At 45.2% G+C, this 487,587-nt stretch overlaps 1 protein-coding gene and 1 long non-coding RNA gene across 4 annotated transcripts; one reads left to right on the forward strand and one right to left on the reverse strand.

Moving 5' to 3' along the window:
- Nucleotides 1–158,790: 158,790 nt before the first annotated feature.
- LOC105488274 (collagen type XXII alpha 1 chain) lies at nt 158,791–486,137 on the forward strand. 3 transcript variants are annotated; one of them, XM_011752157.2, is made up of 64 exons: nt 158,791–159,234; nt 187,023–187,185; nt 191,442–192,008; nt 225,502–225,576; nt 235,786–235,897; nt 242,088–242,211; nt 246,436–246,711; nt 255,356–255,436; nt 256,444–256,566; nt 260,529–260,573; nt 265,412–265,474; nt 271,415–271,453; nt 291,495–291,548; nt 292,891–292,944; nt 294,032–294,085; nt 296,426–296,470; nt 310,636–310,689; nt 312,674–312,718; nt 317,137–317,181; nt 317,454–317,483; nt 317,755–317,808; nt 321,725–321,778; nt 336,375–336,428; nt 348,492–348,545; nt 349,262–349,315; nt 351,783–351,836; nt 353,071–353,124; nt 356,649–356,693; nt 357,239–357,301; nt 357,794–357,847; nt 371,194–371,235; nt 374,091–374,123; nt 379,103–379,156; nt 379,421–379,474; nt 380,281–380,334; nt 383,750–383,803; nt 385,607–385,660; nt 389,279–389,383; nt 390,148–390,192; nt 398,018–398,095; nt 411,463–411,498; nt 413,109–413,162; nt 414,425–414,469; nt 419,286–419,333; nt 425,455–425,568; nt 428,382–428,435; nt 438,683–438,736; nt 440,594–440,647; nt 444,930–444,983; nt 449,036–449,089; nt 451,499–451,552; nt 455,803–455,856; nt 458,383–458,427; nt 459,264–459,317; nt 460,765–460,818; nt 466,862–466,915; nt 468,387–468,458; nt 470,065–470,100; nt 472,670–472,714; nt 475,527–475,706; nt 477,448–477,514; nt 480,149–480,331; nt 482,839–482,916; nt 484,936–486,137. In XM_011752157.2, the coding sequence occupies exons 2-64, from the start codon at nt 187,095–187,097 to the stop codon at nt 485,121–485,123; spliced, it is 4,821 nt and encodes a 1,606-aa protein (XP_011750459.2). In that variant the 5' UTR covers nt 158,791–159,234; nt 187,023–187,094; the 3' UTR covers nt 485,124–486,137. The 3 variants fall into 3 exon arrangements, with proteins under 3 accessions (XP_011750459.2, XP_011750460.2, XP_070923875.1); XM_011752158.2 differs by lacking the exon at nt 158,791–159,234 and adding an exon at nt 172,602–172,716; XM_071067774.1 differs by lacking the exon at nt 158,791–159,234 and adding an exon at nt 184,852–184,977.
- Nucleotides 181,939–187,011, reverse strand: LOC139355738 (uncharacterized). The gene is made up of 3 exons (XR_011606683.1): nt 186,734–187,011; nt 185,826–185,979; nt 181,939–182,037 (listed from the first exon to the last, which is right to left on the reverse strand). It is a non-coding gene; the product is annotated as an uncharacterized lncRNA (long non-coding RNA).
- Nucleotides 486,138–487,587: the final 1,450 nt, after the last annotated feature.

Below are 487,587 nucleotides of genomic sequence, written 5' to 3' on the forward strand. Positions count from 1 at the left end.
TGCTGCTAGCAGAAGCAGTACAGGCAGAGAAGGAAAATCTACATCTAAAATTGTACCTATTTTGGTGAAGGGAAATCTCACATGCTTCTATTAAGGAAGAGGACCAATGTAATCAACCTGTTACCAGGTGTCTGGATGGTCCCCCCCACCCCTTAGAAATAGTGTCATATTAGGATCTCATTTATGGTCTTTTCTTTTGGTAGATCAGGGACTCAGCATTGCATTAGCCAAGTCACCCTAGATTTGGAAAGTCCAGGGTTGCACTAACTGAACTCACTGGGAAACTGTCTTTTGAGATGCCAGAGAAAGCCACCCATGGGGAGATACCAGGCCATGGAGGACCCCAGGAAGCTACTTTCTGGGGTGCCATGGTAATTTGCCCACTGGTGGAATTCACTGGAAGTCTCCCTCCTAGGGTTCCAGAGGAAGCCATGCAAAGGGAAGTGCTTCACCATGGAACCCATATAGAAGCTTCTTCCAGGGGGTGGTGTGCTGTGGGGAGTCACCTCTGGGAAAGTGTGGCATGCTGTGCTGACTGTTGCATTCTGCAGGTGTCTGAGGCCTACTGTACTGTCATTCCTCCTGTCCTGTCCCTTCAGCACCCTGTGGTGACAAAGCTTAACACTGTGTCAGTTGTAAAGGAGAATGCTTACAGAGTCTACCTCCATTATCACAGAGCAGGCAATACAGGGTGAAGTTGGAGATGAGACACAGTAAACCATGATGGTCACATCATTCTACAGCATGCTCTTCCCCATAAGCACATGCGCGTGTCAAAGACAAAGGAGTGAAAAAGGGAGTAGTCTATCTCTATTATTCCTGAGAGTTTTGTTTCCCATACATGCAACCTTATGCGTGGTTGGTTTAGATGCCCAAGGGATGACTACTGTAATCGGAATTTGCAGTAAAACTTTCATTAAATAAGAATCTGAAACTCCTTCCTAAGCATTTATTCCCCCTATGATATTACATCACCATGAGGAAAGGAGGGGCGCTGTGCTTGCTGGGGTGATTGGCTGTGATTGTCAAAGGGAAATTCTGTTAATAAAACACCATTGTCAAGAGACAAACATGTCAAGAAAGACAATGTGTGAAATCCAAGGATTGCACTTTGCTATCTCTTAGAAATCTCATTCCCCAAAATATCAGTCAACAGAAAATTGTGGCAATCCAATAAAGAAAGATCCACTAAGGATATGAATCTCATGTCAATCAAGCCCTCAGCCACAGCACCAAGAAGAAATTCCAACGAACTGAGTGGCTATCTGAGGGGCTGGGGAAGATGAAATGAGTGGTCATAGAAGGCGGCTATGGTTTGTTAAATCATTCCTTCCTAATAGCTACATAAGCAGTAATCAGAATACATGTTTTGTTAATTCATTTAACCCCCTTTCTTCTCCCCATTACTTCATATAAAAATCACTGGTGATGCCAATATTTTCAGCTCCAGGTAGGAATTGAACTGTATTGATATTCTCTAAATCTCTCACTGTATTAGTCCATTCTCATGCTGCTATAAAGAAATACCCAAGAATGGGTAATTTATAAAGGAAATAGGTTTAATTGACTCACAGTTCCGCATTGCTGGGGTGGCCTCAGGAAACTTACAATGATGGTCAAAGGGGAAGCAGGCACATCTTACGTGGTGGCAGGCAAGAGAGAGAGAGACAAGAGGAGAGAGAGAAGGGGAGAGAGAGAGAGGGAGAGAGTGTCAGACACTTACAAAACCATCAGATCGCATGAGAACTCACTATCATGAGAATACATGGGGGAACCTATCCCCGTGATCCAATCACCTCTCACCAGGTCCCTCCTCCTGATATGTGGGGATTATGGAGATTACAATTTGAGATGAGATTTGGATGGGAACACAGAGCCAAACCATATCACTCACCTTCAAAAACATTGTAGTTACCTGTGAAATACGTGGAGTTTGAAATTACCTGGATATAATATGTTAGCGTGAAGATCATATGTGAACCTGAAGCAACTGTAAGAGGTTCTATGGACAGTGCCTGGTTTATGGGCCATACCTGTTGCCCACAGGACACAGAGTCACCCTGCTACTTACTACTCCACAGCCTAGAACAAGTCAGCTTCTCTGAACCTTAGTTTTCCCATCTGTGAAACAAGTAAAGATGATAACTCAATTCTTGGAATTATTATAAAGCACACATGATATAAAGTCTATAAAAATTGGAAAATATTCAAATAGTATAAAATTGTAAGTAGTTATTAATTTTTTATTGTCTTAAAAAATTATTATGCTCTAGATGGCTAACAGAAAGGTCTTATAAAATTCTCACCTTGGTGTGTGTGTAAAACAGTTCTAATAAGAAAAAAACAAAGAAAACAAAACAGAAAACTAGACAAAACTGATGAACAGTAGTCGTCGACAGAAGAGATCATGCCCTTAGTGTAAACATCTAGAAATATGCTGTAATATCCCCCATCATAGTAGTGTAAATATCCAGAAATATGCCCCGATCTCCCCCATCAGAGCTTATCAGAGGCTTCTTAAAGCATTTTGGCCTGCCAGAGACCCTTCTTTTAGGTTGAGCTGTTTCAAAAGATCCAGGTGGCAGTTTAAAGTATATTCTAGAGCTAAAGCACAGCTTCCTTTTGTGCATGACCTCCTGAAAACTTGTAGCCTGAGTTACCCAGGAAACTGACCTAACAGCATTTTCAACTGTGGTATGTGGTTATCTCCAAAGTCAAAAAAGACCCAAGGAACATTGTGTCCTCTTTTGCACAGTGGTACAAGGTGAAGGTGAAACAAGTTCTCTCTGTATTTAGGAGGCTTATTCCAGTTTGTATTATACTCTGGATTCCCAGACACGTCATTAATGTAGTAAAGCACTTGTCCCGCTGAGAGGTGGTGGTAAGCCAAAATCTGACTGTTCTAATTCCAACTGACCAAAGATATCCAGTGATATTTTGGTGCCCAGCATTAGTGATAGTTCAGAGCCTGTGCCTATGATAGTATTGGAATTTCCCTTTTACTGGTGCAATTACCCTGGTCAATAGCCACAGGGTTTTTGGCAATTAGATGTTTTAAATAATATATAATTATTGGTTTTAGCAATCTTTAATTTTATTAACAAGTTTGAAAATATATTTCTCCATAATTTTATAATCTTGTCCATCCATCTAAATCTCCGAATCTACTACTGTACACACACTTTAAATTACTAACTTAAAAAATTGTGGGGTTTTTTTGTTTACAGACATGGTCTCACACTGTTACCTATGCTGGAGTGCAGTGGCATGATCATTGCTCACTGCAGCCTCGACCTCTGGATTCAAGCAATCCTTCTGACTCGCCCTTCCAAGCAGCTGAGATTGCAGGCATGAAACACCATGCCCAGCTAATTTTTAAAAATTTATTTTTTTAGGTACAGGATCTCACTATGCTGCTTAGTCTGGTTTAGAATTCCTGGGCTCAAGTGATCCTCCTGCCTCAGACTCCCAAAGGTCTGGGATTATAGGTGTGAGCTAGTGCACCTGACCCTAAATTACCAATTTGATTTAATGTTTTTAATTTCAATCTTTTCCTCTGAAACCTGGAAGTATTTTGCATATTTGTTGTCCATATTATTCATTTTAGTATTTGAGTCTACACAATTTTACTATTCTCTCAGTTTTTTGTTGTTGTTGTTGTTCCCAGGGTGATTCTTCTCTTTCATGTAGCTTACCTTTCTACATCACTCTGTTGACTTTTTGTCCTAGGTTTTTCTTATTTCATGGTTTTCTGCTCCAGTTTACAGAGGTTCTGCCTCCTTGTATATTTTGAAAAGTCAAACTGTTTAATTCTCATTGAAATGCAATTATATTTCATAGATGAAATAATGTTCTTTTTAGTCATCATTGAATCATGTGATTTCTTTTCCAGATTGTATTTTTGCCAGTAGACAGTACAAGTGCTTCTCCTGGCATAATAAATTGGTACTCGGAAACTCTTCTCACAGCTGCGTGGGGATGTCACCTTGATGTGTTTCTAGCTGGTATGACCACGGGGAGCTGTCCAGGGTACTGAATGTGTTTTCTTTTTTTAAATCTCTGACCTCCTTGTATAGAGCATTGCATCTTCATGGAATTTATAAACTAATATCTAAATGATGCTATATGAGCTTATTGCTACTGTAGATGCATTGTCCCCCAGCCTCTCTCAGTGGAAATATATGTATATGTATGCATGTGAGCGTGAACACACACATGCCCTTTTAAATCTAATTGCTTTTATTATCTCTGTCTCTCTATCTAGCTATCATCTATCTGTCTGTCTATCTAATAAAACAGGATATGAACACCATATAGTCTCTTTACATAGTTCTACCTTCTTTCTTGTCAGAAAAAGCTAGCTCCCCTTTCCAATATATTGACTTATATGTTCAAACTCCTGTATGACCATCTACACCCATTTTATCCTGCTCCAATCCTGGATCTTGCAGACTGCTATTTCTGGTCACCACTGGGCAAGACTTAAACCCCGGTTTGGATTCCATCCTATTGGCTATTTACTTTGGTCCAACTAATTGCTTTTCATCTAAATGAACTGAGCAAGGAAGGGAGGAATGGAGGGAGGGAGGAAGGGAAGGAGAGATGGAGCAAGGGAATGAAAGTTGGTCTATTAAGATGTTAACTAACCTTCAAAACCCAGCTCAGGGAAACCTTCCCTAGTCATTGTTGCTTTTGCTAATATCAGCAAGATCTTCCTCTACTGAGATCCCCAAATACTCACTGTCTACTGTATGAGATTTAGTACTTCTTGATGCATCTTAAATCACTGCTGTAGAAAATTAACTTGTATAGAATACCTACCTGTGTCAGGCTCTGTATTGGTGTTTTGAAATGTAATTTTTTTCATTCTACATCTCCAATCTTCAAAAATACCCATAAATTGTAAACATTCATAATTTTTAAAGCAGAACCTGAATCCTCATTTCACAGATGAAGAAACTTGAATGACTTGCCCAAATATACATGGTTTTAACAGGTAGGATAGAACAGATTATGCAACAACAACTTGAAAACTTGCTTATATCTACAAAGGTATTAATACAATTCTCGCTCATACCACTTACTCTTTGCAAATCAACTGAAACTATTCCTTGTGTCATTTTCATCGGGACCTGGGTAGACGGAGCAACATCTGGAACATTGTGACAGAGGAGGAGGACAATGCAGACAAATGGTTGCTGGCTCCTAAAGCGTTTGCCCAGGATTTACACAGTTTCCTAACATTTAGTCAAAGAAAGGGGTGTGGCCAAGTCTGATGTCCACAGGGTTGGGAAGTATAATTATTCTTCCAAGGGAAACAATACATATTTTTGAACAATATCACAATGAATCAAAATGGTAAATAAAATCTGGCATTTGAAATCAAGTATTTTTTTCTTTCTCTGCTTCTAATCAATGTGTATTTTACTATTTGATATTTATTTTTGTTATTCTTTAAATGTATACATGCCAACTATGAATGCTAACTAGACTGAAACAGTTTAAGTAAAGGTTCTATGTTATTCTACTCTACAAATCTTTCCTAAACACTATTGTCAATATCAGTTATTTCCTTCTCTGGCTTCTTATTCTTTAAGATCTATGATCCTTGCCTCTGTTGCCCTGAGCTCTGCAGTGAAACTCGAACATTATTCAATAGAACAAATACCCATCAGCCCGAATCCATTGTCATTCTCCATATGCTATTTTTTTGTAGTCCAGCTCTATGTACATACAAATATACACACAAGGTATAAACAGTTAAATTACTTTCCCATTTTTCTTTGAATGAAGACTAAAATCCTTGCCATAGCCTACCAGGCCCTGAGTGATCTGGTGCTCTCCGTTTCTCCAGCCTCATACAATGCCTCCCCTGCTCAGCACCAGGGTCCCTGGACCTCAGTTCTGTACACTTGCTAGGCTCTCCTCATCACAGGGCCTCTGCATGGGATCCCCAATGCCTATTATGGCTTCTTCCCATATTCACCACCATCCATTCTCATAGCCTCCTATATTCTGCTTCCTAACACTTAGAATAGGTGAGGTTTTATGCTGATTTTGTGACTTTCTGTTTACTGCCACCCCAACTACATTGTCAGTTCAGTGTGGGCGACATCATGCCTATTTTTTCTCACCTTCTCATCACCAAAGTCCAGCACAGTGTCTGTCATGGTGTAGGCCGAAGTTAAGACTTACTGGATGAGTTAATAAAGCCTTTGCTGATTGCTGCTGTGAAGATACATTCTACCATTTCTGAGACCCTACTGATATCAGAACTGTTTATTTTAGACTACTGTGTTAGGCAGAGAAGTGGCCTCCCAAAGATGCCCAAGTCATAATGCACAGAACGTGTGGCCATGTCACCTTACATGCAAAAGAGTCTTGGGAGATGAGATTAAATTAAGGAACTTGAGATGAGGAGATTATCCTGACATCACCATGAGTTTAATGTAATCAAAAGTCTCCTTCTAAGACAAAGAGAGGGGCAAGGGAGTGGGAGAGATTTGAATATGGTACATTGTCGGTTTTGAAAATGGAGGAAGGGACCATGAACCAAGGGACTCAGGGGGACTTTAGACACAAAAAAAAGGTGAGGAAACAAATTATTTCTTAAAGCTTTCAGAAGGAACACAGTGCTGAGAACGCCTTGATTTTAACCCAGTGAAACCCACTTCTGATTTCTGACCTTCAAAAACAGTAAGAAAATACATTTGTGTTATAAGTCCCTGACTCTGCAGTAATTTCCCACAGCAGCAAGAGATATTTAATACCTCTATTTTGGATTTTTCTTTCTTCTGATGACCCGCACTAGGGTTCAAACTCTACAAAGATAGGGTCTGTATTTTTGGTGCCCATCTTTATAGCCAGCACGTGGTTGCAACCCAGTCAAACGGACCTCTCCAATGGTTAGTTCACACTTGGAGGTTTTACTCATTTATCTTACAGGAGGCCTTCAGGTTTTGTGGTAGAAAGAGAAGTGATCTTGAGAGATCCTCTTTGTTTTACTTTATTTCGTATTAATCTGTGAAAACAATCAAGGAAAAACCAATTCAGCTTACATGTGATCTTCTAGACGTGCCATTGTTTCTTTCTTTCTTTTCTTTTCTTTTTTCTTTTTTTTTTTTTCTTTTTTGACAGAGTCTCACTCTTCTGCCCAGGCTGGAGTGTGGTGGCATGATCTTGGCTCAGTGCAACCTCTGCCTTCTGGGCTGAAGCGATTCTCCTGCCTCAGCCTCCCAAGTAGCTTGGATTACAGGCATGCACCACCATGCCTGGCTAATTTTTGTATTTTTTGTAGAGGTGGGGTGCCATGTTGACCAGGCTGGTCTCAAACTCCTGACCTCAGGTGATCCATCCGCCTCCACCTCCCACAGTGCTGGGATTATGGGTGTGAGTCACCGCACCTACTCAACACTTCACTGTTTCTGTGATAGTTAATGCCTATAATGCCTGCCACCTTCCACACTTCCACGCCTTCCACACTTACCATTGCCACCAGATTTAGAAGTGCTTTTCTCTGCTCATGCATTGTAACTCATCCAAGCAAGTTTCCAGGAAATCTCAAGGCCACAATCAAGGTTGCATTTAAAGTATTTACTGAAGACAGCAGGGAGTGAGCTCACCAAGGAAGCTGGAGGACTATGAGATATTGGTGTACCTGAAGAGACTCCATAATAGTTACTCAAATTCCCTGTCATGAATAACTGTCTCCTAATAGGGTAGTAAAAATTATAATGGAAACATAAAATGCTTATAAGTGTGAGCTGAGGAAAAAAATCTCGGCTCATTTTGGGTAAAGAGGGACCCATTTTTCATCTCTGCTTTCCTACTCATTATATTATATCTCACAAATTCAATAATCTCAAAGTCGGATTTTCCCATCATATTAAGGACCCATCAATGAATTATAGCCTTGCGTTACTCAAGGATTATGTGTAATCAAGATTTGCTTATTAAAGAAAAAGAAATGATGAAGCAGATTTGACCTTTAAGCTCTTTGTGTCTTGTTTCAAATTTGGTTTGTATTCATCTAAAAGGGAGATTTTGGCATTGAAATAAACTGAAATTTAAGCAAGCTTCTTCTTCTGATTAACAGTTCACACATGTTCCTCCGCTGAATGCCTTCATGTCCTCCTTCTGCCCTAACACGGTAGACTCCATGAAGCCCTGGCTAAAGAGTCATGTCCTCAGAGAGAAGCCCAGTGGGGATGTGGAAGAAGCAAAAATGTTCATTAAGCTGGCTTCTGCTGTAATCCTGGAACTCTGTTCATTAAACTTTCACTTGGGGACAATATTGCTCTTTATGCTTTCATAACGAATATTATTCTGTATTATTTTGTGTTATCCTCACAGTAATCTTGCAAATAAATCATTTTTTCCATCAATTTTAAACATGAGAACTTTAAGCTTATAAAGATGAGGGAACTTACCCAAAGTAACTGCTGATTAAGGTAGCTTAAAGCCAAGCAAAACACTGCTGATCTAATTCAAGTCTTTCATTTTCCCAATAGGAAGACTAAAGACAAAAGAAAAAAAGTGAAATTTCTTCCAATTTGCTCCATAAATCAGGATCAAAAGAATTATTAGAATGCAAACCTTTGGGCTTGATCATCAGTATATTTTTCAATACCTACATCAAAGAATATAGGTGTCATCTCATTCCTCTGTCACTGTGTAATTGAGAATACTGAGGTCCACAAAGTGTAAGTAGAAACACTCATACAAATAGATTTGGTTTCCCATAACTGAATTATAATACCAATCATCAATTCTAACATTTGGTTAAACTGAATAATTCTGGATTCTGTCTAATGTTATTGACTTACTGAGAAACAAAAAACACCCCATTATACATCCATCCCCTTCATATTTATTTTAATGCATTTTCAGATTTTAGAAAAATAACACACATAACAAAAAGTAAATTCATCTCTTTATTACATACCCTCGCCTCAATTTTCTAGCCAAATAAAATTTCTATTAATAACTTATTGTGCATTCTTCTAGATACTATATTTTTGAATTTATAAATACCCACACACACACACACACACACACACACACACACACACACACACACAGAGAGAGAGAGAGAAGCTATTGGTGTTTTAAAATATAAGTGATACCATAATACACATACATTCTATGAGCTGTTTCTTACTATATTAAGTCATGCCACAAAGAGAATGCATTAAAGACTTACCTACCATAAGGTTTATTACTGAAATAATTTAAAGCCCCTCATTAAAAGATAGGTCTAGTGAGTTTGCTATTCTTTCCATTGATAATAATATCTTGGACTTATCTACTCAGGCTTTGTGACCAAAATAAAGATTTGTGAAATCAGGAGACTAAGGTTTGAATCTTTCTGTGTCTGCCAACACTAGGCAAGTTCCTGAGATTCAAATTCCTTTTCTGTAACCCGGAAATGGTAATAGTTAGACCACTGGCGCTTTTGCAAGATGTAAATGAAATACTGCATAGAAAGTTCCCGGCACAAAGTAGGACACATTAAGTACTAATAACTCCTTTATTTCTCTCACATATTAGGTTTGCTCCTTCCTATCAGACCATGAAACACAGGGAACAGTGTCATTCCCCCTTTCACATCTCTTTAGATGACCTAGAATGAGCCTTGACGTATCCAATTCCAGCTCCTGTCTTTCCGAATGACTCCCAATCCCAATGATCATGCAACACATCAGAACCTACAATCCATCGGCATTACCAGCTTCGCACCATCCCTCACCCTCATGGAGTCCTCTGCCCAGTGTACCCAGTTTAGTTTCCATGCACAGTTGTTATAATCACTCCCTTGCATCAACCTCCCAATTTCTTCATCCTTTCTTTCTTCTTATTTGTTTTGAGGAAAAGCATCGAATTTAGTTAAGTCCAAATTTCTGTTACTCTGCTTTTGCATACATGCAGCTGAAAGTGACTGAGGGGGAAACATTGCTACACATAACTATGATGATTAGCTACAACTTAAATTCCTGACCATGGGCTTCAAGTGGGCCACAGGACACCCCAAATGGCATCATTTTCCTTTCTACTCACTCTGTCATTTGCATAGACGTTACATCAAATCATCTTATCTTTTCTCAAACTATATACATCCACTTCATTCATCTTTACGCTTACATCCTTTTGCACCAAGAAAACAGAAGAAACCAGAGGAGCAGTTCAACATGTTCACACTGCCTGCTACCAGAATCTGTAGCCATAGGCTATGGTATTTCTTCTGTTGCCATGTTTGTCTCAGTTCAACCTTCCATTTGTAGTCATGATCCCTTCCATTCTTTTCCACCCATGGATATTGCTCTGGCATTTCTACTCCTTTAACCTTATATGATTATTTTTTCTTATTCCACTAGATTACTGCTATCAGTATATGCAAACATGCCCTTATTTTTAGCCCTTAAAATACACATTCTTGATCTTAACTCCTTCTCAGTGACCACCCCATTTTCTGTTCCCATACATTGAAAATATCCTCTTTAAAAGTGTCTATACACTCATTGTCACCATTTCCTCTATGCCCATTCTTTAAACTCAATTCAATAAGGTTTTCATTGTCACTTTCCACCAAACTTCTTCTTTCAAGATCATCAAGGACTGGCATGTTGTGAAACCTAATAATCATGTCCTAATGCATACTTTATTTTATCTTTCAAGAGTACTTGACCTGTTAATCCTCTCTACTCCTTGAACATATTCTATACTTAGCTTTGAGGTGCTACACATCCACTGTCTTCCTGCAGCACATGTCATTGCCTTTCTCTTAACTATTTCTCAGCCCCCTTTTCTATATTATTCTCATTCTGCAACTTCCAAACACCAGAGTGCACCAGTTATCAGTCTTATGGTCTCTTCCTTTCTCTATACCCACTCCCTGTGTTATCTTGTCACCAGGCTTCGCATACTACATAACACTGGCAAATCCCAAATTTTATTTCCAAACCGTTTTATTTCCAGACCAGACCTCTCTCCTTAATGCTGGCCTTCTGTATATAATGACCCACTCAAAATTTCCAGTTGCACATCTGGTTTACTCAAGTGTCACAAGTCTAAATCTGAACTCCTCATCTCTACCCTAAATATTAGCTTTCCAGGTTTACCCTATCTCAGTTAACACCAACTCCAATTTTCTAGTTACTCAGACCAATAACATTGGGATCATTCTAAATTATGTTATTTTCATCACACACCATGTCCCATAAAGCAGCAAATTCTGTTAGTGCTACCTTGAGAATACATCCAGAATCTGACCACGTTTTACTCTACTGCTGCTCACCTGGTACAGGCCCCACCATCTCCTCCATATGTCATTACAATGGGATCCTGTCTACTATTTTTTCTTTTGTCCTTGCATCTTATTTTCTACTCTCATGAGTTACCAGAGTGATCCTGATAAAAAAATAAAAAAACAATATTATTAACATGTTCAAATTCTCCAATGTTCTATGTAAAAATCAAAGTACTTTCAATGGTTTAAGATCATCATAAGAAAGAATGGGTTTTTAAAATTCCAATAGAAGACTTTTTCTAACTGAGAGAGAGAAAGCTTTATGTAAAAAATGAGCATTTGGGTTTCTCTCTTTGGACAGTATATTTTGGAGAGTCATGGATATTGAAAAGTATGAGCATTCAGATTAGAAGATACAGTGCATTTTTATATGCAGAGTAACTGTGTGGGAGGATGCCTAGATAATCCCCCTCATCACCTACTAATCTACACACCCACTGCAACATTTGCAGTTTAGAAGCCTAGTGTCTATTGCCAGGAATACTATAATAGCTTCTCAACCACTCAGGCCATAACCGAGGCTCAAAATCCTGGTGTCATGCAGTGTTTACACACTATGAAATTCAGCTAGCATCTTTAGTAGCAGAATTCACTGGATTTGAGGGCCAAAGGGTAAGGTGAGCCAAAGTGAAGGAGGAGCTGAAGATGACTTCTGGTTTCTGACATTCCAATATTTCAGTCCATCATTTTAGAGAACAACTTTCAAACACAAAATTTTATCTAAGAAAAAGCATGACTAGGTATGTACCTAGCACTTGTAATTTACAATATATTTTTAATATGAAACTCATGTGTCATGCAGTAGAGAATCCAGAACTTTGCTCCAGTCAAGATATATTACACCTGTCACTATCTTCCCATCTTTAAACAGTATCACCCTGTCATGGAAGATTAGACTCATCAGGCAGAACATGTTCCCTTGGAAAATAATTCAGGCTACTACTTCATTCTCCATTCTTTTCTGTAGTACCACAATTTTTTCTTTTCAGTAAGCATTTTGAGGAGATGCAAGAAGAGAGAAAACTGTCTCAAAAAATAGTACCATTCCTAAAAATAGTGAAAATTAATTTAGAAAATGTCTACATCAAAATATTCACCTAAATTTCAACATAATACTTGAAAAATAGGTCTTTTTTAAATACCTTAAAATCCAGTTGTTATTTCTCTTTTGTGAATTAATCATATTTTATTTTATTTGAATCATCTTGTCTTTATTTTTGCATCTTTATTGGGGTGTAATTGATATACAAGAAAACTGTACATATTTAATGTATACAATTTGATGAGTTTGGACATATGCATATGACCAAGATACCATCACTACAATCAAGGTAATAAATATATCCATTATCTCCAAAATTTTCCCTGGTGTCTCTTTGCTTTCTTTATAGTAAGAACAATTAACATGAGATCTACCCTCTTAACAAAGTTTGAAGGGCACAGCACCATGATGTTAACTATAGGCACTAGGTTGTACAACTGATGCCCAGAATATATTCGTCTTATATAACTGTAACTTTATACACTCCCCGTTTATCCTTCCTCCCAAACCCTGTCAGCCACCAGTCTATTTTCTGCTTCTATAAGTTTGACAATTTTAGATACCTTATATAATAGAAATTACACAGTATTTGTTTTTCTGTGACTGACTTATTTCACTTAGCATAATGTCTTTCAGGTCTATCCACCCTGTCACAAATGGTAAGATCTTCCTTTATCCTTAAGTGGTAAGATTTCCTTCTATTTAAAGGCTAAATAATATTGCTACACACACACACACACACACACACACACATTAACATACACACATACACATATAACACAACACTTTATTTATCCATTAGTGTTTGTCAATAGAGATTTGAGTTATTTTCATATCTTGGCTTTTGTGAATAATGCAATGTGCATGGGAGTGCAGGTCTCTCCTTAAGACCCTGATGTCAATTCTTTTGGTTATGTACCCAGAAATGGGATTCTAGGTAATATCATAATTGTATTTTTACTTTTTTGAGGAACCTCCATACTGTTTTCCACAGTGGTACTACCCTACTACTGTAGGGTTTAATGCATTTTGCAACACTAATGTAATAAAGAAGAAAAATGTGTAAAAATTCCATTAGGGTGGAGAATAAATTGATAAAATAAAATACCTACTTATAATTTTTAAAAATAGAAAATTAGTAATAGAATGAAATGATATTCAAAATCATGCACAACATCATACCTAATAGCATATAACATTTTAAAAGCTTTATGACTGAGATGGGAAAGGAGATAGGAATGCTTAATATCCCCTCCTACATTCAATTTTTCATACCCAAAAGTCATGAAAAATACATAATTAAGATTAAAATAGCAATAAATAAAATAGCCATTATTTATAAACAATATGGTTGTATAAATAGAAAATTCAAAATTACCTACCAAACAATGATTAAGATTATAAGTATGAATATAAAAATCTGCTGAATTTTATATGTAAGCATACTATACTAGAAAACTGAAATTAAAAATGAGCTTCCTAAAAGGGCACCAAAATATCAAGTATATGGTCATGAATGAATCAATATATAGAACCCTCTACATAAAATCTACAAAAGATTATCAAAATAAAAAATGAACTACTAAATAGAAGGAAAATAAGTTTCCCTCCTCTTAGGATATAGAAAGCCACAACATAGCCTCGCTCCCAGCCTAATAATGAGAAAAGAAACAGATAATCTACAAAGTTATTAATTTTTAAATTTGTCAAAAAGCAGAAGTCACAAAGCTACCAGGTAAACAATTCCAAAGGATGCCTGACTCTTCTAGAGAGAGAGACAGGCCACACTAAGTGTTTTTTCCTTAAACAGATGTGGTAGCTAATATAAAGCTATTGTCAGAAAGAAAATAACTAAGTTTTAATGAATTCTTGATGGCCGAGTGTGTATTGGCATGACAGTAAAAAGTGCTGGGAGCTCCGGACATAAAGGGATTATACACCCTCTCACCAGCTCTTTTCCTTGAAACTCTAATGGGTGTGCAGGGAAATTCTGAGGGTCAGGGCAAGACTTGGTTTCCTTTGTTGACACAGCCTATACAGTTCTAATCAGCTGCCACCGATTACACAAAACCCTCCCACATCCTGAAGCCCCTATTACAAAGCTCAGCAGCTGCCAGGGCAGGGGTAGAGACAAGGCTGTTTGCTACAAAAAGAGGGGCAGGATGCCCTTCTGTACCAAAATTCAAGGCCGTATTCAGGAGAACAGAAGGGAGGAATAGAAACCTGTCCCCCACTCATCATTGATACGAGGCAAACCCCCCCTGGCACTAAGGAAGGGAAAGGAAACATGCGGTAATTCGCTGAGTAACATGCCCCAAATACATCAAGTCTTAATCCCTAGAATTTTCACATGTTACCTTATTTGGAAAGAAGGTCTTTGAAGATGTGATTAAGTTAAGAACCTTAAAATAATTGGGAACTTATCCAGGATTATCCACGCAGGTCCTAAATGCAACCACATAAGATGGAGAGAGAGGGAAATTTGAATACGCATACATAAGTTCGATAGGCAGGCAATGTGACTGTGAAAGCAGAGATTGGGGTGATGTGGCCAAAAACCAAGGATTGCAGGCAGACCCCAGACTTTGGAAGAGGCATGGAATAGATTTTCTCCTGGAGCCTCTGGAGGAAGCATGGCCCCACCAACACCTTGATCTCAAAATTATTGCCTCCAGAACTGTAAGAGAATAACTTTCTGTTGTTTTGAGTCACAACGTTTGTGCAATTTGTTATAGCAGCCATCATAAACAAATACACCTGATCATGTTCAGGATCCTACAAGGATACAAAGCAGAGGCCTACTGGTTCTGAGAGGGAGAAAGAACACTTGCTCATCCCATACAGTACGGAAAGTCAAGCCCTGAGGCTGAGATACAGAGGCCCTGCCTAAGACTGATACTGGATCAGGAGAATCAAGAAACAACTACACCCCAGCAGGACCCTTACACTGGTAAGAAGCAATATGAGCTGAACACATGAGGAGGGGCAAGGTCAAGGAAACACCTCCCACCACATGGTGTGGCATGAAGGGCCTTCTGCCAACTGAGGGTGAGTCAGGCATACTGAAAAAAGTCTTCTGGGACACTTGGCCTCACCCCTAAAACAATAGAACTTACATCATTTAACCTTGAAAGGAATTTGGAGTCTGTGACACCCTGGATATAACTATAACAACATTAGAACTCAAACCTAGCTTAACTAGTAACAGAATTAATTCAAACTACTAATGTAAATGCCTAACTGAAGGAGAGATGTACCCATTTCTGAACACAAATATTATTTATTTCAGTCTTATACTGTTCTTTTACACATAACAAATGATAGACAATCTAAAATGACAAGAAATACATACATGTTGAGTAAGGTTGCTGAGAAACTTCTGTTAAGAGATAAAGTAATCGACAAAAGCAGACCCAGAGATGGCCCAGCTGTTGAAACTCTCAAACGGCGACCTTAAAATAATTACAATTATAATGTTTTAGGGTCTAGTGGTAAAGATAAACAATATGCATGAACATAATGGGAAAACAAAGACATGAGAATTTAATAGTCAAATGAAAGTGCCAGAAATGAAAAACATTGTATCAGACATGAATGATTTTTCTGAAAAGGTTTATAATCAAACTAGACAGAGCAGATACAATCAGTGAACTTGAAGATATAGCAACAGACATTTCCAAACAAACACAAATAGAAAAAGAGTAAGAAAATAATAATAACAACAAAAATGTAGCTGTGAAACCATGTCAAACAATCTACCATATGTGTAATTTGTGTGCCAGAGAGAGAAGGAAAGAAAAGAAAAAAGAAAACAGGGCAGAATAAATGTTTTAAGTGGTAATGAACCTGAATCTTCTAAAATTATTGAAAGATAACAAACAGATCCAAATTCTCAGAGAAGCACAGCAGGACACACATAAACACACCACAATCAAGCTGCTAAACAACAAAGATTAAGAGAAAGTACTGGAGGCAAAGCAAAAAGAAATATTAAGGCTGGGGGTAGTGGCTCACGCCTGTAATCCCAGCACTTTGGGAGGCTAAGGTAGGCAGATCACGAGGTCAGGAGATCGAGACCATCCTGGCTAACACGATGAAACCCTGTCTCTACTAAAAATACAAAAAATTAGCCAGGCATGGTGGTGGCGCCTGTAATCCCAGCTACTGGGAAGGCTGAGGCAGGAGAATGGCATGAACCTGGGTGGCGGAGCTTGCAGTGAGCCCAGATCGCGCCACTGCACTCCAGCCTGGGGGACAGTGCGAGACTCCATCTCAAAAAAAAAAAAAAAAAAAAAAAAAAGAACTATTAAACACAGAAGAATAAAGAATGACATCAAACTTCTCAATCAAAATTCTGCAAGTCAGAAGACATGGGGTAACGTACTTAGAGTGTTGAAAGGGGGAAAGCAAATGTCAACCCAGGAAGCTTTATCAAGTTTAAAATCTTGAAAATCAAGATTTTAAAATCAAAATAAAATAAAGGCTGTTTTAGCCAAGAATATTTATTACCCACAGACCTTCACTATAATACATTATAAACAAAATTCTAAAAGCAGAAGAAAATACCAGATGAATATGAGATCCAACCAAATAAATAGTGGCACACAAATTTAACAAGGAGCACAAATATAGAAACAATGTTTTTTCTAATTTTAAAAATATTTTAAACATAATTGCCTAAAACAAAAATAGTTAATTTTGAGGTTTATTACAAATGTGGATACAAAATAATATATGACAGTAGCACAAAGGGTGAGAGGGAAGAGATAGACGTGTACTTAAGATTCTTACGCTCTGCACAGAGTGATATTATTTGAAGTTGACTTCATAAAAAATATATGTATTGTAAGCCTAGATGAACCACTAAAAAAAGAAGTACTGCTGGGCTGGGCATGGTGGCTCAAGCCTGTAATCCCAGCACTTTGGAAGGCCGAGGCAGGCTGATCATGAGGTCAGGAGGTCGAGACCATCATGACTAACATGGTGAAACCCCGTCTCTACTAAAAATACAAAAAATTAGCCTGACGTGGTGGCGGCGCCTGTAGTCCCAGCTACTCGGGAGGCTGAGGCAGGAGAATGGCATAAACCCGGGAGGCAGAGCTTGCAGTGAGCCCAGATCGCACCACTGCACTCCAACCTGGGTGACAGAGCGAGACTCTGTATCAAAAAAAAAAAAAAAAAAAAAAAGAGGTACTGCTAATAATTCTTTTTTTTTCTTTACTGCTAATAATTCTTTTTTTTTTTTCTTTAGAGACAGGGTCTCACTCTGCTGCCCAGGCTGGAGTGCACTGGTATGATTACAGCTCGCTGTAGCCCTGACCTTTTCCTACCTCAGCTTCCCAAGGAGCTGGTAATACAGGTGTACACCATCAAGCCTGGCTATTTGTTATTTATTTTTTGTAGAGATAGGATCTCACTATATAGCCCAGGCTGGTCTTGAACTGGATAAAGCAATTCTCCTGCCCTGGCTTCCTAAAGCACTGGGGTTACAGGTATGAGCCCCCATGCCCGTCCTACGGCTAATAATTCTATTAAAACTCGTATTTCGTGTAAGCAGTCTAAATACCTCTATAAAAAGTAGAGATTGTCCCATTTTGTGAAAAGTAAGACCCACCTATGTGCTGGATATATAAAGACACAAATGACTCAAAGTAAAAGAATGGAAAATTTCATGCCAAGAAAACACAAGTCATAAGAAAGCTGGGGGGAGGGTGCTATATTAATATTTTTAAAGTAGGCTTCAGAACAAGAAATATTCCCAGAGTTAAAAAATAATAATTACATCAAAAAGACATAACAATACTAAATGTGTTTTATTAATTAATATAGCTTCAAAATACATAAAGTAAAAACTAATAAAGCCAAAAGGATAAATAGACAGATCTACAATTGTAGTTAGACACATCAACACTATCTGTGAATGATCAAACAAGTAGGCAAAAAAATCAGTAAGGGTCTAGAAGACTCGAACTACACTAAGAACCACCTTGATCAAAGAACATCATGACAGCAGCAGAATACACACTCTTTCCAGGTACACATGGGATAGTCACCAAGATCAACCATAACTGGCCCATAAAGCACATTTCATAAGTTTAACCTAATTTATCTTTCTGTCTTTTTTTTTTTATTTAGTTTAACCAAATTTAAAACAGATTGAAATCATACAAAATGTTATCTGACCATGCAGTTGTTATCTATTATGGTATAACAAATTACTACAAAACTTAGAAGCCTAAAACTACAAATATTTAAATGACCCCCATAGTTTCTGGGGGCCAGGAACCCGAGCATGGCTTAGCTGGGTGGTTCTGACTCAGGATCTCTCATGATGTCTCAGCCAAAATATAGGCCAGGCCTGCAGTCACCTAAGGCTCACACAGGTAGTGATTGGATACCTTCAGTCTGTCGGCAAGTGGGCCTCTCTGTAGCTCGCCTGAGCATCCTCACATGTGACGGATGGTTCTGCTCAGAGCAAAGAACGAGAACTACTCTGGTAAAATGAGCTGGGGGGTGGGCGATTACACCAGGATGCGTATAACAGAAAATAGGGATCACAGGGGATCTTCCTGGAGGCTGTTCACCAAAGACCATACCTATAAATAAATACCAGAAGGCTATTTACATAAATGAAACAATACATCCTATTTACAGAATTGAAAAATCTATAAAGATTCCAAGAGCACTCAAATATGAATTTGCAGCTTCATATAATTCCAATCAAAATACATAGCAAATATATTTTGATTCTGCTGTAATAATTCAAATGAAAGCATTGATTTGGGAGGTGATCCCAAGAAACACAGATTGAAAGATTATTTTAAAGATGCCAACCAAGAGCACCCAAATTAATCTTTACTTTCACAATAATTCCACCCAAAATGTGTGGTGAATATATCTTGACTTAAGAATTGGGATAAGAATTCAATGAAAAATTCTCACTTATAATTGGGAGCAAAGCTGAGTACTCAAAAGCGTACAGAGTGATATAATGGACTTGAGAGGCTCAGAAGAGAGAGGGTAGAAGGGGAGTGTGGGATAAAAAACCTACAGTTTAGATACAATGTATACTGCTTGGGTGATTGGTGCACTAAAATCTCAGAATTCACCACTATATAATTCATCCATGTAACCAAAAACCACTTGTACCCCAAAAGCTATTGAAATAAAAAAATTTAATTAAAAAAAGAATTCAAATAAAAATAATGTATTTGGAAGATGATTTCATGCAACCCAAGTAGAGGGATGGGGAAATGAGAAAGAAAAGAGAAAGCAGTCGATCAAGTGTGAGTTATCAGCCAAGGCACTGCTGTGGACAACACTGAGCTTCAGCCCAGTGTGCAACTTTGAGTTCCAACGTAGACCACAAGCCTCATTCTTACCCTCCAAAATGGAAAACAAAAAGCAACAACAACAAACAAACCTGGTGCTTTTATAGGTCAACTTCCATCAGTCATTGGTGGAGAGGGGCACTCCTGGGGATTTGGTGGCATTAATTTCTAGGCGTTCCTAGCTTGTTTTTCGCATCAGCAGAGTGGTGTGAAAGCCCCTTAGACCTACGATGAAAACACCACAAACAAACCAACAAACAAACAAACAGAATGTAGCTGGCCCCAATCAAACAAACAAACAAACAGAATGCAGCTGGGCCCTAGCCCGAATGCAGCTGGACCCAAACAGACAAACAGACAAACAGAATGCAGCTGGTGGGCTTGCACGCACAGAAATAGGAAGGTCTAAGAATTGGGCGGAGCATCACCTGCTACTACATAACACCTCTAGAGAACATCCCACCCCTTTGTGGACGTTTGCTTTAGGTACAGCTGCACGCAGATCTGTGTGAAGACTCATCCTGAGCTTCTCACCTGCAAAAGTGACCTGAACATCTTCCTCAGTTCTGCCTCTGGACCATTGCTAAAGTTGTAGGAGTTCTCTTGGTCCACCTGAAAGCACAGCTCAGTCCTCTGCACCAATTCATTCATGAGGAAACCCTCAAATGATAGCTGCCGAGCCTGTGAGTACATACTCCGGTCATCATTTCAGGTGAACAATTCTAGGAGGTGTTCCGCACATTTTCCAAGACGTCCGGCAGGAATCAAGGCCTGACAGCTCATAGGGCCACAGCAATGTGCAACTCTTGGTCTTCTTGCTCTTTCACTCTTCCTTCTATGATTCCCTCTCTATTTTGGTTGATTATCCCTAACCAGAAAAAAAAAAAGGCAGCATCAAACTAAAAAGGCTCAACCAAGTAACCATCATACACATAAATGATTAAAGAAGCTCTTATTCTTGTTATCATCCTGAGTGCAACTGTGATTACTGAGAAATAGTATCACTACTGGTCATCAGCATTATCCCCAGACTTATCCTGTTGAAAATAGTGACCAGGTGTGGGGGCTCACGCCTGTAATTTCAGCACTTTGGGAGGCTGAGGTAGGAGGATTGCTTGAGCCCAGGAGTTTGAGACAAGCCTGGGCAACATGGCGAGACTCACATCTCTACAAAATATTTAAAAATAGCCAGGTACGGTGGTGCACACCTATAGCTCCAGCTACTCAAGAGGCTGAAGCAGGAAGATTGCTCGAGCCCAGGGATTTGAGGCTGCAGCGAGCTGTGATAATGCCACTGTGCTCTAGCCTGGATGACCCAGCGAGACCCTGTCTCAAAAAAAAAAAAAAAAAAAAGAGTAAAGATATTTTGTTTCAAAGAGTCAAACATGTTGTGGATCTTCAGATAATTTGTCCTCACCTTTTGGGCTTCAGTGGAGTAAAAATTAAGTTATTGTAAACTCTCAAGCACTATAGAATATGAAGTAAGATAAAGACTTTCTGAGTGGCCGTTGCTCCTCTAAACAAGAATAAATTTTTGTTATGAAAAAAGTCAGGATCCCTCTACTCCCCAAGTAAATCATACATATGGTAAGTCATTGAGTAGAAAGATGCTCATCTACTGTAATGCTTATCTCCAGAGATGTCCAGCATTAACATATCCCCCTTTTCTTTTTGACAAAACCGCCATCAATCCATAGTTGATTCCAATGGGATGTATTTAAAGGGTGAAGAAAAGTTGAAAGCTCTAAGCTGTATTATCATTTGTAAAGAAAATTAAGCATAAATTATTGAGTCGATTATAAAATCGAATAAAATCTATAATAGAAATAGACCATAAAGCCAATAAAATTTAAACATTAATGAGATGCATAAAATTGTTTTGCTGAAACATGTTTTCCTATGTAGGGAAAAGAGAGATCAGACTGTTACTGTGTCTATGTAAGAAAGGAAGACATAAGAAACTCCATTTTGATCTGTACCCTGAACAACTGTTTTGCCTTGAGATGCTGTTTATCTGTAACTTTAGCCCCATAAAAACATGTGTTGTATGGAATCAAGGTTTAAGGGGTGTGCAGGATGTGCCTTGTTAACAAAATGTTTACAGGCAGTGTGCTTGGTAAAAGTCATCGCTGTTCTCCAGTCTCGATTAACCAGAGGCACAATGCACTGTGGAAAGCCGCAGGGACCTCTGCCCAAGAAAGCCTGGGTATTGTCCAAGGTTTCTCCCCACTGAGACAGCCTGAGATACGGCCTCGTGGGAAGGGAAAGACCTGACCATCCCCCAGCCTGACACCCGTAAAAGGTCTGTGCTGAGGAGGATTAGTAAAAGAGAAAGGCCTCTTGCAGTTGAGATAGAGGAAGGCCTCCTCTCCTACATGCCCCTGGGAACAGAATGTCTCGGTGTAAAACCCGATCGTACATTCGTTCTATTCTGAGATAGGAGAATACTACCCTGTGGCTGGAGGTGAGATACGCTGGCGGCAATGCTGCTCTGTTACTCTTTACTACACTGAGATGTTTGGGTGAAGAGAAGCATAAATCTGGCCTGCGTGCACATCCAGACATAGTACCTTCCCTTAAACTTATTTGTGACACAGATTCCTTTGCTCACATGTTTTCTTGCTGAGCTTCTCCCCACCCTGCTCTCCTGCCACATTCCCCTTGCTGAGATAGTGAAAACAGTAATTAATAAATACTGAGGGAACTCAGAGACAGGTGCCAGTGCAGGTCCTCCGTATGCTGAGCACCAGTCCCCTGGGCTCACTGTCCTTTCTCTATACTTTGTGTCTTATTTCTCTTCTCAGTCTCTCGTCCCATCTGATCAGAAATACTCACAGGTGTGGAGGGGCTGACCCCCTTCACTTCCTACTGCATAGGAAGAAACTTTTCTGTTCCTTAGAAAGCAAATAGGGCTTTACATGTACCCTGTTGCCTGCTGTTAGGTAGTTTCCTGTTGCTGTTGTAAGAAATTACCACAGTTAGTGGTTTAAAACCACACAATGTTTTACATCTTGCAATTCTGGAGATTAGAAGTTTGGCATAAGCCCTGCTGGACTCAAGGTATCCACAGGGCTGCTTTCCTTCTGGAGGCTCTAGAGAAGAATTGGTGGGCTTGAATTTTTTTCAAGCAGAAAAAATTGCCGTATTTATGTGATATATAAATATTACAACATCTCTTGATCCACAGTATAGTCTGTCTCTCTTTTTCTGTCTCTCTCTTTTTCTCTGTCTCTCTATCTATCTCATCTGCCTCCCTCTTTTACTTGTAAGAATCTTTGTAGTTACTTTGGGTCCAGCCATATGGTCCTTAATGTAATCATGTTTACAAAATCCCTTTTGCCATATATAGCAACATAATTACAGGTTCTGGAGATGAGGATGTGAGGATGTGGACATCTATTTTGGGGAAGGAGGCATTAACCTGCCTGCCACACCTGCCTGCGTCTTGAGCTTCATCTCTTCCTTCTCCTCTTACATCCCATGCTCCAGCCATCCTGAACAACATGGGGCTTCCGGAAGACACTATGCTCTCACATCCACCCCATGTCTCCACGCTGGCTGTTCCATCTGCCTAGGACATCTCTTTCCTGAAATGAATACTTCCTATTTCTCCTTCAAGACCAAACACGAGTACTATTCTCTCCCTGAATTCTTCCTGGTCATCCTGACATCCCACCAACGCAATCCCCTCCTTTGGTTCACACAACGGTCTCTTCTACCCTCTTATTGCAATTACTACACTATGTTACAGCCATTTGTTCACTTGTCTTAGAGCACTTTGAGGTGACAAACTCTGTCTCACTGATCTATATATCCCCCATATCTAGTGTAGTCCTGGTGCATAACAGACATTCAATAAATTATTAACATATATAAATGAATAAACAAATCTGATAACCAAGGTACAGTCTAGTCTGGTCGAATGAAGGTTTATTTGTTCATTCGTTGACTTATATCAGGCATTTGGATTCAAATTGTGTTTATTGGACACCTAGAATTTCAATTCTTATGTCTTCCACTGAATTCTGCCTCACTTGTCAGCTTGAGAAGTGTGATGCCTTCATGACCTCATGGACTCTTAGCACAGCCTGTATTGTTCACATCAGCATCCTCACATCCTCATTTTTACACATAAAGAAATTGGAACACAAAATAGTTAAGAAACTAACCCTTGTTCACAAAGGGCTATCTTGAAATATCTTGTGGTATAACCCATAATTGATTCCAATGGGGTGTATTCAAAGGGTGAAGAGAAGTTGAAAGCTCTAAACTGTATTATCATTTGTAAAGAAAATTAAGCATAAATTATGGAGTCAATTATAAAATCAAATAAAACTTATAATAGAAATAGACCATAAAGCCAATAAAATTTAAACATTAATGAGATTCATAAAATTGTTTTGCTGAAATAAAAAACAAATGCCTGCTTGAAGCATTACATGGGCTGGGCATGGTGGCTCATGCCTATAATCCCAGCACTTCAGGAGACCAAGGTAGGCAGATTGTTCGAACCCAGGAGTTCAAGACCAACCTGAGTGACATGGCGAACCTCGTCTCTACAAAAAAGAAAATAACAAAAAATCAGCTGAGTGTGGTGGCGTGTACCTGTACCTGTAGTTCCAGCTACCCTGGAGGCTGAGGTGGGATGATCACCTGAGCCCAGGAGGTCAAGGTTGCAGTGAGCAGCAATCACACCACAGGGCACTCCAACCTGAGTGACAGAGGGAGACCCTATCTCCAAAAAGAGGAAGGAAGACAGGAAGGCAGGCAGGAAGGAAGGCAGGAAGGAAGGCAGGCAGGCAGGCAGGCAGGCAGGCAGGAAGGAAGGAAGGAAGGAAGGAAGGAAGGAAGGAAGGAAGGAAGGAAGGAAGGAAGGAAAAGGAAGGAAGGAAAAGGAAGAAAGGAAGGAAAAAAAGAAAGGAAAGAAAAAAGGAGATTACATAAACATGGCAAAGACTTCTAATTGGGAGGTTGTTTATATTTTAACATTTTACTTCTTTTTGTCACATGGTTTTATTTCCTCACTACTTTTCTAACTTCTAATATTTAAAAAAGAATCACATACACTTTGATGTCACAACTCACCATGATATCGGTTTTGTTTTACTTGATCAGACATAAACACACCACTTACATATTGTCTTTCTTTTTTATTTTCTCATTAACCTGAAAGAATTAAATTAATATGCTGGGTATTTTATGCCAGTAGATTCATAAACACAAACCTCTATCTTTGGTTAATAATACATGACTGTTCATGAATATAAAGTGATCCAGAATGCTTACATATTTTTTCATAATCATTCTAATAAATTTGTACATACACACATTTTCATATAGAATGTCAGAATGCTTACATATTTTTTCATAATCATTCTAATAAATTTGCACATACACACACACACATTTTCTTTTTCTTTTTTTTTTTTTTTTGAGACGGAGTCTCACGCTGTCGCCCAGGCTGGAGTGCAGTGGCATGATCTCGGCTCACTGCAAGTTCCACCTCCCGGGTTCATGCCATTCTCCTGCCTCAGCCTCCGAGTAGCTGGGACTACAGGCGCCTGCCACCACGCCCGGCTAGGTTTTTTTTTGTATTTTTAGTAGAGACGGGGTTTCACCATGTTAGCCAGGATGGTCTCGATCTCCTGACCTCGTGATCCACCCACCTCGGCCTCCCAAAGTGCTGGGATTACAGGTGTGAGCCACCGCGCCCGGCCAACATATTTTCATATAGAATGTCACGACTGTTGACAAACTAGTCAAACCATAGTTACAAAAATGCAAAATTTGATTATATAAAATAAACATATTTTATGACTTAGATTTTCCAGGTGATAAGAACAATTAAAAAATTAATTGTGCTTTTTTTAAACTTTTAGACTTAGGGGAAGGTATTTCATTGTATAACTATGTGATTCTCTTTTGGTCTCTGGTTTGACTAAATGAAGATTTTTTTTTTAAGATCAGCTTCTCATAATGAAACACAATGGAGAATCAAAACATGCAATTGCAGTGCACATTTTATCTACCATGTGTCTATTTCCTGACCTATCAATTAAGACACCAGAAGGATGATTTTTCTATCAGTCCTGCACTATCATTCAATATCTTAATATATCATCATCCATTATTATGCATAAAAACAGACATTTTCTTGTTTATAACTTTTCTGATGCATGTTCTACCTCTGTGATTATTTATTACCACTTAGGGCACACAGATATTTATGAATAATAATTTTATTTAGTAAATCTATCTTTTTATTTGTAATTTTTAGACATCCATTTTATTCTTATAAATTTTACTCAATCCTCTTTTATATAGGTCTGTATTTTTTAATACTACTATACCCTTCATAGTCAAAACTTTATTTTCTCTGCAATTTTCATGCCACATTAGATGAGTGCTTATCTCATTTTTCACTGAACTAAATTTCAAAATATGATTTAACAAATAATTATTTTTATTTCAAATGTGAACCACTCCCCTTCCATATATTAAAGTTTAAATAATTGATTGTCATTTTTCTACAACATTTTCTACCTCCTATATTGGCACTGTAGGGCCTAAATTGTTTGAGGTTTACAGTAAATGTACCATAGGACAGAATAAGCCTTTTATCAGTGGTCTGTTTAAAGGAAAATGCCTTGGATATTTTCCTATGTTAATTTTTTTGGATATCCTTAAGAGCCACTTTGCCAAATAATACAACATCACATTAAGATTGAGTTAGAGCTGTGTTTAAGTTATAAATTAATTTGGGAAAAATATAACTTTCACAAAAGCGACTGAGCCTCTCCAGGGAGACAGAATATTTATTTTTATAAATAAAAATAAATTTATATTTAATTTATATTTTTGTTTCCATTCATTTTTACATTTTTATTTGTTTTCAAATAGTGCATTTTCTTTTTCTTTTTTTTTTTTTTTTGAGACAGAGTCTCGCTCTGTCGCCCAGGCTGGAGTGCAGTGGTGCGATCTCGGCTCACTGCAAGCTCCGCCTCCCGGGTTCACGCCATTCTCCTGCCTCAGCCTCCCCAGTAGCTGGGACTACAGGCGCCGCCACCTCGCCCGGCTAATTTTTTGTATTTTTAGTAGAGACAGGGTTTCACCGTGGTCTCGATCTCCTGACCTTGTGATCCGCCTGCCTCGGCCTCCCAAAGTGCTGGGATTACAGGCGTGAGCCACCGCGCCCGGCCAAATAGTGCATTTTCAAAGGCAATACTGGTTTTTTATTTCTGTCATTGCTTATATCACAGAAAAAAATTTTAATCATATCAAAGAAGAGTTGAGACACATTGGAAATGGACATTAATCAACATGGCCAAGTTCATTCAAATCACTGCCTGAGGTTTTATCTACAATGTGCCCACCTTCATTAGTGTAGTTTGTTTTCTATATTCACAGTAGAAATTAATAAACATGCGCATTTCTAAAAATATTTTAAAATCTAGAACTTTCACTCCATTCTGTAATTAAATCACCACCATCAACCCCACTGTCCTTAACGGCTAACATTTCAATTACCCCAAGCTGCTTCTTCCCTGTGTAGAGCATTGACCCATTTGCAGTCAGTCCCAGAGCCCCAGGTTGCACCTGCTGGCTCTTCTACTGAATCCCATACAAATTTGTCACTGGATTTTCCACAGCCACTGCTGTCACTGCTTTCTCTTCTGTCTGCCACTTAGTTGTTGACCATAGACTTTCCTTATGTTCCTTGGCAGGGGACCTGACAAGGCTTTGACAGTGATTCAGGATGACTTGGACCTTGGCAGTGGAGGAACCACAGCCAGGAAATGAGAAAGGTGGTGATGATGCCTGTTGTCATTCTCCCCCAGCCTGACATGCCAACCAACGTCTACAATGTCCCCAGGACATCCCAACCCTGTGCTGGGTGCTGCCATTTTTCCACAGGGTACCTGGTATCCTTACTAGAGACAGACTTCCCTACCTAATTTGTCTTCCCTCTTGACTGGGAACCAAACCTTTTGCTCCTCTGTGCAGAAAGAGTGCTTTCTCCAGTCTCCCCTCAGATGCAGTCTCCTCTACTTACCAGATGGTGGTTTTCACTCCATTGCTCTATAAGCTGCCATCTCAAATTCTTTCTCAGGCCTCTCCCAACATGTCCTTGGCTCAGTAGAAGGCAAATTTTTGCTGATTAATATCCTGTGCATATAAGTTAGTTTTAAAAAAGTTCTGCTCATTTCAAATATGCTTACCCATTTTTAAAGCTGGTCTTTAACTGGACTAGGCAACCTTTGGAGAAGGAAGCTAGAATCATGGGTTGTCATATAAATATTCATTCACAACATTGTGGGTGCTTAGCCTTGAGGAGAAAAGGGTCATTACAGCTGTGACTTCTCCCTCTCAGAATTGAAAAGACATTTAGATAATGTGGAGGAAATACTTCTTGGATGCTATCTCAAAACTTTGAATTTAGATGAAGAGATTCTAGCATTAAAAGTGATATTTCTTTTTATTTCATAGAATAATTTCTACTGCAAGGGATATCAAAATTTTAACTGGTCCCTTGGGAGGCAGCGAGCTTTCTGTCATCTTTGGTGTTCAAGTAGAAAAGGGACAGCTACCATATAAGTCTTTGAGAAAGGCATTTGTTTGTAATGTACCTATTTTACCCTCTAGGGCAATGATCACAATGTCAATCACTTTAGAAACATTATAGAAGTGTGAATAATTCCGTCATTGAAGTCAGACAAACACGAATTCAAGTTTAAGCTCTATCATTCACAAGTAATATAGTCTTAGACAACATACAGTTATTCTTTCATAACATATTTTGCTCTCTTTTTGATGTGTAATAAACTAGTTTTTATTCCCTGCTAACTTGGAAGCAGAATGCATTCTCTTAGGGTTCCCTGAAATAACCCATCTGCACTGAAGCCGTGTGCTTGGTGGAGGAGGGGTCACATTTCACTCCCATAGATAGCAAACAATTACAAAAAAAAAAAAAAAAAAAAGACAAACTTCCCCAGGCTTCCTTCTCACCCAGGTGTCTGATAGGCTGATTTGTTGTCTTTATTGTTCCGTTGTTTCCCATTCCACCTGCTACCCACCGACACTAATCTTATGAGCTCCCCCTTTCTTTCCAGGATCTCACCCCACTCCCATCTTCAAATCCACCATGATGTAGAAGGTTGCAACTCTGTTTCAGCATCGCTCAACTTAGAGTCTCAGGCCCATCAGGCGCTCTTCAATCAAGGGGCTCTGGGATTTACAGAAGGCTCCTTCTTTGGAAGGCTTAAATTAGGAATCTTTTTTTGTGGTCTGAATTCTCCCTCAGAAAGCTCATAAATATTTCTCTTGAATAAGTAAAATATACTTTTACAAGAATGGCACTGGCCCATGATATTTTCCCAATCTTTTATTTATTTATTTATTTATTTATTTATTTATTTATTTATTTTTGAGACAGAGACTCGCCACTGCACTGTTGCTTGGGTTATATGCAGTGGTGCAATCTCAGCTCACTGCAGCCTCCACCTACCAGCTTCAAGCAATTCTCCTGCCTCAGCTCCTGAGTAGCTGGGGCTACAGGCGCACACCACTACACCTGGCTAATTTTTGTATTTTTAGTAGAGATGGGGTCTTACCATGTTGGCCAGGCTGATCTCGAACTCCTAACCTCAGGTGATCCACCTGCCTCGGCCTCACAAAGTGCTGGGACTACAGGCGTGAGCCACCACGTCTGGCCCCAAACTTTAACCAATGAGTGTTATATGCCTCAGTTGTGTCATTTATAAAATGATTTATGATTGAATGATGTTAAATATGTGGCACCCATTGTAAGTGTAGTAGCAAGAGATAAAAAAGGAGGATTAAAGCAATTGCAAATGCCCCAAAATTGTTTCCAAATAAATGACTGAATTGGTGACTGCCATAGGAAATTTCAAGTTCAATCAAGGTGCTATGAACTGAATTGTGTACCAACCAAATTTATATAATGAGGTCCTAACAACTTTTAATGTGATGGTATTTGGAAGTCGGGCCTTTAGAAGGTAATTAGGTTTAGATGAGGTCATGCAGTTGGGACCTTCATGATGAGATTAGTGTCTTTATAAGAAGGGAAAGAGAGAGACCAGAGTTATGTCTCCCTCTGCTATGTGAGGACAGAGTAAGAAGGCAGTTGCCTGATAGTCAGAAAGATGGCCCTCAACAGAACCTGCTGGCATCTTGATCTTGGATTTGCAGCCTCCAGAAATGTGAGAGAAGAAATGTCTGTTATTTAAGCCACCCAGTATATGGTATTCTGTTATGGCAGTCTGAGCTGACATACATGAGGCATCCTAGGGACAGAGCTCCCAAATCCAACCAATATTCAATACCCTCTCACAACTCAGGAGCAACCCCTGGCCTCACTTGACCTGGTTATTCTCCATCTACTGTGCCCACAGATCCACAGTCCGCATTTTGCTATCATGCTCTATGCTCGGTGAGGCTAAACTCTAATGAACGAAATCTTCTAGGTGCTTTACCCTCTCACTTTTGTTTGGCATTGGGTAGCACTGGTGGGAGATCAGAAGACAGGATCAAAGACAGATGGGGTTTTTGGGGCTGTTTATTCTCTACTTTGGTGGCACAGCTGGGCAGAGGCTGTCCCTGTCCCCCTATAGCTCCTTCTTGGGGGCCTCTCCTGTGCAGCTTCAGCTCTTTCTGGGATACAATTATTCTATGTTCTCCCCCTGCCCCTTCATAGCTGGAGCGGTACCTACATCCTAGGATTGCAAGTTCCTGTGTCTCTTCACACTTCCCTTACCTCTGTATCTATTTCCTATCTTGTAGACTTTTCAGATGAACCATCTAAATGTAATTCTGCTTCCTTGATACAATGTTGACCCTGACAGATACCTCACTCAAAACATATTTTAAAAACGGAAAGATTACATGTTCCTGGATTCTAAATAGAGCGATAAGTTTGTTTAATAAAATATGAAGCATGACTGCAATAGAAAAATATATTATAAATAGGGGCTGCTTTAGCTTGAGATCCATAGGTCTCAGCCTTATAAAGAACATTTAGGGGTCACTTTGTTCAAGCTTTCCTTCATCTTTTAAGGTCAGTTTTAGCATGCATATTCTGGTAGAAACAGAATGGTCTATGGTATCAGAAAGTTTTGGTTCAAATCCCAGCCCACATATTTAACTACTGATCTTGGGAAAATACTTAAACCATTCTTAGTCTCAGGTTTATCATCTTTAAAAGGAGTATAATATATGCAGGCCAAAGTCCCTTATCCAAAACGATATGCCCAGAAATATTTCAGAATTTGGAATATTTTCAAATTCTAGAAGTTTAATAAAATACAACGCATGTTTCTAATATTGTGAAACGCTCTAAAAGGGTCATGGGCAGTACTCTGTAATTAAAATCATTACTGTTTTTACAGGGAGGCATGGATATTCATAAGAACAAAGTAAATGAGAACTGTAAATAGTGTCATACTGTTTCTAGTTAGGTTTCCCAACAAAACGAGTTTTTACTTACCTTCTAGAGTTATTTTGCAATGACATCAATGCATTTCCAGCCAGTAGCACAATGTTGGGGATATAGTATGTACTCAACAAATTGTCAGCTACTGTTATCCCACCAGCATCATTACGGCAGCTGCTATATGTTGCACTGGGACACAGAGCTTTCCCATACACTAAGCTTACTTTTAAGGGAAAGCACTCTCTGGTATATTGTCAAATTCCCCCAGGTTATCCGTGAGGGTATGTAATCTCAGCGAGTAATATTTCCAGTTTCCAAGTCACCATAGTAAGTAGAGCTAGAATATGAGCTCAGATCTTCCATCTCAAACTCTGGGCTCTGTTTCTGTATTAATCCATTTGTTCAAATGAGGAACAACATGCATGATATCATCTCATATATCTAGAGAGAAAAGCACACTATAGGAATAGATCTGGAAGGAAATACAGTAAGCTATGCATAGTGAGTGACAGGGTGTGGCCTAGCTCATGTGCCCCAGAAGAGGCACCGTGGGCCTGGGATGCACCAACACACTTGAAGCAGCCTGTGAGCTCTGGAGACTGTGGTAAATTCTTTTGCAAATGTGCACTTATGTTCCTGTGGAAAGATGAGCTTACATCCACCACATTTTCAAAAATACAGAGAGAAGTACAGACACACAAAATGTTTGGAAATGGGGCTTTTGTAGGAAGTGGGCATCCTGTTCCGGGAGGCGGAACCCCATGATATGCTCTCCCCAGGTGGATGGGACTGTGACAGTCCACAGCTGCCTCAGGACCCGATAATCAGATTCTTCTGGCAGAAGGACATTTCATTGCTAATTAGCATAAGGAGTTCTTCCAGGCTTCTAGGGCTGGGGCCTGGCACATGATAAAAGGCTTGGGTCCTAAATGGTGCCCTTGGAGATGTTTAAATGGGTTTGAGAGGGAGCCTGTCACATCTGGTTGCTGTGATAACTGGATTATGAAACAGAGACAGGGAGAAAAGGCACCCAGTGCTGGAGGCCTGGAGTGGATAAATTGGCAGCAGAGGTGACCTCCAGAGGGTCACACACAAAGCAACCTATAGAGCCAGAGTTAGGAGCATTGACTCACGGAATGTTTGGTGTCTAAGGGGCCTTTTGAGGGTGTCTGGTACAGTAACTTCCAAACATCAGTCATTTCAGTGTGCTTTTTTGAAAATGCAAGCTCCCAGGCTCTGCCCCTGTGAATTCCAGGTCAGTGGACTTAGCTTTCACCTGGGGGTGGGAGATGGGGGTCTGTATTTATATCATGCCCTGGATAATTTTGATACATGCACAGTTCCATAGTCACTGACTCAGGTCAACATCAACATTTTGTTGATGGGAAAACTGAAGTATGGACATTTGCCTCATATCAAATCACGATAGTGGCACCAAGCAAGTTACGTGTGATGCACCTCATTTACTCTTCCTGGGCAGTCCTGCAATGGTGACTATCTTTGGTCAATTTGACAGATAAGGATACTGAGGCTCTGAGAGGACCAGAGACTTGCCCATGGTCACACAGCCAGTAAGCGATGGACATGAGAAGGCATCAGTTCCTCCCAGGACACCCACACCCAGGAGATAAATGGAAGGGCTTCTTCTCATGGCCCTTGATGTCAGCATGGTCTGGCCCATGCCTAATCCTAACCTCATTTCACAACTCTTTGCCTCAATCATGATGTTCCAACACATTGGTCTTCTTTCAGATGCTCAAAGAAAAGTGCAAAGCTCTGCTGATCTCAGAGCCTTTGCACATGATGTTCTGACCATCTACTAAGCTTTTTCCTAACTCCTTACATGATTTTCTTCTTTTCACCGATGCTGTAAGCAGAGGGATCTTTGTGTCTGGCCACACACACACACACACACACACACATAAATACATACACAAATAAACACACACATATATACATACATATATGTAAATGCACACATAAAGATATACACATATATACAAACACATAAAATACACACATATATACAAATACACCCATATACACACACTCACACACACAAGTACACAATATACACAAATGCACACATATACAAATGCATGCAAATATACACGCATGTCTAAAAATGTATGTGAATACATGCACATATACACAAAAATACACACAGGCTCTTCGGTGGCCTCCCAGTGCTCATAGATAACAGTGATCTGGTTTGACTGTGTCCCCACCCAAATCTCATCTTGAATTGTAGTTCCCATAATCCCCGCGTGTCATGGGAGGAAGCCGGTGGGAGGTAATTTAATCATGGGAGCAGTTCCCCCATGCTGTTCTCATGATAGTGAGTGAGTTCTTACGAGATCTGATGGTTTTATAAGAGGGTTTTTCCCACTTTGATTGGCACTTCTCCTTCCTGCCGCCTTGTGAAGAAGGTGTCTTGCTTCCCCTTCTCCTTCCGCCATGATTGTAAGTTTCCTGAGGCTCCCTAGCTATGTGGAACTGTAAGTCAATTTCCTTTATAAACCACACATTCTTGGGTATGTCTTTATTAGCAGCCTGAGAATGGAATCCTTCTTTTTCTCTTGAGACAGGATCTCTCACTGTTGTGCAGGCTGGAGTGCAGTAGTGCAATCTTGGCTTACTGCGGCCTCCACCTTCTGGGCTCAAGGGATCCTCCCACCTCAGCCTCCCGAGTAGCTGGGATTCCAGGTGTGTACCACCATGCCTGGCTAATTTTAGAACTTTTTGTAGAGACAGGGTTTCATCATGTTACTCGGGCTAGTCTCAAACTCCTGAGCTCAAGTGACCTGCCCACCTAAGTCTCCCAAAGTGCTGGGATTATAGGAGTGAGCCACTGTGCCTGGTCTAACGGCTAGAATCCTTACCAAGACCTGGAGAGCCCTGTGGTCTGGCTCCCTAGCCCTCTCCAGGCTCCCCTCACACCAGGCATTTCCTCACACCTTGGCCTTTAGATCCTGGATCCTCCAAGTGCTCTCTGCTGCCCCCTGCGGGGCCTCGGCGCACCTATGCACTTTCGACCTTGTTTACTTTGGGGATGGGAAATGAATGCTATTTCTACCCCTTTCAATTGAAACACTATGATTTCACTTAAATCAATGATATGAATTCAATCAATGTTATTTCTACCCCTTTCAATTTCAATGGAAATGTCTTTCTATTGATTGATACCCAACTGTGAGTATCACTTTTTGGGGGAAATCTTCCCTGATCTAATTGCACTAAACACCTTTTATAGATTTCCAATGAACCTTGACCATCACCATTGTAACCCTTATCATTTAATGTCTTCAGTTTTTAAAACTGATTGTCTCTTTCTTCTACTAAAATACAACGCCCGGTTTTACTCATCATTAAATCCCAGAAAAGTACTTGGTATGCAGTAAGTACTTGATGAGTACCTTTGGGGGATTAAATTAATGAGTGACTTAAGTACATACTTAAGTATCACCTCCGTAGAAAGGGCTTCCCTGGATGCTTCCTAAGGTAGATTTCCCTATTATTTGTCTCAGTCATAGTAATAATGAAAAATTATAATTATTTGCCTGGCTTTTAACTTTCTGTCTCTCCACAAGAATGGAAGTTGCATGAGGGCAGGGGTGATGTTTGTCATGTTCACTTCTAGAATAGGTCGTGGCATATATTTGGTGTTTGGGGTTCATCTGTTGTGGTAAGAACCAAAACTCCAGATTATCAGTTCACAATTGTCTCCACTCGGCACGTAGCCTCCCACTGGTAGCACCCGGACCCACTCCTCACGCTATAATATTACGACATGATTTCCACTTTCTGGATCTTTGTTTTTCCGCATAAATAGAAAAGGGGTGAAATCAGATGAACTCAAAGTCTCCTTCCAGTGTAGACACTCAGGAATTCTAGGATTCACTCTCTCTCATCATGGATTAATGGCATTATTATAAGTTCTTATTACTTCTGCAGGGCTTATAGGACTTAATTCAGAGGTTGAACTTTATTCAGAGGTTGAACTACTTATTTATTTTCGTTTTATTTATGTATTTATTTTTTTGAGACAGAGTCTCACTCTGTTGCCCAGGCTGGAGTACAGTGGCGTGATCTCGGCTCACTGCAACCTCTGCCTCCTGGGTTCAAGCAATTCTCCTGCCTCAGCCTCCTGAGTAGCTAGGATTTCAGGCGCACACCACCATGCCCAGCTAATTTTTGTATTTTTAGTAGAGATGGGGTTTCACCATTTTTTAGACCACTGTTTGGCAATATTTTTCTGTTGGGAGCAAGACCCTCAAAATCTGGCCATAAACTGGCCCCAAGACTGGCCATAAACAAAATATCTGCAGCACTGTAACATGTTCATACTGGCCCTAATGCCCACACTGGAAGGTTATGGATTTACAGAAATGAGGGCAAGGAACACCTGGCTCGCCCAGGGTGGAAAACTGCTTAAAGGCATTCTTAAGCCACAAACAATAGCATGAGTGATTTATGCCTTATGGGCATGTTCCTGCTGCAGTTAACTAGCCCAACCTGTTCCTTTAGTTTGGCCCATCCCTTTGTTTCCCATAACAGATACTTTTAGTTAATTTATTATCGATAGAAACAATGCTAATGACTGGTTTGCTGTTAATAAATATGTGGGTAAATCTCTGTTGGGGGCTCTCAGCTCTGAAAGCTGTGAGACCCCTGATTTCCCACTTCACACCTCTGTATTTCTGTGTGTGTGTCTTTAATTCCTCTAGTGCCACTGGGTTAGGGTCTCCCTGACCAAGCTGGTCTCGGCATTTTTCCCTCTTACAAAGCATATGACAAATGAAGTCAAGTTTAGACTTCAATCCCATGAGTTAACTCAGATTTTTAAATAAAATATGCTGGAAGAGAAATAATCCTATCTTTTGTGAATTAATGTCCTGGTAGGAAAGAGATGACATACATATATTTACAAAGATTTTACATCAGAACACTTTATAAAAGAAGCTATTTCACCCTGTGGGCAGGATGTCAAGAGTCCACGAGGGAAAGTCCACATCCTGGAGCTACTGGCAATGGTTTGTCATGGCACCGCAAGCCGCAAGCCGCACAGGGCTGGTGGAGGTGCAGTTCCTGCAACACAGAGAAGGCGAGTTGTGATTGTTAGTCAAGGAACACAGTCAACCTGCAGAGGTCCTGCAGGGAGAGAGTGAAGAGCGAGCACCCTGATTTGACCACCTACCCTCCCTCTCATCTCTTGTTAGGGCTCCCTAATAGCTCAATCTATCCTGGAAGCAGAGGGCATGCACTCTATTGAAACGACCTATTCTGGTCAGCACCCATGAGTTTAGGGCCTCGTGGAAAAGGCAGAGAGTGCATGAGGTTGGAGCAGAGATAGAAAGTTTATAGCACACAATCTTAAGAAGATATCAAAATGCAATCAAGAAGAATTTGATAGAGATAACCATGAATTATTCTATTTATAAAGTATCTCATTTGCAAACATCAGCATTTTAGCAGGTATTAGTCTTAAATGATTTGTGGCACATTTCTGAATAATTTGAGGTACATCAAAGAATCCTCACTATGTCGTACTGGGAACATTACAGAGGGTGCAGTAAAGATCATTTAACTGGAACATATATGACCTGCTTTGTTCCTGACAATACTTCTAGAAAGTAAACATGTCAATCTGAAAAGAGTACAATGATCTAAAAACTACAATTTATGTGCAATATCATCTGCATTTGTTCTCTTAGGTACACCTTCCACTATAGGAAATAAGAAACAAGGTATGTAACATACATTTACACAATTTTTAATCTAATGAATTCAAGGATTTTTATCCATCAACCCCATAAGCACCTGAGAACAATTGCAATCCTTGTTTTGTCAGCAAAAGCATCACCACAGTAATGCAGTGCTGTATGATCTAGCCAAACCTGCCTACGCTCAATGGACTAGATTAGTGGGGCACGGTGTCAAATTACTCACAATGCCTCAACCACATTGTTCATCTATGCCTTTCACGACGGGAAATTGCTCTTCAATTATATTTTCACCTTTTATTACAACAGAACCAAAAAACTATTAGGCAAATACTTCTTCTAGGAATCACTATAAGAGCTAGATAAATTATCTACCAATTATATATGATCTATGAAATATATACATGTATGTGACATTTCATTATGCATTACAATTCTATGGACAGGTCATAAACTACCCCAATATATGCATTTTATACACACACATGCCTACAGACACATATCTAGACACATTCTATGAGTGTATAATGAACCACCCCAAAATTTAGAGGTTTAATCTAACCAAAATAACTTATTTTCTTGAGATTCTGAAATTGGGGCAGAGCTGAAGGGGGGAAATTCACCTGTGGTAGGCAGAATAATACCACCAAAATGCCCCCTTCTGATCCCAGAACCTGAGCATTTGGTGCAATATAAGTTCAGTGATTCTGTTATGAAATATGACATCAGGCTAGGGAGATTACCCTGGATTTGAGTGGGCCCAGTGTAGGTACATGAGCTCTTAACAGCAGAAGGGGTGGTGTGAAAGGTTCAAAGCCCATCTTGTTGCTAGTTTAAAGATGGAGCAGGCCATGGGAGAGGGAACTGAACTCTGCCAACAACATGTCTATATGTCTGGGCAAGTGGATCTTTCTTAGAGCCCTCAGCAAGAAACACAATCAATTCTTGATTTTTAACCTTTTGAGATTCTAGGCAGAATTCTAGCTGAGCCATACTGTACCTCAACTTCTGACCCAGGCAAACTGTGAGATAATAAATGGGTTTTAAGTTGCTCGATGTGTGGCAATTCATTATGGCAGCAAGAGGAGAGTCATACATGGTCCCTGCTCCATGGCATCTGCTGGGGTGAATCAACTAGGGCTGGAAGACGCACTTCAAGATGGCTTTGTCTTATGGATAGCAAATTGCTATTGGCTTCCAGCTGGGAGCTTAGCTGGGGTTGTCTGTCAGGACATTGTTTGTGTTTGATAATACCTTTCCATGTGGCTGTTGGGCTTTCCACAATATCATGCCTGGGTTCTGAAAGGAAGTGTTCCAAAAACAATCATTTCAACAGAACATATCCCAAAGCACATGTCCTTATGAAACCTCCACTTGCAAGACAAATGTCACATTGGCCATATCTAGTCAAACGGTCACATTTGCCCTCAATGTTGGAGGAGACCACACAAGGGTATGAATACCAGAAGGTGTGGCACATGGCAGCCAAAGTAACAGTTGGCCACAGTCCCTCTTCTGGTTCCCAATGATTCAGCTCTTTCCCACCTACAAAGATAACAATCACTTTTAGGCCAGAAGCCCTCAAAAATCTCATCTCATAATGGCATCATGTTCAGGCTTGAAATCCAGGATATCATCATCTCAATCAGGTTCAGATGCTTGTAAGCTTCCTGAGGTACACCTGCTCTCATTCAGAAGTACTGCAAACTAAAGACAAAAGTTATCTGCAGCTCCTCCAACACATCCACTATCATAGTGAAGCAAAGAGAGGAAAACAACCAAATGAGAAAATGAAAGGCACATGGTGGTCTGTCATCCACAGCAGCTCTCTAGAGACACTAGATCCTTGCTTAGAGCCAAGTTCTGTGCTTGAAAGCGGTTCTCCAAGGCTCTGGGTTATTGACTCCATCCTCTGAGTTCTTGCATATTTTGCATAAGTAATGGTTCAGGTTTATAGCTGAGTAGCTTTCTCAACCTGCTTCTTGCATATAAAACATTGAAGGCTCCGACGTGTCTTTTCATGTTTTAAATTTCCCTGTTTCTTTTCCCTTTTCCATCAATACAAATTTCTTAAAATCTTTGTGGGTTTTCTATGACTCTAATTGGGGTTCACTTCATTAGACAAAAGCCCCCTCCTAAAAAATGCCTTCATTTCTCTCCCTGCCTTGCACTCAGCCTACATACTACGGGAAAACGTCATAAAGAGTCTTAGATGCACTTTGATCTAGTTGAGAAGTTTTACGAGCTGTATTCTTAAGATTCTTAGGGTCTGTTTGCCTAGCTAAGTTTAAAAGGCTCCCCACTAAGTTTTTGTGGTCATAACAAAAGGTCTAATGGTTGTACACTGGAACTGATCTTAACCTTGAAGCTATGCTTTATCGACAGCTCCTTGGAGTGGATGCTCACCTACCGGCCGTTTCTTATATTGCAAATCTTTTACTAGGAGAGAGTAGGAGAAATAATTTTAATTTTAAACCCAATAATTTCTGGCTCCTGTACGTTCTACAAATTCTGTTTGAAAATTGATCATTTCCTTCTTTCTATCACCTCACTCTTCCTGTACTCTATCATAGGCAGATTTTACAAAGTCATTTGGTGTTTTCCATATTCCGCCTGGAAATCTCCAGATGAGAGCTACAAGATTATGCGAAAATGTTCTTTCTTCCATATTACATATATGACAGTTTCATTATGTTCTATGCTAATACATAAATTAATACCCTTTTGTCCAACCTCCAATTGCAATTTCTTTATTTTCTTTTGAGCCTCCCACCACCTAGTCCTAAAGTTGCCAAGATGTTGATTTTTGTAATGTCAGCCACTCATTTCTGATACCCACTTCTATTTTAACTATACCTGACTGCATAACCAACTACCCCAAATATTGATGCCCCAGAAAAAAAGATAATCATTTTCTTATGATTCTGCAATTTGGGTAGGGCTAGAAAGGGGTGGGTCATCTCCCTCCACAAGGCTAGAGCTGAGGAATCTCCAAGATGGCTGAAGGGTCTGTTTTCAGGATGGCTTCCTCATGCACCTGGCAAGTCAGTGCTGGCTGTTGGGTGGGACCTCAGTCAGAGCTGGCAGTCAGGTCTGCCACAGAGCCTCTCCAGGGGCTACGGTAACCATCTCACAGACTAGCATCTAGGTTCTGGGAGGAAGCATCCCAAAGGTGAGTATTCCTGGAGACCAAGCCTCAGAGTGGACATTGCTGGCTGATGCTGCCTGAGCCTGTGTTAGTTACATGGTCAAGAGTCAATGTGTAAGGAGATTACAAAAGTTACATGGGCCAGGAAGCACGTTCCTTGGCTGTGTATGAATGGATACAGGGTGTGTGTGTGTGTGTGTGTGTGTGTGTGTGTGTGTATACATAGACAATCTACCAAGAAAATTTAAATTTGGGGACAAAAATCTTAGAGAAAAGAAAAAAAATGAGGTGAACTCCAAATTGGATTGGGTGCTGCTTCTTTCGTTTTCATTTTGTAAGTCAGTGCAAATGACCAATAATAGCCAAGATGGTCTTGAAGTAGAACAAACATGGAGGGTTTCTATGATCAAATATAAATGATATGGATAGAAGGCAGGGAAATACTGGGTAGAAAATGGAGGCTCCCAGGCAAAGGTCTCACCCTCAAGCCTGGAAACCACAGCCCTAAATGAGAACATTTATCCCCACTTTCCCAACAAGTGCTGCTTTCACAAAACCACCCTGGCCCACCACATCCCCCATCCTGTACCTATAAAAAACCCCAAACTCCACTGGCAGAGGAGCAGAGTGGCACAGCAGAGAAGGAGAGAAGAGAAGAAGCATCTGAACATCAAAGAGGCACCTGGACAAAGAGGAGTTCAGCCACAAACAGCCAAACTCCAGGAGAAGATTATCTTCCCATTCCATCCCCTTTCCAGCTCCCCATCCCACTGAGAGCCACTTCCATCAGTCAATAAAACCTCCACATTCACCATCTTTCAAGTCCGTGTGACCTGATTCTTCCTGGATGCCGGACAAGAATCTGGGTACCAAGAGGGCAGGGTATGTTACTCTGACTCTCCACTGAGCTGGTTAACACTTAGCCATTCATGGAAGGCAACTACTAAAGAGCATTGTTTGTAACACACACCCTCTGGGACTCCAGAGGCTGTAGGCAACTGCTAGATGGTGCCATGGCTGGTATAAGATTAGTTCCTGCCTGTGCCTAAAGGCACTCACCCTGGCTCCTACACCCACTCACCTGCATGCTCCGGCTCTTGCAAGGGGTTTGAGCAAAATGAGCCACCACCTCCCCAGCCCACCCCCACTCACAAGTGCCATGAGGGGGTCAGGAAACTCTCCCATCTCATCAAGTTTCATATAAAGTTTCACAATTAAGACAGTGTGACAATTGGTGCAAAAATAGGCAAATAGAGGAATGGAATAGAATAAAATTTCCACTAACACACATAAGCTAATGATCAATGCAATACATAAATGAATGATTCTATATCAATTGTATATTCATCTTTTGAGAATATTAATATTGATTCCTTCTTCATTGCATACATAAAATTTATTCCAGATAGTTTTTATATCTAAGTGAAAAAGGAATATTGCTATAAATTCTAAAAAGTAACATTGAACAATGGCTTAATGCCATGTTGTAGGCAAAGGTATTTAAAAAGAAAATGTATGTACTAACCGTAAAATATTTTTAAAAGACCAATGCATGTAGGATATAATTAAGAATTTCTATTCATCAAAACACACCATTAATAGAGAAATTGTGCAAGCCACAGGTGGGAGAAGATGATTTTCTGACAAAGGACTCATATCCAGAATAAGTTATTCTTTTAAATTGATAAGAAAAGAAAGATAATTCAATAGAAAAATGAGTAAGAGATTGAACAAGCACTTTGCAAAAGATTATATCTAAAAGGTTTGTATGTATTTGAAAAAGTGTTCAACCTCTTCATTCAAATGCAAATTTAAACCACAGTGAGATCCCAATGAATTCCCCCACAATCCCAAAGGCTAAAATGCAAATTACTGACAATACAAAGGGCTGTGAGGATTTGTCACCTTAATGCTCATACTATACTGGTAGAAGTGTAAATTGTTACAACCATTTTGTAAAACTGGTTGGCAATATCTATAAAAACTGAACAAATGGATACTTTATTGCCCAGAAATTCCACTCCTAGGTAATAACTGAGAACTATAAAAGCATTTGCTTACCAAAGCTATGTATAAGAATTTTCACAGTAGCAGCCTTTGTAACAAAGCTGGAAACAAGCCAACATTCATCCTTGGTAAAATGGATAAACAAATGTAGTCTATTCACATAATGTAATACAAAACAGTGAAAAAGAGCTCAATATTGTCATATCGAATGGCAAAGATAAATCTTTGAAAGATAATGCAGAGTGAAGAAAACCAGACACAATGAGATATGGTATTGTTCCATCTCTGAGTGTGTGTGTGCACACGTGTTTCACGTGCAGGAAAAAAATCACCTTAGGTGATAGAAATCCGGGTCTAAGTGTGAGTGCACAACCCCCGAAAAGGACTCTGAAGAAGCCCTGGGGATGCTGTTACGCTTTCTGGTTTTCCCTTGACCTGGGTGATGGTTACACAAGCAATATTTCCTTTGTGAAAATTCACCCAGCTGTACATTTCTTATTTGGGAACTTTGGGATTTGATATTATGCTCAACTAAAAGAAAGTTTACTTTTAAAATGTTCTTTAGTTATGAAATGTGTGATCATAAACTATTTCATGGCAATTCCAATTCTGGGAGGCCTCTGCTGTTTAAGCTCCTTCATAAACCATGTTTTGCCACCATTTCTTTATTCAGTCATCAACTATCTACTGACCTCCTGCTCTGTGCACAGGCCTGGTTTACACTTTAGGGGGACATCGGTAAAAGAAACCAACAGAAATGTCTTTACTCAAGGACCTTACATTTAATTGTAATATGAGAGTATCTTAAGTATGGGGTTATTTCTAGTTGAAAAAATTTTGAAAATAGTCCCTTTCTAACATCCTTCATGCTCCTCACGGGTATATAAACTCTTTTCTGCCAATACTTTGAGCAATATAGTTATTGCTCCTAGAAGTGACCCTAGGAAACAGACTCTGGAACTGGATTCTGAAATTTAATTGATTACACATTTAACACATGAACCTTCACCAAGTCTCTTCACCAAGGAAAAATGGGAGAGGGATGACTTGCTGTGTGCTGCTAAATCACGGACACTTGGACTGCCTCTGCAGCTCTGTGATATGTGCAGGTGGAAGGCAAGATGCTGATTTAGTAATTGGCCATACCACTTAGTAGCTGAGGTTGCTACATAGTTGGCAGCTCCTGACCTGCCTGGAGAGCATATCTAGATAAAATGACAGACTTAAAAGCCTTGAATTCTCTACACAGGTTACAGGTAGAAAACAAAAAAAAAAATCTCCATGGCAATTCCAAAGGTATCCCCTTCCCCCTGTATTTGCAAGTCCGAAGTGAATGTGATTACATCCAGAGGCTGTTTGTAAGGGTCACGGAATTACAGTGACAATTAGATAGATGAATCTGCAAGTCTCTTCTCTCATGCCAAGTCCAGGGAACGGAGGGGAAGAGAGACCTTAAAGCATGGAACATTTGGGTAAAGACAAGGCTGAGAACTGCGGAACTCTGCAATCCCTCTGAATACCCCTTACCACAAAAGCAGTTCTTTATCATGTATGAAGGAACCAGCTTCTCCCTGCATTTAAAAAATTAAAAAATATTTAAATTAAAATGTAGATTATAGTGGCCGGGTACAGTGTTTCACGCCTGTAATCCCAGCACTTTGGGAGGCCGAGGCAGGCGGATCACCTGAGGTCGGGAACTTGAGATCAGCCTGACCAATATGGAGAAACCCTGTTTCTACTAAAAATACAAAATTAGCCAGGCATAGTGGTGCATGCCTGTAATCCCAGATACTCAGGGAGCTGAGGCAGGAGAATCACTTGAACCCGGGAGGTGGAGGTTGTGGTGAGCTGAGATCACACCACTGTACTCCAGCCCAGGCAACAAGAGTGAAACTCTGTCTCAAAAAATAAAATAAAATAAAATAAAATAAAATAAAATAAAATAAAATAAAATAAAGACTATAGTAACTAACATCATATTGTATTCTCAAAAATAGCCGAGAGTACATTTTAAGTGTTCTCACTACAAAAAAGATCAGTCTGTACCACTCCACAATGGGTACATATCAAAAGACCACAGTGTGCATGATAAATATGTACATTTGTTGTCAATTAAAAAATAAAATAACTTAGAAATATCTATTTGTTAAAACTTTTGAATGACCCCACAAAGGGTGGCTCATGCCTAGAGGGATGGCCCCTAATGCCCCTTGCCTCTGAGCTGAGAACAAGAGCTTTATTCCAGCAATGGCAGGAAAGGAATGGAGGCCTTGCTGTAGGAAATGTGCCTCTATACACCGAGTTATAGTCTTTTAATTCCTTATTGACACAAGCCCGAGAAACATGAGTGGGAAAGTGGGTTCTAAGATTGTTAGACAGGGGGGATAAAATTTAATATTGGATTGTGCCTACACTATTGATGTGGGAGATGTACCAGTACTCGCTATTCAGTAAGTCGGATGAGGTACTAACCCTCTGCTTGGTTAGCAAACCAAATGCTTCACACAACGATGGTGAACACTCAACCCAGAGAAGCCAACATGCAGGACTAGCCCAGATACAATGTAAAAGGAGGCACTTAGTAGGCTTAGTTGGATGGGATTTTAATGAATCTACAACGTGTAACTTGCTTAGATATCTTCTAGCTACATGCCCCAGGACTGTGGAGACATTTAGACACACCCATGGGTGACAGGCACCAGTGTTCTTGAACAGCTCTGTGGTGCCAAAGATGATGGTGAGAGATGCTGCCTTGAAATCGAGCTCCCTGGTTTGAAAGGGATGATGGAAACAGAAATATTAGAGGCCATGTGGTGGGCCGTAATTACCAAAGATAAGGTTGTGAAACCAGAGAGTTCCCTTATTCCCCTCGCAGGACATGCAACAAGGGTGTGGCTGGCTCCTTCGCTCACCCTGCTGCTGAAACCCCATGGAGGAGCTTGCAGATGGGCAGGTGCAGAGGCTGTGGGGAGCGCTTTTGGGCTCTGGCCCCAGGGCAGTGTCCAGAGGTGGGTGTCTGTGACTCCCGAAGCCCGAGTGGGTGTGTGTTACAGTGTGCTCTTTCAGCTTCGTGGTCTGCAGACAGCTTGTCCAATCAACTCCATAGAACCTCTGCCTTATTGCAAGGGGAGCGGGCCAGTGTGACAGCTTTTCTGTATCTCAAACTCGTGCCCAGTGCACCAGAAAAATCGATCACATGTGGGCTCAAAGGATGAGTGGAAGGTTTTTTTGAGTGGTAGAGGTGGCTCTCAGCAAGATGGATGGGGAGCCGGAAGCAGGGGATGGAGGGGGAAGGTGGTCTTCCTCTGGAGTCCAGCTGTTCTTGGCCAATGTTCAGATGCCTCTTCCCTCCTTCTCTACTGTGCCACTCTGCTGGTCTCCGCCACACTCCGCCACTGTGTTCCTCTGCTCCTCTCGGTGTTCAGCCACTTGTGTCTATGCCCACTAAGGTCTTGGGTTTATATGGGCACAGGATGGGTGTGTGGAGGGCCAAAAGGCAACTTTGGGGCATGAAAACAAATTCCTGTCCTCGCTTAGGGCCACAGGTCTTCAGGCTTGAGGGTGGTGCCTTTGCTGGAGAACCGCCCTCTTCTACCCAGTATTTTTCTGTCTCCTGTTAGTAGGTACAATTACCACAACAAGCCATAAGGATGAAGATAACTGTTTTGAGAGGCAGGACAATGTGATAATAGTGACTTAATCATAGAGTTACTGGGACTTAATTGTGCAGCCTCTTATGGTGCTCCTGAAATAGATACCCGGAAACATTCCAGATCTGGCAGACACCCAGTTGTTTTTGAGTCACTGTAGTAGGGATGTGTGGCCCTTTACCCAATTCCCAGAAATGAGCCAGTTTAGACACCCCTTCACAGAGTGGGAAGCCAGTTCCTTTGAGAAGGAACTTCAAAATGCAGCCACAAGTGTATACTGCAAATTGTCACAGACCATCTTCTTAGGAGAAAGAGTCCAGCATTCAGAAACATGGTCATGGATGTGCTGTATTTACGGGTTTGGTCTTTGTCTTGTGGGGTAGGGGATCCAGTTTGGCATTTTGAATGACAATGTGAAATAGCCCATCAATATCTTATAACAGGTATTCTTGAGCTCATTTAGAGTGGTGCTGAGATAAAACATACGGAGACTTGAACCAAAGCAAGGCTCCCAAATACGGAAAATAGGGGTTGCATTAAAGAGACATTTGAAGATGACAATTGTCAAGTTTTTGTGTTTGGTTGGATATGAGGCTTACAGAAGAAGCCAGAGACAAGCAATGAATTCAAAGATGAGATCCTAAAGTGTAAAGAGCTCTGCATACACTCAGTTGCTTGAAATTCAGAGAGCAAAAGAGAGCCACTGAAGGATTATAAATAGGACAATTCAATAATTAGAAGTGATATTTTACCCTAAAGATACATGTCAGCTCCTACAAAATACTTCTGTTGGCAGACTGTACCATGAGTCTCCATTACAGTATGTTAAGGTCCTTGGCTTTTCAAAATGACGGGAAATGCTAACATATTTCTGCAAAAATGCAAAGATGGCTCAATATCAGGAAATCTGGTAATGAAATTCAACACATTTATATACTAAAGGAGTAAAAAAGAGTGAGCATTTTAGTGGAAAAGGAAACAATTGAACAAATTTAAGCATCAGTAACAAATTTATTCATGAGCAACAACTCTCTCCAAAATAGGAATAAAAATAAATTTCTTAACTAGTTTGAGTAAAAATCATATGAGTTACGCAGCAATAATTTACTAGGCCACATTTATAGACTTTAAAACATTTAAATATCTAAAACTGGAATAAGGATGTCTTTGTGAATGCAAAGCAATTCAGGATAGTGGTTCCTTTAAGGTAGGGAGGGATGAGAATGACGTTGAAGCAGGGCATGGAGAGAGGTCGCCATCTATCTGCAGGACCACTCTGTGTGTGTATATTTTTTGAAAAAAGAAATTTGAAGCAAAAATGTATTAGCCCATTCTCACACTTCTATAAAGAACTGCCCAAGACTGGGTAATTTATTTAAAAAAGAGGTTTAATTGACTCACAGTTCCCCAGGGCTTGGGAGGCCTCAGGAAACTTAACAATCACAGTGGAAGGCAAAGGACAAGCAAGTACCTTCTTTACAAGGCAGCAGCAAAGAGAAGAAAAGTGAAGGCAAAAGAGCCCCTCATAAAACCATCAGCTCTCGTGAGAACTCAATCACCATCACGAGAACAGCATGGGGGACGCCGGCCCCCATGATCCAATCACCTCCCACCAGGTCCGTCCCTCAACACCTGGGGATTATGGGAATTACAATTCAAGATGAGATTTGGGTGGGGACACAGAGCCAAACTCTGTCAATGTCCAAAGGATAAAAGTTGTTACTGAATCCATTATATTATTTTTAGTAATATTCTATACATTTGAAATTCTGAAAAAGCAGTAACACACATCCAGGTTAAAGAAAATGTCTAAACAGCACATAAGAGCATACAGTACAAAGTGAGTTTTCTTCCCACCTCTAACCTCCAGTGTCCCCATCCCCATCCCCATCTTCCTCCCTAGCTGTTTGTAGAACTTTGTAGAGATGGTCTCTCTGTAGGTAAGCATTTTACTGAATGGAGTCATACAATGTGAACAGTTCTTCACCCCAACTTTTTTCCTCATTAGTCATTGAACCTCATGCATTTCAATATTCAAGCAATGCTTAGCAAGGAAGGATGGGCTCCTCTCTTTAGCAATCGAGGGACTCCCCTCCCTGGTAGCAGGCTTCTGCCTGGTCTCTCCTCTCTTCTTGTCTGCCCTCCACAACCCTGCCACGCTCCCTGCCCAAGTATTTCAGAAGGCAGGGATTGGAGTCGGGAGACCTGGGTTTGACCCCTTTCCAGCTGTGAAACCTTAAAGGGTCACATAAGATGGCTCACTCCATTTCTTACTTGATAGGTTTGCTGCAAGGATGAAAGAAAATCAGGCAGGAAAGTGCTAAGAACAGTGACTGATGGTTTAGCATGCAATGTGAGTTTGCTGCTATTATTGTGATTATTTGTTAGTTCCTGATGTCTACTTATAGACAAACCATAGATTGGCATCCAGGGCCTTTCAAAACATGGCCTCACTGACTGCCCCCATACAATTGTGTGTCCCCTTTGACTGTCCACTGCCTTTCCCTGCATGAGTTCCTGGTCTCACTGCAGGGGCCTCTGCCTGCACCAGGGTGGTTCATGGGAAAGTCGCCTATCACTTCCCCTCTCGAGCCCATCCAGCCTGACATCTGGGCTGCAGTGGACTTTGCCAGCCTATTTTTGTTTCTGGACAACCTGCTACTCCTGACTTCCGGTGGCTCTCCTCACCTGTCCTGTTCAGATTTGCCTGGCTGCTCTCCCTGGCCTCAACACCCTTAAATGCCAGAGCTCTCTGAGTCCTTTCTCACTTCTAACCTCTTCTCTAAGTTTATTCCAACCCACTGTGGAATGGTTTGTTTGCCTCTCTCTGGGAGAACTCTTACAGCCCTCTGGCCACAGTTCCCTGCTGTTCACTGATGACTCTCAGAGCCCCCACATGTCCCGCCTCACCAGGGCGGGGGCACAGGCTTGTCTGCTTCCTGGGCTGCCCCCTTCTTTCCCTGCAAACCTGTTGCCTGCCTCTGTGCCTGATTGCTGTGAACAGCCCCACCATGCTCCTCAGCTTTTATCCAGCCTATCACCTGTGAATTATACCACATCCTGTTAATGATGCCACAAAGATCTCTGTAATTACAATAAAGATATTACTAAGAGTTAACATTTAATCAATAGTTAAGTATTTGGTAGACATCATATTATGCACTTGATGTGCGTTGATTCATTTAGTAACCATCTTACGAAGTGGATGCTATTATTCCTACCATTTTACACATTGAGCTGCAGAGGAGAATGTGCAGAGGTTAAGCTGCTTGCCTAGTGCAATAAGTGAAGGCTCTTACTAATAAGTGTCTCCTCTCCATGTCCCTTACCAGCATCTGCATTGCAGTTGCCAAAATGAGCTTCCTAAGACAAATGAGAGCTCTGCTTCCCTAGTTAAGCTGCGTCTGTAGTCAACAGGCATTCTCCAGCAAGGTATATGGATTATCCTTCATCACCTACATCCTGCCTACCTGACCCAGCCTCAGATCTTGCCACTGATGCCCCATTTTCATGCCCAGAAATTCTTCCCCAGGTGATGCCTTCATGGGCTCGCTGCAGGGATGAGTACAGCACGTGGAAAGCTCTTTGCTGCCACCTACTGGTCATCTAAAACATTAATGAGGCCAGTGACAAAACCCACAAACACAGCTGTGTGGATCCTTGGGATGTTGGCCAGTGGTTTCCATGGATTTTTATTTTGCACAGGACTCTCCTGATGCAGTTTAGTTTAGTGTAACATTTTCAAAATCAGTATTCCCAGAGATGGGACCCTAAAATCTGTGACTGCAGTGAGTGCCTCGGTTCACTTCTGTTATCAGCCAACTTTAGAGAAATCCTGCATAATGGAAAAAGAGCCTGTAAAATAGAAAAAGAGTCCTTTGGGGCTCAGGAAGCTGGATTCCAATCTCAGCTCTGCCTCTGCCCACTGGTCAGTCCATCATTTCTCTAAGCATTCTCTTTATTTGCAAGATGTGATTAATTAATACTTAATTTGGGAAGTTTTTGTGGCATTTAAGATCGTGTTGGGCAATTAACTCTGGTTCCTTTCCGTTTTTATGTGTGGAAAGAAAAGAGAACAAATACTAAGCATAATCCAGAAACCATAGCAAAATAAAAAAAGAAAAATCATAAATTGCTTGGCCATTCTTAGTAATAGCTCAGACTGCTAGAATTCCTATCTTGGACCTGAGACTTTTTCTTCCTCCGTTGTTAGGCACACAGCTTCAGAAATGCCTCAACTGTTACCCAAGAAACACTCTCCTCTTCTAAAGAGTCCTCTACAGCAAAGCTGTGCTGCTTCATTCAGAGCCTTCCTGGGCTGCTTGACGGGAGGGTTGACATCCAGGGAAGCAGGATCCCTGCAAGGGAAAAAGAGGACACAATCTCGAATGACGAAAAGCCTGAGAAAGAGCTGAGGGCACCGAGGTGAGGACCCTGAACAGGGCTCTCCCACCTGCTATCACATCATCCTTCTGACCCCCAAGCACCTGGCTGTGGTCTCCTGAGCTCCTTCTATGACCCCTTCTTCCCTTCCCTCCATGCTGACAAGGTCTGTCCCAATGGCCTGGATTAAATTCTGAGAAAATGACTTCACCTCCAGTGATGCCATCAGCACCTTGAAATGAGAATAAAATTGGCAAGGAGATGATACCAGTGGCCCTGCTGCTCGGTGCCGCAGAATGCCAGGCTCTCATTTTCAGCATTGAGATTGCTTCTCTGCACCTTGCTGACGCCCACACCATGGGTTCTCTCCCAGGGCAGAGGGGGACCAGCCCCCGGCTCCTTCCCTCTGCTCTCTGCCCTGGCTTTTCCACTTCCTTTTGCAGCAGGACAAGGATGCGTGGTGCGACTCCTTTCTTCCCCAGAAAGGCAGGTTCTATGCCTTATCAGGCCCAGGTCACTGCAGTCACTTCCCAGGGGATGTGGGGACATTTCTGAGCTGTGTTCTAGCCCCCCTCTCTCTCCTGGCCCTGGGGCTCTGGGCTGGACACTGGCATAGGATCATCATTCCCTTCCTTCACCACTTACTCATGGGTCTAAACCTTCACCCGGCAGTGCCCCACTTCTCACAGACCCCACCACCTGGTGTCATGGAATGCAGAGTCCAGAGCGCCTTCTGCACTGTGACCCCTTCTGCAGTCAACCCGCCTAGCCTCACCCTGGCCCAGCCTTCATCTCCTACCTTTAGAGCCACCTGAATTGCAAAGAACGGCCAGTGGCTGTGAGATGTTTAGTTCTGGTTTTATTACCATTTATTGCCAAGTGAGCCTGAGTCTTACCCAAGGACAGCAGTTAATGTGTTCGTAATTTTGGTTATTGTTATCTCTATAGTTGTTATTTCCTCGAAGAACTATATAGCTACCTCATCTGCATAATGGATACTGTTATAACTTCCCAAAATTTTTTCGATCAGAATTTAATAAATAATTTGTTTCCATCTCTATTATATACATGCATCTCTATTTCTGTCTCTATTATATATGCACATCTGGCTTATAAGTGCTTATTATTATAGTGTTTATTATTGAAACAACCCTGATGACAGAAATCATTAACCCTATTTTACATATGACAAAGAAAAAAATTAGCTATGAAACACACACAGGCACGAACAGCAGAGAACTCCTCTAGCCTGTGACTTGTGATGATCTCAGGTGCATCCTGCCATCTTCCTACACCAAAGGGCAGTGATAGCCAGTGGAGGCTAGAGATCTGAGGAACCGGGAGACTTTCCCAGCTAAATGCCTACTAGGGCTAAGTCAGTGGCCCCCTGAGAATCAGGCACCACCCAGAGATGGAAGAAGAGATCAATGACAATTGTTGAACAGATTTGTAATGAGTGTTCTGAAGAAACATGTGTGAGACTTGTTGGCTTCCACCACAAGTTCCTACTTCTGGACTTGGCTCTGACGGTGGCCACTTCCCCTCTTTCCTCGTCGCTAGAATGGGAAGGTGGACAAGGGCTCTCTCACACTACCTTTAGGGAGTCACGGTACTGTTAGTGGGTTGCCACTGATTTTTTTTTAATGTCTGGTCCCTTGGGGCCAAGTTGTCTGGCAGTCCTTGCTTAGCACACTTTTATTCTGCACACATTGATCAGCACAGCCTACTTGAATAAGACCAGTCCCCTCCCAACATGGTTCAAATTCCAGTAGCCCTGGTGCATGGATGGTGGGGAACTCCATAACACACAAGAATACTTGACTTTGGCAGGCTGCTGGGAAGGCGATGGAATATGGGGGTCCTTCTGCAGTCACCCCACAGGTGCAGTCTCGGGATTTCTAATGAGAGGAATTTGCTGTGAAGGTCCCAGGTCTGACCTTACAAGCTCAGTGACTCTAAGCAAATCTCTCTGATCATCAGGTTGCTTCCCTAAAAATTCAAAAAGATAGCAGTAATATTTGTACCTGAAGGTTGTTATGAATATTTTTATTTGGCAAGAACTTTGGTGGGAAGTTAAGCTAGCCCGTGATTCAATGGGAAAAACATGCTTTGAAAAGTGGAGACTTGGCACACGCATTGGTTCACACCCACTGGTTGGTTCACGTACATTGGATCGTTCATTCTTCTCTGACACTCTTGGATCCACGGGACACTGATGCTTAAAAGATGGTGGGAGATTTGACTCTTAAATTATAGAAAGGAATAAGCATTGTGAAAGGGACTGGCAACCTGTGAAATGGGACGTTGGGAGGTTCCCAAGACAACCTCCGGGGGCCCAGCAAATGCCTCCTCCACTCACCGCCTTCTCTTCCTTCTTGTACTTATTTCCATTCTTTCTTTTTTCTCCTTTTGCTTTTCTCCATGTCATCTTTTGTCTCCTTTCTGCTCTTTCTTTTCTGTCTCCTTTTACAGAATACCGACCATGCTGCCAGATACAGGACAAGGCCACGTGAGTAAACGAGACCTCGTCCCTCCTTCAAGAACTGTCTCATCTCCTGAAGTTGAAGAAGCATGAAGGAAAATAACCCAGAGAGAAAGAAGGGGGTGGTCAGTCCCAGCAGGGGCCCAGCTTTCACCCCTGCCCTAGGGGCATGAGTGCTGAGGATCTGCATAATATACGAAAATGCTTGACCCAGGCAGGCTGCTGTGACGGTGGTGGGCTGTGGGCTTGAACTAGATTCTAACATTTTCAAGACAGGAAATTGTCCTGAAAAATATGTAAATTATTTCTATACCCTAAGAGTAGACCAAATTTACCATTTTTAGGGGAAGACTAAATTTTGTGCCAGGAGAGTCTCTACATGATAATGCACACATAAAGCAGTTCTTATCCCCATGTCTTAGGAAAAAAAAAATTTATTTCAGCAAAGTAACCTGAACAAGTTCTCTGAGACAGAATGAGAAAGTATGTGTTCTGCTTAGTTATGGGAATTAATTGGCTGTGGAATAAGAATTTCTACAGATGTTGTCGCTTCTATTGGAGATATGTCACTTTTCTCTGCGTGGAGTTGGACGTAGCACTTCACTTACTTCTTGTTCTTACGGAGTTGTGTGACTTCTCCTAAAAGCAAAGGTGAGATGAGATCCTGAGGGCTCCAGGAAAAGCCAGCACACTTGAGATTCCCCTCATGCTGAAGGTGAAAGTAGGAGAGAAAAACACAGTGCTGAGTACTGTTACTTCAGGCTGAGCACCAGATCAGCAGGTCAGCAGATGTCTAAGGTCATCAAAGGCATTTTTAATTTTTAATTATCCACAAGCTCTACCTTCAACCCTAACCCGACAGATTGCAGGCACAGTTGACTCTACATTCCTTAGCATAGAATCCAGTGCTCATAACTACTTGGATGCAATCTTGTAGCTTAATTCCCCACCTCTGCCATAATATGTTCTATATTGTTCCAATCAGGACCACGACCCCCCATTGTAGCAAATGTCCTACTGGCTCTGCTGAGAATAACCGACCCGTCTCTGTTGCTCCTGGTTTTTCAAATGATAATGACATTCACATCTGTGAGTAGTTTTTCAGGCTCAGCCCGCGCTGCGGAGCTGCATGCTTCCTTTTGTTCCTGCATTTTTGCACACACTTCTGTAACAGCACATCCTATTTTAGAAAACAGCACAGAATGGAGGAGGCAGGTGAGGAAAGTGGTTCATAGAACCCACCCTGGAACAAAAGTACTAACATTAAAATCCAGATTTCACAACTTGCTAGCAGTGGGACATTGAACCATTTACTTACTCTCTCTAAACCTCAGTTTCCTCTAAGTTGGTTATGCAGGTAATCAACAGGCGCTTCTTAAAGAGTTGTGAAGAGTATTTCAAAGTGTTTAAATATCTAAGCACAGTGCCTGGCAAAGAGGCTCTGCTCGATTCCTATCCACTCTCATCCACATCACTAGCATCTCCGTGATCAAGATACCATCATTCGCATCAGAAGCAGCAGCCCCAGCATCCTCATCAACATCACTGTCATCATCCTCACCATCGCATCATCCAGCTCCCATCACCCTCATCATTGCCATCAATGCCATCGTCATCCTCCTCTGTGTCACTATCCACACCCCCATCATCACCGTCAACATCACTATGTCATCATCTACAGGCCCAGGGCTAGTTGACTTCTTAGATTTGTAATGTTTTGAAAGCAGGTCGATGTTTTATTTACCTTTATGTCTGCTGTAATAACAGAAAATATCCAGCCCTATACACAAGAAGGTTACCTCATTTGGGAGAATACAAGGTTTTGTAATTGATTGATCTCATTTTACAGATGGAGAAATTGAGGCCGTGAAGGGACTGACTTCCCTGAAGTCCACAAATCATGTATAGTGAGCTGGGGCTAGTATGCAGGGCCCTCTTATTACATCATTACACTGCAGGCGTTGGCTTAAGAAAACAAAAGGAAGTAGAAACCCTTGGAACCACAATGCTTCTAGAAAGAACTCTTGGCAATTGGATTTTAACATTTTAGCCACAATAAGCTGCAACAGACTTGAGCTGTGGTTTTCCAGGAGAGAGACAGAATACACACATAGACCATGTCCACAGACGACAACAGGACTCCGACTCACAACTCCCGTAGCAACCAGCTGGGAAGCCAGACCACAGCCTCAGAGAACATTTGCCCAGAATGATCAGGACTTGGTCAACAACTGCCAGTTTCCCTTATTCTGCTCCACTTTCGACTCAGGACCACTCAGATAAAGCTAAATATGCTCCTTAAGCCAATGACATCTGATGCTCCTTCTCTTCAGCCAGCACCTTCCCCAATCAGCGCATACCCCTGCCTCTCTGTGTTCCTGTTTAAAGCTCTTCCTGCCTTTGAGTCTCTGCCAGATGCAAGGGCTGAACTTTTTGCTACTGCAAACTCTGAAGAAGTCACCTCTGTGTGTTCTCATTTGGGTGATTTTTGTTTATTTCTACACATTTGAGATAAGGAATGCTTTCATCAGGGCCAAACTAAGTCAGGGGCTAACATGAGGGCTATGATAACAGAAATGGCAGTTCACCTAATGAAGCCAGCTGACTCCTGCACACCAAGGACTTAAGCCTCTCTGACCAAACCCACCGCAGATGTTCTTACTGTCCTTTCCTTATCTACTGCCTAGGGTTAGAATGATAGGAACATCCAGCCAGGCAGCTGAGGAAAACTCTAAATGCATTGCTTAATGCAGTAGCTACTGGCTACGTGTGACCACCGAACGCTTGAAATGGGGCTGCCAGGAATTGAGTTGTCCTGGGAAATCCTTGCCAGATTTTAAAGACAATTTAAAAAAAACATGAACTATCTCATCTCATTAAAAATTTTATATTCATGATATGTTTAAATAGGTTCAACAAAATATATTATTAAAATTCGTTTCAGCTGTTTCTTTTTACTTTTTAATATAAATAAAAGAAAATTGAAAATCACCCTGTGGCCCACGTTATATTTCTATTATTAGATGAGGTGATCTAGACCACAGCAAGCGTCAACGCTCAACGTCCCAGCTGGGACCACACAAGCATCGATGCTAAACTTCCCAGCTGAGACCACACGAGCATCGATGCTAAACGTCCCAGCTGGCCACCTAGATGTACCATCATGTGGGGTGAGTCCACCTGTTTACCCTCTGATTACTGCAGAGTCTCCAAACTTCAAACATTTTCATGCCCCGAACCTTGGCCTATACCTACAATCCTCAAGGTTGTGTTGCTGGGTCAGTGACGTCAACATCTCCTGGGAACACTGCAGAAGTGAAGGCTGAGATTCCAGGCCAGGGCCACCATCCTTCAGTGCATGGTGGCCTGCAGTCCTCTAACGAGCCGTCTGGATGAACCTGAGCTGCACAGAGGTGCTCTGTCCGAAGCACCCTGGCACAGACATTGATTTTTACCCAGCCATTAGTCACCCATGCCTCACCCCTTCATCCCTGCTAACAAAACCCTGGTATCTCTCAGGCGGTGGTGACCTTGATTTGAGCCCCCCGCTGCCCCAAGCTGAGGCCAGTTCCAGCCTCCCATTCTCCCTTCCCCAGTGCCGCTCTTCCACTTGCCTTGAGACTCAAACTAAGGGTAACCAGTTGCCAGGGCTCTGGGTGGGGGTGGCTGGGAAGCCTGCCACTCTTCTGTGACAGCTTTTCCTCCTCAGCAAAAGCAAAGCCTCCTTTTCTGCCTGACCCGCTTCTTTCCTTCCCGAGGAGCTTCTGCATGAAGGCAGGGTGCTGGACCAGCAGTGGCTTCCTGCAACATGGAGGGAAAAGCCCGGAGCCCTGGGATGGCCAAGCTGCTGGAACAAGCCTGGCATTGCCAGACCCAGCACCTCTCATTAGGAGGGATAATCAGGCTTTCTCCTTAAGCCTCTCTGTTAATTGGATATTCTGTGACTAGCAGCTGAGCACATCCCAAGTCATATAAACCTCACACTTTCTACAGCTGCTGAAATTCTAACTATCTGTGAAGGCCCACGCCACAGCGCTGTCCACTGGCAATGCTGGCTTTTACCCCAGCCGTGATGCTGGAAGATGGACGCGGCTAAGGAACCTCCCCGTCCCAGACTGTCTGAGCCAGGAAACCACTTATGGCAGGAAGCCCCCCTTCCCAAACAAGGCGGATGGATGCCTCCTGTTTACCTATGGCAAGGCCAGGCACAGACCTCCACATTCCCATTATTTGCCCCCTAAACAATTAGCAGAACTGCTTGTCCTCACTGATTAATTAAAAAAAAAAAAAAGAAACCTAACATTTTAACCAAACTCTGCTTGTTGCTCTTTCCCCGCAGACCCCAGACCCCAGCCTGAGCCCTCCCAAGAGCCTCCAGGGAACAGGCTGCCTGAGTACAAAACTCCCACACACACCCGTTTCTTTCTAGACTCTTTCACTCTGTCCTTCAAAAGACAAACTCTTCTGAGAGACTGACGGATATCATGGTCCTTCTCTCCCCTGTCAATTATCCCTGGGAGTCATGTCTCCTTTCCTAAGTGTTGATTTGCTTTATATTTGACACCACCATCACACACACACACACACACACACACACACACACACACACACACTGTGATAGTTAACCTGGAGGTGGCCCCCAACAATTCCCTCCTCCTGCTTCTCACCTCCTTGCGTCAGCCTCATCTTGAGTGTAGGGTGAACCTCGGGACTCAGCTCTAATGAATACAATGCAGTAGGAAGGAGGGCACGTCTGAGTTTCGGTTATAAAAAGACTGCAGTTTCCACATGGGAGACTCGTACCCCCTCTCTCTGAGGACTCATGCTGGGGAGAGCCAGGTGCTGTGTCCTGCAGACCCTGAGGACATCCAGGGAGAAGTCCCCATGCCACAGCCAGGGAGGAGCTGCCCACAGCCTTGGGAGTGGACGATATATGGAAAGGCACCCATCGAGCCTCTAGGTGACTGAGCCATGGGTTTGAGGAGTGCCTCACAAGAGACTCTGAGCCAGGACCCCACTGGTAAGCCACTCCCAGATTCCTGACCCTCAGAAACTCTGAGCAAATGTTTATTTTTCTCTTTTCCTGAGAGACAAAATAGCCTGTGATTTCCTTATTCTCTGCCAGTTGGAACCTATGGTGTGTCTATTCTTTTATTAATATCTTCATTTAAAAATAAATCTCTATATTTAATTTAGTTTCAGTTATTATTAACTATTTCTATCAGTTTCTACTCTGCTAAGAACATTTGTACGTGTTAACGTCACTGAACGTCCTTCCCCATCATTTTGTTTTTAATTTAGCTTTACTTTTAAACCTAACATAAAATATACAGTAACCTGAATATTCTAACTCAAAATTAATTTTTGTACTGTTCCATACAGATAATTTAACTGAAATGGGCAGTATTTGGCTTATATTATTGATTTTGTTGGCACTCTCCGTTAGCTTTGGTGATCATTAGATTTTCTTTTTTTTTTTTTTTTTAAACTTCTTTTAATGAGAAGTTTCCTTCAATAAAAAGTAGGTCATTCTGATTTGGTGTAGCTTGATATGGTTTAGCTGTGTCCCCACACAAATCTCAACTTGAATTGTATCTCCCAGAATTCCCATGTGTTGTGGGAGGGACCCAGAGGGAGGTAATTGAATCATGGGGGCCAGTCTTTCCCATGCTATTCTCGTGATAGTGACTAAGTCTCCTGAGATCTAATGGGTTTATCAGGGGTTTCCACTTTTGCTTATTTGTAATTTTCTCTTGCCACCGCTATGTAAGAAGTGCCTTTCACCTCCTGCCATGATTCTGAGGCCTCCCCAGCCATATGGAACTGTAAGTCCAATTAAACCTCTTTTTCTTCCCAGTCACTGTATGTCTTTAACAGCAGTGTGAAAACAGACTAATACATAGCTCATTCTACATAAGTTTACAGTACTTGTGTTTTGCTTTTCTGAAAAGTCAACAAAAACGTATTCATCCTCCTGTTGGTTATTTTCTGCCTGTTAAGACATATGTAAGGCATTGTACACTGTGTCCATTTTCAATGTTGTTTGTCTTAATAATAGTACTTTTCAGATTACAGTTACATTTTCTCTCATTTGATCCATATAATCCTGGGAGAAAACTTTATGATCTTTGTCATAAATAAACTGTTCTTATTTCCAGTTTACAAAGAAGGGTATGAAGTTCTAAGAAAGGAAGTAAAATGTGTAAGGTCACATGACCAGTAAGTAGTAGCATCCAGTTATTTCTGCAAATCCTTCCCACCCTGCAGTCCCCAAGGATTTCCACCCCAATATACCCGAGAAACAGGGTCCTGGCTCCCTCTCCAGGCTCCTGATGTCCAGCCCCTGGCCAGGTTCCCTTCACAGCCCCAGAATCCCTGCCCTGAGGTGCTGTGGATGGCACAGGTGCAGCTATGGAGCTAAGGCCAGCTCCCATCTCTCCCGCTGGGCCTTTCCACACCCATTCTTTATGATGTCCCAGAATTCCTAAGGAAGATTTAGACTCAGACAACATGTTGGCGGTCTCTTTATTCGGCTTAATTCCTGAGCATCAAGGAAGTGCATATGGGAGTGAACCTATCAGTAAAAGATGCTGTGGGTGCCCCAGGAGGCATCTCCTCCCCCACTGTGGTTTCAGCCACACCTACAGATGAAAGAGACTTGTGGATAGCAACACACTTCATGCATTTGCTGTGAGTTTTTTGTTATCTGCCTTAGGACCTTCTCTGAAGCCATGGGAATTCACTCGGCATCTGCACAAAAGTGCAGTCAGGAGGTGTCTGTTGTCTTTTTGCTATTGATTTCTTAGTATTTTTTATATCATAATGCAAATTCTTTGTTAGATACACATTGCAAATATTTTCTCCCAATCTTCTGCTTATCTATGAATTCACTTAAAGGTATCATTTGATGATCACATTTAAAAAAATTTGCTGACACCCATTATTTCTTTTTACTTTCTTTTAGGGTTAGTACTTTTGTGCCCTAAGAAACTTTTGTCTACACGAAGACTGTGTATTTGAGACAATACGTGTTCTTCTGTAAGTTTTATTGTTCTAGTTTTTAAAACTAAGTCTATGATTCATTTCAAATTTACATTAAATGAATTACTGTCTAAGGCCGGGTGTGGTGGCCGTAATCCCAGCACTTTGGGAGGCTGAGGAGGGCGGATCACTTGAGGTCAGGAGTTTGTGACCAGACTGCCCAACATGGTGAAACCCCATATCTACTAAAAATACAAAAATTAGCCGGGCATGGTGGCACAAACCTGTGGTCCCAGCTACTTGGGAGGCTGAGGCAGAAGAATCTCTTGAACCCAGGAGGCAGAGGTTGCAGTGAGCCAAAATTGTGCCACTGCACTCCAGCCTGGGTGACAGAGTGAGACTTGGTCTCAAAAAAAAAAAAAAAAAAAGAATTGTATTGTCAGATAATATCATTAAAATTAAAATTGCTCGAACCCAGGAGGTGGAGGCCACAGTAAGCTAACATCGTGCCACTGCATTCCAGCCTGGGCGACAGAGCAAGACTCCACCTCAAAAAAAAAAAAAAAAAAAAAAAACAATTACCATCTAGATGATTGAAATAAGGATGGAGATTTTAAAAATAGGGTTATCCAGTTGCTTGGCAAGTTAACCTTGCTAAATTTATTGATCAGTTCTAGCGTTCTAGCTTTCTTTTGTAGCTTCCTTAGATATTTCTACATATGCAATCATGTGACCTGAGAATGCAGAAAGCTTGAGTTCTTCCTGTGTAATACTGATGCCTTCCCTGCTTCTGCATGCCTGTCGGTCTGCGGTCTAAGACTTTCAGTGCAATCGCATGTAAGTCGTACAAGTGGTCACGCATGCCCAGTACCCAGCGATGGCAGGAAAACATTCAGTATTTAACAATTAAGTATGAGGTGGGCTGTAGTTTTCCAAGGACCCTTCCCATCAAATTCAGCGCATTGCCTTCTATTTCTGTTTGGTGTAGATTTTTATCCTTAATAGTTATTAGATTGTAACAAATAATTTTTATTCTTCTACTAAAGTGGTCCTATGGTTTGTCATTTTCATTTGGTGAATGCAATGATTCTAACACACAAAGCGACCCTTACCTTACTGAGACATGCCTCACTGCGTACACTCTATATATTTCTAGATTCGTTTTAGTAATATCTTGTTATGAATGTTGGCATCTCTATTTATTGGAAATGTTGGTCGCTAGTAGTTTTCTTTACTTTTAATATCCTCCTATGTTGTCGTTTTCAGGCTTAAGCCAACTTCATAGAGTAAGTTAATTGAAACATTCCCTCCTCCGTTTTGAAAGTTATGTTTGAAAGATTGGTATTATTTCTTGTATGATATAATTCTCCAGGGAAGCTATCTGAGTCTTAGGTTTTCTTTTTGAGGAAGTTTTTAAATTATAAATTTCATTTTTTAATATGAGATATGCAGATATCCCATTTTGCTTGTTTTATTTGTTTTAGAAAGTTGTGTTTTTGAGAAAAAAATTGTCAAATTTGGCCAGGTGCAGTGGCTCCTGCCTGTAATCCTAGCACTGGGAGGCCAAGGCGGGCAGATTGCCTAAGGTCAGGAGTTCAAGACAGGTCTGGCCAACATGGTGAAGCCCCATCTCTACTAAAAATACAAAAAATCAGCTGGGCATAGTGGCACACACGTGTAATCTCAGCTACTCTGGAGGCTGAGACACAAGAATCTCTTGAACCCGGGAGGTGGAGGTTGCAGTGAGCTGACATCATGCCACTGCACTTCAGCCTGGGCAATAGAGCGAGACTCCATCTCAAAAAAAAAAAAAAGTCAAAATTTTGGCTTAAAGTTTTTAAAAAATGCCTCATTATCATTTTTGTGTTTGTTGAATATGTAGTAATGTACCTTTTTTCCTGCTATTAGAATTCATGTTTTCTCCTTACTAAACCATTTGAAAACATTCTTTCATAGATCTATTTTGCTTTATTTAAGATAAAATGCATTCATTCAACATGTACAATGCAGTGGTTTAAGCATATACACAAAACTGTGCAAGTACCACCACAGTTTAATTTTAGAACATTTTCATCATCCCCAAAAGAAACCCTGCACCCTTTAGCAGCCACTCCTCATTTCTGCTCCCTCTCCCCCTGCTCCTGGTAACTACCCAGATATAATGTCTGGATATTTTCTCACTATATGGATTTGCCCATTCTCTAATTTTTTAAACTGAATATTTAATGTTGAATGTTTAGGTTGTCTCTACATTTTTACTATGATTAAGGCTTCATTAATACCAAATACATACAATACACGTTTAAATGTTTTGCCCTATTATATTTTTGAGGGAGAAACTAATGCATATTAAATGTCTGTTATGTATTGAGTGTCTTCATGGGCATATCTTAGCTATTAGTCGTTGTGTTTTTAAGAAGACAGTATAAAAATCCTGCACTATTCTCTCTGTCCTATTTCTTCTTATTTTTATTGCGGTAAAATATGCATAATATAAAATGTATCATTTTAACCGTCTTTAAGTGGACCCTTGGGTGGCATTAAACACGCTCACATTGTTGTGCAGCTGTCACCAGCTTCCATCTCCAGAACTTTTTCATCTTCCCAAACTGAAACTTTTTCCCTATTCAACAACAATTTCCCAGCCAGGCATAGTGGCTCACGCCTGTAATTCCAGAACTTTGGGAGGTCAAGGCGGGCAGATCACGAGGTCAGAAGTTTGAGACCAACCTGGCCAAGATGGTGAAACCTGTCTCTACTAAAAATACAACAGTTAGCCGGGCGTGGGGGCGAGCGCCTGTAGTCCCAGCTACTCGGGAAACTGAGGCAGGAGAACTGCTTGAACCCCAGAGGCAGAGGTTGCAGTGAGCTGAGATCGCACCACTGCACTCCAGCCTGGGTGATAGAGCAAGACTCCATCTCAAAACAAACAAACAAACAAATAAATTTTTAAAAAAAATAATTTCCCATTCCCTTCTTTCTTTTGTGTCTTGCTCGTTTCACTTAGCGTAATTCCTTTCAGATTCATCCCTGTTGTACCATGTGGCAGAATGTAATTCCTTTTTATGACTGAATAGTATTCCACTGTCTGTATGTACCACATTTGGCTTATCCATTCATATGTTGATGGGCATTTGGGTTGTTTTCAAATTTGGACTATTGTGAATGATGTCACTGTTAACAAGGGTGAACAAATTTCTGTTGGAGTCTCTGATTTTAATTCTTTCATTTATATAACCAAACATGGAATTTCTGAAGCACATGGTAATTCTATGTTTAACTTTTTTTGAGAAATTGCCAAACTGTTTTCCACAGCAGCCACATCATTTCATGTTCTCACCAGCAATACACAAGGGTTTCAACTGTGGCACAATTTTTGCATAATACTTGTTATTTTCTGTTTTTGTTTGTTTGTTTGTTTTTAATAGTAGCTATCCTAATGAGTTTGAAGTGATACCTCATTTGATTTGCATTTCCCCAGATTAGTGACACTGAGTATCTTTCCATGTGTTTGTTGGCCATTTATATAGCTTATTTGGAGAAATGTCTATTCAATATTTTTGTTCATATTTAACTTGTTTGTTGCTTGTTGTCGAGTTGTAGAAATTTTAATATATTCTAGATAGCAATCCTTTACCAGATATATGATTTGCAAATATTTCCTCCCATTCTGTGGATTACCTTTATACTCTGTTGATAACGTGCTTTGATGCACAAAACTTAGTTTTACTGAAGTTCAATTTATCTATTTTTTCTTCATTGTCTGTGCTGTTGGTGCCATATCTGAGAAATCATTGCCAAATCCAATGCCATGAAACTTTTCTCCTCCGTTTTCTTTTAAGAGTTTTGTAGTTTTAGCTCTTATGTTTAGATCTTTGATCCAATTTGAGTTCATTTTTGTATGTAATGTAAGCTAAGGGTCTAAATTTGTTCTTTTGCATATGGATATCCAGTTTTTCCAGTGCCATTGTTGAAAAAAACTGTCCTTTCTCCATTGATCTAGGTGTCCTAGTTGGAAATAAATGAACCACATATGTGATAATTTATTTCTGGGTCCTCTATTCTATTCCATTTGTCTGCATGTCTGTCTTTATGACAGTACCACACTCTAAATCATTGCAGCTTTGTAATAAGTTTTGAAATCAGAAACTGTGAGTACTCCAACTTTTTTCTTTTTCTTGCCTGTTCTTTTTTGTTCTCAGTAAATCTTGCAATGGAGTTACTAATTTTATTTTGTTAACTTTTTCAAATAACTAAATCTTGATTAAGATTTTGTTTTTATTATTCTCCTTCTACTCACATTGAATTTAGTTTTTTGTTTGTTTTTTGTTTTGTTTTTTTCTGTGAGAGGCAGTCTCGCTCTGTCACCCAGGCTGGAGTGCAGTGGTGCAATCTCAGTTCACTGCAAGTTCTGCCTCCTATGTTCACACCATTCTCCTGACTCAGCCTCCTGAGTAGCTGGGACTACAGGTGCCCGCCACCATGCCCAGCTAATTTTTTGTAGTTTTAGTAGAGATGGGGTTTCACCATGTTAGCCAGGATAGTCTCGATCTCCTGACCTTGTGATCCACCCGCCTTGGCCTCCCAAAGTCCTGGGATTACAGGCGTGAGCCACTGCGCCTGGCCACATTGAATTTAGTTTTTTATACATTTTTCATATTCCAAACGTGAAAGCTTAGCTAATTTGTTTTAAACCTTATTTCTTTTGTAATATTGGCATTTGGTGCTAGGTATTTCCTTCTAAGCATTGCTCTAGCTGCATCCCAACATTTTGAAATATTGATCTTTTGTTATGATCTATATGAAAGTATTTTCTAAGTTTTTAAGATTTATTCTTTGACCCATGGGTTATTTCAAAGTTTATAGAATAATTTCCAAATAGTTGGAGCTTTTTGGATATATTATTGCATTGATTTTAAGTTGTATTTCATGTAGTCAGTAAATATACTCTGTATGATTCTCAGTTGTGTGACTTTCATTGAATCTTTTGTGGTCTGACATTTGTTCTGTTTTGGGAAATGTTCCAGGTGAACTTGAAAGAAAGGCTTTTTCTGCATTTGTTGGGTACTTTTTTTATAATATTAATTAAGCCAAATTATTGGTAGTGTTGCTCAGTCTATATTTGTTGCAAGCTGAAAAAGTGAGGGTCCTGATCAACTCAGTATACCACTGGAGGCTATACGAGTAAACAGCAAACTGTTCTCATAAAGGCAGAATGTTGGCAAACTGACAAACTGCGTCTGCCGTCCAGAAGGAATGCTGAGGGCCGTCACACCCTAAGTGCAGTGGTGCTTGTGATTAGACACATCTGAAGCCTGTTAGCAATAATGTGAACCTGTGATCAATGAAGCAGTTGACCAATCGTTACCTCCTGCTCCCTGCTGTTTCTACCCAATAAATACGAAGGGCTGTAGGCGATCAGGGGTGCTGCCTTTGCTCACTAGAAGCAAGGAGCTCTCTTTTTCTTCCCCTGACCCCTTCCTTAAAACAGTTTCTTTTGTTTTAAGTTTTCATTCCTGTGTTCCTCCCCCTTCCTTCAGTCCTGTAATGATGGTCTCAAGCAGTAACAGTAGTAACCGCAGACAGTGACAGTCTTAAGTAGTAATTGTGGCAGTCGGCCACATATATTCTAACTCATTTCTTCTGATTGCTAAATCAATTACTCGGCTCCTGAGAAAAGCATGTTAATTCTCCAACCACAATGATGGATTTATCTATTTGTCCCTTTAGTTCTGTTGTCTTCACAGCAGTTGAAGCTGTTGCTAGGTGGATATAATTTAAGATGGCTATGGCATTATGATGAATTGAGTTTTTCTCATTATTAAATGTTCTTTATCTCTGGTAATAGTCCTTATCTTGATGTCTCCTTTTTCATATTAATAAAACTCCTTCTGCTTTCTTATGTTTAGTGATTGCAAGGATATCCCTTCATATCCTTTCATTTTTAAACAGTTTAAGTCTTTTTTTTTTTTTTTTTTTTGAGTTGGAGCCTCTCTTTGTCACCCAGGCCAGAGTGCAGTGGTGTGATCTTCACTTACTGCAGCCTCCGCCTCTCAGGTTCAAGTTATTCTCCTGCTTCTGCCTCCTGTGTAGCTAGAATTACAGGCACCCACCACAACGCCTGGCTAATTTTTATATATATATTTTTAGTAGATATGGGGTTTCACCACATTGGCCAGGCTGGTCTCGAACTCCTGGCCTCACTCAGGTGATCTGCCCACCTCAGCCTCTCAAAGTGCTGGGATTATAGGTGTGAGCCACCGTGCCCGGCCTGTTTATGTCTTTAGATTTAAGTTACGTTATTTTAATCACGATCTACTTGGATCTTGTTTTTTCTTTACACAATTTTATAATTTGGACATTTCATGTGGTGAACTTATCCATTTGCATATAAGTGTCATAATCACTATTTTTAAGTTTAGGGCTTTCACTGGGGTATTTATTTTCTACTAGTCTCATTTGTTGTTATTCTGTTCCTTCTTTTACATTTTTGACTATTTCTTGATATCACATTATAACTGTGTTATGGGTTGAAAGTATCATTCAAAAAGATTTATTCATTACTTGTGAATGTGACCTTATATGGAAATACAGTTTTTGCAGATATAATCAAGTTAAGACGAAGTGATGTTGGATTTGTGTGGGCTCTGACCCAGTGCGTGATGTCCTTATAAGAAGAGGATATTTGGACAGAGACAGAGACACAGAGAGAGCACCATGTGAAGATGGAGGCCGAGAGTGGAATAGTGCATCTTCTCATCAAGGAGTACCAAGTATTGTCGACATTACTAGAAGTCAGAAAGAGACCAGGAGGGGTCCTCCCTTAGTCTTCAGAGAGAGCAGGGTCCCCTCAACACCTCAATTCCAGACTTCTACCTCCAGAACTGTCGGAGAAATACATTTCAGTTGCTTAACTCACCCTATGTGTGATAATTTGTTATGGCAGTTGTAGAAAACTGATACGATATCCTTTATTGTACTGCTTTTTTGGTTTTTTGGTTTTTGGTTGTTTTTTTTTTTTGAGATGGAATCTTGCTCTGTCACCCAGGCTGGAGTGCAGTGGCATGATCATGGCCCGCTGCAACCTCCACTCCCCAGGTTCAATCAATTCTCATACCTCAGCCTCCCAAGTAGCTGGGATTACAGGCTTGTGTCACCAAGTCCGGCTAATTTTTGTATGTTTTTTGGAGACAGGGTTTCACCAGGTTGGCCAGGCTGGTCTTGAACTCCTGGCCTCAAGTGATTTGCCCACCTGGGATTATAGGCATGAGCCACCACGCCCGGCCCCTTTATGTACTTTTAAATTCAATGTATTTATGATATATTTGAGATGTGCTCTAAAGATTATTCCAGATATAATTAATATCACAGTCTACCTTCAAACAATCATACACATTAGAAAAAATGTGAGAATCTCACAAAAATATAATTCCATTTACTTCCTTTCTGCCCTTTGTGCTCTGTACTTATAGATTTTACAAACCCCAAAATATCTTGTTATTTTTGCTTTATACAGTCAACATCTTAAAGAAAATTGTACATGATCATAAATAAGATTTTTAAATATACTTATGTACATATTTATAAATCTAATGATCTTTTGTTTTTCTCATAGTTCCAACTCCCATCAGGTATCTAATCTCCCTATCATTTCTAGTAGATTTACTCACGTATTTTTCATAGTTATGTTAAAGTCTCATCTCCTCATTTCAAACTCTGGGCTATCTCTGCATCTGTTTCTAGTTAATGTTGTGTCACTTAATTTTGGCTGCATTTTGTTTGGTTTGCCCTACACATATCTTTACACTTTTTACAAATTATACGTATGCATTATATGCAAGGATACAGGAGATCCAAAGAACATAACAATTATGCTTAGAAAGTTCTTAGGATCTGACTACTTGTTAAACTCTAAAAACTTCTTTATGCTTTACTACCCATCTGACAATTTTCTGAATCAAAAACTGTCTCTGTCTGATTGAAAGCCTAGTCACCAGGTTTTTGTTTTCGTTTTTTTTTTTTTTTTTAGACGAAGTCTCGCTCTTGTCCCCCAGGCTGGAGTGCGATGGCACGATCTTGGCTCACTGCAACTTCCGCCTCCTGGGTTCAAGCGATTCTCTTGCCTCAGTCTCCCAAGTAGCTGAGATTACAGGGGTGTGCCACCACACCCAGCTAATGTTTGTATTTTTAGTAGAGACAGGGTTTCACCATCTTGGCCAGGCTGGTCTCGAACTCCTGACCTCAGCTGATCCACCCGCCTCGGCCTCCTAAAGTGCTGGGATTACAGGCATAGTCACCAGGCTTTTGAGTCTCTTTTGTCCCGCTTCTAGCCTTTTTCTTTTGTGGAAATCCATTTCCTTCCTTCTTCCTTGTCCCAGCCTTCAGCCAGCTGCCACCTTATACTTAGTGAAGGCAATCTCTGTCACCTCTCGTGTCCGCCTCCAGACTTGGAAGATTGCTACCTTCCGTTCCTGGCAGGCCACTCTAGGAGCTTTCCTATGTTTTCTGCCCTGCCTCCATCCAAAAACAAGCATTCACATGCAGCGGGAAAGGCTCCATCCAACTTGGAAGTTCTCGTTTAGCTCTCCTGCCTTCCTCCAACCTCTAACATATCATACACACTTGCAAGGGCCCCAGGGAAAATGCTGGTAGGTGATTGCAACCAGCTTTGTGATGCAGGCACCTAGCATTCCACTCCATCCTATCCCTTCACACATGGCCATGAAACATTGTAAAAATGTACACTGGTTTATTCTTGGTTCTCCTATATCAGATTCACTTCTTCTGTCCCAACCCTGGGGATGAAAACATATGTGGATCCTTCTCTCCTAGGAAGACTTCATTCCTTTTGGGATTTTAATTCTGGCTTTTTTTTTTCTGTGTGTGCAGATTTCTGATTTTGTAAAATTATGATAATTGTTTTTATTCAGCTTGTCCTTGGTTTTTAGGGTGCTGAGGACAGTTGCTTGAGACTTTCAACATCATAGCTGGAAGAAGATGTGCTCAGACTGGTCGTATCTTTATCTTACTCTTTATACTTCCCTTAAACTCTGAAGTAGTGTGGCTCTTTCTCTAATCAATAACTCAAAAAACTTAACCATGGTTACACTTTTGAGATAGTCAGGATTTCTCATGTAGGACTTGTTGAGTCACAAATAGTAATGTGGGTTGGCAGAACTGAACAGACCCTCAGAAGCTGGCAAGACAACCCCCCTCATATTTTAGAGTATAAAAAACTAGTGCATAGAGGGTGCAGAGGACTAGCCAGGGTCACCCAGCAACAGGTGGTCAGAACTCCCACTCCCCACTCTTGGATCTTTCCACTTTTGTAGCACCTGACTCTTGGAGCTTCAGTTCCATCATTAATAAAACAAGCAAGTTGGATTAGATAAATGGATGGCTCCATTCAGCCTCATGAGTCAATTTTTTTTCCTTGCCTTGTGCCTGCTTAATCTTTCAAGGATGTCAAGGACATGATCCATGTGACATCATCAGAGGAGCTTTTCTATTTATGCTTAAAGGTTTGCCAGAGCATGTATAGATCACAATTCCTGGGGGAAAAACAATGAGAGCTTTTTGTTAAAAATAATTCAAAGCCAAATGACACAAATTTTTAAGAAATGTATTTTGAAAAAAATCCAAACATGTTCGTGTAAGATATTCTTAAGGTATTGCCAAGTGTAGTAGGAGTACTATACTTTCATAGTTATTTCACTGCCAGAGATGACCACCATAAAGAGTTTACTATTTATTTCTTACAATTTGTATGGGCTTATATTTGTTTTATGTTTGTGTCCCTTCAATATATATTTCTTCCCTGTGCTAGAATACCCTGCTGGATATCAGAGTATGACAAGAACAAGACAGACAAGGCCTCTCACAGACTTCACCTTCTAGTGATGGAGGCAGACAAGAGGCAAACAAATGAGTCAACAACGACATCCCACAAGAAGAGGCGACAGGGTGACCGGGAAAAGAACTACTCCAGAAAACGCATCTCTCTCAGTAACAAAGGTCCAAATCATACATAAGAATCATACATTTTAAAATATGAAGTAAGAGGGAGATGGTGAGAAAAATGCAAAGGCCCTGAAAAGGATCAAGTCAGCGCATGAAGCCCCCAGCGAGAGTGGCTCGAGTGTGGAGAGCAGGAGGGTGGCAGGACATGCCAGGGAAGGGAAGGCAGGTGCCACAGCCTGCAGCCTCTGAAAGTGGGCTTCAATATTTTCCAAGTGCAGTGCAAAGTGATTGGAAGGCTTTAAGCAAAGGTTTCACAGATGAATTCCTAATTTAAAATATAGTTAAATATAGACACACATTTATAATGCATACCTAACTAAAATAGACAGCATACATTCATTCACACATACACATTTTTTACTGAAAATATCCCTTATTGTTTCAGAAGATTTTTTTCATACACTCCTCTGACACATCTTTCAGTTAAAATATGAAACATTTTCACTTGCTGGCTTATTGAGAGTGCACACAGTTCTTTTCAACAGCATTGCACAATTTCTTATTATCTCCTCTTTGAACAAGAGTGTTAATTGAAATGGTGATCCCATTTGTGTAATTTCAATTTGCTCATTTAAGGTTTTAATTATTCACTTCCTCATTCAATTATTCAGCCATTGAGCATTGTTTGAGTCTCTATAATGCCTACCATGCTAGGCATTCAGAGAAATATGAACGAGTTAAGGGTTCTGTCCTTAAGAGGCATAGTCTGGAGAAAGGAGATCAACTGTACACGACCAAGGACCATTCAGTTCTTTGAGAGTGGGAGGGAAGTTTGCACAGAGAACAAGAGAAACTCTTCCATGACGAATGCTTCCCTGATCCCCAGTCTCCTGAAACTTGATCTCAAATTCGATCAGAGGAGAGACCAAGTTTCAGAAGACTGGGGATCAAGGAAGCATTCAGCATCTCTGATGCTCAGGAAGAATTCTGAAAGATGAGGGGGAGTAGTCAGCAGGCAGAGGACAGGACATGTCCAGAGAGGCCAACAGGTGAGTGCACAGGGCAGGATGCAGCCCAGCCTGTGACAGGTGAGTGCACAGGGCAGGATGTAGCCCAGACTGTGATAGGTGAGTGCACAGGGCAGGATGCAGCCCAGACTGTGACAGGTGAGTGCACAGGGCAGGATGCAGCCCAGCCTGTGACAAGTAAATGCACAGGGCAGGATGCAGCCCAGCCTGTGACAAGTAAATGCACAGGGCAGGATGCAGCCCAGACTGTGACAGGTGAGTGCACAGGGCAGGATGCAGCCCAGCATGTGACAGGTGAATGCACAGGGCAGGATGCAGCCCAACCTGTGACAGGTGAGTGCACAGGGCAGGATGTAGCCCAGACTGTGACAGGTGAGTGCACAGGGCAGGATGCAGCCCAGCATGTGACAGGTGAGTGCACAGGGCAGGATGTAGCCCAGCCTGAGACAGGTGAATGCACAGGGCAGGATGCAGTGCAGACTGCGATAGGTGAATGCACCGGGCAGGATGTAGCCCAGCCTGTGACAGATGAATGCAGAGGGCAGGACACAGTGCAGACTGCGACAGGTGAATGCACAGGGCAGGATACAGCCCAGCCTGAGACAGATGGATGGATGCACAGGGCAGGATGCACCCCAGTCTGTGACAGATGGATGGATGCACAGGATAGGATGCAACCCAGACTGCAACAGGTGAATGCACAGGGTAGGATGCAGCCCAGCATGCGACAGGTGAATGCACAGGGCAGGATGCAGCCCAGCCTGTGTCAGCCCCCCTCACTTAGCCACAAGAAGACATCATGGTGAGGAGTAAGAACCATGACCCACGGGGTCGTGACACCAGGGCTTCCCACTTGCTTTTTCCACCAGCTCCCTTTGTCTTCATAGTTAAGACCCTGTACCTCTCTGTGTCTCAGCAGCCACACCTCAGAGAAGTCCTTGGGCTTTTGCATTCTGTGACTGTTAGTAAAACGCCCGACATAACGTGGGGAAATTATTTGCTTTGACTGCTCCTGACCGCTCCTGAGCTCTGAAACCCAGCCAAGTCCTTTTCCCAGCAGACAATATTGAGACAATTAATGTAATGAGAAATGCTGATCTCAGTGAGGGCATCTTCAGCAAAATAAGGGGAATAATTAAGTAACACTGTAGTGATAGGTTCAAAGTAACAAGGAGGCAATTGGGTCCAACTGCCTTCTGATAATTTGCTAGACCCCAACAGCTCTGCCTGGTGGTCATTTGGCCTTGGCTTGATCATTTCCAGTGAAGGATCACTGACCATGATCAGAAAATGAACCTTCTCTCCTGGGTGGTCAAGACCAGATGCCACTATTCTAGAGAAGATCTGTGTGTTCTAGGAGATTCGGGGCTTGTTTGCAATCCCAGCCTAAGCTACAGAGGTGTTTAAGACTGGAAGGTTAATTCCATCCTTTACTGTGGTTCACCTAGGCCTCTAGATGCTTGAAATTTCCCTTACCACAGTGGGTGGTTTATGAACTCGGGATTTTGCAGAGAATCCTGAGAAACAGACCCTTCTTCCTCTCAATTTGTGGCTGCAGATACAAGGCTTGGAACTTGAAATACTGCTGTGGTTTCCCCACTGTGAGGGAAAAAAAGGCGGCAAACGTGGGGGAGGAGCAGAGCAAAGGGAGTTGCAGAGACAGGTCTATTAAACCAGCTCCAAACCCCGCCTCCTTTATTGTCTAAACCAGTTTGATTTGGAATTTCTGTTACCTATAAGAAGATGTAGCCTAAAAGCTCTCAAAGAAACCAAGTTGAGTGTATGCACCACATCCCTGTGGGAGCCCAGTGTCCCTGAGTTCTTGCTGCTTGGGGGACCTGCTGGTCTGGATGAGGTCCTTGGGCTAACTGGAGTCCTGAGCATTCTGGACCTACGAAGTCTGCACATCTTCTATCCTCCAAGTTGCGTTTGCCCCACAACCCTCTCTGGGGAGCCTCATTTCACAACATGCATCCAATCATAGCCTCTACCCTACACCTGCTGTAAGGCTCTGCTTGGTCTTGCCCAGAAGTTTAGTCTCTAGTCATCTTGATTTATGTTACCTCCTTCTAGACCCTGACTGCGCTAATCCACTCCCACCATGCACCTTGCTTCAGGACCACCCCTTGTCTGTCACCAACTCCTGGTGGATCGTGCAATTCTGCCAGTGGGCATGTTTCCCAGCCCCACAAGTGCGCATGTCAGATCTACTTTTGCTCACCATTGTCTTCAGTTCCTAACACAGAGGAGGTGGACTGGAAAATTATGGATAAATTAATGGATAAATAAATGGTTTTACATCATTAACTGAAAGGCCAGTCCTTGCTAGGCCAAGTCTCTGCAGTTAACTCTATCCATCCATCCATCCATCCATCCATCCATCCTATAATATAGAACCCCCAGAACCAATAAATCAAATCCAGAGGTTTGTCCAAATGTTGGATGCCTTCAGAGAGGGTGAGAGAGGCACATCTCTTCAGTGGACAGGATCAGGGCCCACTGCTCTGTGATGCCTTGGGAATTGGCAGGCCGTGGAGTTATTATCTGTCACACTGGATTTAGGGAGATGCTGCAGCTGACACACTCCTCTGCGGTTTAAGAAACGTATCTAATTGATTTCAGGGGCAGGAAGTGGTTTTTACAAAATGCATTGCCAAGCCCTTGAAATAGATATATGTATTAATTGCACATCTCTATAATGAAATGATGAAGTCTGCTGAGATTCTCAGGACAACTCTCATTGCCTGCCTGGAAGGACAGGGGTTGTGCTGAGGTGGCAGCAGTGGCTTGTCACTGAGCTGTGCATCCCAAATCCTGTGTCTAAACATCAGCTTTACTGCTTGGGAACACAGGTGCAGACTGGGAAACTGAATGAATGACTGACCAGCTGTGCATTGGATTAGCATCCTTCCTGAGTCACAGTGGAAGGTGTCTCTCAGCGTGGCAGATTAGAGCTCAGGCTTTGCATTCAACTTGTGTGGAACACTGACTCCACTAAATGTGTAGGTTGAGGCCCTGTGTCTAAACTCCAGTCCTATTTCCTGATCTTTAAATAGGGAATAGAGAGTTGCGGGCATTAAATAAAATGACCTAAAAGCAGTTAGCAGAGTTAACTCAGCAGATAACAAGTATTCGATTCATCTCAATTACTCATCTCCTTAGGGAAATCAAACTCCACCTTACTGTCTTGTTACCCAGCCCAAGAATTCTGAGCCCCACACCATGGAGCAGTGACCTGCCTGGAAGCCCCACAGGAGGCAATAACCGCAGGCAGAAGGAGCTCTGTTTGTTCTCATTAGAAAGTGGAAGGGGAGGTCACGCCAGTCACAGGAGAAGGTTCTGTGTGCTTTGCTGCCTCTGCTTGCCTGTAGACTGAAGAGGGACTTAGGAGGCAGAACCAGACCCAATTCCTTGTGTTGTCTGCAAGGTAAGCAGTTCAAGACCCAATGTCTATCCTCTAAGCTCTGATGGGCTGCCCCACTGGCTTTTCAAAGGAAGCAAGAATGGGGGATGGTATAGCTTAGTTTAGTTTCTAATAATTAAAGTCAGGTAGATAAGGGCAGAATGCTCTGTGATCTGGGGGAAACAGGCTCTTTGTGCCACCTAAATTGCAAAATATTAAATGTGAAAGGGACCTTAAGGAGATTTTCATATTTTATTAAGGCCAGAGAAGGAAAGTAACTTCCTCACTCAGTAAGCTGGAGGAATGACCAGGTGTGGAATATGCTCATTTTGGCTCCAAGCTGAGTTACGTTCCGTCATTCCACATAGTTTTCACTTTCCACCCCAGATAATTTATATGGCGTTTCTTTCTGAGAACTGAATGTTAGAAAAATTGCAAAAGATTTGCAATAAGGAGACCTGAGTTCTAGTCCTGGCGCTGTCCTGAGCTGTGTGATGTGAGTGGAGTCACCTGGCACGCTGAGAAAAATACTAAACAAGGGCCAGGAAGTCTGGCCTCCAGTCCTGTCTCTGGGGAACTTTGGGGAAAATCACTTTGGCTCTCTTGTCCTTCATTTCAACATTCGTAAATTGAGAGAGATAGACTGGACATAGATTAATTGATCAAGACTTCATCAATTTTGAAATACATGTGGTCCAACTTCCTTAGTGGTCAAAGACCAAGCATATTATATCTCTCTATCTGGAACAGTCCACTCTGGACATAGTAAGCACTTGAGAGATATTTGGGGATAAATTTATAGAGGAAAGAAAGGAGCTTTAAAAAATTACTAAATTACTTACACTAAATGAAAGAAACCAGTCACACGTGCAAAACAAACAAACAAACAAACAAAACACATATTGTAAGATTCCATTGACATAAAATGTCTAGGGTAGGTGAATCTATACAGAAAAAAAGTGGAACAGTGGATGCCAGGAAGAGGGGGCTAGGGAGTGACAGCCAGTAGGTAAAGGTTTTCTTTTGAGATGATATAAATATTCCAAAATTAGATTGCGATGATGGTTGTACAACTCAGTGAATACATTACACAACCATTGAATTGTACCCCTGAAATGGGTGAATTGTGTTGTGTGTAGATTATATCCCAACAAACAATCGATTTCTCCAAAATAAGTGGTTCTCTCTTGGATCCATCCAGTCTCCTGGAGCCATAGCCTGTGGGCGACTAAATTCTTCTTCCTTCCAAGGACTTGAGATTCAGAGGCTGCTGCTCATGTCACGATCATAAAGTTTTGTCTCCCAAGGTGCCTGATGGAGATCTAGAGATCTAAGGACGTTGCAAGTGCAAAGCTGTGGCTGAAGGCCCCAGCAGGAGGGCACTCTGGGGGGCAGGGTGGGCTTAGGGCTGAGGCCCTGAGCAGAAGAGGCTCACTTCGGGCAGCTCAGAAGTTCTGATCCAGAGCGACTTAGCTGTGTCCCTAAAAAGTAAATGGCCAGCCTGCTGGGCCAGACTGAGTGCAGCTTGGTAGCCTAGGTGTGGTGGATGGGAGGCTGCTCTTCACCTACAGGCTCCCAGGGCTTAGATGAGGCCATTCCATTGGTGGCATTTTGGCTTCCTCTGAGAGGTCACTCAGTGCAATGGATTCCTAGAAGGCTGGTGTAATGGGCTGAGTAATGACACCCAAAGATACCCAGACTCTAATCCCTAGAACCTGTGAGTATTACCGTGTAAGGAAAAAGAGACTGCACATGTGTTTAAGCTAGGAATCTTGAGACGGGAGCATATCCCAGATCATCTGCCCTAAATGCAGTCACAAGTGTCTTTTCAGAAGGGAAGCAGAGGATGATTTCACACAGAAGATGGCAAGGTGTCACTGAAGTGACATGCTGCTCACAGGCTTTGAGGATGGCAAAAAGAGGCCAGGAGTCAAGGAATGGGAGGCATGCAGCTCTAGAAGCTGGAAAAGGCAAGGAAATGGATTATTTTCTAGGGAGGGTGTGTGGCCTCAAGGACACAGTGATTTGGGGCCAAGAAAGCTGATTTTGGACTCCTGACCTACAGAACTGTTTAAGAATGAATTCATGTTGTTTAAAACACTAAGTTCGTGATGACTTTTTGCAGCAGCAATAGTAAACAAATACAGCTGCTGATGCCATCTTCCCATACTCTACAGTATTTTGGAGCAGGTCCCATGTTCTTAGGGGGTTGGGGGAGATGGAGAAAAAGAGGAATCATGAGCAGAACCCACTAAGGAAGAATCAGCTGCTTGGGTCTGCATCCCGGCTCTGCCATATAACCAGCCGCGTGCACTTAGGCCGGTGATTTGTCTTCCTTCTTCCTTTGTTTCCTCATCTGTAATGTGGTAGAAATGACGGTCTCTGCCTCAAAGGCTTGTGGTGAGGAGTAAATGAGCTAATAGAGGTAAAGATCTTAGAACAGTGCTGCATCAAGTAAGTGCTGGATAAGCATAGTGAGTGTACTGTTAAGCTGAGAGACCAAGCTCATATGGGCAAAACAACTATGGGAGAACTAGGATAGAGCAACAGTGTGGACATCAGGAGTGCGTGAAATGCCTGGATTAGGATCAAGCATAAGTGGTTTTGAGTTCTCCTGAGAGAAACACCTCCCCTTTGCTGGAGGCTCACAGCCCACCCTTGTGTACTTGCACACTGTGAGTTCCAGACACCTGCTATCAGAACCCAGGCATTTGCCAAACATGAGACAAGGAAGCAAGCCTTCACTTATTTGCTAAATCACCAGGCACCAAGGAGCGCCTACACTGCACCTGCTGCTCTATGGGATACTGAGATTAAGAACATAACAACCAGTTCCTATTGTTGAGGGCCTTATAATCCACCAGGAAACAGAAGAAATATGTAGAATCATTGTAAACCAGGTGGTATCTTAGCACGGGATTCTCTGAAAGCCTAAATGGTGGGGCTGGTTGATGGAAGGTCTTTTATACCATGTAGAAAATTGTAAACTTTGTTGCACAGGGAATGGGGAGAGACATCCAGGTTTGAGAAGAGGTGTGGTGTGCTTCCGTTTGTATTTGTTTGCATGACTCTGTTGGAAGTGAGCTAGAAGCTTCAGAGAAGAAATACAAATGTCACTAATTTGTTTATTTAACACACGCCACTTCACATTAACTAAGCTCACTGGGTGCGGGTGCCATATGAGGTATGATGGCAAATTTTTTATGTCAACTTTACTGAGCCACAGGATGCCCAGATATTTGGGCAAACATCCTAGGTGTTTCAGTGAAGGTGTTTTTGGAAAAGATTAACATTTAAATCAGCAGAATGAGTAAGGCAGATTGCCCTCTCTAATGTGGTGGGCTTCGTCCAGTCAGTTCAGAAAGAAAAATCTTCCCAGTTAGAGAGAATTCTTCCTGCCTGATGGCCTTTGAACTGGGACATCAGCTTTTTGCTGCCTTTGGATTAGAACTGAAACATCAGCTCTTTCTGGGTCTCCAGCTTGCTGGCCTTTGTGCTGGAGCTACACCGCTGGCTGCCATGGTGCCCAGGTCTTCAGACTCAGACTGGAACTATGACATCCGCTGTCTCCTCCAGCTGCGAGCACACCCTGCAGATCTTGGGACTTGACAGCCTCCATAATTATGTGAGTTGTTTCTTCATAATAAATCCCTTCATATAAATATGTAAATCTGTAGAGAACAATAGCAGACTTTGCCACTTCAAAATAGAGAAATGGCTTTTTGAAGACTCAGTTACAGCACCATGTGGGTGGTGATACCTTGCAAGGCTGGGGCACAGTTCTCTAGGAAGCTGTCTATGCTCTGAATCAAAATCCAACAGATGGTACCACATCTCCCATAGCCAGAATTCATGGGTCTAGAAATCAAGGGGTGGAAATGGGAGTGGCACCACTCACTATTACACCTGGCGACACACTAGCAAAAGTTTTGCTTCCTGTTTCTGTGACCTTATGCTCTGCTCGCCTAGCGGTCTAGAGGGAGGAATGCTTCCACCAGGAGACACAACAATGATTCCCCTAAACCGGAAGTTAAGTTGCCACATGGCCACTGTGGCCTCCTTTATTGCTCTGAATAAACAGGCAAGAGGCAGAGTTACTGAGCTGGCTGGGGTGATTCATCCTGACTACTCAGCAGATATTGGACCATGACTCCTCAGTGGAGGTAAGGAAGGGCATGTCTGTAATAAGAGATCTCTTGGGTATCTCTTACTATTCATCTGCCCTATGTTTAAGGCTAATAGCAAACTACAATTCAATCCAGGAAAAACTACTGAAAACCCAGACCTTTTAGGAATGAAAATTTGGGTTGCCCCATCAGGTAAAGAGCTATGGCCAGCTGAGGTGCTTGCTAAAGGCAAAGGGAATATAGAATGGGTAGTGGATGAAGGTGATTATAAATATCTGCTATGGCCACATGACCTGTTATGGAACTGAGGACTGTAGTGGCCATGAATATTTCACCTCTCTCTCTCTCTCTCTGTGTATGTGTGTATATATATACACACATACACACATATATGTATATATATACACATATACACACATATACATATATATGTATATACACATATACATATATGTATATACACATATGCATATGCATGTATATGTATATAGGTGTGTATATAATACATATGCATGTATATGTATATATGTGTATATATGCATATATGTATATATGCATATATATGCATGTACTCTATATACATACATATATGCCTGTACATGTATATATGTACATGTATATAAGTACTTATACATATATACATGTACAGGCATATATATGTATACATATATACATATACATGCATATATACACATATACATATATGTATACAGGCATATATGTATACATATACATGCATTTATACGTATACATATACATATACATGCATATATATACATATACATGCATATGCATGTATATGTGTGTATATATGTGTGTGTGTATATATATACACACCTTTGTTTTGTTCCCTCTCTCACCTCCCTATTGCGTAACATAAGATGTATTAACTTCCTATCATTGTATTTAAGTTACAAGATAGCAAGAAGAGTAAACACCACTGGAGAACTTTACCTCCTCTTCTGGGAAAGTTTGAATGCATTGTTGGTTGTACATAGGACAGTTGTATTATGTTAGTTGGAATGACCTTGTTATTGCATTTATTTTTAGATTAAGCATGGTTTAAGGAGATGCATATGGGTGCCAAGCTGTCAAGGGGTGGACCCGTGGTGGTTAATTTTGTGTGTCAACTTTACTGGGCCATGAGTTTCCCAGATCATCCGACTGTTTCCTCAAGATAGCTTTACATGGTTGAGCTCTCTACTGCTCATTTGAACAAAAAGAAACAGAACTCACTTGGCTCTGAATGTCCTTCTGGAAGTTGGTCTGCTTACTCAGATCTCTCGTGTTAGCAGGAGTTACCATGCTCAAAGCAATAGAAATTATAAAAGGGTTTTCACATATGTCACCTAATTGAAACCAGGAAAGGACAATGCATGAAATGACAATTGTCTCAGTTTCATCCCATAGGACTGAGGTCTAGAGAGGAGAAATGATGGGAAAGATGATTTACACACCTCCTAATGTGGCAGCAAGGGGAGAGGGATTCCTAGCTGCTCCTCAGTCACAGCCTTAATGCCATCCACCCAAACCAAGGTACTACTTAATGATATGAGCAATAAAATCATGACCAAACCCAAAAGCTGGTTTCAGCCCTGATCTTACAGGGCCTCTGAGCTGCCTTTGAAATGCTGTTCACTCAACCCTCCTGGAAACTCTCTTTCCCTTGGCACCCCTGAGCCACACTTTTCCCTTTTCCTCATCCCTGCAGCCTCCCCTCTGCTTCCAACCCATGATGATGAGTGTTCCCAGCTTCTGGACTTGCCAAACTTACCCCCGACCCTTCCTTGCACTGTCTCATTCTGCCTGGTGGTTTTATTTTCCCACTGTGATGGGCTCTGTTTTCAGATTATCCCCCTTCACAATCTCCAGGGCACCATCCCATGGGCCTCCTGAATTTCAAAGGGTGGATATCCCACAATCATGTCAAACTCAAATGTATCAGCATCTTTTCTCATCTCTGATCTTCATTTGAAGGTGTAAAGAGATCAGAGGAAGAAAGCTGAGTTAATTGTTTTTCTCAGTTCATGATGTATAAACACTCTGAAACCCCCACCCCATTCTCTCTTATTTTGTTTGAATTCTTTTTCCCCCTCTTCTTTGAATATATTCCTCACTTCCCCAACAGGTCACTGCTACAATGTGTTTGAGAAGATTCCCTGTATGTGTGGATATCCTTGTAAAATGTGTGCTATTGTTTCCAGTGTCTGTATTTTAAATTTATATTCATGATATTGTGCTGATATTCCACTTAGCATCTCCTCGTGTTGATCTCCTTGTGTTGCTTAAGATCTCCTCATGTTGCAGCATGTTCTTCTACTTTCTTTTCTTTTCTTTTTTTTTTTTTTTTTTTTTGAGATGGAATCTCACTCTTGTCACTCAGGCTGGAGTGCAGTGGTGTGATCTTGGCTCACTGCAACCTCTGCCTCCCAGGTTCCAGCGATTCTCCTGCCTCAGCCTCCTGAGTAGCTGGAATTATAGGCATCCACCATGACGCCTGGCTAATTGTTGTACTTTTAGTAGAGATGGGGTTTCACCATGTTGGCCTCAAGTGATTTGCCTGCCTCAGCCTCCCAAAGTGCTGGGATTACAGGCATGAGCCGCTGCGCCTGGCCCATGTTCTCCTAGTTTGCCACTTCTGCCTACTTCATAGCCCAGAGTGTGTGTGTGTGTTCACACATTTTATCCATCTATTGCACCACTGATGGGCACCCGGGTTTCTTCTCACACCTGCTACTGCAAACAAAGATGAATTGAACTTCCTTATATTTGCTCCTTGTAGAGCAGTTTCTCTCCTGGGTCATCAGCTATGCACCTTCTTATTTTCAAAAATTATACCTGTCTTCCCTCTGGCAGCTGTACTGGGCTAGCCTGGCTGAACCATCAGCAGTTCATCCACGGTCCCCTATTCCACATCCCCTCCAACATTCTAAAGTATACTTCCTTGTCATTTTTGTCATGGTAAATAGAGTTGCACCTTTAATTGTTTGAATTAGCATTTTAAAATTACTGAGTTTGAACACTTTCAATAGACATGTTAGCAATTTAGACTTCTTTATCTGTCAGTAGGCTATGTATAGCCTCAGCTCCTATTTCTACTCCATTTATTTTTTTTTTCGGGAATCCTATTTTTTATTACAGTTATAAATTATGTGTCAGTTTCAGAAAGTGTGGAAAACATTTTCCTGGCTCATGATTAATTTAATTGCTATTATTTTTAATAAATAGTGATACGGTTAGGCTTTGTGTCCCCACCCATATCTCATCTTGAATTGTAATCCCCATAATCTCCACATGTCAAGGGAAAGACTAGGTGGAGGTAATTGAATCGTGGGGGTGGTTTCCCATTGCTGTCCTTGAGATAGTGAGTGAGTTCTCACGAGATCTGGTGGTTTACTGGAAGGGCCTCTTCCCCCTTCCCTCAGCACTTCTTCTTCCTGCTATCTTGTGAAGAAGATGCCTTGCTTCCTGATATAGTTTTGCTATGTCCCCACCCAAATCTCATATTGAATTCGCATGTGTTGTGGGAGGAACCCGGTGGGAGGTAATTGAATCATGGAAGCAGGTCTTTCCCATGCTACTCTTGTGATAGTGAATAAGTATCACAAGGTCTGATACTTTTAAACAGAAGAGTTGGCCGGGCACGGTGGCTCAAGCCTGTAATCCCAGCACTTTGGGAGGCCGAGACGGGCGGATCACGAGGTCAGGAGATCGAGACCATCCTGGCTAACCCGGTGAAACCCCATCTCTACTAAAAAATACAAAAAACTAGCCGGGCGAGGTGGTGGGTGCCTGTAGTCCCAGCTACTCGGGAGGCTGAGGCAGGAGAATGGTGTGAACCCAGGAGGCGGAGCTTGCAGTGAGCTGAGATCCGGCCACTGCACTCCAGCCTGGGTGACAGAGTGAGACTCCGTCTCAAAAACAAAAACAAAAACAAACAAAGAAGAGTTTCCCTGCACAAGCTCTCTTTGCTGTCTGCTGCCATATGAGATGCACCTTTTACCTTCCGCCATGATTGTGAGGCCTCCCCAGTCACGTGGAACTGTAAGTCCAATAAACCTCTTTCTTTTGTAAATTGCCCAGTCTCAGGTATGTTTTTATCAGCAGCATGAAAATAAACTAAAACAGTCATTGGTACCAGAAGTGGGGTGCTGCTGAAAACATGCCCAAAAATGTGGAAGCAACTTTGGAACTGAGTAACAGGCAGAGGTTGGAACAGTTTGGAGGGGTCAGAAGAAGACAGAAAAATGTGGGAAAGTTTGGGACTCCCTAGAGACTTGTTGAATGGCTTTGACCAAAATGCTGATAATGACATGGACAATGAAATCCGGGCTAAGGTGGTCTCAGATGGAGATGAGGAACTTGTCAGGAACTGGAGTAAAGGTGACTCTTGTTATGTTTTAGCAAAGACACTGGTGACATTTTGCCCCACTGCCCTAGAGATTTGTAGAAATTTGAAGTTGAGGGAGATGATTTAGGGTATCTGGTGGAAGAAATTCTAAGCAGCAAAGCATTCAAGATGTGATTTTTGTGTTGTTAAAAGCATTCAGTTGTAAAAGGGAAGCAGAGCATAAAAGTTTGAAAAATTTGCAGCCTGACAATGCAATAGAAAAGAAAATCCCATTTTCTGAGGAGAAATTCAAGCTGGCTGCATAAATTTGCATAAGTAACGAGGAGCCAAATGTTAATCACCAAGACAATGGGGAAAATGTCTCCAGGGCATGTCAGAGGTCTTCACTGCAGCCCCTTTCATCACAGGCCTGAGGCCTATGGGGAAAAAGTGATTTCATGGGCCTGGCCCAGGGTCCCCAAGCTGTGTGCAGCCTAGGGACTTGGTACCCTGTGTCCCAGCTGCTCCAGCTGTGGCTAAAAGGGGCCAACACAGAGTTCGGGCCATGGCTTCACAGGGGGCAAGCACCAAGCTTCCACGTGGTGTTGAGCTTGTGAGTGCACAGAAGTCAGCAATTGAGGTTTGGGAACCTCCACCCCGATTTCAGAGGATGTATGGAAACACTTAGATGTCCAGGCAGAAGTTTGCTGCAGGAGCAGGGTCCTCATGGAGAATGTCTACTAGTACAGTGTGGAGGGAAAATGTGGGGTTGGAGCCCCCAAGCAGAGTCCCTACTGGAGCACTGCCTAATGGAGCTGTGAGAAGAGGGCCACCATCCTCCAGACTTCAGAATGGTAGATCCACTGACAGCTTGCACTGCATACCTGGAAAAACCACAGACACTCAATGCCAGCCCGCGAAGGCAGCCAAGAGGGAGGCTATACCCTGCAAAGCCACAGAGGCAGAGCTGCCCAAGATGATTCGAACCCACCTCTTGCATCAGCATGGCCTGGGTGTGAGACATGGAGTCAAAGGAGATCATTTTGGATCTTTAAGATTTGACTGCACTGCTGGATTTTGAACTTGCATGGGGCCTGTAGCCCCTTTGTTTTGGCCAGTTTCTCCCATTTGGAACAAATGTATTTACCCAATGCCTGTACCCCCATTGTATCTAGGAAGTAACTAACTTGTTTTTTATTTTACAGGCTCATAGGCAGAAGGGACTTGCCTTGTCTCAGATGAGACTTTTGACTGTGGACTTTGGGGTTAATGCTGAAACAAGTTAAGATTTTAGGGGACTTTTGGAAAGGCATGATTTGCTTTGAAATGTAAGAACATGAGATTTGGGAGGGGCCATGGGCAGAATGATATGGTTTGGCTGTGTCCCCACCCAAATCTCAACTTCAATTCCCACATGTTGTGGAAAGGACCTGGTGGGAGGTAATTGAATCATGGGGACAGGTCTTTCTCATGCTGGTCTTGTGATAGTGAATAAGTCTCATGACATTGGATGATTTTAAAAAGGGGAGTTTTCCTGCACAACCTCTCTTCACATGTCTTCTGCCATGTGAGACATGCCTTTCACCTTCCACCGTGATTGTGAGGCCTCCCCAGCCATGTGGAATGTCCAATAAACCTCTTATTTTGTAAATTGCCCAGGTATATCTTTATCAGCACCATGAAAATGGACTAATACACTTCTGCTTTGCCTTCTGCCATGACTGTAAGTTTCCTGAGACCTCTCCAGCCATGCGGACTGTGAATCAATTACAACTCTTTCCTTTATAAATTACTCAGTCTTGGGCAGTTCTTTACAGCAGTGTGAAAACAGACTAATACAAATGGGAATTATTACTTTTCATGTACTGAAAACAATACCTGTTTCCCCTGAGACTGGGGCTGTCTGCTGACCCGTGCTGTCCCTCTCTACCTTACTTGGAAGCCCCAATATGAACCATCTCACTTGAGTCAAAAGCCACTCGTCATCCTGGACTGCTCTCTCCCGTCTCTACCAAATTCCAGACACCAGCCCTGCCAATTGCATGGCCTGACTGCAATTGAGTCCATCTCCTCTCACCGTCACCGTGGCTGCCCTGGTGTTCCCCTTGTCAGTCCTTACCCAGATGGTCTGTGGCATAGCCTCTAACCAGTCTTCATGTTTCCAGCCTCCTCCTACACCATGCCCAAAATTACTGACTGAATGATCAATTCAGATGCCCAATCCAACTGTAACTTTCTCCTGCCAGGAATCCACCAGTGGATCCTGTTGGCTCACACTGTTTCCCCTAATATGGGTGATTATCAGAATCATTGAGTGAGGCTTTTTTTTCTTTTAAATCAGAATTCCTAGATTTAACCCAGAATTACAGAATGAAAATATTTGGGGATATGCTTTGGGGAGCTATATTTTCAGTAGCAGATGCAGAACAAACTGTCTTTCTGCTACACTCCATACCCTCTATCCTCCAAATCCTGGAGATGGCATGCCCTGCCCCCTAAAAAGCAGTATCCTGCCAACATCTTCTACCAGGCCCAGTCTCAAGGCCATGGAGGTAATGCTGGGATATTTGTTCTTCCATGCACTAACTTTTCTTGCTTTTCTGCATTTGCAAGCTTTGTGCTATCCTCTTGGGAATTCTTTCCCTTGTATTAAACTTAATTTACTTCTTCAAGGGTTTTCTGAGTCCACTCCTTCTTCAGGAAGTTTTTTCTTGACCACCCAGGTTCACACAGACATTGCCCCTCCTTGGTGTCCCTATAGAACTTCTTGCCTTCATCTGCTTCACATATTTTTGCTGGTTTTCTAACTATTTGTCTCTGCCTGTCCCTTCATCAAACTCTGAGCTCCTTGAGACAGAGTTGTTTGAATTATTGCTGCACCTGGAACAATAGGTCTAGGATTTCAGACCTGAAAAGGAGGATGAAATCAGATTAACACAAGTCTTCAGAATATCTACAGAATTGTAAGCAAGAACATGGCCATTTCCTAGAGATCCTAACAACATATTTTATATGAGTATAAACTTCCCAGCCAAGGGCTTAATGCCTACAATTATCCATTACTACTTAACAAACCACCCCAATTTAGTCGCATAAGAAACTCAATAATTTATTATTATTTTTATTATTATCAATTATCACCTCTTGGAGTTCTAGGGTCACCTGGACTCAGTTAAATGGCTCTCTCTGGAGGTCTTTCCATCATTTGCAATCAGATGGTGGCTGAGATGGGGTCATTCTAGAAGCTCTCTCCTTCTAGTCTATATTAGTGCTGGTTGTTGGTTAGGACCTTAGCTGGAACTGTCAGCAGGAACACCTACACGTGGCCTCTTCATGTGGCCTGGGCCTTGGAACCCATGGCGGCTGGGTTCCAAGAACAAGTGTCTCAAGAAAGAGGAGTCAGTGTCATGGACTCAATGTTTGTGTTCCCCACAAACTTTGAATGTTGAAATTTAATCCCCAATATGATGGGACTTGGAGGTGGAGCCTTTGGCAGATGATTGGATCATGAGAGTGGGAGTCCTCATAATAGGACTAGTGCATTTAGAAGAAGGCACCAAGGAGTTGACTCCCTCCTTTCGCCGTGTGAGGATTAAAGATGTCAGCTGTCTGTGAGCTGGGAGAGAGCCCTCACCATCACCCAGCCACGTGGCACCATGACATTGAACTTCCAGTCTCCAGAACAGTGAAAAATAAATTTTTATTATTTATGCAACCCAGTCCATGGTATTTTGTTATAGCTGCCTGGACTAAGAAAGTCAGGAAGAAACTCTATTTCCTCTCATATCCAAAAGCCACAGGGTGTCACTTCCACTATACTTCATTGGTCAAGGCAATCACAAAGGCACAGAATTTCATGGTGAGGGATTGTAGACTCCTCCTCTTGATGAAGGATTGGCAGGCCACATAATCAGAAGAGCACGTGGAGTATTGTGATGGAATTTGGGAACTACAACTTGCAATCGGTAAGCTACTTAACATCACTGAGACTCAGTTTACCCATCTATAACATATGGACATCAGTACTAACCTCATAGGAATGTCAGTGGTGAGGTTTAAATTTGATCTCTGGCTTCTGTTCAGTAAATATTAAGCATCTACTAAGTAAAAGCAGAAACCGATTGAAATTCCTGAGGTACCTGGCTATAATGAGCCCACAATAAATTTGGCATCAAACTTCCTGTGAAAAATGGCATTATATAGTGTTCAAAGTTGGAACCTCCATCTGGGAATGGGCCGATGTTCAAGGGCAGGAAGCATCCAGCACAGGAGAAAGATGAAGGCCGGAAGACCCAGCAAATCTGCTTCTTCCACCTTCTCCTGCCTGCTTTTTCTAGCTCCTCTGGCAGCCGACTGGATGGTGCCTACCCACATTGTAAGTGGGCCCTCCTGAGGGTGGGTCCTTCTCTCCCCGTCCCCTGACTCAAATGTTAATCTCCTCCAGGCAACACCCAGTAATACCCAGATACATCCAGAAAAAACACCCTATATCCTTTGATCCAATCAAGTTGACACTCAGTATCAACCATCACAAATACCATAGAAAAAAATATGACCTAATGCTACTGTGACATTTTCCATTATTGGACACACAAAAATATATTCCATCCCACACATTTTTTCTTACAATGAGAGGTTGGCACTTCTCCATTGAGACGTGATTTTTTTTTCACTTCTCATTAAACTGGGCAAAGCTTTGTAGTTGCTTTGACCGGTATAATGTAGTAGAAATGATACTGTGTGACTTTCAATCAGGAGGCTAAGTTGAAAAGGAGATATGACTCTTGCTTTTCTTTCTCACTCTCTCAATAAGCTCAATTTTGCAACCCAGGCACCATATCAGAAGGAAGCCCAACTCACATAGAGATCCCACATGTTGCAGCTAAGGTTTCAGTGTTCAGCCGGAATCAACTAGCAGACAGGTGAATGTAGAAGACTTTGAACATTTTAGCTGAGGCCTCAGATTGTGGTTTGTAGACAAATCCTCCACACTGTGACCTGTCCAAAGTCCTCAGTCCATAAGTATAATAAATGATTGTTTTATACTATTACATTTGGGGATGACTTGTTATATGGCTATTATAACTGGAACAATTACACACAAACAAGAATGAACCCCACAAACATAATGTTGAGTGAAAGAAGCCAACATAAATGAATACGTACTGGATTAGTCCATTGGTAGGAAGTTCAAAATCATGAAAACCCGTCTACAGTGGTAGAAGTCAAAAGGCTGGTTACATCCGGGGGTGTATTGACCAGGAGGAGACATGAAAGGGGATTCTAAAGGCATAAGTGATTGCCTCTATCTCAACCCAGGTGTTCATTTCATGAGTATGTTCACTTGAAAAAAATCATCAAGCCTTATACAGCAGATCCAGAACTATTTCTTAAAAATAGTTTTGTAAAAACAAACTTTACAAAAGCAAAAGCAGAGCTGTTCTGATTGAGGTGGGCATGGAGCTCCTGGTGTTCACTGGCTCTCCAACCTCTTATTCCACAAAGAACTACCAAAGAACGCCAAGAGCTTTGTATGGAATGTGTTTTGAAAGCCTTGTGACTAAAGTCCTTCTCATTTTCCACATTCCATTATTTTCGTATCTTTAGTGCCTAGCATAGTGTCTGGTATGCAACAGGTAGTTAGTAAGTGCTGAATTCATGATTAAATGAGTGAGTGAAAGATAGCTTTCATTTGTCTATGGCCCCTACAAGGGTACTTTCTGGTAGACTGAGAAGAAAATCTGTTGGAAAACTTCTGGAACTGCATTAATTATTTTAGAAATTTTGGGAACACTTTCAAAAGTGACAAATTACTTTTTGACAAATTACTGTCCATTTTGTAAATTACTGTCTATTTCGTAATTTTTGTTCTTCCAAATAGCCTCCCTCATTGTCTAATGGAAGCTTAGATTGTGGTTGTTTTGTCCCATTAGTCCCAATTACTATTTATACGATGATATTTGAGGCAACATCCTCAAAGGAGTGCTTAAAAGACACATCAGTCACATTTAGGGTGTTAATAAACACTTACGTTTGTACACACTTTTTCATTTGTTAAAAACCTACTTGTTTCTCAAGACTTGCATCAAATATTGTATTCTTTTTAATTTTTAAAAAACTATTTGAACAGGATTGGTGATCTTTATTAAAGATTTTTATTAGAGATCTTTATTAAAGATATTCTGTTAGATGTGGGGTAAGAGACATTAAGGGGACCATCTACTGAATACCTCTTATGTCCCAAGTGTTGCATTAGAGAGGTTGAAAACATTATTTATTTTATTACTACTGGAAAAAAAATTTTAATTTTGAGACAGAGTTTCACTCTTGTTGCCTAGGCTGGAGTACAATGGCACGATCTTGGCTCACTGCAACCTCTGCCTCCCGGGTTCAAGTGTTCTCCTGCCTCAGCCTCCCAAGTAGCTGAGATTATAGGTATATGCCACCACGTCTGGCTAATTTTTTGTATTTTTTAGTAGAGACTGGGTTTCACCATGTTGGCCAAGCTGGTCTCGAACTCCTGATCTCAGGTGATCCGTCTTGGCCTCCCAAGGTGGTGGGATTACAGGCGTGAGCCACCGTGCCCAGCCACTACTGGAAAACTTTCAGGGTAGGCAAGGTTAGAACTGTTACACAGAAAAGAAAACAAGGCTATCAGATCAGGCCAAAACTCTAAAATCTGGGTAAAATATATAAAACAAACATTTACAAACATTTGGCACAAACAACACAGAGCCCTCATTTACCCACACTTTCTCCCTGGGAATGATTTCCAGATCATGGCACAGGTAGGTGAAGGCCAAGTTGGAAGGGGCAACCTCGCTGGACAGAGGGGGTTGAATCCAGAGGTAGGAGATAATAAGGCAGCTGAGATTGGAAAGGAGGGTGCCAGAGGAGCAACTAGGAAGAGGAAGCCCTGGGAGTCTGCATGGAAGCTACCCCCAGGTCCTTGAATAAGTGACACATTGCTAAATACGGGGAGTGACTCTGAGTTACCTGGAAATAGCAGCTGCTGAAAGACTGAGAGGTGAATGGAATTTCTGAAGATCAAACACTGTTGAAAACAATGCTTTGGACCCAGCCAGAGTGCTAGGCATTTACCCAAGATAAATGAAAATGTATATCTGCACAAAGATTTGTGCACGAATGTTCATAGCAACTGTATTTATAACAGGCAAAAACTGGAAACAACCCAGATGAATGGATAAACAGAATATGGTATAGCCACACAATATAATACTTTTTCAGCAATAAAACAGAACCAACTACTAATGGAAAAAAAATAACATGGAAGACTCTCACAATTACTATGCTGAATGACTAAAGCAAGACACAAAAGAATGCATACTGTGTGGTTTCATTTACATGTGAGTCTAGAAAATGTAAACTAAGCTATTGAGTCAAACAGTGTATGTCAGTGGTTGCCTGAGAAGGATGGAAAGTGGGGAGTGGATGGAAGGATAGTTAGCAAAGGGGTTTTGATAAATCTTTTGAAAATGGTTGAAATGTTCTGTGTTTTGGTTGTGTTGCATGTGAGTGTAAAAACTGTCAAAACTTATTAAATTGTACATTGTAAATGGTTATTTGTTCTGTGTAAATTTTATGTTAAGTTATTTAAAATAAAAAAATAAGGAATAAAGGACAAAAGAACATATGAGACACATAGAAAATAATAATGGTAGATTTAAAACTAACTATATCAGTGACATGAAATACAAATAGACTAAACACTCCAAATAAAAATGAAATCTGGGCCGGGCGCGGTGGCTCAAGCCTGTAATCCCAGCACTTTGGGAGGCCGAGACGGGCGGATCACGAGGTCAGGAGATCGAGACCATCCTGGCTAACCCGGTGAAACCCCGTCTCTAGTAAAAAATACAAAAAAATAGCCGGGCGAGGTGGCGGGTGCCTGTAGTCCCAGCTACTCGGGAGGCTGAGGCAGGAGAATGGTGTAAACCCGGGAGGCGGAGCTTGCAGTGAGCCCAGATCCGGCCACTGCACTCCAGTCTCGGCGACAGAGCAAGACTCCGTCTCAAAAAAAAAAAAAAAAAAAAAAAGAAATCTGTTTGCTGCAACATGGAAAACAAAGCCTGACTATAGGCTCTTTGCAAGAAACACACTTTAATACAAAGAGAAATATACATTGAAAGTAAAAGAACTCACAAAATTAAGCATACGGTCCCCACCGCAAAAACTGTTGGAATAGGTATATTAATATTAGACAAAGCAGGTTTTGAAAAACAATGTATTATAAAAGACCAGAAAAATATTTCATAATATAAAAGGGTAAATTCAGCAGGCTAGACATATGTCTGTAATAATAAATTTGTATGACTCTGATTGCATAACTTCAAATGTGTTTTTTAAAAGTGATAGAATTAAAAGGAGCGAGGACAAGTCTGCCATCATAGCCACACTGTAACGCACTGTCTCAGGAACCCATAGAACAAGAATCAGTAGAACAAAACGATCAGTAAATTCAGAGATTTCAGTAACACAATTAACTTAACTGACCTAAAGGATATTTATGAAATATGACACCTGCTGCGGTTTGGATATTTGATCCTTCCAATCCTCACACTGAAATTTTATTCCCAACATTGAAAGTGGGGCCTACTGGGAGATGTCTTGGTCATGGGGATGAATCTCTTATGAATGAGTTGGTGCTGTCCTGGTAGTGAGTGAATTCTCACTACATTAGTTCTCATGAGCTGTGGCTGTTAAAAAGAGCCTGGCACCACCCTCCCCTCTCTTGGGCTTCCTCTCTCTCACCTCGTGATTTCTGCACAGTCCAGCTCAACTCTTTCTCATGTGAGTGGATGCAGCATGAGGCCCTCACCAGAAGCAGGTGTTGGTGCCATGCCTCCTGTACAGACTGCAGAACTGTGAGCCAAATAAACTTCTTTTCCTTATAAGTCACCCAGCCTCAGGTATTCCTTCATAGCAACACAATAAATGGATTAAGACAACATCTAATAACTGCGTTCCTTTCAGGGCCTCTTTACCAAAACATAATAATAGATATAGAACAAATTGCCCCAAGTTTTGAAAGATGAAATAATACAGTGTATGTTTTCTGATCACAGGTGAATATAATTATAATTTAAAAAAAGAGAGATGAGAAATTTCAAATAACTGAAACTTAAGCAACACAATTCCAAATAATTCACTAATCAAAACTGCAGCAATATGCTAGAAAATATTTTATATGATGATAAAAAATCAAATTTTAAAAAACTATCAAATCAAAAAATCGTGCTATTCACTTAAAGAAGGGCAAAGTGGGAAATCTATGGCTTCCAGTGTATAAATTAGAAAAGAAAACAGTATTGAAAACTAATAATCTAATATTGCAATGCAGAGTTCTAAAAAATGAACAGGAAATTAAACACAAAGGAAGAAGAAATAAGGAAACAATAGCAAATGAAAAGGTAAATAAGTTAAATAGCTATAAAAGAAATAAATGGCCAGGTACAGTGGCTCACACCTGCAATCTCAGCACTTTGAGAGGCTGAGCTGAGCAGATCACCTGAGATCAGGAGTTCAAGACCAGCCTGACCAACATTGTGAAACCTCATCTCTACTAAAACACAAAATTAGCCAGGTGTGGTGGCATGCACCTGTAATCCCAGCTACTTGGGAGGCCGAGGCAGGAGAATTGCTTGAGCCTAGGAGGTGGAGGTTGCAGTTAGCTGAGATCACGCCACTGCACTGTAGCCTGGGTGACAGAGTTAGACTGTCTCCAAAAAAAAAAAAAAAAAAAGGAAAAAAAGAAAGAAAGGAAAAAAGAAATGAATGATGGAGAAGATTAACAAAGTCAAAAGTTGGTTTTTGAAAAGATATATAAAATTGTTGTCTCCAGCAACACTGACCAAGAAAGACAAAGAGGAAAACAATACCAATATCAGCAATTAAAATGAGGAAAGAACAACAGATCCTTTAGGCATTGAAATGATAACAAAACAGATAATTGTGAAAAAATGTATTCTAATTATTTTGAAAATTTGGATAAAATAGACAAATTCCTTGGCAAACACAATTTACTCAAAATAGATGAAAAAGTAATAAAAACATAAAAGCTCTAAATTGGTTAAATATGTTAAATCTGAAATAAAAAAGTTTCCTCCAAAGAGCTAGAGGACCAGATTGCTTCACAGGTGAATATTCAAAACATTTATGGTAGAAATTGTTTTAATCTTATACAAAGTCTTTTAGAAAATAGAAAAAAGAAACATTTCCCAATTAATTTTATGCAATGAGCATAACCTTGATGTGAAAAACTAACAAGACTCTTACAAGAAAGGAAAATTACAGGTCAACATCTCTCATAAACTTCGATATTAGAATCCTACAAAAGATTTTGTCAAATAAAATCCAGTGATATATGAAGAGGGTAACACAATTTGACACAGTGGGACTTATTCCAGGAATGCAAGTTTGGCTTAATACTAAAATTCTAATCATTTTAATTTACACATGAACAGAATACAATTGGAACTTTTTATGACCTTTCCTGTAAATATATAAAAAGCACTTGACAAAATTCAATACCTGTCAATGATCAAAACTTACCAGTAAATGAGTTAAATGGAACTTTTAAAATCTGTTGTAACATATGAGCTAAAAACTTTCTGCTGACCTCATACTCAATGATTAAGTATATATGCTTTCCCTCTGAAAAAAGGAACAGAAAAAATGATGTCTACTATCCTCACCTTTAATTGGCTGTGTACAGGAGATACTAGCCAGGGCAGTCATGCACAAAAATTAAATTAAAATTATGAGAATTTATAAAGGGATAGATAAAGCCATTTTTCTCTATAAATGCAACAATTATGGATGTAGAAATCACCTACTCTACAGTTGGAATTAATAAATCAATTTAGCAAAGATGTAAGAAACAAGGTCTGTATCAAAACAATTATGTCGGCTGGCGCAGTGCCTCAAGCCTATAATCCTAGCACTGTGGGAGGCCCAGGTGGGCGGACCACCTGAGGTCAGGAGTTCGAGACCAGCCTGGCCAATTGGCAAAACCCTGTCTCTACTGAAAAATACAAAAATTAGCCAGGCATGGTTGCATGTGCCTGTAATCCCAGCTACTCAGGAGGCTGAGGCAGGAGAGTCGCTTGAACCCAGGAGGTGGAGGTTGCAGTGAGCTGAGATTGTGCCACTGCACTCTAGCCTGGGAGACAGAGGAAGACTCTGTCTCAAAAAATAAATAAATAAAAAACAAAAAAAAAAGATAGTTTATATATATATATAGTTTATATATATTGGCAAGAAATAATAGAAAAATAAATTTGAAAATACTGTTTACAGTTACATAAGAACATATTAAATATATAGGAATAAGTCCATGGAAATGTATATAATATTTAAGTAGCCAAATATCTAAGAATAAATCTAAGGAAAGATGTGTAAGAATTCCATATGGAACAACACAAAATACTGCTGACAAAAATTAAAGAATATCTAAACAAATTGACAGATATTCTATGTTCATGGATTGAGACATTTAATATTATTGAGATCTTAACTCTCCCCAATTCATCTAAGGACTCAATATAATTCTAATTAAAATTGCAGCAGGTCATTCTTTTCATGTTAGTGTTGTGGGTATTGATAAACAAATTCAAAAGTTTTGTGGAAATGCTGTGATTATAGAATAGCCAAGTCAATATTTAAAAAGAAGTTAGAGAATCCGTAAGTTTCAAGATGTAGTATGAAGCTGCAGTAATTAAGTCTGTGTGACTATTGACACAAAGATAAATAGAGCAATAGGTCAAAATAGATAGTCAGGAAATATGTACGGGAAAAAATGAACTTTCCACACTATCCCACAGTATGCAAAAAACAATAATAACTGGAGGAAAACCATAAACATAAGTCTTAAAGTGAAAAATGATCTTCAGAATAAAACAGTAGAATATCTTTATAATCTGGTTTTAGGCAAAGATTTCTTAAACAAGCTACAAAGAACTACTCATAAAGGAAAAACAAGATAACCTAAACCTGGTGAAAATTAAGAACTTGTGTTCATTCAAAGCCAAAATTCTAAAAGGTCATTAGTTAAGCCATACCTTGGTGGAAGTCTTTGTGACACATTCTTGTCTTGTGTTTCCCAGTATCCCATGTGCAGCCCAGTGCCTGACACTCAGAGGTGCAAACAAAAGGTGTGCTTTCTCCCCGCCGCTCTTCCTTCCCCCATCTGGTGGCCTTATGCTTGTCTTGCTGGCATGAATTTCTGTATCAGCAAAGGGATCAACGTTCCACTATGCCTGATGTAAAGACTTGAATAAAGGTTCACTGTCTAGTCATGGGTCCTTTCTTTTGCAAATGTTCTAAAGAACACCTAACAGAGAATAAGGATAGAAGATTTAACTTGAACGGCCAAATACATGCACAAACCAAAACCCACGTGGATAACAAAGTACTTTCATCAGGAGCATCAGCTAGAGCCAGACAGTGCAGGTTTCAGTTCCAGAGATGGAATGTACTTGTTGACTTTGGACAAAACACCATGCCTCCTGAGTCTCATTTTTCTTATCTGTAATAAAATAACATAACTGTATAGTAGATTGTTTTTAATAATTAAAATACCAAAATTTATTCCATGAACTACCAATTCCCATGATATAAATAAGTTATTCCACATATAAACTATTTCATTATCAAATATGTTTTGACAGTTCTGAATATAATTTTTTTAAACTTCAAGACTCCTAAAAATAGAAAACTACAAAAAAGGGAATTTTTTTTTCCTAGTGAACATTGTAATTCTCCAAGGGAGGCTAAAGTATTGAGTTTTCCAATGCATCTCTGACCTATGGGAGTATTTTTCATGATAAAGGACTAGTGCTATATGGACATATTTGGGGAAATGATGATGTAGAATATAGTAGACATTCCAAAATGCTACCTGCTATTATGATGATGATGATGATTACTACTACTATTATTGCAAATATAACTGATTATTAGTTTTCAGCAATAATAATAATGCAAGAGTCCTAAATCTAAGTCACATATTAAAATTTATGAAACATCATTTTCCAAACAAAATTTTACCTGTTGGATTTTCCTTGACTCATCTCTGAATTCTACTAGTTTTAGAATAGACAAATTGGAAATAGAAAAATCCCTTCTCCCCTTCCTAATTAGTATGATGGACTATTGAAATGAGACTGTTCCATCACAGTAGAGATGATGCCATTGCTTTTAATTAACCATACAGGGATTTGAGCTGGTGGGGAAAAAAAAAAAGATAGCGAGAGAGAGAGAAATCCCTAACATATTCATTTGCCTGGCTTGATGACTAAAGAAGTCCAAGAAATAGCATAGCTTTGGGCTTATCTTTACTCTTGAGTTCCTAATACGACAACAGATTTATACATACCCCTTTGCATATTTATAATTGTGTTTTCATGACATGGGGCTGATGAAAACGTGGACAGAAAATGTTAGAATAGAAAAATTCTGCAGCACCAACCTTGCTTCCACTGTCTTCTTGGATTATACCATTCATTCTTCAGAAAGTTTAAATCATAATGTTGGTAGGTGATGAGTAATTTTCCATTATTCATGAGTGCATTCTTGTAAGCAAACACCCTCAGTGTGCCAGCATTTATTTTACTTACTGTGATAGAGACCCAAGAGCACCACACTTCTGGCTCTAGGCCCTTCCAAAGCATTCCAAAATCTCCAGGATGCATGGAATACTAGCAATAACTTGGGTCTGGGGGCCTGCCTTTGGGTTGCTGTTTGGACTCTTTCCCAGGGAAAATTAGGGCAAGGCTCTTGCCATTCCTTTTCTCTTTCCTAACAGTAGGCCAAGATGGGCATGACACCTTTCAATTCCAACATCAGAAGACCCCATGGGTTCAGTTCACATTAAAATGACACCGCTGGGTTGGATAAAAAATATGAGAATATTCAGTTTGTCACCAGCCCTGGCTATTTTACCTCTATCCAATAGGCATGTACTGAGTGCCTAGCTACCCAGCCCTGGGCTAGATACTGGAGAAACAGAGACGCTCACAATTATGTTGGGGAGAAAAAGATATACAAACTGACATAGTGTGACACACTCAGTGTTGATGTACACATAGCATACTAAGAGCTGAGTGACTGCAGCAACTTTACTGAAGAAGTTAACTTAAGCAGAGTTTGGAAGGTTGAATACAAGTTTGGCAGCTAGATCAGGTGTTAGGAAGAGCCCTCTGGGCAGAAAAGACAGCACTTGTGAAAGTGCTAAGAGGCTGAATATACAGAAGGACAATGGCCGAACCATATACAAAAATAAAGCTCTGACTTGCAATTGGCAGCAACCAGTCCAGAACGCCAACCAATTATCTGCAGCAACCAATCCAGAAAGCCAAATAACAACCCCTGTAACTGTCAGTCTAAGCTGGCCAGGTTTTGATAAATAACTGATGGTTTCCCCAACTTCCAACAACTAGAGAAAGCCTAAATTCACTCCTAAGCAATCACATGGGTTGCCCTACTTGTAATTAGCCCAACTCCAGCTTCCCTGTGCCTTTAATCAGGAAATACCTAATGCCTTACCTTTTCTTCCATTATACAGCTTTCCACTCCTCTGTATGACAAATATAAGTGATGGTAGCTGACTCTTTGTTATAGCAAACTCAGAATAAATAGCCTTTGTTTTTTCTCATTTGGTGATATTCATTCTCACAGTACAGAGGCCTAAAACCTAGTACTTTCTGTAAGGAATTAGAAGTAGATACTTATTGTAGGTGGTGTGTTTGTGTGTGTGTTTCTGTGAATGTATGCATGCATGAATTGAAGGGAGGGCAATGCAGATGAATTTGGAGAAATAGGCAAGAACAAAGCCAAATAGACTTCTGTACAATGTAGTAGTTAACAATTTCTGTATGATAACATTACCACAATCTTAGCTGCTCAAGACAATACACATTTACTATCTCAATTTCTGTATGTCAGGGGTCCAGGCATACCTTGGCTTCAATCCAGGTGTGAGCCAGGGCTGCAGTCTCCTTTGAGGACTGACTGGGGAAGGAACTATTTCTTAGCTCACGTGCCTGGTGTCAGCATCTGTTTCTTGTGGGTGGTTAGTCTGAGGGCCTCAATTTCTTCCTGGCTTTTGGTTGGAAGTCACTATAGTAGGCAAACTAATGCCTCCCCAAAAATACCCATGCCCTAATCCCCAGAATCTGTTAGCTTACATGGCAAAACAGACTTTGTGGATGTGATTAAGGTTGAGAAATGGGAAGAGAACTCTGTATTATCCAGCTGAGTACAATCTGAACATGTGAATCCTGAAAGTATAGAACCTCTCTTGGCTATTGTCAGTTAGAGAGAAATGTGATAACAACAAGGAAAAAAAGCAGTCAGGCTGTTGCTGGCTTTGAAGATGAAGGAAAGAGAAATGAGCAGAGAAATGCGTGCAGCCTCTAAAAATGAAAAGGCAAGGATCAGATTCTCCTCTTGGGCATCCTGAAAGCCCACAGCCTAACCAACACTGATTTTAGTCCTATGAGACCTGTGTGGGACTTCTGACTTCCAGAACTGTGGAAGAATTAATTTGTGCTAAATCACTAAGTTTGTAGTAATTTGTTTTGGTGACCCTAGGAACTGGCACAGTCACCTTCCATTCCTTGCCATGCGGTTCTCTGTATAGGGAGCTCACAAGATGGTGGTTTATTTCCTCAAAGCCAGTAAGGGAGAGAGTCTCCTTGCAAGACAGGAGTTACAATCGTATGCAACATAATCCTGTGCATCCCAACACCTATGCCAAATTCTATGGGTTAGAAGAAAGTCACAAATCCTGCCCGCACTCAGAGAAGTGGCTACACAAAGGCATCAACATCATGAGGTGAAGGGAAATGATTTCTGGGATACGACACCAAAAGCACAGGCGACAAAAACAAAAATAGACAAATAGGACTCTATGAAGCTAAAAAGATTCTGCACGGCAAAGGAAATAATCAACAAAGTGAAAAGTCAGCTTACACAATGGGAGAAAATATTTGCAAATCATATATCTCATAACGAGTTAAAATCCAAAATATGTAAAGAACTCATACAACTCAATAGCAAAAAAAAGATAATTTAATTTTAAAAATGGGTAAAAAATCTGAATAGACCCTTCTCCAAAGAAGATACACAATAGGTACACAAAAATATGCTCAACATTACTAATCATCAGGGAAATGCAAATTAAAACCACAATGAGATATCCCCTCACATGTGTTAGGATGGCTGTTATCAAAAAAACAATAATAATAAGTGTTGGAAAGGATGTGAAGAAAAAGAAACTCTTGTATACTCTTGGTGGGAATGTAAATATATACAGCCATTATTGAAAACAGTGTACACGCTGTTTGAAAAACAAAATGTACCATACTATCTAGTCATTCCACTACTGGGCATATATTGAAAAGAATTGAAATCAGAATCTCAAAGAGATATTCTACACGCCCACGTTCATTGCAGCGTTATTCACAATACACAAGATATGGAATCAACCTAAGTGTCTGTCATCAGATGAATGGATAAAAAACTGTGGTATATACATACAATGAAATATTACTTAGCCTTTAAAAATATCCTGCAATTTGATACAACATGGATGAACTTGGATGACATCATGCAAAGTAAAATAAGCCAGACACGGAGAACAGATATTACATGATCTCACTTACATCAGGGATCTAAAGTAATCAAACTCATGGAGACGGACAGTAGAATGGTGGTTACTGGGGCTGAAGAGAGAGTGAATCAGGGAGATGTTGTTCAAAGGAAAAAAAAGCTTCAATTTTGCAAGATGAATAAGTCCTAGGGATGTACAGTATATCAAAGTGCCTAAAGTTAACAATACTGTATCATATACTTGAAAATGTTTTATGAGGGTAGAATTTATGTTAAATGCTCTTGTCGTCAAAAAAGAGGGAGGGAGGAAACTTTTAGAGATGATAGTCATGTTTATGACATTGCTTGGAGTGGAAGTTTTGTGGCTGTATACTTACAAACTCATCAAGATGTATACATTAAAAATGTATAATTTTTATGTCAATTATACCTTAATTTTTAAAATCTGCAAGATTTCGAATTTGAACACTGCCAATGTAAGCTCACAACTTCAAATCCCTGTAGTGTTATGTGTCAGTCATCCTCGCACCAAAAATAAATTCAGGGTGACACATTCCTTAGTTAGCTACCCCTTCAAAACAAAATCCACTGGATAAGGGCTGGGGGAACCATCACATCTGGAGTCTGTGTGAGAGGACAGAGAGTGAGAAATTCACTTGCTGGCTCATTCCATTCTCATCTTCCTTGTTGGTCAAAGTACACCGTTCAGTGGGTTAACTCCCTTATGTTTCTGGGATTGTTGCCTAGACCCTTGAGTAAGCGGCTTGGAAGCCAGAGCATCTGGTGGTCCAGCCTAACCCATGCTCAGGTGCAGCAATTTCTCCCTTATCAGGTGATGCTGCACACAAACCAGGGCTCCTAGGCCTGTGGGAACTTGTACTACAGCAGCTGTGAGTAGAGTTTTCAGCAGCACAAAGTACATAAGCCACAAGCAGGGCACCTCCTTCAAAGACACAAGGCATGAAGCTGAGCCAGGAGAAAGGGGAGCAGAAGGGGAGGAGCTGATCTAGGGTAAAGTATAATCCAGATTCAGTTCAATCTGAACACCTAAATTGAAGAAATACATAGAGATACAAGATGTTGTGAGTAATGTATTGAAACAATACAATAAAATGATACCCATTAATACCACATAAACAATACATCAGAATCAGTTAGGTATGATAATTAGCAGCATTAGGCCTCTAAGAACTTCAGATAATTAGTAGAGTTTATGGATGAGCACATTTAAAATAAACAAAGAAATAAAGGGAGGATTCAAAATCACAGGAAACTAGTAATATGCTAGTGAAAACACTCCTATAAACTACATAAAATTCATCAGAAATTAAGGGAAAGGGAGCGCTGAAAATACACTCAGCTTGCAACACATTCAGCATTGATCATCAAGTCAGCTTGCTGTCTGACCGGCTTCCTCATAGCTGTTTGGTGCCTATTGTCCTAGAATCAGATAGACCCTGCTACGAGATCCTAGTTCTACTTAACTGCTCTATCAACAGCCACTTGAACATTATGAAATGTTAACTTTTCCTTTTGAGATATTCTTTTAGGTCTTGCATACTGGTGAAACTACTGACGTCAGCTGGTCTAAAGGATGCCACTTACTCCAGCTGTCTGAAGGACCCGATGAAAAGCTGATTCACCAAAGAACACAGTTTCCACATCTTGATTATTTCATACCCCCTACCTTGACCAATCAATGACCCCAACTGTCCAGCCCCTTGCCCTCCATGGTCCCCTTAAAAACTCCAGCCCAGAATTCTTGGGGGAGATGGATTTGAGGGTCTCCTCCCATCTCTCACTGGGTGCCCTGAAATCATTGAACTCTCTCTCTGTTGAAAACCCTGCTGCTTCAGCATAATGGATTTGTTACTGCACAAGGGGCATACAAACCTGCTGGCCCTCTAACACCAGGACTAGAACATCAAGTGAGTAGAACATCTAGAAATAAAAATATAGTCATTAAAATTTTAAATAAAATTAGTGAATGGATCAGAAATACACATATGAAGAAAGTGGCAATTTAACATGTAAACCTGATATTAGATCTAATGATATTGCCATATTACTCTAAACATAATCCAGAGAGAAAGAGACTGAAAATTACGAAAGATGCGACTTTACAGGGATCTCAGCAAAGGAGACATTATACCCACTATAATAATAGAAACAAGACTATGACTGGGTCAATAGGTAATGAGGTAATGGCCAGAAAAATTGAGAAATTCCCAGACCTGTTGAAGGACATGAGTCCTCAGACTCAGGAAGCACAGGAGCCCCAAGACAGGTGAATAAATAGAAAATCACACCTAGACATATTGTAGTTAGGTAAACTAACACCAAAGGCAGAGAAAAGATACAAAAACAAAAGGAACAAAAGTACACACAACCTTTCAAGAGAAGAGAGTGATGACCTACACTGGGATGACATTTAGATTAAATTACTAGATTTTAGGAAAAATATTTTATTCATTAAGATATTTGAAAATGCAGGAGGAAGTGGGGTTTTTCCATCCTCCCAGCCTAGAGAAAGAGGACAGATAAGGATAGAAGAGATGCTTAACTAAAGAGTGGAGAGGCCACGTAGTACCAAACTGTCCAAGAACTCTCCTGTTCTTTGTCCCTGTAAAGTTTCACCCTCCTTCTGACAATGATGTTGCAATAAAGAAAACCAAGCAAATTAGCAACCAGGGGTGGAATGACACATAGTTAATGAGGTCTATTTGACAGGATTGGCTTGGGTAGAGTGAGCAGAGTTTGCAAAGATAAGGAAGAGTTAGGCTGGGCGCGGTGGCTCAAGCCTGTAATCCCAGCACTTTGGGAGGTTGAGACATGTGGATCACGAGGTCAGGAGATCGAGACCATCCTGGCTAACATGGTGAAACCCCGTCTCTACTAAAAAATACAAAAAACTAGCCGGTCGTGGTGGTGGGCGCCTGTAGCCCCAGCTACTCGGGAGGCTGAGGCAGGAGAATGGCGTAAACCCGGGAGGCGGAGCTTGCAGTGAGCCGAGATCGTGCCACTGCACTCCAGCCTGGGCGACAGAGCAAGACTCTGTCTCAAAAAAAAAAAAAAGAAAAGATAAGGAAGAGTCAGCTAACTGGGAATACACAAGGCATATGGAAGACTCTGCTGTCCTGGACCCGGGCCCCACCACATAAACAAGCTATGAGATTCTAAAAATTTATGTTGGCTGCTTCACATTGTCTCTCACTGACAGTTCCTACCTGATGAGGGTAGGAGACCTGTCTCTTCTCTGCATGGGGCGCTGGGTTAGGGACTGTGGCTCCCTCAGGGCAAGTGCTAAGGTCTTGGTGGCATTAGTTTTCCCACACATCCCAGGCTTTTCTTTATCCCCAGACAATTTGTCTAGGTTCTAGTCTGCTCCAAACATCCAGTTCTCCCTTGTTCGCGTAGGCATATCCCACTTCTGTTACTAGTCCAAGGATTGTGACACTGGGTGAAAACAGTATAGCTATCTACACAGTGGAGTCCACAGAAAGGAAATGAGACTCTGAGACTAAGGCAAGAGCATATTTTCATGACTTTTTAAGATGTATTGAGAATGGTCAATCTCTAAGTACTTGGCGGAACATAAAAAAAAATCAATCAACTAATAAAAAGACATACAGGCTGAGGCTGGGTGCGGTGGCTTACGCCTGTAATCCCAGCACTTTGGGAGGCCGAGACGGGCAGATCACGAGGTTAGGAGATCGAGACCATCCTGGCTAACACAGTGAAACCCCCCCTCTACTAAAAATACAAAACATTAGCCAGGCGTGGTGGTGGGCACCTGTAGTCCCAGCTACTCAGGAGGCTGCGGCAGGAAAATGGTGTGAACCCAGGAGTTGGAGCTTGCAGTGAGCCGAGATCGTGCCACTGTGCTCCAACCTGGGTGACAGAGCGAGACTCTCTGTCTCAAAAAAAAAAAGAAAAAAAGAAAAAAAAAAGAAATACAGGCTGACTCATATCCACAGGCTAATTGCTTTCTTTCATAGTCATCTCTACCTGAGAAGAGGTCCTGTCTGGAAGCATTTTTGACAAAGACCTTTATAGAAACTGAAGGAGGTCAGGCCATACCCACCCTAGGTTTCCAGCTTAAATTCTTCCTCCTTAAGAGTCTTTCTGGCTGCTCATTTTAAAGAAACAGAAATAAATTTTTCAATATTCTTATTTGAAAAAGCAATCAGCAGGGACAAAATCTACCTAACCAGGTGGGGACTCAGTGTACTTTCAAGTGTGGGAAGGTCAAGTGTGAGATGGAGTCGGAACCTCTCTTTAGGGGCTTGAAGGGCCCCCAAAGCATGGAAATAAAGGAAAATCTTGAGTTCCTTCAAGGGACATTGCAGGCACCTAGCTAGTCTTGGGAAGTAAATAAGCAAGCTGGTAAGCCAGAAGGTAATAGTAGCCTTAAACAATAGCCAACAAAGAGCCATAAGTTGTTTGGTTCCTCCATAGAGACTAAAAATAACATTTTAACATATGTCTCTGGGTTGTTTTTCAGAAACCTGGGTCCCCACCAAATGGATACTCTGGTACACAGACCTCAGATGAGGGGGAGCTGAGGACTGAACTCTGCCCACCCTTCTTTATTCAAAAATGTCTCCCTGGGGGCCTGGAGAAAGTCATGCCCATGGGCCAGACCTAGCATTTCTTTCTGTTGTCCCAAAAAATTTAAACAAAGCTACCCTTCCTTAACCAATTGTAAATCAAACTTTAAATCTAGGCTACCCTTCCTTAACCAATTGCAAATGAAACTTTAAATTTAGGCTGGGTGCTGTAGCTCATGTCTGTAATCCTAGGATTTTGGGAGGCCAAGGTGGGCGGATCATTTGAGGTCAGGAGTTTGAGACCAGCCTGGCCAACATGGTGAAACCTGGTCTCTACTGAAAATACAAAAATTAGCTGGGCGTGGTGGCACGCTCCTGTAATTCCAGCTGCTGGGGAGGCTGAGGCAGGAGAATCACTTGAAGCCAAGAGACAAAAGGTTGTAGTGAGCCGAGATCAGGCCACTGTACTCTAGCCTGGGTGACAGAGTGAGAATCTGTCTCAAAAAAAACCCCAAAAAACAAAATCAAAAACAAAACAAAACAAACAAGAAAAAACTTTAAATCTACCTGTGACCTACCCCACTGCAGGAAATCCCACCTTTTTATGCCAAACCAATATTTAGCCTCCACATGTTGATTTATGATTTTTGCCTGTAACTTGTTCTTTCCTGAAATTGACCCCTGACTTTAAAACCGTTGCTCAGAAGCCATCAGGAAGCCTGGGCCTTAAGCATGGGCTGCCGGATTCTCAATGCTCAGTGCTCCACAAATAAACACTGCGAATGTGCATGTGGATGTTTGGCTTTACTGTGCCGAGTGAGTGGAACCCAGTTCAGTTCAGTAATAAGTAGAGAAGATCAAGGTATCTGACCTTGTTTTCCTCTTTAGGTTTGTTTCATTTTTTTAATTGGAAAACAGCAATTTTTTTTTTATATTTATAGAGTACAAAGTGATGTTTCTATTCACACAGATATTGTGGAATGATCAAATCTGGTTAATCAATAAATCCATCTCCCCAAATATTTATCACTTCTATGTAACACCCCCCTGCTGTCCAAGTGTGAACTCAAGAGGACAGGAAGCAGCCTCTGACCTTGGTGAGCTGACCTGGTGCCCTCAACCAGGCCTTGGTGCTGTCCTGCTGAATGCAAACATCCCATAGAGCACCAACATCAGACAAGGCCACTCTGTGCGCATGATGGAGCCAGATAAAACAACACCCCTCAGTAGCCATGAACACAAACTTTGTCCACACCACAAAAATGACCAAGCAACTCCCTCTCCTGGCTCATGTGAGTGACACTGCTGCTTGGCCAAGCATAACATTAGCCTCACTCTGATTGGCCCTCTCTATAGACAAGACACTCTGGCATGGTGATGCCCCTGTTTCTTGATCACATCCAATCCAGAGCAAAGGCCGCTTCCTGAAACTCTCCCCGGTGTCACCTAACACAGGCCTAAACCCTGCATCCACCTTCTGTAATACATCCTTACTGACATGACCCACGGTGCCCCATTCTGTGTGTTCTCCCTGCTACATCATGAACCCAATTTGTTCAATGACAGGTGTGTCCCCGGCAGAGTTGTGCTGCAGGATATTGACATTACAGCCTCATCAGAGACCTTTTCTCTGCCCTCATCCCAGGTGAGGCATGAGTGGTGGGTCAGGGAAGCATGTGCGGTCTTTCTCTCTGCTTTCCTGGCACTCAGAGCAAAGGCGTCCCCCGCCTCTTACCACCCAGGTCCCTTTCTCCATGCACCCACCCTTCTCTCCCTTTAAAAACTGTAAAGTTATTGGGGCATAAGCATTTGCTGGAGGACAGCTTCCCCCACACAACCAGCCAACAAAGGGAGTTTTTAAACTCCGTATTTGAGTTTAAAAAGTGATGTGGGAATGGGACAGGCCATGATGAAAGGGTGCAAAGGAAGCACATGTGAATGCAAGACCTCCAGACAATGGGGAAAGGGATTCCTCCTCTTTTTAAAACTCTGATTGCTCTCTTACAAACCAACATAGTTGTCATGCCCGTCATGTGCCCCTCTCCCCAGGCTCCCTCCCTCTGAAGGCAGACCCCACTTCTGATCCTTGTTCGTTGATGACATTATGCTCCCTATGCCTTGTGCAGTGCCTGGCACACATCAGGCACCCAGAAATATGATCCATGAAGGAAGTGGCCTATGGGGCTCTCCTTGCTTAACTAGAAAGCATTCATTGCCTCTCTTTCATTGCCTTTCTTGTCTCTAACTCAATGCACAGGACTTCTATTCACCTCTAGGACTCAATTCAAATGATACCTCTCATATGAAGCCTTTTCTAGAATTCACCATGAGAAGGATTCATTCCTTCCTCTGTACACCCTGGTGAAGAGAGTAAATCTCTATGGAAAAATAAAAACATGGGAATGAATGAAGACCAAACACACAGTATGGAAACAGCTCTAAAAAGTCACCTTGATTTTACCCATTCATTGCATCAAAGCTCAGAGTCCCAGAGGGTGAAGTCCAGTGGTAGGCTCTTCCCTTGCTGTTTGTCCATGTCACTGCTCCTCCTGCGGTACCTCCTCCCATCACCATCTGTAAGAACTGTCCCCATCCTTCCAATCCAGTCCGCCCTGCCATGGAGCTTTGTCTGACCTCTGCAGCCCCACGCAGCTCTCCCGACTCTGGACTCAGGGAGCCTATTAGCTGTTAGCTGTAACAAGGTGCTGACAACAGATGATCTTCTGCCCTCTGGGGTTGGCAAAGGCAGAAATGTAAACAAACGATTATAGTGAATTGTAGAAATTTGCTCAATGGCGATATGAAAATGAGTCATTCTGTATCTAAGCAAGATCAATTAACCCTCAGATAGGTGTGTGTGGAGGGGTGCTTTATTCAAAACAAAAATCAAATCAAAGACTCTTGAATGTTAGATGCTGCTAAGAGAGAGAAGAAAGACCACCGGCAAGGCACAGAAAGAAACAAAAGCTCAACTGGTCAACTGGTTTCAAATCCACAGAAAGGAATGTCACTCACGCTGCTGAGTGCATGGGGCAGCCGCTGCCCAGGGCACTGGAGGCAGGCCCTGGTACCTGGGAAGCTTTATGCTGGGGAGGATGACAACACAGCTTGGAGATGTTGGTCTGCATCCTGCCTCATATACATGCAGGCAGCAGTGGGGCTAATGAGTCACTGCTGCTGTGCTCTCCACCCCGGACCATGGCTCATGCTCAGTGGCCTGAGCAACCCAGGAGGCTGAGGACAGCCAGGTGGACCAGCAGCCAAAGAGGCTGCAGGGAGCGAGCAGATGTGAATGGCTCTGTGTTCCCACTGGGCTGGACCTTGGCCACTCTCGGAATTCACTTTAAAACTTTGCTGGAAAAGTATCAACTTTGTCAATCACTACGGACTTAAACAAGGGCCTGCAAGTGGCTCCAAAATGGAGGGATGGGGGCTGGCTAGAGCTTTGGAGAAAAGGAAATTATAACTAGGAACATCATAAGAGCAGCCAAACACTTGGCCAGCTCTACATCAGCCTTTCAGGGGCTCTATTACCTCTGAGGCTCTCTGCAGCCCCAAGCGCAAGCCAAGCCTTGCTCACCCCGCTTTACAGCTGAAGCATTACAAATATGTATGGTCTACTGGCCCCGAGCGGTTATTGTACTAAGCCTGTGACATGCCAGCCTCATTTGATACTAGGCAGAGCCCCCCAAGGGAAGTCCTGTTGCAATCCCCATTTAGCGGATGAACGACCAAGCCTATGGACTTTTAGTATTTGTGCACAATCGCACGTCGTGAGATGGTTTTGAACCCGCATCTAAGTGACTACAAATGATGGGTAGAAATTCTAGGGGAAAGAGTGTAGGTTGGGAACCATGGAGAGCAAGGGGGCAGAAGGGGCAATGAAAACATTCCCGTAAGTAATTTCAGTCCAAATTAGAGTTCATGCTGAGAGTCAGAAAAGCAGCTTCACTTTTCATGGTGGCCTTGAGCAAACCAGCTCATCTGTTAGGCCTCCCATTTCCAGAGTGGGAACAGCAGTGCCTCTTGTGTTTATTATAAAAGAGAAAGAAATAAAGTATGGTTAATCCACTTTTGAAAACGAATGTAATGCTGCTGTATGCTACAACATGAATAAACCTTGAAAACATTATGTTAAGTGTGTGAAAGGAAAAAAGCGGGGTGGGGGGGGGGGGTGGCGGGCGGCAATCACTGAGCTAAGGGGAAAATTCTACCTGGAAATTGCTCAAGGCAAATCTGCCTCTCATTCTATTCAAAGCCATCCCTCTGCTCACTGAGATAGATGCATACTCTGGTTGCCTCCTTTGGAAAGGCTTGTTAGAAGCTTAAAAGAATGCAACCATTTGTCTCTCACCTACCTGTGACCTGGAAGCCCCATCCCTGCTTCAAGTTACCCCTGCCTTGCTGGACAGAACCAAGGTACTTCTTACATATATTGATTGATGTCTCATGTCTCCCTAAAATGTATAAAACCAAGATGTGTCCTGACCACCTTGGGCGCATGTCGTCAGGACCTCCTGAGTCTGTGTCACGAGCACGTGTCCTTAACTTTGGCAAATAAACCTCCTAAATGATTGAGACTTTTCTCGTGATCTTTCTCAATTGACAAGTGAAAGAAACCAGACACAAAAGACCACATATCGTGTGATGCCATGCATATGAAATGCCCAGAAAAGGCAAATCTATAGACACAAAGGAGATTAATAATTGCCAGAAGTGGCCAATCGCAGTGGCTCATGCTTTTAGTTCCAGCACATTGGGAGGTCAAGGCAGGCGGATCACGAGGTCAGGAAATCAAGACCATCCAGGCCAACATGGTGAAACCCTATCTCTACTAAAAATATAAAGATTAGCCGGGCATGGTGTTGAGCACCTGTAGCTCCAGCTACTTGGGAGGCTAAGGCAGGAGAATTGCTTGAACCCGAGGGGCGGAGGTTGTAGTGAGCCGAGATCGCGCCGCTGCACTCCAGCCTGGGTGCCAGAGCAAAACTCTGTCTCAAAAAATAATAACAATAATTGCCAGAGGCTGGGGGAAGGGAAAAGGGGGGGGTGACTTCTAATGGGCATGGGGTTTATTTTTGGAGGTGATGATATGTTCTGCAATTAGATAGTGGTGATCCTGCACAACTTTGTTAATACACTAAAAAACCAGGAATTAGATAGTGGTGATCCTGCACAGCTCTGTGAATACACTAAAAAATCACTGAATTGTACACTTTAAAATGATAACTTTTATGGCATGTAAATTATATTTTAGTACAAAAAAGTCAATTTATGTTGACGTCCAGGCTGTGTACCAGGCTCCAGATTTTTTTTATACCCTGGAGAAATCTGTAAGTGAAGGAGGAGAGAGGGGGAGGGCATCACACTGTTTGAATCTGGAGTCGTGTCAGCACTTTCACATTCATAAAATCATGAAACCTTGGCCTCCCATCTTTGAGTGCATATGTTTGTTTTAATTTTACTTACAGGAAATGGAGACTGAGAAAGGAGTGATTTCAGTGGAAAGTAATGGGAATATTAAGCACTTTGCAGCCCCAACAGAACAAGGAATGTCAAGGGAACAGGGTTGCCAATGACTGTTACCAGTAGTAAAATTAATGACAGGCCGGATGAAGATGCTGACTGCCAGGTTTGGAGAGGCTACCACATCCTGGAGGCCCCGGTAAGCACTACATATGTATTACTTGAGTCTGAAACAACTGTAGAGGCAGGTGTTAATATTATCCTTACTGTCTTAGGCTGTTCAAGCTCCTGTAACAATCTACCATAGACTGGGTGTCTTAAGCAACAAACATCTATTCTGACAGTTCTGAAGCCTGGGAAGTCCAAGACCCAGGCACTGGCAGACCCTGTGTCTGATGAGGGCTTCCTTTCTGGTCTGCAGATGGCGGCCTCTGTCTTCCTGCTGTGTCCTCACATGGTGGAGAGCAGAGAGCCTACCAGCCCCCTAAGTCTTCACTCATTCTAGCAACAATCCCAAAGTCTAGAGTTCAAAGTCATGCCTAAATATCATCGAAATCAGATATGGGGAAAGCTAGAGGTGTGATTCATCCTGAGGCAAAAATCCTCTCCAGCTTGAACCTGTGAAACCAAACAAGTTATGTGCTTCCAAAATACAATGGTGGGATAGGCATGTGAACCCAAAACATCCGAGACAGGTCTCAGTCAATTTAGAAAGTTTATTTTGCCAAGGTTAAGGACAGGCCCATGACACAGCCTCAGGAGGTCCTGAAAACATGTGCCCAAGGTCATCAGGGTACAGCTTATACATTTTAGGGAGACATGAGACCTCAATCAAAATGTGTAAGATGTACATTGGTTTGGTTTGGTAAGGTGGAACAACTCGAAGTGGGGGCTTCCGGGTTAGAAGTAGATAAAACACAAAAGGTTGCATTCTTTTGAGTCTTTGATGAGACTTCCACTGAATACACAATTTAGTCTGGCTCAGTGAATCTGCATTTTTACATAAACAATAGGGCAGAGAAAGCAATCCGATATGCATTTGTCTCAGGTGAGTCTCAGAAGGATGACTTTGAGTTCTGCCTGTCCTTTGTCCACAAGGAATTTCCTTGTGAACAAATTGTGAGGGAGGTATGTAGCTCCTTATCTTTGTAGCTATCTTATTTAGGAATAAAATGGGAAGGAGGTTTGCCTGACATAGTTCCCAGCTTGACCTTTCCCTTGGCTTAGTGATTTTGAAGTCCTGAGATTTATTTTTCTTTCACAAGCATAGGATAAATCTTCCCATTCCAAAGGGGAAAAATGGGAGAGAAGGAAGGGATGACTGTTCCCAAGCAACTCCAAAATCTAGCAAAGGCAAATCCCATGAGATCCTAAGGCTCAAGAATAATCCTCTGGCTCAATGCTCTGCCTCTTAGGCCCACTTGGGAGTCGATGTCACCCCTGGGACTCAGTGGGCAGCTTTCCACACCATGGCTGTCTGTAGTGGTCCCGCCCATGATGTGGCTCTCTTACTTTCCAGAAGAGGCTGGGAGAAGTTTAAGGTTGTGTGGCCACTTGAAACCTAGAGGAATCCAGCGTGGTGGGTGGTGCAGTGGGAGGATCCTGGCTTCCAACATCATATCTTCCCACTGTCAGAGTTAAGACTGGGCTAGTCAGCTAAAAGGTAAAGCCAGCTGTTTGCATCATTTCCCTTCAGAAAAGACAGGAACTGGTTGTGCGTGATGGCTTGTGCCTGCAATCCCAGCACTTTTGGAGAGGTGAAGGCAGGAGAATCATTGAGGCCGGGAGTTCAAGACCAGCCTGGCCAACATGGCAAAACCCCGTCTCTACTAAAAACACAAAAATTAGCCAGGCGTGGTGGTGCACACCTGTAGTCCGAGCTACCTGGGAGGCTGAGGGATGTGAATTGCTTGAGCCTGGGAGGCAGAGGTTGCAGTGAGCAGAAATAGCACCACTGCACTCCAGCCTGGGTGACAGAGCAAGACTCTGTCTAAAATAAGTAAATAAATAAATAAATAAATAAATAAATAAATAAATACAGGAATTGCATAGTCCAATGTGATGAGACACATTATTTCTTAAGGAAACCTGTGATTATGTTTCACAATAAAATGATAAACAGAGAACTGGATGGTGAATTTGCCAGTTGTTCTTTGTCGCTGTGGGCATCGGGTCCCTGTGACAGCAAGCTGTGTGTATAAATTCTCTAACTTTTCACCAGTGGCTAGATATAGTATTATATTGTGTCGGTCTTTCTACAGCTGGAAGGAAAATGAGTCCCAGCGGTCCCCTGCTGTCAGCCTAGCCTGGCACACACCCATGCCTGACTACTGCATCTGTTCCTTTGAGGTCTCTCTGGGGAAAGAGGTTTGGATGCAAGCACTCACTGTCTTCCAAAAAGAGAAGGCACAAGGACAGCTACTTATTTGGGAAATAGCTGTCAAATCAGTTACATTGTGATTAAATTAGCAGCATCAGAATTCTCACAGATAGCGTGTTTAGCCTGTATTCCTTGCCAGGATAGCATTTCAAAACCAAAGACATTGTGAGAAGAGGAAACAACAGGAGTTCACCAGTATCACATATCTGCAAATTGCTCTCGTGTTTCTACAGTGTTTATGCTATTCCTTATTTGAGCATCTCATGCCTGCATTATCCATTACAGTAGCCCGTAGCCAACTGTGGATATTTAAATTAAAATTAAATAAAATTACAGATTCAGCTCCAGTCACATGAGCCATATTTTAAGTGCTCAGTAGCCACATGTGGCTAGTGGCTGCCACACTGGACAGTGTAGACGTAGAACATTTCCATCATTGCAGAACGATGCATTGGATAGCAGTGCAGAGCCCTTGGTGTAGTCAGAGCAAGGCCCAGGGGTCCCACTGACAATGTCCGTGGGCTTAAATAGCAACCCATTCCCCAGCCCATTCATCCCCAGTGCTGGGGGATGAATTTAGAAATTCATTTAGAAAATGGTTCACTGCATCATCGTGGCCTGCCTTGTCTGGGGATGAGACCCCCAACTCAGCACACTTCATACCACAACCATTGCAACATGTGCACATGCATGGTCTGTATAGGTGGCTTCAGCTTGCTTGCCACCATCCTCTCCTCCCTCGATGCTCCTCATGTCCTGGGCCCCACCATGCTCTTGGGACCTTTGGTCATTACGTCCTCCGGCTGAGACAGCTTTTGCCCAGGTTCTTTGCAGACCCGGCTCCTCCTCAACCTTCAGACCTCAACTCACTTCCTAGGAAGGCCCCATCCTGTTCTAGTCCAAAGGCGCCTGATCATTATTCTCTTATTTTCCCTTTTCTCCTTCTGAGCACATATCACAATTTGCCATGACATCATTTTCCATGGATATATGTATTCTTTCTCACTCCCATTTGAGTATAAGGCTGTGGGCAGAAACCACGTATCATTTTCACCACTCTGTCCCCAGAACAATGTGGCATTGACTGGCAATGTGACTCTGGGTAGGTTCCCGTGATTCAGTTTCCTCATCTGTAAATTGAGAGTGATGAGACTACCTATGTCAGAGTTGTATTTGGAGGACGCAACCCTTTTTTAGACGAGTCTAGGAATTGCAAAAATTACTTGGGACCAAAGTAGCGAAGTGGGAAGCACAATGACTACAGATGCCCACTCTTCCTTTGAATGTAATGACATCATGTTTTCATTGTCTTTCATTTATCAAGTGTCACAGACATCACTGGCTATCTCTTGGCTTTAGCCTCCATGACCCTTGTGTGATGTCACTGGCCTCATTCTCCTCTGCCCTCCATGAGGCCACATCCTCTCAGCGAAGCTTTGCCACTGTGGGATGTTGCTGTTACCCATTCATGCCTCTTTTCTCTTCTGGACTGTGAGATTCTCAAAGGCAGGGATGATACCCAGTTAGTGTCCACATCCTCAGGGCCTACATGGTGGCCAGGTGCAGAGGGGAAAACGCATCATGGAATTTATGAGTTCCTTCCTGACTGCAGTGAGGGAGAGAGAGTAAGGAGGTAGGGAGAGATGAGAAAAAAAATATCCCCAAGGATCTGTATTAGTTTTCTATTGCTGCTGTGACAAATGGCCACAAACTTAATGGCTTAAAATAGCACACATTTCTTATCGCATGGTTGTGGAAGTCAGAAGTCCCAGCTGGTCAGCTGGGCTGTGCTTCTCCTAGAGGCTCTGGAGGAGAATGTTTTCTTATCCTTTCCAGTCCCTGCGCTCCTTGGCTTGTGGTCCCTTCCTTCAACTTCAAAGCCAGCAGCCTAGCATCTTCCAGTCTCTCTCCCACCTCTGCTTCTCTGGACACATCACCTTTCTGAAGCTGGCTCTTGTCTCTCTCTTATAAGGACAAGCGGGGATAAGCCAGGATAATCTTCCCATCTCAAGATCCCTAATTTACAAGATCCTTAATCACATCTACCAAGTCTCCTTTACCATGCAAGGTAACATATTCACAAGTTCAGGGGATTAAGATGCACACATTTTTAGGGTGTGTTACTTGGCTGAACACAGGCCCCATTCATCTTGGCTGGAAACAATCCCCCCTAAGAGCCCCTGAACGCTGGTGCAATCCTCCACCTGCCCTTCAGTCTGTGGTTTTCCTAACTTTGGAAACTAGGTCCTAGTGGCTACTGTCAGAGGGAAGTCCTTGATTGCAGAACCTCCAGGCATCTGACTTTGAGGACGTCCCCTAGTACCTGGATGACTACAGCAGGTGGAGAAAATGGGGCCCCGGTTCTGTGCTGTTCTCCTTGCCACACCTCTAGAGGGTCCTGACTCCTAATTTACTTAGCTTATTTCTGTCTGGCACTCTTTGCTTGGTGGACCCAAGCCATGTCCAACCAACCCTACGGAAGCTCAGAAACCGGAAAACATCTCCTACTGGCGATCTAGCACTGCAGGAGGAGCTGGGAGCAGGCCATGAAGGTCCAGTGCTGGTTTTCCCACTCATAGTGTGTCCTGCTGGGTAAACCACTTACCTTCTCTGAACCCCAGTTTCTTGTTCTATAAAATGGAGATAATGGTGCTTGTTCTGTGGGTTGTTCTGATGGTTCATTGAGAACACACACACACACGGACACACACCACATACACACAGACACACAGACACACACAGTCCCTTGCACATAACTTGAACCCAGTGAATTCCAAATACATTCTGAATTGCAAACCAAAAAGTATTTGAAACAGGTCTCAATCGAGCTAGAAGTTTATTTTGCCAAAGTTAAAGACATGCTCAGAAGAGAGGTTTGTGTCTTTCTCCAAAGATAATTTTGGGGGCTTCAATATTTAAAGGGGAAAAGTAGGCTGGAGCAGGGAAGAAGGAGGGTATGGTCACATTACTGAGTCCACGTGTTGCAAGAGAAAATGGGCAGGTAAGAGAACAGTCAGTCATGTATTCATTTCATGCTTGGCAAATTGGCACTTTACATAATGTAAGGTGAACATAGAGTAGCTACCTGGGGAGATATTTAATCATTGGTAGCACTCTCTTAGGAACAAAAAGAAAGGCAGTTCCTTGCATGACTCAGCTTTCAGCTTAATTTTTTGTTTGTTTGTTTTTTGTCTTGGCAGAGTGAATTGGGGTTTTGAGTCTTTATTTTCCTTTCACAGGATGAATTTTATTTTGGCTCTGGCTTTCATTCTGCTTGATATTGTTGAGGCTTTTTCACTTCCATAGGTTAGTGAGTGGGAGGGAGTGGCACCCAGTGGCTTCTTTTCTACCATTGTTCAACGAGTGGGAGGGAGTGTTACAGCTCTTTTACTCCGACAGCCCACAGCTCAGTGAGCAGGAGCACTCCAGCTCTTTTGCTCTCATAGTTCGTTGACTTTTGGGTTTTTGTACCTTGACCAAGAGGTATAAGGTCTATGGACACTGGAGAGTGAGTAAGGCAGAGTAGAATTTTACAGAGTGACAGAAAGAAAGCTCTCAGCATCAAGAGGGGACCCAAAAGCAGACAGTTGCCTGTGAGGCTGAGTCCAGGATTTTTATGGGCTTAGAATGGTGCAGTGCATGCTGACTGGTCCATGGGTGGGCTTGGAAAAAGCACCATTCAATTAGTTAAAAGGCATCATTCAGAAGGAACCAATAGAGAGAGAGAGTAGGTAAGATGGGGAAGGAAGTTCTCATTCCAGTTGTGGACTCTATCTGGAACTGGCAGCTCAGTTTTCAGGCTTTAAACCGTATTGGCTTGAAGGTCAGGTTTCACCGGGAACCCATCTCTGTCTGCCTAGGAATCTGTCTGTCTCCTGTTGCTGTCAGCATCAGGGTTGTTTCCCACTTCCCATCAAACTGCAGGCCGTGTGCCAGATGCAGGTTACAACTGAAAGACAGGTTCCATCAGAAAACAGAAACCAGGCAGAAGGGATTTAAAGTAGGTGTATTTTAGGACCGTCATAACAAAGTACCACACATGAATGGCTTAACAAACATAAATTGATTCTCTCACAGTTCTGGAGGCCTGAAGTTCAAGATCGAGGTATCATCAGGGTTAGTTCCTTCTGGGGTTGTGACAGGGAATCTGTCCTAGGCCTCTCCCTAGCTCCTGAAGGTTTTCTGGCCATCTTTGGTGTTCTTTGGGTTACAGAGATATCACTCTGATGTCTGCCCTCATCTTCACACAGTGTTCTTCCTGTCTCCATGTTTCTCCTTTTCATGAGGACACCAGTCCTTATTGGATTAGGGACCCACCCATTTCAGGGTAACCTCATCTTGACTAGTTACATCTGCAACTACCCACTCCCAGATAAGGTCACATTCTGAGGTCCTGGTGGGGTAGGGCTTCAACAAATGGATTTTGCGGGGAACACAATTTAACTCCTGAGAGTAAGGAATGTATTACACAGACGACGGTTAGCTGAGGGGCCAAAGAGGAGAGAGATCAGCCCCCGCCAGAAGGTATTGCTATCTTTGTGGAGTCCTAATTAAAGAAAAAGAGACAGGCTGGCAGAACCAGGGGAAAGCAAAGAGATAAAGCAAATAAGCTATAGGTCTGCCTTTCTTGATGGCCCAGGATGTATAGCCCTCCTGCACAGATAACGTACATAACTCACAAACTTTCTGCTTATCCTCAAACACTTCATTTTATCATCAAACATCTCCTTGGTGAGCAGAAGAATGCAAGTTAGCTCCCTGCTGCCTTGGCATTATCAATCAACCCAAGAACCATCCTATAAAATCTCCAGCAAGTCTTTGTTTCCTGGCAGTCAGCTCCTCTTCTGCTGATTCTGTGCATTGCTCCCTGGCAACGTGCTTTCCTACTTTGTCTAATAAATTTGACTTTCTTTACCTACAGGAAGAATTTACAGGGGAAAATTCTTTTAACTCCTCACCACTGGCACAGATACTTGCTGCTTACCCACGACAACCTTGACCAGGAGGAACCAAAGAGGTGGTATTTGATGAACCTGGAGACTAGGGTTTCCTAGCAGCAGCTAAAACCACGGCAGCTGCCATGAATCTGGCACTGTGGAGGAGATGCAGTTCTGGCCAGAAAGGCTTCTCCCTTCCTGCTGCCTTCCAGTCTTCCTCTTGGCTTCATGTGGGAAGCCAGGGACCAGGGTGTCTGCGAAATGCAGTGCCCTGCAATGCCCTTGAGGATGTGAAGGGGAGGTTGTGGATCTGAGAGCAAGGAGACCACAGTCAGTGCCATGCTTTTGTGTGCGTGCTCTCATCACCCTTCCCAACGTCCACATGGGGAAGGAATCACAGCCTTCATTTTACACATGAGGAAACCAAGACTCAGAACTCTTGAATACTTTACCCAAGGTCCCAAAGCCAGAATTCTGCATCAAGGCAGAATTCAAACTCGTTCCTGGTTGGCTCCAAGGTTGTGCTTTTTCTACTGCACTGGATCAGTCAGTTGAATGGTGGGATTGCATGGAATTCACACATTATCTTTCCCGGGACCTAGCACAATGTCTACCATATATCAGACATCAGTAAATAGTGACCAAAATATAAATGATAGTAGGTGATTCATTACCAAATAAGTAGCAAAGATGACAGGTGGTTTGGAATTTAGGGAAGAGGGAGAATGGTGTTAGCCAGAGTGGTTTCTGGAGGCAGAATATGAAATTGGAGCTGGTCTTGTGATATAAGACACCAGAAGAACAGTGTCAGTACAAAGAGTCAAACTCGTAAAATATTTGAAGAGATTGATTCTGAGCCAAATATGAGTGACCATGGCCTGTGACACAGCCCTCCATGTACCCATGAAGGTCAGGGTGCAGCTTGGTTTTATACATTTCAGGAAGTCATGAGACACCAATTAAGTACATTTAAGAAATATTATGTTGGTGTTGGCCGGGTGCGGTGGCTCACGCCTGTAATCCCAGCACTTTGGGAGGCGGAGGGGGGCGGATCACTAGGTCAGGAGATCGAGACCATCCTGGCTAATATGGTGAAACCCCGCCTCTACTAAAAATACAAAAAATTAGCCGGTCATAGCGGCGTGCACCTGTAGTTCCAGCTGCTGGAGAGGCTGAGGCAGGAGAATGGGGTGAACCGGGGAGGCGGAGCTTGCAGTGAGACGAGATGGCGCCGCGCCACTGCACTCCAGCCTGGATGACAGAGCCAGACTCTGTCTCAAAAAAAAAAAAAAAAAAAAAAAAAAAATTAGCTTGGTGCAAAACTAATTGCAGTTTTCACCATTACTTTTTATTTAATTTAACCTGAGAGACTGTTTTAATGGCAAAAGCTGCAATTACTTTTGCGCTAACCTAATACATTGGGTTTGGTCCAGAAAGGCAGGACAACTCGGGGTGGTGGTGGGGTGGTTACAGGTAAATTTAAACATTTTCTGGTTGACAATTGGTTGAGTTTGTCTAAAGACCTGAGATCAAACAGAAAATAATGTCTGGGTTAGGATAAGAGGTGTAGAGACCAGAGTTTTATCATGCTAATGAAGCTTTTAGCTAGTGGGCTTCAGAGAGAATAGGCTGCAAAATGTTCCTTATCAGACTTAAAGTCTGTGTTGATGTTAATGCTGGAGGGGTATAATGAAGCAAGTGGGACCCCCATTTCCTGTCATGGCCTGAAATAGTCCCTCAGGTTAATTTTTTTTTTTTTTTTTTTTTTGAGACAAAGTCTGGTTCTGTCACCCAGGCTGGAGTGCCATGGCACCATCTCAGCTCACTGCAACCTTCGCCTTCCCAGTTCAAGTAATTCTCCTGCCTCAGCCTGCCAAGTAGTTGGGATTACAGGTGCCCACCACCAGGCCCAGCTGATTTTTTATTTTTAGTAGAGACAGGGTTTCACCATGTTGGCCAGGCTGGTCTCGAACTCCTGACCTTCAGTGATCCACTCACCTTGTCCTCCCAAAGTGCTGGGATTACAGGCATGAGCCTCTCCGCCCAGCCCCCTCAGGTTAGATTTCAAGAGCCCTGGTTTAGGAGGATGTCCATTCAGATGATTGGGGGCCCTATTTTATTTTTGGTTTACAACAGCGTTCTCTAGCTTGTGCAGTTGCACTGTTTTGACTCTGATGATGGCTTCAGTAAGTTCTTTCCTCAGTTTCCCTCCCAGGCCTCATTTGCTTTATCTAATAAATGAGGGCCGTTTTAAAGCAGAGGTTGTAAACTCAAATTTACAAATAGGCCAGCAGGTGTTTAAAGTGAGAAAGAGGCAATGACAGAAATGCCAGCGTGAGGATGGGGAGATGACAGGGGTGGAACTCACTGTGGCAAACTGTGATGCACCCTCCCTCCCAGGAGCGGCTCCTCAGTTCTAGCCGACTGTGGCTTGTGGAACGTGTATGCTCATTGTGGCCTTACACACGGCTTCCTCCAGAGAAGCTGGGCATGTGAGTTTGAATGTGAAATTGCAACATCCTTCAGTGATGGTAATTGATTCAGATTTTTAAAATGCCATGTGAGCAATAATAACTGTAACGATATGAATGATCATCTTAAAGGCCAAGTGTGACCTGCAGGCTACTGGTTCTGCCCTTCTCTCCCCAAAACCTGACAGGGTGTCCTGCCAAGCAGGCCTTTTGGTGGCCCTCATCTCGCCACTGTGCCTTTGGGAGGGGCTGATATTTTGTGATTTAGCTTTCAGAGAGAGAGAGGAAGGGAGAGAAGTTTGCACTCCCTTCTCCTGAAGGTTGAGATGGGGCTGCCTGGAGCTGACGAGCTCTTGGCTGCCCCCAGCTCAGTTAGTCTTCAAAGGACTGCTTAATTGTTCTTGGGCTGGCTCCAGGGAGCATCTGGCTCTTTGCTGGTGTCTGTTTACAGATTTTCCACATATTCTAATTGTGTTGCTCAACCTCAGAAAAGTGGCTTCAGGCTCAGGCTGGACCTGCATCCTGCAGGGAAAGGGTCAGGAGCTGAAAGAGCCTATCAGAGCCCTGGTGAGGTAGGAGAGAAAAGGTTGAGTGGGGCAGGAGGGAAGGCCCTGACCACCTTTTCCTGCTTCAGACATCAGCAGCAATGACCACAGCAGCGTGCATTCCCTTATAGTGTGCCTGCCCCCCGCCAGGCCCCTCACCTACGTCATCCTAATTCATCCTCACAGTAACCCTGTGGTTGAGGCATTGCTATTCCCCCATTTTGCAAAGGATGAAATTACAGCATAGAGAGGTTAATGTCTTGCCTAAGGAAACTGGTTTTTAACTGTCAGGGCTGCCAAAGTGAGTCACCTTCTGGATTGTCCACGTGGCTTCCAGTGACAGGTAACGGATGACTTGGCCCTCACACTGCTCTGTATGGTCCTTCCTTTCAGCATCCCCAGGGTTTTAACTGCACCCATCCCCATGAGGCCTGAGTCCTCCCCACATACCTCTTCGTGTCTCCTTCAGGCTGCTCAGTAATCTGTGGCTGAAGGGAGAGCACTTGTTCCAGCCTGGGGAAGAACTGGGATCCAGCCCTGACTCTGATCACTCACTGTGACATGGAGTTGCCCACTTTTCCTCTCTATTTGTCCTTTTTTCAGCTCACTGACTTTGGCTCCGTCTTAAATTTCATTGTATTTTAATTACTTAATATTCAATTTGCTCTGAGTTTTTGAGCTTCTTAATATGGAAGCTTAGTTGACTGATTTTACAATTTTTCTCTAATGTTTGCATTGAAGCTTAAAATTTTCTAAGCACTGCTTAGTCTGTATCCTGTGATATTTTTCTTGTGCTTTCCTTAATACTCAGTGCACACTATTTTCTAATTTCCTTTGTGCTTTTTCTTTTTGGACCCACAGGCTACTTAGAAAAGCATTGCTAAGTTTATAATTATTTGGGGATTTTCTGGATATCTTATTGTAATTGAATTTTATTTTGTTCAGACAACGTATTGCTTATATATATGTTCAATATTTTTAAAAATTATGTAGACTTTTCTTATGTCCTGGTATATGCGCTATATAAATGGTTCTCAACTAGGGGAGATTTGCCCTGCTCCTCCTCCACCCAATCATTTGGCAATGTCTGAAAATGTTCGGTTATCACAACCGGGGCAAGAGTGCTACTGACATCTAGTGTTAGAGGCTGGGATACATTCTACAATGCCCTGCTCCGCCTTCCCCATGACCCACCATCCCTGCCCCATCACCATCACCCCTATCACCACATTTTCATCCTGTCGAAAATGTGAGTAGTGCTGAGTTGTAAAACCCTGGGAAATATTGTTTCAATATTCTATAACGTGATTGATTTCTGTCTACTTGCTTTATTTTTTATTCAGAGAGCAGCACTAAAATTTCCAACTCTAATTGTGAATTCATCTCTTTTCCCCTTTAGTTCTGTTAGTTTTGTTTCATAGTTTTGTTACACATTATACAAAAGTATAAGATGGTGAGAAGCTCTGTTCTTAAATGCATATGTATGTTGAATTGTTATGTATTCTTGATAAATTGAAACTTTTATCGTTATAAAATGCCTCTTTATCTCTTTGTCTTCAGCTTAGTACTTTTTCTAATACTAATATGACAACAATAGCTTTCTTAGACTTACTGTTTGTATGATATATCTCTTCCTACATTTTTCTTTCTGCTGTATCTCTGTATTTAAAATACGCATATTAGAAACAGAATGTAGTAAGTTATTGCTTTCTAAAAAATCTAGTTGAACAATCCTTGTCTTGTTTTTGAACTATTTAAGCTACTTATGTTTAGTGTAATTATTGGTTTGATTGTCTTAAAGTTTAGTATCTTGAAATTTGTCTTCTCTTTATCCCACAAGTTTTCCTTTAAAAAAAACTTTTCCTGAATTCTTTAATGCAAATCTATTGTGTTTCCTATATTGACTTTTTCAAGTTTGCTTTATTTTATAAATTTATGCTAGGAAGTTCTTATATAACAGAAAAGTTTTACATATACATTGTAAAGCACACTTAATTGTGTCTATATATCAGGGAATATACTTTCTCAAGCATGGATAATGACACATTATATAAAAGTATAAGATATAAAGTCATGAAGTCAACTTTTCCACTACTGCCTCCCATAAATATTTAAAATCAATTTCAGGAAAAGACAAAATCATAGGAACAGAAAGCACATCAGTGACTGCCAGGGACTAAGGATGGAGTGGAGGAGAGGGAATGACAATAAAGGAATAACATGAGGGAATTTTAAAGGGCAATGGTAATGTTCTGTATCTTGCTTGTAGTGGCGGAAACATCACTATGTGCATTTGTCTAAATGAACCTAATACCCAAAAGCATAATTGTATTGCTTGTAAACAAAGTATATCTTTAAAAAGGCAGTATGAAAAAAATAAAAATATTTTTTCTTAAATGGGGGCTGGGGAAGGCTGTTACATCAAGAGATCAAGGCACAGCAAGAACATTTGATAAATGGATAAGAATGTCCCAGAAAAAAAGTTTTGTTTTCCTTTTATTTTAAATAATAAAATTTGTAGAATAAACTTTTGATTTGAAGAAATCAAATTTTTTAAATTTAACAAAAATAAGTTTACTTTGTATTGACTTCTAAACTCCGGTTCTTTGTGTTATTTTTTAGCGGTTGCACTACAGATAAAGTCTACGTCTTTAAAACATGAGTCTGATTTCAAATAACATACTACTTTTAGAATAATGTAAGAACCATATGAGAGGTCTTTTGGATAGACCTATAATTCCATTTAGAATACCTTTTATCCTTTGTGCTCTTCTGATACTGTTTTTAAATTCTGAATATTTAAAATCCATGCTTACTTTTGCTTTTAACAGCCAGTTGCCTCTGCATGTGTGTGTGTACATACTTGTCAAAACAGACACCTATATAAATAAATAAAAAGGTGCCCTATCATTATTCATATATTTTTCTTTTCTCATTTTCCTTATGTCTCCTTATAGATCTGGGCTTCTTCTGGCATCTTTTTCCATCAAGCTTAAGCACGTCTTTTTAGCATTCCTTATAGTGCAAATATGCTGGATGTGAATTCTCTCAGGTTTTACCTATCTGAAAATGTTTTTGTTTTGCCTCAATTTATAAATAATATTTTGATGAATTTAGTGTTCTTAATTTGCAGTTATTTTTGTCTTTGAAATTTTCATTTATTTTGAATTGACACATGGTAATTGTAAATATTTATGGGGTGCAATTTATGTGTGTATACATTGCATAATGATCAAATCAGGGTAATTAGCATATTCATCACCTCATACAGTTCTAAGTTCTTTGTGGTGAGAACACTCAGAATCATCTCTTCTAGCTATTTTGAAATATACAATGCATTATTGTTAACAATAATTGCCCTACTCTTCATTAATAGGACACCAGAACATATTCCTTCTAAGTGTAATTTTGTACCTGCGGATCAACCTCTTACCATCCTCCTTTCCTCCTTTCCTCTGGTTCTGGTAACCGTTGTTCTACTCTATATTTTTATGTGATCAACTTTTTTTTTTTTGAGACAGAGTCTCACTCTATCACCCGGGCTGGAGTGCAGTGGTGAGATCTTGGCTCACCGCAACCTCAGCCTCCCAGGTTCAAGCGATGCTCCTACTTCAGCCTCCCAAGTAGCTGGGATTATAGGTGCCTACCACTACACCCAGCTAATTTTTGTATTTTTAGTAGAGACGGGGTTTCACCATGTTGGCCAGTCTGGTCTCAAACTCCTGACCTGGTGATCCACCCTCTTCGGCCTCCCAAAGTGCTGGGATTACAGGTGTGAGCCACCGCAACTGGCCCGTGATCAATTTTTTAAGATTGTACTTTTAAGTGAAATCATGGGATTTCTTTCTTTCTGTGTCTGGATTATTTTGCTTAACATCATGTTTCACCCATGTTGCTGCAAATGACAGAATTTAACTTTTAATTGCAAATGACAGAAACTTAACCTCCAGTTTCACCCATGTTGTTGCAAATGACAGAATTTCATTTTTTGTGGCTGAGTACTGTTCCATTGTGTGTGTGTACGTGTGTGTGTGTGTGTGTCACATAGTCTTCATCCACTCATTGGTCATTGGGCACTTAGCTTGATTCTATATCTTGGCTATTGTGAAAGAGTATTGCAACAAACACTAGAGTGCAGTATGTCTTCAATGTACTAATTTCATTTCCTTTTGATGTACACCCAGTAGTGAGATTGCTGGATCATATGGCAGTTGTTTTGAATTTTTTAGAAACCTCCATGCTGTTTTTCATAATGGTTGTACTAATTTACAAACCCAACAAAAGTGTGTAAGGGTTCCCTCATCTCCATATTTTCACCAACACTTCTTATCTTTCGTGTTTTTGATGTTAGCCATTCTTACTTGAGTGAGGTGGTATCTCATTATGACGTTGATTTGCATTTTTCTGACATTTAGAGATGCTGAGGAATTTTTCATACACCTGCTAGCCATTTGTATGTCTTCTTTTGAGAGATGTCTATTAAGGTCCTTTGCTCATGTTTTAATTTGGATATTTTTATTTATTTATTCATGCCGTTGAGTTGTCTAAGTTCCTTATAGATTCTGTATATTAACTCCTTGCCAAATGTATAGTTTGCAGATGTCATCTCCTGTTCTGTAAACTGCCTCTTTACGCTGTTGATTATTTTATTTGTTGTGAGGAATCTTTATAGTTTGATGTAATGCCATTTGTCTATATTTTTGCTTTTGTCACCTGTGCTTTAGAGGTAATATCCAAAAGTCCTTGCCCAGTCCAATGTTGTGAAGTATTTTCCTGATGTTTTTCTCTAGTAGTTTCACACTTCTAGCAGGTTTTTCTAATAGTTTCATAGTTTCAGGTTTCACAGTTAGGTCTTTAATCAATTTTGAGTTGATTTTTGTATATGGCGAGAGGCAGAGGTCTAGTTTCATTTCTATGTGGTTATCCAATTTTCTCAGCACCGTTTATTGAAGAGAACGTCTTTTTTCCAATGTGTATTCTTGGCACCTTTGTTGCAAATCGGTTGGCTGTAGATGTGTAGATTTACTTCTGGGCTCTGTATCCTGTTCTGTTGGTGTATGCGTCTGCTTTTATGCCACTAACGTGATGTTTTGGTTATTATAAATATGTAGTCTATTTTGGGTCAGGTAGTGTGGTTCCTCCAGCCTTTTTCTTTTTGCTCAAGATTTCTTTGGCTATTTGGAGTCTTTTGTAGTTTCATATACATTTTAGGATTGTTTTTTCTGTTTTTGTGACCACCATGTCATCGATATTTTGATAGAAATTGCATTTAAAAGAATGAAGTAGAAACACTAGAAATGAAAAATATGAAAGAAACAATTAATAGAAATGGATCAGAGTTTGCCCAGTTGTTGAGTTTTAAGACTGTAAGACAGTGACTGTAAAAATATATATATATAAACTATATCAAAGGTGAAAATTATAACAAATTTTTCAACTGTTCACATATATCATACTGTGTGTTCCTGTAGACAGGAACAGTTTTATTTTAAATATATTATCCTATTGTCTTTTGGTTTTTGTTGTTTCTAACAAGAAATCTGTCTTTTTTTTTAATATATCATTGTTCCCTTATATGTGATATATCTTTCCTAGGGCTTATTTTAAGATTTTGTCTTTCTGTTTTGTTTTCAGTGTTTTGACTGTGATGTGCCTAGATGTGTTTCCGTTTGTAGTAATTTCATTTGAAATTATCTTGCTTTTGTGGGTTGATAACTTTCGGCAATTCTAAAACGCCTCAGTCACTGTTTATTTAAATATTTCTTCACCTTTATTCTCTCTCCTCTCCTTTACTTCCCCTTTGAATACCAACTATACACTTTTGACTACCTGATATTGTTCTCTATCAGGTTCTCTGTTCCTTTCTATATAATCCCCTTTTTCCTCTATGTATTTCAGCTTGATATTTGCAATTCACCTGTATTCAACTGTACTTTTCCTTTCCCCTGCTATGCTGCCGTTAAGCCTTTCAAATAGATTTTTTATTTCTGGTGTTTCTACTTCATTCTTTTCAATGCAATCTCTATCAAAATGTCAATTGCTTTCTCTCTTGACTATGGGTCAAGTTTCTTGCTTCTTTATGTGTTTTATAATTTTTGACACTTAAACATTGTCTGAAAATGAATAGCAGGGATGGATTTAAAGAATATTTACCTTCAGATAATGACATACTCTTTTTTTTTTTTTTTAACAGAGTCTTGCTCTGTCGCCCAGGCTGGAGTGCAGTGGCATGATCTTGGCTCACTGCAGCCTCCGCCTCCCAGATTCAAGCAATTCTCTGCCTCAGCCTCCCGAGTAGCTGGGATTAGAGGCGCTCCCCACCATGCCTGGCTAATTTTTGTATTTTTAGTAGAGACGGGGTTTCACCATGTTGGCCAGGCTGGTCTTGAACCCCTGACCTCGTGATCCACCCGCCTTGGCCTCCCAAGGTGCTGGGATTACAGGTGTGAGCCACCGCACCTGGCCCGATAATGGCATACTCTTCATGACTCACTGCCAGTGTGGGAGGAGGGGGTGCTGAGTCTACCTAATCTGTATGTTAAATGGCATTTTTTTTAACACTTTTATTTAGCTTTAGTGCACAATTGACTTCAATTATTTCAAAAGAAGTAAGGAAAGGTTTCCTTGGGATCTGGACACTGAAAAAAAAAAATCTCTAGAAATTTCTTTATGCTTTACGGCCTAGCTGCCAAATTTTGATTGTGGTGTGTGTATCTGTCTGTCTGTCTGTCTGTTTTCTCTCTCTCTCAGATTTTAGAGTCTGGGAGTTATTTTTTTTTCATAACTCTTGTCCTTGGATTTCTATACCTCTGGAGATGCCTCTCTCTGACTTGCTCCTTGGTCTGAGCCTTCAGAAGCACTGCATTTAGTACACTCAGCAACACCTTGGACCACTTCAGCGGGGTTTCTTTCCGCTCTCTCGCCCTGCCTTCTGTCTTTGCAAGTCCCCATCCTCAACCTTAAGAAGGTCTCTGTAATACATGGTACGAAGACTTGGAGTAACACAAAAGGGTTTCGCCCTGCTCTCCTGTCCTGCTACTATGTATGTAGCAGAGAAAGCACCATATTAGCATGAGTTTTTACTGAAATGATGGATTGCTGCAGCCAGCCCTTGCACTACTGTTTTTTTCTGTCTGGTGCATCCTTCTCTCCACTGATACACCCTAGCCTTGTCACATAAAGGTTTAGTTTGGTTCTCAGTGAAATTTCTCATGTACTCCCAGCCTGGGTAAAGAGGGTCTCCACAGCATTTTCATATCATCAGATACTTCTTTAAACTAGTTTTTCTATATCTTTAATAATCTCTTTACTTTGACGTTTCTTTCAAAGCTGTGCTCTTTAAAGAAAGGGGCCATGTCTCTTTGTCTATGTGCCCCCAATGCCTGGCACACAGTAGGTGTTCAGTACATGCAGAAGCCTCATCACTGGGAGTTTAGTGCCACACGAAGCCATCCAGGATGTCAGCGCTTCAGATTTGTGTATGCCGCTGACTCATCCTACCAAACTGGTTTAACAAAGTAGTTATCTTTGAGATTTCAAGTTAGATTAAATGTCCATTTTTTTATTGAGCAAGAAGGGGAGCAAACCATTATAATAATGACTAAGAAAATCTTGATGAGATGACATTTAAAGGGCATTGTCAGGAATCCAGATCCCAGGTCATTGTCTCTTCATGTGACATTATCAAATATGTATCTGTATGGCCTCATAGAACTAAATAAGGCCTTGAAGCTAGTTTTATTCAATCTCTTCTTCTTCTTCTTCTTTTTTTTTTTTGAGACATAGTCTGGCTCTGTCACCCAGGCTGGAGTGCAGTGGTGCAATCTTGGCTCACTGCAAGCTCTGCCTCCCGGGTTCACACCATTCTCCTGCCTCAGTCTCCCGAGTAGCTGGCACTACAGGTGCCCGCCACCACGCCTGGCTAATTTTTTTGTATTTTTTTAGTAGAGACGGGGTTTCACCGTGTTGGCCAGGATGGTCTCGATCTGCTGACCTCGTGATCCGCCCGCCTTGGCCTCCCAAAGTGCTGGGATTACAGGCATGAGCCACTGCGCCCAGCCTCAATCTCTTCATCTTAAAGAGGAGGAAAACCAGAACCTAGAAAGGTTTCTGATTTTTTTTTTTTTTTCAAAGAAATGCAGAAATTTGGTAGAAAATCTTGGCCTGGAAACTGGAATCCTATTTCTAGCCTATAAGACAATGCCTCAAAATATTTAGTGCAACAAGTATCCCCACCATACCCAAATTCCTGGCCACTCCCTAAACTCATGCCCTCCTAGCACAGGAGCCTCCTAGCATACACACCTACCTGAGTCACACTCCTGCCACTCCACTCTTTGAACCAGTTCCACCCATTCTCCATCATGAATGCCGTTTGCCACCTCTTCTGTGAAGCCTTCCCTGATAGCCCAGTTGTCAGTCCCTCCTCTGGAATCCCACAGCCCCTGCCCCTTACCCAGTCCTAGCGCACATCATATTGTATTGCACAGCCCTTTTTCACATCTGTTTCTGCCATAGAAAAAGAGCTCCTCATAGGCTGGGCACCGTTTTTTTGTTTGTTTTTTTTTAATCTCTGTATCTAGGGCCCAGATCTGGCCTGGCAGGCTCATGGTGGGGATTCAATAAATACTAAATCATAGAAGAATGTAACTGCTGTTCTGTGTTAGGGATTGCTCCAGGACCTCCACTTCCATCCTCTCTAATCCTCACGAAACTCCTACCAGGAAAGGATTACTATACCATGGTTACAGGGGAGGAAGCTGAAGCTAAGAGAGTTTAATGAACTTGCCTGAAGGTCAAGCAGGTAAAAGAAAACCAGGATAGTAACTTGTTTAGTTTGATTCCATATCCATTGTTCTTTTGATTGTATATTAAGGGGCTGGGAGTGGGTACTAAGAGAATGTGAGACACCAATGTGATATATTGTATTTTTGTGTATTGATGCTCTATAGTCCATTTGCATACTGCTATAAAGAGATACCTGAGACTGGCCAGGTGTGGTGGCTCATGCCTGTAATCCCAGCACTTTGGGAGGCCGAGGCGGGCGAATCACGAGGTCAGGAGATCGAGACCATCCTGGTTAACACGGTGAAACCCCGTCTGTACTAAAAATACAAAAAATTAGCCTGGCCTGGTGGTGGGTGCCTGTAGTCCCAGCTACTTGGGAGGCTGAGGCAGGACAGTGTGAGACTCCGTGTCAAGAAAAAAAAAAAAGATACCTGAGACTAGATAATTTATAAAGAAAAGAGGTTTAATTGGCTCATGGTTCTGCAGACTGTGAGGAAGCCTCTCAAAGTGCTGGGATTACAAGTGGGAGCCACCACGCCCAGCTAATCTAGATATATATTAAAATTATTGGCCAGGCGTGGTGGCTCATACCTGTGATGCCAGCACTTTGGGAGGCCGAGGCAGGTGAATCACCTGAGGTCAGGAGTTCGAGACCAGCCTGGCCAACATGGCAAAACGCCTTCTCTACTAAAAATACAAAAAATTAGCCAGGTGGGCTGGGTGCGGTGGCTCACACCTGTAATCCCAGCACTTTGGGAGGCCGAGGCGGGTGGATCACAAGGTCAGGAGATTGAGACCATCTTGGCTAACCGGTGAAACCCCGTCTCTACTAAAAATACAAAAAATTAGCCGGGTGTAGTGGTGGGCACCTGTAGTCCCAGCTACTCGGGGGCTGAGGTAGGAGAATGGTGTGAACCCGGGAGGCGGAGTTTGTAGTGAGCGGAGATGGAGCCGCTGCACTCCAGTCTGGGCCACAGAGTGAGACTCCATCTCAAAAAAAAAAAAAAAAAAAAAAATTAGCCAGGTGTGGTGGCAGCTGCCTGTAATCCCAGTTACTTGGGAGGCTGAGGCAGGAGAATTGCTTGAACCTGGGAGGAGGAGGTTTGCAGTGAGCTGAGATCACATCATTGCACTCCAGCCTGGGCCACAGAGTGAGACTCTGTCTCAAAAAATATTAAATAAATAAATAAACAAATAAATAAATAAATAAAAATAAAACAAATTATACATGACTACACATGAAATATCAGCCCTATTTAGATGCCAAAAAGCCCTGAATCTTTCTGTTCTGTGGAGACTGCCCGAGCAGTACCCCCTGTCTACACGAGGTGGAAGGAGGACAGTAACACACTTCCAGAGTCCACCTGCCTAATCCATTTCGCATTTTCTGTGGAGACCTGAGCTATGTTCACCCCCGCCTTTCTGGTCAGAAGCTGTTCTTGATCAGGGCTGAAGTCCTTTAGTTTGACCTTCTGTCCCAGCTGCCACAGCAGAAAGCCATTAACCTGAAGTGAAATTAAATGACTGGTCCAATTAGAATCGAGGGGAAAGTCAGTAAGCGGGGAAAGGGAGGCCGGGCGGGCGAGGCCATGGCCGTGCGTTTGTCACGCTTTGTGTTGTGCATCACTGCACCCAGCAGAGGAGGCTTGCGGTGATTTCTCCAATGGGAAGTAACGCTCCACCTTTGGAGGATGGGAGTCTGCAGGGCTGGGTTTGCCCACAGACCCTTGGGGATGTATGAGGCCACCACAAAACAGCAAAGGGAGGCTCAGGGAGGCCAGGAGTCTCACTCCATCTGAGCAGCATGAAGAGGACACCAACCTGGAGTTTGAATTCTGGACCGTGGGCCCATCTCCCCATCCCCTCACGTTGCCTCCAGAGATACTGGGATCCACCACAGTCACCCTTTACTTTCTGTTGCAGAGTCTTTCAAGGACACTGGGAAAGCTTCTTTCTCCATCAAAGGGTCCAGATGTTACAAGACATCTGATACGTTCACAGATCTAGCTGCATCTTCTTCGGGTCTTGCGTCAATGAACGTCTCCCTCTGTCTCAATCCTACTCTTTCAAGGTACAGGGATCAAAGATCTAGAGACAAAGATATAGCCCCGTTCTCTTGGCCTGGGAAGGTATGCACAGAAGGCTGCCTGCAACTCTGTGCCAGGGAAGGAAGGGTCCTTGACCCGTGGAGGGCAGGCCAAGAATCAGAAGATGAACCACCACTCATAACCAGCAGAAGTAACCAGTGACTCCCTGATGGTCCCTTGACAGGCTCGAGGCTTGTGTGGCCCTAGGGCCCTTACATCAGCACACCCTTAGCCCATCTCCTTCATCATCATCAGCAGCAGCAGCACTGCCCCACTCCCACCCACCACAGGACACTCTATCTAAGACATCCTGCCCCTTGGGGTCACCTGGCTCACTCCTCCTTTAGGATTCGGCTTTTATGGAGCATGTCACGTGATCTCTCATGTTTCTCACAGTAACCCCTGTGACACAGGAAAAGTTATCCTCCTTGGAAAGACAAGGAGATGGGAGTTTAGTGAGAAGAGTGACCTGTTCAAAGTTACACAGTGTAGGCTGGGCATGGTGGCTCACGCCTGTAATCCCAGCATTTTGGGAGGCCAAGGTGGGGGGATCACAAGGTCAAGAGATTGAGACCATCCTGGCTAACACGGTGAAACCTCGCCTCTACTAAAAAATACAAAAAATTAGCCAGATGTGGTGGCGTGCACCTGTAATCCCAGCTACTAGGGAGGCTGAGACAGGAGAATCACTTGAACCCTGGAGGTGGAGGTTGCAGTGAGCCGAGATTGTGCCACTGCACTACAGGCTGGTGAAACAGAGCGAGACTCCATCTCAAAACAAACACCCACCCATAAAAAACAAAAAACAAACTTAAAGTGAACTCCTCACTTGCTGCAGAGGAAATCCAGTCAGAATAATACTGCAGAAATCTTCATGTTTATTTAGAAGTCTGGAAACTGAGGTTTCACCTAATTGAGGGAGAACATACCCTACTCCCTTTTCCTGCCAATGGCAAGTCAGAACTACATGCAGGCACACACACACACGTCTACACACGCACACAGGGACATGCACTTATGTGCACATGCTCAGATAATCATATAACTCACACAGACACATATATGTGCATACACGCACAGGGACACACACTCACAACATGGTGTTTTCATGCCACAGCCACGCTTACATACACCACGGTCCAACATCAGCTAAACACTACCAGGTTGAGAGATCTCAATTTCCTTGAATACATCAAAGACTATGCAAAAGATCTTATAGTAATATTCAGTGGTAGTAATTCAGTGAAAAATAATTCATACACACCATCTTAGAACACAATTCTTTTTTTATTTTTTTATTATACTTTATGTTCTAGGGTACATGTGCACAATGTGCAGGTTTGTTACATATGTATACATGTGCCATGTTGGTGTGCTGCACCCATTAACTCATCATCTACATTAGTTATATCTCCTAATGCTATCCTCCCCCTTCCCCAAACACAATTCTTAATACGTATAAGATACTCAAAACTGTTTACAGCCTTTAGATCAGTAGTTCCACTACAGAGAATCACTCTTTAGAAAATAATGAATACAGAAAAAGGCTTGTGAACAAAGACGATTTTAGCGAGTAGTAATAATAATGATTGTCTTCCCAGCACCATCTCTAGTCTCTTTCTCCTTGGCTGCCTTCTCCCATATAGTGGATTTAGGTGGATGCAGCCTTTCCTGGCCTCCCCTACAGCCAGATGGTCACAGGACAGAGCAATTTCTAACAAGACCAAAGGAAGTGCCTGCTTAGCGCTGGGCCTGGGGTAGGAAGGGTGAGGGGTAGGGGGTGCGGGGGGTGTGTGGATGGCATTTGGGAAATCGAGGAGAGTCCCGTATGGTGCTCTGGCGTCCTGCCATTTCTTGTTGGTCTTTTGAGGATGTGATCCCTGGACTTACAGAATTCCTCTTGCAATGCTGAGGGGAAAGGAAAGGTAAGAGAATGGCAGAAGAGCCAGCCCAAAGAGCGTCCACTGTGAAGCTGCAGAAACAGTTCTTTAACTACTACCTCTAAATGCCTTAGGAAAATGAGAATTGTCTTTTGGGTTGAGCCTTAGCTGCAGGAGAAAGCAGTAAAATGATGCAATAATTTTGCAGGATGTTCCCAATATAAAAAAAGAAGAAACCAACCAAAATATTCAGTGTAGGGAGAATAATTTACTAATATACTATTTACATAAAGTAGAATTCGCTATAGGGATTTAAAATAATCTTTAGGATATGTTTGTAGTGATTTTGGTCAATATTTATGAAATTCAGTGATCAACCCAGGACATATTTACTTACTGTATATTCTCAATAATATTCAAAATAGCTTTTTCTGAATTAAAAAAAGAGTCTGAGAGAAAAACACACCAAATTGCTTGTCCGCAGTGAATATTCATGAAGGTTAAGATTTGTGAAGATTTTAATTTTGATATTTAAACTTTTTGGTAGACTTCACGTTTCCTATAGAGTTTGTTTTGCATTAAGAGAAAAAACAGAAATGTATAATATGAGAAAACTGAAAGCAAACATACTCCTTTAGTCTCCACAAATTCCTGGATTTCTGCAGGAGACTTTATAACTATAATTATAAATATAAAACTGTATAAATAAATAAAGCAAATACATAAAAAATCCATTCGTATAATTGTAAATATAAATCAAATAATTCTCAAAGTAGACTTTGTTATAAATATGAATATGGAAGAATCAAATTTCATGACTTCAAAATGGTATTAACGGTGCCTCCTGGTAGCTGAGAGAACAGAGATACCTTTTGCGATGGGAATCTTACACCATCCGGGTCACAAGGAAAGCCTCCTATACTTGTCGAGGGCTTGCCTCTCTGGTGTCTCTGTATCCCCTCTAATTTACACCTGGCAAATTATTGTCAGATTTGATACACTATGCAGGAAGCAACTGATTTTCCCAAGGAAAAAAATCACCCTATAAAACCAAGTATCCGTCATCACCAAGGCTCTGTGCCGATGCCTCCTCCCCAAAGACCTCTTCCTGAGCACTCTGTCTCATGCCCGTTTCATGTCCTCTCACACATGCACATGGGAGACAGGATTCTGTGCATTTATTTACCCACCACTGACTACTTCTTTTTTTTTTTTTTTGAGACAGAGTCTCGCTCTGTTGCCCAGGCTGGAGTGCAGTGGCGCGATCTTGGCTCACTGCAAGCTCCACTTCCCAGGTTCACGCCATTCCCCTGCCTCAGCCTCCCGAGTAGCTGGGACTACAGGCGCCCGCGGCCACGCCCAGCTAATTTTTCTTTTTTTCTTTTTCTTTTTTTTTTTTTTAATACTTTTAGTAGGGATGGGGTTTCACTGTGTTAGCCAGGATGGTCTCCTGACCTCGTGATCTGCCTGCCTCAGCCTCCCAAAGTGCTGGGATTACAGGCGTGAGCCACCGCAACCGGCCTACCTACCACTGAATTCTGCCATCCAAATGGGGAGTCCAGTTAGAACTCTGCCTAGCAGATAATAGGTAGGTGCTCAATCAACATTTATTAAATGAATAATTTAATTCATTCATTTAATAATGGAGCCCCCTCTGTACATGGACCAAGTGTTAGGTGCTGGGGATGAAAAGATAAACACACAACCCAAACCTTATTTAGCACGAGGTTGCCTGAGACTTCAAAATGTGAAGCATTTGGGCAGCGAGTAGTCACCAGATTGATGGGTTCACAGGTAATTTTGGAATTTAAGTTTTAATTTTATCCCTGGATAAATGAATACAGCCATGTCATAAATGTACTGGCACATGTACACCTATGTTCACACGTGTGGATACCCACAAATTGTTACCCTGGTGATTTTAAAAGCACAAGGAAATCCCATTGAACACACAACCTTGCGAATATAATGTTGAAAATTCAGACTGTGATGGAGAAGGAGGAAGCACCGGACTTTCTGTGCCACACACAGAGAAAGCTCTGACCATTTCTGGCCTGAGTTCCCAAATACAGCCCTCACATCTTCCTTACATAACGCTTTTAATAAAGAAGTTATGAGCACTCATAACCAGGTGCTAAATAGCACTACCAATTAAGTGTTATCATCTTTGGCTTAATTATCCTGCAAAATCCTGAAACTGATCTTACAACCAGAAAAAAAAAATGTGATCTGCTGAATGAAGTAGAGTGCCAGTAGAAATTGTGGAGGGAGGGAAAGAAAAAGAAGAAATATTTCTTTTTCTTTTTTTTTTTGTTGAGACAGAGTTTCGCTCGTGTTTCCCAGGTGCGATCTTGGCTCACTGCAACTTCTGTCCCCCAGCTTCAAGCGATTCTCTTGCCTCAGCCTCCTGAGTAGCTGAGATTATAGGCATATGCCACCATGCTTGGCTAATTTTGTATTTTTAGTAGAGACGGGGTTTCTCCATGTTGGTCTCTCTGGTCTCAAACTCCCAACCTCCGGTGATCCTCCCACCTTGGCCTCCCAAAGTGCTGGGATTACAGGTGTGAATCACCACACCAGGCCGAAATATTTCTTTTTTAAATGCTGGTGATAAAAGAAGTAGAAGAGACATCATCAGCCAGTTCATTGATCACAGTTTCTCTCCAGAGGAAATAGGATGTAGATATATCTCGAAAGAGATGTATTTTAAGACATTGGCTCAAGCACTTAGAAATGCTGGCAAGTCCAGAATCTGTAGGGTGAGCCAGCAGGCTGGAGACCCAGGAGAGTCAGTGCTACAGTTTAAGTCCAAAGGCATCCATCTGCAGAATCCCCTGCCACTCCCAGAAAGTCAGTCTTTTGTTCTATTCAGGCCTTCACCTGATTGGACAAGGCCCACTCACATTAGGGAGGGCAATATGGTTTACTCAAAGTCCACCGATTTCAATGTTAATCTCATCCAAAAACGTCCTTACAGAAACATCCAGCATAATGTTTGATCAGATATCTGGGCACCATGGCCCAGCCAAATAGACACATAAATTTAACCACCATAACCCAGAAGTATAACCAACTTCATCTCAGTACCCTTTGCCTCTGGTGTACCCCTTCCCTCTCTACACAACCCTTCAATGTTGGTTCCAGCAGCCCCTTGCCATGTCCTTGCTGGGTCCCTGTGTAGTAGATAAGCAAATAGGCTGGTATATCTACTATGCCAGCGGCATTAGGTATAGGTTGCTGGCATCCTGCAGGTGGCTACACCCAGTTCAGGTACCCATCATGGCCAGTCAGTGTGGTTGGGGTGGCAGTCGTGGTGGGTGGTGGAGGACGTGGGGCTCACTCCCTCTTCTGCTCGGACCACAGGCAGAAATGGTCTCTGAAGGGGGCAGGTGCAGGCGGCCATGCAGAGTCATGGGGGTCATGAAAACCAGGTGGCATTGGGGAGTTCTCAGAAAGAAAGTGATGCCCACCCCTGAGGGCATCAGTTCACTCATTGCCTCATCTTTGGAAAACAATGTGCCTGTCATCAGGCATTTTATGCCACACGCTCATGCAAGAGACAGTGAGTCAGTCATGGGCTACCTGCCAGATCTGCTGCCCCAGGACCTGGATGTGCCCTAAGCCCACTCATGACTCACCCGTTAGCATCAGAATCTAGGGCGCAGAGTGGGATGCCGGATGAGCGACAGGAATGAGGTGGCCCACGAGCCATAGTGGTTCTGGGAAGAGTGGATAATGACTCCAAAGGCACGGGGTGGGAGTCCATTTGGGTCTCCAAAATAAAGCTCATTCACCTCCCTGACCACAATTCACTCTAGCTGAATGCACTTTTCCTCACCATTCATACTAATGCCTGTGCTTTGAGGTTTGCAACAAGGATGTCTGCAGACCTTAGACAGCAGTCCTGTGCTTAGGACCCAGGCTGGCTCAGAAAGGGGACAGAGCCCTGGGCAGGGACGTTACCCCCGCCGCCCACCAGAGGGCCCACTTCCGTCAGAAATCAGCCCCTGCAGAGGCGCCCGTTGCTGCCCCGAGGCCTGGAAATGCCCATTTTGTGGCTGCCTCTTGGAAAGCTCTTTGTCTTGCTGTCCTGCTCAGCCCATGTGTCCCCTTGGCACTTTCCTTGGCTTTTTGTGTGGGTCCCGGGAAAGAGCTCCATTCTGGGAGGCTGAGTCCCTGGGCCACAGTCCCAGATCAGCCTCTCCTGGGTGGCCAGGAGAGACCCCAGGGGCCCCGAAACAGGAACAATTCTCTGCCTGATGCCAGAGTCCCCTCCTCCACATCCTTCCTCAGCACTTACCTGGCCTTCCTGGGCAGCTCATTCCCTCTGGAGGCAGCTCCATTCACTGAAAAGTAATAGGAGTCGGCTTTTACTAGGCGCCTGTCATCTGCCACATGGCCTCAGGCACTTTCCTTGCAACAGCTTCACCCCTCGTGGGATGCTGCTGTTGATACCTGGTGCTCCTGTGGGTAGCAGAACAAACACTGCGAATTAATGATGATGGATGAATAAGCAAATTAACTGATTGCAGTCTACATTTTACAGACAAGGACTGGAGGCTCAGAGTTGTTGAGTAAATTGCCCTCAGTTATACAACTAAAAAGGTGAAAATGCTGGAATCCAGATAAAGATTGGTCAGACACTAAATCCAGGATTTGTGCCTAGCAGTCTGTGATCCTTTGCTCAAACCCTTCCCAGGACATCATAATGAGAAAGTGCTTTCTTCTTCTGAGCAGAAATCTGTCTCCCCAGAAGTTCCATTAATAGGTTCAAGGTTCTTTCCCTTGGTGACCAAGCAAAAGGAAGCAGCCCAGTGCTTTTCCATATTAGCTTCTTACTTATGTGAAGGAAGTGCCAACCTCTGGGACTTTGATTTTCAACATACAGAATCTGAGGCTTTGAGAGGGGCAGTGATCTTATGAAATCACCTGCAAGTTCTAGACCTGCATTTGGAGTGTTGAGTGATCATTCATGCAGTTCCCTGGGTTCCCGCGGAAGAGAGAAGGTGGAGTTTTGAAAAGAGGGATTCAGCGAATAGCGTTGCTGCAAAATCACCTAAATCACCTTCCTGGTATGTGAGCCTTGGGTTCTTTTTGTTGATAACAGTACCTTCCAAGAGAAGTTTGGGCGGTTCAGGAGTAGTTACTCCTCCTGCCCAGTGAGCAAGAGGAGATTTGGAGAGAATGGCTATGGCGTGCAATATACTGTTTGTGCATCCAACTTCTGGGGAAGCAGGGCTGCGTCCCAGGAGAGCCGGGAAGGCTGAAACGTGAGATGTGATTGGCCTTGGGGAGTGGGCCTTTCTGGCTTCTGTCAGAGGCATGGGCACTAGAAGTGGCCCCCCTGGAATGCCCTGCTGACTGTTGTGTTTCGTGTCTTTGCATGGCCTGGCTTCCGTGGAAGCTCAATGCCCATCTGCAACACGGCAGCAGGGAGGTGCGGCCTTTGGGCCAGCGTCCTTCCTCAGGAGCAGCTGCAGGCACGTCTCCAACCCATGCCTTTGCCTTCTCATGGTCTCGAAGCTCTGGGTTCCTTCAAGAGGCACTGGAAGGAACTCGCAGCCCCCTCCTGCCCCTCTGCCTGGCAGTCACAAATACCACATCTGCAGACCAGCACAGTCTCATCAGATCTCCATGGTGTCAGAATCGTTAGGCTGTGCTCTGCACCGCGCTTTATGAAAACCCGCTCCCTGCGCAAATAAGTGTGGGAAATACTGCCTGGAGAGTGACATGCCTGGGCCTGTATTAATGATGCTGCATGTTCCATTATGAAGAACCTGTTGAAATGTGTTTAACTTGGTATTTCTCAAATCGTCACGTTGTTGTTATCGATTTTCTTCTCTCCTCCCCCTTCTCCCTCCTCCTCTTCCTCTCCCTCCATTTCTTTTTCTTCCCTTCCTCCTCTTCCTTCTTTTTTCATGAAACATCTATTTATATCTCATAGGAGATAGTACTTTTTTTTTTTTTTTTGAGACGGAGTCTCGCTCTGTCGCCCAGGCTGGAGTGCAGTGGCCGGATCTCAGCTCACTGCAAGCTCCGCCTCCCGGGTTTACGCCATTCTCCTGCCTCAGCCTCCCGAGTAGCTGGGACTACAGGGGCCCGCCACCTCGCCCGGCTAGTTTTTTTGTATTTTTTAGTAGAGACGGGGTTTCACCATATTAGCCAGGATAGTCTCGATCTCCTGACCTCGTGATCCGCCCGTCTCGGCCTCCCAAAGTGCTGGGATTACAGGTTTGAGCCACTGTGCCCGGCCAGGAGATAGTTTTGAAAATATTTCTCTGACTCATTTCTGACAGGGACCAGGGCTGAGGAGATTGAGGAGATGAACACTTTCTTTTCTTTCTTAATTTTTTTTTTTTTTTAAGATGGAGTTTCACTCTTGTTGCCCAGGCTGGAGTGCAATGGCGTGATCTTGGCTCACCGCAACCTCCACCTCTCGGGTTCAAGTGATTCTCCTGCCTCAGCCTCCTGAGTAACTGGGATTACAGGCGTGTGCCACCACCCTGGCTCATTTTTTGTATTTTTAGTAGAGACGGAGTTTCACCATGTTGGCCAGACTGGTCTCGAACTCCTGACCTCAGGCCTCCCAAAGTGCTGGGTTTACAGGCGTGAGACACTACCCCCGGCTGGAGATGAACACTGACACCAGTACAGGAGTCTGGAAACCAACTGCCTCCTGCCTGGAATCTGGGACAGGGATGGAAGAGTGGGGATGGGGAGGAGGGGATGGAGACAGAGGAAGACCAGGGTATCTGCATGCCAAATCCATGTCCTGTCACCTCCGTCTTGTTCAGAATTGGAATTTCTGCCTCAGTTGCCTGTTCAATACTTGAGTTCCTGTCTGGAACTGGAGGCTGTATGACTGCCTGACCCTGTTCTAAACCAAATATTTGGAAGCTCCTCTGCCCTGTGGACTCCGGGCATTTCTCCAGTCCATGACTCCTTGCTGTCTGTCACTCCTACCCATCTGGAGAGGATTTCTTATCATCTTATTAAAGTGAGAGCTGCAGTATGTTCTAGATATTTTAATTGAATTCAATCCTTGTAGAAATAATTACTATTTCCCAGGGCTAGCTTTATTTTCCAGATGAGGAAACGGAAGTTCAGAATGTGCAAGTCACTTGCCCCAAGTTGTCCAGCAGAGGTACATGTGTGAGTGCCTGCTGTATCAGCCTGCGAGGAAGGCTGTAGTTCAGCACTGGGAGTGACAGCAGGGTGGTCTCAAGGCCATCACACAGGGCTGCCCATGCCTGGAGGGTCCTCTTAGTTGGTTGAACATTCTGCCATCATTGTCTGGCGATGCTTACCAGTGTTGTCATTAAACTTGCATCTTGTGAGTGAAGTCAGCTAAGTCAATGGAGCATGCAGGTGAACACAGATCTGCCCACTTTTCAGCCTCTCCCCTTGCTTTTTTTTTTTTTTTTTTTTTTTTTTTTTTGTGAGACGGAGTCTGGCTCTGCCACCAGGCTGGAGTGCAGTGGCGCAATCTCAGCTCACTGCAGCCTCCACTTCCCGGGTTCAAGTGATTCTCCTGCCTCAGCCTCCCGAGTAGCTGGGACTACAGGCGTGCACCACTACGCCTGGCTAATTTTTGTATTTTTAGTAGAGGCAGGGTTTCACCATCTTGGCCAGGATGGTTTCGATCTCTTGACCTCGTGATCTGCCTGCCTTGGCCTCCCAAAGTTCTGGGATTACAGGCGTGAGCCACCGCACCCGGCTCCCCTTGCTTTTCATTTGTATATTACTCAAGGCTCCATGAGCACAGCGCTGCAGTGGGTCCCTGAGCTCCAGGCGTGCGTGAGGCTGAAAGGCTGCACAAGCAAAGCACCCTACTTCTAGGACTGGGTACGGGAGGCACGGATGGCCCTGAGACACCACTTTTCCTTTGGAACCAGAACTGGCTCCAAACATGAAAAGAAGGCAATGGAAACATGAACAACCAAGGGACCCTATCATACCCTTTCTTGCTCTTGTTTCTTCTCTGTTGGGGTCACCTATTTATGCTGAAAATATGATACAGAAGTCAAAGAATAGATGAGGGAACCCGCAGTTCCTTTCCCGTCAGTCTTTCCTTGCTGGTCAGCAGGCCAGAAGTCAGAGGTGGAGAGTGTTATGGAATGCGTGCAGACTACGAAGGGAAATAAAAACAGCTGAGTTACTTTTGGGGAGCACTTCCACTGCTTGGGTCAGATCAAAATACATTCGCACAGAGTAGCACGCTACGAAATACAAACCGTGTGGTTTTGGTAATTCTGTGTATGAGTTAAACGCTCTTATTTGCATTTAAAATTGGCATGACACGATATAATAATGGACAATAAAACTTATGCTAGTAATGTAAAAATCTAATTTTTCTTTACTTAGAATAATATTAAATACCATATAAAAAGTCTGCTAACTTGAGAGAGAGATTGCGGAAGAAAGGAAAAAACTTGATATTTCAGTAACAGCACCTTTGTCCTGCTTTTTGAACAAGACACCCTGAATTTTCATTTTGCAGTAGATGCAGTATTTGCTTTATTTTCCAGATGAGGAAATGGACGTTCAGAATGTGCGAGCCACTTGCCCCGAGTCTGGGACTGGTTTGTAGCCGGTCTCAGGAAGAATATCTTAAAGCTGAAAGGGAACTTGGAGGGTTTTCCTCTAACACTCTCATTTTACAGATGTGGAAGCTGAGCCCAGGGGCGGGGAGCTGTGTGAATGAGCGACAGTTGCTCAGGTATCCACCTTCCTGGCCCTGGCCCTGGCCCCATGTGGCCCTGATTCAGACTCTGCAGGGCTGGCAAGCCCCACACAGGAGGGGCTTTTCTCAGAGGCTGCCTTGGGCCCAGCATTCTCTAAGGGTCTGCTCTGAGGGCAGAGGCTGCCTTTTTCACTGTTTTCTGAGAAAGTCCCAGAAACCCCTGCCCCCTCCCCAACAAAGTGTCTTTAGCCATGTGAAGCCCCATGCTGGGAGGCCCGTGGCCCACCAAAGCCCCTCATTATGGCTGCCACAATGCAAGAACGTCCCACTCAGCCTAGAATCCTGGCCGTATTCACTGTATTGTACCGAGAAAGAAGGGCGCTTTTAAGTATGGGGAAAAGAAGGGGGGCATGTCTTGCCGTGAGCATGGGAGCCGGTGCCCACCCTCTGGTGCCTGGGGCCTCTGCTTTCCCACGGCTCCTACTCTCTGGCCTTGGCCTCCTCCTACTGGCTTTGGATCTGAAGGGTGTTTCCCGGGGTGACCTATTAGAGCATCTTGGGTGCATGAAAAAGAAAGGTGCTTATGGTGGAGAGGAAACCGGGCTGTGGGCACAGAAGGCTGAGCTGGGGTGGGCTGGGCCTTGGGAGGGGTGGGGAGCAGGTGGGGGCTGGGAGGGCAGCTGGCCTGGGAAATTCTCTCAAGGGCCCACTTTGGAGCAGAGCTGTTGACTTTCCTTCACAGAGATCTTTTCCAGCACTGCTTTTTCTCCCAGATTGGAAGCCTTTCATTTGTTCGACCCCTAACCAAATCTGTTTGGTCATCCCTTAAAACTACCCCCTCTCCTTCTTTCTTTCTCCCCCATCTGACCGGCCCTCTGCTCTTGGTTGGGTCAGGACAGCAAGGAAGCATCCTCTGCCATTTTCCCCAGCCTGCCTCTTCTAGCCCCAATCTGTCTCTCCCATAGTCCCTGACCTCTGTGCAGCCCGGAATCAGCGCTGACGTGGAGTCTGCCGCTAACCTAAGACAGAAGGGATTTCAGCTCCAAAGGTGCCCTGATGCTCACTCACACTGAGACTTGGTCTTATCTGCTACTCCAGTGCTGACGCTGAGGCCAACCACTCTCAGGTGTCTTATAGCCACTTTTTTTGTTTGTTTTCTTTCCTTTTTTTTTTTTTGAGATGGAGTCTTGCTCTGTCACCCAGGCTGGAGTGGCATGACCTCGGCTCACTACAACCTCCACCTCCCAGATTCAAGTGATTCTCCTGCCTCAGCCTCCTGAGTAGCTGGGACTATAGGCACCCGCCATCACACCTGGCTCGTTTATTTTTGTTGTTGTTGTTGTTTAGTAGAGGTGGGGTTTTACCATATGGGCCAGGGTGGTCTCAAACTCCTGACTTCAAGTGATCCATCCACCTCTGCCAAAGTATTGGGATTACAGGCATGAGCCACTGCGCCTGGCTGACTTTTTTTTTTTTTCTTTTAGTGAAACTCCCTCCTTATGGTGTGTGTGGCTTCCTGGTATATGAAAAGACTCAGAAGACTCAGATGCAAGCTTGAATTTTGGATTGGCCACTTTCCAGCTGTTGGAACTTGGGTGAGTGTCTTAACTCCTCTGAGCCTCCAAATTAGGGTGGTTGAGAGGATTAAGTAGATCCGATCTTCTAAATTGTAACCTCTGGGGTGGGGACTTGGAATCTCTCTGTAATGTTCCAAGGTGATTCTAAAGACCAGGCAAATTCTGGGACCACCAACAAAAGAGACGCACAAATAAATAGCAAAGAACCTCAAAGTAGTGACAAGGGAGGGGGATAATTCCTTAAGTTTAGATCTTTGGTTATCAAGAAAGTTAATTTTTCATGAACAGTAGTTACACAGGAGGGAAAGACAGTCGATCCTCTGTGAACCATCAATGGTGTCACTAAAGAGGATGCTTGAGAAGGCAAATGGCAGTAGGTTAGATAGGGGATACAGCCTGAAGGACATCCCAGGGTCACAGAGCTTGCAGAAAGGAGGAAGGCCAGGGCCTTCCCTTTACAAACCCAGACAAAGCCCTGGTTCACAGTGTCAGGTGCTGTGGTCCAAGGACAAATGCTTCAGAACCACACAGAGACTTTGTCAAAGAACGGATGACCAGGCTTCACCCCAGACCTCTGCACCAGCACCTTTGGGGTGTCTCTGCCAAGTCCAAGATCTGCTAAAGTTGGATGGTGAATTGCCTGTAGTTGCTAAGTTCTCCTCTAGCTCTGATGTTCCAGAACAGTGTTCTCCAAAAGATGCCTTATTTGTGTAGAAAAATATGGAGCGTATATCCCAAGGAATGTATTTTATTTTATAAAGTACACATGAGTATGTCTCTAAATGCTAACATACTTTTTATAAGGCATACTCACAAATAAAAACTTGAAAGTTGTTATAAAAAATAAAAAGAAAGTCAAATGCAATAAAATAACTGCCATAAGGAGACCAGCTGGCGCTCAAAAATTTTGATCATGTAAAATATGGGGTCTTGTAAAAGTTAAAGAAAAGCAATTTTTAAATTGGTCTGAAATGTCATAAAAAAGCAAAAGGAAAAAAGATAGTAAACTTACATTATATGCAAATGACCAAGCACAAACAGAAAGTCTAGACCTTCATGAGGCTGACAGTCATTTCTTAGCACACATCTAATCCCAGCCCCAAAGAGGGCAGGAATTGTAGGTGCTTTGTCTAAGGGCGGGGGCTGGGCTGAGTGGACACCGATCAGCCATCGAGTCGCCCTAGCACACGTGTTGGCTTGGGGTTGCCCTGCATTTTCTCTCTGCACCTGTGTGTATCTTCACCCCCTCTCCAAGGGTTGCATGCACCCCATATGCAGATCACTCTTGTAAGACTGTCTAGCTCTCTAAGAGAGCTGTAACTAACTGTTTCGAGCACTTACTAAGTGCCAGGACTTGTGGCTAATTTCCCATAGGGGATTCCATTTGTATTTGGAATCTACATTGTAAGAGTTAGCATCCTTGAACCCATGTTCCAGGTACCACGATATGGGGCCAGAGACAGTGGATATATTGTCTAAAGTCATACACCCAAGTAAATGGCAGCCCAGGGATTCAAAAAGAAGTCTCATAACTCTCTATCCTGTATCCTTCAAGGGATGTTGTTCTGACTTAAACATTTCTCTCTGAGACTGTGTGGTGGCCCCTCCCAGATCCTTGGAAGCAGAGTGAGGCCCCTTCCAACCCCTGCCTAAGCCAGGTAGCCTGAGGTCTGGGATTATCCAGGGATTGCAGCCTCCCACCTGAGTTTACTTTCACTCTGCAAATATTTGTCGGGAGCGTTTCCCACCCCTCAGCAAAAGGTAGGTGACTGCAAAGCCAGGCCAGGCATGTGAGTACAGGCAGTTTGTCAAAATAACTGATACTGTGAAGCAGAGGGCTGGGACAATGGATGTTTGCAGAGCAGATAGGGGAGGACGTGTAATTCCTATAATACAGACAGAGGCATGTAATTTAGGAAAGTGGATTTGTTTTTCTTGAATAACAGGGACAGATAATGCCACTCCGTGTAGCCAGGACTGTCTCTGGAAAGTTCAGACATTATTATTTCTCTGTCCTGCTTTTCCAGCTCTCGCTCTACAGGTGTTCATCATAGGATGCAACCATCCAAGCCTGTTCTCACTGGCCTCCTGGCCCCAGTCTCCTCACCCTCCAAGTTGCTGCTATGGACACAGATCAACCTCTGGGCGCGGTGCCCTGGGCAGAGGTGTCAAGCAAGCCTTCAACTTCTCCCCATATCGATTTTCTCACCTTGACATTGGGGATCAGAGGGCCTATCATGTTCATTTCAAGCATGTTCATGGAGCACCCATCACATGTCTTCCAAGCAACGACAGAGGAGATATGAGGACCGACTATAACAAACTAAGAAAGCACTGAGCAAATGAGAGATGCTCCACTCACGGGGCTCTTTCACTTTCTCTCCTTTCCCACAACACCGGTTTATAAATCAGCATCACAGCTCCAAAGCCTCTCTGTGGCTTTTCCCCTGCCAAGGATAAAGTCCATATTTCTTTGCTGACCTTTAACATTTAAGATCTCTAAGACAAATCTATCTATTTATCTATCAACATTTAAGCTGTGCACACCCTTTGACCCCCTGGGGCCACTTCTTGGAAGTCCCCCACCTCCCATTCCACCCCAATATACACAAACATGGATACACAGCAGAGTGATGTGTGTGTGTGTGTGTGTGTGTGTGTGTGTGTGTACATACAGTTGTTTATGGAAGCACATTTAAAGAAACGGGAACAACCATCTATCAGCTAAGCAATCGTGAAGAAAACTGCAGTACTTCCACATATCAAGCTTAGTGAAGCTCTGCCTAGCATGGTATCTGGCATAAGGCGGACACAGAATATCAGCAGAAAGAAAGTACAGACAAAGAGAATACCAGGTGACCATTAGCAGGATAAGGTAGATCTAAATGAACCAACATTGACAGGTGCCCAAGATATATTGTTAGGCATTAAAAAAAATCATGCTGCAGAATAGGATGATATAGACAGTCTGTCTCTATTTTACTCAAAAGGATGTGTCTGTGTCTGTACCACACTAAGCATCTTTGAATGCATAGAAAATGTCAAGAAAGCTACCAAAAAAAAAATTGCTTCAGCAAGGATTCTTGGAAAGATAAATGGAGGATCCTCCTTTATCAGTCTGCTTTGTTTTATTTTTTCCAACTTAACAATATATCATGTACGTCTCTACATAGTCATGAATGTCATCCCTATGTCACAGTTTAAGTGATTTACCATCATTTGTTTAAGCAATCCCCTAGTGTTGGACATTTGATTATTGCCAGTTCTTACTCTTATAAACAGTGCTGAGCTGAATGTTCTTGGGAATGTATCTTTGCTCACAGATAATATACTCCTGAAAGTATCGTAGTGAATTTTAATGAAGTTACTTCTGGTTGTCTTTGGTCACTGCATGCCATTTGATTGATTTTACAATCAGGGATTGATTTCAAAATCTCAGCTTTTTCCTAGCTCTGAGACAGAATAAACTGACCTCTGATTTTCCTTCTCTGTGAAATGGAAGTTTATAAATTGAGGTGTTGCCAGCTAAGATGATGTGGGACAATGACAGGGAAGATCCCTTGGCATGAGCAGTCATGCCACCCCTAGGATGCCCCGGAATCGTAGAAGGAAGGGAATCAACAGGGGGAAGGAGTTGTTGATGTTGATGTAACTGATTCAACTTCAAAAATAGGGAAGCCCAGGGCATGGGAACCCCGTAGAAGGGAAGAACCTGACTTGGGAATTAAGTGGCCTCAGAGGGGTCACGCCATCAGCTAATGGCACTGTCGTTTTGGCTGAATTATTTTAAATGCTACCTGGGGTGAGACCAAGTAGGAAGGAGATTCTGATTAGCCAGGAAACCAGAATTTGATTTCTCAGGCAGTAGTCACAACTAACTTTTCAGAAATCAGAGCATCTTAGTGCTAAAAAGGAAGATTTTTAAGTCATTTTTCAGGCTGAAATAGAGATGACAGTGCACTTCTTTAGAAAACAAGTGACTTAGATTTGAAATCAGATTCTCACCCTTCCAGCTGATCAACTCTGGAAAGTTCTTTAACCACCCCGAGCCTTCATTTCCATATTTGCAAAACAAGGATGTTATCATCATCCTACCAGGTATGGAGCACATTAGAAATAAGACACATGATGTCTGGAAGTGTATCTGAAACTTAACCAGTGACTGGAATTATTCATATTATGATGTTGCTTTCTTTTCTTGAGAAGTTAAAGACTCTTAGGAGGAGACATAGGTTAATGATTAAATCTACGTCATACAACAGTTCTTTCTTAATTTTTCTTTTTCTTTTTCTTTGTTTTAGACGAAGTCTTGCTCTGTCGCCCAGGCTGGAGTGCAGTGGCATGATCTAGGCTCACTGCAACCTCCGCCTTCCAGGTTCAAGAGATTCTCCTGCCTCAGCCTCCTGAGTAGCTGGGATTACAGGCGCCCGCCACCACGTCTGGCTAATTTTGTATTTTTAGTAGAGATGGGGTTTCACCATCTTGGCCAGGCTGGTCTCAAACTCCTGACCTCGTGATCCACCCACCTTGGCCTCCCAAAGTGCTGGGATTACAGGCATAAGCCACCACGCCTGGCAACAGTTCTTTCTTACTCTGGGACAGGTGCTGTCTTGGGCACTGGGGACATGGAAGTGACAGAATTTCCTGCCCTCCTGGACCTTTTTCTGGTGGATGAGACAAATAATAAACACATATATATAAGATCCATAGTCAGACAGCTCTAAGGGCCTTGAAGAACAGAAAACCCTGTAGGGAACCGAGAAAGAGGTGGGGCTAGTGTGCAGTGGGTGGCTGTGAAGTTCTCCCTGAGGAAGGCCTTTGGCCTCAGGGAGAGAACAGAACCCCTGAAGAGGGCTCCAGCCAGAGGGTTGGCAGCGGGAAACTCAGAACCAGAACCTGAAGTGAGTCTACCTGGTTGGAGGCAAGGTGAGGAGACCATGGCAACTGCAGCCCCATTGTGGGGGACCCACTACAGTTTTACCTTTTGAAGGTGTCCAGGTTCTTGGCGTCTTGAACAAAGAATTGGACAAAACACACAAATGGAGGAAAGCAAAAGCATAGGTTTGTTTGAAATGAAAGTACACGCCGCAGTGTGGGAGCGGCCTGAACACAGTGGCTCAAGAGCCCCAGTTACAGAATTTTCTGAAGTTTCCAGACTCTAGAGGTTTCCCATTGGTTCCTTGGTGTATGCTCTATGTAAATGAAGACACAGAAGAGAAGTTACAAAGTCTTTCACTCAGAATGCACGCCCTATTAAATGGAGAGGATGTTACCCGGTGTGTGTGGTCTATGTAAATGGAGAGGATGAAGTGACGTTACAAAGCCATTTGCATTCCCATCATTGCTGAAGTGCTTCCATTTGCTTTAGTTCTAGGAAGTCAGTGTGGGTCGGCCTTCTGCTCCCTGCCTCCAGGCCTTATTCTCCTGCCTCAATAGATAGGCCTTCAGCTGAGGAACACTGAGGCCTGGGCTTCTCCATTTCATTCTAAGCACATGGGGTGGGGGTGGGGGTATGTGTGGTGGGGGAGTAGGGAAGGAGATTGGATTTACTTTTTCCAAGCATTTGTCTGGTGGGGGTGGTTGGGGGAGAATCGCCTGGGGTAGGAGAGGGAGGAGGTTGACCAGACTCCCTTTGAATAGATCTCCATTTCAAACGCACCACCCTCCCTCCCCGTGCTCTAAAGAAAACCAGGGTGACAGGGCTTTTAGGCAACTAAAGCCAAAGGCAGAGCAGACACCTTTATCTGAAAGCTGTGAAGCTGAGGCGTCCATGCTTGCCCGGGCCCTCCTGTGGGACGCAGCTGTGGGAGGTTCCAGCTCAGGATGGCTGATCCAGGCAGGCTGGGCTGACCCAGGCTGGCCGCCCAGGGCCCAGGTGCAGAACCAGGCCCAACTTTCCAAGACCAAATGTTTCAGGAAGCTGTGGTTATTTGCCCCACATGGGAGGAATCAGGTTTCCAAAAACCCAAGAAACATTGCAAACCTTATTTTATATTTTTGCTAGATATCGATGTGGCTACATGAACGTATAGAAATAAATGAAGTATTACTATAAGTAATCTGTTCTGCTCTTTAAAGGAATAATGCAACAAAACTGAAGGCAATTTCATCAAGTAAAATATCGTAGCATGTATATTATTTTAAAAAACAAAATGTCATGTTAGGGAAACCTACTGAAGTTTTCACCTCTGTGAAATGTGGTGAGGGATGGTTTTGACAGATCTCTCAGAAGGTTAAAAACCACTTAATGATTTGATAGAAATAAATTCTTAGCACATATTAAGCTGCTTCTGTACACGTGGCAGTTTTGCTAGAGGTTGTGGGAGATCCACATATCCCCTGCCCTGTGGAGTTGTATAATCAACTTGAGGCAAACAAAATCTAAACTCATAAAGAGCTAGTTGGAATTCCAGTGCTCTGCCACTGTCAAATGGGTAGGTGTAAAATCCGTTTCATGCATTCATACAACATATTTATAGCAAGGGAGGAGGCCACCCCTCATATTGTCTTATGCCCAGTTTTTGCCTCCAAAGAATGAAAAAGTAAAAACTAAAAGGCAGAAATGAAATCCACAAGCAGACAGCCCGGCGCCGTACCCTGGGCCTGGTAGTTAAAGATCGATCACTGACCTAATCAGTTATGTTATCTATAGATTACAGACACTGTATAGAAAAGCACTGTGAAAATCCCTATCCTGTTTTGTTCTGATCTAATTACCGGTGCATGCAGCCCCCAGTCACGTACCCCTGCCTGCTCAATCAATCATGACCCTCTCACGTGCACCCCCTTAGAGGTGTGAGCCCTTAAAAGGGACAGGAGTTGCTCACTCTGGGAACTCGGCTCTTGAGACAGGAGTCTTGCTGATGCCTCCGGCCGAATAAATCCCTTCCTTCTTTAACTCAGTGTCTGAGGAGTTTTGTCTGTGGCTCCTCCTGCTATACTAGGAGTGCGGAACAATTACCCACATTGTTCTAGGCACTTAACAGTGAGTAAAGCAGCAACGGTTCCTTCCTTCAGGGAACTTAACATTTCGGGTCAGGTTGAGGGTTGGGGGTTAGGAGACCACCATGTAATTAATTAAAGAACTGTAATAGAAGGTGTACAGTTTTCTAGAGACCACCTACCATTCACTGAGCACTTGCCTATGTCAGGCCCTGCGTTTTGTGTGGGAAGTCTATGAGTCGAGAGAGGACCCATGACTTCTAGAAGCTCCCAGACTTGTAGACACAAGGGCTGAAGGGATTCAGGGGAAGAGGACAAGGGCCATTGGTATGTTGTTGTGTTAAAATGTCCTGCATGCAAGAAAGGAGAGATCAGAGATGGCAGGGGTGGTCTCGGGGGTGTGAACAGAGAGGAGTCAGGCCTTGAGGTCAAAGGGCCATGACTACATGGGGGAAATCTGACGCAGGGTGAGGTGTGGGTCTGGAGGGGAGGGGCCACTCACTCAGGGCCTTGGCGAAAGCGACTGGAAGCTGAGAGTTAGATCCATGTGGAGGCTCCATCCAACCTCTCTCTCTCCTCCTTAACCAGGTGCAGTTTGGTTGCCTGGAACATCCTCCAGGCTTTTGTAAGGACAACACGATGTGGAGCAGAAGAATTCTGTTCTCAAGACCCAGATCAGCATCCCACCTGAGAAGGGCCAGGCCCTTCTCTTTCCTTCTCCGTGTCCCTGGTTCTTCATGGGTAAAACAAGGGAATAAAACCTGGTGGCTCCTAATCTTCTCTCCAGATCCACAGCCTGTGGTTTCTGTGGGAACTTTACATTTGCTTCACCCCCAACCCAGCCTTCCCACTGGATTCGCTGGTTTGCAGCTGTCATGTGGTCTATCAGTCTTTGCAGTATTCCTCCCTGTCTTTCTTTGTAAACCCTTGTAAAACTTGTGCTTCCTAAGCTCCCTTCCCCTGCACTCTGTCAAGGATCTTCAATTCATCCTGGAGTTCCTTTCTGTCTTAGTCTGTTCTCACACTGCTAGTAAAGACATACCCAAGAATGGGTAATTTATAAAGGAAAGAGGTTTAATGGACTCACAGTTCTACGTGGCTGGGGAGGCCTCACAGTCATGGCAGAAGGCAAAGGAAAAACAAAGGCACTTTTTACATGGCAGCAGGCTAGAGAGCGTGTGCAGGGGAACTGCCCTTTATAAAGCCATCAGATCCGGCCGGGCGCGGTGGCTCAAGCCTGTAATCCCAGCACTTTGGGAGGCCGAGACGGGTGGATCACGAGGTCAGGAGATCGAGACCATCCTGGCTAACACGGTGAAACCCTGTCTCTACTAAAAAAAATACAAAAAACTAACCGGGTGAGTTGGCGGGCGCCTGTAGTCCCAGCTACTCAGGAGGCTGAGCCAGGAGAATGGCCTAAACCCAGGAGGCGGAGCTTGCAGTGAGCTGAGATCCGGCTACTGCACTCCAGCCCGGGCGACAGAGCGAGACTCCGTCTCAAAAAAAAAAAAAAAAAAAGCCATCAGATCTCTTGAGACTTATTCACTGTCACGAGAATAGCATGGGAAAAACCTGCCCCCATGGTTCAGTTACCTCCCACTGGGTCCCTCACACAACACATGGGAATTATGGAGCTACAATTCAAGATAAGATTTGGGTGGGGACCCAGACAAAGCCATATCACTTTCCTAATAAGAGTGTGAATTGCCAGTGCCAGAAGATTATTTAATAATTGCCATCCATCCTTAGGGAAAATAAACATATATGATAAAAAGCTTGAGGGCAACATTGAAGGGAAAAGTGATATATATGGGTCATTTTTCTTAGTTACTTTTTAGTCATAGAAAACAATGTAGAAACATATATAGCAAGCCTAAACAATGATTTGCTTTTGGTAATAGTATTATGAGTATTTGTTTTATTTTTGCTTCTCAATATTTTCATGTATTTTTTTCCAATGAAAATATTTTAATTTTGAGTTAAAATAAAAAGTCTCATGCTTCCAGGGAGCTTCTCCATCACTTGAGCCAACTTTCACCATTTTTTTTCTTACAAATTCTTAGGAGCCCACAAGCAGTCTACCATGTCTGCCAATTGTGTATAATCTTAGCTTTCTCTGTTGTGTTTCATTGTGTTTATATCTTGTTTCTCCAAGTAGATTACAAGAATCTAAAGAACAGAGGGAGCAGTATTTATTTGGCTGCCTCTATTGTACTTGGCAGATCCATACGGAAACCATTTCATGAGCATCTTCTATCTGCCAGGTCTGGGGCACCTGGTACATCATGACTCTTTTAAAACAGATCCTTAAGGGTGGAAGGTTATAGCCTGCACTTTCAGATGTTAAAACTGAAGCTCAGAGAAGTTAAGGAACTTTCCTAAGACCCTTAAGCTAATCCACAGTACATGGTTCCAACAAAGAGCTTGTCCCTGGTTCCACGCCCAGGTGGGCAGCTCATGAGTGTTTGGTATTTTGAAACCTCCTATCGTCCCTGTGGACTGTGTGTCTCCCAACCATGTCATGGTCCCATCACTGTTTTGTGGCTTTCATATAATCTATCAGTCCTGTGAATCTTAAAATGTCAATCTCATATCTGATTGAGAACCTATAGGCCAGCCCTGTGTGAATCATTTAGAGTGGGGCTTTCTCCCTGCCATTCATTCTTTGTTTGTTTGTTTGTTTGTTTTGAGACAGAGTCTCACTCTGTCACCTAGGCTGGAGGGCAGTGGCATGACTTTGGCTCACTGCGACCTTTGCCTCCCGGGTTCAAGCAATTCTCCTGCCTCAGCCTCCTGAGTAGGGATTACAGGCGCCCCCCACCATGCCTGGCTAATTTTTTGTATTTTTAGTAGAGACAGGGTTTCATCATGTTGGCCAGGCTGGTCTCGAACTCTTGACCTCAGGTGATCCACCCGCCTTGGCCTCCCAAAGTGCTGGGATTACCGTTGTGAGCCACTGCACCTGGCCATTCTTTTGCTCATTTATTCATACATTTCACAGATACTGTTAACATCCTTCATGTGCCAAGCACCGAGTTAGGTGTGAAGATACAGCAGTGAACAAGATGATGTATTTACTGTCTTCATAGAGATTAAAGTCGAATTCAAATGCAGAAAATACAGTTTTTTGTTTTTGTTTGTCTGTTTGTTTAAAGGAAGAGACTGGGCATGGTGGCTCACACCTGTAATTCCAGCACTTTGGGAGGCTGAGGTGGGTGGATCACCTGAGGTCAGGAGTTCGAGATCAGCCTGATCAACATGGAGAAACCCCGCCTCTACTAAAAAAATACAAAATTAGCCAGGCATGGTGTCGAATGCCTGTAATCCCACTACTTGGGAGGCTGAGGCAGGAGAATCACTTGAATCAGGGGAGGCGGAGGTTGCAGTGAGCCGAGATCGCGCCATTGCACTCCAGCCTGGGCAATAAGAGCAAAACTCCATCTCAAAAGTAAATAAATCAATAAATAAAGGAAGGAAAAGAAGAATACAAAAGTTCAATAAGTGAGAATTTTTTAAGAGGGTTGGCAGGCCCTCGGGGAATACCGTGTCCCAACCACCAGAATTTTAGAATGTACAGAGATTCCACCCTGCGATTGTGTTATGTTGTATGGCACAAGTGGCCTTAATATAGGGGGATTATCTGTGTAGGCAAAATCTAATCACGTGTCTCCCAAAAAGCTGAAAACGTTCTCTGGCTGGTGGTACAAGGCAGAAAAAGAAAAGAGAAGCCGGGCGCGGTGGCTCACGCCTGTAATCCCAGCACTTTGGGAGTTCGAGGTGGGTGGATCACGAGGTCAGAAACTCGAGACCAGCCTGGCCAATATGGTGAAACCCTGTCTCTACTAAAGTGCAAAATGATCCAGGTGTGATGGCATGTGCCTGTAGTCCCAGCTACTCAGGAGGCTGAGGCAGGAGAATCGCTGGAACCCAGGAGGCAGAGGTTGCAGTGAACCACGATTGCACTATTGCACTCCAGCCTGGGTGAAAGAGCAAGTCTCTGTCTCAAAAAAAAAAAAAAAAAAAAATTAAAATAAATAAATAAATAATAAAAGAAAAGGAAAAGGGAAAGGGAAGACAGCAACCTCCAGTGGCCCGGATGAGGGCACTGTCAGCAGTCAGCTATCCTTGGGGCTGCTGCCACAGCGCGGTGACTTCTGGAAGCTGAGACCAGCTCCTGGCTGACAAGTAGCAGGAACACAGGGATCCTTGGTTCCCCAGAGGCAAGGAACTGGATGAGGTCCTCCAACAACCTAAGAAAGTTTGCCAGCAGATTCTTCCCCAGAGACTTCAGAAGGAGCCTTAGCTGGGCCAACATTTGACTGTGGCCTTGGGAAACCCTGGAGAGGCGACTTATGATAGATACAGACAGGTTTTTATTCCCACAGAGAATATAAATCATGACTGGCAATTACCTGAAAGTTACTCTGCTATTTACCTGTGACATTAATTATCACAGTGATAGAACGAGTAATAGAAATGAAAAAAGAATTAAGTCATGTGGGGACATTTTCTTACTCTCTGTTGAATGCATATCCACATATTTGTGTGTGTAATGATATATATGCAGATTTTCTGTTCCTGTTGAATACATCTTGGAAATATGTCACCCTGGCAAAGAAACAGTCCAGAAGGGGAAGGAAGTGAGGCAGAGTGATTTTAGGAATTGTCTTTCCAGAACCCGTGCCCAACCTCGTGGTTGCTGGTTGCAGAGATGGAAGAACAAAGTGAATGCCTCCTAATGCCTTTCTTTGTGGCAGAGCATGATGTCTCCAGAGCTACGGATCCGTGTTCCTGAAGATTTGGTTTTGGGAAGCAGCAGAGAGAAGGGTTTGGGAGCCAGTGCTGTGTATGCACCCCCAGTCCTACCACCTCCCTAAAGCTTGTGCACTCAGGTGTGAAGGCAGGTGCTGTCGGGTGGGGAGGAGCCCACCTGTCCACCCAGGCTCACCTGTGCTTCTCCAACCAGTAGAGGCATTTATCCCTGTTTCCCAGCAGCAGCAGATGGGAAGGCTAGGTATTGAGGGGTTGCCTGGAGTGGGGTGTGTGGTGGGGATGATCTAGCCCTGCCCACCAAGGTGGGTGGTTCAGATAGAGGCAGTCCCAGCTCAGGCTGGGAGCTGCAAGGAACGGAGTGTGCTGGGCCATGGATAGTGGCAGTGCAGGGGCTCATGGCGGAGAGCAAATTCGGTTCCCAGAGCCAGAACTTGGGCTAGATCACAAGGGCCATCAGAGGGGAGAAGCTGTTTTGGGGACCTTGTTGTGGCTGCCCCTCAAATGTGCCAAGCTCATTTTCTCCGTGAAGACTTTGCTCTGGCTGTTCCACCGTGGCACACTCCCTTTCAGTCCTCCCTGTGTCGTCTGCCCTCATTTATGTCTCTGTTGAAAGGACACCTCCCCCAAGAGGTCTTCCCAGACTCTGCCCCCACCTTGTCCAAAACAGGAGCAACCCAAGGCATCTCTGTTTAACCCTGTTCCTTGTAACTACCTGGATGTCTGTGACACAATGGTTTGTATAATCACTATCAGCTCCATGGGTGGTACACAAGCCCCATGAAGTTCCTGTTAGTTCCTCTTGTTGTCACATCCCTTGTGCCTGGCACATGTTAAATGACCACCACGGAGCCTGCTCCTCTCCAGCCATTGCTATGGCGCCCTGCATCCAGGGATAAAGCAGGCCATGTGGGAACCAAAAGAGCTGGCACTAGGCTGTAATGCTTTGGGGTCTATGGTAAACTGAACTCTAGCCTTCAAATATGCTCAGCTTCAAAATCCTGTGAATATGTGTGTTCCTTTACATGGCGAAAGGAACTTTACAGGTGAGAGGGAGTGATCTGGAGATGGGGTATGCTCCTGGGTTATCTGGTGAGCCCAATCTCATCGCCAGGGTTTTTGTAAGAAGGAGGGAGATGGAGATTTGACTGCAGTGGTGAGAGCTCTGGCAGCAGAAGCAAGAAGTCAGAGTGATGTAGGGAGGGGCCACAAGGAAAGGAAAGTGGGAAAATTCTGGAAGCTGGGCTGGGCGTGGTGGCTCATGCCTGTAATCCCAGCACTTTGGGAGGCTGAGGTGGGCAGATCACCTGAGGTCAGGAGTTCAAGGCCAGCCCGGCCAACATGGTGAAACCCCACCTCTACTAAAAATACAAAAATTAGCCAGGAGTGATGGTAGATGCCTGTAATCCCAGCTACTTAGGAGGCTGAGGCAGGAGAATCACTTGAACCCTGGAGGTGGAGACTGCAGTGAGCCAAGATCGCACCATTACACTCCAGCCTCGGTGACAGAGCGAGACTCTGTCAAAAAAACAAAAACAAAAAAAACAAAAACAAAAAAACAGAAACAAAAAGCAAATTCTAGAAGCTGGAAGAGGGGCAAGGAACAGATTCTCTCTTGTATCCTCCAGGAGGAACTCAGCCCTGCCAGCACCTTGATCTTAACCCTGTAGGACTCATTCAGGGCTCCTGGCCTCCAGAACTGCAAGATAATACATTTATGTTGCTTCAAGCACACAAGTTTGGGGTAATTTTTTACAGTAGCAACAGAAAATGAAAACAAGGCCCGAGACTGCTCACTCTGAGTGCCCACCTGGGAGTCACACAGGGACAACTTTCTTCTTCTCACTGTGAAACCAGAGGTGAAGCTCTCACAGAGATATGTGATTTGAGAGCAGCTCGCAGATTCCCAGGTCTTGTGAGTTTGGCCAATGAAGGTAGCTTGGGTCAAAAAGAGCAGCTTAGTTGTGAAGAGGCCCTGTGGGAATCCACCTGGGTTTCACAGCCAAGTCCCTACCACCACCTTCCAGCCTACCAAGGAGTCCCAGAAAAACTGTAGAGGGGACTTCTGCAGAGGGATTTTATTTTATTTTTTACTGGGCTGGGAGCTCAGAGCCCTTGAGATTCCATTAGCCATGGTAGGATGCCTGCAGTCCCGTTGCTGGAACAGTGGCCGATGTATATTTCCTTGGTTTTAAAAGCTGATTCTATCCCTCCAGACTTTTGTTTCCTTTAGGGTCTGGATTATATTCTATCCAGCTATGGACTCCAGTGTCTGACATTAGTAGGTTCTTAACAAATGTTAAAATAAATGAAGAAAAAAAAAAGCCCTTGGGGTCACGCATGGCTGGAACTTCAATTTCCCTTCTGATCTCCCTCTTCTTTAGAGACCTCATTTTACCCGTGTCCACAAGTATGGGCTGGTGAGGCTCTACCTAATACCTGGAGATCATGCTAGTTCTCTCTCTCTCTCTGATGTTCCAGAACTTATTCAACTGAGTAGTCTCCCAGCTCACCTCCCCTACCACCTCCCAACCATGCCGCTGGCAGCAGGCTCTGCAAGGCCCCGCCCTGGCCATGCTCCTGCCCCTCTAAAGCACTTCTGTGACTCCTGGTCCTCAGGACCAAGTCTGTCCCCTCAGCAGGCCTCGCCAGCCCCCTCATCTGTGCCCTGCTCCCCACCCAGCCTTGTCCCTGGCCATGGCCCTCCACAGGTCCCAGGGCACAGGGGACTCGACTCTCCATGAGCTCAAGTCTTTCCCTAGGCCTAGTGAGCTCCCAGTTCCCCTTCCAGCCCTGACTCCAGGGCCTCCTCTGCATGGTGGCTTCGTTCATTCTTCAGTCCTTCACCTGCTCAGCACACCTCTCCTTAGTCCTGAATATAGGGTTTGCACCCCTCACTTTGTTCTCTGACTCAGCTTTTTTTTTTTTCTTCATAGCACTTATTATAACTTATTGTAATTTAATGTGGGTCTCATCCCTCTTTTCTGTCTGTGTTCCCACTGGTGTTACCGGAAAAGAATCCCAATCCAGATTCCAGGAGAATAATTCAAGGCAAGTTCATAAAATGAAAGCAAATTTATTAGGGAAGTAGAGAAACAAAAGGATGGCTATTCCATAGGCAGGGCAGTGGCATGGGCTGCTTGACCAGATATACTTATAGTTCTTTCCTGATTATATGCTAAACAAGAGGTGGATTATTTGTGAGTTTTCTGGGAAAGGGGAGAGGATTTCCCAGAACTGAGGGAAACTTTTAGACCATATAGGGTAGCCTCTGGATGTTGTCATGACATTTGTAACCTGTCATGGCACTGGTGAGAATATCTTGGTTTTGGTGGGTTTTGGCCAGCCTCTTTATTGCATCCTGTTTTATCAGTGGGGTCTTTGTGGCCTGTGTCTTGTACCTACCTCCTATCTCATTCTGTGACAAGAATGCAGCGCAGTAGGTCTCAGCCTCATTTTACCCAGTCTGTATTCAAGATGGAGTTGCTCTGGTTCAATGCACTAGTATGCTCAAAGGCGCACGCACTGGGCTTTCGCAGGTGCAATCACTCTCTTCTCTGCCTCCCGTCTTCCTGGTAACTGACAAGCAGGGCACTCATCTCAGCTTCTCTCCTTTCTGGTGATAGGGCCAGCCCTCTCCTCTACTTGATGGGCACCAGACACGAAGGAGGGGGGTTCAGTCAACACATGTGAAATGAATTTCCACAAGAGTGGCTAGAAAACAAGACCAGAGAGGGAGGAAGCAGCTGGATTTTTGAGAGCTCCCTGGGTCACAGAGGAGCCCGATTCTGCCTGTTTATGAAATCGTTGCTACCCAGCAGGCAACCAAATAAAGACACCCCAGAGTTTAGGAGACAGAACGGGAGTTGGGGGTGGGGGAGGTCACACGGATTAAGCCATGTTCTCATCTAGTTCAAAATACTCCTGCCTGGCCCATTTTTAGGAACAGTGCTCAGAAAGAAAAAGTAGAAGGGTGCCCCGGGCCTGCACCTGTTCATGGTCTGCCTTTGGGGGCTGGGAAGCCCATTAGCCAGGCGAGCGTCCTCATCAGGCCAACGTGGGCCCACATCCCTGCTCTGCTGGGCGCGCTGGCAGGCGATAAAGGCTCTCTCAGAGGCTTCACTGTCCTCATCCCCAAAACAAGGACGCGACGACTCTGTCCTCAGAGCTGAAGTCACAGCCAGCGAACAGGGCTGCCTATAGGTGGAACCCCTGGCCCAGAGGGTTGCGGGTTACCTGCTCTCACCTGCTCAGACAGGAGGGAGACTCTCAGATCTGGACAAAGAGCCAAGCGCGCCCCCTCCCCAGGCCCCCTGGTGGCGCCAAACTTCCCAAAGTTTCGGGCAGCTGCGGCACTAGTCGGTGGTCTATTTCAGAGCAGCTGGAAAAGGGAGCAGAGTATCAGTGGAGTCTATAATTGGACAGAAAGTTGTCAGCCCCTCTTTTGGGCTTCCCAGGGCAGCCTCGTTACTGCCTGGACCCTAACACCGTACAGTCCCCCACAGCCCTCCCGAGGTCCCTGCCCACCTTTCCCCACAGCCCCCTCGCCACTGTCCGGGCCCTTGTCGGCCTCTCTCGTTTTCTCTGGGGTCCGCCCCTGCACCTCCGGCCCCTCCCCGCTCCCAGCCCCCTGATTTTCCTCCTCCTTCGCGGCTTGGCCCCCGCCCGCTCCCGCCCGGCGCTCCTAGGCCCGCCCCCGCCCCAGCTCCTCCCCAGCCCCGCTCTCTTAGCCGGGGAATCCCAGCGCTGAGGCCAGTTTGCCCCTGGGGAGGCTCCAGACAGCTTTGTTCCAGGGCAGTGGCGGGGCTGGCCGAGGCTGCGGCATTTCTCCCCAAGGAAGTGTCTTCCCCGCTTTCCCTATTCTTCTGTTTCTCACACACTTTCTATCTCATTCTGTAACTTTCAAGCCTTTCTTTCTAACTGTATGTATTTAGTGACTTGTTTTCAAGCTGGTTCTCTCTCTGGCCCCCTGGCCTGGGGAAAGCCTCCACACTTACTGCAAGTCTTGTTTAGAGTCTGAGTTTGTGAGATTATTGGGGGGAGAGTGGTCGAGTGGCTGACAGGTGACCTCCAGGAGGAGGCTTCCTGGAGCTGGTGTCTTCTCCCAGCGGCTGCTTCCAGTGGGCCTGGGCCCAGGACTGGACCTCCGCGGGCATCCCCTGAGTGCCTCCCTGCCAGGTAAGACCCGGGTTCTCTTCGTTGCTGCAGTGCTGAAGGTCACAGACTTCAGTTGACGCCCGTCTTCCCAGATGACAGTGAGGGACGAGAGGCGGTGGGGGGGTGGATGCCGGCTGGGGAGATTGTTCTCTCCAAATACAGACGCGTTTCCTTCTGAAGCCTGAGCACACTTTGCTCTTTAGGGACTGACCATAGTTGGAAGCAGATGTGTCTGTGCCTTGACTTAACTTCAGAGTAAAATAGAGGCAAGTCCGTGAGAACACACCTGCTTGATTCTAGCTGAGCTGTCAGGAGCCCAGCGATGGCCGCCGAGCGTCAAATGCAAGAGCTTGTTTTCGGGTTGCTATAATACTTTAAAGTAGTTGAGATGTACCAGCTCTTAAAATTTTCAAGTAAGAAGTTTGCAGTAAATGGAGAAAAAGATGCGGGGGAAATGGAGCACGGGGTGGGGGAAGAACAGTCTTCCTCTGGTTTTACATTTACTGTCAAGGAACTTAGCTTTCTTGATCTAGATTTAGATCTCGTTCCTATTTGAGCATTTTATCCCCCCTCTCCCAGCCTTCTCTAGATCAGAGAGGCGTTTTTGTCCTTCCCCCAACCCCTGCGTATCATATTCTGTAGCAGACCAGGGTTTCGTGTGCCACTTTATCGAGCACAATTTGAATTAGTTGTGTTATTGGAAAATGAGTCCTCACTTCTCCCCAATCAAGGCAAGACTCAGGGATGACAGGTGGACATGCTTATCAAGCATCTGCAGAAGGAGGCGCCGCCTGCCGGCTTGTCCCAGAGCTGTGTGCTGGGTCCGCCTCCTCAGAACTTCATTCCAGGACTTGTCATCTTCCAGAGCCCCATCCTGACACTTTTTTTTTTTTTTTTTTTGAGACTGAGTTTCACTCTTGTTTCCCAGGCTGGAGTGCAATGGTGCGAGGTGCAATCTTGGCTTACTGCCACCTCTGTCTCCCGGGTTCAAACGATTCTCCTCCTGCCTCAGCCTCCTAAGTACCTGGGATTACAGGCATGAGCCACCATACCCGGCTAATTTTGGATTTTTAGTAGAGGCAGGGTTTCTCCATGTTGGTCAGGCTGGTCTCAAACTCCTGACCTCAGGTGATCCACCCACCTCGGCCTCCCAAAGTGCATTACAGGCATGAGATACCATGTCCGGACCCATGCCAACACTTTTATGTCTACATGGGTCATTCTCACTCCTAATCTGTCTCTGATTATTTCTACCAGGCAAATCATGGAAAGCTGAAGGCCACATCTTCAGACTCCTCCTGGTTGAGTTCAAAGGTTCCAGGAAAATTTGAAATTGCAGGGCTTCATTTTTGTTAGAGGCCTACTGCATGGGGTGTGCTGCCTAGCTGCATGCAAGGTGTAGTTGAAGGGTGTAAGCTTTGCTGCTAATCTTGTCTTCCAGTGCTAACTCTGTTGCTCTCTCTGGTTGCCCTGGGTCATGTGGCTATCCTCAGTGAGCCTCAATTTTCTCTTTTGCCAATGGAGCTGATGGAAGAGATAGGGATAGATAACACAGGAGGTATCTGGTACGTGGTGAGCGTGCAATATATCTTAGCTTGCTTCTGTTTCACAAACCTGGGAAGCTTCAGCAGGAAGCACCCCCACCTCATTCTAGATTTCCTTGTTTGTTGTGCTATTGAGGCACTGCACCACTGCAGGAAATGGTCACTTTGATATTGTTGGGCCTGTCTTATTAGACAAGATGTTGCATCCAATGAGGATATTCTTTCCTGGGATCCAGGAGTGGCTCCCAGGGATCCGTGCATCCTTTCAAATGTTTGGAGCAGAAGTTTGTGTCTGGTTTTTCTGTGGTTTCGTCAAACTTTCATCCAATTCACAAAAGGTTTTGTACCTATAAAATGATTAAATAAATGGCCCCTAGACGGATGCAGTCCACAGACAGTTTTAAGACTTTGTGTGTGGTTTCAGTTGTTGCCAACATAAAATGATCAGGAGATTCCATGTTACAAATCTTAGTCTCTGGCTTCTCTTTTGGCTTGAATCCCTGCAAGGCTGTCAGTGACTGGGATGAGGATTAGCCACCCACTTTAGACAAGGCATGTGCCCACTGGTCATCCACTGTCATCTGTGTGACCTGTAGGGCCTCTGAAGACCTGGGAGCTTGCTTGCTCTGAGCTAGAAGGTCTGGGTTATCTCTCTCTGATTTCATTGTAGGAGAGTCACAGATAAGTGAAAGTGCATTTAGAGGAGACAAATCAGGATTTCCTGGGAATAGAAGTCATAGCCTATGTGGAAGGATACTACCATAGGAAGGTCTTCTAGTGCAGAGAAGACAGTGGCCTCAGCCATTTGGAGGGCTGCCCTGTAGAAGAGGCAGCTGGTCTGCTGTCTCGGTCCGCAGAGGGTCCAGCTAAAAGGATGAGTGGAGGAGCTTCACTGGATGTTGGATTCCAGTTCAGTTGGAAGACCTTTCCAAAGACAAGAGGGAGTGGTTCATTAGGGAGTGAGTCCCCCACTACAGGAGGCATCCAAACAGATCCAAACTGATCCAAACAGGTTTAGATCAGTTGTAAGGAATGCTTGAGCTAGGTAAGCTTTTAAGGTCCTTCCTAGCTTGAGATACTGCAATTACCAAACGCTTCCCTTCCAGCCTTAAGAGTCTGCTAGTTCCCTCCTGCATCCCTCTCTTCCTTCGAAGGTGCTTATGATGTTTTTGATAGAGGTCAACACAGGTGGTGTGGTTACTATGGGCCAGGACCATGGAATAGGTGTGTGTCATTCATATCTCAGTTTTAGAAACAAGAAAATGAAAGATCAGAGTTTGAATGATTTACCTGGGAATAGGCAGAGGGAATAAAGAGGAAGTGGGATTCAAAGCTCATTTTTGTTTCAACAGAGGCCTTTTCGCACATGCTGGGAATGACGCAGGCCTTCCGAAGAAGACCAGAAAATGAGAAAGGCCCACAGGAATGTTTTAGGGTAGGAAAGTTCCCTGAGGATTTTTTTTAGCCAACCCCCTATTCAAGAATTCAAGACGTATTTATCAGGTTACCAGAAAAAGATAACTGCAAAATCGAGGAAGACCAAGCCCTAGTAAGATGGGAAAAGTGTCATTCTCCTATTTCGCAGACCAGGGAACAGAGAGTTCTGGAAAGTGGGAATGACCTGCCAGATCTGCATTTTGAGACAGAACTGAGTCTCAAACATAGGTCTCATGAGGTACCAGGACACAGAGGGATTGACCTGTCACTCTTCCCACCTAGGATCCAGCATTTGTGTGTGCCCCTGTGGTTCTGTGTGTACATGTGTGTGTCTGTGCATATGTGTGTCTGTGTGGGCGTGTGTGTTGAGGGGAAGAGCTGGTGTCCGAGACGTCCAGCCCAAGGCCAGGTGACCAGACTGACATCTCTTTGCACTTTGCCTGAGGCCAGCATGAGGTTCATTGAATCAATGAGTGAGTGAATGAGTGGCTACATGAATGAATAATTGAATGAATAAATCATATGACATGACCATTCCTCAGCTTTCTTATTGAGTAAAGTCAGCCCCTTGCTTTGTGGTGTTACCGAGTTTCATTTTGTGTTGCTTCTTCACATTCCTGCAAGCGGATGGACCATGATAGGTGAACCAGTCCCTTCCTGCCGCTGTGGTGAGCATTTTTGTTTGTGTACAATATTTACCCCTTTGGGCAATGATGTATCTCAGATTATTCTTAAGGAATAGGATTTCTGGGTCAGAGGGCATCGGCATTTTGATGGTTCTCAGGAGTTATTAGTTATTAGGAGCACTCATGAGAGGCCGAAAGCAGGGCTAACATCCTGGCACAAGCAAAGGGAAGTCCTGGCAGATACCCAGAGAGTGTTTGAGGGTGGCCCTGCCAGCCCATTGTGGTTGTGAAGATGCCCTGTTGGAAGCAGCTCAGAGGCCTCCTGGGACAAACTCAGCCATGCCAGCTCCCTCCTGCTATCCACTTGCCTTAACTTGTACACTCCCAGTTACTGGAAGCTCACTACTAGTTAACCCTGGTTGTGTTCTGATAGAGATTAGGGTATCTTAATTTTTTTTTAAAGTTTGGCTTGTAGTAAAATTTTTCTAAAAAATCAGAATTGATACCATCCTTTGGTTGAAACTGTATCCTAAGGAGAAGCTTTTCCTTTAACTGCACACTGGCAGATCCAGGCCAATTGGAGCTGGCCTCACCTGCCCTGTGGCTGAGTTGTCAGGGGCACATTCTGCTCTTGATGCTATAAAGACAGAAAAAAAAAAAAAAGAAAAAGAAAAAAAAAAAAACAAGTCAGCCACAAGTATAAATAAGGAAACAGTAAAATATCATTTTAAAAATTAGGCATAAAACTTCACTTATGCAAGATGAATAAGTTCTGGAGGTCTGCTCTATAACATTGTGCCAATACGTAGCAATGTTTTGTTGTAAACTTTATTAGGAGAGTAGATCTCATGTTAAGTGTTATTACTATAATACAACAAAATAGAACACAAGTACAAATAAAACAGCCACAAGCTTCATTGTGATTTTGCATTAAGGATGATCACATATAATTTTGCCAAATAATTATGACCATGATAGGCCCTTTACATCTGTAGGCTGCAGGACGTCTATCACAGGCAGCCTGTCCAGTTTCCTCATCTGTTGACTGGATCCTATTACCTTTCTCCCAGGTTCTTGCCCACCTTCTGCTTGCCCACCTCCAGGGGCAGAGGGATTGCTACCTCCCAAGGCAACCTCCAGTGCTTTGTTGGATATCTGGTTTAAAATTCTTCCTCTTATTCAAATGAAAGCGCTCTTTCTGCCATTGCCATCTGTCTGACCTTATTCCATCTTTTTTGGGGTACTTAGAATAAATTATATCTTTTTTCCTATGATAGATTTTTGAGCTCTGTAAAAGCAAAAATAATATGCCCCCAACCCCATGTGAGATTGAGTGCCAGTTGGTGCCAGGCGGTATGTGAGATATTATCACATAGATCCTTTCCTCCTGTGAATTAACTATGCTGTTACCCCCTTTAGAGATGGACACATTGAGGCTTAGGAACATTTGGTCCCTTAGCTAGTAAATGGCAGAACTGGGATTTAAACCCAAGTCTTGGTACAGAGCCCATGCTCTTAAACAAAAATTACAAACTGCCATAAGTGAATAAGATAAATGTACATAATTCATATGAGAAAGCAGATGTACTATTTGGACAGTTTTTTCTTTGTTATTTCTTGTTAGAGTGTTTTAAATTTAAAAAGTAACAAAAGCATGTTTTTACAAGTTCAACAGTATCTGCAACTCTCCTGAGTTCTTATCCCCCAGCTTAACCAGTAGTAACATTCTGGCTAATATTCTTTCACAACCGATGTATATCCAAACATCTACATTAATCAAAATCCAGCATTTGAACAGTGTGGGAACAATAGCCAACAAATATTTAAAAACATGGGTACCTAGCACAGTGTCTGGCTTTTAGGAGGTGCTGCATAAATGACTGAAAGGTTGAACTGTCGCATTTTGTTTTGCCTGGTTTCATGCTTGCTGCAGACCCATTGGGAAGTAGGGCTGTGGTCCCCATTGTTTGTGGCATGAATGAGCCTTTGTGTGGGGGAGGGGGAAGGGAGGGAGAGCAGAAAGAAATGTCTGCGTGGACGGACAGGTGTTGCGATTTGAGTGTGTCTCCTGCAAGTTTCTGTGTTGGGAACTTCATCCCCAATGCAGCAGTGTTGGGAGATGCGGCCTAACAAGAGGTGATTAGGTCATGAGGGCAGACCCCTCATGGAAGGTCTACTATTGCTGTTGTAGGAACAGGTTAGTTCTTGTGAGAGTGGGTTCTTAAAAGGTGAATTTGGCCTCTGGGTCCTCTCTCTGTGTTTTACATGCTTGCTTCTGCCTTCTGCTGTGGGGTTACCCTGGCAGTGCACCATTCACTGGAATTTCCCAGCCTGTAGAACTGTGAGGCAAATGCATCTCTTCTTTTAATAAATTACCCAGTCTGTATGATTAAAAGAGAATCATTTTCAGTGCTTCTGTCTTAAGACAGTGGGCTAACACAATGGGCAAGTGAGCAGATTACGGAAAGAATGAATGAGAAAGTAAATACGTGATAGGATAAGTGTATGAATGAGTGAGTTAGTAGATTAATTTGCATCAACAAATTTGATCAGCCATTCCTGGATGGTTTTTCAGATCAAGAGGAAAGAAGGTGGGATTGCAGTAGTCCTTTGCTCAGACAGAACCGTTCAAGAGGCTTTTCTTGTACCCTTCCTGCTGAATTCTCCCACCAATAAATGCTCACACTATTTAAAAGCCTGAATTTGCTAGACACTGCACAGCACAAGGGTAATAAGCAGAGCTCCCTCCCACAAGCTGCCCTTGTAGGGGAGTAATCCTGGAAGCTCCTGTTCAGCTTTGGTCCTGAAGCCCTACCACAGTGGAGCCAAAGCCACAGGCTCCCCTAGGAAAAGAGCTGGAGAGCCGCACACTGTGATGGCTGAGAATTCTCTTTTGGTCCCTCTGTGTTGGGCACATTTGTGAGCCAATTTCCTGGGAAGAGAATATCCCACAAAGCCTCCATTCCTGGCCCCTTCCTGATACACACCTCACCTCTGTGTGCTCTTATCCAGAGTGGCAGGGTCCTGGTAGCATCTAGGCCATTTCTTGGAAGAAAAGAAACGTCGTTGTTGATTAGTCAAAGAAAGTCAGTCTTGCCCGGGAGTGGTGGCTCACGCCTGTAGTCCCAGCACTTTGGGAGGCCGAGGCGGAAGGATCGCTTGAGGTCAGGAGTTTGAGACCAGCCTGGCCAACATGGCAAAACCCTGTCTCTACTAAAAATACAAAAATTAACTGGGTGTGGTGGCGGGTTCCTGTAATCCCAGCTACTTGGGAGGCTGAGGCAAGAGAATTGCTTGAATCCAGGAGGTAGAGGTTACAGTGAGCTGAGATTATACCATTGTACTCCAGCCTGGGTGACAGAGCCAGACTCTGTCTCAAAAGAAAAAAGAAAAAGAAAGTCAGTTTTGTGTCAGTCCACATGTTTTCTATCTTCTCAGGAAGTAAAAGTTTCAATTAAAAAATATAAGAAAGAGCTCCCTCTTACTAAGTTAAATATCCCATTGAATACCCAGTTTAGACACTTAACTCATTTATTTGTTTCTCTGTGTTACACTGATACATGATACTGCTCTGTGCCCATCACTGTTCCAGGCACAGAGGAAGAGAGACTAGATATATAATGTTTAGGTTTAAGCAGCTCAGTTGAGAAGACAGACCAATATGTAGGTAATTTTAATATTACTTGTAGAGTGCTAAAATCCATGAGTCTGTGGGAGCCTCTAAGGAACATAGTGGAACACTCCCTGCCTGGGAAATCAGGGAAGTCTTCACTGAGGAGAAGGCACATAAACTGGGTTTTGAAGGATGAATAGGAGTCTGCCTGGCAAGAAAAATAAATTCTCTCTAAGGTAATGACACAGACAATGTCAGGAGTTAGGAAAATAAAATGCAGGTGTTCGAGGAAGGGAGCGGAGTCTTCGAGGTTGAAGAATAGGGTTCATGAGGTGAAATGTGAGGTGAGGGATCAGGTTAATAAAAGGCCTAGAGGGGCCAAGAGGAGGCTTTAAGCTGGGATAGAACATGAATGAACCTGTCTTGTCCAATAACATGGATGTTTAGGGTGAGTGAGGTCCTTTGCAAGTTCACAGAGTGCAGTAAAGGGGAATTTATAATCTGGCACAGAGGCAGGGGTCTCACTCTCAGAATGGAAACTCCTCAGAGGCTGTGTGGAGTGTGTCCCCCAGGGGCACAAATAGGAGCTTGGCTTAGGGACTGCAGGGTCTCTTAAAGTAGGAGCTCTAAACAGCCTGGTTGCCTGAGGTTTCCTGGTATGAAACAGAGCTCTAAACTGGGACAGGGGACCTAGGGCCCAGTCTGAGCTTAGCCACTGGCCTTTCCTTCAGCTAAGACAGCCAGCATCTCGGAAGTTCCAACACTTTAGAATTCTGAGATGCACTTACCATCTTGCAAAGTAGTGAGTTTCTGGTCCCTGGAGATATCCAAGTTTAAATGGGTGTATAGGAGGTATCTAGAGGGGATTCGAGCATGGGCTAATGGAGGTGATTGGGGTAGATCACTCCCTCTGATAGAGTTTTCTGAGTGGAATTTATATGGTGGTGCAAAAAGTGTCGTCAGTGTGAAGGAAGCACTGAAAAAGATTATTTGGTAATGACAGTTTTTGTTTTTAAAAATTAAGTGCTTACAGTTTGTCATGTATCTAATCTAGTTGTCTGTCTGTCTATCCATCCATCCATCCATCCATCCATCCATCCATCCATCCATCCATTGATATATATGTTTTAATGCTGCTATTGACTGGGGACTCAGCAACTGATGAAGTAGATTAGTATCCCCTTTTTACAGATGAGGCAACCGAGGCTTAGAGATACTAGCTGAGGCCACGTGGCTGGAGAGTGGTGGAGACAGACACCAGGCTCAAGTCTATGGGTCTCATGGCCCATGGCCCTCCCGCTGTGCCATCTCACATTTCAAAGGGGAGGCACTGCATGTGGCTTCTCATTATTGTCTCCCAGAAAAAGGGGAGCCTGCTGGGATGGCACCTCCAAACTCAGTGTGGATGCTGGAGCACTATTTATACATATTGCTTCACCAGACCAGACGCTGCTCAAAATAAATTAAACAGAAATATCTTTCTGTGTCCTCAAGACTCTGTAATCTGAGACAATCTCTTGTGAAATGAATGGAGACAGTGTACTCAGTGGGGGGCTGGCGGGGGGAGAGAAAAAAATTGGGAATAATTCAATACTGAAAACGTGAAAGAAATAAAAATGGGGTTATTACAGCTCTACCACGTTTGAAGAAATGAATCAAACAATAGAGAGTGGTTAAGGTTTGCTTGTACTGATGGGCAGGGCAGGCTGAGGGGAGGCTGAGAAGGGCTGTCCTATCCTCCTGTATGCGTCCTGCCGTCTGTGCCGCCTCTTCAACCCCATAGACCCAGGGAGGCTGCAGGGGTTGGATGGGGACGGTGGTAAGGGTGTGTGTGGGGGGGTCTCTGGATTGCTTTTGGAAGTTGGCCCTCGGAGAGGGAAGTTGAATGGGGTAATTCTGGAAAAGCATATCTAAACTGAGTTGTCAATCAAAGATGAAAGGAGAGGAAGAGAAAACAAGATATAGAGCCCAGAAAGCAGTTTAAGAAGCAGGGACTCCCCGTGTGAGCTCCGCGATGAGGTGGCAGTGTCTGCTGGGTCCTGCTAAGAGCAACAAGTGCCTGTCTGTGGTTTTGGAGTGGAAGAACTCCAGCTCAAATTCGCTTAAACTTAAAAAGCAGGAGTAGGGAAATATGTGTCTCATGCAATACAGTAGCTCTGGGCACGTCTGGACTTTGGACAAAGCTGGGTGCAGGGGCTCTAGGGACGCATCTCGTCTTGTTCTCAGCATCCAGTCTGCATCAAGATCCCCCACACACTGACACGTGGCCGTTGGCCCCCCAAACTCAGCAGCTCTGGCCGACGTACGCCTCTTTACCCAGAAACTCTAGCAGGGGGCCTGGGGATGCTTGGCTCTTGTCAAATTCCAGCGTTCAGGGGGATGTGGGGCCCAAGCCAGCTCATTCTGGTCCCCTGCTACCTCCTAGCTGAAAAAGCAGGGTGCACTTCCATGAACCCCATCAACTGATAGGAGAGAGGTTTTTACTGAAAGCAAAAGACTGGCTGTGCTTTCTGAAGGAGGGAGGCTTGGAAGACAAAAGCAATTGTGGGCCCAGGTAGAAAATAGTCACTGGTGTCAGGAGCCAAGCAGGGGCGCCAGGTGAAAATGGCCTCCAGATGCTGTTTCTGTTCTGCACAACAGGTTGAGGTGCCCGCTCTTCTCTCCAACTCTGCTTAAAGCCCATTAGACCTTTATGGGATGCAACATATGATTTAAAATGTATGAGCATGTTTGCGACATGTTACCCCAAGCATAAAACTCAAACCACAACACTGAAGGCCCCCCAGTCTGCCCTGAACTGTCCCTTTCCATGGTTATCTCTGTTTCCTTCAGGAAGCTGCTGGTGATCCTGGGGTTGAGTGGCCCAGAATGTGAATCCAGCCTCGTTCATTTAATAGCCACGTGACCTAGAGCAATGTCCTGGCCTCAGGGTTTCAGTCTGTGAAAGGGACAGTAACTCGCACATCAGGCTATGGTGGGGATCCCATGTGACTGAGTAGACACATGTCCCTGCTCCACATTTGCTGTGGGGTTGATGCTCAATAATTCATAAGTTAATTCCTGGATAAATCCATTCGTATGAGGATGGCTATAGACCTTGAGACAATTCGCAATAGGAAGGGAGCATTTTTCTTACTCACGTGTTAGGCCTGCCAGTCTGATCTATGGGTGATTAGTGGTATTAGGACTAAAGTAACCACCTTTGAACAACCAGGGGTGGATGACTATAAAAACTTCGTGTTTCTATGATCTCTGAGACCAACCATGTTTGGTCAAAGCCTCCTGTCCTGTGTCTTCACAAGCCTTGACCCCATCCCACAACTTCCTGTCCACTTTCAGGCATAACAGAGACCAGCCCAGTCAGTTCTAGTATAAAAGTGCAGGCCTTCATCACAGTGAAGTTCTCTGCCCTCCCATCATAGCCAATGCTAATGCTAAGCCATTGTCCTGAAGGACCTGGCTGGGGCCTTTTCTCTCTTCCTCTCTCTTTCTCTGGAGGGTTGGGGTAAGGATAAAGGGAAAGGAGAGGGGCAGTGGCCTCTGCTTTGATGGTCATGGTAGTAGCTCCTCTGGCCACATTTGCCACGAAAGCTTCATTGTGTTTCGGGCATCCACGTGGTGCCTCTCTCATGGAGCGCCTCACCTCTCCCAACTTGGGAGGTCTCATCCAGTGGGAACTCCCCCATGCCCCTTCCTCCCCTGCGCCTACAGCAACCTTCACAGTGTCTTACAGCTGGAGTCTCCTATTTGTGCAGTTATCTCTGCTGGGCACCAAACCAGTAACTCAAGCCTCACCTCCTCCTGTGGTGTCCATTTGACTCACGGGGAGCCCGCTCACCATATCTCAGGGAAGCAGGGGAGTGCAGATAGCCCCTCCTTCCCCAGCACAGCCCCTATCCCTATTGTCTTCTCCTTCATTCACATAGGTCCAAGCAAACATGTAGTCAGGCGACACCGGAGAGGTAAGTGCAAGCCAGCCCATGAAGGTCTGCAGTGAGCACTTGGACTTTATCCAAAGGTGACGAGGGATGCAGCAGGGTTTGTCCATGAGTCTAACGATCATATTTATGTGTTAGGCACCTCATTTGGGTCTTGCGAGGATGTGTAGGAAGTCCCAGTAAAGGCCAGGCATGGTGGCTCATGCCTGCAATCCCAGCACTTTGGGAGGCTGAGGCAGGCAGATTGCCTGAACCCAGGAATTCGAGACCAGCCTAGGCAACATGGTGAAACCCTGTCTCTACAAAAAATACAAAAATTAGCTGGGCATGGTGGTATGCACCTGTAGTCTCAGCTACATGGGAGGCTGAAGTGGGAGGATCACCTGAGCCTGGGAGGTAGAGGCTGCAGTGAGCTGTGATCACACCACTGCACTCCAGCCTGGGCAACAGGAGTGGGACACTCGCAAAAAAAAAAAAAAAAAAAAAAAATTCCCTCCCAGGCTAGGTACAGTGGCGCACACCTGTAATCCCAGCGCTTTGGGAGGTCGAGGTGGGTGGATCACCTGAGGTCAGGAGTTTGAGACCAGCCTGGCCAACATAGCGAAACCCTATCTCTAGTAAAAATACATAAATTAGCTGGGCTTGGTGGTAGGCACCAGTAATCCCAGCTATTCGGGAGGCTGAGGTATGAAAATCACCTGAACCCGAAAGGTGGAGATTGCAGTGACCTGAGATTGCGCCGCTGCACTCCTGCCTAGGGGATAGAGCCAGAGACTGTCTCAAAAAAAAAACAAAAACAAAAACAAAAAAACCCTGCCAGTAATGAGTGGATCTGAGGCTGGAGGCCACGTCCGAGGCTGTTGGTGGCAGGGATTCAACAACTGCTGGAGGCTTTTCACTCCTCACCCCATTCCCCTTTCCAAAACGCTCCATCCCATTAATCAGATCTCAGTTCAAGTGTCCCCAACTAAGATGAGTCTTTCCTTTTTTTTTTGGAAAGCAATGGTGCTTTTAATGAAACTTCTTTCAAATCTGTGAGCATGCTAGCTGTGAAGTAAATGCTTTTCCATAGGACGTATTTCCAAACAATGATCATGGTGTTATGGCTAATAAGATGCTGGACAGATGAGTAGCCAAAGAATATTATAAAATATTATAATATAATATTATAAAACAACAAAATCTCATCAATGATATATCGAGGAGTCTTTCCTTTTACAGAGCATAAAAAATGTCCTACGCAAGTCACCTTCTATCACATGACCCTGTTTTTTTGTGTTCAAATCAACTATTACTCTCTAAAACCATCTCCTTTATTTATTTGTTACTTTGTTTACTTTCTCCCTACTCTCTCTAGAAAGTAAGCTGGATGGAGGCAGGAACACTGCCACATCTGGTGATTAAGACAATGCCTGGTACACAGTCTGGGACTCAGCAAATCCTTGTTGAAGTAATTGATCAATGACTCTAAAGACCACAAAGCATAGTGAAGAAGTGGGCAATGGCTTTAGAATGAAAATGACCATTCAAGTCACTTGGAGCCCAGGTTTAAGACATCTTCATTGTCTCAAGAATAGACAGATATGCTTCTGTATCATTTACAGTTTCTAGCAGCTGGGAGAGAAACAGAAGTGGCATGCAGCCTCTTCTTAGGGAAGTGATAAAAATAAAAAATATGACTGATAATATTTTTGAATTCTGTAGCATAAAGAAGGAGGTCTGGAAAACATGTCTCACTTTTTCCATCTCCTCCTCCAATCATCTGAGTCCTTCTGTAAGTTGGCAGTGTAGGGCTGAAGCCAATTCCATTGAAATCATTGGGATGTCTGAGTGGACAGGCGGCAAGGACTGAATAGTTGCTGTTGCTCGTTAGAAGAACCAAACACTCCTGATGGCCAGAGCTCTTTTTTTTTTTTTTTTTTTTTATCTCTGCACATGCCAGTTACCTGATCAAGCACTGCCATTCTATAGAGTGACAGAGACCAAGCCTTCCGGTTAAATGAAAAGACACAGAATCTAGGATCATAATGGCCTGGGACTAAATCCCTATTCTACCCCTTCCAGGTGGTATAGTCTTCAGCACGTTTTTTCACTGCCCAGAACATGAGGTTATTCAGCTGTAATAACTGCTTTGCTAGCCTCTTGTGAACAAATAAAGCAATGCCATAGAAACAGCCAGTACAGTCCTGGCTGCTATTTATATCATCTGTGTCATCATACCTTTGCCATATCTGGTACCCTACAGTCGACTGGATCAGCTGCCATTTTTATTTATTTACTCGTTCAACAAATATTTATTGAGCAACAACTTTGTGCCAACGGTTAAGTGTCAGGGATCGTGATAGGTAAGACCACTTTGCTCATCAAGAAACTTATGACCCAGTGGCTCACGCTTATAATCCTAGCACTTTGGGAGGCTGAGGTAGGTGGATCACCTGAGGTCAGGAGTTCAAGACCAGCCTGGCCAACATGGTGAAACCCCATCTTTACTAAAAATACAACAATTAGCTGGACACAGTGGTGCATGCCTGTAATCCCAGCTACTCAGGAGGCTGAGGCAGGAGAACTGCTTGAACCCAAGAGGCAGAGGCTGCAGTGAACTGAGATTGCCCCACTGCACTCCAGCCTGGCCAATAGAGTGAGACTCCATCTCAAAAAAAATTATATATTATTTTATATAATAAAATATAAAAAGACGTATTAATGCACACAAGTTCAAAATACCAACCAGCATAATAACACGAGAATCTATTAACCAGACAGCACTGACTGAACCCTTGAGTGTATAGTGTCTCCCCATCCCTGGATTTTCTTGGCTAAACCAGATCTTCTTATTTTCTGCCTCATGTCCCCATTTAAAGGTCCTAGGATTTTCTCAACCTTTGTTATCCATAAACTGGCTCTGAGTGAATATACTCTCTGTATTCATGTCTGACATGGTGAAAGGTGGCAGGGCATGGTTTTGGCACTTATAGGACTTACATTGTGATTGGACAATACAATGGACAAAAATAAATGAAGGATAAAAAGAGGGAGGCTAGAAAAAGGAGAAAGGGGAGAATGAAGATGAGGGGGAAGAGGAAGAAGAGGAGAGAAAGCAGCAGGAGTGATGTTAGAATAAGGAGTAACATATGGGATTGATGTGAGCAGGTCACATTTCTTTTTTTTTTTTTTTGAGATGGAGTCTGGCTCTGTCGCCTAGGCTGGAGTGCAATGGCCCGATCTCCACACACTGCAAGCTACGCCTCCCGGGTTCACGCCATTCTCCTGCCTCAGCCTCCCGAGTAGCTGGGACTACCGGTGCCGCCACCACGCCCGGCTAAATTTTTGTATTTTTAGTAGAGACGGGGTTTCACCGTGTTGGCCAGGATGGTCTCGATCTCCTGACCTCGTGATCCGCCCGTCTCGGCCTCCCAAAGTGCTGGGATTACAGGCTTGAGCCACCGCGCCCGGCCCAGCAGTCACATTTCTAATACATCCTTGCATCTGCAGCATGTGACTGAAGCTGTACCTGTAGCTGGGTGAAGAAAGAAATGAGAAAAAATGGAAATAATCTGTGACTAAGTATTAGGTTTTTTTGTATTTTTGTTTTCTTAAAGATGATGCTGCTTCCTTGTAGGGAATCTAGTGTAGAGGGAAATAAGAGAGCAAGGAAGGAGACCAGTTAGGAGGTTGTTGCTGTGCTCCAGGCAAGAGAGAAAGGAGGCTGAGCCGGGCGCGGTGGCTCACGCCTGTAATCCCAGCACTTTGGGAGGCCGAGGCGGGCGGATCACAAGGTCAGGAGATCGAGACCATGGTGAAACCCCGTCTCTACTAAAAATAGAAAAAATTAGCCGGGCGCAGTGGCGGGCGCCTGTAGTCCCAGCTACTCGGGAGGCTGAGGCCGGAGAATGGCGTGAACCCGGGAGTCGGAGCTTGCAGTGAGCTGAGATCGCGCCACTGCACTCCAGCCTGGGCGACAGAGCGAGACTCCGTCTCAAAAAAAAAAAAAAAAGAAAGGAGGCTGGGTCTCCACCAGCATGAGTGGAGAAGGGGAGGTATTGGCAGACCTGAGGTGTACCGGGGTGGGGGAACTGACAGGGCTGTAGAACATATGTTCCATATGGGCAGTTAGCTGAGCAACGGGAACAAAGCTTGTCTTCAGGGGCCTCAGGGTAGCCTTTACTCTTAGGGACCCATTTCACTAAGTTGGTCTTTGCTTTCCCTTTATCCCTGAGGGATAGTTTTCCTGGATAGAAGATTGTGGGTTGACAGTTCTCTTTCAGCACTTGAAGAATGTTGTGCCATTTGCCCCTGGTTTCTTGGTTTCAAGTAAGAAATTGGCTGTCATTTGTGTTTCCACCATAGGCAATGTGTCATTTCTCTCTAGATTCTTTCAATATTTTTTACTTGTCTTTATTTGGTTGTCAGAAGTTTGATTATGATGTATTTGAGCATAAATTTCTTTGGGTTTATTCTGTTTGGGGATAAATAGGATCGACAACTTCTGGGATCTCAGCCAGTTTGAGAATTTATCATCCATTATTTCTTTGATGCTTTTGAGCTCCATACTCTTCTCTCCCTGGCTTGCTGTGATATGAAAGTTATGCACATTGTTATTGTTTATAGATTCCTGGGGCTCTGCTCATTTTTTTTTCCAGTCTGTTTTCTTGCCGTTGCTCAGATTGGGTAAATTCTATTGGTCCGTTGTTTCAGTTTGCTGATTTTTTTAGTCAGTTGTCTCATTTCCAGTCTAGTTTTAGGCCTCTGCTGTATGTTTTCTAAATGTTGTTATTGTAATTTTTTTTAGCTCTTAAATTACTCTTTGTGTCTGTTTTACATCTCCTATTTTTTTTGCTGAGAGTTTCTATTTTTTCATGTTTCAAGAGTGTTTGTTATGGTTTATTCAAGCATTTCTATGACTTATGCTTTAAAAATATTTGTGAGAAAATTTGGGTTATTTCAGCATTGGAATCAGTTGATTGAATTTTCTCATTCAAGCTGTAATTACCCTGGTTCTCAGTGTAATGAGTTACTTTCAGTTGTATCCTCAACACTGGCCATTATTCTGATAAACTCTGGATTCTATTTAATTTTATTGTTTAGTAAACAGTCACCTCATTTAGGTATAGTAAGATGGCCTAAGTGAGGATAGACGTTCAGCTCCTGGCTGGGCCTTGCTGATACCACCCCAGAAAAATACAGGTTTTTTTTAAGAGACAGGTTCTTGCTCTGTCACCCAGGCTAGAGTACAGTGGTGTGTTCATAGCTCACTGCAGCTTCAATTTCCCGGGTTCAAGCAGTCCTTTTGCCTCTACCTCCTGAGTAGCTGGGACTACAGGTGTGTACCACTACACCAAACTAACCAGGTTTTTTGTGTGTTTGTTTTTTAAGGTAAAAATACACCATACAATACTCTTTACCATAAAAGTCACAGGAAAATATTGGATCGGGGAAGAAAATTGAAGATACAGAAGTACTGTAGCATGCTCACTTACATTACAAAGTGTAGTAATTGAAAGTGAAGCTGACACTAAGGTCAGAGATGGGACATATGGGGCTCCTCTCCCTCCTCTGACTCACCTAAACACTGATACCACCGAAAGCTCTGTTTTCTACTCCTTCTGTACTTTTCCAGGAGTATCTCCAGCTCCAGTTTCTCTTCTGAGCCATAGACTCAAGTGTCCATCTGCCTTTGAGCTCTCCTTCTGACTGTTTTACAGGTACCTCCAATTTACCTCAGTATTTCCAGCCTGCACTCTTCACCCAGTCCCCTCACTGACTGGCTCCCTGATGCTCAAACTGGAAATCTGGGCTTGCTTCCAGATGTTCTTCTCCCTCAATCTCCTGCTCCCTGCCAGTCACCAGTGTCATAGAATCTGCAGCTGGACCACTTTGCCCATGGATATGTTATGGAAGGTTGTTGGGATTTCTGTTTGAATCGTTGCACTAGAACTCCTCATTGGTCTCTCTAGTCCATCCTTGTCAACAGAGTTTCCTAAATCACATTGGTATATGCCACTCGCATACATGTAAACATCCACTGGCTCCAGGGGCTATCCAAGCATGTCTGAACCTTTTCTCTGGGTCACTGCACAAGTCTCTAGGCTTTCTTATTAATGTTCTTTCCTTACACTTGAATGCCTTCCTCCCCATGAATTCCTACCTTCTGCTCCAGCCTGAACTTTCATTGTTTTCTGCATCTTTTCCTCCAAACCACTGTGCTCCTTGGCTCATTCTATGAGTAATAATAGATGGGAGGTGGGCTATTCCTGGTGAAGGCAGCCCTTGTCCTTTTGCCTGCTTCCCACTCATCTTTCCAGACTCAGCTCAGCATCACCTCCTCTAGGAAGCCTTCCCTGACCTCCCAGGCCCAGGATAGGTACTTGTCCACTCAGCTCCCATGACACCATGTCCACTGACCATATGGAAATATAAGCACTTACTTCCTTGTCTGTCTCCACCATTAGGCTGCAAGCTCCTTGGACAGTGTGTAATATAAAATGCCTACCATGCATTTAGGGCATGATTGAATTAGAGACTAAAACAATGAAATACACGGTACCCCTATACAGTCAACATCAACCGAGTTCTCTGAAATGCTCAGGTGAACGCATCTCCCCTTGATAGCCAATTACAGTAATGGAAACCTTTTACTTTATAAAAATTATCACATCCATTGTCTCATGTAATCTCTTTCACAGATCGCTGAAGTAGGGGATATTGTTCCCATTTTATAGTTGAGGAATCTAAGGATTGGAAAGTCATAAAAGTAGTGTGGCTTAAGCACCATCTATGTCCAGGTATATTTTAGGCTTTTTATATATAGTAACTCATTTAATTAACCCCCCCCCCAAAAAAAAAAAACCTGTGAGATGAGTATTTGAATCCCCACTTCATACATCAAAGAGTTGATGTCCAGAGTGGTTAAGCGAATTCCCCTAGTTTGCACAGCTAGTAAGCAGCATAATTGGAATTTGAACACAGGGATGCTGATTGAAAAGCTTAGTCATTATGCTAGCTGCCCCAAGAGTCGTCAGACACCTGTGACAGTGCCTGGTCTGGCATGTAGAAAGTACTCAGTCTGTATTTGTTGACTGAAGAGGACTTGCTCCAAGCTCCACAGAGTTGAGTTTCGAATCCAGGATGCACGCAAGCTTGGTTGGGCTCCCAGGAAGCCCTCTTAAGACAGAAGCCGCCTGATTCTATCTTCCCCTCTCTGATCAGCAAGTGCAGTTTGCATCACAGACAGCTCAGCAGGACTGTGCCAGTGGTTCCGAGCTGGGTCTGTGATAGAAGGACACAGTTCAGTGGTCTGGACACAGACGTACTATGCACTTATGTCCCAACCAGATTCCTGCCCAGAACATTGCCCATCACCCCAGCAACACATCAGCAGTGCCTCATTCCCCCAGCCCCCACCTCAATGGGTAGAGGCCAGACCCTCTGACTCAGACAGAGCTCGAACTCTGCCCAGGCTGCCCTAGCAATCTGCCGAATCTCATTCTCTCTCTAAATTGCTTTCTGCTCAGTGCTCTTCCTCCTCCCTCCTCTGGGTCTCTGAATGGGAATGCTGGTTACTATGGCAATAGGCTGGCTTGTGGAAGGAACTCAGCTCAGTAAATTAATTGCTGGACTTTTGGGAGACTAATGGCAGAGCTCTGCCTCCCAGGGACAGGGGTGTGGCCTACATCCTGCCAGCTTGGCAGCTAATCCCTGAAAACAGCTCAGGGCTGGGTGAGAGAGAGAAGATGGAATAATGGTACCCCATGTATGCTGAGGCTGCAACCTGAGATGGGCTGGGGCGTGTGGAGGGGATGAAGTTCCAGGAACCTCATGTTTGGTGAACACCTACTCTGTGCCAGGGCCTGTGCTGCAGGATTTGCAGAAATCATTTCCTGTAATCCTTACCATATCCCCTGATAGAGTAGAGATCATCCCTTTCTAATGGTTGAGGAAACAGTATAAGAAATGTTCATTCGTGCCACCAAGCGGCAAAGCTAGGATTCCATACCAGGGCTTCCTCACTCAGTAAACATTTTGTTATAAACACTCCATTTATTTCTGGGTAGAAAGCCGTTCTCTTTTCCACAATCTCTTCCAGAAGATAGAAGCAAAGGGAATACTTCCTAACTCATTCTATGAGACCGGCATGGCCCTAATACCAAAACCAAATGAGGACATTACAAGAAACTACAGACCAGTAACTCTCATGAACACGGGTGTAAAGATCCTCAACAAAATATTCGCAAATAAATCAAGCAACATAGGAAAATAATTATGCATCACAACCAAGTGGGATATGTCCCAGGTATGCAAGGCTGCTTCAATATCTGAAAAGCGATTAATGTTATTCATCACATCAACAGGATAAAGAAAGCCATGCTCTTCCCTCTCGGGGGTTAAGTGAAAGTTTCTTGTGCAGCACATTTTCCCTTTCTCTTTCAATGCTCTTGTCCTCTCCTTCTTGTGAACTGGGTGGTACATAGTTTGGTGTTTGACTATATCCTTTGCTTTTTTCTCTCATTGTTTCTGTACTTATGAAGTAAGTGTTGCTCCAGCCAGATTGCAAACATCCTGGGAGAAGCAATGCTGCTGAGTGACTTGAGTACGGACCTATGGTTAGATTGTTTGGGATTGAATCCTTCCCATGACTCCTAGATGTGGGAGTCACGGGAGGATTACTTAAGCCCAAGTTCTTCAGTTTCTTACTCTGTACAATGGGCCTAATTGTACCTACTGTTCAGATTAAATGAATTATTATTTATAAAGCCCTTAAAGTAGCTACTGTACTTATGAGCATATAATGTACGTTAATGGTTTAGTGCTGGAAAGAGCATGGGCTTTGGCGCCCTTCTGATCTGATGCCAAAACCAGCTGTCATTACTAGGGCTGTGTGCTTAAGGAAGTTGTCTATCCTTCCTGAACCCAGGTTCCTCACTGGTAAAGGGGGTGATGAGTACTAATTTGCAAGTCTGCTGTGATTACTCTATTTCTAGAACATTTTCGTCACCCGAGACAGGACATCTGTCAACCATTAAGCAATAAGATGAGATATCTTTCTTCTTATTTAGGTCTTTAACTTTTGTCACTAGTGTTTCATAGTTTTCAGTGTACATGTCATTGTTGATTACATTTATTCCTAACATTTTATCCTTTATCATGCTATCATAAATGAAATCATTTTCCTCGTTTTATTTTTGCATTGTTCATTACTGGTATACAGAAACACAACAAACCTTTTTTTTGTTGTTGTTTAGATGGAGTCTCACTCTCTCGCCAGGCTGGAGTACAGTGGCACGATCTCAGCTCACTGCAACCTCCGCCTCCAGGGTTCAAGCAATTATTCTGCCTCAGCCTCCTGAGTAGCTGGGACTACAGGCTCATGCTGCCACACCCGGCTAGTTTGTTTTTGTTTTTGTTTTTGTTTTTTTGTATTTTCTTAGAGACGAGGTTTCACCATTTTGCCCATGCTGGTCTCGAACTCCTGAGCTCAGGCAATCCGCCATCTTGGCCTCCCGAAGTTTTAGGATTACAGGCCTGAGCCACTGCGCCCAGCCTGCACCAAACTTTTGAGTGCTGGTTTTGTATCTCATACTTTGTTGAATTTGTTTATTGGTTCTACCAGTTTTGGGGGGATTATTTGGGTTTTTGCACATATACGATCATGCCACCTGTAGCTGGACATGGTGATATGTGCCTGTAGTCACAGCTACTTGGGAGGCTGAGGCAGAAGGATTGCTTAAGCCCAGGAGTTTGAGGCTGCAGTGGGCTATCATTGTGCCACTGAACTGTAGCCTGTGTAACAGAGTGAAACCCCATCCCTAAAAAAAAGATAATGCCATCTGCAAATAGAGATAATTTTACCTCTTCCTTTCCAAGTTGAATGCCTTTTATTTCCTTTTCTTGCTAGTTGCTCTGGCCAGAACTTCCAGTAGCATGTTGAGTAGATATGGCAAAGAAGCATCCTTGTTTTGTTCTTGGAAAAAATTTCAGTCTTTCACCATTGAGGATGATGTTAGCTGTTTTTCATAGATGGCCTTTATTATGTTAAGGAAGTTTTTTTATGGTCTTAGTTTATTTATTTATTTTTTATCATGAAAGGATGCTGGATTTTGTCAAATGCTTTTTCTGCATCAATTGGGTTCACTGTGTGGTATGTTACATTGATTGATTTTTGTATGTTGAACCACTCCTGCATTCCTGAGATAAATCTCACTTGGTCATGGTGTCTGTTACTTTTCATATGCTGCCCAAATTTGATTTGCATTTCTTTTGGTAAATATTTTTGCATCTATGTTTATAAAGGATATTGGTCTTTAGTTCTCTCTATTCTTGAGTATTTAGAAAGATATATGACAAAGATTTCTCTAAAAACTTGGAGATTACAACATTGATAAAGCCCGGTTTCTGCAATGAGGGAAATTATCAAATTTCTAGAACCCGGGAAAATACTGAACAATGATGGATGATCCATTTTATTCCCCACCGTCACCAGCCACCATCTTTCTTATTTCATAAGACAACAGTGGCTCAGTAGTTGCAGCTAATATTTGGATTTGTTGTATCCATTGAGTTCAGGGAGAGAGTGTGGGTTTAGTGCCCAGAAGAGGCCTAAGTTTCAGCCCCAGTCCCTTCTTCCATCAACTGAGTGACCTGGGGAGAGACACATACCTTCTCTCCACCTCAGTGTCCTCCTTTACCCAGTGGAAATGATGATGCCTGCCCTGAAGGGCCACATGAGCTCATGCATTAACCAGATACTGCCTAGCACATGGTGGATAATAAGTAATAATCAGTTACTTTCATAGTTCCTTGAAGATGTCTATGTTCTTCTAATGAATGACTTCTAGCTACCCCAATGTAATAATGATACTATAACAGCATCAGATGCTGGCCGTTCATCATTCATTCTCAATCTAATGCTTATTTAGGTGACCACTACATGCTAGGAGCTGTTCTAGGTGCTGGGCAATAGAATGGACAAGTCCAACAAGTCCTTGTCTCCATACAGCTGTGAAGCACAACAGGCTGGGTGATCAGCTCTGACTTGCTAAGATTCTGTGCCTCTCCCCGGACCATCTGACTCCTGACCTTGGAACTCTGACTGCCCTTATGTGTTCCATTTTTGGACAGTGCCTTTCTTCCTGTTCCTGTAGCTGCCTCCTGCTGCTCTCTGAGTATTGTCATTCAGACTATTATACCCTGTGCTCTCACAAGTGGCCTGTAGTGCCCTGGTAAGATGAGTGTACTTTGTCCTGAAGGTGGTAGGAACCAGATTATACCTCTCCTGAGAGCAACCCGCATACCTGTTGTGCATGGGGGAGGTTCCCTAAGTATCACGCTCTGGCCCCCTCTGGGGCCTAGCAGATGCCATTCCTTCTGCCTGAAATTATCACCTACTTTTTGTCTGGCTGAGTCCTGCTCAGCCTTCCAAACTCGCTTTGGAAGGAAGTTGGGAAGCCTGAACATCCCCTAAAATAGTCAGGTGATGGACATCCCCGCCTCTCTGCCTTCCCCCACAACCCCTTGGGCTTCCTTCTACCAGCATTAACTTGATCCTCCCTCCCCCAGTGTGTGTCTTACCTGTGTCACAGGGTCATTGAGAACCTGTGCAGGGTAGGCTCAGTGTCATTTATCTGCCTATCCTCAGCACCTGGCACAGGAGGGCAACTCGTGAATATTTCCTAAATGAAGAAATCAATAGTGAAATGTATATTGTTTTCCCTATCCAGGACATTGGCTTTAACAATGAAAAATACCTTTAGAAATGTACAGCCACATGAAAATAAAATATACAGAAGGGAAAATACACTTAGCTAAGAAGGCTCATGGAACAAAGAAATGCATAGGAAACAAGCAACAATGCCCCTTCTGTTGAGTTACCAAAGATGGAAGGAGTGATAATACTCAATGCTCCCAAGTAGGTGGTGAGAGGGGCACCCACACACTCACACATTGCTGGAGGCGGTGGACATTGGTACAACCTTTTTGGAAAGCAATTTGGCGATACGAGTCAGGATTCTTGCAAAACCCTTATGACCCCCTAAGTGTTTTACTACAAATTTACCCTTAGAAAATAATTACACATGGCTAAGACTTAGGTGCACAGATGTCCTCTGTAGCATATTCAATAAGTAAAATGGCCTACTAAATGTCCCAAAGTAGAAATTGCAATTAAAGCAATAGTGCTAGTGCCACAGGTATAGTTCTAGGTAGCCAATAATGGTGACATTTTAAAGGCATTTTTAATAGGCCAGACATTGCTCAAGTTACAATCTTAAGAGAGATTGGCTGGGCGTGGTGGCTTACGCCTGTAATCCCAGCACTTTGGGAAGCCAAGGTGGGTGGATCACGAGGTGAGGACTTCAAGACCAGCCTGGCCAACATGGGTAAGCCCCATCTCGACTGAAAATACAAAAATTAGACAGGCGTGGTGGCGGGCACCTGTAATCCCAGCTACTCGGGAGACTGAGGCAGAGAATTGCTTGAACCTGGGAGGCAGAGGTTGCAGTGAGCTGGTATGGCACCACTGCACTCCAGCCTGGGTGACAGAGTAAGACTCCATCTAAAAAAAAAGAGAGACCAGAGTCTGGGAAGGATAGTGAGGGGGTGGGGAGAGGTGGGGACAGTTAACAGGTAAAAAAATAGAATGAATAAGACCTACTATTTGATAACATAATAGGGTGACTATAGTCAATAATAATTGTACATTTTAAAATAACTTAAAGATTGTAGTTGGATTGCTTGTAACTCGAAGGATAAGTGCTTGAGGGGATGGATACCCCCTTCCCCAAGATGTGGCTATTTCACATTGCAAGCCTCTATCAAAACATCTCATGTACCCCATAAATATATACACCCACTATGTACCCACAACAATTTAAAAAAGTAATATATATATATACACACACACACACACACAAGAGAGAAAACATCCCCAGCATGGAAAGGGGATGGAGAACAGCCTGTGACCTGAGGTCAAATCCCAGCACGACCACTCACAGCTGAGACTTTAATCCCCCCAAGCTGTACTTTTTTCATGAGATATTGGTACCTAGCTCGTAGCATGAATGTGAGGCTCCAATAAGACAATATGTGGACAAAAACTGCTTAGCCCATTTCTTGAAGCAGACTCTTAATACTCTTTTCTATTAGTAATAGTCACCAAAATAATCTTTTACTGTTGACAAAATCAAAAAAAAGAGATCAGGTTTGGGTGCTAGTAAGTCCTAGGCAGAATAGAGACAGGAAATGTGCTTGGATGAGTCTATGCTCAGAAACTGCCAATAGTCCAGATTCTCTGAGTTTAGTATTTCCCTAAGGTAGCTGAGTCATCAGCCTCCCCTTCTTTCTTTCGTTTTTTTCTCTCCCTTCCTCCTTTACCTCTTCTCTTCCCTTCTCTCTTCCTTCCCTTCAGATATGAACATTAACTGAGCACCAATTCTGTGCTGGGCTTTGCGCCGGCCACCAGTACTACAGAAACCAGTAAGACACAGTCACTGCTTTCAAAGACCCTCCTCACTAGGCCACAGGGGAGCCAGGCCCTGGGCAGATGATCACAGCCTGGCATGGCACAGGCTGTGCCTGGGACCCCTGCCAGATCCCATGGGAACAAATACATGTTTAACCCTCAAGTGAGAACTATGACTGGATGCATCCATCCACTCATTCATCAGGGAGGTGGCAAAGGACCAGAGGGGAGAAAGTGATATGGGGAATAATTTCTCCAGATGTAAGCATCCAGATATCAGCCCCAAAGCCTGCAGAGAGTACCAGGAGATGTGGGAAAAAAGATGGAAGTCTGTGGGCAAAATTTGGAGGATAGATATAACCTGAATGGGTTGTTGGAAAACAAAGGTTCCATACAAAATTTTTGAGGCATTTGATATAAGCCCAGCACAGGGCCATAAATCTGTTTGGTGAGATGCATCTAAAAATGCTGTACTAACAGCTGTGTGAGACCGGGCATGGTGGCTTATGCCTGTAATGCCAGTACTTTGGGAGGCCGAGGCAGGCAGATCACCTGAGGTTGGGAGTTCGAAACCAGCCTTACCAACATGGAGCAACGCCATCTCTATTAAAAATACAAAATTAGCCAGGTGTGGTGGCCACACGCCTGTAATCCCAGCTACTCAGGAGGCTGAGGCAGGAGAATTGCTTGAACCCAGGAGGTGGAGGTTGCGGTGAGCCTCCAGCCTGGGCAACAAGAGTAAAACTCCATAAAAAAAAAAAAAAAAAAAAAAAAAAAGCTGTGTGATACATTAGCATTTGGTGAATATAGTGGGTAGGAGGGATTTGAGGCAGGGGAGTATCTCTAGACTTAACCCTCCAGGGGCTAAGGGGTTGCAGGTGCAGCTGAGACACTTAGACTTGATGTAGAATGGGGGTCTGGCTTTCCTTGGAGTAATGCATCTGCTACTTATAGGGTGTCCAGTGCCTGCTCCACCACTTCCAGGAGTGTGACCTTGGGCAAGTTATGTGACCTGGCTGAGATCAGGTGTACCATGCAGAATGGGAATGACCACAGCCACTCCATAGGGAGTTGGAAGAACTGATTGAGCATCTGGAGGTCAAGTGGAGTGGGGGCATTACAGGATGGAGAAGCAGCCTGGATAGAGTGCAGGGTGAGAGCATGTTTGTGTCCTTGGAGCCACAAATAATTCCTAGTGGCGGCATGTGACTCTGAGCTGCAGTGGACATGCCAGTTCATAGGATGTCATTTCATGGTTCTCTGCAGAATTATCTGCACAATTATCTGCACAAATATTTGTGTCCTTGGAGCCACAAATAATTCATCTGCTGCTCCTGCAGCAGATGAAGCCCGGTGGCTCATGATTTCAAATATGCATTCAGCTAGCTTATCCTGTGTGTGCGTGTGTGTGTGTGCGTGTGTGTGTGTGCATGCACATATGCACATGGGTGTATTTCAGGGGGATAATCCCAGAAATTGATTTACCTATGCTTGTCATCAGGCACAGCCCTGTTGATATTTTCTTCACAGTTAATCCAGGTCTTTGGAGGTTCCCTTTTGATTCATTTTAACATTTTAGATTGTCACTGATGAAGAGTGGAAATGTCAACATAATTCAGAGAAAGATCAGCAATAGAAACATACGTACAGACACCCACGAGCTCACTCCCCTGCCACATGTTTTTTATGTTTCGATAAGCCCTCCTAGCCCTGGTCCAGGGTGCTGGTGGTGGCACGTGACTCCGGGCTGCAGCGGACATGCCAGTTCATAAGATGTTATTTCATGATTCTCTGCAGTCTTCCCTCTGGTCATTGTAAATACTGGCATCAGCTTGGTATTTTACGAAGGGTAAATGAGTTTGCTCCTGACGTACTCCCTTGCCACCATCTTAATATTTTTCTGTTTATTAGAATCTTTTAAAAACTATTCACCAATTATTTGAAGCGGAATAACCCTTATGAGGATGGTTTGCCCAACTGCCTTTGAGATAACTTCCTTACCATTGCAAACACTGAGGTTCAGGAATCCTTTGAAGAATTCTTCATTAGTTCTTTCCTTCATAGGTACTTACTGACCATGTGTAAATGCTCTAATCTTCCATGCCCAGTGAAGTTGGCCTGGCCTCAGCCTCTAGGGATCAAGCCGTCGAAAGGGCTGACAATGAAGCAAATGGAGAATTAGAGTCACAGTCACCTGCTGAGGAGCTCAGGGTTCACTTGCAGGCAGCTGAGCAGTGACCCCCTCAATCCATAGGGAAGTGAGGGGTCTGGGAAAAATTTTCCAGAAGGGGAGCATCTGAGCTGAGCATTGCCAGAGGCTCCCAGGGTAGGTGTGAGGATTTTAGTAGAGGGAAGCCCTCCCACGGGGGCAAAGGGAGGTGTGGTGCACCTGGAACCTGCAGGAAATGGCTAGAAAGTTCATGGCTACCAAGTGCGGCATGAGGGAGTGAGGCAAGGTGAGAGGCCAGGCTGGATGGGGTGGGTGGAACATGGCAGGCCCCTGTGCCGTATTCAGATGAGGACAGTGATACTGAACGATTTTAAGTGGCATATTAGTCCATTTTCACGCTGCTAGAAAGAACTGCCCAAGACTGGTTAATTTATAAAGGAAAGAGGTTTCATTGACTCATTGTTCTGCATGGCTGGGGAGGCCCCAGGAAACTTACAGTTATGGAGGAAGGGGCAGCAGGTGCTTCTTATGTGGTGGCAGGCAGGGGAGCGAATATGTGAGAGAGCAGAAAAAACTACCATTTATAAAACCAGCAAATCTCCTGAGAACTCACTCAATATCACAAGAACAGCATGGCGGAAACTGCCCCCATGATCCAGTCACCTCCTATCATGTCCCTCCCTCGACATGTGGGGATTTCAGAGAGGGAGACATGGGTGGCAACACAGCCAAGCCATACCAGGCAAGATGTGGTGTGGAGTCCTCAGGCACAAGGCCCTCTCCTACTCCCTTCTGCAAGCCCATCTGCTAATTGGATGGCTGGGGGGACCCAGGCATACATCCATGAAGGGAGGTCACACTTGGCTCTGCTCTGGAAGGTTACACATTGGCTGCCTGGAGTTGAATCCGGGAGGGAAAATGGGTTGGAAGGCTGGGTGTGGGGGAATCCCCCTGGGCGGGGCCCAGAGTTTGCCTCTCACAGACTTTCAGCTTGAGAGCCTCCTCTAAGGGTGTCTTTCTCCACACAGGCCATGCTGCAGTAGACCCTCACAGCGTCTCTTCCTGGCCAAGAGAAGCCTGTCCCCAAGAACAGGAGAGCCATGGTCGGCCTCCGAGGGAACGCTGTGGCTGGCCTCCTCTGGATGCTGCTGCTGTGGAGTGGGGGCGGCGGCTGCCAGGCTCAGCGGGCAGGTGGGGCCACCATGGGCTGTGCCATGCTGTGCTGGGGACAGAGCAGACAGCATGTGTCTGTGAGCATGGGCTGTGGCGTGTGCATGCAAGTGAGCTCACAACTGACTCTGTGAGAGAGAGGGAGAGTCTGGAATCCAAGTGTGAGTCAGCTGCCCTCCAACCTAGGGACAAAAAGTCACCAGCTGCTCAGCAAGGGCCTGTATGTGTCTGACAGTGTGTGTATGAGTGTGTGAGGAAGTGTGAGTGTGAGGGCGAGTGTGTGAGGGAGTGTGAAGGAATGTGGGGGAGTGTGAGTGTGTGGGACTTTGAAGTGTGTGAGGGAGAGAGAGAATGTGAGTTTGAGGAAGAGTGTGGGGGAGTGTGGGGGAGTGTGTGTGAGTTTGACAAAGTGTGTGGGGGTGTGTGGGAGTGTGAGCTTGAGGGAGTGTGTGGGGGAGTGTGAGAGTGTGTGTGAGTTTGAGGGAGTGTGTGAATATGTGTGGTGATGTCAGTATGCATGTGAGCGTGAATGTGAGGGGATGGGTGTGTGTTCGTGTGAGAGGAGGAGAGAGCGTGACAGAGAGAGGGAATGAGTTGCTTTAACACGTCTTAATCAGTCACATCCTGGGTTGGGAGCCTGTCTCTACCAAGTGTGTGCAGGTTTGGAGCTCGGGGAGGAGGCCCGGGTGAGGACCTGGCTGTGTTGTCCTGTGGAGGTTCTGGGACACACTCTGGGGGACATGTACACACTGGAGCCCACTTAGCAAAGGCATCCAGGACGGTGAGAAAAGTGTGTTTATGTAGTAGACCCGGTAATTGGGGAAGTTGACTGGAGATGAGAAGGCCCGGGGCGGGAGGGGAGAGACATGGCAACATGGTTTTGCTAACCTGTGTGAGGGCCCCTGCCCTGGGGGAAGGCACGGGTCAGTGCTTAGTTGTGAAGGAGGGATCAGGGTCCACAACCTCGGCATGGAGCCTGCACACTAGGGTCCTCAATAAGCAGACAGGTGCGGTGTTTTGTGTACTGCCCACAAGGCGGCCAGGGAGACTGCCTGTCATTAGATCCAGGAAGCAAAACGCTGGGCCCATCTTACAGAAAGTGATATTCTAAGGCTTTTCTCCCTGGACTTAAAAAAGAAAGGTTGACATTATTTCTTTATTGAATTTACAGAGTCGTCTCATGCTTTTTTTTTTTTTTTTTTTCCTGAGCCTCTCAAAGCCTGGCTAGCTGTAAGGGCAGTACTAACTGTAGACGTCCTGTTTTACATGCAGGGAACATGAGATTTCTGCGCCCATCTAGCCAACCCCAAATGCACAGCCAATGCACAGGATTATCATTCATATTTAAAAGCAAAAAGATCCTAGGGTGGTCTCCTCTGTGCCCTCATTTCAGAGTGGAAAATGGTGGGCCCAAGGAAAGCACTCACCTGCCAGCAGTGGCATAGCCCCTGCCTTAGCAGAGTCAAGGCCAGAAGCCAGGGCACCCGCCCCAGTTCAGATCTCTTCTCTCCACATCGCACTCCAGCCTCACCGGCACAAAATCCCGCCTGTTCCCTGGCCTCTGGGAGAAAATATGCCCTGAGCTCAAAAGGGCCCCTTGGGGTGGCCTCCTGAACAAATGAAACTTCTGTAGCCTTCAAACAAATTTGCTCTAGGATTAAAGCCTGCAGGCCAGGGTCTGCCTGGCCCTCAGCAGCAATTATCCTGAACAGCCTGGGACATTATTGTCGCAAGCACAAAAGAATGACCTTTTGTGTCAAGGAGAAAAACTCCCCAGGAATCATCTCCAAGTCTGCACATCTGGTCAAACACACTCCAGAGTTCTAATCCTGTTAGGGATCAGTCCTGCTAAGGCTGGGATATAACTCAGTGCCTGACATGCAGATTGTCACTTGGATTTTTAAAACTGGAGGGAAAGGTAGGTGTGGAACATTCAAGGGTGGCATTGGCTCAGACCACATAGGGAAGCATTTGTGGGAGTATGTGTGTAAATACGTATAGCTTTATCGTTTTTCTGTTTTTTGAACTTTATTGCTTGCAAATATAAAAGCAAAAAATACAAAAAATAAAATTCACTCATAGCTCTGCTTGCCAGAGGTAAGCAAGTATTTCCTTCTCAGGTTCTGTCATGCATACATGCATATACAATCGTGCGTGCACACACACACGCGTAGGTTTTCTTTCCAGAAATTCTATGTTATACATATCATTTTATAAAGAACTTTTCACACCCAGTGCTATATTGGAAAAGTGTATCCATGCTGGTAAATAGGGATTCTTCTGCAGCCGTCACTGTCATGGCTGCCTAGCAATGAATACGTCATAATTTTTCTTTAAGTAATTTCTTTAATTCCACATAAGTGATTGTGTCATTATCTCCAGCATTTTTTTTTTTTTTTGCCATGCTGCTGTGAATTTCTTTATACATCTTTTTTTTTTTCCATTTATCTGATTGTTTTCTTGGGATAGATCACTAACTTTGGAATTGGTGGATAAAAAGATACCCTCCTTTATGAGGTTTCAAAGCCCCTGAGAAAGGGTGTGACAAATCCACGGTCACTTGCTGAGCAGGCAGGTGCATTCTCCTCCAACTCTCATGCACCCAGGCCACTACCAGACCATTTTACCTTTTCCAATCTGGTATTTCAACAAAGTGGTTTTTTGTTTTGTTTTGTTCAGTTTTGTTTTGATAGCCAAATGTTTGTGCCTGGTGTTCCCAGAGGCCTGGTCAGCTGCTTCTGTTGGGATGGCCAAACCCCACCTTCTGGAAGAGTCAGACTAGGGCTTCTTTTTTTTCTTTTTTTTTTTTTTTTTTTGAGACGGAGTCTCACGCTGTTGCCCAGGCTGGAGTGCAGTGGCGCGATCTCGGCTCACTGCAAGCTCCGCCTCCTGGGTTTTCTTTTTTTTTTTGAGACAGGGTCTCACTCTGTCACCCAGGCTGGAGGGCAGTGATATGATATTGGCTCACTGCAACCTCCACCTCCCGGCTCAAAGGATTCTTGTGCCTCAGTCTCCTGAGTAGCTGGGATTACAGTCATTAGCCACCATGCCTGGCTAATTTCTGTATTTTTAGTAGAGATGGGGTTTTGCCATGTTAGCCAGGCTGGTCTCAAACTCCTGGCCTCAAGTGATCTGCCCACCTTGACCTCCCAAATTGCTAGAATTATAGGTGTGAGCCACTGCGCCCGGCCTTAAGACCAGGGCTTCTTGATAGTTTCTTGTATATTTGTGCAGCGTTCTAGAGATTGGAAAACACTTCCCCTTGTATTATCTGATTTTAAAGGGCTGAGTCGTTAAATATCTAGTGGGAGAGTGCTGGCTAAATCAATTATGTTCATCCCTGCAGAGGACTCTGTGCAGCCATGGAAACCGGCATGATCAAACTAGAAATGGATTTCTACCTTATAACTAAATGCAGGGAGAACAGCATAAGTATCAGTGTGTCTGGTACAGTCCCATTCCTATTAATAATTATATGGAAATAAAAAATAATCAAGTATATATACCATGCTTTAATAGTGGTTATCTCCGTGTAAATGGGAATACGGGCATTTAAAACATCTAAACATCTTTTTTTTTTTTTTTTTTTTTGAGACAGAGTCTTGCTCTGTCGCCCAGGCTGGAGTGCAATGGTGCAATCTCGGCTCACTGCAAGCTCCGCCTCCTGGGTTCACGCCATTCTCCTGCCTCAGCCTCCCTAGTAGCTGGGACTACAGGCACCCGCCCCCACGCCCGGCTGATTTTTTGTATTTTTTAGTAGAGACGGGGTTTCACCGTGTTAGCCAGGATGGTCTCGATCTCCTGACCTCGTGATCCGCCCGCCTCGGCCTCCCAAAGTGCTGGGATTACAGGCATGAGCCACCGCACCTGGCCATCTAAACATCTTTTGATTGCATTTTCTGACTTCTCGGAAATGGGCATGCATTATTTGTGGTAGGTTGAAAAATAATGAAAAAATGGAGTTACCTTTTAAACAAAATAAAAGTGAAGAGATTGAGGCATAGTGCTGTGTGGTGGCTATTAATCATTTTAATGTGATGCTACCTATTATCAGTTGAGCCTCACAGTAGTCTTGGGGAAAACTCATCATTATTGCCAACTGAAAGTTTGGGAACTGAGGCTCAGGCCCTTCAGGCAGCCCAGGGCCCCTGGGTCATGAGAAACAGGGCAGGCAGGCATTTGAGCAGGTGTGTGTGACCCCAGTGACCTTTATGCCCCAGGACAGTGCCCTTTCCATGCCCATTTGCCCTATGCCACCCCTTCTCTCATCCCTGCAGGTTGCAAAAGTGTCCACTACGATCTGGTCTTCCTCCTGGACACCTCCTCCAGCGTGGGCAAGGAGGACTTTGAGAAGGTCCGGCAGTGGGTGGCCAACCTGGTGGATACCTTCGAGGTGGGCCCCGACCGCACCCGTGTGGGGGTCGTGCGCTACAGTGACCGGCCCACCACAGCCTTCGAGTTGGGCCTCTTCGGCTCGCGGGAGGAGGTCAAGGCAGCCGCCCGGCGCCTCGCCTACCATGGGGGCAACACTAACACGGGTGACGCGCTGCGCTACATCACGGCCCTCAGCTTCTCCCCACGCGCCGGAGGCCGCCCCGGGGACCGCGCCTACAAGCAAGTGGCCATCCTGCTCACCGACGGCCGCAGCCAGGACCTGGTGCTGGACGCCGCTGCGGCCGCCCACCGCGCTGGCATCCGCATCTTCGCCGTGGGCGTGGGCAAGGCACTCAAGGAGGAGCTGGAGGAGATCGCTTCAGAGCCCAAGTCCGCCCACGTCTTCCACGTGTCCGACTTCAACGCCATCGACAAGATCCGGGGCAAACTGCGGCGCCGTCTGTGTGAAAGTGAGTGCGCCCGGGCCCCACGCGGCCCCTGCCAAGAGTGACGCCACCTGCTGAGCCCACGGGAGGGGTCCTTGGGCAGATAGGGACCCTGCGGCCGGCTCCAGGAAGGCAGGGGAAGTAGCAGGTGCAGAGGCGGAGGGAACCCACGTTCTTGGGTTTGGCCACACAGGGAACTTAGTAGCACGTGCACCCCCTGGACATCCCTGTTGTCAGGAAGATGCGATGTCTTCTTCCATCCAGAGGCAGAGGTCGCCAGGGGAGGCAAGAAGGGGTTTGGAATGAAAGAGAGCTGGGTTCTAACCACCCTGCCACCTGGGAGATACTTGGTGTCTCATCTTTACCTCTGATATGGGAACATCCTCTACTTACTGCTCGGAGCTGTGAAAGCTAGAAAGTGTGCATGCAAAGTCTGGCCTAAAGCACTGGGCATATAGCAGGGTCTCCCAAGGGGCTGTGATAAGGGATCATGCAAGAAAATGGGCACATACAGGCTCCGTCAGCTGTTCCCAGCAGCCCAGAGTCAGTCATTTAGACACAATCAGGAGCTGCTTATCCCAGAGGCCAAGTGCTGTTGACCGGGTGCCCTCTGAGATAACCCAAGGCCTCTAGCTTATTTGTCTGGAATCTGTTGATTGTGGCTGGCGGTAGGGGGAGGGGAGGCAGAGAGCTGATGGTCCCCAGGGCTCTGACCTGGAAGCCTGACCTCCAGGATTTAGTGGGGGTCATTCTGAGGACAGCCCCCTCCCCAGGACAGGAAGGGTGAAGTGGGTCTCTCATGTTCTACACTGTCTCCAGCTTCTGCCTCTTCTTATTGCATTGGGGTGACATTTGTCCTTCTTGGGTCACAGTGGGTGCTGAGTAACCTTCTCCTCCAGACCTAGCAGGAGCTGTGCTTTGAAGCTGGTCAGGTGGAGTGTGGAGCCTCAGCCTCTGTCTTTCTGATTACTGCAGGGGACTGAACAACCCCTGACTGGGAAGCCGTAGGTTATACGTTGGCCAGGGGCAGGGAAAGCCTTGGGGGGCTGGGGCAGCATGGAAGGTGCTGGCAGCTGGGTGTGACTCAGCAGGGGAGGCAGGGGCCTGATCCTGAGGCTGTGCCTGGCTTGCAGCCCCGTGAGAACACAGCTAAACCATTTCTGAAACTGGGGTGGCTCTAGGCTGCTGTACCACAGTATGACCCTTTTCTCTGTGTTGGCTCTTTTAATCTCCACTTATTTCTTCAACAGATACTTATCAGATGCTTATCTACTTTTTTGTGTGACCTTGTGCTGATTTTTGGGGCTACAGAAAAAGATAAGACACAGCACCCATTCTCAGGGTGCTCATAGTCTAGAAAGCAGGAAAGACACATAGAAGGGAATATGGTACTGTGCAGGTAAACTTGAATAAAGGCACAGGCAGCCAGGTCCATGTGTGACTATGGTATGTGTGGGGATACGGAGAATGAGGGAGGGCTCCCTGGACGAAGTGGTGCTTAGGTTATTTAGAGCAGGAGCATGAACTGCATGGGATTGAGAAGGATGAGATGGAGTGGGATTAAGGGATGCCATGACATGGTTGGTGAACCATGATGGGCCCATGCAGCTGGGGAAAAGGAGGGGATTAGGGCTGCTGGGTGTTGCCAGATTGTCAGGGTCCCCGTAAAGGGGGGGCTTGTGTGCTAAGGTGAAGACGTGCTGGAGGGTTTATGCAGGGGTGTGACATGGTCAGATCTCTGTGGGGAATGGAATGCGACTGAACAGCAGGACAAAGGCAGGCCTTTCACAAGACTGCTGGAGAAATTCAGAGAACTGTGTTTCAGGAGAGATCCAGCATTGATGACTTGGCCCATGTTACAGAGGTGGAAATCAATGCCCAGAAGGCTAAGTGAAGGTAATCTACCCTAGAGTATGCAAGGCATTGGCTGTGGACTTTCCATAAGTGACTTCACTGACCCGTATCACAACCTCATAGGATAAGGATTCTGTCTTTTGTATAGATAAGAGCACACAGAATGCTGAGATCATGGAAGGCACAGCTTCAAGGCATGTTGGGCCCTCAGTTGTAGGCCCGAGAGGGGATGGGTCAGGTGGGGAAAGAGGAGTGATAGGAGACAGCTCAGGCAGGGCTGGAGCTATGGGATTGATCCAGGTGCGTACTGGATGAATCAGAAATCTGTACAGATAAGATCTAGGCACAGGGTCACAGCCCCAGCTAAGAAGTAGAAATTCAATGTGGTAGCTCAGGAACAATGAATTCTACCTGTCATTCCAGAATCCAGAACCCCTTGATGCAGAGTGCTGGGAAACCAGGTTACTTCCAGATCCTTCCCACTGTTTTTTGTTTGTTTGTTTGTTTTTGCCATCCTGACAGTTTTGGTTCAGAGTGGTTCTGGATCTCAGCAGAGACAACTCTAGACTTTGAAGCTCCTTCATGCCCAGGGATGGCTCTGAGAATGGCAGAGACAACCCCAGAGAGGTCAAGTCCCTGGGATGTACCGCACAGTTAATAGACACCAGGGGTGGGAACAGAACCCAGGCCTTCAGACTCCAGGCCTCTCCCCCGTGCCTCCAGAACACGGGCTTCACCATCATTGACCTTGGTAAAGCAAATTTGATAATATTATGACTTTCAATTGAAAGAGCAGAGGTCAGGCAGCTTCAAGCGATGAAACCTCGATCCATTCATTCCACTCTCCGTTTCCGGGTTCCTCTGTCTTGGTGTTAACTCTGTTCTTGGCTTGACTTATGTATCAGAATTATACTGGTAAATGGGTTTCAGTGAAGAGACTCTGATGAAGGTTTTATTTAGAGGAGGGTGAGATCAACAAGGGATACTGAGGTACGCACAAACTAGTGATGGGAGAAGCCAGCTGAGAAGGGATGGAGTGTATCACTAGAGTCCATGAGGGCTGAGATTGGGTGGCCCTGTAGGACCCTTAGTCATGAAGGCATACAGTTCTCTTGCCAGACCACAACACACAGGCAGAGAGGGAGCAAGAAAGAAGCCCCTGCCCCTTATCTGCTCTTGCATGGCTGCTCCTTCCACTAGCCTGACCCTGTCTGACTCCAGCCAAGCAAGGCCAAGTGATGCAGTCACAGTGGCTGGCCTCCTGGGCTGGGAACAGGGCAGAGGGAGAGAATGGACATGGGAGGGCAACCTGGGGACACCATGGCAAGACACCTCTCAGTGAATCTCAGAGCCATGTCTGCCTGCAAACCCGGGAGGAGAAGAGACTATTACCCAGCAGGCCTGGCGCTCAGTCTCACTGGACTAGGGTAGGTCATGTGACCGTCCCTACACCAATCACTAGTCTGGGAGTGGAAATAGGTTGAATATTTTGGGCCTGTCACAAGACCTTGTTTAACATTTGGGAGTGGAGTTAGTTCCCAGCCCAGCTCCCTCAAGGAAAGGGATTTGATACATGAAGGAAAACCAGTGAGCTGTTACCAAGAGAAAGGGAAACCTACGCAGGCCAGCCCAGAACACACGTCCGCCCTGATCTCGTCAGGAAAAGCTCATGGATTCTGTGAAGACAGGGCTTCTCCAAAATCCTAAAATAGATGTAAGATTTAAGTGAATGCTCAGTCATCTAAAGGGAATCAGTTTTTGTAAATACAGCTGTGAGATGAAGAGGGCCTGGTCTATTCTGGCTACAAACGAAATGAAATCCCCTTACAATTGCTTCAATTAGAAACAAAGCAAAACAAAATAAAAGAGCTAATAGTAACATATTGGAAAGCAGCTAGTGAGATTGAATCAGGGAGCATGGCAGAATTTGAACACCAGAAATCTCTTGGTACACAGAGGATGCCTGTGGGAGACTTAACAGCCTGAGGAGGAACTAGTCTCAATAGGGGCCACTTATTGATGAGCTGGAAAATGGTAGACTAAAAATATCAGGATTTTTTTTTTTGATGTAGTCATCATTCAGTTAGATCCAACTCATTCATTCATTCAATAATCATGCATTGAAACAGCCATTTGATTCAATCTCATTTATCCATTCCTTCATTAACAGTCATGCATTGTAGTAAACATTCACTTCATTCATTCATTCATTCATTCATTCATTCATTCATTCAAGCACATTGAGTGATTCCTCTGTGCTGGACACAGGCCAGGTGCCCATGATGCAGTAGTGAATCTGGCATCCTCTTTGTCCTTGAAAGGGAAACTCTTGTCTACTTGGGGCAGCAGGAAAATGGCAGACAATTACACAACAGAGTGTATAATTTTATATATGCATTAGTTTACCTGCCTAGTGTATCTTCACACACAAGCATATAAGCTTCACAAGGGCAAAGTCTGTTCCTTGTGGTACCTCAGTGCTTAGAGCAGAGACTAGTATGTAGGATGAGCTCCTAAATATTGTTTAAAGGAAATCAAGGGCAGTGGCCTGACAATTAATTCTGTGCTTGCTGTTGTGATGTGCACATTAGAAGTTCATGGGCAATGATCTATTTCACTCCCCACCCCACCCCCGCCAAAGAAAAGAATAAGAACATGAAGCAAATCTGAAATTATAGCCAACAATAATGGAAATACTGAATGTGTTCACACTTTGGTGAACAGAGACAAATGGTTAGATTTTGAAGGCTGGTGCAGATTTGGAAAAGGCAGGCTGGCTGTTTTATGGTTGATGGCACAGAGGCACATAGGGGCTGAGTGGCCTGTCCAGGATTGCTGGGGACAGGTGTGGAAGCCTTTCTTTGGTCAGAACCTACTGCCTAAGAGTGAGTGCTTTCAACCATCCTTCTGGAATCTTACTGAATATCTAATAATCAAACTACACAGTGTCTAGAACAGATGTGGCTCAGACCTGGTGGCCAGTGGCTGTTTGTTGAATGAATGACTGAAACGAACTTGAAAAAAAATCATTATTCCCATTTTACAAATGAAAACAAGTATCAGCAGACTGAGGAGTGGAATAACAACAGTAACAACAGTAACACATGGCCAGTGTTATTACAGGCACATTTCAGGCATCATCTCTGGCCTCCCTAGTGGCCTGACCTCCCCGGTGGCCTTCCCTAAGGTCTGCCGTGATGCTGGTGGCCATGGAAGTGCCTCTGTGTCATGGCATCAACTCCTGCTTCTCCATCGCCTGACAGAGGCTCCCGGGGGGTGCAATCTCAGCCTCAGCTTCCTGCAGTGTGTGGGGTGGAGGCCGAGGACAAGGCCAGCCCCAGAGCATCGGCTATAATTAAGAGTTTTCTCCACCCCAGGCTTTGTCGTGGCCACAAAACGAGCTTTATATAGCTTATCGGGTCACTGTAAGTGAGCCTGTGGAATGCCAGCTGGCGACGGCCGAGAAAGCCTCCACCTACTTCTATTTTGGGGGCATGCTATGGTGGTCCTCTCTCTCCTGTCCCCATAGCCAGGGAGTCCCTTGCTGCATCCTGTCTTTTGCGCTTGGACTTTTGGGCTGAGATGTTGGTCTGGATTAATGCAAAGAAGGAGCCTCTCCCATGCTTCTGTGGTGTTTTCTCTCTCCGGATGTGTGGTCATCCCCTCCCCTCTCCCACCCTGTTGTGAATATGTTCATAGTTAGCTCTATTCTTGTTTAATGAGAGTTTTGACTCCTGGGTGCTTACACTTGCCAATACGACTGAGGCTGGGAGTAGAGCAAGGCTTCTTTTGTGTGAGGAGATTAATTTTCCCATTTTATTGTTCACCTGTGGTTCTCCCCGGGAAAATGTCAGCATTGAAACTCCAGCTCTGCATTTTGATGAGAGTGTCATTCTGTGCGGTTGACTTAGCCCCCTGCGTCTCAGTTACCTGTGATGTGGAGTCAGTTCCTCCTTGCAGATGGGTTTGTGGCCATGATCAGGGAGATTAGTCTAGCGGGTGGGTGCTGACACTGATGGAGGGGCTCTCCTTTGCTTTCTGTTGTAGTTAGCAGGCAGAGCACTTAACCTTTCAAATAAATTCATTATGAGGTTCACTTAAAAATCTATTGTGCACATTTTTTCTTTCTGTAGTTCAAAACACCTTTAGTAAATAATACAACTTATGTATATAGTTGGGAATGGACTAAATAAACATTTATAGGTAATATCTCACAACACTGGATGCTTTTACCCACTCTTTATACATATTATTGACTTATTTTTTCAATGCCTTTTCATTGAGCTTCGGTTGTCTTTCAGATACTGTTCTGAAGTGTGAGAGTTACAGGGGTATGCAACATATACAATCCCACTTTTAGGGTGACACTTTCCAGAAGGGAAAGGAGAGGGGCAGTCCATCAAGTGATGGGTGAGGTCATTTCATGTGGTGATAAGTGCTTCAAAGCTGAGAAACCCAGGGAACTGGGTCTCTTGGAGGAGAGAAAAGTTGCCTTGATCTTGGAATGGTGTGAAACAACTGTGCAAGCCAAGATTGACAGGCTGAGTTCCAGGCCTGGGGAACAGGGACCGCAAAGGGACTGAGTGGGGGTGGACTCCACATGATGGAGGAGCCCAGTGGCTGGGGTGGAGGTGGGGTGGCAGCCAACAGTGCTTAGCAGGAGAGCGGGACTGTTCCCATCTGTAGGAGGCAGGACTGGAGCCTCAGCCATGTGGCTTACCTTTCCCCGTTCACACAGCTCGGAGGGGCATCCAGGGGGCAGCCCCGAGTCTTCCCTCAGCGGGAAGAGGGCCTACCTCAGAGCCCCTGCAATTATCTTTCCCTTTGAAGACACAGCCACACATGTCCCAGGGGACGGCAGGGAGGCTGGCTGTTGGCAAGTCTGGGTGGCATGTCTGGCCTGGGAAATTCTAGGCACTGACTCCCTCTAAACAGGAGTGTTGTACAGGAATCAAAGTGGGCATGGCCCTGCTAGTGGCATCACCCCCTGTGACCGTGCCTTCCAGGCCACACTCCCACCTCTGTCCCCACATCCCTCTGCCTGGCCTGAGACTCCACGGTAAACTCAGGGTGCACCACACCCCACTCACACACACCCCCACACACAAACACCATGCGTACTAGGCACATCACACACCCTAGATAGAAGCACATACACACACACCCCTCGCAAACCACACCCACTCACACCCACACCCACATATGCACACACCACACACACTCTCCACACACCCTAGATAGAAGCACATACACACACACCCCTCGCAAACCACACCCACTCACACCCACACCCACATATGCACACACCACACACACTCTCCACACTACACATACCACACACACCATGCATGATACATGCATATACACATACACAAACACTATGCACACCACACATACCACACACATGCCACATAGATATGAACCACACACCACATGCAAATACACGTTTTGCACACTGCACATGAACACACTATGTATACCACAGACACTCCGTATACACATCACACACATACATGAACACATACACAAACACCATTTACACCCTGCACACCACATACACACTATATATAGGCACATGTGCACACACACCACACACGCCACACTCCCCACATACACACACTTCACATACACACCCATTCACCTATGCACACCACACACACTGCACACTATATATAGCACACACACCCCACAGAAACACAAACCATGTGTACCACACACACTGCACATAGGCCACACACAGCACACACACACCACATACACACTACACACCACACACCACATGTATACAGCTCACATTCTATATACACATGCTATACACCACATACACACACAATTCACACACACCATATATACAAACAGCACCCATACAGACACCACAGATGTACCCACCCACCTACCTACATACAACGTACACAGCTCCACACACTGTTGGCCATGTACTCAACCCTCCACACGCACACACAGGCACCCCATGCACATAAGACCCTCCACACAAACACAGACCACACACACGCTCCACGCACACCACATGCACACACATCACACACACATGTATATTATATCCATGTGCCCACATACATAATACTCCACATATGGCCCCATGTGCCACCCTCCACATACATACCAGGCACATAACACCCCCCACACATATACACACTACTCATACACACATGCAGCACATATATCACACACACCACACACACATCTGGGAACATGTATGTGACCACAAAGTGACCCACCCAGCTGTTCCCTCTGGGTGGACCCGAAGGCTGGGAGGGATGGGCAGCAGTGTGGGTTGTGGGTTTGGAGCCGCCACGTAGAGGTCTGTGGCCTGGCACTTGGGACCATGTCAGCCTCAAGAAGTCAGTCAGTCCGCGCCCCGCCCTCCAGCTGCAGGTCACCAGGAGTTCCTCTTGGGAGGCTTATTAGGACTGAGGTCACCAAATAGAAATCGTAATTGAATGACTTAATTATGATTATGTGCTGTGAAATTTTATGTGAAAATTACTGAAAATGATGGAAAACTAAAACTCCCTCATCATTTATTCTAAATGTGTGTACTTCAAGGAAGAAGAATAGTCTTCCAACTCTGCCCAGCCAGACCTAAGCCTGGAGATGACCGCTAGAACCACTGGCTTCATGTCACTGACTCCTGCCTCTGCCTAAAACTATACGACCCACGTATTAGAAGCAAGGAGCTTGTGTGACACAAGTGCTTCGCTGTCAGCGCATTTCAAACCAGGGCATGCAGTCCATCTCATTCTCAATGGCACAGGTCTCCTTTGGCTGGGGGAGCTTGCACCATCACCTCTTCAATCATTCCCAAATTGACGGTGATTTATCTTGCTTCCAGGTTATGGTTTCTTGCGACAATGCAATATGAGATGTTCTTGTACTGAGCTCCTTATGCACCTGGGGAGTTATTCCTGCAGGTGGATTCCTAGAAGAGGTTTCCACAGTCAAAATAGCTCCACCAGTGGCTGAAGCTGGTTAAGCCACAGCCTCTGGAGCCAGGTCACCCAGCTGGGTCTCCCAACTCTGTCTGCTTCCTCTCTGTTATTCTTAGGCCAGTTCCATAAGCTTTCTCTGCCTGGTCTCTTCATCTGTAAGAAAAGGATGCTGGGCTGGGCGCCGTGGCTCATGCCTGTAATCCCAGCACTTTTGGAGGCTTAGGCAGGTGGATCACCTGAGGTCAGGAGTTCGATATCAGCCTGACCAATATGGTGAAACCCTAACTCTACTAAAAATACAAAAATTAGCCAGGCGTGGTGGTGGGTGCCTATAATCCCAGCTACTCAGGAAGCTGAAGCAGGAGAACTGCTTGAACCTGGAAGGCGGAGGTTACAGTGAGCCGAGATCGTGCCACTGCACTCCAGCCTGGGCGACAGAGTAAGACTCCGTCTCCAAAAAAAAAGAGGAGGACAATGTTGACACTCTCTACCTTGTAGTGTGTTAGGATCTACTGAGTCAATACCAGAGGAACTGCTCGTGCAGTGATGGCCCTGAGTGTGGACTCTTACTGTATACATTTACACACATGATGTATTTGTGTGTGTGTTTATGTATATATACTTTCAGGAAGATGATCGAGTTAAATATCTTTCACTTGGCACAGTGTTTCTCAACTTTTAAATTATTATTATCTACCCCCAAAGGAGCCTCTGTAAATACTTTTTTCCTAACTATCCCCCTTCTCTGAAACTGCAGTAGTATATATGTATTATATATCCCTGTATGCTGTTGGGTAGGGTAGCACCTTGGAGGGCCTAAGGCTATTGTGATATCTAAGATTCTCTCCCACTCCTTCCCAAACTGAATTTTGCCCCCCTTGGAAGTGATGTTGCCCCCTTTGAGAACCCCTGACTTGGGATGTATGAGAAGATCACAGGATGAGAACTCAGGGAAGGCCTGAGGTTGGAATCTGTTCCTCTCTTCCTCGGAGGCTGTGATTTCATAACCTCATCTTCAGCAGGTGGACTCAGGTCTAAAAGCTTCAGTGAAATCCAGGCTTTCTTGTTTATTTTGACAAATTAGTCTTTTGAACTTTAGTTTTCCACATAAAATAAAGACAATAGGCCGGGTGCGGTGGCTCATGCCTGTAATCCCAGCACTTTGGGATGCTGAGGTGGGCAGATCACGAGGTCAGGAGATCGAGACCATACTGACCAACATGGTGAAACCCCATGTGTACTAAAAATACAAATATTAACTGGGCTTGGTTGCATGCGCCTATAATTCCAGCTACTCAGGAGGCTGAGGCAGAAGACTTGCTTGAACCAGGGAGTCAGAGGCTGCAGTGAGCCAAGATCGTGCCACTGAACTCCAGCCTGGCGACAGAGTGAGACTTCATCTCAAAATAAATAAATAAATAAAGACAATAATAATACTACCTAGTCTCTAGAGCAGAGGGAACACACACATAAAATGCTCCCACTGCAGCCTGGTACATCAGTGCAAATCACAGGTTAACTCTTGTTATCACATGTCATTGCTAAGACTTGTGGTCTAATGTCAGTGGGGCCAGAGTGGAATCCCAGGTCTGCTACCTGCCAGCCAGGGATCTCAGATCTCAGTCAGGGACTTCACCTCTCTGAGCCTCGGTTTCCTTGTCTGTAATCTGAAATGATAGTTACCAATCTGGTAGATAGTTACCAAGTTGTGGTTCTAACTGTGGTTCTTACTGTTATCCTACTTAATATTTTTATGACAAGTCTATATAAAAAAGAACGTGCCACAAATCAAAGTGCTTGGCAATACCGTGACTGTATCTGAGCACCATGTCACAGGGAGGGAGTTGGGCAGAGTCGAGAAGTTCACCTGTCTTGAGTTCTGTATGGGAACTGGTCCATTCAGGAGCGGAAGACCCTCCATGATCGAATTCAGAGGACAGCAAACTACAGCCCAAAGGCCAGATCACTGGCCAGAAACCAATTTTACAAATTGTGTTACTGGACAACAACCATGTCAACTTGTTAACGTACTGTCGATGGCTGCTGTCACACTGGGATGGCAGGTTGAGTTGTAACGACAGAGACCGCATGGTCCAAAGGCTAAAGTGTTTACTATCTGGCCCTTTACAGGAGTTTGCCAACATTTGATAATATACTCTGAGGTGATGACTGAGAATCTGGAGTTGCTGCCTCCAGCTCCTGAGGTGCCCTTGGCTAGGACATTTTGTGGGGGCCTCAGTTTCCTCCCTGGGGTGCTGAGTGGTGTGGCTCCTCTTAGAGGGTCCCTCTTCTCTTCCCTTCCACGTCTTGGTCAAAATGCATGACCAGCTGCCCACTCTGTGTGACATCTAATGACAGATACTTCCCTACCTCCCATTGTTAGGGGTTAGCCATGTATTCTCAAAAAGCATCACACCCTCCTAGGTTTTGGACACAGATTCATGTCCCAGTGGAACTAGAATTGGCTTGAGGTTTGATATGAATCAACGCTGCCTGGCCATGGGGCCTTGTGCCAGCCACATCACTCTGTCCTTGGTGCCATCCCAAGTAAAGTGGAGACTGCACCTTACAGGTGTGACGATCTCATCGACTAGGGTCATGCCATGCCCAAGCCTTCAGCTCATGGAGACTCTGCATTTCACATGGGGATTTTCATTTTGAGTTGAGAAAGAGATGAAATATAGAGTGGCTACAATTAAATAGGTAGTTGTAAAAGGACATATGCATAAACATAGACAATCCCTATATAAATACATGTCTCTATATAAATGTGCATATATGTAATGAAATTCATAGAGGAACTCTGCACTACTGAGTGCCTCTCATGTCCTGCAGCTAACCTTATCCTGGCAGAACTTGTTTTACACTTGTCAGAGAATGAGTAGGGATGTGGGGTTATGCGATGTCTTGGGGATTTCCAAGAAATGTGGTTGATTAATTGTGATGCTTCTGACACAACCTCGCAGTTACTGGAAGACTGAAGGAAAACAAGTGTCAAAGCTATAGGTTTTAGGTGACTTGTTTTGCTATAAGATATGTGTTCTGTCTTTGTCCTTTTGATTATGTTGACCCTGCTTTCTTTGAATTTACCCCCACACAGACACATGCACAAACACACACACAGTCATACAAACATACACACATCGACACACTCACAGGCATACAAACATACACAGATAGACACACAGGCATACAAACACACACACACACACTCACACATAGGCATACAAACATACACATACATTCACACGAGGCATACAAACATACACAAACATACACACACATATACACTCACACACAGGCATACAAATATGCACACACATACACTCATACATAGGCATACAAACATACACACACATACACTCACAGGCATACAAACATACACACACTACACTCACACACAGGCATGCAAACACACACAAACACACACAGACATTCAAACATACACAAACATACACACGCATACACTCACACACGGGCATACAGACACACACACAATACACTCATATACAGGCATACAAACACACACACACATACACTCACAGGCATACATATACACACACACAGGCATGCAAACATACACATACAATCACACACAGGCATACAAACATACACATACACTCACACACAGGCATGCAAACACAAACACATTCACACACAGGCATACATACACACACATACACTTACACAGGCATACAAACATACACACATACACTCACAGACAGACATGCAAACATACACACTCACAGGCATACAAACATACACACACATATACTCACACACAGGCATACAAAACATACATACACATACACATGCATACAAACATAAGACACACACATACACTCACACACAGGCATACAAACACACACATGCATACAAACATACACAAACAAGACACACACATACACTCACACACAGGCATACAAACATACACACAGACACACATGTGCTCACATACATACTACACAGCCCCACTCATATACACATACTCAGATGCACACACCCAGACAGCCAAACCTAGAAAGGGATGTTCAGGACAATAAAGACCACTTCCTTTTGCCCCTTACCCTGGAACAATCTACATGTACTTGCCCAGAAAAAAAAAAAAACTGTTAAAACTCTGTCTGCATTTTGAGTGTCTGTCTACTCTTGTGAAATGTCTACTTCCATTTTCTGGGAATCCAACCAGTCAATTTTGCTTGCTCTGTCATAGACACATGGGATGTCTATTTGTTTATAATAGGTTCTTATTTACATCAATCTAACAACAGATGTAAACATAAATGGCCGAAGGGGTGGAAGGTAATAAGAGGAGCTCATTGGCACTGCCCTGGGGTGCCACGACCCCCTGCAGGTGAATTCTGGCTCCCCTGAGCACCCAATGCCATGTGTGTTTTCTACTGAAGACATTTTCTGTCTTGGACCCTAAATCTGGGGAATAGAAAGACATTTTCCTGCCTGTGCTCAGGTTGGGCTGAGAGTGAAACACCTCCCAGCTGAGAAGGACTGTGCTGGCTGGAGATGAGGTTGGAATGTGGAACTGAGCACCTCCATCCATTGCCTCTGCTCATCTGGGCTGAGAGGTCTGGGCTGGACCTGGCTCTGCCCTCAGATCAGCCCTAACCAGAGTAGCCTAGGGCAAGACAACAAAGGGAAGCTTACATACTATGTGCAGCTCCTATTTATATCTTGTAGATCAAATTTTAAAAGTGTCCTGGAAAAATCACTTCTTTCCTTCTAACTTGACGAATTTGCCTGCACAAAAACCTGGGAGGCGGGTTTGAATTCAGCATCCTGGGACTCTTTAAAGTGACATGCAAAATCATGGTAGCCCAAGGAGAGTCACACCCAGGCTCCCAGCCCCAGTCCATGGCCTGGCCTCCTTCTGTTTGTATCTCCTGCTTGGTCTTGAGCCAACGACGGCTTCATCTGCATGTGTGAGGACCTCCTGATATATAAGATCAATCTCTGTCCACAAACCTGACAGACAGCTGCCCCTTAAAGCCCCCTGGGCCCAGGAGACCCCAGGAATGGTCCAGTCCACCCTCAGGAATACAGATGGACAATGAGGCTGTACTTTAGAAGGAGAATGGGCCAGGTTGAGATCGTTTGGGTGGGGAGGTCCAAGGTCCAGATCCTGAAGTGTGGTCTAGAAGATGAGCATGGGGTCCAAATGGGAATGGTTCCCCTGGTCCCTCCTCTTCCTCTGTGGGATGAAGTAAAACTGGAGGAGGTCCAGAGGAAGGCCCTAAACTCTTCTGTGCCCAAGAACGGCGTTGCTGTTTCTTTTTTTTCTGGGGAGGGGGAACGAATGGAATTGAAAGAATACAGTTTGTGAAATCCAATAGGCATAGGTTGTAAACCTTTTTCTGCTGTTCGCTGTGTGGATTTGGGCAGAAATCTGGAAAACAGCAAGTAAAAATCTCCCCCATAGATATGTTGCAAAGATTCAATGAGAGAGCATTTGTAGATTATCTATCATAAGTGAATCTAGACTCCACCTCACTACCTCCTGCATTGCCCACTTTAGAGAGGGGTTAACCAGAGCCCAGACAAGGCAGGAGAGCAGTCAAGTAAAACTGCAGGAGGCAGAGCACAGCCACGGAGCCCTGCAGGCTCCCTGCACTCACTGCTGTGTTGCGTTCTCACCCCTCCTTCCTGGCAGCCCTTGATGCAGAAGTGTACCCTTAGGGAGTGAGGATGACTTGCTCAGCGCTATTGCTTTGTAGACTGGGATGTAGGTAAAATGAACCACAGAGACTTCGATCTATGTACCCCAGGCCCCCAACACTATCCCTGAGCAGAGATGGGGCTGGGATGGTTTTCCAGGCTGGAAGTCAGCTCCTTACCCTCCTCACTGTGTCACGTATAGTTGACAGCAGAGTCCACAACCAGGGAGGTAAGAGTAGAATTGTCTCATTGGGAACTCTGACTGAGCAACAGATTATTTCGATGTCAAAAAACAAACGGCCTGTGCAGCGTGCTATGCTGTCACTAGATGGGCAGCAGGGACTGGGTTGAGGCATGTCCAAGGCTCCGTGGTCTACAAGGTTTTGTTGCTTGGAAGCCACAAGTGGCTTTAGGCATCTACAAGGAAAGAAACTGGGAGCCAGTAAGCCTTCACTGAGAAACATTAAAAATCTGGGCCAGCAGAGGACTTTATTTTATCTTTTAAACATCTTAACTCCTGAGACCCAGCAGTTTATATCCTGGTTAAACACTTGGAAGTTTAGACTGACAGACCTGGGCTTGAATTCTTGTGTTTGCCCTCTGTCCCCTCTTTACTTATGGCTGGTCCTCTGTGTGTTTAACTTCAGCATCTGTGAAATGGGTAGAACAAGCCCATGTATTACTATGAAGATTCAATGCATTAACACAGGAGAAGTGCACCAGGGGGCGCTGGGCACAAGTCTCCTCCTCTCTGATTGATGCCCGTGCGTCCTTGAGGACATTACAAGCGCTCTCTGACTCAGTTTCCTCACCTGAAAACATGAAAACAAAAACAAACAAAAAAAACCACCTTGTATTTTTGCTGCAAACATTTTGTTCATTGATTCAGGAAATATTGATTAAAGGCTTACTAGAAACAGTATCTGCATGGGTCAAGGTAGTATAATAGTTAATATAAGGGAAAAAACAAGAGGAAAGACAGCACTTAAAATTATAGCTGACTGTTATAGCTGGAAGTTATAATAAGTGCTCTGTAGGACATAAACAACAGTGGGAGGGTAAGAAAAAAGGAAGAAGGGTTCTGCTCAGGTCACGGAATTAAGAGACCCCTCTGAGGACACAGCCAGGCAAAGGGCACTCTGGGTGGAGGAAACTCTATATAAAGGGACAGCAGTGACCTCAGCTCCAGCCTCCAGAAGCCAGTGCCCCACAGCTTCTGGAGTAAACACAAAAGTGGTAGAGGACAGGAGTGGGGCGTGGACAGAGGCCGACTTCCCTAGGGTGTTGTGGCCACAGGAAGAATTTGGAGTTCTATTGTGATTTGAATGGCAACCCATTGAAGACTTTGCTTTGTTTTACTTCAAACTTTATTCATGTATTTATTTTGAGACAGAGTCTCGCTCTGTCTTCCAGGCTGGAGTGCAGTGGTACTATCCTGGCTCACTGCAACCATCGCCTCCTGGGTTCAAGCAATTCTCCTGCTTTAGCCTCCTGAGTGGCTGGGACTACAGGCGTGTGCCACCACACCCGACTAATTTTCTTTCTTTTCTTTCTTTCTTTCTTTTTTTTTTTTTTTAGTAGAGACAGGGTTTCAACATGTTGGCCAGGCTGGTCTTGAACTCCTGACCTCAAGTGATCTGCCCATCTTGGCCTCCCAAAGTGCTGGGATTCCAGGCGTGAGCCACCGCACCCCGCCTACTTTAAGCTTTTTAGTGAAGGATAGAAAACATCCAGATAGCTGAACACATCTTAAGTGTACGGCTTGATGAATTTCTCACAAATTGTACATCCCCTTCCGCCCAGTGGAGCAGTCTGAGCAAGAGAGGAGTACTGCCTTACTGTGCTTTAAGTTCGCTTTGTTTTGTGTGGAAAGCAGGTTGCGGCCAGGAGACACAGAGGCAAGGAGAGAAGCTGGGAAAAGTCTTAGGCCAAGTGAGAGGTGCCTGTGGCAGGGTTTCTGTTCTGTTGTTTATTGTAAGGTCCAACCCCAAAGCAGCAAGAGTGAGGGGAAGAAGGCGAGGCCTGGGAACATGTACAGAGAGAGTGTTACAGAGATGGCAGTAGCTGCCCCAGAAAGCAGCGCTGTGCGTTGAGTCCTGTAGGACGTCAGCATTGCACAGAGGCCACCCTGCAGTGAGTGCTCTTGGAATAGTCTACCTGGATAGGGGACAGGGTGGATAACTGATTTGCCAGCTATCTTGTGTTTCTGGCTGGTTAAATTCCAGCCTGAGGAGTGTTAAGCCCTCTGTAGTTCCAGGCTGTGTACCCACTCCCTCTGTGCGGCTGTGGGGAAAGCCAGATCCCATGTCCCATGAGCTTCATGTGAGGTTGGAAGTGGCAAGTGGAGCTCTAACCTCCTTGGTCCAGTTGGTCTGCTTAGGACCCAAGACCCCTGAGGCCCCTGTCCCCAGCAGGAGTGATGGATGCCCTGTGGAAGTGCAGCCTCCTGGGTCAGGGCTGAGGATGCTGGTAGTGTGAGGAGTTTGCAAACCAGCAGAAGGGGTTGGGATCTCCGCTAAACAGATGAGGACCTGGGGGTGGGGTGGGGGGATGGCAGCAGGAGCTGAGGATATCTGGGGAGGTGCGCGAGAGATGACAGGGCAGAGCCAAAGGGGAGGCAGTGGAGATGGAAGTTCGCAGAAGTAGTATCTGGAGAAAGAACATATGGATGGAAAGCAAACTCCTGGGTGCAGAGCCACCCTCATGGCACTTAAAGTTTGGGGGCAATAGAGGGAGAGAGGTACAGTGGTGTGGGAGAAAGTGAGTGGTCTTTTTGGTTTTTGGAGACAGGGTCTTGCTCCATTGCCCAGGCTGGAGTGCAGTGGTGCCATCATAGCTCACTGCAGCCTTGACCTCCTGGGCTCAGGTAATCCTCCTACCTCAGCCTCCGGAATAGCTGGGACTACAGGCACGCACCACCATGCCATGCTAATGTTTGCATTTTTGGTAGAGATAGGGTTTCACTATATTGCCCAGGCTGGTCTTGAACTTCTGGGATCAAGCAATTTGCTTGCTTTGGCCTCCCAAAGTGCTGGGATTACAAGCGTGAGTCCCCACACCTGGCGAGTTGTTGTCTTGAACTCATTGTATCATTGGTGGCTTTGAGGTCATGCATATAGAAAATTCAAATAAAGCTTGAGATCCAGAGAAGCAGAGCAAGATGAGAGGGTGAGAAGCACAATTTGAGGAGGTGCTGGGTCGCTTAGTCTGGGTGCAACATCAGGGTGGCCACCTGGAGTGAGGTCTCTACGCTGTGCCTCTGGACCCTCCCTGGCTTAGCCCAGTCCCGGCTCTGCCACAGAGGGGATACACGTGTGGGTACCTCTTACACAGAACTGAATGAGAAATCGACTAGATCAAGGTAAAAGAAGTGAAGAGAGCCAGGGTGAGCCCAGAGGTCTTGTGATGTGTGGAGGTCTGATGGAGGAGGGTGAGCTAGCAGGAGGCTGGCAGAAACCTAGAGAGGTGGGGTAGAGAAGAGAGGGGAAGGGAAAGAGAGTTTAAGATCAGGGGTGGGGTGGGTGAAGGGGTTGACTGGTTAGTTGGGAAATGTGAGCAGATAACTGATCAGAGAGCACAGCACATAGTAATGGTCTGATGAGGAAACGGAAGATGGAAAGAATGAGCAGCTTGTTCTCAGTCGTCCAGGGGGAAATGGAAGGGGAGCTGCTTGGAGGAGCTGAAGGTGAAAGCCTACAGCCACCGTTGCTTCACTCTCAGGGTGTGGGGATGGGCATGGCAGGGGTAGCAGAGCCCAGGATACAGTAGTGGCTCAGCCATGCAGGGATGCAAAGCTGGGAGGCCTCGCCCCTTTGCCTGCAGATCCTCAGAGGTGACCTCAGTCTACAATGGGAGGTACAGCGCCCCAGTGGGTGCCCTGGAAGGAGGAGAGTAAGTGTGTGTGTGTGGGGGTGGCGCCACCTCTAGATTGTGTGCTATACCCCCTCACTTGCCTTCTCCAGGCCTCAGCCCTGTGCGCAGGGACAGCTCTGATTCATGGCTGGTTTTGTACTTGGGAAGGCTGCACCAGATGCCAGATGTTCCTCACGGACATCTGGCTGTCATTCCCCACAGCCTCACCAAAGCTGCCTCAGGGATGCACCAGTTCCCATTCCGGGAGCCCACCTCCACCAGCCTTCCAGGGAGGGCCATGGGCAGCCATGTCCAGTTCTGCCTCTGACCTGAGGCCCAGTGAAGGGGTCCTGGTCTTGCCATCTGCCTCTACATGGTGTTCAGGGGACCTGACAAGGTGGAGGGCTGAGCCCAACCCCTTGCTCTTTCCTGGGGGCTCCATGCTCCTGTTCCTGTGGCCTGCCTTTGCCACTGGCACTGATTTTGGGGTCATGACTGTGTGAGTTTGGCACAGACCACATGCCCAGGCTGTGTGCTAACGGAGAGAACGTGGCTGGAGGTAGCACAAATATATCACACCTTATCTTGTTTGCATGTCTTCCCTGAGAACCACAGACTAAAAGAGGCAGGATATGTGGGTGAGGAGGCATTCTGGGCTCATTCGGCTAGTCCCTTGTTTTCTGGGGACTGAGAAGGGAGATGGTTTATCCACAGACATGGAGTGACTTAGGGTCAATGCTGAGAGCAGGCCTAGCCTCCTGGGGCCCGTCATACCATGTTTGTGACCTTCTCTCCTCTGACCTCTGCTAGGGAAGGCCTATCTTCTCTCCAGGGGCTGCGTGAAATATCTCTTCAGCCCTCCTCTGGATTCACGTGATACTCTTGCAATGTGCCACTCCTTTGATTTTATGCAGCTCCTTCTATTCACAATCCATGTAGGGAAGCAGGGAGGTGTTTTGCTTTGTTTTGTTTTGTTTTTCCTCGCCTGCCAGCCTGCTCAGCAACCCTCTCACCTGGGGTCGAGCGCTGCGCAATAAAGACCCTGGGGATCTTCAACTCCTCCTCTCTGAGCCTGTAGAAGCTCAGGGTTTGGAGGGTAATGGACTGACTAGGTTTGGGGAAATGTTTTGCTTGGCACCCTCAGGTTCCATGGTCGGAATCTCCAGGGGAAAGCTGGACGTGGTGGGCACGTGCCTGTAGTTCCAGCTACTCAGGAAGCTGAGAACAGGGGATCACTTGAGCCCAGGAGTTTGAGGCTGCAGTGAGCTGTGATTGCACCACTGCACTCCAGCCTGGATGATAAAGCAAGACCCAGCCTCTAAACAAACAAAAAAAAAAAGAAAAAGAAAAGAGAAAAAAAATTCCAGGAGGACTGTGCTCTGTGTGACTTGGAAGTCCTCCACATTGAACTTGGTGCTCTATGCACCTTCTCTCGTCCAGTTCCCATTAGAACCCTGAAGAGCAGATATTGAGAGTTTCCTTTGGTTCTAAAATTGAGCAGAGTGAGCCTTGGAGGGTCTGAAAAGGCTGGAGGTGCCACACACATAAAGCACAAGGCTTTCTCTCTGTTAAGGAGCAAACAGAACAGAGGCAGCAAGGACGAAGCCTAAAGAGATGTTACTTCACACTGTACTGATGACATCACCACCCAGGGCCATGACCTTGGGTCAAAGGTTTGGTCAAAGACAGAGGGCAAAGCCATGTGCTGTCATTCAGGGCCAGTTTTCCTGTAAAAGCCAATTATAACTGGAGGAGCAGCTCACGAAGCTATACCCCTCAGCAGGCAACCTCTATGGGTTTGGGTTTATGGGAAGGAGGTGCTGGGCCAAGTGCCCGGGGAGGAGGCCCAGTGCTGGCATGGGCTGGTGGGAGCTGCACCATGAGGCATCTCCACTTTATTGACATCTGATGCCTTATCTGTAAAACAAGGGGGCTGGACCGCAGGGTCACTCAGACTTTCTCCTGATCCTGAAGCTGAGTCTGTGTTGTCAGAACATTGATTCCAGAGGGAACCACTGTTCCCAGTTAACCCCTTGCAGCTCAGCTCAGCTTTTGCCCTTTTTGTGGTTGTTCCTCTCCACCCACTCCCAAGATTTTCAGGATGAGGTGGCAGATTCAAGGGGCAGGAGGGGCCTGGACATGGTGGGCAGAGTCAGGAGCAGCTCCAGGCCCCAGGATTGGCTGATTCCCTCTAAGCCTCAGGTGCCTTGCTGTGAAATAGGGAGACCATAGGTGCCTGGGCACGGATCTGCCTCAGGGGCCAGGTCAGCCTTGAACGTCCAGGCGAAGCTGTGTCTGGCCAGGGCATGGAAGGTTGTGGTCATGCCAGGGGCCACACTGAAGTCCTGCTTGGCACTGACCCGTCCTCATGTCCATCTTCTGAAGCTTCTCCCCAGATCTAGGGCCCATGGGGGCAGAGCTGTGGTGAGGGTGGGCTCTGAGTGCGAGCAGTGGCAGTGGACCTGGGCCCAATATCTCTGGGGCAGGAGGTGCGCAGGATGAGAGTGGGTAGGCGGCAAGCTGGAGGTGGGCATGGGGTCAGCAGATAGAGGTAGGGGCAGGCGTGGGCAGAGGCAGGAGTGCAGGCGGATTCAGCCTGGAGGAGAGGGGAGGAAGGGGGGATGCGGACAGCAAGGCCAGGAGGAGACAAGCAGGGAGAACTAGAGGGGCAAAGGTGGCCTTTCACCAAAGAAAGAGGGGCAGGCACAGGGTCGGGGAGAGTGGGATGGGGACATGCAGGACAGGTGAACACCCGGCTGTCCCAGGCACACCAACAGGGCAGGGGAGCAGCCAGAGAGGTCACTGGGAGCCCAGGGCAGGCCTGGCCCTGCCTCCAGCCCTGGGCCTGTTGGCTGGGGTTTTCCATGTCTGCCAGGCTGGGGCCCTCTTCCTTGTCAGGAATGTGTCCCTGGCAGTATGCCCTAGAAGGCACTGGCAAGAAGGGACCCACTGGGCCATCCTGGGAGTGTGTCCCACAGGCCGCCCACACAAAAGCTCCTCTCTCTCTGTGTCTCTCTCACTGCCTCTGTCTCTCTCTCTCTCTCTCTCTCTCTCTCTGTCCCTCTCTCTTGCTGTCTCTACTCTGTCTCTCTTGCTGTCTCTCTGTCTCTCTTTTTTTCTCTTGCTTTCTCTGCTTCTCTCTCTGTCTCTCTTGCTGCCTCTCTCTTTGTCTCTCTCTCTGTCTCTCTCCCTCTCTTTCTCTTGCTGTCGCTGCTTCTCTCCCTCTCTGTTCCTCCAAGGCCAGCACCCCCACTGTAGAAACGCCCAAAAGCATTCACACACAAATGCACACGGGGCACATGCACCTAATGGTTTCACACAGTGAACAGAGCAGCCCTGCACACACATGCAGAGACACGCAGAGTCTGCTGGGAGCGCTCACACACAGGTGCAGTGACATGGCCACACCTTGACTGCTCTAGGGGAGCCTCGGGGTGAGAGGCACGGCTGGCGGGTGCAGAATTGCCATGCCCTCTTCATTCCTTTGCCATTTGTAGTAACTTCTGGAGCTGCTAATGAGCAGGCCCCCCTCTGAAGCTCTAGGCATGGCCCCCTTTTCTGCAAGTCCCCCACCCCAGTCCCCCTGTCCAGCTCTGAGCTGCTTCCATCCTGCCCCTGCTTTGTTTAAAGTCTCCCTCTAAGAAGAATCAAAGTCAGCCTGAGCTGTGATGGCTCCAAGGCCTCTTCTTCCACAGGAGGGAGGGCCGGGGCAGATTGAAGGACCCACTGTCCCGCACTCTTGACAGTGGGTGGCTTGGGAACAGATCAGAAGCTATGTCGGTGGGGACAGGTGAAGTTGCTGAAGCAGCTCTGCCTGGGGGTGGGGCAGAGGCTCCTCCAGAAAAGGAATTAGTGTTGTTCATGGAGCCCTAATCTAATGAGTAAAGCTGGGCTGATTCATAAAATCCTTTCCGGGCACAATCCTGGCTCAGAGAACTCAAGGGCATGGCCTGCTCAGAAGGTGGGAAGCTCCTTGTTCCTGGGGAGATTCAAAAAGGACCACTGCACAGGGGTTGTGAGTAGAAGGAAGGATTGCTTTGGGCAGGGAGTTTCCCAGCTGGCTTTGAAAGCTGTGGTCCTCCTGCTCCGATGCACAAGAGGCCCCACTGCACTTGAATGGGGAGGAGATGTTCAAATGAGGAGCTGAGAACACTCTGCCCCAGCCCAGCAGGCAGCAGCTAGGAGCATGCAGGGTCCCTGGAGCCACACTGCTGCTGCTTGGGATCAAATGCTGGCTCTGTCGCCTACCCGTCCTGTGACTTTGGATAAGGGGCTTTACCTCTTGGTGCCTTATTTCCCTCATTTATTCCAAACAAACAATAGCCATGAGAATTGCCACTTTATGGGGCTGTTAGAAGGATTCAGTTAATTGATATGTATGCAAAGTGAATTGAAAGATGGTTGTCACATAATAAGCACCATGTGGGCATTAGCTTCTGTGTGCCAGGCACTGTATTGGACATTTTTTCTTTTCTTTTATCCTATCCTTATCAAAATTCTGAGAGATAGTTCATTATTTTATAATTGAGGAAGCTGAGACCCAGAAGGATGCTGGAGGCCATGCAAGGTCACACAGCAAGTGGATAGGAGAGCCAGCCTCTTGACTGCTGGCTACCTGAGTAGACCCATCCTCCCCTCCCACTATCACCGTCACCTCCTCCTTCATCACCATCATCACCATTGCTACCACTGTTGCCATCACCACCACCTCCTCCATCATCACCACTGCTATCACTGTCATCGTCACCATCACCACCATCACAATCACCACCACCTCTATCAAGCCATCTCTAGGAGAAGAGAAAGACATTAGAATCTGATGGGGTCTGGGAGGCCAAGGCTGGGGCAGAAGGCCTCTTAATGTAACTGGAATAGAAATAGGTAAGTATGAGAGCCAAAGGGATTGCTGTCCCTCTGGGGGCTCCAAAGGTGACATTTCTTGTTGGTGATCATCAGTCACGGCAGTGAGCAGAGACCCAAACAGTGTGCTGAGCAGGCCAAAGCAGAGTGCCATGGGAAGGGCTCCATCACCTTAGTTAGACCTGGCCTTGAGCCCTGCCTCTGCTACCTCCCAGGAGAGTAACCAGGAGCAGGTCACTCGTCCTCTTTGAGCCTCAGTGTGTTTGTGTCACTGGGAATGTCAAAACCCTTCAGGAAAGCTGTTGAGAGAATGAAATGGAATCCACTGAAATTCTGGGCTTCAGGAGGGCAGAAACTCTTGTTCTCTTGTCCTTTCTGTTCCCTGTGGCCTCCCTCGGATCCAGGTAGTGGTCATGTCCCAGCAGATAGTGGACGCCCAGGATGTGTTCACGCCTTCACTCCTCTGCTCTTTAGTGAGGTCATCAGCCTAATGATCATAACCTCCGAACAGAACACGAGCATCCCACAGTCACAATGATGCATTCCCTCTGTCCCCTGCACACACTGTCCTATGGCCAGACACCCTTGCACCATCATCCCTGCCCCTCACCTGCCATGTGACAGTCACAGGCACCATCTTTATCAAGCTACCGCATCCTGCTCATTTAAGGAGTTCTTAAGGGTCTCCACACACTTGCTCAACAGATGGATCATTCTACCCCACACTGGTCTTGTGGTTCACCCTTTCCCTTGGCCATCTCCGCAGGTCACACTGTTGTGCGAAGATGGGAGATTGGGTGTCAGACAGACTTGGGTTGGAATTCTGGGTATTAATGAGTTCTGTTACTTTGGAGCAGTCTCTTACTCTTGTAAGTGTTCGTCTTCCCCTCTGAGAAAATCAGAAGGGCTGTTGGAGGTCATGGTGCGTGAATGTGCTTGCTGAATCTAGGGATTCGGTAACTGACACATCTTTCCTTTTTCTTTTCCTTCTTACACTACCACTGCCTTAATCCCAAATGTTTGGAGGTATTTTTCAACGCCGTTGAGCTCCTTGGAATAATGAACTTGTTGGTTTCGAGCTGAACCAGGTAACAATCAGTCCACGTGTTCTCTCAGGGTACCCCAACTTTGAAGTAGAGTAATTAGCATCTTGCTAATTTTCTTGGTGAAAATAATTTTTAAATCATTAAAGAGGGAGTCTCTTCTAATACATTTTTAAAAAGAGAGAGACCTGTTGTGGAAGCATTGGGAGTATGTGTGTTTTCCTGAAACTTCCCAAGACAGCTCCCTCAGGAGTCATTATTAGAGGACAGTATTAGAGGTTCAGACCGTCTCTGAAATGAGGAGTCAGGGGAAGAAGAGTATGGGTTTGACATAGTTGCTCTACCTGCTGTCTCCAGTTGCTGCCCAGCCATTCTCCCTGAACCTGCTCCAATGGGGCCCTTGTCCCATCATTCAGGGCACCAATGACCTGTAGGATGCCAAACCTCACCATAAATGCTGCCCCTTCTTTTTTGAGACCAGGTCTTGCTCTGTCACCCAGGCTGGAGTGCAGTGGTGTGATCTCTGCTCACAGTAGCCTCTCCCTTCTGGGTTCAAGTGATTCTCTGCCTCAGGCTCCCTAGTAGTTGGGACTACAGGCCCACATCACCACGCCCTGCTAATTTTTGTGTGTGTGTATACACACACACACACACACACACATATATACACACACACATATATATATATATATATATATTTTTTAGTAGAGATGGGGTTTCACCATATTGGCCAGGCTGATCTCAAACTCCTGGCCTCAAGTGATCCACCCGCCTCGGCCTCCCGAAGTGCTGGGATTACAGGCCTGAGCCACTGGGCACAGCCTGTTTCCCTTCTCACTTGACATTTAAGAACTGGTGCCTTGGACTGCTCCCTGCTGTATGAAACACTCCCTCCACATACCCTGCGGACCTCCCTCTCCCTGGTTCTCCTCCCACCTCACTGGCCACCCCTTCTCAGTCTCCTTTGCCAGCTACTCCTCATCCCCCGCATTTCAATATTGGAGGCTGCAAGGACCTAATTTGCAGACCTCTCTCCTCTGTCTCATGTATCGCTGAATGATCTCACTCACTCCAGATGCTTTAAACACTATCTCTGCTCCAGCAACTTCCAAATGGAAAGCCCCAACCAAGCCTCATGCCTTGAAATCTGAAAGCCAAGCTTATAGATCCAGATGCTTGCTGAGCACCCAAAGGATATCTCACATGGAAAATGTCCACCACTGGACTCAGGTTCTGTGGCTCCAGCATTCCAGCTGCACAGGGCAGAGCATTCACTTTCTCAGACACTCCACATCTCATCTCCCTTCAGAGCCTGCCTAGTCTTTCAGGATAGATCCAGGGACTGACTACCTCTCCTCTCCTCTACCCCCACCACAAGGAACAAGCCACCATCATCCCTTCCCCCTGACCACTGTGGTGGCCTCCTGGCTGGTCTCTGCCTTCACCCCTTCCCTGTCACAGCCAGGCCCTTCTCCTGCTGCAGGGTGACACATCTTACCAGGGTCCATCAGCCCCAACCCCAGCCTCTGGCCCCTTCTACCTCATCTCACCATTGCTCTTCCCTTTGCTGACCATCCCAGCCATGTGTCCCCACTCTTCCTCACCTCCAGGTCCTTTCCCAGACCTCCCATGCGTCACTCCCCCAATTCCTGCCTCCTTGTATTTGCCTCCAATCCCTTCTTCCCCGAGTAGAGACATCCAACACTTCCAACCACCTGCTATGCCACCCTCTCTTCCATCCCTGCCTTCGCACTTCCCCACTACCGCCCCCACCTGCTATCATTACAGACATTTTGGAGACCCCGGTGCCTTGTTTGATCAATTTCCATCTTTTCCACTGGATGGCTGATCCTTGAGGACAGAGAGCTTGCCACTTTGCCATTATTTTATGCCCAAGATCAGTTCAGTGCCAGGTGCATACTGGGTGTTCATTAAACAAGAAATGAAGGAAGGTTTGGTCTCAGAAGGTCTGCTGGCTCTCACACAAAAAGGCTGCAAAGGCTCTGCTGCCCCTGAGCTCCCCTTGCTCCTCCATCTCCTCCCCATCGTCTCCTAGAGAAAGCTCCACACAGTCTCTGGTGACACCTACTGGTGCTTGGTTCTTGGGCCATTCCTGGGAGGGAAAGGAGGTCCGAGGAACCCTTGGGCCATTTGAAGTCATGGATGATGGCTGGCACCCAAAGTCCTTGTTGGACAGGTAGCACTTATATGTAGTAATGACCATGAGCAGCGCCTGCTGCTACCTAGCCTTAATCGTGTCCACCTTGCACTCGTGGGCAGAGTGAGCTCTCCATTTCTCTGAATTCCAGACTCGGGCTTGGGCCACGTGGCTCTCCATGGCATGCATGGCATTTTCCCATTCCTCTCCTGTCCCTCTCCTCCTGCCACTGTAGCTGTGGGGCTTGGCCCCTCCTCACCCCCATGATAAACAAAGCCCCTCCAGGCTCAGGCTTTGTCCTGCTCTTCCCATGACTGGACTGGTTTCCTTCTTAGCTCTCAGCTCAGATGTCACTCACCTTAGAGCTCTTCCCAGACCAGCTTATCCAGCATCTGTCCAGTGTCCCTGCTCCCAAAGCCCCATTATGTCGCAGGCATATTTCCTCCATGGCAAAGGCTGCACGCCATGGCTGGCTTTCCTCTCTGTGTCGGCTTCTGTGCTGTTCTGCGTTGCTCTCTGCTTCCTCCACTAGCACGGGAGCACCAAGAGGGCAGTAGCCGCTCGCCTGTGTGTACATGTGTTTGCACTTGTTCCTTGCACTGAGACATATGTGCCAGGCACTTGGAAAATACGTGTTGAGTAAATGAAGGAATAAAAGAATGAGCACTTATTAGATGCCAGGTTTCATGCTGAGAACTTCCCATCCACTGTCCATCCTATTTAACCTTTAGGACAACCGTGGATGGAAAGGGGAGGGACTTTCACCCCTGTTTTTGAGTTTGGAAACAGACACACAGGGGGCAGCTGACATGAAAGAGGTGAGGCCTGTCTTACCCCAGAGCTTCCTCCCATCAACCTTGGGGCTCAAGCAAGATTCTTTCACATGGTCTTGTCTTTTTTTGGCTTCTCCGTACACTGGTGCACAGCTCACACTTGGCTGGGAAAGGAGAGATGGCCCTGGTAGGCCCTCACCTTGTTACTCTTTCTTGTGCCTCAGCAGTCTCCAAACAAAGATAACTGCATCCCCAACTCCCATCAGTTAGCGCCCAGCTGTGCCAGAGCCCTACCCCTCATTCTTCGTGCTGCATCTTCCTGAGATAGAGAAAAGGAAGGGAAGGAGGGAGGTGGCCCTGATCCCCTGAGTCAGTGCTTGCAGCCGTCAGCAGGTCCAGGGGGATTTCCCTTTCTGGCGATATTTTGTCTACCACATATTTTACAGACTTCCCATGAAACACTTGCATAAACATTTTCACAAAACACGCAGCGCCCTGTCCATGCCCTCTCTCCTGCCTAAAGGATCTGGGAGATGTGGATTGACCACCCAGAGGATCTGGGCCTTCTGGGGAGGCAGCTGGTGCTGATACACTCTGGCCTAGAGGAGAAATGCAAGCCAGTAATCTCCAGAAAGTTTCAGAACAGGTGGTGGAGGTGGAGCTGCGCATGAGAACCAGTGTCTGGACCCTGGATTGTCTTCATCTTCTCACAAACTGCACACCATGGCCCTGAGATGTGGTTAATAACAATCTCCCTCCCCCTTTCAATTACTAGGAAAGTTACTTGCTCACCTATAAAATATGGATAATAGCATCTGCCCTGCAAACCACGAGGAGGATTAAATGAGAGCCTGTGTGTAACGCTGACACAGTATAGCCATTCAGCGGTTGGCTGGTTATCACAACCAATGTGGTTTCCAATGCGGAGATTGTGGATAGTGGTTAAGAGCTCAGATGCTTACATCTGACTCCCTGGGTTCAATTCTGTGCCTCTTGTCAGCTGTGTGATGTTGGGTAAATTACTTCACCTCTCTGAGCCTTGGCTTCTCATTGCATAAGCCAATGAATCCTATAGGTACAGAGTGAGGAAGATTCTTCTACAAGTCAAGACTGTTAAAAGGCAAAATGGGCTGCTGTAGAAAGTAGCAAGCTGACCATCTGCTGGTGCAGGCTTTGGAGACAGACAGACCTGAATCCCTATTGGCTGGGTGACCTGAGGCAGTTGACCTGGCCCTTGGAGAGGCTGCATCATGCAGTGGCCGAGAACTGGATACCAGAGCATCATGCTGACATTGCCACCTGCAAGTTATGTGGGCTTGGGCAGTTGACTAACTTCTTTATGCCTTTCTTTCTACAGAAAGAAGTTAGTCCCCCTTTCTTTCTTTCTGTAAATAATAGCACCTACCTCATAAAGCCATGGTAAGGATTCAATTAAATGTGTTAATGTATTCAACATGCTTGGAACAGCGTCTGGTGCACAGCAAGCCACCTACATGTGTCTGCTGCTTATGGAGATAACTACATCCCTCCCACAGAGCAGTCAAGAGGCTCAGAAACAATCCACATGGCATTCCCAGTGCAGGACCTAGCCATGTGGGCACTCAGTCCCTGGGAGCCATGACAGTGTAATCCTTGTTAACATGATCCCTGGGCCCTTGTGCCTGGCATGTGTCTGTTGCCTATCTGAAATAGAGATGTGTGGAAAATTCCTTGGCTGGTCTTGGAGCAACGGAGGAACTGGACCTTGTGTCTGCTGGGCGTCCACTTCAGCTCTTCCCTCCTCCGCCTCTTCCCCTTCCCACTTGGATGTCATACATCTTGTCTGTGGTTAGCTGCACTCAGCAGCGGCTGCTGCGAGGTGATGGATGAGCCATGATTGCTTCCTGCCTGGTATCCGGCAGGCTGCCCTGGCATCCTTCCCTTGTTTCTACCGCTCCTGCTGATCTCCTAACATGGGGCCACCATATCTCTTCCTAGATGCTAGATTCAGGTAGGCATTTATTCAAATACAGAGACATTCCTCCTATCTGACGAGTTTCTCATCTTGGACTCAGTTTTTATATCTGTGTAATGGGAACAAAATCTACCTTCTAGGATGGTTGTTGTGAGTTAAATCCAAAGCCAGATGATTGACCCATGCTGGGTGCTCAATAATTGCATGTACCCACCTTTCCCAACTGGAAAAACTCTTGCCCGAGAGCCAGGGGATGCCAAGGCTGTGTGTTCTGCAGACAGAACCATGGGCGCACCAATATAGAGCACGAGGACGTCAGACACCATGTTGTGCAAGCCCTTTTCCTCCCCTCAGGGACAAGCAGATGCCTCCCTTTTGCCATTTGGTAAACTGAGGGCGAAAATGGATGTGTTTTTCCAGAAAGACTACAGTACATTCCTGGTGTTTTCCCTTAGAGCGGCAGCTCTGATCAATCAATAGGCTTCTGGTAAGAAGGAACCCACGCTGTGTGAAGAGATACCTTTTTTATCTTCAGAAGTCTAGAATATTCCACTTACCTAGAAAGTGAAGGAAAATGATTGTCAATGGGTAGACAATAAATGGACTTTAAGGAAGCAGTGTCTTTGTCATTAGACTTTTTCGTTTTTGTGTTCTCATGTTTTCAAAAAGGGAAATCAACCAGTGGACCAGCTAAGAACAAATTAAATCCACATTTTTAACTTGTAAGAACTTATCCTTGTCCTTAATTTAGAACTACTTCTTAGGCTGCTCCTGAAGGATTACCTGAGAATTTCATATTTATTGGGATAGAGAAGATAACTCAGTCTGTATTTCCTTTACCAAGGAAATAATGCACCATTTCTCATCACCCTCCTTAACTGTCCTTTAGACATCCAGAAAGAGAATCTGACCTTCCAGCTGGTTACCCTGGCATATCAGTGAGGGCCACAGGAAGGAAATGCTTGCAAATTTGGAATGCACTCAACTGCAAGTAAAGAAAACCCATGTATGGTGGCTTAAACAAATAGAAGTTTTTTGTTTGTTAGTTTAGTTTTGTTTTGTTTTTTAAATCTTATGCTTCCCACCTAGGATTGGAATTGCTGGTTTGATATTTCCTCCATTCTCTTAGACAGTCCCCCAAACATTATGTTTCACATGCAAACGGAGAGGAAGGGAAAGTAAACTCACCACCCCATCCACTTATCTATTCCCTTACATAAAGAAAACCAAAAGCTTTTCATTAAGCAATCCTTTCCTTCATCCACAGCAAACTTTTGTTATTTGTTTCCTTGGCCAGCCCTGAATCACACATCCAGCCCTAGCTGCAAGTGAGTCTGGAAAGGTGGGGAATAGAATAATCGTAATTGACTTAGACCAAGCAGCTACTGTGTTTCTGCTCCATGGGCTGACAACTCTGTCTTTCTGAACTAAGGTGGCATTTATTTAGCAATTAAAAAGTGGGAAATGGATATGGGGGCTGATAAGAAATGATGCCTGCTACACCTCCAGGGCAGGAGCCCGAGGGCCCATGAAATACTCTCAGTGGCTCATCAAAATCATAACGAACCCCATGCCTGGGAGGCTCCACATTCCACCAGTCAGTGTTTACTTCTCAGCTCAGTTGTCAGAAGTCATTTCTGCTCAATAACTGAAGGCCTGTTATGGTTTTGGAGATAGAAAGACAGTGGCCATACAGAGGTGAGCTGAGGTCCAACCAGGTCTGAAGACTCCCAGTCCCTGGGGAGACTGGCATGCCCATTAGTGACTTCAGTATGGTGCCTTCAGCTCTCAGACACTGGGACCCGAGGAAGGGCTCCCTACCCAGGCTGGGACAAATGGAAACAAGCCCCTGGGGTTGTTGAAGGCTGAGCAGTCTCTAAGATCCAGGAGGAGGAGCCTTGGTAAGCATGGAGACACAATGACTCCCAGTAGCACTGATCCTTTCTTTCACTCACATGTTTGGAGTCTGTTCGTATTAGTCAGGCCTGCAATGCCCTGAAGGCAGGGACTAGGATGTCTCTATCATCCACTTCTGTGACCCTAGAGCTAGCTCAATGCTTGGAACATATCTGGAGCTCAGTAAAGAATTGAGTTTGAATAAATGAGTGAATACAGAAATAAACAGATCATTCTCCAAGATATGGGGATATCTTGGCCAAAAGGACATGCAGAATGGCTTCCAATTATAGGCTAAGAGGAGCCATGGATGCTAACCCTACCTCCTTGCCAAGCAGGTAAACCCTGAGGGCCCCACCAACCCTGGGAAGCCTGGCTGCAGGGCTATTTTGGAAGCCATTTGTTCTGACTTAACCAACTCAGCTGTAAACTGCCCCTTGAGCCTGGTGAATGTGTGAGGCTTAGTGATGGCCCCAGAGGGAATTTGCAGGTTGTTTTGAGAAAGATTCCTCAAAGCAATTTGAGCAAGTTCTACTATCTTTGAGTAGAATCTCCATCATTTCTGTGTTCGTGGTCCTCCCCTTGGGAAATTTGCAGAGATGATGTGACTCAATGGAGCAGCCTACTCTGAGTTCCAGCCGCCAGCCTCCAGAGATTTGCTCATCATCAAAGATAGATAGAACCTTCTGAGTCAACCCGTCTTAAATTTTAAACTCATTAAAATGACACGCAATTCCCAGCCTGTCTCTCTGGCAGGCTGCCAAACTTAAAGCAATTGATCGTCACCCCACAGCTGCCGCTGTCCTGGGTAGAGCTGTCTAAATATTGTGCTGTGCCTGCACCCGTTCCTGTATGTAGTGCTAGACAGACAGCTTGGTGCTGTTTCCAAAATAACCCCTTCCATGGTGCTTGTCAGACCTGGTGGTGCCTCTGAGGATAAACATTAAAAATACCTCCTTCCAAATCAGGAAAGATCTCATTTGTTCCCCTGCACTGAGACACTTATATCCTCAAATATGAGAACAGGCCATTGTATATGGAACTAATGGGGTGGTGGAGCTGCCTAATAATGTGTGATTATAATAATAATGTGTGATAACCAAATTGCTTCACGGGCAGGGCTGGGTCTTCAGGGAGGTAAGTGAGGTGCTTTGGGTGCTAAATTTATGAGAATACTGAATCTCCTTACAGCCTCTCAGTGCTATTGTAGGCATAATCTTGCCTAATCCTCAAAGCAGCCCTGTGACAAATGTGTGCATTTTAAGGTCTCCCGTGCCACAGGTGCCCACGCTAAGACACACGCATTAAGAGACTTCTCTAAGCCACAGTGGTAGGCGGGAGTGCAGTCGGCATGGACTCAGCACATTAAAATTCAAAGTTAATGCTCTTTCCGAAATTGTTAGAAGGACTGAAAGAGTTCATTTTTCTTCCAACTTTTTATTATTTATTTATTTATTTATTTATTTTTGAGGTGGAGTCTCATTCTGTCACCCAGGCTGTTGTGCAGTGGCGCGATCTCAGCTCACTGCAACCTCCGCCTCCCAGGTTCAAGCGATTCTCCTGCCTCAGCTTCCTGAGTAGCTGGGGTTACTGGTGTGCACCACCATGCTCGGCTCATTTTTGTGTTATTAGTAGAGCCAGGGTTTCACCGTGTTGGCCAGGCTGGTCTCGAACTCCTGACCTTAGGTGATCCACCCGTCATAGCCTCCCAAAGTACAGGCATGAGCCACGACTCCCGGCCTTCTTCCAACTTTTTAGAAGTGAGGATTCATGAAGACTTTAAGATGCTTATGTAATATTGTATAATAATTTTTTATTGTATGACTTACTGAATTGCTTTTGTATAACTGAGTTTTACTTATTTGGAATTTGCCTTTTTATGGAACTGGACCTGAAGCTCCATTAGATGACTTATGGAACATCTTTCTGGTCTGTCCCTGCACACAATTTCCATTTCATTGACATCCTACTGACTTGGAGGTTTCATGCTTTCCTAAATGTGCATGCTTTCCTAAATGAAGTTCCCTCTGCCTGTATCACCTTTTGGTCTTTTGCCTGTCTGGCTAAATCTTACTGTTCTTTCAAAAGGAATCTTTCCAAGAAAGCTTCTCTGTCCTCCTGCATTAGATTAGGTAGTATATCTGTGTCCTGAACCCCACAGCAGCAGGCACATGTATCTACAACTTATTCCACTTTGTTGGTAATATTGATGTCCGTGTCTGGCTCCCTCGGACAAGGCTGTGAATTCATTGTAGACAGAGACAAAGCCTTGTTCACATTTCACTCCAGTACAGAACACGGTATTTGCAGAGTTGATGCTTAACATATACATGGGAAAATGAAAACATGAGTGAGTGCAGAGATGCCAGCTGCCTCCGCATCTTCTCCAGGCATTGAACACCTCACATGCTGCAAGGCAGGGTGGGGTCTCCTGTGCTGTCATATTTCACAGGGTGACGATGGATCACATTTTCTCATCAGTCTCTGTTTCCTCTTGCTTTCCTCAGATGTGCTCTGTCCTAGCGTTCGTGTAGAAGGAGATCGCTTTAAGCACACCAATGGAGGAACCAAGGAAATCACAGGTAAGGAAAAACAGCAACCACACGTGCTGTCTTTGGTGTATGATTTGCTGAGCCTGAGCATGACCCTAGTCAATTCAGGGCGGCCTCACTGACCCTGTTCTTGTTCCCATATTTCACCAGAGTCCTGATAAAATGGTTTGAATCGTGCAGGTGGCAGCTCTCATCAAAGAACCATCCAACAGGAAAGAACATACATTCACATTTTCCATTTGGCAGGCTGTGGATATTCTATAGGAGTCACTCAATAATGCATGAGAATGAATGAGTTTGTAAAGAAGCTGGTGAATGAGTAAGCAAATGATTGGCAAAGTGAGCAAACGACTGAATAAATCAATGTGTTTTGGAGTGAAAGCGAGAGTGAATCAGAGTTATAAATATATGAGTGAATCAATGGGTGAGAGAACAAAGAGACACGTGACGACAGACCCAGCAGCAGAAAGAAATATCGCAGAGTCTCACCAAAGGCTGTCAGGCATATGACAGAATAGAAGGCTGCGAGAGTGCGGGGGACAGTCGAGGTGGCTCCCCACCATCCCAATAATATGGATCCAGCCCTCCCTGTGGCTGGGCACCCTGCTCAGCACTTCAAATACATATGACAAAGAAGTTTTCTTCTCTCCCGACTCCCAACCAGGAAGCCACTGCAGGACAGCAGCCCTGCTCTTCTTGCCAATGACCCTGCGTTGGGTGTCCCTCCTCTTCCTCCTGCATCATCTTGGGTCCAATTCTAAGCACTTATGTGTCCCCATCCGAGCAGGGAACTATGTGAGGTCAGGATGAGGGTGTTCGGCAGGCCCTGGCATCCCTGCTTGTGTTCCAGGGACCTTGCCATGTCACTGTGCTCTGCTGTCTTAAAGATGCCGGCATCTGCGTCTTGTGCCTGGGGGATTTTTCTGGAATGGTGGAAGGCTGCTCTGCCTACGTGCACAGTGGGGAAAAGTTGCCAGGGAGTGAACAACCCAGGAGCAGCTCTCAACCAGCGACCCTTGGTATAGAAGCACCCCGGCTCTACTGCTCCTTGGGTGGGATTGTTCTGAAGTCCACGTTTGACCCCATGTCCCAGAGTTTCCTAGGGGCAGTCGTCCATCAGGGTAACTGGCTCATGCCATACTCTGTCAGCCGCTTTCTTTCCCTGAATCCTGCCTCTACTCCCTGCTCAAGCACCTCCCCAATAAACCAGCACTTTCAGAGGAAACCAGAGACAGTGATATTCTTCAGGTGGGGCACCTGGTGTGAAGCTGCTGCCCAATGGGGTGCTATCACTGTCAGGGTTTATTTGTCTAATACATGAGATAAAGGTGACTTTCATCTTCACTTTGTTAACTTAATTTCCTTGAAATAAGTATATTTATATCTGAGCTATTAGGCTGGTGCAAAAAAAATTGTGCAAAACGTTAATGGCAGAACCGCAATTACTTTTGCACCAATCCAATACTTTGCCCAAGGTGTAACACTTCTGGGCATTTTCACTTCAAGGCTCCTGCTTTTTGCCTTGGAAATCCCCAGCAAGGCTCTGGCTCTCGGATAATCTATTTTCTGTCCACTGGAGTGTGAATGTGTCTGCCCAACTTTTCCCTGAGACCCCTCCCATTGATATCCATCTTCAAAGCAAATTCTTACCTTATTGCATTATCTACCTGTGGCTTTGGAAGCTATGAGTCCTTCATAGCAGTATCCCTCAAGTAATTCATTATCTAACACACATATCCATAGATGGGAATCCTTATGACAGTAATGTGATTAATAAAAGCAATAGTAATAATGAATGCCTCCTGAGCACTTACTGTGTGCCAGAGGGTTTACATACATATCCTCATTTACCCTCATAGCATATGAGATGCATTCCTCTGTATTTTATATAAGATGCACTGTTGCACATTTTACAGTTGGGAAAACGGAGGCACAGAGAGACTGAGCCACTTGCCTGAGTTTGTGGCAGAATCAGGATTTGCATTCAGACCACCACTCAGCAAAGCCCACATTTGTCATTGTTTTGCCACATGGAGTGGCCAGTCTTGGAGCTTGGACTGTACAATGTGTATTTCTAGGTAACTGATTCAACAGAGTGAAGAAATGAAGTCATGTTTGTCTTAAAAATCAGGCAAACTTACTCTGACCCTCAAAAGTTAATCTCTTTTTCTGTGATAAGAAGAGAAAAATAGGCTGTGTTGCCATGTAGATTCTGAACTCTTCCCCTTGGACTGGCCACCCCCAGACAGGCTGCCCAAGAGAGAGGACATAGCACTTTTGCTGTCATTGCATCTACTTGGTGGCTGGAAGAGTTAAAAGAAAATTGCACTTCCCTTGCTGCCACCAGGCCCATCCAGACCACTATTGTCTTTTCTCTGGAGTGTTATAGCATCTCTATAACCAGCACGTCAACCTCCAGCACTGCCTTCTTCCCTCCCCTTCATCAAGTGCTCTCTTTCTAAAACCTGGATTCCTTGGCTCCTGTAATCTAGTCCATGCTTCCTACTCTGCAGGAGAGGTTCTGACTCTTCTGTCCTAGCTTACTCATGAGTCTATTGGAATGCTTACTAGCCCCCAAAGATGTAGTGCTCCCCTTAGCTGATGATATTACCTCTGTGTGGTGTGCCCATTCTCACCTTATTCTGGCAGTGAACTCCTATTCATTCCCCAAAGCCCAACTCAACAGTCACCTCCAGGAAACTGCTTGAAGCCCCACAGGGTGATTAGTTGCTCTTTTTGCATTTTATGCTATTCTGAGAACTCCAATCTGAAGGCATTATAATTATTTGCTTCCCTGTCTACCTCCCCAGCAATTATATGGGCTGTTTGAGAGCAGGACTTGTTTGTGCTTGGGCTTTATTCTATGTGTCTTAAGAGTAGAGGACAGTACCTGGCACTTAGGAGGAATGTGACAAATGTTTGTTGAATGAATGGATGGATATATGAATGAATTAGTGAAAATAAGAAGCATTAATCAAAGGATGAAAACATGAATAGTTGGATGGGAGGCTGGATGGAGGGATGTACAAAAAGATGGATGGGAGAAGGAAGAAAGGAAAGGAGGGAGAAAGCAAGGGTGGAAGGCAGGCAGGCAGACAGACAAATGATCAAACAAATCTGTCTGCATCATCAGTAACTCAGAATGAATTTAAAGCTTTTTCATCATTCTATAGACTGAAGAATAGCAATTATTTTCTACTTAAGAATAATTCTGGCTGGGCACAGTGGCTCACGCCTATAATCCTAAAGCTTTGGGAAGCCAAGGCAGGTGAATTGCTTAAGCCCAGGAGTTCAAGACCAGCCTGGGCAACATAGTGAAACCTGGTCTCTACAAAAAATACACACGAAAAAATTAGCCAATTATGGTGGTGCATGCCCTATCTCTACAAAAAATATGCATGAAAAGATTAGCCAAAGCTGAGGTAGGCGGATCACTTAAACCCAGGAGGAAGAGGTTGCAGTGAGCTGAGATCACTCCACTGCACTCCAGCCTGGGTGACAGAGCAAGACCCTTTCTTAATAATAATATTGATAATAATAATAATAATAATAACAACTGATTCTTGCTGGGAAGATTTAAGTATGTGTGTGTGTGTGTGTGTGTACTCACACTTGAAAATGCAGGACTTTGAACAGATTTCTTAGTCTATGGCATATGTGGAAGATCCTTCCAAAGTGTCTGTTTGGTGACTGGGACCTCGATTATGGGCCCTCCTGTGTCAGTCCACAGCCAGAAGAGTCTTGAGGCCTCCCCTCCCTCTTTGGAGTCTTCCTGGAAAAGAAATCACAGTGCCACCTGGGCATCCTTCAGTCTGTAGAGCAAATACAGTTTGTGCAGTTCTGAATGCACAGAGAACCTGCTTTATCTACCGTCTCCTCTAATTATAACCAGCCCCGAAAAACTGCTCCAGCCATGTTCAGGCTGAAGAGTGAGTTATGAAGAGATGGAACCTCAGATTTGCCAGTTTAAATGCAGTCGGGTAATAGGGACAGCTTTTGTATTCTGGAAAAAATGCAGTCCCCAAAAGCCTCACCTCCAGGCTTTTCCATAAATGACTCTGGCTATTTTTAGGGCATATCTGGGCTGGGACTATGAGCACAAGGATGGGAATACATGTAGGAGATTGGAGGCATAGGTCTTAGATGGCCCTGCTGCTCACCAGCCGGACAGCCTTGGGTCAATCTTTTGACATCTCTGAGCCTTAGTTTCCTCACCTATGTAGCAGTGGATCCTACAGAATGTCTTCAAGAGTCCCTCTCAGCTCTAATAACCAAATGTTCTACAAATTCTAGCCAATAAAAGTGTTAGGCAACTTTTCTAGAAGTTTAGCTACTTAATGCTTAAAGCATATGTTAGGCATGTGCAGGTCTCAAATTTGGCCACAGACATCCTGGATTTCTTTCTCTTCCCACTTGGGTCCCCCATCCAGATAGTTACCAAGTCCTGCCCATGGCAGCTTCTAAACAGCCCTCTAATTCAGCTGCTTCTTCCATCCCTGCCTCCTCACTTGCCCTCATCTCTCCAGGCCTACTCCTGGTTGGTCTTCTTACCCGTCCGTCCCCTGCTGCCAGAATGACCTTGGAAAATAGAAACCAGATGCTATTTATCCCTCACGTTAAAGCCCTCTGTGGCTCCTCTTTGCCTGAAGGAAGAAACCCAATCTCCCCGATGGGGCCGACAGAGCCCAGCCTGACCTGCCCCAGTCTACCCCATTCCTAGCCAGTGTACTCTCGCCGTGGGTCCTGATATCCCACAGTAGCCCAGATGCCTGTTCATGATTGCAACCTGAGCAGCCCACGCATCATCTAACACATAGGACGCCCATTACAGTGGGTCATGAATTCCTTAATTCTCTTCTTCTCTCCTTCCACAAACGACCCTCAAATTCTCAAACAGGAACAGCAAAAGCAGCAGGCATTTTAATGGAGAAACAGATCAAATCATCCCTTTCCTCAAAGAGCTCTCCATCTACTGGAGGAGGCAGCCCCATAAACATAAGCTCTCTGCATCTTGCCCAGACCCATGGAAATTCCTAGAGGAACTAAGCCAGCTGGGCGGAGGGGCGGGGAGAGGGGGCGGTGTGAGGGCAGCAGCAAAGTTCCATCCAGGTCGACCTTTGCTGGATGAGGTGAGGAGCTCACAGTAGGTGCCTGGCACAGCAGGTGCAGCCAGTGACCTGGGCCATTGCTAAGGTCTCCTGACACCATGTGGTCCAGTGGCTTTCCTGGCTTCAGCGAGGTGCTCCCTCTATTTTTTGCATGAAACAATTGCTTTTTTTATCTCACAGTGCCTTGCATCACAGCCTGCTTTCCTCGGGAACATTTTTTATTCTCCTTCCCAGCCCTTATTTATTTTGGGCAATTTATCTTTTTTTTTTTCTTGGTGCCCTTTGCTGCCACCTAGTTAATTCCTTGTTGTTCCAAGTTTTGTTGTATTCAACTCTTTGTTTTTGTTCACTGAAACCAATAAAAGTGGAACCAGAAAGTAGAGCATAGGCTTGCTTTTTGAAAACAAGTCTATTTCATATATTCTCTCCAGTATGACTGCTGAGGGGGAAAAGCAGATGAGGGTGTCAGTTTTTAGTGGTGTTTGATGGTGCTGTGAAGTAGAGGCCCAGCCCACTTTGCAGTTCCCGGCTCTGACTTTGCACCTCCCACTGCTGGGGCTTCTCAGGCCCCAGGACACTTCCAGACACAGGGGCTCCAATACAGGGGCAGCCCAGTGGGTTGTAAAAGGCCCCTCGTTATATGGGGCCCAGTCAGTTCCAACAGCTGCTCCTCACTGGGCCTGCTTGGGAGCCCAGAGCTGTGGGGACTCTTCATGCTTCTGTCTCTAGGTAATACTGAGACTGCAGCCTCTGGGGCATTGAGGCTCTGTTCAGGTGGGCTGGCGGCTGTGCCAACAGCAGTGCAGTGGGGAGATAAAGGAGAAGGGGTGCTCTCAGCTTGGGTTCGGCAAATGTTTCCCAACACCTAACTTAGGATCTCTGGGACTTCCCAGGACTCCCTCCTTGGTGGGCGTGGCGACTGTCCCCAGTCATGCACCCTGGAGGCCTGGTCCTTATAACCAGAGTGAGAGAGACGGGGCTCTGGGGTCATGGCAGAGCTATTGCCAGGGGATCAAGCTTCACTTGGGTCAACAGGTTCCCATTGTGGTCCCCAGGTGGGGACAGTGGGGTTGACTGAGGAACTCCTGGGTGCTGATCCCCCAGGTATTTAATCCCATCATCACACTTAGGTCTTATGACACCCCTGCAATAAATTATTCTCTCCATTTTTCCAATTACAGAAACAGGCTCAACAAAACCAGATGACTTCCTCAGTCTCCTAGCTGGAACTCTGTGTGGGAGCAGAGTGCCTTGGGCTGCGTTAAACATTGCTAATGCCCAGTGTGCATTGTACCTTTACCTGGGATTAACCCCATGGCTTTGAGTAGGAACTGTGGCTGTTCTGTTAACTCCTATCTCCTGGCATACTGAACAAAGGGATTCTTCACTGCACAAAACTGCACATTCAAATGAACTGTTATGCAAGAAATGCAGTTTGACTGGGACTCCTTCCAGCCATGGCACAAATTGGGGGAAATATGATCAATAGTTTTTGGTGCTAAAAACACAAGAGATGATCTAATTGCACCCGAAATTCTCCCAGTTTACAGATGAGGAGACTGATACTCAGAAAGAAAGTGACTCAGCCAGGGTCACAGGATGTTGGTATCAGGGAGACCCACCCACCTCTCCATGCTGCATGTTTGTCTAGAGCTTGTGAAGGTTTAGAGGAGTGATCATGCTCTCATTCAGGGCTAGGGACCCATTAGAGCATCCAGCATTTAGTGAGCAACTATTGTGTTTCAGGCATGTTCCTACACATTTTCTCATTTAAAACTCAAAGTGATTTTCCAAGACATGAATGTCTAATAGTAGAGTCAGAATGTATTACCACTGGCAGACAGGCAGACACTGTGCAGGGCCATTGTCCTGTCCAGGCCTGGTGACTGGTTTTTCCTTTTCCTTCCTTTCCCTTCCCCTTCCTCCTTCCCCTCCCCTCTCCTCCCCTCCCCTCCCCTCCCCTTTTCCTTTTCCTATTCCTTTTCCTTTTCTTTTTTCTCCTTTCCTTTTTCCTTTCCTTTCCTTTCCTTTCTTTTCCTTCTCTCTCTGTTACCCAGGCTGGAGTGCTGGGGTGCGATCTCAGCTCACTGCAACCTCTGCATCCTGAGTCCAAGCAATTCTCCTGCCTCAGCCTCCTAAGTAGCTGAGATTACAGGAACCCACCACCCCTGGCTAATTTTTATATTTTTAGTAAAGACAGGGTTTCACCATGTTGACCAGGCTGGTCTTGACCTCCTGACCTCAAGTGATTTGCCCACCTTGGCCTCCCAAAGTGCTGGGATTACAGGCATGAGCCACTTGCTTGGCCAAGTGGTTATTCTTAATGTCCCATTTGGTGGATGAAGACATGAGGTGCAGAGAGGTTAGTAAATTGCCTGAGAGCTGGCAGGGAGAGAAAGTGTGGGAACAGGGATTTGCATGTGAATTGTTATCATAGCCCTTACTTGTCTACTACACTGTGTTATTATTATACCAATTTTACAAAACTGCAGAGGAAACAAGCCCAGAGAGGTTGAGGCTTGTGCTCAAGACCACACAGCTCATTAGTAGGACTTCACTCAGGATATCTGGTCCACGTGCTGAGTGTTCTCTCCTCCACACAGTCTCTCCCAGGGACCAAGCCTGTGTTACAGCTCAGAGTGAGACCTGTGTTCAGTTTGACAAATCTGCACTGTGGGCTGGCCCTGCAGGTCCCGAGGATGGGGGATCGGGTGGCGAACTCAGCAAGCCAGGTCCTGTCCTCAAGCAGTTGGCGGGTGAGGAAAGCTGGCCTCGCTCAGCCTGTGCCCAGTGGCGGCCTCTCAGCTGGATCAACCCATGCACCACAGGGGACCTCGGTTGTGGGACTGTGGGTGCCTGCTCCCTCCCACAAACCAACCATCTCCAGAGATGCTGAATCACTCACACTAGTGTGTGTAAACAAGCACGGTTTGGAGCGGTGCTTTTTCTATCTATAGTGAAGCTTCTAAATACTGTTCCCATCTTAAGGACCCAATATCATTTAACATTATATCATGAATTCCATTAGCCAGTGTGTGAAATGCTATTTAAAAATGACATAATGGCAGCTCTTAGTCATTTTCCGAGAACTTGACAACCTTAGGATGGCAAGGGGCGGGGAATGGTCCCATCCAAAAAGTGCAGGGCTTCAATCCCGGAGCAACCTTGCCTGCTCAGAACCCCCTTCCCAGACCATCGCAGGCCAGAGCAGGCCTCTACCTGGTAGCTTCCTCCCCGAGCACCTTCCCTGTCGCCCCAGCCCTGTTCCTCTCCAGTGCTGCCCCTGCTCACTGATTCTTCGTGCCTGGAATCGTACTGTACCTTTGCACTGTGCATTTCCTTATTTCCTGGGGTCCCCACCAGTTCCAGTTCTCCTGGAGCCAGGATTTTGTGTTGGCGCCTGCTGCAACCCTGGAGCTCACAGGGCTTGGCATATTGCAAGCTCTCAAAAAGATCTATTGAATAAATACATGACATCTATGGACAAAATTAGCATTAGAGAATGCTGCAATTGTGATGAGAAAACAGTAAATATGAAAAGTGCTTTGTTGGTGATTTACTGTATGTCAGGTACTTTATGAAGAACTTTGTATCATTTAAGTCTCATAGCGATGAGGTACATTCTAAAATAATCCCCTTTTTACAGATGGAAAAAACCAGTGCTCAGAGATGTCAGGCAACCTGCCTAAGGTCACCCAGCAAAGACATGGTGATTAGGATCACAACCCAGACCTGTCCAATTCTAATACTCAAACTTTGCATCAGGACTACCTGCTTCCCTCCCTGGCATTTCTTACACAACGCTTGGCATGGACCTGGCTCTCAAAAGCGTATACTGAATGAATAAATGATCTCTTTGGGCAGAATTTAGTGGTAAAAGAGGCCAAGAGGCTTCAATCATTATGTTAGTTCTACAAGTTCATTTCCTGTTTTTTTTTTTTTTCTTTTTTCTTTTTTTTCAGTGGTGCCTTAGAATACTGGAAACAGTGAGGAACTCTTCCTAAAGTCTCATAGGTTAGGTGCCAATACCGAGAAGTATATTATCCCTGGGGGTGCACAGATGGGTTCAGCCTGGTGCCTGCCTTCAGCCAGCTTCCCTGTAACCTGCTGAGAGCTTTTGCCAGTGTCTGAGAGAGACAGTTTCAGGCGGATGTTGAGTCACAATGTTAGCCTCCAGAACAAGTGTTGTCCTCAGGCCCCTCTGAGAACCTGGTCTGCAGAAAGCATCCCACTGTGGGGGAATGTGGACAAGCATGTGCTGGTGGTTGTGGGAAATAACTCGTAAAAAGAAACCCACTGTATGAATTTCTCGCCATATGCTGAGTGCGCATATTTAGGGTCTTACGCAATTGTCACAGAGCCCTACCCAGTAGGCATCATTGCTGTCCTTCCACGGTGAAGTATGCGAGACTCCTGTGGGTCATGTGACTTGCCCAGTGTCACATACACATGGCTGCTCAGGATCAAACCCCCATCCCTTACCCTTGACCCTCACCCAAGTCCAAAGCCCCTGATTTTTCTGTTACTTTACATTGACAATGCATATAAGGTCCTCTCTTAGAGGAAAATTAAACTGAATTAAGGAAAAACAAAACAAAATCCTTTCAAGTAATGCAGTCTCATGAAGACAGTTTAATCCTCTCGGATGTTTCTCTCTTTAAAAATCATGAAACTTAAAAGCTGCCAAACTATCACCCAAGTAAAGTCCAAATGCAAGGCAAAAATACGGCTGCAGAAAGGAAAGCCCTCGGTGGCCGTTTGCCTGCAGAGCCAGCCTGCGTGAGCGAAGAGCACACATCTGGGCTTCGTGAACACCAGGGCCCTGTGGCACTCACACAACCAGGACACCCTCCATTTGTCTCACACTTAACCACATGCACACACATTTTCTTGAGAAAGCCAGTGTCTGTGTTCTTCTGCACCTTTTTCCTGGAGTTGAAGCCGAAGCTGTACATCTCATTACTCCGGTGCTTATGTTTTCTCCCTGAATATGTATTTGAACAATCCCCTCCCGATCTGTTCTCCTGGGGCAGGAGGGGCAGGCTGCCTTTGCAGAGAGCAGATGTGATTTTTCTTTGTCCTTTATACTCTTCCATCTCCAAACTCACTCCCAGCTCTTCTCTTTGAACAGGTTTTGACCTGATGGATTTGTTCAGTGTGAAGGAAATCTTGGGGAAGAGAGAGAATGGCGTGCAGAGTTCTTATGTACGGATGGGATCCTTCCCTGTGGTGCAAAGTACTGAGTGAGTGGTCACTTCTCTTTCCAGACCTGCCCAGGGTGTCATGGGAAAGGGCCAGAAAGGGGCCAGCAGCCTCAGTTTCATACTTGGCACTGAGCCAGGCTTTAACCTACTCAGTGCCTGGTAAGGTTGCCCTGTGATGAAGCAGCTGAACCACTGGACCAGGGAATTCAGCCTGTTTTTTAGCCAATCTATTATCATTGACTTCATTGGTTCTCTGCTCCTTCTACACCCATCTCTCCATACACATTTGGCATTAGCCATTCATTCATACATGTGTTTTTCTGTCCATTCATGAAATAACAAACGAGTATGGTTTAGTAGTGCATAGCACCTACTAAGGACCTGACACTGCATTCATGGCAGGTGTGGCTTTGCCAGAATCACGGAGTGGCTTTGGCCAGTTGAGACTGAGTATCAGTGTTGACTGGTTACTTGGCTTTACACATTGCTGAATGCCCTTGTGCCTCAGTTTTCTCATGTTTTCAATCCAAAGTGAATGTTCCTGCCTTGCAACATTATTGAGAAGACATCATGTAAAGATTTGTCCAGTTCCTGACACTTATTGGGCCTCCAGTCAGGAGCTAAAGATAATACCAAAATGAACACTCTATTCTTCTTATCACAGGCAGACAAATCTTTTGAAAACAAAAATGATACTGTTACCCAATCCAGACCCCAACAGAGCGTTCTTGGATCTCGTGCAAGAGAGAATTCAGGGTGACTCTGCAGTGCAAAGTGAAAGCAAGTTTATTAAGAAAGTAAAAAAATAAAAGAATGACAGAGCAGCCCCAGGGGCTGCTGGTTGCCCATTTGTATGGTTATTTTTTGATGATATGCTAAACAAGGGGTGGATTATTCATGCTTCCCCTTTTTAGACCATATAGGGTAACTTCCTGACATCGCCATGACATTTATAAACTGTCATGGCACTGATGGGAGTGTAGCAGTGAGGACAACCAGAAGTCACTCTTGTGATCATTTTGGTTTTGGTGGGTTTTGGCCGGCTCCTTTACTGCAACCTGTTTTATTAGCAAGGTCTTTATGACCTGTATTTTGTGCTGACCTCCTATCTAATCCTGTGACTTAGGATGCCTTAGCCATCTGGGAATGCAGTCCAGTGGGTTTTAGCCTCATTTGACCCAGCTTCTGTTTAAGATGGAGTTGCTCTGCTTCACACGTCTCTGACAGTATCGTCTCATGCGACCTCTCTTCCATCTTTAAACTATTAATATTTAACTGCTTCCAGTGTTCTTAGTAAACTAAAAGGCCAGGAAGAGGAAGGCCCCTGTGTGACCCGGCCCCATCCTGCCTTTGTGGTCTCCTGGCTCATCCTCCAGTCTTCCCTGTGTGTCTCCTGTCTGTGTTCTGGGGCCTCCCAGGCACCCTCCTCCCACTGGGAGGCCTTAGTTCATGTTCTTCCTCTACCTGGGACACCTGACCTGCTCATCCTGCAAAGCATGCTCACCCATTATGCTCTCTAAATGCCTTCCTTGAATCCCCAAAGTCAGGCCTTCCCCTTACCTACCCTCCTTCCAATTTGTACTTCTGTACAAAATGTGTTAAAGTTGAAGTTACCTGATCCATTGTGCAATAGTCTTATCTCCCCTGCTCAATGAGAAGTCCTAGCAAGGAACTGAGTCTTGGTTTCTGCTACAATCTCAGCACCCAACTAAGCCCTGCCCAGAGTAGGGAATGAGGAAATATTTGCTGAATGAATGAGTCAACAGCCCGTAAGGAGTGACAATGTTCTTTCAGATGCTAGTCTGGCGAAGACTGGCTTTGAATGCCAGCTCATAGAGTATGGGTTTCTGCATGTGTGTGATCCTTTTTGTTTTTTTAATTCAATGAGCATTCTCTGAGTGCCAGCCACACACAGGCACTGTTTCAGACCCTAAAGTCATTTCATCCATGGCTCACAGTGTCTGCATTGCAAGAGCGATTTTACAGAAGAAGAAATGAGACAAGTCACTTCCTCTCTGAGTCTCGTTTTCATGAAACAAAGACAATAATCACTGTCAGCCAACTCTTGAGAGAGTCATCTTCCCAGACAATGAGGTTCTCCCTCCACACACAGTCAGGTGCTGGGGGACGTTATTATGAATCACCTGGCCCCATGCTCATGTGGGGGGTGCACAGGGATGAGCAGAGTCTACAGCCTGTTTTCTCCTTCACTTCCCCTCACTTCTTTGCCTAATATGTCCAATTCACCACCCATTCTACTTGTAAGCAGGAAAAAAATCGTGTGGAACTTTTAAAAAAAGTGCAAAAGAGAACAAACAAAATAAAGAAAGCAAAAGTTACACAAATCTCGTGGAAGGGTCTAACCAAAGACCACTCTGTTTGTTAACCTTCTAAGGAGGCACTTGGATCAAAGAGCAAAGCAGCCGCATTCAGGCAGTGCTCTGTGGAACACAGCATGGGACCCCGATCCTGGCTCATGGATTTGGGCTCCTTCCTGTTCTCTGAGAGTTGCTCTGAGGAGGAATTTCTACATTTGTTTTCATGGCAAAGCACCCAAAATAAAATCAAATGGGCAAAGTTCTTTCTTTTCAAGAAAGGATATTACACTTTTAATTTCTAAAGCTTTGAAATTTAAACACACATACATACAATTTTAGTTTGCAAGTTAATTTTGTTCATAAAGAAAAGAGATGTCACTTTCAATATTTATATTTTTTTGCTCACCTGTTTAACATTTAAAGGGCACCTTATCTAATTTACTTCTCACGACAATAACGGAAACGAGCAAGGCAGGTATTATAGTTTTCACTTAGCTGGTACAACATTTGAGACTCAAAATGGGACAGTGATTTGTTCAACACCTCACAGATCAGAGGAAGCAGAGGTTGGCCTCAAACTCAGGTCCTCTAATTACACACCCTTTTCCCTTCCACTATCATCTCATATCTGCTGTATTATTTGTGGAAAAGATTGGATTCAGCTATTTCCTTTCTTTAGATGTTTTCTGTTGATGATCTTTTTTCTCCCTGATTAAAATGACTGATACACATATGTGTGTGTGTATAGATATATATATCTGCACATATATCCACATATGTGTGTGTGTAACCTAAGCAAAAGTTATTATAATCAGGGGAATAAAAAGTCATTAACAGATACATCTGTACTTTTTCTTGTGATATACTTGTCTGTGTGTATTTCAAAGGCATAAGAAGAAAGTGTGTTCAGGGGAAAAAAATAGCATAATTGGATTCATTAAGAAAATAAGGAGAAAATGGCCGGGTGCTGTGGCTCATGCCTGTAATCCCAGCACTTTGGGAGGCCAAGGCAGGCAGATTACTTGAGGTCCAGGGTTTGAGACCAGCCTGGCCAATGTGGTGAAACCATGTCTCTATTAAAAATACAAAAAATTAGCTGAAACCCTGTCCACTAAAAATACAAAAAATTAGCCAGGCTTGATGGTAGGCACCTGTAATCCCAGCTACCTGGGAGGCTGAGGCAGGAGAATTGGTTGAACCTGGGAGGTGGCAGTTGCAGTGAGCCAAGATCGTGCCATCCATTGCACTGCAGCCTGGAAGATAAAGCGAGACTCTGTCTCAAAAAAAAAAAAAAAAAGAAAAGAAAAGAAAGAAGGAGAAAATGAAAAACAAAGCAACATATTGATCTGTGGCTACAAAGCCTGTGTCTGTGGACGCAGGTGGGGAGGTCCCATCTTCCTCCTGCATGGGCAGTGACTAAGGGCGTCTCTGAATACTGAGGGAGGCCAAGGTGCTATGAGTGATGGGCCCTGTTCCTACTACCTGGATGTGATCCTGGGTGACATCCCAATTCAGAGAATGACTTTGAACAACTGGGCCATCATCTCCCAGCCTGGAGCTGTAAACAGAATCAGAATCTTGCTTGCAGGTCCTACAGCCAAACAAAGTCCCTGCGGATCTGCAAGTCTGAGAACCAGGAACTCAGACGCCTCCCCACTTCCCTTCCTGTCTGTCTGGCCAGGCAGGGTCCACCTCCTCCAGCAGGGAAGTCAATGTCATGTACATTCCCGAGGCAGCCCCCAGCCCCCAGGGCAGGATTGGGCTCCCCCACAGCAGGCTCTGCAGTTAAGAGTGCAGTCAGCTGATGATTAAGAGAAGAGTGCAGGAGAGCAGATCCCAGCTGTGTTTTCCTCTGCCACTTGGTAGCCAAATGGCATGGAGTTAACCCCTCAGAGCCTGGGTGCCCTCAGCTATAGCACGAGGATCAAAATACCGATTTTTTTTTTTTTCAGACGGAGTCTCGCTCTGTCGCCCAGGCTGGAGTGCAGTGGCGTGATCTTGGCTCACTACAAGCTCTGCCTCCTGGGTTCACCCCTGTAATACCTTCTTTATACATTCTCGTGAGGAAGAAATTAGGCAATATGTGAAAAGAGTAGTGGTGAGCTTGTGTTAAGCTCTGAAAAGATGTGTATTTTTATTAAATCCTAGAATCTTATGTCAAATGCGATCCTATGTGTAAGTGCTTTATTGAATCTGAGAAATACTATGAAAAAGTAAGCTAAACTTTATTTTGATAGGATGTAAGTCTAGGATAGATCAGTGGTTCTCAACTAAGAGAAATTTCACCCCCACCCCCCAGGGGGCCTTGGGCAGTATCTGGAGGCAATTTTGTTGTCACAACTGGGTGAGGGGTTGCTACTGCCATCGAGTAGGTGGGGGCCAGGGAGGCTGCTCAGACTCCTACAAGGCATGGGGCAGCTTCTATGTCTGTGTTGTCTAGGATGTGTTCTCCAGGAAGATCAAGCAGGCCCTGTACTAGCTCTGGTGAAAGAGAGGTTTCTCCATGGAAATGGCTGTTGACAGTTTTCAAAGTTCTGCATTCCTTCAACTTTTATGAAGTGCCTGCCATGTTGCAGGGACCCGAGTAGGTGCTGAGGGACAGGGATTTGTCAGTGTTTCCTCACCAGGGACCTCACAAGGAAAATGTGGGGAGCCTGGAGAGCTGGAAGACAGGTGGCCGTGAGTCGAGCAGATGGGAGAGATGAAGAAGGAGGGGGTGATGTCAACAACGTTTTCCAGAACTCTGTTGTGAAGGGAAGGAGAGGGAGAAAGAGAGGAAATGGGAGATTCCTCAGGTCCCGACTGAGGATGTGCAGTCAGGGGAGGCTGTGTGTTGGTGGGGGTGGCGGGGTTTTGTACTGATATGCAAGAGGCAGGAGGGAGCTCAGGTGCCCTGTTCATGATACAGAGGAAGATGGAAGAGCAGTGCTCTGAGGACAGAGGGACTGAGGGATGGCATCTTGGTTCTTGGTCGGGGGATTGATCCTCCCCAGAAGGGAATGAACAATTTTCATTTCTGAATTTGGAAGAGGAAAAGCAGCCCCAGAACTTGGCGGGGGTGGAGCAACAGGGAGCTGAGGCCTCCCCAAGGTGAGGGGCTGGCTCCACAGGCCAGGCAGGAACCTGGGCCTTGTGGGAGAGAAGAGGATGTGCTACATCCCAGTCTATTCTGGCTGCTATGACAAAGCACCATAAATTAAGCTGGGTGGCTTATACACAGCATTTACTCCTCACAGTTCTGCAGGCTGGGAAGTCTAATATCAGGGTCCTCATAGACACCATCCTTCCCTGCACTCTCACATGGTGGGAGAGGTAAACAAGCTCTCTGGGGTCTCTCTTTTAAGGGCACAAATCCCATTCATGAGCCTTCTGCCCTCATGACCTAATCACCCCCCACCAAAGCCCCGTCTTCTGTTACCATCACCTTGGTGTGAAGATTTCAACATAATGAATTTAGGAAGACAGAAACATTCAGACCGTGGCATCCTGGCATCTGGGACAGGGCACCCAGCAGGATAAAGTATATCCATTTGTCCTGGCCGAGGAGGGATGCAGCAGGGAGCAGCGAAGCTGGGAGTTTCTCCATATTTGATCCCGGGAGCATGACCATTTAACATTTACTGTGGATGTCATCAGTCATGGTGGTAGTGGAGAGATGGAGGCAGACGTACCATAGGGATGGATTTGAAGATGCTGAGGCTGGAGCCTCAGGGGCCATGACGATGGTCTAGGTCACACTGAGGCCCTGACCTAAGGAGAAAGCAGTTAAGGCAGGCCAAGAAGGTGGATGGTGGAAATATTTAGGAAGTCAACTTGGCAGGGCTTGATCACTGGTGGGTTGTGTGGGCTCACTTTGCTGGCTCCCTGCTCTCATTGCCAAGCCTGGTGTGTTTGTCTCCATTTTTCTCCAGGGAGGTGTTCCCCCAAGGTTTACCTGATGAATACGCCTTTGTCACAACCTTCCGGTTCAGGAGAACCTCTCGGAAGGAAGATTGGTATATCTGGCAGGTCATCGACCAGTACGGCATCCCACAGGTAAGGACAACACCACCTTATCTCAGTGGTCCTGAGCTTTCTGTTTCCCTCTCACAGGGATTGGCATCACCCACCGTGTTTTCTCCAGGGATCTTATCCCTAGGCCTAGGGAGATCGAGAACCTGGTATATGGAGGCTCAGAGGACCTGCAGGGGGGATGTCACAAGACCCAAGAGGTCCAGCTTCTTGTCCTAATGATATAGTACCAGGCCTTCCAATGGGGGTAAAGGAGACTGAGTTCCTGTCCTCTGAGACTCTTGACCTAGCCAAGGAGATGGGCGCCAGCCCTGCTGTCCTGTGACACCTGCTGTATTGGCAGCATGAGTGACCCAGCTTCGTGATGCAGTGGAGGGCACTGGCCCAGGGTAACATAGACCTGGGTTCAGGTCTCGTGTCTACTCCTTTATTGGTGTGGGTCCTGGGATGGGTTACTTTATCTTTCTGAGTCTTGGTTTTCTTAGCTGTAAAATGGAAAACAGAGTACCTAGCATGAACAGTTGGTGGGAGAATCAGATGGAATAATGGTCTATAAAGCATCTAGAACAGTGCCTGAGACATAATACAATCTCATCATGAGAAGTTCCCTTCAGTGTTCCTCTGAGTGAAGCTCTGGGTCCTGTCTTTACTCACCTCTGGTGTGTTTCAACTTTCACTTCCCACAAAGGTAGGACAGCTCTCCATCAGCACACGGTCTGGTGAGGAAAGACAAATCTGAAATTCAAAGCCTTCAACACCATCTGTTGGTCTGAGATAAAAGCAACACTACTATTTGTTCTCCGCCAAATCCAAATCCCCTTGTTCTCAAGTTCGTAGACGAACCGTTTCTTTCTCCTGTCCTAGAAAAATGAACTGGGTGAAGATATTACTCACTTTCAGCTGGGAGATACTGACTAAACTTTCGCTAGGGGCTAAAATAAAATAAAAGCATCCTCAAGCAATTGGACTCCAGCAATCACACTCATGGCCTGCCATCAGAGAGGGCAAGATACTCTTAAACAGTGAGCTCACCTTCCCAGGTTGAGGCTGGGCCCTGACTTCAGATGCATCTGCTTATCAATGTGTACATGCTCTTAGTAGGAGCTGGGGATTGTTTGGAGGACTTTACAAATACTAATTCATTTAGTCTTCATAATAATTCTATGAATATGTTCTACTGTTTGCATCACAGATATGAGGAAACTGAGCCAAATATGAGGAAACAGAGAGGCTAAGAAATTTGCTTACCTTTTGACAGGTAATAAAAGCAGAAGTTGAGATTTGAACCCAGTCATTCAGGTTCCCACATCTGTGTTTTTAACCACATGCTTAGCTGGCTTCTCTTCCAAGCCTGTCCTGATCAATTAGTCCTGTTGAATGATTTTTCCATAACATCCCTGGTCATACTGAGATGCGGAAACATTTTCAAACTTAACTGCTGAGAGGCTTGATTTTGTAAGTGTGGGTGGCTGAATGGAGGAGTCGAGATTCTTCTCCAGAGGCCACTTTTCTGGAGAAGTCCATTGCATTCCCATCCAACGTCATCTCCAATTGCACAGGTCTTGCTTCTCCATTTTCTCAGGGTCTGGTGCAGTGGTACTGGGCCCCTGCCATGACATTCTTGTGGGTGAGCCTGCACCGCCCCCTCAGTCTGGGATCTCTTCCTTCATGGCATTTGCAGAGCTGTCTGTGCCCTGTCTGCCATGTGTGTGTCCTCTCCTCCTCCTGTCAAAATGAGTAATGGGGTGAAATACCCCAGAGCCATGCAGAGATGAAGTCTGTCTTGAGATCTGAGATTCCGGTGTGAAGAGGCACCCGGAAATTTACCCTTGTTAAGCCAGGCTTGGTTGGGTGCCCATCACCAGAAGTGCCAATGATACGCACTTCCATGCCCTGGGGAAATACTGGCTAGACACAGGAAAACTGGATAAAGACCTGTAAAGAAGATGATCTGTGAGCAGAGTGGTGTTCGGTGCATGCCCATACACTCTGTCAGTCATTGTAGATCTACAGATAGAGAAGTTCATCTATAGATACAGATGCTCATGCTTTCATTTGCCATTTACAACCACCCTTAAAAGCTGACATGTTCCCCATTTGTCATTTGGGTAAACTGAGGGACATTCACTCATTCCAGATATGATAAAGGGACAGCAAGGAGGCCGGTACAGTTGGAGCAGAGTAGTGTGTGTGTGTGTGTGTGTGTGTGTTGGGGTTAGTTAGATATGAGGTTCTAGAGGTGAAAGGAGACTGGATTTCAACAAGTCTTATAGGCCAGTATAGGGACTTTTTGTTTGAGAAGAGACTCTGTGGAGTTGCACAGGCCCAGAAATAGGAGGACAACTTAGGAGAACATGGTAGTGATCCAGGCAAATGTGAATGCCAGCAGTAATAGTGAGATTAGGAGAAACCATCAGGTTATAGATTAATTTTGAAAATAGAACCTACTATTGGTCCCATTTTACAAATGAGGAAGCTGTAGAGAGGTTAAATAACTTACCTAAAGTCACACAGCTAAAAAGTGATTAATTGGTTTAGAGGTAGGCTGGCAAGAGACAGCCCCCACTGGGCCCACATTTTTGACGAGTGCTCATTTTTTTTGAGTAGCAAAATGACTGGGGTTAAGGGAGCTGATGCAGTTAAGGGATAAGGGTTAAGGAAACCAACAAGAAATGCCAAGGCATTCCAGGATCAGCCACAGGAGGAAGCTACCACCCGGGCCTGGATGGGCAGGGGAACAGGGAGGAGATGGTGAGTTCTAGAGTCACAGAGGAGGATATACTTCCGAAGAACTGGGGCACGTGGAGAAACAAAGCCACTCAGGAGCCACAGGGAAGCCAGGAGTGGGGGGAAGAATACATGCCCCACCTCTCTCTCTTCCCGCTCTTCGGTCTCCATTCCAATGGACTTCCCATGGGCCAAGCTCAAGTAGAAGCCAAAGGGCCCAGGAGCCAAGATGAAGAAATCCTAAAAGGTCAGATCCTGGGAGCAGGGAGCCACAGGGAAGGGGCAAAACATGAATATTAGGGCAGATGAAGACTAACCTTGCAGAGATGGAACAAGGAAATACTCATTCTTTCATTCGCTCAGTGGATACTCATGTTCTGTGCCTTCTATTCTGTTCATACTTTTGTGCACTGATTGTGTATCTCTTGCCCACTATTGTGTTCCTGACACCCGGCGTGTTGCCTGCTGGGCGCCCAGGATGTTTGATGAATATTCTGGAGGGATGACAAAATAAGTACATGGATGAGAACATACTCACTTATTCATTATTAAAAAGCAATCAGACACAATCAGGTGTGGTGGCTCATGCCAGTAATCCCAGCACTTTAGGAGGCCAAGGCAGGCAAATCATTTGAGGTCAGGAGTTTGAGACCAGCCTGGCCAAAATGGTGAAACCCTGTCTCTACTAAAATCACAAAAATTAGCTGAGCGTGGTGGTGCACACCTGTAATCTCAGCTGCTCGGGAGGCTGAAGCAGGAGAATTGCTTGAATCTGGGAGGCAGAGGTTGCAGTGAGCTGAGATCAGACCACTGCACTCTAGCCTGGGCAACAGAGTAAGACTCCATCTCAAAAAAACAAAACAAAACAAAAACCAACATCAAAAAAAAAAAAAAAAAAAAACCCAATCAGAAGTAAAACAGTAAAACCTTCTCCAGAATTTGTCCATTGCAAAATACCTGTGCATTTTGCAAAGGCTACCCCAATGACCCAGAGAGATCAGACTCCTACCATCAAGAAACATTATTTTACAGGCGCTCCAGCTTTATCTTCAAATGAGAGACAGTGTAGTTTAACCGATCAGGCCAGAAGATGTGTTTGGTTTAACCAGCCCAGGGTTTTAAGACACTGAAACTAGTTAGGATTTCTGGCTGGTCTTACAACTCAAGCCCCTCTGTGCACCAATTGTCTTGGAGTCTCACCAAAGCTCTCTTACCCACATAGCCCTTCCAGACAGTTGAGGCTGTGACCCCTGCATTAAAGTAGGAGTGCAATCATTCCATTTAATACCAGGTTTAGAATAGCCTGCAAGGTAGACATCATTAACACCATTGTGTAAGGAGGAACCCGAGGCTCAGAGGTGTGAAGGAATTAGTCCAAAGTCAGGCAGGTGACCAGCTGGTAAGTCACAGCCAGGAACTGATGCAGGATTGCCAGGTCCCACTCTAAACTCCCTTTTCCCATTCTCTTCTTTTCCCTTGGCCCCAAGAAACTCAAGGAGTCTCTGGTCCTTTCCTCCCCAGGTCTCCATCCGGCTGGATGGTGAAAACAAGGCAGTCGAGTACAACGCTGTGGGCGCCATGAAAGATGCTGTCAGGGTGGTCTTCCGAGGTTCCCGGGTCAATGACCTCTTTGACCGGGACTGGCACAAGATCGCCCTGAGCATCCAGGCCCAGAACGTCTCCCTGTACATCGACTGTGCGCTGGTGCAGACACTACCCATCGAGGAGCGGGAGAACATTGACATCCAGGGCAAGACTGTGATTGGCAAGCGCCTCTACGACAGTGTGCCCATCGACGTGAGTACCAGGGGGCATTCCGCAGCTCAGGTTCCAGGCCACTGGGGAGAAGCCTTGGGAGCTAACTGCCCTCAGTGTTCTCCACACCTACATGAACTGTGTAACGAACCATCACCTTGGACCGTCTTAGAAGGAAAGACTCTGACTCAGAAAGCTGCCATATTGGAACCCCAATTCACCATCACCCATGTATTAATTCATTCAGTTATTCAGCCATTCCATCAATCATTCATCACATATACATTGAGCACCTACGATGTGCCAGGCACTGTGCTCAGCACTGGGGACACCAGTATCCACAAAAGAGAGCAAGACTGACGTGGCTCTGGCTGCATAAATAATTTTAGAGAAAGGTAGCTCCTAGGTCTGCAAAGATCACACACACACACACACATATGTGCATATGTATATGAATATATATATGCAGGTAGGTGGATAGATATATAATAGTTTCTGGATAATTTAAATACAGATTTTTTCTTTCTTCCTTGATTGTAAAAAAGAATTGGAAAATATGTGGAAAATAAACAACAATCATCCCCATTGCACCAACTAGGGATAACAACTGGTAATAACTGAACATTTATCCTTCCATCCTGAATCAATGTTCTTTCCTTCTTTTATTTTTTTTCTTCCCTCCTTACTTCATTTCTCTTCTGTTTTTTCATTCCTTTAAGTTTTCTTTCTTCCCTCAAGAAATACCCACATCTGTAGCCACAGAGATGCATACACCAGAAGTATGTACATAATACAATACACACAGACACCTTGCACAGTGATCCACATGTTCCGTCTTCAAGCTGAAGTCAACCTTAGCTCCCATGCCCAAGAGCATCCCCCACTGCCTGCGAAATAACAGGAAACATGATGTGGGGAAAGCTTTTTCCAAAACCATTTTATGTGTCCACGTATACATAAGCATAAGCAAATATAGTACCATTAGGCATAGGTTAGATTCTTTTTTTTTTTTTTTTTTTTGAGACGGAGTCTCGCTCTGTCGCCCAGGCTGGAGTGCAGTGGCGCGATCTCGGCTCACTGCAAGCTCCGCCTCCCGGGTTCACGCCATTCTCCTGCCTCAGCCTCCCGAGTAGCTGGGACTACAGGCGCCCACAACCGCGCCCGGCTAATTTTTTGTATTTTTAGTAGAGACGGGGTTTCACCGTGGTCTCGATCTCCTGACCTTGTGATCCGCCCGCCTCGGCCTCCCAAAGTGCTGGGATTACAGGCGTGAGCCACCGCGCCCGGCCATAGGTTAGATTCTTGGAAGTTTATGTAAATAATGGACTACATCTGGCTTTTTTTGTTTTCTTTACTCAGAATCATGTGTCTAAGCTTTTATTTTTTTTTTTAGCTAATGCATAATACTTTGTTATATATTCATTCATAAATCATTCATTATCCTGTTAGTGGTATTTAGATAGTTTCTAATGTACCACTATCGTAATTAGCAAGCCTTGGACTTTGAAAAGGGGGGTACATCTCCATGCACTTTACTTATGAGGAAAATGTGAGCAACACCTGCCCTTTAAGCTTGAGATATAGATGAATTGAGAGCATTTCTTGGAGGTATGTACCCTCAAGTTTAATGACTGGGCTCTGGGGTACACAATTTTTAACCTTCCCATGTATTTCAAATTGCTCTAGAAAGTGACATTTATATGTGTGTATGTATGTTGTATGTATACAACATATAAACATTAAACATTATATAAATATATACATACATTATAGATATAAATTATATAAATAATGTTTATTTAATCTATATCTATATAATTATATATAATATACCATTATATATAACTATATGTAATATATAAATATATATAAACATTATATATAGATCTATATATAGAGCTATATATATCTATATAAGGGTACATCATATATAAATGATATGTGTATAATGTTTTGTTGTTGTTTAGTCAGTCTGCTGGGCATACAGGGTTATAGTATGGTTTTCTTTTTTCTTTTTGTTGTTTTTTTTTTTTTTTGAGACGGAGTCTCACTCTGTCCCTCCGGCTGGAATGCAGTGGCGCGATCTCGGCTCACTGCAACCTTTGCCTCCCAGGTTCAAGCGATTCTCCTCCCTCAGCCCCCTGAGTAGCTGGGATTACAAGGTGCACGCCACCATGCCCGGCTAATTTTTGTATTTTTAGTAGAGACGGGGTTTCGCCATGTTGGTCAGGCTGGTCTCGAAACTCCGGACCTTGTGATCCGCCCGCCTCAGCCCCACAAAGTGCTGGGATTACAGGCGTGACCCACCGCACCCGGCCTTGCGTTGTGGTTTTCATCTGCATTTACCTGATTACTGTTGAGACTGGAAATCCTTCCCTATGTTTTCTGATGGTTCCCACGTCCCCCTTTGGTGGTGCTAGGCCATCTCCTTTGCCTGTTTTACTACTATGCTAGTTTTCTTTACTGAATGATTTCTAGATAATCTTTTCATATTTTGTATACTCATTGCTTATTTGTTATACATGTTGCAAAATTGTTTCCTGGTATGTCAAACATAAACCATAAGAAACAATGAGTAAGTTGGGATACATAAAATTTTAGGAAGTGGCAGTCCAGCAAAAGGCATTGTAAACAAGTTTATAGACTTTGTTATAACTTGCTTTGTTAACAGAACGATCAGTCATCAACAACCCTGTGCATACCGATTTTTAAAACTTAAGCTGAGAATGAGCTGGTCAGAGGTAGTGGGGAGAGGAGAGATTGGGGCTTGCAGATGTGGGAAGGACAGACACACGCAAACTGCAGCTCACGTGCCAGCCCTGCCAGCCAGCTGCAACACCATCGCCCATGTCACACACTGTTCATGTTTTCCAGGCTTTATTTATCTGTTAGTTTGTTTAATCTCTGAAATGGGAATCACACCCTGTTTGTTTTTATGTGCAGTTGCTGAGGGATGAAATAATAGATGTGGAACCAAATTAAGCAAAAAATAGTAAAATCAAAGTAAAGCTATAAAAATCATTATTCAGTCTGCTACTAATTCTAGCTACTTGTGCAGAGACTCTGTGCCAGGCATTGCACTCAAGTGCCCCTTTACCCCATTTCTGACCAAAATCTTTACAACTTTAGAAAGTAGATAGAGTGGACATCCTCATTTCACAGATGGAGACTCTCCTGGAGATTTTGAACACTCTTCTGAGATCACAGAGCCAACACATGGCAGTTAGGGTTTCCACTCATACAGCCTGTCTTCCAGGTCCATTTGCAAACCTCTCCCTGCCTAAGATAACAGACATCAAAGGACTGGACAAGATGGAGCTATGGGGTATTCATAACACAATAAGGATCACTATTATCTCCCTCAGAGTGTACATCACGGTCACAAACACAACCCCTCTTAATCCTAAATTCAGGCCAGGGGAGTGGATGCTCCTCACATTTTATAGGTGGGGAGATTCCACCTCAAAAGTATCAGGTGACTTGCTTAAGTTCCCTGCCTTGGGCAGCCAGGCTAGGACTCTGGCTCTGTGAACTCCATGGTTCTGCTGTCAGCCCTGAATAACAGTCCCTGAAACAGATACCCTCTGAGCTGTAAGGAACCCAGAGAGCATCTTATCCAGCCCCTCATTTACTCAACAGACAAGGATACGGAAGCTCAGAGGGAATAACGAACATGTCCAAAGATACAGAGCAAGATTAGATCCTTCTAACTCCAGTTCCAAACATCCAACAATGAGATTTCCACTGTATTTCTATTTGAGGTAGTGGGAGACTATATTTGAGTTAAAAGTCTCCTAAAAACAAGAGCCAACTTAAGCACATAGCCCCACTTCCCTAAAACTGCCTGTCCTAGCCTTTGAGTTAAACAAAATTGTTTTGGAGTCCAAGCTCCCCTATAGCCTCTCTGATGCTGTTTCCTCAGCTGTAACATGAGAAAAATGAGCACTCCCTCCACAGGGTTGTTGTGTGATTAAATGCTGTATCATATATGAAGTGCTTATAAAACTTCCTGGAGTACTGCCAGCTTTCAATAAATACTAGTCATCGTGAACATCATCACCACCATCTTCATCACATTATCATGGTGGTGGTGTCAGGTTTTGAAAACAGGAAGAGGATTAGCTTCCTGGTACTCTCCAAGGTACCCATTTGTATTATATGGTCTACCCCAAGCAGGGGATTGGAAATCAGACCTGAGTTTCCTTCTGGACACATCCCCACCACATACAACAACCTAGTGTAGCAGAAATGGTTGGTTCCCCACCTACATTCCCCTGAGTCCTCATCATTTCAGTGCATAACAGCTGTGCTGCCAACTGCCTGCACCTGTCTTGCCTGAGGGCTTTCCTTCTCTGCCAGAGAGAGTGCTATCCATTATCAAGCAGGCATCAACACCCCTGAGAGCAGCCCTCCGTCAAGGACTGGTGGCAGTTGGAGTATCAATACCCCAGCTCCCTCACCTCTTGGCACCCTAACTCTGAGTCACATATTCTTGATGGGCTCCAGAGTTCCCCAACACATGTAAACTGCAGATGCTCACAGTGGTAACTCCCTTGATAACAGCCCTTTACTGGCTAACTTCCTTTCCCTAACTCACTTTCCAGCTCTGCTACCAGTGCTTTCAAATTAAATAAAGATGCTACTTCTTGAATAGACGTTTCTAGGTCTACTAAACTAGACTAAAACACTCAGGCCAGTGGCCTCAGCTCTCTGCATCTTCACTTTTTCATCTATAGACAGGAGACAGTGGACTCACATCTGTCAGAGCTGCTGTGAGAATTGAGTGAGATCACTAGTATGTAAACACAGCATGTAACAATGCTTGGCACATGGGGAGTTCTCTGCTGGGTTAGAGGCAATAGAGAATAATGAAGAGTGTCCATGGGGGTATTACACCCATTGACTGTTCCATGCTGCATTTTTATGTTAAAACCAAGTATCAGGAAAATATACAAGAGAATCAATACATCTCTATCTCTTAGTAAATCTTCCAGAATCATCATCTGTGATACTTGTAGCCACATGGTTTGGGGCATCCTACGCATCCTGCACTGAAGCTTCATCTGTGACTGACACTGTGCTGTCATGGGCTCTGTTTCCCTTGGTCCCCACCACAGCTCTGTGAGTCCATCTCACAGAAAGGAAAACTGAGGTTCAGTTTTCCTGACTTGACCAGCTGATATGAGAAAAGTAGAGCGAGACTCAGACTGGGTCATGCTGAATGCAGCCTTCCAGCTGTCTCTGCTCCCTAATAGGTTTCCACACTGCAGCCAGCAAAGGGTCTCTAAGCTGCTGATGGGTAGGACATGGAAGGAAGCTGGGATCCAGGGAGCCAAGCAGACCCATGCAGCAGTTCAACCCATAATTGCCGAGGGCAGAAACCTGAGCAGCACTTCCAGACAGGAGTGGGGGAGCACAGTGGTGTCAGGAGGTAAAATCCCAGGGTGTGGAACAGGGAGGAAAGGGAGAGAAGGACTGAGTGGCTGGGGTGATGCTGGGATTTCAGGCAATTGGAAAGGGGCCCCTCTTGGCTCAGAGGACCTCTCACCCCACCTGAGAACGCCTCTGTCCCAGATCCCAAGCCAGCATGCTCTGTCCCTGGCCTGCCACCTGCCTCCTGCCTCCTCCTTCTCCTTCCCTGTCCCTGCAGCCTTGCCAGGCAAGCCCAGCTGCTGCGAGTATGTTTGATAATGAAGAAAGCAGGGCTGTCTTTGAAAGTGGGCTTTGTTCAAAACCACAGTTTTTCATTCTGTCATTTTCTCCTGTTTCTGGGCTGGTGTCTCTACAGGAAATAAAACAGACGGATGAATGGTATTGTTATTGTTTCTGCTGAACAAAGTCAGTGGGGTGAGTGGCTACCCTTCGAGTGGCACTTCAGTGTGCAGACGGACTCCTGAGGCAAACATGGGCCTGAGAAGGGACCAGGGGAGGGGCAAGTCCAGGGCGCTTCACATCAGTGTTCAATGCAATAAGTGTTCCCCCCTCCACTGACTGAGCTCAAGCTCCATTTGATAAATACCTATCCATTCATCCACTCGTCCACCCAGCCATCGATTCTATGGCACTTTTATGAGTCAGGGACTGCTGTAGTGAAGGACAGGAGACAGGAGAGCCTTGCCCTCATGGTCTGTGTTCTATTAGGGATGTTTAAAAAAGTGAGCTAAGAAACAGACACCATCATGCATTGTGGGAAGTGCTGTTAGGACCATGTTCAGAATGTGCTAGAGTGACAGGGAGGACCTGGGTGTGGACAGGTGGCTGAGGAACCAGTGCAGGAGGGGTGGCAGGAGGAAACCAGTATAGCTGAATGAAAGGGAGCAGTGAGCATGGCAGACTAGGGGTGAGCTTGAACCATGTCCTGCAGGGCCTGGGGAGAGCGAGAGATTGTCCACAGCTCTGATACATTAGCAAGAGTTCAGCTTCGTGCTTGAGAAGGCAGCACTGCCTGGGATTTTGTCCTTGCTCTCAGAAGTCCTGGAGCCTGGAAGGAAGAGGGATATACAGATGTCTAATTATCCTGCAGTCTGCTGTGTCTGATGTTAGCTGTCTGTGCAATGTATTAATCTGTTCTTATGCTGCTAATAAAGACATACCCAAGACTGGGTAATTTATAAAGGCAAGAGGTTTAATTGACTCAGTTCCACATGGCTGGGGAGGCTTCACAATCATGGTGGAAGGTGAATGAGGAGCAAAGTCACGTCTTACATGGCAGCAGGCAAGAGAGCATGTGCAAGGGAGCTCCCATTTATAAAACCATCAGCTCTCATGACACTTATTCACTACCGTGAGAACAGTATGGGGGAAACTGCTCCCAAGATTCAAGTATCTCCACCTGGCCCCACCCTTGACACATGGGGATTATTACAATTCAAGGTGAGATTTGGGTGGGGACACAGCCAAACCATATCATGCAAGGTGCACATATGGCAGAGAAGAGGGCCTGATGGATTCTTGGCCATAGAGGGAGGTGTATCAGTTACACCTGTGGCTGTGTAACAAGTTATCCCATTTCCCCAGCAAAAGCAGGTTAAAACAACACACATGTACTGTCTTATAGATTCTGTGGATCAGGAATCTGAGAGTGGCTTAGCTGAGTGGTTCACTCAGGGTCTTTCACTGTGCTGCCCTCAAGCTGCTGTCATCTCAAAGCTCAAATAAGGCTGAAAAGCCACCTCCAAGCTCACTAGGGGGCTGTTGGAAGCTTCCTATGAGCTGTTGAATGGAGGACCTCAGTTCCTTGCTAGTTAATGTTTGCAGCCACCCTAATTCCTTTCCACCTGTGCCTGTCCACTGAGTAGCTCACAACATGCTAGCTTCTGTGCCCCATGGTGAGTGATGAGAGAGAGAGGGACAAACAGGAAGAGAAGAACACACTAAAGACATCAGCCAATCTTCTTATGACCTGATCTCGGAAGTGACATGCCATCACTTCACACCAGGGGAGGGGAATTAAATTCCCAATCTGTGGACGTATTTGAAAAAACAGCCGCAAAAGGGGATGCCTGGGTATGGATCTGGGTGGTGACTGGGAGATTTCTCATTGCTCAAGGGCTTTCCTAGAATGGACACCACGTGCCAAGGTGTGAATGTGCAGGTGTGGTTTGTCGTGCAGTTAGATGCTGCAGAGTTCAAGTGCAGAGTGAAGAGAGGGACACCTGGGGAACCAGGCAGAGTCAGGCCCTGGGAGGTGGGGTGTCCTAGAAAGGACCTGGGCTTTGTCTGTAGACTCTGTGTGTGTGAATGTGTTCAAGCATGTGGATGTTTTAGCACCACAGTCCCTTTAAATTTTAGTTTTTTTATGTGTTATGTCTTTAAGTTTAAGGGGCTGTCATATTAAAGGTAGTGATAGAAGTAAGTTTTTATTTTAAAAATTCACTGAAACAACTGTGGAAATGACTGGAGAGGCTGAAAATAGGGCTACGTGGAACCTGGAGGCCTTTGCAATGGCATCATTAAGGGTCTTGTTCAATGCAGTGCTGGTGACATGGAGAGAGGATGATGGTGTGCCCTGTGTGCAGAGCGGAGGGCAGAGGCCATAGCACCTTCAGCGTAGAAAGAAACACTGGACTTTACCATGTGTCCTGAAGCCCCTTGCAAGGCGGGGGCTCTCCCTTATAGAAGGAAGGGGTTGTATTAGTTTGTTCTCACACTGCTAATAAAGACATACCCATGACTGGGTAATTTATAAAGGAAGGAGATTTAATTGACTCATGGTTCCATATGGCTGGGGAAGCCTCACAATCATGGCAGAAGAGCAAGGGACATCTTACTTGGTGGCAGTCAATAGAGAATGAGAGCCAAGCAAAAGGGAGAACCCCTTATTAAACCATCAGCTCTCATGACACTTATTCACTACCATGAGAACAGTATGGGGGAAACCCTCTCCATGATTCAATTATCTCCCACCGGGTCCCTCCTGAAACACATGGGAATTATGGGAGCTACAATTCAAGATGAGATTTGGGTGGGGACACAGCCAAGCCAGATCAGGGGTGTGAGCAGATGATGCTTAGCTCCTTGTGAAAATCCAGGGTGGAGCCCAGGGTAGGAGTGGCCCAGTGGTGGGTTCAGGAAGACCACGAAAAGGAAGTGGAACCAGATACCAGGGCAGAGCCTGTCTGTAACCATGGAGGTTTCTGGGTTCCAAAGTCCCTAAAACTTATCCTCTCTCCTTTTTCCTTTCCAGTTTGACCTACAGCGGATTGTGATCTATTGTGACTCGAGACATGCAGAACTGGAGACTTGTTGTGATATCCCCTCGGGTCCGGTGAGCAGACTCTCACACAGGGAGGATGGGAGGAAATGGGTGTGTGGCCTCCAGAGGGAAGGGGAGTCCAGAGCTTAGGGATGGGTGGTCGGGGGTCAGGGACACATCCACCATCAGAATATGGCCTGAGGGGGAGCTTATGGTGTGGGTTGTGGGAGCCAAGCCATGCAGGTTCCTCTGGGGCTACTGTCGTTTGTGCCTTAGTCAGTGTAACCCCAGTGCTGCTAGCTGAGTCATGAAGCCTTGCTCTAGGGGATGTGGGAGGCAGGGGCTCGGAGGTGTTTCTAGGGAGGGGATGACAGTCCGGGCCACCAGTGCCCAGAGGCCACAGTGCCCTGGGCTGGTCCGCAAGATGGGGAGGTCAGGACATGGATGGCCCAAGAGACCAGGGTTTGCCCCTTCAACCCCTCTGTGCAGGCTCTGCTCTATTCTGAGACCTCAGTCCCTGCCCTGTTTTAGGCCTCTCCCTTTCCAACCCTCTTTGCCAAGTCCTGGTCACAAGGCTTGCTTGAAAGATGGGAATAATAATGGAGGCTACTTTCCGGGCTGCAGGGTGAGATCCATGCAATGCCTGGTTAACCTCACCCCCAGGACCCAGTTCCAACTCAGCCAGCGCACCCGGCTCAGGGCTCCTGTGGTGTGCAGGTAGACAGCAGGTGCTGGGATTGTGGAGCCAGATGGACCTGGTTGTGGAGTTAGAGGGTGAGGGAAGAAGAGAATGGGATGAAGAAGGAAAAGGAGGAGGTGAGAATAAGGACAGCAAGAAATGTTGAGCACTTGTGAGGTGCGAGACCGTGGGCAGTTCCCCCAGGTTGCTGAGCCAGCCAGTGAAATGGCTGAGCCCGGGCTGGCCAGGCCTTCTGCCCCAAGGTCTCGGGTGAGACATCCTTAGCGTTTTCTCAACCTTTGCCTGCCTGGTTCCGAGGAAGCACCCGACACTGTACTTCTGCCAGGGAGTGCCTGCTGAGTGAAGAGCCAGGTTCTGACCTCCTGGGCTTTCCTTCCAGTGCCAGGTGACTGTGGTGACAGAGCCTCCACCTCCACCCCCACCCCAGCGGCCTCCCACCCCAGGCAGTGAACAGATTGGGTTTTTGAAGACCATCAACTGCTCCTGCCCAGCTGGAGAGAAGGTATTGTCTGCAGTCCACCCTCAGCCCCAGTCCACCCCTGGGTGGTGTAGTGGGAGTTTCCCATCATGCACGTGACCTGCCAGGGCAGGGGGGCACTGGGAGGCCCATGGCTATCAGCTCTCAGCACCCTGTGTTGTGCCTTGGAGCTCTTGCTTCTTGATTTTTGTGCACACTGGAAGGGGAGATCTGCACACCAGGCCCTGATGAACGCTTTCTAGAAGTAGAATGTATATTCCCCAGGCTTCCCAGGTTACTCCTTTATGATCTCCACTTGGGGTGACTGAATCAAATGAGATGCTGTTTGAGAATAAGACTCAGAAGAAGACAGTGAGTGAGAATTTCTGTGTGCTTTGCAAGAGCACACCCTCATTCCTCTCTTCTCAGTGTTTTCTTTGATTAGCCATTCACTATCATTCATACATATATATACACATATATATGTGTGTATATGTGTGTGTATGTATGTGTGTGTATATATGTGTGTGTATGTATATGTGTATATATAAGTGTGTGTGTGTATATATACACACATATATAGTTTTAGTTTTATCTATGTGTTTCTATTTTTAAAAAGTGGTGCATTTCTGTGAACACCACCATGACTGTCCTCGAATGGACTGAGACTAGAATAAATATCTCACGGTATGCCCAGGGCTGTGATTTGTTTTGTTTTTCTGTAGACGGTCACCCTTGATAAGGGGAAAAAAAGTTCTTCTGCATTTGAGGAGAAGGAACAGAAAGATTTACAAAAGGTGGACGCCAAGTAGCACTGTGCTGGGGAAAGCCTCCGCGAAGTTCTGCTGAGCCAGTGGCCCCTGGGCCCTTCATCTCCCGCACTGGGCTGTACTGTCCCCCTCTCTCTGTTCCTCTCAGCTCAGTCCCTGCATGTGGGAGGTGCTTGGTGACTCTGCCAGGGACAACAGACGCGTAGACAAAAAGACGAGATGATGGTGGGAGTTAACTGGAGTGGGCCTGCTCTGGGTATTGCAGCAGCAGTCTTCTCTTCAGAAGCCTATCCTGGTAGACCGACTCGCTTCCTTCCCCTCTCTCCTCGTCTCCGTTCTCCTTCACACTCTGCCTTCCTTCTTTTTGTGCTACCCAGAAAACCAAACCCTGGGGTACAGGGAGCCCTCAGGGAGTTCTCAGTTAAGTCAGGCATCAAACTCTGGCCTCCCTTGCTGGAGGCCCAAGCTGGAAGCCTGCTGTGAGCTGAGGCTCTTTCTGGTTAGAGGGTGACCTTAAGATCCCCTCAGCCTGGGACCCGTGTAAGGGATGAGAGGGGGTGGAGGCAGGAGCCAGGGCTGGTGCACACCGTGCCAGGCAGCAGCTCCTCCACCCACCCCTGGCAGGCTAAAGTCCACCACAGTCAGGCTGTGGATCTGTTTTTTACATGTCAATGAAATAACAGAAGCAGCTGTTGAAATCCAAATCCATTGGAATCCTGTTTAAAGCAATGAGCAGGATGAGTGATGGCATGGTGAGGTTTTGGTCACAAGCCAGTGTGCACACAGATGGACTGCGCCAGGAGCGATGCCAGACCCAATGCCTGCTCTTCTTTCAAGAAGTCCTAAGGAATTCTTTTCTGCACACATTTTTAATCTGTGTCATTTCCCTCTTCCCTCCCTCATGTCCTCTCCTTCCTTCCTTCTTCCCTCCTTCTCTTTCCTCCTCCTTTCCTTATTCTCCATCCATCCATTCAATAGTTATGCATTTAGCACCTGCTATTTCCATGACAGCATCTTCCTTTTCCTCCCTGTACTTCTATTTATTATAACAATTTTCACACTAGATTGAAAATGTCTCCTTATCGTTACTTCCATAAAATCATAAATTCCGGATAGGAGAGATTGGATCTTTCCATGTCTGTATTTTCAGCTACTAATATATAGAAGCCAATAAATAAGAGATGAGTTGATATATAAGTCAATCAGGGTATGAAGACATGGATGGACAGAGAGGTAGATGGATAAATGGGAGGGAGGGATAAAGAAATTTACCCTCTTACTTTGGGAGGCCAAGACGGGCAGATTATGAGGTCAGGAGTTTGAGACCAGCCTGGCCAACATGGTGAAACCCCATCTCTACTAAAATACAAAAAATAGCCAGGCATGGTGGTGTGCGCCTGTAATCCCAGCTACTCAGGAGGCTGAGGCAGGAGAATCTCTTGAACCCGGGAGGCGGAGGTTGCAGTGAGCCAAGATCACACCATTGCACTCCAGCCATGGCAATAGAGTGAGACTGTATCTCAAAAAAAAAAAAAATAGAAATACACCCTCTCTTCCTTTAGGCGGGGCAAGGTCTGGCTGTTGCACTTACATATTTTCAGCCCCATGCCTAGGGTGGCATGACTCACTAATGACTTAATCACTCCTTCATTCCTTCTTCTAATGTCTAACCATAGACATTAAGCACCTGTTATGTGCTGTGTATTGTGCTGTACACTGAGGTTTTAAGACAAATAGAATTTGGTCCTCAAAAATTCTGTAGTCTACACTCTGGTTAGGGAACCAGGAGCTCTGAGGCCTGGCTGGGCCCCAAGGAGCTCATAGCAGGCCTACTAGAGAACCTCCCAAGCACAGGTGGCTGAGAAGGGAGCCTGCTGCTTCCCTCCCCACAAAATAGCCCCGTGGAGTGGAAGAACTTCACAATGACCTCATGAAGCAGGTGTCATTTCTGTCTCTTCCATCTTCATTTCAATTAAAAAAAAAACAACACAGGGGGCCTAGGAAGTCTGAATGTTTTCTCCTAGGAGGCAGAGCTGTGGCCACAGACGGACATTGTTTTCAGTGGTTTAAATCTTCTATTGGAGTTGGAAAAACATTTTCATTATTCAGCTAGGTCAACATGATGCCTGGTGTTGCATCTCTATAAGCAAACATCATGGGGAGCGTGAACTGTGTACCAGGAGCTCTTGTGGGCGCTAGGTGAGGAGAAACACACAAAAAATTATTTATCTTCATTTGCCTGAGCAAACAACATCTGTGAATGCATTTGAAAGTGTATGTTCCTGAGTTGGCCAAGTGTGCAACTTTTGGCAGAGCGTAGATTGCCTTTAGCACGAAGTGCACACATAAATGGATGTACTGCTGCCTTTTATTTAATGTGGTGATATTTATATCTGTAAAATTATATTAATCGTGTTGCATTTGTTTTCAGCATGGCGACATTTCCATGTATCCACCACTTACAGATTACATGTATAAATCCAGTAAGGTGATCTTTACACATTGTTAAATTTAAACAAAGTTCACATTTAGAAATAGCTTACATATATGTCTTCTTTTGTATTTTAGTGAACAATAACTATATGAACCTCTAGCAGTCAACATAATTTTCTTTTTAATTGAAGTGATGATATATTCAGGTAAAAATAGCTAGTGAATACCACTTTGGGTTTTTTAATGTATTTACATATTTAATTTGGATATTGACAAACTATATCATTGCATATATTTATGGGGTACAAAGTGATGTCATAATACATGTATACAATGTGGAATGATTGAAATTAGCTAATTATCATATCCGTCACCTCAAATCCTTACCATTCATTATTCCTGCTGTTTGAGACATGTAGTCTTTGACAACATGTGTGTATTCCTCCCACTCCATAGCCCCTGGTAGCCACCACTCTGCCTTCTGCTTCTCGGTGTTTCATGCTTTTACTTATACAAGTAAGCCGAAACGTGGCATTTGTCTTTCTGTGGCTCAGTTTGCTTGTTTCTATCTTGTGTCCACTGGTAGCTGCATCTGGAGGCTGCGTCAAAGCTTCCCGTATAGGTTTGCAGTTCGAGAGCAGGGACTTTCAGCACAGTCAACCAATTTCCTTGCCCAACTCATTGGTTGGCACTGGGCTTACTAAGCCATTCGCTTCTAAGCGTGTGAGGTGGATAAGCATCCAGTGATGAGAGAAGGGGAAAATTGAAATAGAAACTTACTTTTTTTTGTTTTTCTTCTTTTAGGGTGAAATGGGATTTGCTGGCCCCATAGGGCTCCCTGGTCCAAAGGTCAGTACAGGCGTGGCAGCGGTGTAGTTTAGAACCTCACTAGTCCTCTGTTTTGCTCTCTGTGTAAGACAAAAGATGGTATGTGGGGATGCTGTCTTGCCAACATTTTTCCTCAGAGCTTGTTAAATTAAAAGGATAAGAGCAAGTGGCATTAAGTCTGAAACCTGGGAGCCTCTTAACTGCCCAGGACCTCCAGTTCTCAGTCTGCAAATATTAGCAAGAAAGGGTGAGATTCCCAGAGCCCTGGCTCAGGTCTCATTTGCTCCAATAGGCTCAACTCTCTCCATGGTCAATTCACTTTGCAGCAATTGGTTGAAGCTGCTGTATTCCAGCAACTTTTAGGGGTTGGGCTTTTAAGATTTATTAAATTGCATGACCCTTTAAACACACGATTTCCAAATTCACTAATTGCACCAAGCCAGGTAGGGCCTCTCTGCCCTCAGTCACGGAGTGGTCTCCTTCCTCTCTATCGCTTCCCAGGGTTATACTATTTATCAAGGCAGAGTGGAGAGTTCACCATCATCCCGTGTTTGAAAGAGGAACTGAGTGTGCTGATGAAAATCACTGGAAACTGCTGGGCCTCTCCCCTCCCCTCCCTTTCTTTCCCTTCTCTCCCCAGCCTCTGCCTTTCTTTATGTGTCACTGTATCTCTCTGTCTCTATCTCTCACTGTCTGTATCTCTTTTCATCTTGCTCTTCCTTCCACTCTGTTCTCCCCCCATTTCTCCTCCTGCATTTCTTAGTTTGAATTAATACATTCAGCATATCATTAGTGAAACTTGCTAAGGGCCAGGCACTGAGGTCAGTGCTAGGGTTAGAGGATGGTTTAGACAGGACCTGACCCTCACAAGCCTGAGTCTCATGGTATAGACAGACCAGGGAATATATGGAATTTCTTTCTTTTTGCCCACTTCTTTCCCATCTTCCATCCTCCTCTACTGAATTGCAGTGACAATGACTGTGCACCTGCTCTGTGTCAGGCTTGAGCTGGGAGCCTACCTATGCCTCAGACAGCAGGTGCTGTGGGGTAAGGATTGCCGTTCCAGTGCCCGCTGTTGTGAGCTCAGGGCTGTGCACATTGCAGGTGGTCCCTACTTGTTGAATGAGTGATATCAAACCCTAACCCAACCCTGCGTGAGAGGCAGCATCAGTCCCATTCTCCAAATGAGAAATCAAAAGTCAGAATGGTGAAATGACTCGCCTGAGCAATGCTTTCTTCCTGTCCACCTTTGCTGGGCACTCTTCCCTTCCTATGTGTCCCTCCTCACTTCCTCTCTTGCCTTGTCTGTTTCTCCTCTCCTCTCCCTTTTCTCTTTCTCTTTTCTCTCCCTCCTGACTGTAAGTACTTCCTTGGCCTCCCTCCCTCATCTCACACCCTTCTCCACTATGCCCCCACACTGCTAGGATGTGACACCACGGACACACACACAAACCATCACACACACACACACACGCATCAAGCACACCACACACATATACACACACACCATCACACACACACACCACACGTACAGACATACCATCACACACCGTTACTTACACCATCACACACACACACCATCACACACACACACTATCACAGACACACCACACACCATTACCTACACCATCACACACACACCACCACACACCATTACCTCTACCATCACACACCATTACCTACACCATCACACACACACACCATCACACAGATATCATCACGCATATACCATCACACACTATTACCTACACCACACACACCATCACACACACCATCACACACCATTACCTACACCATCACACACACACCACCACACACCATTACCTACACCATCACACACACCATCACACACTATTACCTACACCACACACCATCACACACACCATCACACACCATTACCTACACCATCACACACACACCACCACACACCATTACCTACACCATCACACACACCATCACACACTATTACCTACACCAGACACACATCACACACACACTATCACACACCATTACCTACACCATCACATACACACCATCACACACCATTACCTACACCATCACACACACACCATCACACACCATTACCTACACCATCACACACACACCATCATACACCATTACCTACACCATCACATACACACCATCACACACAATCACACTATCACACATACACTGCATAATATACCATCACACACACAGTCACACACCACACACACCCATCAAACACACCATCTCACACACACACTATCACACATACAGACACACACCATCACACATACACCATCACACACTGTCACCTACACCATCACACACACCATCACACACACCATAATACACTATCACACACAATCACCATCACACACACCATCAAACACACCATCTCACAAACACACACCATCACACATACACACCATCACACACACCATCAAATACACCATCTCACAAACACACCATCACACACACACCATCAAACACACCATCTCACACACCGTCACACATATACACACACACCATCAAAAACACACACCATCACACACACCATCACACATATACACACACACCATCTCTCACACACACACACACCCTATCACATATACACACACATCATCACCTACACCATCACACACACACCATCACACACCATCACACACCCTTACAAAAACACATACACCATCACACATAGACACACATACCATAACACACCATCACACATACCACCACACACACACCATCATACATATACACACACATCATCACACATACCATCACATGCCATCCCACATCATTACACACACACCATCACACACACCACACACCTTCCCACACCACCACACACACACTGTCACACACCATCACGCACACCATCACATGCCATCCCACATCATTACACACACACCATCACACACACACCACATACCTTCCCACACCACCACACACACACTGTTACACACCATCACACATACCATCACATGCCATCCCACATCATTACACACACCATCACACACACACACCACACACCATCTCACACCACCACACACACTGTCACACACCATCACACATACCATCACACACACGCTCACACACACACCATCACACACACCCACCACACACACCACATATACACACACACCATCACATACACACACAGACATATGCACACACACACCCCACATCACACACACCCCATCACACATACACACACCATCACACACACATACCATCACACACATGCACCTTACCACACACACCCACCACACACACACCTCTCGTCACACACACACACCATCACACACACCCCTGCTGCCCGCTGAGCTCCTCTCCCCTGGCGAGTCCTCTCTTTGTGCTGACGGAGAGCAGCTCAGAGCGGCCCAGGTGCCAGCTGGTCACTGTTAGGAGGATGGCAGGCGTTTCTGCATCATTGAGCTCCTCTGAGAAGTGACCTCAGATTCTCGGCTGTGACAGGAGGGAAGACCAAAGCTACCTGGGGTTTCATAGGCCTCTCAGTAGAAGACATTTGTATGAAACAAGGGCTGTTTGGTAATGGCTGCCTCTGCTGTGCTTGAGCAGAGCAGGCCCCAGGCCCCACAAGGAGAGCAGAAACGATGGGAGCAGAGGAGCACTGAAAAGGGAAACTGATACAGCCACCTGGAGATGTGCCCAGCTCCCGCAGAGCTCACTTGCAATTGTGGTCCTATAGTGTCATCCATCACATTGTCCCAAACCATGGTTAGGACCCTAAGTCAAAGGCTGGGGTTCCTGGTGGTTCCGTGTCCCTACAGAGAGCTCGGGCTCTGTCCACATGCATAAGCTGAGTATGCTGGGTGCAAGGCCCAGTCGTGATGTGGGAATATAAAAGTGACTGACTGAGAGCCTGGTCCCCAGGACTCACAGGCCAGGGGGAAGGGAGGCAGGAAAGAGAGGAGTGGGATAGTATGAAGAGAGTCAGGATAGAGGGGCCCAGGAGCTGAGACTTCAGGACACCTTTCCGCTGATGGCCCTGACCAGCTGGGTCCAGTAGAATAGACAAGAACTGCCCAGGACAAAGGAGGCAGGAAAGGGCATCATAGCCAAAGGGAACAGCATAAGCAAAGTAGCCATGTGTTCTTAGAATATAAAAGATGAGATGGGAACAAGAGAGATAAAGTTCCAGACCAATAAAAAACACAAAAGAGTAGAACTGAAGGCTCTGTTTCCTGTGCCTACACCTATCTTGGATTGGTTCATGAGATGGCAGGAGATTTGGGCTCCGGTTCAACACTTGGCTTGTGATGAGTTTTTCCTCCTTTGCAGACACAATTTTTTCCTCTACCTGCTCTCTTTCTCCTCCTGGACAGGTATGAGGGCCCCAGGTGCACAGGGATGGACTTGTTATACAAATGGAATGCCCAGGGGACGCTGGTTGACACTTGAAAGTTTTCAAAGCACCTTTATGCTCTTAATCTTGTGTGCCTGCGTGAGGATGTGCCTGTTTATAGAAGAGAAGCCTGAGGCCCAAAGACCGTAAAGATGTGCTCATGTGAAGTGGCAGAGCTGCTGTTCACACCTGGAGCTTCCACTTTGCCTTCTGAGGCCCTGGTGGTGGGATCAGTGGTAGGCCATTCCCAAGGATGAATGTGCAATGCTTTGATGCAGTTGCTTTCCTCAAGAAGTCCCTGGTTCCTGCAATTGTGATGTTGGGGGATGACTTAGATGCTTCCTCCTCCCCAGGGGTGGGACACATGGCCTCACTGCAGAAATGGCAAAGATGAAATCAGCTGCTTCTAGGGAACTGAAGCAAGGTTGGCCATGAGGGTCCTGTCTGTGCAAGAGCCCTGTCAGTGAACCTAATCTGATGCTTGTCTCTGGTCTCAACCCCTCAGGGAGACACAGGAGCCACTGGGCCGGTTGGCGCTCCTGGACCTAAGGGAGAGAAAGGTGATGTGGTGAGTAGATGGCTGCCCTTCTGCATGGCTGAACCTCAGGGCTGGTGTGGGGGACCCAGGGCCCTCCGATCATGCAAATCAGCAAGTGTGGGCTGAATACCTGGCAGGGGCCAGGCACTACCCCCACACCACCCTCGGGATGAAGCCCTAGCTTCTCTCCATGGGCATGGAGGCCTGCTGGATATGGCCTTGGCGGACTTTCTAGCCTTGTCTCTTGCCACCCCATAACCAGAATTCTCTGCTTTGAATCATCACAGTTACTAACCCTCTAATTTGTCATTTTGTTGTACCCTTCCTGACTCTGGCCATTACACAGGCTCTTTCCTGTGCCAAGAATAATGCTTCCTTCTCCCCACCCCTGTTTTCCCTTCACCACACCTTCCTGCTTGGCTCATGAGTTCTCATCATTCCTACTCAACTATGTCTAATTCTCCAGGACATTGCTCCAAACCCCAGCTCTGTGTTCCCACAGCACCTCCTCCATCCCAGCGTTAGAGGACTCCCAGGTGTCCTGACTGTAATTTATAGTCACAGCATTTCCAACACCTGGACTAGCATGAATTATATTCATGAATCTTTCAGCTGATGAGGGAACACAATTAATGATGGCCAGGAAAGAATTGCAGAGACGAAGAAGTCATAGTTCAGGGTGGCCCTCAGGAGCTGAATGGCTGAGAAGTGGATTCTGGCTTCACCGAGATACTTAACCTTTCTATCCTTAGTTTTCTCATCTGTACAATGGGGATAATAAAACAACCTATTCAGTAGCATTATGAAGATTAAATAAATTAATGCATGTAAATGGTTTAGAACAGTAGTGAGTGCAGTCAGTCGCTGTCCTGGTGGAAGCACTAACCCCTGCCCTCCTGCATGGAATCATGTAGCATCAATAGCACAAGTTTGGTGTCAAATGAGCCTTGGTCATTGTCCTTTGCTGCAGCCTTTATTAGCTGTGTGACCTTGGGCAGGTTTCTTTCTTTCTTTTTTTTTTTTGGAGACGAAGTCTTGCTCTTGTTGCCCAGGCTAGAGTACAGTGGCATGATCTTTGCTCATTGCAACCTCCGCCTCCCAGGTTCAAACGATTCTCCTGCCTCAGTCTCCCAAGTAGCTGGGATTACAGGTGTGTGCTACCACGCCAGCTAATTTTTATATTTTTAGTAGAGACGAGGTTTCACCATGTTGGCCAGGCTGGTCTCGAACTCCTGACCTCAGGTAATCCCCCTGCCTCGGCCTCTCAAAGTGCTGGGGTAAAGCCTCATTTACACATTAGCAAAATGAGGAGTATAACTAGTTGGTTTACAAAATGCCTGGCCCATAGTGGGTGATCAGTGAATGACCGTTGTCTTTTTTGGTGTATGTGATTATAATTAGTTCCTTCTATGTTCTCAGTGCTCAGGAGGAAACCCAGGAAATAAGACAAGCCTCTTCCCTAGAAGAATTAGCCTGGCAAATGCAATTCCCTCAGCACCCCACACTGTCGCCCTCTCATGCTGTAGTGATGCCATCTACCCTTCTTGGCATGTGTGTCATGTGGAGTCTAACATTTGCTCCATGCAACAGCTTTTGACATAGTCTCATGACGTCTCTAATGGGGATGACACTGGTTTCTCAGGCTTGGATGACTTGCCCTCAGTCACAGAGGCTGGATGTAGCAGAGACAGAATTTGCACCTGCATCTGCTTTAATCTAGGTCTTGTGCTCACTTGGCTGTGCTTCACCTTCACTTACACATGCATATCTACCTCCTTTGTGTAGGTAGGAAGCACCTGTTGTGTGCAAAAAGACATGTAAATAAGGAGAGCTGGTCACATTTACCAGCCCTTACTGCACTGCTGGCTCTGCCTTACATGCTTCACAGGCTTGAGGCTCACCTAACTCTCACATCAGCTTAGTGAGGTGAGGCCTGGTGAAATGCCTACCTCACAGATGAGCAAACAAGCTCAGAGAAGGGTGGTAACTCATACACATGTGGTTTTTTAGGAACTCACTTGTCAGGCAGTAGGTGTAGGAAATGCCCGGCCCATTCTTTTCTCCTCCATGTCTGGGACAAGACTCACTCTAGCACATGTGCTGTCACTTGTAGCTGGGTTCAAAGGAAGGGAGATTGGGAGGACATTCTGAATTCAGAGAAACCACCAGAATCAGCCAGAGAACAAACATGGATGTACTCTGGAGCCCTGAACTCCGGGCAGTGTTCCATGGCATAATTATGATCATGATTGCCTGCCTGATGTCATCAGCAGCTCTATTGAGGCCAAATAGCCTGTGATTGAGGAAGCAGCACCAGCATCAGCAGCCTACATTCAAATTTTGGTTCCACAACCTACTAGCTTCAAGAACTGAAGAATTTGCTAGAACTTTCTGAGCTTCACTTTTCACATTTGTGAAACATATATAAAAATAATATCTGTAGGGGTTCTGCTTCTGAAATGGCAACAAGAGGAACTCTGTGAATCTACTCCCTCCAAAAAGATAATACCTGGTGAAATTCCAACACTTTTCACCTTCTGCATCTGGAGTTCCAGAGTCTAAATTCTTGGCGGATGCAGCCAAGGGATAGGGCTCGCTTCCTCTACCCAACCCCCATTCACAGGGTGGAGGTGCAACCTCAGGCATGACAAGCCAAGAATGTTGGGATTCTGATCAGCCCTTTCCAAGCTTAGTCATAAGGTGGAGGCTCCCCAGTGAAGGATGCAAGCAGACACTACTGCACCTTCCCAGCCAGGGCACCATTCCAAGAGAAGAGGGCCATGGTCCCAGCTCCCAGTTCTAGAGCAGGGATGCAGATATTTAGCCCAAGATACAATCCTTAAGAACAAAGAACTCTGAAGCTCTCCCCAAAGGCATGGACTTTGAAACAGAATGTGGAGAAGTATAAGTGTAAGGGTTCTCTAGAAAGAAAGGAGATGTTGGTGATAAGAAATTAAGAGGAGTGTGATACTCTATAGTAAACCATAACTTCACCATAGCTAGCTTATCAGAAAGAACCAGGGAGAAAACACCACAAAGAAGACTGCTCCTGGCATGAGCCAAAAACCTCAATGACTGCCCACAACAGCTACCCATGCAAAGGGGACCTGATTCAGTTTGATCAGACTATGAAGCAATGAAAGTCTATATAGCATTGTAGAAAATAGTAAAGGAATCAGTTGGAAAGTAATGGAACCTAAGAGCTAGATTGAATGTCAGCAGAGGCAGACAGTTTGACAGAGGAATCAAGAAAAGAAACGTTCAAAATGAGCCTTGTTAAAACCATTGTCATCCTGGGGTGACTGTGTACAGGTCCAAGGCCATGTCCTCTGAAAATTGGCCTCAGAGTTGTAACACTGGGGAAAGGGAATAGACTTAATTAAAATAATCGAGCCAAGTCAGTGAGCAAATAAACAAGAAAACAACAAAAACAATTTTTGTAGGGGAAGTGTCTGTATCCAGGACTGCTATATTTTCTAAAATGTCCAATTTTCAACAAAAATTATGAGACATGCTAAGAAACAGAAAAATGTGACACATACACCCAAAAAGGCAGCAGACAACAGAAACTGCCTGAGAGAGGACACAAATATCGGATTTAACAGACAAAGCCTTCCAAGCAATCATTATAATCATGATCAAAGAACTAAAGGAAATTATTCTGATGTAAGCAAAAGAAGGCATAATGACAATATTTCATCAAATACAGAATATCAATAACGAGTTAGAAATTATAAAGAACTAAATGTAAGTTCTGGAGTTTAAAATTATAATAAATGAAATTTAAAAACTAGAGAGGCTCAAAAGAAAGATCAGAATTCTTAAAGATAGATCAGTAGAGATGATGTAATCTGAAGAACGGAGAGAAAAAATAATGAAGAAAAATGGACAGAGTATTGGAGAAATGTAGGCGTTCATAAAGTGCACAAATCTGCACCTACTGGGAATTAAAGTAGAAGAGGAGAGAAAGGAGCAGAAAAGTATTCAAACAAATAATGACGGAAGGCATCTCAGATTTTATGAAAAGCAGTAGTCTACACATTCAAGATGCTCAGTGAACCCCAATTAAGATAAACACAAAGAGCTACACTTACAAACATCATAGTAAAAATTCCAAAAACCAAAAAAAAATTGAAAGTAGCAAGAGAAACAAATGACTCATCATTTACAAGGAAACTCCAATAAGATTAACAACTGAGTCATCAGAAATGGTTGAGGCTAGAAGGCAGAGGGATGGCAAGCTATGTATAATAATACATTACAACCATGTATGGTTGGTGTTAACAAACACGCATGTAATATGCATAGCAATAGCATGAAAAAGGGGGAAGAAGGCATAGAGCTAAGAAGGAGTATGTTTCTATGTCTAACTGGAAGTAAGTTTTTACAAATCTACAGTAGACCCTATTAAGTTACGCATAAGATAAACTCTAGAGCACCCTCTAAGAAAATAACTCCAAAATATATAGTTAAAATATCATGAAAGTAGTATAAATGTTACCCTAAAAAGTACTCAATTCCAAAAAAGATCAGTAAAGGAGCAATAAAGGAACAAAAGTGGGACAGGAGACCTGTAGAAAACAAAAACTAATATGGCATATATAAATCTAATTATATAATAATATATGTGAATATACTGCATGAACCAACTAAAAAGCAGAAATGTTAAGACAGGTTATAATAACAAGATCAAACTATATCCCATCTATAGAAGACATACTTTAGATTCAAAGATACAAATAGGTTGTATCTTTTGTATTCAAAGATACAAATAGATTTCAATAGGTTAAAAATAAAAGGATGGAAAATATACATCTTGAAAATAAAAAACATAGAAAGCTGGGGTGACTGTGCAGTATTAGACAAAATAGACTTTAAAACAAAAAAATCAATAAACAGAGACATTTCATAATGATAAAAAATTAATTCTCAATATAGCCATTATAAACATATATGCACCTAACAAAGCCCCAGAATACATGAAGCAAAAACTGACAGAATTTAAAGGCGGAATGAAAAACTAATTAAAAATAATTAAAGACTTCAATACCTCCTTTTCAATAATGGGTAGAACAACTAGGAATGTGGAGAAATTGGAATCTTCATGGATTGCTTGCATAACTTGGTGCAGTTGCTTTGGAAAACAGTCTTGCAGCCCTTAGGTTAGAGACAGAGTTATCATATGACCCAGCAATTCAATTCTACTTTTAGGATTACACCCCTCAAAAATGCAAACATATGTTTACACAAAAACTTTCACAAAAATGTTTATAGCAGCATTATTTACAATAGCCAAAAGTAGAAAACCCAAATGTCTATCACCTGAAGAATAGGTAAACAAAATGTATGTCATATCCATACAATGTCATATCATTTTGCAATAAAACGAAGTACTTATACATGGTCCGACATGGATTAACCTTGGAAAGACTTTGCTGAGTGAAAGAAGCCAATCATAAAAGGCCACATATTATATGATTCCATTTATATAAAAAATGTACAGAATAGACAAATCTATAGAAACAGAAAATAGATTAATATTTCCCTAGACCTGGAGTAGAGGAAGTGTGGAGTCATTGCTAATAGATATGGGTTGTTTCTGAAGTGATAAAAATATTCTAAAGTTGCTTGTGGGGATTTTGTTGTACAACTTTATAAATATACTAAAAATCATTGAACTGTACATTTTAAGTAGGTAAATTATATGGTATGCAAATTATATTTCAGTGAAACCGTTATGGAAATGAAGAGTAACTATAACATTGAGTTATTGGAAACATTAAGTGAGATGATACTCATGAGAATGCACACTCAGTTAACAATAGTCATCATTTCTTTTAGTGGCTACTAGGCAGAGCTGATGAGAAAATATCTAATCCTTTCAAATCTCAGGTTGATGCTGCCATTTGCAATGTCATGCCATGGAGATGCTCTGTAGTGAATCTTTGCCTTCTTCTTTCATTTTTCTAGGGCATAGGACCTTTTGGCCGAGGGGAAAAGGGTGAAAAGGTAAGAATCTTCCTTTTATCACACTCCTTCAAGGGAATGGGACAGAGGACTTGGGTTTGGGGGAGCTGTGTGCTGCTATTATGTTGCCTGGAAAGAATTAGAGTGGGGGAAAAGAAGTGTCCTGGGCTGTGTAACTGGCCTCAATGTGTGTCCTCCATGACTTGGGTGGTTGAAGCATGTACTGTACTCAGCAGAAAGAGAGAAGGTGGAGACAGAAAATGGTAAAATAGTGGTTGGAAAATTGAGTAGGACACATATATCTTGGGGAATTCCGGGCATATTCTGTTGAAAATGTTGATGTTTGAACTATACCTGAGAAGTGGAAATCTGGGGGCAGGTTCTGCTAGGTAAAATAAAGGACATCAGAAGAATTCGTGGGAAAAATAAAGATGTTCTCCGCAGCTATGCATGTTGCACCTTCTTTTACCTGCGGTAAAACATGCACAGGCGTGACTGATCCTGGGGAATACGGGATTCCTCCTAAAGAAGAAATTCTTCTTAAGAGATTAGCCTATAAGGATAAATAAAAAGCAGAGAGCCACTAAAAATGCTATTTTCTACTCATACCAGCTATTTAAAAAACAAAAGGAAAAAAGAAACAAAAAAATTTGTCATCTTCCTGGAGAGGCAGCCACAAGACTTTACAGTGCAAATGCATGTTGATACTTTCACTGGAGTCCAGGCACTTGTGGACTCAAAATGTAGTGCTGTTGGATCCGGAGAGGTCATTCATTGCTCAGAGGGGGTCACGTTAGTCCCTTGCATAGGGCTGGTTATGTAACACATGTAACACTCCATTAAGTTACAGTAGAAACAGGAAACAGCTTTCATGTGGCCAGCTCATTCTCTCCCTGTAGGCACTCTTACACATCTAGTTCTGCTCTAAGGAGATAAATCAAGGATATGCACAAGTACATATCCATGTGTACTTTATAAATGAGACTAGAAATGACACAATGCTGTGTAGTGGGCAAAATGCATTATTATACACCTCAATAATGCAAGTTATTTGATGATGCAAAATGACATTTAGGAGAAGAACTAATGACCTAGAAAATGCAGTCAATACTCTGTTCATTTTTAAGCACGTTGCAAAATGTATATACAATATGACACCAGCTGTGTGTGCATGCGTGTGTGTGTGTGTGTGTGTGACTGAAAGAGGGGGGGACAGAGAAATTAACGATGGAGACAAATCCCTATTATTAACCATTGGTTGTCTGTGGGTGAAAAAGTTATGAGGACATTTATTTTCTCCCTCATATTTCTTTATGTCATTCTTTATTTCACAATGAGCTCCTCCGTTAAAAACATAGGCACACGTGTAAAATGACTACCTCACAAGAATGAAAAGCAGTTTGGATGTAGCACAACACATAGCATAACTTAAGTGGTACAACCAGGAAGATGTAGTTCATGTCTCCATTCTGCCACTCTCTGGCTCTGCCATCAGTTTTGAGCCTCCATCTCCCGACCTAAAATTCTCCCACCACTTTTCATGACTTCTCTGTGATTTAAAAGCACAGCACCTGGAACCTAGATGCTCAAATTCAGTAGCTACTTTCTTGGTTTAAGTTTTTTTTTTTTTTTTTTAATTAGTTTCATTTAATTTTGGTAAGGACACAATATGAGATCTACCCTCCTAACAAACTTTTAAGTGTGCAGTACAGTACTATTGACCATAGACTCGGTGTGGTGTAGCAGATCCCTAGAATGCATTCGTTTTGCTTGAGATTTTTTGCCCATTAATTGGCATCTCCCCATTTCCTCTCCCCCAACCCCTGGAAGCTACTATTCTACTCTTTAATTCTAGGAATTCGACTATTTTAGGTACTTCATATGTGGAATTATGTAGTATTTGTCTTCCTGCATCTGGCTTATTTCAGTTAGTATAATGTCCTCCAGATTCATTCATGTTGTTAAAAATGACAGAATTTCCTTCTTTTTAAAGGCTGAATGGCATTCTGTTGGGTATTAAAAATAGAGCTACTGTAAGATCTAGCAATTCAGTATACCATGTTTTCTTTATCCATCCATCCACTGATGGACATCTAAGTTGTTTCCATATCGTGGCTATCATGAATTATGCTGCTGTGGGTATCTCTGTGAGATCCTGATTCCAACTCTTCTGAATAAATAGTCAGAAGCAGAATTGCTAGATCATACAGTAGTTCTATTTTTAATCTTTCTTTTGAGGAGCCACCATACTGTTTTCCACGGTGGTGATACCATCTGCATTCCCATCAACAATGTTCAGCAGCTACTTTCTTTCTCTAATTTTTTTTTTTTTTTTTTTTGAGACGGAGTCTCACTCTGTCACCAGGCTGGAGTGCAGTGGCACTGTCTTGGCTCACTGCAATGTCCACCTCCTGGGTTCAAGCGCTTGTCCTGCCTCAGCCTCCTGAGTAGCTGGGACTACAGACGTGTGCCACCATGCTCAGCTAATTTTTGTATTTTTAGTAGAGACGGGGTTTCACCATGTTGACCAGGATGGTCTCAAGCTCTTGACTTCAGGTGATCCGCCTGTCTCGGCCTCCCAAAGTGTTGGGATTACAAGCGTGAGTCACCGTGCCCAGCCCAGCAGCTACTTTCATTGTTACTTGCATGCTTGGTTCCAGTGGGCAGAGGTTGAGCACAGGGTGCCCAGGTGTGCCTCCAAATCAGGATCCAGGGCTGCCGGGGTCTGGAGGTCAGAACACTCGATCTGGGTGGTACCTGCCAGGCAATACCATGCAGCTCTGTGGCCTCCTTCCCATGTTCCTCTGGGACCAGCCTTTCCTCTCAACGAATGTGTCCTTCACATGTGTTCCTGTCACCAGGCAGGGACTGGCAGCCTCCTTCCTCCCTGTGGACTGTTGGGCATCTCTGCCTCATTGGCTCTGGGGTGAACTCACAGTGGGCAGCCTTGGATGCCTGTTCTCCTCACACCTGAAGGCACCTTCTGGTGACAGGAGTCCTACCTGCAGCATCACATTCAAGGGTCTGATGCTGTGAGGGCATAGTTGTGGCCATGGAGACCTCCTCACATCTTCAATGTTGGCAGGAGAGACAGGCAGCTGAATGGACGCTGGCACTTCTGGCTCTGTCCTCAGTTGACATTTTCCTGCAGTTGATATTTTTAGCGAAGTCTGAGTCTAGATTCCACCACATATTAGCTGTGTGATTTGGAGTGAGTCACTTCCCTCTCTGGGACTCTGCTTCCTCCTCTGTACAATGGAGGAGGTGGGATGAGATGATGCATAAAGTCGCTTTCAGGCAGCAGCTCTGAGATTAGGGAATCAGCCCACCCCCAGCCTTTGCCCCCTAGGGCTCTTTTCTGTAACTTGAAGTCTCTGCTTCTCCTCCAGAAATGAGGAGACCAGAGTGGGCTGAGGGGATTCATAGCGTCTAGAGAGGGTAGAAGGCTACTCGTGACTCATGCATTGAGACTAGGCTTAATCAACTGGCTTCTTAGCTGACTGTTGTCTCCAAAGTAATTGCCACACAGGTTGGATTGAGTTTGGGGGTATTGGGTAGACCAGAGCTCGATGGGTCCAGGGATGGTAATACTCTTATTCTGGCTGTGTGTTTTTATATATATTTGGAATTGTAATTAACCGCTGTGGCAATGTACATTGGCTTCTGCATGTACCAGGCATCCTGCTAAGGATATTTCATACTTACTGTCCCATCATTAAGACAATATTTCAGGGAAGGCAACGCTGTGCCCATTTCAAGGATGAGGAGAACATGGCACTGAGGTCAAGTGACCTGCACAAGGTCACGCAGTTAGTATATGCCCAGGAAACACAATCACTGATTGTTACTAAAATGAAGGGAAGTTGTAGAGCTGATTGAATCACTGTTCTTTGGCAGCTAAGGAAACTGAGGCTTAGAGAAAGTGAGTGACCTTGGCCCACACACGGAATATAACAGTAACAACAACAGCACACTCTCATTAGCTGATGTGAGGAGTTGGCAAGTTTATCCACGGGAAGAGATAGCAAGGGACCTGGTAAATGAAGCAACTTCAGAAAGACTGAGCAAGAATCAGGTCTGAGTCTTCTCCAAGCATGAGGATCAGTTCAGGCACGTTCTCCAGGTTAGTCCCATTAGAACGGACTCAGTACTTTCACTTACAAGGACCAGGACAGATGCTATTTTCTCCCTGGGCCCAAGGATGTAAGCATGAGAGCCTTGAAATTCCCATAGCCATGTTGGTACCATGAAAGCCAGTTTAAAGAAGATGAAGGTGATCCTGAGAAGCTTGGCCCTGAAACGGATCAGTTGCTGCGTAGAGAGCAGGCTCACCTGAGGCAGATCTCCAGTGTCTTAGAGCTGCGAGACAATGCATTTCCTGCCAGTGGTCTTAGCTTTCTTTATGAACAGTAGCTATTATTAATATTGCAGGTCAAGTTGGGTTGGGATGTTGATGGGAGTGGCCTTTCAGGCAGGGATTTGCCTAGACAATGACCTGGAGGTGGGACAGTGTTGGGTCCTGAAGAAACCCATCTTTCCTGGAGTGGACAGGATGGACCTGATGGAACCTGGACCACATCTTACAGATAGTCAGGGGCCCTGACACCCACCAGGAATGAAATGGGGGCAAAGTATCCCACAAAGCCATGCTTGGATCAGCAACTAGGGACTCAGCATTTGGTAGAGGGAGAAACAAGCACCACCAAAAAGTCATTTCTTAAGCTTTTTCACAGAAATCCATATGGCAATAAATAAAACTTCATATGGATTTTCTGCTCAGATTTCACAGTATGGTGCCCCAGAAAAAAAAATCAGCAAGCAAATATAAGAAACTCAGCTAAATTGTATTGGGTTCGTCGACTCAGCAGTAGATAGAACTTTGGGTCACAGAAACATCAGTTCATTGTCTTTTATGGTTTTCTTCCATTTTGCTGGCACCATAAACCTGACAGGGGATGAACGTGGTGAAAGGTGAGTCTCTGAACCAGGCAAGTAGTCCAGGTTCTTCCAGCTTCCTGGGATGCAGCCTTCTCAGAGCCTTGGCTCCACATTCTGAAGAGGATGCCATGTGTGCAGGAAATCCACCTGAGAGTTCCGAAGTCACGTCATGGGAGGGTCTTTGTGGGGTGGTTTGCTAAACAAATAAGATGCTAATTACCAAATGGAAGAAAGGTCAAGGTGCCTGGAATTCCTCTGTTCCAGATGTCTTTATTTGGTTTACATACACTGTCCCGTTTGAAACATGCAAGTGCTCATAAGTTTGCATTTGACCTTAAACTGCCACTGGAGTTATGCTGTTCTGTGTTGCTTGGCAGATGGAGTCCAGTGTGCTTGGTGTGCACATCCTACCGGACATGATGGGGCCTGCGGGATCCTTCCCCAGTGTTTGTCTCCTGCTGATTCTGGGTTTATCTTTCTGTGGTCATGCTCAGGATATCTCTGCCTCCCTGTCATTGATTCCTCCTCTTTGCACGCCCAGCATCCCCCTTTGCCTGCTGAAACCTTAGGGGTGTTTCTAATCCAGTCACCATCAAAGTGCCCAGCATCAAGCCAGGCATTTCTATGAGCATTGTCCTATTTGTCCCTCCCATAGATTGTAGGTGAAAGGCATCGTTATGCCCATTTCACGGAAAAGGGCACTGAGGCTTGGAAAAACATGTGCACACATTCATGGGACTGATTTCATTGTCAAAGGATATAGGACAAAATACTTTATAATGAGCTCTGGCTTGTTTGAAATCATAGCAAGTACTAGCTGAGGACCCAGCATGGTGCTGGGCGGCTAGGCAGGGACAGCAAATGGGGGTGTAAGCTTTGAAGAGTGATTAACTTTTAAGAGTAAATCGGAGAATAGGGATGTAGGGTGTTCTAAAAAAAATCACTCTGGCCACTGTATGGCTGATAGGGCACAGTCATTGGAGAGAAGGTATGTTCCTACTCAGTCCTGCTTCTCATTGGATTGGGGCCCTTTGGGTAACAGTCGGGTCTGCAGTCACAGAGAAGTCAGGTCTTCTCTTATCCCAACACGACAGACACACCTTGTGCTGTCCACACTGTTAAATAATGGGTCCTTCTGATCGGAACCAGGTTCTTTCTTCAGTGTCTTTCAAAGGCAGACTTTACCTGAACTTATAAGAAGATTGCTTGGAGGTAGAATTGGACTGCAGAGTGGGAGGAGAAATGAAAAGGGAGCTCCACGACATGTGGGTTTTCTTCCTGGAGCCCCTCTCCCAGAGTGGTGACCAAGAAAGTTCTCCAGAAACCACAAGGCACTTCTACATATCAGGGGAACCATGGTCTGAAAGTGTGTGCTCCCCAAATCCATATGTTGAAATCCTAACCACCAAGGTGATGGTATTGGGAGGTGGGGTTCTTGGGAGGTGATTGGGTCATGAGGGTGGAACCCTTAGGAATGACTGGATTGGCCCTTATAAAAGAGATCCCGGAGAGCCCATTTGTCCTTGCCACCATGTGAGGTTACAGTGAAAAGACAGCCATCTGTGAACCAAAAAGCAGGCCCTCATCTGACACCAAATCTGATGGCACCTTGATCTTGGACTTTTCCAGCCTCTAGAACAGTGAGAAACAAATTTCTGTAGTTTACAAGCTACCCAGTTTATGGTAGCCCCAAAAGACAAGGGGTTTCTGCCACTGATGAAATATTTGGCATAATGAGGGATGGCACACACACTTTTGATGTTTTTAAGTTCTCCCTAAGGCGTAAGATGAGCATGTTTTAGCAATAGCAGCCATGCAGAATTTATTGGCCAGCACTGGTGATTTTATGTGGAATGGTATAATGACTTTGAAAAAGAAGTGCCATGTACTGGGAAGAATCATGACATCAGTCTTTTACTGACCTCTTAATGTTCCAGGCTATTCAGTTTTATGAGCTTCAGCCTCTGACAGTCCCTTTAAGAAGGCTGGGCTATGGCCAAGGTCACAGAGCTGGTTAGTAAGTAGGGCCAAACCTGTGTCTGTCTGATACAAGACACAAGAGTGGGGATCCCCCACTTTTGACCACAGCATTGGTCAGTGTCAGTTCCCTGCCCCTCCTTCAATGTGATACTGATATCTGGGAATTCTTGACCTTCAAAAATCTTATAGGAATCAGCTTTGTATAAAGACTGCATTATAGAACCCCTGAACCAGAAAATATAAATTAGACTTTTGTCTTTATATTTGTGAAACTTCTAAGATATAGATATATTTACGCCATTTGCCTCTAGCTCTGGGTCCTTTTCTCTTTGTTCATGGCTGGCTTAATCAGCACCCCCATCTCCTATTCTTAGCCTGTGCATTAATGTGCATTATTCATGGTTATCGAGTTGGATAACTGTGGTTGAGTGCCTTCTATTTTTACAATAATTAAAGGGTTTAAGGGGAAATTAGTTTAGCTGCTTATGTGCCCTCAAATAGCCTTGTAGGTTAGGGGCAAAATGCCCAGAGTTAGAATAAATAGAGGTGCTGCAGGTCCTGTCCATGGTGCTGAAGGACACACTGGGGAAGTTCTGAAGTTCACAGCACTGCAGGGCCTCAGGCAGAGCTGGGATAGGAATCTGCATTTCTCCTCTAGCTCCATCTGACACTCAGGTGCTTGCCAAGTCTAATGGACCAGTCACAAAACCAAGGGCTTCGTACAAGAGGGTGAGAGCACTTATGGGAAGGGTAAATGCTGGACTCCTGAACTGGGAGGGCAGGGGAAGCTCAGAGTGCAGACCCCGGTCACAGACTGACTGGATCTAGACCTTGGCTGGGTCACTTAGCAGCTGTGTAACAGTGGGTCAGTTACTTAGCCCTGTAACCCTTGCTTTCCTCATCCATAAATTAACAACTATAATAGTACTTGCCTCAGAGGGTTTCTGCAAGGATTAAATGAGCTAATGAAAATAGATGACTTATGTTTGTAAAAAGTGCTCATAAACGTTAAGCATAATTACCATTACACCAGCATAGTGTTCCACCATTTTTTTATAAACCAAATGACGTCTTCTGCCCTCTCAGCATTAATGAGGTCTTATTTCCAGAGGCGACCAGCAGCTGCAAAATGTCAGAGTTCTTCAGTCTCCCCCCTGAGGAGGACTTCTATAACTCCTAAAACCTCAGGAAACCTAGAGAGTGTTCTTAGAAAGCATGTTCTAGGAGGCCAACATAAAGAACCTTCCCTTTCTTCAAATTCACCTAAAATAATTCATAGATCATCTAAGAATCATGATAGTACCTCGTATTTACAAGGACTTGCTATCTGCTAGGATTCATGCATGTGCTATTTAGTTTAACTTTCATGGTAAATATTGCTGTCCTTGTTTTACAGGCTATTCACTATAAAATGAAAATTCACCTGGGACCAAGCACAGGTGACTTTACCTCTTCATGGGGATGAGCCAGGATTTGAGTTCATGTTTTCAGACTTCACAGCCTGCCTTTGTCTGTGCTGACAAATGGTTCTCAAACTTGAGACAACATCCAAATAACCTGGAGAACTTTTTAAGCCAACAGGCTGAACCCCACTCCCAGAATGTCTGATTTAGTATGTCTGGAGTGGGGCCCGAGAAGTTGCCTTTCTAACACAACCCCAGGTGGGGTTGATACAGCTGGCCCATGACTATGCTTTCAGAACCACTGCCCAGCACATTCCTAAGACCCCACTAAAGGGCATATCAAATGGATGAAGAATGTTAGTAACAGCACCTCTAGCAATGCAACGGTCTTTTTGTTAACATTTATAAATAGGGCCTGATATTTAATTAGCCAAAAGAGCAGCAGAAATATTTGTTCTCTCTTTTCTCTGTTTCTTGATGAGGTAACAGGATGATCCCTGGGGCTCTGGATGCTGACAACTAGGTGTGGGGAGATGGATAATTTCCTGCTAGATGGTTGCCCCCCACCCCCATATGCCTCCAAATGAGATCACGAAGGAAGTGAGTTTGTATGCGGTGGAGGGAGAGGCAGGGGTGGAAGAGAGGTCAGAGTCTGGACTTGGAGCCAAGCCCTGATTTTGAGTCACAACACCATTGTAAACAGAGGGAAGCCCCTCTTCTCTGAGCCTTGGTTGTCTTCCGCAGTGAATCTCATCCATTGTCATTCTCTTATACCCTGAGTGTTGATTTTCTTTTTATAGGTGGAAAATAGAGGCTTGGGTAGTTTACCCAAAATAATAGTATCTGATGCTTGTTTTGAATTTCCCTGTATATGAAGCATTTCCCGAATATTTTCTCAAGGCCTCTTACCAGCCATGTTGAGCCAGAGGTACTCCTCCTCATTGTGTCATCTCTTTTCCAGGTGAAGGAGCTGAGACACAGGAGGGGAATGAGTCTGTTCTGTTCTGCTGATATGAGACAGAGGCCGCATGCAGATCAGACCCTCTCCTCCCAGTCTAGGCTTTTTTCCTTCTCTTTCTCTTCTTTGCTTCCTTCCTGCCCTTTCATTTCTTTTCCTTTTTTTCTTCTGTGCTTTATTGTGGATCCTTAGCTTTACATATTCTTTTAAAGATCATTCTATGCCTGACCTTACCAATTTAGGGGCAACCTCCAGTCTTTTCCCACTCCTCTCCCTGACCCATCCCATGCACTTGGATGAGTGTTCTTAGTTATCAAGAGATACAATGGAAGAGCTCACATTTCAATAATACTTCATAGTCTGCAAATTATCTCCACATTTAATTCTCATCTGAAAGTGTGTAAACCTCTCCTTTGAAATGATGAGAGGCTCATAGAAGTTAAATGACTTTCCTGGTGGAAGATGAATAGGCAGCCCAGAGCTATAGCTTTCTCTTTTCTTTCTTTTATTTTTTTATTTTTTATTTTATTTTATTTTGTTGAGATGGTGTCTAGCTCTGTCACTCAGGCTGGAGTACAGTGGTGTGATCTTGGTTCACTGCAACCCCCTGCCTCCTGGGTTCAAGTGATTCTCCTGCCTCAGCCTCCCAAGTAGCTGGGATTACAGGCACCCACCACCACATCCAGCTAATTTTTGAATTTTTAGTAGAGATGGGGTTTCACTGTGTTGGCCAGGCTGGTCTCGAGCTCCTGACCTCATGATCTGCCCGCCATGGCCTCCCAAAGTGCTGGGATTACAAGCCTGAGCCACTGCACCCGGCCTAACTTTCTCTTTTCAAAGCTGCTATGGGCAGCTGATGGTGAGTCCAGCTGGGGGATTTTGGAAGGTCTATCACAAGGGTATGATGAGGGCGTTTTGTAATGTTAAGAATCAGTGGTTTCAAAGAATATCTTTATTTCTGCCTTTATTTCATTATATACCCAGTAGTCATTCAGGAGCAGGTTGTTCAGTTTCCATGTAGTTGAGTGGTTTTGATCGAGTTTCTTAGTCCTGAGTTCTAGTTTGATTGCACTGTGGTCTGAGAGACAGTTTGTTATAATTTCTGTTCTTTTACATTTGCTGAGGAGTGCTTTACTTCCAACTATGTGGTCAATTTTGGAATAAGTGCGATGTGGTGCTGAGAAGAATGTATAATCTGTTGATTTGGGGTGGAGAGTTCTGTAGATGTCTATTAGGTCCGCTTGGTGCAGAGTTGAGTTCAATTCCTGGATATCCTTGTTAACTTTCTGTCTCGTTGATCTGTCCAATGTTGACAGTGGGGTGTTAAAGTCTCCCATTATTATTGTGTGGGAGTCTAAGTCTCTTTGTAAGACTCTAAGGACTTGCTTTATGAATCTGGGTACTCCTGTATTGGGTGCATATATATTTAGGATAGTTAGCTCTTCCTGTTGAATTGATCCCTTTACCATTATGTGATGGCCTTCTTTGTCTCTGTTGATCTTTGACGGTTTAAAGTCTGTTTTATCAGAGAAGAGGATTGCAACCCCTGCTTTTTTTTTTGTTTTTCATTTGCTTGGTAGATCTTCCTCCATCCCTTTATTTTGAGCCTATGTATGTCTCTGCATGTGAGATGGGTCTCCTGAATACAGCAAACTGATGGGTCTTGACTCTTTATCCAATTTGCCAGTCTGTGTCTTTTAATTGGACCATTTAGTCCACTTACATTTAAGGTTAATATTGTTATGTGTGAACTTGATCCTGTCATTATGATATTAGCTGGTTATTTTGCTCGTTAGTTGATGCAGTTTCTTCCTAGCATCGATGGACTTTATATTTTGGCATGTTTTTGCAATGGCTGGTACTGGTTGTTCCTTTCCATGTTTAGAGCTTCCTTCAGGATCTCTTGTAGGGGCAGACATGGTGGTGACAAAATCTCTAAGCATTTGCTTATCTGTAAAGGATTTTATTTCTCCTTCACGTATGAAACTTATTTTGGCTGGATATGAAATTCTGGGTTTAAAATTCTTTTCTTTAAGAATGTTGAATATTGGCCCCCACTCTCTTCTGGCTTGTAGAGTTTCTACTGAGAGATCTGCTGTCAGTCTGATGGGCTTCCCTTTGTGGGTAACGTGACCTTTCTCTCTGGCTGCCCTTAACATTTTTTCCTTCATTCCTAACATCACAATTAAAAGAGCTAGAGAAGCAAGAGCAAACACATTCAAAAGCTAGCAGAAGACAAGAAATAACTAAGATCAGAACTGAAGGAGATAGAGACACAAAAACCCTCCAAAAAATCAATGAATCCAGGAGCTGGTTTTTTGAAAAGATCAACAAAATTGATAGACTGCTAGCAAGACTAATAAAGAAGAAAAGAAAGAAGAATCAAATAGATGCAATAAAAATGATAAAGGGGATATCACCACTGTCCCCACAGAAATACAAACTACCATCAGAGAATACTATAAACACCTCTACGCAAATAAACTAGAAAACCTAGAAGAAATGGATAAATTCCTGGACACATACACCCTCCCAAGATTAAACCAGGAAGAAGTTGAATCCCTGAATAGACCAAGAGCAGGCTCTGAAATTGAGGCAATAATTAATAGCCTACCAACCAAAAAAAGTACAGGGCCAGACGGATTCACAGCTGAATTCTACCAGAGGTACAAGGAGAAGCTGGTACCATTCCTTCTGAAATGATTCCAATGAATAGAAAAAGAGGAAATCCTCCCTAACTCATTTTATGAGGCCAACATCATCCTGATACCAAAGCCTGGCAGAAACACAACAAAAAAATAGAATAGACCAATATCCCTGATGAACATCGATGCAAAAATCCTCAATAAAATACTGGCAAACCAAATCCAGCAGCACATCAAAAAGCTTATCCACCATGATCAAGTGGGCTTCATCCCTGGGATGCAAGGCTGGTTCGACATATGCAAATCAATAAACATAATCCAGCATATAGACAGAACCAAAGACAAAAACCACGTGATAATCTCAATAGATGCAGAAAAGGCATTTGACAAAATTCAACAGCCCTTCATGCTAAAAACTCTCAATAAATTCAGTATTGATGGAACATATCTCAAAATAATAAGAGCTATTTATGACAAACCCACAGCCAATATCACACTGAATGGGCAAAAACTGGAAGCATTCCCTTTGAAAACTGGCACAAGACAGGGATGCCCTCTCTCACCACTCCTATTCAACATAGTGTTGGAAGTTCTGGCTAGGGCAATCAGGCAAGAGAAAGAAATAAAGGGTATTCAGTTAGGAAAAGAAGAAGTCAAATTGTCCCTGTTTGCAGATGACGTGATTGTATATTTAGAACATCCCATTGTCTCAGCCCAAAATCTCCTTAAGCTGATAAGCAACTTCAGCAAAGTCTCAGGATACAAAATCAATGTGCAAAAATCACAAGCATTCTTATACACCAGTAACAGACAAACAGAGAGCGAAATCATGAATGAACTCCCATTCACAATTGCTTCAAAGAGAATAAAATACCTAGGAATCCAACTTACAAGGGATGTAGTTCTTCAAGGAGAACTACAAACCACTGCTCAGTGAAATAAAAGAGGACACAAACAAATGGAAGAACATACCTTGCTCATGGATAGGAAGAATCAATATTGTGAAAATGGCCATACTGCCCAAGGTAATTTATAGATTCACTGCCATCCCCATTAAGCTACCAATGACTTTCTTCACCACATTGGGAAAAACTGCTTTAAAGTTCATATGGAACCAAAAAAGACCCTGCATTGCCAAGACAATCCTAAGCCAAAAGAACAAAGCTGGAGGCATCATGCTACCTGACTTCAAGTTATACTACAAGGCTACAGTAACCAAAACAGCATGGTACTGGTACCAAAACAGAGATATAGACCAATGAAACAGAACAGAGTCCTCAGAAATAATACCACACATCTACAACCATCTGATCTTTGACAAACCTGACAAAAACAAGAAATGGGGAAAGGATTCCCTATTTAATAAATGGTGCTGGGAAAATTGGCTAGCCATAAGTAGAAAGCTGAAACTGGATCCTTTCCTTACTCCTTATATGAAAATTAATTCAAGATGGATTAAAGACTTAAATGTTAGATCTAAAACCATAAAAACCCTAGAAGAAAACCTAGGTGATACCATTCAGGACATAGGCATGGGCAAGGACTTCATGCCTAAAACACCAAAAGCAATGGCAACAAAAGCCAAAATTGACAAATGAGATCTAATTAAACTAAAGAGCTTCTGCACAGCAAAAGAAGCTACCATCAGAGTGAACAGGCAACCTACAGAATGGGAGAAAATTTTTGCAATCTGCTCATCTGACAAAGGGCTAATATCCAGAACCTACAAAGAACTCAAACAAATTTACAAGAAAAAAGCAAACAACCCCATCAAAAAGTGGGCAAAGGATATGAAAAGACACTTCTCAAAAGAAGACATTCATACAGCCAACAGACACATGAAAAAATGCTCATCATCACTGGCCATCAGAGAAATGCAAATCAAAACCACAATGAGATACCATCTCACACCAGTTAGAATGGCAATAGTTAAAAAATCAGGAAACAGCAGGTGCTGGAGAGGATGTGAAGAAATAGGAACGCTTTTACACTGTTGGTGGGACTGTAAACTAGTTCAACCATCGTGGAAGACAGTGTGGCGATTCCTCAAGGATCTAGAACTAGAAATACCATTTGACCCCACCATCCCATTACTGGGTATATACCCAAAGGATTATAAATCATGCTGCTATAAAGATACATGCACACGTATGTTTATTGCAGCACTATTCACAATGGAAAAGACTTGGAATCAACCCAAATGTCCATCAGTGACAGACTAGATTAAGAAATGTGGCACATATACACCATGGAATACTATGCAGCCATAAAAAAGGATGAATTTGTGTCCTTTGTAGGGACATGGATGCAGCTGGAAACCATCATTCTCAGCAAACTATTGCAAGAACAGAAAACCAAACACTGCATATTCTCACTCATAGGTGGGAATTGAACAATGAGATCACCTGGACACAGGAAGGGGAATATCACACACTGGGGCCTATTGTGGGGAGGGGACAGGGGGAAGGGATAGCATTAGGAGATATACCTAATGCAAATGACAAGTTAATGGGTACAGCACCCCAACATGGCACATGTATACATATGTAACAAACCTGCACGTTGTGTACATGTACCCTAGAATTTAAAGTATAATAATAATAAAAAAGAAGAATCAGTGATACTAATATTAATACTAATGAAATATTTGGGTTAGGTTGAGTTTCTCTTGGAGCAAAGTTTTCATAGGGCAGAAATCATTCTAGTAAAGTTCTTTGATCTCAGGATGACTTGAGGGTGGACATTTCTTAAAATCTTTGTATTTGCAGTGCTGACTTGGTTATCTTAAGCATGTAAAAAAAGATTCAAAAAGAGATGTTACCGTCTCTGACTCAGAACATATTCCCTTCTACAGAGACCTCTAGTTCGGTTCTTAGAATATACAGTAAAGGTGGCCACATCCCTGAACAAAGCAGAAGGGACTTTCTTCTACTACCTTAGCCATCTAAAACCAACACGCCTAGTTTTCTGTGTCCTTGGGAAGCACCAATTCTGAAGCTAGGTTGACCATCCCTATTTACAGATGAAGACTGAGACTCAGAGCATTTCGCCAATTTGGCCAAAGTCATCAGTACTTAGTGATGGGGAGGCAGGGAGGGTGGGGGGTGGACAGTGTGAAGCTGTGGCTCATTGGCTCTAAGGACCATTACCTCTCTACCATACCTGCTGTTCACTTTGTCTCTAGGACTTACACAAGACTGATTTTGAAGTAGGAGAGTCTTACATTCCCTTACAAGCCCTCAGGGCTCTTGACAGAATTGAAGCACATGGGGCAGTGTGGACACTATGTCAAGCCAGACCCTGGAAGTGCAGAGGTGATTAAGTCCTGCTCTGCATCTCACAGAGCTCCCATCTTGTGGATGAGAAAAATCCACACAGATATCTACTGGGCATCTATCTAATTGAAAGAACCAACAAGGCTAGAAAACTGGCAACTGGGAGGAGAGGCCAAGGGGTCCTGCTTCCCCCTACTTTATTCCTGAGGCAGGAGTCCATCCCATCGAGACGTCCCTCCCTCTGCATTCAGCTGCAGCGTTTCCCAACGCACCAGAGCCAGAAGACAGACTGGTCATTCGAGGACCTGCCATCGTAAGTGGGTAACCGACACCTCAGGCGAGTCACCCCCAGAGGCCTGATTCTGGAAGGTTGCGCTATCTAGCGCATGCCCTCAGAGGAAGTCCTCATCCTTTTGTCATGCTCCCTGCTATTGGAAAATCTATAATTGATTCCTAGGGTTGTAGGGACATGGCTCATGGACTGGTGACCCTGCCATCAGGAAATGGACACACCATTTGTCCAGGTTAGTGCAGGAGGCAGGTAGAGGTCAGAGCATGGATCTTGGAGACACAGGCTGTGTGGGGAGCTGAGCCCACTCTATTGCTTACCACCATCTCCTGGCTCCACGCAGGGCTTCTCCACCTGTGAGGCAGTCAAATGAGTCTTCCTTCCAGTATTCCCAGGGGAGCAGGGCTGGTGGAGGCTGAAGAGGAAGGTCAGGATCCCTGGAGAGGGAGAGCTACGGCTGGATGCTCAAGTGTGAACTACCCCAACCTGCCTCACTCTGCCGTGTAGACTCCCCAGTAGTCATGAGAAAGTCATGCACCTGCCCTGTGCCCCAGTGTGCCTGAATGTAGGGTGAGGATAGCAACACTTAGCTTACAGGGCTGCCAAGCAACCAGGGAACTGATGTGAGTTCGGACACCACTAAGTGTTGTGAAGACGTTCGGAAGCACACTCTAGGGCCAGGAGTCTGGCTCTTCCACAAGCACTGTAACTTTGGGCAGATTAAATCTAATCTAATCAGCTGTAATCAACGGATTAGATTAGAGCTAATCAGCTGTCCGTGCTTTTGTTTCATAAACACTGAAATGGAGATGATGATTCTGTCTCTTTCCTAGAACTGTTGTGGGGAGGTGTTGAATGCAGTGATGGATGTAAAGTGCTCAGTGCCTGGCGCCTTGTAGAACTAGATAAACTATCCTCAGCAACATCTGTACTATCACATTAATACACTATGATTAATATTACTTTACTCTGACTGTTGGTTCTGCTATTATTAAACATGCATGTGTGTTTAATCTGATAGAAATCACCTCCTGTACTGGTTACCTCTTTCAATCTCAGATTTTAAAATTTAAATTCCAGAACAGCCAAATGGGGAAGTGGATGGGGAGGTGGCTCCTCATTTTTCCAATGTGTAACTGGAGGCTGAGAAAGCACCTGCCATGACAGCATCCCCCAAGGAAGATGCTTGTGATAGTTTAACCCACAAAAGCAACCCACTGGCCCCTAGTTTCCTGGAAACAACTGACGACAGAAACCCCCATCCTTCCAACTGAACAATCCTTTCTCTTATGAAATATTCCCAAACCATGCACCTGCCCCTTTCTATCCAGCCAAGGATGGACAGGCATACTGGAATTAGAATGTCTCCCGCCTTCCAAAAATCACCCCTAAATACAACACTCACCAATCTGAGACTGTCTCAGTATTTCCTCTTTTAACCCTAGAAATAAGGTTGATTCTCTAACTAACATCTTCAAACCCTCTGCTGAAATGAAAGCAATGGCAGCCTGCTCTCCATCACAAGTTTAAGAATAAACAGCCCTTGTTCATTTTGTCTTGGACCCAGTTTTACCCGAGATGAGGCTCCGAGAAGCAGCAGCCCCCCTCCCTGCATGGGCTCTGGGCTCTGAGCCACGGCAGGTCCTTCCATGCCTTTGAAAAGGGTCTGGTGGGCCAGGGCCTCGTGGAGAATCATCAACAAGGGCATGAGTAAGCCTTCAAGAAAACCCACTGTAAAGGAACTTGCTTCACTTGGTTTAACTCTGCATTTTTTTCACAAAGTTGTTTGATCAAAGAATCCCCCAACCTTCCTGCTACCATGAAGCCTGGTGACTGCAAATCAAATTGTTCTCATCTAGAGGAGGCTTTGGGAATGATCTATGAAACTCCTGGGAGGACTTTAATACTTATAACAGCTTTTCACAGTGGCCGTGTCTGATGGTTAATACTGAGTGTCAACTTGACTGGATTGAAGGATGCAAAGTATTGTTCCTGGGTGTGTCTGTGAGGGTGTTGCTAAAGGAGATTCACATTTGAGTCAGTGGACTGGGAAAGACAGACCCACCCTTATTCTAGGTGGTCACTGTCTAATCAGCTGCCAGCACAACTATAATATAAGCAGGCAGAAGAATGTGGAAGGAGAGACTGGCCCAGCCTCCTAGCCTCCATCTTTCTCCCATGCTGGGTGCTCCCTGCCCTGGAACATTGAACTCCAGGTTCCTCAGTTTTGGAACCTGGACTGGCTCTCCTTGCTCCTCAGCCTGCAGATGGCCTATTGTGGGACCTCGTGATCTCGTTATTGTTAGTTAATAAACTCCCCTTTGGAAAAAAAAAAAAAATATATATATATATATATGTATATATGTGTATATATTCCATTAGTTCTGTCCCTCTGGGGAACCCTAATACACCATGATTGTCCCCATTTTATAGAAAATAAAACTAGACTGAGATTCAGAGAGTAAGGAATTTGCCCCAAAGTACCCACACTCCTCTAAGCGAGGGTCGGACGAGTGGTGTTCAGCCTGCCCTGTCCATGAATGACTGCTCGCTAGGCCTCCTTGCTGGAGACATCCCCTCTGCCAGGCCCGACCCACATGAAGGTACTACTACTAATCCTCAGGGCCCAGGATTAGACCCTCCTGGTCCCGAGCCTGAGAACCACAAGCAACTTACAAGCGAATCAGTGTTGTGTCTGTGCATAGTCCCTTTGTCTCCACTGTTGAATTGTCAGATAAGGGCAGCAGAGCAAATCCGTGTGGCTGTCCCCAGAGGCTTATGGTGCCCACAGAAGCTGGTGAAGGTGTTCTTTCCCAGGCCACAGGTGCGCTGGTGTGGTGCTTGCATTCGATCCCTCTGTCATCATGGGCCTGGGTCACTGGGAGAACAGACAGTACCAGGAAACTCAATTCTGTCCCCACAGCAGAGTGTGTGCACTTTCATTTACCAAACCTTGCCTCCCCTTGCAGCCATCCTGCTGCTGGTAACAGTATCCACACTTCACACCTGAGGTCAGTGGGACCCTGAGCCTTCCAGGGTATGTTTAAGGTCTCACAGCCAGGGCCAGGCACGGTGGCTCACCCCTGTAATTCCAGCACTTTGGGAGGCCAAGGAGATGGATTGCCTGAGCTCAGGAGTTTGAGGCCTGCCTGGGAAACATTGTGAAACCCTGTCTATACAAAAAAATACAAAAATTAACCAGATGTGATGTGCGCATGTAGTCCCAGCTACACAGGAGGCTGAGGTGGGAGGATCGCTTGAGCCCAGGAGGACAAGGCTGCATGAGCCATGTTCATGTCACTGTACTCCAGTTTGAGTGAAAGAACAAGACCATGTCTAAAAAAAAAAAAAGGTCTCACAGCCAGGAAGGTCTAGAGTTGAGATGGATTCATGTCTGTCTCATGCCATGACCAGAGACATCTGTCATGTCAGTCTTTCTCTTCAATATCACTCTGACTTATATTAGAAAGAATGTTGAGGCCGTGGAAGGCATTTCATAGAAATCTTAAAAGCATGTGTGTGCATGCATGTTTGTAGATAAAATCTAGAAATATCTGATATGCTTTGAGAAAATAATACGTATCTCAGGATTATAATGAGGATTAAATCAGATGACATATGTAGAAATATACTTTGGCATATAGTGTTTTCTACACTTTACATAGAGATTCATCTGTTCATTCATCCATTGAATACCCAGCACCCTCACTGTATAGATGGAAACAGCCCAGAGAGAGGCGCAGCCTTTCTCAGTGCCACAGAGACACTGATGGAGAGCCAGGAGCTGGGTGGGAGGTCTCAGGCAGGATGCTTTGATTGGCACCAGGTGATGTTGGAGCTGGTCGGGAGCTTAGAGGTGCCTGAGTTACCTGTTTCTAGATTCCCTCCCCAAGCCTTCTCCGGGAAGTGTGTGGAGTAGAAAGTGGGATGAGGAGCTGGTCCAGCCCCAGACTTCCCACGGCTGCTCCATGTTTATTCATGTCATGTGTGTCTGCATGAGATTCCTTAGAAGGAAGTTTGTCCCAGCTAAAATTACAACAAGTCGAATACCTTTTCTAGCCCAGTGGTTCCCAACCAGGAGGCGTTTGGCAATATCTGAAGACATTTTTGGTTGTCACCCCTGGAGGGTGCTGCTGGCATTTAGGGTGGCAGCCGAGCATCCTACAGTGCACTGCTCAGCCCCATTGCAAAGGCTTATCCAGTTGGATGTCTATGATGCCAAGGTTGAGAGCCCCGCTGCAGCCCAATCCTCTACTTTACACATATCACACCAAGCCCAGAGCGAGGAAGGGCCGCACCTCCAGCTAGTGAAGGACTGTGGACCAGAGCTGCTTACTCCCACATCAGGTGCAGACAGATCTCCTGGGTATGTGGCTACAACATGGACCCTGATGTAGATCTGAGGTGAAACCTGGGAATCTGCATTTTATACTCTCCCAAGTGATGCCCATGCCGCAGGCTTGTGGATCAGTTTTTGAGTAGCAGTCTTGGCCACAATTTCCTTCCCTTCCTGGCACGTTCTCCACTGCACTAGCATTCTGAGAGCCTGTCTCAGTTATTCTTTACTAATTGCTATTCTCTTTTTTTGGCTCTAGGGTTCCTTGGGCCTGCCCGGCCCCCCTGGGAGAGACGGCAGCAAAGGCATGAGAGTAAGTTCTGTTCCGTCTGCCCTGGCTCACAAGGCAGTACTGGGCTGGTGACCTCCTGGTCAGAACCCCGTGTCCTCAAGTGGGGTGGCATTGCCAGGGCCAGACTTGAGCAGGGACTTATTTGTATCAGGATCCTCGCAGATCCCAGGGGTTCAGCCTAATAGCTGTGATAAGACCAGCAGCAGCTTTGCCCCCGGGTATCGCCTGCCTGTCCTTGGAAATGATTTTTCATTTAGTTAACAAGTAGTTCTGCAAGGCAGCCTTGTTTTACCCCATGCCTAGACTTGGAACTAGCCCCAGCGAGGCAATGGATTTGCTTAAGACCCCAGTTTGTAGCTAGAGGAGTCAGAGTGAGACCCAAGCAGCACCCCACACCCTATATGGCAAGCCAGCTTTCCTCTGATCATTACCCCCAACCCCACCTCTTCATCTCACCTGCCTCTGAGCTGCAACATCCTCCAGCAACCCAAGCTCAAGGTGATCTCAGCTCCGGTGGGTAAGTCTCCTCTCCACCAAGAATCCAAGTGGACATTAGTTCTGTATTCTTCACCTCTCTGATCCCTTCGCCATGTCCAGCCACATAAAATCAGGTCTCAGAGAGGGAACCTGTCTTGTGAGCAGTGCTGAGGTCCACAGCAGGCAGCCCTTTGGGACAGGTGGTCTAAGATCCTGGAGACAAGGGAGAAAGGAGAGTTCCATGGACCCTGGGCTCTCTTCTCACTCCACTCTAGGTGGCCAACATCCTTTCCATGAAGACAACCATCAGGGTGGCGCCAGTTTTTACACTTTTACCCTGCTCTCTCCAAAGTTAAAGTGAGTGGGAGTGGAGATAATACTGTGTGGCCGGGCATGGTGGCTCACACCTGTAATTCCAGCTCTGTGGGAGGCCGAGGCAGGAGGATCGCCTGAGTTAGGAGTTCAAGACCAGAGTAGGCAACAAAGCGAGAGTCTATGTCTACAAAAAATAAAGCAACCTGGTGCAGTGGTGCATGCCTGTATTCCAGGCTACTTGGGAAGCTGAGGCAGGAGGATCACTTGAACTAAATATTTTGAGGTTATAATGAGTGAGCTATGATTGTGCCACTGCACTCCAGTCTGGGAGACAGAATCAGATCCTGTTTCTAAAGAAAAAAAAAAAATACTGTGTGCAGCAAAGGTCAGCTTCTTTGCTTATAGAAATGGCATCTGAGGGGAGCCCAGGCCCTGCTCACTGATGGCTACCTTGTTCCTGTGATGAGTTCTGAGCTGCAGGAAGCCGAGGTCCTGGGAGGCTGTGGGCTGCCCTGGTGTACCTAGGCCTGTGTCCCACTGCCTATGACTTTGTGCTGTTTTGTTTGTTCAGGGGGAGCCAGGAGAACTGGGAGAGCCGGGGCTTCCGGGTGAGGTCGGCATGCGGGTAAGTGTTGCTGTGTGCTGGGCCCTTCTGATGTTCCCAGGGGCCAAGGCCCAGTGCAAAGCCAATTGCTTTAGGTGCAGAAGAGATGCTCAGATAGGCTCCCTGCCTCCTCTTCTCATATAACTGCATGCACATTTGTGTGTGTATATCCACACATAAATGATTTTTCCTAAATTTTTACAAAAATTTATTTATATCATACTTGGTCATTTATCTTTGTTATTTAACAAGAGATGAGAGACATATTTCTATGTAAATACAGATAGGCCCCACACATTCTCTTAATTAAGGCATAGAATTGGATGTATTGGATGTATCCAATCATACATGGATATATTGTAATATATAACGTCCATATGGATGTATTGTAATATATAACATTCCCTTATTTATGGTCCTAAGGACTATACTAATGTCATTTGTTTTCCACTAAAATTAATGAAGCACTGAATATGCATGCATGTGTACATTTGTGTGTTTCTCCTTATCTACTATATTTTTATTACAGTAGCATAGATTAAAAATTGGGATACCCTTGGCCGAATGAATGTATGTTGTTATTTTAGCAGACTTTAATAGGTATTTCCAAACTAGTTGTTGAGAGGCAATAGCATTTCATGGTCTGGTTAGCAGAGGCACCTCCAGGTCTGCAGACTTCTGCTGAGCTCTTTGTCAGGACTTGTCCAGGCTGTACTGAGCCCATGGCAAAGTGTGAATGATGAGCCACAGGAATCAGTTGTAATGTTTCAGAAGCTGTGAACATATCCAGGCCAGGTCATGGGGAGGCCGAGGGGCACAGGGGGAGTGAAATGGAACAGTAGCATCTGGCCTCATGGTGGTTCATATGCACACACCTTTCGCTGTTCCTTGAAGTCAAGAGAATCTGGGTGTAAATCAGGGCTCCACCAGGGAAGCAGAGGTCGAGGGGGTGTCTGCTGGCGAGATCTGTGCCAGCAGCATGGGCAGCACTTGGTGGGATGTCAGCTAGCAGCTCTTGTCACCAAACATGGGACTGGCTGAGCTGTATGGCTGCACTTGCCTTTCTTTTCCATCCCTGAAACTTTTCTCTGTGAATGCTCTTCGGCAGGGGCCCCAAGGACCGCCTGGACTCCCCGGACCTCCAGGACATGTCGGAGCTCCTGTAAGTGAAGGCACTTTTCTGGGCAGGGGTTCTACCCCTTCTCCAGGAATCAAAAACTGGGTTCTAGCAAGTTCCTCCACCTGCATCTAGACAATAATGCTGTTTAGCCTTACTGATGCCAGTGAAGTGTTGGTATCTCCTTTCTTAGACCAGAAATTATTAGATGTTACAGTACATAAGAATCACCCAGAGAACAGGTTTAAATGAATATTCTTGGGACCCCTTTCTCCCATCAAGAAGCAGGGTAGATCCCAGGAATCTGCATTTTTAACCAGCACCAAGGATTTTTGACACTTGATCTAAAGAATTCATTTTCCCCAGCCTGTCCCGTACTGTACTCTTGGAAGAAGAATGGAGTCTACTTAATTCTTAGCCCCCGGAACAGTGCCAGACACATAATACGTATTCAGTAGGTCCAGTGAATAAAGAGGTGAACAAACAGATATGGTGTACAAGGAGCAAAGTAGCTTCTCGAACATCTAACACTATTCTTGATTCTCTATAAAGTCACATGCTCACATATGTTTATTGTAGCACTATTTACAATAGCCAAGACTTGGAACCAACCCAAATGCACATCAGTGATAAACTGGATAAATAAAATGTAGGACATATACACCATGGAATACTATGCAGCCATAAAAAAGGACGAGTCCATGTCCTTTGTAGGGACATGGATGAAGCTGGAAACCGTCATCCTCAGCACACTAACACAGGAACAGAAAACCCAACACTGTATGTTCTTACTCATACATGGGAGTTGAACAATGAAAACACATGGACGCAGGGAGAGGAACGTCACAAACCAGGGCCTGTCGGACATTGGTGGGCAAGGGGAGGGAGAGCATTAGGACAAATACCTAATGCATGCAGGTCTTAAAACATAGAAAAATGGAAGAAGCAGTGTAAACTGTCATTTTCAAACAAAGCAGCTTGAGTTGCCAGGGAGACATTGAAAACCTCTGATCTCTGTGTGTGTGACCAAAATATTTAGATGAAATTAAAACAGCAAAGGATGTTCACTCACCCTATAGGTCTGGATGGCCCTGCAGATGCTCTACTCTTTAGGACAGCATCTTGTGGCCTTGGCCCTGTACCCGCTCTAGGTCAAAGATGTGTGTATCATTCCTGATATCAACAAGGAGGCCTGGGTGGCACCTGCTATCTCTACCATCTTTTCCATAGAATGCCCCAGGGTCTCTTCTCCAAGAAAGGAGAGAAAAGGGAGTGGAGCCCACAGGGAGCTCACATAGTTACATAGGATACATTCCTGCTCATCCGGCAGGTGCCTGCCTGTGCCATTGCCTGGCCTGCAGGCTGCTGCCCAGGGAGGAGCTGTGCTTTCGTCAGCTCATGTGGGTGGCCCCAGTGCCTCACGGTGTAATCCGTGCACGTGGGAAGAGCAGGCACATGCACTACTGAGCCTTCTGCTTCTCAGAGTAGGGCAGTAGCCTTCAGACGCAAGCCCTACCAGATTCCTGTGCTAAACAAGGGATCGTCACAGTCACTCACTGGGTCAGTTAGTCATTCAACAAATGTGTATTAGTGCCTACCAAGTGACAGGCTCTGTTCTAGACTCTGGGGATATCATATTGAAGGAACTGCCCTGGTGGGGCTTACATTCTACCTGGGGGAGGCAGAAAATGCAGCGTCCAGGGCTGAGTACTGTCAATAAAGTAAAATGTGGTAAGAGGATCCAGTGACGATGGACGATGGAGTGGGGGGAAGCAGGGGGATCATGTTTTGGATCCTGCACTCAGAGAAACCCACATCCTGGCTGACATTCCCACCTAGTCTGTACACAGAGGGGCAGGGAGTCCACAGCACAAGGTCTGGGTGCTGCTCTAGAAGAAGGCAGGATGAGCAGTGGGGACCGACAGTGACCCTATCCCCGAGGGAGGAGGGGTGATTGGCTTCAAGGAGCCATTCTCTGATTCAACGTTGGGACCCTTCCTGGGAGCCATGGTCCTGCGGCATCATAGGCATAGTGTGGTGGGGGGAACTGACTTTGAAGCCACATTTCTGTCCTTGGCCACTTGAGTTCAGGAGCCAGGCTATGTCCCAATCTATGGCTATGAGGACCTGGATAGCCTAAGCCAAGGGACAAGCCCAGGAACTCATGTCATACTCTGGAAGTGGCCTGCCTCTGCTGCCTAGAGCCAGACCACACAGCAGCTGCTTTGTGGCCTTAGACTACACAGGGAGACAGGGTCCCCACCATCACCATCCCTGCCACCCTGGGCTGGAAGCTGCCAGGCAGTTACTCCATGGACACCCCCATGGTGAGCACAGAGAAGTCAGATTAAGATGTTTGGTCACTGCTCTTTCTTTTTCCCCCAGGGCCTCCAAGGAGAACAAGGTGAAAAGGGAACTCGAGGAGAAAAGGTATTTATAGTCTGCTCTCATTGATCAATACAGCTTTCCATAGAAGAGAGGGTGCATGAGACCATCTGCTCTGTGTATGCTTGTGTGTGTGTGTACACATTTGTGTGTGCATGTGTGCACATGTGTGTACATATATGTTTGCGTGTGTGCATGTGTGCACATGTGTGTACATATATGTTTGCGTGTGTGTGTGCATGTGGCAGGCGAGGGCTGCTGCAGACAGTGGTACTTTCCTACCCTGAATGTAGCTTGTGCCGGGAAGGCTGTGGTCTCAGTACCTGCAGGTATTGTCATCCTCTGCACCAAGGCGGAGTTTAGGGTTTCCAGACCAGACAGGTTTTAAGAGAGCCCTGGATTGGACTCCGAAGTCCCAGTTGCTGCCTCATAGGACTCGTATCTTACTTGGCACGTTACAGAACTTCTCTGCTCCTCAGTTACCCTGGCTCTCAAACAAATGGGAGAATGAGTGGTGATAGGAGTGACATTGGTGACCTGCATTTGAGCCACAGTCACCAAATGTGAACTGGCCCACACTCGGGCTCTTAGATGCAGATTGCCATGCAACCGACACATCTGAGGAGGCCCAGGTGGAGGCTCCTTAGTGACTGCTGCCAGGTAACGGTGGAAGAGACCTCCAATTGGATTCCGCCACATGTGCTGGCATCGCTGATGGTTCAAGGTTCCCCTGTGGGGTGGCGGGGGTGGCTGCCCAAGCGCGACAACTCCCACCCAGCTCCACCTTCCCAAACCGCGGCTGCTGCTGAATTTTCAGTTTCTCTTCCTGGGCCCATTCATTGAGTTCCTTAGGATCTGGAGCAACATGTCCCAAGAGCTGGGGCTAGGCCCTCTCGCCTAACCCATGTCTGAGACGCTTTGTGGGGGTCTGCCCCATGCTGTCGTCCTGCACGATGTAACTCTCTAGTTCCACAGGAACTTGTTCTTCACCCTTAATTTACGTTTAAGATATTTGAAAAATAGTGAAACATAGCCTGTGATCCTGCCATCCTGACACAACTACAGTGGGTACATAGGCATATTTCCCATTGGAATTCTTTTTTTTTTTTTTGAGACGGAGTCTCGCTCTGTCGCCCGGGCTGGAGTGCTGTGGTGCGATCAGCTCACTGCAAGCTCCGCCTCCCGGGTTCACGCCATTCTCCTTCCTCAGCCTCCCAAGTAACTGGGACTACAGGCGCCTGCCACCACGCCCAGCTAATTTTTTGTATTTTTAGTAGAGATGGGGTTTCACCGTGTTAGTCAGGATGGTCTCAATCACCTGACCTCATGATCCGCCCACCTCGGCCTCCCAAAGTGCTGGGATTACAGGCTTGAGCCACCGCGCCTGGCCTCCCGTGGGAATTCTTACGCATGGGGAGTGTCCCTCCACAGCCACATCATCCTGTATTCCATGCTGCCTCCTGTTTTCTGTTCCGACATGCAGTGTTTTCTCCATGCTGCTGTAGAGTTTTTAGAGTTTGTTATAAATTACTGCACAGCATTCCATTAAGTGACTAAACCATAATTCAGGTACCCATTCCCCTGGTATTGATCATTCACAATTGTTTCCAGTTTTTCACTTTCAAAAAGAATGCTGCCAGGCGCGGTGGCTCACGCCTGTAATCCCAGCACTTTGGGAGGCCAAGGCAGGCGGATCATGAGGTCAGGAGATCGAGACCACCCTGGCTTAACACGGTGAAACCCTGTCTCTACTAAAAATAACAAAAATTAGCTGAGCTTGGTGGTGGGCACCTGTAGTCCCAGCTACTCGGGAGGCTGAAGCAGGAGAATCGCTTGAACTCGGGAGGCGGAGGTTGCAGTGAGCCGAGATTGTGCCACTGCACTACAGCCTGGGGGACAGAGCAAGACTCTGTCTCAGAAAAAAAAAAAAAGAATGCTTTGGCATTTTAAAGCTTATAGCTTTGTTTATTTATTTTCATATTTATGATTATTTCCTTAGGCTGCTTTCCCAGAAGTGAAAGTACTGGTCAAAGCCAATGAACCTGTCTGTGGCTCGCCCACATTGCTTTCCAAAAGGTCCTTTTTCATTCAGGGAGGCAGGGACTGGCCTCGTTCCCCAACGCAGGCTCCCAAACATGATTTTTGTTTGTTTGTATATTAAATTTTAATCATTTTTAACTTTAATAAGCAAAACCCTTACCTCTTTCGAGAGCTTTCACATGTTTCCGTAGATTTGTTTGCCGGTCAGCTCTCTCTGTGGACCCTCTGCTCCCTCCCTCACGTGGTGAAGACATAAAAGTGGCACTTGGAGTAACTGAGGCTCTGGGCACACAGGCGCGTGGGTTGCTCTGCAGCTCTGTTGCTCGAGGGAGCAGGAGTCTTCTTTCAATCCCTGTGTGGCAGAGAGTGGAGTTTGAGGAACTGCCCCACAGCAGGGCTGGGCTGTAGAAGCCAGAGGAAGCTTGAGACTCACATCCAAAGTGTGCAGCTCGGCAGTGATTCGGGCAGAAGGCCCCAGGCATGTGGGGGTCACACGCTGGCTGTCACCTGAGGGTGCAGTCAGAGGTGGAGCCTGACCCTGGCCTGGAGTCTGAAACAGGCTGTCTTCCCTCAGCGCCCACAGAGTGCCTGGTGCAGGCCCTCCATCAGAATCCCAAGAGTTTAGCAGGCAACACTTGCCAACACATGGCGGATATTTACGAAGTCAACTCAACACATGGCTGCAGGTGTGCAGTGCTTTACTGTCGAGCGGGGGCAGAGGTGCCTTTGATATGCATTTGCTAAATCAATAAATGAATAAGAGATGACTCCTTCAAATCACATGTCCTACGGCTAGATCCCCTGTAAGGACAATGGATGAATCCAAGGATGGGACCCACCCACAGGACAGGAGCACAGGCAGAGCCAGGTCGTGTCAAGACAAGAGACAGCCGTATTTGAAGGGGATTTGGAGGCGAAAGACCCCTAGCGCCTTGGTCATCAGAACCAGATCCAGTACCAGTGCAGTGCCTTGGGGGGCAGCCAGAGCCGGGATCAGCCCTCCCCAGACAGAAGGTGGTGGCTTCTCCACTTGTCTGAGTCCTGGGCTGGGCCGAGCCTGTCAGGGGAAGGTCACTCGGGGGCCCGTGGTGGCTCTGCTCCTGGGGCTTGTTCACCTCATCTGGGTTTGCTGTTCCATGAGCCAGCAGTCCAGGAAAGTGGGTGTGAGTCACACAGCACTCATCTGAAGTGCAAAAAGAATGGTTTTTGTTTGTTTGTTTGGTTTGTCTGTTTTTTAAAGAATATATATTTTTCAACTGGGGGGCCTGTCCCCAGCCTCAGTGTCTGCAGCCAGGCCACACGCAGCGCCGGGGCTTTGCAGAGGTGCCTCGCAGCGCTCAGTGCCCTCTGCCTCATGAAGAAACATTGAAGACGTTCTGAAGAAATCCAAAACTATGGGTTTTCTGTTGTTGTTTTTTATTTTATTTTATTTTTTCTGAGACGGAGTGTCACTCTGTTGCCCAGGCTGGAGTCAGTGGTGTGATCTCGGTGCACTGCAACCTCCACCTCCCGGGTCCAAGCAATTCTCCTGCCTTAGCCTCTCCCGAGTAGCTGGGACTACAGGCACGCACCACCATGCCTGGCTAATAAAACTATGTTTTAAGTACTATTTTCTTCAATGTACCATAAAGAATCCAAAAACTACAAGCATAATCTCTGACCTAAGAAACCTACAGTGTGATTAGAAATGTGTGAAAAGGTGAATGGATGTACCCGTTCCTGTATTCTATTCATTGCTTCAGTCAGGTGCCCACCCACCCAGCCATCCAGCCACAAAGACTGGTATAAAAATGTTTTTCTCTCCCTCAGAAGTCTTCCAGGGTTTCCCTGGACCTGTGCTGTTAGAACCCCTACCCTCTTCAGCTGATGACCTTGGTCGCCCACATGGTATTTGTTTGCCTTTCAGCCACCCACCCCCACGCACATATGTAGACCCTTGGATTTTTTTTTTCTTTTTTTTTTGTGTATGTGTGTGTGTGACAGAGTCTTGCTTTGTCGCCCAGGCTGGAGTGCAGTTGCGTGATCTCTGCTCACTGCAAGCTCCGCCTCCCAGGTTCACGCCATTTTCCTGCCTCAGCCTCCCGAGTACCTGGGACTACAGGCGCTTGCCACCTCGCCCGGCTAATTTTTTGTATTGTTAGTAGAGATGGGGTTTCACCATGTTAACCAGGATGGTCTCGATCTCCTGACCTCATGATCCACCCGCCTCGGCCTCCCAAAGTGCTGGGATTACAGGCATGAGTCACCGCGCCCGGCCGACCCTTGGATTTTTAACATAAGGCACCTTATTCACCTCTGGGTCTTCCCTGCCTGAGCTGGTACCTGCAGCGCGGTCTGTGGCCAGTCCTCTGTGGACACACGTGTGAGCACTGGACCCAGGTGAGAGACGATGCAGGAACCAAGATTGAACTCAGTGTGCAGACTGCCTTCACCCACAGGTGTGGACTGGGACTTTTTGGCGATATGCAGATGGGTTTACAGCATGTACTCCACGCTCAGGCTTGGTCGAAGCCCTGGGAGTGGATGAGACGGCCAACAGGAAGCTGCCTGGACCATGGTACGTTAGCCAGGAAACATCACAGGGAGAAAACGCTCACCAAGGGTCCAGAGCAGGAACCGTCTCCACTGGAACAATGATCCCCGCGCTTCCTGAAGGCTTTGGGGGCTTCGGGTGAGCTTCTAAGGTGCGGCGCAGTCGGCTTTCCCAGAGAAACGAAGAGCTCTCCGCAGGCCCTGGGGGACCAGGTCTGCCACTGGGACAGCTGCTGCAGCTACTGGAGCCTCAGTTTTCTCACTTGCAGGATGGAAATATTAATGTCTTCTCCGAAGCCGGTTGGAAGGTGGATAACAGGAACAGTGTCCGGTCCATAACTGACACATTCACAAACATTTATTTCTTTTTCCCACTTGCTTCAAGAGAGATTCAGTCTGTACACACTCAGTGTTTTATTCTTGCCAAAACACTGTTTGGAAGCAATAGGCTTTTTTCCATGGAGCGTTAGACCTTTTTCCAGCAAGCTTTTAGAGTCTTGCTTTAAGACTTTTGTTCAGTCAAGAAACACCGCAGTTCTATCAAAATCCTAAGTTATCAGACTTGGAAAGGGTTGTAGAGAAGCCGGGGGAGCACTCCTGATTGTAAAGCGGGGGAAACTGAGCCTAGAGGCCATGTGTTTCCTGACGCCCTGTGGCCTGTTAGAAAGCCAGCAGGATCCAGAAACTCCTCATTCCCGGTTTGGGCCTTCCCATCTGTGGCTTACCAGGCCTGAAGTTTCACCAGAAATGTAGAAGGCTGGCGTGTTTCCCCTAGACTGTCTCCTTTCTGGTCGGGCCATAGTTCTACCTGCTGCAGGAGGCTCCTTTGGGGTAAACTCAGGAAGGGAGGACCACCCGCTGGTGAGGTGCAGGGAGTAACCTCAGCCATGCCCCCATCAGCCCCTGAGTCCCTGCAGCCTGCACCAGCTGACGCGGCCACGGCTGGAGCAACCCTGCACTGTGATCCTGGAGCCTGCATTTGAATTCCAGCTCGGGGCTGTGCGAGCAGTGTGACCTGTGCAGCATTATTTAACCTCCAAGTCCCAGGTTTCTTCACTGCAGAGAGTAATTTTATCTGCTTCGTAAGGATATGATGAGGATTCCGTGAGTTAATATTTACAGAAGGCTTAGAAAGGTTCTGGGCAGCATGTGCTTTATATATGTTGTTTGAGGACAGGGAGAAAGGAAAGCAGACACCCAGAAGCGGTGAGGATGAGCCCGCAGCTCTGAAGGTCAGCTTTGCGCTGGCTCCGACTTCCTTGCTGATGTGCAGGTGACTCACAGAAGAGCTGGCTCCGCTCTGTGCCTCTGTTTCCCCACCCGTCCAAGGAAGAGCCTCAGTTGTGTGATGCTGAATGCCCCTTTTCAGCTCTCCTATTGGTGGGTGCTTACAGTTTATTTTCTCAGGAACCTCTCTGATTTCTTACATCAGCAAGTAGGTTTCCATCTTGCCTTGGAAAAAGCCGTTCCAGCTGCCAGGCCTTGCCCGGCATGGGGTGGGACAGTGTCTCAGCCCTGCCTTAACAGAGACAGCCACCATCGTCCAGCACTGAGGCCACCTCTAACAGAACCCAGGGCAGGGCATTCTCTGTAAAGTGGGGAGACAGCCCTTCATTTGGGGGTTTTCCAGATCATGTCTCTGCTGGCACAGTGCAGTGACTGAAGGATTTGGAGGCATGAGTAGGTCCAGGTGGCAGAGCCCAGGTGGGCTGTCCAGGAAATTGTAAGGTGAATCCAGCCAGGCACAGAGAGGAGTCTACTCATGAAAAGGGCCAAGTACTGGGCATTGAGGGTCCTGTTTCCGTCTAGAAAACCGTGTCCCCCAGACAATGTAGGGTGACTGTAAACATTCCAGTCCTGAGGCTCCCCAGGTGTCCTGCCCTGGCTCAGAGCAAAGGGGGGGCCTCAAAATGGGAAGAGCACCGGCCTTGGAATCAGAGGAACTGGGCTGTCCCCCTGGCTGGGCCTCCACCAGTGCAGGTACCTTAGATAAGCTTTGGACCTTGCTGGCCTCCATGTCCATATTTGACATTGAGGGGTGGATGGTGATGCTTCTCCCAGTTAGTGGCTCTAAGGATCTGATGAGTTATGAGAGCAAGCGCAGGGCTTGGCACCTGGTAGAAGCTCCCTAAGCAATTAACAAAAGGGAGTTGGTGTTTTGAAGGAACCAAAGCCGCAATCCACCCTGCAGACATGGGCACCTCTGTCTTTTCCATCTGGGCTCCCAACTCAGCCTTATAAAAAGTCATCAATAAGTCTCACCCCCAATTTGTGTTGCTCTTGAGGGGTTGGCAGTGTCACACACTAGGTGTGACTGTGATAAGTATTTGCTGGGTACCCGCTGTGTGCTGGGTGCCTAGAGATGCCCACATTCATCTTCACACAGTTGCCTTTATGGAGCAGCCACTTGGCAGGTTGAGATCTTAGGTACCAAGTCCATGGGTAGCTCCAGGACTCATCCCGAGGTACCTTAGGATGTGCTTTTCCTAGAATAGGGTGGTGGTGGAGTCCCCACTGGGAGGTCAGGCAGCCCTTTGGGTGGAAGTCCCTGGGAATGGCCATCATTAGCTTGGAGGTGTCTGAGTGGGGGCAGCCAAGGTGGCTCTCAGCTCCTAAGATGCCATCTTTCCCCTTCCCAAGGAGACCACAGGGTGAGGGCATGGATTCTTTTGTTGGGTGAGCACAGTAACATAATTGGGTGGGTGGGAGCTGCCTGAAGACTTATGTGTTTCATTCATCTTCCTCTCCTGAGGCCACATTATGTGATCTGAGTACAGCAGGGAGCTCACTGTTGAACTGTTGAGTTCACGTCAGTCCGTACAGTGCCTGCATCTGTTCAAGTCATGAGCATCACTGTACGCCAGGCCCTGCAGGGGGTAGAAGACAAATCAGATCCAGGCCTTGACTCTTAAACTCACTACCTAGAGGGGAGGGTAAGATTTGCAAAGTATAGGACAAGGAGAGCCTACGTGTCAGGAGAGAGGAAGAGATGAGATGGAAACTGAATTCCAGAAGAAAGAGAAGCCACTTCTGGAGGGGGCTGGAGAGACAGGAGACAGAAGAGTCTTCGTGGGGAGGTAGCCTCTGAGTTGTGTTGTAACGGCTTCCTCTTTTTTTTTTTTTCTTGAGACGGGGTCTCACTCTGTTGCCCAGGCTGGAGTGCAATGGCGCGATCTCAGCTCACTGAAACCTCTGCCTCCCGGGTTCAAGCAATTCTCCTGCCTCAGCCTGCAGAGTAGCTGGGACTTCAGGTGCCCACCAGCAGGCCCAGCTAATTTTTTTGTAGTTTTAGTAGAGAGAGGGTTTCACTCTGTTAGCCAGGCTGGTCTCAAACTCCTGACCTTGTGATCTACCCGCCTCAACCTCCCAAAGTGCTGGGATTACAGGTGTGAGCCACCGTGCCTGGGCCATAATGGCATTCTTTACCATGGGTAAAGAATGGCTTGTTAAGTACCCAGAATTGCACCTATATTATCTCACAAATTTGAACCAAAAAACAACAAATGAAGGGTTCTTTCCATATCCCTATTTAATGAACGAGTCCATTGTGATTGCTAGGGGTTTGAGTTCTTGTCAAAGCACAGGACAGAGCAGCACCCACATGTCTCTCCCAGAGCGCACGCCCTTCCCCCACCCTCTGCTGCCTCCAGATATTGGTTGGCAGAGAGGAGAATGGAAGGTGGACTTTCTAGAAAGAGGCGATCCTGTGGCCAAGCCAGGGGCGGGCTTGGACAAGAGTGTGCTTCAGTAACAGTGAACAGTGCCGTGCAACTGCTGCTGTGGCTGAGAGTGCGCAAGACGGATGCAGAGGGTCCCACACTGCCAGGCCGAGGAGGCGGGTGCATCCTGCAGGCCTTGGGAACCATGGGGGGCTGGGAAAGGAGGGATGTCCAGAAACGGATTATGGGGAGACCACTTTGACAATGGGAGAGGCAGTGGATTGGATCGAGGGCGGAGGTGGAGGGCCAGGAGGCTGTGGGGAGGATTTATGCAGGGTGGACTGAGGCTCTCTCTGCATGAAGCACCACAGGGACACCTGGGCCATCCTGCTCATCGAAAGCACGAAAGGGCTGCAGCTGATGTCTGGGGAAAACACGCAGTACGTTAACTCAGTTTTGGCACCCATGTTATATGAATGGTTTATTGTATGTGAGGGAGAAGGAGAAGAAAGACACCACGTGTCTCCCCCACCCCCCCCCCCCCGCCCCCGCACTGAATGTGCCAATCAGCAGCGAGGTCTCAGAGTGGTCAGGCAGGGCAGCCAGCGGTTTTCTGCTTTCAGTGGAGTGGGAGCGCCCTCTGCTGTCAGCAACTCAGAACCGCGGGACGTAGCCTTGGCCCGGAGAGGCTCTGTGGGCTTTGCAGCCAGTATGGTGCACTGTGCGGAGACTCGGTTTTCTGTCGTGAAAATGGGAATGATATCCCATACGACTGCTTGAAATGACAAATGACGCAGTGCCTGTTTCAGCACTTGGTTCGCAGAGCAGAGGTCCAGTCCTCTTTCATTTGCATAAGCTTACATTTCCGTATTGATTCCGGATATGAGAATCCGAGTAGAGTTCTCATAAAACAGCTGCCTTTTTGCTTTTGTGTTTTGTTATCTCATCCTGGTGGGGAACTGGAGCTCCAGAGAGGGGCAGCCTCTCTCCAGGTGGCAACAGACAGAGTCAGGATTAGAATCCAGGTCTGGCCACTCCTCACTCAGTGCTTTCCAGGCCCTTATGTCCCCAGCACCTGTCCCTTCACCCCTCTGCTGTTCCCCTGTTGCTGGTCCCTTCCAAATGATTTTTTGGTCTTTCTTTCCCCTACCCCAAGTCCATTCCACACAGTCAGCCTTTGTTTGGCTTCACTGATTTTTAATGCACACCTTGCGCATGCCAGGCAGTGTTGTCAGCATGTCACGTAGATGAGCTCATGTGGTCCTCACAGCAGCTTTACTGGGTAAATATTAATATTATGCTGCTTATTTGTAGAAACTGAGTGACAGAGCTGCTAAGGAACTGGTCCAAGGTCACACAACTGGAACGTGGGAGAGCCAGGGTTTGGGTCTGAGTCGTGCGGTTAACCACCACCCACGCCCCCTCCCCCTGGGAGCCCGGGATCTCACTCTCAGTCTGCAGGAGCCGAAGCCTTCACTTAGCTGCGTTTGTGTAGCCAGTGCAGTGCTAGCAAAGCCAGCAAACCCATGCAACAGCAGAAAGTCTGAGTGGAGGGCCTGCAGGGTACATGGGTGCCCCAGTATGGCCTCAGGATGGGCCCACACTATGGCATGGTTCCACTACCTGTCCCAGATGCTGTGGCGGGCATTTCAGCTTGAGACGGCACTCTGAGTGCCACGTCTTCTGTCTCTCTCCCTGTCCCTGTCTGTGTGTGTCTCTCAGACTCTCTCTTCTGTCCTGTCTCTCTCGGTCTCTCTGCATCTGTCTCTGTCTGTGCTTGTCTGAACTGTCCCTCTGCTTCTCTGTCTGTGTCTCTTTGTCTCTTTCCTGTCTGTCTCTGTCTTTTTCTGTCTCTCCTTCCCTCTGTCTGTTGCATCTCTTTTTCTTTGTTTTTCTGTTAACTCAGTCTCTGTCTCTCTCTGTCTTCCTCTGTCTCTCCCCCATCCCCACTCTTCTCTTTCTCACTTATTTCTTTCCCCCATGTATCCGCTCTCATTCCCCTTGCCCCTGCTAATGACCACCCATCCATCAGGCCTGCAGCCACGTCCGCCTGGCTCCTCTGTCACGTGCCGCCCAGCAGTGCAGACTGCCGCCACCAGGTCCAGCCAGGCCCTCTCTGTGCACCTGCAGCTGTCCCAAGCTGCAGTCAGAGGAAGTTTTGGCTCCAGACTCCACTCATCTTGGTGCACAAGTGCAAGGAAGTAAGAAACAGGGACTTGGGCAACAGGCACACTTGGCCTTGCTCTGAGGCCTGTGGGAGAGCCAGGTTCCAGGGTGATTGTCAGGTCCACGGCTATGCCAAATGTCACGCTCGGGGTTAGGGTCCAGCCCATGCTGAGGTCCGAGGGGAGTGGATGGATGAGCAGATAGCTGCAAGAACACTCAGGCCATAGGCAGGTGAAATGTGGTTCTTCTCAGCAGCTCTCCCGTCAGCAGCTCACTCACACACTGTCTGCTCTGTCTCGGCTGCTTAGCCCTTTGGCTCCTCTCTGCTGAGAGGACACACAGCTGTGCAGCCGGCTCTCCCTGCCTTCAGGGTCGGCAGCTTCACTCTTTCTCTCTCTGGGCACAAGCAAGCTGAGCTGTGTCCTGGCTCTCTCCTCTCTGTCTGCAAGACAGACAGCTTTGGCTCTCTCTCTTTCTCTGGGTGTGACTGCACCTGCACAGTGTCAACAGGGCAATTATACCTTTTACAGACAGTAGCGGCCTAGGGCCAAGGGATGGCCTTCCCATGTTGTGACTCCATAGCTGTGTTTCCAATATACATGGAATTGTGCGCCTGCATTCCAAACTCACTGAGTCACTCAGGCCCAGATGTCTGCCCCAGCCTATTCCTTGACCAAAGCACAGCCATGTTCTTTACAGTGATCTTCAGTAGGGTGGCCTGTTGCAAGGAAGCATGCTCAGGACTGGAAATCAGGAGACCTCGATTTGAGTCCTGGTGCCACCACTAAGTTTCTATGTACCCTTGGACAAGGTGCACCCTAGGGCTACCAGTTTCCTCATCTAGAGGTAGTGGGTGAGAGTCCGTGGGCTTGGAGACCCTTGTCCACTCACCAGCCCGGGCCCCACAGCGGGAACCCTGCCTGCTCCTCCAGGGACTCTGCTCTGACCCTCCCGCTCCGAGGCAGTAGAAAGAAACCACAGATGAAAGGACTGGGGGGCCCGTTCTGGCGCCAGTGCCAGCACACGCAGCTGGGGTGAAGTGGCTTCACCTCCTCGGGCCTCAGTTTCCTCATCTCTTGTTGGTGCTTGGGCCCGCCAACCTCACAGAGTTTGAAGGAGATGATATAATGACAGATGTGGAATCACTTGGCAGAGACGAAACCCAGGCAGCTCCTCTCACCATTCGCCCGAAGTGTCATGTGATGGAAAGATTTTTTATTTTTATTATTTTTATTTTGTTTTGAGACAGAGTCTCACTCTGTCGCCCAGGCTGGAGAGCAGTGGCATGATCTCGGCTCACTGCAACCTCTGCCTCTCAGGTTTAAGCGATTCTCCTGCCTCCTGAGTAGCGGGCACTACAGGCTAATTTTTTTGTATTTTTTAGTAGAGATGGGGTTTCACCATGTTAGCCAGGCTGGTCTTGAACTCCTGACCTCAGGTGATTTGCCTGCCTCAGCCTCCCAAAGTGCTGGGATTATAGGCATGAGCCACCGGGAAAGCCTTTTTGAAAGATTAGTGTGTAATTGTGATTGAAAATACATGTATACATCAATGTTCTGGGATTTTAAGATAATTTCTGAAAGAGAGAAAACATGTAGGATTAAGTTTACATAGATGCAAGGCCAGGGGCCTGCAAGCTGAACTGCAGAGCCCAAAGAGGGTCGGGGCCACCCCCAAGTGGACATCAGTGGGGATGGGGAATGGGGGGACCCTGGGGCAGGCGTCAATGACTCACTGGTTTCCTGCGCTTGGAGATGCAGAGTCAGGCAGCCCCTGCCCCATTCCCTGCCTATCCTGGGCAGTAGGAAGCCTCAGTATTTGTTTCCAGATGAAGGGAGAGACCCAGTCTGCAGGTAGTCAGCAAGCCCTGGGAGGGATAGGAGCAGCCACACAGGAAGAAACCCTTCCTCTGCATGCCACCCGCGGGAGGTTCCACCTGCCCTGCCATCCCCAGAGCGGCAGTGAATAGAATCAGTGTCCACCAGCGGGCGGCCACCCACGGTTAGCACAGCAGCCCCGAGGAGAAAACTGGGAATCTGTAGCCTCTGGAAGAAAAACAGCATCCTGAGAGAGGAAGCAACCTTTAACGGAAAAAGAAGCAAAGAAATCACCACTTGGGAAATGAGGTTACAAAGAAATAGAAGGAGAGTTCAACAGAATTTGTATGTATAATCTTCCAGTCATTCAGTAAATGTCAGCAGGGCTCACACTGAGGCTCTGGGAGCGCAAGAACAAAAAGAGTGAACGCACTTCCTGTCCTCGTGTGAGTGGGGAGGCGCGTGTGCACGGATAATAGATGCAAATTGAATTAAGGGAGATGAGGGAGAAGAAAATGAGACCATGCTGCAGCCGAAGAGAGCCTCTCATTTAGATTAAAAGGTCAGGAGGGGACACCGAATCTGAGTCCCGAAGGGTACAGAGGAAGCAGTGGAGGGAACAGGAGGCAGTGAAGGCAGAAGCGGGAACAAAGTGGCTGTGTCTGAGAAGCCTGAAGAAGGCAGTGGTGGCTGCTGGGGTGCGGGTGGGAGACCATTCACACAAGTCTGAACCCACCGTTTGGAGTGTCTGCCCAACTGAGTTCTTGCAGCCCACCTGAAAGAAGGACCCCAGCTGGGAACACCAGGCCTGAGTTAGCCCGGGACTTGAACACACCAGCACCTGGGAGTTGGCTCAAGAAAATCAGGGCACAGCTCGGGCAAGACTCTAGCACTTACTCACTACCCATCTTCGCCTATCCTCGCCTATCCTCGCCTATCCTCGCCTGTCCTCACCTGTCCTCAGCAGGAGCGTTCTCTCTGGGGACTTGGTCATAGGGATCTTTTTTTTTTTTTTTTTTTTTTTTGGAGAGAGTCTCACTCTGTCACCCAGGCTGGAGAGCAGTGGCACAATCTCGACTCACTGTAGCCTCTGTCTCCCAGGTACAAGAGATTCTCATGCCTCAGCCTCCCAAGTAGCTGGGATTACAGGCACGCGCCACCACACCTGGCTAATTTTTGTATTTTTAGTAGAGATGGGATTTCACCATGTTGGCCAGGCTGGTCTCTAACTCCTGACCTCAGGTGATCTGCTTGCCTCGGCCTCCCAAAGTGCTGGGATTACAGGTGTGAGCTACTACGCCCGGCCTTTTGTTTTCTTTCTTTCTTTTTTTTTTTTTTTTTTTTTTGAGAGTCATAGATATCTTTTGAGGAAGGGGTTATTATCATCCCCATAGTAATCAAAACACTCTCAGAGAGGTGAAATGACTGCCCACGATCCCACGGCTAGTAAGACAGTCAGCTCTGTCTGAATGTAAACAGATGAATGTGCAGATGGCGGCTTACCGCTAGCCAGCAGTTCACTCTGACGTCTATGTTGAGCACTGAGGACATGGTACGTGTTCACATATGTTTCCTGGACAAATGAATGATGCATAAAATACACCTGCAATTTTATGAACTGCATTACAGACCCCACTCACTCATGGCTTTGTTTGACCCCCATGAAAAACCGTGAGATGAAGAGACTGTGTGGCTCACAGAAGCCACGTGGCCATCTCTTGGCCACAGATTCGAAAAGTAAAAAGCAGAGAGATGACTCCAGTTGTTCTGACCTTTGACCTATGTTCCTTGTCCTCCAGTGCAAATCCTGTCTAGGGCTGCTGTGTGTGTGTATGTGTGTGTGTGTGTGCGCACGCGCGTGTGTGCGTACTCGTGTGTGTTTGGCACCTTCTCCCCGCCCTCCTTGTCCATGATGGTCACTGCGGGGATGTGCGCTGGGCCACTGCCTATGGTCACTTACCTGCTCTTTATTTCTCCATTTTCCTTCTTTTGCCAGGGAGAGCAAGGCCTGGATGGATTTCCCGGGAAGCCTGGGGATGCAGGACAGCAGGTAAGTGTGTGCTGGCACTGTTGGGCTAGGTTTCATCAGTGGTCAGAGGATGGGGATGACTGGACCCCACATGAAGCTCCACAGAGCCTCAGCACCTGGGCCTACTCCTTGCTCAGCTGGAGGCTGCAGGAGGCTTAGGACCAGACCCCAGCTGCGTAGCCGTAGGTTGACTCTGCGAACCCCAGAGCTGGAGGGATCCCAGTGCATAGACCACTTGAAATCCATTTTACATCAGGTAAGGTGATGCGTTATCATAATGTAAAGGCCTCTGACCACGCGCACGTGTTCAAGGTGATGTGTGTAAGCAGCGCTCATTGTCATCTTGTCCCCAGAGGGAAAGATTCAAGACAGCCCCAGTGCTCCTCAGGACAAAGCTAGTTAAATAAATCAGGAGGCATTGACACAGAGAGTGCTATGGGGCTGAGGACATGCATGAAGAAACTCTGGATGCACTGATGTGAGGGGTCTGCAAGACGTGGTTCAGTGGAAAATAAAAGTGTTCGGAATGGTGTGGGGGAAAATGCATCTGTGACTTTCAGAGACTGTCTCTGGAAGAATAAACAAGACGATGATAATCTTACGGCTTGGTTGCCCCCAGAAGGGGGCTTTAAATGTTTACGCACTTCAATTTCGAACCAGGTGAACGTATCATCTATTCCGAAAGAAACTACATTTACATATTTAAATTTAAAATTCAAATGAAATAAAGCCTAAAATCATACATTCGTGTTAAAGCCAATTAGTCAAATGCTGTGTTGCATAGCGTAATTTAACATACATGTCAATTAATATATTTATTTATATAAATATGAAAACATAGATAAATATATATACATTAATTATATCCAATGTCAATGAGTTACAATAAATATTCTGATACTATATTAATATAAATTAAACTTATAGTTCATTCCATCTCCCACAAATATCTGGATTTGTATTTATTGTTGTCATGTAACAAATTGGAATCATACTTTTTATATCTTGCTTTTCTTCCCTCAACATTGTATCATAAACATGGAACCATTTAAAAAAATATTCACCAAAGGCCTGACTCAAGTGACCAGTTAATGGTCTATGGTGTGAATATAGCACACAGAGCTAACGCTGGTGGTGTGGGGCGGCCGGCGAGGGTCTCAGGGTGCAGGGGAAGCCAGCGCAGTGGGGTTACAGATCTTTGCTGTTCAGAGTAAAGAGGAAGTGAGGGTGCTTTGCATGCATCCTTGAGCCCATGTCTGTGTCCTTAGGATCTTTTCCTATACAAAGCCCTCTGTCCATGGACGGAGATTGACTGTGCAGCTGCCCTCCAGGCCCTCTCTGGGGTCTGTGAGGACGCTGGCTGAGGACTGCCCTGTGCTCTGTGCTGTGGCTCCTGGGCCGCTCCCACACCCCGCTCCTGCAGGAGGTGGAGAAGCTCAGGCATTCTCTTGGCAGCTCGTGGAAGGCTTCCCAGTGGGGACATTGAAGAGCAGGAGGGACGAGTCTTCAGCGTCCCCTGTACCAGCCCTCTGGGACTTTGGTTTCCCTGTGGCCCTAACTATTCCTGGCCAGAGTCTGGGTGGCCCTTCCCTCTTCCCTGGTGCCTCACCAGTCCTCAGCTCTAAGGATTTCCTTCGACTCCCCCAGACTCTGCCTTCTGTGCTCCCTGGGCCGGGGCAGGTCCTGATTATGTGCTTCTTCTTTCTCTTGCCCAGGCCCTCATATTCCTAAGGAAGGGGTTCTTTGTTTTCTCAGAATGTGTTATCCATGCTGCAGAACCAGCGCAACTGCAGACGAGAAAGCATGGAGGTAGGGAGCTTAGGTTATTTGAGGAAGAACTTTCTAGCAATAAACGCAGTCCAGAAAGTCAGGTCTAAAGGGACTTTGGCTTCTGAAGAAAAGTCCAGCCACAGTGGGGAGCTGTCTTTCAACTTCTTTCTCCCCAACTCCCCACTATTGTATCCCTAGTGCCCATCATAATCTGCCTTTTCTTTCTTTCCTCCAGGGCAGGCCTGGCCCTCCTGGTATGGCAGGACCCCAGGGAGAAAAGGTGAGCAAGCCTGGGGCTGTTGAGGGCTCTGTGCCCTGGGCAGTCAGGTGCAGGGACTGCCCACCTTGGCAAATCAGGTGCAGGGAAGGGGCCTGGGTGGCAACTCTGGGAACAAAGCATACACAAAGGGTGGTGGCTGGGGCATCAGGAACTTACATAATACATTTCTGGCTATCATGTTGAATTTTTTTGTCTACTTTTAGGAATAAAAATCCATTTGAAAAGCAAAAAAAAGTTATATAATATTTAGATGCATTAAAATATTATGCTACTGACAATGCTTTTTGAAATAGGGAGGCTATAAATATTAAAAAATCTTACAAAAACTTTTTCCTTTTCTCTTCCTCTTCTTTTCTCCTTCTCTACTACATTTTGCAATTTTTAAAAATCAGAATCAGAATCCTGAAAAAGGCCTAGGTATTTAAAAAACAAAATAAGGGTCGTATCTTATTATATTGGTCATCTATTTTAGAATATCTTCCAGGCTTAATGAAGTAAATTTGCTGCTAAGAATTTCTGCATCTCAGATGCAACAGTGGCAGGTAAACATTCTTTGCAAAATGTGAAGGACCTACAAAAATGTCCATGAAAATAGCTTTCCTAAGCATTGAGGGTAACAAAGAAGGAAAAAGAGAAGGTGCGATGTTGTATTCTGGATTGGCATAGGAGGGGTGACGAGACATAGCCTGCGTTCAAGTACAAGAGGATGACATTCTTCCAGGTTTCTAGACAGGCCCTTAGGAAGGCATCAGACATTGGGTTGGAAAACAGCTGGGGAGAGAGAAGGGGCTGAGACAGGAGACATCCTACTCAGCTCAGACGGCTGAGACCCGAGCTGCATCGCTTACTTCTTGGAGTGGCTCACTGCAGAGTTCAGGTGAAGGTCGTTGTGTGACTCATACTGGTTCCCAGCATATGCTCTAAATGCGGGAGAAGGTCTGCTCCAACTCCTTATGGAAGCAGACAAGGTATCTGTTATAAATAAATAAATAGTACAGGCTGACAAAGACCTCAGCTTAGGATGGGGGCTGGAGAATGTTAATGTCTTCCAAACTCACTCACTCGGGCTTCAGAGCTAGCCGAGTTCATTATTCTCTCTCCTAAGTATTTTTAGAGTTGAGATGTACATTGTTATATTATCCTGGTGTCAGGATTTTAATATATTCTTGCAGTTCCTTGACAGGGGATGCTAAGTCCTAAAATAAGTAGTTTATTTCAAGTCACGAAGAGGGAATGAGCCTTGAAGTCTGGATCTAGGTGATGACTCTATTTCTTGCTGCCGCGTATGTGTGTGTTTGTGTGTGTGTGTGGTGTGTGTTATAAGTTTCAACCTTCCACCTTATTTAGAGATTTGGTTTTGCCCTTCATATTTGGGAAATTGCTGAGTTATTATTTCTTATTATGATAAGTGCAGCAGAAATGGGAGGAGAAGGTCAAGGACCATGACATGATTTTGGGATTTTCATTGAAATAATTAAGAAACCAGTGAGGCTCAGGTGTACGATGCCTCTCATCTCATTCTGAGATCACATCCTTGAGACAAATCTTAGATGCTACACAATTTGGGAAAGTCACTGTAATTGTAGAGTTGGTCTTTTTAAACTGCTTCATTTTACAGATAATAGACACAAGTCTAGAAAATTACAGTTTTTTGCCCAAGACCCAAAATGAATCTGATTATCGACCAAGGCCTATCATATTATCTGCCTGTCCATTCGATGATTTACTGCAGATCTAAATATCACGGGATGCATTTTTATGCCCTTTTAATGATTTTACTAGATTGGGTCTATGATTGCACTAGTTACCTACTGCTGTGTAATAAATCATCCTGAAACATAGTAGTTGGATACAATCATGTGTGATCTCACACGATTCTGAGGGCAGGAATCTGGGAATGGCATGGCTGGATTGTTCTGCTTCACGGTCTCTCCTGAGAGGCAGTCAGGCTGTCAGTGGGGATGCATTCACGGTTATCTCAAGGGTCCACTGGGGCTGGAGAATCTACTTCCAGGCTCACTCATGTGGTCACGGGCAGGCCTGAGTTTCTTGACAGCTGTTGGCCAGAGATGTTTACTTCCCTATTACGTGGGCTTCTCCATGGTACTGTGCACAGAAAGGGAAATTGCTCCCCAAAAGTGAGCAGTGACTGATTCAAGGTTGGGGGAAAGGAGGGAGTCTGAGACGGAAGCTACAGTCATTTTTATCACCTAATCTTGGAAGTCACCTCCCAGCACGTCTGCTGTTGCTGTTAGTCACCTAGAGGAATGGGGATGGTGTGGGAAGTCCCTGCACAAAAGTACATGGAGGAAGCAGGGACTGCGGGGGACCGTCATGGAGACCGGCCACCACAGTGGCCACAACTGATCTTTACAAAAATGTGTCCCCCATGTCGTGGGAAGAAACTGATTCTAGGAAAGACTATTGGTCCTATTATTTACTAGAGTTCTGACCTCGGACAAGTTACTCAGTGCCTCTGTGCCCCAGTTTCCTCATCTTTAAGACAGGAAAGATAGTGTCATAGGGAATGAGAGTGAATCCATGTCCTGTCCTTGGAGAAGAGCCTGGAAAGCAGAGTTTCTCCAGTAACTGTTAGCTGTATACATACAGTTGTTAGGGATGGATGCTAGGGTCTTAGTCTCCTACCCAATTTGTTGGAACATTGGCGCTTATATGGTGAGTTGAAAGTAATTAAAGCATGTATTGATTAACTGATTTCATAACTTATTGGAAGCTCACTTTTTGTGGCGTAATACAACAATAATATTATGAGAAATACAACAATGAAACCAACAGAGGTGAATGTAACAGTGACACAAAGTAGTCATAACAAAAGACATGATTTTGAACCTCAAAAGATTCATTATTCAGCCGTTCTCTCTGTCTCTCCCTACACACACACACGCACACACACACACACACACACACACACAGAGAGAGAGAGAGAGAGAGTATAGCTCAGAATGTTTTCTAACAATCTTCTATTACCAAGATATGAATAAGGTTTGTGGGAGTCTAGGGAAAATCTAAGTCAGCTTGGAGGAGTTGAAGGATGTTCATGAAGAAATACCTTGCTATCCGCGCTGGGATCTGAGTGTATGGAGATCTTCACTCGTTCATGTCATGGAAGTGCCTGCAGGGGCTATAGAGTGGTAAATGCAGTGTGTGTGCAAGCACGTGTGTGTGAGAATATGTGCTCGTGTGGGTGCACATGTGTGCAGGGGTAGTGGTAGCATGGAAAAAATAAAACAGAAGAGAAATATTTCTGAGGCAGGACTCAATTTCTATATGTGAGAAACAGGAAGATACAATAAAGAAAACTGTCACTCAAGACTTTTGACATAAAATATGATGAATTGGGATTTTTAGAAAAACACTGGATGTTGTGAAAAGCAGGTGATTTTTCCAGGTCTCGGTTGGGGATGGGAGACAGGGCGTTGGAAGGCACATTGTGAATGTATCCATTTTGGTCTCAGAAGAAACATTTCCTGTCCATGGAATAGAATCCCCAAGGCAGTGAGGGTGTGTCTTGAGCCATTCACTCTTCCCCCTTAGCCTTAAGACCTAATAGATGCCGTCAGCTTTAATTGGTGATTCATTTATTCATTTACCAGCTTCATTAACAACAGCTTTTGAATGTTTGCCGTGCTCCCTGAGCTAAGCTCTAGGTAAAAGGAAAAGATATGTCCCTACGTCATGTGTGGAGACATTGGCTATAAGTATTTCCCTTGCTTTAGCCATAAGGCACCGTAGAAACTAAAGATTTTTCTGTGATCAAAATTGACAAATACGCTTCATTTAGGACCAAGTTGTAGCGCACACCCTGGAACATCTGGTCAGGCCACAGCCGTCGTAGCCCAGGGGACCTGGAGACCAAGTAGGAGGAGGCAGGAGACAAGCCTTGCGTATAAAGTGACGTAATGAAAATGGATGAGAAGCAGTGCCGCATTTTTAGTTACTTATTTGATAAATACTTACTGAACGCTGATTGTGTACGGAGCTATGAACCTGGCACAAGAGACATGCCAAAATATATCGTCACGGCTCTCACAGTGCAGAGACAGTGGCTGGTGCGGGCAGGGGTTCAACGAGGCTGCTTTCAGGCAGCAGAGGCTGGTGAAGGCCATGAGGTATTCATGGAACATGACCCAAATCTAGGCACTAGATTGGATGTGCACAAAATAGAAAATAAGACTCCTGCCCGCAAGAAGCTTAAGACCTGAGGCAGAGATGAGGATCAGACCCCGAACTTTGAGAACATCACAAGACAGCAGGCCCGGGCAAGATGAAGATATGTGTGGTGGTGAACAGGGAAGGGTGCAGTCCCCTGGGCTTGCAAGAATGAGCCTCGGAGGGATGGGACCGCCGCAGAAGGTGGCACCAGTAACTACGCTGAAATATTTGTTGTTTCTGTGCAGGGTGACGTGGGACCTGCGGGCCTGCCTGGTGTACCAGGCTCGGTGGTGAGTCACCAGCGGTTGGAATCATAGATGCAGGCGCTGGTGGGATTGGGTTGTTGGATGATCTTCACCGCTAAGAATAAGGCAGCGCTCTTCTAAGGACATGGGTTGGACAGGAGACTTTCAACACTCAAAATGGGGCAGAATCAGAGAAAAGTCAGGAGGCACGGCGTGACAGCATGGCTTGTGAATGAAAGGCCTTAGTGCAGCTGAGAGAGGTTGACTGTGGGTGCGGAAAGGCCAGCACCTTTGCTAATGCTTGCTTTGTCTCTCAGGTGCAGCGAGAGGGCTTGAAAGGGGAACAGGTAAGAGGCACACGCGTCCTCTTCTCATGGGGATTTAGCTCACAGCAGAAACAGAGAAGCCACAACCATGATCTCAGGCTGAGCTCAGATGGAGCCTTTCAGACTCCCGTTGCCTTTCTGCCAGGAATGCAAATACCCACTCCCAGACCTCTGCTCCCTATCGAGAACTTGGAAAGTAAACTTTGAGTCAGGAAAGGGCCATGGGTAGTGGTGGGCTTGATCATATGGAAGAAAAGTCATGACTAAACACATGTTTGGCTTGTGTTACCAGGGAGCTCCAGGACCCAGAGGTCACCAAGGCCCCCCTGGGCCTCCAGGAGCTCCGGTAAGTTGTCCCTCTCCCGTGCAGGGTTTGCTCTGCACAATTCTGGGTTTGGAAGATCATAGTCATTCCCAGTGCTGAGCATGGCATTATCTCAAGTGCCTCCGCATCACCTGAGTGGGAGGTGCTGTTGTGGTCACATCTCACATAGGAAAAACTGAGCCTGGAAGAGGTGGGATAACGCCGCACATCACACAGTTGCCATGTGTGGAATGAGATTGAAGTGCAGGCACCCTACTTTCAGAGCCCCCAGTCCCCAATGGGCTGTGGTGGGGGTTTCTGGGGATTCAGTTTGATTTTTCATTTTCCTTTCAGATGAAGTAGAATAAAAACATTGGACACTTACATGCTGATTGAATCATTTCCAACCTACTCACTTTCCCCATGTTTCTGGTCAGTTCTGACTTTGCAGTGGCCTGGGACATTTCAGCCTCTGGTTTCTCCCTCTGTTAAGAATTTAATGTTATGCAAATAACCAGTTGGGAAGAGGCCATCCAAAAGGCCCTTGTGATTATCTTATGATGTGAGTTCAGATATCGAGGATAATTAATGAGAATACAGTACACTCCACAGGGTCACTGCTTTAAAGTTGCTTCTTCTGGCAATGTGCTGCTGTTGCTTTCAAGTTACTGTATTTTATTGAAAGGAATAAAATAACTGACTTATAAATGAACATAGATCAGATTTATTTTAAGCTATTGAGGCCCACTCTTTATGAGGATGTATTTATATGTTTTTGCTGGGGTAAAACTGGAAGAAACTTAAGGGATGTTTACTTCTAGGAAAATTGGAACAATTTTATATCAAAGATTTTGGATCAGAATATCTAACTTATGTCTCTGTGACCAATCCAGGTTCAGTTTCCAGAGCTGCCCACAATTGTTGTAACTGTTGAGAGATTTAAACTAGATAATGCAGAGAAAGCAGCGTGTTTCAGTATTTACCTTTCTATGCATATATACATGTATATTTCAGATCTATTATTGGCAAATATTGAAGGTCTATACTATAGTATGTTTTCTTTTTCTTTCTTTTTTTTTTTTTTGTTTGAGATGGAGTCTTGCTCTGTCACCCAGGCTGGAGTACAGTGGTGTGATCTCAGCTCACTGCAAGCTCCACCTCCCGGGTTCACACCATTCTCCTGCCTCAGCCTCCTGAGTAGCTGGGACTACAGGCGCCCGCCACCACACCCAGCTAATTTTTTGTATTTTTAGTAGAGACGGGGTTTCACCGTGGTCTCAATCTCCTGACCTCGTGATCCACCCGTCTTGGCCTCCCAGAGTGCTGGGATTACAGGCGTGAGCCATCATGCCCGGCAATAGTATGTTTTCTTGTGCAAATATATGCCTATTAAGTTTGCAAGGGTGAAGATGTTATTTTTCATGTTTTACCAATGAAAACTTAGTGCACAGACATTGAGTGGTTTGCACAAAGTCACATAACTATTGAGAAGCAGAACTGAACTTGAACCCAGATCTGACTGTGCAGCCTCTGCTGTTTTCACCATGGAGTTCACAATACTTCCTCTGAGCTGCATAAGGGGGAATTACTTTATTTCATGGCCCCCACTACAGAAGCAGCAGCTAGAGAGAGCTAGTTCTGCTTAATCATGAGGCAAACTTCTTGGCCTCTTCCTGAGATGAAAATATGTGGGTAGTCCTTTCCCTTTACCTAGATTTTGTTATGGTAAATGAGGGAGGGAGAGAAGGAAGAAACCTCAAATGTTTGTTACCACCTACCTTATATCAAGCAAAATACTGAGGCTGAAGATACAGGGATGAGGCAACTTCAGAGTCTGAAGAAGCAGCTATGTGAAAAAAGAAATAACTGCAAATAAATATTTGCAAATTCTAGATGATGAATGGGAATCCCCTGCTTGTACCATTTCTAGGGTCCGTTATACAGGACATGGGGAGGGTCTTGAACCTACCTACTTTCAAAATTCAGAATATCTTAGCTTGTTGTCCAACAGGGTTGCCCATGGTTCTGAAGATGTCCTCTAGCCTAGACAGAATGGGATTTAGTACAATACATGATGTTATTGATAAGACTCCCTTGGGAGTGTTCAAAAAGCAAACAGCCTAACTAAAGTCCTTATTAAGAGAAGAACAGTAATGAGAGGCCCAAGACTATAAGATTCTTTAGGCGAGGACCAATATCTCTCCCGTCTCTCAATCCACAGAGTTTATCACATGGTGGGAACTTAACACACGCTTGTAGAGCTAGCCCTGCAACAGGTGTTCAAGAGGGCCACGAAAGTGAACCTGACTGTAGTGTGAGCTTACAGAAATAGAGCCATGGAAGGCACTTGGGATTAGGAACTAGAGCACCTGATTTTATGGTCCACCAAGTAATTTTGTGGCTTTGGTGACATTGCTTAATCTCTGATCCTCATTCGATTCACCCCTAACTTGGAAATCTGCCGCAGCGGCATCTTATGTAAACATACTATGAGGTTAAATGAGCTGCTCTCTGAAGCAGAGAGCCATGGAGCCTGACTGAGCCCAATGCTGATATCAATTGTCACTTCTATCTGCTTTTGAATCCCTGGCAGCACCTAGCTCGGGGCCTTCTGCAGAGCAGTTACTTTCTAAATATTCATTGGATTGAATTGAATTGAGAAGCTGGCTTCAGTGACTTCTGTCGAGAATGGAAAATTTTGAGTTTGTGTTCAGCAATCCCAGAGAGAGGAAAATATATCCCATTCTCGAAATGGAAACAGTGTTCAGCATTCTGCATCCAAATGCTGGCATCTTTCATCCTTTCCCCAAGATGAAAGAGGCTCTGATAGTTTTACCAACGTCTGGTGGAGCCACTAAAGGGCCAGCCATGTAGATCAATGCCAGGCATTTCTTGACGCTTAAAAGACACGTGCCTTTAGGGCCTTCTCTTTCTGTGTGTCCTGAGCTCAACAGACTCCTTGTTAGGAAGAGAGATCCACACCTTTAATTACTGCAGTTTGTCCATTGATTTATTCATTTACATGGCGTTATTAAGAGAAAAGACCTTTGACCTAAATGCAGCTTGGTCACGTATAGTTACGCAAAATTTAGCAGCAGTAGCTATTAGTATGATCATCAGGAAAATAATATTTATTGAAGGTGGGGAAACTGAAGTGCAGAGAGGGCATTTCTGGCCAAATTCACCTGGAAGTGGTGATAGAGTCACAGCTTAAGCTTAGGGTTTCAGTTTCCCACTCACATGGTATGCCTCATTCTATGGAAAAAATCAGGGTTCTGTCAGAGGACCTGGGTGCTGTGCCCCAACTTTAGAACCCATTCATAACTGCTCAGTAGTTGGTTGTATCATCCCCACTTCAGAGGTGAGATAACTGAGGTTTAACGGCACCAAGTGACTTGCCTGAGCTCATGCGGCAGAATCGAGGCAGGACGAGGGGGCAGGATGTGAATGAGGTCAGTATGACCCCTCCCTGCACCAATGTTCCTTGGTTAATTGAAATTGATCTTTCCTAACAATTTCATTCATTTGTCCAGACTGTCATGTTTTGCATATCACCGTTGCCTGAGGGTCAGATAGTCTATGCCAATTCTTTCTGAGCCAGCAGTCTACAGGGAAAGGGCACTGGGCTTAGAATCAAAGACACTTAGGTTCCAATTTGTTTCTGTGTGCTTTGTGCAAACCACTAAAGCAAGCTATTGGATGCTTACAGTACTCAGGATAAAGTATGAACTATGTTTCTTACATCCTAACTGTTCAACATACTTAATCAGATCAGATAGATGTACATGTTTTAAAGTGTTATCGGTTTGAGACAATGGGACCTCCCAATTTCTCCATTGGAACAGGATGGTATTACACTATTCAATGAGGGTGAGATTCTGAAGCCTAAGCTTTAGAATTTAAGCCCTGCATTTACCATTGTGTTTCTCTCTCTTTTTCCTTTGTGTTTCTCCTAAAGGGTCCAATAGGCCCAGAAGGCAGGGATGGACCTCCTGGTTTGCAAGGTCTCCGAGTAAGTAAACTCTCTTTTCTTTGTGATTCCTCAGCTCACCCACACTGGTCCCTATTTTATAATGCCATGCAGAGAAGATAGACAGTGTCAGTTTCAGGGGCTTGAAATGAATATTGGAAGTAGAATGAAGGGTTGGATTCAGTTCATCAAACATGGTTGAGGTTCTACTATGTGTTCTGCCTTGAGTTGGGCCTCTGGGACATGGAGATCAGTCAGTTGTCTGCCACGAGTCATATAGAGAGACATGAATCCACTGGGTGATCCCAGCCCCAGAGCGGGGAAGCCCAGTGCTGAGGGTACACAGAGAAGAGGCAACTGACCCAGCCTGGGGGGCTTCTTGAAGGAGATGATATTTAAGCTAAGTCTTGAGAAAAGTGAGAAAAAGTAGGGGTGAAATGATACAGCTGTGCATCTAATATATCCATGCTATTGAATATGATGTATCATGGTATTTAATTAATTTAATTAAGCACCTGTTTTCCTATCTAGATTGTGTACACTGTAAGGGTATAATTCACCAGTAAGTTCAGCTCTTGAAACAATGCCGTACATTCTGAGGAAGGCTGCAGAAGCATGCTTGGGTTGTACCCCCATCCCCTCCGATGCTCCCACAGCAAACTGGACTGAAAGCCAGACTCAACTCTGTGTCCCCAGTTCCCACCAAGGTGCCTGGCACAGGGCAGGAAGTCAGCTCACATTTTTTGAACTGTAACCCTTAAGCTTGTACCACCTTTTACTAGTTCACATGGTTAACAATCTGAGGGCCAAAGGCATCCACAGACGGGACAGGTAGCTCCAGGGACCAGTGAGCTTCCTGCCTCTGGAGGTTTACACCACTGATGGGTGGATGGGAATGGAGTCCTGGCATCTGGGAGAGGCAGCCCTCATCCCACATATGGCCTCTCTTAGCCTGGACAATCTGTAGCTCAGTGACGTGGATGGTGCCATATATTTTGCTGTGGATTGACTTCATCTAAGGGAGTTGCCTCCCTATCACACTTCACATCCTCAGTTCTGAAAGGGGATGGCTTGCTCTTCTAATTCAGCGCTGACTCCAACCTGTACTTAGCCACTAGTTAACTTCAGTCTTTGGTTTTCAAAGAACTGTGTCTCCTATAACCCTTTTGAATTCTTAAGATTCTACAAATAATTTATTTTAAGGCTAGGTGAGATGCAGAAAGGCATCATGAAGGTGCACTGGGTGAGAGAGATTGTATTAGTCTGTTCTTACGCTGCTGATAAACACATGCCCAAGACTGGGCAATTTACCAGAGAAAGGTTTAATGGACTTACAGTTCCACATGGCTGGGGAGGCCCCACAATCGTGGCAGAAGGCAAGGAGGAGCAAGTTACGTCTTACATGGATGACAGCAGGCAAAGAGAGAGCTTGTGTCGGGAAACTCCTGTTTTTAAAACCACCGGCTCTTCTGAGGCTCATTTACTATCATGAGAACAGCATGGGAATAGACATCCCCCCATAATTCAATCACCTCCTACCGGGTTCCTCCCACAGTATGTGGGAACTGTGGGAGTTACAATTCAAGATGAGATTTGGGTGGGGACACAGTCAAACCGTATCAGAGATTCACTCGCCCCCACTTCCCATTCAGCATCCCCAGTTTCCCTGTCAGTCAAGTGAGGCAGGCAGGTGGGTCAAAGCCAGGTGTCTCCCTCCTCCATAGAGTGGAAGGATCCTGGACTTCAGAACAAGATGCACCTGGGATTGGAGCACTGCTCCACTTCTCAGCAGCTGTGTGACCCTTGCAAGTCACCTGGTCTCTCCAGGCCGGTTTACTTCTTGCTACAGTGGGGAAGGCGTCACCAGCTGTGTTGTTAGGAGAAAAAGTGCTCAGGAAGGAACTTGGCCCCGGTTGGGCAGCATGATGTGACAGCTGACATGGCTGTCATTCTCTCAACATGCTCCTGCACAGTCTTACGAGAAAACAACAATCTTTGTGCATTTATGTAATTAATGTTTACATGAAGCTTTTTTCATTTTGCATTGAACTTGGGCAATTGTTACTTTTCCAAAGTAGAATTAGATGATGGGTGGAACTGTTTATATAAAGATGACTGTGAAGGTTTTTAAAATCTACATCTTTATCTAATTTACTCTTATTAAGGTGGGGAGGGAACATTTTGCCCAGAGCTCACTCATCAGGCTCATACCTTCTGTATTAGTCAATTTTCGTACTGCTGATAGACATACCCAAGACTGTGTAATTTATAAAGGAAAAGAGGTTTAATGGACTCACAGTTCCACGGGGCTGGGGAGGCCTCACAATCATGGCAGAAGGTGAATGGACTCACAGTTTCACGTGTCTGGGGAGGTCTCACAATCATGTCGGAAGGTGAAAGACATGCTTTAGGTGGCAGCAAGGAGAGAATGAGAACCAAGTGAAAGGGGTTTCCCTTGTAAAACCATCAAATCTTGTGAGACTTATTCACTGCCACGAGAATAGTATGAGGGAAACTGCCCCCGTGATTCAATTATCTCCCACCAGGTCCCTCCCACAATACATGGGAATTATGGGAGCTACAAGTCAAGATGAGATTTGGGTGGGGTCACAGCCAAACCATATCACCTTCTTAGATACAACTTCTTTCAACCTGCTGGGTGTGCTTCCCAGGGTGACTATTGTCATCTTCAGAAATACTTTTTACCCTTCTGAGCAATACCAGCCATCCATGCAATGGTGCTTGGCCTGGTCTGAGCTTAACACAATCCACAGGCCTTGGAAATTGGGCAATACACCGGGGTCTGGAGATTTGAGGAATAAAACAAGGAGATCCAGAGAAGCAAGCAGGGTGAGGGTTTGGGGTACAGTGATGATGGGCAAAGGTAGGATATGGTGTTTATTGAGCTCCAATTACATGGCAGCTCCCATAACAGCCCTGCTATCCCCATTTCTGCAGATGAAGGACAGGCTCTGATACAGCACAGCCATCAGTGGCCCCTCAGGGATTCGCACTGGGGGTTGTGTGTCCCCAAAGCCCGACTTCTCATTTTCTCCCTTCTTTCTTTCCATGTGTCAGTCTGTCCAAAAGCTCATGTTGAGTTCTTGTGATGCACAGACACTCTGCTAAATGCTTTGGGATTTTCTGAAAACATTAAGGTCTCGGCTACCAGGAGCTCACAGGTCGGCTAAGGAGCTCAGTGTATGTAAATAGGTGACCTCAATGGAGACTGAGGAAGACTACAGATGTTCAGAGGATAGAGGGGATCTCAGCTTGAGGGAGTCTGCTGAGAGGAGCACGGGGGCTGGAAACTGGCACATCCAAGGGAAAAGGTGATGTTTGAGGTGGCCTTGCAGGAGTGAGTGAGTTTTCCATGGGAGTCAATGGGAGCATTGAAATCAGTGTTTTGGGTGTGGAAAGTGCCCCCCTGAGAAGGCATGCTGCCTCTGCACACTTGCTTACACCCATCAGCTTTGTCCTGGACTTCTTCCTCTTCAGTTTGGAAACTCATTGGTATAATTAAAATGGCTGCAGACATGGCTTCTAGTTCAGGCTCTGCTGGCATCATACTGGGGACTCTCAACCAGTTCCTCTTTTCTTCCTCTTGTGTTCCCTTTTCCAACTTTTTTGCTGTTTTTCTTTTACTTGCTCTTATTCCTTCCTGCCCCTTTTGTTCTCACCTTTCCTTCCACAGATTCATCCATTCAACAAATATTTCTTCTTCTGTATCTACTGGGTACCAGGCAGTGTTGTAGGCAAGTAAGTAGTTCAGGAACAAGAAGGAAGCTCTTGCCCGCATAGTGTTTATATTCTGGCAGGCAAGGGGAAAGAGACGTAATAGCATGTAAGCAGGTGATGTAGGAAGCCCCAGTGAAGACAATTTTCCTTGAACAGGCCCTCTGGGGGTGAGGATGTTGGTCAAACTGATAGCTGGGGAAGAGCCTGACAGGCAGAAGGTCCTGGGGCAGGCACAGGTGCAGAGTGTTAGAGCCCAGAGGGCCGTGTGGCTGGACCCAGCAAGGGGCCTGGCAGGAGAAGAGGTTCATTTCAGGCCTCGTGGGCCATCATAAGGACTTTGGCTTTTACCGCGAGTAACCAGTGGAGCTTTTACGTGTTTTCAAAAAACGTTTTATGATGAAAAACAAATTTATGATGAAAAAATGTTTTATGATGAAATGTTTTATGATGATTGATCATCCGCAAAAGTAGAAAGGACAGTAAAATGAACCTTCATATACCCCAAACCCACTCAACACTTATAAGTGATTGAAAAACTTATTTTGTATAAACCAACACTCACTTCTACCCACCACTGAATTCCCTGAAAGCAAGTCCTAAAATCATCACATCATGTTGTTTCTAAATATTTCAGTATGTTGTCTCCAAAAGAGAAGGAATCTTAAGAGACACAAAACCATAATACCATTATTTTACTTAAATCTATGAACACTGCTTCTGGAAGCTACATCAAATAATTTCATGTTCAAGATGGGCTTATCTCATACGTTTCTGGTTGTGGTTGCTCATTCTGGGGTTTCGAGGGTCGCAGTGGCAGGGCCCGGGTTGTGCCCTAAACACATTCACGTGTCTTGTTGTGTTGAGAACAGACTGCAGGAAGGAGGCCAGTTAGGAGGCTCCCACGGTGATCCACTGAGAAAGGGCAGGGGCTGGGCAGAGCATAGGGCTTCTGAGCACCCATCCTCGTTCAGGTCGGATGCCAGGTGGAGGCCATGCTGAGGAAAGGGCAGAAGTCATGCTCTGAAAGGCCCAGCGTCTAGCAGAGGAGAGTGAACCAAGAGTGACAAGGCGGGATGGCGGGAGCATTAGCACAGGGTGCAGAGCAACACAGAGGACGGCTCCCCGCTTGTCCTGCTTCCTCTAGTGAATCACGGATGATGAGCAAGTGGGTTTTTGGGGGCCCATGGCCTTTCAGTCATCATGGGTAATTCCCTGATTCAGGTTGTGTTCTGTCCTGTGGATATTGCTATCTCAGTGCCTGCATATATGGAGAAAAAGGGAGTAGAAGCAAATTGTAATGTTGTGGGCTTGGAAGCAGCTTCCTGTTCAGTCAGTCTCTGGCTGAGTCAGGAAAATGCGAGACAAAATGACTTATTCAAAAAATTATCTCTCTCCTTCCCTTGCCATGACCTGTCATTTCCTCCTCATCAACTTCAATTGAAACATCACTCAGAAGAGCTCCTGGGCATCACTGCACATGCTGAGGCTGTGCAAGGGGAAGAGACGAGGCTGATGGCTGACAGCAGGCAGGAACTTGGGCATGGAGAGACAGACACTAAACACGGGGTGGGGGGCAACAGAACCCAGGCCCTTTATTTTAGAGATTAGCAACAGGCAGACAGGATAATCCCTGGCAAAGTAAATGCATTCATTTTGGACAAAGCTGGTATTTTTCCACATTCACATGGTGAAAGGGAGAATTGAGAGCGAGGCACGCTCCATGCCATCCCCGGAGCTGCAGGAGACGCCCGCCCACCCGCCCGCCCGCCTGCTGGAGGGCGGTAGCAGTCACCAGGCAGAGAGATAGAGAAGGACTGCATTTCTCTTTCCAAGGCTTTAATTTCCTGCCTGTTGTCTGAGCTCGGCATTAAGGAGGTTGATCAGGGAGCGCTGTCACCTAGCTGAAATGAGAGATGCTGCAGTTGCATCTGAATCTGGAATGTTTCGGCAGAAGAACCAGCCTGGCTGAAGGCCACTGCAGCAGTGGAACCTTTCAGAGCTTCCAGGAGGCTCACTTTTCCAATAAAAAAATTGTCATGCCCGAATCATCCACCTCAAAATGGCTGTCACTGTTATTCTCACACCACCCCATTTTAATTTTCTGCAGATTTATCTGATATTTTTCTTATTTGAGAATTTGTTTTTGTTTTCTTCAATAGAATGTAAGACTGTGAGAGGAAGGACTTTTTCTTATTTATTTTTGTAACCATAGTAATGAGAAGAGTCGCTCACACCTGTAAAACATACATATTTTATAGACACATACATAGTTATAAATACAATAGGAATATGCATATAAAATATGTATAATAGATAATGGCATTAATATAATCTCCTACAGTTAGGGAACATAAGTGAATGACTAGAAGAGGACAAGATTCAGAACTGGGTGCCTGGTCACCTGTGTTCTCACCTTCTACAGGGGATGCCTCATTTTGGAGAAGAGAACGTGGTCCCTTCTTACACCTTGCCTTGCTCTGTGGCACTGAGTCTCGGCTGAAATCACCTAGACATCATCTCTCATCTTCTCTGGAAGATTAAAAAAAAAAAAGAAAAATTGCTAAAAAAAATTGTATATTGTGACACATTTCAACAAAATGTAAAATTTGGAATGTCTATGGAAGCATTGTGGCAGCAGGGATCTTTGAGACTCCAGTGAGAAATACATCCAGAAACGTGAATGACCTTCTCAAGGTCACTTAGATCTTTGTCATTGCTCTTCCCACAGCGGGTGACAACCTTTTTGGTTCCTCTGATCATTTTCTCAATATCTTCTGGTTTCTCTTCCCTCTCATCAATAGATGAGGACTGGAGAGGTGATCCTATCCAACAAGATGTCGCCTCTTACAAAGATGGCAGTACTCCCCACCCATCCCACGGTGTTCTTGACTGTGTGTCATTTACTTTAAGAACACATGTTAAAAATGGAATCTCTCTTTAAAGGTGTATAGCTAAGAGAAGGGAGAAAGGAAATAACATTGATTGAATAGTCCCTGCATAGCAGGCACTTCCCTTGGGAACTGTTTGCACCCATGATTCTTATTTAATTCCCACAAGGATTCTATGAGATATGGTGGTTTTAATCCCATTCCACTAATTAGGAGTCTAAGACTTAAAGGTATACATCAAATTACTGAGTGTCACCCAGGCTGTAGGTAATGGGGGTACTGATACCTGGGGCATGAGATCTGCCTGGCTCCAAATTCTCCACCCTCTTTGCTTCGATATTGTGAGTATGAGTCTGTGTGTGTGTGTGTGTGTGTGTGTATCCATGTGCATATCAGAATTCTAACATGGAAGTTAACTGTCCTTGCTGTGCATGCTTTGAATAGATCTAGGGCGCTCAATACCTGACCATGCCTGTCCAATAGGATGCACTGGGCACGCATCAGCTTAATCCCTGGCTTTCCCTTGGAACCAAGGGTCTCATTATTGTCGAAGTTTATCTGGCCCACCACCTCTCATTTCTAGTAGATTTGAGGAAGGAAACATGGCCAGTCTTTTTCTGCAGTGGCAGCCTAGGTTGAATTTGTTTTCCTTTTTCATTCTAAAATCTTTTTCCTGCCTTTTCCTGCTTTACCAGATGGTAACAGTGTTGTTTGGATCCTAGGCTACTGTTTGATTCATTTCATGGCATGAAGCCAGGGTTTATATTAGGACACCCTAGGTTTTCCCTGCACACCTGATTTCAGCTCTAACCAGTAGAAAATAATCATGTTTGACATTTGGAGGCCTGGAGAACAGGAACTGAGCAGAAGACCATACGGCACATATTAGAATCAGTTGCACAAGCAATCCTTTTATCTGTTAATGGCCCCTCAGATGACTGTGTTAACTCATCCTGGCTGGGAGAGAATTGCTGTTCCGAATTTCTAGGCTTCCCTCCTCTCTGTGGGCAGACAGGAAACCTTGGAAATACCAGTTCCACTCAGCAGCTTGGCATTCAGAATGGCTTGAAAAATCCACCCTCTTGATAAATTATAAACACTTAATCCAGATATTGTGCTGGGTAGCAATTTAAAAGAGAAAAAAAGAAAAATGACAAGAAACAGGCGTATTGTTAGTAAAACAGCTCTTTATTTCCACAATATTTATTTTTTCTAGCATTTTTCAAATCTCTGCAACGAGTTATGGGACAAAACTGCAGAGGTTACATAGCCGCTGCTACATCTACCTTTATTAGAGTTGCTACTATCACCACCACCACCAATAATGTTAGCAGCATCACCATCACCATCACCAAGATCACCACCACCATTACCACCATCACCATCAATCCACCATCACCATCATGATCACTACCACCATCATCATCTACTCCACCATCATAATCACTACTACCATCATCATCGACTCTACCATCACCATCACCATCAACTCCACCATCATGATCACTACCACCATCACCATCAACTCTACCATCACCATCACCACTATCACCACCACCATTACCACTATCACCATCAACTCCACCATCACCATCATAATCACTACTACCATCATCATCAACTCTACCATCACCATCACTATCAACTCTACCATCATCATCACAATCACTACCATCATCACCATCAACTCCACCATCATCACAATCACTACCATCATCACCATCAACTCCACCATCATCACAATCACTACCACCATCACCATCACCATCACTACTATCATCACCATCATCAACTCCACCATCACCATCACCATCACCAACTCCACCATCACCATCACCACTATCATCACCATCACCATCATAATCACCATCAACTCTACCATCACCATCAACTCCACCATCACCATCAACTCCACCATCACAATCACTACTACCATCAACTCTACCATCACCATCACCATCAACTCCACCATTACCATCATGATCACTACCACCATCACCATCATCAACTCCACCATCACCATCACCACTATCATCATCTCCACCATTACCATCACCATCACTACTATCATCACCATCACCACCATCATCACCATCACCATCAATTCTACCATCACCATCACTACCATCACCATCAACTCCACCATCACCATCACGATCACTACTACCATCATCATCAACTCTACCATCATCATCAACTCTACCATCACCATCACCATCAACTCCACTATCACAGTCACTACCACCATCACCATCACTACTATCATCACCATCACCATCACCATCATCAACTCTACCATCACCATCATCAACTCTACCATCACCATCACCATCGTGACTATCATCACCATCACCACCATCATCATCAACTCTACCATTACCATCACCATCACTACTATCATCACCATCACCATCAACTCAGCCATCACCATCACTACCACCATCACCATCAACTCCATCATCACCACCATCACCATTAATGCCCTCACCATCAATGCCACCACAAGACCCCATCACCACCACCACCACCATCATTATCATCAAAATCACCAACTGCTACCACTGTCCTCACCATAACCACTATTACTAAGTACTTTGTGGGCATCATCTAATTTAAACTCTGTGGCACTGCTAGGAGGTTGAGATTTTGAAACCAGATCTATTTGGCGCACAGTCTATCACCCACTACAAGAACACAAAGGAGCCAGAATATGACTTTCACTATTTCTTCCTCATAGTCATTATCATCTTCCGCCTCATTCTCATCACTGTCTGTTATAGTTGAGGGATGCTTTATTGTGTTTTATAAATAGCTTCCTCAAATATTAAATCATTTCTTCTCCTATTATCTTTTGAAATAATTATCATGATTATAATCTTCCATGTGGGAAAACAAAGACTCAGCAGGTTAAATGGCTTATCCTTCCAATGTACCTTAGATTTAGACTTCTTTTCCTTGCAATATCATAGAGGAAAGGGGTTGAGAGAAAGAACACAGAGAATTCCTTTGATTCTACTCACTTGGAGCTTTGTATCCCACCCCTGGCAATTCTAACTTGTTAGCTCTTGGGTAGCTCTGGGGAATCCATGTCTCAAGTATTTATTTCTCATCGTTTGAACTGTTATTTGTCATTACTGCTGAAGCTTCGTGGAAGAGGTGGCACTGAACTGGGATGTGATTTTGGTGGGCTGAGCTGTGAAGGGAGGATTACAGACAGAGGGAGCAGCATGGCAACGGCTCAGGCATCGGAAGTCCTAAGCAGGTGTTTGGGGCTGAGCTAAGCAGTCCATTTGGGCTCTTGCTTGGGAGACAGTGGTGTGAACCCTGGACACCTAATTGAAAAGGTAGGTTAGAACCCCAGGACTTGGAATTTCCAAATCAAACAGCTCAGATATGTCTTTGGGATAATGAAGCTCCTCTAACTACTTAAGAGAAGAGAAGTGACTTGGACAGAGCTTCTTTCACCCTTTGGGAAGGATAACCTGCCTGCACAGGTTGGCCCAGGAGGGCCTGAAGGAAGAGACTGGGCCTGGGAACAGGGTGGGTTCCTGTGGCTGTGGCTACAGAAGGAAGGCCAGCTTTGAAAGACACTGGAATGGCCCATGATGCTGGGGGAGTGGAAGGTACAGAGGCCAGAGACATGTTACCCTGAGGCTTCTCTGGGTGATGCCCCTTCATGGATGACCCATGAAAGACCTGCTCTGACGCTTTTCTTTCTCTGGCCTCTTGCCACCTTTTTGGTTTTTTTTCTCCTTGCTGAAAACCTAATGCTTATGATGTTTGCTTCCATAGATGTGTTTCTTTGCATTTCTCTCTTGTCCACCACGTGCCTCCTACTTGCCCATATGCCTGCTCTTCCAGATCAATTGATTCAACTTTCCTGGCACAGGAACACCTCCTGCATTCATGCCTTTTACAAATCCTGTTGTTAACTTAGGTGTTCACCTTCCTGAGCATGAGTAACGTTGTTACATAAGATCCTGGGGTCAGCTGAGGAAGCAAAGAGCTGCTGAGACCTTGCTGCATCCCCAAATGGTGATCGTGTCACCCCAGAGAGGGAACTGATGCTTCATCCCCCGACCACATCGGCATCTTAATGAGTCATTCTGCTCAGTCATGGCCCTGCATCCCTTCTCTCTCATCCTTTCCTACTAACCATTAGATATTCCAATCTTTCCTTTCAGTCTTTCCTCTCAACACAGTTACGTTGCTGGCTTGGATTCTAACTTCTGATGATTATTCACCGGTTCCTCCCACTGACCTTGAGGGAAAATGGTTTATTCATCTTGTAAATAACCAGTGACTCTCTATAGAGTCACCTGGAAGCAATTGGAGGGGGTGTCTGTCTAGATAGAAAATGGAAGGTGTCTGGTTTCCTTTCCCTGAGGAAGGGGAACTGACAACTCTTAGGTGTCTTATGATCAGCTTCCCGATGTCTGCATTAATCAGAGCAGGATCAGATGGATGGAGAAACCCACTGCCTCCAAGGCTTGGCTGTCTTCTGAAGGTATCTGTGACCACATTTTGAATTCTACCTGGCAAGTATCAAGAAACTCATTGTGACCCAGACATCATCGCACCCTCCAGCCTGATGCATTCCGTAGCTCAAAGGTGTGGATCCAGGGGCTTCTACACCAGGCTCACTCACTCTCTCTGCTAGTCAATAAATCTCCAAGTTGTATCTTCCCTTCCTCCCTGATATCACTTTTCTCTTACTTTTCACTGCTCTCCCCAGTGCCACTGTCATAGCTTGGAACTGCGTAGTTCTCAAAGGGGCAATTTATTCAGCCCACAAATGTCTATTGAGTGTCCACCATGTGGCAGGCACTGTCCAGAGCCACAGTATATAGCATCAAACAAAAACAGAGCCCGACTCCACTTTCAGGTGGCTTGTGTCCCAGTAGGGGTAGACACACAGTAAATAAGCACAAATGCCAATGGTACATCTGGTGAGGATCCACACTAAGGAAATTACAGCAGTGTGAGAGGACACAATGGGACAGTGGGAGTGCTATTCTGGTGAAGCTGGCCAAAGAGGACATTCAGTTAAAGGAGCATTTGAGCAGAAAGCAAATTGAATTTGAGAATTGATCTGTGTGGATACCTGGGGAACAAACCTAGGCAGAAGGAAACGCCAGTGGAGAGACATTCAGTTTGGAATGCATTTGGCAGGTTCAAGGTGGAGGTGGGAGGCCAGTGTGGCTGGAGGTGGGGAAAAAAGTACATGGAAATGAGAAGAGGGTTGGAGGAAATGAGTTCGTGGAGGGCAGGCTGGAGGTCATTAAAGTTCTGCTCTAAGTGAGCTGAGAGGCATTGCAGTGTTTTGAGCAGAGGAGACGTGACATGATTTATGTTTTAATGATATCATCCTGGCTGCTTTGAGGGGAAAAGTGCAATGGCCAAATGTGTTCAGGGAGGCACTGTTTAGGAGGCTATTGCAGTGTTTCTGGGGAGAGAGAATGGTGGGCTGGCCCAAGGCGACATTATGGGTTATGCTGGGCAGTGAGAGAAGCAGCTTGATCAGCCTTAATTCATCCTCCCCATTGCTCCTAGGACCAGCATAGATTGGACCAGGTTGTGTGGTCAGTTGAAACCCCTGACCCCTTGCGGGGCTGTGCTTGGTCCAGGCCATTCAAGACCTTCACGACTGCTTGCTGACTGCATCCTACAGCCTCCCATCCTGGGTGACACACAGTCTGCCAATGTCTGGCTCTCAGCTGCCTCTGTACACTTTCCTATTCTGTTCCCTGCAGTCAATTTTTGTCCCACTGGGAAGCTCTTCTTTCTCCTTCCAACATTACATCAGCACCGCCTCCCTGGGACATCTGCTTAAGCCATTTAGGCAGAACCAGGAGCTCCTGATGCTGCTGCATGCCCAGCACAGGCTGAGTGGTCGTTACATGGGCTTGTGTCTGCCTTCTTAGCAAACTACGAGCCCCTTATGGGCAGAGGCCATACCTTAATCCCGCTGGTGTCCCCGGGTCTCGGCATTTAGGAGGATTGAGTATGTGGACAACTAAGCAGGAGAAAGAGGCAGAACTTTATCTTCCACTTTCAACCACAATGGGCTAAGTCTAATGTGTGAGACCCCTGAGATTTTAGGACTTGAAGCTCCGTAAAGAACATTTGCCTCTGAGCTTCACCAAACTTCCCTCATGTGCAACCCTAATACCTTTGTTTCCTTAATAAAGTGGCATCAGCCTCCTCGAGGATTATGTGTAGAATACAGACCTTGGTTTGATGGTGGCGTTCGGAAGTGGAGGCAGGAGAGTATGGCAACACTGTAGCCCATTGCGCCTGGGGAAGGGCTGCTTTTGGGAGGGTGTGGGTAGAGGGATCACAGCCTATTTCCTAGGTTCAACACATACTAGTTGCTCATTAAATATGAGAGGAAGGAAAAAAGGAGGGAAGGAAGAAAGGAAAAGAGAAAAGGAAGGAAAGGAGAAAAGAAGGGGTGGAGAGAGGGAAGAAATGAGAAAGATGCGGATCAGTGGGGAAATAGTGGGATAGTCTGGGCACAGTCTAAGGTAAGAAAAAGGCCTGGCTGGGCACGGTGGCTCACGCCTGTAATCCCAGCACTTTGGGAGGCGGAGGTAGGCGGATCACAAGGTCAGGAGTTTGAGACCAGCCTGACCAACATGGTGAAACCCCGTCTCTACTAAAAATACAAAAAATTAGCCAGGCGTGGTGGCATGTGCCTGTATTCTCAGCTACTCAGGAGGCTGAAGCAGGAGAATCACTTGAACCTGGGAGGTGGGGGTTGCAGTGAGCCGAGATTGTGCCACTGCACTCCAGCCTGTTCAACAGAGTGAGACTCTGTCTCAAAAAAAAAAAAAAAGGCCTTATTACTGTGCATAGAACTTATTAGTCTGCATAGAACTGGGTGTGGTCTGAACTCTGCCCCTTACTAGCTGTGCAACAACAGAGACATGAGCTTTGAGCCTCAATTTGCACACTCATCAATGGGATGAAAACATGGGCATTCCGGGATCCTCTTGCAGAGTGAATTAAGAAAGGACCATGTGGGAAGAACTAGAAAGAGAGTTTGCCATGAAATAGGCACACAAAAAAAGGTAGATCTTATCAAGGTCTTATTTTACTTTCAATTTCTGATTGCAATGCTTTCATTTAATCAAAAATCCACCAGGACAATGCCAAAAAGGGCTGTATTCTGTCCTTCAGATAACCTCTGTTATACAATATATGCCATTACCACATTGTGTAAACTAACCAACACACACCTTACCCCTATTTAAGGAGATGGCCCACACCCCTATTTAAGGGCCCCACAACATCACCTTACTGGATACTGAATATATATGCACTGAAGTGTGGATTCCCACAGCAGAAGAGCAGAAATGCCCGTGGTAACCTCCCTGGCCACGAGGAGAGGGTTGTTTCAATGCATCATGCCTCATTTGCACGGGGAAAACCATGCATCTGTATAAAGGATACCAGCAACTCTCCATGTGATATGGGATGTGGCTTACATACATTAAATGGAAACGAAGAAGCAAAGTTTACCAGATTGAATGGCATGCTGAAGTCTGTGGAGAAAAGGGGGACGGGGGAATATGTGTGTTTGTGTGTGTGTGTGTGCGCGCGCGCGTGTGTGTAAGGCTTACAGATGCATAAAATCTCTCTGGGAGAATTAACCAACATCTGGTAAGATTAGTTGTTTCCAAGGAAAGGCACTGAGTGGCTGAGACTGGGATTAAAAGGAGGCTTTTCTCGGGTATATCTTTCAGTACCTTTTGAATACAGGGCCATGTGTTACCAAACACATTTAAGTTACAGAGCTGGAACCCAGAGCCTTACTCCTGAGCTCAGAAAAAGCCTGAGTCCATTTTCCGATTCCACATTGCTCCTCTGTGGGGCGCTCCTGAGGGACAAATGTTAATCCGGGAGGTTGAGAGTAATAAAGACCCAAATGTTCACCGAGACTCATTATTAAACCAGCTCTGGTTGACGATTGCCTGCTTGTTAATTTTAGCTTCTTCTTTTCCACTCAGGGGAAGAAAGGTGACATGGGACCACCTGGAATCCCTGGATCGCTGGGACCGCAGGTAACTACCTTTTACATTCTCTTCCATAGCAATGCTATGGAAATGCTAGGAGAATGCTAAGAGAAAATGCTAAGAGAAAAGACAGGAGCACTTGGGTGGGCAGTCAGAATCCTGCTGGTCACCTCATCAAACTATTAAAAAGAACGGCCAGTGGGTCATGTGTCCTGCCTCCCTCCTCCTCCGCTGTCCGGTGTGGGAGCTGAATGACCATTGTTGGCTATCCTGAAGGAATTGCCATCTGGAGGAGGCAGACAGGGGTGACAAAAGTGATGAGCAGTTCTAGGAGAAAGGGAAGTGCTGGGAGGTGAGGGGGGAACCCCAGGATGAGGTGGTGGGGAAATCAGCCACGAGGAGGCTTGTCTCCCCTTGGCAGACAAGGCACTGCCAGCCAGGCAGGGGCGAGAGAAGGGAGGACCTTCCCTGGGTCATAGCTCTGCAGGGACCTGGTGTACCACAGCACAGCACTGGGCAGGAATCGGGCAGCATGTGGTGCCGCCGGAGCACAGGGCACGGAGCAGCAGGGATAGGAAGATGAACCCAGTGAGAGTTGTAACGGGAGCTTACAGCCCCCTTCAGCCACAGACGCCGGAAAACCAAAAGGGCGGCCATTGTCATAGGAGCTAAGAGGCCTGGTTTGGGTCTCAGTCTGTCCTCCAAAACACTGGGACATTGGCCAAGTCCTTCCCCTGCTCAGGCCTCAGTTTCCCCATCTGTAAAATGATGGGGTTAGGGCCCCAGTCACAGAGGCCTCTGTTCCTAGGCAGGTGCTGTCCTAGCTCCCTGGATTCTCTGCCTCCTCCTCCTTCCTCCAGCTTCTCTCGGTCTCTTAGGACTCAGTTCTGGTGTGGCTTCCTCTGTCCTCATACTTGGCCCAACTCCCACGGGCCATACTTGGCCCTGCTCCCATAGGTCCAGCTGTGCCATCCTAGTGCTGGCCTTGTGGATCCTGACAACCACCCATCTAGACAGGTACCCTCAGGGTCCTTGTCCCCATGTCATAGATGAGGGGTGAGGCACCAGGTGCAGAGGGCTTCACTCAGGGCCACTCTCTGCTAGGCAGACACCTGGCTTCAAATCCATATCCCTTCCTCCCTACATGACCGAGGCCCAACTCTCTTAGTCTTCCTTATTTGCAAATGCAGTATCACCATGCATTCCCCACAAGGTACCACAGTGTGGACAAAACAGGGCAAGCCCCTGAAGCTCTATGCCTGGCCTTTGCAGTGTAAAGAATTCCCTTCATCCTTTCTTTGACCACCGCCCCCACCGAATCTTCACTCCTGTCCCCTAATCTGGGCCTCCCCTGGCATCAGTAAGTTCATGCTGAAGCAGGACCAGCAAGCAGAAGGCACAGAGGGAATGGCAGAGACCCAGGCTCAGCTCTCACCACAAAAAAGGAGGGCACATCCGAAGGTTGAGAAAGAGCAGTGACTGTGAGAGGTGATAACGAGGTCCCGAGGCATAGTGCACACGGGGTAGACAGACATGGCTGTCCCTGTTCTCCTGGCCTCTTTGGCACCAAGCAGGTAAGCACGAGTCACTGCTAGACTCTTCTGCTTTGTCCTCCCAGAGCCGTGGTAAAGCAACTGGCTTCAGCACCACCTGGGACTGGACAGCCCCCCCGCCCCCACACCAGACCCCCTGAGGTGGCGGTCACACTGTCTGTCCGCGTTGGCAGGGAGGCAGTCATCCGGAAAACACTGCTCACTGCACTTCAGAAGCCAGTTTTTCCTGCTGGCTGACGTGAAAGCATTCTAGTGAAAGATGGCACCTTGGATGCAATCTGAGACTTCATTTCTGCACCCTTCATTCGGGTCAGGATGCAGCAGGGAATAGGAATATATGATCCATCATAATTCACCATGTTCTAAAGATTTCACATTCACTGTGGCATTTTGCTATTAATAATGAAAAACAGAGTGGGTTTTGCCTTATGTTTTATTACCTTGCTTCATAGTGAGTCAACCTTGTATATTTTAAAATCACCATCAATGCAGCTCTATCAAATTATTTTAAGCTATAATTTTTCCCCTTACAACTCTTTGTTTGTTATCTGGGAAGAGAGATTTCATTCTTTCATTTTTAACTTTGAAGTCATTTTCATTCAGTAAATCTTTACTGAATGCCAGACATTGAGCTATGTGCTATAGATGTAAAAATTACCAGGCTTTTCATGGCAGGGAGTTGTACCCTGTAATTGTGCACCCTAATGTGTTCAGGGATCTCAGTGGTTAAGAACCAGGCAATATAGCATTTGCAGTATGCACCACCTGGTGGCCTGCATGGGGCCACTGCCTGATGGAATCAAAGCTGTGTTCAGGTCAGCCACTCTTATGCTAAGGGGCCAGGTTTCTTTTTTTAAAAGTTTAATTTTATTTTACTTTAAGTTCTGGGATACGTGTGCAGAACGTGCAGTATTGTTACATAGGCATGCATGTGCCATGTTGATTTGTTGTACCTATCAATCCATCATCTAGGTTTTAAGTCCCACATGCATTAGGTATTTGTCCTAATGCTCTCCCCTTACCCACTGACAGGCCCCGGTGTGTGATGTTCCCCTCCCTGTGTCCACATGTTCTCATTGTTCAACTCCCACTGATGAGTGAGAACATGTGGTGTTTGGTTTTCTGTTCCTGTGTTAGTTTGCTGAGAATGATGGTTTCCAGATTCATCCATGTCCCCACAAAGGACATGAACTCATCTTTTTTATGGCTGCATAGTATTCCATGGTGTATATGTGCCACATTTTCTTTATCCAGTCTGTCATTGATGGGCATTTGAGTTGGTTCCAAGTCTTGGCTATTGTGAACAGTGCTGCAGTAAACATACGTGTGCATGTGTCTTTATAGAATGATTTATAATCCTTTGGGTATATACCCAGTAATGGGATTGCTGGGTCAAATGGCATTTCTGGTTCTAGATCTTCGAGGAATTGCCACATTGTCTTCCACAATAGTTGAACTAATTTACACTCCCACCAACAGTATAAAAGTGTTCCTGTTTCTCCATAGCAAGAGCCCGGGTTTCAATGAATCTCAGTCATTTCCTCTGATTCACTCTTCCTGACATATCCATGTGTCTACCTTGCCTGGGCCTTGCCTCTGTTTTTTCCTGCTTACCATCATGCATTTGCTTGCTCATTCATGGATTTATTCATTCAATAGGTTTTTATTAAGTTCACACTGGGTACCAAATTCAGCTCTGGGGATGTAAAATCTAAGTAACTGCTGTCTATGCCATGAGGATTCATACATTAATGGGCCAGAAAGAGACACAGATAGAGACGGTGTTTTCATCTGAATCCTAAATCTTGTATTTATTCAGGCAAGGGGAGGCCCACAGATCAGGAGATGACTGTCATTGGAGATGGTTTGCTCCTCACGGTTTCAATGGACGAGAGTGTCCGTTTCCTGCAGAGCTGTCGGGGAGCAACAGAGGCAGTTTGGAGGCAGAACAAGTGAAAGGCAAACTTGGGCAGGAGCCTCTACTGGGCAAGGGTGAGGCAAGGTCAGTTGCTGAGCAGGCTTAGGATTGGACAGTTTGAATAATGTCTGCAGGCTCCAAGCTGTACGGGTGGTTTCTCACGGTCTAGTACCTGATCCAGGGGTAATTTAGGGCAGAGAGTTAGTGTTCTGTCCCAGACCACAGGAGCCTGATTGAAGAAGGTGGACTAGGGATGGGCTAGTTTGCATATCAGAGTCCTACTCTCAAGTAAGTCCTTTGCGATCTCTAGGAATTAGCTAATCCTGGAAGGGGAAGGCCCTCCCTGCATCCACAAAGCCTCAAGATGTCAAAGCATCATCAAACAAAAGCACAGGATTAATCTGGAAGGAGAATCCACTGAGCTGAACTTTGGAGAGGAAGTCAGGGCTCTGTGGAGGCCCAGAGCAGGATCTTGACACTGACCTGGAAAACTGAGGTTGATCCCATGGCAGCCTGTCCCTGAAAGAGCAGCGGGGAGAAGTAAAGGGAAACATGTGTGTTTGCTTTCTGCTGTTGCCAAGCATTCTCTTTAGCTTTCATACATAATCGTGTCTATTCTTTATAACTGCCTGTGAGCAAAATTTGCTTACCCTCATTTCAAATCTAGAGAAACCAAGCTCAGAGAGTTTAATTAGCTTGGCATTATGGGAAGAGCCAGCACTGCCATCTCGGAGTGTGCAAAGCCCTGGGGTGGCTGGGATCCTATAAGATGCTTTTCATGCCTTTCTTTCAAAATGAAATATTCCACCTGCTAGAAAATTTTACAATAAATCTACATATCCATGATGTCCTATGTGGTGACTCCTGTATCCTGGCAGCCTTTTAGGAAAATTGGAAATCTGGTGTCTGGGCTGGCCAAGTGTTTATGCACAGGCAGTGCGGCTTGGTGCTGTGCTCAGGACGAAGTTCCTTGAATTGGTGGAAATGCAGGCAGGGGAGGCCTTGACCTGAGAAGAGGCTGGGTGGGCTGTGGGCCTGGGCCTCTGTGCAGAAACCCCTTGAAGTGGGAGGTCATAGGGTTAGTGCCACAGGGATCTACCATCTCAGAGGAGGATAGCTTCCCCCCAAAATAAACATGTCCAAGTCACGAAGAAATTTGATTGTCATGCTAATTTATGCAAGTAATTTTCATGCATCTTCAAATTCCATCTAACTTTATAAATCCAATTGGAACTAGGTGGTTATTAGGAATCATTATTATTTATTAATGATAATTAGGTTAATTGGTCATTCATGCATCATCGTTGTAACTACTAATCATATTAAATAGTCACTGTAGTATTAGAGGGATCAAGTGTTGTTTCATTAATAATTGGACTGACTGGATAATTAATAACTGGTTAATTGTTTTCATTACTAGTAATGAAAACAGTCATATTTTATTGTTAACATTTATGTCTATTGACTAATTTGTTACTCATTGATAATTAGATGATTTGGTTGTTTATTTTGTTAACAGTTAAATGAGAAGAAAGAAAAGTAACATTTGTGAAGTCCTCCGTGTTCTGGGCTAGTTCACACTTCGTTAATCCACACATAGTGATTTGAGGAAGGGACCTCCAACCATTTTATGGCAGCTGGAAGGAAGGCTCTGAGAGGTGAAGTCCATTGTCCAAGTCCATTGATGTAGTATGAGGTCACGTGGGATTTGACCTAGGCCATCCTCAACCAAAGTCCTAGATTTTTCTTACATAAATTTCTACCTATCTGTTCCCCGGCCCACAGGGGAAGAGTGACTTGCCTGCAGCATCTGCGAGTGTTCCTGACAGTGTCACTTCTTGCGTTTTATTCTCGGCCTTCCTGAGTCCCATTCTTTCTTGAAAGTCTGGAAACTCTGATATCCTCATCTATAAAAGGACAATAATGTGTAGAATCTTTGGCTTTCCGGAAGTTTGTTTGGTGGGAGGAAGTGGAGGAGAGGAAAGGAAAGGGGCTTTCTAGCCCTAGAAAACCCAAATGCCATTCAAGTATATGCAGAAAAAGAGAGAGAATGAGTTCAGTGTTGCTCTCCTGTGATTCTGCAATTAGTCTTCTGGTTTCATTGGGAAACTTACCAGGGAGGTAATTCAAATGGCTGTTCTGTTTGAGGTGTTGTCAACTTGATTTCCAGGAGAAAAAAGGACATAAAATGAGGGTACTGCTTAATCAGAAGGCCAAAGAAGATTGGTCTAAACTCAACAGTAGTTATCGAGCCTCACGGTAAGGTCCCCCAAGGCCATGCAAGATGCTGAAGTGCCATTATGTCATCCAAGAAAGCTGAGATGATGTTGAGCCTCTGTTACAGAGTGTTCTCTTATCTGGAAAATGCAAGAGCTTTCTGGGATCCCTCAGCCAACAGAAACACGAGTAGACCAGTACTCTGTTTACGTTCACAGTTACCCCTGGAAATCTCTCTCTCTCTCAATCTCTCTCTCTCTCTCTCTCTCAGGCCTTGCAGACTTTTTAACTAAACACACCAAATAGATGAAAACTGAATCTATCATCCCCCACGGCAGCCCCACACACCTGCCCATTCCCCTGCAGAATCATTCCATTTAAAGGCCTTCCCCTTTTGAGTATCTTAGGTTGTGTCCCAGTCCCAATCCAGCTGGTCACTACGTCACCACTGAGGTCTGGCTCAGATCTGCCCCTGGTCTGTCCGCATCCCTCCCCACATCACCTTCCTCCAGTGCCGGCACTGGCTGCCTTCTGCCTGATCTCATGTTTGACTGTCTCGTGGTCTCTCATTTTGCAAGATTTCCTCCTACCATTGACTGCTAAGGACACTAGAAATGTGTCCTTGTTTTTTATGTTTTTTTGAGATGGAGTTTTGCTCTTGTTGCCCAGGCTGCAGTGCAATGGTGTGATCTTGGATCACCGCAACCTCCACCTCCCAGGTTCAAGCAATTCTCCTGCCTCAGCCTCCCGAGTAGCTGGGATTACAGGCATGCTCCACCATGCCCAGCTCATTTCATATTTTTAGTAGAGATGGGGTTTCTCCATGTTGGCCAGGCTGGTCTCGAACTCCCGACCTCAGGTGATCTGCCCTCCTCGGCCTCCCAAAGTGCTGGGATTATAGATGTGAGCCACGCCCAGCCTAGAAGTGTGTCTTTCTAAGCATAAGTCTTTTTGTGTCACTCTTTGACGCCAGCTCTATTATTTTTGTGCTCCCTGGAAGACAAAGCCTTGTCTTTCTTGCCCCAGGTGTGGTTTCTTCCTCCCCTCCCCCTCCCATCTAGCCATGGCTCAGCTGCTCCATCCTCCTGTGGCTTCCTTCCTCTCCTATTCCACTCCCCTCTGTTCAGGCCCTACTTAGCCCTTCCACACCAAGCTCACCCCACTTTTCGAGATGCTCCTGATTTCTCCACCATGCCTTCCTCTGAGCTCCGTGGCCTTCAAGCACCTCTTTTGTCTCTCTGTTTTCATTCTGTTCAATAGGTATCTCATGAATTCTGCTATATGCCGGAAGCCATGGTTTTTATACCAAACAATTCTGCAAAGAAAGAATTTTTGTACCTACTATATATTTTTAGAAACCAAATCCCTTGCCGTAAGTCACACAGCTGCTCAAAATATAACCGTGCCTTCGATCCCGAGCCCTCTGATGCTTTTCCTGGGACACCGGAGGCCTGTGTTTTATGTGTCTTACTAGGTTGTAATTTTCTGGATTGGAGGGCTGAGTTGTCTTAAGACCCCAGAGAGAACACGGTGGTACATAGTAGGTGCTGGCTGGGGGAAGGAGCCCTGCCCACCGCCATACTGGGTCTCCAGGGATAACTTCTTCCAGGAGCTCCAGCATAATGCAGCCCTTGGCTTTCAGGATCCAAGCTGTGCCTGCCCACTGCCCCTCTCCCTTTAAAGGCATCACCCACACCCTGTCACCTGTTGATACCCTCTTCCATCCAAGGTGTGGATCTTCCCAGATCCTGAGTGCAGGGACCTGCTCATGGGTAGGGAGACAAATATTGTCCAGGGGCCTTGTGGTAATATGGCCAAAGTCCTTGTAGGATGCGAGGCATATAGTCAGTGCTTTAGGAAATTAAGTTTTCTCCCTTCGTTTTGGGGGAGTGCCAAAGTAGAAATAGCTATCCCAGCCGTGGGTTGAAAGGCCCTCATGTCCAGGTCCTCCCAGGATGCTCTTGCCCACCCGCCCCTCCCTCGCCAGCCCTCCCCATGGCTGGCTTGAGGCTGTGTCAGAAACAAAGTGAGTTATGCCGGAGCTGAAGTCCCAGCAGTAGGACCTGTGGTAATCAGGACAAGGCTGAATGTAACCCCCAAGGCGAGGCGGCTGCTCTGTTTAGAGTTTCTGCCCCCACTGGGTGCCTTTCTGTGGCCATCTGAAGGCAGAGCACGAGCAAGAGACCAGGGTCCGGGGCAGGCTGGCTGCAGCTGCAGCCCGAGGGCTGTTCCCTTCTGCCACCGCACCCAGCGTTTCCCACTTGGACTTGTGAGCAGGTCCCCTGTAAATTGGAAAACAGGCTGGAAGCAAATCACCTCACTCTTTTTGTGATCCCCCCTGGAAGAGGTTTCCAGACTTTCAGACAGTTGCTTCCAGCTGCTTCCAGCTTCTCTCTCTCTGTAAATGGCTACCGCAGTTGCTAGGTTAAATGACTGGGTAGGCTTTCGCTCTCATTCCTAAGTGTACAGCATCAAACAAGCAGGCAGTGACTCAACTTCTACTATGTGCATAGCATGGAACCAGGTGCTGTGGTCTTGCCAGGAAGATAGACTTTGAGATCTTCAAACCCATATTTAAAGCCCTAAGTTCTAGTTTCCCTTAACATGCAGAGAGTCTTTTAGGAGATCACATTGTGTTAAAGGGTGGAAAGGGGCTATAACAGCAGGGTGAGACCTGTGTCCTTGAGTGGGGACTGTGTAGACAGTTTGCGAGTCTGGGGTACCGGGCTCGGGAGGAGTGAAGGGATCAGGGTGCTGTATCCACATAGGAGCTTTATCTAATATCAGTTCATTTTCCTCTTCTGTAAATTTAATGAAAAAGCCCAGCCTCCCATGGCCAGTGGAGGGCTGGAATCAGCTGGTGTATGAAGCACAGGTGGAGCCCACGCTGAATGGAGATGGCCGAGCCCCTTGTCCTGCCTTTCTGGTTTTTCCTATCTCCTGGGTTGTGTTTCTTCCTGGGATGTTATGCTCACAGGTTCATTAGCAGTGCTAGTGGTGGTGATGGTGGAATACGGAGCTGGCCTAGACGAGTTATGCCCAAGCCTGGCAGCTCACCAGAATTACCTGGTGTCTCAAAAGTCACTGACCCTTGGGGCCTGTCCCTGACCTGCTGCCTCTGAACCTAAACAAGGGTTGTGTGCCTGCATTTGGGACAGGCCCTCAGATGTGCCTTCAGCAGCCAGAGATGATAGCTGTGTGACCTAAAGTGGGCCTCAGTGGGCCTCTCTGGGCCTCAGTTTTCCTCCTTGTCAGACAAGGAGGTTTAATTTCCACTAGGAGACCACTAAAGAGCCATCACCTGTAACATGCTGTGAGACTCCAAAACTAGCAAGCAGCAGTAGGCCAAGGGTGTTTGCAAGGGGCAAAGGAGGAAGACAAGCAGGGCCAGAGCGAGGGGCCGGCTTCCTGGGCTCACCATTTTGAAAAAGCATAGAACACTCCAGAGGCCATCCGCATCCTTAGACATGTAAGGAGGGAAGAGAACTGAATTGCTCATTCAAACTGCTAACAAAGAGACTCCTGTATGGTTGGGAAGGGCCCTCGGATGTGCTCTGTTGGGCTTGGGGTGCTGTGAGGCCTTCAAAGACCATGTTGAGGTAAAATTAGATCACCTGTCACCCTCATAAGCCTAGCACTTTGGGAGGCTGAGGCAGAGGATTGCTTGAGCCCAGGAGCTCAAGATCAGCCTGAGCAATATAGCAAGACCCTGTTTCTACAAAAAAAATCATAAAATTAAACAGGCATGGTAGCACACGCCTGTAGACTCAGCTACTCAGGAGGCTGAGGCAGGAGGATCACTTGAGCCCAGGAATTGGAGGCTGTAGTGAGCTATGATTGCACCACTGCACTCCAGCCTGGGCAACAGAGCAAGACCCTATCTCAAAAAAAAAAAAAAAAAAAAAAAAAGATTGCCTGGAATGTGCCTCTGGAGTGTGTGGGAGCTGTGTCACTGCAGGGCTCTTGCTTCGCTGAGAGAGGTGAGGGGGGCCAAACTGGAGCAGCCTGTGGAGGTAGTAAGGCCTTCCAGCAGCCCTTGTCCATTAGGGAGGACCCAGGTTGGAACCTGCCCAGGGCACGCTGCAGCCCTGCTTGGCCCTTCTGTCGCTCCAGCTGTGAACAGCTGTCTCCCATGAGGGAAGATGCTACCCCTAAGACTTGCCAGGACGGAGCGAGCTGTCGAGAAAACTAGGTCCAGGTGTCCCCAAATCCTGTTCAGTAAATGGTCCCGGTCTATGACTTTTTTTTTTTGACTCACGGGTGCCCCCAGAGGAAGAAAGGGGAACAGTTCACCGTTGCGGCCACCGCTGCCATTTTTTGGTATTTCTCGCCCTCTAGTGGCCATATAGTGTTGTTCTTTTTGAATGCAAAGCTAGTCTCGGCGTCTGGCTCAATTCAGACTTCCTCAAGCATTTACTGAGCGCCTGCTGGATGCTACACCCTGGGATAATCCCTGTGTGAGGTGCAGAGGGAACAAGAATGTCCTGCCCTCGAGGGTCTGTGGGTCAGATCAGCACAGTTAAGTTGGTCTTGAGCATGGAGCAGGGAGAGTTGAATTCCACTGGGGAATTGGAGACCATCTCAGAAAGGTGGAGATGGCTCAGAAGGGAGGTGTGGGAGGAGGGGAGGGGGTATCCAGAGAGAAACCTGAGCTAGAAGAGTCATCTGCACCTTCTGGAAGCTGTGTGGAGCAGTGGTCTGTGGTGCTGGAGCCGAGGGAGGAGGGCGTGGTGAACTCGCTCGGAAGAGCACTTCCCTTTAGAAAAGCAGAGCCACTGAAGGTGGGTCAGCTGTGGGGTCACTGGCTGTTCTAAAATGAGCAGTCCCTGCATGAGGACTGTCAGGAACCTGGCTATATGCAGCACGCCACATCCACTCTCCCTCCCAGCCCTGGTGTTGTGTGATTCCAGCTGGCCCCTGCTTATAACCCCACATCCACTCTTCCTCCCTCCGCTCTCCCCAGACCGCAGGCTGCTTTCCTGGGCACACATGTGACCATTCATGTCTTCTTGTGCTGCTTCAGTTATTCCAAGACCTTCGCGGCAAAGTCTCTCCTCCTCACTCTGACAGCCCGTGGCCTCTGAGGTCTTGGCTCAGCCTCCATCTGCCCTGTGCAGGCCCACGCTGTCTTCATATGGAACTGTTGGCTGTCATTCAAAACGCAATACCTTCAACAGCAGCCGGCTTTTATGAATGCAGCCCACCTGCCTTGTCTGCCTGACCTGTTGTTTATTTCTCGGGCTTTCTTCAGTACTCAGATGCCTTCTCTGCCCGCTTGCCTTCATCCCTCCGGGTGCATAGCGTCACTCCCAGGTGCAAGAACCATCTGGTGTCCCAGGCCCCCCTGGACCTGGATCTGTGCTCATAGGTTTAGTTGAACCATTCATCTTTTTTTTCTTTATTTTTTAATTTTTTTATACAGGGTATCGCTCTGCACCCAGGCCAGAGTGCAACAGCACAATCACAGCTCACTGCAGCCTCAAACTCCCAGCCTCAAACAGTCCTCTTGCCACAGCCTCCTGAGTAGCTGAGACTACAGGCGAGAGCTCCTACGACCAGTTAATTTTTATTTTTTATTTCTAGAGAGATTGGGTCTTGCTGTTTTACCCAGTGTAGTCTCAAAATCCTGGCCTCCAGTGATCCTCCCGCCTCAGCCTTCCAAAGTGCTGGGATTACATTTGTGAGCCACCATGCCCAGCCCTTTTCTACCATAATTATTTGTCTACATGTTTCTCCCCTCCCTAGCCCTCCCCCTCAACCAAGAGAGGAGCTTGGAAACAGGTCTTACATTTTTGTTTGCTAACAGTACCTGCTTCTGTTCCTGACCCTTGAAGATGCCCCAAAGTTTAAGTGTAGGCCATGAATGACTTAAATAGCACATGAATCTACATATGTCAAGTGGCTGTGAGGACTGATCTCTAGAAGCACGGAGGAACCTTCAGAAGTACAGATGCGAGACACGCTCACCCCAGACCTACAGAACCAGAAGGCCTGGGCGTGAGATCCCTTTACACACCCCTGGCAATCCTGACCCGGACGCCAGCTCTGCTCTATGGCTCATGATTGAGAAGCACTCTTCTGGAAGACCTTTACGCATGGGTCAGACTGTGTGTGTGTGTGTCTGCACATATGCACACACATATGTATTTACGTTAAATGTCCAAACATTTTAAATATATAGCAGAATAGATAATATTACAGGCGATGGTATACCGATCCCCCAAATATGAAATGTTAGTGTTTTGCAAATTTTGGTTCAAATCTTTTCCTTTTGCTTTTGTTTATTTTTGTTTGAAAAATCAGGCATTATAAAGTTAAAATCTCACCTCGTCCTCCTGTCCCCTTCCCTTTGCCTCGTTCAAATGCCCACTGTCCCTAGGAGGCTCGCCTGGGCTCATCTGTAACAGTGCTCTTTCTCTACAGGGCCCTCCAGGACCACCTGGTGTCCCAGGCCCCGCTGGACCGGGAGGTTCTCCGGTAAGACTGGCTTTGATTTTCTACAAGGGCACTTAGATGGTGGTTTCCTGGCCTGAGGGACCTGGGGACATCTTTGTGAATGGCCTCTTGTCTTTTATCCACCTAAGTCCAGTGCAAAAACACACACAGGAGGACCCCGATCCGTAGAACCCCCAGCCTCTGGACTCTCAGACCTCCGGAACCCTTGGGTTAGAGTATCACTGGAGCTAATGTGGCACTTCGGCGGCTGCCTCCAGAGTCCAGCGTGCAGAAGGCACGTTAGACCGGGGTTGCCCATTCGGGTGTCTTTGCGTAGTTTGCGATTAGGCTTTGAGGCAAAACAGAGGACCCAGGCAAGCATTTGCTAATATTTCCCCTCTCATCTTTCGGGGCTGCTGAAAAAGTGTCCTGAAAGTGGGCGTGGGGGAGTGGGGAGAATCCACACCCACCCACTGAGTGGGGCAGGGCCTGCCATCAGCAGAGGGAGGCAGCTCCATCTGTCCCAGCAGGGGACAGTGGATAGGAAGCCCGCCCTGACTGCAGGCCACACATGCCGTGGATGTGTCAACTTCAGAGGTACAACAACTCCGCATTTCACAGCGGACGACCAGGGCAGTAGAGGCCCCGGGGTGCCCTCTTCAGACCCAGAGGCCTGGGCCCATGCCAGGAAAGAGGTTGAGTCAATGATCTGATCTCTGAACAGGCCAGGCTAACATGTCCATGTGGTCCCCTTTCAGGGTTTGCCTGGAGAGATCGGCTTCCCGGGAAAGCCTGGGCCTCCTGGGCCCTCGGTGAGTGTCCAGAAACGTCTTCCTGCTCCCCTCTTCCCTCTCCCCATTGCTCTGAGGGGAGCACTGAGCCCTTGCAGCTGGCCCAGGGCCACTTTCCTAGAGCTGAGGACTCCTTGGCCAGCAAGACCTGCAGCCCTGGAGCTCAGCCTGGGTCTTCGTTCTGTGGTGGCTCACTCTTGCTAGTGCCCTGTCTGCTGGGAAGGCTTCCTGTGTGCCCTGGCCAGCGTGCAGATTAGGACCACCGTCCCCAGGCCACTGCCCTTTCTCTTTTCACCAAAAGACACATTCAAGGGTCCTTTGCTGCTGAAGGCATGATCACTTGTCCTTGAGGAATTCCCAGAGGGCCAGAAGCAGTGGGTGGGGAGCCGTGTGGCAGCCTTTCCCATTACAATCCTGATCATGTTTTCTCCCTTGCAAACTGCGAGACCCTGGTGCTCTCAGGGGGCAGGTGGAGCTTAGAAAACATTAATGTCTCCCCAGATAGGAGGGGCACAGTTAAAGTTGGCCTGTAGCTTTTCAGGGCAGGATGATGGATGACGTGGGCTGAGACCTGGGTAGATGCATGATCTACCCTCAGGGAGGCCCCTGGGCCCCCTTAAAGGGATTTCCTTACAGCTAGTTCTCCCCCATGGAGCCCGGATGGAGAAGGGCCCCGCTGGGAGGATCCCGATGCTGGAGGAGGGGCGAGGCGGAGGTGAAGTGGATCGGGTGGCACACGGGGCAGTTCCCACTTCTCCATGGAGCGCAGATCCACGGGTGAATGTGGATCAAGGCGCCCAGGCGCCCTGTGATTGCGGTAACACCAGCATCCTCCCCAGCTCTGTTGAGCCCCAGTGCAGCATGCCAAAGGGTACTGGACATGAATTCAGTGCCGTGCTGGGCACTCAGGTGATCTGGTCACGTGTGGGAGGAACACTGGGTGAATGCCACCATCAACGGCAAACGTTTCTGAACACACAGTCAACTGCAATGTCACCAATAAGCATTTTCCATGAGTGGCAGGATCATCTGAAAGCTCAAATACAGGAGCAGTCTCATCCGATCCAAAGGGCTTATCAGAAAGTATGCAGATCAGTGTGAACGTTCAGAGGAGGGGAGCGTGTTAGAGGAAGGAAGGCACTGTGAGCATTTCTCATCTGTCAAGATGTGGCTGTAGCCACAGAAGGCTTGAAGCACAGCTTCCGGCCTTAGCATTTGCTCCTGGTCAAGATCCTGCTTTCATTGACTCAGGCAGCCTTAGTCCCCCGAAAAGCCCTTCCTTCTGCCTTCCTAAAGCCTTGGCTTCCAGGACACCTGCTCTGTGCAGGTGGGGCTTCATTAGTCGCCAGTCCAAGCTGGAGGCACAGGGAGAGATGAGTCGAATTGGGTGGCAGCAGGTTCTATGGGTGGAAGAATCACCAGAGTTATGAAAAACACTCACTTTTGAATAGCACTAATAGCTGTGAAAGCAATAGCACAGGAGATATCCCTAACATCAGTCATGGGGAAGGGTGTGTGTGCCTGACACATTTTTTTTTTCCTTCAACTTTTAAGTTCCAGGGTACATGCGCAGGATATGCAAGCTTGCTACATAGGTAAACATGTGCCACAGTGGTTTGCTGCATAGATCAACCCATCACCTGGGTATTAAGCCCAGCATGTGTTAGCTATCCTTCCTGATGCTCTCCTTCCCCCCGCACAACCCCCCTACACCCCGACAGGCCCCGCCCCCGTGTGACCTGACATCATTTAAGGCACAGAGGAAAAGGAGAAGATGAAATGTCTCTGGTGTAGTGGAAGTAGCCCAGAGGTAGAGTCAGCTAAACCTTGTGGGTCCCTATCACCAGCCCTGTGGCCTTGAGCAAGTCACTTAGCCTGCAGAACCTTCGTCTCTTCACCTGCAAACAACTGCAGTAACACCCGGCCTGCCACATCCTAATGGTAGTAGGAAGCTCCTGGTGTTGGAAAATATAACATGGAGCTCCTCAGTGCTGGCATTAGAAATAACAGGCAGTAATGCCAATCTATGCCAACAGATTGAAGTCTTGCTTTTTTGAAGGATAAGAGGAATGGAGGATAGCCGTGGGAAGGATGATACAAGATGGCAAAGAGATTCTGGACAGGAGAGAGGAGGAGCAGTGTGGACGTTGTTGTCCCCAGGGCCTCTTGGAAGCTGAGGGTAGAAATGGAGCCATCAGAGCAAGATTTGGCAGGTGTCCTCCCACGCCCCCACCCTCCATGCATGGCCAGTGTACTGAAAATCAGACATTGCCCAGAGGGTGATATTTGCTTCAGTAATAACAAAGGGAAACATGGTCAGACAGAGACAACAGTGGCTCTGGAGACAGGGCCCTGCTGATCAAAGAGCAGAGGCCCAAGCCTCCTGAATTCTGGCTGCACAAACAGCTCCTGGTTTGAAATGGCTTGATGTAAGCCTTTCCTAAATATGCCTTTCCTTTTTATTTTATGTTTCCCCGTCTTGGCCCAGGGACCCCCTGGAAAGGATGGGCCAAATGGACCACCAGGCCCACCAGGAACCAAGGTTGGTCATGCGATTGGCACCGGTTTGGGAACCCAAAACACAGAAACTAAAGAGATTCTTGTTTGTTGGTGAATTCTAAAACAAGTCGGTTGCCTGGGTCTTCAATCGGGACTCAGTTGAAATGTTTAGATTTATGGGATCAGATGGGGGAAAGCTCCTTATTTCTTCTCAGATAACTTCGGAAGGATTTGGAAGCCCTAGGCTTTAACATTTAACCAGGCACAGTGGCTCACAGCTGTAATCTCAGCATTTTGGTGGGAATTAGCCGGGCGTGGGGTGGGCACCTGTATTCCCATTCACTTGGGAGGCCAAGGTGGGAGGATTGCTTTGAGTCCAGGATTGTGAGGCTGCAGTGAGCTGTGATTGTGCCATTGCACTATAGCCTGGGCAACAGAGTGAGACGCTGTCTCAAAAAATATTTGATCTGTTAGAAATATGTTCATTTATTTATTTAATTTTATTTTCAAGGAGGAAAACTTCAAAATACTCTTACTAATATAATAAGAGATTTAGATTTTCACAATGTTCTGGCGGGGCTTTTTATGGTAGAATTATTAAGATAAGAGCCAAAGGTTACATAGCATAAAACTGGGGAGCAAATACAGGCTTAATACTTTAAATGAATTATCGTACAACCATACCAGTGTTTTAACAAATGAACAAATGAACTCTTCTTTCCTGGTGAGCACACCCGGACTCAAGTAAGCACCTCAACAGTCCTTGAAAGGCAACTTGGAAAGGCAGCTGTTGAATATTATGGGAAAATATGTTGTCATTTTCAATAAGCAAACTTAGAACGTCAACTTCTTCATGGCAAAATACAGAATAAGTATGGATTTAATTTAGTTTTCTAGGCATTGAATGTAAATATTGTGCATTTTTTTCTTTCCCATCTTTTGGGACAAAGGATCGTGGCTGACCAAGTCTTTTTTTTTATTCTTAGAAACACTTATGCAACATCTTCCTTCTTCTAAATCTCTCAGTAAGAGAGAGTGCCAATTCTCCTCAATTATATTTTTCTAAATCAAAATTACAGCTATTGAGTATGGAACCTAGGAGGCTGAATGAGCTACTATGTTTGATGGCTGTGGTTAGGTAATCGCAGACTTGAAGGAGTTCAAAACCACCCTAGTGCGGGTAGTTCTCTTCCTTACCAACTTGTACCTAGTACTTTGTCTGTTTAACCCAAGCATGGCCCCCGTCTCCTGTTAACTTTGCTGTGTGTTCCTTACAGGGAGAACCAGGAGAAAGAGGGGAAGATGGTCTGCCTGGAAAACCAGGCCTTCGGGTATGGACTTTGCCTCTTTTTCCTGTTACGCTTGCTATTCTACGTGGTCTATTTGGGGTGCTGTGTGCATCTCGACTTATCATAAGCATAGCATCTGTATCAGCTGGTACTTGGCAGGAGACCAGTCAGTGAATTGAAAAGGGGCAGGGTTAAAGGCTCCAACCAGGATGGCAACCTGAGGCTGGCAACAACAGAACCAAGACCACCTCTAGGACAGAAAGCGCTAGAGGAGGGAGTGGTTCCTCAGAACCAAGATATGCAGCTGGAAGAGAGAGCCCCGACCCCCCTGAGAGCCGTGGCCTTGGGAAGAAGAACATCATCAGTGTCAGGCTTATCCTGGCAGGGAGGGAGTGGGAGGAACAGATATAAGTGCTCTCTCTCTCTGAACTGCGTTCTACCTCCACTGCGGTGCTTCCTAATGCCTTGACCCTACAGAAAGCCAGAGGGCAAGGAAAGCTAGCAGATGCTTTCCTTGCAATCTGTAGAGTTCAGCCTTCTCGGGCCGGCTTCCAGTGGGTGGTAAAGTGTGAAAAATGGACCTGAGCGGGAAATGGAGGCTCCCCAGCATGTGACCTGGACAGGGCAGCCCCTGTGAGTGGAGAGCCCTGAAGTGCCCTGTGTTGACAGTCACGCTTTGCCCAGGCTCCCTCCAGGCATGACTGCTGCCCTGCGAGGCTTTTCTGCTGGACCATGTGTGTGTGGTGTGAGTGTGCACGTGTGCGTTTGTGTGTGTGCACGCATGAAAACCTGTGGTGCTGAGGAGACAGTGGCCAGACAGGAGATTGTGGGGAGTTCTGCTCCTCTCACCCTCCACTCACAGGGCTCCCACTCTACTGGGATATGAACTACTGAAGCCCAGTGACCGGGTCTTAGTCAACTCTGCACCTCCCATTCCCCACCCACAGACAAGCATTGCTAAGATATGCAGTACGGACTTGTCAGGTAGAAAATGCATGATCAAATTCAGCCCAGCCAGAGCACAGGAGTGGCCTGGACCCCACACAGTGGGGGATGCTGGCCCCGTGGGAGGGCACACCTTAGGGCATCCGTTTGCTGGCCAGGGAAGGTGCTGGTGGGCACATCCTGCGCCCTTATGTTCCCTATTGTTTCACTCGTTCATAAAGTGATCGTTTTTAAAAGACCCAATTAAAACCAAGCAGAAAAACACACAGATTAAATTGCATCCAAGCTGTCTCAAGCACACCCAGGTTGACTCAAACTGTGGAAAGAGTATTGCCAAGAGCCACTATGAACCTCCCACTTCCTGGATTCCAGATCCTAAGAACTCAGCCCTCACGTCCCCCATGAATGTACCAGTGTGTTCCAATAAGTCTCCCCATGACCACCGACAGGCACCATATCCTTTGTATTTTAAGATTCAATATTGACATTTAAGTATACATCTATACTGATCCCCATGTCATTGAAATGTGATGACATGTAATTTGCTGGGTTTTTTTGTTTTGTTTTGTTTTTGTTTTTTAATGCATGTCCTGAGGTGGTTGTGTGTGTAGTGGAGTGAATCATGTGGTCTTAAAAGTACTCAGGCCTCCTTTCAGTGTTGGATTGATTGGATTGAAATTCTATCATCTTCCAGAAAGGATTGAAAGCATTTATCTAGGTTTGCTGTTCTTGACTTCACGAATTTCATGGAGTCAACCATACCTTATGGTTGTGTTTTCTCAAATTTGTGAATTGGCAAATCCTTCTGGGTTTATACTGTATAAACCCCACCTTTCTATTCAGTAATGAAGCAATCCATTCCCATCGAGTTTCTCATGCAGGGTTCTGTAGATGAAGGGGATTGATTATGACAATTATTGGGCTAAAATTACAGGAACCCTCTGGGGTTACTCTAGCTTTTGAATCTATGTGTTTTCTATTTCTGATAATCACTAATGGTTGAAAGATTCAGAGAAGCCTACTGCTTTATCTCATGTGTCATTTTTATTCAATTTCTAAGGCTCTGTGTTCAAAAAATTTCTCTGAAAAGTTTAAAACTGAATTTCTGCAGTCATGATGCTTTTCCAGCATACTCTCGTAGTCCTAGAGGAGCCCTGGCAGAGGGTCTTGTTACTTTATTTTGACAAAGCATCAACTGAAGATAAAAATTCTTTTCCAAGATGATGATGACTAAGTCATGGATGGCAAATTTGTAAGAGTCCACTTAGGGGGTAAAGCTCTCTGCAGGATGAGCAGAGGCATCGATGTTTTGAGGCTCACTTCGAGAATTCAAGAAGATACCGTTTCACCTCCGTTGTGCCTTTGGATTGGTGTTCACAACCCAAATTCAGGGGGCACTTCAGATGGTCTTCAATTTTTTTTTAACCAAACTCAGCCCTTTATCCTTTCTCAGCATGTAAGAAGCAACGCCCACTGCAAATGTGCTACTATTCTAGCAGATTGAAAGCGACAATTTGAGTGACGAGTATTTGCACAATTCTGGTTAGAGCAATTCTTACTAATTGTGCTTGTAAACATTGGGAATTGATGGGAGCATCGGAGTGTGTCTAGAATTTTAATAAGTGCTGACTCCAGATGTGTGACACCAGCGCTACAGGATAAAATGTGTACTTACACTAAGCAACGCTTTTAATTACTTTTTTTTTGTCTTTCTCCTTGATAAGTTGGTAGTTTTGGCCTTCAGTACCAACTGAGTCTGGCATAGCTGCACACAAAATATAGCCTGCATACCACCTGTTCATTCATTCTTTCTTGCATCCATGCATTCATGAGAAAACCACATTTCCTTATTAAAATCCACACTGAAGGTTTCAGTAAATAGCATAATTAATATTAGAAATACACTGTCATTCAAGAAGCTAGTTATTTTAAAGACACATGGTTGGATACAGATGATAGTCCACACTCACCACCACCACCATCGCAAAGCTCTTTGCGTCAGTGATTTGTGAGAACCTGGTAAGTGCAGCAGCCTGATTGATGTTCTTGGATCAGAGATAAAGCCCCTCTGGCCCTGTGTTCCCCACTTCACCCTGACAACACAGTGCTAATTAGGAACTGTTTTAGTCCCCCCAAGGGACTAAACCTGGGCAACATAGTGAGACCCTTCCTCTACAGAATTTTTAAAAAAATCATTTGTGCATGGTGGTATGTGCCTATAGTCCCATCTACTCAGGAGGTTGAGGTGGGATAATTTTTTGAGCCCAAGAGCTCAAGGCTGTAATGAGCTATGACTGCACCACTGCACTCTAGCCTGGGTGACAGAGTGAGACCCTTTCTTTAAAAAACTAAAACTAAAACTAAAAATGGGACAGTTCTAATAGTTGTTTCTTTTGGGGAAATCAAAAGACAATATGAGAAAGTGGATTCTGCTCTGCAAAAAATGCTAAACACTTTGGTCTTCAGAGCCCATGACTCTTGGGCCTCTAACCATGCCGTATATTTGAAAATTAAGGGTTGTGGCTGGCAGGTGCTGTGAATGTGTGAAGACAACTGGGGAATGGCAGTCATCTCTTTAAAGTGAATGGAGAATAATGGGGTATCTTTTATTGCGTTTTCAGGGAGAAACTGGCGAGCAGGGCCTGGCAGGCCGACCTGGAGAGAAGGTCTGTTTGTTCGTGCTTTTATTCATTCATTTTATTCATTCATTCATTGTTATATGCTAGGTCTCGTATAAATTATTTAGATGCCAAGAGGAATTAATCCTGGTTTTCGGGAGCTCACTATATGTCCAGGATAAAGTGGACATTGAAGAACAATTGAACAGATGTCAAGAGTGGTGGCCTGCAGGTGTTGGGGGCAGAGGAGAGGGCTTTCCAGACTTGGGGACTGTCAGAAAGGATGGTGAGAAGGGTGACATTGTTGCTGAGTCCCAAAGAAACAGGAAGGGTTAGACACCAGGAGAGGCAAAATAAGGGTTCCTGGGAAAGGAAACAGCTGAAGTAGACAAGAGCTTGGGGATGCTCCAGTGAAGAAAATTCTCTAGAATTCCCCTGTCTCCACTGCACTGCTTTCCATGTGATGTCCACTACGCCAGAACCACCGGAACATCTCCAGTTCCTGGAGAGCAGGAACTGAGAGCACATGGCCTGTAGCTTGGCCCCTGGGAGAGCCTTCCTGTTGACGCCTCGTGAATATTTTGTTCTCACAGGGAGAAGCAGGCCTCCCAGGGGCTCCAGGCTTCCCAGGTGTGAGAGGAGAGAAAGGAGACCAGGTAAGTGTGGCAGCTTCCTTCCTCCCACGCAGACACCTGGCCCATCTCCACAGAAAGCAGCCCCCTGTGGAGTCTCAGTCCCTCGGGAGAGTGGTCATTTTGACTGGGTGAAGAGTGTATTTCTCAGTGTTGCTGGAAGGGATAGGGAAGGGGAGAAGACTACTTGGGTCCTTGAGCTGGGACAAAGGACCATTGCTGGGAGAAGTCTCTGGAAAGGGCAGAGCATTTTCAGATGAGATGGATGGGGTCGAGGGGTGGAAGGCACCATCTGTCAGGGACAAGTGGAGAATGAGGTGCTTCACGCCTAACTGACAGGTTCCCCTCTGAGTTACACTTCACTGTGGTCACTGTGCTGATGAGGCAAGGACAAATGAGAGAGAGAGAAATATATACATGTATGTTTTTCCAGAGTCATGTTGCTGTTACCTGGAAGAGGCAGGAATTCAGCTCGGTTTGGGTTCTAATGTTTTCTAATTTTATCTTTTATTATAGGGAGAAAAAGGTGAACTGGGACTTCCAGGACTGAAAGGTGACCGAGGTGAAAAGGTAGGAGAAACTCGCTCTCATTCTGATCATCAATTATTATTCGTTGATTTTTTTCTAAAGGAAGAGATTTTCTGCAGAATATACTATATATATATATGTATATATATAATATATGTATAATATATATATATGTGTATATATATATATATATATATATTTTTTTTTTTTAAATCAGAGTCTCACTCTGTCACCCAAGCTGGAGTGCAGTGGCATGATCTCAGCTCACTGCAACCTCTGCCTCCTGGGTTCAAGCCATTCTAGTGCCTCAGCTTCTACAGTAGCTGGGATTACAGGCATGCCCCACCACACCTGGCTAACTTTTGTGTTTTTAGTAGAGACGGGATTTCTCCATGTTAGCCAGGCTGGTCTTGAACTCCTGCGGAATTCCTGACCTCAAGTGATCTGTCCACCTTGGGTTTCCCAAGTGCCGGGATTACAGGCGTGAGCCACCATGCCTGGCCTATACTGAACCTTTACATTTCCACAGAATTTAGTTGTGTGCATGACTCCAAAGCTGCTTTTTGAGAAAATAATACGTTAGACATAAACCTCAAACTTCATTGTTCGCAATTGTAAACTTACAAAGAAAATAATAGTATTGGAGTTGACACCTTCATCTCACTGTCCATCCGTCCATCCACCCTTTGGTGCCTGTGACACTCAAGCTCTGCCTGAGCTCCTGTCCTGCACTGAGCGCTCGACGTGGCTTGTTTATGTTCAGCCTCTGTCTGAACACCACTGCCCCTTTCACAGATATAACAGATATGGTTAGCCCAGGTGCGAGGGCAATGGAGGCGCCAGTGGAGTGTGAAGAACGTGCTGAGCAAAAAACCCCGTGTGCCCTGACTCCAGTATCCTTTCCCCTGCATCGTTCATGAGCCCAGCGTGTCACTGCTTGTGTGGTTGGCCCGGGAGCCAGCCTGAGTCAAGGCAGACTCTGTCTAAATCAAGGGGCCATCATTGCATTTGCGGAGCCCTACTGTGTGCCCTGACGTGCACAGAGAGGCTTTGTCGGCGTTGTCTTCCAGGCATATACCATGTCCGTTAGGAGCAGCACAATCGAAATGGACGATGGAAGAGAATTCAATGACAGAGTAATTGCAGGTTGTGGACAGTGCTTAGGGAAGCCGATGGGATGCGGCCATACCCTCCAGGGCTAGGAACAGCAAGAGTGGGAAAGGACAAGAGGAGGGGGCTGTCCCAGAATCCAGAGAAGCTGGCAGCCATAGAAGGAGCCTGGCAGTCATTCTGGGCAGAAAAGCAGACAAAACCAGCTCCCCTGGCCTGACATCCTCAGCATCTCGTCCTGTCCTCCTCTGTCCTCTCCATCTCCTACCAGACCACCGGGAATCGGGGGACGAGGTCAATGAGACCATTGAGGTTGCCTCCTGGGTTGGAGAAAGGAACAGGGGTGGATATAAAGGGACAAACAGAAAACAGCCACTGGTATCCATAAGCATGTTTTGCACATGAAAAGAGCTGAGACTCAGAGAGATTTTGAGGCATGCCTAATCTGCAGAACCACAGGTGGAGCTGCATGGCCAGCCCGGCCCACAGGGTCTGACTCTGATTGCTTTGGAGGGAGACTTCAGACCACCACTTGCCTTTAGCAACATGCAGGCAGGTTCGAGGAGGAAAAATGCACTTTTAAAATCACAGTGTAACAGAGGATGCATGCCTACTCTCTCCAGCCTTCTTTTACAAAAACAGGATGATGATGAACCCTAGTTTGGCACAGGTGGTCTGCGAAAGAACGTCCCTTACTATTTTCATCTCCTAAGGAATCGGATCCCTGGTCCCAGCCCCTTCTTAGAAGAGCAGCCCCCACTCTGAAGCCAAGCAAGCACCCAGGATAGTGCCTGGTCTAGAGAGCCACGTAGGTGCTTCACCTGTAATATTTCAACTCACGTCAAAGCTCCAGAGAAACCTGTGCTGATCAGAAAACAGAACGGAATTTTTACAGACCTGCTTGGTGAGACAACTGCAGTTGCGTGAACCCCCATGACAGGTGGACTCATAGGGTGTGATGAGATTTTTGTTGTGGATGGAGTTGGGTTGGGTGGGGGTTTAGACTGGAGTCAGCATGTGGCCCTCAGCCAGGATTTGGTCCGAATTTGTCCACTGGAAAATCGCTGATTAGTCTGACACACGCGTGAGCTGTTGCCGAAACCGCACATGCATGAGATGTTTGTCCATGGTCTTATTTGTCTGGAACACAAGCCTTTGCTAAAGCAGCGTGAGCTTGAACGGTGTGCAGGGAAGTCCTTGGTTCCATATACTTGGTATGTTTTGCAAGTTGCAATTTCTTGAGTTTTCCGTTTCTCACTCTGGTAATCTTCATAATGATGAACTATGAAGTCATTTCCATCTTAACCCCCAGTTTATAGATGAAAGAACTAAGGCATAGAGAGATGTACTGTCTTACCCACACTCACAGAACCAAATCCTGGCTGGGACTACATGCTGACTGCAGTCTAAAGCACGCCCCCCGACCCCATCCACGACAAAACCTCATCACACCCCAAGACTCCACCAGACAAAGGGGGTTCACACAACTGCAGTTCGTCAGTCAAAGGGCTCTCTTGCCAAGCAGGTCTCTAAAAATTCCACTGTGTTTTCTGCTCAGAGTGAGGGTGGGTGTGAGTCCAGACAGTTGGATTCTAAAATACATACTTTTAACCACAATGACTGACATCCTTTCTACTAGATTCTAACTTTTGCTTCTAGTTCTTACCCTTTCACCAAAGATATATCCATTTGCTCTGACAGTCATTGTCTAAGAGGACTGATAGGACTTGCCTTCTGCTGACAGAACACGTACCCTCTGCTGATAGAACACGTACCCTCTGCTGATAGAACACGTACCCTCTGCTGGTAGAACACGTACCCTCTGCTGATAGAACACGTACCCTCTGCTGGTAGAACACGTACCCTCTGCTGGTAGAACACGTACCCTCTGCTGGTAGAACACGTACCCTCTGCTGATAGAACACGTACCCTCTGCTGGTAGAACACGTACCCTCTGCTGGTAGAACACGTACCCTCTGCTGACAGAACACGTACCCTCTGCTGACAGAACACGTACCCTCTGCTGACAGAACACGTACCCTCTGCTGATAGAACACGTACCCTCTGCTGATAGAACACGTACCCTCTGCTGGTAGAACACGTACCCTCTGCTGACAGAACACGTACCCTCTGCTGACAGAACACGTACCCTCTGCTGACAGAACACGTACCCTCTGCTGATAGAACACGTACCCTCTGCTGATAGAACACGTACCCTCTGCTGGTAGAACACGTACCCTCTGCTGATAGAACACGTACCCTCTGCTGGTAGAACACGTACCCTCTGCTGGTAGAACACGTACCCTCTGCTGGTAGAACACGTACCCTCTGCTGATAGAACACGTACCCTCTGCTGGTAGAACACGTACCCTCTGCTGGTAGAACACGTACCCTCTGCTGACAGAACACGTACCCTCTGCTGACAGAACACGTACCCTCTGCTGACAGAACACGTACCCTCTGCTGATAGAACACGTACCCTCTGCTGATAGAACACGTACCCTCTGCTGGTAGAACACGTACCCTCTGCTGACAGAACACGTACCCTCTGCTGACAGAACACGTACCCTCTGCTGACAGAACACGTACCCTCTGCTGATAGAACACGTACCCTCTGCTGATAGAACACGTACCCTCTGCTGGTAGAACACGTACCCTCTGCTGACAGAACACGTACCCTCTGCTGACAGAACACGTACCCTCTGCTGACAGAACACGTACCCTCTGCTGGTAGAACACGTACCCTCTGCTGGTAGAACACGTACCCTCTGCTGGTAGAACACGTACCCTCTGCTAATAGAACACGTACCCTCTGCTGGTAGAACACGTACCCTCTGCTGGTAGAACACGTACCCTCTGCTGGTAGAACATGTACCCTCTGCTGACAGAACATGTACCCTCTGCTGACAGAACACTCACCCGCTGCTGATAGAACCCTCACCCGCTGCTGGTAGAACACTCACCCTCTGCTGGTAGAACCCTCACTCTCTGTTGGTAGAACATTTACCCACTGCTGATAGAACCCTACCCTGTGCTGGTAGAACCCTTACCCTCTGCTGATAGAACACATACCCTTTGCTGATAGAACATGTACCCTCTGCTGATAGAACACATACCCCCTGCTAATAGATGCTGATAGAACCCTTACCCTCTACCGGGCCATCACGAAGAAAATGACAATGAACAAGACATGGCCTAGCATTTAGGGATCTCAGGCTCTACAGGGGGTATAGGCATGGACAGGGTTGGGAGTCCCACCCTGAGTAAGACACTGTACCAGGTGTTTGCTTTTCTTGCTGTTTCATGCTCAGCCTCTGACCAAATGCAGCTCTAGTTTCACGGCAACTTTATAAACACCGGCCCCAAACCCCTCTTAGGAGTTTATGTGTGCATGCCTGCAGCTTAGTGGAAAGAGCACCATTCTTGGAGCCATAATGCTGGCCTGGAGTATGGTCCTGGTTCTACCTGCTGTGTGGCATCTTCTCTGACCTTCCTGTGCCTTGGTTTGCCAGCCCAATAATGAGCCTCTGGGTTGTTAAAGAGCATAAGGATTTCCTGTTGGTGGATGACTTGTGGCAGGCTCACCGAGTGTAGGACTGTCCTGAGCACCGTCTGTGTAGGGACTTAGGCAATCTCAGGCCAACCCTGTGAGGGGTTGCTGCTGTCAACAACATCCCCACTTGATAGATGAGGAAACCAAGGCACAGAAAAGCTAAATCGCTTGCCCAGAGCTGCATGAATAGAGGTTTAGAGTCGAGATGTAAACCCTGGCAGTGCACATGGAAAGTCCTGGCTCTTAGCACACCACGCCACACCCTAGGCCTTCCCTGGGGCTGCCTCAGGAGGAATGGCGCCCACACACCCAGAGGGGTCTTGCATCCTTCCTCCTCCTGCATGATGCTTTTCAGGGTGCCCCATTCTCCCAAGTTTACTTTCTCCCCTCCAATTTCCAGCTCTCTTTCTGCGCTGGTGCTTTCTGGGCTCCAGGCAGTGTCTCCCATCCCCCTTCTCTGGGGCTGGAGGCTGAGGACTTTACACAAGGCGGACTTGTGGTCTATAAATAGAGAGCCCAGAGTGGAAAAGGCTCTGCCTCAGTAAGCCATTCAAGCCTGCTGCTGCCGTGGACTTTTCAGAAATGCAATTTCTATTTGAGAAACTCATTTCCAGAATGCAAAGGCTCAGCGAGACCATAAAGCCCCTTTGATTACTTGGACAGAATTGCCAGGGCCATGGCAGCCACATTCAAGCTTCCAAAGAATCTGGTTTGCCTTTCTTTTCCTCCGGAGAAATATGTGATAATTGACAATTTTGGTCAGAAAATCCAAAAGAAGACATTAAAGCAACATTGCCCTCTTCTGACTATGCCTTGCCTGTCTCTGCCTCTGCTTTTCCCTTCACGTCCCCTGCTCTTCCCCATTACTGGCACTTAGGCCTACAGCGTCAGGGAAGGGTGTGTCTGATGCCCCTGTCCCAGCAAGGGGTGCTGACAGTCAAACACCTCATGGAGGAGCTGAGATTAGAACCCAGGCCTGTTGCATTAACCCTAACACCCATTGATCCTTCTTAGTCAAGCCTCTTTTCCAAAGGCAGAGAGCCCCCATGGGTCTACCTGCTCCAGCTCGCTGTTCTTCCCTTGCCCACAGCCCTCAGGATGAGGAGGCTGTTTCCAAAGGGCAGTCTTCATGCCTTCAGGGTGAGAGACACATCTCTCCTCCAGCCCTCTTCTCATTGATACCCGTTCATGCATCGACTGGGAAAACACTTAACTTTGATCATTTGGACATTTTAATTGAGAGTAAATTGGTTTAGATGAGATTGGTTCTGGAGCTTGAGTTCAACAATGTCAGGAAGAAAATTGGGTAAAATCAAATAATACACAGTAACACCAAGAAAGTGCTTTTCTTTCGGAAGCTACTGGAACTTTAATCAGAGCAACGCCACACAATTGTAAAGGGCATGCATTCTGAGCTTAAAACCAGGCTCAGTCATTTGCAGAATGTGTGACTTAGGGCGGGTTCATTGATGTTTTTATGCCTCTTCATCTGTGAAATGGAGATATATACATACATTATGGGCATTGCTACAAAGATGAAATGCATTCACACATGTAAACTACTTAAACCAGGAGCTGGAATCAAATGCTAAATAACAACAGAAATAATGGTAGAAAAGGATACAACATTTTATAATTATATTATTGTTGTTGACTAAGGGCGAACTTGTCCCTCTCTAAGCCAAATTTATTCATGCATTTATCTATTTTGTAACCATATTTAGAAGGCTTGCAATAGAGCCAGTCCTGGACTGGTTTGAGAAATGGATCTAGACATAGACACCTGTCCCCTGGGACCATGTGGCACACATGAAATGACAGGCTTTGGAAACTGTATTCACTCACCGTGGGCAGTTTTGTGTGGAACATCTCAGTGACGTCTTTTCCTCAGGCCAGATGCAATAACACCATACTACTTATGGTCTCACTCAATCTCTGTGCCATGCTGTGAGCTGTATGTATTACCACCATCATTGTTCTGCAAAGAGAAAACTTGACAAATTAGGTAAAATAATTTATGAAATGGTATAGTTAGGTTTCCAGCTCAGGTGATTCAACTCCCTAGCCTGTGTTGCTTATAGGAATGTAACACTGTTCCCCCCAGGTTCCTGAGTAGAGTCCACTCCTTCAGGGGGGTGAGGCAGGGTCCACTGGCATCCCTAAGATAGCTGGCCTTCAAATGTGTCATTGTGCTCAGGGCACATGTGTGGGAATGTTTGCTGTAACAAATCAACATTAGTTATGATTGCAGTCAGAGGAAAACCACATAAATGTCATCAACGGGAAGATGGATAAGAAATAACTTTATTACCATTTATTAATTATACTTTAAGTTCTAGGGTACATGTGCACAACATGCAGGTTTGTTACATATGTGTACACATGCCATGTTGGTGTACTGCACCCATTAACTCATCGTTTACATCAGGTATGTCTCTTAATGCTACCCCTTCCCCCTACCCCACGACAGGCCCCAGTGTCTGATGTTCCTTACCCTGTGTCCAGGTGTTCTCATTGTTCAGTTCCTACCTGTGAGTGAGAACATGCGGTGTTTGGTTTTCTGTCCTTGTGATAGTTGCTCAGAATGATAGTTTCCAGCTTCATCCATGTCCCTGCAAAGGACATGAACTCATCCTTTTTTATGGCTGCATAGTATTCCTTGGTGTATATGTGCCACATTTTCTTAATCCAGTCTGTCATTGATTGACATCTGGGTTGGTTCCAAGTCTTTGCTATTGTGAATAGTGCCACAATGAACATATGTGTGCATGTGTCTTTATAGCAGCATGATTTATAATCCTTTGGATATATACCCACTAATGGGATGGCTGGGTCAAATGGTATTTCTAGTTCTAGATCCTTGAGGAATCGTCACATTGTTTTCCACAATGGTTGAACTAGTTTACAGTCCCACCAACAGTGTAAAAGCGTTCCTATTTCTTTACATCCTCTCTAGCTCCTGTTGTTTCCTGACTTTTTAATGATCGCCATTCTAACTGGTGTGAGATGGTATCTCATTGTGGTTTTGATTTGCATTCCTCTGATGACCAGTGATGATGAGCATTTTTTCATGTGTCTGTTGGCTGCATAAATGTCTTCTTTTGAGAAGTGTCTATTCATATCCTTTGCCCACTTTGTATGGGGTTGTTTGATTTTTTTCTTGTAAATTTAAGTTCTTTGTAGATTCTGGATATTAGCCCTTTGTCAGATGGGTAGATTGTGAAAATTTTCTCCCATTCTGTAGGTTGCCTATTCACTCTGATGGTAGTTTCTTTTGCTGTGCAGAAGCTCTTTAGTTTAATTAGATCCCATTTGTCTATTTTGGCTTTTGTTGCCATTGCTTTTGGTGTTTTAGTCATGAAGTCCTTGCCCATGCCTATGTCCTGAATGGTATTGCCTAGGTTTTCTTCTAGGGTTTTTATGGTTTTAGGTCTAACATTTAAGTCTTTAATGCATCTTGAATTTATTTTTGTATAAGATGTAAGGAAAGGATCCAGTTTCAGCTTTCCACATATGTCTAGCCAGTTTTCCCAGTATCATTTATTAAATAGGGAATCCTTCCCTCATTTCTTGTTTTTGTCAGGTTTGTCAAAGATCAGATGGTTGTAGATGTGTGGTATTGTTTCTGAGGGCTCTGTTCTGTTCCATTGGTCTATATCTCTGTTTTGGTACCAGTACCATGCTGTTTTGGTTACTGTAGCCTTGTAGTATAGTTTGAAGTCAGGTAGCATGATGCCTCCAGCTTTGTTCTTTTGGCTTAGGATTGTCTTGGCAATGTGGGGTCTTTTTTGGTTCCATATGAACTTTAAAGTAGTTTTTTCCAATTCGGTGAAGAAAATCATTGGTAGCTTAATGGGGATGGCATTGAATCTATAAATTACCTTGGGCAGTATGGCCATTTTCACAATATTGATTCTTCTATCATGAGCATGGAATATTCTTCCATTTGTTTGTGTCCTCTTTTATTTCATTGAGCAGTGGTTTGTAGTTCTCCTTGAAGAGGTCGTTTACATCCCTTGTAAGTTGGATTCCTAGGCATTTTATTCTCTTTGAAGCAATTATGAATGGGAGTTCACTCATGATTTGGCTCTTTGTTTGTCTGTTATTAATATATAGGAATGCTTGTGATTTTTACACGCTGATTTTGTATCCTGAGACTTTGCTGAAGTTGCTTATCAGCTTAAGGAGATTTTGGGCTGAGATGATGGATTTTCTAAATACACAATCATGTCATCTGCAAACAGGGACAATTTAATTTCCTCTTTTCCTAATTGAATACCCTTTATTTCTTTCTCCTGCCTGATTGCCCTGGCCAGAACTTCCAACACTATGTTGAATAGGAGTAGTGAGAGAGGGCATCCCTGTGTTGTGCCAGTTTTCAAAGGGAATGCTTCCAGTTTTTGCCCATTCAGTATGATATTGGCTGTGGGTTTGTCATAATTAGCTCTTATTATTTTGAGATACATCCCATCAACACCTAGTTTACTGAGAGTTTTTAGCATGAAGGGCTGTTGAATTTTGTCAAAGGCCTTTCCTGCATCTATTGAGATAATCATGTGGTTTTTGTCTTTGGTTCTGTTTGTATGATGGATTACGTTTATTGTTTTGCATATGTTGAACCAGACTTGCATCCCAGGGATGAAGCACACTTGATCATGGTGGATAAGCTTTTTGATGTGCTGCCAGATTCGGTTTGCCAGTATTTTATTGAGGATTTTTGCATCAATGTTCATCAGGGATATTGGTCTAAAATTTTCTTTTTTTGTTGTGTCTCTGCCAGGCTTTGGTATCAGGATGACTCTGGCCTCATAAAATGAGTTAGGGAGGATTCCCTCTTTTTCTATTCATTGGAATAGTTTCAGAAGGAATGGTACCAGCTCCTCTTTGTATCTCTAGTAGAATTTGGCTGTGAATCTGTCTGGACCTGGACTGTTTTTGGTTGGTAGGCTCTTAATTATTGCCTCAATTTCAGAGCCTGTTATTGGTCTCTTTAGGGATTCAACTTCTTCTGTTTGGTCTTGGGAGGGTGTATGTGTCCAGGAATTTATCCATTTCTTCTAGATTTTCTAGTTTATTTGCATAGAGGTGTTTATAGTATTCTCTGATGGTAGTTTTATTTCTGTGGGATTGTTGGTGATATCCCCTTTATCAATTTTTATTGCATCTATTTGAGTCTTCTCTCTTTTCTTCTTTATTAGTCTTGCTAGCGGTCTGTCAATTTTGTTGATCTTTTCAAAAAACCAGCTGCTGGATTCATTGATTTTTTTTTGAAGTTTTTTTTGTGTCTCTGTCTACTTCAGTTCTGCTCTGATCTTAGTTATTTCTTGTCTTCTGCTAGCTTTTGAATGTGTTTGCTCTTGCTTCTCTAGTTCTTTTAATTTGTGATGTTAGGGTGTCAATTTTAGATCTTTCCTGCTTTCTCTTGTGGGCATTTAGTGCTACAAATTTCTCTCTACACACTGCTTTAAATGTATCCCAGAGATTCTGATATATTGTATCTTTGTTCTCATTGGTTTGAAAGAACATCTTTATTTTTGCCTTCATTTTATTATGTACCCAGTAGTCATTCAGGAGCAGGTTGTTCAGTTTCCATGTAGTTGAGCGGTTTTGATTGAGTTTCTTAATCCTGAATTCTAGTTTGATTGCACTGTGGTCTGAGAGACAGTTTGTTATAACTTCTGTTCTTTTGCATTTGCTGAGGAGTGCTTTACTTCCAACAATGTGGTCAGTTTTGGAATAAGTGCCATGTGGTGCTGAGAAGAATGTATATTCTGTTGATTTGGCATGGAGAGTTCTGTAGATGTCTATTAGGTCTGCTTGCTGCAGAGATGAGTTCAAGTTCTGGATATCTTTGTTAACTTTCTGTCTCATTGATCTGTCTAAGGTTGACAATGGGGTGTTAAAGTCTCCATTATTATTGTGTGGGAGTCTAAGTCTCTTTGTAGGTCTCTAAGGCCTTGCTTTATGAATCTGGGTGCTCCTGTATTGGTTGCATTTATATTTAGGATAGTTAGCTCTTCTTGTTGAATTGATCCCTTTACCACTATGTAATAGCCTTCTTTGTCTCTTTTGATCTTTGATGGTTTAAAGTCTGTTTTATCAGAGACTAGGATTGCAACCCTGCTTTTTTTTTTTGTTTTCCATTTGCTTGGTAGATCTTCCTCCATCCCTTTATTTTGAGCCTATGTGTGTCTCTGCGTGTGAGATGGGTCTCCTGAATACAGCACACTGATGGGTCTTGACTCTTTATCTAATTTTCCAGTCTGTGTCTTTTAACTGGAGCATATAGTCCATTTACATTTAAGGTTAATATTGTTATATGTGAATTTGATCCTGTCATTATGATGTTAGCTGGTTATTTTGCTTATTAGTTGATGCAGTTTCTTCCTAGCATGTATGGTCTTACAATTTGGCATGTTTTTGCAGTGGCTGGTACCGGTTGTTCATTTCCATGTTTAATGCTTCCTTCAGGAGCTCTTGTAAGGCAGGCCTGGTGGTGACAGAATCTCTCAGCATTTGCTTGTCTGTAAAGGATTTTATTTCTCCTTCAGTTATGAAGCTTAGTTTGGCTGGATATGAAATTCTGGGTTGAAAATTATTTTCTTTAAGAATGTCGAATATTGGCCCCCACTCTCTTCTGGCTTGTAGAGTTTCTGCCGAGAGATCTACTTTTAGTCAGATGAGCTTCCCTTTGTGGGTAACCCAACCTTTCTCTCTGACTGCCCTTAACATTTTTTCCTTCATTTCAACTTGGATGAATCTGACAATTATGTGTCTTGGAGTTACTCTTCTTGAGGAGTATCTTCATGGCATTCTCTGTATTACCTGAATTTGAGTGTTGGTTTGCCTTGCTAGGTTGGGGACGTTCTCCTGGGTAATATCCTGCAGAGTGTTTTCCAGCTTGGTTCCATCCTCCCCGTCACTTTCGGGTACATCAATCAGATGTAGATTTGGTCTTTTCACATAGTCCCATATTTCTTGGGGGCTTTGTCTGTTTCTTTTTACTCTTTTTTCTCTAAACTTCTCTTCTTGTTTCATTTCATTCATTTGATCTTCAATCACTGATACCCTTTCTTTCACTTGATTGAATCGGCTACTGAAGCTTGTGCATGCATCACATAGTTCTCATGCTATGGTTTTCTACTCCGTCAGGTCATTTAAGGTCTTCTTTATGCTGTTTATTCTAGTTAGCCATTCATCTAATCTTTTTTCAAGGTTTTAGCTTCTTTGCGATGGGTTCGAACATCCTCCTTTAGGTTGGAGAAGTTTATTACTGATCGTCTGAAGCCTACTTCTGTCAGCTCGTCAAAGTCATTCTCCATCCTGCTTTGTTCCATTGCTGGCGAGGAGCTGCATTCCTTTGGAGGACATGAGGCACTTTGATTTTTAGAATTTTCAGCTTTTCTGGCCTGGTTTTTCCCCATCTTTGTGGTTTTATCTACCTTTGGTCTTTGATGATGGTGACGTACAGATGGGGTTTTGGTTTGGATGTCCTTTCTGTTTGTTAGTTTTCCTTCTAATAGTCAGGACCCTCAGCTGCAGATCTGTTGGTGTTTGCTGGAGGTCCACTCCAGACCCTGTTTGCCTGGGTATCATCAGTGGAGGCTGTAGAACAGCAAATATTGCAGAACAGTAAATGTTGCTGACTGATCCTTCCTCTGGAAGCCTCGTCTCAGAGGGGCACCTGGCTGTATGAGGTGTCAGTTGGCCCCTACTTGGAGGTGCCTCCCAGTTAGGCTACTTGGGGGTCAGGGACCCACTTGAGGAGGCAGTCTCTCTGTTCTCAGATCTCAAACTCCATGCTGGGAGAACCACTACTCTCTTCAAAGCTGTCAGACTAGGATGTTTAAGTCTGCAGAAGTTTCTGCTGCCTTTTGTTCAGCTATGTCCTGCCCCCAGAGGTGGAGTCTACAGAGGTAGGCAGGTCTTCTTGAGTTGTGGTGGGCTTCACCCAGTTCGAGCTTCCTGGCCGCTTTGTTTACTGACTGAAGCCTCAGCAATGGCGGACGCACCTCCTCCAGCCTCGCTGCTGCCTTGCAGTTTGATCTGAGACTGCTGTGCTAACAGTGAGCGAGGCTCCGTGGGTGTGTGGGACCCTCTGAGCCAGGTGCAGGATATAATCTCCTGGTGTGTTGTTTGCTTAGACCGTTGGAAAAGCACAGTATTAGGGTGGGAGTGTCCCGATTTTCCAGTTACCATCTGTCATGGCTTCCCTTGGCTAGGAAAGGGAATTCCCCAGCTCCTTGCACTTCCCAGGTGAGGTGATGCCCCACCCTGCTTTGGCTCACACTCTGTGGGCTGTACCCACTGTCCAACAGTGAGATGAACCCAGTACCTCAGTTGGAAATGCAGAAATCACCCGTCTTCTGCGTTGCTCACACTGGGAGCTGTAGACTGGAGCTGTTCCTATTCAGCCATCTTGGAACCCCCCTCACTTTATTACCGGTTACACAATAGAATAGTGTATAGTGATATAAATGATCTACCACTACACTTATCAATATGGATACTTCTCAAAACAATGTTTTTATATGTCTGAAATAGTTTATAATTTGGAATGTACGTATGTAAATTTGTATATATGTATATATGTATGTATCTATGAAGGTAGGTGTAGGGTGGGTGATTCTGTTGTCTCAGGAGAACAGTGTTAGCTGATCTGTCACAGCATAAGCAGAGTTGGGAGGAGGATTAATGATCATGGATTTTCCATTTCTCCATCTAGGGTGAAGCTGGTCCTGCAGGCCCTCCCGGGTTACCTGGAACTGTAAGTTACTCTGCTTCTAATTCTTTCTCCTCTGAATTCCTATGATATTGGGATTCATACTCCCCCTCTACCAACCACCACTACTTAGTTTTAAATATCTCCCCTATTGGTGTTTGCCAATAGCTAGGCCTATTCCTAGGTCCTACAAACCAAAAATATATACACTTCTCTAAGAACCATCCTATGCTTATTGATTTATCCAGCAAAAGCACAATTATTTATCAGAATGGGTGCTAGATACTGAGAATACATATCTGCCTGTCACATTTGGGGAAACTGAGGTCCAGAGACAAGAAGCAGTTTGCCCGGGGTAAGACTGTACTACCATGACCCAGGAACTGGCCTTCATTCATCTGCCCTCTATACGTGTTAGGGTGGGCATGGCAAGTTGGTGTTGAGTATCAGTAAGAGCGTGGGCTTTGAGGGCACGAAGACCTGGCTCCCAGCTCTGTCATTCACCAGCATTGTGGTCATAGTTATGGTCTAACAAAGTCAGTTTTCTCGTCTGTTAAAAAATATTATACCCAGCTATCTTGTACATATGGAGTGAAAGTTAACTGAAACAGTACAAAATATTTAGCAGAGTTTCTGGTGCATTATAAATATTAAAAAGTTTAGAACCTGCTATTATTATTATTTATCTTACTCCCAAGAACTGTATAAGGGGGAACATTTTTCTTTTTTCTTTTTTTCCATTTTAATGTTTCTTCCTGGTCTTGAGATCCTCTGTTTTGACCACCTGATTTCAGGGAAGTTTGCACATGGCTTCTTGGGCTGGCCCTGACCCTATACATGTATCAGGAGTTGGCCAGTTACTATCCCCCTCAGGGGATACCAGGAGAGGAGAGAGCCTGTGCACTCAGAAATCCCATTTGTAGTGTGGCAAAGAATCTTACTCTGTGTTTTTTGTCAAACCGAAATCATTATTCCACAACTCTGTCTCCTCCCCAGCAACACTCATCAAAATGAGACTCAGACATTCCATAAGGGTGTTGGAAGAAATTGGAAACATAACTTTGGAGTTGGAATTAGTCATATCAAATTTTTGTTTAAGGTTGATAACCTACAGCACTGGCAGGGGTGCAGAGCAGCAAACACTCTCATACCATTTTGGTGAGAGAACTGATTGGGCGCACCTATTTGAGAAGTTACTTGGCAGTACCAATATATCACAAGGTGCCTACCCCTTAGCTTAGATATTCCATGTCTAGGCATTTATCCTGCAGAAATATTTGTATGTGTGCATTTTTAAAAGCATGTATAAGGATATGCATTGTAGTGTCACTTATGACAATAAAAAATTAGAAACAGACCACACAATCATAAGCATAAAATTAAGTGAATCACAAAATATCTGCATCATGGAATTCTACAAATTGATATGCATACAATATGTGTATGGTCTTGAAAAGATAGTGATATTCAAATTAAATGGAACAAGGCGAATTAAGTGGAAAAAATTGATTAGTCAATCACTGCATATTGAAAGATGAAGAGCACAGGCTCCCCAGGCCACCTATGTGGATGCCAGTTCCTGTCCTGACATTCACCAGCAGCTGGAACTTCATTCTGTGGTTTGCTTCTGTGTCCTCCAATTTTCTTATCCATAAGACAGGACAGAAACAGATAGTCTACCTCTTAAGAGTTATTGTGAGACCACATAAGTGAAGGCCTGTCAATGACTCTAACTAACCATGTATAGTCGCTGTTACTATTTGTATAACTTGCACAAAGTTATATATTTCTAAACGTTTATAATTGTGTGGAAATATATAGGAAACATTTAAAAAATATGGTAAACTGAAAAACAGTGCCTTCTGGAAAACGGATGGGAATTGGGGACATGGAAGGCAAGGTATAGGAAGCTCCTTTTTTCCTTCTTCTTTTAATGTATTGTGATTTAGGACCATTATCTATGATGTTTTTTGTGCATTTACGGCTTCTTTTGGGCCCCTGCTGGGACCCAGGCATCTGCATGGATCAGATCTGTCAGAGCTTGTAGCCTACTGAAGAAGATAAACTAATCCTACAGTGGCAAAGATAGACCTACATTGCAAATGATAGTAAATGTGATCCAGGAAAAGAACAAGATGCATCAACAAGAATCACATGGGGACCCAAGTTATATTTGCATGGTGGAGAGGGAAGAGGGATCCGTGAAGACACGACATTTAAAAGACAGCTGTGGGTCTCCATATGACCTTTGTTAGTCATAGATACGGAGAGGACAGTACGTTCCAGGTGAGGGGAACAGTATTTGCAAAAGCTTTGAAGCTGGAGAAAGTGTGACACCTAAGAAGCCTTAAACACAGCCTAGGTGTGGGTGGCCAGACTGAAGGAGCCTGCAGGGGCCAGTATGCCAGAGTCTTTGTAGTCTGGGCTCTGTCAAGTGGGATTTCCCCACCCCTGCTGCTCTCCCCAACCTGGTCTACTATGCACCTGCATCCCTGCCTGATGCCCAGCAGATGGCAGTAGTGAAAATAAGACATTGTGACATGAATCCAGTGTCCCAGGCAGGGCTCTTATGGACACCTGCAGGGAAGAATGTTTCTTTCCCATTTTACTGATGAGGACGTAGAAGCTGAGGAGACACGTCCAAGGTCACACAGGGTTTGGAGCTCAGGTCTTGTGCCTCCAGGGCTCCTGAATATAACCACTATGCATTTCTGCCTTCATAAATAAATAGCCAGGGATTTTAAAGGAAGATATGAATCTAATTTTCAAAACTAATAAGCATTCCAGGAAGCTTTGGGGCTGTATTCTTTCACTTGTAAATCTCACCAAGGCAGGTTTTAAAAATGAAACACTGGGTTCCTTGATGCCCATCTTTCTAATCTCTGTGGTTTCCTTTTCAGACATCCCTGTTCACACCACATCCACGGATGCCTGTAAGTAGCAGCGGTGCCTCAGGGTGCCCAGCATGCCTCAGCCTGGCAGGCGATGTCTGGTGTGGCCTGGGAACCTGGACCGGGTGGGGTGGGGACTCAGCCCCATTGCGCTTGTCACTGTCGGGTATCAGGGCTGCTGGGCTTGCCCTGAAAACAGGTGGAGAAAGGACCTTGCAGGGAACTGGCTCCAGGGTCAGGCAGGACATTCCAGGGGCCTAGAAGTCACCTCTCATAGCTAAGAGCAAAGGCCGGGCCTCTCTGGGAAAAGTTAATTCTTCAGTAACACAGAGAGAGGCTGGTGGTTTTGAGGAGAACAGAATTATTTGAGATGCCAGAAGATGAGAGTCAGAGAGAGGCAAAGACGTTCCCCATGGATAATGGCAGTGAAGGAGACCAGAGATAGGGGTGTCAAGAGGGGATCCCATTCTCAGAGAGGCTGTTCAGAGGACTGGAGCCTGAGACGTAACCAGGGGTGTGCCAGATGGACGGAGGGCGATGCTGGCTACTTCCACACACAAACACACGTGGCAGGAAATAAAGCTTATCATCACTGTAACCTCTAGAAACCTTTTTCCTCTCTTTTCATGAATGACTCTTCAGAAAATAGGTGTTTTCAGGGTCTCTTTATGCTGCTGGCAACCCTGCAGCCAGAAAACATGACATTGTTTCTTTTGCTGCCTTTGATGCAGTTCTGCTATCAGGGCTTGACCTGCGGGACAGCTGAGAGGCTGGGGTAGATGTCCATTTCAGCTGTTGCTAACTTTGTTTATTTAATATTAAGTCGATTCCATTTTAAAAGCTTAAAAGAATCCTGTGTGTGATGCAAAAGAAGGAAGCAGGTAGAGAGACTGAGTCAGGTGCTGAAATCACTGCAGGAGAAGGAAGGATTTTGTGTTTGAGAAGCATCACGGGGAGGTGGGGGCATCCTGGGGCAGCACAGACTCGGGGAGAAGTGGGTGAGAGACTCTGCGGGAAAGAGCAGGTGCACAGGCTCTGGCTGTGAGCCTTTCCTGAAGGGAGAGAAGGCCCTGATGTGAAAGGAGCCTTCTTGTCACTGAGCTGTCAACCATTAGAGGGCGCTGCCTCACTGCCCACCTGTCCTTGAAAATGGTCCATCTGTTTCTTCGCTGAGACCTAGTTTTCTCAATTATAAAATTGGGACAATAAAAATACGCTTTCAGGATTAAATGCAAATAACAGGATATTTGCACTTTATGTAAAACACTTAGAACTCTGCTCCGCTCTGGCAGAGACAGGCACTCACTGCGTAAGGGACACAGCCCCTCTCTCACCTGCAGGGCAGCACTCACTGCCTGAGGACCTCCCTTCCCTGCCTACCACCCTGGTTTCTCACCTGCTCTCGCAGACAGGGGCTTGGAAGGGCAGAGCACCCCATGCAGCAGCTCAGCTCCGGGCATTTTCCTGGCACTGCTACAGCCAAGGCTCCTAACAGCCTTGAGGGAGTGGCACCTGTGTCCATCTTACAGGTGCTGGTCCTGCAGCTCAGAGGTGCTAGGGAGCTTGCCAAGAAGGCCCTACCTGCGAGATAGGAATGAGGGGCTAGTGTGTCAGTCATAGCGCACTGGATGGAGCGTCTGTACTGCCTTTGCTTCAGCTCGGGCTGGCTGTCCTGTGCAAGGGGCTTCCCATCACACTGCCTGTCCCTTCCACTGGTCGCCTGCCTTTTCCTGGACCACCTCAATGTATTACCTCGCCATGCCCCTGACATCTGTGGGCCTCCCTCCCTCAGGTCCACCCTGAGCCCCTCAGGGTTGAGACAAGCCTACATGTCCAACCTCTCCTTAAAGGAATTGCTCTGTAAAAACACAATTTCCAGAGCATTCCACTGGGAAGGCACATGAGGGGCCTGTTCCACCCTCCCCTTCGAGTCCCAGCACTGACATCCTTCCTGCAGGCTCTGCATTGCTGTGGGAGCCTGGGAGCCAGGAAGTCACTCTCAGATGCAAACAAGGAAATTATGCCTATGAAAAAAAAAGTTTCATTGTGGACAATTGCCTGAGTCTCCCTGGGACTGTCTTCGTCGCCATGGCAACCCATGCTTGTATTGATGGGTTTGGAAAGTGTTATTCTGTTTGACTTCTCCCTGCTCTCCTCAGGCACATGCCTTTGAGTCCCTGCAGTGCAGGAAGAGGCTGGGGAGAGAGCAATTTAGAGGGGTGTTAAGGTCTGCCGCATAATGAAGGAAGAGAATGGAAAGGAGAAGAGGAAGTAGAGGGAGAAGCCCGACTCATTTTGTTGCCCTCTCTGGGACTGAGGAGGCTCCTGGGGATAGCTGGTGGCTGCACCTGATGAGGTGAGAGGGTGCTGGTGGTTTGCAAAGGACAGAGCAGGCATATCTCTGGGGTCTGCAGATGTCAAAACCTTTGCTGGAGGATGGAGGGACAGGCAGCCTCGTGCTTGGGGAAGTTGCAGTGGAGAACTCAAACAAGGTTTTGTAACTGGAGGCTCATCAGTTCCAAAGCAGCTGTCTTAGGAAGGCTCTGTCCAACCAGCCTGATTCTACCCCTCACCCTGCTAAGGAGGCTTCCAGGATGCCCAGGCAATGACCAGAGCCTGCAGAGATGATCATGAGTCCCAGAGATGCTGTTTAACTTGGCTGAGGTCACCAGGGGGCAGTGGGGAGGAGACAGAAGCCAGCCAAACGTATGCATTCAATAGCTACTGATAGAACTGTTCCAGAGGGCTCCTAGGGGGAAGGTACTGCCTCCTGACTCCTAGGCTCTGGGGCAGAAATGTCTTGAGCATCTTGATTCCTTCTCTGGCCTGCCTGACCCCCCATAGCTCCTCACTTTGTCTTCCTGCCACTGCAGTCCCATTCACCAACACTGGCAGAATGTGCAAACGTCTTCCCTGTGTGTCTCCTGAAGCAATCCCATAAGCCCTTTTGTCTTTACGCGTTGTGTTGCCAATGACTGGAGGACCAGAAAAAGACTTGAAATCCCCACCATGGGTAGTTTTCTAGGAGGAAAACATGCTAGAAATAATGGTATTATTGTCCGTGGTGAATGGGGCTAGACAGGTCTTCTGAGCTCAATGGCAATGGAGATTCTAGGCGGAGGAATGAGCTGGCATCTGTTGAAACCTCCTCTGTGTTGGGCACTGTGAAACACTTTGCAAAAGCAATCTCACTGAATCCAGGTCACAACTCTATGAGGTAGACCATGTCGGTTCCATACAATAGGTGATGCTGAGTGAGGAAGCCAGCTGCAGACCACGCGGTGTCCAACTGCTGTATCAGAGAGGCTTGGGAAGGGAGGGCAGGTAGGAACCATAGCTGCAAGGCCTTCAATATTTGTGTAGGCATAGAGAGAGAAAGTGACATGAAACCCTTAGTAGATAGTGTCTTTCTATGCTTATTTCTCCACCAAGTAAAGGTTAGAACTAGCCAACCTCAGATTCTCTAATGTAGACATCAGACTCTTTCTTCCAGATGCATCCAGGGTCCTCCCTTCATCTCCTGCTCTCTGAAGCCGTGTCTTGCAAACACCCCATCCATGCAGGACTCCCTTCTACACCCAAGGCAGATGCTCATTCCAGCTCTCTTTGGGCTTATCTGTGGCAGGGGAGCCCGATGCCCCCCTAAACAGGCTGTGGGGATTTGGGACAGTAGCAGGTTCTGCTCCTTGAGAAGGTCGTACACTGCCTTTGGGTATGCGTGCTCTGGGTGTTATCTGCCTTCCTGGAGAACTCTGCAAACCCATGCCATTTCTTTTTGATGTCTTGTGTCTGCTGCACTTTCTCTGTACCATTGACCTGCACCCTATGTGAAAAAGAGACCACCTGTTTATTTTGCAGATATGGAAACTGCAAAGGTCATAAGGGGTCAGTATGGGTAACTACTTTGCCCAAGTTTATACGGCCAATAAGTTAGAGGGCCAGGGCTCCCAAGACAGGCTGTACGGGTCTAAAGCTGAGGCTGTGTCCACCCTGGTCCACTGGCCCCACTCCTCTCCTGCACAGTGGCCACAAGCTGTGGAAAGATATGCCCTTGAGCTCCTGGAGGGCTGCCCTCACTGTAGTGCCCCATCTGCTCATCTTCTCCTTGTTCCATATGAATTGCAGGCTGAGGATCACATGTCCCTTCAGCCCTCCTGGGAGATGTGTTGGGCACCCTGGACGTGGTTCCCTGGAAGTGAGCCTGCCCTATCTTGGATCATTCCATCCTGGGCCCACCCAGGGCACTGCCTGTCTAGCCTGTGTCTCATCCTCTCTTCAGCAAAAGTTAGACGCACCATTCTGGCCATCCAGAGTCCAGGGTTCAACCCCCAGTCTGTCCCCAAAGGTCTGGGTCTCCTTAGTTAAGAACCCCTCCCCAGCGTCTCCATGTAGAAAGGGGTTGGAGCTGGGCACGGCGGTGAGGATCTGTAGTTCCAGGAGGCAGGTACACAGGAGGCTATGCAGGGAGGATCGCCTGAGCCCAGGATTTCAAGAAAGGTCTGGGCAATCTAGTGAGACCCCATCTCTACTAGAAAGAGAGAGAGGAAGGGAGAGAGGGAGAGGGAGGGAGAAAAAATAGTGTTTGGGCCAGAGGCCCTTAAAGACCCTTCCTCGTCTCAAAACTCTTTCCATCATTATTCACTGATGATCTTCCACATGCCAGGCTCTAAGCTGGAGGGACATGAATCAAACCACACAACTAAGTGTAAAACTGCTGCCGTAACAGGGGGCAGGAGGAGGAAGGCACAGTACACTGGCCCACTGTAACAGGAGGGTTGGGCCCATTTTAGTGTTCAGCTTCCCTGAAGAAGTGATTCCTGACCTGAAAGATGAGTCAGAATCAGTCCTGGGGAGTAGGAGGGAAGAACCCCTAGGCAGAGGGAACAGCCTTTGGGGGTGGGAACCTATCAGGTGATACACAGGACTGGAGGCGGCCTGTGTGGCCAGAGCTGGGGGCATGTGCTCTGTGATGAGGGGAATTCTCCGTGAAGTCCACTCTACCCTGTGCTTCTCACCAACAGGGAGAACAAGGGCCCAAAGGAGAGAAGGGCGATCCAGGCATGCCTGGGGAACCGGTGAGTCCTTGTGTCCCCCTTCCCCCACAGGGCTGGTTACCTGAAGATCTGGACTCCAAAGGCTGCCCAGCTGTACATCTGCACCATGCAGTCCACACGCAGGAGCCCCACTGAATGGAAGGCAGCCCTTTCTCCTCCTCAGGACACTAGCCACTTCCCCTCCTTGGATCTCAAATGATACCCATTGCAGTGTCCCTGCCCCACCCACCCATCTGCTCAGAACCAGGAGGATGAGCTGGTTCATGGCAACTTGTGTGCTTACAGGGACTGCAGGGCCGTCCTGGAGAATTGGGGCCTCGGGGACCTGCTGGACCACCGGTAAGAAAATCATCCCTTCCCCTGCTGACTCAGAGACTTGGAGATCCCAGCCACGCTCTCTCCCTCCAGGCCACCCTCCCCAGTTCTCTCCCCTGGCATTTTGGGAGTAGACGCTGGGGAGAGCTGCCCTAAGGTGCTGTAGAGGCTATGTGGTCCTCACTAAATGCTCCAGACACAGCCATGGGGCCAGGCCCCACCTCTGTACCCCTGGATGTGCCTACTCTGTCACTGAAGGGTTGGTGTAGGCGAGCTCTGGGTTTCTGCCATGCTCTCCCTTCTCCTGCTCAGTGGGATCTGGAGAGCAAGGGCCTCTGCATACAGCGGGCACCTTGGTTCCCAGAGGATTTGCAGAACAGGAAATGGATCCCAGCCATGGAGTGGCAGTGCTGGTTTAGATGACACCTGGTGCATGTTAGTGCTTTGATTTTGTCATTTTGCTAGGTGTTAGCCTCTGCACTGGATCTTGGTTCTCTGGGAGACTCTGTGCTATGGTGGGAGACCCTGCTGGGGTGACTGGGGACCCTGCATGGCTGTGTGAGCCCCTCTGAGCTACATTTCTACGAAGGGTTGGTGCTGACCCCTATACCCTGGGTCGGCGGTGAGGAAGGAATGAAATCGCGATATACCCAGCTCCAACAAAGGGCCAGGAATTAGTGGTTTTCTTCACTTTTTAGACAGCGCTCCTGACCCCTTCAGTTTGGAATCATGCTTCTGATGAGCACGGTATCCCGACACCTCCCTGGCATGTGGGAAGACAGCATCACTGAGGGTCTCTTACCCCCGCCCCTCTTTTATTTCCTGTGCAGGGTGCTAAGGGACAGGAAGGTGCACATGGGGCTCCTGGAGCAGCTGGAAACCCTGTGAGTCCCTATGATCCGCCTGCCTTGTGGGGGACCCCCGGAGGGAGGCCCCACCCAGTGTCTGCTCTGTGGCTTACAGCTCTGGGCTAGCTAGGGGGACGTGGCCCAAAAGGTCCACCCACACTCGAGTGGTTGGCTGGAGTCAGCACGGAGAGAGGTTCTGGCCTCCACCACCTTTGTAGCATTTCTTGGCTTTGTCCACATGCCCAGCGAATGAAAGAAATCTCTTTCTACGCACATGTGGATGAGACACACACACACACCACTCGCAGGTGAGGTGGTTACTCCAGTAAGTGTGCTTACATGCACAACCACGTACACATACTCTACAAACCAGAGAATACACATCCTATAATACACGTGTGCACATGGACACACACACACAACCCCAAACACACAGATGCAGCCAGGAAAATACACGGACACCTTTGCATAAGCACGTAAGCACACTCTTCGGCTGCTCCTGGCTCACCCATCCTTGGGGCCAGATCCAGGGTGTATTTGATCCCTGTGGGGGCTGGCACTTGTTCCTGGAGCTGAGTCGGGTTCTGTCTCATGGTGCAGAGCCAGAGATCTCAGGAGCTGGTGGGAGGCAGGATGGGCTGACTCATCCCCGGGTCTCTGTGGAGCGGTGCTGGCAAGAGGAGCAGCTGCAGCACACGTCCAGTCTGCTCCTAGCACCGCCGCTGGGTGGCTCTGTACCAGCTAGAGGGTGCTGATATGACCAGGCCACCATGCATATGGCTGGATCGGAACTGGGTGTGCCAAGGTAGTGACAAGTGTGGATGCCACAGCGGGAACAGATGGCAGCTCCTCCCTGCTCGTGAAGACAGCCCTGGTGCCAGCCTGGCCTGGAGGGGAATGGAAGTGGAGTGTAGGCAAGGAGGATGGTGGGAGTGTTCTCCATGAGTCCTGACCCTGGAGACATGCAAAACCCAGGGACAGTGGCGAACAAGGCCTGGAAGAAACATGGGCAGCCTCCAGGGCCGTAAGAACTCCCTGCTTCCCCATGCCCATAATGTTGATCCACCTGGATGTCCTCACCCACATCTCCTTTCATGGATCATTGCCCAGCCATCAAGTTCTAGTTCAAACCCACTTCTTACCTGATTTTCCAGTCGAAGCCAACACACACACACCCACAAACATGCACATACACATGCGCACATATACACCTCCACAAACACACACATGCACACATACACCTCCACAAGCATGCACACACGCATGTGCACACATACACAAACCTCTACAAACACACACACACGTGCACACATACACCTCCACAAACATGCACACACACATGCGCAAACATACACCTCCACAAACTCACACACACGTGCACACATACACCTCCACAAACTTGCACACATGCACGCACACACATACACAAACCTCCACAAACATGCACACGCACACACACCTCCACAAACATGCACTCATGCACACGCACACACACCTCCACAAACATGCACACATGCACACACACACCTCCACAAACATGCACACACCCATGCACACACATACACCTCCACGAACATGCACACATGCACGCGCACACACACAACCTCCATGAACTTGCACATGCGCATGCAGACACACCCCTCCACAAACATACACACACGCACACGCACACACCTCCACAAACATGCACACACGCACATGCACACACACCTCCACAAACATGCACACACCCATGCGCACACATACACACACCTCCATGAATGTGCACACATGCATGCACACACAACCTCCATGAACATGCACATGCACATGCACACACACCCCTCCACAAACATATGCATGTGCACACGCACACACCTCCACAAACATGCACACACGCACATGCACACACACCTCCACAAGCATGCACACACATACACACACCTCCATGAACGTGCACACATGCATGCACACACACAACCTCCGTGAACATGCACATGCGCATGCACACAAACCCCTCCACAAACATGCACACATGCACACACCTCCATGAACATGCACACGTGCACATGCACACATACACCTCCACAAACATTCACACACGCGCATACATACACTTCCACAAACATGCACGCACGCACACACACACCTCCACGAACATGCGTACGTGCACATACACATCTCCACAAACATGCACACGTGCATGTGCACACACTCCACAAACATGCACACATGCACGCACACACACCCCTCCAGGAACATGTGCATGTGCACATGCACACACACATCTCCACAAACATGCACACACCCATGCGCACACATACACCTCCACAAACATGCACACACACACACCTCCACAAACATGCACACGTGCAAACATACACCTCCACAAACATGCACACACAGGCGCACACATACACATACTTCCACTAACATGCACACATGCACCCACACACACCTCCACGAACATGCACATGCGCACGTGCACACACACACACACCTCCACAAACATGCACACACGCACACATACACACCTCCACAAACATGCACGCACATGCACCTCCACAAACATGCACACACGCACATGCACACACACACCTCCACAAGGATGCACACACCCATGTGCACACATACACACATCTCCACAAACATGCACATGCACACGCACACACACCTCCACAAACATGCAGATGTGTACGCACATACTCACACCTCCACGAACATGCGCACACACACACGCACACATACACACACCTTCAGAAAAATGCACACGCACATGCACGCACACACACATCTCCACAAATGTGTATATACCCATGCGCTTCCACACACACCTCCACAAACATGCACACGCACGTGTGCACACACACACCTCCACATACACACCCACACGCACACACACACCTCCACAAACATGCACACATGCACAAGCACACACACCTCCACAAACATGCACACGCACACGTGCACACATACCCACATCTCTACAAAAATGCACACGTGCATGCGCACACACACATCTCCACGAACATGCGCGCACACACACACGCACACACACACATACATATGCCACTGAGATCTGAACTGTTTCATTTTCAATGTTTCCTTTACCTCGGGCACTTAGGATAAGGCCAAACCTCACCTGAGATCCTCTTTTGTGGTTAGGGCCCAGCCCTTCTCTCTGCCCACCCCCAGGCTCCTCCACACCCTTGTCCCTTAGCTCTAAGGAACTTCCAGAGTCCTCCTGCCCTCCTGCCTCTCACCTCTGTGCCAGAAGCCCACTCACCTGAGGCTTGGTGCTTGAGACGCCACAGCCCTCTAGGGAGAAGGTTCATGTCTGCAGGGGCTGTCAGGTCAGCAGCAGTTCCAGCACATCATGGTGAATTGAGTATGAGACAGGTTTGCAGAGAGAGTTGGAGCAACTACTTATAACCAATGCGTTTGGCCTTTCCAAACTTCTGTCTCTGAACAGGGTGCTCCTGGACATGTCGGTCCCCCCGGTCCCAGTGGCCCTCCAGGAAGTGTGGTGAGTAATGGGGAGAGGGCGTGGATACCAGCGCTGGCTGTGCATATGCACTGCCCAGCCACCAAGCTAGTTAATGTATCCTCCCCAAAAGCCAGAGGTGTAGGCATCCTTACTCCCATTGTCCAGATGGAGACACGGCTGTCCTAACATAGACCACCCAGAGAGTTCACACACCTGAGCCCTAGGCAACTCGCCAGCTATCTAGAGGGTAAATGCAGCTGTTGGCATCTGCAGAAAGTCTTCACATTTCACTGTTGTTGGAATCAACACCCTAGTTTGTTTCAGAAGAAACAAAATGAACCTAAAGAAGTCAAAGGTCCCTTGACGGCTGTTGGGAGACCTGGATTTGAATCCTAGCTCTTCTATTAATTGACTTGACAATCTTGGCAAGCTACTCCTTGAGGTCTCTGCTAGTTTAACTGCAAAATGGAGACAATAGCTTGGCTGCTTCACCTTTAGGGTTGCATCTTTTTTGGCCTGATGAGATTCTGCCTTTTCCGTGTCGAGGCCCAAGGTGTCCGCTAAAGGACCAGCTTTAAGATTCACCATAAACACCAATTTAGACTTGAACATTGTTCAACAAAACACTCCATGACATCTAGTCAAGGGCAACATTTCCCCCGCCACACAATAGATTTAGGTCAGTCCTGTTTCTTCATCAAACCTTTATAGGTAATAAGCATAGTAGCTTAGAGGACTGAGCCTTTATACATGCCAGACATCTTTCTAAGCATATTACATGTATTTGTTATTTAATCCACACAGCAACCCTGCTGGAGGAATGTTACTATTTTACATAGGGGCTTCCAGCAGCCCAGCCTGCATTCTTCTGGCTGGGGATCTTCTCTGGCCTCTAGAGTGCATGTGATCAGGCCATGTGATGTGTGGCCAGCAGCAGCACCAGCAGAATAGCTCAGATCGCTTGTCCTCAGCTGTCGTCACTCTGAGGGTATATCCTGTGCAGGATCCCAGAGTCACAGCAGGACAGCTCCAGTGGCCAGCAAGTGTATTTCTTGCTGCCTGTTCTCCCCTGCTGTATTTATTTTTATTTATTTATTTTTTTTTCGAGGTGGAGTTTTGCTTTGTCGCCCAGGCTGGGGTGCAGTGGCATGATCTCGGCTCACTACAACCTCCGCCTCCCAGGCTGGAGTGATTCTCCTGTCTCAGCCTCCCAAGTAGCTGGGATTACAGGGGCATGCCAGCATGCCCAGCTAATTTTTGTATTTTAGTGGAGATGGGGTTTCACTATGTTGGTGAAATCCTGGTCTTGAAATCCTGACCTTAAGTGATCCATCCGCCTTGGCCTCCCAGAGTGCTGGGATTACAGGCATGGGTGTTCCCACTTTCTACTTCTGTTTCCCTACTGTTGCATCCATGGGACACTTGCACTTAAACCATGTCTCAAAGTCAACCTTTGGGGGACTCCAAAGACACTGTTGGAGCAGATGCCACAATACTAAGGCTGGGTTCTTAAGGCCATCCTCATCCTCCCAGTGTTCACTGTGCCAGGCCGTGCCTTCTGAGAGTTCATAGCCCAGAGCAGGTGGCAAAGCTTCCAGCAGACCATACCTGCTGTTAAGAGCTCTGATGTGTAGGGTTATAAGGCCAGGCCCCCTGGGAGAGCAGCAATCACGGGCAGGGAGGAGATGGAGCTTTGGGGAATTTAAATAAGGGATGGGATTGGGTGGGAGCTGTAGTCGTTGACTTCTGGGGGACCTGATGATTCTTCCCTGGGGGTCACGAGCCACCAAGAGTGACCAGTCATCTTTAAATTCACCACATCTGTAATCTTCCTTTCCACAGGGTGCTCCTGGCCTCAGAGGCCCCCCTGGGAAAGATGGGGAGCGTGGTGAGAAGGTAAGACTAATGTGATCTCTCAGCACACAAGCGAATATCCTCAACTTGTTACAGGCACTGAAGGAGCAGCTCACTCTGCAATCAGAAGGGGTTTATTAAGTAGGAGGGAGAGGGAGACGGTGCCATCCCATTGGCTCATTTATTTCTCACAACAGACCTGAGAATCAGACGAGTGCCCATTCGACAGATGTGGAGACTGAGACTCTGAGAAGTTAATTAGTTTGCCCTGTGTCTCATAGCAAATGAGCTACAGGGCTAGGTCTGTCTGACTCCAAATCCTGTTCTCTCTCAACTCAGTACACCAACTTATCCATTCTACATCTATGCTCACACATGTAAACCTTCCCAAGCTATGAGATTTTTTTTTTTTTCTTGAGACAGGGTCTCACTCTGCCACTGAGGCTGGAGTGCAATGATGTGATTTCCACTCACTACAACCTCTGCCTCTGGGGTTCAAGCAATTCTCATGCCTCGGTCTTCTGAGCAGCTGGGATTACAGGTGTGCACCACCACGCCTAGCTAGTTTTTGAATTTTTTGTAGAAATGGGGTTTCACTATGTTGCCCAGGATGGTCTCAAACTCCTGGACTCAAGTGATCCACCAGCCTTGGCCTCCCAAAGTGCCCGGGTTACAGGTGTGAGCCATTGAACCCAGCCTAAGATTTTAATAATTAAGAAGAGAGACACATGTTCCCACCCCAATTAAAAAAACAAAAACAAAAACAAAAAAGACCCAGAGGCTAAGGAGGAGAATCTACACCCTTTTAAGTTCCATTTTGCATTTCTCTGACGTAGCACCTTAGGAAATGACTCTGAGGGTAATTGGTGACACTGAGCCAGTGCTCAGGAAATCAGACGCACTCATTTGAATGATTCAGGGCTTTGGACCTGAGTCAAATGCCAGCTCCCTTGCCCTAGTTACATTGATATAAGCTAGGGTGACAAAGGTGATTCTCAGTGGAGGGTTTTTACCCAGGGAGATATTTTTTGTTGTCACCACTAAGGGGAGTAACTGCTCCTGGCATTAGTGGGTAGAGACCAGAAAGCCTGGTAAAAACCTCACAGTGCATAAGACATTCCCCTAATAAGAACGATCCTCCCTGAAGGTCAATAGTGCCAAGGTTGAGAAACCCTGATCTAAATAAAGGGCATCCTCTTTGCACCTGCATTTTCTCCTCTGTAAAATGAGGATGATGCCACATTGATCATAGGTTGTGAGGATTAGCAGACGAATTGGGGAGGCGTGTGCAGTGGGCTCAGCAGATAACAGGTGACATGTGGTTGTATCCTGCCTTCCCTGCGTGAGCAGATCACGCTTATATCCATGGACAGGAAGAGACAACATTGGGGCATGGATTGTCCACAGAGGTCCCTCCTAGCACACATGTGACCAAACTTCTTAACATGAATTATTTCAAGTTCAAGTTCACTCTACTTGGTACCTTTTAAAGAATCACTTCAGTTTTTATGTTTTTGCATAATTTACCAAGAGGAGATGTCATTTGCCTTTTGGCAGGAAGGTTCAATTTTAAGCTACATGTCTCCCAGAAAAAAAGAGCTTAGTGCAGAGAAAAATGATCAACACATCTATGAAAAATATCTTGAGTTTTTGGAGTGTTGATCATAGGCTTAATAATAACCCTATGGGCCACGTGTGGTGGTCACGCCTGTAATCCCAGGACTAAGAGGCCAAGGTGGGCAGGTCACTTGAGGTCAGGAGTTCATGACTAGCCTGGCCGACATGGTGAAACCCCATCTCTACTAAAAACATAAAAATTAGTTGGGTATGGTGGCACATGCCTGTAATCCCAGCTACTTGGGAAGCTGAGGCACGAGAATCGCTTGAACCTGGGAGGCGGAGGTTGCCTTGAGCTGAGATCACACCATTGTACTCCAGTCTGGGTGACAGAGTGAGACTCCATCTCAAATAATAATAATAATAATAATAATAATAATAATAATAATAATAATAAAATAACAATCCTTATGTAATATAGGTGCAAACATTCTTTTTTTGAAAAAAATAATACCATTTCAGACTGCCTAGATTAAGCAAAGGAAAAACGTCTGGATTCATCTGGTATTCCTTAATTATACCATGTCTGAAGGATGGCACATTGTAAGTAGGACGTTGGTAATCTGGAAGGGGATGTCCAAGATGTTAGGCATCTTAGGAGGACTAACAGGTGCATGTTCAGAAACCAGAAATCAGTGGGCTATTGCCATATTGAGCCTCTAGAGGGAGCCAAATGCCTTCCCTTGGCTGAGCAGAAGCCCAGGCTGAGGGCCGGGCCTGGGACTTAACTTGGAAAGGAACCTCCAGGGCTCTGCAAAGTGGTAAAAATCCCGGACATTGCAGCATGCTTTTTCCCTCTCACACCATGTGCAGGGTCTGTCCTGGGGCTAGGGGAAGCTGATCCTGCTCCAGGCTTGGAGAGAGGCCCTCTCCATCCTTGCTTTGCCCATCCTCGGCTCATCTTACCTTACCCCTGCTCCATTTGAGAATGTCTGGAAACATTGCGATTGCAGCTTCCGCCCAGGGCAGCCCCGTCTGGGGAAAGGAATCCATCTGGTTCGCGGGGCTCAACCTAGTGTTCCACAGCCAGGGCCGCCACAAGGACTGCTCAGAGCTCTGTGGTCAGAGAAGATGAACACTGGCCTGGAGCAAGCTTAAAGCCCAAGTCCCTGAACAGACCCTGGTGCCCATGCTAGCACTCTCATGCTCTCTCTCCCTTGCTCTCTCCGTTGTAGCTTTAAGCTCTGTTCTTATAGTTGAAAACCTAACTGTAAGAGGGATTGGATTGTGTCTGCAGGGTTCAGGGAACAGACTGAGTGTCCAGTGTTGGGAAGATTTCAGAGAAGGCTGAGTGTAAAGAAATGTTACGTAACAGAGCTGCCTGACAAAGGAATGCCCAGTGTGGAGAGGTAGTGAGGTCTCTGCTCCCAGAGGAGTTCAAGCATAAATGAGGGCCGATCTGTAAGAGATGCACCGGAAGTAGATTTGCCCGTACTGGGTGGGAGGTCCTCACGAACGTCCTGTCATTTTCCATGCTTTTTATTGAATCGATTGACTAAGGCCGCAGTAACAAAGTATCATGAACTGGGTGGCCTAAACAGCCAAAATGTACTTTCTCCCAGTTTTGGAGGCAAGAAGTCCTCAGTCAAGCTGTTGGCAGGCTGGCTCCTTCTGAGGGCTGTGAAGGAAACATCTGTTCCAGACCTCTCTCCTTGGCTCCTTGGCGGTGCCTTGTCCCTGTGTATTTGTGTTGTCTTGCCTCTATGCATGTGTGACCAAATGCCTCTTTCTTTAAAGGCCACTACCCAGATTGGATTAGGCCCATTGGAGGGTCACACTCCAGTATGACCTCATCCTAACTTTAATCACATCTGTGCGTTGAAGCAGTAGGTGTTAGGACTTCAAGACACGAATTCTGGGGGACACGATATAACTTATAATATGCATTACACAGTCCATCTTTCTGTGTCCCAGAAAGCATGGGCCTTCTAAAATCATAAGGGCAGTCCCAGGAAACCTACAAACCTACTCAGGCTGCTTCCCCGTGGAAAAGCTTCGTGCTGAGGGTAATCGACCCTGGGAAATGTCTACTTTTCTTTCCAGGGCTCAGCGGGGGAAGAAGGCAGCCCAGGGCCAGTTGGTCCCAGGGGAGATCCCGGTGTTCCTGGGCTCCCTGGGCCACCCGGAAAAGGGAAGGATGGAGAGCCGGTAAGTGGAAGGTCGGGAGTCCCTTCGCCTGTAGAAACCAGGTGAAAATTAGAGAAGGAAAAGGAAAAACATCTAACTGCCAAACTTTACAGAAATTGAACCGTGGCCAATGAAAGGGGCCTGGTTGGGAAAGGGGTGGTGTGTGGGTCCAACAGTCTGCTCTAATGTGGTTCAGGCTAGGGCAGCACATCCTCATGGACCACTGGCCAAATGCCAGCCTGGGCCAGTGCTGGGGACACAGAGATGGATGAGACAGTCTGCACCCTGGAGATGCTCCCATCTCATGGAGAGACAGTCAGGTAAGCACATCCCCACGGCTCAGGACAAGTGTATGCATAGAGAAGGACTTCTGGTCTACTCTGGTGCTTTCAGCCAAGACTTCCTAGAATCGTGGTTTTCATTGTGGCTGTGAGTGCCAAAGCCCTTCAGCCTGAAGTGAAGGTTTCAAAGCCTGCTTTGAAACGAGGCCTTGCCCCTTACTTGCTTCAAGTCTATACAATAAGGCTCTTCAACGGGAAAGCAAACAGAGAGCTAAGAGATTTCCAGAAGGCTACACAGAGGCAGTAGGAGGCAGAGTCGGAATTCATATCCAGGGCCTTGGGGCTCAAAACCGGATTCTGTTTCTTTTGTGCAAGTCAGGTCCTAGGGAGAGTCTCACCCATCTCTGGGTCCCCAGCAGAGGATGCAGTCAGCCTGGCACGGGGTGGATGAGTCAGTGTTCACCCTCAGCTCCATGATTGTCCTTGTATTATTTATTTCCCCAGGGACTCCGTGGATCACCTGGACTCCCTGGACCCCTAGGAATCAAGGTGAGTGCTTGTCCAAGAAAACCGTGGGTGCCATGAGTTGCCCTTAGAAAGAGAACATGGAAAAATTAATTATAAACATCTCCGGTCACTTCAGTCCACTTCCATGTTTCCCAGCTCATTGCATTCCATTTGACTAAAGGTTCTAGGACTGTTTTTTTTTTAAATTTTTAAATTTTAAATTTTTAATTTTTAATTTTTTACAAAGTCTCACTCTGTTACCCAAGCTTGAGTGCAGTGGTGTGATCTCAGCTCACTGCAACCTCCACCTCCCGGGTTCAAGTGATTCTCCTGTCTCAGCCTCCCGAGTAGCTGGGACTACAGGCACGCACTACCATACCCGGCTAATTTTGTTTTGTATATTTTTAGTAAAGATGGGTTTTACTATGTTGGCCAGGCTGTTCTTGAACTCCTGACCTCGTGATACCTGCCTCGGACTCCCAAAGTGCTGGGATTACAGGTGTGAGAGAGGATAAAACCAGTGCACCTGGCTGGTTCTATCACTCTTAACTGTTATATTGAAGTAGTTGTCATATAATCAGTACTTAATAAATACTTACCATTAATTGAAGTGGCAGGAGACACTGACTTTCGATCGGCAGAGCAATAGGTCTAAGCAGTTCTTGAATTATGAGTCTCATTGTAGTACCAGATGATTCCGAAATTTCAGAGGCTTAACACACTAAAAGTTCGTATCTCATGGACACTAGGTCTATGGGAGTCTTGCTGCAGGAAGTTCTCACCCGCATAGCCATTCAGTGGTCACATTCGAATCCCATGACTCTTCCATCCTCTAAAGTTTCAGAATTTTCTACTGAATTCTTGGAGTGCAACAATAATAAAGAGAGTGGGGAACCCTGTGGGAAGATTTTATGGCCCAGGCCTGGAGATTGCTAATTCGTTTCTACCAACACCCAATGACAGTCACACAGGGGAGACTGGGGCATGTTGCCTGCTGAGGCACACAGGAGGAAAAGAGAAATGCTTGCTAAATACCAACCAGTCTCTTCCTCAATTCGGTTGCACCCACAATTCAGAAAATACGACTTTTTTCATGGGGAAGTGTTCTTATGAGAAATTTCCTGAGTGGACAGGGAAGTTTGCTAAAATACCTTCTACATTGAATCATTCATTCATTTACGCATCAATTACCAATCAATTACCAATGCATTCATTACTTTATTCACTGCACGTCTACTGAGTTTCTTACCACATGTGTCAGATTTTAAGGTGGGTTATGGGATGACAGCAGTGCATGTCCTGTGTTTCAGGACCTCCAGTGGCTCACAGTTCAGCCGGGAAAACAGATATGTAAACAGACAAAAAGTAGACGAGTGCTAGGAGAGAGGGTAGCTCAGGGCACGTGTGGGCTCCAAGGGGGCTCGCTAACCCAGCTTGGTTTCGTTATCGTGGCTTCTTGAAGGAGGAGATGTTTGTCCCGGTTTTAAAGTGCATGTAGGGCCAGGTGCGGTGCCTTACACCTGTAATCCCAGCACTTTGGGAGGCTGAGGTGGGTGGATCACAAGGTTAGGAGTTCAAGACCAGCCTGGCCAACATGGTGAAACCCTGTCTCTACTAAAGATAAAACCAATTAGCTGGGCATGGTGGTATGCAGCTGTAATCCCAGCTACTTGGGAGGCTGAGGCAGGAGAATCATTTGAACTCAGGAGATGGAGGTTGCAGTGAGCTGAGATCATGCCATTGCATTCCAACATGGGCGACAGGGGAGACTCCATTTCAAAAATAAATAAATAAATAAAAATAAAATAAAGTGCATTAGCCATTAGCAGGGGAAGAAGTTGAAGGAGGAGTCATTGGCAGGGGAATTAACAGGGCAAGACACTGAGGCCTGAGGCAGAATGTGTTCAGAGAAGACCGTGAGCTCTAAGTATGCCCATATCCAGTGAAAATTATTTGACTAACTCAGATGCATCAACTTTTAAAAATGTGGGTGAAACAGTCAATGACTGACTTGAGAATATGTACATTTTGGGCTTTCATTTGATGTGCATAGTCAAAATATTAATAAAAGTGTTATTGTAAAATTATATTATTTTACACTTGCATATGTCTATGAAAACAATTTTTTAAAGTTCCTAGATGCCTTCAGTGTCTTCTGTCATCGTCCCTTGAGCCACCGTCTAAGTCAGCTGGCACTTCTCCAAAGCTTATTACCATGCATTCCACCTGAGTGTTTAAAGATTCAACACTTCTGGAATGCACACGTGCTGCTATTACTGAAAGTTTTATTCCAGCCCCAGAAACCATTCTCCAAACAGTAGGAGGCCTTTTTTCCCCTTTTTTATTTCTTTCTATGCTTGCACCTTTGGGATCTCAACAACATAAACACAGAGTGTATTGCTTCTAAAATTGTATGTGAGAGGCTTGCTTACAATAATGTGCAAGATATGAAAATTTGAGGCTCCAGGAATAATTACTGTTATCTATATTACATTTCATTGCTTCATGGTTTCCCCTTATTCAAGCAGGTGAGGTGCTCTCTGTAAGCATCCCAAGCTTACACTAATTTGATCAATGTAGACCCATGTGCTTTTTCCTAATAGTGATATTCACAATCAAAATATTTTTCAAAAGGGAAAATGTTTTTGTGTGTTATGAGTAAATACATAACCACTCCTCATTTTCTGAGGAATAAAATTGGGACTAACTTTGCCTGACTGTGGGAGCATATAAAATAGTTCCACATGCCTGGAACAGTGGGTATATATGGAGAGGGGCAGATTAAGGAATTAGGACCTAGATTCTGGAGGATTTTGTGCATTAACCACCAATCTGAAGATATGTGGCAGGCTCCCTCGTGATGTGGTACACACAGTCCAGTCCGATCTGCAGTGCTCAAGCACTCCACTTCTTTCCCCTTAGAGGAGGAGGACCTCAGGGACCCTCAGGGCCTAGAGGGCGTTAGGATCTAGAGGGCATTGATAGCCTCTTGGAAGACAGGAAGGTGAGGGCACCAGAAATGGTGGAGCAGCAAAGTGGCTTCAAATGCTCCTTCTTTATGACCATTGATCTAATAGTAGGAGACCTTTTTCCCCTTTATCCTGTTTATTATGTAGCTGTATCTTTGGGATCTTAGTGATCCATTGATGGGTAGGCTCAGAGTATGTTACCACCTAACTCACAGGCAGAGTCTGGGGGAAAAATAAATGATGTCATACAAGTATATATACATACAGTTGCCTAGCATGGTGCTGGTCACAGTTGCATGCTCAGTAAATATTCATGATCCTTATTATTGAATCCCCTGTGGGGTCTGCTTTAGACCTTATTATTAATTATTATGATTATGCTTGGATCCTTATTATTAGATCACTCTGTGGGGTTGCAGCAAGAAAGCAGGGGTCTATCTCTGCAGGCACGCAGTTGTTGGAGGAAGCCTGGGGGAAGTGGGGGAGGCAGCATTAAAGAGCAGAAGCAGGCTGAGACCCCCCGGGGGAGGAGTGCAGACACTCCTGACATGGGTCTAGTTGACCAATTGGTTTTAACTCCGTGAGTCTCAGGGCAAGTCATACTGCCCCTTTGGCCAAATGTTTACTCTTATTTAAAATGTGAGATGTCTAAACACTTGACCCATTCCAGTGTTGATATTGTGTAAATGTGTAAGTCAGAATGTGGCTTAGAAAGCGTTCCATAGTCAATTGGCATTGGGAAGACAAATTGGAATTTAAGGTCATCTTTAGTTGTAGAATGGGTTGCTCAGCCAGAGGAAGAAGGTAAGAAGTAGGGGAAGCTAGGGAGAGGTGGAGAGAGAGATCCCAGAGAGGGTGACTTGTGCAAGGCTTGCCCTGGTACTGTCCCAGGTGCTGATTGAAATTAAGGAAATTTCCTTAGGAAATCAAGGAAGGGAGTTATTTGAAGGTTTTCTTTGGCTGCCGTTTGGCCCTTCCTAATCCCTTTTAACTGCAGGAAGACTCTTGAAGATGCCAGTATTTCTCTTGAGTGGCACTTGTTTCTAGCAGGCTAAATAAGCTTTGGCTTCATGCAGAGCTGGGTTAAAGTGCCAGCTCAGCTACCTACAAGGCAGATGACTTGAAGGCAGGTGGCTCAAGCAGCTCTGTCTCTCTGAGCCTCAGTTCCTTTCTGTATGAAGGAATAAAGAGTGTTTAACCCCTACAGGGCTCCTCAGGAGATCCATGATCTTATGACACACAGATGTTGCTCAATAAATGTCATTCTCCATCTACAACCCCCACACTTCCTTCCTCCCACATCTCTTCCTTGGACACTGTGCTGCAGATTCTAGCTCATGCGCTCTGTTCTTTCTTAACCATTAGCCTTCTGGCTTTTCCTGTCAGAACATTAAGGTCTTTTTGCTCTTCTTGGGGCCATTTTCTGAAAGTTTCAGTTTATGAAATTGTAAGGTCATTTCTTTGGGGAATTTGTTAGCATCACAGTGGACCATAAACATACAAATGGAGCCAGACCTAGTGTAGCAGAAAGCAGTCAGTGACTCCACGCTTCCAGACTGGGCTGGGAGAGGCCTTTCTATCATGTTCCTTCCTCTGAAAAAGTTTATTTTGGTCAAAGGCAGAACCCAATGCCTGACACAGAGTGACTGATACAGGATTCTTTTGTTCCTGCATCCAAGAAATGGTTACTAGCTGCCACCTGTCTCAGACCCTAATCTGGACACTGTGGATACAGAGATTCATAGATCCAGTACCTAACAGAGGGCCTGAATTATTTTAGGTGCTTGGTAAACATTTGTTGGATGAAGAAATGAATGAAGATTTTCTACTTTCAAGCTGCTTGCAGAAAAGTCAGAGGGTCAGACAACTGTGCACTGGGAGGGCAACATGTTAAGGTCAATGAAGATCTATGCAACCATTTGCAAAAAGACAGAAGGGCAAGACAGGCAGAGGCAGCTTTATAACAACAAAACAATGGGATTGAGTCTTAGTTGATGGTAGGCTTTGGAAGCTTAGAACATGGATGGAAGAAGATCTCAGACAAGGGGAAATAGCATGTATAAGAAACCGAAGAGCAAACAAATACCATGGAAGCATACAAACTAGGTTGTTGACATGACTTAGCTTGCAATGGTCAGGGTTTGCGGATGTACATGGACCATGGCCTTGGGACAGGAAAGGGACAGTTTCTGCTTCAAACTAGAACAGAAAATAAGAACAACAGGAAGATCTGCATTAAGATTGTAAAAGCAAAACCAAAGGGCAAAAGAATATAGATTTATCTGACATTTATATGTGTTTAGTTCACTTTCTATCTTCTACCTCTGCATATAAGGTAATAATAGAGGGAGGATTGTTTGAGCTCAGAAGTTTGAGACTAGCCTAGATAACATAATGGGACCCTGTCCCTACAAAAAATTTCAAAAATTAGGCAGGTATGGTTGTTCACACCTGGAGTTCCAGCTATGAGGGAGACTGAGGCAGGAGGATTGCTTGAACTTGAGAGGTCGAAGCTGCAGTGAGCCATGATTGCACTACTGTACTCCAGCCTGGGTGACAGAGCAAGACCCTGTCTCAAAAATAAAGAAATAATAAATAAGTGATAATAATGCAACCATAATATACAGTGTATTTCTCAAGCGTATAGAGTTGTTTTTAAATGTCTTCATAAGATACATGGGGATTCGGTAGAACTTTTCTTTAATTGATGAGGACCCAATGATGCAGAGAGGTTATGGGACTTACCCAAGGTCACAGGATGAGGTTGACTTGGCCCTGAGACTGGACCTAGTATCACCTCACTACCAGCTTGAAACCTTCCTACATGCCCCTCTCCACTGCGGCAATGAGCTGGTGACAGATAAATCATGGGTCATGACGGTCATTCTTAGTTCATGACACTTGTTTCCATATTTGTTTTATTTATTTATTTATTTTTGCTCCCTCTATTCCCCAACCTCCCCATAGAAACGAGTTAGATTTTCTAGGGATCCATAGTATCTTGAACTTCCAAGAACCATTCTTATTATATTATTCTAAAGAAACAGATTACGCTAATTGAGAATATACAGAAAATTTGAGGGAACTCCTGGCAGAGATGAGGGCAAAGCAAGGGATGTTGCTGACTCTTAGGGACTCAGAAACAGCAGGTACTATGACTCAGAGGCCCAGAGGGACCAGGGGAAGAAATGATGTCAAGAAGACCTAGTGAGGGATTTAGATACTGGTTTGTATCTTTTGTGAGAACTTTGCAAGGTCTGTTCCTTCATATCCTCATGAACATCCCTTCTTTTCCAAACTTAGCACTGAGTATTGGCAATGGGCAGGACTTATGACTGAGTAATCTTCTGGGCTTGGAATCTAGATTATGGTTTGCAGTGAATGAATGAGCATTAGTTGAGTGAATATATAGCTTATGTACTCATCCAGGCAACGGTTTTACTATAGGAAAGGCAAATCATCTTAGAGCCATTAATGAGATGTTTTATAATGCACAATACCCAAACCTTAATAAAGCAACATACTACCTAGCAATATCGAGTTCTGTCTTAATTAACTGCAACATTATCTCTTTGGCTCTTCATAACAAGCTTCTGAGGCTGTTTCTGTTTGTCATATGAGTTAACTTATTCCAGAGATATTAAGTGGCTTGAGCCAAGATCACCTGCCATCTTGGCCTCAGGCTTGACTGTGGTTCAGCTGGCTAAATAAGCTCAGGATCACAGCCTCCTACACAAAACTGTTGGGGCCATGTGTGTTTTGGGCCAAATTTAATTTCAATTTTAGAAAGGTAGTAATATGCAAAATATACACTTAATGACATTTATGGTAGTATCTGGGGCAACACCCCAATCAAGCTCATTCATCCTTAGGCGACAAAAATATGTAAATGTTCACGCAAAATGGAATAACCAAAGACTGCAAATAGTGTGTGTCAGCACAAGTCAGGTTTTGCTGCCAACTGAGTTGAGGTAAACACTTGTTTTTAAGGGCTGAGGATTTTGAAATTATGAATAAGGTGTGACTCTGCCTCAGCTTTGTTCTCCAGGAAATGGCAAACAAAATTTCTTCCCTTTTTCAATTTCTTCCTCCTTTTTCCTTTTCCATCAAAGTCCAGCATGGCAGTACAATGAGAACAGAAGCAAACACAACTCCTAGCTCATGTTGAGTGCTGTGCTAGGCTCTGTGCCAAGCACTCTCTCTGCATAATCTGATTGAATGAGCACAACATCTGCAGACCTGGCAGCTCCTGTCCTGTTCCCCTTGTAGGTGAGGAAACTAAAGCATAGGAACTCATCACTTTCCTAAGTTAACAGTTAATAGGTGTTGAAACCAGAACTTAAATCCAGGCCTCTGACACCCAGGTCCACACTGTTAACTATGCTTGAAGGCCAAGGTCTTATCTCGGTCCCCTTTAGGCTCCTCACTCCCACATTCGGAAGGGTGATGTGGAAAATGTAGGTACTTGATAAATTATTGGTGAATTGATAAATTAATTTATGTGTGATTTGGGATCTAAATTGAAATGTGGGTGCGTGTGTAAGTCTGGGGTATAGTTAGGATGAGGGTTTGATGTGGTTTTAAGAAAGCATGGTAGATTTGGACAATGCTTCCATGGGGAGGGCCATATTGTTATAATCACATTTGGAACCATGGTCAAGGTTGGTCCAGGAATGGTCATCCTTGAAAGGTATATAATCTGAGTTGATGGCTGTGGTCCCTGAATATTGGGCTGAGTGGGATGATGGGCTGCTTGGGTAGACTATAGCATGGCCCATGGAGGCCAGGTGGCAGGAGAAGCCTGCAGTCAGGATTCTAGAAGAAGCATGATTCATTTTGCACCCTAGCCCTCTCCTTCCTGGCACTGACCTCTTGATCTTATTTTTCTCTCTTTCTAGGGGGATCGAGGAGCTCCTGGGATCCCTGGTTCTCCTGGCAGCCGTGGTGACCCAGGCGTAGGGGTTGCTGGCCCTCCTGTAAGTCCTTATTTATCCAGCTCTTACTTGCTTTCAGGACATACAGCCATTTCCTGTTGGACCTGCCTGCAGAAACACTCTTTTTTTTTTTTTTTTTGAGGTGGAGTCTCATACTGTCACCCAGGCTGGAGTGCAGTGGTGTGATCTTGGCTCACTGCAACCTCTGCCTCCCAGATTCAAGTGATTCTCCTGCCTCAGCCTGCTGAGTAGCTGAGATTACAGGTGCCTGCCACCACACCCGGCTAATTTTTTGTATTTTTAGTAGAGACAGAGTTTCACTATGTTGGCCAGGCTGGTCTGAACTCCTGACCTTGTGATCCACCCACCTTGGTCTCCTAAAGTGCTGGGATTACAGATGTGAGCCACCACTAGTTTTAATGAATAATTCACATCAGTCTATTATGTGTTAGTTTACAAACTCACTAGGGGTGATAGCTTTAAGAATTGCTAAAACTTTGAGTTATAGGGTCTTAAGAATCAATGAAGTGTGTCCCCATTCAGGTTGAGGATTGCTGTCAATATCTTTGGCCTCCACCTGAATGCCTCTAGAAATAGAAGGCATGCTTCTTTCAAAGCCAGTGCATCTGGCTCTGCAGTTTAAAAATATATTTCCATAGATAATGGAAATTCAGTAGAATTTTTTTTTTCATTGAGAATAAAATTATGGTATCCTGTAGTTTCCACCCAGTGCTTTTAATTCTCCCCTTTGTACCACAAAGAACACATATTTTCTTTCCTCCTTTACTGAGTGATAGTTTTTGGGACATAAGACCAGTTTACAACCTTGAAGCCTTTTCTTCTGTTTAGTCCCTTCTTTGATAGACATCGTACCCTCTTAATGCACCTTAAAAGTGCATTTACTTTGTCCTTAAAAGCCCTGTCTTGCAATTGTTTAAAAGAAGCTCAAATACTCAATCCTTTTCAAATGCCATTGCTAAACCATGGAATACCTAAACTATCCATGTATTATTGTTGTTGTTACTATTATTTTAACCCAAAGGCACAATCCAACTTTATCTTTATTAAATGCAACTTGAATATAAACTGGAGTAATACATGGTCTAGTTTCTGTCTGATCTTGCATTCAATAAATGAAGGCCATGACCAAGAGTGATTAAGAGTAATATCATTCTTCATGCATGACTCTCAAAGAATGAGAAGGAAAATCCAATTTAGTACCCAAAATATTACCTGTGAAATAAAATTTCCCTTTCCTTTTCTTCTGTGGTTCTCTTATATCCAGAGTAGTTCTTGGGCCTCTCACTGTCTCCCTGAAATTCTCCTCTGTCCTCCCATTTTCAAGCAGGCCTCCTGGCTTCCACACCAGAAATCACCTCCTCACTGTTATTTCTACTCACTCGCAATGAGGGATCGTTTCATGGTGGCAAGAAGACCAGGTAGCTCTGTGTCTTCTTAGATCTGCCTGACAACCATGGAAGGAGGCATGTGGAATGCCCTTGGGAATGTCTAGTTTGGTTAAACTGTTTTCCTTAAAATATATTCTCAGCTAAAATTGCCCACTTCATTACATTCATTTTACCTTTGTTCTTTGGCTATTTTTGTTCAGTCTTTTTGTAACTGGAAGGAACACTGTAACAAAAAGTGCAGTGAGAGAACACAATAGTTTATGCCTTCTTCTTTCTGAAATTCTCCTTTAATAGGGCCCCTTCTGCTGGAGTTAGGATGCTGCTTCATGTAGCAATTGCCACTTAGAATAGAGAATGGATTGTAAGTGAAACTACAGACCCATAACCGGAATGAGGCACCCCCATCACTTACCAGGGTTCTACATGACCCTGTCTACTCCTTGCAGATTCACCTTATCAGCCCTTACAGAAAGCTGGCTTTGGAGGCGGACACAATTCACCTCACCTGCCACCGAAGAGCCAGCAAAAATCACCCATGAAATATGTTCCTGCTTAAGTGAATCCACCTGAAAAGTCATTGGCTGGCTGTAGTCAAGAGGCTGTAAATCAACTGTTTTTAGTGTCTTGGCTACCACTTGGACTTATTAAAAGCTTCCGTGGTGGATAAAACCTTATTGAATTTTCATAAATCCTATCTCTGGCCACAGCCCAGGCCACTAATGGCCTGGGAATCTGTATAGAGGGTGCAGAGATATGCTGAGCTAAGCAAAGGTGTGTGGAGGAGGTGAAGAAGGGGTCAGCCTGGGGGTGGGTACATGTTAAGTTCGTTGGGGATGCAGTTGCCTCTTTACAGGAACATTGCCGTTTGCTGGGAGGTCCTGTGTCATATCTTGTGCTGGGCCTCAGAGCATCCACATCTACCGCCTCACTTGGTACTGGGCAGGTTGTTTTATCCTTTGGTTAAGGCTGGGATCCCATGAAAGTGCCCCTAAGAAGGGGATTCAAGAGCAAGGAGTTTGTTTGGGAGGTGATCTTAGAAATCACTACTTAGGAAGTAACAAAGTGAGACAGATAAAGCAAGCAAGCCAAGGGGAGGGTATGTTACTGAGCAGATGGCCACTGTGGGTGCCTGGGGCTCACCTGTGCAACAGCCCCTGAGCGACTACATGGCATTGTTGCGGAGTTGTTCTGAAAAGGGAGCGAAAGAGCTGGGGCGTTTCTGTACCACCTCCTGCCTGTATTTGGTTGGAGGCTGCTCCCTGGGGAGTTGACTCCCAGAAACTCTCAGCCTTCCCTGTGGTTGGGCCAAGCATTCACCTGTGGCTAAAGAAAGCCCTGGGCAGGTGCGTGCCCAGGGAACATGGCAGGAGGGAACGGACGTGTCCACTACGTCACTGTTTTCCAGGTAAACAATGTGAGGTTCAGAAGGTGACGTGATTTGGCCAATGCTACGTAGCCAGCCCAGGGCAGGGCCAGGATACAGACCCGCTTCCCACAGCCTCTGAAACCAGTCCTTTTCCCCCTGCAACACCTTGCTTTGTGGCTTCGGCAGGATGGGCAGGATTTATTCATTTCCATTAATCTTCTGTGAGGTCCCTCAAAGAAGGCACATTAAGGATAGATCCAGCTGGGACCGGGCACGGTGGCTCATGCCTGTAATCCCAGCACTTTGGGAGGCTGCGGCAGGCGGGTCACCTGAGGTCAGGAGTTTGAGACCAGCCTGGCCAACATGGTGAAACCCTGTCTCTACTAAAAATACCAAAGTTAGCCAGGCGTGGTGGCGCATGCCTGTAATCTCAGCTACTCAAGAGGCTGAGGCAGGAGAATTGCTTGAACGTGGGAGGTGGAGGTTGCAGTGAGCTGAGATCCGCCGCTGTACTCCAGCCTGGGCAGCAGAGCCAGACTCTGTCTAAAAAAAAAAGAAGAAGAAGTTACTCTTTGCTTCCTTCCTCCCGTGGTGTCATGCTCCCGTGCCTTTGGCATCCAGGGCAGCACTGACTCCCTGGAAGGGAGCCAGGAGCTCTGTCTGCCAATCTCTGCACTGTCACAGGCAGGGGGATGAATGATGAGGCCGTTGTTTGGGGGTTTTGGCTTGCTGCTTCAAGATATTAACAAACAAACAAAAATCCCTTTAATCTTCAGGTTGCCTCTGATGTTCCCTTAGCAATGTTTAAGATGCTTACAAAATGAGCCTACTTAGGCCCTGGGACAGATTAAAGTCCAAGTTAGTTTGACTGAAGGAGCTGGGGTTTGTAAAGACAAGGTCCCATATGTAACCCAGGACTCGCTCCTTCCTACCCTGGCCCTCAGTTTCCTGATGGATCAGGTGCCAGCAAATTCTGCAGCAGCATCAAGGAAACTGGGAGGATTACAACATGATAATACTGGTGATAATACCTGCTTCCCTGCCTTTGCCCTGGTGATGTCATAGCAATTCTGTTTGCCTGATGTCTTTCTCAGACTTTGCAGCCTGAAATGACCTCCCTTTTTGAGCCTCTCACCGTTGCTCCCGGGAATTAGTTGTACTGATGCATTACATCAGTGGGTCCAGGCATTGAAGACGCACGTACAAAAGGGACGGAATCCCCGGGCTCCCTGCCCTCCAGTGGGCCTTCTAGCCTAAGAGTGACAGGAAGCACGGCCCCGTTATGTGCAATCAAATATCTCAACTGCCCTAACAGAAGGGTTTTTTTTTCATTCCCCCACTTTCGAAGTAATAATATATTAATAATAAAGATAACAGCGACTGAAATATTAGAATAATAGCAATCACAGCCAACATAAACTGCCTACTTGCAGGGATAAGAGTGAGCAAAGGCCTCCATGTCTACCTCTCATTTATCTCACAGTCTCTCATTTGTTTCTCCCAGAAACTCTAGCAGGTGGATTCCACTTTTCTTTTCATTTTACAAATGATGAAATAGAGATGTGAAGTCACCATGAGGACATGGTAGAGCTAGGACAGGAACCCCAGCATTCTGACTCCAAGAAAATGCCCTTAACCACTCTTCCAGCAGGGGTACCATACAGTTGAACCCCTGAATAATGTGGCAGTTGGGGTGCTGACCCTGCACAGTTGAAAATTTGAGTATAACTTTTGACTATCCCCGTATTTAACTAATAGCCTACTGTAGACTGGAAGCCTTACTGATAATTCAGTCAAGTAACACATGTTTTGCTTGTTACATGTATTATATGCAATATTCTTACAACAAAGCAAGCTAGAGAAAAAAGTTATGAAAAAAATCATAAGGAAGAGAAAATACATTTATAGTACTGTACAGTATTTATCGATACTATAAGTTTGTGTTGTTTGCTTGCAAGAACAGCCCACTGGAAAGGGCTGCAGCCACAGCTGCAGACCTCAGTGTAAGGTACACATCAAGTCATTCAGCTTTTTTCTTTTTTTTCTTTTTTTGTGATGGAGTCTTGCTCTGTCGCCCAGGCAGGAGTGCAGTGGCGCGATCTCGGCTCACTGCAAGCTCTGCCTCCCGGGTTCACGTCATTCTCCTGCCTCAGCCTCCCGAGTAGCTGGGACTACAGGCGTCCGCCATCACACCCGGCTAATTTTGATTTGGTATTTTTAGTAGAGACGGGGTTTCACTGTGTTAGCCAGGATGGTCTCGATCTCCTGACCTCGTGATCCACCCGCCTCAGCCTCCCAAAGTGTGGGGATTACAGGCGTGAGCCACCGTGCCTGGCTGCCGTTCAGCTTTTTCTTGTAATATCACGACTTTTCTCTGCTCCCTGGGAGAACTTCCAGCATCACTTGTAGTGCTTCATATGGGTTTTCTGGTGTTCTTCAGTGTTTACAGTATTGCAATAAACATGACAAAAAATAAAGAAAAAAAACCACACACACAAGAACTGTGAGAGAACACTTTTTACTTTGGTAATGCGATTTACTGGAGAGAGAGACTGCTCACGCAAAGATGATTAGAATCACACAGCATTTAAGCAGATACTCACAACACGTGAGCTCACAATCGCAACAGGAGGTGGATATAAAATTATTATAGTACTACGGTCTGGCTACAGTTAATTTTATGCAGTTATGACTTAATGTTGCATGTATGTTTCTTTACATTTCTCTCAACAGTCACGGTGCCATGTATGGTCTGTGTTTGTGTGCACACATTTTAAACAAACTGTAGCATTTTATTATAGATTTGTGTATATTTTATGATACTAAATGATACAACAGACTAGTATCTCTATATTTTCTGCATTTATGGCATGCCTTACTTTTGCTTATTTTTTCAATATTTCTAGGCCACTGGGTCATTTGACAGTTTTTTTAAATTGTTGAAAATATCCAAAGTATTTTCCACGGTATTTATTGAAAACAATCTGCATTTAAGTGGACCTGCACGTTCAATCCCATGTTGCTTAGGGGTCAATTGTAGTAATGAAAGTTCATGTTCACTTAAGTCTTCACACTCACCAGTGACTTTTTTTTTTTTTTTTTTTTGTGACAGGGTCTCACTCTGTCCCCCAAGCTGGAGTGCAGTGGTGTGATCATGGCTCACTGCAGCCTTAACCTCCTGGGCTCAAGTGATCCTCCCACCTCAGCCTCCTGAGTAGTTGGGACTACAGGTGCGAGCCACCATGCCTGGCTAAGTTTTGTATTTTTTGTAGAGATGAGGTTTTGACCTGTTGCCCAGACTGGTCTCAAACTCCTGAGTCTAAGCCATCCACCTGCCTTGGCATCCCAAAGTGTTAGAATTACAAGTGTGAGCCACCGTGCCCAGCCTACCAGTGACTTTTTATATGCATGATCACTCCTGTACAATTGACTTCCATGTCTAGCCCGTGTTTGTTTGTTTGTTTGTTTATTTATTTAAACTCATGTCTTATCTGCCTGCTTTAGTCCAATTCCTTTGATCATAAGAACCAAAGTCACTCAGGCTGTCCCAAGAATTAGGCTGGCTAGATTCCTTTAGGTGTGAGTACCCCCATCTTGTCTGGATGCTACTTGAGAACACTGGGCATTTGTCCATGGTTACCCCAGGGTCCAGCTCCCGGCCTTGCCCCCGTGGCCGATGCTCAAGGAATGTACAGTGCTTGATTCACTGAGATCCATTCTCACCCTGCCCAGTGCACAGAGCTGCGTCCTGTGGGCAGTGATGGAGGAGGCTGAGGAAGGTGTAAAGCCACACACCACCTCCCAGACTCCAGGGCTCCTGTATTGCTTTGTGTATAACCAGGAGCTGAGCCTCCCACAGTTTTTATAGTGAAGTGTCAAGATGGCCAGGCGCAGTGGCTCACACCTGTAATCCCAGCACTTTGGGAGGCTGAGGTGGGTGGATCATCTGAGGTCAGTAGTTGAAGACCAGCCTGGCTAACATGGTGAAACCCCATCTCTACTAAAAATATGAAAATTAGCTGGGTGTGGTGGTGGGCTCCTGTAATCCCAGCTACTAGGGAGGCTGAGGCAGGAGAATCGCTTGAATCTGGGAGGTGGAGGTTGCAGTGAGCCAAGATTGTGCCACTGCACTCTAGCCTGGGTGACAGAGCAAGACTCCATCTCAAAAACAAACAAACAAACAAACAAAAAGGCCTTAGGATTTTCTTCTGTTGATGGAGATAGAAAATAGTTAATAGTTTTAAAATAAGTTTCTACTGACACTTCTGATTTTGAACTCTCCTTTCTAAATGAAACAAACCATTTTGTTGTTCTCAATAATAATTCCTAAGGCACACTTAACATGCTGGGCACTTGGCTTGACATGCCACTGCCTTCTCTAGTCTTCCTAGCAGTCCAGTAAGGTGTTACTATTATCGTCTCCAGGTTTCAGATGAGGAGACTCAGGCTCAGAGAGGTTTAAGCAGCTGGCCTTGGTCACTCTGCTGGTGAGAGACAAAGCAGGCATTTGACCCTGCGTTGATCTTGCCCTGAAGTCTGCGCTCTTTGTTTCTAAGCTAGAAGACAGCCTCTGCTGTCCCTGTGGCTCCAGGAGCCTCCTTCATGACATGGTGGGAGGAGCTGGGCTGTCCTGGGCTGTTTCTGGTTCTGCACAGTTAAAGCCAGCATAAGAAAGGCTTCTTGGTACCAGACATGGGAAAGGCCAGATACTGCCCTGACCGCCTCCGGGACCCTCATCTCTGCTTCCTTAGCAGACCCCACGGCCATGGCCGAGCCCTCTCCGGAACTCCCTGCTCTCCATTTCCACACTTCCCGCTCTCCATTTCCACGCTTCCTGCTCTCCATTTCCACGCTTCCCGCTCTCCATTTCCACACTTCCCGCTCTCCATTTCCACACTTCCCGCTCTCCATTTCCACACTTCCCGCTCTCCATTTCCACGCTTCCCGCTCTCCATTTCCACACTTCCCGCTCTCCATTTCCACACTTCCCGCTCTCCATTTCCACACTTCCCGCTCTCCATTTCCACACTTCCCACTCAGCTTCACTCAGCCCCTGCATCGCTCGTGGGTTTTCCCGCTGGTCTCCCCAGCTGCCTGGCCTCTGGGCCTCTGGTCTGTTCCCTCTGACCCCTTCTCCACTCCGCAGCCACAGCTGTCCTCCTAAAGCCTGGATCTGAGCCCACCTCTTGCCTGGTGGGTAGCTTCAGAGGCCTCTCCAGCAAGGTGCTCGGGCCCTTCTCCTTCAGACCACGGCTTCCCCGGGACATTCCTGGAGGCACCCGTGCTGATCTCTGAGCACAGAGTCTGACTTCTCCTCTTGGCCTAGTGCTCTCCTCTGCCAGGGATATTTCTGCCTCATCCTCTTCTCTACCTGTGAAGCCCCCACCCCACTAAACCTCTTTTTCTTCTGTTCCCCTCTGGGTGAAGATTCCTCAAACTCTCTGGGGCTGATGCCAGTGGCTCTAGGCATCCTGTAACCCTGACTCACTGAGCCTGATCAATCATTACCACGGAGATTTCCCTCTCACCTGGAGCGCTTCACATAGGCGGGCTCCATGCCCTGTAGCCACTCGGCCACCCACCCCAGCACGCAGCAGTAGGCCTGCGCACACGTGAGGCACTCAGATCAAAGATTACAGAGAATAAAAGTTCACTTTATTTTCAGATCTGTGCCTTTGGTAGGAGGAACAAAGAGGGGATCAATTCTTAGAGAAAGGAAGCTGGTTTTTAGAACAGCCTGATAGCAGAGAAAGAAGAGAACGTGTTTCACATATCTAAAGCCATATGGGACTTTCAGTTTTGTAAAACTACGATAATTGTCAGAAAACACCAATAGCATGACTGTGCATGTGCATCACATGTAAGTGTATTCATATGTGTGATATATATGTGCATGTATGTGTGTCTCTGTATGTATATCTATAAGTTTTTATTATGGAGAAATTCAAATATACTAAAAGTAGGTAGAATAGTAAAATAAACACCCATATAGCCACAACTAGTGCCAGGATCCCATAGCCAATGACCATGGTTTTCCTCTTATCCACTACCTTCCATTATTTTGAAGCAAATTCCAGACACATTTTGTCTGTAGATATTTCAGTATATGTTTCTAAAAGATAAGAATTTTAAAAAACAGAACCACAATTTTATAATATACCCCTTAAAAATCCATAACACCATCACATATCTAGTCAGTGTTCAAATTTCTAATTATTTCATACATGTCACGCTTCTGTGTTTTTTGTTTGTTTCTTTAAGATCCAAATAAACGTATAGCAAGTGATTGGATGTTTCAATTTTTTTTTTTTTTTTTTTTAGTCTCATAGAATTTTCCACCATCTGGAATTTGTTAATGTAATAGCTCAACGCGTTCCTCTGTCCCTGTGGTTCAGCTTAGTTGGTACTCAGACCTAGAGGCTTGATTGGATTCTGGTTTGATGTTGTTGGCAAGACTTCACAAGTAGGGTGTTCATCCAGTAGGAGGCACATGATGTCTGGTGGAGCCTCTTTGTGATGCATTCACCCTGTGGTGTCTAATGCTCCCACCAATTAGTACATCAAGGGTTGCAAACTGGTGCTATTCTAGTTCTATTCATTCTTTCTTTATTAGCTGGAATAGTTCTATATAGACAAATGTTCCCTAAAGCACCCTTTGGATACGCAGTGGTACAAGACATATGGAAGGCAGAATATAAATGCTTGAAGTCTTTCCCTTGTTTTCAAATAATGACTTGGTTCCCTAGCATCTTGCAAAGAGGACCAATTAGATGCTTGTTGTTGTTGTTTGTTTGTTCTAAGAATAATTTTGAACTTGGGGATATAAACACATTAGATGTGTTTTAAATTATTGCAGCTAGTCTTCCTTTTGATGCTCAGTTTGTCTTGTCTTCTGCCAATGGAGGTCTATTTAAGTTGATCCTGATTACCTTTGACACAACTTAGCAGTCTTTGATGCTTTCCTTGCTCTAGGTTTGTTGTGTACATTTGTTGTCCAGGTCTCTGATCAGTCATTTCTTCAAGAAGTCATAGTAGTTTCTCTTAATGGAAACTGGTATCAAAGGCCCAAATCTGGACATTAGGGTAAAATGACTCTTGAACAAACACATCAGAGGCCGTAATTTCAGAGAAGAGGGTTGTAATTGTTGAAAACATATTTGAGCTTCAGATATAGGAATGACTTTAGAAAGTCTTTGTACAATCCCCTTCTTCAACACACCTTTATCGTTCTTAAAGTAAACTAACAGGATAGACATGGGAAAGGCTTTTATGGTTGGGCACTGCCTGCTTCACTACTTGTAGTATCTTCTTTTATTTCTGATAACACAAGGCAAGGTGATACTCTAGATTTGTATTACAGCTGAGAAAAGTGAAGGTCAGAGAAGCTGTCTAAGTAACTTGCTTAAGGTCAAACAGCTGATGATTGATAAGCTAAGATTTGAAATGAAGACCTTTAATTTAAAAACACATCCTTCAACGTGGATTTTCTATTAAATGACATAAGAAGATAATTTAGAGCCTGGCATGGTAAACAAGTTAAATGCTTAAAGTGGATCCTGGGATTTAACTTGAAAACAAAGGGTGACTCTCAAATGACATGACATTTCCCAGGCCAATAACAAACCATCCCTCACGCCCTTTCCTTAAGGAATACATATCCATCCTCCCTGGGAACTACTGTGAAAGGAACACAATTCAAATGCAGGTATGGTGGCCCATGTGCACCACTGACCTACACCGTGACAGAAGCAGTGAGGTAGAATGAGGGGAGCACTGGCTTCTGAGTCAAATAGACCAGAGGTGGAATGCTGAGTCCGTCATTTTTTCTGCTTGTCCTTAGGAAAGCTATTTAATGAATTTTAGCTTTAGTTTCTCGATCTATAGCAATGAAATGTTGATAATACCCAGTTTGTAGGCCTCTGATTGGGGTTAAAGTGAGATGATCTGTGTATGGAGCAGATAGGACCACTCCTGGCATATAGACCAATAGCTGCAAGTCCCCTTTGTGCAGCTGTGAGTTATTCACTCATCTCTGTTTCCCTAGCCAGACCTGCCTGTGTGTGCGTATGACTCTTTCAGCCATTTCTGGAATGAGATAGAATTCTGAGAAATGGTGGGAGATTTCAAGAGAAAGAGAGAAGCAAATGTGCTACATTCTGGTGATTTATCATTCATTTGGTCAAGAGGGAAAAATGAATAATTTCAGAAATTTACTGTGATTTGCACTGTTCAGTCATGATCATTGTGTGTCTTAAGAAATATATATATATAAAATAAATAAATTTATTTTTATTTATTTATTTATAAAACATATATATATATATATATGTTTTAGTTCAGTTGCCAGTCTGCGTAGGTTCTTCAGGAAATGACATTTGCCATGATTCTTAAAGACAATTATTCTGGGAAATTCCTATTTTATATTAGTTTCAAATTAATCTGGTTATTACAATTTTTTTTTTATTTTAATGACTACATTTCTATTTCTAAAAATGTACTCTGGCTCTTTTCATACCTACCAGATCTTTCTGGATAATGCCATGTTATTTTCTCTGGTTTTCTTTCTTTTTTTTCCTCTCTATATAATCATTTTAATAGACCTTTTTTATTGCCTGTATCTGACCACCCCATTCTCCAAAGTTCATGGAAACTCAGTTCTACCACTCGTTATGTCCTTGTGGTGAACAGCCTTGTAATTTGAGATTGCAGTTCTGTGCCTTTGGGAATCTTTCTGTGAAGATCCTTTCGCTGCTCTGTATGCTCCTAGGGGATTTTCTTTCTGGGTGCCAAGATGTTGACTTGTGTGTAGGCACATTGGCTTTGAGCTGAAGTTCTGCAGGACTTCTGACTTAGAGCTCCCAGATGCCTGTGAGGGCAGGGCCCTGAGGGTGAGTTCTCAGAGGAGGCTTCCGTCATCATGCACCTGCATCCCAGACAAAGATGGGTGAGCTTCCTTGACATCATTTTCTTCTCTACCCCTTCACTTGACTATCTGTCCCTTTACAGAAAAAAGCCTGTGGACCCCTGCTATAACCTACTGAAAGATTTGACTTTACTTACTGTTCTGAGTTTCAACTTCCAGATCAAAAGGGCCTCCAGCCTCGTTTCCCGTCCCCACACAGCTCTCAGAGTCCTGCTCCTCTCCAGGGCAGGTCTGTGTAGATTTAGGGAACTGTTCTCAGTTGTCTCTTTCTCTAGACCTCTGGAGATTTTCTCTACTTTCTCTAGTGCCCAACTACACACTTAAAATGATGCTTATTCTCTTTTATATTAGACTGCTCTGGGGCATATTTAATGGGTAGGCTTTTAGGTTACCCCTGCCACCATACTGCAGGAACCTTGGCATTGGTGTGAAATCGTTTTGCTCTCTCGGGAATACCTAGGGACATTCTCGTGGGCTGTGCTACAGGGAGATGCAGGGCACACGGGACTGAGGGTAGAATGTGAGACTAACCTCATCCTGGCCAGTGATTCCTGGCGTGTCTTGGGCACGTCTCTCTCTCTCCTCTGGACTTAGTTTGATCGTCAGTGAAAAGAAAGGATGATTGGCACTGATTCTCAAGTTCTCCTTGTGCTTTAAATTTTTCATTTTGATCAAATGCTATTTGCTGTGCTGTAGTCAGCTATGTTCTTGCAATGCACACGGCGCTTGCTGAGTGTGGAGAGAGCATGGTAAGAACTCGGCAGCCACCTCATGGGAGCATTCAGTCCATTCAGTGAAGAGGAATAGGCCAACAGGCAGTAACAATGCTCGACTTTCAGTCTTAGGCAGGGCACGTGCAGGGGCGGAGACTATCCAGTGAGCACCCTGGGAGAAGCCAGAGGAGGCTCTCCACAGGCAGAGATTTCTCAAAGGAGAACCAGAGAGTGACAAGAAGGTTTCCAGGTAGAAAGGCAGGACAGAGTCTTCATGGAAATGCACAAGCCCCAGGGGCAAGGGACGGTCCCATTCACTGCAAGACTTGAAACTGCATGTGAATGCCTTCCAGTCAATCAATGAACAGCATCTTAAGCATGATATCTAGAAGGCAAATTCTGTCTGGGCAAAGAACTGGGCACCATGGAGGATGCCAGGCCCATGTCTGTGTGTCTGTATACATGTGTGTGTGCACGTGTGTGTGCACGCGTGTGTGTGCGCGTGTGTGCACGTGTGTGTGTGCGTGTGTGTGTGTGTGCATGCACCCCTTGTTGGAGAAGGGAGCTTGACTACTGCAGCCTCAGCCTCTAAGGCTATGGCTGGGGAATGTGGTCGTTATCATGACCATCCTTTCCTGAGCAGAAAGAGCCAGTGCATGTCCAAGGGGGTGCAATACAGGGAAGTCGGGGCTGCCGGGTTCAACCTCACACTAGAGCTACAAAGTAGAGTTGGGCCCAGGTGTCAGGAGCTATGCAGGGATGATGATAGGGTGGCATCAGTTGAGGGGCAAGTGGAGGAGCTTCCAGAGAGATTTTCATGAGCAACATTTGTGGCTGGGTAGATGGTAAGAGGGTATGGCAGTGTGGCTTCAAGGTAGGAGGAAGTTAGTAACTCCTTCCAGGACAACTGAGGACCTGTCTAAGGAATAAACACCATAGCTTGTTTACATCAGCATGTCATTTCTACTTTGCTTACATACTTGTTTGTTTGTTTCTAGGGCCCTTCCGGACCACCAGGAGACAAAGGCCCCCCGGTACAGTATGCTTTAAATAAAGGGATGAGTTTCTATACGAGGAATCCTGCTCAAATCAAAGCAGTTTTAAATGGGAGGCACCAAAAACTGAAGTAGATTCTGAAATTTGCTCACGTTATTGAACAGGGCAGACTCCAACGTACAAACTCTGACCTGTGGAACAGAGTGTGATTGATGTGCATATGAGCAGAGAAGGGATGCCATGCCCGTATTATAGTCGGGCAAATAGACTGGCTTCTGTTTTGGGCATCTCTTCAACATAGAAGGGTGGCCATGGTTTAATGAATTCAGCCAAATTGCCTGAAGAACTAATTTTGAATCTTGGTTTTGCCAACCTCAACCACACGGCAGTGAGCCAATGTGGTAACTGCTCTTAATCTGTCATGTGGGCAGAGCAAGACCCCGGAGCCACTGTGGAGACCTGATGGACTGACTTTATGCTGAAGCAACAGGAGGGCTCTCAGTAAGCCTTCATTCTTAGGAGCAGCAACCATCCATGACATGCCTGTGCATGCGTTTGCTGGGAAAATATGATTTCCTATAAATTCACCCCAGGGGAAATAGCTGCATTGTAGCAACTGGGATGATATTGTACCTTGTGTCTTGTGAACATATTTTAAATAACCTTTATTTATATGATTTCTGAATTCAGGACAGGGATTGCTTTGTGTGTGTGTGTGACAGAGTCTTGCTCTGTCAACCAGGCTGGAGTGCAGTGGCACGACCTTGGCTCACTGCAATCTCCGCCTCCTGGGTTCAAGCAATTCTCCTACCTTACCCTCCCCAGTAGCTGGGATTACAGGTGTGAGCCACCATGCCCAGCACAGGGCTACCAGGGCTCCTTATACCCATTTTTATAGATGAAGAAACTGAGGTACTACGTAGTGAACTGATAGACATGAGATTTCAGAGCAAGTTATTGCAAAGCAGAGGCAAACAGGTGGGACTCTAGATGGAGGGGTTGGTGTGAGAGGAGGTCTGTGAAGGCCCAGGAGACGCAGGGTCAGCTTCTGAGCAGCCCTGTAGCACAGTTCCAGCAACTGCCAGGAATTCCCACTTTTAGACCTACTTAAGGAAAAATCTTATAGGAAATGAGATCCATATTGAAAGATACGTGTGTCATTTCCTGATGTTGTCCAGAAATTTGTAGCTAGAAATTATTTTCTTGCAGAGTAGTAATCGCTGGGCATGTGCTCAGTATTGTGCTGGGTCTTGCATAAGGAAGCTTCTTTAACCACCTGGTTAGCAGCTCTTGGGGCTGGTTATCCATAGGACATGAAAGGAGTGAGCCAGCGTTTGAGCTCAGGCCCATCTCACCGCAGGAGCTGTCCCCTTCACTCAAGCAAAGGAATTATACAAATGGGGTCCAAGTTGTCAGCCTCAAAATGAAGGTTTTCCAGAGCATTCTCTCTGTGTGTTGAGCATGTACCCCCACGTGGTACCGTCAGTTGAGTAAGCTCTGAGCAGGGTGCTTTGGCGCATGTGTTACATCAGATTCCTCATAGCAACAGACCACGTGTCAAAGGAGAGCCAACTATTGCCAAGGAGGGAGTGTCCTTATTTGCTTACAATATTATGGGGTGTCAATGTCTTCTTTTCTTTTTCTTCAGGGATCACGAGGCTTACCTGGATTCCCCGGCCCCCAGGGCCCAGCCGGCCGGGATGTAAGTACAGAGAAATGGCGTGGACTCAGTGAAGGCCCTTACATGACCCCTGAAAGCCCACCCTCCACCATCTCCTGGCCTCCTTTGACCATGTGGCCAACTTCGTAGCCCGGTTGAGGATTTCCAGGAAGCCCCATGGGCATGCTTTTTATTTTTGCTGTTCAATTGAGTGTGGCTTGTAATTTTCTATTATCCAGTTTTATTTCCTGTGTTTATTTGTGTTAAGTTTTCAAAATCTTTTCAACTCCTGGGTATCCCACACAATGTTCCCTAATTTCTTAATCAAAGTCTTACATACCCCAGTCAGTTCTGCTCGAATCAGGCACTACCTTCTCCAGGGACTTGTCCCCCCTGACCCTTCCCTGGAATGGCTCTCTCTTTTCCGTGGAATTCCACAGATGTACGTGATGCTCATTGTGCGGATGGGTTACTTCCCACTTTGTGACAATGACAGTCATCTCGTATCTCCATTGTTTGGCCTTTGTCCAGCCATCTCTGAGCTCTAAGAAGGAGCCCCTGTGTCTTATGCATCCTCATGGTCCCTGGTGCCTAGCAGCATGCCAGGCACATAGAAGGTACTTGATCCATACTCATCGACCAAATGGTAAATGACAACCATGAGTCCTCCTTATAGGACAAAGGTGTCTGGCACTAGTAAGCAGTGATATTTATTGCTTAGACATACATCTTTTCATCTCTATAGTTTTAGCTCATTATAAGCAGGAACAACAAAATTCCCTTCTCTCCTTTGGGTTCTGTTTCTAAAGAGAAGGTTACTCTCTCATTCCTGCTTCCAAATATTCAAATTTCACTGTTCCACTCTCAGCATTAATTCTTATAGCCAGTCTAATAGAAGTATTTTTCTACTTTTCAAAGCCATTCTTTCCATTTGTGTTTGGGAAAGCACTGGGAAAATTTAAGACAGGGTGTGTGTGTGTCTGTGTGTATGTGTGTGTGTGTGTGTATGTGTGCGTGCATGCACATGTTCTGTGTACATGAGTTGTTTTTAGTTTTGTGTTTAGGACAGGAGTTATGGGGGTAGTTCTAAACATTTGCCATTGTCAGATTCTTCCTGGGAAGCCTTGGGTATTCAGCTGAGATTGGAAACCATGCATTTTTACTGGTGCCAATCCTCATGGTCTGATGATTTTTTTCCCACTGAATTACACTTAGCAGATAGAGAGGTTGGCAGAGGCTGTGGGTAGAGTGGGTCAGGACTGTGTGCTTACCACAGTTAATGTTTTCTTTCCTTCTTCTCTTAGGGTACACCAGGAAATCCAGGAGAAAGAGGGCCTCCTGGCAAGCCAGTATGTCATTTTATGGTTCTGGATGAATATTGACTATCAGTCAGGGCATAAGCAAGATAAAAAATGCAACTCAGAAGGTTCAAGAGGTTTTAACAAAGGAACCTTTGACAAAACTGTGGGCAGAGGAAACTAATATGGGATGTTGTAAGACCCAGAGATAAACCATAGTGGGAAGTCATTGCCACCATTATGCCTGTTTTCAAAGCCCGGGGAGAGTGGAATGGTGAGAGAGGGATTGCACACAGGAGCTCAGCCATGGCTTCAACACTGCTGCAGAAGGCTTGGTCCGAGGCCAGGAGGTAGGAATGTCTCCCACCCTCCGGTTTCCTGACAGTGCCTCGAATTGGGGAATTCAACTGTGGGCCAGCAGGCAAGCCAGCCTGGGATACATTCCAGGGGTTTAACCTCCCAGGCATGGAACAGGACAGAGAAGGGTGAAAAGTGGATCTGGGGTGAGCAAATGAGCAACAGCAGCACCCGTTGCAAATCACTGACTTGCCCGTTTCCTAGCACTTGACTGGGTGATGTCAGCCTTCCCAGTTGCCCTCTGTTTAACGTGGAAGAAATGTTCTTTCTTGCCTCACAGTGAGAACAGGGGAATTTGTGAAAGATTGAGGAGACAGGGACAACCCTGAATGTTGGGTTTGTGGCAATGTGGCTTTAGTCCAGCCCGAGAGTCCTATAGGCTTCCCTGATGCGAGGTACCTTCATCTTCTGGGACATCCTCTGACTGAGTTTCTAATGCCAGAGAAGCCCCACAGGTTTAGCTGAGTAGCCAGGCCATAGGTGGACCCTCTAGGGAAGGAGCATTGGGAATGCGCTGGCCTGGGAGAGTGGGAGGCAGCTGTGCAGATGGGGAGAGAGATGAGTCCTGGGGAAGAAGCTGCCTAACATGAAAGAGACAGCAGCAACCAATACTGGGGAATCGCAGGCCTCAAGGGTGAGGCTGTAAGTCTGGTTTCAGAAAGCAAGATGCTCACCTGGGCAGAAGCTTCACCTTGAGATGGATCTGAGAGGTTGCCTGTCTCTTTTGCAAGCCTGGCCTGCGACAACTTCCAGACAGGGACCCAAGGCACAGACGTCCCTGTGGGTGTGGGTGACCCCCCATCCCTTATCTCGGTTGGCGGGTCCGGCAGAGACCTGGACAGGGATCCTGGTCCGCCATTAAGGGTCCTGAAACTTTCCATTGAAGATCTTCCAATGAGAGGAGTATAAAGTCTTGTTGGAAGTTAGGGACACCTTAATTACTCATGTTTCCTCCCCTGTGGAGTCAGCTTTGCAAGAGCCAAATAAACCTCACAGAGGCCACTTCATTATCAAAGTACAAAGCTCTGGTGAAGTGCAGGGAGAGTGAGGTTTGGGCCAGAAGTCAAGTGGGGGTTCAGATGACCTCTGCCAGATCTGGACTTTGACATCTCCCTGCAAAGATAGTTAAGTCAGCATAATGCAGCTGACAATGTGGATAATCATGATTATCTCTCAGGTGGTCAGCAGCAGAATGGAGAGCTGAGGGGAGAGAGACAGGGAGAAGAGAGAAGAAGAGAGAAGCGATAAGATCTATTAGATTCACTGAACATACTCCTCCCGGATGGTCCCAAGTATGGCCCATTGGCTCTCGGGTCTTTCTGAGCTCACTAATCAAATAAGGCATGGTTGTCTCAGGGATTCCCTCATGTTCAGTGACTCGTAGAAGGACTCACAGGACTCAGAAAAGCTGTTATGCTCATGGCAGTGGTTTATTACAGTAAAATGATACAGATTAAAATCAACAGAGAAAAAGGTGCACAGGAAGGAGTCCAGGAAAGACCAGTACAAGCTTCCATTTGTCCTCTCCCGGTGAAGTTGTACAGACAGCACCAATTCTCCCAGTCACAATGTGTGACAATACTCACAAGGTGTTGCAACCGTGGAGGCTCACCAGAGCCTTGGTGTCTAGGGGTTATATTGGGAGTCGGTCACCCAGGCATGGAGTGCCCACATGGCTGATCTTAATTACTAAGTCTTCATCCTCTCTGGAGGTCAGACTGAGGTGTGTGTCCAAGGCACCCACCATAAATCACATTGTTAGCATTAACTACCTGGCTGGACCCAAGAACACAGGCAAACAAAGACACTCTTACCAGGCAGGACATTCCAAGGGCATAGAGGTAATTCCCAGGAAGCAGGCAGCAGCTGGACATTTCTTTGGAATGTGCAGGGTTTGGACAACACTGGCCTGCTGAGCTAATTCTTAATTACACAGCTTCGTCCCTCAGAGGGTGGAGAGAGTGACCCAAAGTGTTTCCCCAGGGCTGCACCCACCTGGAGAGAAGCATAGAATTCCTGTTCCAGGATCTTCCTTCTGTGTCAGATTGAGTTCTCTGGAAGCACAGCCTGCAGTGGGGATTCTTACGCTAGTGACTGACTGAGGGAGTGCTCTCAGGAGAAACTTACAAGGATGGAGGGAAGCAGGACATGACAGGGGAAAAAACAGTCAAAAATGTGGATTCAAGTCAAGCCTAGTCCCTGCCTGATCCCACATGGAACTCTGGACTGTGAATGAAACCACAAAGCTGTCCCACTTTGAGGCCAGGCCCAGCTCTTTTCACCCTGCCATCAGTCAGTTATCGGCTGTGTAACCAGCACCAGGGGTAAGGATGCACTAAGAATGGGGAGGATCTAGGTAGGATGTAAACTGACATCTACATCCCCATGCTGTCCACTGTTCTCTGAGCCCACTGGGCCCAACAACAGGTGACATGAGTGACTGACTCATAGAAGGCAGAGATGGCAGTCTGCCGTATCCTGAGTCCACCTTCACAAGGCCACTGCCTCCATCCACGTGCTGGTTCTGTGTGTCTTTTGAGACTTATGAGGTTGGCAGAAATGAGTCACAGCAAGATGTTAATGAAATTGTATCCAAGACCACACTGTACCTAGACTGAAAACCCACTCCTCGTTCTCTCTCCCTTTGTAACTGGTGCCCAGCCATTGTGTCTGATATAACTCACCCTAATTATGCTAAAGGCTCAATGGCAGTGTAAGAATATCCCTAGTAGGCCGGGCGCGGTGGCTCAAGCCTGTAATCCCAGCACTTTGGGAGGCCGAGACAGGCGGATCACGAGGTCAGGAGATCGAGACCATCCTGGCTAACACGATGTGAAACCCCATCTCTACTAAAAAATACAAAAAACTAGCCGGGCGAAGTGGCGGGTGCCTGTAGTCCCAGCTACTCGGGAGGCTGAGGCAGGAGAATGGCGTGAACCCGAGAGGAGGAGCTTGCAGTGAGCTGAGATCCGGCCACTGCACTCCAGCCTGGGTGACAGAGCAAGACTCCGTCTCAAAAAAACAAAAAAAAAAGAATATCCCTAGTAATACAATGCCAGCAGCATTACAATGTACCAATTTGAACCATATGAACCCTTTCCTATTATTAAACTTCCCAGGGGAAACAAATGCGGCTTCAAAATAAAACACCTTTCCCTTTTAAAAGTTTTAATAAATTACTATAGCAAAGGTTGCCTTTTCTTCAGAGGACCTCACTCAGATAATTAAGGAGGGGGGTGGGGCAGGTCTTGGCCTTGACTTTAGCAGCTGCATCCTAAGTAAGTTCTTACTGCAGTGTGGGTAATTCCTTGAGCACCTCCAATCTGATTTAATTCAACCCCGGACTCTCTCAGGGAATCCCGTCTTGCAATAGCCCAGAGCGTTGATTGAATTTCTGATCATATCAACACAGGAAACACCACCAGCACATTTCAAGCCACTGTGGCAGTTACCTTGAGCGAACTTGTGTTACCTGTTTCATGGTTTTGCTAACCACAGGATGGGACAGAAAGCCCATGGGGTCAGGGATGGGGAAATAGCCTGAACAATTGCCTTGGTTTCAGCCTCCCCAAAATGACAGACTGGATTCATAATTCGTACACCTAAACTCAAACTTAATGAGGAGAAATCACCCACCATGCATTTAGTTGTTAAGTCTACCACCTTGCCTCTGCTGCCTGGGTCCTCTGGTGTTCCTTTTCTTTGTAAAATTTAGAATTTTGCAAAGTAGCACACCAGTCTGGAAGTCCTACCTAAGAATCCTTTCTTTCCTTTAGGGTCTGCCTTTTAATCCCCATTTCCCTTCCTAACCTTATGTTCCTTGCACCCAAATATTTTCTGAGCCTCCACCCTGTCTTGGGTTCCAGGATGGCGGTGATTGTGAGACACAATCCGTAGCTCCAACTCACAGTGCATTTGAGCATGAGTTCAGCCACCTGCAGACTCCTACATACCTTTAGAGGCTCTGTAATTACTCCTGATTTCTGAAATACCCTTTCTGGAATGAAAGACTTTTAACCCATAATGACAAATGAAGTTTAAAATGCTATTTCACCCGGGAGAGCTGAAGACATTGGCTTAAATTCATACTAGGTTGTGAATGACTGATAATAACAGCTGTTGCTCATTTGAGACATCCACGACCATCCAGATTGCCAACAGTTTGCCACTTTGCCTCCCACAGTGCTCATATGACCTATCAGGTTTTGATTGTGGTGGGGAAGAGGGACCACCAGGAGAAGAGAAGGGGCAAACAGAAGGAGAGTAGGGAAGGAAAAAGGCCGAAGTCAGTCAGACTTGGCTACAAATGGCAGGCTGTGCAGTTGCTGTCTTGGAAGAGTCTTCTTTCTGTGGCTCCCAGGCTTAGGACATCCACTGGCTGTCCGTATCCCATGCATGGCAGTGTGCCACCCATTATGTCACACTTTGAAGGCCTTTTGCTTTCTCAAGATGCCTGGCATTTACTGTATATATGCGTGTATGTTTGTGTTGTTTGTTTTTACTTTGACAGGGCCTCTCTTCACTACTGTCTCCAGGGGACATAAATCTCTTGGCTAAGGTAAAAGCATACAATAAATGTGCATGTGTTTTGAAAATGGTGATGGTGGGATTGGAGATCTTGATAATAAGTTGGGTTTTTTTTTTTTTGTCTTAACAACTATTTGGTAGTATTAATAATAGCAGCACCATTAGTTGAGAAATCACCATGTGGCTGGTGATGTGCTAAATCCACCTGTCCAATACAACAGCCACTGGCCACATGCTTCAATCTAAATTTAAATTAATTAAAATTAAATACAGGCCGGGCACAGTGGCTCACCCCTATTATCCCAGCGTGTTGCGGGGATTGCTTGAGCCCTGAACCCAGGAACTTAAGACCAACCTTGGCAACATAGAGAGACCTGGTCTCTACCCAAATTTTTTGTGTTTTTAATTAGCTTGACGTGGTGACATGTGACTGTGGTCCCAGCTACTCAGGAGGCTGAGGTAGGAGGATCGCTTGAGCCCGGGAGGTAGAGGCTGCAGTGAGCCATGGGTATGCAACTGCACTCCAGCCTGAGTGACAGAGCAAGATCCTGTTTCAAAAATAAATAAATAAATAAATGCAATTAAAAATTCAGGTGCTTGATCACACCAACCTCTTTATACATACTTAATAGCCACATGTGGCTGGTGGCTGCCTTATTGATCACTGCAGATGTAGAGCAGAATATTATCTGGAGCTGCGATGTACTAAATGTTTAATGTGCCTCCCTTATTTAATTTTCACAAATATTCTATGGGGTTAATACTATGTGTTGTGTTGTTTAGCATATAAGAAGGCTGAAATACTGTGAGAGTCAATGAATGGAATGGAATAGAATAGGACTTCCTAAGAATAAAATCCTTCCTTGCTGACACCAGAGGCTGGCCTTTAACCTACCCAGGACTAACTTGTGTTCTCAAAGGAGGGCCGGTGGCAGAGTCAAACAGCCTGGACCTGGGTCCTGCTGGGCCAAGACCAGAGCACAGGCTCAGTGAGGTGACATGGGCTGCTGGGCCTTTTAACCAGGACAAACCCAGATCTGAGTGCAGACTTGACAGGTTTCTAGAACCACATTTGCTTTCCCCATGAGAGGAAAAGGTCCTAAGAGGTTGAATATAACTTGGCCAACATAGGGCAGGGCGTAGCTGGAGTTACGCCTGAAAGCCAAGTTGCACAGGTGTCCAGGTGCCTGACCAAGGACCTAGGGTCTTCAATGTTGAGAGCTGGGAAAGATTCTGAACGAGGGAGAGAGAGGTAGGGTCTGTACTTCAGAAAGAACCGGCGTGCTACAGTGAGTGAGGAGGCCCCGTCTGCTGCCTGTACTTGAAGCCTCTGTCGTAACTCTGGGTGAAGGGTTGGCACTGCATTTTATGTGACTAGTGCCTGCCTTCCTTCTTGTTCTCTAAAAGACACTTGGGTGATTTCAGAAAATCCCTACTTCATGCATGAAGCCAAGGGAAGAAAACAAAAGAAAAAGAAAACCTTCTTGGGAGTCTGGAGTGTTCAGTCTCATTGCAAACTGAGATGCCTTGATGGGAAAATTACACACTTTATTAAAAAATAAGTAGCAGAACAATCTTTACCAGTTTTTGTTGACAAGTGCGATAGTTTTGTTTTGTTTTGTTTTGTTTTTCCCCACCGTCAAGGACATGACAAGAAATCATTATCTATTGATTCCATCTTTTGTTTATTACAGGCTTTTATTAGCCTGGATTATTTTTCTTAATTCCCTCACTCTAGAAGGAGCTGGGTTTTCATCAGCCACCAGCCCTCTCCACCCTTCACGCCTCACCCAGAGGATTTCAACCTCAAGATGTCCCAATCTTTATGTCAGTAATAAGAGTGAGCATTGAAATGGCTAAGCTTCATTCCTCATGGCCGTAGCACCGAGACAGATATTTAGTCAAATCGATATTTCCTCACTATGAAAGTATGCAGCTCTGCTTATCGGAGCAGCTGGAAACCCCAGAATGAATGAAAGCGCCTACATGCAGGGCGGCCTGTGGAGTCTCACTGGTGTCACAGAGCTGAGCTTAGCCTGGAAATTCCATAGTCGACAGCCTGGGATGAGTGGATTTGGCCAGGTCTGGGTAGCAGACTATCTTCATCTCCCTGTTTTGTGCACTCACTGGCTGCCATCTTGATGTTGTAAGTTAGAGTCTGCTGGTCTGGTCTAGGTGGCTGGGTGGCAGGTGTCTCCCCTGCTGAGATTATATTACGGAATATTTGTCTCTGCCCCAGAGAGTTTTATAACTTCGTACATCTCTTTCTGATAGTTAGAGAACTTACTGGGTAGTAAATTCTAAGAGTTCCTGTTAAATGAATGTCCATAGTTGGATCCGTTCCCAAGGAGGTCCTCTTAAAATTGTCTCCATTACCTGACTCCCTTGCAGAAATATTATTTCATTAAATCCTCACAAACAATCCTGTGAGAGGATTCTGTTGCTGTCTGCATTTTCCAGACGAAGAGGTTGAGGCATAGATGGGCAAACCACTTATTCAACGTCACAGACCTGCTAGTGGCAGAACCAAGACTCAAACCCAGTGTGACCAACTCTGAAGCCTTATGCGTAGCCTCTGTACTATCCGATTTCATCTTTACATGAGCCAGAACTTCCTGACAACTGTCTGATGAAGTCCAGGCAGCTAGTGAGTTCTCTGCCTGTCACATAGAGATGTGGAGATGAAGGCTACGCAACTCTTTGGTAGAAATGTAGTAGCGAGGATTCAGATGTCCAGTGAGAAGGTGGATCATTTCTCCTGGGAAGCAATGACTGTTTTTTTCTACACACCAAAGACTGTAGCATTCCTCCATGTAGTCAGCATTTTGTTGACACCATGCAAAGTACAGTATTACATGCAATGACATAACAAGCTGAGTTTGTTGAAAATAGTTTAGCCCGGCAGGGTGCGAAGGCTCATGCCTGTAATCCCAGCACTTAGGGAGGCAGAAGCAGGTGGATCACTTGAGGCCAGGAGTGCAAGATCAGCCTGGCCAACATGGGAAAACCCCTGTCTCCACTAAAAATACAAAAATTAGTCAGACGTGGTAGCATATGCCTGTATTCCCAGCTGCTCAGGAGGCTGAGTTGGGAGAATTGCTTGAACCCGGGAGGCGGAGGCTGCAGTGAACCTAGATTGCACCACTGCACTCCAAGCTGGGTGACAGAGCAAAACTCTGTCTCAAAATAAAATAAAATAAAATAAAATATAAAATAAAAAGGAAAAGAAAAGAAAATATCTTAGACCAGAGGAACGGGTGGAGACCAGAAGGAAAGAACATTTATAGATTACATACAATGAACCCTGAAATATGCTAGGTACTTTGTATGCATTATTTTATTTAAATTTCACAACAATCTCCTAAAGTAGAAGAATGATCCTTGTTTACAGGTAAGGAAATAGACTCAAAAATATTAATTGACTTGCCTGAGATAACTCAGAACGCCCAGAGATTGGGAGCTAGTATTGATGATCAAGGTCATCTGATCTGCAAATGGGACAAGGCCACAGATTTAGGGAGGAAAAGAAACAAACCCGTAATGGCACATGTAGCAGCTAAAAGTCACTGTGTTTTCACTCTGTGTCAGGACAGTGTCAGGCATTTTCCACTCATTGTCTCATTTATCATAAGACTTTGACATCCCCATTTCACAGATAAGGAGACTCAGGGAGATGAAGCCATGATTCCAGGTGGACAGAGGTTTAAGTGGAGTATGGGCAAGCCCATTTGGTTGGAAACACAACCCTATCCAGTTTCAATACATTCAGAGAAAGTGTGAACTGCCCTCTGAACTGGACTTTGGTGCAGAGCCAGGAGGGACTGGGGGGTCCCAGGAGATCTGGAGCCAACGTGAACATCTGTAAGACTGCAGATTGGGGTGATCTCACCCTGTGCTCACTGGATTCCAGAACTGGGTCAGTGAGTTGAGTCTAGCTCCCTCACAGGTAGGTCTGGGTCTCCGACAGTTCTGGTCTTCAGGAAATAATCCTGCATAGTGTACAACAGGCCCAGGTTGAGAACCCTGCCAGAAATTAGAAAGAAATAGGAAAGTTGTGAGGTTTTTGTATTACTCAGATATAATCTTTTTGTGTTATGGATCCCACTGCAAAGAATGGCTTCCAATCACCAGGGCACGCTCAAGTCCAGAAATATCTCAGTGGCTAGAATTTTTGGTGTCATCAGGCTAGTTCTATTTGCATCCATCCATCCATCCATCCATCCATCCATCCATCCATCCATCCATCCACAGTTGCAATGTCTCATGGATGCATCTCATCTTAGAGTACAATAAGAGAAGGTCTACAAAGAGGTGAGCTCCTTTCAGCTCTGCTACTCTTCCAAGCAAAACACAGTTATCAAAAGCAGCTCATCTAATTAAGCTGAATATCTCATGCACTCTTGCTTTATATATCCCAATATTTAACTCTTCACACCCTCCAAATCACCCAATCAGCTTTGCAAACTACCCGCTAAAGGAAGATGGCCCAAGTCGCCAGAATGTCAGGCGGACAGTTAATCGGTTGGTTGGTCAGTCAGTTGGTTAGTTGGTTGGGTTGCCTGATTCATTCATTTATAGCACTCATGCCCTGTGGAAGAATATTTGCTATGAATTTGGCATATAAAGATAATTCTACCTCTGTCCTCTGAGTGCTTATACCTTCTGTTTGCCTGGTGGAGACAGGATGGAATAAAAGACCATTCCAACAAGGAGATTAGTACTTCAGTAGTGAGGATTCCTGAGATTTCCGGGAGCAGGAGGAGCCTGTCCCCATCCTCAGGCAATCAGGAAGGCTTCTTGGAGACGAAGATTACTAAAGAATCTCCAAAGACTGAGTAGGTGAAACAAGTAAAAGGAAGGTAGGCCATTCAGAGATGCTTTTGTGATGGAAAAGTTTTACCATCCTGAAATCGGAGACCAAGATGAAAACGAAATCACCTGCAGCTTCACCTCATGGACTGTGAACAGTGCAGCTTGCACAGATTTTTGCAGATCCCTTTGGTAGGGCTTTCAAAAGACCATAGTTAGTGCATGTGTTTGTGTCAGTTGACAGTGTTGAACTGAGAGCTCTTCAAGACACACACCCACTGTGGTCCCAAACTTATCACAGTGCCCGACACATAGTAGGTGCCTTTCAAGTATTTTTTCAATGAGTGAATGACTGAGTGAATAAATAAATTAGCAATAATGGCTAAATGTGTGGGCATTATCTATCTATATATCTGTGTATCTATCTATCATCTATCTATCCATCTATCTAATCTTTCTTGAGAGTATTCTAAGTGCTTTACTTGTGTTATCCATTAAATTCCTATTACAAGGAGACAGGCAGGGTGGATGAGAGGGAAGATTAGAGAGAAGGGCATGGAGGAGGTAAACCACGAGGCAGGTGGAGGAGGCAGGCTGGAGTACAGTCAGGTGAGTTTTGTTTAGCGCATAGTGTGCTCCAAACTGTAAGATCCGACAAATCAGAAAACACATGCTCCGGGCTCAGAGGACTTTAAATTTACTCAAGGAGCAGTATTTACCTGCCGTAAAGAAGTAGAACAAAGCCCAACTCCAGGGACCATTTATTAAATGCTTACCTTGGGTAAAAAATAAAGCTAAGCATGGTCAGAGCCTGGATTGTGTCACAGAAACAAAGTCCCAAGGGTGTGTGCCTGTCGCCTTGTTTATCCTTCTTCCTTGTTCAGAAACCACTTGGCTTGGGCAAACTCAGAACGGAGAATTCAGCTCCCAGCTTGGCCTCTAACATCAGGGACAGAGCATGCTATTTTTAGTAATACTAAATGTTTGTATTAAATTTGCTCTGTTAATGTTTTCAGATGCTCACAGATCATTTTACATGAATTTTTGACATCATTTCCTCAGGCTATCCTTCCAGAAGTCTGCGTGGAAGTAGGAGGAAATGGAGGAATATCCAGACATGTCAGTGCCGAAACCTAACTTTCAGTGAAGAAAGGGAAAATGCAAAGTTTAGACACAAAAGTATTTGGATCATGACTCAGTCCACCTATTTGCTTTTCTATCTTCTCTGGTATTTAAAAACAAAATCTCCATCTGGAGAGGCAGCAGCCGGGGCTACTTTGCTTTGCTTTGAAACTGTGTTTGCTAGTCATTCTCTGCTTGTCCCTCCCTCTCTCCCCTCTCAGGATGTGTGCAGTGACTGCCCTCCTGGCCCCCCAGGCCTCCCTGGTCTACCAGGTTTTAAGGGGGACAAAGGTCTCCCAGGAAAGCCAGGGAAAGAAGGCACAGAAGGGAAAAAGGTAAGGAGAAAAGGGGAAACTTGATTTTTATCATCACAATGAAAATATCATTCTGGAGATCTCATATTGCCCTAGCTGCCTCCAAAGGTGTTCAGGGTTTCAGGGGTTCAAGATTCAAGATAGATGAGGAATACGGAGTTGTGGGACACAGCTATGGAAATGGTAAGAACTGGGTATCTATGGGTCTTTGTTACTTTAAGAAGATGTTGATTGTGACTTTTCAGTACATGCTGACACCTGGAAACATATACTCATTCAGTTACATTCCTTGCCTCCCCATCTTTCTCCCTTCCTTTCTTTTATCATCCAACAACTTTGCCTATCTACTATGTAATAGGCACCAACATAAGCACTTCAGACTCATAGATCAATCAATGGATCCGTCCATTCATGCATGCATTCAATCCCTTGTCATTGCCTGTTTATGACACCCCATTACGTGTGTCTTATGCGTCAGTCAACATGTAGACAATGGGGAGGTTCAGAAGAAAAAGGCTGAGACTCTATTCTAAAGGAGTTCATGGTCTGTCCTGGGGCAAAACAGAAGTAGGGAGTTTCATGGGTGCCGGGGAAATAGAATTAAAAACAAAATCTCCTCCCAACCCAGAAAACTTCTTCACAAAGGTAGAAGAGAAAGAAAACCATTTTAATATTGAATTAAATTTAAACTTGAATATCACGTGCATTACAGACAATCTGTTAAGAGATGGTAAGGACAGGAAGAAATCTCACTCTTTTATATAGCTAAGCAGATAAAGTCCATTACAGACATTTTCTCAAGGTAAGCAATAATTAGTCCTCAAGTAGGAGGTCTTGACAGTGCTATTTGTCACATATGTTCATCTTAGATTCACCTGGTAATTCAGATGGCCCTCTGTCTTAGCTAATTGGCTTTATCTAAAGTGAAAATAAACTTCTTGCATGTTTATGTCCTGGGTCATCAAACTGGAAAGAAAAAAAAAAAAGTCTTCTTTGCCTTTTAAAAGGATTTACACACATTTCAAAGAGACAGATAAAGAACTGACAATGATCCGTTTTCTAAAGTAAATGCTTTAAGAAAAAGACTTAGGTGAGATTCTCTTTCTTTTCAAAAAAGAGAGAATTAAGCCTGTTATTTGTAGTTTGTATCTTACCCATACATGGTACAGGGAATACAAACACAAATGTGAAAGATGACCTTTATTCTGACTCTCTGAGACTTAAGCAGTGCTTTTTCCCTTTCCACCGATTCAGCTACGCAGGCTATTTGAGCATAGACCCCATGGGTGTGCCACAGTCCTCGAAATTTCTCCATACACTCCGGAACCCTGGAAGGGACAGAGGCCAATCCTAAAGCTAATTTGACTAAGAATAATTTCACCTAATTAAATTCTCCTGGTGATCAACTTATTAAAAACAGGCATTTATTTGATTTGCAGCATTTCTTGTATCATATTTTATCAGATAGTAAATAAACATGTTTGAATGTTCTTACATCCATGTCATGAGCCTTTTCCATTGCCTTAATTTTAAACAGCTCGGAAGATCATTTAGTTCATTAAGATAAATGGGTCTTTAGGAGTTTATTCCAGGAGTCTTGACCTCAAAGATTCTTGATATCAGTGCAGAGGCTGTCAGGGTGGCATTTCTGAATCACTTAGGGAAATGTTTAGATCAGTCTTTTCCAGACCTTTCTACCACAGTTGCTTTGCTGTATTCTGTGTGTTTACTGCAACTACTACACAGTGATTCTGATGTTCAGAACCACTCAATGCTCCATGACCCCTGGCAGGACCTGGCGGGGGGCCGAGAACCCCCACCCTCCCACCTGGGTGGTCCTTTCTCAGAGTCAAGCAGCTGACACTCCAGGTATTACAGAGCTTGAAGTGAAAATAACCATGAGAAAATGGCTATGAAAATAACTACAAAGAACGCGCAATATGCGCCAGTGTAATTATACATGTACATATATTTATAAAGCACAAACACACACACACAAATGAGATGCTACATAATTCAGACTCTATTTCTTAGTGCAGCACACTTTTTCTCTCTTCTCAACTATTTTAGTTGTCTATCACTACATTGCAGATTGCTCCAAAACTGAGTGGCTTAAAACAACAAATATTTATTATCTCAAATTTCTGGGGCAGAAATCCAGAAGTGGTTTCGCTGGGTTGTCCTGGCTCAGGTCTTCCATGAGGCAACCCTCAAGCCCTGAGCTTCTGTCATCTCAGGGTCCATCTGGTGGAAGATCCCCTTCCAACCAGGTTCACTCTTGTGGCTGTTGATGGAGACCTCAGTTCCTTACCACATGGGCCTCTCTGCAGAGCTGCTTGAGTGAGATCAAGACATGGAAACTGGTTTTCCCCAAAATGAGTAGTTGGATAGAAAAAGTGCAAGCTGGAGGGGGCGGGGCGGGGGTGTGGCAGGCCAGGGTGGGAGTGAGCCATCTTATACCCTAATCTTAATCTCAGCAAGTACACACCATCACTTCTGTCATGTCCTGTTGGCCGTATAGACCAACCGCGGAACAAATGGCAGGACGGCTGCTTCAGGTTGCAAATATGGGAGGCAGGGGCCATCGCGTCATCTTGGAGACACACCAACTAACCACATCAATGGTTAGTCACGCCATGGTTGCACAGCCACACTCAGTACTACCACTTGCCTATACCCTTTGCTCAGACAGGCTAGGGGCAGGGGTGGCTGCCAGGAAGTCCCAGTGGAAAATGAGTGAATGGAGGTGTGAGGGTGATGGCTTGGTGATGACCCTGGATGTGGGCCAGATACTCATTCTTGTTTCCGTTTTTTTCCTTGTGTCCCTGATATAGGGAGAGCCTGGACCTCCAGGCCTACCAGGGCCCCCAGGAATAGCTGGACCACAGGTCAGTGAGACTTCATAACCATCTGCATGGGTCTATTCTGCTCATCTCAATGGTTAATCTCAATGTAAGGAAGAGTGATGGCCAGCCAGTGTAAAGGAGTGGTTTTGAAAATCAGAAAACCCCTGTTCTGGGTCTAGCATGGCACTGACTATCCTATTGACCATGGGCAGGTGACTTCAACTTGTGGAATCTCAGTTGCTCATTTACAAACAACTGCGTGTTAGAAAGTATGAAATGCATGGAAGAATTGGACTGTGTGGGACCTGCTGGTTAAGACGTGAGTTTTTTGGTCAGACACCTCCACAGTAATGACAAAAATACAAATGGTGTCAGGGATTTGTTAAAATTGAGTGATATGATACATAAAAAGAACGTGGCACTGAGTTGAAAAATACTAGGAAAGTGCTTTTTGAATGCAAACGAGCACTGTTATTCTCATGTGAGTGATAAGGCATGTCTAAAAGCAGCTCTGTGGCTCTGTGGTTTCCCAAAGCCAGGGAGGCTGGCCTGAGAGAAAGGGGGGTATAATCTCAAACCTAGAATAGGCAGGGAAGCTCTCTGGCTGTCAAAACAAATGTGCTGGGGCTGGAGCTGTTTGAGCTGTTGGCGGTGATAGTATTTAATTCTAAGAAGAAAGCGCCTGAGTGCTGGTATGGGGACAGATAGATCCACACCCTCATTCCCTTCCCACTGTCATTGGTGCTCCCCAGAGTGTGTTCCCTTATCTCTCGTGGTCTCTGTGCTGCTGCAGACTAAACACCTTCCCCACCAACACTTGGGGCCAAATGTGTCCCCGTGTCTCTTCCTGAGGCCTGGCTGGACATAACATGCCTCATCTGATAGAAGAAGTGGCATAAAATTGTCACTAGGAGAGAAAGTTCAGAAGCCAGGCCTTGGGGTGAGAATTCCATCTCAGCTGTGTGACTTTGGGATAGTTTCTTAACCTCTCTGGCCTTTTGTTTCCTAAAGTTAACAAGGGACTATAAAAACTATGACCCTACAGGCTTATTACTGTGACAACTGCAGGCAAAATGCTCCCATCAGTGCCTGGTACTTTGTATCAACTGAAGAATGACAGAGTGTGGCTATTGTGATACCTCAGTTCTTGGTTGAAAATAATTTAAACAAGAGACACACAGCAAAGGAGATGCAGCATCGTGTAATTTATTGCAAAAGAAAAAGAATACTTTGAAAGTTAGGGGCAGAACAGACAGTACACCTGAGAGAGAGAGGATTCAGGGTGGGCTGCTCGTAAGGATGAGACAGCAAAGACCAGCACTAGGGAGACTCCCTTTATGGGAGCCTTACATGATTATTCATAAGGAGGTGGGAAGAGGCATTACTCATAAGCATGTTCTGAGTGGTCCTCTGGGTGCACATGTGCAGTAGCTGTACATACTTGTTCATATGTCACATGTCTCATTAGCATCTTAAATCTCCACCAAGGGGTATGTTTTTTACTATTATGAACAAAGGGTCAGTTTGAGGTTGGGCAAAATCTAACTGCACATGCTCTCTAGAGGGGAAAGTCCCTACTGAAGATAGCTTTGCATGGATGAGCTTAATTATAATGTGAATGCTGAGGCTTATTGTGTTGCTTGTCCTTACTGTCACTACGGACGGTTGCTGTATCCTGAGAACATGATTACTTCCTTGATTGCCTATCCTGTCTCAGGCCCACAGACTTGGAAAGGAGACCTTTATTTCTCACATAGGATTGCACTTGCAGGCTGTCCATCTCGCAGGCTGGGAAGCATAGCCTCCGGCAGAAACCAAGAGCAAGTGCCTCAAGGGCAGGGTAGAAGCAGCAGGATTTATGCTGAGCAGGCTGGTCAAATGCATGTATTTAAAAAGCTATAGGAGAAGTCATGAATCTTTATGGAAGGAGAAACATGTGCATGGGAAATTGAGTTTCATGCCTCATCATGGGTCATGTGTTCAAAAAATGGCAGCATTAGCATAATCCAAGGGTGGAGTTTTTAAAGTTTTGAAACCTCTGACATCAAAAGGTGAAGCAGAAGACGTGAAAGCTTTGACTACACATGCTCTGTGAGTTGGCCAAAACCAGTCCAGAGATGGTGGTCAGGCTGGGAACTCAGTTTTTAAGGATTTTCTGAGTCTCCTTGGCCAAGAGGGGGTCTGTACAGTTGGTTAGGGGGCCTAGGATTTTATTTTTATTTCTCAATTGTAAGTGCTCATTTGACATTAGCTTTTTTAGCCCTTGTGGTCACAGTGGTGGCAGCCCCATATTTAGGGTGAGGATTCGGGAATAAAATTGAAGAAGTCAGAAACCTCAGCAACCTAGATAAATAATACTTTAATGCATTATTATTATTATTATTTTTTGAGACAGAGTCTCACTCAGTTGCCCAGGCTGGAGTGCAGTGGTGCAATCTCAGCTCACTGCAAGCTCTGCCTCCCTGGTTCACGCCATTCTTCTGCCTCAGCCTCCCGAGTAGCTGGGATTACAGGCACTTGCCACTATGCCCGGTTAATTTTTTTTAATTTTTATTTTCTGTATTTTTAGTAGAGACGGGGTTTCACTGTTTTAGCCAGGATGGTCTCCATCTCCTGACCTCGTGATCTGCTCGCCTTGGCCTCCCAAAGTACTGGGATTACAGGTGTGAGCCGCCGCGCCTGGCCTGCCATATTTTATAAAATTTAAAAGTAATGCAATCATTTCATGAGGAACAAAATATCAAAATTTAAAATAAAGACATGACCCCACCCTCCACTTGAATGACCTACCTAACTCACTTCTGCCAAATACCAGCGGCGTCAGATACCTGTGTTTATTTACATTTTGCTATTTCAATCATCTTAAGTTATTTTAGATTGACTTTTTAAAATATTGCATAGGGGTCAGGCACAGTGGCTACCACCTGTAATCCCAGCACTTTGGGAGACTGAGGCAGATAGGTCACATGAGGCTGGGAGTTCAAGACCAGCCTGGCCAACATGGTGGAACCCCGTCTCTACGAAAAATACAAAAATTAGCTAGGGATGGTGGTGCACATCTGTAATCCCAGCTACTTGGCCAACATGGTGAAACCTCATTTCTACTAAGAACAGAAATTAGCCAGGTGTGGTAACACATACCTGTAATCCCAGCTACTCGGGAGGCTAAGGCATGAGAATCACTTGAACCCAGGAGACAGAGGTTGTAGTGAGTGAAGATCGTGCCACGGCACTCCAGTCTGGGTGACAGAGTGAGACCCTGTCTCAAGAAAAAAAAAATTGAAAAAATAATATATATAAAATAACATCCCTTTGCAATCTATCTGTCTATCTATCTGTCTGTCTGTCTGTCTATCTATCTATCTATCATCTATCATCTATCTATCTATCTATCTATCTATCTATCTATCTATCTATCTATATTGCATAGGGATATTATTTCTCTTGGCTTCTCAGCAAGAGGTATTCAGTACCCAAGGTAAGTGATTCACTTTCCTTACCATAGGCCCAGTCCTGGAAAAGGTTGTTGGCACTGTTGTCATGACTGTAAAAAAGCAAGCAAAAAACCCAACAATTCTGTGCTGTGACAACGACACCAGCTTTGTGGCATAACAGAATGGAAAACACCCAGGTCTCCCAGACGCTAGCTGGCAGGTTAAGACGTCTAGCTATCATGACCCGTGGACTGTGAAGATTTAGAGGGTTTTGACAGAGGCAAGACTCCTGCATCAGGAGTTATAGATATCAGATCTCAGTGCAGATAGAACAAGAGATTTCCCCGGGGCAGTGTTAGATTGAAAGGCATCAGGAAAGTGCAGCATCTTCAAATGTAGGAACTCCTTACTGGGCATGACCTTCTCTTTCTGGGATCGCCAGATGAGGCCAGGCTTCTCACCTTGTAATTTCAAATTTTACCTGAACCTTAAGTAATCTTTGCTGTCAACTTGCTGGCTGCTGGGCTTAGCCTCTGCTGAAGAGGAATTGCCTTTTTTTAAAAAGGTGGAGTCTTGCTCTGTTGCCCAGGCTGGAGTGCAGTGTTGCAATCTCAGCTCACTGAAACTTCCACCTCTCAGGTTCAAGTGATTCTGCTGTCTCAGCCCCCTGAGTAGCTGGGACTACAGGTGCATGCCACCACATCCAGCTAATTTTTGTGTTTTTAGTAGAGATGGGGTTTCACCATATTGGTCAGGCTGGTCTCAAACTCCTGACCTCTTGGTCTGCCCGCCTTGGCCTCCCAAAGTGCTGAAATTAGAGGTGTGGGCCACCACACCCGGCCAGAATTGTCTTTATTCAAAGAAGTAAAGCATATCAATTAAACAGATAAGGAGTTAGCTCCATGAAGTATGGACTGTTTTCTCCTTCAGCCCAACCCTGCATGCAGTGCTGATGTTTTTAGTAATGGCCCTGCTTTTGTTCCCTTGTAATTTGCTTCAATGGAGGGCTTGCTCCTTTAAATACCCTGAGAATAGAAAGCTTCCATCGAGAAAAAAAGAAAACAATTAGTGCTGCATCTGAAAGACAGGGGTTCTTCTTGCTCCATTTAGGAGTTGATGGTCACTCCAACCACAAGAAGTCCTTGGGGCATGTGGTCTAACCCTGCATGATGAGCCCCAGGCAGTTGCATTGGGCAGGGTGCTCAGTGTTCCAAGGAGCAGGTTAGTATCTCCTGCAATGGTCAGCATGATGCTAGGAGGCAGAGCTGTTGTTTCACTTTACAGATGAGGAAACTAAGGTTTAACAAGATTAAATGCCACAGCTACAAAACTAGCAGGTACTATAACTGGGGTTGACCCCTGCTAGTCCAACTTCAGTACCCCAAGTAGTTATTGTCCTGTCATACTCTTTAGTAATAGCTGATACCAGCACCAGCACCCAGGACAGCTCCTAGTGGGGTGCAATGCTTTAGTTTACACTATATCTGCTAATGCTCCTGTCAGCAATAGCTGCCCCTTATCACCACTTACTGTTGAGAAAATGCGTCACAGAAGGGTTAAATATGTCCTCCGTGGACTCAGTCTATTGTGGTCCTTGGCTTCAAAGCCAAGCCAACTTCTATGCTTGTCATTTACCCCACACCACTTTCCAGAAAATAGACGGAAGGACTGTTTCATTTCCTCTCTGTTCAACTTCATTTATCAAATAGTATCTCCACTAGACTTGGGGATGTGAAGATGAGTTTGTAAACTGAAAATGCAACCCTTGATGGAGTACTTACAATTATTGTCAGCATCCTTTCACAACCAAAGGCTCTGGGCGTTCATTGGTCTCATGCACTGCCAAGAGGGTTTGGTTCCTTTGCAACTGCGGCACAGCATCAGGGAAGCAGCTTCCCCAAGATTTATCTTACAGATTTGCAGCTGCTCTCTTCAGTGGCCAGCATGAGGAGGTTCATGCCACATGGTCAACTACAGAGCTCCATTCTAGTACTATGAACTTGCATAAAACACTAACTTTAAGATACAGGGTCTGGAGATTGTTGCTGCAGTTGTGATTATGATCTGTGTAAAGGAGAAAGAAGCAACAAGATGGTAACCACAGCAATGACCCTGGGAGCGTGTATTCTACAGAGTCAGACGTAAATGCCTTGTCTGGGTTGGAAATGATGACTATTCTGTCCCCTACAAAAAGCGTTTTTATTTCTTTCTCATCACATGTTACCAACCAGTAGTAGGACCTAAAGGGGGCCTGTCATGGACCCAGAGACACCCAATGAGCAAAAGTCCTCATTTGAAGGGTATGGATGACTCCAAGGAGGCAGAGATAATACCTGCTGCCATTGGCACTACCTGAAAAAGGCTTGGGATTCCCATCCTGCCCAGAAAATAACCCGGAGCCACTTACTCCATGTTCTTTCCCACAGCAGAAAATTCTTTCCATACATAACTGCCACAATTCTGAAAGATTCTCACCAAGCATCACCTTAACAGTTTCCTTTCAAGTCAGGAGGTATATAGAGAGGTCAGATATGGGCCATTCCTTCCACAGCCTGATTCTGTGACAGAGAAGAAAGACCCACAAGCTTGCAGCGAACACTTAGGAATGTATGATGGAGGCAGGAAGCCAAAAAGGGCCGTGGACACAGGCCTGGGATCTGGAAGCCAGTGGTCCCCAACCCGCTATGCCTCTTATTAGTTAAGTGAATTTTTCTTGCTAATTATAGGACTTGGGCATTTATTTATCTGAACCTTGGGTCCCTCATCAGTACCTTGTGTCCCTCATCTGAGAAAGAACTGTACAACCTGTCTCAGAATGAGAATGTGAGAACTGAAGAAGGGGAATTTACAAATCACAGCAGGTAGGAAGCATTTAATACATGTAACTGCAAGTGGTCCTTATAATACTTGCTTCATTTGAGTTAACAACAACCACAACAAATTGTCAGAAGAAGAGTAAACAACTGAAAGAAAACTAACACCATGGAACAAGGGGTAACCTGTGAAGGCCACCTGGAGGAGGTAGGATTTTAATTGTCACCTGGAGGAGGCAGGGTTTTAGTTGCCACCTGGAGGAGGCAGGGTTTTAGTTGCATTGGAGGGTTAGTCAGGAAGTTACCAGCTATCGATGGAGAAAGGTTTTCCAAGCAGGACAACAGCACATAAAAGTTTAGGAGAAGGGTTTGTTCTGAGAGTAGTAGAGAGTTACTAACCGGGGAAAGTTTAGTCCCTGCCCTCAACAGTTTGAAAACCTTTTGAGAAAATCGCCTGTTCAGTGTATTCATGAAGGACAGCACTCTTAGCGCAATTACTGGTATGAATGTACCTTCCAAATGATTGTTTTATCATGTGCTTAGCACATGATGGTGCTGGAAAAATGTAATTAAAAACAAAATCTTCTCCTAACTCAGAGAGGTTTTCCATGAAGGTAGAAGAGAAAGAAAACAATTTTATTATTGAATAGCATTAAACCAGAATGTGATTTGCATTACAGACAATATGCTAAGAGACTGCAAAGACAGAAAGAAATCTACTCTTTTAGATAGCCAAGCTGATACAGCTGCCTATCACATACATGTTCTCAAGATAAGCAATAACTAGTCCTTAAGTGAGAAGATTTAATGGTACCACATGTTCTTCCTAGATTCACCTGGTAATTGCGGTGGGTGTCTGTGTGTCTGTGTTAACTAATTGACCTTATTCAAAGCAAAGGTAAACTTCTCACATCTTCATGGCAGGAAATGGATTTGCAACTTGGAGCCGGTCATCTGCTGAAGTTGGGCTTCTACTGTTTGACAGGAACTAGGAGATAGATAGGAATGCTATCTTCTTTGTTGATTCTGTTTCAAAGAGATGGTTCCTAGGTCCTTGAGAAAGACATTCCCGGCTTCCTGGGTCACAAAGCTAGCAAAAGTCTCATTTAGCTTTTAAAAGTATTTACATACCTTTCAAAGAGACCCCCCACCACCAAAAAAAAAAAACCCAAAAAACTCACAATAACAAGTTTTCTAAAGTAAGTGTTTTCAGTAAACAGAGTGGGGCAAAGTTTCTTTCCTTATTTTCAACTGGAGGAATTAAGCCCTGGGAATGGCTCTTTAATAAACCTCTTCTGAAGAGGACTAAACTAACAAAATGATGAGCTGGTAATCTCCCTGGAATATGAATTCCCAGTGGACAGGGTTTTTATCTGTTTTGTTGACTGTTATATCTCCAGTGTATAGAAAGGTATCTGGCCCATGCTCAGCATAGTCACTCAGTCTTTCTGACTATAAATCCAGTGCACTTGACGTTTTGAAACTAGTTGGACAAGGCATCATGGTCTAGGAAAATAGCCAGAAAAGTAATACGGGCAGAGAAAGCCAGCTTGGATATTTGATCATCAGACAAATGGATCTGGATTAGATTCCAGACCTTGCTTTCTATAAGCTTTGTGAGCTCAGGTGAGTGACTGAACTGGGCTGGACTTCAGATTTATTATCTAACACTCTGATAATAAGCCCTACCTCATAGAGTAGACTTACTGGCTCAATAAGAGAATAAAGACGTATTAAATATTTTTGCATCAGTTCAGGATATAAACAAGGAAATATATGTAATGGGATATCATGTGGGAAGCCTTGGCAGAGTTCCTGGAAGAGTCGGGGCTCTGTAAATGTCAGCCCCCTTCTCTGGAAGGAAGTGAGTCAGGCTTGGGGGTGGGTGTGTTTGCTTTGATCCCTGACTACGTTGGAGTAGGAGACAGGGACAACTGTGGAGATCCTTGAGCTGCTGACATTTTCAATGTTGCTACATGAGTGTTGAAAGTATTCTAAACCCAGACTGAGGACTGGAATTTGAAAGGAAGCCATTTACTTTTAAGGTAATTGTCCTAAATGTTAAGGAAGCAGTGGGCTATTCTATGTCACTTCTTTTCGTTGAGTACAACATGGTCTGCAGACGGTGTGCTGCCTTTATTTAGATTTAGAAACAGTAAAAATAATTACATAGAAAAATGTCAGAAGAAATGCTCTTTCTCTCTGACTCCATTTTTTTCTCTTCTAAACAATGGTATTTAGCACTTCACAGATATGAGCTCGCCTAACCCTCCTAATATATCACAGGAAGAGAGGGGTGATTATTGTGTAGTCACTGTCATCAGTGGTCTGCTGAGGTGGTAGAACAGTCTGGATTGAAAGAGAGCTGGACTTGATGTTTCCATGAGAGAATTTGGGGGCACTGGACCCCTGGAAGGACCCTCCTAGATGGACCTGCCCCTCATCCTTTATTTACTAGATGAACAAACTGAGACCAGAGAGGGAACATTATATGTTTAAGAATGCAAAGATAAGGGGCGACAGGCATAGAACCACAGCTAAGATTGACCTGCTGCCACAAACCTGTTTACTACATAATACATTCTTTTAAAGGAATTGAAATGCTTTTGTTTAAAAACATTTTACAGAAACACACTCGTTAACAAAGGTAGAGCTAAGGTAGATAATAGTTAAAGGATTGGAACCTTTGGCTGTTACTTTCATGGGTGGTCTGTAAAAAGTATTTTTGGTAGGTTGTATATTTTGAGCATCTTGATGACCATGATGATGATGACAATGGCAATAATGATGACGATGAGGATGAGGATGATGGTGATGATGACCATAGTTGTGGTGTTGTTGATAATTATGATGTAGACAATGATGATGATGGTGAAGATGAGGATGATGATGATGATGGTGACAGTGATGATAATTGCTCTGGTCGTGCTAATGTTGATGGTGATCGTGATTATGATCGTGATTATGGTGATGATGGTTATGGAATAATAACAATGGTGATGGTGATGATGATGATCATGATGATCATCATGGTGATAATGACAAAGAGAGTGATGATAGCTAATGTTTATTGAGAGCTAACACACAACCTGTTATAAGTCTAAGCACTTTGTCTATTGTAGGTCATTTAACTCTCACAGCAACCCCATGACAAAGATTATTTTATGATTCTCGAAGCAGACAGAGAGTTTAATTGTCTTGTCCAATGACACACAGTTAGCAAGTGGCAAAATAATAAAGATAATAATTATACCTAAGATTTATTGAGCTCTTACTGTGTTCTGGGCTCTATGCTGTTTCCCATTTATTATTTTATTCTCTAACATTTCATGAGGTAGGCATCATTATTTTCTTGTTCTTGCAGGTTACAAAACAAACAAACAACTTGAGCAATTTTAGTGAAGTGGCTCCTCAAAGTCTCACAGCTAGTAAGGGAGGGAGCAAGAAACTTATGTGTAGATAAATTCTTCCAAAGCTTCCTGTGTGGTGCTGCTGCTCCTCCTGCCACCATCTAAACTTCTGCTTCTCCCTCACCCTCATACCTATTCTGCAAGGCCTGCAGACCCTGGTTTTTTTCTGCCTCTTTTCCTGCCACACCTGGAACACCACTTGTTTTTTAACCGACCCTTTTCTCTATAGCCTGGACCACTAGCCTATCCCACACTACACCCACAGCTAGAACCTAGGACAACTACTCATCCTTTTAATGGTTTCCAGTGCCTACAATTAAATCTAACATCAGATGTTGACATGCAAAGCTCTCAAAGAAATGAACCCTGCCTGCCTCCCCAGCCCCATTTCCTGCTGCCCCCTCTCCAACCCCGTACTTCAAATCCCAGTGAAGCCATTTTATCACACATCCTCAACAAGGCCCTGTTTCTATCTATCTGCTGCCACCGTGTCTGAGCTACCACAAGAACTTGATAAGAGGTTTTTGCGGAATGAATGAATGAATGAATGAATGAATGGATGCATGAAAATGCTTTTTGTTTCTCTGTTAAAGTTTCCAGTGACATCTTTCCTTTCTGTTTTTCCTTTCAAGGGAAGTCAAGGAGAACGTGGTACAGATGGTGAGGTTGGACAGAAAGGTGATCAGGTAAAAATTCACTTTATAAGGAACCATTCACCCTGAGAAGGAGCACTGTTTCTCCGAGGTGGCTTCCATTGTATAATGTCATTCCTTGTCTCTTCTTTGCCTGTAGCAGGATTTTTAAAAATCTAATTTTTATGGTTTTCATCTTGGTATCTCTGGTTCACTGTAAGTGCCCTCTTTCCCTTCTCTCTCCCAGAGAAGACTGCCTGCCCGCCCTTCCTCCCTCCTTTCCTTCCTTCCTTCCTTCCTTCCTTCCTTCCTTCCTTCCTTCCTTCCTTCCCCTTTCCTTTCCTTTCCCCTTTTCTTTCTTTTCCTTTCTTTTCCTTTCCCCTTTCCTTTCTTTTCCTTTCCGTTCCGTTCCGTTCCTTTCCTTTCCTTTCCTTTCCTTTCCTTTCCTTTCCTTTCCTTTCCTTTCCTTTCCTTTCCTTTCCCCTTTCCTTTCCTTTTGTTTCTTCCTTCCTTTTCTTTCCTTTTCCTTTTTCATTTCTTTCTTTTTGTACTATTTTACCTTTACTGTTTTTTTTTTTTTTTCCACTGAAATGGTCATTCATTACAAAATACCCCCTTCTTCCCTCCCATCATCTCAAGTTACTGTTATCTTGCTCTCTTGGTGCTAGCTGAAATGCTTCACAGACACTCCATGCTCTGGTCAGTGCATATCCAGGCCTGCTGGACCACTGCTCCTAACGTGCTATAGGATGGTACCAATGAGGGCTCGCTGCTCTCTCTGTGGATCTGAGCATGTCCTCCCTATCGTCCTCTATCCAGTGCAACCAGCTGATTTCTGCCCAGTACAATTCTACCAGCTTTGCTGCTGTCATCCTTTTCCCTGTTCTCTTTTCTCTCCTCTCCCAACTGCCCTCCCCTTTACTTCTCCCTCTCTTCTGTATCTCACAGCCAGTGCTCATTGTCAGCCAATTCCATGCCAGGTACTGCACCTGGCTCTGAGATCTGGAATGACTCGCGGACAGACTGCTGACCTCACTGGGCTTGCAGTTCAGTGAGGGCATGAGGGACATGAATGAGTAACCCACAGGCAGTGAGATGAGAGCTGTGCTCAAAGTCTGAATGAGCTCCTCGGCTAAAGTCTCTTCTATATTTGGAAAAACAAAATGTGTTTGGATTATTCTTATAAGAATGACTTATTAAATGCAATGTACTCTACATTGAATGGTGTAGCCTGTGGTTTCAGTGGTAAGGCTTGGAGGTGGAGGGCAGAGAAATCATTTCTTTCTTGGTGGTTTGTTTGGTTTCATAACATTGTTGTACAAGACTAAGTGTTAGATTCCGAGCTTTGTTCTATAACTTTTTCAGCTTATTCTATAATATGCAATAGACTTCTCTACACATGGAGAAACAAATCTCTTGCTTAAAATAACTGTAATATTGCCGGGATATGAAGGCTGTAATTCAGTTAACCTAACCATTTCCATTGTGTACATTGTGTTTGTGTGCATTTATTTGTGTTTTATGTTTTTATTATGAAACACTTCAAGCATATGTAAATAATAAAGACTGTAATAAAATGAACCTTTATGTACCCTGCACTTAACCACAACCACTTTCAATTATTATGACCCCTCCTGTTTTCATTTCTATCCTCAACCATTTCTCCACACCCCCTGCCCACACCTTATTTTGAAGCAAATCCACTTTCAGGATATATTTGTTTTTATAAATGTTGTCAGGTACTATTGAGATACATAAAAAGAAGTCCCTTTTATTGTCAGTGTCTTTAATCAAAATTGTTTGTAGGGTTGGAAGGTGGATTCTGGATTGTTTCCTGAAATTTGATATTTGCACAAAGTAAAAAGTATTTTTTAGAGTCACTTTAAAGAATTGCATCTTTTATTTTCCTAGGGTCATCCTGGAGTTCCAGGTTTCATGGGGCCCCCAGGGAACCCTGGGCCACCAGTAAGTAATCATTTTTAATCCCCTCCTCTTTTGGCCTTGACATTTGAATGCATATCTGTACTCACCAGGCATGATATGACACTGAACATGTCTCTCATTTTAAGGGATGGGCCAATACCCAAAAGGTGACAGAGATGACCCAAAAATGCAAGTCCCATAGGCGTGTGGGGGAAAGTGCAGAGGGTCTGGAGTAGGCTTGAGGGACCATGTAATTAGAGTGATGTCGGGATTGGGGGACATTGGCAAAACGACAGATTTGCTTCTTCTTTTTTCAAATTGAGCTTGGGTGGGTAGGAAGCCAGTATTTCAAGGTTATCATGTCAAGCAAAGAAGGTAGAAAATGAGAAATCGTAAGCAGCTTTCCCCATGTTATAGGGAAACTGTCTTGTTATTATCTCAATGATCTCTACTGGTCCTCCTGAGCAGATGTTCTCTCTGCTCTTACAGTAGCTGTAGCGTAGACATTGACTGGTGCCCTTCTCAGCATTTCCCTCTCCCTTCAGTGTAGGCTGCCCATAGATTAGTCATGTTCCTCCTCTGATCAGAGTCCACTGCTGTTGCAGCCCACATATCCATCACGGGTAGCCATGGCAACAGGTACTGGAAATTAGTGTTCCTGCCAAGCCCAGGATCAGTCCCCTGGGATTTCCCATGGGTTCCGCACGAGACCGTTGTCCCAGACCTTGCAAGGAGAGGATTTCTGGAATGACTGAAAGACCACTGAAAAGGAATCCCCTTCAAATAGGAAATACCCTGTTCAAAAGTATAGTGAGAAGAGGTTCAGTTAGGAGTATAAATTTAAAATATATGAAATTAAGCTTGCTTTGTCTTCTTTTTAAACAACTCGACTTCTAGTTGTAACTGTGTGTTAATTAGGAGAATAAATTACGTTGTTTTAAGTGTATATTTTCAATAAAATCAGATGAAAACATGACATGGTATCTTTCACTTCATGTTGACTTTTAGAGCAAACTCACAAAAAGGTAAATTATCTACAAAAGCACTATTCGGTTTCCCAGAAAGCCTACTTTAAGTCTTTAATATTCAACACATTTTCCTCCCATGTGCCTTTGATGTTAATATTATTTTTAATTTATCAGCCTCACATCTTACCTGGCCCAACTCTGCCATGTGCACATTTGTGAAGAATATTGTAGGGAATTTATCAGTTTGCTATCATTTAACTTCACAAAATTCTACAATTCTTTCAAGGTTTATAATTTCACTTAGTAATTTCTTTGCACTGTATTTGCATATTATTGGATTTTGTAGCATTTGACAATCAGCAAAAAGAGAAACTGATAATGATGTTGATACAATTGGTAGTCGGGAGAGGTGTTAGTGTTAAGCAAAGAGGGGCATTTGAGAGGCAACTAATTTTACTTAAAAATAGTTTATTCATGAATAATTTTATATTATGATGACATTAGCTTCCTTAATGACATTGTACACCTTAACAGCTGCGGATCTCAGCAAATGAATAAAGGATTACAGCCTCATGCCCACTCCACCCTGGTAGTTCCAAACCCTATAACATGTTCCCAGTGAAACCAAAATCCTGATCTCTTCTCACTGGAAGCTGCAGTAAGTTAGAACTCTACGACTACTGTAGGAAATGACTCCTGGCTTATTATTCTCATGCTAGATGATGTATTGGAGGCCCAGAAACAATCATAATCAGAAGCCAGCTTGTCTGTCTCCAGCTGATTAATGCTTTCAGTTCACTTGGCAGATGTTTATTGAGCTTCTATTTTGTGTTGTGCCTTGTACTGTTAATAGACTGTGGGAATGGATGCTGAGGCAGCTGCCTGTTTAGGTTCAGCAGCCAGTCATGCAGAAGCAACTCCACAGCAGAAAATTAGCCTTTCTGGTCATGGAGGCATTGTTTTAGTTCTACTCTTTGTTGTTGCTTGTTTTCAAGTGCTTATTAATTGTCAGGCCCTGTTGGAAATACACAGGGATATGGGTAGCGAGCTGACAAAGCTCTTTCTTTTGGTGTTTATTTTCTGGTGCTCAATCAGCATCCTTATTCCAGATAAAACCCTTACCCCATCCCCATATGCAGGAGGAAGTTTTGTTCCAACTTGGCAAGATTCCAGACTCTAGGCTGCCAGAAGGTTTTTATCAAAGTTATGTAGAAAAATTTAGATTTGTTATATTAGCTTTGGACTAGATATTTAATTAAAGCATGAACCTTAGGCTACTTGTTAAAATATTATCACTATCCCTTTTTTTCATGAACATTTACTGGGTCCCTACCTAGTAGAAGCGATAGAGACACATCCAACTGCATCCTGCCCTAGAAGTTTGTCATACATAGAAAATAAGACAGATCTTCTACAGCTATCTCAAATTTCCTGGAGGTCTAAGACCATGATGTAGTCATTTTTGTGTCTCTAACATTTGGCTTGTACCTAGTACAATTTAGGCACTCGATAAAAGTATGCAACGATTAAATACAGGCTACTGGAAAGACATCATTAGAGTACTGTGGGAACTTGCTTGTTTATGCTTTTATATTTAGTTAATATATGCAGGATTCCTTGTCTTGGGGTGGACAATAGGCACTTCTATTCATGGAAGTTCCCTATTGGACAGCCCTTAGCATTTCTCTGGTGCTAACTCCTTATGTATCATGAATTCCATTTTCTCAGCAACCCACATAAAATAGGCGCTGTTCTTTTCCTTCATTTTACAAAGGAACTGAAGCACAGAGGGGTCAGGTAACTTTCCTAAGCTTCTCCACAGCTGTTCAGTGGAGAAATGGGATATCAGCTCAGGAACTCTGACTGTAAGAGGCTACACTCTGACTGATACCCTCTCTTCTAAGCCTAGCACCTTGTAAGCATTGCCTCATTACTCCTCCCCTTCCTAATGGCATGTGCAGTTTCCAGCCTTTCACTGTTAAGGAAACTAAAGCTTAGAGATGTTACATGACTCAACCAAAGCTAGTAAGAGGCATAGATGTGAATTTGTCTAAAGAACTGCTGCCTTTATAACCCGGTTAGTTCGACTTCTAATTCATTCATTTATTCAAGAATATTGAATATTTACTATATCCCGGGTACTGTTTTAGTTCCAGTGAGAAGGAAATAAAATGGAAGTTCTTGACCTCATGAAGTAGGAGGTGTGTGGAAGGAGATAGACAATAAATAAATAAGAAATAAATAAACACTAGCATGTCAGATGTTTGCAGGTGCTATGGAGGAAGGTAGACAGACAAGGACAGGGATGATGAAGGGTAAGTCTTTCAATTTGGGGTCTGGTAGGCAGAAAACCTTTCACTGAGAAGCTGATATCTAAGCTAAGACCTGCAGGATGGGAGGGTATGAGGCCTGTGCATATGTGGGGGACTAGAATATAGGGGGAAAAACAGCATATGCAAGAGCCCCTGGCAAAAGTGTGCCTGGAGCTCACTTTGAGCTCCTTGCTCAGCTGCATAGAAGTCTTCTTCCATTCATCCATCTGTGCATCTCTTCACCCTTGAGTTGACACAGCAATTGCCTTCCTAATCTCCTGGAAGATAAATCTAGTTGTCCATGTATTGCTTTTTGTCCTGAAATGTTACTGGATACTAGCTGAAAATGCCCATCCTGAAGTGATTTCCTTTACTGTTTTCAAAGGGGTGACTGCCTGGCTAATGCATTGGCCCTTCCTAAAATGTGGATGCTGTTCTCCCAACATCTTGTATTCCCAGAGAATAGCTCAGCCTGATGAAGAGGCAGAAGCATGTTTGAAATATTTATGGTACAGGAAGCTAGGAAAGGGCACAGAATGTAAGATCTGCATGTTGCCATATTAGGCTGTTTTTACATTGCTACAAGGAAATACCTGAGGTTGAATCATTTATAAAGAAAAGAGATTTATTGACTCAGTTCTGTAGATTGTACGAACATGGTATCAGCATCTGGCTGACTTCTGATGAGACCACAGGGAACTTCCCATCATAGAGGAAGGCCAGGTGTGTCACATGGCAAGAGCAGGAGCAAGAGAGTAAGGGTGGGGAAGTCCTAGACTTTTAAACAACCAGATCTTGCATGAACTGAGTGGGAGCTCACTTGTCACCAAGGGGATTGTGCTAAAGCATTCGTGAGAGATCTGTCCCCATGATTCAATCACCTCCCACCAGGACCCACCTACAATGTTGGGAACCACATTTAAACGTGAGATTTGAAGGGGACAAATAACCAACCGTATCATTTGCTTTGTATTTAAAGCAGAGGGTGCTAATGACCTCTGTCCAGATGCACAAGAAACTAGCTTTCTGCCTTGTCTTTTTTAGGGGGCAGATGGAATTGCAGGAGCTGCTGGACCACCAGGAATCCAAGGGTCACCTGTAAGTTCCTCAAGGAATGGGATCTGTTTTTAGTCTATCTTTAGCCTTTCTGGAACCTCAAGTGTCTACCAATCCTGCTCTGGTCCTGTGTTACTCCTGTGGCTCACATATTTTTGAGGTTCTTTTCACTTCAAGTCTTGCAGTGAAACTGCAGGAGGGTTTGCTTTCTGTTGGACACCTGGTTACTTTGCTACTAAAGTAAAGGTTTGGTTGAAATGATATGAAAATCTGTGATTCCAGAATTCAGTTTACAACCGTCATTGCAAATAGGTCCTAGATTTAGGCCCCATATCTCAACTTCTTGTCAGTGTGGTTTCTATTTTGAGCAGGTGCAGGGAAATGGAAAAGCTCAGCACTAACTCACTTAGGACTATGGTGTGCACCAGGGGAATATCAGGCAAGAGGCAGCTATTGTTATCCCAACTGTTCAAAAGAGGAGAGTGGAATTAAAAAGAAGTCACTAGTCAAGGACCCCGAACCATAACTAGTGGAGTTGGCATTTGAACCCAAGGCTTTGATCTCAAAATCCAGATTTCATTTCGTGAAGTTGCCAGAACCATTCTTGGTTTCAATGCCATAAAAGGTGAACCACAGTTTAGTAGGTATTATGTTATTAGCCAATACATGCATGGCATGTAAATGAATATACGGTACATAAATATTCCTTACCTCATCTGACAGCTCCTCCCACTTCAGCCCTGTAAGTTAGAAAGGCCATGAATCATTATCACCGTTTTATAAATAAGGAAAGTGGGAATTGGAGAAGTGAAATGTCCAGTTCGGGGTCACGCAGTGAGGGAACGTCAGAGCCAGTCACAATTCCTAGGCCACAGGAATCTCACCATCATATTCCAAGGCCAGCTAGCAAGCAGGCCATCCCTACCCTGGTATCTCTGGAGTTCTGTGCGAAGGGCATGTGCAAAGGACATTATTACTTAATAAGACTTCCTCCATGTCAAAGGAGGAGGTCAGAGTCCCATGGGGTTATGTCACTTGGTCAGAGTCATACAGGAAATTAGTGTCCAAGCTGGGAGTTGAGTCAATTTGAGATTTCTCGGTTCAGTGCTCCTTCTGCTATTCCACATTGACCCACCGTGTGGGTGGTCCAGGCAGCCAGAGGGATGCTGAGTCTGAAAAATCACAGCCACCTGGTTCTGTTTAGGATGCTCATCTGGTCAATCCTCTTGAAGCCACCCATCTAGAAGTCCCAGGATGAATAAAATATAAAATATGCTGGGCTGGGCACAGTGGCTCACGCCTGTAATCACAGCTCTTTGGGAGACCGAGGTGGACAGATCACGAGGTCAGGAGATTGAGACCATCCTGGCTAACACAATGAAACCCTGTCTCTACTAAAAATACAAAAAATTAGCTGGGCGTGGTAACACATTCCTGTAGTCCCAGCTACTCGGGATGGTGAGGCAGGAGAATCACTTGAACCCAGAAGGCGGAAGTTGCAGTAAGCCGAGATTGCACTACGGCACTCCAGCCTGGGCAACAGAGTGAGACTCTGTCTAAAAAAAAAAAAAAAAAGGGGATCTCTGGTATAAAACTATGACATTCTTAGAAATGAAACTGTACTAAATAAGATTTTGATTCTGTCATGGGACTGCTCCTCAAGCTATGGCAGCACTTGAAGCTGTCCGTGGTGCTGAAACTTTACCATAACCGTCAAACCAGAATATAGTGTAAGTTTTCTTTGCCCAGTGAGCATTGGTAGTTTCAAAATAGAAGTAATTTTTTTTTCTTTTTCTTTTAGACAGAGTCTCACTCTTGTTGCCCAGGCTGGAGTGCAGTGGCATGATCTCGGCTCACTGCAACCTCTGTCTCCTTGGTTCAAGCGATTTCCGACTATTTTTTGTATTTTTAGTAGAGACGGGGTTTCACCCTGTGGGCCAGGCTGATCTTGAACTCCTGACCTCAAGTGATCCTCCTGCCTTGGCCTCCCAAAGTGCTAGGATTACAGGCAGGAGCCATGGCGCCCAGACAATAGAAGTAATTTTTAAAAGTCAAATGGGGGCAAAATTATAATAAAAAGATACATACAAACCTTAGTTCTGTTGTATTTCGAATTAAAAGACAAACTGTTTGGCAGACTTTTTGACACAAAATAAAGGCCTTTGCTTTGATTTTTGGTAATGAATGGAGTCCCTTGTCATCAGTCACGTAAAAAGAATATCCACTGATCACTTTTTGTTATTTTTTGAAAAGCGGTTTGAAAATATAGCAACATATGTGTAACAATATGAATGTGGAGTTCTAGATTGTTAGAATTTTTTTCCTAATCTTTTGTAGGTCTCTTATCTTATAGCTGTATCGATTTAGATGGTGAGTGGTGAATGACTCACTTTTGGCCAGTGTCTTCAAAACTCTGCGTTAACTTCCATAAAAAGTGTATTCTTTTTTCCACCTAAATTTTACTGGATTGTTTAATCAACAATTAAATTGTATGACTTTCATAGCAAATAACTGATGCAAACAGGCTTAGGAACAAGCACACTGACCCCTTGCAAGCCTTCAACTCCTCCGGTAGGAACAGTCAAGCAAGGGTGTACTGCAGGCAAGGGTGTACTGCAGTGTTGTGACCAGGCATGGGTGTTTGGAGAGGATGGGGAAGCTGGTTTATAATGGGGGCTGGTCAAGTGGAGGTTGGTTAGGAGTCTACCATGCTTTAATTTTCAGCTTCTCTGCCAATGGAACTGGTTTCTAAATAAATAAAAGTCTAGTGATGGCAAGAAGACTGAACAGGGAGTCAGAGGTGGAGTTCTTTCCTGGATCTGCCACATTCTTATTATGGGACCATGCCTTCCTCACCTGAGTTTAAAGAGAATGGTCTAACATAGTACTTGGCAAACTTTTTCCATAAAGAACCAATTAGCAAACACTTAATGGAAAATCAGCCTCTGACAACATGCAAACCAGTGGGTGTGACTGTGTTCTGATAAAACTTCATTTAACAAATCTGGTAATGGGCTGGAGTTTGCTGACTCCAGTTCTAGATCACTGGTGTTTCCACACTAGGGAATTTGAAAAATAAGCATCCAGGAAGGAACCCAGGAAACTCCATTATCAATAATTAAAAATCTCTAATAATAGCTCTATCTTTGTCGCAGGTTGACCAAAAATATCCACTTAATTTTCTTATGTGTTTGTAGGTGTTGTGATGTGGAGAGGGGTGAATATTTTATTTTTTCCTGGTTGTTATTATGCATTGGCCTAAACCTTAAGAATACCTCATTTTGTTGGCATGTGAATTAGAATGTAAAACCTGGCATCCGTGTCTTATCTCCCAGTAAACACTAGTAGGAGATTAGAAAGTTGTCAGCTCTAAATACTCACGATAAAGACACGGGGTGATATGATAATACTCACCATGATAGGAATTAGGGCACTGATTAGATAATACTGATTTATAAGCTCTGATTGATACTTATGTAAGTCTTTGATGAATGAAATGGGAAATAAAATATTAATTAATGAAATTTGGTACAACAGTTTTTCAAATACAAGAAAAGAGACAGTAAAGCAATTATTGGTAAAACATGTAAGAGCCTCTGGAAAAAATGATGAAAATAATGAACTATCCACTATGCATGCCACCGGTCTTCTCCCCACTTGTGTACAGTTCTGTACGCACAACACCTCAAGGTCCTGAGGTATATGCTATATGGGTAGAGAATGTGAACTTCAGGAAGTCTGGGGACAAATACAGAGTTGGATCTGGACTCAGGTCTTGTGGATACTAAAACCCCAATAGCTTCTTCCCACGGGCATTCCAATATTCAGTTTTCCCTAAGCCTATGTATTAATAATATGGCCAGAATGAGTCCTAGTGTGTGTACCAAGAGGGGTGACTATGCTCAGTCCCAGGGAACCTGAGTGCCTTGGGGGAAACACAGCTCAGAAAGCCATGAGGCTGATACAGAAGCACCCCTTGTTTCTTACCACTCACTCCCCAAACCCATGAATGCAGTTCCGTGTGAAGTCAGTCATTTATTTCCAAAAAAAACAGCAAAGGTTTTCATGGTGTTTTTATGTCTTGGATCTTTTAGGGGAAAGAAGGCCCTCCTGGCCCCCAAGGCCCATCTGGATTGCCAGGAATCCCAGTAAGTGGCTTTTATAAAAGCAAACAAACAAACAAACAAAACCTAGTTTCTTTTTATAAAAACAAGGAAACAAAAATATATTCTGCTGTCAAAACAAGGCCTGGCCACTAGTGGAATTTTGAATGTTGTAGAAAACTAGAAATAAAATAATCACTAACTTGTTTATCAGTCAAATCCAACTAAAATTTGGGTAGAATCAGTCTTAATCTTGTGCTTCTTTTAGGCATTTATTAGTTGTTTCTTATTTAAATAGTAATTTTTCTCTCTATCTCTACATATATATGTATGTGTACATATATATGTTTATATTGTTAAAACAAAACACACACACACATATATATGTAAAACTGTGATAATTGACTATTTGTGATAATGTAAACATTTTCCATTTCCCAGACTAGTGTTAAATGTTCATGAACTTTACATGTGATATATACAATGGATATACCATAATATATATGATCATTTCTCAGTTGCCTCATAAACTTCACAATTATTTTAAAAAGCAACTACAATGGACAATTTTGTATGCATAGCATTTTAAAAATTTCTTTATGATGATCCTCCAAAATATGATTGGCTTGCCGTAGTAGAGAAACATCTAAGGTTCTTGATACATACTGCAAAATTGCTTTCCAAAGTGAACTTTTCAATTTAATATCCTTCTCATTAGAGTCGAGCTGTTCAAGGCATTTGTAATAAATTCCTCCACAAAGGCCACGCACTGCCTTCTGCACTGAGAGTAAATTCTTTTGTGGCTCTTTGTCTGGCCTCTGCCTGCTGCTGTAGCACTTACTGTCTACAGTCCCCCCAACCCCACTCTCCACTGTGCCTTGTTTTGTTCCAGCCGCACTGGATTTTTTTTTTTTTTTGGTTCCTGGAATGCGCGGAATTCTCTCCTGCCACACTCTACACCCCTTCCCAGGCTACTGGGTGCCTCTTCCCTTCTTTCACTAGTAGGTGCCTTTGATCTTCCCCATCTGGTCTCAGCTATCACTTCCTTCCCTGCTCCCTGACAGGCTAGGAGAGGTTCTCTCTTCCTTTTCTTCTGAGTGCTTATCTCATCTGGTGATCGCATTTCTATTGATGTAATGGATTGATTAGTTCTCCCATTATTCATTGGTTTGGTTGAATCACTCATTCAACAAACACCTCTGTTTGTTAGATCTGAGGACATAACATTGAAGCATGTGTGGTAATTAATCACGGGGTCATATTCTGTGCTGTAGGTTCTGCATGAGCTGGAACTACATCTGCTTTTGTTTAGCTTTGAGTCCCCACACATAATGAGCACACAGCAAATATTGACGAAAGGAACGTGTGTATGAATGAATCGCTTCTTAGAGCTCTTTCTCCTACAGTATCTGATATGTACTGCCATTGATCAAGAAGGCATTTCCGGGGCATCACTGACAGTCCTGTCTGTAACTCTGCAACCTGGAGGTTAAGTAACTTGTCCAGGGCACACAGATCTGAAGTGACATGCCGGGATGTTGGTATGAACTGCAGCTCTGGAGACTAGGATGCCTTAGCAGCTAGGAAATATATATTGATTTAATTTTAGCAATGGTAAAGCTAAGGAGAGAAAACTCCAATTTGGATTTTGTGTTAACCCCTTATCAAAGTTCTAGAGTACTGGAGAAGAGAGATACAACCTACCTATGATTATGCTATTTTCTTAATAATATCAATTTCTCTCTCCCACCCTTATTCCTCCCTCCCCCATCCTTTCTTTCCTTCCAATGGAAATCTGATCATGTTACTTCCCTCTGCTCACTGTTGTCCTTAGACTTAAGCCAAAGACTGGGCCCTGTTACTTCCATGGCACCTTGTGAACAGCCCCAGCTTTGTTCTGTTCCTTTATCACTCTGTTTCCACCTCAAGGAAAGAAATGAACAATGTCATAGCCTTTCTGTGACCCAAAGGTGCTCCTTGCTGTCGTTCACTGAGCTCCTCCTGTGCTCACAGCGGTAAACCATGCTGAGTACCTTCCTGCGTGTTATTGAATGTCCTCATTATCATCGTCGGCATCCACATCCCCCCCTCACCCATCACTGTGCTCACCCACGAGGCCCAGACACTGGGCTCTCATGTTCTACACTTGAATTCATGAAAATGCCCAGGAGAGGCTTCTTTAGGTCAATAGCAATCATAATAATGCTATTGCAAAATGTATTGCTTTCCCACTATGTGCCAGATACTGCAAGTCAGAGATCCACAGCCAGAATCTTGGTGTTGAGAAAGAAACCAGGAAATCAGAACAATTCCGTCTGTCAAGACGCTGCCTTAGCTGCCAGCTGTGAATGCAACTGCTGGAAGCTGGGCAGAAAGACGTGCTGAAACTGCCTTTGTCTTTCCATCCCCTTGAATCTTCTTTGACCTGATAACCAATTTGAGTTTCTCTTGCAGGGAGAAGAAGGCAAAGAAGGCAGAGATGGAAAGCCAGGTCCCCCTGGAGAGCCGGTAAAGGACTCTAAACTTCCTATTATATCACATACCAAATCCATTACACGTCAATAACAACTACTTTGTGTGGGGAGCTACTTTGAACCAGGTTCGAAGATAGGCATTTTCTGTGCATTATTTCATTTATATACTCCGACAACCCTGCATGGTAAACACTGCTGTCCCCATTTTAAAGCAGAAGAAACCTGGGCCTCGGGGAGGTGAAATGGCCCCAAAGTCACATGATGGGCTGGTGACAGATTCTGAACCTGAGCTCAGGGCTCCTGTCCCTGTTCCACATTTTGCTGTACTGCCCCCTGTAGCCTCAATCCTATTGATATGATAGAGGAACCTGAAGTAGATAAGCATGGCCTGGAGGAGAAAGCTGATATCTGGAGAGACCAGGATATTCCAGTAAAATCTGAGTTGGACCTGCTAGCTCCAGACACTGTGGGATTGCATACACACACACACACACACACACACACACACACACACACACACACACATGCACATACTTGTAACTCTGGCATAGATTTTTCTCATTTTGGTTTCGGTTTTGGTTTTCTTTAATGTCAGCTGTCCAGGGACACACAGTGAGATGGAGCAAGTGCTAGTGAGAATGTCTCGGTAGCTGGCCCCAGTAGCTGTTAGTTGGGAATGTGCAGGGATTTCCAAAGACCCGGATCTGTGACTTCAAAGCTGTGCTCACTGAGCTTGGTCAGTCCTTCTTGCCTGTGGATCAGAGATTCATCATGATGATGATTCATTGGTTCCTAGCAGCTCTTATGTTTTCCCAAAGCCCTTTCACAGACACTACACCAAGGGGAAGATGAAGGATGGCATCAGTGGTTTAGAGACCTGGGTTCTCCAAATGCCCACCAGTAAGAGACTAGTTAAATGATGAGCTGTCCACACCATAGAATATCAAGAGCTGTCAGAACGAATGAGGATGTTCTCTAGATACGGATGCAGAACTGCTCCTACATAGATTGTGAAGTAGAAAAGCAAAGAGTAAAACAATGTGTATAGTCTGTCCTATTTTGTATAAAAATAGTTGTGGGCCTATTTTTTTTCAGTGTTTATCTAAAGGAACTCTGGAAGACTCCATAAAACACCCATAAAAGTAGTTCCTGTCCATGGGAGGATGATTGTCAAACACGGGGACATAGCAGTAGGAAGACAACTTTCTATTCCATGGTATTTTATTTTACGGTTATCTTCTTAATTTTTTGGAGCCATGAGTATGCATGACTTATTGATAAAATTAAATTGAAAATATAGTGATTAAATAAAAATATTTTATGCCAAAATTACAACAACAATAATAATAATAGCAATAAAAGCTGGCTTTGGATTCTGGCCCCACTCCTTACTAGGTTTTGTGATCTGAGTGAGTCAGAAAGCATCTCTGAGCTTCAGTTTCTTCTGAAATAGAATGAGAATAATATACCAATTTGCCAGAGTTGCTGGTTAATCATGTAATGTAGAAAATGTGTTAAATGCATCAGGCTTATCTAACTATCAATTATTTTAGTAAGCTACTTTTCCCAACTACCCTAGTTGTGGCTCCTGGTGAGGCTAGAACTGCAGAGCCTTTAGAACCACTAAGTGGAACTACATAAAAGTTTCTATAGTGAGGTTTATGTTCCATTTAATTTGTTTGATCATAAACTATTATGACTCATTCTGAATCTCACGCAACTTGCTGGAAGCACCTTCTTTATCATTTTACACTGTTTGCCAGATGCTGAAACCAAAATTCACTGCTGACAGCAAAAGAAAGAGCTTTTAGCAGCTGAGCAAATTGAAAAGTCTCGATGAGGTGCTGTGGACTGACACCCAGCAGAGCTGCCCATGGTGGGCAAATGGCATTCAGCCTGGGCAAAAATGTGGAAAGGGTAGAGAGAAGCACACATATTACACCATGGCTGACAGCAACTGTGTGTGCGCCTGCGGGGGGGGCACTGAGCACTTCTTTACATTTTTCCACTGTAGTCCCCAGAAGAACCTTATGGGCTGTGGGTACCATTATTTCTCCCAGATGAAGAAACTAAGACACAAAGAGGATGATAGCTTGATCAAGGGCATAGGGCTGGTAAATGAAGCATCCAGGACTCACACTCCTGGAGGCTGACCCCAGAGTTTGCTGCTGCAGAGCAGTGCATTGACCTTTCTGCCGAACGTGTATTATGCTGAGGGGCTGTTGTTTACAGTTCAGAATAGCTGAGGACACTGGTCTTCATCCAGTCTGTCTATTCAATGCCTAATTTGATGCAGGTAGAGTATTTAGGAGGTGATTCCATGAACCAGTGATGGAGGGACGAAGGGAATGGAACTGGGAAAGAAGGAAAGGGAGGCTGGCAACTGGTGACTCCAGGCTGGGGCCCAGTCTCACTGGGGATCCTCTGACTGCTCCTGGAGGCATTGACTTCCCTGCACTTGGGCCTTCCACACCTCAAAGTCAAGCATCCTCTAGGGTCAGGGAACATCTTCATTCTATGTCTGCCCTTCAACCTATGCAGGAACTGCTCCACAAGGGGGCAGGCACTTTCCTGGGTGGGCCCCAGGGGATGTGGTTGGAAAACGGCAGCATCTGCTACAGGTACTCGGTGGCCCCTCTTCAAGTTGACTTGCCCATTCAGAGTTTGTATATGGGAGGAGCACAAATGGATAGACAGACCAACTGGATAAATAGAACATAGGATGGATGGATGGAGGGGTGGAGGGATGGAGGGAGGATTGGATGGATGGATGGATGATGGATGGATGGATGGATGGATGGATGGATGGATTGTTGGATGGATGGGTGGATGGATGGATGGATGGTTGAATGGATGGATGGATGGATGAATGAATGGATACACATGGATATATAGACAGCCTTTTGTGTTGCCTGTTGCTTAATTTTTATTAAGAGATATTTGAACATTAATTATAGGGTAGGATGAAGTGCAGACTCTAGAACCAAAATGCCTGGATTAGAACCCCAGCTGTGTGACCTTGAGCAGATGACTGAACCTCTATGTGCCTCAGTGTTTTGCCTGAGGGTTAACAAGAGTCAGGCGTCAGTGACATCATAGTGAAAACCTTCAGTAGCTACTGGTTGTTCCATTTTTCTGCTGGTGCCTTGGGCCAGTGATGGCCATGACAGTTGACTCTGAGGCAGGAGCCAGGCTATGTACACCCTATATCACAAAGACCTACAAGGGAGGACTGTCCCAAATTTACAGATTCAGAGATCCAGAGAAAGGAAATGACACTTTAAGATCACGCAACTAAACTAAGAAACAGGCAAACCTGGAAGTCAGGGCTTTAGGCCCCACCCTTCTTTCTATAGTTTTTTTTTTTTTTTTTTTTTTCTAAATCCAAGGATGTTCCTTTCTCTCCCTGCTCCCTAATAATGGGCTGCATATAATTTCCAAGGTTTATAACTTGTAAACATGAGTTGGACAGAATGTTTGGGAACAGGCATGTCCTCCAGGCCCAACGTGCTGCCCCTTCTGCCCATCCATCAAACTTAGCCTTTCATCTACTTTCCTCTGCCCCTCCTCCCCTCATTCTTCCCCTGACCCCATCTTCAATATATATGGACCTAAGTTGCCAAGCCTCTAGTTGTCTTCTATTCCTGGTTTGGTTCTGTGCAGGGCAATGCCAAGCTGTGGGCAGTAAAGAATTTTAAATAACAAAAGTGTTCTGACAAGCTCTTTTAAGATGATGGGGTGAGTAAAAGGCTGTGTACATCACAGGTCACCCTGCCAGTATGTACTGCGGCTGACCTGGAAACAGCATCTGCTTGGGTGTGGCACTCAGCTGGAATTCAGCCTGTCTTTGCTATTTAATACCTTCATAAAAATATAACTTCTTTGAACCTCAGTGTTGCCATCGGTAAAGTGCAAGTGTTAATAGCAGCCTTGACATGTTTTTTGCAAGTGGGCATAAAGTCATCTATGAAGCTAAGATGGCCATATAATTTCTCATCCACACGAAGATGCTTCTGACAGTGAAAGGGGGGGTACTAGGCATCATTAATTTGGAGATGAAACCTGTGTAACCAGCACCATCCCAGGAAAACCAGGAATATAATAGGCCTGAATACATGGTGGAGATCTGTGTAGATTAAGATGGACCAAGACGCCAGGGGACAGGGCTGACAGGGTGGACAGAGACCGGCTTGTGGGAATAGAATGGTAGGAAACACAGAGAGCCAGGAATAGGAAGATTCTTACAATGTTGTTCTCAAACTCTTCTTTTCTTCCTACTCTCAGGGCAAAGCAGGAGAGCCGGGTCTACCAGGACCAGAGGGTGCCCGAGGCCCACCTGTAAGTGTGCAATGTGTGTTGGGAACAGTAGAACCAAGCCCATCAGTCACATGGCTTTCACCACTGTGGGCAGGGCTAGCCCAGACTGCCCGGTCATGGGGTCCTGGAAGTCCTTCTCCTCCAGGCGGCTGTGCATCTGTGCGGTCAATTCAGCTTTGTCACACTACATAGCTGTGAAATTCATCTTCACAATTGCAGCCATTACCTTGTTGTTGCTAAAAGTTTTCTTTGTTCTTATCCAATTTATTATAATTTCAATGGGTTTTCTCTGGATAATAGAGCCTAGAAATGAATCTTAATTTTAGTTTTGAACACTTTCCATAGCTCAGGTTTTTTCCCAATTGTAAAAGTAACCCATTCTCATTGCCTAGTGGTATTAATAGTAATGATGATGGTAATAATAAGAAAAAGAACACAAAAAATGGTATAGAGAAGAAAATTAATTTACTTCTAATTCTACAACAGAGAAGTAAAGTTTTTAATATTCAGTGTATTTTTTCTAGTCCTTTTTTCTATATATGAACTCTAGCGTCTATATATGTACATCTATATCTCGCTATCTAGCTATTATACATATAAACAGACACAGATACTATTTACCTACAAAAATGAACTCTATGTATTTTAGGGTTATTGGGTTTTATTGCTAAGTGTTTCATCTCTTCATAATTTCAAAATTGTTTTCACAATTTCTTAAATTGCTTTTAGAAAAAAATATGATTTTAAATGATTATCCTAAAATTATCTGGATTTTATCCAGCAGATCAAAATCCTAGCTCTGTTTTCTTCATGTTTTTCTTTTTAAAAATCAACTTTCTGGCTAGTATTCAATAAGAAGGAAATAATATACAAAAATAAGTTTTCTGTTTTCCTAAATCCCCTTGTTTTTCACACGATTGCACCAGAAAACACCCGAGAATAAGGAATATTACCTCTTATGCGGATTGCAACACTGAGCTAGTGATCAATTTATTAAAGGTGGTTCCTGGAGTGACAGGGGCTCCCTTTCAGCCAGGAAACCCATGGACCCTGTATTGGGGGCAAGACCCATCTCTCAACTGGGAGTTGTAATGAAAGAACTGAGGTTTGAAAGCCAGGCAGGGAAAAGAAGACCAAGTTCGTCTGGCTGACATAGAATAAGTCAGGACAAAGCTTTGTAGAATGGAGTGGGTTTTCAGATAGAAAGACCTGGATTCAGCCTTTACTTTATCATGTATTGACTTTGTGACCTTGGTCGCAACAAGGACCTTTCTGAACCCCTGTGTCTTCTGTGAAACGGCAGTCATAATGACTCCCATTCTTGCAGAGTGGTTATAAGGACTAAAGGAGAAGGTAGGACATGTGACATTCCCAGCAGAGTGCCTGGCTCATTGAGTGTGGCTCCCCCCGTTGGTGCTTTTGTCATGATCAGATGGGAAGAGAGCACACCAGAGTCTCTTCCTCTGGGCTGGCTGAATTTGGAATTCTGGAGTCCTTAAGGAATTTGGAATTCTGGAGTCCTTAAGGAAGATGCGGAGCCCCACGAAAACCCCAGCCCTCTCCAGGGAAATGTAGCTGGACTGTTTTGAGCAACTGGAGAGCACTGTGCAGTCCTTATTTAGTCTTATTCTGTCCTGATGGCAACTCTGCAGAAGTAGGTTCTATCCTAATTTTACAGGTGTGGAAACTGAGTCCCAGAGAAGAGAAGTAGAGCTCCCAAGATCCCACAGCTACAAAGTGGGAGCCATGGCCCATCCCAGACCTAACTCCAAAGTCAGCGCAGTTCCATGAAACTTAAGAGCATATGGCAATCCTTTCCATAGTTTAATACTGCAAAGCTATGCCAGGCGGGCATTTTTTTATCCTTGAGCTTTAGCTTTACATCCACCAGGTGAGGATTCCCACACTGTCAGATTGGTCTGGAGATTAAAAATGATGGTCTCAGCTCTGCTAATGGTTTAATCTTCACTCACAAGGCCCGAAGCTCTGTAGCGGAGCTTCAGGTAATATGCCTCCAAGGTGCAACTCTGGACAAGGAGACCCCAGCGCTATGACTCGGGATGTAACTCCCAGAGCTGAACGTACTCAGGGGTGTTGGTAGGACCAGCAATGGCCACAGGAACAAGGAAGGGGCAACAGGACCTAACTATGGGTGAAAGCGATGTTCCCTACAAGGGAATCACCTGACTCAGGAGCCGTGCAGAGAGGGGCCGGTCAAGCCATGTGCTGTGAGCCTGGAACAATCAGGAGGAACAAGGAGTGCAGGAGACACCTGAACCATTAGGGCAACGCCCCGACACTCCGAGGCATTTGTGGGATGAGGCCTGGCAGCCCGGCCCACAGTACAGAGGGGGCTGGGAGGAAGGGCTCTTGGTGTCCAGCCGTCAAACCTCTGGCACCAAGTGTGGCACCAAGTAGGGCTCGGTATCCTGCAAATGGTAAAGAATGAGTGGGGGCAATGTGGGTCAAAGCAGGCGGGGAGGGATACCTGCCTTCTGCCCCAAGAGCCTGCTCTGTCATGGGGTAACTCCATTCTCTTCCTTCTAGGGCTTCAAGGGACACACAGGCGATTCTGGTGCACCTGGTCCCCGAGTAAGTGGGCGCCTCTTTGGAGGTCCCCTGAGGTGGGCAGAGCTTACACTTCCCAGACAGATGGTTCTTGCAGCCTGCAGGCCCTGGCAGTGCCTTACCCGAGAGAGGACACGGAGCACACCAGCATGGAACAGGCCAGCACAGGGACACCTTGGATGCACCATCCCCACCTCTTGGCCTAATTCCCTCAGGTGGTTTTTCTGGGGTCCAGACATTATCATGGCCAACCAGTTTGGCCGAATCAGTCTGGACTCAGGTGTGTCATACACGTCAGCCCTGAGCCTTGTGAGGCGGTTGCTGCTATTATGTTCATTTTGTGGAGGAGGAAACTGAAGCCCAGAGGACATGGGTAATTTCCCAAGGTCCTAGATCTTATATATGGAAAGCATCACTTTTACCCTGGATGGGAAGACTCCAGAAACTATTTCCTTATCCTTTAACTCCTCTGTCTCCTCTGAATGCCCAGAATGGAAGTGACATTAGGGGTCAGCTGGTTGGATCCCTTGCATGATCTAGTCACCAAGGAGCAAGCGCAGGTGTAGAGAGGGTCAAGTGCATGAGCAGATGAGGAGGCAGCGCTCCAAGCGTATATGCCAGAGCCTTCAGCTGCTGTTCTTCCTTGCCTGAGCTGCACAGAGAGGCACAGCATGGCTCCAGGCACTCACAGCTGGCCTTGGGTGCGCCCCGGACCTCAACTCAGGGCCAGGCTCTGCGTACAGAAGTTGACAGGGCCCCTGGGTCTCTCCACCTCTCCCAGCTCCTCAGATGCCCCTGTGGTTGAGGCAGCCAGTGGCTGAAGCATCTCCTTCCCTAATGGCAGGCCTTTTTGTTCCTAGGGAGAGCCTGGTGCCATGGGGCCTCCTGGTCAGGAAGGGTTACCAGGAAAAGATGTAAGTGGGGTCCTATGGGGCCTGGCTGGGCTGGGGCTGGGGGTATCAAGGAAGTGACAGCCAGAAACTGCCCCGCAGTGGTTGGTGGCAGCACTGCCAAGAGGCACACAGATGACGTCACAGGATTGGTTGGCAAGGGTGAGATTGGAGCCTCCAGCCTCGTGGGTGGGTAGCTGGGCTTTATGGTTGATAAGGAAGCTTTTCTGGATCAGTCGTGATTTGTCCACTGGTACAAATGATAGGCCTGTTGGGTCCAGCCTTAAATGGACTTGACAGGCATTTCAGAGTTTCTCCCGGATTATTTCTCCATCTCTCGGGCTCGGCAGTGTTCAAAGAAACTAAACACTCCTCACTGCCACCACCGTGTGCCGTGTTAATTGTACACCGCTTGAATGGCTCTCCCTTTTATTTGGTGTTGGTATCTCAGCAGAACAAGGAGTCTCACTCCATCACCCAGGCTGGAGTGCAGTGTTGTGATCTCAGCTCACTGTAACCTCCACCTTCCGGGTTCAAACAATTCTCCTGTCTCAGCCTCCTGAGTAGCTGGGACTAGAGGTGCCTGCCACCACACCTGGCTAATTTTTGTATTTTTAGTAAAGATGGAGTTTCACCTTGTTGGTCAGGCTGGTCTTGAACTGCTGACTTCAGGTGATCCACATGCCTTGGCCTCCCAAAGTGCTGGGATTATAGGCGTGAGCCACTGTGCCCATCCAAAACAAGGGAAATTTTGACCCCAGGTGTACAAATGAAAAATTTGAGATCCAGAGAGATTAAGGGACTGACTTATGGTCACCCAGAGAGTCAGAGGCAGGAATAGCTTACCTGGAGTCCAGAATCCAGCAGCTCCACATCCCCTAGGGACCAGCCCTTTGCATGTGGCATCCTGCAGGGTGGCTGGACATATGGGATGCAGAGTGGCATCATGGAACTGGCCGTTTGGTCAGACGCAGAGGCACCAGGTACTGAGGTACAAAGTGGTCTCATGCCCACCATATGGGTCCTTCAGGATCTGCCTTTAAATTGATGAAGTGGACTCTTCCCCAATGGCTCTTGACACACCAGAGCACATGGTCCCTGTGGCTGATCTGCTCCCAGAAATGGTGGAGCTGGAAAGGATACTTAGGAGAAATCTGATCTAGTTCACATGTGCTTTCTTAGCTGTGGAATCTGTTTTACAAGATCAGTCTAATGTGTGGAGCCCTATGCATATGTCTAAAAAGTAACTGAATAAATGGATGCACAAATGCGGGCTTGCGTGCATTTACTCACCCACAGGAAGGGAGTTTGTTCATATTTGGAATAATGGACAATTGATGATGAAACATGCTGGACAGTTTGTTGGTTCCTTTGGGTAACTTGGCGAGGTTTGGTTAATATTTGAAATTGTGACGCCATCATCTTCACACAGCTACTTGGTGATGACACCACCTTTCTCTCTTTGTTCCAGGGTGACACTGGACCCACTGGGCCACAGGGTCCCCAAGGACCAAGGGGCCCACCGGTGAGTTTTGCTTTGCGACTAATGTGCTTCATGTTATTGCAGGGCCTGTTACCACGATGATATTTAGTTAGTTCCCTCTGGTGCCACAGTATATATTGTTAAAAAATTGTAATATGTTTTAGCAGTTGGTAAATAGCTGCCCCCTTAAGTCCCCCTAGTCACCTCCCCCAACACTCAGATTGTTTTCTGAGACCATCCCCCACAACAATAGAAAAATTACAAAGGTGCCACCGGGCACCACTGGAGCTCTGTAGGACTTTGCCCCGATGCTCTGCTCTAGCTCTGGGCCACACTAGGGGTTGGTGCTTGCTAGAGGTTAGTTTCCCGAGGCTGCTGTAACCAAGTACCATGAATGGAATACGGTACATGGCAGAAATGTGTTGCCTCATGGTTCTGGAGGCCAGAAGCCTGACATTCAGATCAACAGGGTTGGTTCCTTCTGAGGCTAAGACAGAATCATTCCAGGTGTCTCTCCCAGCTTCTGGGGCTTTGCTGACTCCCTAGGGCATTCCTTGGCTTGTGGGGGCACCACCCTGGCCTTTGCCTTCATCTTCACATTGTGTTCTCCCTGCTTGTGTCTCTCTCCAAATATCCCCCCCGACTTTTTTTTTTTTTTTTTTTGAGATGGATTCCTGCTGTGTCACCCAGGCTGGAGTGCAGTGGTGCGATCTCAGCTCATTGCAACCTCTGCCTCCTGGGCTCAAGCGATTCTCCTGCCTCAGCCTCCCAAGTAGCTGGGATTACAGGTGCGTGCCACCATGCCCCTAATTTTTTTTTTTTTTTGTCTTTTTAGTAGAGATGGGGTTTTGCCACGTTGGCCAGGCTGGTTTCGAACTCCTGACCTCAAGTGATCTGCCCCACTCGGCCTCCCAAAAGTGCTGGGATTACAGGTGTGCGCCACCATGCCACTAATTTTTTTTTTTTTGTCTTTTTAGTAGAGATGGGGTTTTGCCACGTTGGCCAGGCTGGTTTCGAACTCCTGACCTCAAGTGATCTGCCCCACTCGGCCTCCCAAAAGTGCTGGGATTACAGGCGTGAGCCACTGCACCTGGCCCAAAGTTCCCCTTTTTATAAGAAAACCGGTCCTTATTGGGTAAGGGGCTCGCCCTATTCAATATGACCTTATTTTAACTAATTACATTTGCAATGACCCAATTTCCCATTGTGGTCACATTCAGAGGAACTGAATGTTAGGACTTAAAAATTTGGGGGGGACACAGTTGAACCCCATAGCATTCCATATGATTGATAAATATTTGGATGTTATCTCTGCCTGTTTGTGCAAAGAGGCAAATCCTTATCTAAGAGCAGCCTGAAAGAGTACGGAGAAGGTCAATAATAGATATTTAGGTGCCTAGTGCTGTGCAAAGACAAAAGCATACATTATCCCATTTAAGCCCAGGGGCCATCTCAGAAACGCAGCTTTGATATCTGTGTCTCTCTCTATATTATTATCAATATAATTCATGCTAATTGTAGAGGCAATCAGACAGAATTGAATGTTACAAAGTAACAAGAAAATTCCCTCTTCACCCCCACCCCAATCCCACCTCCAGAGGAAGCCACTATTTAGAAGCACTTTGTGTATCTTTTAAAATATTTTCAATACGCCTACGGGCATACAGAATACATATTTTGTACACAACACTTTATCTTTTGCAACTGGCTTATTTTGTATTGCTTGTATGTTGTGTATTTTTTGAATGAGTGATGGAATAAACAAGTGAATGAATATTGGTTTCCCAAGTCTAGGTCACACAGCTTGTAAGAGCTTTAGGTTGGTTTGAAACCAAGACTTTCTGATGCCAAATCCTGTGTTCTCCACCCTACTGTGGACAAGCGTGGGCTTTGTCTTCGAGATCCTAGGGAGTGGGTGTGTGGCAGATCCTATGAGCTTGGATGTCCCATCTTTTCAGAACTTACCAGGTAGTGTCATCTTCTCCCCTGATGGGGCCACAGTGACTCAAATGAGCTGAAGCCCAGGCTCCCCAGGTGTGAGCTGTCAATGGGGTGTTATCAACCCCACGGGGAAAACATTGATTCTTGAGGTGTCAAAGAGTATGTGTCAAATACAGATACGAATACAGTACATAAACAGATGTATAGCTTAGCTGTGATATTAAAGTTTCATATGGAGAGATTAGGAAAAAATATGTAAAAAGGCAACTGGAGAGGGAGTAATAAGGACAAAAATTTGAGAAACCCTGCTCCAGAGCCCCCCAAGAGCGGGGTGGCCCTGACCGGGTCTCCCTGGCTCCCTCACTGGGCTTTTGCAACCAATTCTGGAGTTCAGCCATCTGGGCTTGATTTCTGCCTCTCCCGTATTCATCACATGAACTAGGTGAGTTTCTTCACTTCTCCCAGGACTCAGTTTTCTCATCTGTAAAACGGAGGCAATCTGGACAGAACAAGGAGACTATAAGAATCCAGCATGGTCATCCAGTGAAGTGAGAGAACAGTGCCCAGCCCTTGGAATGTGCCCCGAGCCAGGTCCTCTTCATTCCTGGAGGCAAGAGGGGCCTTTGCTCTGCTTCTCTCCCTGGCCTCTTGGCATCGGGCAGCAATCAAATTATTGATGAGTGCAAACACATTCAAAGGCACAGAAGACGGAAAGGGAAGTGACTTCTTGTTTTGAGACAGGCTCTCACTGTGTTGCCCAGGCTGGACTTCAGCGGCATGATCACAGCTAACTGCAGCCTTGACCTCCTGGTTTCAAGCCCTTCTCCTGTCTCAGTCTCCCAAGTAGCTGGGACCACAAGTGCATACCACCATGCTCAGCTATTTAAAAAAATGTCTGTAGATATGAGGTCTCTCTGTGTTGTCCAAGTTGGTCTCAGACTTCTGGGCCCAGGCAGTCCTCCCATCTCAGCCTCCCCAAGTGCTGAAATTATAGGTGTAAGCCACCATGGTTGGCTGGGAAGTGACATTTGGCGAGCAGCGAGTACTCAGAACAGGTGTGTGAGGTGGAAGAAAGCAGCTGGCCTGGTGAGGTTGTGAAGGGCTTCACATACCACATGCTGGGTGGGGGGTGGCCCCAAAATCCCAAGGCCCCCAAAGGCTGCTGTGTGGTTCTAGCTTGCTCCTATCAATTCTGAGGTACATCATAAGGAATTTGATACTAAAAATGAGCTGCTGAAGTTCGCCAAATATCTACTTTTTTAAAAAACAGAATAGTTCTGAGTTCTTTCTCTGACAGCCTCATTCTTACTCCACTGTAATTTCTGTGCTTTTCTGAGTTAGGAGAAGGATTCTGGCAAGTTCACACAACTTTGAACTGGACACGGAATATGTATAGAGTGCCTCCATCAATAGTTGTGGTGATTGTGAATGTATGTGTGGCCTGAAAACTTTCATTTTGCTTTCTCTAAAATCTACAGCCACCCCGGGGTAAGAATGACCCATGTGGCAACCACCTCACAGCCACTAGCTTCCAACAAGCACCAGTGGAGTGGAGTTCAGTGCTGGGGACTGCATGAGGCATTTACATGATTCCTTCATTTTCTCCCCAAACCCTGTGAGACAGGTGTCATTGCTGTCCCCATTCACAGATGAGAAATGGAGACACAGAGAAGTCTAGTAACGTGCCCAAGATCACACTGCAAGTCAGTGACACAGCCAGGATTTGGACCCCAGCATTCTCATTCAAGAGCCTGCAGCTGCAACACCCAGCCTGGCTGGCATGTGCTAGATGTCCTTGTCAGAAAGATCATCCTGGAAGGAGGGGTCTTAGAATAGGAGTTTGGAGCTCAAAAGGGTTGAAAAGGGGAGCTGTGGTTTCCATTCCTGGGAAGCAGAGACCCAAGGGGCTTGGCGAGGGAGAGCAGGACACAGGAGTGGCCTGGGAGGGAACCAGGTCCCAGCCCCAATAGGCCTCAAGTGCACAGAGCACAGGCGGCCGCCCAGAACCACCCACCCTGCCTTCTGTGCACATGGCCTGTGTTGGCACCGTATGCTACTGGGTCTTGGCCCTTATCCTCTCTGCAATGTCTTGGCCCTTATCCTCCTTGCAAAGAGAAGATTAGAGGAAGAAGGAGGAGAGATAGAATTTCCATAGGGATAAGGCGAAGTACATATTTTTAGAGGGACACAGATGGGTTGGTGGGCGGAGGAAGGTGCAGGGAGAAGCGTTATGCAGCGTTCGCGGAAGGGCCGAGTACGGGTAAGCAGTCCACAAATCCAGCTGGCTGCTCTGATTTTAGACCTTACTAGCTCAGCGATCCCTGGCAGGTCTGTTAAGGGGGTTCTGGGATATGGGGAGAAAGACGTCTGTGCTGTATGATTCCTGGCAGGATCCAGTGACATCAGGCCATGGCCATGCATGTGCTTTGGAGGCATAAGATGAAAGCTGTATTTATGATCGCTGACCCATAAGGCATGTCCTTAAGGAGGGGCAGAGCAGTATGAGATGGAATCAGTGCTGCCTATGTTCAGATCTCAGCTCCTCCCCTTGCCTCAGAGGCAGGTGGCTTAGCATTTCTGAGCCTCAGTTTCCCCATTTGTAAAAGGGTGATGATGTTTGGGTCTGATGTGAGCAGTGAGTGAGTTAATGCATGTGAAATGCAAAGCTCTTAGAAGTCTGGGCCGGGCGCGGTGGCTCAAGCCTGTAATCCCAGCACTTTGGGAGGCCGAGACGGGCGGATCACGAGGTCAGGAGATCGAGACCATCCTGGCTAACACGATGTGAAACCCCATCTCTACTAAAAAATACAAAAAAAAAACTAGCCGGGCGAGGTGGCGGGCGCCTGTAGTCCCAGCTACACGGGAGGCTGAGGCAGGAGAATGGCGTGAACCCGGGAGGCGGAGCTTGCAGTGAGCCGAGATCCGGCCACTGCACTCCAGCCCGGGCGACAGAGCGAGACTCCGTCTCAAAAAAAAAAAAAAAAAAAAAAAAAAAAAAGAAGTCTGGTATGTAAGAAGTGCCCGGTCAGCATCAGCTACTTTATACTGGAACATGCTTCCATAAATCCAACACATTTGTGAATATATGTTTCACAGATTATAGGGCATTAACACTTTTTGGTTAAAGGATCAATGGAGAGTGATTCTCTAGGACGTCCTTGGTTCATTATTTAGCAGCAAACCTCCTGTGTGTCTGGCACAGCATTGGAGACACACAAGGAGGCTCTCTTCTCCTAGGCTGGAAATATAAAGAATGACAAGGCATAGACTCTGCCTTTGGGTTACTCATGGTGAGGAAGAGAGCCAGGTAAAGACACAGCAGCCAACGGGAAAGTGCCCTGAGTGGGGGAGTGTGGTGGGCAGAGGAAGAGACTGACACAGCCTGGGGAATTGAAGCTGTGAATTTTTGGCTTAATAGAAATTTGTCTGATACTGAAAGGGAGTAGCCAGGAACATTCTTGAGCTTTCTTGTTTTTAGTCTACTGGGATCCTATTTGTTAAATGTGTTCGCCAAAACTATGAATGTGCACAATATCTCTGTGAAGTTAGAGAGAATTAGACTTGGAAACCTCAGTCCTGGAATCTGGAGTGAATGGACCTTCCATTTTGTAGCTGCATGACTCTGCACAGGCCGTTTTTCTTCTCTGTGCCTCAGTATCTACCTATTTTAAATGAGAGTATAATGATCTTCTCAGTCGGGGAGTCCAAGGAGATAAGGGCATGGACATGGTCCCTAAGCTGAGACCAGCACTGTGGCAGTGTGAGCAATTGCGTGTAAGCTGGGTTGTGTTAGATGGTTTGCTTGTTCTTCAGCACAGCAACTGAATGGAAGGATGAATAGATGAATAAGTGAATGTGGTCATAATTATTTACTGTGCCTCAGCTGTGGGCACCACTCACCAGGCTAGACTTTTTCATGCCCACGGACTCATTTAATTTCACAACAATATTATGAATTAAATATTACAGTCCCTTTTAGAAGTTGAGAAACATCCTCTGAATATGAAGTGGTTGACTGAGAGCCACGCTGGCTAGAGTAACAGATTCTGTATAAAACCAAGTCCTGTGCATCAGTCTATCTCTTTGTTCCACGTCCTGCTCTTTGATGCCCTGGCAGGATGATTATCCCTGTTTCTTCCACCAGGGCAAGAATGGATCACCGGGATCTCCAGGAGAGCCTGGCCCTTCAGGAACCCCCGTGAGTTCTCTTTGGCTGCTATGTGATGGCATTGGGGTGAGCTTTGAAAGGGCTTGTGGCTCACATTACAGATTGTCCAGCCTCTGTCCCTAGATACGGGTTTGAGTGGTAGAAATAAGTTGGAGGTAAGAAGCTCCATGGGGCCCTTTTTTAAGGTTTAAAGTACATATGATCATACTCTTGGCTCTTTGTTGACTATAACCTTAGGCATCTATGGTCTACATCCATAGGCACCCAAAACAAATATTTTTTTAAAAAAATGTTTAACGAGGTTGTAGGGTAGAAGTTTGATGTTTCCAGAGGATGTGAGGACAAGGTCAGACCGAGCAACCCTTATCACCTCGAATGACAAAGTGTGCAGCATGGAAATGGAGGTAGGGACGGAGGTGGGAGACAAAAAGGATCAACAGGTAGGTAGCAGAGAGAGCTCAATGGGCAGGTAGTAGAGAGAGGGTGCATACCAATTGGCAGAGTCCTGGTCAGCTAGATAGCAAATACAAGATTTGGGGTTCAGTCCTGGTAGGTGGGGAGACATGGTGGGGAAGATGGTTCCTTAATGGGTTCTAGGATTGGATGAGAAAAGCTCCGGCCACTAGTCTCCTTCCAATCTAGTCGTCTTGTATTTTTAGTTGCTAAAATTGGCCACCTGACTCAGAAGGCCACCTGCAAGGTGTGAGTCAAATGTCAATAGTATTGGACAATGGGCTGACCAGGCCTTGGTACTTCGGATACTGCAGTGACCAGTGCATCTCAGTTTGTGAGGAACTTTCCCAGTTGGAAAAATCCTGCATCCTGGGAAACCTACTGGTTCCAGGCAAACTGGGCATTTGATTACCCTAGCAGAGACCCTCTTCTTGTTGGACTAGGGACAGCTATACAAAAGGAATCCAACTTCCTAGCAAATATAGTGACCTCCCTCAGGGGCTATGGTGTGAGACCTGTTGCTGCTGGTGAGACAGAACAGAGGAGGTGGGGTTGGGTCATGAAACTGGACCCATCACCTCCCCTGGTGCAGAGTTGATCCTGGAAGTACTGACCCATGCATGATGGCTCCCCAGAAAAGTTGAAGTTGAAAGATTCCCGAAGTCCTTTCCCAAAATGTGATTCTACCAAGTGAGCTTTGGCCACCTCATGGGCAGTGGTATGCCATCTCACTAGAGCACTCCTTGGAGAGCTCCGCACATCTCAGGGTCTTTGTTAAATATCTGTCCCAGTTTGTTTTAGTTGCTTCGAATGGAAAGACCCTCGGCTGTCTACAGGGAGACTTCTCATCTTCTTCCCCTCCTATGACAGCACTACCAGGAGTCCCAAGACCCTGTGTCTTTTTCTAACCCATGCCCCTCCATCATAGGAGGATTTGTGTGTTGAGTGGATGTCTCAGGCCTTTTGATTTCAGAGTGGTCACAAGGTTTCCGAATCTGCTTGAGTTGGTACATGACCTTGAGGAATTAATTCTGTTTTTTCTTTGCAGGGCCAGAAAGGAAGCAAAGGGGAAAATGGCAGCCCAGGACTTCCTGGCTTCCTGGGTCCCCGTGGGCCTCCGGTAAGCAGAGAACCCCAATGGAACCCAAGATACCTGGCTCCAGGTTGTGATGTTCACGTGCAGTACCTTCCCTGCCACCTCCTGTGTCTTCAGTTCTGTCTGCTCAGGCCATGGTGACCTGGTGTGGAGTCAAAGTTGCATCACAGTTTATGAGACAGTGGAGTGCCCCGAGGTCACACCTGCATGGGAATCTCAGTGCCATCACTCCTTAATCATGAGATCTTAGGAAAGTGTTGTAACCTCTTATGCTTTAGCTGTCTCATTATTCAAATGAGGATAATGACAGCATCTACTTCTGAAGATTAAATGAAATCATTCATATAAAGGGATCAGCAATGGTTCCTGACCATTGCAGGTGCTCAGTAAATACAAACCATTGTAATAATGCATGTTGTGGGACAATGGTGTTGATCATGATCCTAGAACTTGAAGGACGCTTGGAAATAATTGTAAAGGTGAGCAAGTTTGAGCCACTGGGTGAGAACACGTAGGTGATTTACTCAAAGCCACGTGGTAGGTTTGCGCTCCAGCTCATCCTTGAGTCAAGGTCTCTTGATGGCTTAAGTTAGGGGGAAGCTGTAAGGTAATCTTTGCCAAGTTTCTGGACAGAGAGATGCTAAGGGATTCAAACATTTCCAAGTGGAGCCCTCTGGTGTCATCCGCATATTGCAGTCCACTGCTTGGACTGCTGACCGGATGAATGAGGCTTGCATGCAACATGCCAGAGTAGAGAGCTTGCCCATGTTCTTGTCCATCCTCTCCAATTGAATTCTGACTCCTCTGCATGCCCCACTGCCAGCCAAGCCCAGCCTGTTGGAGGTGGTAGCCCCTCTTACCCTTTTCTACCATGCTGCCCAGGCTTTGCATGGTCCCATTCACTGATTTTTACATGGGCCTATGCACTCCCTTGCTAAAGGCCAAGTCTCCTTCTCCATCCCCTTGTTAATAATGTGCTGCCACTGAGCAGCCAGGCACCCACTCCTATGGATGCCCTGTAGCAATTGCTCCTGAGTCATGATAAGAATGGGGTGCTTGTCCAGCCCTCACTACATGCCTGCTGCTGCCCAGTGTGCTTTAGGAGAACTAACACATTGATACCTCACAGTAATCCTTGAGGCAGGTGCAACCACTGTTCTCATTTTACAGATGAAGACACTGAGGCACAGAGAGCTTATGGAAGTTGTAGGAAGGTTGTTTCAGGTCACAGAGCCAAACAGTGGAGGAGCCAAGAATTGAACCTGGAGCCCAGTGTCTTATTGGCTTCTTGTTTCATACATTGTGAGCCTACTTCTGAGAGAGGCCTCCTGACCACAACAGGACTATTTGTAAAACTGATATCCTGGAGGCCCTCCTGGTGGAGTCATACCCATCCCATTGACAAGGAGCTCTTAACCTGTGGCTCTTCTTCCTAACCTGGGGCGATTTTTTGCTTTCCCCTGCACAGGCTGGCCAGAGAGCCTGTCTGGGATGTCCTTGGCCAGATAGACCATCGATTGTTGTCTTTGCTGGAACATGACTTGAATGGAAATGTCAGTTTTAAAGACCGTCTTAGTACTGACATTGGGCTGATGCTGCAGAGCCACTGATATTCTGTTCTGTTTTCCAGGGAGAACCAGGAGAGAAAGGAGTCCCAGGCAAGGAGGCAAGTATCCCATGCCCACTCACCCCTTGGCAACCCTTTCCCATGGATGGGCAGTCTATGCAGGCTCAGGCCCTCGGCTTAGAAGGGCCCACACTTGCCTTAACACTATCTACCTTCACTGTTTTGAAATCCTTAATGCCTTTTGAACAACTGGCTCATGTTTTAATTTTGCCAGGAGCCCCACAGATTATGTAGCCGGTTCCGGGGCACCATCTTGATATGTCTGTTTCATTTGTTTATCCCTCAGCATCCAAGCTATTAACAAATCCTGTCAACTCTGACTTCAAAATACCTGTTGGTTTTGTCCAGTTCTCTCTGTCTCTGCCCCTGGGACTCTAATCTAATCTGTCACCTGCTCTCACTTGAACACTGCAGTGATCCCCTTATGGATCTCCCTTTGTCCAGTCTTGCCCCTCCACAGTCTTTCACCCAGCAGGCAGAGGGTCTGCAGAGCATAAGCATATGGAGACGCTGCAGTACAACCTGCAGCTCAGCCCTCCCCCTGCTCTCTCCGTGGAATCAGGCTGCCGCAGTCCCACCACTCCCCTTCTTCTCTAAGCTCCAGTCACTGGCCTCTTAGCTCCTGAGACATGCCAAGTTCTTTTCCAAGGGCCCACTTTTCCCATGCTTATTCCTACTCACCCTGAGGTCTCAGCTGAAATGTTCCTTTTGCCGACTTTCCTTGACACTGAAGCAAAGCAGACCCCCCACGATGCTTGGTTTTAGCACCCTGCTCTGTTCTGCTGTAGCCCAGGAGACCAGCACAGACTAGATACCAAAAATATTTGATGAGAGATGAACAGAAGAATGATTGAATGCAGAGAAAGTAGGTCTATGGAAATTAGCTTCTCCGTTTCAAAGCCTGCATCCTCCCACTTGAATGAGGAAGATGCATTTTTACTCTGTGCCTTTGGGTCACGTTCTTAACTGCGAGGAGGTGGTCACTGGCTTGAAACTGAATCAGATAGCTTCATGCTTGGAAAGTGTTTGCTCCTCACCTCAGCCACAGGGTGCCACTCACTGGGTGTATCATCCACTCATTGCCCAATCACTGTTTCCTCTGCTGTCTGGATTGAGGTAAAGAGGAAATACCTGTAGCTCCCATTTCTGAATGTGCATCGGCCCCATGTGCTTGTACTTGGGCTGCTGCTTAAATAAATTCTCTCTGAACTTCTCAAATAAATTCTAGGCTAAGCAGGCATCGTAGGTCTTCGAGATCTGATCTAGCTCTCCCCTTAGAACGGGAGCCTCCTGCTTCCCCATGCTCAATATGTCTCCATCTTCTCCCATCCAAGGCTTGGTCCTCACTCTTCCACCCATGTGGATTGCCTTTCCTGCCACTTTTTGTTGTTCAGTTTTATCCAACTTTCAAGGCTCCATGCTTCCCAACTTACAGATTCACCCAGGAATACTGAGGCAGTTTTTGATAATTATGTTACAGAAATTAAATCAGTCTGCCTTGTGTTAGAATCAATTCCTGCCCACCTCCACCTCGTGGACAGGCTGTGAACTCTGTGAGAATGAGGATCATGTCTTATCCCTGTCCTCTGCATAGGTCTCAGGGCTGAACATGGCACCTGCATGAAAGCGATGTAGTGAATGTTTCTGGGGCTGAAATAGCCAGGCTCAGAGGAGGTCAAGAGTCCTCTCTTTGACTTTCTTCTCTTCAATCTATCAACCAAGTCTATCAACCAAGAGATGGGACAAGAGCCCCTGGGCTGAATTTCCTTTCCCAATATCAAGCTCTGCTTTCCAAATGTGTGCTGTCTAAGAGGCAGGCAGACAAGCATACCTTGGTCATCATATATGGGGAGAAAGACAGGTGTCAGCTGGCAGGAAAGTAACCCATGCATGAGAATGGACACTGGCCAGAGGGATTAGCCAATGCTTTACAGAGGAGATGGCAGAGGAGCTGGGGGCAAAGGGGCAGGAAAGAGACATTCCAGGTGGAGACCGTGACAGAAGCAGTGGGCACTGTGGGCTGTGTCCTTTGTTCCCTGATGTGACTGCCCTCCAGGAGGGGGTGGGGACTGTGGGAACATAGAAGAGGGCCACTTCTCTAAGTGCTGGGTGGTCAGGGGGCTTCCTGAAGAGGAGACCTGCAGGCCAGGTGGGAAGTAGGTGTCTGGACAGAGAGGTGGGGAGCATGCTGCAGGCACAGGGAAGACAAGGAACAGAGGCCATGAGATAGCAGAACTGTCTGTCCCTTGCACTAGAGCCATCCAGGGCAGTGACAGCCTGTTGAAGACAACAATTCGTGCAGGGCCTCCTGGGCATGTTAAAGGGAGTGGGGTTTATCCCACAAGAGGTAGGGGAGGAATCTGGAGGGGCCAACCAGGGGCTGGTGCCATCAGTCAAAGGTGGATAGTGCCAGGAGGAAAGGAAAGAAGACGCAGTGTGCCACCCCCACATAAATCAGAGGGCATAAATCAGAAAGGAGCCCTCGGGGGACCTTATCTCTTGAGGATCCCTTGTCCTCAGCATGCAGGACTGTGAACAATATCCAGCGAGGCAAGGACACCAGTGCAGAGGGTCTGGGGCAATGACTGTCCTTGCTTTCTCCTTGCAGGGGGTCCCTGGGAAGCCTGGAGAGCCTGGATTCAAAGGAGAAAGGGTGAGTGGAGAGAGCACGGGCACCTTGAACACGCCGAACGTGACCTTTGCACAGTGGCCACGGGATGTTGAGCCTGGCCTTTGTCCAAAGCACTTAGTAAACACCCGCCTGGATCACGCCACCTGTCGTGATTTTGTTCACTTTTTCCTGGATGATCACCAGCCCCACAAAGGGAGGTTCTTTTCCTCCCAGGATTGTTTGTACTTGATGTTATTATTATTTTTTTCCTTTTTTCCTTTCTGGTTATTAGTTTAAGGACTAAAATCATCACAATTAGAGATTCAAAAGCAAGCCTTGGGAGACATTGACAGATTTCTTTCTCCCCATGTGCGAATGCCCGCCGAGATGGGCTCGGCTCCCGAAGTGCCAATTTGCCAGGAGCCAAATTTGTCGCTGGAGGTGACAAGGGAACAGATTTTCCCATAATGAATTGCCTTGGCATTATACTCAGAAAGCCTTTCTTTACATTTCATTTCTCCAAAAAACAACAGGGGAAAATACTTCTTTTTTCTTCTTTTTCTCTCTTTTTTTGCTGAAGAGCCTGTGGAAGGCGGACGCGTTCTCACACTCACGACTGCTGCTCCCTTTGGAGGCTTTCTGTGTCTCGTTTGCCCACAATCCTGCGTTTGGTCAGCCTCACGCTGTCACACTGTTGCACGACAGGGACACGGACGTCCCAGGCACCCCCAGCCCACCCCCGCTTGTTTTCCATGGTCCTGAAAAGAATTTATCTCGGCTTTCTTCACAAGTGGGGTGGGTGGGGAGCCGGCTGGCTTCTCCCACAGCCAGAGGAGTGAGAAAAGTGGGGGCAGAGTCTCAGGGATTCTCCCCCTTGGATCTTCCTCCTGTCTCCTTCCCATGACTTTGATTCCTCTATCCCGTGGCTGTTGGTTCCTGAGCGACGGAGCCAGGGACATGAGGGACATGTGGCTGAGAAGGCGTTGACGTTCCCCCCTGCCCCTCCGAGAATGCGACTCAGGCACCCGTGGGAGCTATTGGCGCAGGATATAGGCTTGAATTTTGGTTGAGAGCCAAGGAACTCAGACCACCAATGGCATCTCTTCTTTAATACCGAATCAATACGCGGAGAGCTTGCCTTTTGCCTGTTAAGTGCTTTCATGGCACATTGCCAGGGAGCCATTAGACTACCCTTTTCTTTGTACTCTGGGAACATTTGAAATATGGGACAAGTGCTGTCACCACAAAGTGATTGTGAGACATTTAATGAATAGAAAATGCTGTACCACACATGAGATAGGGCCTTGGCATCCGGGTGTACAAATACCAGGACTTTACTAGACCCCTGAATTCAAGATCACTGACAGAGATTGCAACGTCCTGTGAAATGCATCACACCTGGAAAATTGAAGCGACTTCTTTGGATCTGCTCAATTGTTATTTTTGAATTCATTGATTTTGGGTTATTGTTGAAATAGTAAAAGCAGTACAGGTACATTGTTCAACAGTGAAAACCGCAGGACAAGTGAATGCAACGAAAATGATGTGCCTCTTCTATCTCACCCCTTAGCCCCACCCGTCTCCAGGGTCTATCACAGTGCTTTTCCTTTTTATCTTTTCAGAGGGAGTCTGTGCATACAGAATTGTGTGCGGTGTGTGTTATAAATGTGCATTTACCTTGTATTTAACCCCCTCCCCACTCTGAGCATATCATACGTTATCTATTGTCTCACTCCTTGCATTTTTCATGTAAGTGCCTATGTTAGAGATGGTGTGGTGACTGTACCGTTTTCCTTTGCTGTGGCTCTGGGTCATGTTGTCAGCCATGCCACACATTTACAGTTACCATATGGTGTCTCTTCTTTTTCTCCCTGAGCCTCCCTTTCTCTGCTACATCCCAGCAATGGAGTTCCATTATCTCCGAGGCCATTAATGTGGGTGCCATATTTTCAGACCAACCAACCATTTGAACTTGCTGGTCAAACACACAGTAGCACATAAAGGCGGAGGACTGGACTGCCCTGGGCTTGCCATAGTTACTAAATCATTGGTCCAGCACTTCCAACTCTGGGTCAGCTGTGGGGAGAGATGAGCCCTAGGCAGTGTTGGAAGCCATTGGATAATCCTCTGTGAACTCCCTAGAGCTGAGAGAAAGGAGAAGGAGATGACCTGGGAGGGAGTCACCTCTGTTGAGAGAGGACCACTGTCTCTAGAGAGCAAAACCAGGCCAGAAAGGGGTCAGCAGCTCCACCATCAGTCTCAGTTGCCAGGGCCAGCCTTCTCCAGGCAGCCCGAGGAGCTGCACTCTTGGGATTAAGAATAGGATTGGAATTCTGCAATCAACATTCTTATCCTGTTCTCTATAGACTAGCTGTGTGACCATGGGCTGGTGGCTTTCTATCTCTGGGCCCTGCATGTTTTCTTTTTCTTTTTCCTTTCTTTTTTAAAAAACAGAGTCTCACTCTGTCACGCAGGCTGGAGTGCAATGGCATGATCATAGCTCACTGTCGTCTCAAACTCCTGGCCTCAAGCGATCTTCCCACCTTGGCCTTCCAAGTAGCTGGGACTATAGGCAATTGCCACTGTGCCTGGCTAGTTTTTTAAAAAATTATTTTTGCTAATGATGGGGTCACAACATCTTGCCCAGGCTGCCCATGTTTTCATTTGTACAATCAGGATGGTGCATGTGATGGATTCTGGGGCTCTTGTTACCCCAAGCCACACATGGGCCACCCAGGGCCAAGGTCTCCCTTTCAGTGATCTAAGAGGCAGACTGGGGGAACCTCTTTTGCAGCCGCATGGGGTACAGTTTCCAGCCCTGAGACACATGCTAATATGCTTCTCGCCTCCTTAGGGAGATCCTGGGATCAAAGGTGACAAAGGACCTCCTGGTGGAAAGGGCCAGCCTGGGGACCCTGGAATCCCAGGCCACAAAGGCCACACAGGCCTGATGGGTCCCCAAGGACCACCTGGGGAGAACGGACCAGCTGGACCCCCAGGGCCTCCAGGCCAGCCAGGATTTCCAGGACTGAGGGTAAGGATGCTGGTACGGCTTTGGACTCGGGGCTCCTCGGGGCCTTACAGGGAGCCAGGGAAGTGTGTGGACTTCAGAGGCACTAGGCTACAGATCCCAGTCTTCCAGTGACTGAAGGTGTGACCTGGAGCAGGCTACCTTTCCTCTCTGAATCTGCCGTTCCTTGTCTGCAAAAAGGAAAAACAATCCTCTTCTGATTTATGATGATCAAGTTAAATAATGTGCCTAGCTTAAGAAATGCTCAAAAATAGTCCCTCTTCTGTTCAACCCTCTTCCTCAGTGGTAATGAATCCTTAAGACTTCATTTCTTGGGCTGTAGAACTCTTCTGCCCAGGACCTTGTGCAAAAGGCAGTTGAGAAGACACCCAGTTCCCAGGGGTCTGAACTTCATTGTGGGATGGTTCACCATCCATTTTGATGCCTGGCTTTGCCACTCTTGTATCTGCCAACCTAGAGTACTCCTTCTTCCCCCTGCATCTCTCTTTTTCCAAAGCTGGGAACAAGGGCTTATTTAGAGTGATGTTTTTTTCTTTCTTTAAACATCCTTTATCCTAGTGGCAGAACTTTCATTTACACAATCTCGTGACACAGGCATACATGGGCTATAAAAAGATAGACGCAGAGCTCCCCTGGTGGAGGTCCATGTGACCACCCCTTCCTGCTCAGCAGCCCATATGGTCTTCTGGAGACCCTTGTATTTCTCAGAGCCCAGGTCTGGATGACCTCCATGTCCCTGCCACTTCTGATGCTCTGCAGTTGCGTCAGTTCCTGGTGGCCGTGGTCAGCCTGGGTTTCAGCTGCCCTGAAAGATGCCAGGCAGCCAGAGTCTGTCTCTTGGCCAAGTCAGTGGAGAGGCTGGAGCACTCAGCTGGCTTCCAAAGCCCTCTTGGAGCTTTGCCAAGTTCTACCAGTCCTGCTGCTATGGGCAGTGATGAGAATTCTGGGACTAATAGAAAAGATTCTTGGTCAGAATAAAAGAATAAGGAAATGGAGTCTATCTCATGCCAGGTATGGGGCTACAGAGATGAGCACAGTAAGACCCCTGCCCTTGAGGGGTAGACACTGCCCTTGAGCAGTCAGACAGGAAGGGACCAGCTCTGTACAGCTTGAGGACAGCTCCTCTAGGTTCTTCTAAGAATCACATGCCACTGTGTGAGCTTGGAGACAACACTTGCTCCTCTGGTTGGCAAACTCATCAGCTTCTGTGGACCAAGCACCAGAACTTGGTGAGAAAGTTCTTTAGAGCCACAGTGGACCTAAGCAGGGAAAACCAGACCACAGGAACCAGAGTGGCCAAGTAGCCAGGCAGAGGAAATCCACACGAGTTCACATAGAAGGCAGCCTGTGGGCTATGTCCGAAAAGTGAACACAACTTTGGCAGGGAGAGATTAGGGGCCAGATCTCCCAGGTCCAGTGCTAAGAAGGGAGTATGAGTGGAATTAATGGGCATGGTGGCTTGATCAGGAAGGATATCCAGTGAATAAGCTGGAAGGGTATGGAAGGAAGGACAGCAGTGGCTTGGAGAGCCCAGAGTCCGGGTTGCTGTGTAAAATGGGATGATGCTGCCTGCATAACAGAAGGGAGGAAGGGATTTGAGACATGGAAAAGATTGGGTTAGGAACATGTGCTTCCCTGTGTGGGTATATACCACCTACGAACTTCCTGGCTTCCTGAGTCCTCGGGTTCTTAGGTGGCAGAAGTTACTGGGAAGATGAATGACTCCACCTTCCCTCCCTCCTAGGGGGAGTCTCCATCCATGGAAACCCTGCGTCGGCTTATTCAAGAAGAGCTGGGGAAGCAGCTCGAAAGTGAGTATCTGGACTGTGTTACGGTCTTGCAGAGAAGAGCCCAGGAAGCAGTCCTTTCATTCAGACTTGAATGCCTTTGCATCCTGGAGTAAGAAAAGCACTTGACTGGCAGCTCAAGTGTAGACTAACAGGGTTGAGGAACACCCTGAAGACTGTCTGTCCTTTATCTGACACATACGTTCTCTAGGACTAGTCCTTCAGCTTTCCCTTGATTACCTCTAGTGAAGGAGAGCTCACTATCTACAAAAACAGCTCTGCTATGATCAATCATTTATTCTGTGCATTGAGCCACTTATCTAGTCTGTAAAGAATTTTGGTTATTTACTGCTATGAACCTCATGAAACTCACAGTCCAGAGGAGGAAGTAGATAAACAAATAGACAAGATGATTTTAGTAAAGTCAATAAAAGTTCTTAAATTTTATTTTTCACGGCAGGCATTAAAAGAGGACAGATGAACACACCTAAGATAGTTCAGAGGCCAGGGAGTGGATTAATGAAGGCGTCCTGGAGGAGGGGCCATGTGAGCTGCAAGCTGAAAGATGAAATGCAACCCCAGGTCTATGGAACAACATGTGTGAAGGCCCTGAGTGGGGCAGGCAGGCCTAGTGCTTTCAAGGAACTAAAATCCTTTCAGTCCTGTTGCACTGACTCATTGTTACGTCCCCAGGTCTAGCATGTGCCTGTGCGTAGCAGATGCTTAGGGAGGGGAAAGTAGGAGGATGGTAGTAATCATGCCAGCATGTTGGCATTTGCCAAGATCAGGTGAAGTTCTCAGCACTTGCAAGTGTTAACCCAAAGAAGCCTCCAAACAATCTCATGAGGCTCATGTAATTATTGTAAGAATTGTTAGAAGCAGAATTATTAGGGGCTAAGTAACTTAAGGTTGATGAGCTGGGAAGATCTGGCCAGGATTTGCACCCGGGAAGCCTCACTGAAGGTTCTGTGCTCTTCATCACCAAACTGTCTTGAACAACAGCCATTCCCATTCCCTCTGCAATGGGAAGTTAGAGGAGAAGAAAGTCACACAAGATCTTGTTGCAGCGAAGAAGAGAAATCCATAACTACTTTCCAGGCGCACAAGGACAAAAGGGGAGGGCACGTTTATTTACATGATCATGTCTCAGTTATTTTGCACCTCCCATTGCGAGATTCTGTGCTGGGAGCAAGGACACAGCTGTAAACAAGACGGCCCTCCTTCCTGTCCTCTTAGAGTGTCCAGGGGAACACGGTTCATTTCCATACAGGAAAAAAAACATGGTCTTTTTCCTGTATGGAAATGAGGGCAAAGGACTGTTTTCTGGAGCACACATCAACGAGTGGGTGCTGGGTGGGAGAAGGAGGCGATGAGAGGAGGGAAATAAGGACCAGATTGGTGGGTACCATGGGTAGGTGGTGTTCTGAGGTCTCATGTGTGTAGATCTCTGAGTTCTGCCTTCTGAATGTTGGATTCATCAGTGACAGAAATGGCCTTTGCTTTTGGGGGATCTCTAGCCCAAGAGCAGAGACAAGACCCCTTTCAAATTGGGTTGGGTAGAGAATCTGCTGGGCTAAGTCATTTCTTCCAAACAGGCCTTTGAGGAAGGAGTATCCACTCCACTTTAAAGATGACAAAATCAAGGCTCAGAAAAGTTGAGCAGTTTGTCAGGTTGCAGAAGTGGACCACCTGTCCTCCTGCCACCTTGTGATAGGAGTAGTAGAAGGGAGGTACTCTGGGAAGTGATCAACCAGGCAGTCAGAAGAGCCTGACTCTGCCTTGGTTTCCCTGTCAAACGCCAGGGGCCTTGGGTAGCCTCCCAGCCTCTGGTCTTGGTCACACTGTCTGCAAAATAGCAGTTTGGGCCTGATTACCTGTGACTGCATGGCAAACAAAGACTGCCCTTGGTGGCCACCAGATGGGCATATATCCCTGTCCCATTGAAAGGCTGCCAGACCAGCACTGGACCTCTGGGTCTTTAAATCAGCTCTGTCATATTAACATTTTAGATGTATAGGATCTCCAATGACCATCGTGTCCCGCCCTTTAGCTTATAGATGAGGAATTTGACATTGGAGAGGAAAAGTGACCAACATAGCTTTGTGTAAGCCACTTATCTCCTCCATCCCAGCGTCAGTTTCCCCAGCTGACCATTGCAATTGTTACTACTGCTACTGCTGTCCATGCTACTATGGCTTCCATCATTCTGCCCCTGGGGTAGCAGCCAGCATCTCCTGAGCACTTAGCAAGTACCAGGCACTATTCCACATACATCATCTCACGTACTCCATCCTCATTCCAGCCCAGTGGGGTAGGTGCTAGTTCATTGTCTCCATTGTATGGAAAGGGACACCAAGGCTGAGAATGGTCAAGTAGCTTGCTCGAGGCCACCTGGCTGGCCGTGGCAGTCCTGGGATCCCAGCCTAGGCAGACCTGCTCCAGGGTCAGTGATGGTCACTACTGATTAAGTCACCCCATGGCCAGCCACAATCAGAAGGTGCCCATACAAATGCTGCACATATGCCAAGTGACGTGTCATCGATATTGTTTCTGCAGCTATTATTGGCCCCTTGGTTCTGAGTTGGCAGTGAGTAGCCGTCCTGTCGTATGTCCACTATCCATTCTTCATGAAATGCCTCTCTTCTTCCTACTCCACAGCCAAACTCGCCTACCTCCTGGCCCAGATGCCCCCAGCGCACATGAAGGCATCTCAAGGCAGACCCGGGCCCCCAGGGCCCCCTGGAAAAGATGGGCTTCCAGGTCGGGCCGGCCCCATGGGGGAGCCAGGTCGTCCTGGGCAGGGTGGTCTGGAAGGACCCTCTGGACCCATAGGTCCAAAAGGTGAGTGAAGACCTGGAGATGTGCTCCATGTACTTCTGGAAGGTAGAGAAGGAACACGGCTGGGAGGTGGCACTGCATGCATTATTCATGCCACTCTCACTGCCTGTAGCTTGGTAACACCCAGAGTTTTCGCATCATATAATTTTATCATATGCATAAGAGGCTTTCATACTTGACATTTCTACAAAATTATGCTTCTGCTAGGAAGATTGAATCAGTTCCCTCCTACTTTCTTGTTCTCTCTCCATCTCCGCTGCTCAAGTTTCAGGGAGGTAAACAACATGCCTCCTTCTTCCCCTACCGAGTTTAGCACTGAGGAATCAGACATTTCATCTCAATGGAGATTAAATGCCAGCCTTAAAATTGGAACAGAGCAGCTGTTAACTGCCCAGGTCTCAAGGCAGTGACTTATCAGGACATCAGAGCTCCAGCCAACAGAAGGTCTCTCTTTCAGAGGGTGGAGGCTGTACCATTTAACTCATCACACAGTGGCAAACAGGTCAGAGCACTTACTCTCTCTGCAGGAAGACAGATGTGAGAGAGAGAGGGGAAGGATTAAAAAATAAATTTAAAAAATTATTTTTTTAACAAATAAAAGTTTTGTTTTGTTTTTTTAATTTACTTCAAGTTCTGGGATACGTGTGCTGAATGTGAAGGTTTGATACATTAGGTATATATGTGCCATGGTGGTTTGCTTCACCTATCAAACCGTCACCTAGGTTTAAAGCCCCGCATGCATTAGGTATTTGTCCTAATGCTCTCCCTCCCCTTGACCCCCACCCCTCAACAGGCCCCGGTGTGTGATGTTCCCCTCCCTGTGTCCAAGTGTTCTCATTGTTCAGCTCCCACTTATGAGTGAGAACATGTGTTGTTTGGTTTTCTGTTCCTGTGTTAGTTTGCTGAGTATGATGGTTTCCAGCTTCATCCATGTTCCTGCAACAGATCTGAACTCAATTCTTTTTAATGGCTTCATAGTATTCCTTGGTGTATATGTACCACATTTTCTTAATCCAGTCTATCATTGATGGGCATTTGGGTTGGTTCCAAGTCTTTGCTATGGTAAATAGTGCTGCAATAAACATATGTGTGCATGTGTCTTTATAGTAGAATGATTTATAAAAGGTTGTTTAAAAAATATTTGATCTACTTTTTAAAGCTTGCCTGCTTTCAAATAGCTTATACAATTAATAATTTTTGAATAAGGCAATTTCAAATAAAGATAAAAGACAGGAGACCAGCCCATAATTCACTCCTGTGCGATTAGGAGTAAGTGTGGGGCAGGGAAAAGAGCATGTGGTGTCATTTTAGCTGCTCTGGAGTGACTTGTTGGGGTTAGGGAGACGGATGCCTCTAACATTGTCCTCTTTTGATCTCCCATTTTCTTACTAATTCTTAATTTGTGTATCCATTTCCTATAATGTTTCTCCTACTTGAAAGGCTTTTTGTTAAATTTGTATATTCTAGTCCTACTCATATGATTTCATAAAACAAAATATATAAAATAAATGTCAACAAGAAAGCATAAAGCATAGAGAACATCAGATTGTGGCAGAATACTGACCAAACATAATTATTATAACAATGAAAGTGAATGGTCTGAAGTCCCTGTGAACCAGCAGAATTTCAGTTGGGGTTACAAAAGAAAATATATTGCATGCAGCAGATATTCTGGAAACAATATGGCAAAACAAGTGATTGATTTAAAAAACAAGGGTGAGAGACAGTTTACTCCCATCTCCACCATCTTCATTCAAATATGATCTCAAGTGTCCTCCCAGGGGAAACGGATCACTCTGTCTCCTCTGCGTGCGTGGAGTGGTTTTTAAAATTCCTATGATGGTACTTATCGCACATTCTGTTTCATACTAGAATGTTCTTCGTGCCCTATTTTATTTCTCTTATTAAATTTCAAGCTTCTTGAGAGTAGAGCTGTGTCTTACTTATCACTGCACATGCCTATGTGAGTGTTGAATTTGTTTATATATCATCCCGTTTCTTCCTGATAAAAGTTCAGGTACAATGCTTGGAAATACAGGAAGCATGGACGTATAAGAGGGGATACATGCGGACTTCTGTGTGTATGGCATATGAGAGAGAGTGTGTAGGTGTGTACATTTGTCTGAATGAGTCAGTATGTGTATATGAGTGTATGTATACAGTTGTCAATATGGTTTGAATATATATATATGTCTGTATGGAATTGGGTAGATGTGTGCTTGAGCAAATGTTCATATGTAAATATGCGTTTTTAGGAGGGAGTGTTTGTTTGTTTTGGTGATTCCATATGCATATTTCTGAATGTGAGTGTGTGCTGGAGTGTGTGTGTGTGAATGAGTATGTGAATGGGAATTGGGGGTACTGTGCGGCATGAGGGTATGTACACAGGGTGATTTAGACTGGAACACTGCAGCAGCCCAGTGTTGCACCTGGACATCCCGTTGCAGGATGTCCAGTTTCTGTTGTCCCCGGGGGTCTCCACCATCAAAAGTGCATGTTTTTCTTCCCAGGTGAGCGAGGAGCCAAAGGTGACCCAGGTGCACCTGGAGTTGGCCTCCGAGGCGAGATGGGACCCCCTGGCATCCCAGGTATGACTCATTCTGGAGGCTCAGGGGTAGGGTGTGAGCTACCTGGAGACGCAGCACTCCTGCCCGTGGCCCCCCAGGACTCAGCAGTGAGTGGAGAGGAGGGGTTAGGCTCTACAGATGAGGAGGAGACAGAGATCACTTACTTAGTTTCATTAAATATTTCTAAACTACGACCTTCTTGACTTACTAAGAAAACTATAGTGTATTCTATGAATTGTTGAAGTGTGTCCTATGAATTTAAAGTTTCATGAAATGGTCCTAGAGAAAGCAAAACAAAACAAACAAAACAAAACAAAAACTGACTTGGGCTAAATCAGGAACTTCTGGGGACTATGTTTCTCTTTCAGACATTTCTGGTGCACATTCACTATCGTAAGTGCTGAGGACTCACATTTTAAAATGTGTCTATTTTGTTTAACCTAGCACTTTCGAAATTCACTTGAAAGAGGAGTCCTTTTTCTTTCACTGTGCAGTTGTTAATATCCCTTTAGCACTTCTCAGAATATGTTTTGGGAAATGCTCAGCCAGTGGTAGGGTGGTTAGCTGTCCCAGGGCTGAGGTCGTTTCTGGGACCTGGGAATTTCAGCTTTAAAACGAAGACATGACTTGAGAAAACTGGGACAAGTTGGTCATGCTACCCAGTGGCCATGTTGGAAGATCTCTACAATGCAACAATAATCACATTCCAAAATGAGGTGTATAGGTAGAAGGTAGAAGAAATTTGACTGTTGAGGCTTCTATTTTTTATTTAACTTTAATTTATATGTTTGCCTGAGGTCATATCTGAATATTGATCTTATAGAGAATTTCAATTTTAGTATTTATACCTTCATGATTTTCCAAATTTTCTAAAGTGGATATTTATTATTATTTTCCTTAGAGAAGATAATTAGAAATACATTATAAATATTTATTTTTATGGCTCACCTATTTTCAAATAGCTTGTAATATTAAGAGTAACATTTAAAACCAGGCAATTTCAAATCAAGAGTAAATGGCCGAACAGAAACCATTGAAAAGGAGGAAGTAACTGTACCAATGTGGAAGTGAGATAATTATCACATTTCAGTGGCTCTTAGCCCAAGGAATGAATAACACTGAGGCCTCCAAACTTGATCTAGGCAAGATTATAGATTAAATAGCTATTACCAAAGCATTAATAGAATTAACGAAATATCTACCGATCTTTTTAAGTGAAAAGTTTACTTTGTGTTTATTTTATATCAGATTTTCTGATAAGATGATTACTAAGACTTAAGAAGGGATGTCACTACTAGGGTTAAACGCAAGACTTAGCACTGACCTTCCAAGTTCCCAAAGCTAAGAAGAAAGATAGGTTGATTATATATGATGTTATGATGTTACTAAGTGAAGGGACAGAAGTTTGTCTATAGGCAGTATTTTCTGGATCTCAATTTTGGACTATTTTAAGTGTCACTTACTTGCATCCTAGATGTTGTCTTTGGCCATGGTTTTGCAGAATAGCTTAATGTAATCCAAATATGTGGTTCAAATTTAATGTGTAGATAAAGCTGAGAAAATAGAGATTTGGGACAAGTTGGATGTTGAGTAATGGAATGTCACCAGGTGTCTCTAAGGTCATGTGAATTGGGGCTAAGGGTTAATGATTAGGACTTGGTGTCTACTCTCCATTCAGACACGTTCCCTAGACCCATGTAAGAACCCAGAAGGCCAGGTCTCTCATCTGACTCTTCAGTGGAAAACGTATACCCTACCTGGTCTCAATCTACCCTTGTTTCTTTCTCTCCAGTGGTACCTGGATTACTATCCCAGGTCCAATAGTTAAAGCAACCCCTCCTTCTGCATATTGAGGTGCTCCTGCTACCTTGTGTTTATGTGGACCACTCTAGTTACTCAGAGCTCCCAGACCTTGGGGATGTTCCATCTGAGGACGTTTCAGGTCCTGAGTTCATAGTGAATGGAAGCTGTGAGGTCAGGGCCCATCCCCTCCCAGAAGGATCTTGAACCACCTTCTGTTTCTTTTGCTCCTTGGGCCAGGTCAACCAGGGGAACCTGGCTATGCTAAAGATGGACTTCCTGGGATCCCTGGCCCTCAAGGGGAGACAGGACCAGCTGGACATCCTGGCCCCCCAGGACCCCCTGGTCCCCCAGGCCAGTGTGACCCTTCCCAGTGTGCCTACTTCGCCAGCCTTGCTGCCCGGCCAGGTAATGTGAAGGGCCCCTAGAGGACTCTGGAAAGCCGGAAGACTGCAGTGGATTTCTGAAACTTGAACTCGGAGCCCAGTGGGAAGCCAGAGGTCTTGAAAGACTTCAGCCATGTGTTCCTTTTTTTTCTTTCTTTTATTGTTTGCTTTTTGTTTTATTTTCTTGAGAGACCTCAAAATTATTAAATCCAACAGATGCTGCCGGTCGGTCAGATGATTATTAATATTATTCTTGTTGCTAATTATTATTATTATTTCATATGCTGATGCTTTGTGAGTTCTTTCCCACTCCTTTGAAGTTGGGAAAACTTGATTTATGGGGCAGGAGATCGTTTCTTCTTTCTTCTGACAGCCCCCGTCTGATGTGTAACTGCCCATTTTAAGGAAACTCTTGGTGCTACAAAACCCTGATCAGACACTTGACAAATTTACCTCTTTCTTCAAAAGAAAAACTTTAAGAAAATGAGTCAGTGGGCTTCATTGTCAGTCATGTCCAGAGATCACCCAGGGAGAAATAATACAAACACTACCGCTGTCCAGAGAGGGAAAAGAAGCAGGAAGAGAAAGAATTTGCAACCATGAGGAATGTTCCCACCTCCCGATGGGACGTGCATTTGGAGAACACAGAATCAGCCCTCAGGGTGCACTCCAGCCATCTCAGTGCCCCGAGCTCACAGAAATGAAATAATGTCTGTGGTTGGCAATGGCTTTGTGGGATCATATGTCTTGGCCAAAGATGGGAAAACCCATGTTGAAGAGGCAGCCCTTGAGAGTTGATTTGTCTTCTAAACTGTGGGTAAGGCCCCTTCAAGTTCCTCTTGTTGGTTTCAATTATATTAATTATAAAACAAGTGGATGTGGTGACCATCCACTTGTGTTCCCTAATGGTGGGCAGTTGGCCAGAGCACTGAGCAGAGCTGGGAAATTTGTATCTCCAGGGCTCTGTCTCTGAAATAAATGGCATCAAGTTCATGTGTGTATGTGACATGCCCTGCGCGAACAGGTGCTCAATAAATCCAAGTTTCCTTCTCCTGAGTTCTTCTTGATGATTGATTTCTTATATTCAGCGCCCACCTGAATGTGAACTCCTCAAGCACTGGGATGTATCTTTTCTTTCCGAGAACCGTAGCACAGAGTCCACATGTTCAGCCCACCTGGTGAATGAATGAGGGAGTGAATGTGTGTGCCTGACTGAGCTAGTCCAGGGCCATTCATTAGCCTCCCCTTCATATGGAAGCAGACATTTAGATGTGCACATTTATGCAGGATCACAGTGAGGAGGGAGTGAAGCAAGTCAGAAAGTTTTAGCAGAACCTGTCCTGTTAAACTGCATCTAGAGGCCGAGTGATTCACCAGTGGTCTAAGAGATGTACTCTTCCTGCATTTGTTCTTGACTGACAGATTGACTGACTGACTGATTGATCGATCCATTGATCAGTTCATCCATCCATTCATTTGTCCATTCACCCAAGCTGTTAGCCACTTACAGACTAATGCAGCAGATGTTTATCAAGAACTTCCTTTTTGTGATTCCCTGTTCTGGATACCTCTGATTGATTTAGAAACCAGGAACATAAACATTTCAAGAAGTTTGATGTTTCCATGGGTAGAGAAGTATTATTGCGGTGATTTAAAAGTGAAATCTGATACCTGTTCCTTGTGTTCAGTCAGCTGGTGATTCTGGGGCTGGATGGGTGTCAGGGGTCCAAAAGAAGCCATTCCTGTCAGTGCAGAATAAGACTGTCTCCCTCTCAGTCTTTTTCACATTGACCATCTTAGTTGGTTCTCGCAACCATTAAAGATGCAGGGGTGTTACTCTAATACCCTTTTTCATTTGAAGAAACTATCCCAGGGACCTTGGAAATACTCTCATCCAGTGACTGTTAACATTTTTTGACCATAACCCACAGTAAGAGGTGTAATTTCTTATTGATCAGTACATGCATACATATATAAAGCAAGGGTTTTGAAATAAAGTATCTACATGATCAAGCACAATGCCCTCGAACATTTACTATTCTATTTCATTTTTATTGTTGTTGTATGAAATAGACTAAGTTTTAGAGCAGTTTTAGATTCACAGCAAAATTAAGAGGAAGGTACAGATTTCCATGTGCTCCCTGCACCCCCCCACCACCCACACACACACACAGCCTCCCCCATCCACCCACCTTTCAAATCCCACACCCTAGCGGTACGTTTGTTACAGTTGATGAATCTACACTGACACATCACTATCGCCCAACAGCGATAGTTGACATGAGGGTTCACTCTTGCTGTTGCACACTCTATGGGTTTGGATGAATGGATACTGTAATGCCATTATCCACCATTATAGGATCATACAGAAGAGTTTCACTGCCCCAAAATGTCTCTGTGCTCTACCTCTTCATACTCCTCTTCTCCCCTAACCTCTGGAAACTGTTGATGTTTTAAAATTGTCATCATAGTTTTGTCATTTCCAAAATGTCATCTAGTTGGTGTC

This window comes from Macaca nemestrina, chromosome 8, assembly GCF_043159975.1.
Source record: "Macaca nemestrina isolate mMacNem1 chromosome 8, mMacNem.hap1, whole genome shotgun sequence".
NCBI classification, from domain to species: domain Eukaryota; kingdom Metazoa; phylum Chordata; class Mammalia; order Primates; family Cercopithecidae; genus Macaca; species Macaca nemestrina.

Coding starts and splice junctions, on each gene's coding strand:
- LOC105488274 (XM_011752157.2), top strand. CDS start 187,095: ATGGTCGGCCTCCGAGGGAACGCTGTGGCTGGCCTCCTCTGGATGCTG. Junction 336,429..348,491: donor CTGGATCGCTGGGACCGCAG/GTAACTACCTTT, acceptor CTTTCTCTACAG/GGCCCTCCAGGACCACCTGG. Junction 411,499..413,108: donor CAGGAGACAAAGGCCCCCCG/GTACAGTATGCT, acceptor CTTTTTCTTCAG/GGATCACGAGGCTTACCTGG.